This window comes from Prinia subflava, chromosome 8, assembly GCF_021018805.1.
Source record: "Prinia subflava isolate CZ2003 ecotype Zambia chromosome 8, Cam_Psub_1.2, whole genome shotgun sequence".
NCBI lineage: Eukaryota > Metazoa > Chordata > Aves > Passeriformes > Cisticolidae > Prinia > Prinia subflava.
In genome coordinates, this window is record NC_086254.1 from 30946301 (window position 1) to 31428048 (window position 481748).

The following is a 481748-nucleotide window of genomic DNA, read 5'->3' on the forward strand; positions in this document are numbered from 1 at the left end:
AGCAGGGCTGGCGGTGTGACCTCCACACCCTGCAGGACAGCGCTGGTGACAAGGTGACAGGGCAGAAAAGCAGGGCACCTGCTCTGGTTGCTGCTGCTTCTATGTGGCCTGAGCTTCCAGGCAGCATTGCTGGACTGCTCAGTGACAGCCCGAGCCCCTTCCTGCTGGGGAAGCTGGTGGTGGTCTGAGGGTGGGAAATGCAAGGCTGCCCCCTGACACTCTGGAGAAACCCTCCTCCTCCTCCTCCTCCTCCTCCTCCCCCATCACTGCTCCCCCAGGGGCTGTGGCAGGTGGGAAGCTGCCCCTTGGTCTCAACCTGCTGACCTGCAGAAGGATTTGGAGGCATGACAAACACCTTTTAAGAAATCCTTAGTGAACTATGACTTTGTGATCCCTCATCCCCACGGGAAAGGACTTGCAGTAGCTCCCCAGAGAATGGTGTCCATTCTCAGCACCACCACCTCCTCCCACAGACCCCTCCAGCAGGATGCCCCAGACATTTCCCACCCAAGGGCTCACAGCTCCAGGTCATCCACACATCTGAGGGTCTCCTTTCCCTCGGGGTCCCCAGGCTCCCCTCCACCCACACTGGATGTTCCCAACAGCCTGGGCCAGGGGTGGGTTTTTTTCAGTCTGTAGAATCTTCACCTCCAGGGTTTCAAAATCATTCTTGAATGGCCAGGGCTGACCATGAAAGGTGTTGGAAATAAACCAGCAGGAGCTTTAGACTGGGGTGGTGAGCAGAGCACAAGTGGGAGCAAGCTTAGCTCTGTGCCTGGAGATGCCCAAGGCCAAATTACACCCAGAAGTGGCTCAGGGAAATGCAGGTTTGAAGCTGGAGCTGATTGAGGGAGCTGGAGTGACAGCCCTTCCACGGAGCACTGGGACACACCACGCTGAGCTGCTCTCATTCCCTACAGGCAAAGGGAGAAGGAATGGTCCAGCTGAAATCCCAGGCTGAAGATAATGGTGGTGGCAACAGAGAGGGCAGAGACACTCCACAGAAAACCTCCAACACACCGTAGGAAAAAAAAAGGTTTTATTATCACCATTATCAATGTTTTCATTAGCTTAACACTGAATTGTAAATCACTCAATCATTACATATTGTCTGAATAAAACCTACAGACAGGAAAAAAGTATAGCAGAATCCTCTCCTGACTACAGACGAGTGGCCAGTGTCCCACCTTCCACCCAAGGCAGCCCAGGCACCTCGCATGCCACCTGGGCAAGCAGGCTGCCCAGCTCCATTGCCTGTGCTCCCTCTGGCTCCATGGACATCACATCTCACCAAATGATGGTAAAAACCTCCAGAAAGTTTTGGAGAGGGTGACAGAGGCCAAAAAGAGCAGATCTCAGCTGCCCTCACTCCTAGGGAAAAGCAAGAGGAGTGTCGTAGAGCGCCTGCAAAGTTACTGGGGTTTGTGGAGCAATGGATGAAGTAAAAAGGTTTGCCCTGTGAAAGCAGATTTCCCTACAGTGGCTAGGCCCTGGCAGTGGGGAACAAGGCAGAGCTCCAGCACGGTTCAGAGGGGGGTGGCAGCAGGGATGGGCTGGGGACATCCCCGAGCAGAGGCCAGCTCTGCCGCGCCGCCCCGGGCTCCCGGCGGCAGCGGGGATGGAGGGGCAGTGCAAAGAGATGCCGTGGGCAGCCTCAGTCCCCTCGGGCTGGAATAAGGCCTCGTATCCAGAGGGAAGAGGGGACCCATGCAGGGAGCAGAGGGCGCTGGGGAAAGCAAAGGGAAGGCGGAGGAAAGCTCTCTGGGAGCTCCCCTTCTCCCTGGCCAGCACAGAGGCACCTCCCTGTCTTCTCCTGGCTGTCAGCAATGGCACACCCCGCCTGCCTGGGCTGCTGAGCCCCTGCAGAAGACCCCTGGCTCCTTGCAGGGATGGGAAAGGAGGCAGTTTGAATGGAGGACTGCTACACAACGTTGGCAGGGCATCCCTGGTGGGTGGCAGGCCACGGCAGTGCTGCGTGAGGGGGTCCCAGGGGAGGCACTGCAGCCCCAGGATGCCCTTTCACCGTGCAGGGAGCAGCTTGCAGGGAGCAGGAGAAAGACAATCCCAGTGTGGTGAGGCTAGGGGAACATGCCTTAAGGTTCACCCTCCAAACCTCACTTTCCCTGGCTCCAAAGCCAAGACCAGCTCCAGGTCAAGAAGATGGAATTACCAAAGTAGAGATCAGACTGCAGCACTGGATCAGGAGCAACAGCCCCAAAGAAAAAAACTGCTGAAGGATTTGAAGCTCCAGGCTGGCATTTAGTGGGACCTGGAGTCCCAGTGGGCAGATATCCTAACATTTGGTGCCCAAGCCACTACAAAAACCAGCTCCTGCAAAGGTTGTGGGATGGCTTCAGCAAGGTGTGCCTCAATCATTCCCTTGGGTGGTTCTGCTCCCACCACGGCTCAGTGAGTGGAGGTCACGGCTGCCTGGGCACAGTGTGTGCCCTCATGGCCTCTGTGCCAGACACAGCCCCTCCCTGCCCCTGCACAGGGGGCTCAGCCCATGTAACATGCCCAGAGTAGGTGCCAAGGCTGTCCGTGGACCTGGCCAAGCTGGGATTAGCAATACTGCTTTGGCTGCCATTTTAGCTACTGGAAAGTCACAAAGGGAAAGTTCTTGGGTCATCGCCTCTGTTTGCTGGTGCTCTGGAAAGGGCTGGTGCAGGGTCCTTCTGTTTCAGCCACTAAAGTGCAAAGAACCAAATGCTACGAAGAAACTCTCCCCGGTTCCTCTCCTCCACCAGGATAAGAGCAGCTACCACGGGGAAGGGAGGGCAGAGGGTGCCTGTACTGCGGGAAGAGCTCGAGGTTCCCCAGGGAACCTGGGGTGGTGCTGCTGTGGTGGGTGAGCAGCTGGGGATGGACGTGAGGCTGCTCAGTCACTGGGACGTGGCCACTGAGCAGGGGAGTCTGGCAGTGAGAGCTGAAGCCACATTCTGAGAACACCTAATCACTTGCAAACTCCCTGTGGAATTATCGTGTTCACAGACACACACCTTGGCTGGCATGCACTGGGGTAAACACAAAAAGCCTTTCACTGATCATCCTCTTTTCTAAATGCTTGGTTCAAATCCAGCAGCTGCAATTTCATTTTAGATGCTCCCTCCAGGTCACAATACGCCCTGGACTCCTCTACTGATGGCACTTTGCATTTATTCGTCTCTCTCTTCAAAGCATTTCACAAAATCCAGGAATTCTTCCAGCATTCCTTGGGGCCCCCAGCACCACTGGGACCTGCTGCCTGCACAGCCAGCAGCCTGGCAATCTTGAGAACAACAAGGACACACTATGGGAAATGCTGGGAGGAATCCACAGGCAATGGACTGGGACGCTCTTTTGAAGCTCTTTTATTCTATGCACTGCATCAAGGATGGAGCTGACTTAAAATCCAGTATCCTGACCCTGCCACTTTGGAAAAATCAGAGAGCCCAGAACTGGCAAATTTCTGCAGAAAGGCACAGAACAGCCTGTGCCTGTTTTACACCTTGGTCCCCTGTGATCCCCTGCTAAAGGTGCAACCTCTCTGCCTTGGGTGGAATTTTCTAACAAAATGGACAAACACCACCTATGAAATGGACTAAATAACCCACAGAGCCTTTAAAGAAGAGCAGCCCAATCTGCTGCTCTGAAAAAAACCCCTCCCCTTAGCCTGCCCCAGGTATCTCGAGGAAAATAGGCAGCTGTCAGGCAGAACTGAAGTGGCCCCAGAGTGCAAAGGCTTTTTTGCTTTATCAGGGCTACAATGGCAGTGGGAACCATTCTCGTCAAGTTACAAATACTAGATAGCCTAAGAAAAACAGGAGATTGAAACAGTCATGAAGTTTATACTGAAACTATTTTTACCTCTGTTGTATGAAGTCACCTACAGCTGTTTCTTTCTTCACCTAAGAGAGATCTCATGTCGATGGGCACAGACACTCACAGAGAAGTCTATAGGATGAATATATCTCACAAGGCAACAGCCCAGTCTTTGTTTTTTACAATCAAAGTTAATATGGATCTTTTTCAAAAGTGGTGTTGCTGAGATTGAAGACAATTATAAACTGTATCAACAATATGTACTACAGCCTGCAAGTCACGATCTGTGCACATCCAATGGAATATATTATTGCTTGGTAGCCTATTAGACTTTGTTTATAAAAAGATTTTTTATACAGAGTACAGGATTATGACAAAACTAGCTAAGTAGTTCTCATCTTGAAAATACAACATCGATTCTTTCAACAAAGTAGCTGAGAGTTAATGAACAATAACAAATATTTACTAATAATTTAATGGCCAGTTTGAACAGAATTTCTTATAGGACTCTTTTCTGGTGTTTATTTACATATGCCTCTTTTCTTTTGGAAAAAGGTTGATAAAATATAACAAGGAACATAGAAATCAAAAGAATGAGTAAACTTCATACCAAGAACATCAAACATTTTTGAAAACACTGAATTATGTTACCTGTTAAAAAACATACATATCATTTTGTCTTTAAAGAAAAATATTTTTCCTGTTTTAAAATATTACCAACAGCATGTAATAAACTAACTTAAAGTGAGTTTCATAAAAAAGTTGTCTTGCTGCCTAAACATTACTAAACATGCTTAGGTTGAGATTCTGTTAACTGCCTCAACATGTTAAGAACAGCTCCTTTACAGGAACTTGTGATATTCATACTCCAGAAGACCTGCAAATTTAGAACAGTACAATGATAAAGGATCTGGTAGCTAGGAACAATAAATATATTTTTTCATTCAAAGCAAATAATTCTGCAATGTCCTTTGAAACCATCCAAGGCCCTGAAATGCTGGCCCTTACCCTGCCCACAGTGCAAAGGGAGCTCCAGCTGCAGGATGAGGAGCCATGGACTGAATTGCAGAGTGAGGACCTTGGCCATCCCAGCTGGGTTGGGGCAAAGGGAAAGAAACACCAGGAGACTGGGGAAATACCACATTTTTTGCCTGAACAAACCAGGAACAACCATGGTCACAGCTGCTTTTTGCTCAGAGCACAAAGAGGACAAAGCCACACGCGAGGCTGTTCTCCCTGTGTGCAGGGGATTCCCACTAGGTAGAGATCACTCTGCTCTCAGCATCAGGATTTCTTTGTTTTCCATAATGCAGGTAACATTTAGGGATTGGGTCTCTGTGGTTTTTTTGGCCAGCAAAGCTTGCATTACCCTTACAATGCAGCACTTCATGCACGAGGAACAAAGAATCAACCCTGGGCTGGGCAGGTGTTTCTCTCTCCTCAGTCTCATCCCTCATAATCATTCACCAACCAAAAAATACTCTGCCACCTTTTTTTTTTTTTTTTTCTTTTATTTAAGTCTCCTGCTCTTCCTCTCTCCCTCCCTGACTGTAACCAACAGCAAGACTCAGGCTCTGGAAAAGACTCAGCCAGGACTTGCAAAGGGGACAAAAGTTCAGTTTTCAGCTCATCACTATGGCAAAACGCTGCTTTATACACAACCACACTGGTAATCCCAACTCTCACATCACATCACTTTAGACACAAACTGGCCAGCCAAATTTTTTGGGGAAAAGTGGGTTAGGCTTTATAAAAATTGGCTATTCCAGACTTGTCTTGGATGCTACACTGGGAGACTTAAATTGATGGGCAACTAGAAGAATTCTTTCTTGACTACAATACACCATGGCCAGTGCAGGAATCACATGGATGAATGGAGTAAGAATTTAAAGGGTAGGGCACTGTGCAACTCCCCTGGCCTCACTCTGTGCCCCATGGGCACTTGCAGGAGGGCTCCTGTGAGTCTGCTTTGTGAAGGAAGGTCACCTGCACTCGCCAGCTCAGGTGGCTGTGCTGTGGATGGCAGCCAGGGATTGCAGTGTTCTTTTACTGGGGAGAAACAGGGCTTGGAGTGAGTAAAACAGAAGTGAGAAGCACTGGACCACAACCAACCACAGAAAAAATGCAGAAGAAAATGGGACAGAGCAGACTGTCAAACTGCCTCCAAATTACAGAAATGGAGATGTTAACAAAACACAACTAGAACTAGTAACTTCTTTATTTTACCCTGACAGTGACCTTTCAGCATGTTTAAAACCAGACGGAAGACAGCCCTCAGTGTTAAGGAGTCCTGTGGTAACTAAATTGATCATCACTGAGCCTGCAGAGCTTTCAGAGGGGCAGGAAACAGAGACACATTGCATCTGCCAGGCACACAGGAACTGAGCTTTTCGACAGACAGTCGTTAAACAAAGTTTTCTGGGGAAATATTTTTGGCATGTATAGTCTCCTACTCCCCGTTAAAAACTGCAAAAATGCTGCATTCCTCTCAATGGACACAGGAAATTCAGGATTAACTTAGCTCTTACTGGTAGAGAATGTCCAAACTAAGTACCAATACAAAGCTTTCAGCATAACTTAAGACAGAAGCCCTGTTGCCAGGTCTGGAGTGTACCTGGAGCTCCCCACAGTCCTTTTAATGTCATAGTTATTTAAAGATCCAGTGCTACAAACCACTAAATCTACCTAATCTATTCTAGTTCATACACATATTGTACAAGATTGCCTAGTACTCACTACATACCAAGAGGAAAAGATGCCGACTTGAATTACAGTAAATGTGCTTCTTTTTTAAAAATAAAAATAAAAGAGAGAGAGCCACAACATAGTTTGACCAGCATGCAACAAACTTTCTTCAGCTAATATATAGAAATTGTCTAATACGATAGAAAAAATAATTCGTGAGAGGCCAGAGACATATTTAATCAAGGAAATTAAGATATTTATCTGAAATGTTGAGGCTTTTGCCACTGAAGACTCAAAAAACAAGTCATTCTATGTCCCTTATCCTCCTTCCTTTTCCTTTATATTATATAATTCTTTACAGATTATTGTAAGGCCTATATAATTTTTGCATCTATCTTGTAATTTATCTCAAAATAATTTAAAATACCATAGACAAGCTAGGACTAAAAGCAACTGCTTTTACCATCCACTCAACACTCATGCTTTTACTCTAAAAAAGCTGAGGTCCACATGCAGAAATAAATGTTCTGTATTTCTCTATGACAGGCCAAGAATGTGCTCATTCCTACATGGGACATGGGACCTTCACTTTTAAACCACAAAGTAACACATCTTCAAAAGCTTATTCTGGGACAGCAGTCATCAAATCCTCATTTAGGAACTAAGACTAAGCCTAGCCAAAACAGAGCTATCAACAGAAAATCTTTGGAGATTCTCTGTGATTGTGGATAATTTAATTGTCTGAAGGATCCAGCACACTTCCTCCAGCACGTGGCTCTGCTGGCAGCAGCTGCCACAGGTCAGCAAATGTGCTTTACTCATTTAATGAACAGAACACATGTGCTGTGCTCACTGTGCCATCACATTCCTCACTCACTACCTCTCTGTACTTTGGGGATCACATCTCCTCTTGCAGGACACTTGGCAATGTCTGTGTAGTACCAAGACTGCCTAAAGCTCCCCTCTCCCCACAAGGAAGGTCATGGGCTCTCCAGCACCTTCTGCTCAGATGGCAAACTGAGGTTTCTTTCTTCTGCACCCCCAGAACCCCCCAATTCCTCTCCCACGGCAGAATAAAACAGTCCTGATTCAGGTCTGGGAAGGAAGGGCAGCATCTCCAGCAGATATGTACCAGTACCAAGGAGATGGAGGAAAAAAGCAGGAGCTAGAAGGCATCATGACTGAAGGATGCACAGCAACAAGTAAGGGAGTCAGCAAATTGCAGAATGTCTCATCTGACAATACAAAACACCTCAAGCTGCAAGTGTGATGTTCAGCTCCCACTTCTAGTGTTTTGGGGTTTTTTTCTGAGCAAAACTGTGGTTAATTAGCCTGCTAAACTCGAACTCTGTTTAAACTGTCTGCTCTAAGTAGGCGCTACTTGTTCTCCCACCAAGTATGCTTCATCAGCAGAGTTAGACACGTAATGCAGTAAAGACACTTGCTGGTAATTTGGCACAGTTTGAAAACACAGCAATGACAGTGTTACAGCTAACATGACTCAGTGACAGGGAACTGATTCTAAAGAGAGAGTTGCAGGTTTCTTTCTTCTTCTTTCTCTCAGAAAGAAAGACATTATAAAAAGACCTAATGCTTCCTCTTAAACTTTCTGTTCCTGCTCTTTTCAAGCCAGATAATGACCTCTAAATTTTTCACGTACTTTCTTGTGAAAGAATTCATATTAAAAATTTCTAAGATGCACAGCTAAGAGAAATTCATTCCTTACTCCCCCCAAATTCTTTCAAATGCTGCAACTTTCCAGGGTTAATATTGATCTGAAACAAGGGTCCAAGAATGACAGCGAGAGAAGTGAAACAAGAGGTGTATGTCTAATTTGACAACTAGGACTCATGCCCCATGGCACCTCCTCCTCGGACAGAGAGGGCACAGTGCCCTCCCCCTCGTCTTCTGTCTAAGGTCACTGGTTTATCCTCCTCTTCCAGCTCCACAAGAACTGATTGAACATGCATTGCGCTTGAGGTCAGAGTTCCAGCAAACAAAACCTTGACAGCATGTTTAAAAAACAAAAGCAGTTCCCCCTTCCTTACTCACTAAGACCTGTCACAGCAGGGTCCCACTGTGCTCTCCAGGGAAAGCTGTGAGGACTGGCGCAGGAGCGGGCCTGTAGTGGGATCTACCATCGAGGAAGTTGGGAAGAGCTTGTACCAGCCGATTGCTAAAGTTGACAAATCCAGTTCTTCCAGGAGAACCCTGGCGACTCCCATGAAGTGCTTGCGCTCCATGCGTCCATAGTTTCCCCACACTATCACCTTAGGGACAAGAAGGGGGAGCACAGTTAATCCTCCAACTTTTACATTTCCTTGGGAAGCACAAGGCTGACCCATCCTTCTACTCATCCCAACTTTCTGGAGCTTTATTACAGCCTGAGAAGACCAGAAATATTTACTCTAGCAACAGGTGATGTGTAGCTCTGGCCGATGATATTACTTTTTTATTTTAAGCACATGTTTACAAATCCTGATGTTATTTTTTTCCTCCCATGGAAAAGAGGTGAATGTGCATGTGGATAATAAGAAACCATTCTGCTGGGCAGGGGCAGCACCTGCACAAAGTATCCCCAGGGCTGCAGTCCAACACCTGCAGGTAAAAACTGGTCCTGGCATACAAGAGAACTTGGACAAACCAAAAGGTGGCCTGGGGGGAAAGGGCAGGAGGAGCTGCTGAGCTGGAAAAATAAACCAACAAAAAAACGGTGGGCAACAACTTGGGCCAAAAGCCACCAGTTTGAGGAGAAGAGAATGTTTTAACTTCTGCACACGGAGCTTGTGCCACAGGGCAGATGGAGATGAGGCATGGCCACTCACCTGGAGGATCAGCAGGAGTCAGGGACACGACACGAGGGGCACACATGAGTGACATGCAGGGCAGGCAGCACAGACAGCTGAGAACAGCTCACAGACACAGAGGAAGGGCTAATGGAAGAGCTGGCAGAGGAGCAGGGAAAGCTGAATCACACTTACGACACGATGGAGACCAGTGGGTGGAAGAACAGATGCAGTGAGGGTCATGGGCTTAGGCATGCTGGAGGTCTGCACGTGGCCCTGTGTGGCTCAAGACAAAGGTGACGACTGACTGCAGAGTGAGTCCGTGTTCTGAAGAGGAGAGGATGAGCAGGATGGGTTATGATGACAATCAGTAATCTCTGGCTAATCCTGACAGCTTCTTTCCCCAGGCTCCTAACCACCACAACACTACAATTTTCTGTAAAATGTGTTGGAGAGACAATGAATGCCAATCAAAAACTAAAAATTCACACTTTAAACCAGCAGGAGATGGAGCAAGCCACTGCACAAATTGGGTTTGGTGACGTGGCCATCAGCAAAAAGCCAAGCTCTTCAGTCTATTTGTGGAATAAGTGCCTTTCCTGGAAGCAAGGCAGCAGGTAAAGAAACCCACGCAAGGCAAGAGCAGACCAAACCAGGTCCCACTCCATTTCAGTCATAAATATGCAGTCTTGTTGCATCAGGGGAAAATGCTTCTCATCAAGGTAAATGAGTTAGAAGCCACTAAAGAAAAGGGTCCAGTGGGTTAGCTGGCAATTCATACGCCAGCGGAGGTAAAGAATAGAAGCTCATGGATTAATTACATTAGTATTGCAAATAGACTTTAGCCAGGCTTTATTGGATGGAAATTATTTTTATATGATTTAACAATGCAAATCACTCCTTGCTCTGGAAGCACAGGTAGAGAGTTGAAAATATGAGTATGGCAGAAAACATATGGCAGTTAACAGAAAAGAGGTAGAGAAGGGTAGGGTATGTGACTGGGTGATGGCAAAGCAGAGTGCCCTGAATGTGTATAAACATGGAAGGCAACCATGCTGCAAGATCATAAGTACCACCCATCTCTTAACTGGGTGGGGAAAAAAGAATTTAAAAAATTTAAACATCAGTCCTTTCCTGGTAGGCATTCATGGTACCTGGCAGGGTACAAAATAATCATCAGCTTGAGTACAAAGAAAAAGGGATTCCTTTCCCTTTGTTAAGTTCAGACCAAGTGCATTTTTTTTGATGAAAACATTGGCTTTTTCTCATCTATGTTAATTAACCAGCATGACAGGACTTAGTACCTTCCATGAGAGGTGGAAGAGAGAGAGGGGCAGACCTGAGACTTGCTCATCTTACCTGTAATACTTTGCCCTGGGGACTCTCAGCAAACAGCAACACCTGATTGTACAAAGGGTCTAATGACTTGCGAGCCACTTTGGTCTTCTTTTTCGCAATGCACACGCCGTTCTCGAGCAGGTAAGCTTTGATGTAAGCAGCTGGAAAAAGAAACATGGTCAAATATGAAGAAAATCTTCATGCTCACTCTAGAAAAGTGCCATGTCTCAGGTGTTTCTAAAGAAGGCAGTTACAGCAGGGAAAAGATCTGCCGAAGCAGCCTTGTTTTCAGTACCACGCACAGGCTGCTTAGTCCTTCCAAGAGAAAATTCAAATTTTCCCTATTCACAAGCATTGTGGGAGGCTGGGGGTGAGGGAAGTACTAAAGGAGATCAAAGCATCCTACCTGGCAGTGTTTTGGAGCCAGGTTTTGGTGTCAGTCCTCGAGCCTGAATGATATCCACTTCAAGCTGCCCATTCCGCTCTTGCAAGCCAATTTCCACATCCCCTAAACCAAAATGTCAAAATATATAGAAGACTTTCAAAATAATACATCCTTGGGTTACAAAACTGTTTAAAAAACAATGTTCATGTCCCTCCTGCACAAGCTGTAACAAACTGTCTGTGCCTGATTTCCTCCTGTATTACTCTGGAGCAGCTCCACAGTGATTTCAGGCCACATTTTCAAAAACAAACTTGACTGGGAGCCCTCTAAAATGGCTTTGGTGGCTCAGTCTCCTGCTCTTCGTGGCAGCAAGCTTCTCACCTCTCCCAAATGGAAGAACTTAGGACTGCAGGCTGTTTTGGAAAATGCAAGTAGAGTGGACTGTAACAAAATTCTTACAGATCGTGGTGGGCTTCAGAGAGAAAGAAAAACCCCACAGAATGCATTTTTAGGATTTTAGCTGCATTTTACTTAGTCTATGCCTTTCTGAGCTGAGGGAGAAAAACACAAAGCTGCTGTTCTCCTCCTAATGCCACATTTGCTGCAGTCAGCAAAACCTTTCAGCCAAGCTCACTCGATTTAACAGAGAAATGGAGCAGGACAGTGTTAGATCAGCAGACATTATTAGGTGGCCTGTAGGAGCTGTTCAGGACTCAGTTAAAGCCACCCAACTCCCTTGTTCCTTACCCATCGAGGTGGTGGCCAAGGTCTGACGGCCAACAAACTGTGCAGGGCCCATACTTCCCAGGAAGTCACTAAACTGCCCAGCAGATGCCAGATGGACTCCACTGAAATTCAAGCTGCAAAAGAAAATTATTTCGGCATGTGATTAATCTGCATTTTAAAGCAACTCAGTAACTAAAGAACCAGATTTAATATATCTTTGAAATGAATTACATCTATGGAAGCCTTTTTTGAGCAAAACTCAATGATTTCCACACAATTTAGTTACATGGAATCCATTTAAAATCTCTTTCCTCATCCAAAAAGCCCTGTAAAGGCTGCAGACACCAGCTGGTCAATATTTGTTAAGCTATAACTAATTTTCTCTAAGGAAAATCTCTGCTATCTCGGGCTCATATCTAGCCTGTCACCTCTTCAGGTAACAGATTCCTAGAACTGCTTATAAGATCTCTCTTGGTAGCCATCCCTTCCCAGTCCTCATTTCTGGGCAGGAAATAATCCATTTAGAGCAGCAGTTAAAAGCGAGATGAGCAGGCCAAGCATCAATCCCCTTGGGACTCAGTTCCTTATTTATTTATCACACACACAGAGCAATACATCTCCTTTTTGATCAGAAGGTCCCATTTCCTACTGCTCAACACCAGAAAACTCCACCCTGTCCACTCTGTGGTTTTCATATCTGCTTCCACAACTGGAGTCACAAAGAGGATCTGAATATGGGCAGCGAGGCTAATAGGACAACATCCTCAAACACCAGCACAGCCTCTCAGCCACAGTCACCACAGCAAAACAAAAGCTGTCGGGAGGACAGAGCCTCCAAATCTCACCACCAAGCACTGAGGCTGGCCCATGGCAAGCTACACGTGCTGGTCACTGCACTAGGACGTGTGTAGGAACACAAAAGCATCCAACTCTGTGGCACAGTGATACAAATCGAGATTTCCCCAGTCGTACCCTGATTTACGCAGCTGTTTCGGAGGTTGTAGAGGAACTTGCTGCAAATGGTAAGGAGGAGGAGGCTTGAGGCCAGCATTTGACACCTACATTTGTCCCACAGGCATCTGCCAAGCCATGACACAGCTGCTGAGACACACGTCAGGAGCTCTGTGCCGGGATACCCACGCTGCCGTGCCGGGCGCTGCTCTCTGCCTGCTGCGTGCCAAAGCCAGGCACAATTACAAACCTCCTCCACTTCTCCACACGTCCTTGGAGGGGGGCAATTACCCACGGAATGATCCAGCCCCCTGTTCCCCGAAGGCTTTTCTCACAAAGGCTGCTGTGAGGAGGCTGCACGTTGGGTACAAGTGACAGCAGAGAGGAGCCCTGCTTGCAGGGCGGGCTGGGGACCGCAGGCTCTCACACAGCTGAGTCAGCCACAAAGGCTTGGTGATGCCCCCCTGCAAGCCAGTCACATTTAAAAGATGTTAAAAATAAAAGAAATTCTTTTGCAACCCCATTCAACCAGCAGTGTGTTAATTTCAGGTTGGGATTTCAGCTCTCATTAGCTATTTGCAGACCTGCTCTCAGCCCCACGGGAATATTTATTTATTCTGACAGGAAGGAGGATGCCAGCACACATACCTCAGCATCTCACCACACATGGGGACTGAAGAGGATGTGTCACTAACATGGGTTCATGGCGTGGCTTAGCTCCCTGTGGCAGGGGCACTGCATTAAATGGCCCAACTTTTCCACAGAATACTGCACCTCCCCTCTGCATTGACCTGGCTCTTAGAGAAACCTGGTTATTGCTGCTACTCAGGGAGAGCTGCTGAGCCATCAGCATGGAAAAACCTGCCCTTGAGCTCTTTATGAATGTCACCTTTGTGACAAGGCTTGAGGGAGTCTCGGCATCCTGGCTCGGGAGGGGCTCTGCTTAGGTGTATTTTCCTCAGTTCAGTGTTTTTTTCACCCTGCATCCACTGTTTGCACCAACACTCCAGGTAATATTTTGAGAAACAGGGGCATTTATTTGGCATTTGTTGCAGAGAAGGCTCAGCATTTTTCTCAGTTTCCTGTGTCACCTACTCCTTAGCAGCACAAGGTGCATCCCCAATGTCCAGGGCCACATTCTGCTCCCCGTGGGCAATTCCTGCCCCACCACCCGCCTGGCATCTGTCAGCCCCATCCTCTCTGGAACCACGGCAGAGGTGCTGGATTTGTGGCCTGGCTCCCTGGGATAAACTGTGCACAGAGAGAGAGAGAGAGCCCCAGGCTGGAAAATCTGCAGGGCCATGGGATGGGGGAAGCAGAGGGAGCCCAGAGCCAGGCAGGCTTTATCAGGCTCATGATTTGCCCATACAAGGAGAGAAGAAGTGAGTCCTGGTGCACATGAGGACCAGTGAGACTCTGTGACCCTGCTGGCTCAGGCATTGTGGGCTGCACACAGAGAGTCAAAAAAGGATGAAAACTACTGCCTAGAGAACTCAAAATAGTGCAGGAAAAAGGAGACCTGACAGACAAAGACATAAGATTCAGCAGGAGATGAATGGACCATCAGCCAGAAGGTAAATGTTTTCTTTATTCTCTTCAACTCAAGGAAGACAAATGGGCCAAACTCGGGTCTTGCTCCTGCCCTGGGGAGTGTGTGACCTGAACGAGCATGTAAATAACAATCTGGCAAGACAACTCACAGCCCTTCAGGGAAATGTTCACTGCTGTGCTCGGAACAGATGCTTGGGTTAATTAGCAAGATACTGAGGACCAGGATAGAGGAGGGGAAGCCCAGGATTGAGTGAAGCTGAGGGCTATGAGAGTTCACAGCACACCCAGAACCAGATCTCGATGGAATTTCTCTCCAGGGGGAAGTCCAGCCATGTTACTGCAGAGGAGACACAGAGGTGGGAGAAGACCACCCACAAAATCTCTGCCTGCTGCAGGACAGAAAAGGAGAGAAACCCCTCTGGTCCCTGAATACTCAAAACAATTCCCTAAATCACTTCCTCCTACCTGCTGGGGAGAGAATCTCCTCAAAGGCTGATGCCAAGTATTCCTCTGCACTATACCTGTGTGGAGAAAAGGCACCTGTGCTCTCACACCCCTCCAGCAGGAGATATCCCTGCCCATGGCAGCAGGGCTGGGAACAGGTGATATTTAAGGTCCCTTCCAAGCTGCTCTGTGATGCTGTTTATGAATGCTGCTAGCAAAGGCTCTGCCCAGCAGCCTGCACCAATGATATAGAGGAAAAAATGCAGGAGAATGTGAAGGACAGTGTTAAAAAGCTGAACAAGAGCTGTTGGGCTAAAGGTGAAGCAATGGCAACTAGAAGTGTTTACAGCAAAGCAAAGGCTGCTGTTACCCTCTGTAAATTCAGAAGTCAGAGAGCTCTGGATGACCTTGAAATGATGAATGCTCTGCAGTGCAAACTACAGCAAGAGGGCAGGACACTGCTGCAGGGACACCCTGGCTGGGCCACCAGCACAGAGCCTTGCAAGGAGCACAGCAGAGCTGCTGCTTGAATGGAGCTGCTGATCCCAAGGGGAATGGCAAAGCTTACTCAGAAACACAGGCCAAGGTCAAGGCTCCATCAGTATGGAGAACAGGCCTAGTTAATGGGTTTACTAGCACTATAAGAAAGTCACTATTAGATTAGACAGTTAATGTTCCCCACTGTTGTTATATTTGACTGGGAAGAGAAGACATAGGGAATTAATTCTATAATAGATTATGCCATTAACTGGCAGAACTGGCTGCTGCCTTGCACAGACGCTGACCTTTTGCAGTGTTGCTTTATTAGATATTAGAAGCAGCAGCTCTAAATCTTGGCTTTGAGCAATTCCTGGACATATATTTGGGTATTGCCAATAACCCTGGAATGGAAACAATTTCTCTCTGGAAAAATCATAAGCTATCTCCAAGAAAGCCACTGCTTCTTCCCTTGAGGGGAGAGAGAAAGGGAAAATAAACCAGCAGAAATTTAGTATGAATGTGAATTCAAAACAGCAGGAACTATTTAGCAGAATAGACTAAATTTTGGATGCTCAAATCCAGCTTGGTGAGCTGTCTGTCAAATGCTCAGAGAGAGGCTGGAATGGTGAAGTGAGGGGGACATGTATGGTGAGACTGGTGGGGCAGGCTCTTCCCATTCACTCACTTGTTTTTCCACCTGTTAAAGCAGAGAGGAAAAGAGCTCCAGGGAGCACTGTGACTTCTCTCAGCTCTTTAAATGCAGCCCTGATGCTCCCAAAAGCCCTTCCCTGATGCTCTGGAGCATGCTGCAGGCTCAGCAGACTTTTCCTGCCTGCCTGCCTGCATATACTGAGCTGTTCTGACCTGCCCTTGATCCAGAAACCAGCTCTCCAGCTGAACCACCACACACTGGATGTGCTGGAGACAGGCTCCTGAAAGGATCTGCTGCAGGTGACAGTGGTGTCTCCACCTTGGGTGACAGCCAGCAGATGTTCCACACACCCAGGAGTGATCCTGGAAAGCCCTTCCCCTCCCATTGCCCAACACATCTCTCCCTTAAGGGGAACAATCACTACAACCTGGCTATCACCGATATGAGATGTCTTTTTTTTATTGCATCTAAAAAGAAATGCTAAAAATAGCCAGAGGAATAAAGAGGGAGCGTTTTGCAGCTGACTTGCAAATAGCAGCTGTCAGAGGCAGCAGGGCCCTGTGACAGGACCATCTCACGCTGCAAAGAGCTGCACACAGAGAAGATTAACAGGTGACACTTGTCAGCCTTTTGTCTAAAGGGCACAAATCCTCCACTGAGCGAGGGCAGCGCAGCCTTTGAACAGCAAAGCGAAATTAATTATCTCTCCTCTGGCCCTTTGCTTTCGCTAATCGTGATTTACAGGCTCTGCTCTGCCACAGCCAAATGGGAATGATTTTAACGGAGTTAAAGATTATGGGTTGGCTAGGGAATTGGTCATAAGTTGAATGCAACGCTGTTATTGACTGGAAGGCAGAGGGAGAGCACAGGGAGGTCAGCAGTGCTTCCAGCATGTCAAGGACAAGTGAAGGACGTTTTGCTGGAAGATGCTTAGACCATGGTCTTTAGCTGGAGGCAAGGAGGCAGGGCAGGGACGGCGGAAAGATGACACTGCATACTATTGATCCTGGGGTCTCTGAGGCCACCAATGCAGCAGAAACCTGCACGTTCACACTGCCTGCACAGGTACCAGCTCCCACCGAGGCTGAGCACAGGCTGCAAACGCCATTGCAGCCAAATGCACCGAACAGGCACTGCTGTGCCTGACCTGTCCCTGGCACAGGAGCCAGCAGGCACAGCCTGTGCCACCCCGGCACGCTGCAGGCAGGGCAGCAGGGACACCTCGTGTGTGACAGTGGGGACATAGCATGGGACAGTGGGGACACACCATGTGTGACAGCGGGGACACCGTGTGTGACAGCGGGGACACACCGTGTGTGACAGCGGGGACACCCTGTGGGACAGTGGGGACACACCATGTGTGACAGCAGGGACACCCTGTGGGACAGCGGAGACACACCCTGTGTGACAGCGGGGACACACCGTGTGACAGCAGGGACACCCTGTGGGACAGCGGAGACACACCCTGTGTGACAGCGGGGACACACCGTGTGACAGCAGCGACAGCCACGAGAGGGAGACAAGAGCCCGCAGCAGCGCCCGCACGCTGTCCCCACGCACAGCAGCTGCCAACCCCGGCTATATCACACAGATGACCGAGCCCATAAACCACTCGTGTCCTCTTGTGACACGTTTATGTGCAGAATAAAAGCGGCTGTGTGTACGGACTGGGGAATGAGAGGCTGGAGAGCAGCGCTGAGGAAAGGGACCTGCGGGTCCTGGTTGGTGGCAAGCTGAATATGAGCCAGCAGTGCCCTGGCAGCCACGAGGGCCAGTTGTGTCCTGGGTGCATCAGGCACAGCACTGGCAGCAAGAGAGGGGATTGTCCTGCCCTGCTCTGCACTGATGCAGCCTCACCTCGAGTCCTGGGGGCAGTTTTGGCACCACAATATAAAAAAGACATTGGGTTATTTAGAGGGAGTTCAAAGGAGGCCATGAGGATGGTGATGGGACTGGAGGGGAAACCTTAAGGGAAACACTGGAGGTAACTTGGTTTGTTCATCCTGGAGGAGACTGAGGGGAGACTGCATTGTGCTCTTCAGCATCCCCATGAGAGGAGGCAGAAAGGCAGGCACTGATCTCTTCCCTCTCACGACCACTGACAGAACTTGAGGAAATGGTATAAAGCTGAGCCAGGGCAGGTTTAGGCTGGATATTAGAAAAAGTGGTCAGGCACTGGAACAGGCACCTCAGGGCAGTGGTAGCAGCACCAAGCCTGTCTGAGTTCTAGAAGTGTTTGGACACCGCTCTCAGGAACAGGGTGGGATCCCTGGGGCCAGGAGTTGGACCTGAGGATCCTTGTGGGTCCCTTCTAACTCAGCATATTCTACATTCTACGGATCTCAGAAGCTGTGTGCTCAAACTGGGGCTGAAACTGCCCAGACCTCCTTCTTTTAAACACAACATTCCTAATCCTCATTATTTAGGAAATCTGTGCAGCCTCTGAAGACTGTGTTCTTGTGCTGCATGCTGTAGGTCAGGGTGTATGAAATCTGTCCTCTGTAGAGTAATTTAAGAGTGGCTTAAAGGCTCCTTGCCAGCTGCTTGCTTCTCTGCTCTTTGAGGGTAGCAGCATTTCCTGACCTACTCCTTGCAAAGATCCTTGTCCTTCCCCTCTGTGTACAAATCATGCAGTCTCTTCCCTCATGACAGAACAGCAGCTCCTTATATATAACTGGATGGAGAACCAGCTTTTCAGAGTTTGCTTGTAAACTGATCAGGATTTGAATGCCTAGATGGACAACACTGATTTCAATGCAAAATGCTATGAAGAAAATGCAGAGCAGCTGTGCTGATCCCTCTCACACAGCATATGTGGCTCTGCTCAGTCCCTTCTGCACTCCTGCCCGCTGGTGGCTACTGATTAGCATGCAGTGTGCAAAGGCAGACACATTTAGGGAAAATGTATCATTAATTTCTTTTCCTGTCCGTGCGGAGTTTGTCTGACCTCTTTTCTAAATCTATTTTTAAATTGCTTCTGGGACTCTGTATGCCAGGTATCCCATTATGCTGTTGCGAGCATTTGCAGAATCAGCTTGTCAAAACCTTGTAATACTCGCAGGAAATATGGCCAGAATGCATCTCCACAGGTCAAGATGGTCCACACCCAGGTCCCAAGGCCAGAGCAGCCTTATTTACTGCTTTTCTAACCTGTTCTTAAAATCTTTCCCTGAGAGTTTATTCCTGTGCATTTTTCCGTCCAAATCTTTTTCTAGTCCTTCCTCTTTACACATCAATCGCAAACATAATTTGTGAATTATGAGTTTGAAAAACAGACCACATATTCCCCTTTCTTTTCCTCTTGGTACCATACTTTTTTGTGAGTCTTACAATACTTTGAGACTGGTCTTGATTGTATTAACGTGTAATGGCCACACACTGCTGTGTCTGTGCAGAAGAAATACAGACAGAGGCATTCATCTCCTACCTTCACAGGCTGGGTGTAACACTTTTGTCCAGGAGCTCTCTCAGGAGAAGAGAATTTTGTGTGCTCCAATGGACCAAATCCCCATTCCTGTCTCTGTTTTACACCTTGACTCCCACAGAGCTCCACTGCCCTGGGTTCAGCGAGGTGGTGAGGCCAGACAGCTCCAACACAGCCACCCTCGGCACACCCAAACAACAGCAATTTCCAGAAGGTAACACTTTGTCTTGCTCTTTTCATGGATTCATTTACACCACCACACAAACACCTATCTGCCATCAGTTCCAGAGGTGATACATCCTTAAAGAGCTGCTCCACTGTATGTGCACGGGATGTGTCTGTGCCCAGGGTTCAGAAATTATTGTTCTGTTCTTGTAAATAAAAAAGCTTTTTTCTTTTGTCCTCTCATGGCACAAGCTTGCAATTAATAAGCAAGTTGCCTAAACACAGTCATGCATCTCAGTGGTTTGACTTGCACAGCTGAACTAACAGATAGACCACATGTCCACATCTAACACAGAGCTAAACTCTGCAGCTCTATCTTTAAAAAGCAGGGACAGCAACACATTCCTTCAGCCAGAAGAAATGGGAAGGGGGAAGTCTCCTCTGAGACTGATAACATATTTGACAGTTATTTTATTTGAGCATTAAAAAAACCCCATCAGAACTCCAATTTCAGGGAGCAGTAATGTTCTGTGTAACAATCACACTCATCCATATTGCATGTTAACGTCTTTTAAATCGCATCTCACAGGCAGCAGCCAAGCAGATATCTATCAGCTAAGGAGGAAGGCAGAGCTTGCCAATGTCCATTACCCCATTTTTCAAATATTTATGGTGTGCACAAGGAATATGCATCCAACTACACTGTCCAGGGACTGGGCACACAGCCCCTTAACCTGTCAAGGCGATGAGAATGCTGCAGGAGCCTTCACTTTGGCTGGGAAGGTTTTCCACGAGAATCTATCCCTGCAGGACCCAAACCCACCCTAACCCCACCAACTGCACACCTCTCCTCTGCCAGGCAAGATCTCCAACTCTGCCTCTCAACAAGCTCTGTTTCTCTCTGGGCCACTCCACTTTCTGTAGCATTTTTAGCACTGTGACGTGCAGTCTTCTGTGCTGTAACACATTGTACTCCGCTCGCGTATCCCGTTCCTTCTGCTGTATGAATTCTGCCACTGAAACAGTGCTATAAAAACTGTGCAGTGAATTCTGTACAAAGACCTCCCCCACTCCCTTCCCCACCTTGCCAGGCTAGCTCCGTTTTTAGCAATCACTAGTCATCTCAGATGCACTGAATAAAAGACAGCTACCTGTCTTCAGTGAGCAATTCTGTCTGTTCCCAAGAGGTTGCTGAAGGTGGTATTCACTCTGTTTCCTGCTGTAACTACAGCTCTCAAGGTCACATCCTTTCCGAGTTGTGCTGGTCAAGCTTTGCCAGCACAAAAGGATGTGCTGTTGCTGAAGGGGCTAAGGAATTTCTTGATATATTACAGAAATAATCTCCATGCCTTTCCTGGTTTCCATCTCAAAGGAGATCGATTTCTTACATCCTGAACTGATATTAACAACTCGTTTCATTAGATTTTTTTAAACGACTTGGATAAAAAGAGGCCTGAAGATAATCTGTCATAAAAGTGTCTAGAAGTCTCCTGGCTTTGGAAGTCAAAAAAGAAACATTCAGGGAATAGCTGCAACGTGAATCTCCTGAATGGGGCATTCAGGAATCAACTCTTTTGGTTTTTCTTGAATGTTGATGGATATTTTCTGGTGAAGGGAAGTGAATTTTCACGTAGCCATGTGGTCACAACACAAGCCAGTATTTTCTCCTGCTTCCTGTTAATAATTGTTCCACAGTGAAGCAGAGAAGGGCAGGCAGCTCCCCCAGCCTAAGTCCCAGTGTGGGCTCACACCAGCCCAGCAGGAGAACTGGTACCAGAGACAGAAGGAAGCCAAGAGGTGCAAGATGCCTGTGCTGGTGGCACTTGTGCCAGGCTGTGTTCCCCTCCTGCCCTGGGCACACCAGGGCAGAGCTCAGGCAGCACTGCCCTCGCCATGGAGAAGAGAGCTGAGATGGCTAACAACAAGATGCTTCCTTGCTGGACCTGCACACTCATCTCAGATAATACCAGAACAATCCTCCAAGTCTTTGTTAGTCACCCCCTGCTGTGCTTTTCTGAGGTAAAAATCACCTGATCTCTCCAGAACTTAATCATCTCAGCAGTAGCCAGCAAGAACAAAAACGGTATGAGTACCACTCACTAGGCACTATGGCAGCAAGCAGGCTTTTGTTCCAGGTCCATTTTTATCTTTCTGCTCCATTTTCAGGAAGAAAAGTGTTTGGCAGGAACAAGTCGCATGCAAGTCCAGAATCTACTGCTTTTTGAATGCTGTACATGGTCTCGTGCAGCTGCAGCAAAACCCAGCCAAAACAAGATGTAGATCATGCAAGAGCCAGGATGGAGCTGAGATTCTGCTAAATCTCCCAGGGTTGTTTGTGAGCTATTCCTATACTCAGAATTGTATCCTTGCAGCAATCCTAGTGTCCTGAGACCACCCCATAGGCACTTACTACAGTAGGCAACTGTTTTCTCAAGCAAATCTTTAAGTATAGACATAGAAGAAAATATTCAGTGCTGCAGAGATTTGTAACCAGTGCTAAGACTGTTCCGGATGAATTATGAATGGAAACATCTGTGTATATGAAAGCACAACCAACCTGACTGCAGCAGATCTGTTCTCCAATGACAGGGGAAGGACAGACAACAAGGTTAGAGAACACATCAATTCCATGCCCTGTTTGAGGGCAGACTGCAGCCATAAAGATCCCCCCAAAAAAGGGAACAAAAAGGTGGCAGTGCTGCTTGAGATCTACAGAGATGGAAAAAGAGGAAGACCCTGAGGTGAAAGATCACTCCAAAATAGCAGGTAAGTCCTAGAAAGTGTAAGAAAAACACAGTCCTAAGAGCCAGTCTGCTGTGAAGAACAACTCAGCAGACACAGCGAGGGCTTGACAGATGGTGTCCCATGTCCTCCCTGCAGCACACAACCCAGCCTGGCTCCAGCACCTGATCCATGAGGCTTGGTGCCTGCATGGGGTGGTGAGAGCAGGAGGGAATGAAACCTGCACACAGGAATGACTGAAAACAGTTCTGCTCAGAGTAAATACCTACTTCTCCTTCTACAAAGTCTCACAGTGAGTTATATTATATTAATTTCCTATACTAGTGCACAGCCACTGTGCAATAGAAAATCTAGGTAAGAAGGTTGGAGGACTTTTTGTCTGGCAAAGATTTACATGAAGGAGTATGTTGACAATGTCAGTATTTCCCAGCATGCTGTATGAAAAAAAATCTGGATTTTATGCACTCTGGTGCTCACATGAAAACAGGTTTGCTCAAAACCATGCACTTCAGGATATTCTTTGACTGTGATACCTTGCACCAGCACAGAGCAGCTGTGGCCCTGCAACAAACATGAAAAAGCAGTCAGTGAGCAACAGTTTCTAAAAGCAGTTTGTATGGCTTGAGGGCAGGTATTTAGGCCTGCAGCAGCAAAGGTTCACCAAATCTTTGATCACTTCAGCATGCCACCTTTGGAACTTGTCCTTCTAGTCCTTAAATTGATAAGGATTATAAAAACACATGGAAGTTGGGAGGTTTTGAATCCATCTTCTTCCAGGTGTGAACACACCAAAGGGATGCATGGGTGGAAAGAATTAGAACAGCACTGCCTTGCTGAAAACCATGGGTTTGACAGTCACTGGTGAAAACTCTGACCTGGGAGTGTCTGCACCAGTCACAAACCCAGCTTTTATTAGAAAGAAAATCAACTTGCTGCAGCTAACAGAGACATATGAATCTTCATTCTGCCTCCCTGGGAAGACAGCTACAGCGAATGAGAGAAGTCAAGAGAAATCTGATAGAGGAGAACACATTTCTGTTCCTCAAAGCTATTCCCCAAACAATTCCATTCTTTGCTGCAGGAAAAGAAAGCAGAGAAACTCCCCTCCCACCATGTTTCAAGAGAATTGAGCCCTCTTAGTTCTTTGTACTCTCAGCCCTATTTGCTTATCACTTGTGGCTCAGACAGATAGCTGCAATTCCCACTGGGTTCCCAGAAGACATTAATTATCCCACCTAGGAACAAAGCATCCAGGAACCACTTAATCACACTTTTCAGAGGAGAGAAGAAGCTACCCCCTTGCTGGCCGAGGTGCTGGCAAAGATGTTCTGGCAGGGTTCAAGGTTGGAATACCAAACATCAGGCTTGCTCTAATAAAGACACTTGGATTGCAAGACAGGCTTCTCCTTTTTCTGTCGAGCTGATGCTACGTGTCACCTGCCTTCAGGGTGAGACAGCACTTGTAGGGGTGCAGTATTTTGTTGGCAGAAATACTCCCTCTCCACGAAAGCCCAACAAAGCAGCTGGTGTGTGCAGCGAGAGGACACAGACATTCAGGGAATTACACCCCTTCCCAGGAGGGTAAGCTATGTAAATAGAAAAGGGAAAGAATTTTGCTCTGCATGGAAGCAGATTCTTGCTCCTCATTGCCCAGGGACTGAACCTAATCACTAATCCTCCGCATCTAGTAGCGGAGGCAGAACTCCAAGCCACAGGACTGTGCTGGTGTAGCAGGAATATTTCCCTGGAGACAGCAGCTCACAGAAGAGGTAAGGTACATCACAGCTTTTGAGTGACAAGATTGCTATCGCAGTCTGTGTCTCATTACTATTTTGAACCTTCAGCACAGATCTGTGATGCCTTTCCAGGATTAGCCTACTTCTAAAGCTAAAGAAAGTCTCTCTTAATTTACAGCCTGTTACTTATTTAACACCAGAATCACATTAATTGAGAGTGCCTTTGGACTATCTCAGCATTTTAGCTGTACAGTGTACTTGGAATATCACACAGGACTAGAGAGAGCATACAGAGTGACACCAAGTGTGGACCTTGGCTTAAACAGAACACCTTTTAGGGATAGAAACATTCTGGCCTCACACCTAGAAAGCACAAAATCAGATGGTATGTACTGCCTTCTTTAAATACTGTGGGTTTTTTGCTTCCAAAGATTCCCATGAACAGTCATCTCAGTAAAATTATTAAATTTCCATATATGGCTTCAAGTAACGGAAATATGAAAACCAGAATTTGAGACAAGTCAGGTCCCAAACTTCTGGCCTAAAGATCTCCTGCTTTGCATTCTGGTATAAAGTCTAAATGCAAGTGTGTTGTAACTTCTCTTGGGGTCAAAACTCTTTTCTGAAACACATTCTTTAAGGGCACTGTAACTCAGATGAAACAAAGTTTTTTATCGAAGTACACACAGGCTCCAAAATACATATTTTGATATCAAATTTTGTTATGCTTTATTACTTTCACCCTTTACAGCACCTTGAAAATTCCACCTGCCTCAAACCAAAGGGCTATTTTGAAACGGGGGGAATGGACAACTATTGTGCAACATTAAAAACTACTGGCTTGTAATTTACGAGCAGTAATGAGCCGCTGCTATTGACCCTGAATTACTCATGCAAAGGCAAAGCAGTTAAAAGTAATGGGTATCTGCTTCAGCTCAGAGTAATGAGGACACTAAAGATAGTATATAAACAGTTGAGTATGTGCCAGCTATGCAGACAGAGAGATCTGCTCTAATTGAATGGGCAGTACACCTGCAGCATAGGCCAGTCAGAAAAACACATTGTCCATCACGCTGGAGGAAAATTAATAGGCAGAGGGACAGTGCATCCCACGAGTGATTATCCAGCTCCCTTGTGGTGACTTACTTCCCCTCTGAGCCATAGCTGTTCATGCTGTCCTCGATGGACTCGTGGCTGGCCTGGCGGACGGTCCTGCTGGGCATTTCCACTGCCAGGCCGGTTTCTGTGCTCCTCTGGATGGCTCCTTTCAGTCTCCGACCATCACCATCTAGGAACACAAGGGGAGAAAAGGCAGTCAGCCTCAATTCCCAGAGCCTTCTGCACTGACACAGCCAAGGAGAAGCAGGGAAGGTGTTCTGGAAGACCAGCCTGGCATCTGTCACACAACATTTCCCTCACTCAGCCCTGCTTCATCAGCAGCTCCCAAGTCACCTCTGGAACACACTCACTGCTCCACCATGCCAGCCTGGCAGACACTCAGAGCATGCACACCCTCCCTACCTACTCCAACCATTTGTACCAATTAATTATCCATTGAGCAGGCAGCCACACCAGCTGGCTACACCCAGAGCTACCCAGTCAGGGAACACAGCAGCAGCAACTACAGGCACAGCTGATGGCTACAGCCTGATGCCTCCAAGCCTCTCCCAAACCCCGCGGTGCTGCCTCAGGTTGTGTGGAACAACACAAAGAGTGGCAGATCCTGGTGGGCATTGAGTGAGCAGAGGGGAGGAAAAGGCCAGGCAGCAGCAGAGGTGCTGTGAAAGCAGGAGCCCTCCCAGACCAACACAGGGGAATAGTTGGGCACAGCCAAAACGTTCCCTGGTGGTACTGGAAAGGCACCAGCAGTGGAAAACCCTGGAGAGGACTATTCCCCTCGGTAGGCGCCTCAGCCACAGCATAGAGGGAATTAAGTAGGTTCTGGTTCCTCCTGGGTGCAGTCTTCAGAGGCTCAGCCCTCTGAAATTAACAGCTGCTATTTTCATCCTCCATCTCAAGCAGTCTGTTTCTCAGAACAAACCATGTTATGTAATGAATACCATTACTATTAATTGCTGTTGCTGGTGTTAGGAAGCTCCAGATTTCATCCCACATAGAGCACTCATCCTGAAACACATCTGCTACAAGTTTTTCGAACAAAGCAAAATTATCTAAATCCTCTAAAGATGCCCAGTCATTACACTGGATTCAGGCAACAAACCTCTGACCCATGGTGCTCTCAGAAACCTTCCAGCTTTTTTGAGTACCACCTCCAGAGGAGAAATGACCCAGCTGCTGAGTCTGGAGAACTCAGGATTGCCAAATATTAAAGAAAGCAAATCTTTCAAAGAATCACAGGATGGGTACGGTTGGAAGGGACCACAGTGCTCCATCCCCCCTGCTGAAACAGGGTCATCCCAGAGCATTCTGCACAGGATTGCGTCAAGACAGTTCCTCAATACCTCCAGTGAGGGAGACCCCACAACTTTCTGGGCAACCTGTTCAGTGCAATTACACAGTGAAGAAGTTCTTCCTCATATTCAGGTGGAACTTCTCGTGAATCACTTTCTGTACTACTTTGGAAATATGAGGGTATCTGTAATAACCTGCCTAAAATACACTGTTATTGCAGCAGGCTGCTTGACCTAAAATACTTTTCTTTAGATCTTGGTGTGAAGAGGGACTTTGGAAAAAGAATTGGGTAAGATATCAGAAATGCTTCCTATGCCACTTCTCCAATTATATCTGTGTGGAAATGCAAAGACAAAAATTCTCCTATAAATACAGCTGTAAAGTACCTTTTCCTCTACTATCATGAGGTTTCCAACTGGGTAAACGTGCTGGCCTCAGGGCTCTGAACCAGCTGCTGTCCCCACATATGGTGCAGCCTGTGTACACATGTCCCTATGAGCTAAGGGGATCGAATTTGCACGTTCTGGGTTAACATTAACTACAGCTGGTACTGTTTGTGTGCCTAGAGCAATGCATGAAGCACATTGTATAAATCAGGAAGTTACACAAATGTAAAACATATTTCTCATGTGCTTTCAAAATCCAAACCTTCAGGCAACAATAACAATATGGGCATCAACAAAAGCGAAGCTCTGTGTCTATTCTCCCAACCAGTGCAGAGCAGCTCCCTTTGATGAACCCTCTTTAGCCTTGTGCAGCTCACTGGAGCCTCTGATGGGGTTTGCAGGTGCCTCTGAGGGCACATCCCACAGCCTTGCGGGCAGACTTGATGGTCCATTTGATTTGTCTTGCATTCACCTCCACAAACAATCTCTGAGTCACCCACACGCACCAGTGCCCAGCCCTGCTTCATGTGTGCACTCAGAGCACTCATCCCCCTGCCCTTTGTGGTCAGCCCTCACAAGAGCTCTGCTGGCAGCCAGAGTCAAAGCATCAAATGACATAAATGTAAGAAACAAATTAAAAATGTCCCATTGCTCAGCCATGCAACATCTGATTAAAAAAATCTCTTCTTTCCCCAATCTAATGAGATGTGCCTGGAGACACTCAAAATTAAAAGACCATTCATCCACAGCTGGCAACAAACGAGAGGCTTGGGACAGAGCAAGGGTTTGGAGCAACACAAGGTGCTTCCTCTATTCTATCAACCATCTCTGGATTGAAAGCCAGGGAAATAAAGCAGAAAGGCCCAAAGGCAAGGAAAGGCAGCACTGTGGAGCACCAGGGCACTGTACCAGAGATTCAGCTGGCACGGGGCAAGCAGCTGTACAGCATCACATGCACAGCTCTCCACTGCTGGGTGGGTCATTTTTTATCAGTCCTGATTGCTTTTGCATATTTTAAAAAAAAAAAAAAAAAAAAAAAAAAAAAAAAAAAAAAAAGGAAAAATGGCAAAAGTTTAATCTAGAACCTCTGTAAAACAAGACAATGGGAATAATGGACAAAAATCCTTTGTTTCTCTCACTTCTTCCAGACCAAGATGCACAGTAACTCCTGCCTCCTACAAATGATCTCTCATTATTCTGGAGAAAGGTTTCTCCAACCTTTCTCCCCCTACCATCTCTTTTTGCTAAAAGTTTCCTTTGAACTGAAGGGGAATCATTTGTTTTACCAAAAGGGCAAGCTCCCAAACCACAGCAGCCAGAGGCACGACTGAAACAGGGTAAGAGATCACCATAAGCACCAGAGATGCCATCAGAAAGGAGATACAGATTCCTGAACAGTCCACTCCCATCAGCTGGGAGAGGAGGACAGATCAGGGATATCACATCTGGAAAGGAAATAAATATGGATGACACTGCACTTCTCATCTGTGAGCCAAGCAACAATCACCCACCCTCAACCTTCTCTGGTCAGTGTGGAGCACAACATAGGGGCTGTGCCTCCTCCCCTTCCTGAAATCTTTGTGCTTCGACACCTTTGCCAATCAGAAGGTAAATGATATGCATCAATGTGGGTGTTGCCTGGCAAAATCATTTGTCTTAATTTGTCAGTGGCATCTAAAACAAGTAAGAGCAGTATCGACGTTTTCTGCAGCGTCACCAGATTTATTCCCTGCACCTCTTCCAATTAAGCAGCAAACAACAGAGGTTAAGCAGTCAGTCAAGCCTGCAGTGCAACACATCACTAAGAGAGGATTTTACTTTGAGATGACCTTGGGAAAAAGAAATGTTTTGGTCAAATATCCAGGATGAAGATACATAGCACCCTGCTGATGCCAACAACCAGAAGGGCCCAGCAGTCACTGCCAAGTTCTCAGTGTTGACAGGTGCTTCGATTTTGCTCTGTTCAGCCAAACAATTTATGCTTGGCTAAAGAATATCGTCTAAAGCACTATCCACTCTCAGTTTGAAGATAGCGAGAGACAAAGAATCTGCCATTTGCCTGCACGGTTTATTTTACTACCTGACATTTAGAGATGTGGCTTAAGTTTGCCTGGTTTCAGCTTTCACACATCAGGTTTTTTTAGTGCCCTTCTCCACCTCAAGAGCTGCTTTGTGTTCTCACTAGGAAGACTTTTCTGCAGTGCAGATGAGTTATCTCTCAATCTTATTTTAACAAGTTAAACAGACTGAGATCTCTATGTCTCTCATGCTCTGGCATTTTTTTTCTCCTGGCCTCGAATCTTTAGAACAATCTCCCCAGGTTTTAAACACCCTTTTGAGAACAGAACTGGAGTCCTCATTTTAGTGCAGAAATGCATACAGAAGTAAAAATCAGCTTGTACTGTTATCTTCACTACTTCTGCTGGCATCTCCCAAGACCACAGTGAGCTCCTGGTCACATCACACCTCGCCTGGAGGCTGTGCAGTTCCTTGTCTGTCCTGCTTGCAGAACTTTATATTAAAAAATATGTAAGAACATGAATTTTATTTGAAGAGGAAGCAAGCAACACTCCAGACAGCTTTATACAGCTCTCCCACCCTCAATACTATTTATTCTTTTTCTAATGTCCACATCGCCTGTGAATTAAGTGAGGTTTAAACTCATGCTTGCTCCAAATCAAATGAAAACACTGAGCACCATCAGGCCTTCAAGAGAGCCCTCCTGCCTTTGAGGCTTTTCTTTGACAATTTCTTTTTGATATGTGAAGCAAGTTTTTAATCCATGTCATGTTGTTCTAGGACAAAACCCTAACATATTTATCACATTTACCCAGATATCTGTGTCTTCTGAAACTTGAAGAAAAAAAACTTCACACAAGACCCATTTCCTCTACATTCTTCTTGATTGATATTAATTATACTCCATCAATTTGTTCATTATTAATTAGATCTCATTATCATGGGTCCCCTCATCTTTGAGTGACGTCAGATCAGCCAACCAAAAGTTCCTTCCAGACAGCTCAGTGACCAATGAAGAGGAGCAAGGTGACTGTGCAGGTGCCCTGTGAGGAGCAGAGCACCTTCTGGAGAGTTCCTTTAACTAAACTTCCAGCTGTCAACCACACCAAGAGGCAGCTCTTCCCAAGGATGGTGTCACTCCCATGCAAGAGCTGCCACCAAGAACTGGATTTGCTGAAATCATGGGGTTGGGAAAAACAAGAGAGCGCTGCTCCCTTCTCTCCCCCAAGGAAAGAGTAACCACTTCTCATGTCCTCTTCTACATCACTCCCACACACAACTCTTCCAGGCTCTTTCTCTCTGCTACTGACAGGGCTCTCCATGCTCAGAGGCCAGCAAGCCTTGAAAAATCTATGTGAGTCCTGCAATAGGTCATCACAAGGTCAGGATTATATAATTATTACTCCTACACAGAATTACTCTACAATAGATGTTTATTGATGGCATTTCTGAGAGACAGAGCATCCCCTCTCACGGTTATCCCTACACTGTCTCCTCTCTTGTCACTTCCTTGTCCTGCACCCAGGTAACAAGTACCATCTCTCTCTTTTCCACTTTGCTTTCAATTTTCTCCTCCATTGCAGTTTGCTACCATCACAAAAAGAAACCAGCCTGATGCATGTGCTACAGACCCTCCTGTACTTTAGAATTAATTGGTATTGATTTAGCCCTGAGATCAGGCATTGACTGAATTTCAACTCAATCAGCCTGGCTCATAAATTACCCAAACACAGAGCACAGTGACACCCAAAGCACACGGACACACAGCACCAACATGGGCCACCCAAGACACCAAGGGTCTGGCAAACAGCATGGGTAGCTGTTATCCTTTCCCAAACTTCAGCTTGAGATGCCAGGGGGAAAAATCAGGAAGGGAAATCAGTTGGATGCTTACTTTTATTTGTTCCTATTGCAAAGCTCTGGAAAATAGAACATTTTGTGTTTTCCAAGGAAGTTAGTCAAAGCTTGAACAAGGAGACTGCATTCCCACTGCTTTCCTTACCCAAGTGCAGCAGTATGGAACAATTCCCATCCAAACATGCTGCGGGCATCAACCTGGGCAGACTCTGCTCTGTGCATTCACACCTGGGTTCCCCAGCACATGAATTGCCTGCTTCGCTCCAAAATACAAACCTGCATTTATGAAGCATGAAGAACTGCCAACTCCAGCATGAGAACACAGAAAAACCCATCTGGCAGAGTCAAGGAAGCCTTCAGAGCACGTTGTAGATCATGTAGAAAGCAGAGACGGGACAGGACCCAACTGCCTGCAGAGATTTGCCCAGAGCTGTCTCCTTTCAGCTCCTGCTGAATCTGCCTGCTCTACCCTTGGCTCAAACACAGGCTTACAAGCCCCTTCATTTTCCACAGCCAGTAACTTCACTCTTCGGTTTTGACCCTAAGAGCTTTTCTTGTCTTTCCTCCCTAGGAAGATCTGCCCCTGAGAAAAGATTGGGGCTGAAAACGAAGGGAAAACATCAAGCACCCATTTGGATTGGATCACCTGCTGAGGTGAGGAAGGTCCTTCAGTCCAACAACTGCTCTTTTGGCATGTTTATAGGCAAAAAGCAGCAGTAGCAGTCTCAGCTCAGCACCCCATCAGACTGCTAAAGCACTGACCATTTCATCTCCTACGTATTTTCAGGTATCCTGAGGAAAGAGTCAACACTTTAACTTCTCCACTTGAAAATCTGTCACTGTATTGTTGTTCCTGAAATGTCAAAAAATATTTTTTTTTCTGTTTAGTCAGATGCTGACTCCCTGTGACACGTACTAAGACCTGTGTGCTATGAATCAGTTCCGAGATGAATAAAAATTCCATTGTTCAGCTTCAAAGGAGAAAAAGAGAACTCTTCCCACAGCCTTGCATGAATACTCAACACCTGGCACATGCTGAGCTGTGGGCTCTCAGGGTGGGCAGCACAGACCCCTTGACAGAGGTGTCTCTCTTCAGAGCAAGCCCTGATGCTCTTCTCTTAAGGGGCTGCTTCTGCTGAGGGAAAAAAAAATACTGGATTGTCACTTCAGAATGCAGTTTAACGAGATGAACTCAATCTCATCATGCCTGGCAAGCCCTGACATCCTGCCAAGCATTCCCTACATCAGCATCCTAATGGAGTGTGAATTATGAGCACCTAAAGAGAGGCAGTTTGTACTGTGCTCCAGAACATGCCAGGCTATCATCACAGCCTGAGTAATCCACCAGAATGACAGAAAATGGCTGGGGATGAGCAGGGGCACTAATCAGGCTGTATGCTTCATTCCCCTTGTCCTAGTTTCAGACACCAACAAAATCACACCCTTTCCTTCCAAATTAAGTACAGAGTCTTTATAGGATGGAAAAAAATATTTCAACGTGTTAATTCTTAATCTGTGCAGGTCAGGTACATTCACAGGGTTAGGAAAGTTCAATCAACTTTTCTTGTGAGAGCCAGAAAAATAATAAAATTAGCAACTATTTGCATTGCTGTTACAGCTACTGACTCCAGCTGAATGCAGAGCAGGGCCAGGACACCCTGCCTGCATGGGAAACCTCTGCAGATGCCAATGAGACACCTGAAAATGCCCAATGCAGCACAGTCCCAATACATCCAACTGCTGGTCTGCAAGGGTATTTTAGCACAGAAAAGCTTTCTGTCATCCTAGAGCTCAGAGTGGCCTGTCCTCACCCACACCAACAGGCAGTGCTGGCACCCATGGCCAGATGTGTGGATGCCAAATCAATCCCCCTTAACCCAGAGGTTTCTGTCCCCCCCTCACCATCAGAAGACCACCAAAAATCATCCACAAAGTTATTTTCATGAACAGCCTCTGAGGCTGCCTTCCCTAGTTCCCCCACAGCCCAGCCCAAACCCCAACTCCTCAGACACTTAAAGCAGCATTTTTTTCCTTCATGCTGGCCTGAGCTGCTGTTTGGTTTAAATCCAACTGTGCCTGTATTTAAGCAAGTCTCCACCCCAGTAGATGTTATCATCTCTTGTAACTTGGCTGGGGCATGGGTAGACCATCCATTTTTCTTCCTTTCTTCATGAGCTCCATTTTCATAGTTTAAACATGTTTTTTCTCCTCCTTTTGAGGTTAAAACCAAATAGTTCCCATGATGCTATTTTTAATTTTGACCTTTCTGATAATTCTATATGAAAAAATTTAATGGCCAAAATTTTCATTTAGAAGTGTCTAAAGAAAAGGTTCTGCAACAAACACATAGCCAGGAAAATCACTTGGTGATTTTTTTCCTTCCCTGTCAAAAGAGAGAAAGCCAACAGCCAAAAAGGTAAATACATATGTTCCACTGTCAATGACTTTCAAATAGTTTGTGACTACCACAAAAAATTCTTTAGCTTTTCACTATAAAAAAGTTGCAGTACCACAACACTAACAAAAACGTTTGGTTCTTTCAGAGTATTTCATGGGAACCACTTTGCAGCTAGACCCAGCTCTTCAGAATTCTTTCCATGTCTCTATTTTGTTTGCAGCAGGAGGATCCAAATAGCTTCATCTGATGCTTTTGCATTTTTATTTTTATAAGAAAATGGAACACACTGCCCCCTTCTCTTCCCCCAATCTGCCAGGCTTTGCAGTAGAGTCTGATTAAATGAAATGTCCATAGCTATCCAGAAAATTCACTGCTGTAATATTTCTGCAGCAACCTAGCAATGAAACCTGGACACTGCCCTGTCCGTGGCCCAGGTCTCCAGGGAAAGACAAACACAAAACTGCTGGTGCTGCACCAGTTGTCTGGGACATGTCTGGGACAGACACATCCCACACCCCAGGCCCTTCTTCATCTGCTGCTTTTGTGCTTGGGCAAGAGGTGATGACCTAAAAATGGAATCTTACTATGATATTTATAGTGCAATAAAGCACAGATACACACACACACATTCTCACTGCATGGCAATTAGGGGATTCAATCTTTCCACTTCTTGGATTTTGGGTTTTAAGCCTCATCAGGAGTTAAACTCCCCTCTGACATCAGCCCACCTGGGAAGCCCTTGGGGTCTGCAGTCCAAGTATGTACCAAGTCAAGGAAAATTTAGCTGGGCTCAGAGAACATGTCCATTTGGCACAGGCAATTAATTTAACTGATTTATTTGAACTACTACACTGTAATATTTATTCCCGAGAAAGCTGAGGGAAGTGTCATACACTGAATCAACAACCAGCAGTGCTCTACATGTTCTCAGTTCCAAACTCTTAGAACTTTGACAGCTACCAAGGTGTGGTTATCAGGAAAACATCAAAGTAGAAAGATGCGTGGCTGGTTACTGTGCCAGCACCATCCCAGGACTTTCTTCTTGTTAATTCACAAGGAGAATTAGAGGTCAAGCCAATCTGTGTCCCTGTGGCTAGACGTCCTCCAGCTAACCAACCTAAGTTGTGAAGGCCAGGTGAGGCTCTCTACTTAATTACAAGAGAGTTAAACCAGAGCACCCTGATGTCCTAATTCTGCAATCCATCTCACACTATTAATAACTGAGGATGTCGCTTAAGTCCAGGTTCTGAAATATGAATGAGCCTGAGCTGCAGAAAACCTCTTGATTTAGAAAAGGATCACAAAAATGAGGTGAATTCACAAAAATAAAGCTACTAGAAAGAGCCATTGTAGAGAAGGATGGCAAGAGATGAAAGAGCTGCCCTGCCTACGCTTCACTAAGCCAAGAAACTTTGCATGAGGCTGCTGTGCCCTACCCGAGCCTGCTGGACCTGCCTGCTCACCAGCTGCCCCTCCTGGCAGAGCCCAGAATCTAGCTCTTCACTTGATAATTTTTGGGAAGCAAGTAGGGGCAAAGTAACTTCAGCAGCCTGTTTCCAAGCTGTGCTTTCCTGCTGCAGAAGAGGACTCAGGTCATGAGCCTCCTGAAGCCACTAAAACCTCCCAGAGGTGCTGACACACCTTTCTGTCCCACTGGATGCTCAGCTCCAGTGGTCTGCTTTCATCCACAAGGTGAATTTTAAACTGAGATTAGGTATCAGGCCTTTTCTCCCTGGGGCACTATTTATGTCTCTCTCTCTACCCAGAGCCATCTTTTCAGGCATTTTTAGAGTCTGCACATCTTGGACTTCTCCCCCAGATTTGGCTGAAACTAGAAAGTATCTGCTACATAGTAATGATGGGAAGAGAGTCAAGACAGCAGCTTAAGCACTGAAGAAATATTTGCCTCCCTCAAAATCACAGCTACTACACTGCAGGTAAAGCTTAGTTTTGGTACAGACAAAATTCAGAGGAAGCAGCTGACAAGGCCATATTTATTAATGAGATTTCTTCCCTTTTTTCTGTCCTACTGACGCTCTTTCAAGGAGCAAGCAGCTTTGTCAAGACCACGTGTGTGTGAGCACAGAGAGCAACAGTCTTGGCACAATGAATGAGTCATGCAACCTTTTGTTCACTTGTTATAAATACAATTAAAAACACAGCCCCATTTCCTTAACAGTCAAAAAGCCACAGAACCCTGGAGTCATTCATGAACTAGAATCCTAGTGCAGAACTGCGTTTAGAACAGCATTTGATTTGTGTTTAGCTTGAGTTATAATTACTTCATCATATTTTCCTTAAGGAAATGAATGATCAAATTCATAAGGAGTTGACTTTAATTATACACACTGCTTAATAACTTGTGTCCATTTGGAAGCAATTATTTGATCCACTGTGGAAGCAGAGAAGGGGGAGCCAGTGGTCTGGTTTCCAGAGAAGTTAAACAATTTCAGGCACTGAGTTCCTAATTCTAGACAATCTCACCAGATGTTACAACTACCTGTGTCAGGCTTCACCAAAGGTGCTTTCATGGAATACCTGTAGCAAATGCTAGAGGAAGCAAACCAGCATGTTCTTCCCCTCTAATTGCTTTGACTCACATGGAGACATCCCGTGACAGGTCCCCAGCTATGGAGCATCTGCTGTGCCAGGCAAGTACCACAGCCCACCACAGCTGCCCTAAAGGGAACCCTTTTCTTCCCAAATGGTACCAAGAACTTTACAAAACCCTGTTTATGGCACACCTGTGGTGCTGAAGGGAGAGCTCAGAGAGTGACTGCATTTCCCAAACGCCTGCAAATGGATCTGCTGCACTCACACTGCTCCTCTCACACAGATCCCCTTCCAGGATCAAGGTTCTGGATCAGTGCTGGGTTCTGCTTGGGTGCAGTGAAAGGAGAGCACCCTGCCCTTCATGACTGTGGTAATTTCACTGTGGACATCTCATGACAGCTGGAAGGGAAGGCCAGGCTTCAATGCCCAGAAGCAGGACAGGAGCAATGGTTCCAGTTCCTTATGACGCTAAGATTCACGGTGACTAAGAAATCAAAGTGAGTTTGTATCACTGCCAACAGCCCTGCCAATCATACATCATAAATATCTTCAACTGGGGACAAGTCAGGCCGTTACACATGGAAAACACCATCCAATACCAAAAACAGAGGCGCTGGAATTTAACTAGCAGACACCTAAGGAAAAAACCATTCCAGCAAAATGTTCACAGCCCAAACCCTGAAGAGACACATGCAAGCTCTCATCCGAGTGACACACTCTCCCACAGACGAACATGGCAGACACATAACTGCCTCCTACATCTGCCTGCTGCATGCACAAAAGCAGCACTCACAAAAAACATCCCGGATTACTTGAAGTCCTTTGGGAAATTCAGTTCACCGTTTGTCTATGCAGAGAGTATTGAGCTTTCAATAGAGGAGAAAAAGCCCTTTGGCCAGAGCTGGAAAATAAACATAACATGTTCATCTCTGCTGAAAGATACTTCAGAATGTGGGAAACCAACCAAAATATCATGCCTGGCTGCAGATTACTGAGGATGGAAGCAAAAGGTCACCAGATTAATACAGGAGATTAATACACTTTAGGAACAATACCAAAATCTCATTTTCTCAATTATCAGCAACTAAATGCAGTAAGAATCAGTCCTTTGTGAAGAAGAGGCACACCAGTGTTCAATATTGTATTGACTGGATTTTGCATTAATCACAGTGAACAGCCACACACCAACACAGCACCCTGAGAAGCAGCATGGCTATCCCATGGCACACACCTGGCAGAAAGGTCACCAAAATCCCATGATCTGTGCCAAATATTTCTGAACGAATGCTGCAGAAGGAGCAAGGATGAACAAAATGCTTTAGAGTGCCCTGCTAATCTCTCTCCACTACGAGAGCAGAAAAGAGAACAGATGAAGAAGCAATTGTGATATAGCCAGCATCAGCCTTGCAGGCAACACTGACAGTTCAGTGAGATCAAACACGCATTAAAGGGCAGTGTGTGAGAGAAAAAATAGTTTTAATGTAACCACAAAAAAAAAAAAGTTTGATGGGAATCTCTTTATGAAATGTGCAGGCAATGACTGCCCAACAGTAATGGAAGAAGGTCAGGAGAGGACACGGTGCTTACGAAGCGCCTGCATCACTGTCACTCCCAGCCTTCTGATACCTGCAGGTAACTTTCATGTTTCTGTTCTCAGATTTAACAACTGGCTGACACAAGGAAACCTTGGGATTTCTCAAGATGTTACTGGCAAGGTCAGAGCAGTACAATCCCCCTCCATCACCGCCTGTGCTCCCAGCGCTGCCTTTCACTCCGCTGTTCAGAACTGTGCCAGCCTCCCACCCCACCAGGCTCCACCCTTCACACATCTCAACAGCGAAACAAACAGAAGGAGGCAGGACACACAATTCTGCAAGTGAACCTGAAGGTGAGACCCTCAGCCCCAACCCATTCACAGTCTCTGATCACAAGTCACAATTACAAATCGAGCTCAGGAATGAAATAACATCCTTTCCTCCTCCTCCTCCTCCTGCCTGCAGAGACAGGAGTTCAGGGCTCTGTTTCCTTGGCAACAAAAAAGAGCATCACAACAGCCTCCTCGCTAGCAAATGACATACGAAAACGTGTCATTTCTTTCTCTCCAGTGTCTTTTATCACCAGGGAATAAGCCTGAACTCAGAACTCTCCACTCAGCAAGAACAGAAATAGATATCCATTATTGCTATTTAAAATGCAGTATCTTTGGAGCCTTTAAGCTTGTCCAGAGGTAAGTAGCAAGTAAGGGATTTTCATTTATTAAGTTAAGCAAAGAAAAAAAAAAAAACCTAACCTTGCTAAAGTTCACCTTTAAAGACAAATTGTAGAACTTGAAGAGTTTGGGGAAAAAAATGCAGCTTATAAATTTATGAGTCGCATTTTAGATTCTGTTAATATTCACTTTTGAAAAGCATTAGAAATGAAGATTACAAATTTAATAATGCAACACACGGGAGGAATTATCCTCCTCCCCATATAAAAAGGCAATTTGCTCTTGCCTATAAATTGACTTTCTATTACTGTCATTAAACCAGCATAATGTGCTATAATTAGGGTCTGCCCTGCCACGGCTCTGTGGTAACCCACAGCCAAGAACTCATCATGCCAACTTCAGCAGACATCCTCACAAGGTGGCAGGGACAGTGGCACTGCTGGGCACTCCTCACTGAACGACTTTGGGGGGCTCATGGACATTTTTAAGAAGTCAAAAATATATTGGACTAAATCAATGAGGAAAAAATTCAAGAGTAGACGAAGTCCCAGAGCCACAAGTCAGTGGAAGCTGAAGATGAATCCTAAGAAACCTTGCCATCTCCCTGACTTTCTCCAGATACTTTGACAGACACAAAAATCTCTTGCTCCTTCCCTTTTTCCACAACAGAGAGGCAAGATCACAGTCCTCAGACTGCAGTAGTTTCCCATCCACTTCCTAAGCTGCTTCCAGGTTCTCCTCCTCTATAGTTTGTGTAAACTGGGCACGTGTGTGGTCTGTGCAAGCCCTGTCCCACCTGTGGAGTATCTGCTGCTCCCTTTTCACTCAGGATGCTCATGACTAACTCCACATGAGTCTGGACCATCGGGGATGATTTTGCAATGCCCACATGAGAATCTACCAAGCAGCAAAAGCATTTAAATCTATATTCAGTGGTACATTTAAACAGCTCAACTGAAAGAGCATTAAAATTGTGCTGGCAGGTATTTACTGTCCCATTTCCCACAGCTCTTTCTCCATCTTTAAGTTACTGATGGGTTGTGACATGTCAAAATAACAGAAATTTCAGTAATAGAAACCTCTTTGCCACTTCTCAGCACTAGTACCATTCTTCCCTTCCACCAGCCACATACCTAAACAGCTAGATGTTAATTCTGTCATCTGCCTGGTTTTTTTAACCAGTTTCACTCATACGTTTTGCAGCAGGCAGCTGGAAGACTTGCTCCCATCTCAGTTACTTCTGGAACAAATCTGACCAACTAGCAGGGAGGGAGTGAGTTGACAGCACCTGCTGATGGTTCCTGCCCTTCCTTTGCTCATGAACTGTCCTGAGTTTTAAAAGAAAAGCAGCTTGTTCAAGATTACCAAAATCTCAGTGGTCAGTGCACCCCCAGCAGGTGCTCTGTGCCTGAGGAGGCAGCTTGGCACGCCAGGCCAGCACTGTTCCTTCAAGCACCACTGGCCAGCTTTGACAAGATGTGTCCTTTGACAAGTCAGCTCTTAAGATTGCTGGATGATAGTCAGTTCATTTAAAAACTTCTCATTTATTCAAATATTCATTCAAAGGAGCTTAATGGTTTGGAATGAACATGAAGGGGACTTGTGGTAATCAAAGTGAACCCATTTGCAAGTCTGACACATGCACAGAAAGTACTTTGCAGTCTCCACCAAAGCCTGGTTTAGTTTCCCTGCTGAAGCAATTTTTAGGTCAGAACATGTGCAGATGTTTGGAGGTCTGTGCTTTGTCCTTGGCCTGTTTTGGAGAGAGATGTAATATTTTGCTTCTGCTCCAACTGCACATTTTCATCAGAGAAACCACAAGGCCACACGATTTGAAGTCACTACTGAATCCTATTCCTCTGGATCCATGAATGACCAGTACTTCCTTTCTATCACATTAGCAACACTCCTGATTGAATTGCCCTCCAGTTGTATCCATTCTCCTCAGAAATCTCCCTTTATGAAGCATGACTTGGCTCTTCTGAACATTACACAATATTTGTCTTTCCCATGTATTTTCTGCTACAGATACGTGACTTTTCCCCGTATTTTACTGTCATATGGAAAAGCTTCCCCTTTCAATAGTCACAGCTGCTTAATGAATTCAAAGTGTGACATTTTGTTTTCCACGGTGAGGTGTGTGAGAAGTGTAAACCATGGCTGAGAAATGAACTAGAAAACACAGAGGGCACTGAGCCCTTCCCACCAGGCAGACACAGAGCTCTCAACAGCACCCACTGCACCCTGCAAGACTCAGCTTTACTCAATTAATCGACAGACTTCACTAAACAAATCAAAATGTCAACTTCAAGAAGTTTATACAAGCTTCTATACACAACACAGTTTCACAAGCCCCAGAGAGATTCTCTCATTCTTGATACTCCATGTGCCAATCCCACCTGGACACTTGGATGCTTTGCTGTAACAACAGTTGCAGGATCCAAGGGGATTCAAAGCCTCGAAAGACTTTCCAGAGCACTGCACAATTTCCTCTGATGTCGCCCACATGGGAGGCTACAAATTGGCACCAGTGGTTGTCAACATTTTGTTTTGATCTTCTGGCAAACAAATCCACCCTCCGAAATGTTTGCAGGATGCCGAGATAAAAAGCAGCAATGAACAAAACCCAAAGAAGTTTGAAGGGTTTATTTTTACCAAGTAATCAATACTTTCTGGCAGTCTTCCTCCAGCTCTAATAATACCAGTGAGGACAGTGACCCTTGGCAGGTTTTGTACACTGCTCTACAAACATTATCTAATTAACCATCAGAATCCACTCCTAGAAGAAAGCAAGCATGACCTCAAGTTCTTCTACAACGAGAGAGAGAGAATGAGTGTTGGGAAGGGCTACTGATAACAAGGTTATCGTTTGGGAGTTCCACTCCTGCACATCCAATCTAAGCATGCTGCCCCTCAGGGGCCAGCTCCAGGGAAATGCTGTGTTTTTTACACAATCTGTGCTTGTGCAACAATCCTTGGTTTCACTTAGCTGTGAGAAAGCACTAGGACAGTATCCAAGCCAACTCATTAATAAATCAAATGACAGTAAAGCAGTTGGAGGGAGATGAATTACTAAAATCAAAGCAACTTAGTGCTCAGAGACAAAACTAAACCCTGTAAGCTTGGAACTACTGGACACTGAGCCTGATTTTCCTCAGAACAGCTTTACTGACATGCTGCAAACTGCCAGTCCAGTCCACCTGCACCACTGCTCAGAAGAGGATTCAGCATTTAGTGGGGTGGTGATATCCTGATGCTTATCATCAATATTAAAGATAGAAGAGGAATCTCAGGTTGTCAAGTCAACCACGAAAGCATCTCAGGGGATGCTCACCTAAAAAAGTCTAATAAATAGGTCTAAATCCAGAGTCAGCATATGTGTCAATATAAATTCAGGTCTGGATTCTTTGGAACAGAGTATTTTTCTATTACTTGGGGGCAGCCATTACAGAGTCACAATATTTAGTCAACCTTTTACTTCTACAGTCGTTAATCATGCACCATTTAACTACTGGTTTGTCATTTATTCTCTTAATCCTTTTCAAATCCTTCTGCTTATTTTCACATCTTTTTTCAATCCCATTCTATGTGTCTTGCTAATTACACTCCTTAACTGTCATAGGCTGTTTCAACAGACATGTTGAGCCAGACGTGGTTTGATCACTTGCTGTGTTATGTGCCCAACGAATCGTTTGCTATTGAGATATTTAAAATGTAAAGAGTGTTACTGGAAGATGATCAGTTGTACTTAATTATCTGGACAGCCGCCTATAACTCTAGGGAGGAAGGGCGAATGACCATTTAACGATGTACTCAAAACCAAGATTTCCAACCCTGTAAAAAAGAACAATGAAAAAGGAAAAAGAAAAGCTTAGGGTTTCCATCTTCTCAAAATATGGACTTTTGCTTCCTTGACAGACAGGACTGTCTTCAAAGGACTGTTATTAGCAATTTTACTGTGTCCTGAGCCAACCTCTCCTACCAGTCTCAGAAGACTCCATCTACAGAAGTCTGCACGTGACAGCCTGACAGTCACAGGCCACCAAAAGTAAGGTCACATCCAAATGAGAGGTGCCAAAACCTGATGACAGATGAATGAGACAGAGCAGACATCACCTGAAAACTTAAAAAAAAGGGAATTATTCACAGCCAAAAGGAAGAGAAGAGGTACTGTGACATATATGGGAAAGATGGAACTGAGGGAAGTAGGTGGCCAACCATGAAGAAACAAGTCTCAGAAATACCCACAGCTCTGGAAATGTCAGCCCAGCTTTACACATCCACACATTCACTTCCAGTGACAAGCCTGACTACACAACTTGACACAGAGCAAATGTCACCCTGAACACCTCCTCTTTTGAATCTCAGTCTTCATTTCACTTCTACGACCATGTCATGACCTGCCATGCTGGAGATGCAAACCTTAAAACCACATGTATGTAGTGAACAGAGGAGTTTACAAAGAGCCTGGAAGAGTACCCACCTAATTCAGCCCAGAGGAGAGCTAACAGAGGCTGGAGAGGGCCATTACATGCCATCTTTGTTAGCTACTAATTCAGTATCCTCAAAGATAGGAAGAACTGAACACTTCCTTCTCTTCCACACCCATCTCCTCAGACAGAGCCATCAGCCCACACCGAGGGAAGCTAATGCAAGGCTCAGAGGGGAGCAGAACTCCCTGCACTTGTACACCTTGGAGAGCTCTGTCTAGGCATGGTTTGCCACACCCACTGAACCCAAAATGTGCAGCTAGAACAGGTGAAGGAACAAATACCTCCAAGGCATCATCAGCACTATAAGGGAAGGTTGTGCAGCTTCCACGTGCCAAGGAAAATGCCATGGACACCATAATCCCCAAACACACTCACATCATGCAACCCCATTAGATCAGCAGCTCCTAATTAATTCAGAGTGTGGATCAGTCCTCAAACACCTTTTGCTATCACTAAGACCTACTGAAAGTGATGAAGAGCAATCATTATGCATAACACTCTGAAGAACTTGCTGTAAACACATTTGGCAGCACAGGGAGGTTCCTTTATGGCATAATCCATTTTTATGTACACCTAATATTTTCAGGTTTTCAACTGATTGTCAAGAGTGTTTGTAGAGGCTGTTAATGAATCTCACTGCTAAAAGCAGTTACAATTCTGTAGCTATTAATACAACGTGACATCAGTTATATCAGCTTCCGAGTGAATCACAGTTTGCAATCTTGTAGGTGTTCGATAGCTGTTGTCACATCGAAATAGAACATTGTTAAATATACTCCAAGTCTGTCCTAGTTCCGCAGCTCTTTTCCCCCTTCCTGCACTGCAGCCTTAGTGGACTGAGCACCTGCAGGTCTGAAGAATTAAGCAGAGGAATGTCAAGAGGAAAAAACAGCTTTGACTGTTAGACCACTCAGATCAGCAAGTTTAAAATGTTCACTTTTGACTGCAATTTCCTCTCAAATCTGATGACTACAAGAGGTTAAAAGAACAGGTCACCAAATCTTTTATGATGTCTAAACCCTTAAAGATGCACTTGTACCAAGATGTCAAGCTTTTTTTTTTCCTCCTTGTAAACTGAAATAAAAGGCTGATAATCTCTCCTGACATAGCAGTTTAGCATTAAAAGCAGGCAAAAACCAGTTTTCAAACCATTAACTGAGTATTAACTGAGTATCAGATGCCAAATGCTGCTTTAATCTGCATAATTGACATTCGCTGAACACTTCTATCTTGGTCAGTTTGTATATAAAAGCATATTCTTAACAAAACTGGCATGTGAAGTTTTTAATATTTTGCTCAGTGCAACATTTTCAGGATTCAACCCTCCTACCAACATTTTTCAGGCAGGCAGTACCCTGTATGGGTAATCTTTGGAAATCCAGCCTTAGAGCTCCAGAGCAAAGACGTGTTAGAAAATACAGAGCTTTCTAGATTTCAGGAAATTAAACAAAATTATGGCCTGAAATAAGACTTCCTGATTTTTACAGTCACTCTGTCCAACAAGCTTGCTGCCTTTCTGCAGCAGACAGCTGCAGTGAACAGGCTGTGAAAACAGTCGAATTCACCAAATAAAATGGACTGTGGATAATTTGCCTGGTATTATTCCTAGAGCAACAAGCCAGGTTTTGCCTCAGTCGACCATGCAGTATTTCATAGAGTGTTTTAGTAGGTAAGCCAGGCAGGACTGAGACAGAAATAGAAAAATATTGAAATAGGACCCACACGATGCCAGGTTTAGAGGCACTTGGCTTGGATTGTGTCTTGGGAAAAATTGAGTTCTGGACATAGCAATGTCTCCTGTGCAGGAGCAGTAAAAGCATTTCTGCAGAGACTGAGCAGCCAGGTCACAGGAACAGACCTACTCCTGTTACTAGGCAGATGCCAGGAATTCAGTGGAAACAGATGAAAAACAAGTTTATAGAACAATTAACTTGGGACTTTGGCATGACTCAAAGCAGAGCACTGGGCAAAATGGGAGAGCTGAGAATTACTGTTGTGAAACGGTTCTGAAGTGGGTCCAGATAAACAGATATGATTGAAAAATCAAATCTGCTCCTTCCTGTAGCCTCAACAGGTACTTTCTCAAACCTCACACTTACCCCCTCAGACCCTTTAGACCAGATGCAAAGATCACAAGCTCTGGGTTTTATCATATATGATCCCTTTACGCTGTAGCACCACTGTGTGAAAACAGTTTTGTTGTGTATCCACATACCTTGAATTGCACATCCACAGCCTGGGTAGGCAAATCCTGAGTTAAACATCTCTTTGCCCTTGCCATTTGCAGAATCTTTGCATACACAGTAACTAACCCCAGATCCTCCCTCTCCTGCTCTAATAAAATACCAAGCAGCAATGAGAAATGTGCACTGGTGGAAGGTCCACAGGCTGCCATACAGGAAACATCTCCACCTTTGTTATTTCTTGCCAAGGCTTTAGCTTATATTGAGAACAGCTTTCCCTATGTCAAGGGAGAAGAGCCAATAAACATGTGTGAAAAAAAATCATGATGCTAATTTTGGAATATGTTACCTGGCAAAAATACAGAAATATAGGAAGACAAGGGGAAAATAAACCTTAGGGAATACTGAAAACCCTGGCAGGACACAGAGGTAGCAGCAAAAACTGAAATATTTTTAGGCAGGCCCAAAACAGTGATCAAGACATGATGAAACTCCAGGTAGCCATGGAGGAAACTCCACCCAAAGGTGTGGGGCAGCTCTCCAAAACCAGCCCTACAGCCAGTGGTGCTGAAGATGGACATCAGCAACAGGCTTTCTCTGGGCTGAAAGGACCGGTCCCAAAACAGGACCAGAGTGTCTTTCCAAACTGTGAGAGCTGCCTGATAGGAGTGATATCAGGAATAGTGTGTCCAGCAGGAGCAGGGAGGTCATTCTTCCTTGTATTCAGCACTGGTGAGGCCGCACCTCGACTGCTTTGTCCAGCTCTGGACCCTCAGTTTAGGAAGGACACTGAGTGCTGTGAGCAGCTGTGTCCCCTCAGTTTAGGAAGGACATTGAGTGCTGTGTCCAGCCTGGCCCCTCAGTTCAGGAAGGACTTTCAGATGCTTGAGTGCATCTAGAGGAGGCAACGTGGCTGTGAGGGGCTTGGAGCACAAACCCTATGAGGAACGACTGAGAGAGCTGGGCGTGTTTATCCTGGAGAAAAGAAGACTCAGAGATGACTTTATCACTCTCTACAACTCCCTGAAAGGTGGCTGCATCAGGTGGGGTCAGTCTCTTTCTCCAGGCAGCACTGACAGAACGAGAGGACACAGCCTTAAGCTGCGCCAAGAGAAATATAGGCTGGATATTAGAAAAAGTCTTTTACAGAAAGGATAGTAAAGTATTGGCATGGTCTACTTGGGGAGGTGGTGGATTCACCATCTCTGGATGTGTTTAAGCAAAGACAAGATGTGGCACTTGGTGCCATGGTTTAGTTGAGGTTAGGGCTGGGTTGGACTTGATGATCCTGGAGGTCTCCTCCTAATGATTCTGTGAGTGTGGGTGCCTCTGATGCCAGCTAGGACACAGCTACTGCACCGACCATCTGATGGAGGGAAAGCTGCTTCCTCAGTGCAGCAGAAAGCAAACCCAGGTGCTTTTGAAGCCAACCACAATCATGAGAGTGTTGCTATGCTAAAAGAAGCAATCATTGCCATACTTAAGCCACCCAAAAGCCCAGTGAGAGCGTCTCTTCCACCCCCAGCCCCATAACTGAAGAGATCCGTATGATCCCGTACCCCAGCACTCCTCAAGGCCCCAGATGGAGGAGGAAAGTACATCGACAGCATGCGCTGACACCGCAGGAGGAGCAGGGGTGTCATGGGATGCTAACGTTGCCATGGCAATGTCCTCATAGCGCGTAACATTTTGACACTGTCTGTTTTGCGAGCAGCAGCACCGATGTGGCAGCCTGCAAAGCCAGGAGGAAACGGCTGTTCGGGTTTCGCCACGCTTGTTACTGCAGCCGGCAGCCAATTCAAACTGCCTGGGCATTGGAGTTTGACCAATCTGGCAGCCCCGCTTCCTGAAGTGCACGAGGAAGCTTTTAACAGAAGCTGTTCCATAAATCACCCCGGTTTAACACGCGCTGTCTGCCAGGCTGAGCGCTGGCCCGCGCGCCCGCTGTCGGCACTGCCCGCCCCGCTTTGCACACCAGCGCTTGCACTGTCCCCCATCAACCTCCCTGACCTGCACAATCCCAGCGAGGGTCAGCTCCTCTGCTCCAGCTGGCCTCACACAGCCAGAGCAGCAGCCTCAGCCCCATGCTTGCAGAGCTGTGGGGTGATTTTCTGAACTGCCAAAAGCAGACGCAGCCCCAAACCCCATTCACCTTCAACAAATACCAGAGACCAAAACTCACAGCCATTTTTGAAACAGCCCAACTTTGCACATTCAATATTTGAAACAAGCACCGACTCTTGTAGTCATGCTCATGGCTCATGGCAGAACGCTTGTTTTTATCTCAAGGTACATTAGATAATGTGATCTAAGCCTTTCCTCTTTACGTACATTAAAACAAAAATCTTGTATCTGGAGCAGATATACTGTGGGCTATGTGATCCACAAAGGCAGATGTGTGGGGATAAACCCACACAAAAACACACGGAGTTTTGGCACATACCAAATTCACCACTGAAACACAACAGTGGCTTGTGACAGCAATTCCTGCAATTCCTTCTGGTTTGGGGGGATCTGGGGAAGAGCAGAATACTGACAAGCTCCAAAAGCTAGTCTGGAGCTGTCTACCCTTACTGTGAATTTAATTCAAACTGCTATAAAGGTGGAAGGGCTCTGCAGAAGTGGTGCAGAGCAGTTGCTCTAATCCCACAGGCTACTGGTGAGATCTCATGGCAGGAGGTAGCAGGGCTTCAGCCAGAGGATAGCAGCACAACCTGAATTTAAGGGACAGGGAAAGTTATCAGGTCTGAGTTGTAATGATACTTTCAGGAATTAATCCACTACAACAACTGAAAATCCAACGGGCATTAAAAAGGAAAGCCTTCTCTTTTTTTCTTCTAAAGATCTGATTAAAACACAAATATGGATATAAAGCAGCCACCTTAAAATCTTGAGTGAAGGGATCCTAACTTTTCACTGGAGCTGTGATGACATGCATAAAATACAAGAAAGGAAAGGTAAATAGTAAAAATAAAATTAAAAAAAAAAAACCACACCCACCCACACAATCCTCCCAGGATGCTGAGAAGTGCTAAACAAGGAGCTGGATTTACAACAGGAAAAAAAAAATCTTAATCTTCTTAGACATCTTGGCTGCAACACAATTAACATGTTTTCCATCCACGTGGCAGGATACATTCCCTGCTGACTGTAAATATGCATACTGCTGGTGGGCAGCTGGCAAAAGTCCCACACCCCTGGGAAACTGTCACCCCCTGGGAAACTGTCACCCCCATCCATATTGCCCAGGGAGCAGAGCGAGGGGCAGCTGTCCCCACACTCCTGTCCCTTGGTGACACTGCTGCTTCCTTGCTAAGTTGGGTCATTCTGCAAGTCTGAGCCCACCAGCAGCTGAGCTGCTGCTCCTCAGAGGATGGTCAGCTCGAGAGAGGGACACAACCATGGAGAGAGACTACAACCTCTTTAATCAGATGTCACCAATGGGAAGCACAGTAAGAACCACTATTATCCTCATTCCAGCTGCTGACACCCTGGCACTCCCTGACCTGAGCATCATAGAATGAAGTGATGAGAAGGTGGATGCACTCTGGATGCACTGAAAGCAAAGGTTTTCAAGGATGTTGCATTTTATCCACAGATCCTCAGTTACAGAGCATCTCCTCCAGCTCCCAAAATCATCCACTAACATTGGATGCCCAGGAGATAAAGCATCTTATCACAGACATTTAACCCACCTCTCAATCCCACAAATATCCCACAAGCACGGGTCTTGCTAAACAACAGATATTGAATTCAGACCAATATCCATGGGATAAAATAGCTCAACCCTCCAAATCAACACAAGGAAAATCACTAAAGGCACATGTAAAAACCGGTTATTTCAGAGCACTGAAAAAATTAACATACAAATGCCAGAAAGGGAATGAGCAGCTAACAGCACTCATGCTGGGAATGATCTGGAAAATAGCATGGATCATACCCTAAGTGTTAGCCAGGAACAAGAGTGTGTATTTACAGGAATACTGCATACAAAGTGTGGGAAACAGATACTCCTCACTGCAAGGGGCCAGACAGCAACCAGGGCATTGTCCACACTGCTCCTCCTGCACAATCATAAGTCCAGCAAGAAAGCCAACTTGGAAAACTGCTTTATGCAAAAACAAAACCAAACAAACAATCAAAACCCCCAAAACACTCAACAAAACCAAAACCATCCATCAGGTTTCTTTGGTCCAAACAGCAAACGGAGGGAGAGGGATGCCAGGCAGCAATGGCTGTCATTACAGTAATTTCCTGGCTCAGAATTACCAGCACAAGAAGGAATAGTTTTGAGATGTGAAGAGTTGCTTTGAAGACAGCAGTGATCAATTGCTTCCCATGTTGTTGGGAGCAGTGTAACAGCAATCCATTATTTCCATTCAGATTTAAGATAAATTTTAGGGTAAATTGTTCTTCTGATTAGGACTCAGTTACTTGGGGAACAGATAAAAGTGATCCCTCTACCTCTATATTTGCAAGAGTAGGAACACAGACAATGGCTTAAGTTCCTCATAGTCATAAAACAGTTTTGAGAAAAATGTATCATTTACCTCTGTACACTGTGTACTCTCCAAATTGTTGAGCACTCAAACATTTTAGACTGGTTTCTGCAAGGCTGTATGAGTGCTTTATGTTTTGGACGAAGCTGATGTAACACCCTGATGGCATGAAGGTGGAACATTATCCATCTCAGTGATTTAACTGTGGCTGGATTTGACTAAAAGGTAGGGCTACAGACATTGCTGCAGGCTACACCCCGTGTGGTGAGCCTGTATCAGGGCTAGTCAGCCTTTACAAGTGTGCTGTTTTGCAAAAGCAAAGCCAAAGATACAACTTAAATGCAGATTTCAAAACAAGCATGGTGTGACAGCAGAGAGTGCCTAATTTGTGTGCCATCAGCAGATGACTTAGGCAATGGCACAACTGATGGATCATTGTGTTGCAGAACCCCAATCGTGACACGTGTTGCTGTACAGTATAACATCGTCCCAGAAAATAAAATCAAACCCCAAGGGAACATCATTTGGATAGATGGGATATTCAAAATGTGTTGAACACTTCTGCAGAGGAGCAGAAATCCTTATTCAAATATGCTAATGGTGCTTCTCAACAGATGTCTGTGGGAGAGAGGAGGAGACGGCAGGGCTGAGAGTCTCAAGTGAGTCAGGTCTCACTGCCCCATCAAAACCATCAATGACTTACAGACCATTTCCTAAATTAAGTTGTTCACATTTCTAATCTAACTGAAGGCATTCAAATATAAGCAAAGAGTGCTTCAGAAAACAATTGCACAGATAAATTATTCCTCAAAACAACTACTCCAATCAAACTTAATTCTTCCCTACACAAAGCAGATCCACACATTCTGTCAAACAGAAATGTTGAAGCGAAGTAGTTACAGCATTTCACAACTTGTCCTGATGCAAGAATCTGACAGGGCAAAGATAATTTTCTTTTGCCTGGAGAACAGAGTGCTTTTGAATTAATAAATGTTGCATTAGAATTAACTGCACATGAAATAGAAGCAGTAAGAAAACAGTGTCTCCTAGATAGAAAGCTTTCCAGGGACAGATTCTTCTACTTGGAAACCAGTTGACAGCAGAATAAGAGAAAGAGATACGCTTTTCCTGTGGCTGGCAGGGGTCACATATAACCCACCCTCAACAACTCTTGGACACATGACTGGATCTCAACATCATCCTCTGAACACCTCAGGCCACCTTCAATGGAAGGAGACACAAAGCTGTGCTCTCCATGGCTGCAAAAGCTGAGGGGACAGCACAGAGCCACCACTGTGGCCCATGACCTCATCCACATCCCTCTCCCCTGTAAATCCACACCAAGACCATCCCCAAGGAAACTTCTACGCAGCACTTTGTGGCACAGAGCTTGACATCCCTGGGCCAGCAGCTCCTGCCCTTCCTCCCGCCTTACATCAGCGTTTCTAACAATTCCAAACACGGCACAGGTGGATGCTCCAGGCTGGGACGTGCTGGAGGACTCTGCAGGACACCCCACAGGAGACAGGAGTGGGAAGCAGCTGGTGGCCCAGGAAGGCAGCCTGGCACGCTGAGTGCTGACCGATGCCACGTCACCCTTCCCCGTGCTCGCCCATCTGTGCCACCGTCCCCATCTGTCGGGTTCTGCCACCAACCACGAGCGCCCTGGGACTGACGCTGACATTTTGCTTTGCCTTTCCACAGGCACAGCACGAACCTGGCCCAGGCCCACGGCTCTCACGTGCAGCCACAACACCGAGAGCAACACAAACAAGGACAAGGCTTCGAATCCTTTGCTCCTAGTGCTGACTCATTCTCAGGGCTCCTGCTCTGCTCCAGTCTCCCACGGCCACTGAAGACAAAACCTGTTGTCTGTAAGTGTGGTCCTCTGATCAGCAGGGACTGAGAGCAGAAAGCTGCCTCAGTGCACAGGCCAGGTTAGGAACAGCAAGGATTGTTCAGCTCTACCTGACCAGGTGTACCTGCAGTGTAAGAATCGGGCGCTGGGTTTAGGATCTGGATTAACTCACAACCAGGTCTGGGATCACCAGCCTCTGCAGGTCCCATCCACAGCATCTTCTTCCAGCCTGCTGGGCCCTTTCATAGGCTTTTCTCTGATGGAAGACTGATTCTCATTTTTTATTTCAACTTAATCCATTTATGAAATAAACATGTTTACTTAGAGCTAGACTGTGCCCAGCAGGGAGAGAAGTGTTTCTTACAATCACTAGGGTACACTATGGCCAAAGATCCGCTCCTTACTGCGCAACAAGAGGGAAAAACCCTGGATTTTGCTGCCTCCTGCACCAACCAAGAGAGCTGGCACCCCTGGGGTAACGCATGGCCAGGTGAGCTCTAGGGGCTATCTCTGCAGGGTTACAGGGATAAAGTATCCTTTCATTTCTAAAAGATTGATTCAAAAATAGCTAACATTCCATACAGACAAACAATTTACTCTGTTCCCTATATATCTGCCACATGAGCATGGTTACCTATCTTACAAACAACTAACAAAACTGCTTAGAGGCTTACAGAGCTCCAAAAAATTAACTTTGGATGAAGTAAAACCAAAGTAAGCACGAAAAGCACTTAACGCACTTAAAGTATATTTAAAGAAGAAAATGTAAAAATGGACTAGTTAAGCCTTGAATCATAATTTTCTTTTAAACCATATGTACCCCAATACAGTGCTGCAACTGAGAAATATCCATGGCAACATGAAAACACACATAGGGGCTCTCTCTGTTTAATAGCTTTAATGTTTGAAATTATAGAGAAGGTCGATGCTTAAAATTATGAGCAAGTTCAATAGATAAAACCCAAACAAAAGAATATTCTAAACTAACCTAAAAGTCCCCAGCCCCTTCTTATACCTCAATAGGTGAAATGTTTTTTATAAATCCATTAAATTAGTATTTCACGTACTTTCTCATCAAAGCAATTGATCGTAACACAGCGCTTCTGCCAGTACTTTATAATATGTGAAAGCAGCAGCCTGGGATGAATTTTATCTCTAATTCAACTCTTTTCTGAATGAGCAGCTGACACGAGGAAGGCTTACTGTCAGTATCTAGGAGACATTTTGACTTTGGAAACCATTTTCTTTCTGCCAGACGCTTGGTCCAGCTGGCTGAGACACGATTTGATTCTCCTGTCTTGCAGCCAGGACAGGGCTCTGCCAAGCTGGACAGTCACCGTGCTGAGGTCCTGACCAGGGAGGGGACATTACAAGTCCCTCACAGCTGCTCAGCACCTTCCCCTGCTTCCTGACCAGAGCAGCCCTGCTCTTCACACCTGTGCATGTAAAGAACCTTGTGTAGATGCTCCAGCTGGACCTGGATTCCAGGGTAGCTGCATTTGCAGTGTGACCCACAGCTACTGTTCCACACATCCAAATCTGCATTCCTGTCAGGGCGTGCTTCAGATGCCTCCTGACACTGCGAGCAGGTGTCCTTCCCAAGAAAACCAGGATGTAGGATGAAAGGAGCTGGTGCACCACAGAGTCTCACCCGCTCAGGCCACAGCACAGCTGGAGCACACACCCAGACCTGAGAAGTGCTGCTGGGTGCTGAAGTTTAGGCACAGAAAGGAAACCCCATCCCTTCCAGTGACTCTTTGCATTCCCCTGCCTGTCTTGCTTTAGGTGTAGTTCTTGTCCTCTGTAGTACACTGGGTGCTCCTCTGGAAGCTCTCACCCCTCCAGAGCTGAGCACTGCTTCTGACTTCCCAACTCCCAGCAGGTTCACCCCTGCTACACCAACTGTCCCAGCTACCCAAACCACCTCCCCTCTCCTGCTCAAAGCTTGCTTGTTCTGCATGTGCACCTCTAAGTCAGTTGTTACTGTCTACAAAATCCTTATTTTCTGTTCTGCTTTAGCCAGGTTTCCAAGCTTCATGCTCCACACAAGGAGCAAGATGGTTCTCCACACCATTAACCTTAAGGATGACCTTCATCCTGAACTGGGGAGGGGTGTGCTGAGGCCACCATCAGTCAAAGGGGGATTTCATACACCCCATCCCCATTTCAAACACCTCAGTTTTAATCATGAGCTGTACCCAGGTGCACCACAAGCTGCCTACAAGGCAGGTGCCCACAGTCACCATGGATCCTGTTATTAACCCACACGCACTTGCCACTTGGCAGTTCAGCTCTCAGCATTTCGGTTCGTTCTGACACGTTCCCACAGGAATATCAGCATTCCAAACGGCTGATCCCAGCCAAGACCAAGCGTATGGCAGATCCTCAGAACAGCTAAGATTTGTGTTCACAAGATTTGTGTTAGAAACAGGCATTCTAGAAATGTGCCCACAAAGAGTGCATGACTGACTTCTACCTCTTCTTACTCCACTACTCCATAACTGCAATGTAGGATAGACATTTGCATAAGTTAAACCAACAATTATTCTGATAATAACTGCAGTTTAAAAATCCTTAAACTTCACTGACATTGCTGTGGACCTCAGTGGAGCAAAGACAGTGGCACTCAGCCAGCAGGAAGGGCAGCGACATTACCATGCTGAGATCAAAAGAGTTATTAACCCCGAGTCCTTGAACTACTGGGAGCATTTTGGCTATTTCAAAGCCCCACTGCAACTTCCTGGCAAAAAAAAAGCTCCGCATTTGCTCAGAGCATCTTCTTTGTAGACGCAGCTGAGGAATGAAAAGGGTATTAAATCACAGAAGTCCACATCCACCTCTTTGGAGAGACATATGGACATGACATATCTGAAACTCCATCACCCTCATGCTCTGGAAGCACTCAGATGTGATCCTGTCTCTTGCTCCAAGCCCTGTTGCTTTCCTGCCTCCACTGGCTGCCTGTTTCTGCACACCTAAAAATCATCTGCACCCAGTTCACTCCCAGAACTCTGTCCAGACACACTGCAGGTGTACCAGGCAAAGGAATTGTGGAAGATGAGGAGAGTCTTCTCACCTTATGCCCACAAAGTAGACAGCAAAGAAGAACAAAAGAGCCATGGCAGAAAAGGAAATATTGTGTAAGTGGAAGTATATTCTGTATTTTTCAAAAGCAGAGTAATTTTTCCAGACTAAAAGGGCGAAATACTGGAAGCAAGAGCTGTTGTTACCACTGCCCAAATGGGGCCACGGCTCTCAGCACATCTGTGAATTTCCTTTTAGGCTCCTTTGATATAACCCACCCATAGTAACTTAAATGAAACACCTGAAAAATTTTTCTTGTTTGTAGATTTAAGCAATCATTAGGCTGTTTTCCTCTTTCAGAGGAAAACGTCAAGTTTCCTTTAAGCTTGGCCATTTATCAGCTCTTCTCCTTTTCCCATAGGATGGCTATTCTCTTAAAGATGTGGTTCTCAGCTTCAGACAAAATGGATGATGTGTCTGTTTGAAATAGGATTGTTTACTTTGTCAATGCCCCTGGGATCAATTTCATTTTTTTTCTTCCACCTCCTACAGAGAACATCTTGCCAAGTGCAGTATTCATCTCCCTGAATGAGCTATCGAGATCTATTTTCTTGACAGAAATCATGCTGCAACCCAAACTGGTCAGAATCTCTCACAATTTCAGAAGCATGCATGGGTATGAATAATATAGAATCTTATCTGTCACAATTTCAGCATTCCTCTTATAATTTCTCTTTCATGTCATCTATTTGCTTGAGAAAATTATACACTGGTAGTTTTAAGACCAAAAGTAGAAAGCAGCACACGTTCTTCCTGGCTGGTTGCTCATACATGTCTGAATACACACTCACAGCACCAAATACAGGAGCAACACTGCAACATCCTCCTCGCACTGAATCCACCCTGAGCAGCTTCACTAACGAGACAACTCACACAGGCAAGATCTGCTCATAAGCTGCTGGAGAATGAGGTCTTAATTGTAGATTTATTTAATTCAGAGACAAGTAGTTGTGTTGTATTAAGAGCAACTTATTAACATTCATACATGAACATTCACTAAGCGTGAATAAATACAATTCAGCGCAAAAATGGGTTATTTTAAGTGCTGGAAGAAGAAGCATTCACCTAAACTATCACCTTGCTCAGAGCAGGAGAGGTTGGACACCAGGGAATGAAATGCTGTCCTGGGCATTGTGTTGGGTTCTCATACTTGAGCATGTCTCACTATCAATCATTCCTGAAGCAACAGCGCTGAGACTTCCCAAAGCTCCCGTTATTGTCTTGTATGCTCCTCGGCATTTGAACCAAATCTGAAGTGCAAACAAATCATCAGCAAGATTTTTAGACAAAAAATTTGAAAAACTACATCTGTTGGAGGAGACAATCCTCTGCCTGCCACCCCTGCATGATGCTGATGACAAGTCTAGGTTAATCACACAGATGATGAATTGATTCTTACGTCAACTCCTTTAAAAACAACATCGTTACAGGTGTAGCAGCTGGCGGGCTGATGTATTCCTGCTGGCATCTGCACATCTTGAGATGAGCCACTAGACAAAGGAGCATGCCGGCATTTTGAGGGATGCAACCATGACAGTCAGGGCTAAAATACGCCTTAGTTACCAACTTTCGTTATTTGCCACTCACAGGTTCAGCCCCTGGTACAGTGGGCGCTGGGAAAAGCATTCCTCAGTTCCCAGAGAGCCTCCGGGAAGGGACAGAGCTCTCCGACCGACCGCTCTCCATCACCCCGCGCACCCCTCCCTGCCCACGCAGCGGCTGCGCTGCCCTCTACGCCCACCACCCTTCCTCTCCCGTCAAACCCAATGCCCTTCCTACTTTTCCCTACCAGTGCCCCTCTTTTTTAAGCTTGGTCTCATTTTATGACTACCGAGGCCAGAAAGGTCTTTCGGATACCGGCAAAAAAAATCACTGCATCCATTCTGCAAGGCTTTTGTTTTGGGATTTACTTTGCCCTCATTTAAACCGAATCCCTTTATTCCCCTCTCCAAAAGCAGCATGGTGTACGGTGCTAACAACCCCTGGGAACAATTAGCCCTAGAGCTGGTGGTGTGTAAATCAGAGTGGACACACCGCCCGGCAGAATGGACGCCTCCTCCCCGAGCGCTGCCCTTCATTCACACAGCGGAGGATGGAGCGTGAGCCGCTCCATTTGCTGATAACCCATGTTTCCTATCGATCGGCAGCCGGAGCGTGTCTCACCGCTGGAACACACTCCCAGTCTTCACCTGCTCAGGCACACGCATCCCTTCGCCAGCAGCCCCCAGCACCCCCGGCACCCCCGCCGGGACGAGCCCCGGCCCCGAGCCCAGCGCTGCCCACACCGCCCACGGCGGACGGACACAGCCCGGGAACCGCCGCCCCCGAGAGCCCCGCGCCCGGCCCCCGTACCCGCGTCCTCCTCGTCGAAGCTGTTCATGCAGGGGAAGTAGATGGCCAGGGCCTCGAAGGAGGCGGACAGGCTGAGGCGGCTCTGCGACCGCTCCATGAAGAGCCCGGGTCCGGGGGCGCCGCCGGGGGTCTCGCCCGCGGCCGCGGGCGGCTTGGCGAGCTTGGCCGCCCCATTCTTCACTCGGAGCACGGCCCGCGGCGTCTTGGCGGCGGCGGGGCCGCGCTGAGGCGGCGGGGAGAGGAGAGGAGAGGCGAGGCAGGAGAGACAGGCGAGGCAGGAGCGCGGAGCGGAGCGCAGCCACCTGCTGCCGCCCGGCCCTGCGCACCGCCCGCCCCCGCCCCGGCCGCGCCGCCGCCAATCGCGGCCCGAGGGCGGGACGGGCCCGGCTCCCCCGCCCCGGGCGGGCCCGGCTCCGCCGTGCGCCCTCCCCGCCCTGCCCCAGCCCGGCCTCGCTCAGCCCCGGTGATGCTCTCGCCTTCCCCGCCCTGCCCGAGCCCGGCCTCGCTCAGCCCCGCTGGTGCTCCCTGCTCGAGCCCGGCCTCGCTCAGCCCCGCTGGTGCTCTCGCCTTCCCCGCCCTGCCCCGAGTCCGGCCTCGCTCAGCCCCGGTGATGCTCTCGCCTTCCCCGCCCTGCCCCAGCCCGGCCTCGCTCAGCCCCGCTGGTGCTCCGTGCCCCGAGCCCGGCCTCGCTCAGCCCCGGTTATGTTCTCACCTTTCCCGCCCTGCCCCGACCCCGGCCTCGCTTAGCCCCGTTGATGGTCTCCCCTTCCCCGGCCTCGCTGAGCCCCGCTGATGCTCTCGCCCTCCCCGCCCTGCCCGAGCCCGGCCTCGCTCAGCCCCGGTGATGCTCTCGCCCTCCCCGGGCCGGAGGAGATCCTGCGCATCCCGAGCACAGAGATAACGCAGGTGTAGGTTTGCTTGTGAATCGATCTGAGAAAGTGAAATAGGCAGGGGGAGAGATGCAGGAGGAAGAGCGGGGTCCTGGCTTTGATTTCGCTGAGTGGAACGGTAGAAAACGACCCTAAAGCTTTCAGGAGTAGAACCTTGAAGCTTTCCTCCGAAAGAGAGGGGATATAAGTGGCACCGGTGTGAATGGAGGAGCAGCCCGGCTCCCAGCCTTCTGTCGCTCTGTACCTCTCTTTAGACACACAAAAAATCCCTCCTCAAAATATAAAAGCCACTGTTTGGATGTATACAAGCTCCCAGGCAGAAAGCACATAAACCGGGAGGTTTTCCTTGGTGTGTTACATTGAATAGGAGGGCTGGTGCCTGTTGTGGCTCAGCATTAAGCGCATTCTGCAGCACACCATGGGATAGAAGTGCTGTGCTCTGTGAAATGAGCCAATTTTAGATCCTTCCCCATGTCTCATTTTTTATGGAGAACTAGTGGCTCAAGACTGCCAGCTGTCCACAGGTGCTGCCATGGCAGAGACATCACAGCATCTCCCATTCCTGCTTTGGGGAAGGAAACGCAGTATGGCCTTATTTATTCCATGCAAAAAACATCCTGGGATAGTATTAGACAGACTGTTTTCCACTAGTGACATGGTCTGCACAGAAAGGTTGTTGTTCCCCCAGGAGAAAAAGGAAGATGTTCCTTGTGCTTGGTCTGTCCCCCCATCCTGATAACTGTCATGCCACTGGAATGACAGGCCTGCTTGTGCTAATCCAAAAATGCATATTAAGAGTCCAATATCTCCCTTAGGAAAAGTGTGGCCAAAACCACTAAGTGTTGAGTGCTCCAGAACAACGGCCTGTAATGTCCATTCTCAAATAGATAATAAATCAATCCCTTAGAAGTCTTTTATCTACTGAAAATCCTACCAGAGCTGTGTTGTGTTTGTGGCTGCCAGTGCCAAGAGGCAGCGAGAGCAGGGCTGCTGGCAGGAAAGGAGTGCCAGGAGCAGCCTCTGCACAGGGCAGGGACAACCCTGTGACCAGGGACAGTCCCCTGCCACGGGAGGTAGAGCAGGAGGGGATGGCAGAGGCTCCTGTTGACACACCAGCTCCAAAGTCATCCATGCAAAGCCAAACATCAGTTCAGGAACAGGCTGAGACAATCTCACCTACAGCCCAGGCAAGAACTAGAAGCCCCCCAGGCATGGAGGTTAAATGGAGCTCCTGGCAGAGAGGGTCAATGTGAGGCCCAGATGAAGCTTTTTGGGGCAATTAAAGCCAACTAGTGCACTCTCAGCCCTGACATCCAGATTCTTCATTACTGGGGATGCATCCAGAATGGCAGAGGTCATATGAATATGAGATACCAAGATGAATTTGCAGGACTTCCTAAAAGAAAATATGTTATTTAACTCAAAAACTAATCAAAACTTGCTCTGGAGTTAGTGAGTTATGTGAATTACTTCATCAAAGCTAGGCAAGGCAGGCAGTAAAGCAGAAGGAACAGAATGAACTTATTACAGACAATGATATCTCCAGGTCTGAGTTTTGAAAAGCAGAGGAATCAGTGAGGAATGCATTACCATATGTTTAAGAAGAGATTTCAATAGCACCAATCAAGGCATTAACAGCAGCTACAGGCACAAATTTAGGTGCATTAAAACTGTTAAGACAGCGCCTGTCTACCAGTGCTGCCAGCACATTTGATCAGAGGAGCAAGAGGCATCTATGAATCAAAATTTGCTTCCAGGTTGCCAGGCAAAGAAGTTACCTAAAAGTGCTGACAACTGCTTTATTTTCATTTAAAGACTGCAATAAAAAATTTAAATGGGGAACAGAAGTTTTATCTCAGCTTTATGCTGTGGCCATCTAAATTTCTCATTTCACTACATCTTGAAAGAGAGGGCAGACACAGGCCTGTGGTTTGGAGAGTAAATCTCTGTCTCCAACACTCTGTTTTCTCACCAGCCTACTAGGACTGAAGACTCTTCTGCTTTTAGTGCTTTGAGACCTCCTTTTGAGGTGCTGGGGAGGACCATCATCATCCCCACCCACCTCTAGGCACCTTTTTCCATGCCCATCCATCTGCCAGCTTCCTCCAGAGACAGTCTGAACTCCTTGCACCTGCACAACTCAGCACCACTTGTTCACATTCTTTAAATGCTCCTTTTGTCCATTTTTTTTCCAGGCTGTCTTCCACCTCCCTCTTTATGGCATCTGTGGGACCAGTCATGCTGGAGTCCTTCCCTGCTCCTGTCTGCCACGGAGTGGCTTGGGCTGAGTGCTCTAAACATCATCCTTAGCTTTGGTGTCATCTGCCTCTCATTTGACTGCTACATTTTGCTCCTCAGGGTGGGGGCAAATATGTGTCCTGCAGGGCTCTTTGATTATTGGTTGGGCCAAAATACCCTTAACCAGAACCATCTGCCTTAAAGTGAGACAAAATGCACTGACAGCTGGAAATGGGATGGACAGTTAAAGGTGTAATGCCCTCCGGATGCCTGGAGGAAATTGTTTGTTTGGCTGCCTGCTTAAGGGAAATCGGGATTTGCAATGAAGCTGGAAATTGTTAATCTGTAAGAGTTCTTCATCGATCCACATGGACAGAAAGATCCTTGGGAGGGACTTGCAGAAGTGAGGATAAACAGGGAGGAAGGTTCCTGTGATGTTGTAAATAAGCTGAGAGTGCAATCAAGAACAAATAAAGTCAAAGATTTCCTACCTCCAGAACAACACGTCTGTGGCTGCCCTGGTGGAAGTGGTTAATTGATTGTTTCCCCAGTGAAGCAGGCTCTGACTGATTGAACCATGGAAAGCTCGGATAGATTTTTCCTGCTGGCTCTTTCTCTTCCCACTAGTCACGTAGTTTATATTTTTGTCTTTACTCTTAGGTGTCTGGGCCAGCCTAGGAAGTTCATTTTTATACTGGAGCAAGAGGATATGCTGCCCTCTCCCTCTTGTACTCCCTACGGTTCTGTGTATGCCTGTTTGGAAATAAAACCAAACTCTCTGATTTGTGTATGTTTGCTCTTTCTGCTCTCTCTGCCCACTGCTTGCTCAAAAAATAGTCCAGATGCTGGGAGCTCAAATGCAGCAGAGAAACAAGCCCTGCTAGAGAAAACACATCTCATGCATAAATCTGCTCAGAGTAAATACAGCATTCCTAAGGGTGAGGAGGGCTGGGCTTCTCCCTGTCTCATGCTCCTCCTTCCCTGCCCTGAGCGAAGCTGGTGCTGGAGCCAGGCAGCTCATGGCTGGCAGCACACAATGTTCTCCAGCACCCCAAAACAAATGCAGACTTGACCATCCCTGCTCTTCAGGGCTCTAATTCCACACAGAAGTTCCTTTTGGCCTTTCTGGGCAGGCTGGAGGGCAGGAGGGGAGATGTGCTGAGCATGGATCCACAGAATCAGGGACTAAACATAGAGAAAGGGCCTGTGGTCCCATGGCATCAATCCAGGGTGGTGCTCAGAGGTACTGGCTCCTGTGCCCAACACACCAAGTACCACAGCTTCACTGGGCCTGGTTGTTGTACACTTACATAAAAATGCACATTTTAACTTATTTATTCTTTCTTGCTATTTGTGTAGAGGGAATACTGCAGGCTGACGCCTGGAAGAACCAGGCACTGTATAAATACTGAGTGAAAGCCTTTCTCTTCCCCAAGTGCTCACTGTCCAAGTAGCCAAGACAAAGAACAGAAGGCAGTATAATTTTTTTAATACAAGTTCAGGGTACAAAGCATGTGAGTTTTGGTTGGCTTGCCCAACAGTATATAAGGAAAATCTCTGTTGGAGCTAGGAGCTGACTGTAGACTTCCTGCCATAATCTCAGAACTACCTTCTACTTTTCACTAACAGAAGAAATGATCTAACCTTAGCAAAATTAAATTATAGGCCAGACAGGTTTTTACAACATCCTGTGTTGGCTGGGATCCGGGCAAGGCAGGAGTGCTGTGGATTGTGCACAGCTGAACCACACAATGCCCTAAAGAGCAAACCTGTGTGGAGCCTTTCACAATGCTCTGCACTTACTTAAACCTGACACTCCATCTAAAAGCAGAGATCCTGTTGTTTTAGTCACATCTCTCTCACACCCTCTCCAGCTATCAAAAACAAGCCCACAAAGGTGCTAAATGACTAGTGAGACAGAGCCCAGAGGATGAGCAATGAGAGGCTGAGCTGTCAGCCTTGGGTCCCTTGCTAGCCCTGCTTCTTCTCACATTTGTCTAGCCAGGGTTTTCCTGAGTTAAGAGAACTCAAGGCTTCACAGCACGTGCTGCACTCTGTTTTTACTCTTGGCAGCTACTAAAACTGCATGGGTTTAGCCCATTCAGTGGCTTCCAACCCTGGCAGCAGAAGTTTGGATGGTCTGGGCACTCCCATGGGATATAACTCAGCAGACCATCTTCTGCTCCACTGTGTCCTTCTCAATGCTGGGGTTTGGGTCAGGCTTTTTTTGGTTCAGCCAGCCAGCATGAGTAAAAGGATATGAAATCAGGCTGATTCTCTTCTGATGACTGAAGTGCAGACCCAGACTGATGAAGTGCAGGGTAGTGGTGATTTGCAGACACCTTGTCTGTTGCAATATTCACTCACATGTGAAAGGGAAGAGGAAGCACCTGCATATAGAAAGTGCTGGTAAGAGCAAGCACTTGCTTATCCACTTCCCTGATTTATAATAAACAAACTATCTCCCCAAGGGCTGTGCTATTCCCCAGCTCTCCAGGCTGGGAAATGGTTAGGCACAGTGAGGAAAACTTGAGAGCTGAGAGAAAGAGAATGGAAGATCAAAAGCAAGAGGAAGGCAAAAAATGCAGAAGTGTGGGAGGCACAAGAGGAGAAGGAAAGGACTGGGGAGCTTAACCAGTCCAAAAAAATTTTGCAGCCAGAGGCAAGTTCAAGAGAGCTGAAGAAATGGACTTGGGCACATCCTGTGGCTAGGAGGAAAACAGACACTAAGTAGGAGCTCATGTACACAAGCAGCCCATCTAGCTCCTCCAGAAATAGAGAAGTCCATCTGGAAATTCCCTCAACAGTCATGAGCATCAGTGTTTTAAAGCACCTGGCTGACTGGCCACACGTGAGAGAGGGGTGCAGCTCAGGAAGGTTGGGTGCCTGTCCTGCATGGGTGTGAAAACACAGAGGCTGCTCTGGAAACCTGAACCACGGGGTTTTCATTCCATGAAACCTCTGACAGAGCAGACATTTTGTGGCAAATATCCCAAGGGTTTGGGAGAGGAGTTTGGCAGATTGTGGCAGAATGAAGGGATGGAATTCTGCAGACAAACCATTTCCTTCAGTCCTTTCATTCGTATCCACTCATGGTGTTGGCATTGTCACAACAGAGGCAATGCTGGGAATGACAGGTGGAATTTAGTGCATTTGAATCTTAATCAGCAATTATTGTAAAACACAATAATGCTTCAACTGGTGGGTAATTTAGCTCCAATTTCAAAAATATAGACTCATCCACTCTAAATGTCCAATCTCTTTCCTCCAAGCAAACTAGCACATAGAAATGTATGAATGATAACCAAGCAAAGTAATGATGGCTGGAGAATTAAGATGGCTCAGAACTACCCAGCCAAATTACATATTAATAGTATGGCAGCCATCCCAGGCCAGGCTTGGAGAGACTCAGGCTTGCTTCTCTCACTGACACTTGAAGGGCTGTGTCTTTATCTGATTCCCCTGTGCACTCACACAGGCACAGAGGAAAGAAGAGGAAATATTTAAATAGTGTTGTAGCAACAATATTCAGTGCCAAGACTGAGAAGTTCTGCTACCTGTGCAACTACAGCATTTCTTGGAAGGAATACAGAAAATAGAATCATAGAATCAGAACATCACAGACGTTTCATCTTTCTGGTATTCCGAGTTTGTGAATTTAGCTTTTTAGCTAAGAATGCATTCATGAGCTACCCCCACGCCTGGCATTCAGAAGCTCTCAGTGCTGAACACCTCCCAGCCACTCTGGGAAGCATTCCATAGCAGAAATCAGCCCATGCCCTGGACAGTCCCTCCAGGCTAAACCAGCTCAGACCCTCACTGGGAGAAACCCAGCAAAGGAGGGCACACGAGCTCTGTGCCCAGTGGGCTGCTGGGGCTCAGGCTATCTGGGAGCTGGTTTTGTTTGGGTTTTATGAAGTTACAGAATAGTTTGGGTTGGTAAGCACCCTGAAGGCCACCTTGTTCCACCCCCCTGCTCAGGGCTCCATCCAGCCTGGCCTTGGACACTTCCAGGGGTGGGGCAGCCACAGCTTCTTTGGGGAACCTGTGCCAGGGCCTCACCCCTCTCACAGGTCACACTTTCTTCCTAATATCTACTCTAATCCTGCCCTCTGGCTGTTTGAAGCCATTTCTCCCTGTCCTGTCAATCCATGTAAATCCTTGTCCAAAGCCCTCTCCAGTCTCTGTAGCTCCATTAGGAACTGGAAGGGGCTGAAGGGCTCCCCAGAGCCTTCTCTCCTCCAGGCTGAATAGCCCCAATTCTCCCAGCCTGTCTCCAGAGCAAAGGAGCTCCAAAGTCTCCAGCCCTTGGGGCATCTTTGGGACCTTCTCTGGTATACTCCAGCAGCTCCATGTCCTGTTGTGGTCCCCAGAGCTGGATGCAGCCCTGCAGGTGGGGTCTCACCAGAGCAGAGCAGAGCAGAGCAGAGCAGAGGGACAGAACCACCCTCAGCCTGCTGGTTTTGCTGCAGTCTCTGCCAGAAGCATCCCTTAGAGCTGAGACCTCTCAGCAGCCCAATGAATGGTAATTTAATCTAGGTTTAGTGTTAGGATTCTGGGTCCTTCAGTTGCCAGAACATATAATCATGTGGACAAAATGTTCCTCACTGCCACCTGCCTCATCTCAGCATTTCTGCTCCCCTGCAGGAGAGGCCCATCAGGGCCATGGATGCTGCTGAAGTCAGTGACTTTTGGACTACAGCCCCTTTGCACACAGTTCTCAGCCTGGGAGGCAGCTGGTTTGTGAAATATCTCATGTAAATGAGTCTGCTGTGTCTCTAATAAGAAGAGGATGGAAATAATCCTCTGTGAGGCTTCCTACAGATGGGCTTTAGTACCTGTAAAAGTTGCAGCAAATGGATTTGCCCACAGGTTGGATGGACATTGGCAGATTTATGGAATGAGATGGTGCAGCTGCAGCACAACTGGAACTTGTGGGGACAAATCCCTGCAAGTACTTGAGGGTACTCCAGATGTGTTTCCATCTTGTGCCTGCACCTGGGCTAGGGGTGGTCTCAGCCTAGAGGGTTTTTATGCCCCACAGTGCTGGGCAAGGCATTAGAAGCCAATGGAGAAGGGAGAAAATGCCTTTTCTTCATCTGAAATGCTAACAACAGTTTGGTGAAATGTATTTCCATGTTTCTGGCTCTGCCTAGAAGCTGCTTTAACCCTTTCTCTTGTTTAGCCTTGCCTTTTCCCTCCCTCCTTTCTCCAGGCTGTGATAACTCTGTCCCCAAATGAAAGGAAGATTCACTTGTCTGCAGTCAGCAGAGGGGCTAAATTTGTTATACATTATGCACATTCTTCACGATGCAGCATTTTTTTGCTGAACTTGAGAGGAATAATGTTACATAAGAAGCCCCTAACAGATTGTCTATAGAACACTATACAAGACAAATAGTTCAAAGCTGTGACTCAAACTGTGGAATTACAAACTGAAAGCAAGGCCAATACTGATCAACTAAGTGATAACACATGTTTGATCATAATACCCTAAAACATTGCATTAATACCCTAAAACATTGCATCTGCTTGAAAATAAACAGAGATCTCAATGACCTGTTGTAGTTATCACCAGCAAGCTCACATTTAGCTTCACAACTCTGTTCTGCCTTCTGACAGTCCCAAAATCAAAAAAAACCCAAGTGCTCTACCTTTCAAATTGCCTTATCTATATATGCTATCAACAGACTGCTCCTTCAAGTGTTGTAACTCCTCTCTTAAATCTCTAAGTATAGAAAACTATAGAAGGAAATGTAGGGGATTCTGTACTGGGCAGAATGTGTATCTTCTGGAAGTTTAAAATTAAAGCAGCACACGATGAAATTCACTACAAGCATGTCTTGGAAATATATTTTTACATTGATTGTTTTAGTACTCTCAGAGTTATTATATTTCTTATCCTCTGCCTATAAAGATACACTGGTAATACCAGTGAAAATCCAGATAATGTTTTCATGTTTTTACTGACACTATATTTCACCCCAAGTACTGCAATATATCACTCCATTTCTTATCTCACCCGTCTTGTTTTTATTCCCCTCTTCACATTTAATTTCAACTCTTTTTTACATTTGCAGTCTCCTCAAATCATTCCCTTTTTTTCAGTCTGTTTGAGGGCATGGTTGCCAGCATTCCTAATGCAATTCAGGCTGTGTTTCACACTTTTCACAAGGAAAAAATTTCAGGTTCATTCAGATTGCTTCCAATCTTCAAAATATTAGACCTACTCATTCAAAGACTTAGTAAAAGTACTGTTGAACAGTTTACCATATTTTGCTTTTGCTGCCAAAAAGACTCCCTCACTTTAGAGTTCGTCTATTGAAGTGTTTATCATCATTGCCTGAAAATCTGCCCCTTTTTTACTTCAATTCTTATCATTAATGGCTTGATGTCCCCCATTTTACGAAGATATTGTGCTGAGCTGCCTTGACTAGTGGAAAACATCTTCAGTTTGCCTCTGACAAAATGGAGTTGCAGCAGTGATTCAGGAGTGCTGAAAAACTGCTTCAATAAAACAGGACACTTGTCATATGAAAGCAAATATGTTCTGAATGCATCTTAGAGGTCAATAAATCTGCTGCTGGCTGGCTGTAGAGATAACTACCTTGTCTTACAAGGTCTGAGATTGCTTTTAGTTTATATCAGTAAAATTGTAGGGGATGTAGAAATATGGGCAGGAGGGATTCACTGCTCATAATGCATCAGCACAGATTGTTCCAGCTCCTGGTTGGATCCCTGATGGACTGGGGGCACAGCACAATCCCTTCCCTGGAGGTCCAGGTTTAGTTTTGAGGTTTTTTTAAAATTTTGTAAACACCTTGTTAGTCATTCTCTCCTGTCTCTCTAAAATTCACATCACTAAAGGAGATGGGGATTTTGTTTATCCAGCAGCACCTGCCCAAGGTCTGGGCTGATGACACACTCCTCAGTGTTTGCTTCAGCTCACTGGGGGGGTCCAGTGGCTTGAATCCACTTTCATTTTCCTTGAACAGAGGGCCCAATTTAACCTGCATGTGCCAGTTCTTGCAGAGATGTACCCTGGGTGTGTAACCCCTGTTTCCCAGGGCCATTGGGGCTGTGCTCTGTTCCCGTGCAGCATCCCAGCTCCACTGACTGCTCCACTTTTACCTTGAGCACAGATGTGCTCTTTCTCCAGCAGATGCATTGCTGCCCTGGGCAAATCACTTACTGGAGCAGATGCTGATTTTTGTTTTTCAAGGCTAAATGCACCCAATGTGGAGCCCTGGACAGGCAGGAGCAAGTGGGGGGCAGGAGCTCCCCCATACTTTCCCCACCTCCAGCTGATGGCTCTGCAGGCATCTGCCCAAATTCCCTGTGCCAGGGGCTCTACTTCCTAACAAGGCTGCTTTGCACCGTGCCAGCGAGTGTTAGAGGGGCCTACACACCCAAATATTTGAAGGAAATGTGAAATACTGACAGAGGAAGAGATGAGATGTTTGGGTAATTGAAAATCAGAGCCCTGAATTCCATACAAATTGGCCTGTAATGGATTTTGCAGCAGAAACCTGTGAGCTGTACCCCAGCTCTGAAGGCTTTGCTCCCATCACCTGGCTGCTGGGGGGGCTGCAGGGTGCTGCAGCACCAGCTCTGTTGTCCCCACCTTGCTGACACAGGACTCAGTGTGGGAACACTCCTGTCCCCACCATGTGCTGTGGGTGTTTCATGCATTAATTCAATGGAAGAACCCACCCAATTCTTCCTCAAGCAGCAAACAGAGGCAGGAGCTGTAACACTTCTAGGACATCTGCTCTTGTCATATCTTGAGTCCTCTTTGTCTCTCATCGGTGCACAGATTTATTCTGGAGGTTTATCCGTGATGAGAGGAGGAGAAGCTCTTCACCAATAGTAGGATTTCCCTGATTTTGCCTGGTTTTCCCAGGTTTTAGCCCTGGGTCACATCCCTGCTCCTCCCTGTCCCCTCTGTGAACACACAGGGAGCCAGAGGAGAGCAGTGCTGTACCAGCACCTGTGGGATGCCCAAGGGGCACTGCTCCTCTTGGCTGCCAATTAGAGAAAAATCTGGAAACTGGATCCATCTCCAAGAAAGTTTGATTTTTTAATTTGCTTTCTGCTCGATTTAGCCATTTTCTGAAACAATCTCAGCAGTGAAAACCCTTTTCAGAATAGGAACAGGAAGGTTTTCTTTCTTCTGAAAACGCTGAAACAAGATATTTTGATTCTGCCAGATTTTTTGTTTGTTTGTTTCATTTCAAAACAGAACTCCAGTGGAACGCAGTAAATTCTGTGAAGTACTTTGATTTGGATGGCTCTGTGTGTGCTGGCTTGAATATTTTTCCGGCTCTCTCCGTTTGGGAGAGGCGGGAGGGAAGGCAGAGCAGATGTCACACCATGACTGCAGAACGGGAGCTCTGGCTCAGGAAACAGCCTCGGGAAGAGTGGGAGCAGGGTGTGGGTGCAGCTGGGGCCCGGGAGGGACAGCACAGGAACAGGGAGAGCCATGGAAACCTGTCTGATTGCAGGGAGTCGGGATGGTCAGGAGATCTCTGCAGCCTGGGCAGCTCTTGGAACACGCGGTTTATTGCACAGGGTCGTGAGTACAAGAGCTCTGCCTAAAGCTGCCAGCCACAGCTAGAAGTGTGCCTGAGAGAGAGAGAGGGCCAGCAAAGAGGCCTAAGTCCTTGTTACATTACATTACATCTCTTTTTGTCTTGAATATGCTAATTTACAGTTATCCAACCAGCACAAGATACTAATCCTATAGAATTTACAAACAGCCTATAAGACTCACTACATTACCATATTGTGTTACATTTTAACCCTAAAAGCTGGTTTCTAGACCCCTTTTCTCTTCCCTGCCACATTGGCAGGGTCCCCTTGACCTTTAGACCCCTGGCATCCCTTTATTTGCCAAGGGTATTGTTCAATCCAGAGGGATTCTTCTTCAGCTGGTTGAACCCTTGTTTTCTGGTTGTTCAGTAACTAACGGCTTGGCATTCTACATCTCAAAGCTCACCTTCATTTCTACTTCACTTACAGGTTTCATATTGTCAAAATCTTTTGCCAAGCAATCCTATTTGTAAGACTTTCCTGTTTCATCCTTCCCAACATCTGATAATGGAGCCACAGAAACCATGGATGGCCCAGCTCTGGCACCAGCCTCTGCTGCTGCTTCCCAAGTGACCCTGAACAAATGCATGTGGCCCTGTGATTCGTGAGCAGGCAATAACAGAGTGACCCTTTGGACCACGGTGACTGTTAAAGATTGAGGCTTTTCAGAGCTGTGACACCTTTTAATTGAATCATAGAATCCCTCAAGTGGCAGGAGACCTGAGTGATTAATAAAATCATTGAGCCCACCTTTAACCCAGCACTGCCCAGACCACCACTAATCCATGTTTTCAAGACAAGCCACATCCACATGCCTTTCAAATCCCCTCAGAGCTGCTCACTCAATGTAACTTTTGTGTTGTCATTTTGAACATAGCCCTCATCTAGACCAGGCTCTTTGCTCTGTGCAAAGCCAGCAAGAGCAGTAATTGCCTGGACCTGTGAGTTTTTGTTAAGACAGGCAGTGTCAGAAGAATTTAAATGCAGATCCCAACATCCTGCCGACACAAAAAGAAATCCAGGCTTTGCAAAGTCAAAGAGAAGCAGTTTTGTCCTCCTGGGAGCTACAAAATAGGTTGGGATGCCAAAAATAACCTGTTACTAGTTATAGATGCTCCAGCTCTTTTACTGAGACATGAAAACTTGAGCTGGGTTTAATACAAGACACTTGTTTAGTGTCACTGTGACCTTCTGCAGATTTGCCACTCCAGCTTTAACCAAATTAAATTTAACCAAACTAATCCATCCTGTCACTTCATCGCTTTTTTCTTACAAGAAGCTCCCTCAGTGAGAGTCAATCCTTTTCCTAATGGCTTTGTTTCCTCTCTGAATTTATTTGTACGAAAACCTGGTTCCTGAGTAGTTGGTCCAAGTAGTCAGGAAATAGAGAGGAATTCAGGCTGCAGCTCTCAGGAGCACACGAATGAAAGGAGAGCTCTCACAGGTGATTTTGGGACTTGGGGTTGCTGCTCCTATCAGTTTAGGGTTGGAGACCCAGCTGGTTTTGGATGTTTACCAGTTTCACACCTGCATTTACAAAGCAGCAAGCTATGCCAGATGTCAGAGAGAAGGCATTTGGCCCTTCTAAGAGAGTTATGGCCCAAGGATTTTTCTAAGGGAATTAATCCGAAACACAAATCAAGCAGGCAAATTCCTGCTCTAGAGATCATCCTGTTGGACACAGGGAAAAAAGAGGAAATCATCTGAGCTGGGCCACAGAGGTGCCCTTAGTGCTGGGGCTTGGGGTGCTGGAGTGACACAGGCAGTGCCCACGCAGGGTCCTTCTCCTCTCCCCCTTTCTCATCCCAGCTGTTCCATATTTCAGGCTCTCCTTCCCAGTCTCAGGAGTGTCAGGCCCTGCTCTGTGTTCTAGAGAAACCATGAACTGGACAGGAGGCAGAATTTTATCTGGAGATGGAGATGGCTTAGAGGGAAGATCAGCAGCCTGGGATTCAGGGCTGGGAATGATCACATCTCCTGCTCCTTCTGCTGCAACGCCCAGGCAGAGGGGAGAGGAGAGGCAGCAAAGGGGGTCACTGGAACAGAGATAAACAAAGGATAATCTTCCAGGCAACAACTCATCATTTAAACCTAAAGCAGAGAAACAATTTCCCAGCTAGCACAGCATTAAACAGATGGGCTAAACCACTTCAGCAGCAAGCAGGTGTCTCAGGGCTCTGAAAACCCATCCATCCAAGGCCACAGGGCAATTTTCCTGGGTGACTCAGGTGTTTCCAAGACAAGAAGGCCAAATCTCTTCATGTAACCACTGCTTTTATTGATTTATTTATCTGCACAATGAGCCAGTGATGTCTCTGGAGGATGCCTGCAATGGTACAGCCCCTGCCTGAGGAACAGATGCTCCTGGAGAATCATTTCCATTTGCAAGACCTCACATCAAGAGAGCAAACATGAGCCATCCACGCTGCCTTCGCCCCAGCCTCCCCCTCTGTCCCAGCTCTGCCCTGCTCTTGCCATGGCCACAGATACTGTATTTTTTCAGTGCCAAAGCATGCAGAAACAGGTTTAGTCTCCATCTGATTTGCCTGGTTTGTTCAGGTAGAGCCCTGACTTTGCCCAGGTCGTGTGGGAGGTGGCACAGAACCAGGCAAGGAGAGTGGGAAGGCCCAGGGTTAGTGTTACACTCTGGCACTAGGCATGTTCATGAATGTTCTGAAGCCAGAGGAGGGATAGGGGAGCACTTGGGTAGGTAAAACCCTGGGTGAGGTTTGGAAGAGTGGGAGGGATGTGGGAAGTGCAAGGCAGACTCTGTTCTGGCACAGTGCTGCTGTGACATCCCAGCTCCTCTCCCCACTCCCAGGTGCAGCCTGAGCCGAGCCTGTCCCAGCCCATGGAGGTCAGGGCTTGGGAGAAGGGGGTGGCACTGGGCATTGCCCTGCCTGTGCCAGGGTGTCTTCATCTCAGGGTCTAACTGCTCTGGAGCCATGTGGCATCCAGGGAGCATCTCCCCTTTCCTCCTCCACCTGGGACCTCCACAGGCAGCAGGTCAGTGCTGGGGCAGCCTGCTTATCTGCTCCAAAATCCAGCCAAGGAGGGAAAGGAGGAGCAGGAGGAGGAGGAGGAGGAGGAGGAGGAGGAGGAGGAGGAGGAGAGCTCAGAGCTACCCAGAGGCAGCTGATGCTGCTGGTGCCATTGGCAAGTTGTGCCCTCCGATGCCTCGACACCTCGCTGTGCAGCTCTGACGTCAGACGCCTCTGACAACTTTGCTGTCAGTCAAAAGCCTTTCCACAAACAGACACTGACAGTTTGCAGTGCAACCACCAATCCTGGCTGGCTCCTTGCCTTTATTTTCTTATCTAAGCACACAGATTTAAATTTAAAATTGCTGGTCCACTGCTGGCCTCTTGAGGAAATGAACCTTCCCATGGTCCCTATAGCTGTGTCCTCTCCTCTGCCTGCTCCCCACCCACTGCCACAGCCCTCGGACCAGCCCTGACCCTGGGAGCTCCCCTGCAGCGAGTAAGAGCCTCAAGCCTTGCATTTACCAGCACCATGAAGCTCTCAGGAGTGGGGAGTGTGAGTGATGGTGACTGGAACAAAATCCTGCATCTCCTGGGGCTGGTCATGTTTAGCAGGTAGTTGAGACCCTGCAAAGGTTCATTTCCCCCCATCTCCCTTATCTTTATTTATCTCATTTATCTTTCTTTCCTTTTCTCCTTTTCCTCCTTGCAGGAGGAATCAGGGCTGGCCCTGCTTTGGAGAGGCTGGGTCCTCCAGCCTGAGGCTCTGAGGGAAGACAGAGATCACTGGGGTTTAGGTGCTTGGGCAGGGAGGCAGTCAGCCAGTACCTTTTTCTCCTTTATCCTGAGCTGTGCTGGATCACAGGAAGTGTAATATTTGCTCAAACATGATGGTAAATCCCCCTGTGCTACAGGAGGTCACCTTCCCTAATCTATGATGTCCAATTGCGTAACTGAGATACTGAACAAATAGCTTAAATTTAATCTGTGTTTGCTCCCACCTCAGGCGTGGCAAATCAATTCCTGGGCGAGCACAGTTTCAGCCAGGACTGGGAATGCACACTGGTCATGGTAACCTCAGAAAGAGCAGAAAAAATCAGCAAAACAAACCAAGTAATGTTTTTCTGCCTGTTGCAGCACCTCTGGCTGTTAAACATCCCTCCAAGGGTGGTATTTTGATGCCTTTAGCAGAGATCAAGGCTTGCTGTGTCCAGGTGAGGTCCTGGGATGAGGGCAGGAGACATTGCTCTGGATCTCAGCAGAAGGGTGCAGTTTTGAGGAGCTTCATGTCCGTGTTGTGATGAGCCAACTCCCATCTTCCCTGAAACCCTCCCACCCCATCCAGCACCCATGGGAGGGTGGCAGGTTAAAAAGAGCAGGAAAAAAGCAGAGAACAAGGGGCAGCAGGACTGCAGCAGGGCTTGGAAGATGTTCTGTTAACAACGTGGGTGATGGGAGGCAGAGAGGGATTTGGGTCTCTTGTTTCTCTCCACACTCATTTTTCTTTGGATCATTAATGACCTTTCATTCAACAGCGGAGATATTAATAGGATGCTTCAGTTCCAAATGTCCCCATCTCCCCTCTCTGCTCCCCCTCTCTGCTCCCCCTCTCTTCACACTTTCTGGCACTCTAACAGTTTCCTTCACATTAATTAAAACAAATAACAAGCTTATACATCTCATCAGGGTAATTCAGAAACTAAACACATCAGCCATCTATTGCCCCAGGCACTGCGGATGGAGCAAAACCAGCTCTTCCCCCCCTGCCATGGTTTCTTCTCCTCCCTCTTGGAGCAAGGATGTGCTTTAAATGTCCATCCTCAGCCAGACATCACGGTGAGCTGGAAATGTTGTGCCTCTAAGCACCCATTGGGTTCTGCCTGCTCTCCTGCCCTGCCCTGAGCTGCTCTGGCTGGTGTCAACCCCATGTCACAAGCTGTCACTCCCTTCTGCATGGCACAGATGTCTCCGGTGCTCTGACCCCTGGTGAGCACTGCCCCACGCCCTGCAGCACCTCGGGGCTGTGGCTGCCCCAGCTCTGCAGCCACCTCTTGCCTCTGGATCCATTTCCCAGGCTGAGGGATGGATGAACAGCCCTTAGCATGCTGCAGTTTGGATCTGGCCCTGAGATGCAGCCTCCTGCTGAGCCCCTCTGCATGCAGGGATACAGCCCAGCCCTCCCCCGGCAACCACAGCACACGTCCACTGCTGCTCACAGCTTATTTCAGGCACCAAAATTCAGAAGCAAACTCACATTTTCTACTCCTTTAGCAGGAAGTCTTTGAGTGGGATCCCATCAGACAGTGAGAAGGGGCAAACACAGAGATAGCTGGGGGTCACACCACTCCTGAGGATGGGAGATAACTGTGGACATGGATCCCAGGCAGCTGGGGTTTGCACAGGCGTGTGTGTGGCAGGAAGATGCCCCCATAGCTCCAAGCCTGGCACTGCCAGGAGGCAGCAATCATGGGTTTCCAAGGGAAAGACAGCAGAAATTGTGTGAAAAGGAGTGCATACTCCTTTTTCCAGGGCTGAAAAACAACAACAAATCTCTGTCCTGGAGACAGCCAGGGAGACGAGGCTGCTGCCCACCCCACAGAGCATCTTCTGTACATGAAAAGCCTTAGCTTCAAATCTCCTAATTTACCCTGAGTTTTTCTCTTTAATAGTATTCATAGTGGGAGCCATCTGGACTTGGTACTTTATTAGCTTAGAATAATTCAGCTGCTTTGTTAATCTCATCCCATTTTGTAGGGTTCACTCCAGTTTGCTCATGGTGCATCCCGGGACAGGGCAGTGCTGCTGCCCTCGCTCCCCATCACCCATGCTGCCAGCGTGGAGCAGCCCCCTCACAGCAGGTCCTGTCTCTCCAAACACAGCCTCACAGATTTCTTTAATGTCTCTGACTCTCTCAGCAGGCAGTTGGAGGCTTCTAAATCCACTGGGGAGTTTCCTACTGGTAACTGGGGACTGCAGAGAGTCCCTGCAGCTCCTCACAAAGCCTCCTCAGCCTCTGGAGGGGGCAGAACTTGGCAGTGCCCAAGTGCCCAGAGTTCCAGTTCCACATCCCACATCGGGGGCCCTCCCCAGCCCCCCAGGAGCCCAGCAAGCCAGGCTGCTCCTCAGCCACAGGAGCCACTTGCTGCCCCAAATACCAACCTCGTTACAAAGCCGTAATTGAGCTCCTATCAGCCTAAATGATCAAATTGCCCTCTATTGAGAGAAACCAATTTGCCAGCAAATTTTCTTCCGCTCTGCCTGTAGCACTGTACCACTAAGTGGTCATCAAACTGGGGCTGGGCTTCCTGAGCATGTACAGAGGGACAACTCTCCTCTCCTCTCCTCTCCTCTCCTCTCCTCTCCTCTCCTCTCCTCTCCTCTCCTCTCCTCTCCTCTCCTCTCCTCTCCTCTCCTCTCCTCTCCTCTCCTCTCCTCTCCTCTCCTCTCCTCTCCTCTCCTCTCCTCTCCTCTCCTCTCCTCTCCTCTCCTCTCCTCTCCTCTCCTCTCCTCTCCTCTCCTCTCCTCCTTCTCTCCATTCTGCTGGAGAAATAGCAGGAACCACGTGAATGAGATCATCTGCTCCAAAATTACTCACAGTGAATTAATCACCCAGAACGGCAGCAGCCGCAGTGGGAGTGAGCCGGGGTCACTGGGAAGGAGCTGGTGGCTCGGGAGGAGGAAGCAGCCCTGCATCAGGGATGGTGCTGCTTGGGCAAAGGTGCTGGAGAGAAGAGCCCTCACCTCCCTTTCCTGCCAGCTCCCTCCACAGAGCCCGTGCTTCACACCACCAGGTCAGGTTCAGGCTGATAGAAGAGTGCAGCCACCAGAAAACATCAAATTACTTCCCTCTGTCACCATAAATGAGAAGTGCTCATCCTGCTGAGAGAACAGGGCTGGTCCCCAGGACGAAGCCAGCCCTGAACCTGGTGAATGTTTCCCTGCCCCTCACCCTTCTGCTGCCTGGCAGAAAAGCAGGCACGGGCAGGGAGGTGGTGCTGCCCTGAGGGGATGCTGCAGGCCAGCCCTGCTGGCACAGGCACTGCAGCCAGCACCTGCACAGCTCCTGGACAGGAAGGATTGGATCAGCCTGCAATGGCAGGTGACCACGGTGACAAGGACACTTTCATGGCAATGTGTTACCACACTGCTCCTCAAATGATGTTTAATACCCACGTCCATGTACCCCTGATGCTTTCAGGGGTGCAGCTCCCTGGTACCCCCCTCAGGGGCACGATACTGTCCCGCTTTGCCTCACCCTATCCAAATAAAATGTGCAAAGCTGAAAAGGCCCTTGGAACCAGACACGAGCTGGAATTGCCCAGACTGAGCCAGTTTAGGACAGGGTGTGAATCCCTGCAGGAATAAAGCACCTGAGCTGGGCAGGAGAGAGCAAAGCAGCACACGGAGCTGGGAAGGGCGAGGCACTGGGGAGTGGTGGGTGAGCTGGCAGCAGAGTGACAGGGGTGACTGTCCCTGCTGCTGCTGTGTGGCTGGCAGCAGGGCCGCAGGGTGACAGGGGTGACTGTCCCTCTTGCTGCCATGCCAGCTGTGGCAGCACCCAGCCCTGGCAGCCTGCACGGGAGCCCTGCCTCTGGGGAAGGGCACAGATTGGTGCAGACACGGCAAAGGAGGGTTTCTGGTGCCTCTGACCTGCAAACCTCGGTGTGTGCTGAGTGTTTTGCTCCCTGTTTCAGGCAGCTCCTTCCTTCCCCCAGCTCCCAGCCTCCGTGGTTCATTTAATGACATGGGGTCTATACCCATGTTCACCTGGCATGGACCTGCATTCCCTGTAGATAAAATGATGTTCACACGCTCAGGTCTGGCAACAGGAGTGAGTTATTTCCCACAGAGGGCCTTAAGGCACTTTGCATTTTTCACCCCACTTGCAGAGGTGCAGAGACAGGAGCAGGTTTGTTCAATATCACCTGGCAAGAGGAGCACCTGCTGCTGGGTGATGGCACCAAGGATGAGCTGCAGGGAGCTGCTGCACAGGGACCTCAGGGCCAGCTCTGCCTGCAGCAAGCCAGAGACACTGTTTTTTTCTTTCCCAGGTATTTTTGCAGGCAGTGCTGGTTTGATAGCATGACCTCACCCATCACACAGCTGGAGAGGGAAGCCACCCTGCAGCTCGGGACAGCCAGCTCCATTCAGCTCTGAGCTGAGCTCACAGTCCCAGAGCTGGCTGCCAGCTGAATAAAGCCACTTTGAATCAGACATCAATGGGGAAAAGCTTTTCTCCCAGCTCCTGCCTTCTCTGCTACAGAAATGTTTCTCACTCAAAACCAAGCATTTGCCTTGCACAGGTACATCCAGCGCCCACCAGGACATGATGTCTGCGTGTTTGGATTAATTTGTCAGGTGGAAGATGGAAATTCATGGATACAGTCACAGGCTGAGCCCCCGGCAGCCCCTGAGCCCCCCAGCACCATAAAGCCACACCGTGTGTCCAGCCAGGGTTGTGGCCATCCAGGCACTGACAGAGCCCTGTACAGCACATTCACCCACCCAGCATCCCCCCAGAGGAGCTGGGCTGTGTTGCCTGGAGCTCTAGGATAATCAGGAGGTTGTTTCCCCAAGTGAATGATTCTGTGTGTGTCAGTGCTGGGATTGATTCAAAACACGGATGCTCAGACATGTGCTTCCCAGCAGGAGGGTGCATACAGAACAGGAGGGTTCCCAGTGAGGGGGGTGTGTATGTGCTCAGGGCTTCTTTGGGGTTTTATGAATACTAGGGAAATTAGATATTTTTTGGACCTCTTTTTGCTTTCTGGAAAATTGCACGCCTTAATGAAATGTTTGTGTGTGGGCTCTAAGTCGTCAGCAGCTCAGATAAAGTCCAAATCCATTTTGTTCATGTTTTGCCTGTTTCAGAGAATCCAAACTATTTCAGGGGGATTTATGCCCATCATAAAATCAAGCTCCTGTCCCAAAACAGCCATAAGAAGGTACAGCTGAAAATATAAAGGTTTAATAAAAACCTGTGGAGTAATTTGACTCTTAATCCCAAACACAATCTCTCCCCTCAAATAACTGCAGTCTTGCAAGATTAAATTCTCCTTACGTATTGTTTTTAAGTCTGATACCTTCTATTGAGCTTAGCTGGGTTTTAAGTTCTTAAATCGTGGCTCTGTAATTGCACATCTTATTCAGTTTGTCATGCAAAGAGTTCCCAAGGAAGATTTTACAAAGATTTCTCTGAATCTGGCAGTAGGGTGTGACATCTGTCTGCATTTTGAAGCTGCACAGTGCAGGGAATGCAAGAGGTCAATGCTTTAGAAAAGCAAGAGGAGGCTGGGGCTTGTGTTCTCATTTTACCTCTGAGCAGCAGGTCCCAGAAAAATCAGGACAATTGCAAACTCTTGTTGAACTGGGTACTTCATGAGTGATGGGGAGTGTGTTCCTGAGGCAGAAAGGGCTTGGGGAAAGGCAGGACTCATCACCCCCTTTGCCCCAAGCTTCCCTTTCTTCCAGTAATTAGCAAAATCCCAATTCACAATGGATAACTGAACAGAAGTTTTAAGCGTGGGCTACAAGAAGAAACAGGCAGTGATAAAAAGAGGCCTGAAACTCAGGAGACCTGGTGCAGCACCAGACCCTTCCAGATGACCTCCAGCAAGTCCTTTGATCCTTACACCCCCCTGGAAACACTGATGAGATGTCCCACTCCACTGCTCTCAGCCTGGACTGCAGCCCCTGGGGGTGATGGATGCTGCTCCACATCCAGCTGGAGCTGTGGAGCCAAGGACACACAGCTTGCAGCATGGGATGCCCACATCTCCTTTCTTTTTTTTTGTTTCCTCAGGCCAGGAAAGTGCAGTTCTCCCTTCCCAGGGCTTAGAAAATATCCCTCAGCTTTATTGCAGTTTGCCTGGACAAAAGCAGGACCCTGCAAAGGACTATGTTGGCTCTGTCCACGCAAAAGTCTCCAAAATAGCTGCTTCACCTGCTCCCCTGGGGCTTGCTGGAGAAAAGCTCTGGAAACGGTGCCACTGCAACAAGCAGGTCCTGTCTGCATCTTGCTCACTCAGCAAAACGTCACAACCTGGTTATATTTAAGTCCTCAGCTTGAAAATCATTGTTGTAACCTCCCCTGCGATCTGCCTGGGCAGTGTCATAATTAATGGTGCCCTTGCTCAGAGTACAAGTGGAACATGTGATGGCTCAGCGAGCTATAAATCACGACAGAGTTTCCATCTGGTCCAGCATCTATTTATACCTCACCAGCCCCAATTAACTTTGAAACTTGGGGCTGGTGATTAAGGAGAAAAATGGTTCTTGGAAAGTGTGATGGGATGTGTGGCGATGTGGATGGGAAGGAAGAGATGCTGGAGGCTGACACTTCTCCACAGAGGGAACTGCATAGCCCAGTGCTCCAAAAGGCCACTGGAATGCAGCTCCTGAGACCAGGCTGGCCTTTGAATCAGTTCAACAGCAGCTGTGAGATCCCATGGGACACAGAGAAGTTCAGAGATGACAGTAAGTCCTGGATCCTAACACACATTCCCTAGAGCCTGCCAGTTGTCTGCCTCCCCCAGGCACTGCAGCCATGGCTCTGGTCCTACATCTCAGCCCAAGCCATTGGCTCCACTGAGGCAAGGTGGCTGCAGATCTCTCCAGCAGCACAAGAAGATGAGCCACAGGAGGTGGGACCAAGCTCTGTGAGGTGACAGTGTCCTCCCTGGCCCATTTCACCACCAAAGAGAACAGGTCATTCCCAGTATTGAGACTGGGGAAGTGAAGCACAGCATGAGACAGCAGAGTCCTGAGAAAACTGCACATCATCATCATCCTGTGTGCACCCAGATTCCTTCAAACAGGGGCACAAAACTGAGCCAGGAGGACTTGGCCCGATTTGAAAGAGCTCCTCTGGCACTGCCTCCCTCAGAAAGCACAGAAGGTTTCATCCTGATTTGTAGCCTGGCAGAGTCACTTCCCTGATGCACACATCAGCTGGCAGCTATTGAGTTAGAGAGCACAGCCTGACCTGGTGCTTGACAGCCCTGAAATGCCTGGAGGAGTCTGAATTCAGCAGGTTTCATCCACTCTGAGGAAGGTCACAGAGGTGAGGCTGAAACTGTGGTTTCTGCAGGCACCACAGGCCTGTGACAGGGGTTTCCTACCATCAGCTGAAGGCTGTGACTCCCTGTTCTGTCCCAAAAGTGTTTTGCGATGCATTGCTCCAACCCATCTGCATCTTCCTCACTGGATTCTGGGACTGCTTTGGGCTGAAATGCTTTTGTGCCACTCCAGCAGAGTTCAGGTGTGGATGCACCTTGGGTCTGGCACAGGGTATAACACTCACAGTGCAGAGTCCCGTGGAACTCCTGTGGGCTCTGTGTGAGGGGCTGTGGCTGGCACACAGCAGTGAGGGATGGTACAAGGGCATCCCCTGGGCAGATCCCCAGCTCTGCAGGGCATTGCAGTGGCTGGGAAGGGTGCAGCAGGCACACACATCTCTCTCTCCATCCTTGCTGGATCAAAGCCCCAGCAGTGGGCACAGTGCAGAGATGCTGCCTTCCTAAAGAGAGTAAGAATCCATGCCTGGTTCCCTGGTACCCACCTCCCCCCTCTGTCACTCCCTCATGTTTTTCAGCTTTTGCTCCTGCAGCACGATGGCTCTTGGAGTCCTGGCCAGCTCCCAGCTCAGGTAATTACACGCTGTCTTCCAGTATTTGAACAGGATATTTGTTCTCCTTGGTTTCCTGTCCTACACGCCTGTGCAGGGCTGCAGGCAGCCTGTCACCCTGAGCCAGTGCATTTCCCTGGCAAAGGCACTCATCCCAGTGTGTCCAGCTCCAGCGCTGAGTGGGCATTTTGTGAACATGGGATTATGTAAATGCCCTCCCCAGGGAGTCCAGGTGGGCTCTAGGTCCTCCTGGGCTGGACACAGTGATCTGAACAGGTGTAGAGCTGTGGCACTTTCCATATTCCCACTTCAGGAGGACAACATTCAGCCTGGATGTGAAAACTCCCAAACCCCCATCTCCCTCTTTGGAAGGCTATTTGTGGCTCACTCCATGTCACCTCTTCTTGTTTGGTCTAAACTTTCCTTTCTGTTTACATCAATCATTTACAGATGCAGTCTCCAGCAGGCACAGCTAATACCTGGCAGGAGGGTCAGAGAAACTGAGTTAAAGTACATCTGCCCTACTTTAAAATCCCACCAGGTGATCGTGAACAGAGCAGTAGCATGGAGCACTTTGCCAGCACTCCAGGAGCTGTGCTGAGCCAGGGATCCACCACCTGCCTCTGGGCTTGTTCCCACCACACTCCCAGGTGCAGGTGGATCACCGTGTTGGAGCTTTCTCTGTGGCAATAGGAACAAGCTCTAGGGAAAAAAAAGAAGTCCTACTTTCTAGCAAATCAGATCTATTCCTGTGCTTTATTGGACTCCTTGTAACGGAATCTCGAAGAAAGTTGGCAACAATTTACTTTTTTTTTTTTTTAAGAGTTTCTAGAGCGGGGAAGTCTCGTTAACTGAAGACTGCAGGGAGAAAGGAAAGTTCCTAGAGGAAAAAGTGGAGCAGAGTTCTGTTTCCTGAGGGAGGAGGGAAAATGCTCTGGATGGTGGAGCTCAACCCTACTTTCTAAGAAACAACTTTGTTAGTGCTTGCTGTCTAATGCACAGCCTGCTAAACTCACCCAGCCTTTGGGCAGGAAGGAATTGGTTTTCCTGGCCGGGCTGGACTTGACATTCCACTCTTTTGATGAAGAATCCTGGGGCTCAATCCCTTCAGCTCTGTGCCCATGAATGAGTGCAGCAGGTTATCAGCCCCCTGCAGCTGCACTGGAGTCCCAGTCTGCAGAAGGGGCCATCCTAAGCTGCCAGCCCCTTCTGTCCAGCCTCTGCTGACTGTGTCACAGAGCTGGGCTGTGCTGGAGTCCTCACGGTGCTGTCGGGCTGCAGCTGATTGCTGTAAACCCCTGGTGAACAGGAGCTGCCCTGAAAGCCACATTTTCCTTCTTGGGAAGGAACTCACTAGTAAGCAGTTCAGAAGATTGGCTTTTTTTTTTTCTTTGCAAAGTTTCTGGATTCAAGCTGGGTGGCAGACAGGTGCCAAGCAGCCTGGGAACCAGGAAAGATGCCTGGCACAGGTTTGCTCCATGTGCAGCAGTGATAACACAGAGCAGCTTCTCTCTGCTGCCGGTCTCAGCTTCCCAAGTGAAGGGAGAGGATGATGGCTAGGCTGGGCCTGCTGTTTTCTCACTCAGTTCCCACGAGGCTTCCTCACTCTTGTGCTCACAGAGTCTACTGGCTCATAGCTTTCCTGTGCTCAGGACTGCTTGGAGATAATATAATCCCAAGGGTTGAGCTCTGGGACAGGCAGAGCAGATGGCTGTCTCCAACAGCAAGAAAATTAAGAGAGAAAAGGGAGAGGGCAGAGGACAGTAAAATCTGTGACACCCTAGTGGTCATCAGTAATAGTTTCCACTTAAAATGGCAAATTCTTCTAGTTTAGGGGGAGTTCTACCAGTAAAGAAGGCAAAGGACCTATAGAAAGGCCCTGTAGAAAGCAAACACCAATTCCAGGCTATCTTGTGCACCCTTGGCAGGGACCAGTGTGCATTCCACAGCCATGCTGTGCGTGGAAGGCACACTCAGCCCTGCAGCATCTCCTGGGGAAACCAGGGGTGTCTGAGCTGCAGAAGAGGAAGGAGGTTGCCAGAGGAATCAGCAGTTTGATGGACTCTGTGCTGGCTGGGGGGTTGAGGCTCCAAATCTACTCAAACAAACCAAGGTGCAAGGCGCTGCACGTTCCACTATCCCAACACAGCTCAGAGTCAACCTGTCACTGTGAGCTGTCTCCTCTCTCTCCCTTTTGGGAGGTTTCTTCAGACTTTTGTGAGGACATGGTGGTTGTGTGAACTGGGCAGACTGAGCAGCCCTTGGCGTCAGCCATGGGAGACACTGATGGCCAGGACACCATCCAGTGCCCCCACCTCACTTCAGAACCCACACCACCTGTGTGGGGTGGCATTTGCTACCAGCCTCCTTCTCCCAGAGCTAATTTGCAGCCTTGCTTTGCAGAGCAGCCACACTTGGAGGCTGTGCTTGGGGACGGCTGGTGGCAGATGGTGTGTGTGTGGTGGCGAAGCAGTGCCACGTCACAAGCTCTCTGAGACATTTGGCCGGGCTTCCTGACAGCCACGTCCCACCACCCAGGAGTTCAGCTTCCTGGCAAAGCCACTCCTCCACTTCTGAGGAGCGCTCTTGTCCTTGTCACTGGGCTGAGCTGACACCAAAAGCTCTCTCTTTACTCGCTTGCAGGTGAGAGGCTCCCTGTTTGCCTCCTGCCCCGGGCCAGAGATCTGCCACACAGCCAAACCGGGAGCAATGGTCCCTGCCAGCCTGAAACACCCCCACCTGTTGCATCACATCCTAAACTGCACTCTGTGTTCCCTCTGGTGAGGAATATCTTATTCCCATGCTTTTGGATAAAACCCAGCACAAACAAACCATAACTGATGGTAGATATGACAAATAATGGTGATCATGGGAATAGTGGCATCACTGCTGCTCCAGTGTTTCTTCTGATTTCTTCCTTTATTTAGATATATGTGAAGAGAAGAGCACAGAGGCTTGGCCATAGAAAGAGAAGTGGGCAGATAAAGAGGCATTGAAGAGATGTATTATGAAGGACTGTAACTCCAGTCCTCTGACAACTAGAAGAGTGTAACAGCCTGGGCAGTCTGAGCTCACCTGCTCAGGAGCCCACTCTTGCTTTGTCTTGCTGCCTGCTGGTCACAAGCTCTGCACTGTGGACTTGTCATTGCTGAGCTTTTGGGGTGCAGTTCCCAGGACATTGTCCTGATCCCTTACAGTTATTGCCTGGGTTAATGCCATTAACCACAGGGCCACACGTGCCACAGGAGGTCCCTAGGCACTGTGACAGGGTTGTCACATCATGCACAGATCGAGGCTTGGCTGCCATCCTGCCCATCACGGGGCTTCCCCAGGCCCAAAGTGCAAAATGACAGCTTTGTCAGATGAATGTGATGTGGAAATGCTGGAAGAGGTTTTGATTGTGGCTCCCATGGTCACAGACAGGCTTCAGAAGAGCAAGGCTACAGCCTGTCCTGCTCCCTCCCTGCCTGCCTCTGGATGGCATTAACCATCAGTTAACCACCAGCTAAAGCCCGTGCCTGGCAGTCCTGGGCACTGGCAGCTCTTTCACTGGCACTGCTGCACCCTGGGAAAAGGATTTATCTCTCTTGCCTGCAGCTTTGGCTGCAGAAATGAACTCTCTGGTCCCTCCTGAAGGAAAGGATCATCTGAGACCTGGGCCTGTTTGCAGCACAGGATCAGAACAGCCAGAGAAGCAGACGGCAGGATCTGATTGAGTCCAGGATGTGGTCGCCTGACAGGGACATACATTTGCCTCTATTCTTACTCAAAGGTCATTAAATTAAGATTTCATGAGACCCCACACTGCTATAAATGTTGCTGAGCTCATTTCCCACACTGGGCAGTGATTTATCTCACAGCCTTGATAAAATGACTAAGCTAAAAATGTCACCCAGTGTCACTGAGTTGTAAGTAAGGTAGAAGGAACAGGAGACTGACACAATGGATTTTCCTAGCAAGGGGAAGCATTAATAAATGGTTTCCTTCTGATGTTCTCATTAGTTCTCTCTCATTCATCCTCAGGACCTGCCAAGCACAAATGACACCACCATTCTGCACCAGAATGGAGAGCAGATGCCCCCATGCAACCTTTCTGCATCCAAAACCCCATTTCTATCTCACCCTGCTTAGTAGTTGATGAACCAAGGGGAAGCAAACAAGGTATCAGAGTACCTCAAGAACCTTTTACTGTCACTTCCAGCCTTGTCTCCTGAAATTTTTTACACTCTGGCAGGAATGGTTTGGAGGTAGCAAGCAGCAGCACCACAGTTCTCCAACATAATCCTTTCTCCCTCTTCATCCAGCAGTGCAGGGGGTCACTTACAAGAAAAAAATTATGTCTTGGATTGATTTCCCTTCATTTCTGTCTGTGAAGAGGTTGTAGACTCCTCTACTTTCTTTGAATCTAATCAAGAATATCTTTTTTTCCTTGAATCTTTACTCCCAGGAATGAATGCCAAAGAATTAGTCCTGTTGCTTAGTTGTGACTGATCATGAATCACTTTAAATTGCTTCTGTTCCTTTATTGGACATGCTGGCTGGATCCTGGTATGTGTTATTAAATTACTGCTCTGACAGAGAAGAAATAGCAACTGAGTGGCAGGTAGTGCCATAGGAAAGAGGCAGATTTGGGAGTGTTGCAGGACAATTATGTTTTCCCTGATAATCAGGAAAAAATCATGTGTAGGAGCTTACTTCAAGCAGGAAGCAGAGCAGGGAACTTTGAGAATTTGTCCCCAGGGTTTCTGAGCACCCCAAAATCCCAACCACATGTGAGGGGTGTGTTCAGAGCAGTGCCAGGGGATGTTGTGCATGTCAGGCAAAGTTCTTCTGCTTGGGCTGTATCAGATGGATTGAGCAACAGAGCAACATGGAGAAGGGAAATACGGGAGCCCTAACACAACACACTCCAGTGCTGCAGGAGGCTTCATTCAAGCAGAGATATGGCTAATCATCATAAAGATTGTTCAGAGAGAAGAATTAGCCAAGAACTGGAGGTGATGGGAAGTTAAACATAGGCTGATGGAGGCCCTGTGAGCATCAGGATGTAGGAAAGGTGAACGTTTCTAAACCACTTCTGTGTGGAAGGAGCACAAGCCATGCTCGAGACACTTTCTGGTTTTTTCCTCTGAGTGAGCTGTTCACATCTTTCTCCTGGGTCAAATGCAGAATCACAACACTTCTGAATATTATAGAAAAGGAATTAAATAGAGAAACAGTGGGCGCAGAACAGTGCATGTGTGTATGGAAACTTGCACCATTGCAGCTTGCTGAGCAAAGATGCTAAACCTCAAATGAGGAACAGGAAAAGAAAAGCAACTTGACATTGCACCTTCACGTGCACATGCAGATTGCACGGTTACAGCAGCTTGACAAGGTCAGAAATATTTGCCTTCTGCTCTTCCATATTGCTGTTCTGAGAAGCTTTTTAACACTGAAGTGTCAGCTTTTCCATCCTTCTTTACTTTCCTGTGGTAGCAGTGTTGCTGTCCCCCTGTTTAAGGTGGCAATAAATGAAGCAAGACCAACCTGGGGATGTGGAAACTCTTCCTCAGATCCATGTGTTCAGATCCCTTATTTCCTCACAGCATCAGAGGTATAATACAAGCCCTAAAGAAGGACATATATGTGCTGATTCCAGACAAATCAGTTAGTCTGTTAAATTATACCTTGTCTCCTGCATCACCAAGTTTGCCCTCCCTCTGTCTGCAGCTGATGGGTGCAGTTTGAGTGCAGCTCTGGGACATCTAGTGGCTGGTAGCATTTGCAGTTAAGGGCTTACAGCAATTTTGTGGTGCTTCCTCCAAGAAATCTGTCAGAAAACTGTTTTAAAGCAAAAAGACACACTCTGCCTCTATTCTTGGGGCTAAAATGACTTCATCCCGTGATATATTCATGTTTGCAAATTATTTAGGTCTGCATTTGTGATGACTTTGTTATTCCTTTGCATCTCTGTCTCACCCAGCCTGGGTAGACATCTTCAGCTATACTCATTTCATAATTTCTTTACCAGTTTTTTGTTTATTAAGGGCTTTCCATGTTCCAAGTAGCTGGCATTAACATAGGTAATTGGATAATGTTTTGGCAATCCAAGAGTGAATGTGTTAACACATTCCCATGTACTGCCATGGCCTTTGGCTGATCTGTGAGTATTTGATAAATTAATCAGGCCTGAAATAAAGACGACTTGCGAAAACCAGGCAGATCTTTAATATTAATACAGAAGTGTCAGTTGGGATTTTCAAGAAAACCTCAGTCTGCTATGGGGTCTCATCCTTATTCCTTCAGGATTCAGCTTAGGCTGGAAGCTAAAGGAGCCAAAGAAGCAGCAGGAGGCCTAGAGTGTTCTTATGAGCCTGGATCATAGCTGTGGTATCCTGACCAGAGCTCTAGTGACAGCTGATGGCTTTCTGGGGATTTAAGAAAAAATTCAGCTATGTCTTCTATTGGTTCTTCAATACAGTCTGTACCTTTCCATCCCTGATGATACCTATTAACCCTGGACAAAGCAGAGAGTGTATCTCAGCCCAGGGGATTGCCAGGCTACCAGGAGAAAGGATACAGTGCTGAAAAGAGCTTTGTAACTGTGCAATCTGTTCTGATTCATGTTTTTGTCTGCACTGCTCTGGAAAGGTGACTTGAGGCACTGCTGAAAGTGCAGCAAATGGCCCAAGGCAGACCTCCTGCTCTTTCCCTTGCTCTTTGTCAGCCATTTGGGCATCTCCTGCAGTGAATCCAGGCCTGCAACATCAAACTCATTTTGTTATAAACTCCTGGGTGTCACCTACTCCAGACTACATTCTGTCATGGGTTAGATATTGAGTCAGCTATACAATTATTAAGAGAAGGGTCAATTTTCCACAAATCTTTTCCAGGAATCCTGCTTAGGAATCTCAGGTGGCCCAGTATCAGCCTTCAGACTGTTTTCTTGCTCTGTTCCCAGAAAGGAGGAGAACAACTCATGATGTCAAGGTGTTCATTAAAGGGTGGGTGTCAAAAGGGAATCATTTGGGGCTCCTCCTGGAGTCAAGGGACAGTTTAAACTGCTTCTTAAAAAACACAAATGAATCTGAAAAATGCTGACTTGCTCAGGAATCCAAATTCTGGCCATCTCAACTGCCTCCCATTGCTCACATCAAGGTCAGCATGAAGGAACTTTTTGTTTACGCTGTTGTTGACTTCTGCCTGGGATAAAAATCTGTGCTTTGAAATCGTGATTTCCCAAAGCTTGTCACTGGGTAAGTCTCAAAGCCAAAGTGATCTTGGTTTTGGATTCTCATTTTTGTTTTGTCAGATCAGACTGTCTTACAGTTCACCAGGGAAATGACATTTTGTTTTGTAAATACTCACAGTCAGAACTTGAGGTTTCCCTTAAAGGCTTTAAGCTTTGTGAAAAAGTAGATCAAATCTAGTAACATATTGAATCTGGTTACTGGAATTTCAGGAGGAGCAGTGTGATGAAATGTCCTTACTTTGCCCTTGGGAGAAATGGTACCTTCATTATAACCAAACAGCTTTTTCATATGGAAATAGCAGGTGGCAGGAGTAGAAACAGACTTTCATTTTCAGAGAAACAGACGGAACAATTCCAGTAAAAGTGGAATAGCAGAGCTAGGTTGAAATGGTTGGCAGTTTTATTCTGCAAAAATATTCTACTTTTGCCATGAGGAGATGTGTCACTCCTTCCCCTCTCTGCTTTTCAGCCCCCTCAGTACAGCTCAAATACAAGTGCCTTCTGTAAGGACCAGAATTTAAACATAATTTAGGAAGAAATATATTTCAGTTTGTTTGGGAAAACTCTCCAAATCTATCCCAGAGCTGCACACAAACTTCCAGGGAGAAAAAGCAATTAAGAGCACTGAATGCACAAAATAATCCTTAGAGCCAGTGTCAGACAAAACTGAACTCACAGCTCTCAGGGCTGTGATTTATTAATCCTTTTATCAGGCCTATGCCATTCTCTGAGTTATTTTCCAGCTCTGACTGCTGGCAAGCATTTCCTTGGAAGCTGTGGACTGTTAAACTATTAACGGTCTAGTGGAAGGTGCTTATTAAGAAAAAGACACCTTGAACCACAAGCCAGAATAAAGAACAGATATCCAGCTGGAGTTGTGCTACTTCAGAAATCTCAGCCTGACTTGTCTGAGAAAAATCAAGTTTTTGAGAGTCAATTGCACAGGGAGGTGGATGAACAGTCATCTCCTCCTCTGCAATTGATTCATTGCACTCTGGAATTTAAGATTTGGGGCAGAAATGGAAGGAAGAAAATTGCTGTCCTATTTAGGAGCAGATAAAACTCCACCCTGTGCTGTAAATTCTTTCTTAAAAGTCAGGGTTTTCACAGGATGAAGGTTAAATATTTAATGCATTTATACTAATTATAAAGAAACATTTTGGAGCTCCAGGCAGCTTGTATAGTTTTTTAAACTTCAGATTTTTAGCCCTTTGGATAGTTCCTGTTTGAAAGGAGAAAAGCAAACACTAAAAATGCTGGCTGGACTTTGAAGTGTGGCCTGAAACAGATACATATTGCTGGGAGAGAAGCTGCCTTTCCCTGGAGACATGCAGAGAAAACGCCATGGCAGGCTCCCCTATGTATTATACCAAAGAAGGAGCTCCACCACTCCGTGTATTAAGGGGATTTTTCTCCCAATTTGCCTTAAGGGACTTGTCCAAGCTGATCTCACCAAACCCCAAAGGGACCCATCCCTCTGCCAACTGGAGGTTTCTTGTCTGGCTGCATTTCCCCATAAAGAATTCCAGCTGACCTGCACTTTAGCAGACCTAATTGTCATTACCACAGGGAGGGTTATTTCTTCCATAGCTGCTTTTCTAGCAGAAATCCCACTTCAAAGGCACCTGGAAGATAGCTGGTTGTGAGGAAGCTGGAGCTCTGTGGGACACAGGCAGCGAAGTCTTGGAAGAGACACTGGCTTGGAAGTTCTGCACAGCAGACTGGTATTAAATACCAGGAGAGAAAAAAATGAGAAATCAGGAAATGGAATAATACTGGTATTTCCTAAAGATCAGAGTTTCCTGTGAAAATGAACACATGCCATGCAATTTCAAAATATCAAGATATTTGCCTTTCTTTAGAGCTTGTCAGAAACAGCTAATAAATAAAGTTCAGGGTTTGGGAAGTCACCTCTTCAAACCTCTCTCACATGCTGCTTTGAAACTGAATTTCCTTAGGGTCACTAAGGAAAGAGTTGGCAGCTTTGAAGGATTTGCTATGTGTTCCTTGGCTTGAATTTTTCTTAGGCATTACCTGGCATCAGAAGCACACAACGAGTCTCCAGGTCCCAGCAGCTACAAAATTTACAGCAATATATTCCATTCCATTTCTGCTTGGTTTTTTGCACTGCCACTTTTTATGAGCAGAGCATAAATTACCTGAGTTTAATTCATGACCCAGAGTTCAGTGCATTTCCCCAGAAATAGCATTCTCTGTTTGGGGCACTACTGCCAAAATTGCATTCCTGGAGCTGAATTCCTATCCCATCCAAGACATTTGTTCCAACCATATTTCCCATCATACTATTTTATACTATTTAGGTCATTTATATTTTCATGCTCCCACAGTTACTTCTTGTAAGTTGCTTTGCAATTATGCTCTTAACTGCATTCTCTAAAGTCACCTTCAGACCTTTAAACACCTTCAAATTAAAACAGCCATTTGACTTTGGTCCAAATCACATTTAATAGAGAAGCTGCACTAAGCCACTTGCATTCCTTGGACAGAAGGAAGGACTGAAAGATGCCCAAACAAAGTATTATTTAGTCTAGCATTTAGTTGGCAGGGACCATGAGGAAAACCTGCTGCTCTTTGCTTTAAATGTTGCTTCAATTAAACTTATTAATAGTTCTATCCTATGCAAGATATTTATGCCCAAGCCCAATTTAGTTGTAATTTTAGTTCTAACTAACTTAATTCTAGTTTTAACTTCATCACAGTAGTCTGTAATGTCACAAGCAGCTTATGCATAGAGAAAAAACATGACAGACAAGAAATACAGAATTTTTTTCCCTTGAAGCTTTTTTATTTCCTATTGCAGAAATACTAATTTTAAAAATACTGTTTTGCTCTTTTGTGTTGCTTGTCACTTCCTTACAAGTCTCCTTCTTAGGGCCACCATGTTCAGTTCAAAGTACCCCACAACCAGCATTGACAAATGATGGAATTCTTAATATACTGATGAGACTTCTGGTGGACATCCCAGCTGTCAGCTCCAGCAGCTCCTGCAGGTTACTTGTGTCAGCTGCCATAAACCACCACAGCAGTTCCATTTGGGATCCATCACCTAATCCACCATTTAGTGATCTGTGAGATCCAGCTCTAGAACAATTGAAACATCCAGGCTGTACACTCTCATACCCAGAGCAGACGATTGGGAAAATGAGTACCAGAACAATCAAGAAATAAAATATACTTAACAGGTGGTGATTACATTCTGTGAGTGTCTTTCCTACAGCATGGAAGTGAAACACCCTCGTTTTTCATTCAGAGTCAGGCTGCAGGGAGACATCAACTGCAGCGATCATGCAGTGCCATCAACTGTTTGCTTCTGGTACCCACTGCAGCCGAGACCTACTGCTTTCAACACAAATGACAAAAAAAACACCCACAAAAATTGAGCGACTCATCAGGATGGCATTTCTGAGCAAAGGTTTATGCACTTATTTGAGTACAAATCTCGGGTTTTTCCTGTACAGAAGCCGCACACCTGAGGGCAGGTACGGGAGCAGAGGCTGAAGCAGTTGGAGCTCTTGTGCCATCTGCTGGGAACAGCTTCTTTGGACACTGCTGCTCGCACGGCGAGCAGAGCCAGCCCTCCCTGTCTGGCAACTGACAGCTTTGTCAGAGAGCTTGTTCCACTTCTTTTACCTGCTATTGATGTTAAGTACTTAATGAGAGAGAAGTGTTTTGGAGTGAAATCCTCTCTCTATAGCGAAGCAGCTGCAAAAGACAGAACAAGCCGTCCCCGCAGAGCTGCCTTTGAAAGGCGAAGCCTGTGGTGTATCCAGGGGAGGGCTCGGGTCTCACAGTCCTTGTGCAGAACCGCTCCTCCGGCGAAGGGACTCACCTCGGCCACGAGCTGTCTCCTCTTTCAGAGCAAATCCCGTGGTTTTGTCTCCTGGATTTACTCTCTGTGAGGCTGCAGCTCAGTGTGAGCACTCAGTGCAGCCGCTCTGTGCTCCCCAGGGCAGTGACAGGGTTAACGCTGACGAGCTGCTAAAGCCAAATTCCATTTATACCTCACACTTGTCTACCTGAAATGAGACTCTTTGGGAAAACACACAGCAGGATGTGTTCTGCTGGAGAGCCAGGCAGGCTGGTCTCTCTCTTGTGCTTGCTTACTCACGGATCCAGCCTGTCCCTGAAGTAAAGGCTGTTCCTGCACAGAGTTTTGTATCTCCTGTGTCAAATCCTCTGATGTGCACTTCCTCCTCTGAAAGGTGACACACAGAACCACTCGGTGCTGGTGCAAGCTTTTTCAGAGCTGAGGTTTGGTGTTGATTCCAGCCTCCACCACCCCTGGAGGGACTGCAGGGTGCCCTGCTTATCTCTTGCACCCGAGCGGACACAGGACCGGGCAGGCCCCAGGGTAGGAAGAGCTCAGGGAGGAATGACCTGGATCATCAACACAGTTATGTCTCGGTGGCCTCTGGCCCTGCAGGGATCCAGCTGCAGGAGCTCTGTGAAAGCAGAGGGTGATACTTCACCTTTGCGACTACACAGAGTGGAATTGTCCTGCCTGGGTATTGTGGTGGAGATCTCATGGTCCAATATCGTTTGAGAAGGATTGTGAGCACTTCAGTGGTGATGATGAGAATTTGATGTGGAGAAATCGGAGGAGCTGTATGAAGAGAGCTCAGGGCGCCTCACTGGAAGTAAGAGGCACTGAGCTGTGACAACAAAGGCAGCAAGGAGAGAAGGGTGAGGGAGGCACAGTGGGAGTCTAAATGAACAGGTGTCGACAGCACACCTCTGCAAACTGAGTGTGATACACGGATATGCAGGCAAGGAGGGTAAGGAGTGTCAAAACCAAGTAATTCTGCCATGAATCAGCACCCCCAAGGCCTCAGCAAGAACACTGGGAATGGCCCAAACAGAAACTGAGAAGATAAGGATTATGGCGAAGATCAGGGGAAAAAACAAGTTTTGCCTAGAAAAGAAAAAAGAGAGTGATGACAGCAACTGATGGAGCTGAATGGGTGTTTGCAGCTTAAGATAACTTGTGGGTGCCAAGTAATTTTCCTTCTGACTTTCCAAAGTAATTAACCTTTGGACTGAGACTAAGCAGGAAATTAATGAAGTCCTTCCATCACCAAAAAGGAATCTGACAACGACTTTGATGGGCCCAGGACTGTATCTGAAAGTAGAAAAGAGAATTGGACTCCGGGATGCTGTAATTGGACTGAGCCCCAATAATAACACTTTGACAAGTGTTGCTGCCATAAATAATAGATCTGGGTGCACTGCAATTGAGTTGTGTGTCCTGTCACTTCTTATCCAAAAGGATTATATGGATTACAAAACTAAACTTCTTTTGCTTGGATTCCTTTCTGGAGACCAAGCTAGACTTTTCCTCATGCCCCAAAAATGTTCTCTTTTGCCATTTCCCTAGAAAATGTAGCCTATTGGTTGCATAAAACTTATCTAGTCAGTAAGGATCTTGATTTTTTAGTGAAAACATGCGATTGAAGTTGTAGGGGAGAGCTGCTACTAAAACAGCATTTAAAAGCGATTTTGCAATTCAAAGCATTTGAGAAATTTTGTTTCTGTAAGGGTGCACAGAATAACCCCACTGCCTGTTTTCCACGGATATGTCCCTTATATGTCCCTTTGGAATGGTCTGCTCAGGGGGTGGAGGAGTCACTGTCCCTGGAGGTGTTTAAGGGTGCAGCATTTAGTGTTGGCATGGAGGTGTTCAGTCACAGGTCGGACTCGATGACTTTAGAGGTCTTTTCCAACCTAACCAATTCTGTAATTCTGTGACTCCTGCTGTGAGGTCTAGCCAAAGAACACCAGTGCGAAACGGCAAGAAAATCAGAAACTCTTTCTTTTGTTGCCGGAGAAACTGCTGCACTTGCAGGCCGCAGCATCCCCTCCCCTGGACTCCCACCCCAGCGCTTCCTGCGGCACCAGGGCGCTCCGCGGAGACAAAGAGCGCTCAGCGCGGCGGGTGCCGAGGTGTGAGCGAGCCACGGGCCGTGTGTGGGGGCTGTCCCCGCTCGGGGTGTGCGCACAGGGCGGGCGGGCAGCGCCACACGCGGGCAGCGGGGCCGGGCCGGGCCGGGCCGGGCCGGGCCGGGCGGGATGAGCCCGGTTGCCATGGCGACCGTCCCGGCGGGGCGGCGCGCGGGGCGGTGGCGCCCCCTGGCGCCGGAAGGGGCGTGTCGCGCGGCGGAAGCGGGGCCGAGCGCCGCAGGGTGTGTGCGCGTGTCCGTGCGAGCGGCCGCCGCTCCCGTCGCCTCCGCCCGTGGGATCCGCGCGCGCCGCCAGGTGAGGGCCCGCGGCCGCCATCGCGGCGGGCATCGGCGCGGGGGACCCGCATCGCCACCCGCGGGGCGGCCCGCCCGGCCTGCCCCCGCCCGCCCGGCCCGCTCCGCTCCGCCCCGCGCGGGGAGCCGCAGGCCGCGGCGGGCGCGCCGTGGGGGGGTCCCCGCGGGAGGGTCCCCGGTTCTGCCGCCCCGGTGCTGCGTCCCCCGGCCCGGGTAACGGTGCGACCCTCGCTCGGGGGGCGCCGGCGGGCCCGGGCGGGCGGCGCCGCCCCTCGCCGAGCGCCCGGCGCTGCCCCGCCCCGGTGAGTCACTCGGTGCCCGGGGCGCGGCCGCGCTCACCTGGGCCCGCCCGGCGGGAAGGGCCGGGCCCGGGGCCCGCAGCCAGCCCCGCCACGCCGGGACCGGCACTGCCCACAGCCCCCCGCACCGCCGCGGGTGCGCCCCCCGCGGGAGCGCCGTGCCCAGCCCCGGAGAGCGCAGCTGCCGAGGCCGTGCCGGTGGCCGTGAGCCGGCCCACGTAGGGCCGGAGGTGGTCGTGGCCGTGTACGAGCGCTTCAGAAGGGGGCAAAATGCTTTTATTATTATTTTCCGATTTTGATCGTTCGTGTCCATTTGGGAATAGAGATGCGTTTAGGGAGGACTCCACAGGGAAAGAAGGTTGGTTCAAGCCAGTTCCAGCCTACAGAAAGGCTGGGCAGTAGCCCCGATCTACCGGCCGTGGGTTTTGTTTGAGGTATGTATGACCAGGTATTAATTGGGATGCTGAAATGACAGAGGCACACAATCACTGTATTGGCAAAAATGCATCTCACACAAAGATCACACTATAAATTGGTTGCTTTCAGATAGATTCCTTATTAATAATTAAAATATCTTTTCCAGTGATGGGAAACCAAAAAACCACATCATGCAGCACCATAAAAACCAAATTCCCATGGAAAAATATCAGAGACTTTTGTAATGTTTTGTATCTTCAGTGGCTGTAGGAATATTTGTATTTTCACCTGTTCACTATTGCAGGACACCACATATAATTATATATATTATATATAAATGAGCTTACTTCTATTTTAAAGCAATAATGAGATGTAATCTGGTCCAGAAAAGAAAACAAGAACACGAGTGCCTTTTTCTCCCTTCATATTAAAGGACTGCAAAAATATCCCCTGTATCATATTTTGTTTATTAAATTGGTACCAATAAAGTGATAGACTCGTTGCACAGATGGGCCTGGTGCGGTTTTCTCAACCTCATTATGTCAGTACCGCATGTTCTGATCTCTGCTATTTTGATGTTGAGTCTTTTTATTTTTTCCTGAGCAGGCCTGTGCCAGTATGCAGCTTTTTGTGATGCATGTGAATAAACTCGGATGAGGAGGAGCTCAGTAAATAATTATTTGGTTAATGAGGTAAAAGCTCCTGCTCTGATCCGTGTGGTATCCTAATACCAGGCATTACAGTAGTGTGGCTGTTGTATGGCCACACTTCTTGCCCCTCCCTGTAAAATAAATACTGTCAGTTTATTATTAACAAAAGTGTTTTACCTGTGATATGAGTAGATTAGTTTGGCGTGAACTTTATGCCTGGGGGAAGATTTTTTGGGTTAACTCACTCTTTCCACGTGGATTCTAGCAGAACACAATTCTGCTGGTTGGAACAAAAAGGTGTTGCCATGTGGGGATGATGTGCTGTGGAAATGGCAGCGTGTCCCCACCTTCAGCTGTCCTGAGCAAAGGGCCATGAGCAGGGAGCACAGCTCTGCTTTTCAGCCTGGCATTAGGAAGAACAAGGTGCTGTCACTGAATTGGAGGTGTCCGTACAATATCAGTGTTCCCACGTGCTGTTGGTAGTGGTCATAGGCATTTTGTAATTCTCTATGGAGACTGAAAACCATTGAATGTCATTGTATTCAATTTTACGAAGCAACAAGTAATGATGGCAGCAGATGGCCAGAGCAGGGTGAGGCATGGCTTTATAGAATGTTAATTTTATCTCAACATTTGCATAGAGATTTGAGCCGAAGGCCAGGGAAGATGCAGAGGAGGCTGAAGTTATGCACTGCACAAGGTCAGCAAGAATATCACAACTGTGAGGTCATTTTCCTTTTTCCCTCATTGTGTTTGCAGGATATTTTACTGAACTAGCTATACCCAAACTAATGACAGGAAGATTTTACTGTTCAGGTCTTACCAGAGCCATTCATTTTCTAATCAGTTACTTGACAATCCATGGTAGCCTTTGAGGGAACCAACTAGAGAAACACAACTAATAAAATCAAATGCCTAATACTGCAGTAAAGCAAGCAAGGTTCCTTGCACACGATTGAGAGAGTTACACTCCATTTCCTGTAAAAAATAGGTGTTGGAAGCAATGTCTAGTTGACAGGGAATGCCATCCCCGTCATGCAGATACTTGTGTCAGCATGTGTGTACCTGAACGGTGGAGAATGATTTTGTATTTCTTTTAGAAATAATGTCTCCAAAGCTCTTACTCTCTGTAGTTATCGAACTCTAATTTGAAATACCACTCACCTCACTCAAATGTTTAATATCGGAGTGAATTTACCTATCCAGAAATTAAGTAAGGTATGTTCACCTATTGTTGGAATATTGAACTGCAAATTCTGTACGAGTCTGCAGCTTTACCTGTTAGAATTTGAGTGGACTTACAGAGCTTGTGACTGGGAAGTATGATTGCCTCCCATCTCACCAAATCTGGTTCTGTATTCCTTTCTCAGAGTGAAATGTGCAAGTCTGTTAACCTGCAGCCCTGCTCAACTCATTAGGGACCAGTATGTCAAACCAATAATTACACTCCTTTCTCAGTTCTTTTCTACAAAGTAGAAATGTTTGTCTGATAGATTGTCATGCTTGCTGTAGAGAGAAAAACAGTGCACAAAAATCGATGACTTAATTAGCATCAGAGGAACAGGTCATCAAGAGCAGCACACTTCAAACCAGCATAAGCTTATTAGTATTGTCCTATCAGTTCGATATGTTATATAAGCCAGATTATTTTCAGTGCCAGTTTTCATTTGATTTCTACAGACTTCAAGCACAGTTAGTTCTGATCCGTTTTGGCTTTGTCCTAAAGAGCCCATAGGAATGGGAAATGGTAAAGGCTACAGAGCAGATGAGTAAGTGCTGAAGAGTAAGCTGTAGTTCTCAAAATCCTGCAGTCTTCTGAAGAACAGTAGCTGCATGTTTTACCCCTCAGCTGTTAATGGGATGTAAACCTCCAGTTCTGTATGTCCATCCACTCTTGAAAGAGCCATGGGTGTACTGACTCCAGGTGCTGTTCCCAGGCTGGAACACCATCCCCTTCACACTGCAGTTTCCACTGAAAGATGCAGGCAGCTACAAACTAATGAGTTCTGCAGGTTCTGACCTTTACCTTGGATGCTTTGATATGTTTCAGTCTTGTCCACACAGGTGTAAAGCTCTTCTGAAGTGGGAATAAGCACTTGTAACTTACAGTGCTTGCATACATGCTCTTCTGCATTTGTAAGAGATTTGAAAGAGCTGCAGGCTGTATGGGAGATAAAGGGGAAAAATAGTGAAAAAATGGCATTTTCAGTGTGGGACTTCAGGTGATAGAAATTTCTAGCAGCTGGTGCTGTTGGCTGTGGCTGCTGGGCAGTGGTTGGCATTCCTTACTGTAATAGTGTCTGGCCACTTCTTTTTGGAGGGCTACTAAGTTGTGTTGGACAGATTCTTAAGAAGACAGTGTCTTAAGAATTTGAACTGTGTTAATGCATCTAATATCAGAATCTTGTGCTTAGAACAGACAACTTTCAGGACTCCTCCATGGCTGTGATCTGCACGTCTCTGCTCCTTTTTCCATCTTCCCTCTTTTCCCTTTGCCACCATGGCATGGCTTTATCAGTGCTAGAATAGATCATTCCTGGCAGCCTCCTGTTCATCACCTCTTGTGTGTTTTGCTCCTAGCTGCAGGTAACCTTTGGTAGATGGCTTCTGTGTGTGGCCTAGGTGTATTTATAGCTCTAGGCTTTGCTTGTTTCAGATTGTGGCACACTGGTCCATTGTTAGAGTGTGGCTTTCATCTCCTCTCTGGGAGGGACCAGTTATAACTGATAGTTGCTTCTTTGCCTTTTCAAACATCACTCCTTTCCTTGTATCTTTTTTCCTTCTGGCAAACACTTCCCTCTTTTGGAGCTCAAGCCAGCATAGCTCTGCAAAGCTCTCTCCAAGCTTCTAACAAGGTAAGCAATGGAGAACCAAATGAGGATTTTAAGTGTTCCTTTATGCAGCACCCTTGGGAGGAAATAATGGTAGGCTTACTGTCATTGGCAGATATTTTGGTGTGGGCAATAATTTTCTTGCTTCATTTAAGTTCTGTTAAATCCATGTTAACAATACTTATGTTTCATAGCAAACCTAACAGTACAGATATTAAGACAAACTAACTAAACTTAAGCCCCTGTACACTAAATTCTTGTGTCAAAACTAAGCCAGGGAAGCTCTCAGGAGCACCATCTTTAGTGATGAGTTTGAGTTGCATATATGCATAAATGACTTTAATGTGCATAAATTAGTTACATTGCTGAGGAAAGTTGCTTGATTCTAGAAGAAGCAACATTCTAATCTTTGTGCTGGTATTTTCCTTGTATAATTGACATGTTAAACTGGTTTCTGGATCTCTTTTAACAGTTAGGTCTTTGTGCCCCCATGTTTTCCTTCATGTGCAGTTCCCTTTATGGTTTCCTTCATGTGTCCTTATATGAACCCATTGACTGCTGTGAACTGTCTTGCATCTAAATATAAATATGTCAGTGAGCTTGATAAAACAAACTGCACCCTTTCAAAACTAAATTCTGTATTGTTTGTAAACGGAATTCTGCACAGATGACTTGTCTACAGATTAGAGCACTATTGGCAAAGTGCAGATCAAAGATAAAACTAACTGACCTTTCAATGGCAAAATGTGAACTCAATTGGAGCTACTTGTCTGTGCACTTCAATTAGCAGGCTGCTTCCACATAACAAGCACATTCCATGAGAAGAAGAGGAGAAGATAAGATGTTTGCAGTAGCAATACTTGCAGAAGCTGTGCAGACAATGAAGAAACTAAAAGTGCTCTGAAACTGTTCAGTTTCAATGTCCTGTTGTTCAGAGTTGGCTCTTGTAATGTAAAAAGCATTCTTCAGGTGTACTTTGCTCATGTTCAGATTTTAGTGAGTGGGTAGAGAAATACCACTCACAAATTACTTCCTGCCTTAAGCACATGGTCTGCAATTAGTGCTGAGTTAAGGGAATGGTTTACAAGGTTTGATAGACTCAACAGGGAAGAATGGGATGGGTTGTCTCAAGGGGAAATGATCCGATGATTTCCTTGGACTTGTTCTGCAGTGGTGTTATGACAACCTTCAAAGCAGGGAGAAACAGTGCACATCACAAATCCCACTTAACCTTTTCCATCATCAGGAACTATCTGTTTGATAAGCTTGTGGAAACCAGTGATAATATCCCCAGGCTAAAAGCTTACTGGGGAAGAGAGAACCAAATGAATCATGTCTTACCACAAGTTGTCACACTGCTGCCCACAGTCACCCTGTCTCGTTGAGAGCTTTGATCTGAAGTCCGTGTGGCACCTTCCAGTTGGTCCCTGAATCCACTGGTTTAAGTACAGCACTTGAAATGGAGCTTAACCACAGCCCAACTTGACTTACCAGTCTGCAGAAGATCCCTTTCCATAAGGCTGGTTTTAGTTTTCCATGTCCTTACTCTGAGTGTCTTTCAAAGATGGGTGCATTAGGATCTACAAAGGATCAAAGACAAGCAGGAGAGAGTGTGACTTGCAGATACAGAGCAGGTACATTTGATTGCTGGGTTTACTTCAGGGACTCCTGTGTGAAATAACTATGTTTGACTTGATATCCTGAGTGATTTTTTTTTTTTTTTTTTGCTAAAATGGAATATCTTCAGCTGGAGGGACAGAACGTGCTCATCTCAAAATAATTTTGTAGTTAGGACTCGTCCTCAGCAGTGTGAGCAGTGTATGAAGCTGCTCATAGACACAATGGGAATTTGGGTCTGCATCTCATTGTCCTGGTTGAGGATTTAGTACAGGGGGCTGGTTTTCCTCTATAATAATATGGTAGGTGATCCTTGGAGAAAATACAAGCTGAGCAGTATGTGCAAAATGTTCTCCATCAGAAGCCTGTCAGACTGGAATCTTCAAAGGTGAGAGCCGGGGAAAAGGCTGCAGCAATCACTTTCAGCATGTTGGTTCTTTCTAATAGGACTGTAGGTGCTTCTATAAGAAGTCTGTGAAATACAAATGCAAACTTGTTCTTGTTTAGTCATTATTGTTTTTTAGAAGTTGTTTTTAGGCTGTTCAGTCTCAGCCTGACAATTTACCTAGACAGTGAGAGCCCTGATTAGGAGTAGGAGAGGGTAATTATTACTCAGTACTGATGAGAGTAACAGTTCTGGATGTGTCCAAAAGTGAGCCTGCATACCTGGAGAAATCTTACAGAATAGTTTGGGTTGTCTGTAAGTTTGTAAAGTATTGAGGTCCATTTTAATGTAGGCAAAGAGACTTATTTACTTTCTCCTGTGAGCCTGGCCCTGGGTGGTTTATTCATTCTCCTTGGCATAAACTCTTCAGTGACCCTGTGGCCATGTGATGTATTTTCCCAGCTTTGGTTGCTAAACTGCATTATCAAAAATGATAAACAAGTTGTTTCCACATAAGTAATTTGTTTTGTAGCACTGATTATTGTGTGGGCCACATCCCATTCAGATTTTATGAATGTCAGTGTTATTTAAAAGGTCTTGAAAACCTGAGACTGCAGCCACCCTAGCTGTGTAGAGTTGTCCATTATGTGTATGTTGATGCATATGTAAAAAAACCCACATTATTTTCTGGCAGAACATTATAAATGTACTTTCCGTAGTTGCCAACAACTACAGCTTTCCTGGGTATGGTTTATGTAAACCCACAGAAACACCTCCTCTAACTTACCAAAAATCTTCAGTGTCAGAAGGAGCTGTCCAGTGCTTCAGTGCTCCTAAGCAGTTGCTCTTGTACTGCAGGGGAGTGAAACAAAGAACTAGAACAAACAAACCTGGAAAAGCCCCAGCAACCTGGTGGTTTCTTGGTTAACATCTCCCCAGTTCAGCTGTGGCTGGTAAAGGAAAGAGGAGGGATTCACAGGGCTGTGCTGTGCTTAATGCCAATATGACTTTTGCTGCATTTTGAAGAACAATGCTTTCATATCTTCAGGACTGTCGATAATCATTTACACATGGAAATGCTACATATATGGCAAAAGGTCAAATACATTTTTTAAAAGAAACCCTTTGTATTACTTTATTACAGTTGATAGATTTCCCTCTTCTTACTGACTCTAAGATCTGTTTCACCCTTCAGCATGAACTTCCCCAGTGCAGACCATCAAGACATTTTTCTCTCTTTTTATTCCTCGCTAATTGCAGGACAGCCATGGATAAAAGTGAGTTGGTACAGAAAGCCAAACTGGCTGAGCAGGCCGAGCGTTACGATGACATGGCTGCAGCTATGAAGGCTGTCACTGAGCAGGGACATGAACTGTCCAATGAAGAAAGGAATCTCCTCTCCGTGGCCTACAAGAACGTGGTCGGTGCCCGCCGCTCGTCCTGGCGTGTGATTTCCAGCATCGAACAGAAAACAGAGAGAAACGAGAAGAAACAGCAGATGGGAAAAGAATATCGTGAGAAAATCGAGGCTGAATTGCAGGATATCTGCAATGATGTTCTGGTAATAATCCAACAGCAAAAATAACAGTAGTTAGTACTGCAGTATTTTTCAGAGAGGCTTAAGGAATTTTAGTAGTGCTGTAGACACTGCAGCACCTTAGCAGGGGAATAATTTTGCATAGCTACTTACTTGGGTCCAATTCTAGCTCCTAAGTCATTTAACTTGCTTCTTAGGGAATTTGTTATAAAAGAGTACAGTTTTTTATAGCAGCAAAAAGCAAACAAGGCCATGTTGAAGACCCCTGGTTGCTGGCTGGAGGGGGTTCACCATGAAAACAAATTTAGATCTGGGGCACTGACATGAGTCTTGCTAAAACGCCTGTTGTTTATATTCTTTAATTAATGAATGCTGATGTCCTGAGTCTAGTTTAGTACTTTTTTTTTAGAGAGAAGGTGTGTAGTTCTTCTTTCAGACTGATTTTGCTCTTTCTTTCACTCGGAAAAGAGGCATTCCTTTTATTGTTGCTCCATTTCCTTAAGATCAGTCAGGAGCAGATGCTGTCAGTGCAGTCCATCTTTGCATCTCTGAGTGCACATGTGCTGCCTGTGCCACTGTCAAACTTTGCAGCTGAAGTTGGAGATAGAATCAGTTTCTTGTGGACAATTTCACGGCTCTGCATGGAATTCAAATTTGTGGCAGCAAAAGTGACCAGATACACTGATTTCCAGCTGCTGCTTTTCGTTAGTTTGGTCATGGATGTGGGTTTGCATCAGCAGGCTTAAGCCCTGCTAGCCTTCAGATCCTGCAGGAGGGAATCGTGGATGGAATCAATAGAGCAAGTTTGCAGCTCTCCATAGATTAGGCTACAGGTAGTTTATCTTTTTTTTCCCAGAGTTTAGACAGCAGTAGGCAAAGTGATTAACGTGAGTCTGCCTAAGTCGTGACAGCAGTCATTGTTACTGTTTGAACAGGTCATGCTCGCCATTGTAACAAAGCCTCTGTTGCAGACATTATTTTTCTGACTCAGAAAACATAACTTTTTAAAAATCTTTTTCAGGAACTCCTGGATAAATACCTTATTGTCAATGCCACGCAGCCAGAAAGCAAGGTCTTCTATTTGAAAATGAAAGGTGATTACTACAGATACCTCTCAGAGGTGGCATCTGGAGACAATAAGCAAAGTAAGTAGGAGTGAAATCTCTCTGTGGACCAAACAGAATCAAGTATAAAAACCACTTGTATTCTTTTCCCCAACATCAAGTATTTATTTCTTTTCACTACTGCTCTGTAGTTATGAAGATAGGTGCAGTGCAAGTCACTTTTGGAGAAAGACTTCACTGAAATTAATAGAAATGATTGACAGATTTTCATCATTGCAGTCAAACTCTGCTTGCAGCCCCTGAGCACAGCAGCTAGTTTTCAAGCATATGGGGCAGTGTAAAATCATTTTCCTGGAGAATGTAGGTTTCTTTCTCATGGAAAATGCTTAGTTTGTTTGATCTTATGTTTAAACTATGAATTCAGCTCAAGTCTTCCCTGTTTGCAAACTCTCTGGATACAAATATAGGCTATTGGGTTCCTGGGTTCTAAAGTAATAACTTCTGAAATGGGAAAGCAGTGCTGAACTGTCTGAATTCCTGTGAGTGTCTGATATAGTCCCTGTCTTGCAAACTGAACGTGATGTCAATATGGAGTTTATTGTTACTCATTAGCCAGGAAGGGACTGTTGGCTTTGCCCTGAAACCCTAACCTGAAATACAAAGTTCATGACCTAACTGCAGCAGTTTAGTTACCTCTTCTTCCCCATATGGTTTTGTCTGGATTTAGTATTGATAACTATGACTTCTTCAGCTGGGCTAGAAATGAATGTTTAAAACCAGAACACTTAAGTACAGTTTGTGTCCATTCAGATCGGTTGGAATTCATTGAATAAATTTTATTTTAAGTTTCTATTAAAAAATCTATTTCAGCGTTAATTGTTCAGCAAGTGGAAGGCTTTTGCATGTAAAAACATTGAAAGAAATGTCTGTGCATAGGTAATTGTATGAATTTCTGGTAGCATGGTAGTCTATGCTGAGAATATAATTGCTTTCCCCATGAAGAGGAGAGATGTACTGTGTATTTATGTGCTTGTAATTGCTTCTTGCAGCAACGGTAGCAAACTCCCAGCAAGCTTATCAGGAGGCATTTGAAATTAGCAAGAAAGAGATGCAGCCAACACACCCCATTCGACTTGGTTTGGCTCTAAATTTCTCTGTCTTCTACTATGAGATCCTAAATTCTCCTGAAAAAGCCTGTAATCTGGCAAAGACGGTAAGCAGACTCTTCATATCACCAATTTTTGTGGAGGCTGAGGAGGTAATTACATGGTTACAGTAACACTTTGCAGATGATTATGCTTTTTCATATCAAATTCTTTTAAAATGCTGTCATAAAACATTTGAGATTGTAGTATATTTTCAGGTAAGTTGGTTTGCTGGACTAGCTTAGCTTTGGGTAAGGCTAATTTGCTGCTGCAGCTGTTCCAGTGACAGGGAAGACAAATTGCCTCTGTTTAATGTCCACCTAATTCTTGTAGAATGTGTTTGTGTCAAAATTGAAAACACTTGAATTAATTTAGCACTTCTAAAGTGAAATATTTATTTAAATTGGAGCACTTAGCCAGTACATGAAGTGTTGTTTGTGTGCCCATCTTTGTAGTCCTAAATGTCCTTGTTATCCATATGCATGTGTCCCTCTCTCCAGAGACCAAAAAGAGCTTTTGTGATGGGTTGTGGCAAACAAATAGCCAGTCATTTTTTCCTTAGTCTTCTCCCTAAAATAGGATTAGTCTTGTAAATGGAGCTTTTTGTGTCTGTGGAAATTGTCTAGTAGTAACTTGAATAACATGGCATTAGGTGAATCTCTGTGTTCTTAATATGCACTTCAGTAAGACTTTGTAACAAGAAGTGATGTTGTGCTGTAAAATGCTGCTGCTGTTCTTGCTTTTTTTTAGTTAAAATGCTTACATCTGTTTCAAACCTGAATGAAGAAATGGCACTTATGGCTCTCAGACTCACAGTATTGATTTTCACGTGTAACAGATGGATGGGAAGAATGGCTTTGTTAATCTCTAGTGGAACATACCTGATTTCCTCTGCTGTTTTGAAAAGAAATTGAAAACCTTCCTGCCCACCGTCGAAAAATCTTGTGTTCCATTTTCTTGTCTACTTACTCATGTACTATATATATATATACACACATATATATATATATATACACTCATTCAAGTAATGGTACCTTTGTCTTTCACTGCTTGTTTAGACCAGTGAGACCTTCCTTTTAATGAGTGTCTTTTTTTTAGTGTTGTCTTAAACCTGAGTTCCAGCTATGTGAACCATTTTTCTGCATGACACATAGAATGCTCTTGACTTTCCAGTACTTGGTATTGGCATTTAGTAAAGTTTTCCTGGGCTTTTATCTGGACACCACTGAAGACTTCTGTTTTCCCCTGCCTGTCTGGGATCTGGTGCTCACTTTGTTTTACATTTCTTCTTGTGGTGGAAAAGAAAAATACCAGAAGCCCTTTTTACAGAATTTGGATAGTAATGTGGCAGATTTGTAAGCTGTGTATAAGCAGAAGTGTGAAAGCAGAGTGTGAAAGGGCCGTGTTTCTGTTTTTAGGCGTTTGATGAAGCGATAGCAGAGCTGGACACGCTGAATGAAGAGTCTTACAAAGACAGCACCCTGATCATGCAGCTGCTTAGGGACAACCTCACTGTGAGTACCATGGGGCAAACCACTGCACTCTAGGCTGCTGCACTCTGAAGTGGGACTCAGCATCTGAAAGCTGATGCGGTTCTGTGCCATTAAAAGCTTTTTCTGAGGCGTTAACTGCATGTGTTAACTGCGATGCTTTTTGTAACCAGACCAGTTAGACTTGTTCAAACTAGGAATCATTTGTTAACTGCTGTAACAAACTCAGATTCCTATTGTAACACAGAGTGGGGTTTGTTCTCAACAGTTTTATGTGGAACTTCTCAGCTTGTGCTAGCTTCTTGCTTATCTTTTATTCATGTTCTAGTTTACTATTCTTCAGCTTTACTATTAAGTTCAGTTCTGCATTGCTCTTAGCTGAGAGAATTGCACAGCTACTACTAATCACGCTGTCTTCCCTTTCCTGACAATTGTAATTAACCGTGCTTCCAGCATAAACACGTGTTTGTATTTCCTTACAGCTATGGACGTCGGAAAACCAGGGAGATGAAGGGGATGCTGGGGAGGGAGAGAACTAATGGCTGTCACGCTTCACTATATGTTCAATGTCACCCTGTATCCTACACATAATCCCTTTGTGCGACAAGCAAAAAGAATAGTACATTGACTTTCACAACCTCAACGTAGCAAAAACTGTCTGTGGGGTAAAACCGGTTGGTTGGTGTTTTGTGTACCTAGAGCGGAGGTCGGTTATTCCAATGGCATTCCGAACTTTCCTATTCTGAACATTTACAGTTCCGATTACCGTGTTTATATTTTTAACTGAACACTGTGATAATAATAATAATAAAGGGTTTTGTGATTGCAATTGACTTTACAAAACTCTTATTGGTAGAAAAGTAGACATCAATTATGTAACTCTGGCGAGCTTAATTTGGCACCAAAATAGTCGAAGTACAATTCTGTTGTAAAGTTGTACAGAAAGTTATAGAGATTCTATTGTTACACTGGGGCATGGAAGGAGAACAATCCAATGTATGGCATTCCAGTTAGGGACACTGCTATGAGGTAGTTGAACAGGCACACTCTGTAGACATTTGTAACCGAGTCTGAGGCACCGCTTTCAGTCAAAAGCTCACTTTGTCAATCCTGTCTTTCGGGGGATGGGGTTTGTTTTGGGGAGGAGGGAAACGGGGGAGTTAGCAGCTTGATTTCCAAACTCTTTACACTGGCAGATAACTGGGATTTGACTTCTCAAAGTGCTTTCATGCTCATATCACATGCATGACTAAGCCCCTTCCCACAGCAATAACTTTTACCTAGTTACAACTTAGATATTCTTTAGCAGTAAAAACTCTTGGTTCGCTGCCATGGACTTGCAATAGGAGAAGATTCAATTTTTTGAATGGCCTTATTAGTTTGGATGATACCATGAAGTAATCTGCCACTTTTGCATTACTTTACTCTTAGGTGAATCCAAATTTCCATGGTATCCCCATTCTCAATTTATCCTGGAAACTTAAGTAATCCACTAAGCCATCTTTAAGTTCACTTTATAGAAATTTTTCTCCCACTGGACTCTGTTCATCCTTGACCCTTTCACCTGTTTGAACTCCATTAAAGCAGTTTTGGACTCCCACATACACATCATCCTTTCTTTGGTTCCTGGTGATGTCAGGATGGTGGATGAGGCCTGCACCTCACCAAGGACAGGTTTCTTCCTTGGGTGTTTGAGAGCTGCCAGTGCTGTTGCATTCTTCAGCTCTTGTCTGCCATTCTTTGGCAGTACCAGGAAACTGGCTCAAGTACTGGCTCAAATATTCAGGATTTCCCATCTCGTACTGGAATGCAGACCTACACATCTGTCATGCTTGTAATATTTGAGCTCCAAACATCCTCACCTTGTCATGTTTCAAACATGTCCCATTAAACAAAACCTAGTGAGAGTTGCGTGAATAATGCAGTGGAAAAGATTAGGAATAGTCACCTATCAGTCCCGTGGTATCATCCCCTGCCTTCACATTCCACTTAGGTATAGGATCCATCTGTTTGTCCATCTGTCTGCTGAAGAGAATTTCATGCACTGATTTTAAAACTCCCCTCTACTAGCTGAACAAATTGTGCAGTTAATACTTGGCGCTTGATAAATGCAGTAGTGAATGTGGAACCGAGCCTGTCTGTATATCTGGTAGCTCTTTTCGCTTTGTTTTTACTGACCAGTATTCTGCCTAAAGTTTGCTTCTGTGACGGTTCTATTGCCTAGCACACACGTGGTTGTGAGAATAGTATAGCAAAAAGAAAAACCTGGTTATTGATGTAATAGATTTGTGTATGTCTTTTAAACAGTTCTAGTTTCACCTTACACAAAATAATCAGGAAAGTGTAAAAGACTTCAAAAGTGAACAATAAAAAAAAATTTTATCATTTGGTTGTCTGTTGTCTTTGCTGTAGTTGTGCCAAAACCTGTGGTAGTAAAATCACCACTTTTACTCAGTTTTCAGTTCGTGGATTGTGTGAGTTGATTCACGGTTTACAAATAACTGAGTTACTCATTCCTTTGCTGAGAGACTTTCCCACACACCCTCCCAGATTGGTAGGAGAAAACACTGTTTCTCTTCTTTTTTGTTGAGGGCATACTTGTAATATATTGTCATTGTAGGGCTTAAATGCAACCCTAAATAACCATTTAACTTGCCATGAGTCATTGCATATTATAGGGTTGAACACAACGTAAATGAGAAAAGTCTGTTGGTTAGAACCTTGGGAATCTCTTAAATACCCACTGTGAGCACAGGGCTGGCCTCACCTCTGCACACCCAGCTCTGCTTGTCTCACACTGCTGTGCTAAAGGAACACTGAAAGTGCAGAACAGTGGAGGTGCACTGGGCATCAGAGCATTTGAAGGGAGGGATGGCAGTAACCAGGCAGCCCAAAAGCTTCAAGGAAGCTTAGTCCTGCTCCCAGGGCAGGGCAACACACGAGTGTGCACGAGTGTGCCAAGTGGAAAATGCCACTTGGCTGCTCTTGAGTGACCAATGAAGGCATTAGGAAAAAACCTTGACCTCTGCTCTGCCCTGTGCCGTGACTGTACATGGTGGTCCCTCCATGTCTGTAATTATTGCTACTTTGTCACTTTCTTCAGCCTTTATGGACATACCTGCATGTATGCACATACCATACATCTTAAATTATTTTATAGTGTGCAGTCTGACTCATGCTGATGACATTGTCAGCTCTGAGACAAAAAATCCCCGTGTCTGCTAGCTGCTCCTGTTCAGAGACCACCTCCTGTCGCAGTCCTTTCACATAACATCTCTCATCCTTGCTGTGTCTTTCGGGGAAATCGTGAGCTGAGGAGGCTGGTCTGCAGCAGTGGTGAATCGAAGGGGGTCTCAATTTTTTATTTAATTCTGTCTTTCTGGGAAGGGGCACTCCAGCTGGCCCAGCTGCAGCAGGAGTCCAGGTGCACTCTACATGTTTGACTCATTTAACTTGCTGCTGCAGCTTCTCATTCTTGGCACTGATGCTCATGTGACCTTTGGGTGAGGCATCTTAATGTGGGAAACCACCAGAAGGCTTTTGTGAGGATGAGGGTTCTCCTGATTGCCCTGCAGCTGACCCTTCCGAGGGTGCAGGGTGGGGTGGGGCCGGATGCTGGGGGATGCTCTGGGATTGCCCTGCCTGCGGCTCGAGGTTCCTGTGTGCTGTCACCCAGCGTTTCAGCAGCACAAACACCTCCAGGACAGCTAGGGTGCGATCAGTGGATGAAAGCGAGCCCCCAGCAGTCCTGGGCCATACAGACAAGAGGTGATGATGGCAGAGGCCGCATTCCCTGGGTCTCTGTAGGGTCCTGCGGGAGATTGCTGTGGAGTTTGGCAGTGCGTGAGCAGGCGGTGATGAGGGATTTGTAACCGGGCTGCGTACGGCTCCTGCCTGTACTCCTTAACTTCAGGGAATTACGTACCAGAAGATGCATGTGATTTCCTAAAAGCGCGTGGGTGGGACACGCTGTCAGTGTTCCAGGGCGACACGGAGCGCGATTCCCCTGCCCTTCGTTTGGGAAGGCACGGGCTGCGCAGGAGCTGCGGTTCGCGGAGACGCGGAGATGAGGAGATGCGGAGATGAGGAGATGCGTCTGCTGAACCCCGGAGCCGCTCAGCTGCGCGGGGGCCGCCGCTGCCCGGCCGGACCCGCCCTGCCCTGTCCGCGGGGTGTCCGCTCCGCCCGGGGCGGGGCAGGGCCGCACCTGGCCGGGGTGGGGCGGGGGCGGGGGTCCCACCTGGCCGGGGTGGGGCGGGGGTCCCGCCCGCCCCCGGGGCTCCCGCGGAAGAGGCGGGCGCTGCCGGCAGGGGCAGTGCTGGAGCAGCGCTGCCGCGGCGAGCGCTCGGTGTGAGTGCGGGGCCGGCTCCCAGACCCCGGCTCCGGCTGCCGGGGCTGTTTCTGCGGGGCGGGGGTGGCCGGGGGTCCCCCAGGGTCCCCGGGCAGGGTGAGCAGCGCCCCTCTGCAGCCCCGTCCCGTGTCCGCCGGTGTGCGCTGTCCTTGGCTCCCCGGCGGGGCTGTGCCGCCCCTGCCCGGCCGCTGCCCCTCGCCGCTCCGGCCGCCTCCTCCCCGTTCCAGCTCCCTTCCCTCCCTGCCCCGCTGGCTGTGAAGGGGCTCTGGGGCTGCTCTGTTCCCCTGTGCTTGTTTTGGGGCTCTGTGGGCGGTGCGAGGAGCGGGGCTGTGTCACGGAGCCGGTGCGCGGCTCTGCCGTGGGCTGCCCGCCGTGGGGACCTGCCTGTGGCCGGGGGACTGCTCGATGCACTTATCCTATATATGCGTGTTTATTTGGGGTATCTATAGGTATCTAAACAAGTGCCTCAGGACTTTTGAGCTTTCAGGTAAGAGCCCCAAGGATGGATTTATAAGTTTTTGGGGCAGCACCTGCATTTCTGTGTTCCTAGACAGTACCCCGGGGGTATCAGGCAAGAACTGTTGTCCTCACAGAACTTTATACTCAACTGAAACCAGGCAGAGACTGAGTATCAATTTGCCTGCCCTGGGAACAGTAGTCAACAAGCTGAGAAACTGGGAAAGGGTGGCTAAAACCCCGTGTCTGCCTTTTTAGGGTTGGAGTTGATTGCAGGGAGCGGTGTGGGCTGCAGTTCTGCTCCCTGGGCATCAGTACAAACCCCACTCCTCGGGTCTGTTCTGGCTGGAGGGAGCCATTAAGGAGTTAAAATGGAAGCCTCTGGTGGAGAAGGGCTGTTTACCTTCTGAGGAATTAAACTCCATTTTCTTTCTCTTGGGGTTTGAGTGTTTTAAGGAGCAAATGTCTGTGGTGTGTCCCTCTGCATCCTTCCAGGGTGTGCAAGGGCTGTGAGGTGCAGATCCCAGCTCAACTTTTGCACCAAAATTGTTATGTCCTGGAAAGTTTTGGGATTACAGCTTCCTTGGGTCATTCCTGTTCCTAGTGCTGCTGAGTGGGAAGGGCATTGCTTTGACTTGTGCTGCTGCAGTGGGGCCAGCCCCAGTGTGGGTCTGTGGTCACTGCAGGCCATCTGAAACCTGCACCCTGCAGCCTCGGGTCTGTCTCCTCCTGCAGCTGAGCTCTGTGGGTGACCATGAATGCCAGTGGCCCTGGCTATCCCTTAGCCTCTCTCTATGTGGGAGACCTGCACCCAGATGTGACCGAGGCCATGCTCTACGAGAAGTTCTCCCCTGCTGGGCCCATCATGTCCATCCGAGTGTGCCGGGACATGGCCACGCGCCGCTCGCTGGGTTATGCCTACATAAACTTCCAGCAGCCTGTGGATGGTACGTTCCCCACGGCACAGCTCTGAGGAGCTGCCTCACAGCGGGGCCCTGGGTGTGCAGGTGAGGTAAGGGAGGGCAGGGGAAGAGGAGGGAGCAGTTGTTGGAAATGACTGCATCGCTGCTGGGGCTTGGTTCTAACTAATCCCAGTCTGCTTTCTCTTGGTGACCCATCCTGCTTCCATCTCTTCTTAGGGTCTGGGAAAGGATGCAACTGCTGGGCTCTGATGAGGGGATGAAGGTGACTTGCAAAAGTTGCCTCCCTCCTTCTCCATCAGAGAAGGACACCAAAACCCCTTCTGCCCTTCCCCTGGGGTACCCAGCTGCCCACTGGCTCACAGTGTAAAGTGAGGCCTGGCAGGCATTGCCATGACACAGTACTGTAATTGGAAGGTGTTCCATGCTGTAGTGATGGGAAGGTGTTGATTTCGTTGCCCTAGAGACCAAAATCCTTGCTGGGTAAATTAGCTGGGCGTCTGCCAGACTGGAGCTTGTAGTGAAATGGTTGATTCTTGGGAGTCAGATATGCTTTGGAGATGGAAAAAATAACTAATCAAAGAGTGGTGTGGCTGGAGGGGTGGGGAGGAAGAGCTGCCTATCCCATTTAGGTTAACAAGCCCCTGTCCCTGATTCCTGCACCCATCTCAGCTGCTGCAGGATGTGAGGGAGATCTGTCTCTGTTACTCCTCTCTCCTCCCCTCCTTTGCCAGCTGAGCGAGCCCTGGACACCATGAACTTCGAGGTGATCAAAGGCCGACCCATCCGCATCATGTGGTCCCAACGGGACCCCGGGCTCAGGAAATCAGGGGTTGGAAACATCTTCATCAAGAACCTGGATGACTCCATTGATAACAAAGCCCTGTATGACACATTCTCTACCTTTGGAAACATCCTGTCATGCAAGGTAGGTGTGCCCTGCAGGAGAGGGCTTGCTGCAGAGCTGCCCTCACTCTTGGAAGCATGCTCCAGCCAGCTGGAATTCACTTTCTCATTTCACTTTGCACATCTCCTTTAAATTCCCAGCTGCTCTGAAGCCAAAAGGCCTTTCTGTGTTTCCCTTCAGAATGAGGGCTTTTCCTCAGTCCCTGCATGGAGATGTTGTGTCATCCTGTCCCAGCTCAGTATACCAGTGGCATGTGGGTCTTGGGGTGGTATAAGTTCCTGGATATCCCATAAAGCAACGTGGATCTGGTCCTGGGATTGCCCACCTCCCTGGCCTGCTGCCAGCACCCCAATGAGCTCAGCTGCAGTGGGAGCAGGATGTCAGGAAGAGAAAATGCCCCTGGGAAATGCCCAGGATGGGTTTTCCTGTGACATACTTGTGTACAAAGATGGATAAAAACCAGTGTCTCTTTCCTTTGCCCCTCGTGCTGTGTTTGTAGGTGGTTTGTGATGAAAATGGATCCCGTGGCTATGGCTTTGTCCACTTTGAGACACATGAGGCAGCAACTCGGGCCATTGAGACCATGAATGGGATGTTGCTCAATGACAGGAAGGTGTAAGTGCCAGAGAGAGGAGTCTGGGCTCTGCACTTCACTTTGCTCCTCCCTTTCCTTGGTCCACTGTTGGCAGTGAGAGCATGCCCCACTCAGGCATCCCCTTCCTGTTGCTCTGTGTTCTTCCCTTTTCCATCCCTGCTGGGCACAGCAGCTCTGCTGGGACAGTGAGTCACTTGTGGTGGGTGCTGGTGGAAGTGTGACAGTGGTTTGGAGCTGTTCCCAGGTGGTGGGGAAGGAGTCCAGCCCCAGGCTGGCTTTTATTGCTGAGGTGTGTAATGAGTGCCCACAAAGTGGGGATGGTCCTTGATCTTGGCTGTTGCCATCAGATAATCTGGGCAGGAAGAGGTTTTGTTGTTGTTCCTCTCTCTGCTTGCATTGCATCACCTCACTCTCTACAGCCCACAAAGTTGAGGGCTGCCCAGAGTTTTGGAGAACACTTTGGAGGAAGAGAGCTGGCACTTGGTGATATCCTTTAGGGTCTTCTGTGGTGGTGGCATCCTTTGAAGTCTTTTGGTGTCTCCTGGGGTGACACATCCCTACTTTTGGCAGTGCCAAGGGGGAATTTGTGTATATGTACACCAGAGTGGGGTATGCTGAAGCTGCTGTATGTGAAACTCTGGTGAGTCTGTGAGTGAGCAAAGCATGGCCTGAGGTGATGGGATCTCTCTTGGCTTGTACTGAGACAGGTGTGCCTGAGTCCATCTTCCCTCTGCAGGGGACATGCAGGGTTTGAGGCCATTCCTTCCTTCCCACAGGTTTGTTGGACACTTCAAATCCCGCAAAGAGCGTGAGGCAGAGGTTGGGGCTCGGGCAATAGAATTCACCAATGTCTACATCAAAAACTTTGGGGATGACATGGATGATGACAGACTGAGGGAAATATTCTCCAAGTTTGGTGAGTGCAGTTGTTGTAATATCCTTATGTCTGATAAACTGGAGTTGGAGCAACTGAAAAGGAAACTGGGGGGGTGCTTGGCTGAAATCCCCTTTTCTTGGTGAGATGTGACTTGTTTGAACATCCCCCCACATAAAAGGCCTGCAGTCACTTCATTTGTCAGGATGTTACATGTGCTTTCCTGCTGTGACAGAGGACTTGTACTTGTTGCTGTCTTGAAAAAAGTATGTTTTTTCTCTTTTGAATGGTTGTTCTTTGTTTAAGTTGTCTTGTTACCAGCATGCTGTCTGGTTACAGGAACTCTGGGAATAAGAATTCTTGAGTCTGAATTTACACAAAACAGGCTTTTTACAGGAAGATGCCTCTTGTGATGGGTTTAATGTTGTGACAACCCATGGGCAATACTGTCCATGCTTGTTCAGTGTCATCCCAGGGAATTTGTGGTTATCCTTCCTATGAACCCAATCTATGTGTTCATGTGTAAAGGAGGTGTGATTTTCTAGCCAAAGGAACTCCTTGCACTGGGTGGAGAGGCTGAAGAGCCCCAGGCAATGAGAACAGCAGCCCAGGTTGGAGGGATCACCCTCACCAACCCTCACAGCCTCCTGTCCCTGCCTCGTGGGGAGGAGGAGGAGGAGTTCCCTGTGCAACCATTGTCTGTCCTCCTGCTGGGCTCTCCCATGCTGCCATGGCTGTCCAGCCGCCTCCCTGGGCTGGTCTCTCAGGGTGGCTCCCCAGCACAGTACTGCACACTGGCAGCACCCCCTCGGTGGCACCCCTGGCCTGGACTTTCCTCCCCTACTGCAGGAAAGACATTGAGTGTCAAGGTCATGATGGACAACAGCGGCCGCTCCAAGGGCTTTGGATTTGTCAACTTTGAGAAGCACGAAGAAGCCCAGAAGGCAAGAGGCTCCTCCCTGCCCAGCTCTCCCCTGAAACTGTCACCTGGTGATGTTCCCACCTCTCCTCGGGGGGAATCTCACCAGCTTTGTGCCTGTCTGGGAGCTGGCACTGGGTACCAGGCATTGGGTACCTGGATGGGCAGGACCTGGCAAGGGGAGCAGGTCTCTGCTTGTGGTGGGAGTGCCCTGGGGTGGTGGGTGAAGAGCAGGGCAGTGGCCTGGGCTCCCTGCCGGGCTGAGAGCCCTTCCCTCGCTGGCAGGCGGTGGCTGACATGAACGGGAAGGAGCTCAACGGGCGGGTGCTGTACGTGGGCCGTGCCCAGAAGCGGCTGGAGCGCCAGAGCGAGCTCAAGAGGAAATTCGAGCAGATGAAGCAGGAGCGGGTGAACAGGTACCAGGTAAGGGGAGAGCAGGGGGCTCCTTCCTGCAGGTCTGCACCAGGGACATTCTCAGCTTGGGGACAGCACAGAGCTCTCCAGAGCAGATCAGCACATGGGGTATCTCCTGCAATTAGGGGTCCAGTCACTGCCTGGGAATGTCCTGGGAAGCAATATCAGGAAAGAGGAGAGAGATTTATACCCAGGGTGATGTTGGGAAGTGAACAAATGGGTCTGCTAATTTCCAGAAATATTAGTCTGGAAATGAGACAGCTTTATGAGGTTCAGCAGGTTCACAGTGATGGTGTGGTGCCCTCTTAACTTGGGGTGTTTGTACTTTGAGTGGAGTTTATGCACAGTCCTGGCCCCCCTCCATGTCACTGCTCCTGCAGGGATGTCTCTGTGGGATGTCCCACCCTCCAGCTGAGCTGCTGGTGAAATGTGCATCCAGTGTGACAAACTGCTGTAAACTATGGGATCCCAAGCTGCTTTTTTTGTACCTGTGTGCAGGGAGTCAACCTGTATGTGAAGAACTTGGATGATGGGATAGACGACGAGAGGCTGAGGAAAGAGTTCTCTCCTTATGGCACCATCACCAGTGCCAAGGTGAGGGACTGGGGCTGCCACTGGAGCTCCTGGGGTCAGTGAACCAGTGCACTCAGCCCTTGGACATGGCTAGGGATTGTCATCCTGTTGAATTATACTTCCCTGCTGATGGCTTGTATCTCAAGCCAGGTGTAAGGGATGTGCTGCTTCACCTCACAGTGTCCCTGAGGAGCAAATATTTTGTAGCTTTGTTGAGTTACCCCAGCCCTGGTGAGGTGCCAGGTATGGGACCTTAAAGCTGCAACATTCTGAATATTTCCCAGCTGCTCTGTGGCACTGATACAAATGAAAATGACCCACAGGCCATCTCTCTGTGAGGTGACAGGCTGGTGTTTGGCTTTGGGGCACCATGGAAGTGTCACTCTTATCACTGGGACTGGTGTCAGGAGTCTCTGGAAGGCAACATGTAAGGGGTGGTCTGCTTTAAGGTCAGCTACCTGTAACCTGCCAGGGACACATGCTACCTGGCCCTTATCAGGGGCACAGTGTCCCACTGATCCCCATCCCTTGCTGGCTCCTGCAGTGTTTAGCTCCAGAGCATTTCTGGCCCATGGGCCCTGTGAGGCTGAGGCACAGATTCCCCTGAGATGATCTCAGGCTGGTCCAGGCTCTGCCATTTTCATTTCCCAAACCTGCTGCATGAGCAAATCCTGCCCTTCCCCAGAGAAACCTGTCTGTGAGAGAGGTGCAGTCCCACCCATCCCACCCTGTGTGTGGGGCTGAAATGGGGTACCTGTGTCTGGATCCCTCACACACAGCCCCTGCGCCGCGTTTTGTGCATGCTGCAGTGATCTGTGGACTTAGCTGTCTTCTTCTAATACTGTTTTAGGTGATGACAGAGGGTGGCCGCAGCAAAGGCTTTGGGTTTGTATGTTTTTCCTCCCCAGAGGAGGCTACCAAGGCCGTGACAGAAATGAACGGGCGCATTGTCAGCACCAAGCCTCTCTACGTCGCGCTCGCTCAGAGGAAGGAGGAGCGGAAAGCAATCCTCACCAACCAGTACATGCAGAGATTGGCCACCATGAGGGCCCTGCCCGGCCCTCTCCTGGGCTCTTTCCAGACCCCCCCAGGGTACTTCCTACCCCCTATGCCCCAGGTGAGTCCTGCTCCCCAGTGGCAGCCTTGCACTGGGACCCCAGTCCGCCCAGGAGCAGGGTGGCAGTCGGGCTGGGAAGCAGAGCCTGGGTTGGGACAGATCTGAGCACACCCTGTGGAACCGGTGGGATGTGCCTGGGCTTCCATGTGGGCAGCAGGGGAGGATGCAGGTGCTCCAGGAAATGGGCTGGGGATTTCATGCTGCTCCGCAGAGGAGGGAAGCAAGGAGGAGTTTGCTGGGAGGGTGTGAGCATGGAGAGCAAAGGAGAAGGGTTACAGCGAAATTAAATGGAGCTGCTGGAGGACATGCTGACAGCAGGGCTGGAGCTTGGCACCCTGCAGAGCATGGTTTTGGCTTGTCTGTCTGTGTGCAGCAGCCACCAAGAGGCTCCGGGTTAGTTCTGGCTCAGCTCTGCTCCCCAGTCAGGGTGGATAATGCATTCTTCTTCCCCAGCCACAAACCAGAGCTGCCTTCTACGGCCCCAGCCCCGTTGTCCCAGTCCGCCCTGCCACTCGCTGGAGTGCGCAGCCCTCCCGCCCTCCCTGTGAGTCTGCCTGCCTCTCCCCGGGGGCTCTTGGCATGAGCTGGCCTCTGTCACGGACTGAGGGTCTTTAAAAGCAGCACCAAGTGTGTGACCACGGGGGTTTATCTTGGAAAAGTGTGCAGGGGTTTGGTGCAGGGTCATGGTGATGGGCACCAGGAGGTGAGGGATTGGCAGTGACACCAGAGGTGAGGTGCTCCTGAACTGTCCTCAGCCACAGTCACTCCCCCACGTCTCCTTCCGTCCCTTTTCTACCAAGCAGCTTCATTGTTTGTGTTCTCTGTCTACAGCAGTGTATCCTGAGGCCACCCCCATCCTGAGGGCTGCCGTGCCCCCCCGGCGCCTGCTGTCCAACATCAGCACCACCAGGCAGGCCTCCACACAGGTGCCCCGCGTGCCCCCCCAGGCCCAGAGAGTGGGGGAGTGGGGGAAGGAGCCCCACGACATCCAGCTGGGACATCGCCGAGGTGGCAAGGGCGCCTACTGTGAGCTCAGGCCTCCGCTGAGGATGGGTGGGTTTGTGGATTGCTCGTGGAGGAGTCTGATGGTGGGGGGGATGGAGCTGGAGTGGTGTCTGTAGGAACTCAATATGTAACTTTTGGGGAAGGTTGGGGTCTGTCCAGGTAATGGGACAGGTCTCTGAAGTGAAGATTGGTCTTGTTGGTGGCTATGCCTTCAATATGATCCCTAAAGCAGATGGGGATGCAGCCACAGCACCTGGGCTTAGTGCTTGGACAAAGGCAGAGGGTGGGAAAGGATCTCTGGGGCTCAGGAAGGGGATCTTACAGGCTCTGGCTGAGCTGCTGCCAGCACCAAGCCTCATGTTAGAGGGCTTTGGAGCTGAGAACCAGACCTTGCTGGCATCCCCAGTGCCTGGCTGTGCTGAGGCTGGCCTTGGGTCTTGGGGTGTCCCCTCCACACACAACCACCTGGTAGTGACTGCCTACAGCCTTCCCATCTTCATGGCATTTTGCCCAAAGTTGTCTTTGGCATTGAGTGTCTGATTGCTGAAGTGAGCAGTGAGACCAGTAGGGCTGTCTGTGGTTTGTCCCCTCTCCTTTTGTCATTGTCCTCTCATTTCTCTGCCTTCACCTCCCTTCAGGAGGAGCTGGGAGAGAAGGGTCTTGCTGCCCACCCTCCTCAGTGCTGTTCCCATTCTCTGGCTGCTGATGCAGATGGGTTTGTGGAGCAGAGATGCCGAGGTGTGGGTGCCTTTGCCAGCTCTCCTGCCCTCTGCACAGCATCAGACCACCCCACCCCAAGGGTGGCAGTGCCCTGCCTGTCCTGGGGAAGCTGCCTTGGACCTGGGGGCAGCTTTGAGCCCATGCAGGACTTTTCAGGCCCTCCAGACAAGCACACTGTCCTTGTGGCTTCATCCTCCTTGGCACAGGCATGCATTTAAGGACTCCTCACAAACGTTCTTGTCCCCATTGCAGCCAACATTGGGACGCAGACGGTCAGCACCCGGGTGCCCTCCTCGTCTGCCCTGCCACGGGGTGCCCAGCAGTACAAGTACTCCTCATCTGCCAGGAACATGCAGCCCATGGGGCACATGCCACCCATGGTGGCCCCACAGGTACGTGCTCTGCAGCCACCACAATGTGACATTCCTGGTCCTGCTCTGGGATAATGAGGCTGCTGACCCCAGGGATGCCCGTGACTCTGTGAGGGGAGCTGTGGGGACCTTTCCCAGGGGCTTTTGGGGGCTGTGGCTCCAGTAGCCACACAGCTCTAGTGCTTGACTCCAGCTCTTCTGGAAGCTGGTATTTGAATACAAACAGACAGTGCTTAGTGTCTTGGAAGGCTGAAACGCCCCATTGTGGTTGTTATTGAGCACCTTTCCTGCAAGCCAGGTAACTCACATCCCTTCCAGTCTTTGGTTGTTGTTCTTCCCTGTTTTTCCTCCAGGTGGGAGAACCTGCTGTGCGTATCCAGGGGCAGGAGCCACTGACAGCATCCTTGCTTGCAGCAGCCCCTCCACAGGAGCAGAAGCAAATGATTGGTGGGTGCCAGGCTGCTCTGCTGGAGCAGGTCCAGCTGCAGGGCCCTGGGGGCATGTGGGCTTGCATGCACCAGGGCAGACTTAACTGCTGGGAGAAGCTGTAAGGCTTTGTGGGATTGCTCTGATATTATGCTGCTTTAAAACAATAATAAATTCAGTCTGTGCTGAAACTGGATGGGAGCAATAAAACCACTCCCTGTCTGTGTGAGCTGCCTGGCAGTGAGACAGTGTCTGGGGAAGCTTTGCAGAGGGGCAGAGCTTCACCCACCCTGCCTGTGCTGCCAGGCCATGCCAGGGCATTTGCAATTCGCCTGAGCTCTGAACCATCCTGTATTGCTGCTCCTGGGCACTGATGAACACCTTGGTGGCCATGGGGGTGAAGGTGAAGGTCACCTGTGCCACACAACCCTTGGGTTTCAGGTGTTCCGTGGAGCAGCAGGCAGTGCCCTGGTATGGGACAGCATTGCTTGGCCTGGCCAAAGCACAGCAGGTCACAGACCAGCTTTTTCCTCCCCAGGAGCAAACTGCTCCTGCAGAAACTGGCACTTCCAGCTCTTCACAGGTGGGCAGGTGTGCACAGCTCCACTGCCCTGTGCCCACTGTAGATGCCCGCTGCTGACTGCACCCAGCAGCTTCCTGTTGCTGTGGCATGCTGAGGTAGCTTTGCTTGTGTGCAGTGGTTTTTCCACCACCATCACCACCCCTGCATCCCATTTCAGCTGACAGGGCAGGAGGGCTTGCAGTGGGATTGAAAATGCAGGAGAGTTTGCATAGTGCTCATGTCCTCGCTGGTGTTTGGCGCAGGTGAACGCCTGTATCCCCTGATCCACGTGATGCATCCCTCCCTGGCTGGCAAGATCACTGGGATGCTGCTGGAGATCGACAACTCCGAGCTGCTGCTGCTCCTGGAGTCCCCTGACTCCCTGCGCTCCAAGGTAAAACAAATCCCTTTCCCAAGGGCTGATCACCTGCTGCTGCTAGGAAAGGTGAGCACAGCCCAGGACACTGATCACTGCAGGGACAGCAAGTAGCTGCTGCTTTTATTTTCAAGTGAAAAAGGAGCCCCAGGTTGATGTCACCACACCCAGAGCCTGAATGCCTGCCTGCCTTCAGCAAAAGGAGGAGCTGGAAGCAGCTCCCTGAGAGCCCAGGCCAGGCTTGAGGGTGGTTTGGAGGTGGCTGGGAAGCCACAGGGGAAAAGCAGGGTGGCATCTCTGCATGGAAGCAGCCAGGAGGATGCTTTTTCCTCAGATTAGAAACCAGACAAACTGCTGCCTCTCTGCAGTGTTTCTTCAGTTTCCTTCTTAATTCTGGTGAATATTTAGCTTTTGTTCCCATCAAAGTAGTTGGAGTGAATTGACTGCATCTTTTTGTTGCTCCTTGGAGACAGGAGCCACTTCTGCCTTTCCACTGCTGCTTTTTGAGGAGCCTGGGCTCCGCTGGGTGGTGTCAGGTAGCTTCACCTGTGAAATCTGACTTGATAATAAAGGAGAGATGCCCCAGAATTTCCCTTGGTAAGAGACAGAAATGGTCTTTGGGCTGATCAGTCTCCTGCAGAAGCAGCAGGCTTGGATTTTGTAGCTATTCAAGTCCTTGACCTTTTGAAAGCGGGTCTGTGAGGAGGCCACAGTGGGACCTGAAATGCTGAGTTCCTGGTGCAGTGCAGTTTTACTCTGGAGCACCTCACCCTCTCCCCATGCTGTGCTGCAGATCGAGGAGGCGGTCACGGTTCTCCAGGCACACCACAGCGCCGAGCCAACCCTCAAGGGCAGCGCCGGGCCCTTCCTGCCGTGACTCCAGGTGGGTGCTGGCAGCCTGCTGTGCTCAAAGGTTTCTGACTCTGAAACTGGGCATTGGGTTTCTCATCCAGGCCAAGCAAGGTTTAATGAGCAATGTTGGTGTCCTTGACTGTAATATTCCATTTCTTAAACTGCATCCTCTGTTTTCTGGACTTAGTTTTACTGCAGAGAGCTGTGTGGGTTCTTTTTATGTTGATGGGGGCAATGACTCTGCTACCAGAAAGGAATATAGGAAAGGTCCTTGCTTTCCTGTAAGTCTGGTGCAGACCAGCACAGTCTTTCCTGGGAAGTCCCAGTGGGGTTTTTTGCAGAACCTTGACAGTAGATACCCTATAAAATATCCTTTGTGTGCTTGATCAGGAGAGCTGTCCCCGCTGCTGAGGCTGGGATAGACACACTAACAGAGCAATTCAGGCTGTGTGTACCCCTTTGAAGATATGTCAGATATTTTCTTGATTTATATATCAAAGTAACTGTGTTAATCCACGTTCAGGTGAATTTCATCCTTTCTGGGTGAAGCTTTTCCTTTAGCAGTTGAAAATTTTGTATGTGGGTTCTCTGTTTCTTGCAGGCTGTGGGACTGAGAGCAAGCCCTGAGAATGTTGATATTGAAAAACAGGAGCAGGAACCCCACCATGCTGTTGGAATCACAGCCATACAGTGACCCTGGCTTGTCTTCAAATGCCCCATCCTATTGTGTGTGTGTATTGTAACCCCTGTGGAATTGCTTCCTCCTGCACCTGTAAGAATCCTCACATTAAATCTCTTCTCACCACTGAAAGCACCTTGTGAAATGTAGTGTGGAATCCAGCCTGGGTCAGCTGCGCAGGAAATGATGAGTGCTGATGAATCATTATTTAGTGAATTTATTGAGTTCTGTAGTTTTATTTGTTTGTGTAGCTGACACTAATAAAGAACTGATACCTCCACCATACCTCCACCCCCACAAATGGGTTAGTCCCCTTGGCAGAAAGACAGCCAACACTTTGCTTCTTGCAGGAGGAGGGATGGACTCAGGCTGCAGAAATTAGTGATCCAAGTTTGTGGTGCTGGTGGGGTGTCAGTCTGGAGAGCTGACAGAAGGGACATACAGGATTACATTAACAAATTGCCAACCAACAGGCTCCTCTAATCCCTTCTGATTCCCTAGGAGGATAGATTTAAGCAAAACAGGGTGGATTGCTGCTGTTCTCCTCTTGTAATGAACCTTGTATACCTGCAGCAGTGGCCTTAGAGTCTCCTGCTGGTCACCATAGGGTCTGTCTATGTGTCTGTGGTGCACAAGATCAGCTTTTTGAGGTATTGTGGAGTGGCTGTAAATCAAAAGCTGTGTTTTCAATGTGCACCTCTGACCAGCAGTTCCAAGGAGTCACTGAAGGGCCTGCAAGCATTCATGACTGCGTCATGTCCCACGGGGACACACCCTGCTTGCAGGGGGAGCTGGGACCTGTTATTGCTGCGTGTTGCTGTCATCAACCTGGCCTTAATCCTCTGCTCTTCCTAGTTAGGGAAGGAATTTCAGTCCCTGGAGACTCCTTGGTACTTGAGGCTGGTGATGCACTGACCTCACTTGACTGCTTCCTCCAGCTGGCAGGAGCACACCTCCACCAGCACCACCCACCTTCTTTCCGTGCGGCTTGTGCTGCTTTTGCTGTCTCAATCTTCCTTCTGTGCTGTATCATACTCTCTCTTCAGCTCCCTGCTGAGTCACCCCTCCTACCTTTTGTTTTCATCCCAGCATTTTAATAGAGCCACTTACACATTTGCTTCTGCATGGTGTCTGCTCTGCTCCACTGGGATTTTTCACTGGGGCTTTTCATCATCCCTTTTTTTCACCTTCATTTCACCAGTTCTTCCCCTGACCTTCTTATTTATTTTCCTCTTAGTAGATGCCTTAGCCTGAACTGTTCACTGTTTAGATATCAGTGAGATGCTTATAAAGGACATTAATTCACTTAATATACAGGACCCTAGTTTGTTGTTTCTCTCAAAGTGTCACAGCTGGAAGCTTTCCTGCTTGGTCTCCAGAGAAAAAACATGTATTTGTATGAGTGTAATGCATGGAGCTGTACAGGTAAACTTCATTCTGCTGTTGTTTAGCTTGGCTGCAGCCTTTTTTCAGGTGTAACAGGGCAGTTCAGGTGTGCCTGTGACACCACCTCCAGTGCCAGAGGGCTGTGCTGGGTGAGTCCTCTTTAAAATCAGAGGGAATGCAAAGTGGGGCCCAGGAATGTGGGGATATCAGAATAGCCTCTGAAAGGATGTGAACAAGGACAAGGTTTTAAAATGACGATCAGAAAAGGTGAAGCTGGCACTTGGTTCCCTGACAATACTAGAAATTATTCAGAGTAGCTCCCTGGCTGCAGTCCCTGGTGAAGCCTGAGGCTCTGGGGAGTTGAGGCAGCAATGCCAATGAGTCTGGAACAGCTCTGTTTGTGCATGGGGCAGATGATGGTGGTGCCCTGTGGCCAGCACCACCTCTGCCCACCTGGGCAGTGTTCTGCACAGACAGCAGCACCTCAGCTTCACCACAAGTGACCCTGAGCTTGCAGCAGGGTCTTGTTGCTGGCCATGACCTTTGTCCACCTGGTGCTACTGCTGGGGAAATCTTTGGTATCAGGCACAAACAAAACTGCTGTTTTGAGGGGAAGATGGTGACTGCTGCTGCTGAGGGTGCTGTATTGAGCTGCTGTTGAGAAGTGCAGGTATCTGCCACTCAGGTAACAGCAGGGCTGCCAAAAGGATAGCTCTTAATCAAGTGAAGCCAGTCGTGCTCCTGGATTCTGTGACCTTTCTCTGCTATCTATGCACTGCTGTGTGCTTCCCCACCCTGAAATCCATCACACCTGCTAAGAGCCTGGGCACGGGCTGGCTGTGGGATCAATGGAGCTGCCACGCTTAGAAGCAGGAATGCAGTGAATGGAGCAATTTGTGCCCCTCAGGGAGGACTTGTTCCTAGCCCTGGCCCATTACAGCTGATGGAGCACAGCCCTGGGACCTACAAAAAGCTGTTTAATGTCAGGCTGAGGTGTAAGAAGTCTTTGTCTTCAATGGCATTAGAGTGATTGCTCTCTAGATTCAATTCAGTGGGGTACCTGTCTGAAACACTGCTGGGAGAGGCAAGGCAGGAAACAAGGATTTTTGAACCCTGACCCAGGGCTAGCTTCTGTTCCCTGGTCTGTATTCTGAGTTGGATCAGGTCTAGCATTGCCCAGCATCTTACTAGCTGAGGCAGAGTGCAAGGCTGAGCAATGGCTGGAAACCCTGATGAAGTGCTGTGCTCTCCTTGGCATGAGTTTCCCACTCCCAGTGTCCCAGGAGCTGCAGGGTTTCTGGTTCTCCAAACTCCAATTTTAATGGTAGCTATGAGCTGAGGTCACTGTCTGAAAGAGAAAGGCACTGTGCAGTGCTTCAGACAAACAGGGGTGACAGTATGAAGTGGTTAAACAAGTCTTTCCCTTTCCCTATTCCATCCATCACAAAAGACACAGTCCTAGAGTGAAAATAAACATGGTTTTAATGAGAACAGGTTTAAACAGTTCACAGAGTAACTCCAAGTATCTCTTTATCTACCATTTAAACTCAGTGCCATCAATACCAGATCAGGAGAAATTTAAACATGCATTGAAGAAGTAAGCCAGATGTCAGCTGGGGTGTTACTGCATATTTTCCTCCCTGTAACACCCCATAGCAACTGCTCCAAAAGGCACAGAGGAGCTAAAGTGGTTTTAAAAAAATAAAAACAAACCCACAAAAAAAATTGCAAAATTCCCAAGCACTCAGAATCTGAAAGAATAGTGCACAGTGTAACAAGGCAGGCTTAACTTGCTGCTGTTTTCTTAAATGTGCAGAATAATTAAAAGAAAGATGCTACTGTAAACATCTGCCCAGCCACACTAAGCAGCAGAACCCAGCTGAGGGCCAGCAGGCATCAAGGGGGAGAGGGAACAAGCTTGGCCCTGTGCAAGTAACTGTGCCCCTGTCACAAGAAGGGTATGTGGTGCTCTGGCAACTTGCAGCCACCTTCTTTCAGTAATAGCAGCACAAATGCAGCAAAACTGTCACCTGAAAAAGGCCTAAAGCCCCTCTGTTTGTAGCTCTTCAGATAGGAACAGCCAATTCCTGTGCATCTTAGCCAATATGTAAAAAGTCCCTGAGGCCAATAGTTAGAGGCAAGGTGACTTAAACCAGGAAAATGAAACAAAAATGCCTCTTGGGGAGGGGCATTAAAACTATGCATGATCACAGAGCCAGCTTAACAGAGTTTGATACAGATTATGTCTCAACAATCATTGTGCTGGTACAGAACCTCTTAGATCTCAGCAGCACTGGAAGATAGATTTCAACACCAGTCCTGCACTGACTGGTCCCTGTATCAACAGCAGAAGGGAGAAAGCTTTCCTCTGCAGTGGAGAAGAAAGCTTTCCTTGTTGCTTGGTTACCCTAGGCTCTGTTCAGCTCTTGCAGTAATCTCAGTGCAGCTGTGTTCTTTGGTTCAGTTTTCAACAAGCTCTTGATGTCGGCAATACTTGATTTGTAATCCTAGAAAGAGAGTATTTTTTAAGGGTTAGTACATTAAACAGGCAGTCTAAGGCAGAACTACTACCCAGCAACAGAGGTAAAGACAGCACAATTAACCCTGACTCCCTCTCTGTAACTGCTCAAGCACTGGCACTGATGCAGCTGTTCTAAAACATGCTCAAACTAGGGCTGAGAGGATAATTTCATCACTCAGCCAAGTTCTGAGTCCAACACCAATGCAGTATCTACCCCAGCACTGACTCCAGAATTTCTCACGAGACAAAAAGATAAAGCCCAACACAACACTGGTCTGTGTGGTGACCATGGTCTGTGGGAATGGCCTGAGGTTGTGTCAGGGGAGGTTTGGGTTGGGTATTAGGGAAAGATTCTTCACCCAGAGGGTGGGTGGGCAGTGGAACAGGCTCCCCAGGGATGTGGTCACAGCACCAAGCCTGACAGAGTCCAAGGAGTGTTTGGACCACACTCGGGCCCAGGATGTTGCTGCTGGGGGTGGTGCTGTGCAGGTGAGGAGTTGGATTCAAGGTTCCCTGTGGGCCCTTCCCAACTCAGCATATTCTGTGAAAAGCAGTTGCCTTCAGCATCTTTAGAAACAGGACCTGATGCTGACAAACTCAGGGATTCAAATGGCAAAGTGATGTCTGACTCTTAGTCCTTAAAGGTCTGGTGGTAGATGTCTAGCACAGAAACAAGCCCTAAAGGGTATCTCTGGCTCTGATCATGCACCAGCAGCCATTCAGTCCTAGCCTAAAGCCCTTCAGAAACTCCTGACTTACCTTCAGTTCTTTAAGTGCTTGAGCACGCCTGTAGAGTGCCTTGACATTCTTAGGGTCTAACTTGAGAGCTTCAGTGCAGTCCTGTGCTGCTTCCTTGTATTGCTTCAGGGCCAGGTAACAGAGAGCTCTGCAACACACACACACCTGGCTCAGAGACCCTGGGCTGAGAGCAGCAGCCCCTGCCACAACACACAGAGCAGCTGTCAGTGCAGCACAAGGCTGGACTCCAAAACCATCCTCCTGTGTTATGCCATCTCACTTCTTGAGCTCAAGTTTGTTTCATTTACAGGGAGGAAAAAAGGGAAATGGTTTTCCCAAGAAACAAAAAGGAAGATGTTTAGAGCAACTTGCTCTAAAGCTAAAGAAGCTGCCCTTGCACTTGGAGGATGCAGGTTCCTGCCTCTGCTAGTGCAGCATATGCTCTGCTTGCTGCAGTTGCCTTAGAAGTACTTTGAGTGTTTAAGAACAGCAGTCTGCAGTTTGTGGTTTGTAGCAGAGCAGAGACCACTCAACAAACCCTACTCCTGTCAGACAAAGCAGTCAAGGGAGAAATCCCTTGGCAGCCCAGAGGGGAGTGTCTCCAAGGGGTTCTGTAGTACCTGATCAAACAATGTTATACTACAGGGGAGGCTGCACTTGGGGTGAACCTGAGAGGGTGGTTTTGTTTTATTCATTAGTTTGGGAGCAAACATTAAACAGTCCTGCCAGGAAGTACCATGGTGGCTTTTCTACAGGGCCAAGAAGTAGCTGGGCAAAGAGCTGAATGGTACCTGTTGGTGTAAGTTGCACATTCCTTGTTGAGCTTTAAACTCTCAGTGTACTTTTCAACTGCTTTTTTATGGTTTCCTTTCTTTACAAATTCATTTCCTTCTTCCTTAAGCATTCTAGCTCTCTCCATGCCAGCAGCAGTCTGGTCTAGAAATGGTGTGAAAGGATACAGAACTCTATAAAACCAGCAAGAATATCGCACCCTCACAGAAAACAAATATCCCCATACCAGAGGCAAGACACAGAGACATCAAAGGAACCAGAATCAACCAAAAAGGCTGCAGCAGAACCAGACCTGCGTTCCTCCAGGCCTCAGCCCTGGCTGCAGACACACCAAGCAGGTGGGGCAGCTGTCTAGTTCACCACCCTTGGGAGCTCCAGGGCTCTCTGCCCAGCCCAAGGACACGTTCTCACCTAGTTCTCCCTGTGGTGCAGTTGCAGGAGGAGTGCTTGCCCCAGGGGCCTGGGCAGAAGGAATGCTCCACCTCATCTGGGCAGAAATAGGCACTGTGGGGATTGGAGGGAGCTTCTGACGCCAGTTCACACCATCCTTCTCCAGCAGGGCTTTGGTCATCCTGGAAGAGACAGCTCCCAGTCACCCTGGCTGTTGGCTGGATGGGCCATGCAGCTCCAGGGTCACTTTTAACCTGGCTTGTGTATTAAGAACAGCATCTCTCTGTCTCCTATCTTCTTTACGTTCATCTCAGCTAGGTTCATTCTACAGACATTTGTGAAAAGATTATCTTCACACCACCAGGGCTAAAAATGCAACAGGAATGGGCTGGGGCAGTGACTGCTCAGGTGAGCAAGAGACATGCAATTCACTCCTTGGTCTGGCAAGGCATGCAGTGAAGCAGAGGGCACCAGAAAGAGAACAGAACTACAGCATCCTGTAAACTCAGGGAGGCTTAAAGGACAGGGTACTGAACTTCAGTTCATTATTGCCTTTAAACGAGATACTGAGAAAAGCAAAAGCAATCCCACAAAAGTCATTCCCAGACCTCGACCATCACCCTGAAATGCAGGCACTAGCAGGCACAGGGAGCATGGCCAGGCCTTGCTTCACTGCTGTGCTTGGGACCCAGCTTGCTCCAGCCAGGGCAGCAGGGCTGAGCACGGTTCGAGCAGCAGCACCCAGCTCGTACCCCCGAGCCTTTGGGTGCTGCCTGCCGCGCGTTCCTCACCTGTTGACTCCATCGTGTGCCGCCTGCACGGAGCAGTCCACCTGCAGCGCCGTCTTGTAGTCCACATAGGCCAGCGCGTACCTCTCCAGCGCCTCGTACGCCGCTGCCCGCCGCAGCAGGGGCTTGATGCCGAACGGGACCAGCTCGAGGGCGCTGCGGAGGGCACGGAGCGCTGTGAGCCAGCGCGCCCCGCGGCCGCCGCTCCTCCGCCCGCCCCGCCCCGCCGGGGGACGCGGCTGAGCGCTGTCCCCGGCCCCGCCGGTGTCCCCGGCCCCGCCGCCGCTCACCTGGTGCAGTCGGCCACGCAGAAGCTGCAGGCGCCGTCCTTGAGGTAGCAGGCGGCGCGGTTGGCCAGCAGCACGCTGCGCTCCTCGGCGCTGGCATCCCCTGCGCGGGGCACACGCGGAGTTCAGCCGCGATCCACAGCGGTGCCCCCGCCCGCCCGCCCCGAGTCGTGCCCTACCTGCGGCTTCCAGCTGCTCCAGCGCCCGCGAGTAGAGCTCGGCGGCCGGGCCGTACTGCCCGCGGCGGAACTCGTCGTTGCCGGCCCGGCGCAGCGCACCGGGGGACGCGGCCATCGCGCCGCCGCCGCCGCGCCCGGGAAGCCGCGCCCCTGCCTGCGGCCCGGGGCGGGCGCTCCCCGCCGGCATCCGGCGGCGGGCGGAAGCGGCGGCGGAGCGGTGCCATGGAGCAGTGAGCGGGGACCCGGCTCGCCGACAGAGCGCCATGGAGACGGTGCAGCTGCGGAACCCGCGGCGGTAAGCGCGGGGTGCGCCCCTGCCGGCACCGCGGGGGCTCCGGCCCGTGGCGCCCGCCTTGTCGGGGGAGCGGGGCCGGGAGCGGGGCCGCGGGCGCGCCGAGCTCCGGCCCGCTCGGTTCTCCGGGGCGCTGCCGCTGCCCGGAGCCGCGGGGCCGTGGGCAGCGATCGGGTGGCAGCGGGCAGCGCCTGCAGGTCCGTGCTGGGACAGCACCGCACTCAGGTTGGGAAAACAGCTTAAACTGGGGCACGGGGGAGCAGGCACTGCCCGCGCTGCCGCGGGAGCTCGCACCGGGTACCGCGGCTGTACCGGAGGTGCTGCGGTGACAAAGCCCCGGTCGCTTGTTCCCCCGTCGCGTCTCTCCTTGGGGCAGTTTTGTGCGGGTCTGCGCCCCCGGTACCGTGTCCAGCGCGGTGCCCAGCCCGGGCACTGCCGCCTTCCCGGGCACAGCGGGCACACCGAGCCCGCACCCGCGGGGCTTTCGGGGCGAGCCCCGCTCGGAGCCCTGAGTCCCCTATCTCGGGCTGCCAGGGCTGCGGGGCAGAGCTGGAGGCCGGCGGCAGCTTGAATGAAGTGTCAGTGTCAGAATCCTATCAGGGGTTCGCAGCTGGCCCAGGGAACGCTTCGGCAGCGAACAAAGGAAGCTGCAGGCGCCGGTCCCCAGTGGCATTGGCCCGTTTGGTTAAACAGGGATGTATGTTCTCTTTAAAAAAAAAAAGTGCTTGGTTATATTCTCTAATTGCTTATCGCGGGGCAGGTGATTAAGATTAGATCTGAATAACAACAGAGGTGAGATTGGGTTTGTGTTGCTGTTGGATGTGTGTGGTATAAACACCCAGGAGAGCGGCAGTGTGTCAGCAGTGAGTGCACTCCATGGAACAGGACAAGGCACAATAATTGGGCTCCTGGTCTGCAGCAGAAATTGGGCTGTTTGCTGCAAGTGCAGTAGTTGTCTGGTTATTTTGTTTGGGTGTATGAAAAGCCTTTCCCCCCCCCCCCCCCCCCCCGCTTTGTGCCAGCAGAATTTAGACCTCAGCTTTAACAAGAAGGGTCTGCCTCTTGCATCGCCACTTTTTGGGCTCCTTGGAAATGGTGGCTTATGTGTTTTCTGGTGCATGAATTACTTGGCTTTCCCCTTTTCCCACACCCTCTTCCCTCTCCATTTTCACAGGGACGAGTAAATTGTTTAATGCTTATCTGAGCAGGGAAGCTAGCAGCTACTTTCAGTATTTCACCACTTCCTGAGTCTGCTTCTATATAATGTTTCCTCTGCTTCAGGAAGCCATTGTATGTGCTCCATGCATGAGCTGCTCCTCCCGTGTGGCTTTTGTACAGAACCATAACAGCCAGGGATCAATTAATGGTTTTTCACTTTGTTTCTGAAGAAATTGGGGGAAAAGATTATATATCTAGTATAAAAATGAGTATTCCTGTGACTGGAGCCCTGATCCTTAGCAGCAGCTGTAAGATCTTTCAGGAGTGATTTGCAGTTGCATGCAGCCACACGTGTTTTACTTTGAACACCAGTCAGTGCTAAGAACTCTGAGACTCTTAAGTTTCTGTGTTTCAAAAACTTGTATGAGCTGGTTTAGGGAGCTTGGAGGGGGTTTTGTTGGCTGGTTTTTGGTTTTGTTTATTGTTGTTTCAGATTTTTTTTTAGTTCATGGGAAAATGAAAGAGCACTTGTTTGTGGGCTGTTGGATACTTTACCACTGACAATAAAATCCTGTTTTCAGACCTTTTTGTTATGTAGTCCATAGCTGTTTCAGGAGGTTTGGTGAACAGCTCTCCAGTGTAGACTCAAACAAATATGATTGATCTTCTTGTTGTTTTGTGTATGGAATCTCCCTAAAAGCTGTACTGGGAGGAAGGAGGGCCACGTGAAGAATCACGGCACATGGCAGGTTTTTATTCCTAGAAATTATTTCAACTGACTCTTATTAGCCATACATTTAAGAGGGATGGCATTAAGATCCTGAGAGTCAGATACAGTTTCCTTTTTCCTGATAGAGTTTTCCTAGTATATGCCCAGGCCCATGAAGTTAAGATCTGAAGTTCTGATTTTAAAAATGTACAGGTGAGAGCAACATTTCCTCTGTCCCCCAGCAAATCTATTCCACACATACTCTGAGCATCAGGGGAGATGATGTTCCCTTTTTTATGGCCTTGGTAGGTATCCTTCCCTTTCAGATATTGAAATTTAGGAGATATGTTCAATGGCTTCCGGACTCTGCCGTGCTGAGGTGTGACCACCAGCATACAGATCCTGAAACTGATTTCTGCCAAGAGGAGCTGTAGATTTGTATGCATGCTCACATTCTGTTCTTTGTAATTCCCAGTGCTTTTTCACTATTGGGTGCTGATAATATTCAGTCTCCTCATGAGGTGAAATAAACTTACTTCATGATCAATTTACTTCATGCCAAACCTTTTGTATGTTTAAGAGGTACCATTTATTCTTCTGTTTCAGCAGAGCCCAAACTGCCATAAAGTTAAATGTAATAATTTCTTTCTCCTTACCCATACAGGCAGCTGAAGAAATTAGATGAAGACAGTTTAACCAAACAACCTGAAGAAGTATTTGATGTCCTGGAGAAGCTTGGAGAAGGGTATGTGTTGTGTTCCAGTGTACATTTTTCTAGGAACACATCTGCATAACAGAGGTGTGTTCAGTGGACTCTGATGTTTCACTTTTGTCATGGTCCTGTTTCTGAAAGGTAGCTACCAACATAGAGACAGTGTTTGGTTAATAACAGAGTAAAGAATTTGTTTCCCAAGAATGCAGTATCTTCATCCGAATAGCACATTATGGGTCAGCAGTAGGGAGTTAAAAAGTTCTTGAAAAATGCCAGCCTGGAGCTGGTAGAGCTCTGTGGGAACTTGAGAGATGTTGTAGCTCATCCCTGGTACCTCTTGATGTGCCTGGTGGAAGTGAACTTCAGTGACACCGTGCCCTTGGTGAGGCAGAGCAGCATGGAACACTCCAGGAGTGACATGTCCACTGCCTTCAGCAGTTTGTTTGAAAAGGCTGAGTTGTAAATCCACCTGGCTGCTGTAAGTAAAGAAGTTGGAAATAAGGGTGATGATATCTGACAGGAAGAAGCAAACCTCTCTGACCAGAGCTGTCGTTCTTCCTGATGCTCAGCTTGTACTCCGTGCTAGAAAAAGACAATTTTAGTTGTTGAATTTGTGCAAAAGGCCATTCTAAAGCTATGGTCACTGTAATGATGGTGTGCTCTTTCCTCACTGTCTCAGTGTGCTGACTTACTTGTATTACAGTGTTTAGTAGTTAGTGAGTTGATTTACATTAAAATACAAAATATTTTTAATAAAAGGATAATTAATGTTTTACCTGATGGCTACACTTGCAAAAAACACAACCATAACATTTGCATTTTTATAGTCAGTGTTTGTTCAATGTTTTGTTTTGTAGTTCTTATGGCAGTGTGTTCAAAGCCATCCATAAAGAAACAGGTCAAGTTGTCGCAATTAAACAAGTTCCCGTGGAATCTGACCTGCAAGAGATCATAAAGGAAATATCCATAATGCAGCAGTGTGACAGGTAAGGGTGTGCTGTAAATCACTTATTGGGATGCAAGGAAAAGTATCACCTGTGACCTGGCATTTAATCAAATAAAAGCCATGATGTTGCCTTAAATGTTTTTTAAAAGGCTGGACTTGTACAATCGAGTTACCTCGTCTCACCTGAGTCACCTTAGCTGACCATTTGTGTAGTGCAAAGGTAAGAGAGCAGGAAATGTAGCTTGCAGCAGGAGAGAGCACTGAGCTGAGGGCAGTAACCCTGCACTCGCTGCCAGCCTGTGCCAAGCAGGCGCTGCCGCTCTGCCCGGGCACCGTCGCCTCTTGGACAGGGGGAACCTGACTGTGTGTGTGTGCTGAGCAGCAGCTCCCCTGCCCACAGGGCTGCGGGCTTCCCAGCAAGGCACAGAAAACTGTTAGAGGGAGGTTTTTTGTTTCTTTTTTAAAGGGCACGTGGATGGGAGCCACTAATGCATGACTGCTCTTGCATGTGCACAGCCTCGGCGCTGTCGCCTGCTCGGGTGGCAGGACAGCCCGTCCTGGCCCTGCTCTGCTGTGCAGGCTCTGCTGCAGTACAGGCTATCTGCTGGCCTGAGCATCCTCACAATAACCTGCTGCCAGCTCTGTGGGCTGATGGTTGGCCCCCTTTGTGCATGATTTTATAGGAAAAGATGTGGCAGTGACTTGGCCAGTGAAAAGCTTGTGGGTAGGGAAGACCCTCTCAAAGTCTGAGGCTGAAGGTTTAAAATACACTCATTTCTCTGGTATTATGAATCTGGAAACATTAGGAAACACTACTTTGAAGGACCTCCTGTGTGGAAAGCCATTTAAAATAAATTACATGAGCAGTATAAAACTGTGGTCCCAGTCACTTACTCTATTACATTCCACTCTCACTGTAGTTAAATAAAGATGACTTAGGAGCAGGCAGCAGAGTGTACCTTGAAAAGAAATTGTTCCTGAAAAATCTTACTGCATAACTTGAAATGCATTACTACTTTCTCTTAAATTAAATATTAGTATTGTAAGGCCTGAAGTGAGACCTTACAGTTGTGAACAGCAGAGGGAGTGAATCACTGGAGCATCACATTTTCTGTGCAAGCATTAAGGGTCACTGTGCAGTGTCACTGACTTGCTAGTTTTAAAGTTTTTTTCATTAGAAAATGTTCAGCAGAGAATAGATTAAACACACTTTTGTTCCTTAGCTCCATTTCCATCAAATCAGGGACAATCTTTCTGTTAGTTTCTGCTTTCCTTTTCCAGAGGACATGTGGTTTTTCTGAACTCTGTACTTTACTAGGTTGTTTGTTTTTTGGGCAGCCAGATAGCTGACTGAGACAGAGTCTTGGGTTGTACTGGGATCCTAAAATATAGCCTGGACTAAATTGAAGAGACAAGTAGGTTCATGTGGTAGTGAAGGAACATTTGTCTCAATGAGCATGACAGCTATTTTACAGCAAATTATGGGCTTTATTTAATGTTTCCCTTTGTTTGCAAATGTTCTGTAGCAGCCAGGGACTGCTGTGGGCTGTTTCCCATTCCCTTGTCCTGCCCCAGCACTGACCCTGCTGTAACCTGGTTCAGACTGAAGGCTAATGCTCCCTGTTTCCGTGGGATTTGTTGGACACTTTAGCTCCTTGGAGTGACTTTCTGGCAGGTCATATGAGCCCTGCTGTGGAAACAGGCTTGGCAGGACTGGAGAGCCCTGTGCAGAATTTGGGGTGTTCTGGAATACTTCTGGTCTGGGTTTCAGTGGCACTTCAGCACCGAGTTTCTAAAACATATTTAGGATCTCTGCAGTGTATTGTGATTATTCAGTGATGCTGGTTACTGGTGCTTGACCCTTTGTTTTATCCTTCTTTTTTCCTAGCCCTCATGTGGTGAAATACTACGGCAGCTATTTTAAGAACACAGACCTGTGGATAGTCATGGAGTACTGTGGTGCTGGATCTGTGTCTGACATTATTCGATTACGAAACAAAACTGTACGTCCTTTCTCCTTTGGGTGTGTGCATGGGAGTCTGGGTGTCCAGCAGCTCAAGGAAGCTGAGTAGTTGGGGCATAATTCTCAGTGTTCAGTGCCTGACACAACCATGGGCCATAACTTGAGATGCAGGTCCTTTGTTCCTCTGAAAATGAGAAAACTGATTACATTGAGTTTTGGCTATCTGGATAATTTAATTGGTGGAGCAGGTTTTGGTGTGTTGGCTTTCCTGAAAACCCAGATTGATTCCAAGACCCTACTTTGCCTTACTTTGGTTTTGCAGGATAAGAATTACTAGTTGAGAAAGGGTTATGACATTTGAAATGTGGTAGTGTGTATATGTGTGCTGGTTGTGATCTAATCCTGCTACATAATGCTGTAAGGCACTAACTAATTCCCCATTGCTATGGCAACCTTTAATGAAGGCAATTAAATGGCAATTAGTGAATCTCAGTAAAATACAGACCAAAGCACAGTGGTGCTGTGTCTCAGCCACTCTATGTTGGCAGTAACTCTTCCCTTCTTCAGCTCACAGAGGAGGAAATTGCTACAATAGTGCAATCCACACTGAAAGGACTCGAGTACCTGCATTTTATGAGGAAAATACACAGGGACATCAAAGCTGGAAATATATTGCTAAATACAGAGGGACTTGCTAAACTTGCTGATTTTGGAGTGGCAGGACAGCTTACAGTAAGTAAACCCAGGGTGGCTGTGTACATTTTAATTTATCCTTTTAACCTGGGTGGGAGTGATGGGATTGTGGAGATGGACAAATTGTTCATAGCTGCTTTTTAGCACTTTGCATCAACGTGAGATGCTAAACCAGCAGCAGATCAGAGCAGATCTTCCTCTGTGGAAGCTGTTACAACTAAGTAATGGTTTGCAATAGCATTTGCTGCTTTCTTTATGATACTTTTAAGTTCTGTGAGCACATTTTAATTGTTCATTGCAGAATTCCATTTTCTAGTCCTGCTGTGTCGAATAATCTGCATGCGTGCAAGATAATTAGGGTGATAATTCATTAATGACTGTTTGTGGTGCTACAGTTGCCATTGTTTGGATCTTTCTCCTTCTCTCCTCAGGACACCATGGCAAAGAGGAACACAGTCATAGGGACCCCATTTTGGATGGCTCCAGAAGTGATTCAGGAAATTGGGTATAATTGTGTGGCAGACATCTGGTCCCTGGGAATCACTGCAATAGAAATGGCTGAAGGAAAGCCACCCTATGCAGATATTCATCCCATGAGGGTAAGGACTGTGGCCTTAAATGCATTGCTGTATGGAAGAGGTTTGATGTCATAGCTGGCTGAATCCCTTATCAGCATGTAACCTTGCTTTTAATGTATAGAACAAGTTGTTTTCTGTTAGTTCTTTGTACTGTTGATTAAATTAAAAACAGGTCTTCGTCAGGAAGTAGCTGCATGGGAATAAAAAAAATCACAATTCTCTTCTATTAAGACATAGCTGTCGCTCTGTGTTGGATGTAAAAGATGATTTCAGCTGGATTATCCAAAGTGGATTTTTTTTTTTAATGCAAGCACAAATTTTAAAGACTGAAAAATGTCGGTTTCACACCTTTGGGGCACATAATGGCTCAGTCAGCTGTGAGCACCTAGTGAGAAAAGTTTGTTTTCCTGCTACTTGATCCCTGTGAAGAGATCTGTGTGTAACATTGGCAAAACTCCTCAGAGGCAACACCTTGAAAAGTCCACTGTTCTTCAGTACCAGCATGTGTTTGGGTTTATTTACATTAAATTCTTGGTTTTAAGCTTTGTTGTGGAAATCTGAAATATTCTTCTGCTTTCAGGCAATTTTCATGATTCCCACCAATCCCCCTCCAACATTCCGGAAACCAGAGCTGTGGTCAGACAATTTCACAGACTTTGTGAGGCAGTGTCTCGTGAAGAGCCCGGAGCAGAGAGCCACTGCCACACAGCTGCTGCAGGTCTGCCTTTCCTTAGGGGTCCATAAGCTCTGGGGGAGGCTTGCCCAGGGTAGGCTGTGCTCTGTGGCTCTGGAGATGTTGGTTTCATTTCTTGCTGCTCCTGCTCACTACAGATTTTACTTTTTAATAACTCATTTTAAAAATCTCACGCTCAACTTCAACTTTTCAGTTCTTCTCTAAGAACCAGTCTGACTTCAACTTCCTTTGTCTTCTCTGGGTTGTTTTTGTTGTTTTGGCTTTCAGGGTTTGTTGTTGGTTTACTGGTTTTGTTTGGTTTGGATTTGTTGTTTTACTTTTGAATTCCCACCAGCACTGCCAAGAAACTGTCTCTTAAAACACAAAACAGAGCAGACTAAATGTAAGTGGTTGCTCAGAGTGTCCCAGGCATGGTAATGGTCTGTGTAATTGGTTCTTGACAGCTAAGCTAAGGAAAGCACTAAGCAGAGCAGTGGGAGGTGGATGAGCCAAGGTCTCACATCAGTTGTGCCCTTGGAGCTTGATCTTCTTTGGAGGGTGGAAGATCTCCCTCCTGTGCCAAACTGCATCTTTATTTTAGTGATATTTCAAGTTAAACCTTTAATTTGATTTGAAGTAGGCCATAGTAACAGTGTTTTACTGTTCCATCCTGCTTCGGATGCAGTGCTTATTTGTTTTTAAAATATTTCTCAGCACCCATTTGTTAAAAGTGCCAAAGGAGTATCAATCCTGCGGGACCTGATCAATGAAGCCATGGACATCAAGCTGAAACGCCAAGAGGCACAACAGCGGGAACTCGACCAAGAGGATGAAGAAAATTCAGTGAGTTCCTAATAGCAGCAGTGTGCAAAGTCCAAACTCTTGCTCCTTTCATAAGGCTTAACTGCTTTGGGGTTTTTTTGGCAATATTTTGTGGAATTGCCAGTGGGTTTGACTTAGTTCTGGGGTTTTCTGCTTTATGACTGTGTAACCCAATGCTTGGTCTCTGCTCACGCTGTATTTGAGTAGGACAGGCAGCATGTGTGGGGTACTGTTCACCTTACAGGGTAGCTTGAGAGCTGGGATTGAATAGGTCTACAAGGTGCTGTATGCAGAAGATTTGATTCATTTTCCCAATTGGGTTATATTATTCATGCACTAGTGAGGATTTTTTCATTGTAGGTTCAGATCTTAGACTGCTCTCCTCGTATAGAATAATAATATCATCTCTGATGCACTGTGATATAAGTCTGTTGTGTTGTTTTACTATTGTGCTTTAGAACATCCCTTATAGAAACTTTCTTCTACACAAGAACAACCGACAGAAGCCTGAGGTGAGGGCATGGGAAGTGCTCAGGGCTTGCTGTGAATTTCAGTTTGGCTCTCTGTCTCAGTGGTTACAGCATGTGAATTTGGGAAGCATGTTGAAAACTGGTTTCTGAGCCTCTGCCTGCTTCAGCCTGAATAAATGAAATGGGCAACACAAGGCAGTGTATGCCAGCCCTGCCCAGGGGTGACACTTGAGCAGCATGGTCCATGGTGTCTGTGCTGAACACTTTGTGCATCTGGTTTTGCAGTCTAGGACTGGATGTTTATTCAGTGTGGAAGTAACTTTACTGGTCATGTTGCCACAATGTCAATTCTATGAGTACTGTCCCTCCCCTGAGTTCTGTCCTTGCCATCCCTTCCTCATTTCTGACTGATCTGGGGTCACAATGCTGAGAGGTGGTGTCTGTGTGCTGGAGTTGAGTCCTCTCTGTTGGTGTGTGTGTTTTCCTGAAGCTTCTCTGCTCTGTGTCTGCTAGCAGAAAAGCTTCCCAAACACTTCCCAAGGGCTGTGAAAACTTCTGATGTAGTCCTTTGTTAAACGATGTGTAGCTAACAAATTTATTACTTCCTCTCACCTACTCAACTCCACACAAAATTAATTCTCCTCTGTTAACATCTCGTGTAGTTTTCTCCTCTCTTGCTATTGGTTTTGAGGTTGGAAAGTAGATTTTATAGACACCCTTGACACAACAGGTAAAATGCTGGGGACACCAGAAGGTGGAGAGGTGACTTCTCTCTTTCCATGACATTGAGATGGAGTATTAGAGCTTGATGTGCAATACCTGTGTGTTTTCCTTCTAACACTAACACAGGTCAGTAAGGCCACGGTCACATAAAGAATGGGAACTCCATCCTGAGAGCAACACATGAGCATCTCATCTAAGGTGAGGTGCCTAGAAACTACTGTAAATCCAGAAAAGGATTTCTGTTCATGCAGCTGGGAAGCTGGGCCACATTTCCAAGAAACCAAATGGATTGTGGAAATCTTGACCCTGTTCTTCATTCAATCTTAGTCACACTTAGTGAAGCACACGCCACCTGATGAAACTGCCACCTTTGGCTACCATGACTCTGCCAGGAAGTTGTTCTGCCGGAATTGATTTGAAGAGATTGTGTTTTCCTACAGAATCAGTCTCCAAAGCCTTGGCAGGAGTAATTCCGACTTTTGTTATTAGTCCCTTTAAACAAGTGGAAAGATAAAAAGTAATTTTCATTGGAAAAGGTTACCAAACTTTGATAATTTATTTGATTCGTTTTAAAAGATCTGCAAATGTAGTTCGTTTTTCTTCAGTGCTTCTGATGTTTATAATGAGTAAAGCTACCTAAATGTTAGAAAAAAAAACAGGATAAGGGGCATTTCTTTCCATGTGCCACCTACTCTCCAGACTTAGGCCAGCCTAGGGCTTAGGCAGCTCTCGGAACTGCCTGCATGAATAGAAACACTCATGAGTGACTGAGTGTTCTAATCCACTCTTAGACACTCGGACACTTCACCAGCTCAGAAATAAGATACAACTTGCACTGATGATTTATCTGTTCTCTGAGTTATCATGCTGGCAGAAATTATTCATTAGTTTTCATTACCTGTTTGGAGATTACAGGGAGAGAACAAAGTGCATAAACCAAACGTTGCCTCTGTGTGTGTCTGTAAAAACCTCTGAATTCATGTGACTTGCCAGTGTCCTTAAATACAGACAATCTACATGGGGCTTCACCACCATCAGTAAAATCTGCTTTTGTGACATGTTTGAACAGGAGGAGGATGAGACAGACTCGGGCACCATGGTGAGGGCGAGTGGAGATGAAACTGGCACAATCAGAGCTGTGAACACCATGAGTGATGGAGCCAACACCATGATAGAGCACGATGGCACCCTGGAGTCCCAGCTGGGCACAATGGTCATCAACACCGAGGAGGAAGAGGAGGAGGGCACCATGAAAAGTAAGAAAACACCTCTGACTTCCAGAATATGAAATCTTCGTGTGGGCTGTGATATGTATTCCAAACCTGCTGTGATATTTTTGGTAGATGATTGTGTCTTTTGGTTGTAGGCAGCCAAAACTCCTTGGTCAGTGCCCTCTGGCAGTAGAGAAACCTTTCTAGGTCCAAGTTTCAAGCCATGCTTTGTAGTCTTGCACTGGGTATAGCTGAAGTGGACAATTTCCACAAGCTTTTGTGTTAATCAAATAAGATCTCATTCTAGCTAGTAGTTTTGGGGTTTTTTGTGAGCTGTATTTTGCTGGGTTTTTTATTTTTCACAGAATATCAAAGGCGACTCTAACAAGTGGTTAATCACAAAATGTGTGTTGCTTTAGTGGTGATCTGGCTGTACCCTGGCCTCTGAAAGCAGTCAGTCTGTTTTAGGAGTGATGCATTCAATGAAGGGACAGATTGATAAAATGACAAATACACTGCAGGCTTCATCCCAGCAGGACATGCAGTGGGAGGGGTTGGATCTCTCCAGACTGGTGTGCTTCTCTGGTGTAGTCACTGAGGACAACCCAACGAGCTGTGCTGCTGTTTCACACATTCAAGCTGAAATCCATGCTGTCCTAAACCAGGAAAGCTTACTGAAGCCACAAGCCTTGTCAGAGGATGTGAGATTTAAAATTATGTGACTGATAGTCTATGGAAGGCCTTACAGCTTGAGCTGGGAAAGGGTTGAAAATGTTTCTTTGGTTGAAGAAATGGCAGGGAGAGCTTTCCTGGAAAAGTATGACTACAAGAAAAGGAATCTTTTCTGAATTACGGATTCTCATGGAAAGCCATTCCTGCTGGTTTGTTAACCTCACAGTCCTGAGGCAGAGGTAGCCAGGGGTGACTCAGCTGGCCAGCCTGGCTGTTTGTTTGCTCAAAGACTGGGGAAGGTGCTGACTGAGGGCTTAGCAGTACTCAAGTATGACCATCACGTGCAAGGCTTGTTCTTTTGGCTCTGGCACTGCTTCCAAAGACTTTCTTGGCCATCTAATATTGAACCTTTGGCTGTTCTTCACAGGATTTTGGAAAAATCCTTTCCTCAAGAAATTTGTTGCTGAAAGCTTCTTCCCTGTCAGGGTCCATTGATGTCTGTGAAACAATGATGGGTTTGGGAGGGAGATTTCAGCAGAATCCTTCTAAAGATTTTTTCAAGCTTTGATAAACATGATTCAGCACATTAAAACCCAGCATTGCCAGTCCATGTAGCAGCTTGGGGCAGCAAAGACAACGGTGTGGTGGAACAAGGTTGGTCAAGCGAGGAGATGGATGGATGCTTAAAGCAGCCCAAATGTCATCCAAAGGAGGGGACATTTCAACAGTATTAAAAAAACCTGGTGAAGCTGCAGTTTCTTTACCAACAGCCAGCACTGATAGTTTCTCATCATCAGTGTGTATTGTTCCATTTCATGGCTCACAATATCAGAGGTTTTGCTGTCTGGTGCTCCTGCACTGGGTAAGTAAAGCACCTCTTGAGTTTATCTTTGGTGTTCGACATGTGCTTATCTTCTCACTATCTTCCTAAGGCTGCAGTGCTTTTAACTCAAACCCTGCTGGTGCTGTCTGTGGTGTTCAGAGGCTCCAGGAGATGCCTTTGATAGTGTCTCTTTAGCAAGGACACGCTCTGCCTCTGAGCAGAATGGGTTATGAGGATGCAGCGCTGCCTTTACCACAGGGCAGCTCTACCCTCAAGAGGGAGCTCCTCAACAAGCTCAGACACCTCGAGAGCTCCGTGACTGGAAAGTGGAGTTTTTATTTTAAACCCTCCTCAGGCTCCAGGCTCTGTAAGAGCTCCCTGTTCCTCAGCTGCTGCTGTGCAGGGTGTCACAGGCAGGTGTGTGGCAGAGGTGCTGCAGGTGGCATTTTGAGGTTCTGGAGGTGGGCACAGGGACCCCTTCCATGCCCGTGGGCTGCCCACAGTGGTGCCCAGGGAACCCAGTCTGCTGCAGGTTGTGCTGCCTTCTGCCTGCTTGTAGCTTCATTCCAGCAAATCTGGTTTGTGAATGTTAATGATGTTACTGAAAATGGTAATTTTACCTTAACACCCTTCTCCTCCTTTGGTGGTGTAACTCTGAAATGCTGGCTGCTGCACGGAGCAGTTCTCAGTTGTTTTGGGGATGCAAGGCAGCTTGCCCTTCATTGGAATTCCCTGCAGCTCCATTTTTCAGCTTGCCATTTACATTTTCATAACATTCAGTTAAATGCATTTAGCCCTAAAGCTCATCAGCCTCCTGCAGAATCCTCTGGAGAAAGTGCTTTTTTGTAATCCTAAATATAAATATAATAATGCTGTTTGAGAACAACTGAGTTTTAAGGAACTTCATTGAATCATATTTTTAAGGACATCTATATATTTTTTGGCAGTTTGTGTCATGACTCACCATAGAACCTATTTTTAAGTCAATAAAAAACTTCTGGTTTGTTTTTTTTTACATGGCATTATAGCTTCCCTAGGTGTCCTGGACTTCTTAAATGCAGGCTTCTGAAGTTGTGTTCTAGCCCTTCTTTCTAATTAAAAAAAATAAATCTGTCTTAACTAGTTTGTTGTTTGGTTGTATTTCTGTTTAATGTAAAAAGTGTTTAAAGTGTTGTATTTCAGTGTTTTATAGATAGGATTGTCTTAGAAATCTCTAGCAAACCACTTCCAATAGACTTGAAAGTGCAAACAACTTCCAGTAGACTTGAAAGCAATTCTTGCATAAATCAATTTGTGACTTCTTAGGCTCTGAGGAATCTTAAATTCCAGTATTGTACATTGTAGGGGAAGTTTTGTTTCGCAGTCAATTGAGCCGTAATTGTGTTTGCTTAAATTCTTTCATTTGCTTGGCTTTATTCTGGGCACTCAATATAAATAGTCAGGCAGCATTAAAAATGTCACAGTGACATTCTGTTACACATTCTGAAAGCACTCAAGTGATTGCCTGAGACTGCAGATACTAAATTGTGCTGCGACACATTTTACGTCGAAATCGATTGCTGAAAGATTACTTATGGATTGCAGTTAAACTATTCCAGGAAAACTTTAAATGTAGCTGGAGAGCTACAGATGAGCAATGATTTGTAATAACAGACGTTTCCATTGTGCTTGAGAGCTGGAATAACTTTGGAGCTGTTAATATGTCTGCAAATGTCCTTTTTAATTTTTTCTATGAGAGGATATATAGTGCTAGTAAACTGTGAAGCATTTTTTACTCTTTATGCTTTCACTCTTCCTTTTTCTGCTTTACAAGTTGCTGTATTTGTTTAGATAGTGGAACCTTGGCATGAATTTGTCTCTTTGATTTAAAGAATGGAACATAATTTTATAATAATGTTGCCTTCCTTGAACAGTGCAATACAATCACATCCAAGTGAAATTGGATCTAGTTTGTCTAGTACTGTAGTCTGCCTTATTTTCTCTGTTACAGTAAATCTTGCTTGTTTAAGCATCAAATAATGGGTGAATTATCCTGGAGAATGCAGAACTGGCAGCAGTAGAGTGAGCTGGGCTGTCTGGAGTTTGGGCTGAGATGAGTGAGGAATCTGGAGAGAGGGGAAGGTTGGTGGCTGTGGGGTTTTTGTTCTGTGGCACAAATTCAGTACAGTGTCTGGTGCAGAGGTAGACCAGAAGCTTCAATAACACTGGTATTTATCTCTACCTCAATAATGTAATGTGCTGATAAAAATTCTTTAGAGTTTGTAAATGTTCAAAGTAAAAAAAAAATCCAGGCTTCATTCTTACACAGTTTGAGGTGGCTTGGGTTTTGTTGTGCTTGTACCATGCCCACACTGCTAAGCATGGTTGTGTCATTTTAAAAAAGTATTTCCCCTTTTGAGGGGGAACTGGGCTTCATTAGCAAATTAAATGAGCTAAGATGCAAACTTGGCAATTTCCTATTTGAAAAATGATTCAGAGTAAGCTTGTCATCTTGGTGGCTGTGTGAGACATCCAGTGGGTGACACTTAAACCTAAGCCAGAGAAATGTTTCTGCCAAGAGTCAGGAAACATTTTTTCCCCATGAATTAACCTGAGATTTTTCACGTAAAGCAATGGCTGTAAAACCTGCAGTGTGAGCAGCAGAGTGAGAATGGGTGGCAGAAGGATTATGTGATTGCATTAATATTGTAATTGACTCCAGCATTGCTGCTGTGTAGCTGAGGTAGCCATAGGTGATAATATCATTAGTTGTCCAGAGAAGTGTAGTGGCACGTTATCCAAATTGCTCATGCAGCTACTGTGGAGAATAACTCCACGTCTTGTCAGGATTTACATCATGTGTGCGTCAAAGATATTGGCCAAAGGGACTTCTGCCTCTGGTTTCCTCCATGGACAGTAAAAGCTCTTTGCAGCAGCTTCCCACTACTTACTGTTATTAATGTCCAGTGGTGCAGTTCTGTGTTTAAAGCAAATTGGTCCATTTAGTCATAATTGAACCATAAAACAGTCTCTGCATTATGCATTTAAATAACATGCTGCTTATACAAACTCCTACATTGATTAAATTGTTCTCAAACTGTAAGAATCATCCTGCTGCCACTCTTGGGGTGTGGAGAATACAAATGTGCACAGAGAAATGCTTTCTGACTTTTAATAGCAGCCTTGCTGGCAAGCTTGACATAAGCAGTGGCCAACAAAATTTGCTTAAGAGTATTAAGCTGTGTGAACATGCAGACAGCATTTCCGAGGGATGGGAGGTGTTGTGTCATTTTGTGGTGGGGTTTTTGTTGTGTGCTTTGTTTTTCTTTTTGAACACTGGCCCTAGTAATTGAAATTCTGGCTCTGTGCAGACTGGAGAATGAAGAGTAAATCCAGGATCTAAAGGGGATGGTTGTCTGCCTTGGGTTGTCCTGCACATTTGACAAAGCTTTGACATTGCTAAGGCAAAGTTAATTATCTGTCTTTTCAGAGATACTGAAACTGAGGAAAGGATGTATGTGTTTAACAGCTATTTTTGCTGGTTTTGACAGTTTATTATTGAGCACTCCTGTATTTAGTAGGGTGGGGGATAGAAAGTAGGGGAGGTTTTGTGGTTTTTTCTGGACAGAAGCATTTTTCTTGGAGAAGATGGGAGGTGTGATTAACAGGGTCCTGAGCACTGTACAGGAGGCAGTGTGCTTCAGGAGACTCAACCAAGAGACAGAATATTAGTAAATCACTTAGTAAGAACATCTCTGTCCCATGCACATCTGTGCATTTGCACATACAGGCAAACTGGAGCATACCTCTCTCTTCTAAGAATAAACTCACTCCCTACTGGATCAAAATAAATCCTGGAGAAAGCCTTACTCCTAAGCAGGAATAAGAAGAAGTGTAAACTCTTAAATTCCTTCATTTCAGAAGTTCAAAACCAAATTTGTTTCTACCAGCAGATTTTCAAGCTTCAGGGAAAAAAAATATTCACTGCAATGCTGTTTTCTGTTCTCTCTAGATAAGCAAATGAGTTTCTGGCTTATGAATAGAAGGGGAGTTAGGAAGTGCTTGCCTGGTTCTGTTCCATCTGGGGAGCCTGAGCTGTCACCCACAGGTGCTGGATGTGAAGACTCCATCGCTGCATCCCTGCTGATGAGGTTGTTTCTCAGTGAGATTTGTGAGGAGCTGAGGCAGAGGATGCAGAATAGGAAATGTTCACTTCTTTCTCCATGCACCTTCACATCTCACTGCCTGTCTCACGCTCTGGCTGCTGGACTAAATTAGCAATTCAAGCTAATGAGGTGAAAGACATGAGGTGGCCACTGAAAATCTGGGATGTAGGAAGAAAGCTGCTCTATATTTATAATCATGTCTGAGATTTAAAACAGAGGAAATATAAAAGGAGGTAACCTGGCCTTAAGTACCTTCAATTACTGGGAGGATTTCCTCCCCTATTTTTGGAAGGGTTCTCACTATAGATGTTACAGCTTTGGGTGAGTGTTGGTGCTCCTCTCCTTAGATGTCTTTCACACCTTATTCATTAAGAGATTTAGGTTGATTTTAATGTTCATTTAGGAGTTTCTTATTAATAGCAGAATGTGTTGGGAGTGTTTTGGTTTGATTTAATTTGAGATAGGCCATAATTATGGGGAGACTTGTCCTTATAAAGAGATAAAAAGTCTTACGTGTTCTGCTTTTAATACAAGGAAATTTCAGCTCCTCTTTCCATGAGATGAACTTATTAATGATGGAGCAATTTTTGCTCTGGTTGAGTAATTTGACATCTCCCTGCTCTGCTGCTTAAAATGACTCAGTCCTCTTCAGACTGTACAAATTATGCTGTCCAGCTGCTAAAGTTCATCTGTGATCTCTAAAAAATAGCCCAAAGCAAGGAAAACAGCAGTTCCATTTGAAATTTAATATTAATGAAGCGTTGCTTACACATGACCAACAGGCACTTTTTTTGTGCATCCTAAGTATGTATTTTCAATCTTAAAGTTACATAATTGAATATAAAGCAGCAGCTTACTGAGGCTAGTGAGGAATAAGGCTTAGTAGAGATTGCAGCCTCTGAATTTTTGACAAATGCATACATGTACCAAGGATCACTTTTTAGTTCAAAATCACTAATGTAGTAATTGATCACTTCATTGTTGCTGATTTATGTCAGCTTCATTGTAAATTAATTTGTAGCGATATCTCCTGACTGTTCCCAGCCATAACTCCAGCTCCAATTTTTATGGGATAGGGAGGAAATCATTGTGACTTCAAGAACAGGTATTTAAGTATTAACTGTATAAACTGCCTTGAGTAAAGTGCACACAAAACGTGTTCCTGAGGTTATCTTACTCTGCCTCTCACGACAAGCTTTGTAACTCCAGAATATCCACCCCAGGTAGACCTTAGCAATCCCTTTCAAGAGGAAAGAATAATAAAACAAGGATTCTTCTGATGTCAAGTGTGAGTAGAGAAGAATAATTTTAGCGAAAAGCAGAAATTTTAGTTTCATTGCTCAGCAAGCTTGTTCAGATAGAAGATCTGTGTAAATCTCCTCCCTTTCTTTTTGAAAGCATCCTTTGAAGCTTGTGAGCCTCTGAAAATTTTCAATGGTGAGAGCTTATCTGGCAAAATCAACGAAATGAGTCTTTTGATTTGTGGGGCTAGATGATAGCAAATGATCTGGTTTCGTGGATATTCTTAACCTCTGGGAATGAAAAGTAAAATCTCTTGCTGGTTTGATTGACTGGGCTGTTTCTTCTTTATCATTCTGCTTTCTCTGCAGCATCATATGGAAATGCAAATGACTGGGAGGCTCTCCACACCTTCTTTGTCATCCTTTGCTTCATGTGGGGTGGTTTGCCTGCTGCAGTCAGCCTCTAAGACTGACCTATCCCATTCCCCCACCTATTCAGACAGGTGACATTTTTTGGAAAGGAGTGGATTGTTGTTCAGTTTTTTCCTTACAAGTCGCCTTTGCTGTAGCCTGGCAGAGGAGAGGATGCAGTGCTGGCTTCTTGCAGAGCCCTGCCTGGACCTGTCATTGTCTTTTGGGCTGTTTGTGTTTGGGGAGGGACTGGCCCAGCCTGCACACTGCCACGTGCAGTTGAACATTGCTTTCCAGTGCTGAAGGATAACACAGAAATCAAAGTTTACAGGGCTGTTTGTTGTGCACAACTTACAGCATTCTCCACCTTTGGACCCACGAGTTTCACACCTTTTTCTGTTCTCAGACACAACAGTACTGATGTTCTTGTACTTTTTAAATGTGACTTTAAAACCAGGCAAGACCTGTGAGTTTTCCTGGGGGGGCTTCTGCTCTTCCCAGGACGCAGGCTGAGCTCTGAGCAGCCCTCCCTGCTCTGAACCTGCAGTTCTGCAGTCAGTTGGACCAGCCCCAGCAGAGCTGTGGTGTTCCATTTGTGTAATTAATATAGCTCCTAAAAGATGACTGCATATCTAAATGATAGACCTTTAATGGCTCCAGGGAGCTCTCATGGCTCATCCTTCTAAGCAACTCTTTAGATTCCAAAATAGATGCAACAGTGAAGCCTTTCTTGTCACCACAGGGTGACCTTCTCATAAAAGGCTCTTCTCTACCACAGTTGTGATCTCACTTTCTGTCAAATGTTCATATTTTAGCCTAACCCTATAAAATTAGGAAGTTAAATGCTTTTTGGCACGGACACATTTGGTGCGGTGTCATCTTTCAGCAGCATCTGCCTCTGCAAATAGCAGTGATCGATTTTTGACTTTGGCTGCCTGTTACCAAAATTTTAAAGATATAGTGGTGTGATTCTTGTGTTGAATTAATAGCAGGTCATCTTTGGAAAGATGACACTGCTGTTAAGTGCTAAGATTGACGAAAAGAAGTTCGGTTGTGCTGGATGATAATTGATTTGGTGTAATGTCTTTCTGTCTCCAAGAGCGTTTCTGTCGGTCTTGCTGCATCCACACCCCTACAGAGATCATAGCAGCAACTGAAATTTCAGATATCTTAGATCTGCATCACAGCTATTTCTCCTTGTATAATACCATCTCTCTTTTTTTTTTCCGTTTTTTTGTCAGTTAGCAATCTCCGCTTTATATCAGTTAAAAAACAAAGCAGCATTAAGAGGCAGTATTATGTGTTGATGTGTGGAAACGTACGTACTAAAATTGGTGACTAAATGTACTTAAATTGGTGACTTAATGTATTTAAATTGGTGACTAAATGTTGCTTGTGTTTGCAGGGCCTAAGGTGACTGCAGGGTGAGAGGTGTCTGATGGTGGGTGTGAAGAGCGTGTGCCACAAAAGCGTTGGGTGGGCAGGTAGCTCTGGTGCTCCTCACTCTGATGTCCCTGGAATGGGACAAATGCAATGTCAGATCTGGTTGCTCGAGGCCTTGCAAAGTCACTCCAGTCTCATTCTGTTGCACAACCATCCCTGCTGTGAATCTTCCTTTTGTTCAGCTGAGTTACCCTTTGCAGCAGCTCATTTCCCCTCATCCTCTCCCTGGGAGAGTGAGGAGGTCACACAGAAAGTTCACTGCCCTGCACTTCAGGAGAGCAGGTTTGGGCCTCTTCAGGAATAAGCTTGGTAGAATACCATGGGATAAAGTTGTGGAGGGAAAAGGGGCCCAAAACCTGGTTTATATCCAATGCTAACTTCCTCCAAGCTCAGGAGTGATGCATCCTGACAATGGGGAAGCCAGGCAAAAATGCCATGAGGTCTGCAGGGATGAGCAATGATCTCCTGGACAAACTCAGCCACAACAAGGAAGCCTCCAGAGGGTGGAAGCAAGGACAGGTATCCTGGGAGAAATACAGAGTTTGTCTGAGCAGCCAGAGATCAGGTTAGGAAAGCTAAATCCTGATAGAATTAAATATGGCCAGGGACATCAAGGACAGCAAGAAAACCTTCTACAGATACATAATTTTTCCTGTTCTTCCTTTTATCACCCGCAACACTGATCTGTGTGGTGCATTTGACATGCTGGGGGGAAGGGGTTCCATCCAGTGGGACCTGGGCATGCTGGAGAGGTGGGACTGCAAATCTCTTCTGCCAATTCAAATACTGCAGTTCTTGGTAAAACACAAGAGGGGAGGAAATGGGCGTGATTATTTTAACTGACACTCTGCATTAAGCTCTGTTTTGAGCAAACAGTTTTTTAGAAAGTAGATAGAGAAGAACTGAATCAGCCAGTGTCACTGGAGTGAAACATTTGCTTTCACAGTCTCCTCTGCCGCAAACAGTAATCTTCAAAATAGAATACAAACATGATTTAGATTTTCTCTTTTCTTCCCCCTAGGAAGTCTGAATTACTGAGACCCAGGCTGGCTGTCAGTGAGGTGTGTATAGATTAGCCTGGCTAGTTATGAATTCCTGTCTTTCTGCAAAATTAGTTGGTGTTAAACATTGCCATGATTGGCCATAATAACTTACCTCCTGCTTCAAGCAGCCTGAGCTGCAGCAGAGTACAAGGGGTGTGTTTACTTCATTCTAAATAAATGTTTTATCACTCAGCAGTAATTGGATTGTGATTGTATTTCAGTAATTATTCCCAACAGCAAATCTGTTCTCCACTTCACAGACGTGTTCCCTGCCTGACCTTCACGCTGCTGGTCTGAACGTGTCTTTCTTGATCTAATTATCTATGATGAGTTTTTAAGTTTTGTTTTTTAAAAAAGGGGAACTGCTGCCAGGGGTGTAATAATTTGTCTTTGCTCCAGTTGTCATGATGCAAAAGTATCAGCACTTCAGTTCATGCTTGAGCTTTTAGCTGGCCCTGGAGAGGCAGAAGGATGCAGGGCTTTTTCAAAATGCATCATGACATTTAGGGCTGTGCAGAACAACACTTCTCTCAGTATCACAATCCAAATATCCTGCCAAGATTTCTCATACTTTGTAGAAATTTGTTCCATATTTAACGTGCCTGTAGACAAATAATTTCCTTGAGTATCTTGTAGCTGACCAAGGACTTTATCCACTTCTCTAAGGTTCAGAAAGAGTCTGCCAGGGGAGTTCTGGATCACTGGGTGGCAATTTTATATGCAAGAATAATATTCTGTGATTAAATCTTAATGAGTTTCCAGAGCAGCTAATATTTTTTCAAGAGGAAAGCGCTGCTGAAAGTCCTTAGAGAGGGCTGTTTTGTGACAGCCTGCCTTCTGTACAGATTCTTGTGGGAGAGTCTCTGCATTACAGAGACCCTGCCAGCCCATCACAGGACATCCCCTGTGTGCTTGTTTGAAGCTCTAAACTCTTGGTTGGTTGTCTGCCTGACAGGTTATATTTATTTCAAACCTATGGCATTCAGCACAGAACTTATTTCCGCAGTCCAGACTTAGGCTGTTCCAATGCCATTTTCTGTTCACTCCACTCCTGATCCTGTTTTCTGAAAATTACGGTTTCTGCATCACCTCAAACATATGTCTCAAGTATGAGTAACTTATTCTGCAGAGCCTTGTGTTACAGAACAAAACCCTTTGGTGGGTTCCAGTGCTTGTTTCTGTGCTGCTGGCAGGTTTTGGTGATTTCATCCTGCAGAGCAGTGCAGTGGCACTGAGCTGTGAGCAGCCCTCAGCTGTGTCTGCAACTCTCATGGTCCCCTTGCAGCCCTGCTGAAGCACATTTGCTTTTACAGCCTGCCTCTGAGTTTGGACTGGGACTCTTCTCGAGGAATTATCTGTGCTGAAACTCAGGGCAGCCCAGTTTAAGTGTGCAGAGCCTGGGCAGCAGCTGGTGCTGGACTGGTTGCACTGCTGAAGAAATCTCCCCTTGGAGATGTTGGTAGCCTTGTAACCTTGACTTGCTGTGAAGTTAAATTTCATGTTTTCTTCCTGTTTTGGCTTTTTGTTTTTTTGCTGTGTTGGGCATTAGCATTTCCATCCTCTCACATTTCATCACTTCCTTCCTTACTGAGCTGTCATCACCCTACAAATGAAATCACCCTCTCATTTCTCATTACCCCAAGTCTCTTAATTACAGACTGGAATTAAGTGGTTGATCTGTATATCTGGCTTGTTTGAGTCTAAGCCTTTCTTTTCTAAGAAAGTTGGCTCAGAAGAACTAATATATAAAAAGAAAACTAGGGCAGTAAACTTGGACACCTACTGACCATTTAAAAGAAGGGGGAAAAAAAAGTAGGTTTGCAAGCTAAATAAACCTTTCTACCCAAACAATATAGAAAACTTGACCACTTCTACCCAAGGCAAATTTTGTAATATTTATAAGGTGCTTGTGGTCTTTGAAAGCCTCATGTTTGTCCTGTTCTGTTCACAGAATGTAAAGGTGAGTTTCTGTCTGTAAAACAGCACTGCTTATTTTTGAAGCTTGCTTGTTTTGCAGTGCATGGAGCCTGGCTGGGATGAAAAAGCCCAGCCTGTCTGGCCAGCATTGCTCACTCCTGGCATTCAGTGCCTGAGGTTGGTTACCTGGAGGGTGCTGTCAGGGATGGATTGCAGGTCTAGAGGTCAAGGCTGTAATCACTTCTGTGGTGGGTTTTCAGCTTTCCTTTTCTCACTGTGCAGTTTTGTGATGGAAAAGCTGCTGAAAAATAATATTTTAGCAAGTACTTTAGCAGTACTGTGTGATTTAGTGTGTGCTAAAAAAAATAAAATCACTTTTGGGCATGATCTAGGGCTGTATAACCAAAACTGTGTTTTTCAAAACAACTATGCTTTTTTCTTATTTTTCATATTTCCAGGGAGGGATGAAACGATGCAGCCAGCCAGACCATCATTCCTTGAATACTTTGAACAGAAGGAGAAGGAGAATCAAATCAATAGCTTTGGGAAGAATGTTTCTGGCCAGACAAAAAATTCATCTGATTGGAAAGTACCACAGGATGGAGACTACGAATTTGTAAGTCTATACTTTGAAATTCAATCAATGTGACAATCTTTAAGAATTTTAGTCAGCTGCCATGAGATTACTTCTTGTTTTTTCAGACTAATGGAAACTTGAAGAGGTTCTAGTTGCTCATTAATGCATTTGGATGGGGCATTTTAAAAAACTCGTTTTCTTTATGTATTTCTCAGTAATCATAGCCAGTCATTATCTGTAAATGTTCCTTGTTTAAAAGCAAACAAAGGAACAAAAAAGCCTGAGGCCATGAAGGTATAAGCTGTCTTCCTTTAGTTCCCTATTATGCATTTAAAATTAAAAAAAAAATCCAGATGGCAATTGGAAAATGCAAATCCTCAGTGTGCAGTGTTTGACAAAGAACAGTGTTAGAACTATTGAATTTCCTTGTTTTTCTCAAGCTTTGGCACTGGATTTTGTTTTATTATACAAACATCAAGCTTGTCTTCATTTCTCTTTTCAAATCCTTTTTTTCATTCTTCCTTCCTGAGGCTGAGATGCTCAGAATTTCCAGGAACTTTTCAGAAGTTCAAAGAAAGAGCTATTATTCACAAATTTGATTTAATTTTGTGTGTGTGTGTGAGGATGTAAAATTTCGTGTTTGATTTCAAAAAGCCAGAAGATGCTGGATGTTGTTCCCTCCTCATTTTTCTGCAGTGATTTTTCACTGCAAGCCCTTTTTGTTCTGTGTGCCCTTTCAGTGCCTGCTCATGCTGCCTGTGGTTCAGGTTGTCACTCTGGCAGAAGCTGGTGATATTCACAAAGTGTGCAAAGCAAAATCCCTTTGCTGATCACAACTCGAGGAGATGCCTCCCTTCAAGGCTGGAATAACAGCTGGAGCTTTTCATCCTCTTTCTGTAGATTGAATAGATTTACTGCTGTTATTTTGTTGTCTTTGCCCCTGCTCTTCTTATTTTCTTATTCAGCCTGCAAAGAGTAGCTGAGGGGACCTCCTGCATTCCCTCCCTGATAGCCCTTTGCACTACATTTTCTTTGGTCTCAAGGCATAAAGTCACTGCATAAATGTGTTTTGTGCAAAAATAACCCTCAAGCTGCCTGTGTCTCACAGGGCCTGGGCCCAACACACGATTCCAGTCGAGTCAGATACTTCATTTATCTCCTTCACCTCGTGCTGTACCTTAATTGAATGATAAACAATTGTTTTTCAATGAGTGGCATTTCCCAGGAGAGATGGGCTGCTTTGGAGTCTTTTGTAGCCTGCAGAGGATGGCCCAGGGGGAAATTTTGCTGTAATTATTTTTACTTTCTAATTTGGTTGATAACAAGTTTAGCAGTGATTTCCTGTGAGTGGGACGCACTCCCCTGGGAGCTGTGGGTGCAGGGTACACCCAGCACGGGCAACTCCACCAAAGGTCACTGCTTTTACAACAAACAGGACCCACAAATATTTTTAGAGCACGAAAAGCAACTCTTGTGGCATGTGTGACCCTGTTCACTAAATTCCATTAGTCCTGCAGTATTACCATGTGCATGGATTCCCACTGTGCTGGAAGCAATAAAAGCAAGCAAGAAATCAGCCTTTGGGTCACCTTTGGGAAGTAATTTGTAGAAATTTCACTTCCCAGCTGTGTGTGTTTCTCTAGTTCAGTTGTGTATGAATGTACCAGCCTGCCTTGCATGTAAATTTTGGAACAGAGCTTTTTTTTTTTTCCTGTAAGATGAGAAAATTGCTTGAAAGTAGCCTTAATAAATAACGTGGGTGTTTGTATAGCATTTATCTGAGGGTTAGTAGCAAGCTTACCTTGTATAATGTAGTCAAAGACTTAAAATCATGTATTTTTCCCATTTGGCTGAAAATTGATTGATTTGATGACTATCTATGGGTAAAAGTCATGTTTATTAATGATTTATTAATTGACAGCATCAGTGTAATAAGCACTGTGGAATAAGAAAAGAAAGGCATTTATCAGTTGTATCCAGTACATCTGTCCTAGACCTGCCTGCAGCTGTAAATAACCTCTGCATTGCCAAAGTAAGCAGGTTTGAGCAACCTTTTTCTACAGTTTGCAGCCTTCTAAGTAGAAATGAGATCAGTGAGATGCCAGGTAAATATTAGTTCCTCTGGGCCTTAAGAAATGATTGAAATATTATTGCTTTCTGCTGCTGCAGACTAGATAAATATGCCTGCTCTTCTTTTCTGTGTTCCTCTCCCTCCTGTGTGACTAGCACCTGGAGTCTCCTGTCTTCCAAAAAAAAAATTAAATTACAAAAGATCTTTGCTCTTTTTTTCCCAGTGGCAAAACCATTTGACCTTTTCTTGACTAACATTGTTCTTCTGAAGCAGGCAAATAAGACACTATTTATATCACAATGGCAATGTCACATTAGATGAGGGTTAGATTGAGTCAACCCCATCCACTGCAGAGCTGGAAACCCAGAGATCCTGTTCTGAGAGGTGATGAGCTTCATTCCTCCCAAATGTGATGCTCTGGCTGTGGTCAGAGATGGAATTAATCCAGAGTATTTCCAGAAAAGCGTTTCCAGCCTTGGATTTCTGAGGTAGAAGTTGTTATTAAATGATTAGTCAGTGCCTGATGCTGTTAATGTTTATCCCCTCTCACGTTTGAACAAGGATCTTTTAAGCCCTGATTGACTGTGAACAATATTTTCAACAACATTATCATTTATTTAACATGGGGAGAAAAATACTAATTATGGGCAAAAATTCTTGCTTTTAGGAAGAATATAACAAACTCTAGCAGGAGATTGCTGCAGGGGTAGGCTGATAATGGGCAGGCTGCATTGTATGGATAATTCCTAATTGCCATAATCAGATCTCAAATTTTGTGTAGTTGCATTTAATTTTGCCAGTGAGCATTAGTCACATGCTGTTGCACAAACTTAATAATGCCAGAAGATTTGTTTAGACAATGTCCTACATTTTTTCACTTTAATCTTTCAGTAGTGCTGTAACATATAGGAAATTTAGTTGTGTAGTGTTTCTTGCCATTAGACAGCACAAATCCTTTACTTATTCCTGTTTTTAAAGCCTTTTGACTGCTCTGAGCAGGTCAGTATTCCAATATCACTTGTGGCTAAAGTAGTCACTTGTTTTTATTCTGGCCCTGCTTGAAAGGCCCTCAGTGTTGCCAAACCTATTGTAGCTCATATTTGTGGATCAGCCAGTCACGAATGTTTGGTATTACATCAATAATCCTTTTATTGAAAGCCCGTTTTGTTAGCAAATTAGCAGGTGCCAGCCACTCCTGGCTTATAGGAGCTGTGACAACATTGAAACCTTTTCAGTTTCATTTCATGAGTGTGAAATAAATGTGGCAAAAATCTGTGGCACTTGGGCTCTAGCAAATCTCAAATTTTGCCATCACGATGTGACTGTGGGTTTTTTTAAATACCTGTAGTGTTGAGCTTAGGTTTTGCTGTAATTCTAAGTCATAGTTTTTTTTCATTTAGCAGTGAATTTTTGCTATCCTGGGGGCTTGTTTTGGATGTGAAATCATATAGGACATGAACTTCTAACAGAGATTAGGGCAGGAGCACTGCAGGACACCAGGTCTTCATGGAATTGGAGCTGTTTGCTCCAAGGCTTTCTTAGATTCCAGCACCTGCCAACCATTCCTGGCCTGTGTAAGGCTGCGTAGGAGAGCTGAGCTGGTTCAGACACCTTCCCTCTGTCCTAAATTATGCACAGCCCTAACGTGGGGCTGTCCTGCTCTCTCCTTGGCTTCACAAAGAGGATCTGCGCTCACAGGTTCTCTCACTGAAGCAGAAACACTTTGGAGCAGAGCTTCTGTCCTTAGGAAAATAAAACCAACATCCACCCTTGAGAATGTCAGGCTTTGCAGGAGTGGAAGGAGTGGGCATGGGCAGTTTGTCAGATCTCTGTGGAAGGGGACAGAAGTGGCCTTTGGTCACAGTGCCACCACCCTGCAGTCTGCTGGGAGGGAACCTGTGTTTCAGCTCTCTGTGTCCATGCTGTGAGTGCCTTTCTCTGTCTCAGCTCATCTTTTTAGCTCCCTCTGAGCAGGGTCTCACTGGCTGCTGATGGGAATTTCTTTGGACAGGAAAGATTGCTGTGATTCCCCTGGATTCCAAAACAGACTTCATCACTTCTCAGTGTGCACTGTCATCTGTTTCTCTGCTGCTGGGGAGGGCTGGCCTGCAAGCAATAGAGCTGTGCCTTAGGAAATTTTTCCAGGGCAAAATAAAGAAGGGTGAACAGGAGGTGTTAATTGCCTCTAATTGGGAGGAAGAGCTCATCAGCTGCCACTTCTCTCAGGGCTGCACAGGCAGAGCCCCCAGGTACAAGTGAAGTTGTGGTCTCCACAATCCTGTCAGGGGTGGGCACAGGAGCTTCCCTGAGCTGCAGGAGCTGTGGGATCACACCCAGCTCTTGCCCCTCCTGTAGATCTCTTCCCACTTGTTTGACCTGTTGCTTCCAAAGTGCTCAGGCCACAATGTGCTGCCTATATGTGACTTCTCTGTGGAATATGCTCCTTCAAATAGACCAGTGTTGAAATCAGACATCTTCGTTTCAAAAGTGTCTGTGCACCACTTTCTGTGGCCTTTTTTGGTTCTATTTGCTTCCTGAGCCCAGGGCTTCTTGGAGCTGGGAGCTGTAGGGGCTGGGAGCTGTAGGAGATGGATGCTCCTCACCAAGCCAGTGGGACAAAGGAGTGGACAGCAGAAACCTGTTTCACACTTGGAATTGTAATTTGTTCAGATAAGAAACAAAGCTATAGTCTGGCAAGTAGTTGAAGCAAAACGTCAAGGGAACTATTAAAATTTAATTAAGACCAGTTTCTAAAAGTATATTTGCATCTTTTGGAGATCTTAAATTGCAAGAGTTGGTATCACAACTGCAGTCTCCTTCAAATAGCTGAATAACTGGATGTCCATTTCTAATTATTTGATAAGACATTATGATATTTTCTCTGTGTGTCTGTAAGCAGCTTCTAGCCAGGCCATTGAACAGCTACTGCTTACATTTTTCTTTTTTACAAGTATAGTGTAGATAAAAGCAAACCTTCCTGTTTCCTGAGTGAAGCTGTAATTATTTTTCTTGAAGTAGTAAGGAAAAATAAAATTTTCTGTTTACTGAAGACAGTGTTTCATTGTGCTGATCTCGCCTGGGATATTCTGTTATTATTTGCATCCTCATTTCTGTGCTATTACTTAGTAGTTTAAAACATTACATTGGAAAGAGATTTTTTAAATAAATAAATAAGTAAACCCACTTCTTTACCAGCAAAAAAGGAAAGTGTGTTGGTCCAATGGTGTCTTCAGCTTGTTTAGCCTGAACCAGAGGCTGTTTGTTTGCAGTGAAAATGTGAATCTGTTTCCTTCCAGTTAGACAATTTAGGTATTGGTGTGATAGAGATTGAAGTTGCTGAAAAGTGTATAGAAAGCTGAATTCTTTCAGAGCAAGGCTGTCAGAGCACTAGGATCATTTTTATATGTCTTTTATTCTGTATGTTATGGGCCTGGCAGTGGCCAGATGAGTCTGCTGTGTGTGTCAGGTGTGCTCCAGGCAGGGAGGATCCCCTCTGCAGCACCAGGTGCTGCTCCTGGAGAGGAGCAGAGCTGCAGTCTCAGGTGCAGGGAATGCAGCTCCTGCTGCTCCCCTGCACCCTGGGGAACGACTGCAGCCAGCGTGGTCACGGCTCAGCACAGCCCATTCCCTCTCCCAGCTCTGCTGAGGAATGGCTGCGAGCTGCAACCATCTGTTTCCCTCACTGGAGGTGATTTATGGGGAGGAACTGCTGGAGGGCAGCTGATTTATTGCTTATCAATAACAGTAAACACATGCTGCTTTACAATGACCAGAGTCTCTAATTTATTGCATTCTGTCTCTGAAGGTGTCATTTGTCTTGTGAACAGCTCGTTGTCTGCCAGTACCTGGAACATTCAACGTCTTTGGTTTCTCTGAACATCCATTTGGATAGCATTTGTTAGCAATCTAATATTGATGCTTTATAGCTTTACTACCTTTTGTCCTTTTAAAAGTTCAATCGATTAAAAACTTGAGAGTATTTTCTGTGCAGTTGCCAGCTTTGAAAATGATGGCAGACTGAATAATTGGCTCTTATTTTGTTGGAAATGGTCTCTGGGTCTCTGCTAGCAGTAGGAAGAAGCCATGCTAAGGATACAGGGTTAAGGCAGATGCTAGGAATACCTGCATTGTATGGGAAAGCTGCTGGTGTGTGACTCTTTATAATTTATCATTTTATAGTGTTTCTTGACTTTGCTGAGATCCTCTTAGGTTTATGTTCTTTTTACTCCTGCCTTTTAAGCAGCTTGGTAAAGGTGTCAGATGCAGGCCTCTGCACTGATCCAACTGTTCCTCCTTTCTCCCAGCCAAATAACCCATGTAGTAATTTGAGTTGGTTACTGAGACTCTAGAAAGTGCCTGACTGCTTGGACAGGAGGAAAAAAAGCTGTATTAGAGTGCACACATTTGTAGGTCATTTAAATGGCATCACTGAAAATCAAATAATCTTGAGACTACTATTGAATTATTATGAAACTTGGATTACATTCTTTATTTTCTAAGAGAACAAGTTCCTCTGGCCCTTGTTTGATGAATGAAGATTTATTGTTCAAAAAAATTCATCTGAATAGGTATAGTTTTATGTAGAAGAATAAAAAAGTTTGGTTGAAGTAGAGTGTTTTTCAATAACGTTTTTCGAAGACTAAACCAAACACTTTGAGTGAATCTTCAGGGATTTCTCTGTCCAAATGTTTCTTCCCTTCATCTGTCATGAACTCTCTTTTCTCCCAGTGGTGACTGGAATAAAAATTACTTCTCAGGCACTGATTTCTTCCAATAGTCTTACTTTGAACATAAAGTGAACTTATTTGCAGGGGCATTCATCAGTTTGAGAGATAAAGCCAGATCTGGGATGGCTGATTGATATCTCTGTCTGGGCCCTGTGGAAGTAGGGCAGATTCCTAGTTGGAAACCAACAAAACTTGAGATACTTATCTCTGCTGTCCTGAATCTAAAATAAAGATTTCTTTCTGCTACTTTTTTTTTTTTCCTTTTATTTTTTTCTTTTTCTTTTTTTTATGGGAGGGAGGGAAATAAACTCGAATAAAAAGACTCTTTTTCTGACAACAGGAGGCAGTCCAGGATAGACAACTGTTAACTTTCAAACCTGAATTGTACCCCCATGGTATCTCCTGCTTATTGAGGAGGATCTTGAAGTGTATTACCTAGATGTAGTTCCACTGTGAAGTATGATTTATAAAAAGAGACAGGTTTTCCTGATGTTTTATTCATTGCTTTTAAATGTCACCTGTCTTGATTCATAACATTGACATTCCTTGAACGGATTTCCTTTTTTTTTCCCTCTTCAACCATCTGCCAAGAATTTTTAAAGCTCTGTTAATTGTTTACTTCTCTTTTAAGCATTACTGTTCCAGCATATTTAGTATGTTCTTCCCAGCAAATACTTTTAACTTGTGACATCTTTATTAAGGACAAATGGTTCATTCTGTCACCTTGTAGTCAAACAATCTTATTAAAAATAAGCCTGGGAGCAGCTTGCTTCTCTGTTTTATTGTGTAAGTAGTCTTGAATCTTCTGTAACATTTGCATGAGGAAGACACTCTGAACCTCACTGCAAACCTCATCGGATTTGTGGCTGTGTCAAACCACCAGTGTGATTCACAGCAAGTTCTCTGTACGTAGGTTTAATAAACCTTTCCAAATTCCCTTTATAACAACAACAACAAAAAGAAGAATAGACCACATTTGGTTTTAAAATTAGTTAGCAATATTTAAAATTGTAAAAGGTGCTTCAGAGACTTGATTCCTGTGTCTGCTGGGGAGGAGAATAGATTCCTGCTCTCCTCTGTTTGGTAACAGGGTCATTGCTCACCACCTGCTTTCACTTTGGTGCAAACTGACATTGATTGCAAAGCACTTACTGCCACAACTTGCTGTCAAATTTTCATTTTTTGCTGTATTTTTGTATATAGCAGGCCTTCTGTGACATGAGGCTTTTAGATGAAACCTGCAGTGAGTGGGAAGTAAAATGAGTTGCTGTAGTTTGTTGCTTAGGTCATATCCCTTAATGGAGACTGAAATAATGTAACCTGAAATCGACTTCATAGCAGACTACTCAGACTTGTAAATTCAACATCCTGGACTATCTTGGAGGCCCCATACCTACTTTAGATTTAATCTGCCAAGACATTGACTGAAAGTTTTGCAGATGAACTAAGTAACTAAAAGAACTTTATCCTGGGTCTGTGATTATTGGATTTGTTCCACCGCTGCTGCATGGTTAAGGTCAGGCTGCAACAGGCATTTCTGCTTTAGGAAAAAGGGGACAGGAATTGGTGGTTGAAGGTATGATGCTGGAAAAATACTCTCTGACCACACTGAATTCTTTAGGAAACATGTTTGAGCCTTGTTATGCCTTGAGATCTGTTTTCAGGGCTGGATGTGTTCTTGGCACAGCATCTCCCTTAAAGGAAGAACACTGCTGCTGAAACAAGATCTGTTTGAAATGCTTCTGAAATCTTCTTCCAGCTCATCTGTCAGTGCAAATGTTTGTAAAGGGTAATGTAGCTTAAAAAGACAAGCTTGTCCAGGTTTTTCTCCTCTGTAGCAGAAAGGGCTCCTTTTGGAGGCTCTTTGCATGGAGAGTCTGTTATAGCTGCTCTGGATTGCCTCTTGGGGGATGGAGTCTGCACCATCTGGAAGAGCCGGGGGATGAAGCCTCCATCAGGCCTCTGAACACTTTCCAGTGGGCAGGGTCTCATCTGGACAAGTGCCTGAAATGATGAGCTGTGAGAGGAGCAAAGTTACCTCAGCTCTGACTGCTGGACCTGCTGCATTTGACCTTGTGCAGCCTCTTCTTGTGTTACTTTAAAACCTGCAGAAACAGCGAGGCGTTGCTTGGGCGTGTATCCTTTGGGTGTCTTAGATCAGATATTGGGGTGAAATCCTTCCCTGGGAGTGCCCAAAGCCAGGCTGGACAGGGCTTGGAGCAGCCTGGGGCAGTGGAAGATGTCCCTGCACATAGCAGAGGGTGGGACTGGATGATCTTTAAGATCCCTTCCAACCCAAACCATTTTATGATTCATAATCAAAGCTTTGACCCTCAGGAAGAGGGAGAAAGAGCACCTTAATACTGATACAGTCTGAAGGGAATATTATTCAGAAAGGAAGTGTTTAATTCCTTCTTGTTTTGTTCCTGCCATCATGCAGGATCATTATAAATGGATACCCAAGTAATGGTGAACAACTGGGGAACCCTTTCATTGTGAATTGTGCAGGTTAATTTGAGATGGATTTTGTGGAGATGGTTCACTTGGGGAACTGACAAAAAATATTTGACTCCTAAATATTAAACAGATGCCCTTGGTTTTAAAGACAACTGCATGGACATGCAGCTATTCATTTCTCCAGAATGCCCTGGAAATGTCTGTAATTCAGTCTTTTCTCCGAAAGTCTGTAATTCTCTCTCCTGTCTTCTTTGCCTTCAAGTTGCAGCTGTTTCCTCCTTTCCCTGAGTGAAACAGGGGAGGCAGAGCAGCCTTGGACCAAGGTTTTGTAATAAGCCCCACTTTTGGGTACAATGTGGTATTTTCCTGAAAACAAACCCCTTTCAGCAGTTCTTCTGGAACTACAATGGGAGAATAAGGCTCAAAAATGTTTGTTGAACAAAGCTTAATACTCCTGAGATAAACAGACCCAAATTATTTAAAGCTATAATGGCTACTTGCCATGGATGATGTAGTCTTAAGCCTTTGAAACAGAAACTGTGTTTTAAGCCTTGCAGATTTGAGTGTGTGAAGTCTTCAGATGTGTTAATGATTCCTCTTACTCCACATCATTAACAAACGCTGTATTCAAGTACTGATTTCGTGTTAATTCATTGCTTACCACCTCAGTTACATTAGTGTTTCATACTGAGAAATACTGTATGAATGAATCACTCTGAGTTCAGGTATTCACACTTCTTCAGTTATTCTGCTTTCTTCAGGATAAGTGATCCTGAATGAAGAAATTAATTGTTAATTCTTCAGCAAGCAGAGCCCTTAGGAGCAAGGGAAAGAGAGGTGAGGGGTACCTGGAACTGGAGGAAAACTCTGTTATGGACATCTGTACCCCTCCTAGAAGAACTTAGTTAAACCTTTCAGATTTGTAAAAAAATTTTGTATGATTTAAAGGAATCAGCATTTTCTGACAGATTGCTCTTCTTAAAAAAAAAGAGAGAAAAATCCCATGTGGTCAGCTCTGGACTTTATAGTTGAGTTGTGCAGCTAGCCAGATCCTCATGGCCTAATGGCATGATTTATTTTAGCATATTCAGAGGTATTTTTGTACTCTTACTTAAGAAAATTAAATCGTAATCACTTAGGGAAGGATACAAACCCTGCTGTTTTTATTTAATCAAACCTCTGGCAAGCAAGTGCTTTTTAAAAGCAAACGGTTCTCCTTTTTTGCACTTTTGGTTTGTTTTTTTTTGCTTGCTTGTCCAGACAGGCTGACCTTTTAGCTTGCTTTGTAATTCAGTTACTGAAAAAAGAATAGCAGTGAGATAACTTGTCTTTGTGGTTATAGGATTAGTCAGCCACTTTCTAAGTTCCTAAAGGATTTCAAGGTTTGGACTTGAAGTTCAGTGCTGCAGAATAACATTGACTCAATTTGTCATTCCCTTTGTTTAGATTGAGTGTGTACAGGACTTGGGATGATTTTGGAAGTGAATGGGGCTATTCATACTCATAATTGACACTAAGGCTAAATAAAGAAATTTAATCTTGGCACTTAGAAGATTAAAATGAATTGCTCTTTTTTTAAAAAGCTTTATTTTTTAATGATCACTCAGCACTCATATCAGTGAGTAGACCTTTGGATGGGTTTTCTTCCTTAGTACTTCAGGACAATGCTGAGGGTAGTAACAGCTTGCAGAGTTTCTATGGTTGTGCTGGCTGTGACACCAGAACTTCCCTTAGCCTTGGAAGGATAGAGCAGGGATTAGGTTATTTATATTAATTTATTTATATTAGATTACTGCACTGAAGTGCAGTTCTTGGCTAAGAGCAGCCCAGTGCTGCTGGTCCAGGCTGTGGTGTCCCCACAGTTCTGTCTGGGTATAAGGGGGAATGGCATGTTTGCTGTAATCCTCTGAAACTGGGAATTTCCTGATACCTGGCCAGCAGCAGAGCTGCTCTCTGGTTCCTAAAGGCTTTTGAGGAACAGGGGAGAACTTCCAGCTGTGGGGAGGGTGGGAATGCAGAGCCCCTGAGCTGTGTGCAGAGCGTGTGTCCCCCAGAGCAGCCTCAGGAATGGGCTCTCAAGGTGTGACTGGGACAGGTCCTTGCTGAACCAGCAGGATCAAACACTGTGGGTGCAAACGTAGCCTGAAATGAGGTGTAGGGGAGCAGCAAGGCTGGAGAAGAGCAGTGGCCTCAGCAGTGAGACTCCAGCAGTGAGGTGAGGAGCTGTGAGCCTGCCTGGGAGAAGCCTTGCTGAGGGTGCCAGGCTGGAGAGAGAGGTCTTGGCAGTTGTCACCTCTGCAGGGGCAGTTTCCAGTTCAGACATGATATTCCCAGTGTGTCTGGCACGGAGAAGGATGGCACACATGGCCCTGCAGAAGTTCTGTAGGGATAGTACAGGTACCGTGGTCTGGTGTTGTGAACCTTTATTTTAATCAAGTAAGCTACAGGGAAAATTACCTGGAATCCTTACTGGCATCATAACAATAAGAGGCTTTGCTTTCCATAGCTCCACATCTGTGCAAGTGAGGTAGAGCCATCCCAAACTCTTCACTTGAGAGGCCCTGGGTCTCCTCTGGTAGAACTCCCTGTTAAAATGCACTTTTCCAGTTCAGCTGGGGATCAAAAGCTCAGTGTGTGGTAGTGTCCATCTTTTCTTCCACAAAAGTGATGCTGTGATTGCACTTAAATATTTAACAGGTCATCCAGTGATCTCATTGGAAGTGTTGTTTCTTTGTGGAAAGCCATCTGCTGTTCAGGTGAGGTGGCCTGAGAGCAGCCTCCAGATGTGCACTGATCACAGCTCCTCTTCTCTTTCTCTGGGCAGTTGTAGCTGCAGTGCTCTTTTGTCTGGTGCTCGATGCTGCAGCCCATGATGTGTTTTGCCAGTACATTGCCTAAATAATTAAGGTGTGTTAAAAGCAGAAGCTTGTGCTGCTGAGACTTATTTTTCAAATCTTTTGAAAGATTAATATCTGTATTTTTAATCTTGCATGAAATCCCACCATGAGTGCATTTCACTGTTTCATAACAGTGAGAAACTTCACTGACATGCTGATGCTAAAAGAGAGGAAAATCAAGATAATTAGTGCCTGTGCAGGCACAAGGGCTTGTTCTGATTTACTGCAGCCCCTCTGTAGCATGGCTGCTTGACAGATCTGTGAAGTTGTAGGGACCTGATGGATGAGGAAAAATGGTCAGAAAGTGCCAGTGGGTCCTTGTGTCCTTTGCATTTGACAGCTTAAAGTGAATAAATAGTTAATGCCTGCTCATACATTACATCAAGGCTTCCTTGTGCTGGAAACGTAAACGAGAACAAGGCACTTAATTTTTAGAGCAGTGATTGAAAGTATGCCAAGTGGTATTGAGGCAGCATTTCAGGAAAAATGCTATGAGAAAAAATGGTATGCTATTCCAACACCAATTTATATCACCATCTTCAAGATCTAAAGTCTGGAGCACTGCTTAGTGTGAGAAATTACCTTCTACATTTAATTTTGGCCAGAGAAATTGAGGACTCTTTTTTTTTTCTGGTTTTAAAAAAAGTGCGTAGTACTTTTGAGTAATCTGTGTCCTCAGAGTATATTTGATTTGAGCATTTAATGGATACCTTGTTTAACCAGTCTTTCAAGTTACAGAAAGCTAATTCCAGGATAATCTCAGCTCTTACACTTGTCAGAGCTCACGTTCATGAATCCCTGAGTTCTGACCCTCCTCCCTGGCTCGTGGTCTCTGCAGCACCACTGCACTCCTGAGCTCTGCCCCAAGGTGGTTGCTGCAAACAGCTCCTCCCAAAAAATAAAAATCTGTTTGAGGAGGTGATAGAAGAAAAGTTCAGGAGTTGAGGTGGATACACACCAAACTGACCTGCAGGGTGCTGGAGAAGGAAGTGTGAGCGTGCCCTTGGTTTTATCAGCAGGGAAGCATCTTCATAGCCAAGGTCAAGTAAAGGAAGACTTTTAATTATTCTCTCTTGTGAACAGCCTCCCTTTCTAAAGGACACCTGAACATTTAATTGAACTTGTAGGAATTGTTTTATACTTGTCTCTGATATGTATCCACTTCTGCTGTCGAGTGTGATCATCAACAGCCTCTCCTGAGGGGCTTCCACACAGTTTTAGTCCCAGTTGATTGTTCTGGTTTTGTTTTTCCAAAGTAGACTGTTGCTACTGTATTACTGTACAATACTTTTCATTATGTCTAACAGCAAATTCCCATTTGGCACTTAATGTTTAGCATAGCTTGGGTAACTTGGTTTGGGTAAAACCCCTTCTCAAGCCACATTTAGAGTTTGCCTGTCTAAATACACACACAAAAAGTGATGGGCTCTGCTCCCTGCTGATGGGATTGATGAGTTCTGTGGGGGGCTTTGATCACTGGGTATGCAGTCAAGAACTGTTAGATTGCAGCATAAAACTAGGCTTAAAAATAAGCTATAACAATAAAAGCTGTGCTAAATAGACAATTAATTTGTTTTTCCTTAGCTCCCATCTAGCTCGTATCTTTTCTACTAAGAATTTATTTCCCTGTGTAGCGTGGGAAGCTGAAATTTTATTACTTCTGTATTTTAGTCTTCAAACTCCCACTGCCCCTTATGAAGTGATAATTGCCAAAGCCAGTTTTTCTAAAGGCTATATAAAACTTAAAAGTTTGACATCAAGTTCTGTTGAGTAGTAAATGCCACCTGGAATATCTGGGTGAAAGGCAGGCAGAGCGATTGCTGCAGCTGGGTGTTTCCTTTCTAAAAAGCCACAGGCTCTTGGTAACAGTGGGAGGAAATTCAGAAAATACCCTGAGCATGTGGAGGACAAGTGTTCAAACTCCAAGGAATTATGGTAGAGGGATATATCTAGAGGGCTAAGGAAGAAGAGAACAACTTAACAACTTCCTAATTTTATTTATAGGATTGGTTGTAGTACCAGGACTTGAAAATATTCTCCTTCTGAAAAATTGTTCAAATGCTTTCACCAGGAGGAAGGTAACTTCATCTCACCAGTGTCATACATATTCCAGTTTTGTTCCAGAAGCCAGGGTCCATCTGCACATTTGAAAAGTGATGGTAGAAAAACTACATCCCCACCCAGGGGACGGAGGGTTCCTTTTGGCACAAGCCTCAGGACTTCAAAGACATTTAAAAGTATTTAAAAGCAAAGCCCAGATAGCCTGAAACCTTGCAGACACGCAGAGAAAAGGTTTTGTGCTAAATTCAAGGATCAAATTCAGTGTCAGTGAGTAAAAAGAAAGTTTCATGAGGAACAAGGAGCACTTGCCCCAGGATAATATTTCTTGATTCCTGTGCAGTCAGTGAGCTCGAGCTTGGCCAAAACTCTTTGTTGGGGGAGAAATGTGTGAAAGCTGCTGGGAAACAGCTCGCTGCTGTTTGATGTAATTCATGCAGCAAGGAGATTTGGCTGGCAGTGGTTTTGCTAGAGGAGCAAATAAGAATGATGGCTGAAGTGACTCGGGAGTGACTGGATGACCATATTTATGTCAGTAGAGCAGGCAGTGTGACCTTGTGCTGCTGCTGAGGGACAGAGGATGTGCCAAGTCCCAGACTGGTCCAGCTGCAGACCTTGCTGTAGGCAAACCAGCATGGGTGCTCCTCAGAGTGAGAGCTGGGGTACTAAGAGGACTCTGATAAATTACTTGCATCAAGTTCTAATTCAAAAGGTTTTCACCATTTGGGCTTTTCTTTTGGTTTTCCTGGGACAGGGCAGAGGCTGAGTTAATTCTCTAGGCTTTTTTTGTTTTATGTGAAACAGAAATCTGGCATGGGCTGTTTAAAAATACCGTGGCAGGGTTTGGGGCTGTGTCCTGCTTAGGACAGAACAGCAGAGGTATAAAGTTCAGACCATGGTGCCCTTGAATACCAAACTTGTGGCTGTATCTGTAGAGAGCTTACATTTATTCTCCTTTTTCTGCTTTGGTTCATTTACATTCAGTAGAATATCATGTTGCTGTGACACTTTACCTGACTGTAAGAAATGCAAGTGGGGTGTTTTTTCCCCCTGTTTTTAAAATGCTGATTTGAAGGAACAGCAACTCAGAAGCAGTTTGCTGAGCTGAACATTATTCAGTGGGGTAGTTGTCTGCAAATCTGTCAGAAATGCTGACAAAGGAATGTCATGAATAGCTTACAAATCTTCTCCTTGAGGAAGAAATTGTATTTCAAATGATCTGTTCCTGATTTGTCCATCACTACTGTGTAGGCATGGAAAGGCTGTAGTTTATGTCCTTCCAAAGGATGTAATTATGTATGTCCTTCTGAATTAAACTGTAGAAATCATCAGCATATTAGAACAAGATGTTGCTGTCAGTGATGTCTGAAGAAAACAAACAGCATCCAACAGCTGTGGGTGTGAGGCTTTCAGATGAACACTTCCACCTCTGACCTTTGTCTTCAGCTGGGGATTTTTACAGAGTTAAGATCGTTCTCAAAACCTCAAGTAAAAAAATGCAGCTGTTAATCAAATGGTTAAAAATTAGCTTTCTCAACATAGAGGCTTGCTGGAAGAATTTCACTGTGCTGCCTCCTCACCGTTTTGATAGATTTGTTTGGCCAACCTTAGAACAAGTATTTTTTTATCCGGCTTTACATTTGAAATGAGATTCCTTCCTTTAAAAGTTTGTCTTAGGTATTTGATCAGCATGGACAAAAATAGATGGCTTTTACAGAGACAGTTAGACTTCTTAGAGCAGAGGAATTGCTGAGAAGTGAGGACAGGAATGGGACTGAGCCCGTGGCTAAAACCAGCTCTAATTGCAGCTGCTCAGCGCTGAGACTTCACCCCGAGCAGCCGTCTGTCATGAGATGCTGTCCTTGTCCTTCTTGTCTTATTTTGCTCCTGGCGTTTCTCTAAGAGAATAATGTCAGTGTCCCAGGAGTGCAGAGACAGATATACTGGAGACTAAAACTTCATTTCTGGGAGAAAGCCTGTCTGTGGCATTGCCTTACAGTGAAATGCCAGCCAGCAAAGTGAAATGGAGGCCATCACATTTTGAACAGTTTGTTGGTTTTTTTCCTTCTAAAGATGTGTGTGAGTGGAAGGACAGGCTGAGGAGCTGCCCAGGCCAGCTCCCCAGGCTCTTGGAGGTGCAGCAGGAGCAGAGGGCTGGGTGTCCCCTGCTCTGTGTGCCTCTCCTGGCTCTCATTACCCATTGGGGACCTGTCAGTCTCCCATCAGCTCATCTGGGCTGAGCTGTCACCTCCTGGACCTTTCACCAGCGTTGCCCTTTGGCTTCTCCACCTCCTGCAGGAGTGTCATGGCATTCACAGACAACATGCCATTATTCCAGATGAAAACTCTGCGAGTGGTTCATCCTCGCTGACACAGCACTGCCCACAGGATGTCCCTGGGCTCCCAGGATGTTCCCGTGCTCCCAGGATGTCCCTGTGCCCCCAGGATGTCCCTGTGCTCCCAGGATGTTCCTGTGCCCACAGAATGTTCCTGGGCTCCCAGGATGTTCCCGGGCTCCCAGGATGTTCCCGTGCTCCCAGGATGTTCCCGTGCTCCCAGGATGTTCCTGTGCTCCCAGGATGTTCCCGGGCTCCCAGGATGTTCCCGGGCTCCCAGGATGTTCCCGGGCTCCCAGGATGTTCCCGGGCTCCCAGGATGTTCCCGGGCTCCCAGGATGTTCCCGGGCTCCCAGGATGTTCCCGGGCTCCCAGGATGTTCCCGGGCTCCCAGGATGTTCCCGGGCTCCCAGGATGTCCCTGTGCTCCCAGGCTGTCCCTGTGCTCCCAGGCTGTCCCTGTGCTCCCAGGCTGTCCCTGTGCTCCCAGGCTGTCCCTGTGCTCCCAGGATGTTCCTGTGCTCCCAGGATGTTCCTGTGCTCCCAGGATGTTCCTGTGCTCCCAGGATGTTCCTGTGCCCATAGGCTGTTCCAGTGCTCCCAGGATGTTCCCGGGCTCCCAGGATGTTCCCGGGCTCCCAGGATGTTCCCGGGCTCCCAGGATGTTCCTGTGCCCATAGGCTGTTCCAGTGCTCCCAGGATGTCCCTGTGCTCCCAGGATGTCCCTGGGCTCCCAGGATGTCCCTGGGCTCCCAGGATGTCCCTGGGCTCCCAGGATGTTCCTGTGCCCACAGAATGTTCCTGTGCTCCCAGGATGTTCCTGTGCTCCCAGGATGTTCCTGTGCCCACAGGATGTTCCTGTGCCCACAGGATGTCCCTGTGCCCACAGGTTGTTCCTGTGCTCCCAGGATGTTCCTGTGCTCCCAGGATGTTCCCGGGCTCCCAGGATGTTCCCGGGCTCCCAGGATCCTGGGCCACGTGCACTTTCCTCCCTTCCTTCCCCCCATCCCTACTGTGTTTAACCCGTGCCAGGCTCCGTCAGCAGCCGCTTTCCCTGTGTCACACAGGTAACCCACTGTCCCAGTTGGTTCATATTAATACCAGTCTGTGGGCTTTGCCCACTCCAGACTTAGCTGTGCCTCCAGCATCTTCCACACTGCTCAGCCATCTGTCCTGACAAGCACAGTCCCGGGAGTTGTCAGAGCTGTAGTGTCCCTTGGCAAGCAGCTTTACCCTTTGCAGGAAGGCTCTGTGTGTCCCTGTCCATGAAGGATGTCCCCTGATGTCCCCTGGTGCTCCGTCCTGTTCAAGGACAGCAGTGGGGCAGTGTTTTCTTACTGCCCATTGCTGTACATCTGCTCTGCCAGCTCAGGCACTTTGTTTCTGGCTCTGAGCAGCATCCAAGCACTTGAGGAGGATGGTAGGGAAGGCTCAAAGGGCGTCCCTGGAAGTTTGCAGCCCTAGGGCAATTTCTCACATCCAATAGTTGGCTTAAGCCTTGAGCAAGGAGTTTTAGATTTGTTCCAATACTCTCTGGAAGCAGTGTAGCACTGGGAGAGCTGTAGCTGCTTAGTGTATGTATTCAGTACTTGTATTAATATTTTCTTCTGGTTTGCATTTTTATTTGACTTTTCAATTCCCTAGACTGTGAGGAAGTGGAATGTTGAATAATTACCTGCTCCTTAATAAATTAGTGTGAAAAGACAACTGGTGCCATGCATCAACTTAAACTGCTGCCTGTTAAAGTTGCATTAATGTGTATAAATAATACATATCTTTGTGGAGGAAGTACTTTGTCTTTCTAATGAACAGTTGCCTGATTGGAAAGGCTGAAAGAGTGTATACCCTGGGCAGAAAGGTTGTTTTATATGTGCCTGGATTATTAAAATGGATTTGTGATCTTGAAACAGGAACTAGGAAAGATCTTGTTTAGCAGAATATGCTAAAGAACTTCAAAAGACATTGTGAGAAATTTGGTAGCAGGTGACTTTGTGATTTAGGGACTGGTATCTCTTCTACTTCAGGAAAAGGCCTCAGGAGTTCATATCTTAGTTTTAAGGAGTGATGCAAACTGCCATTAAACATTCATTTGTTGTCTTATAGTAGGCAGCAAACATTTCACTCCATGTTTTGGTTCAGAAACGGCTTGAAGAGTAACCATGACAGCTGACTAATTAACAGCTAAACTAGGACAGCCCCACTTGCATGAAAATAAAGATAAGTCCCTTAATTATGACATTTGTTGAAAGCAAAAAAAAAAAAAAAAAATTGACAGTTCTTTGTGCACAAGAAAACTCCCAAATTATTTTGCATATTCTTAGCATCCACAGCAGGTGCTTGCTGATAGCAGGTGCTGCAGAGTCATTTCTGTCCTGCTGGAGATCCTGTGATCACTTGGTCTTGGATGGGGAAAGGACTGGTGCTAAAATAAACATTTGAAGCACTTCCAGTGTCCATATTTTTAACGTTATACTAAAATCCTGTCTGTTCCACCAGTTATAGTATTACAACATTACATAAAGGCTGTAGCTGTGGACAATCTAGGCTGTCCCAGGGCACACTTGGCCTCTGTAATCACAGAGCAAAACTTTCCTGTGCCAGTTCTCAGCAAATTGGCATGGACAAGACAACCAGTTAAACAAAGGTCAGGCAGAGAGAGAATTCAGGGAGAGGGAGCTTGTCCAGATGAGCTGGACATCTTCACATGTACAGGAAAATACAAATTGTACTTGCATATTTTATCAGTACAAGGCTGACCCAGAGTGGCCTGGTGTGTGTTTGTGCTCTGGGATTTCTGGTGTAGCAGAGTCTGAATTCCTCACCATGACTGAGATTCAGCCTGATTGTACATAGTTGTCTTTTTTTTTCAGATGCAGCTTTTGTCAGCGATATGATTTTCTTCCTGTTCCTCATGTCTCCTTTTGTCATTTAGCATAAGGAGGTTTAGTTGCAAGGAAAGGGGAGGAGAAGAGAACTTTGCTCTCCTTCCATCTCAGCGCAGCATTTCTGTCCTAAGCCTGCAAAATGAAGCGTTAAAAAAGCAGCTCCACGAGGGAAGCATTTCACTGGGTGGTTGTGTGCTCACACTGCCAGTAACCAGAGCGTGTAATGTACCTGTGAAATGAGCAGGAGCAGTGTCCTGGGGCTCACACGCCTCTCCCTGAGAGCAGCAGCCTGGAGCAGAGCTCTTCGTGGAAGATGTGCTGTGGCCGTCAGCGGGACCCCTGCGGGTGTGTGGGTGGCGGCTGCACTGATGCCAGTGTCTGTTCCTCTTTTGTCCCCCTGCCAGCTGAAGACCTGGAGCGTGGATGAGCTGCAGAAGAGGCTCTCTGCCCTGGACCCCATGATGGAGCAGGAGATTGAGGAGATTCGCCAGAAGTACCAGTCCAAGCGGCAGCCCATCCTCGACGCCATCGAAGCCAAGAAGCGGCGGCAGCAGAACTTCTGAGCCACGGGTAGAACCTTCTTCCATCCTCAAACAATCAGCCCCTTGCTTTTATGACTACTGAACAGATTGATTTCTATTGAAATATGCTAGCAAAATAGAGGGCAATACTTCTGCTCGTTTATTTTTCCATAGCACCTTTGTGAACTCAGGAATGCCGTTACGTGGAGAATCCTGATTGTATGTTTTAATGTTAGACATGTATTTAAAACATTGTTCCAAGAGAGTTCTGTTACTGTTTTTGGGAGGATTGTTTTTAAACCAGAGGAACCAGATAGAAATAGGTTAATGAAAGCTGGCTCACTCTCTTTTCAACTGAATTTTCAGGATCCATTTTGGTTTAAGTTAATACAGATTGTTGTCTGTAACAGCTGATTTTTTTGTGGTTTTTTTTTTGTTTTCATTTTCCTTTGTGAATGCACAGACTCAATTTCAAGCTGTTAACTGTTTCTACTGTTAAGGTACTGATAAGTTTTAGGTCGCTGAAGAGAGCAGGTGAGAACATGTATAAACTGTTTCAGCCTTCCTAAAGAAACTTAAATCTCAGTTTTTTAAAAGCCTGTAAGAAGCCCCATGCCTTACACTGTGTGCTTTAAGCAAGTGTGATTTCTTCAAAACCTCAGTTTTGTCCTCGTTTTGTGTACTTCCTGGATTTATATGAGTAGATAAAGCATGTTGTGCCTCCATAAGAAATTACATTCTGTAATTTAAAATTCACACCCACTTAAAACCAAAAGCCAGTCAGTGATCTGATACCCCTTTGTCTGTCTGTTTGGAAATGTCCTTCAGGGAGACCCTGCTGAGAATGGAGTGCTGGGAAAAGGAAACAGTGTTTGAATGGGTTGAAGTTGTGTGAACCTCTCTCAGGAATTAGGTACTTCAGCTGTGTCTAAAGAGGACTTGAAAATCTCCACAGCTTGTGAAATATTTTATAGGCTTCATTTCAAATTTACATCTTTGGATGCTTGAATAAAAACTTGATTTCACAATCCTTCACATTTCTGCAAGGTTTAGCACATCAGGAGAGTCAAACTCAAAGTAAAGACTGTTGAATTAACAAAGATGTGCATTTATGGTGGTGGAGCAAAGGTGGAGTTCATCTGGATGAGAAGACAATTACCAATGTCCTGCTGGAAGAGGTTCAGTCTCTTCCAGTTCCTCTGGATGCTCTAGTGTTGTATTTTTTAGTTTCCCTGCCATCCCTGCCCAGCACAGCTCAATCAACCACGATGCCCCAAGCACGAACAATCACTGTGAGCACGGTGCAATCAGCTCCCATCAGAGTGGAGAGTAAAACAGAGCCTGTTTGCAGGGCAAAGACTGAGCAATGCCTCTGCCCCGTGGGCTCTGACACCACAGCTGGGTAGTTTTACGTGTTCCTAGCACGAGGAATGTTTGGGCAGAGCAAGTGTTCCTACCAATGTTCTTTTATTTTGCTCTGATAGAGGAAACAGTTTCCACGTCGTGCTTCTGAACTGGGCCTTGGTACATCACCTGGATGATTAAACAGCAGTGCCTCCTGAATCAAATGCTGCTACAGAGGTGATGTGTTCCACGTTTCTTTAGGGTCTTGTGTCCCTGCTGGAGCAGGCTCTTGGCTGCTGCTCATGGCTGTGAAAGGAACCAAGCCATCCTCACCCTCTGCAGGGCTCGTTGCATGGGTCTGGCTCGGTTTGGTGAGGCAGTGGGGTCACAGCTGTCCCCAAGGAAAAGGGAGGCAGTAAGCAGTGTAGGCAGGGTGCTGCAGGAGGAGCACATCCTGGGATAGCCACAAATCTGACAGCCTCAGGAACTGGGGAACATCAGGGCTCACACTGTGCTCATCTGGGATCTGTGCAATAGGCTTTGCCCTAGCCTTGTCTTTATGATGAGCAATTTTCATGAGCATCCTTTGCATCAAAGAAACTCCTCCAACTTAGCAGGGAGTTCTGTGGTCAGTGTTGGATCTTGTGTAAGTCATCTGGAGGGATCTGGCCCGGCACCTCTGGTGTGACAGACACAGAGATCTGGGACATGGTAGACTGTGCACTGCCTGTGTGGCGTGGGTCAAGGCTGTTTTGCTGGAAGGGTTTTTTCTTCTGCACTGTATAGATAACTCTGTAGAGATCAGAGGGCATTATAAACCCCAGCTTTTAGGTGAAACACCACAGGGTGGTGTCTATTTACAGAATATGCAACCTGTGACTGCTGTAACTGAATGTAAGCACTCCTGAAATACTCTGCTTTGCTGACGTGATTGTCTTAAAATGTAGCAAACAAACCAAAATAACTAGAACTGGTCCAATGGCTTAACTGTCTTTGAACCTTTTTTAAATGCTTGCTGTGGGTGAGACTTAATGATGTTTCTTGCACTTGGAACTGTAGTGCAGAGGAATTGTTTTCTTCACAGGTTTTCAATTTGTTGGAGAAAATATTTCCGGTTTTGGTCTCTTTGTAGAATGTCTGGGAGCACAGTGCCTGTTCATTTATCAAAGTCCTCCAAGCTATGACCAAGGCTGGTACCATAAGGGAAGGATGTTTTGGCAAAGTTTTAAGCAAAACACTTGCTTAATTGTGAAGCTGCATTCATGTGCTCCTTGTGTCCATCTGCAGTGTGGAAAGGGTTCTGGACAAACCATTCTCTTTGCTTCTAAAGCACAGAGATACCCAGATGCTGTCAGTCATGTGAGACTTACAAATGTGACATTTGTAGCTTTAACTTTTTTTGTAACAAACAAATTAGCAACACTGGCATAAACTGCTGACTTGAAATGCTATTTTGTAAGATCTGGCTGTTTGTATATAATAGTGTTGGGTCTTTAGTTTGTATATGTATGAAACAGTGACTTTTATTGCATTCCTCTCAGTTTGATACAGAAGATTTTGTTTGATCTTTCTCAAATATCTTGCCTTATTTGTTCAAAGGGGCAAATAAACTGTCCCTCCCTGAAAGCATCAGTGTCGTGACTCATATTTATTCATTACAGTACTTTGGGTTGTTATTGTTTACCAGGACAAGTTTTAACAGGCTGCACCTCTAGTCAGCCAGTGTTATGCAGTTTTCTGGAGGAATACAAGCTTTCAGGAGCACAGGCAGTGAACATGTCAGACACACATTTTAAAACATCACTAATTCTGCAGCTCGAGGTGAGATTGCTTGAGCAGAGGGGCAACTCCCTGTGCTGGCAGCTTTGTGGGGGTTCAGGAGGTGATGCTCAGGTAGTTCCAAAAGGGAGAAGCACAGGCAGCCCTGCCTGCAGCTGCAGTCGTGCAGGAGGGATGTTTGCCCCACGGGCAGCTTTGGCAGATGGGGATGCTGAGCTCTGCTGTAGGTCCTTGCTGTCTCTGCAGCAGCTTCCCTGAGCCTGCAGGCAGATTTGGGGCTAGGTACATATCTATTTATCCACCTTCCTACACAACAGGTGAGGCTAGAGGCTCACTCCTAATTCTGGCTCACTTGCTGCACTTTGAGCTTTCTAGCTCAGAAAAAGATGAAGCTGACAGTAAGTGGGTGCTGCCTTCCAATGTGAACTGTTGGCTTCGATGTGGTTTCCCTGAGCAGTTACTAAATCTGTCCTGGAGGGATGACTAACTGGAGCAGAGACAGAATTCATTCAGGAGTCAGCTTTGGTTAGCAATTCCGGAAGAAACAAAATAGATCTGAGCTTTTAAATGTTGGGAAGGAGCTTGGAAATCAAAGGGAGGGAGGCTGCCGGCTTTTCTAGTATCTGGGGAAGCCTGGAGCTCTCACATATCCTCAGCAACATCACCAGGATAATGTGGAGCCCCAGAACAAGGGGAGGGAGGGTTGTGCAGCCATCCCAGGGGAGTGTTTGTGTGCACTCCCTCCGTGCTGCACCTGCTGCACCAACTTCTGCACATGACTAACAAACCCAGCAACAGATCCCCACAAGCTGGGACTGATATTGAACCTTGGTTTTCTCCCCCATAAGGGAAAAAGTCAGCTCTCCATTAAGCCCACAGCACTAGCAGTTTTTAATAATTATTAGCATTAAGGTACAGGAACTGCAGTGTCCTTTTTGCCCGGCTACTCATTTCCTACACCCTGATTTTGTACCATTTCCTGCTGTCCACAGGCCAAGAGAGTCTGAGCTTGGATAAATGCTTTGAGTGTTGGCTGACAGCCCTGCCTCGAGAGTTGACAATTTTTCATTTCACTAATCATTTTGGCAAAATTTTGAAGAGTCAAACCAGGAAATACCCATCAGCTCTTTTCAGACCGAAAGTTAATTGCTCTTTAATTTAATAGCCCAGGAGGAAAGCCAAAAACTTTAAAACAATTCAATTCCATCTACAAAGGACTGTTCTGCTCCCCTCTAGGGTGTTGCTGTCCAAATCAATACAGTGCTGGACATAGAGGGATCCCAGAGTCCCTGAGTCCCATCCTGAGTGTCACAGCAGCCTCTTGCAGACCTGTCTGTGCACAGGCAGCTGAGCTGTGGGGTGCATTTTCCTCAGCCCAAGGGGCTCACAAGCTCTGGACCATCATTCCTTCACGACAGAGAGCATGATCTTGAAAGAAATGTGGGGCAGTTTTTCCCACTCTGCTGCTCTCACCAGACTCAAGGTCTGGATGTGAACGTGCATTGCTGGTGCTGTGCCTCCCTGCATGCCTGGCCTGTGCTTTTTATTCCCTGAAGTGGTGTGACCTGTCTAGGCACATTTGGTTAATTTAATTCCTTGCCTTCAAGGCTGCTCATTTGGCTTTCTCAGATGCTTAGAATAGAAGTCTTGATTTCGTATTTTTCCTACAACTAAGTTAGCAGCTTGGGTTCAGGTACAGGCTGAAGTGAACCCTTAAGGATTTGCAGACCTCAGGGCTGTCCCACTAGAAGGCAAAAGGGGCTTAGCATTATTTTGTAAAAAAAAAAAAAAAAGAAAAGTGGAATTACTGCACTGTTTCCTTTACTGATCTCCTTACATAGTTCAGTAAATAGAAGTAACACTGATTCAAATGTCAAGCAGTGTGCTCAAGCAATGGGATCTCATTTTTGCTGAGGTCAGCAGGGTTGTAGGAATCTGGGAGCAGGAGAGATCCCAGAAACACCACCAGTGAGGAGTCTTTCCTTCCTACAGATGAAGCCCTTTAAAATCTGGTTTTCTAATTACCAGCCAAGTGCACAGACCATGCTCAGGGTAGTCATGGATCTGAAAGTTGGCAAAGGAAAAGAAGTTTTAAACAAAGGTAATGAAGTTTACTTTGTCTCTTTGAGCAGAGTTGTCTAATTCTCAGCTGCATTAAATAGCTTAATAAGGTCACTCCTTAATCACCATTCCCTGGAGGCAAGAGAGTCATGCTTTAGTCAATCATTTGGTGAATGTGGAAAGCAGCTTTGTAGGAATAACCTGATAAAGTGTGTAATTGATTTACCCACTGTATCAAATGAAAATGCAGCCACTCAGGAAAACTGATTAGGGATTAGCAAAAGAACACGAGTTTCCTACTTGCCTTAGGAATAGTAAGTCAGGCCCGTCCTTGCAGCCCAGGGCTGCACAGCCGTGTCTCACTGGGAGCGTGGGCTGAGCTCACCCACTCTGCTGCTGGGCACCTTCCTGCACCCAGCTCTTCCCTGCTCTGCACAGCTCCAGCTCTGCCAGAGCTGCCTGCACAGCAGTGGGAGGATTTTCCTAGTGCAGTTACTCAGAGCCATACAAATCCTAATGTCTTCACAGAGAGCAGGAGGCTAAAAAAAGAAAACATCTTTCGTGGCTTTCCCAACCCTGAGCTTGGAGCTCTCGTGCACCAGCCCCCTCTGATGTGCCTTTGCAATGTGGCAGAGGGGCTCACAGGAGATCCTGCCTTGCTTGTAGCACCCAAGGTAGGGGAGCTTTTGCCTTGGAATGATTAGCAGCATGTGGATTTTTTTTTTTAATGAGGAAGCTCTCAAAGGAATAAAGATTAAATTCTGCTTTTATCCCTGACTCTATCACGCCCAGCAGAGTAACACACCTGACGCAGGGGGAGCAGCACTGCCCTGCCCAGCCAGAAAAACAGCCTAGACACCCCCTCAGTCCAGAGCATCACAGAGGCCACAAGCAGCATCAGGATTTCCTCCCTCCCAGCTGTGGTGCCTGGCTCCTGAGAGGCTTTTCCAGAGCCCACCAGCTCCAACCCATTTGCTCAACACCCCACAAATGCCTCGTTCACTGAGCCTCAGGAAGGTGGGTTATTCCAGCTGCTCCAGCCAGGATGGCAGCAGTGGTGCAGGCACAAGGACTGGCTGTCAGCACATCCAGAGCAGGGCTGAGGTGGGAGCTCTGCTGGGCTCCAACGTGGGGCTGGAGCTGGCTGGGACCTGCAGCACTGTGGGAGCAGCTTGGCTGCTCCTGCTCACCTTGACCCACCCTGGCTCACCCCATGAGCACATCCAGCTGCCAGAAAACAGAAACCAGCATCCACAGCAGATCATTGAGGTCTTTAATAAAATATACAGTATGCATCCCATGCATAGATAGAAAATTAATTTACATGCTCCTAATTATTTGCATAATGCTTCTTGATTAATAGATGTAATTTACTCTTCACATTTGAATACATTTTGCTACTGGAATATTTATGTTGAGAAGGGGAAACTCCTTCCTGTATTCAAGTAAAAGTGCAGCAGGAGCTGGTTGGAGCAGAGGGTGCTGCTCTCCAGTCCCAGCTCCCAGCAGGAATAAGCACAGAGCAGACCACGAACCATTGGTACTGGAAGACTTGATGATGCCAGAAGCGTGAGCACCCTCCCATCCCACACCACCGTTCCTTGGGGAGCCCCCCTGAGTCCCACTGGCTTTGGGAAGGCTGGACCTGCACCAGTGTTGGTCTGGCTTTCCTTACCCACGGCCAGCAGATCACTGCAGGCAGAGCCAGCACTGCAGCCCAGCCAGGACAACCAGCAGCAAACAGTGATGCAGGTACCTGGGTCATTCTGCAGCCTCCAACACGTGTTTGAGGTGGGATTGTGGCATGCACATTTCTCCTGCTCAGAACAGGCATTGCTGGGTGCACTCCTCTGCGTGCAATGGAGCTGCACAATTTCCAGAGAATGGGGGGTGGGAGGGCAAGGAAAAGCTCTGTAGGGAATTAATGCTGTGCTGGGAGCAGCCCCAAAGGTGCTCAGGTGGACTGGGGTCCAGGCAGGGAGGGGGTTTGGTGTTCCAGGCTGTGAGGTGCTGACCCTGCCTGGCTGTGAGGTGCTGAGGCTGCGGTGACAAAAGCGGTGCCAGGTCCCCTCTGTGCCAGCTCTCCCTGCAGAGGAGGGTGAGTGCAGCGGCACCCGGGGAGCTCAGCTCCCTGTGGGGACACCCGGGGCAGTGTGACCCCCTCCTCACAGCCCTCCTGCCCCTGCCTGGCCCTGAGACAGAGAGGGAAGAGGCAGGATTAAGCCAGGCTAGGGACTGTGGTGATGGAGACCAGGGCTTGGGGGACAGCCCTACTGGGATTGGCTCCTCAATTCCCCCAGCTTGACCCCTTTGACTGCTGCTGCCTCAGAGTTCAGTGTCCCTTCTGCCTGGTCATCCCCAGCTGGTGTCCCTCCCCAGGTGTGGGCAGTGCTCCCAGCTGTGCCACACTCCCAGCACAGCCCCAGATCCCAGGAGAGCAGATAAATCCTAGCTCCAATGGAAAGAAGGGCAGGTTCAGTCGATCCCACTGCAGGGGCTGGGGACCATGGGGCTCACCCTGAACTGGACACTACCTCTCCTCCCATACAGACTCATTCCCAGACCCCTTTCCTTTATAGCTAGGGGGCAGTTCAGCCTTTTGAGACTGTTTCCAGCTGGGGGTAGGACATGGCTGGGGCTGGACTTGTCGACATGGCACAGGATCTGTAAGGGCTGCCAGCCTGGTTGAGAGCTGCCTCATCCTTGAGCTATTTAACCTCACCCTGGACAACACAAAACCTCAGGATGGAGGAGAATCCCTTTCCATACATCTGGGGCAGTGCCTGATCGGGGGGTCACTTGTATTTCTGATTTTCTGCCTCCCTGTCTGGCAGGGCTATATCCAGCACCACAACCTCCCTTTGCAGCCACGGGTGAACAAGGTGAAGGCTGAGACACGTCCAGGCAAGCACAGGGTCTGGAAGCAGCCAGCACCCACCGGGCATCCCCTCCAACCCCTGCTGTCCTCGGCAGGGCAGGGGCGGTGCCACACTCACCGTGAGCAGGCAGGTCCCTCGTGCCCCAGGGCCGCAGTGCCAGGCTCAGGGGCTGGGGTGGGCGCCGGGGGTCAGACCACGGCGGTCGGGGCTGCCCCTGCCCAGGGAGGTCTCGCTCAGAGCCTCTGAGTCCCGGCCACGGCTGGAGATGCTCCCGCCCTCCTCGGGGTCCTTCTTGCCGCTGTTCCTCACCGCCGCCTCCAGCGCCTTCTGCTTGCGGTAGAAGTGGGAGAACTTGTTGAAGATGATGGTGATGGGCAGTGCCACCACCAGGATGCCCCCCAGGATGCAGCCCGAGGCCGCCAGCTTCCCTGCCACGGTGACGGGCACCACGTCGCCGTAGCCCACGGTGGTCATGCTGACTGTGCCCCACCACCAGCAGGCCGGGATGGTGTCGAAGCCGACGTCTTCCTCCTTCTCAGCAGTGTAGGCCACTCCCGAGAAGACAGAGACCCCCACGGCCAGGTAGAGCAGCAGGATGCCCACCTCCCGGTAGCTGTGCTGGAAGGCAAAGCAGAGCATTGGTCAGTGGGAGCCATGGAGATCCCTCAGTGCAAACACAGCCCTGCACAGGCTCCCTGCACGCCTCCACCAGGGATCTCAGTGCCTCCCTCCACCTCTGCTGTGGGGTGTCCTGCTCCAGGGGTGGGCTGGGATGGGGTGGGAGTGCATGGGTGACTCACATCTGGAGCAAGTGGTGCAGCCAGGAATCGTTCCTGGCACCCACAGCTGCCTCTCTGCACTCCACCAGCCTGGGAGTGCTGGGAGGGAATTAAGAGCTGTTCTCCCCAGCCAGGGATCCCCAGCAGAGGCTGCTCCCCTGCCTCCAGCACTCACTCTGGCCTGATCTCAGCTAGCAATATTTAGCACATTTTCCTTTTATCTTGGCAGGTCCCCAGAAACCACCTAATAGGCAACCACTAAAAGAAGCAATTTGTACCTTCCTGAGTGGCTGGCACTGCTCGCAGGGAGGACGTGGCCTCTGCTGCAGGCTCAGCTCAGCTCTTATCCAGGTCTCAGCCTAGGCTCCCTGGGGACCCCTGAGCCCCAGGGTCTCTCCTGTACCCCACCACCACTGAGCCTCAATGTTCATGAGAACCCTTTGTTACACACGTGTAGAAACATCACATCAGAGCTGACATGAAGCCAAACATCCCTGGGATGTCCAGAGACCCATCCAGTGTCAGCATGAGCTGGTCTTAGCACTCCTCTGACAGGGTAATACAAGCCCCAGCTTGATGAGATACAGCCCAAGGGGTCTGGGAACCTTGGTGGGAACACAGCCATGGGACACCAACTCTGATGGCTGTGGTGTGATCCTTGAAGAAGACAAAGTTTCTCTAGTTTCAACCTAAAAAACCTTTGTGCTGAAATCTTTCTTTGTATGTTCCTAATATTTGAACAAAGTATAAACCTGTGCCAGAAGCCCAGGGGAAAACACAGTGGGCAATTGGAGGACATGCCAGGAAGGCGCTGCCAGGGAACAGACTGCCACCACCATCCTCCCTCCCACAGCTTGTCCAGTCGCTTTTTGACTACCACAAGTGAATTTTTTGGATGTTTCTGCTCACTGACCTGCCAGCTTGCTCTTCATCTTCTGGGGAAAAGAAAGCAGAGCTTTGATTGTTGGGATTTTTTTCCCAGTCCCCTAACAAGCAGAGAATGCTTTATTGGAGACCACATAATGGCTAAAGGAAATAACAACATTTGAGCAAAGCAAATAGCAGCAAATGTGGGAAAAGGCTTCTGTGGTCAGGGTGAGACTTAAAGGAGGTGGATTCATGGCAGGGAATGAGGAGACTTTGCTTAGACAGCTGGCAAAATCTGCTCAGGTAATGCTAGTAATACCAAATAACCTCCTCTTCCTCCCCTTCCTCCTCCTCCTCCTCCTCCCTTTCCTTTCCCTCACACTGCCTTATAGCAGTGCCAAGGGAGCTCCTCGAGGAGGACAAACAGCTCAGAGCCAAGGCTGTATCACTTGGCCAAGAAAGACCTGCTCCTGGCTGGAAGTTAACAGCAGGTCTGTACATCCCAGCTGGGGACCAGCAGCACCAGATAACCTCATACATTTTTAAAGAGTATCGTTTCTGGCCCTGGGATGTGTTGGAGGGGAAGGCTAAAGAGAAGTCAGGCAGCTCCATAGCTCCTGCTGCTTCAATTTACAAGCAAGGTCAGGGTTTACAGCACAGGGAAGGCTCCAGAAATCTCCCAGCTGATCCTCGGACACTGGCTGACACCTATTTGCAGCTCTTTATCTGCAAAACTTCTGTTTTGCTCATTGATTGAGGGGGCAGGCAGCTGCAGCTGGGGTTTGGCTGGGCTGCAGTTTTAGCCATGGTTTGGGTGGGATGCAGGCTTAGCCAGGGTCCAGGTGGAATGCACCTTTAGCTGAGGATCGGGTGGGATGCAGGCTTGGATGGGGTTTGGCTGAGATGCAGTTTTAACCACGGCTTGGGTGGGTTGCAGCAAGTAGCCAACATTGAGGGAGGCAGTGCTAGGTAATAAAAGACTCCAGCAAAAGCCCTCCCAAGCAGAGGCCTCTCCAGGTTCCTGCCAAATGCACATCTTTCCTCCAGTACAGCAGAAGACAATCGGAATGGAGGAGCCCACTCTGAGCCCTGCCAGAAATACCGGGCAAAGGTGGCCTGTGGTAGTGACAGCAGGGTGACATGTGATGTGCAGTTCCAACCTCTTTACATACTTGGGCCCCTGAGGGGACAGACAGCAACTCCTGAAGATGCCTGTGTGTGCTGTAATTACCCAGGGACCAACATCTATCGACTGCCAGTGGGAGGGGGGATCTGCACTAGCAGTAATGGCAGGGAGGAAGAGCAGAGATGTGCAGGAAGCCTCTCCTCAAATTAAACACGCTGTGGATCAGGCCCCCAGCAATCTGAGGACTGTTCAGGGGTTACGAAGCACAAATGGCAGAATTCCCTCTGCTAGCACTTTCATGGCAGGGGAACAATCACTCAGCTTGCCAGAGCCATCGCTCCCACTTCCTGGCTGTTAACAGCCTTCACTGCTCTGCTCCTGCTTTCTGCTCTCGCAATAGGAAGTAAATTATGATTAACAAGACGTTGTAATTTATGTGCCCACTAAATCACAATGCCAGGCTGCTGCATCAGAGCTGTGTCTTTGCTCATCCCCATTTGGAGCTGGCTACGGAGTCCCCAGGAAGGGGCACTTTCCAGCACGTCACTGGTGAATCAGCTGCTCGTCAGACACCAGAGCAGGGACACTGCTGGCTCACCAGATCTCCTTGGCTGCTTATTAATATACACATGAGTCCATCAGTGCCTGTTCTGCTGAAAGGTGTCCTTATTCCAGCAGGACTTAGGGAGCCCTTCCCACGTGTGCAAGTTTACTTAAATTTCACCAGCAGTGTTACCTGGATCTGTCACCTGTCAGTGCTCCTTCAAGGTGAGTGTTCAGAAGTAAGTGTGATGCAGGTATGAGTTCAAGCATCTTCATTTCAAACAACTCTCCCTGGATTCTCAGGTTTTGAGGATGTCAGGAATATTTTGATGCTCTGTGGGCTCTGCAAGATTAGTTCTGGGCAGGGCTGATCCTGCTTCACAACAGAAGCTGGCAGAAGACCTTTTCTGCTGCCCATCCTCACACCCATTCACACTCAGTGGTTGCTTTTCTCCATGACTCAGCCACGGGAATGGGTCCAGCCCCAGCAGCCGAGATCTGCCAATGCCAGTACACCCCATGCCAGCCCTGTCACTGCTGCAGCAGTGAAAACAGGGTGTCCCCACCTGCTCATCCCTGTCATGGCCCTTCAGGGGGAGCAGCATCAGGAGCTGCAGCTCCCCCCCTTGCCAGGCACTGAGTGGGAGGAGAGTGGCCCTTTGGTTGAGTTTCAGGCTCTGGTACAGATTGCTTCCTTGGCATTGCTGTGATACACCAGTCGTTTGAAGGGAAGGAAGCACAGGGATATTTGTGCAATTGCCCCAAGGAGAGGCAATGCTTTCCCTGGTGATCATCCCCCTGTGCCCAGCATGAGCCCCATGTGTGGTGGAGCACTGGGAGCATGTGTCACTCTGAGTCTTAGCAAGGCTCAAGGATCAGCTTTAGGATTCCTAGTGATGCAATCACCAAGAACCAGGGACAATTAAAGGCTGAGTTTAATGGCCTCTGCACCAGGCTGGATTTTCTGTGTAAGCACAGGAGGTGAGTTTCCTCCTCCCCAGATTCAGGAACACAGCCCTCAGCAGAAGGGGGATGGAGGGGAGAGATGGTGGGGGTGAGCAGGACCACACTGGGTGTGGAAGCTGGTCCTGCTTCACCACTGAGCTGCAGTGATGCAGGTCTGGCTGCAGCACCAGGATAGTGAGGATTGCATGACAGATTTCAAGTTGCCCTTGGTCTGTCTGAGGACGCCACAGGTACTGTGCATGAGGGTCTCGAGAAACACAGCCTTGGGCATTTTATGGGGGATGTGGACCCTCTCACCAAACCTGCAGGGATGCCACTTCTAGGCTCACCTGAACCCTGGTCCTCCACATGCTCAGCATTTCATCCTCCAGAGCTTTCTCCTGAGGACCACATTGTCCTGGGACCGGCTTTCTCCAGCCCTGCATGCCAAGTTTTCCATCACACTGAGGGGCAGCTGCTGAGGGCACAGACCTTACCGGGGGCTGGTTGTCCCAGGCCATGTAACTCACCCTTTGCTTTTCTATGGCTGCTTTGTGCCAGTCCCAACCTCACTTTATCCTGAAGCATTCAAGTATCAACTCAGCTGGACCAGGATTTCTCTGTTTCCCTAAATGGGCAGACACCAGGGACTGGACACTGGCCTCTGGTCAGCTGGCAGCATGCCCTCCTGTCCCCTTTTCCCACAACGGGGACAGGAGCAGCCCTGAGCCACATACACTGATGCTGGCAGACCCAGCAGCTGCTGGCTGGCCTGCTACCTGCCCAGCAGGTCACTCTCAGCCCTGCTAGGCACTGAGTGACTTCTGGTGGAACATGCCCATCCACCCATGCATGGCTGAGTCTATTCCAGTGCTGTGCAATGAGGCTTTCATGCCACAGTGGGATGGCTGAGACCCTGGAAGCACCAGCACGAAGCACAGTGGGATGGATTTGCACTGTGTGTGCACAGAGCACTCCTGCAGTCAGTGCTCCTCACGCTTGTCTGCTTTAGCAGACAACCAAGAGCCCAACCCACCACCCCAAGCCAGCTCCCCAGGCACCACCCAGAGCTGGGAGCTCACTGCAAAGAGAGTCTTCTACATCCCCCAGCCATGCCAGAGGTCTCCTCCTTGCCCTAAAGGAGAAGATAAGGAGATAGAGGGACAGTTTACCTTCAAGGTGGCCCCCAGTGACCTCAGTCCAGTGGAGTGCCGAGCCAGCTTCAGCACCCGGAATATCCTCATGAGCCGGAACACCTGCACCACCTTGCCCAGGTTGCCCAGCTCCGAGTCACTGCCCATGGTCACGTCCACCAGGAGGGTGAAGTAGAAGGGCAACACTGAGACAATGTCAATCAGGTTCAGCGGGTGCTTGAAGAACTTCCTGGGGTTGGGTGAGAGCAGGAGGCGGGAGGAAACTTCGAAGGTGAACCAGGAGATGCAGAAGTACTCCAGCTTGTGCAGGATGGGTTCATCGAGCACGTTGCCATTCTCATCCACCTCCTGGTACTCGGGCATGCTGTGGATGCACATGGTAGCTATGGACACCAGCACCACGCTGATGGACACGAAGCTGAAGAGTTTGCTGGGGATGGAGTAGCCGGGGTTCTCCATGGTGAGCCAGAGGCGCTTGCGCAGGTTGCCGCAGCGCAGGGTGCTGTAGCGCAGCAGGTCGTGGTTGATGTCAGAGATCTCATCAGGGGACGTGTCCACGCTGCTCACCTCGCTCTCCTCATCCCAGTTGTGGTGCCGGCTCTCCAGCTTGCGCTCGTGGTAGCGGTAACTGCAGCAGGAGTCCAGGAAGAACTCGTTGATGCCCCAGTACTCGATCTCCTGGCAGAAGGAGAAGACGCACAGCTCCTCCATGACGTGCAGCTTCCCCGTCTGGTAGAAGTGGAGGACGTAGAGGAAGAAGCCGGGGTTGCGGTCGAAGTAGAACTCCCTGGCGCTCACGTCGTAGTCATCACAGAGCTGCAGGATGGACTCCTCCGAGTCGCAGGACAGCAGCCGGCCCAGGCGCGTGTCGGGGAACTTGGAGAGGGCGCTGGAGCTGAGCCGCCGCCTCAGACCGCCCACGTTGATGTTGATAACGTCCTCCTCAAAAGCGGGACCCCAGTAATTTAAGGTCTTGTTGACCATGATCAGCAGAGCGGGAGCGGGCTCCACCTGTGGATGAGACAGCGGGGCTGGAGGGACGCAGGGCTCCCCCAGATCTGGGTGCTCCTGGGTGGGGGCGGCCAGAAGCACCCTGGGGAGTGAGGAGGGATGTTTGCATTTTGAGAAGTGGGGGCCAAGGAGAGAGAAGGGGAGAGAAACAGCTTTAGACCGTTGTTCTCCTGCAGTATGGAAGCTAAAAAAAGAAAAGCCAATGATTTTTCCATGTGAAACTTTCCCTTGTTTTTTTACCTCCTAAAGTTTCTCCCTTTGCAGGTTGTCAATGGCCTAAGGAAGGCAGTTTAATGCACCTCCAGCTCCTCACCCTTGGGGCTCTCCTTCTTCAAACAGGTAATTAGTCACTGAAGAGAAGATTTATTCCCCAAAGGGTCTCCCAGAGGAAAAATTAAACTTGTCAAATCAGCACTGCTGCGATTCTGCCAAAGTGCTTTGTAGCCCCACTACCTACACTGCTAATTAGACCTGGTCCAAAAGTCCTTAGATGGTGCAATCTTTCCAGCAGCACAGGCAGTTTTGCCAAAATCAAAGTATTATCACAGAAGGTGTCGATTTTAGGCAGAATTTGAGAGGAAGAAGTGTCAAAACAATTCATCTGCGTGTTTTGTTTCCTCTTGTGTGTTCTGCCATGTAAAATATTAAGATTATTTTGATTATGTTGAAACATAACAAAAACATGATTCAGAATCATTGATGACTGAATAAAATCTGTAAGTCAATGGGGAAATAAAAACACAGTTTTGATTTCTATTGTGTTTTAGGAATTTATAACTTTCAGGGAGCCAGCCTTTGTCATGCAGCAGAAATTCTATTTTCTAATGAGAAACAGTTAAAGCATCAAAGAAAGAGAAGCATTCCCACACCTTCAGGTGCATTTACCTGTCTTGACCAGAAATTTAGAACAAAAAGGCAAATAAAAAGCACTGTGATCTTTATGCACTGCCTTGAAATTAGATTTTTCCACCTACCTTATTCATCAAAACAACCAGGGGACACATGGAGCAGCCCTGTACTCACGGGATCCCCCTGGCACAGAGTGGTGGGGGTTGAGGGACACTGCTTTGCCCTCTTGGTTGAGGAATTACATTTTTTTCCTGTCTTGTCACCCACAGAATTTTCCAAGCTTTTAGGAGGTGCAGGGAGAGAGGGCACAAACAGGCATCAGGAACCAAGGGAAAAAAGGCTGCAGCCCCTGCAGTGATGCTGAGGTGCCAGCAGAGCCCACACAGAACAGCCTGGTCCCACAGCAAGGCCAGGTCAGTGACACGAGGTGGGTCCCTCCACCCAGGGGAGTCCCGTGGACCCCACTGCAACCCCTTCTTGCTCACCACCCATCCCACAGGGTTTATGGGGCAAACACCAGGGCTCTACCTGCCTTCCAGTCTGAGGAACTCGGTGTAAAAGGTTTGTCACCCTGGGAGGGACCTGGGGGACACGGTCACATCTAAATCTGTCAGTCAGAGCAGAGCTGCAGAGGGGCAGGTAATGGAGCTGTGGTTGAGCCCCGGAGGTGTTTTTAACACTGAGCAGGGCTGTGGGTGCAGGAAATGCCAGATTTGGGTGAAACAGCCTGGCAAAGGCATCTGCGAACTCCACTGCATCTCCCGGCCAGGGCTCCTTAAAGACACAGCTTTGCACCACAACCATTACACCAGTCTGGAGGAGGCAACCGGCTCGTGATAAGCCTCAGCACTTAATGGACTCATTGTCTTGCCTTTCAAAGGGGAGGAAAGAAGGAGAAGGATCCATTTTTAATGCTTAAGCCAGAGGCAAGGGAGAGGAAGGGGTGTAAACACTTCTTTCAGGGATAAATTGGAATTTCAGTGTCAGATTAGCTTTTCCAGAGAAGACATCACACAGCCCATCTGTGGGGTAGGGATGACTAATCCAGGTTCCTTCCAGAAGGATGCTCATGCATTCGGGCTGTAAGCACACACACAGATGGGGGGCCCTGGAGGTGCATCTGTGGGATCCAGCTAATCCCAAAACCAATCTCAGACTCTCTCTACACCCTCCCTATAGAGCAGCCTCTCTGAAAGGTCAGGCCAAATGCCACCAAAATCAAAGGCAAGGTGGTCTGGGGGCTGAGGTGGGGCACAGGATGGCAGGACAAGCCTGAAGCATTGCTCCAGCTCAGCCAGACCATCCCTGGCACACGGCTGTGGCTCTGGGTGAGATGTGCCAAACCCTGACAGCCAGAAGGGAAATGGCTCCTACCTCTCTCCCAGCTCAAAATTAAAAGGTGGGTGTCAGGACCCCGCAGGCTTTGTACGCCAGGGAAATCCCTCCAGCCCTCCTGCACTGGAAGCAGAGCGAGAAGGGTCACGAACTGCCAGAGATGTTCCTTTCTGATCTTCCCCTATGAATAGACCAAATTATTTCTGCCCACATACAGCTTTCATCTAGGAATCTAAAGCAGCAATTAATAGTTTTATAACTCTCCTGCCTATTTCTTTCATGAGCAGCTAGGCTCAGCTTGAGAACAAAACTGGGCTTTGAACTGGGACCCAGTGTGATCTCCCCTGCTGGGCCATCAAAGCGTGCACCTCACTCACATTTGCAGGAGTATCAGCTGGGAAACAGAAGCTTACTTTGGGAAGCTTGGGTGATTTTTATTTAAAAGCATGACGGACAGAGAATACAAATGTGTCTGTCTGGGATAAAGTGAATTTGCAAAATTTTCCTTTAGTTGACCCAAAATTTCCATGAATGATTGGAAAAAGGGAAGAGATAAAGCCAGTCTCTTTCTGATAAATGTTGAAATACATTGTAAGCTATTTTGAGACAACCGTCAGAATTACACAAGCCCAGTGTGAGCTGGGTGTTGGGCGTTCAAATTAATATCTATCTTCTGGAGAAAAAATCCCTGATATATGCATTTATGACAGTAAAAATAAAATATAAAACAGATCAACCATGTGTATAAGAAATGCTAGAAGAGTTTCCCTTGACAACATTTTTTTTTCTCAAAGGCTTTCTAATGGAAGTTATGTATATTTATTCTACCTGGCAGAGAGAACTCAAGGGAGTGGGAAGGAAGGTGCTAATAGACATTCAAGTGAGGATGCAGCAAGTGCAGGGAGCACACAGGGTCTTTTCCAACCAGGTACAATGGATTTAGATTAACAGTCCAAATAAAAAAACCCTGTACTTACAGCTCATCGAGGCTTCCCAGCAGGGAGTCGTGTGGCTTGTCTCAAAGGAGCCATTAGAAATGCGTAGAGGAGGAGGAACCTCTTATCCTTTGCCTGTCGCCTAGTCCTAAATGCCCTGTCACCCGGGGCTTGTGACCATGCACGTCCCAGGTGTGCAGGGGTGGTGGCTGCAAACCACTGAGGAGATCCTGTGCAGGATATCCACGGCACTGGGGTGGGACTGGGGGTCCCCTGCTGAGCACCTGAGGGGGCCAGTGGGGCTGGGTGGCATCCCAGCTTCTGCAGGGTGGTGTCCCCATATGCTGGGACAGGACTGGGGGGATATCTGCTTTCTGGTCATCCAAAATCATCCCCTGCAGAGCCCCATTGCTGAGCGTCTCTGTGCTCATCGGCTTGAAGATGCTCAGGACCAAGCCTTGGGCGGTGCAGGGGTTTGCCAGGCAGGCAGTGGGGAGAATGGAAGGGGGATTCCCACTACATTCCCACTACTGGCTGCTCCCTGCAGGCAGAGCACAAGCTGTAGGCTGAGAGGCCACCAAAATGCCCCGGGCAGGAGATGGAGATGACTGGGGATCCCTGCTCGCCTCGGGTGCAGAAGAGGGTGATTACCAACAACCCAGCGCTGTGCCAGCCTCCACTCCCGGGTCTCACGCTGCGCGTACACAGCTCTCCAGAGGGACCTCCGTGCTCCGTTCGCAGCGGAGGGGGAATGCAGCCCCCGGGGGAGGCAGGCTCCGGGGCGAGGGACTCCCCTGCACCCGCCCGCAAAGGGACGGGGAGGAGTGTCCCTGCGCCCGGGCACCCAGCAGCATCCCGGGGTGTGGATGCTGGCACGGCTGCTACCCGCTTACCCCGGGATGTCGGTGCCTCGCTTCCCCGCTCATCCCTGCATGCCGCTGCTCCGGTTGCCCTCTCACCCCGGGATGCCGATGCCCCGGGTCCCCGGCGCACCCCAGGGTGCTGATCCCTGCAATGCCCGGGGCTTCTGGTACCCCGGGTATCCGGGTTGCAGGTGCCCTGGTCCCTGTGTTACCGATCTTAAGGTCCTCGCCGCGCCCCGGGATGCCAGCGCCGCGGGTCCCCGGGATGTCGGTGCCTGCAGCGCCCCGGGATGCCGATGCCGCGGGTCCCCACCCAGCCCCGGGATGCCGGACCCGCTGCGCCCCGGGATGCCGCCGCCCTGGTCCCCGCCCGCCCCGAGTGCCGGTGCCGCGGTCCCCGCGCTGCCTGTGCCCGCAGCACCCCGGCGGCTGAGCCCGGCCCCGCGCCGCCGCTCACCTGCCTCGGCGCCGCCCCCGCCGCAGCGAGCGCGCCCGGCGCGGAGCCGCGAGCCCTGCGGGGCCGGCGGCGGCAGCAGCTCCGCGGGGCCGGGGGTCCCGCCCGCCGCCCTTCCCGGTGCCGCCCTCCGCCCGCCCGCCGGCGCCGCGGCGCGGGAACAGTCGGGGACAGCCCCGCTTCCCGCTTCCCGCCTCCCAGTGCCCGGTTCCAGACCGCCGGTGCCCGTTCCTGGCTGCCTCTGCCTCCCGGCAGCCCCTCCCGAGCTCGGTACAGGGGACAGGGCTGAGGATGCCCGGGGAGAGCCCACCGGACCAGACCAGTGACCTGATTTCGGCGGAAGCGGCTGACAGACAGGTCGGCACAGCTCCGTGCGAGGCTGGCGGTGTCCCCTGCGAAGGCACCACCACAACCGAGCCGGGAACCTGGACCGGGCGAGGGCACCCCCGGCTTTCCTGAGGTCTTACCTGCTGCAAGTCCCTTGGAAGGCGGGAGAGCTCAGGGGATGGCTGTGGCAGCCGCGGTGGGGGTTCCCTTCTCACCCGGCCCTGGGCTACCCCAGGTCTTTGCGGAGCTGCCCGGGTGGCAAGCGCTGCCCTTGGGGCTGAGCCCCCGGAGCCGGGAGTGCCGGGCCGGGCCGTGCCGTGCGCGTTCAGGCCCGGCAGGGCCCCGGCTGCGGTGCCGCCCTGCGCCGGGCACACGATGCACCCCTGCCCTCGCAGTCCATCTCCGTGAGATCCATCTCCATCTTGCTCCTTGGAGCTGGCAGCGTGGAGGGCACCGGGGCAGCCCCGCGGGGAAGCGCTCCCCTGGCTTGCCGAGCTCCTCGGCGTCTCTTTAAAGGCTCATTGGGGGTGGTGAGGGCGGCGAGCCGCGGGCATGGCACACGCTGGGTTTCAGGTCAGCGAGCTGCCGCCGCCCGGGGCCATGCCCAGACAGCGCGGGCAGCGCTGCGAGCGCACCAAGTCCCCCGGAGTCAACTGCTGGAGCAGAGCGATGGGAAGGAGAGGATGGGAAAGGGACCTTCCCGGGGACACAGCCGGGGCTGCATGTCCCCGCAGCGATGGCTCATTGCTCCGGCAGCCAGCACAGAGCAGCTGTGTCAGACAGGCGGCAAGGGGCGAGAATTCACAGCACCCTCTGCATCCCTGCTATCGGCTTGCTGATTGCAGTCCGAGGGGCTGGAGCCTGAGGGCTCTCACCCTTCTGCTGGCTTGCACGAGGCGGACTGAGAGTTCCTTTTGGTGGCGAGCATCCTTCCCCCTGCCCACACGCCCGCCTCCCGCGTGTGCTGCCAGCCCTGTCCCTGTGCCAGGCAGCGCTGGCCGCTGCAGGGCCATCAGCGTGTCTCCATGTGTGTGATGTGTCAGACTGTGTGTGCTTGTGCTTGTTTACATGGCAAGGAGGCAGCGGAGGGAGGGGGAAGGGATGACTTTGAGGGAGGCCTCAAAAAAGAGAAGGAAAAAAAAAAAAAGGAAAAAAAAAGGAGGGAAATTCCTCTGTTCTGTGATATGAAGCAAAAAGCATTTATTTTTATGGCAATTAGAGATGGCTGAGCATCCCTGGAAGCTGCAAGATAAACATGCCCATCTTTGTCTGCTCCAGGCAGCTTCGAGCCTGGCTGATGGTGGGTGCTGAGCCCCAGCGGGGTGCGGCCCACGGGGTAGGAGGAGGGCTGGCTCCCACGTGGGGTTTTCTCTGCCTGTCACTGACATATGGTGATCAGGGTGAATTTTCTTTTCCCTTCTGAAAATAGTTCTCATCCAGCCATTTTTTCAGGGAAGGAGCTGTGCCTGGCACTGCAAGGGCACCCAATCCATCTGGCACTTTGTGTCAGCACCAAAGCCCTGTTTATGCTCTGCTACAGAGTCGACCTCAGCCGTGTGCCCCCCAAAATCAGCTCTCCCAGTACAAGGAGGTTTGCTGAGTGTCCCTGGGCCTTGTGGAGGAGCTGAATCGTGAGTGGGAAGGGAGTTGCCAGGGCTCTGCCCTTGTTGCCTCTAGACTGGAGGGATCACCCTGGGAAGGGGCTGGGAACACACAAAGAAGAGATACCTCCCTGTTTCCTGCTCCAGCTCAAGGCTCTGGCTGGAAGCAGCTGCAGAGAAGGGAAGTTCACTTCCCAGGCTGCAGAGGACCCATGCAGGTTTGTGCTGGCATCACAGCATCCTTCAGAGGGGACTTGGCTGCTGCATCAGTGGCACCTGAGGTGAATTTTCCCTTTTCTGCACAAATTCAGAGGCAAAAGACCTGACTCTGCCATGAACCAACTAGAGCTTGTTGACCTGCCTTCCCACTGACCCTGTTACACTGTAGCAGGAAAGGGAGACTCCCATTTTAAGGCTTTTTTCCAGCAAACTGAGGTGTAAGGGCTGTTCCTTGGCACAGCTGTGTTTGCGGTGGCCCTGGTAAGGCGCAGTTCCCCAGGGCACGGGCCAGCCCCGTGCCCCCACTGCCACTCCTGAGCTAACTGGCAGTGATGTGGAGATGGGAACAAGCAGAAAATCAGGTCAGCTGGAAATGCTTTGCCATCTCTTCCTTTCATGTCTCCCCACAGCTTCCTCTCTTGAGGAAGGCAAATCTCTGCCCACTGAACACCGGGGTGGATTATGTCGATAACCACACGGCAAATCCTCCACACGGGCACAGGGGGCAAAACCTCTTGCCGTGGTCTCTTCTGCAGTCTGGAAGCAAATAGCAGAGGCAGGGTGAGTCTGAAGCCAGCAGCCATTTCAGTGCTGCAGTGAGTCATCCCAAAAGGCGCTCAGCTTGTGGCAGCTCCCTTCCTTTCTTCTTTTTGCCTTTTTTATTTCTTTTTTTTAATAGCTGATGTAGCAATAAATTTAAAAAAAAATAGCAGCAAATACATATGAATATAGCGTGTCTCCAGAGCTCCTCTAATTAAAAGAAAAATCTTCAGGCACTTTTGAGCCCCTTGGGTATCTGTTGTGAAAGGCTGGAGCCGCTGGGTACCTGCCACGTGGGAGGGTGGGATAGAGCAGCGCACCTGCGAGTGCAGGGGGATCTGCCGAGCTGGCAGGGGCTGATTAATGCTGGGGACTTGAGCACAAAGCACTTCACAAATAGTCCTTTCCAGAGGGAAAGAGCTAAATTAGGCCACATGCAAAAGCCTGGTCTTGTGTTTCTCAGTGGCAAAGACTTAGTATTAAATACGTGTGGGCTTTCCTTAATCCTGTTATTTCCCGGTGCTTTCTGTGCCCCCTGGTGTGTTTGTTCCCCGAGCTGTGGGAGGGGGTTGCTCCAGCCAGAGGGGTTTGGGCTTTTCCTTCCCGTGCCATTGGCTGTTCCCATTCTTGTGCCATCAGCTGTCCCAGTTTCCATGCCTCTCCCTGCAGCCAGTTCATGGGGTGGCGGGAGAGAAAGTGAGCTGTGACAGTGGCATCCTCTGAGCAGGAGGAGAAAAGTGAGGACACAAACTCCACAGGATTCCATCCCTACAATCTCCCATCTTCCTCCCAGAGCCACAGGGTGTCTGCAGATGCTGCTGACAGGGGCATATCAGCCTGCTCCATGCTGGAAATTAATTAACCAGCTTCATTCAGTCTCCTGGATACACCTGTATACCCAGCCCCCTGCAGAAGGGTGATTTGTTGGAATCCATCTGCAGCAGGCCTGGGACAGGCTCTCAGTATGGCCTGCAACAGCCCATCCCTCTGACAGCCTGGAACTCTTCTGGACTTGAGTTTTACTGAGTTCACAGCATGCCTGAGCCAGGAAAGATTAATGAACATTCACTGAACTTTCTGGAGACCTTGAATTGCGTTTGGACTCCAAAACTCTAACAGGAAACATGAGAGAATCTTGAGAGTTGTACCAAAGCAGTGGCTATTTTTTATATATAGATGGAAAGCCTCCAGTAAGGGAGCAGGGAGATGCTGCAGTGTAAGGTCAGGCATTTCAGAGCACTGATTTACTGTCTGGCAAGTTCCCACATGCCTTGAGCATATGGATTGCCTCCACCTCACAGCAACCTGCAGCCTCCATGCGCTGCATCCCCTCCATCCACTCTGTCTCTGCTCCAGGTTGTCTCACCGTCCTCCAACACCCAGGACACATTACCAGAACTGAATTCATCAAAAACAAAGGCTATTCCCAGGCTCATCATTAACCTGTTGGAGCATCTTGGGCCAGGGCTTCCCACAGGCCAAGCCCTTTCCAGACCATTCCCAGCAGGGCTAGGAGCTGCCATAGGTAGAGGTGCTGGCAGAAGGGAGGAGGTGAGGTTAATGGCAGGACTTGCTCTGTTCCCTGACACTCATCTTTGGTGTCAGGTCAGTCACACTTCAGTTACCAGTACAGAGAAAGCCACAAAACCCAGTCAGTAGATCCATACTTGCACAGGCAGCATGGGCTCACTTCTTGGATTCCCTGCCAGAAGAGAGACAGGTGAAGATGGGAGCACAACTTTAACTGCAATTAAATCTTACAATACTGCAGGTCAAATGATGCAAGTAACCAAGAGTGCAGCCGGGCTTTGACTCTCTGCAGGCTCATGCAGTGAGGACACTTGCCCTGCATTTTGCTTTTGATAGCTTTTTGATAGCTGTGCACAGCCAAGGCCATGGCCATGGAGGGAGCCAGGGGTGGCCTCTGATTCCTGCCAGCAAGGCCAGGCTGGGTGGAGCAGGGACGTCCATCACCTGCCCCTGTGCTGCACTGCACATGGAAATGCCTTATAAATTAGTATTTAGAAATGATAAAATGAGGCAAATTAGAAATCAGTCTTTTCATGCAGTAAGGGGGTCAAGTTAAAGGGTGATTTCCCAGAGATTTATCTGATCCTGTAGATGATTTCATTCCACAGCAAAGCCAGCTGAGGGCCTGGCACAGATGGAAGCAGGGGCAGCAAACCTGCCCTGAGGCTCTGCCTCTCCACCAGAGCTGGAAACAGAGTGGCCACTGGGTTTGGGGCTCTTCAGTCTATGCCCAGCTCTGTGGACACAGGTGAGAATTTCAAAACTATAAATTGCTGGTGAATTATTACTATGGTAGTTTTGCAGGTGGAATTGCCCTGGTTTGAGGCTCTGGGTGAGCGCCCTGCTCCAGCTCTGCCTCCAGCTGCCTGTGTGCTGACAGGGATGAACATGCAAGAAAAACTACAGCTGGTGGTGCTTTGGGTGCAGGGAAGGGTCTGCTCTCCTGCATCTGCAAGGATGCTGCCTTTTGAAGGTTCAGGCAGTGCTGGGGGTGGTGAGAGAGCTCTGCTGCCAGAATGTCTTCAGGTCTTGAGGCTCTGAAGGATGCCAGGGACTTGCTGGCTTCCTCCATCCCATCTCTGCCTCTCCCTCCTTTACACATCATTCCAGCCTGGGCAGGACACCTCAGCCCAAGGAGGAGGATGTGGGGCTGGAGGTGCTGGAGTGCTGGGGAGTGGGGTGATGTGACACCCCCGGGCTGCAGGGTGGCTTTGGGGGACCAGACTGGCGTGGGACCCCCTGATCCCCCCAGGTGCCCTTGGCAGCAGATGAGCTGTGCCCTGGTTCTGTGGTTCAGGGCTGGTGATTCACTGGCAGCCTTGGGAAAGCTGCAGAGCCACGGCAGGAGGGAGCAGGGGTGTCTGACAGCTCCTGAGTCTCCTGATAGATATTCCTCTGCTGCTGCATGGAGAATCACTGCTGTCTGCATGTCAGAGCCCAGGTTTGCTATGATGGCTATGGATTTTTCCCTGCTGTACAGCCATCCTGGCTGCTTGTCACTAGAGTTTTGTAGTTTTGAGGGATTTTTTAGCAGGAATCTTTGAGCAAGCAGCAGAGGAGAAGCCAAGGATGCAGGATGCAGGTGGATGAGAGCTTGCTGGCTGAGTCTGGATGGCTGGGGGAGACACAGGCACTTGCTCCTGCAATGTGCACAGAGGATCCCACATTTCATTACCTCCTTCCACCAGCTGCAATACTGAGGGCACCTCTCATTCTTTCATTGATCCCGATGGAGTTCAGGTCTTGCCTTTTTAGGCAGATTCAGGTAACAAGGCAGGACACATCCACCTTATTTCCAAACTCTTGGAGCGGTGGAAGTAGAATTTGTGTCTCAAGGAGATGCCTTTTGGTTTGCTGGGATGCAGCGTGGCATCCAGGCATTTCCATTTGCCTGAGCCCTGGAAAGAGCCTCCTGATGACATTTCAGGGAAACATTTTTCTATTTTTAGAGGCCATCGTGCGCAGAGCCAGGATTCCCAAGCTCTTGCAGAAGCAGCCGTGCATCTCGGGATGCTCGGAGCAGCAGCCCCGGGGTCATTAACCCGATCGAGTCACAGGAGCTCCTGAAGCAGAAAGGTATTTGGGCAGCAGTCTGCTGCCTCTTTCGGTCTCTGCTGGGTCAGGCTCTAATCATGCTGGGCCCAGGGTGCTCCCATTTCTCTGATCTGTGCCTTGAAGGTCCAAAGCCTCCGGTTTGCCCGGCTGTGCAGGAGCGCGGCAGGGCGGCCTGCGACCCTCCGCTGCTTTTGCCCGTCTCTCCCTGATTAATGTGAAATCCAGCCTCATGAATCATTCATGAAGCTTTATTTAGTATAATGATTTCTGACATCCACTGCCTGGGAACAGCATTTCGGGACAGACCGTGTGCGACCAGCGGACTCCAGAAATAGGGAGCTGACGTTCATCCCATCCCAGCAGAAGGGAGGGAGAGGGGCGAGGCAGCCCCGCCTCCCTCCCGGGGAATCACAGGTTCCTTCCTCATTAGCCAAATGTGTAAAAGCTAAATATTGACATCGCGTTGCGGCTCCCTGTGTCTTGCCATCGCATTGCATGTTATTAACCTACATAATGTCAGGGAAAGGAGCATCTGTGTGTGCCTTGGCACAGGCTGGGCTGAAGAGACAGGAATTCCCGCATGCAGCGCTGCTGGTGGGACCTGGAGGAGCTGTGATGTGGCTTCCCCTGTGCGGCTGGAGCTGGGGAGAGAGAGAGAAGCCGGTTGGGCTGCCCTGCAGCATAAATAGCCCACCCTCCTCTTTCAGAGCACTTTGCTGGAGGGAGGCACTGGTTTGGGCTGGGAGGGGCTCTCTGCAGGTGAGCAGCCCTATTTGGGAGGGGTGTGCCAGTACCTGTGCTCCTGTGCTGGTGGATTTGGGAGTGATGGTGAGTTCATGACCCTGCGTGGGCCCCAAGGTGGGATCTGTGCTGCAGGCTGAGGCACGAGCAGGGGCTGGTGCAGGGCTGGCACCTATGGGAGCTGCTTTCCTCCCTGCAGACTGCTTCATGGGAGCCTCTGAGTGTTTCACCAGCCTTTGCCAGAGCTGTTATTTGTGGAACATCCCAGCTGCTTGGCTGAACACAGACATCAGCCGCTCTGAGGGACTGTGGAGGGAGTGCCCTGCTGAGAGATGGGGCTACAGAGAGGGCAGGGATGATGGAGCCCAGCTGCCCTGCCTGCCATGGGACAAAAGGAGACCCAGCTGCCCTGCCTGTGCCACTGCCAGCCTCCTGCTGAGCTCTCACATGTGTCTTCATGCAGTGTGGCTTTCTGCAGAGAAAAGAGATCTCTCCTTTCCTCTCCTTCTGCATGGGGAGAAGGATTGCTGGCATGTAGGGATCTCCCTCAGCTACAGTGTGCTGTCAGTGCCTCTTCTTTTTTGCCTTCCTTTTGGCTCACCAGCTCAGGGAAGTCCTGCCAACATCTGAAAGGCTTCCTGGGTGTGTGTGCAGACTGCAAAGAGCAGTCTGCTGAGGATTCCTGGTGGGATGGAGGGGGGATGGAGCCAAGCAGCTCAGCACAGCTCTGCTGCCTCTTGGCTGGGGCAGGCAGAGCTGTTCCCTGCCAGACTGGAAGCCTTCATCACAAGCAGCTTGTGAGCTTTGGCAGCACTTTAGGCAGGAGAGAAATCACGATGGGCTGCTCTGGCATCCCTCAGCCGTGGTTCCATCCCCTGCCAGCCCCCACCACTCTGGGGCTCCCCAGCATGCAGGGTCTGGGGGCAGTGCACAGCTGGGCAGAAGGGACAGCTTCCATCCCTGCTCTCAGATGTGTCCTGGTGGCAGACTCTGCCTCCCTCCACTACGTAATTCCAGGATTCCCCTCTGCCCTCCCAGCACGGTGGGAGCTGTGGCTGTCCTGTGTTGCTGCTCGCTGGAGAGACTGGGAGGGCACTGGGAAAGGTTACTGGTGTATCCTGGTCACGTAAGACAAAGCACCCCTGTGTCTTCAGAAAGAAAATGCTGGAGAGCATCAGCTGGTGTGAGACAGCTCTGGCCCAGACCACTCCCTCCCTGCCACTGGAGAGGGTCTAGGTCCAGGTGAGGAGCTGAGTTTGTATAAACCATCCCACAGACAAAAGCACAGAGTGAATTCGTACACTGTTGACCTCTAACTATGAGGATGGTTTGTTTTTCTGCAGAGGTGTGTATCTATTTCTTTTATGGTGGGGAGCAGAATGCTCTTGACTCCTTTTCCCTCCTGGAAGATTGCTGCTCCTCAGCAGGAATGATGAGGGCTGTGCATAGCTCCTGACCACGGGCAGAGCTGCTGCTGAGTGGATCTGCTCTGCCCAGGGTATTTTCTCCTCTGGAACTGAGGAGAAAATGTGATTGCTGAGATCCTGCTGGGACTACAGATTCCCACTCTTAGGCCAGGCTAGCTAAATAACCCTCCCCTTTCAAAGGCTGTCAAAGCTGTAGTAATTCTTATTAGGCTGGTTTGAATCATCTCTTGAGAAGGTCTCACATCACCTTTGAGCACCAAACTGTTCTGTATTCAGACCCCAACCACCCAGTCTTCCGAGCCAGACCATGACACATGCAGGGGGAGGCTCCAAGGAAATATTAGAGGTGTTCTGCAGTGCTGTGGCTGAGACCTGGCTTCTCCATCCTCTCTCCTGTGCTCATTTCAGGGTGGAACAAAGGGCATTGCAGGGAGCAAGGATGCTCCGTGGTGCTGAGGGATCCCTGGGGAGACACTCTGGATTCCATCCCCTGGGATTCTGGGGAGTGTTGGATGTTTCTTTTGGGAATGGTCCAGAAGTGACTGGCCTGGAAAGCTTTGCTCTGAGGGAGGATGGAGTGAGCCAGAGCTGTGGCCTGCCCTGCAGTGGTGGTGCTGTGATGTGCCATGATGGATGTTTCTAACTCAAAGCTGGGCCCCTGAGTGCAGCCTTTGCCCACATTCCCAGCACCAGACCTGGTGGGCCTGTCCCAGGAGAAGTAGAGCGCCCTGAGCCCCCAGGCAGAGAAAATGAACACCTTCAACTCCAGGCTGCTCTGCCCTTGGGGAACAGGTGATGTGGGAAGAATCTCTGACACAGCACTCACTGCTTTTCCCATTATCCTGCTGGCACCTACCTAGAGCAAGAAGGGAAATACCCTTCCTCCCCAGAGACCTGAATCAAAGGATTTCAGCCAATGCACACTGCCAGGAGCTTAGCGCAGTCACTCTTCCTGACCTGTGTGTTTTGGTGCACTGCCCAGCTCCCCTCAGGTGGAGGGGGTAGAGGTGAGCCTAATGCAATCCTGGAAGCTCCCCAGGCTCCCCAGCACAGCTGGGGAGAGCTGGAAATGCTGTGCACAGGAGGCAGGGACCTGTGCCTGGGCAGAGAAAGGCAGAGGATTTGTTGACACAGCTGCAGGTGGAGGCACAGTTGGTGCATTGCCTCAGGGATTTGTGACTTGCAGGGCTCCAAAACAGAAAGCAGCAGGACTGAGACAGACTAGATGTCCCCAGAGCATCCTCTGGCCCAAAGCCACCTCCTCCTGCCTTCCTGGGCCAGCAGCTGGGTGATAGTGGTGACATGAGCAAAGCTGTCTCAGAGCAGGAAGAGGGACCTCTCACAGGGAGATCTGGAGGCCCCAGGCAGCAGGTTTGGGGAGGATGAACGCTTCCTGCCATTTCCTTGTCTCTGCAGAGGAGCTGCTGCCCTGGGCACAGCGTCCATGGGGTTATGCAGGGCCAGCTGAGAGGCACCCCACGCCTGAAGCTCTGTGCTTAATCAAACCAATTAGCAATTTAATCTTGTTAACAAACCAAGATAATTGCAGCATTATCAAATTAGCCAGCTGTATGGAAATGCCTGCCTAATAGCTGATAATAGCTGGTGCTGATGGAGGAGGAGGAGGGTTGTGATCTGTGACTAATGACCGCGGGAGGTGTAATCAGGCTGCTCTGCCCTGGCTGCCAGCCCCGTGCCGGGATGTGGGGATGGCTGGGGAGCGCTGGAGCTCAGCCTCTCTCAGCCCACGGCTTGTGTGGCACAGCTCTCCCTGCTCAGGTCTGGGCTGGTGTCAGGGAGAGTTTCCCCCTGCAGGGACACTACACTGGGCAGAGGCAATGTCTGATTTTACACTGGGTTTGGCTGATGAGCTCGCAGTTCTTGTTTTGCCTGTCCCTGCTGGATAACCTGGCGTGTTCAGCCTCCCCAGTGCTGCATGAGCTCTCCAGTTCTCTCTGCCCTCCCGCGGCCAGGCAAAGCAAAGAGTTGGGTTTTTTCACCACAAGATTTCTTCCTTCTCAGTCACAGTAATTTCTGAGTCTTTGCCTCCTTCTAGTTCCTCCACAGAGAAGAGCTCACCTACATAGACGTGACCATAGAAGCACTCACTCCAGCAGATGCTCTCCCCAGTGTCAGCCAGGAAGCTTCCAGCATCTCCCATGGACCATGCAAGGTGTCAGTCCCACAGCCAGAGCCTTCATCCTGCTGTGTTTGTGGATGGTTTAAGATCTGGCCAGCTGGTGCTGCTCTCCAGGTTGCTTTGCTCGTGCCTGGCCGTGGGGTTCATTAGCTCAGCTGTAAAACAGCAGCAGCTCCTCCCTGTTCCCTTGGTGTGTGCAGGTGGACCCAGCTCCTCCCCCAGTCTGGGCTGGGACTGCTTGTTGAGAACGGGACGTTCTCAGCAAGCCTGGCATTGTCAATGGGCTGGGAAGGGCTGGCAGGCCCTCCCTGGGCATTAGGCTGGATCCCCTGCAGTGCCTGGTGGCAGTGCCTGGTGGCAGTGCCTGGTGGCAGTGCCTGGTGGCAGTGCCTGGTGGCAGTGCCTGGTGGCAGTGCCTGGTGGCAGTGCCTGGTGGCAGTGCCTGGTGGCAGTGCCTGGTGGCAGTGCCGGGTTATGCCACTGCACAGAGGCCAGCAGCTCCCTCAGGCTGCACACACTCTCTTCTGCTGATGTTTCTTGGCATTTCCTGAATTTTTGTCCCCAGCGCTCAGCTGTACCAAAATTACAAGAACCCCTTGGAGCTATGGTTTTATTGCCCTGGCCTGAGGCTTTCCCAGGCAAGATTCTTCAGCTGAATTTTCCCCACCAGCTCAGGTTCGGTGAGGGGTTCCCCACCATTGGGGTTTGGGTCTGTGTAACCCCCTCCTCTGCTCTCTAGATGTGCCCCAAGCAGGGTATTCATAGGGAGGCTCTGCCTTCTGCATCCCCCTGGGCAGGCAGGGTCCAGCCCCTTCCATAGCCCTGTCCAGCTGGGAGGAGCCTGGAGGAAACACAGCTCTCCAGGGCCCCTTGAAGCCTTCCAGCCTTCCTAAAGAAACCTGTCATGTTTTGTTCCAGTCCCTTCCCATCGCTCTGTCCTCCTGGAGGCTGTGTGCCTCTGGATGGATTCCTCTCCCAAGCCAGTCCCCAACCACACTGCAGGTGTGCAGCCAGACTGTTTCCATCCTCTTCCCCCGGCAGAAATTCTGGGGTGAAAGCAGCAGTGGGACTGTGTGCCAGGATGGAGAGGGGAGGGAGGAGGTGGAGAAAGGAGCCACACATCACAAACACCGGTGGGAAAAGCCTCTTTTATTTGCTGAAGGAGCGGTGGGGGGGCAGAGGGAGAAGGGGAGTGGGACGCACAGAGCACTGTGCAGCAGCTGGCACAGAGTGATCCTGGAGCTGAGGTGGGATGGGAATGCTGAGATGGCCCTCAGTCTGTCCTGGGAACTGGAGCTCACACTGGGAAAGGGAGAGAAAGGGAGAGGTTGGGTCTGGTGTTCCCCCCAGCCCACGGGTTTGTCCAGCAGTCCCCCCCAAGCGTGGCCGGGGGCTCTGGCAGCTGGACACAGCTCTGTGCCCAGAGCCACCTCGTCATACCCCGGGAGCGGGGGGGGGGTGTTCCTGAGCTCCTACCGTAGGATGTGGGGGTGTCAGGAGGTCTGGAGAGGCACCTCGTCCCACAGGAGGACGGGCAGCACTTCTTGCCGCGGGGGCAGTCCAGGTCGGAGCCGCACGTGTTCGGGGGGTTGGGCCGCCCGCAGGTGAAGCGGACGGGGGGACAGGACCAGGCGCTGCCTGCAAGGGGAGGGACAGCTTTGCTCCAGGGCAGCTGAGGGGCACTGGGGAGATGCTGACGAGCAAACATCCCCTTCCCCTCCCTTGCCCTCCTTTCCCCTCCCTTGCCCTCCTTTCCCCTCCCTTGCCCTCCCTTGCCCTCCCTTGCCCTCCCTTGCCCTCCCTTGCCCTCCCTTGCCCTCCCTTGCCCTCCCTTGTGCTCCCTTGCCCTCCCTTCCCCTCCCTTCCCCTCCCTTCCCCAGGTTTCATGTAAACCTGGCTCTTTCTCAGCACCTGAGCTTTTCCTCCCCGTGCCTTACCCTAGGACAGCCCCTACCTGTTGGCAGCTCTGCCCAGAGGATGAGCATCCCCACCAGGAGGAGCGCGGCCACCGCCTTCATGCTGCCATGTCCCTGAGAGGTGCCAGCGTGAGAGCAGGGGGACACCAACATTTAAACCCTTGGGGAGGATGGGATGGGGAGCAGGGCATCTGCCAATTTTGTACGGTTTTCCTCTCCAGAAGCCTTTTGCACAAGATACACAGGGGATTGTTCAATTGCCCAGAGAACAGTTATTGCATTGCACAACTGACCCTGCAGCCACACCTGGGGCTGAGGGACAAGCCAAGGGGACATGAGCCAGGGCATTGTCCCCCTGACAGGCTGGAGGCAGTGGAGCTGCTTTCTCCTGGGCAGGTATCTTCTCCAGGTATCCTTTTTCAGGAGAAACCTGGGTGGTTACCAGGCTCCCTTCTGAGGATGTATTAAATGTCTTTCCCTTGTAGTTTGCTTGTACCAACCTTACAGCATGATCCAAATCAGCATGAGGCTGCCTGTGCCTTTCCAGGGCTAGCCCCAAACACAACCTCTCTCCTCCTGGAGGCTGTGTGCCTCTGGATGGATTCCTCTCCCAAGCCAGTCCCTAACCACACTGCAGGTGTGCAGCCAGACTGTTTCCATCCTCTTCCCCCAGCAGAAATTCTGGGGTGAAAGCAGCAGTGGGACTGTGTGCCAGGATGGAGAGGGGAGGGAAGAGGTGGGGAAAGGAGCCACACATCACAAACACCGGTGGGAAAAGCCTCTTTTATTTGCTGAAGGAGCGGTGGGGGGCAGAGAGAGAAGGGGAGCAGCAGCTGGCACGGAGTGATCCTGGAGCTGAGGTGGGATGGGAATGCTGAGATGGCCCTCAGTCTGTCCTGGGAACTGGAGCTCACACTGGGAAAGGGAGAGAAAGAGAGAGGTTGGTTCTGGTGTTCACCCCAGCCCACGGGTTTGTCCAGCAGTCCCCCCCGAGCGTGGCCGGGGGCTCTGGCAGCCGGACACAGCTCCGTGCCCAGAGCCACCTCGTCATACCCCGGGAGCAGGAGGGGGTGTTCCTGAGCTCCTACCGTAAGTGACGGGGATGGCAGGAGGTCTGGAGAGGCATTTCTTCCCGCAGAAGGAGCGGCAGCACTTCTTGCCGCGGGGGCAGTGCCGGTCCACCAGGCACTGGTTCCGCGGGTTGTGCAGAGCGCAGGTGAAGCGGACGGGGGGACAGGACCAGGCGCTGCCTGCAAGGGGAGGGACAGCTTTGCTCCAGGGCAGCTGAGAGACACTGGGGAGATGCTGACGAGCAAACACCCCTCTCCTCTCCCCTCCCCTCGCGCAGGATCGACGCAAACCTGGCTCTTTCTCAGCACCTGAGCTTTTCCTCCCCGTGCCTTACCCTAGGACAGCCCCTACCTGTTGGCAGCTCTGCCCAGAGGATGAGCATCCCCACCAGGAGGAGTGCGGCCACCGCCTTCATGCTGCCGTGTCCCTGAGAGGTGCCAGCGTGAGAGCAGGGGGACACCAACATTTAAACCCTTGGGGAGGATGGGGTGGGGAGCAGGGCTGGCACGTGTCAATGTTTGTGTCTTTTTCCTCTGCCTGTTGCATTGTGTTTTCCAGAAAGTCTTTTGCGCAAGATTCAAATGTGATTGTGGAATTGCTCGAAAAGCAGCGATTGCATTGCACAACTGACCCCTGCAGCCACACCTGGGGCTGAGGGACAAGCCAAGGGGACATGAGCCAGGGCATTGTCCCCCCGACAGGCTGGAGGCAGAGGAGCTGCTTTCTCCTGGGCAGGTATCTTCTCCAGGTATCCTTTTGCAGCAGGAACCCTCATGGTGACCACATTCCCTTCTGGGGGTCTGTTAAATGGGTTTCCCTCTGTACTTTGCTTGCACATGGTCATGCCAACCAAACCTTACAACATGATCCAAATCAGCATGAGGCTGCCTGTGCCTTCCCAGGGGTGATCCTTCAGATTTTTTCCCAGCCCCAAATCCTCCTTACTCCTGCCCCATTGGGAGTATAAATTGGTGTAGGGAGAAGAGCTTTGGCTTAGTCCAGGGTGAGTCTTTCCCAAGCTCTGTGGGGGTCACCTGAACCAGAGTGTCTTCTCTGGGTGGCTTCTGCCATATAGGAAGCAAGCTGGTGCTGGGAGAAAGTGGCTGACCTCTCTGGGGTAGGATAATCCACTCCTTATGGACCTGTCACCAGCCGTGATGCAGCACAAGGACAACTTGGCTAACCCCTGACTCTTGATGTCTGTAGGGATTAAGGGCTGTATTCCTTGTTTGGATGGCAAAGGTCCCACCACCCCTTCCTCCCTCACAAGGAAATTGTAACCCTGCCCTGGCCTCCAGGTAAATCTGTTTTCTTTAGGTGCCCTTGGGCAATGGGAAGTTACGCCATTTCCCCCCCAGTTGGTCAATGTCCCTCTCAGCTTGTGCAAGGGGTTCCTGAAATATTTCTGTGGGACTTCTGGGGCTGGCAGGAGCCCAAGCTGTCCGAGAAATAGGCTCTGGGAATGTGTGGGGAGGGGAAGGCTCCCAAAGCCAACCTCCCCCAGTCCTGCAAAGGGCAGCCCCTGATCTCGCAACCAGGCAGGGACAAAGAGCAGCAAAAGCCCAGTATTGCCTCTATGTGCTCTGTGCAGCCCCTGAGACCCCCAGAACTGCACAGATCCAGTCCCTGGAGCCGCCACTTTCCACCCAGGGCATGGTGGGCATCTCCCTGCACCCTTTCCTGCTCAGCCTTCCATTCTCAAGCTGCAACGGGCCCTGTTAACTGGACTTAACTAACCCAGTATCTGTTAATCATTGTCCAATTTCCTTGTTGACTCTGTGGCTGCATTTAGCTCTTTGTGAAGTCATATATTAAATAACATGCAGAAAATATAGCCAACCCAAAAAGATTTTCTGGGCTGTGCACCAACAGCGTAGCACTTTTAATGAGAAATACAAGCAGTGGATTACTTTTTAAGCAATCCATTGCCATTCAGCTGCTGCTGGGGCTGAAGAGGACAATGCTGTGCTCCCAGCTGGTGCCAGAATCTGGCTGAGATAGTGCTTGGACCTATGCTGCCAAGGGAGGAGAAAAGATCAAAGACCAAGGCTTGGATTAAGCTGAAGAGAAGATGGTGGGGTAGGGGGGAAAGGAATCCACCTAAAGAACATTCTATAGTCCTTTATTCATAGCAGGCAGAAAAGTGTGAGCTCTTTTTGTTGCAAACTCCCATGGAATAACCAGGACCCAGCATTTCTGGGCACAGGATTCCCTGCAGTCCTCATGTTGCATTCTGTTCCCTGTGCAGCACCCATTGCCCCAGCACCCCTCAGAGCAGTCCCCATCCCACATGGCTCATGCTCTTCTCCATGAAAAGCACTTTGTGTCCCTCCTTCCGAAGCTGCAAGGCCCCAGTTGTGTGATGTTTGAGGGTATTGTGGCAGATGCTGCATTTTCCCAGCCAGAGCAAGGCTCTGCAGTTTGTATTCCCTGGGAAGGGAAAGGAGGGAGATCAGCACCCTCTGATCCCCCCGCCTTACCCAGGTACACAAAGCACCCCAAGAACCCTGTGAAGCAGCCCTAGTCCCCCACCAGGTGATGCAAAGCTTTCAGCCTGATGATGAGCTCCATCCATTCCATCCATTCCATCCCTCCCTCCCTCCATCCCTCCATCCCTCCATCCCTCCATCCCTCCATCCCTCCATCCATCCCTCCCTCCATCCCTCCATCCCTCCATCCATCCATCCCTCCATCCCTCCATCCCTCCATCCCTCCATTCATCCTTCCATCCATCATCCATCCATCCCTCCCTCCATCCCTCCATCCATCCATCCATCCATCCCTCCATCCATCCTTCCATCCATCATCCATCCATCCATCCATCCATCCATCCATCCATCCATCCATCCATCCATCCATCCATCCATCCATCCATCCATCCATCCATCCATCCATCCCTGTCTGGTTCATGGCTCCCCCCAGCTCTGGGCCGGCTCCAGCCGCTCGGGGTGCCCGGGAGAAGGAAGGGGGTGCCGGGAGAAGGAAGGGGGTGCCCGGGAGAAGGAAGGGGGTGCCGGGAGAAGGAAGGGGGTGCCGGCATAAGGAAGGGGGTGCCCGCAGCCCAGCCTGGCCCTCCCAGCGCTGGTATCTGGTGCCACCTAGTGAAGTGTCATTGATGAGGCGCTGCAGGATCACACAGCCCCTGCCCTGCTCCCAGATATAATCCCACGGGAAAGGCGCTGTGGGATCTGCCTCTACAAATACCAAATGTGCACAGAGCTCTCAGTGGGACCTGCTCTGTGCACGGGAATCCCCAACCCAGCACTCCCAGACATCTCCAGCCCGGGGAACCCAGAGCAAGAGGAAACCACAGCTCTGCACGTGCTGCCTGTGCCCAAAGCAAATGGAAAGAGAGCTGGGGTGTGAAAAATAAAGACTGTTTATTTACAGAAGAGCAGAAACAACAGTGAACTACACCATTTAAATTGTAAGAATCCTTATAACAACAACAAACTATAAAATATATTTACATAAGAATCTATGTCACAATTTTGTATGAAACATATTTACAAAAGACAGCAACACTCTCTAAAATGTATATACAGAAGACTACTGAAGAACACTCTACATCTATCCAGAAGGGTGACATCCCTGCCCAGCATCTCCATCAGTCCTGGAAGAAAAGCAGGAGATACGGTCACTCCAGTGAGGCGTTGAGGGCTGTTCCCTGTGCCCCCAGGCTGGCAGGGAGGGACTCTGCCACCAGCACTGAGCCTGGCTGGGGCTGAGGGCTGGGCCCCGGGCAGGGTGACACAAAATGTGGCCCAAAGCAAGCACAGGGTAAGCCAGGGGTGGTGTTTGTGCCACCAGAACACAGGGCCCACCCCAGGCACCGTGTCCCTGAGCGGGGCCACCCAGCCCAGCCCCAGCCTGGCAGCAGGGGACCCACTCTGCCTGTGGGCAGAGCATGGCCAGCACCTGCCTGTCCTGCTGCTGGGGTCCATCTTCATCCCAAGACCATGTTCTCCTCCTCACCTTTCTCATCCACTTTGAAGTCTTCAACATATTCTTCTATTTTCACCTCCATCTCTTGCTCCCTCTCGTCCTCCACATCCACCTCCATCTCTTCCTCCCTCTCATCCTCCACATCCACCTCCATCTCTTCTCCACCATAATCTTCTACATCTGCTTCGATGTTTTCCTCCATATCAATCTTAATGTCCACCTGCATCTCCTCCTCAGTGTCTGTGACAGCCTGCAGAGGGAGCAAAACCTCAGAGTGAGGTCCCTGTCCCACACCACTCCCACAGAGCTCCAGCCCACCACACTGGGGGTGTCCACCCCCATGGAATGGCACCACACCTTCATTGGGACCAAAGGGAGCCTCCTGCAGGGGTGGATGGCAAGGTCCAGCCATCAGGGACCATTCAGGACTGATGACAATGTCAGGGTCCTGGTGAGAAGCAGGGTGACGGGGATGCTCTCAGAGCAGGGTGCAGGGTGGGGTGACACAAGGGCCAGTGGTTGTTTTGTGCTCTTTGCTGGGAGATGAAAGCCTCAGCTGGAGCCCTTCCTGTGCAGTGCTAACACAGGAATTCAGTGATAAACTCGCTCTGCTGTGTGCGATGGGGACCACCCTGAATGGTTTACCTTGGAATGGACCCTGAAGATCATCTTATTCAAATCTGAGCTTCCTCCCCCCAGAACAGGTTGCTCAGAGTCCTATCAACCCTGGCCTTGGATGTTCCAAGGCATGGGGCATCCACAGCCTCTGTGCACAGCCTGGGCCTGTGCCTCACCACCCTTAGTGTAAAAAAACAGCTTCCTTTTAACCTAAATCAACCTCCTGCAGTTAAAAGCCATCCTCCCTTCTCCTCCCACCACAGACCCTGTTGAACACTCTGTCCCCATCTTTCCTGTGTGACCCTTCAAGCCCTGCATGGCTGCAGTGAGGCCCCTCCATGCAGTGAGCCCTCTCTTCTCCAGGCTGAGCATCCCCAATTCCTTCAGCCTTTCCTCAGAGCAGAGGGGCTCCAGCCCTTGCAGCACCCCCATGGCCTCCTCTGCACTCCTCCAACAGCTCCAGCTCCTTCCTGTGCTCAGGACCCCAGAGCTGGAGGCAGGGATGGGTCCTGGCAGGGGCTGCAGCTTCATGGGGAGCAGAGGGGAATTTTGTGTTATCCCCTGAAAGGAACTAAATGCCCCCTTGTGCAGAGTGATAAAATCAAGAGAATGGGCAGAGTCCTGCTGTCAGCAGAGCTTCTTTGTGAGGTCTGCAGGGATCCATCAGGAGCAGATCCCGGGTGTCCCTTTGCCTCAGCACCCAGCCCAGAGCAGCTGCACCTTGGCCAGGTGTGGGTCTGTGCCCTGCTCAGCTCTCAGCTCCCTGTGCTCCCACAAGCAGAGGCTCCAAAGCAAACCCTGCCCGTGGGGACACAGGGTCCGTGCCACACTGGCTCCCTCCTGCTGAGACCGGGCCTGCAGCACCCTGGGGTGCCACAAAACAAAGATTTTCCCAAAGGATTTCTGGATCCTGGGGACAGGAGCCACTGCAAAAGCCACTCCTGGCACAGAGGTACCTCTGTCATCCTGCAGCCCAGCTGAAAGGAGAGGGACATGTCATACAAATCTTCAGGGTGTTTATTGTCAGGATAGAAATTCCTTTATATAAAACAAGAGTTTAAAAATAGTGCTACCCTGCTCTTAGAATTAAATATACATATATATATATACACACACACATACATATTGATTGAAAGAATAATTACATTTTGCTATGTGATTATAAAACCAAACAAGATTAATACCAATTTCCAAGTATTCTGCCAAATCAGGGCAAGGGGATCCAAGAATTCCTGCCATCCACCTTCCCACGAGAGCCCACCTGGGCACCACACTGGAGCCAGCTGGGCATAGGCATCCCCTGTGCTGCCTGCACCACCCAGCTCTCCTTGCCCCACCACTTGGCAGCAGATGCTGAGACAACAGAAGCTCTCAGGGTGACACCACTGATGGTTTTTTTCTCCTGCAAATCAGCCTGCCAGGCTCCAGGGGGACCGTGCCATCTCAGTCACTCTGGGGGACACCAGGTGTCATGTCTGTCCAGCCTGCCAACACAGTTGCTCCCCCTCATCCCAGGAATGACAACTGAACCCCTTGGCTTTGCAGCAGGGGCTTTGTTCAAGTTCCTTTTTTGCATGTTTTTAGGATTTTGGGGTTTTTTAAATACAGTCCACACCCCCCTGGGGATTTTGCAATACAAGAACAAAGACCTTTACGATAACCTAGCAATAACAATGCCATGTAGCTACTGTAGAGCCATCCCTGTGCCCCGCCGGGCACTGCAGCCCTCTGCCAGGATCACTTCTTGTTGGCAATCTGCTTTTCCAAGTCTTCAAGTCTGGCTGTCATCTGAGCAAGTGAACGTGCTAAGGAAATAGTGTGAGCCAGACAGTCTGCTGGGCAAAGGGCTTTACCCCTTAAAAGAGCCTAAAATTTTCCCCGCTCCCATTTATCTATCCCTCCCTCCCCCCTGTGTGCTCTGTCCTCTGCACCCTGACAAGCCCAGGCATCACCCCAAAGGATATTTTTCTCAGTCAGGCTCTGCAGGATGGCCACGGTGTTGGTCTGGAACTGCACCAGCGCCTCGCACTCACACGGGCTGCGGATCTCCGTCTCCCCTTTGCCCTCCTCTGTGACAGGGAGGGTTTGGCTGCTGTCAGACCACGGCCCCACCATGCCCCCCCTCCCCTGCTCCCAGACAGGACCCTTGTCCCTGCAGCCACCCACCAGGGCTCAGGGCTCTCCCCACCATTTTGCCCTCTTTTTTCAGCCTCTGCTTTCTGTCAGGCTGTTGTGCCAATCCAGCAAGCTCTGCCGGGCATCCCACAGAGCTGTCACACATGTGGTCACACTGTGCCAAAGACAGTCAGTGCTGGCTTCACTTTGCCTTGAAGCTGGGTGGCAGGGGGCACGTTGACTCCACATCTGCAGCTCTGTGGGGGTCTCAAGGGCACTGGGGAGCCCCAGCTTGTCCCAGGGCAGGGAGACCCTCACAGTAACCCTGCATCCACCAGCAGCACAGGTCTGAACAAGGTACACAGGCCACCTTCAGAGCATCCCACAAGGCAGGGTGTCACTCCAAAATTCTGCCCATGCAATGCCACAGGAGTGCTTGCTCACATTAATATTTTTGTATTAACCCCTCCTGTTTTTTAATTAATTCCCCCAGCTTCACTTTTTCCTCTTCCAAATCCCTCCCAGAGACCCACACCTGTACCCACAACAGCCTGGAGACATCCTGAGACAGCCTAGGCTCACACCAGCCCAGCTCAGCCTCATACTGACACAGCATGACAGAGACACAAACCACCCCACTGGCTCTGTGGGGACAGAAGAGCCTTCCCTGGCTTGGGGTAAAGTCCCCTGGTATGGCCAGGAACACCCACCTGGGCAGATATTCAGGGAGAAGTTCTCCACAAGGTGGGTCATGGTGGAGAAGTCTGCTGAATAGGAGAAGTGCTGCTCCACTGGCTCAGAGGCGATCGCTCTCAGCTCTTCTTCCACAGCTTTTCCAACACCCACGGCAAACATGACAATCCCTGCATGGCAAGGATGGATCCTGAGCACTGCACTGGACACCCCTCAGCAGGCAGCTCCATGCCCAGAGCGAGCAAAACCAAGGATACAGGATTTTCTCTGGGCTTTCCAAATATGCAGCAGCAATTCTGGAAGGGCAGGCAGGAGCATGGCAGCACTGGGGTGGTGCAGGCTGCTGCATGAAGGATGCTGCTCAGAGCACCCAGTGGCCACAACAGAGCATGTCTGCCGTGGGATGCAGCTCCCCAAGGCTGGATGCTGCAGCTTTTCCCTGAGACAGCCACCCCAAGGAGGCATCCTGGGATGCCCAAAACACTGCAAATTGGTGTTCCCACCCCCCTGTACCTGATTCCTTTGCTCTCCTGGCCCATTCAGAGATGTCATCCTGGGAGCGTCCATCTGTGAAGACCAGCCCAATCCTGGGGATGTTCTGGGAGAGAGGCCTGGCACCTTCCAGCTCAGAGAAGCTGTGCTCCACCATGTGCTTGAGGGCAAGGCCTGTCATGGTGCCCTTCTCCATGTACTCCACATCCATCACGGCCTTCTTGATCTCGTCTGCGCTGTGGTACTTGTTGAGGGGGAACTCGGTGCGCACACGGCTGGAGTACTGCACCAGCCCCACCCGCGTGCCGTGGGGGGACACCTCCAGCAGGTCCACAATACGGTTCACAAACTGCTTCACCAGCTCAAAGTTCTGGGGCCGGACGCTCTTGGAACCATCGATCACCATCACAAGGTCGACATGCCCAGCTCCACACTCTGCGGGCACAGGGGAAGGTGGGAGAGGAGCAGCCTGGCCATGGCCACTGCCAGAGTGAAGGAGCCTTGGCTGGGGCTGAGTTTTGGGGCTTCAGGACATTGTGGGGACACCCTGGAACTGCAGCTGGGAAGGAGAGAAGACTATGCCCAAGGGACTCAGCCCAAAAAACTCCACTGACACCCCAACACCCCATGAAAATCTTTCCTAGGTTTCTCTTTTTCTGAACGTTTCCTTAAAGCTGTTGCTTCTTCTGGGCCTGAGATGTCTCTGAGGACACAATCATCCATCCCCACAGCAGCCAGGGTGCTCCCCCAAGCACAGCTCTTCCAGCCTAGCTTAGAGTCCCAAATGGGGACAGAGCTCCCCAGCCCAGTTTCAGGTGAGCTGCCTCCAGGAGCACAGAGCCCAGATAAGGAGCATGTCGAGGGCTGTGTTGCAGTACTCACTGCTGCATGTCTTGCCGTCAGCCTGGAGCTGCTGGCCCTCAGGGCACACGCAGTGGTAGGAGCCCTCCGTGCTCACACACTTGAACTCACAGCCGTGATCCACCCCGTTGCAGAGGTCGGTGGCTGGAAGACAAGCCGAGGGCGGGGGGTTATCCCCATTCAGGTGGTCTGGGAACAGCCCTTCCCTGGAGGCTGGGCAGGACATAAAGACACGTGCTGTACACACGGCCTGTGCCATGCAGCACGCTGGCACCTACCCCTGCAGGACTTGTTGTCAGGCTGCAGCGTGAAGCCGCTGCGGCAGCGGCAGTAGTGCCCGTTGGGGATGCTCACACACTCGTGCTGGCAGCTGTGGTTTCCAAAGCTGCAGTAATCAATCACTGGAGAGACAAGGAGAGCGATGGCAGAAAGGAAAAGACAAGAAGAGAGAGAATGGGAAGCAAATGAAGAAGAAGGGAAGTGAGTGGGACAGTCACTTACTAGTGCAGCTCCTCTTGTCGTGGCTGAGGTAGTAACCTGGCCGGCAGCGGCACGAGTACGAGCCCCGCACACTGACACAGTGGTGCTGGCAGCCGTGTCTCCCGTCTGCACACGCGTCGATGGCTGCAGGGGACAAGACACTTGTCACCCTCCTGGCCCAGCCTCCCTGGGGCAGCAGGGCAGGACTGCTCCAGGGCTTTGAAGCAGTTTCCAGCAGTGTGAAACAAGAAAGAAAAGTCCTGGTGTGGTGGTCAGACCAGCTAACACGGCTTTGGAGTAAAATCCAGGCAAAAACACTGTGCACTTTGGTGCTGGGATGTGAATCCTCTGGTACTGCCTGCCCGGACCCCCTCAGCTGACAGATAGCTGGTTGTGCCCACATACATCACGAGTGTCCCATCTCAGGGAGGTGGCTAGGATTTAGCAATGCTGAATGTCTGCAGTCATTACAGACCTGGGAGGTAGTGAGCCCAGGCTGCTGCTGGCCTCCCTGAATCCTCTGCTGTGTCCCAGCTTCCCTCCATGGGACCCATAACTACAAGCTCCCTATGAAAGTTCAGATAATAAAAAGGGTTTTTACGGGAGCAGGTCTTTCCATCCACGTTGAGTCTGTAGCCTGGGTTGCACTCGCAGTAGAAGGAGCCAGGGGTGCTGACGCAGCTGTGCTGGCAGCCGTGCTCCCTCTCCATGCACATGTCCACCCCTGCAAGACAGAACGGGCATCAGAGTGGCCCACAGGCACACCAGACACATGGGGACCCTGGCTCTCGCATATGCCCTGTCCCTGCAGCAAAAGCCAGTGTGACAACCCACACAGCCCCAGCCCTGCCAGTCCCAGTGCTCACCCACTGATTTCATGGACACTGTGCAATGCCCTGTCCTGGCACCTCACTGGGGAGGTTCCTTCCCCATCCTCCCTGCTTCTGGCATGGGCACCCACCCCAAACCCCCCTCTGAAGGTCACCCTCTGGCCTGGGTGAGGAGCAGACACTGGGGCCCCCCTTGCCGCTCCGCAGCAGCGGCTCTCACCCACCGCAAAGCTTGTCCTGGAACTGCTTGGCAAACTGCTGGATGAGCTCGAAGGACTCCACCAGGAAGACGTGCTCCTCCAGCGGGGGGGAGGCCATGGCCCGCAGAGAGTTCATGTCTGCCCGCTGGATGCCCACGGCGTAGATCTCGATGCCGGCGTTGCGGGCCTGCGTGGCCACCTCGGTGACGCGGTCCTGGGGCCGCCCGTCCGTCACGACGACGGCGATGCGGGGGACGCCCTTGTGCGGGGGGCGCGCGCCCTCCTGCGTGCTGAAGGCCACGTTCATGGCGTACTGGATTGCCAGCCCCGTCATGGTGCCCTGGGCCAGCGGCACGATGCTGTTGATGGCCCTCTCCATGTCTGCCCGTGTGAAGAAGGTCTTGAGGGAGAAGATGTTCTGCACCTGGCTGGAGTACTGGATCACCCCCACGCGCGTGGCGTTGGGGCCCACGTCCAGGTTGCTGATGATGTCCACCATGAAGCGCCGCATGGTCTCGAACTCGAAGGGGCGCACGCTGCGGGAGCTGTCGATCACAAACACAATGTCCAGGGGACCCGTCCTGCACTTCAGTGCTGAGGAGAAGGCAAAGAGAAGGCTCAGGCCCGTGGCTGTCTGCAGGGAGCAGGGAGATCTCTGCCCGCTGGCCCCACTGGCTGGGCGCTGCTCATGAGGGTGGAGAGAGCAGGTTTGGGCAGCCCCCACAGACCGGCACCTTTCCACGCCCAGTAAATTCACAGAAGATGGTGGCAGAGTGGAAGAAGGGCCAACAGGCTGGGGAGACATCCCCTCACTGTGGGTTGTTGTGGTTGTGGTTTTTAAAGGGCAGAAAATGGAACAGTAAAAGCGAAGCTAAGGGCACGCACTTGGCAGGGGTTAAGCCAAAGAACTTCTCTTGAGCATAAGGATGCTACTTCCTGTGCAAACTGGGAGAGTGTTCAGCGAGTGAAATGACAATGAACATATTTTGCTTGGCTTGTGTGCACCCAAGCTGGGGAGAATTGGGCCCTAATCATAATGAAACACTTTGAGTTCCTTTGGGATGATGCCAATCTGAATTGCTCTGAAGATCTCTGGGCCATACCTGCTCCTTTCCCTATTTGGTGCCTTCACTGTTTTTAAACTAAAATTGATTTAAATCCCTCTGTCCTGGGAGGAGAGAGGCTGGTACCTCTGGGTTTGCTTTGTCCCCTGCACCTGGAGAGTCAAGCAAGGAGGAGGCTTCCCCTCACAGCTGTGCCTCCTGCCAAGGTCACAGCCCGTGGCCTGGAGGGTGACAAGCCCTGGGCAGGGCTGTGTCACAGCTGAGGAGGTGCCCAGAGCAAGCAGCACCAGAGCCACCATGCTGGGGCCAGGAAGTTTGTGTCCCACTACTGGAGGGATCCTCCATCCTCCTTGGCATACTCCCAAAGAAGAGGAGTCGTGTCCCCCATGTCACACAGCAAACTGTCCTCCGGGGGCTCCACTGCCCTATGCTCTTACTTCTCTCCCCTCCATGCACTCCCCATCTGCCAGGGCTCACCTGCAGGTTTTGGTCTGGCTTCCAGTGTTGTGAGGAGAAGCAGGAGGAGAGAGGCAACAGGCAGGAGCTTCATCATGGCTCTGTGAGACCACACAGTTTCAGTGCTGGAAGGTTGTGCTGCAGGGAGAAGACAAGGTGCAATCAGTGCTGAGGGTGAGCTCAGCCAAAGGGCGACATTCTCCTGTGGTGGGTGTCCCCAGACAGTGCCAAAAACCCTAAACAGCAGCAGTTTTGACAGATCCATCCCCAAATTTCTCTGAACCCCCATGGAATCTTTCCTGTTCCAAGGACTGACAGCCTCAGCACAGCTCAATTTCATTACAGTAGCAGCACTCTGCCAAAGGGTCTGATTTTCTGCTCTGGGTGGAGCTGGCCATTGGACAAGCCCTATTTTCACTTGCAAACCAGGCAGATGGGATGTTCAGCCAAATGCTTTTTCCCTGACTGTGTGGCTGTTCTCTGCAGCCAGTGGAGAGTGGGAAAGCTGCACGCAGGGATGCAGAACACCAGCCCTCCTGATACTCCTGCACGGGAAGAGAAGCCCCCAGATGAAACGCCAGCACAGACAAAACCCACTCAGAAATCTCTCAAAGTCACTGGTAAAGATCATTTTTCCAAGAAGTTCCATTCTCTGTTCCATTTCTGTTTCCAAACTCCCTTGGGAGAGCAGAAGCCTCTGCAGGCAGAGGGTGTGAGGGGGCCTGTGCAGGTGGGCTCACACCTCTTCCCCCAGGCAGGTGCTGGGTGAAGCACTGCCAGCCTGCTGCTCTCCACATCCCCTCGGGGTCCCCACCACTCTGCCACCAGCACTCCCTGTCCGAAAGGTTTTTCCAAGGAATACTCCACACCTCAAGAGTTTTTTCATGTCTTTAAGGTGGGATCACTGGGGGAAAAGATATTTAAACTTGTTACCCAAAACCTCAGCTTGTCACTTCTTTCCTTCCCTGCCCACCTCTGTGTTGTCTTGCCTTGACTTTCCTGGCTCCTGCAGGGATATGGACTTATTTAGTTTATTTTTATTCCAGCTCTGGTTGGAAACCCAAGGTGCTAGGGATGGAAATGCCGCAGCTAATGTGACTCTCCCCAGATGTGCAGTGCTAGGTCTGGGCACAGATACTGGAAGGGTGCTTTTAAGAAAAAACACACAAAAATTTATTTTATCGGCAGTTATCAGCCGGTGTTTATTTAGCCCCAGGAGGTCTCAGTTGTAATTCATCACCAGGGTTGCTGTTTAATTGCTCAGTGGTTACGTGCAGCCCTGAACACCACGTCTTTGATAGCAGGGACACTGATAATAGGTTTAACAGCTGCATCTTAAAACTGTGTCGAGACTCAGTGTTCACACCTGGAAAACTATGCTAAAGAATTACGAGGGCAGAAAGGGGGTACAAGAGGATACTGGGATCCAGAACACCCGTCTCAAAGTGAGAGACGTGGCCTTTCCCTGGAGGCGAGCAGCCCACCAGCCTGGGATTTAGGGACTCGGTGGCAGTGCCAGGAGCTCCCGCAGGGCTGTGCCGGGGAGGGACCAGTGGGATCCTCTGGCTGAGGGGATGAGCAGGGGCAGCAACCTGGCAGGTCTTTTCCAGGCAAAGGTGAGCTTTGCTTTGTGGCCAGGATTGCTCAGACACCCAGCGTCCCTTCACCACCTGCAAGCAGAGGGGCAAACAGTGCTCCTTCGCCAGCTTTGTTTCCACATTTATTTAGCAGATTCTTTTTTCAGCGCTGATTCTTTCCTGGGAGAAAGCACTCACAAATCACGAAATATTTTTGGGACAGCTATGCCACCTAGAACATTTCTGCAGCTCTCTTCTCTCCACACCTCCCTGCTGTGGCAGGCTGCTATGGAGCCTGTGTCTCACAGCATCCAGAGAGCTTCAAAGACAGCCCAGAGGGAGGAATGAGCTGTCGGGCCAAGAACCAAGAAGGAGAAAACCAGTTCACGACTGATCTATTTTTAACAGCATCTCAGCTTTTGGATGAATCTTGGCTCTCCTCATGGCTGGAAGGGCTGATGCTGCCTGGAGAGGGCAGGGCATGGCAGCTTGGTCATATGCTGGTCCTGGCAACAGAGATCAGGCTGGGACAGTGTCCTGGTCCCTGAGTCAATGTAATTCCCAGTCTTGCCCCAGCAGCAAAGGGATGGGGAGGCAAAGATGCTGGGATGGATGTCCCGCAGTATCTCTCCCACTATCTCGACCTGGCAACTTCCCTCTACCCTCACTTCCCTGGGGCTGACTCACATCCCCATGGAGGGGCTCCTCACTCCTGAGGGGTCACACACCCCCTCCAAGCCACCCAGGAGTGGGAGGGAGATGGGTGGGAAGCGAGCGGCTGGCGGGCAGGTGCTGCACAGCAAGGCAAACACGGCGCCGGCTGCAGCGCCAGAGACCTTGAGATAACACTGAGCTATAAAGGAAAAAAGGTCCAGGCAAAGTGAGTGCTGCAGCCTGGGCTGGCTCAGCCAAACCCTGCAGATGAGCTGAGAGGGGCACTTGGACCATTCCTGGCATTTCTGAGCAACGCAATGGGAGAAACAGTGATTGCTTTTCACTGCTGAAGGATATGCTCAGTACGTGATGTAAGGAGGGTGACCAAGGGGAGAGCCACATGTAAGGACAGAAGGGTTGCCTCCTCTTGACTCTACACGTGATCTCAGCCAAGGAACACATGGAGATGGATCCCCAGAGACAAACAGGTAAGCCAGCACACCTTCCCTGGGCACTTCCACCTGCAATGCTGCTCCCCAGGGCAATTGCATCCCTCCCTGCTCCACCACTTGTCCGTCTGCTCTCCCTGCCAAATGCTGAGTCTCAGGAAAAACAGCCGCCTCAGGTTTCAGCGTGGCCTCCTTGGCAGCTCTCTCCTGGCTACAGGTTAAAGAAATACTCTGAATATTCCCCTTTTGGTTCATCCAGATGGTGGCAGGTTGGACCTGGGCACACCCTGCCTTGGGCAAGGCCAAAGGACAGGGCATGGCAGGGAGCGGGGTGAGGGATGCTGCGAGCTCCCCACCCTCCTTGCTGTTAGAAGAATGGGGGCTTTCTGTGCTGAACTGTGGAGGGTATGGAGAAAGGAGAGGTGGCAGTGAGTCCACAGCCCAGGAAAAGCCCTGACTGCAGTGTTAAAAGGAGGAAAGCAGGTTGTGGACCAAGGCTATGGAGCCAGGACAAGGGATCACCATGAGTTGCAAGGAGTAGGGAAGAGCTGGGAGCCTGTGAGCAAGCACCAGCCAAGCCAGAGGGCTGTCCCATGCAGCAGGGCTGTGCACAGAAGGAGGCACACATGACAAGTCCAGGCACATGTGGCAGGGTGCAAGACACTGATGCTACATGTGCTACCAGCTAACAGCATTTATTTTTGTGTTGGAAGCCTTGGCCAGTGGTAGAGAAGCCCTAGACATGATGTTGCTGAGATTAATCCTCCTCATCTGCCTCTCCATGCACCCTCCTTTGCTCTGCAGAGCTTTTCTTTGTGGAGACTCGACCAGGGAGTTTTGAGAAATTCAATTCAATCAGTGTTATTTGATGATAGTGTCAAAAACCCCAATCAAAATGTGGCCAGGAGTCCCAGCCCTGAGTCCTTTCACTTAGGACACCTGAGTTCTACCCAGAGAACAACAGAAAGACAGAAAGAGCACCCTCAAGCTGGATGATGGGGAGAAAAATTGTAATGTCCTCAGCAGGACAGCAAGTCATCATCTTTCTGGTCCATGCCTGAGAGAGAGGCTGCCCAAAAATGCATGTGGGACCAAGGGAGGAAGATGGATGTGTCTCTTGCCCCAGGGGACAATGAAGCAACCAGAGCCACCTGGAGAGATGCAGACAACTTACACCATCCTGGAGGCACCTCTCGATGCCAAAATTTGTTGTAGAAACATGGATGAATTGCTGGCACATTGTCCATGTTTGTAAGACCTGCAAGCAGTGTGAAAGGATCCAGCCCTGGAGCTGGATCCACCCTCTCTTGGAGACTTGCCCAAAGGTTGGTTTCTCCTAACATAATCCCCAATATCAAGGTGCTCTCTGCTTGCAGATGCCCAGCTCAGTGCTACCTCTGCTGCTCACAAGCACTGAATTCACCCTCTGGACAACTTTACAGGCAGCATTGACCTTACACTCAATCACAGCTCCAAAATCTCAGGGCTCATGCCCCACAGCAGCTGGGTGATGAAAGGCAAATCCCTCCAGAGAGGACAGCAATGCAGTTTTTAGAGCAAGGAAAACTCAGGGACCACAAGCAGATCAAGACCATGGAAATGGCACAAATTTCCAGCCCAAAAGGACTTTTCCCCCCAGTTTAAGGACTGATGTGTCCTCGGTTTTTCCCAAACACATGTGGGAGAACCAGAGCAGACTCTTTCCAGGACATCACTGAGCTCTCCATTTACAACTCTGTGGCAGTTTTACTGGGCCAAGTGCCACCTGGAAGGACATGTTGTTTGAAAAACAAGGCTGTATTTCTGCAACAGCACATCGAGGCTCCAAACACAACAGGAGCAAATCAGCAGGAGTGCTGTAACAGGAAAGCCTTGCTGGATGCAGAGAGAGCTTCTCTTTTTCTCTGCTTGCTCCCCACAAAAGCCTATTCCCCATTTTATGGGACCCACTCCTGTATATTCACAGGGAGGGCAGAAGGAAGGTTTTCTTGACCAGGTCCTTTTGCAGTAACAGATATCTTTGACTCACAGCTCATAGACCCCTACAAGCCCTGGCAGGTTCATACTGTGAAATGACATTTGAAGTCCCCTTGGGAAGGAAATGCTGGGTACAGCAGTGGGCAGAGCATCCCCTTCTAGATGTTCTGCACAACAGCACACGGTGCCTTTCTCTGCCATCAGTCTGTCTCTAAAAGACCTCCCAGTGCTCTGGCACTCACCTGGCAGGAAAGCCTCTTGCCCAGAAAACCCTGCACTGAAACAAGCTGTACCTGGGCTGCTTCGGCAGCAGCTGCCACGAATAAAAGCCACATTCACTTGCAAATTAAAATGTTAAAGATCTAGCCAAGAGGAAAACAGACGAGAGGAAAATACCTCTGCCAAATCTCCTTGTTCAGCTAATCATGTCAGAGATGGCTCCTGTTTCAGGACTGCTGGTGCCATCTCTCTGTTCCTCTCTGTCCCACTCAAGACCTCTGGGCTACACTTGTCACCTGAGCTGTACAACAGGTAAACTCAGCCCATCTCCTAACTGCCATTTTCAACAAAACTGGAATACTCTGATTTTTATGAAGAAGGATCAACAGAGGACAGATCCACCTTATTGATTCTCTCTAAAAAGCAAATGCTCTTCTACAAACAGGTCCTTGGAGGACAGCTGAGCTGGGCCAAGAGACTTCAAACTGTGGTGTCCTGGCCATCCAGAAGCTGACGCAGCAATCCATTGCCCAAGTTCTTGTTTTGGGAGGAAGGTGTTAGAGAGCATTTTTTCCCTCAGAAATATGCATGTTCAACCACAAAGGAAAAGAGTCATGGCTCAGGTCAGCTACTGGGCTGGTGCAGAGTTTGTCAGCTGAGCTCCTGATGCAGCAGAGCTGGTATGAGATTGATAGTTACAAGCAGGACATCTGTCTCCCAAGTCTGCTAGGACCACTATCCCCAGCTGACCTCCAGGAAGTTTACATGGCTCAGACAACCACAGAGACCGCCTGCCATTCCAGCCCAGCAATCGTGGATTCATTGCCTGACCTCCTTCTCTAAATCTTTATATCATATTTCTCACTCCAGAGATGTGACTCAATGTGTTGGCATAAGAAAACACGCCAGGAGAATATTCTTGTGCTTCTCCCCTTTATCCTACCCATCCTGCTATGTGTTTAATTGAAATAGCAGAAAGTGAGGAGCGTCTGGCAGCTGCAGAAAGGCACGTGGGGACTTTTTGTCCCTCCTCAGAACAGAAAAGCTTTGTGTGATACTCCTCACAGGGAGAACCTCAAAGGTAGCCCAGGAATGTCTCACACCTAACTTCACAGCTTCCTCGTCCCTCTGGCAGCAGGAGATCTGCTGTCTGAGGCTGGGATGGCGTCACCCCTCAGGAGATGCTTCACCAGCAGCACAGTGGGCTGTGGCCTCCCTTCTGCCCACACTGAAGAGCAGGTAACACTTTGGGGAAGACATCCAAGTCCAGCTGCAGGTGTACAAGCTGAGAATTCCCAAATCTCGGGTTGGTTTTCCTGAAAAATACTGGTTAAGAGTCTTTTCTCCTTGAAAGCCCGTGCCAGAAGCCAAAGAAAAGGTTGGAGTTCACCAGCTCAGGTTTCTCAAGGTAGTTTATTGTTTCTTCTCTCTTTCACTCTTCTTTCAGTGCCCTGCCAAGTCCTTGCTGGGGCAAGAGCATGCAGTGACTGCTCCCAGGTCAGGAGGGCTTGGACCTTTTGTACCTTTTCTCCGACCCAATCATCGTCCACATCGTATTTTTTATTTACAACTAATTACCAATACCTACTACCTATGTTAGACATGTCTCCTCTATCCTAAACCAATCCCTTGTGACCCACCACAGCAGAAGATGGAGGACAAGGACAAGAAGGAAGGACAGGGCCACACCCTGATTTCTCCATCTTGCCTTCCCTGATTCCATTCTAAAACCCCCAAATTCTACATTTGCACCCTGTGATAAATTAACTACTATTTGTATCAAACTCTTGGGGTCTCTAGTTCTTCGTGCAATGTTGGTAATTTTTCCCATGGGCTGAGATCAAAGACAGCATCACTTTGGGCTCTGTGCCAGGGTCCCAGACCCCCCTGCCAGGGTCTCAGACCATCCAGGGCAGCCAGAGGGATGCCCTGGACTCCGACAAATGTTTTTCCTTGTGTGGAGCTTGCCTGATTTTCCAGCCCAGACAGAGATTATTGTACAGGGCGTTATCTCTGCTGTCAACAGTTCTGCTCCCACTGGTTCCTGCCACAGACCATGAACTCCTCTGGGTCCCCAGGCTGCACCCAAAGACTCCTGAACTTACACACTGTCAAAGCACAACAGCCAGAGACAGAAAAGATGAAGTCTGGAGAGAAACCAAGGTTCTGCCACCTCTCTGCAAGGGACAAGAGTTAAGCCCTATGGATTTCCCTGAGAGGCACCAGAGGACTAGGCTAGGGATGGACTCGTGTGTACGGGCAGGGGTTTGCAAGGCAAGAAGATCAGGAGTTTGCAGATAGACAGGCAAAGACAGAATATTGGTGGGGAAGATGGATTCTGACTCCAGTAAAAAACAGCAGGAACTGGACAAGCTGTGTGAGAACCACAAAGATTCAGACACAGGATAAGACACAGCAGTCTGGAGCATCCCACATGGAAATGCTGCCATCTCTGTGAACCAATCTCTGAGCACACTCCTCTACCTTGTCCTGCTTTAACAGAGCTGCTTTAAAACCTTTTCTATTTAGCCAGGAGAGAACCAAAGCCTTCTAAGAGCTGAAAACATTACCTGGCACCTAAAGGTACATCTGTGCTGTGAGTAGCTACAGAGGGATGATGCTCACCAGCCCACAGCAGGTAATGGAAAGCACTGAGCCAGGGTCCCTGTGCCCAGCAGATCAGTGCAGCCCTTATGGCAGCTGCAAGAGCTCCTGATGGAGCCCAAGTGCTCAGCTGGCTACTGTTTGGGCCCTAAGTGGAGAAAATGCGATTATTGAGAGGTAATGACAAGTGTCAGCCTCTTGGCTTGGCTAGAGGAGACATCTGGCATGAAAGGGCCCAAGTGGTGCAGGGGGAGTAGCTGACTTTTATAAGTTTCTTTATAAGCACCACTCCATCTCTTTTTTTTTTGCTGTGTTTTTTCTAGGTCCCATTTATTCACTCATGGTAGGGCTGGTCTGTAAGTCCCGTGTGTGTGTAGATACAAACGCTACTTCTCTCCCCTCCATGTTTCAGCCCTATTCATCAGTCATTTGTAAATGGCATTTTATGAGTGCTGAGTTTTTAACAAGGCAGGCACGCTGCTCCAGAGCGAACAAAGGGGCCCCTATTGGAAACTTTAAAGATGTTTAAACAAAGACTTCTCTTGAAAACCTTTAACCCCTAATGCCAACCTCAAGGGAAATGCTATGTTATGAGCAATCAGAGCACAAACATCTTCTGTGACCACAGATTGCCTACAACGGGCTGCCTTGTTGGCCACAGCTCCTCTGTTTGCTACGGCTGCCAAGAAGAGCAGCTCCTGAGCCCATCTTGTACTGAGCACATATGGTTCCTTTAATTCTTCAACAACAAATGAAAGTTACAACTTCCACAAAAATCAACAACAGCCTTCTTCCATTGGATGCAGCAATACCCTGCCTGCTTTGATGAAAGTGTTGTTTTACTGCAAACACCAAGATCTGTCGCGTGGTTTCCAGAAGGGAATTTGCATTTCGGATGAGGCTGAATTTATCCATGTCCTGGTGACAAATATCAGGGCTGAGATCTGAGAGATTTCCCCACGCACAACTTTGTGCAGATACCAACACCAATCTAATGAATTCCTGCAGAGATTGCAAGAATCTGCTTGTGAAATGCAGTTGCTACTTGTTATTGAGAACCTGCACACTCACTGCCTGGGATTAATTGCTCCTGTCCTTGAAAAAATAGAAAGAAAAATCTTTACTATCAAGAGATGCTACACAGGGTCCCATAGGGAGGGGTCTCAAAGGGAGAGCTTCATAATAACTTTATAAATAATCTGGATTTAAGTGAAGCAAAAATCCAGTGTGTTTAAGCAAAAGAGGCAAAGCCCTGTGCCTCGTCTCAGAGCTGGGGCTGAGAACAGGCCCCTCCCGTGGACCCCTGCTCCCCTCAGTCCCACTGCACACTTGTGGTGGCTTCCATTGACTGGGACAATCCTGTTTCCCTGCCAGCCTCCTCAAGCACACCGGTTCCCACTCTGCAGCCTCCTCTGCCTCCTGGATGGACTCTGCAGCTCTCTGCACCACAGCAAAGGCAGAACCAGGGGCAAAACCCCAGCAGAGCACATACCACCACACCGTGTGTCTGCTCAGCTCCGCTTAGCTCACACGAGTGCATGTGCACACAAACACGATGAGTGCAGAATAATCTGATTTTCCAGACAGGTTTTCCCATGTAATTGCCTGGAACAGAAGTGCCCAAAGCTAATTTTATCCTGTGAAACTGTTGGAATGATAAGCCGAAGGTGGGTGATTGCTTGTGCAAACGAGTATGCACAGAGCCAATTTTCCAGTCGTGCAGAAATGGTGCATAACAAACTTAGGGTACACTTCTGAGCTTATCTCTCTGCAGGATCTCGATCTCCTGTTGCTCAGTACACCTTGCCCAGGTGTTCCAGACCCTTTCATTCTCTGCTAAGAGATCCTCGGTTGTATAAGCAGGGACCTGCCCGACAGCTAGGCAAAAGGTGAGCAAGGCAGGCAGCCCGAGCCATCCTGACAGCGAGGAAAAGTTCACATTGCTCACACAGCACCGAGGGACTGAGCGGGTCCCACGCCCGGCTGCGCCACCGAGCCCACCCCGGCACCGCCGCGGGGCCACGCCCGTGCGCCCGGGGGTCGGGAAGGCTCCAGCCCACAGACGGGAGGAAAAATCCTTTGGGGCAAAAGTTATGCTCTTCCCTTCCTCCCGGCTTTGCTTTCTGCTCCTGACGCCCGAGATCGCCGCTCCCCCTCCAGCCAGCCCCGCTCCAAGGAGAAGCCCCATCGGAGGCTGCGATCTCCGCGGCAGCGCTCGGCTGGCCGGGCTGGGACCGGGACCGGGATCGGGATCGGGATCCGGATCCGGATCCGGATCGAGATCGGACTCACCCGCACCCTCCTCACCCCCCTCCTGTGCTCTCCCTCCCGCAGGGGCGGCGGTGCCGGCGGAGCCCCTCACTCACCCGTGCCGGCCGCGGAGCCGCTCCCCGCCGCGCTGCTGGCTCAGGTACGCGGGGCCGCGCCGGCATTTAACGGGGCGGGGGAGCGAGGGGCGGGGGAGCCGGGCAGCGCGGGGGGGACCCGGCCCGGCCCCGGGGCAGCGCGGGGGGGACCCGGCCCGGCCCCGGGGCAGCGCGGGGGGGACCCGGCCCGGCCCCGGGGCAGCGGCGGGTCCGGCTGGCGGTGCCGGCGGGGGGGATTCGGGGGCTCCCACCTGCCCCAGCCCCGAAGGGTGCGCGGGCCGGGACCGCCGTGGGCTCACCGGCGTGGAGGGCCCTCTTTTAGTGCTTTATTTTCCTTTTTTTTCTTTATTTTTCTCTCTCCCTCTCTCTTTTTTTTTTTTTTTACCGCTTTTTTTTTCTTAATTTTAAATTTTTTCTTTATTTTCTTTATTTTATAGTTCTTTTTTATCTTTTTCTATTTTTCTTTATCTATTTTTTCTCCTTTTTTTTTTTTTTTTTTTTTTTTTTTTTTTTTTTTTTTTTTCCTTTTATGGTCTGCACCTCTGCTGGGGAAGTGCACTCTCAAAAGTTCATGGAAAAAGGAGAGTCTAAGCTTAATATCCATTTGACCTAGAGTGTCCTGGAAGTTTAGGAACATCAGCAGATAGTGGCTGCAGTGTGGGGAGGTGAGTTTGGAAACTGCAGGCCAGAGCTTGGAGGGCTGTCGATCCTCAGGTTAAGCTTCCATCAAGAGGGTCAACTGATGTGCATTGGAGATCATCAGCAGAGGCTTCTCAGAAACCCTGGAATAGACATTCCCAGTCCTCCACCTCTCCCAGCACTTAGCTCAATCTGGTGGTGGCAGGAACCACTTTTAGTGCTTTACAGGACTGTGTTGTGGCGCTTTAACAGCACTTCCCTTCCTCTCTGCACACGAGGAACAGAGACAGGAGACTCCAGTGACTCAGCCCCACTGTCTGCATTTTCTAGGAGACCTGCCAATACTGCTTGATCAAACTTAGGCATTTTGGGGGTGTTGGTGCTGCTGGGGTGCCCACCCCAGCTGGCCCCTGCTCCCTGCAGAGCTCACTGCCACAGGCTTTTCATGCTTCATGCTCTTGGCCACTGTTTGCCCTTGGTGTGGTCGATAAATCCCCCAGGCCTAGAAAAGGCTGAATTTCACTTGTGTGTGCAGTGAGGAAAATACAGGATTTATAAATACCCATGCATATACAAGGGCTGTGGGTTGGGTTGGTCTGGATTAAAGGAGGTATTGAAAAATGAGGGAAGCCAGAAACTGCAGGCTTCTCATTTCTGTGATTTCTAATGGCTTTTCCTTTTGCACAAACATTGCGTTGACTCCATACCCAAGAGCACTGCAGGCATTTTCTCCCCTGATCTGCACAAAATATAACCCAGACCTCTAAAATGGATATTTTTTATTAGGATGTTTGGTTTCCCCAAACTGAGGGAAGAACAATTGCCCTCTGTGGCAGCTTCAGGGCAGCTGTGTCCTGAGCGAGGCAAACCACAGCTCCTTTTTTGGGGGGAAATGCAGCAAATTAAATCTCTGCACTTCAATTCAGTGCTACCTGCACTTGGGGACACTGTTACTGCGAGTTACAGTTCTTGTATAAAGAGGTGATTTGAAGACCCAGTTTCTAAACAATAGCTGCCAGGGTTGTATTTTGGTCTCCAGAGTCGGGTACTTTCATTCCCAGGGGACAAAATGTATCAGATCCCTTCCTCAGCAGACTGAGCTGGTGAAGCTCATTGAACTGAAAAGGAGCAGGGCAGAGGGCAGTTTGCTTCTCCCAGTGCTTGTAAAGTGCTTTATCTTCTCCTGCAGTTGCCCAAGGGTGCACACACAGGAGGTGATGTGTGGACCAGGGTATGTCCCACACGGGGAGCAGCGTTCCCCAGCTGGAGGCAGGAAAAAGCACTGAGTGATGCCCCTAAACCCTTGCTGCTGGGAGGGAGAGGGATAATTTTCAGCTGTGGTGTTAAACATCAGTTCTCCTAAAATCAGCGATGGGACTGTGGGGTCCGACCCTGCCAAAGCCTCTCGGCGCCTGTCTGGGTTCCCTGTGTGCCCACATGAAACAGCCCTTTGCAAGGTGGGCCAGCTGTGTGTCTCCTGTGGAAAATACACAGAGCACTCCTCCTTTTCTGCTTTATTTCCCATGGGAGAGGGTACAGCAACCTGGCCAGGGCTTGCAAATCCCCTGGGGTACCTTGGGTCTCTCCCACCTCAAGCATCAGGGCAGAGCCACCCTAGAGATGCACCACAAATGCACTCACACCCTGTCCTGAGGCACATCCTGACCCAAAGCAAAGGAAAAAGCCTTGGTAAGTGGTGCCAGGCTGAGCAGGGAAAGGGAAAGCCTTGCAGAAATCAGTGTAGGAGAAAGGTGGTGGATCCCCCCTCCCTCCCCTTCTTCTACATAATGCCCAACTGTGTGGAGAGCAGCCGAGCCCCAGCCAAGACCTCAGCTCTGAAAAGGCAGCTTTTAGTGAGAGCTGTAAGAGCCCAGCCCGTGTGGTGCTGCTAACATGACACTGAACTAACACTGCTCTACAACCAAAGCATTTTAATAATTCAATATAATAAATGTCAGAAGGGAGTGAATAATTCTCTGTAACCCTGAGCAGGCTGTAGGTGCCAGAAGGAGCCAAGTGGGTATTACTGAGCTGCTTTAGCAATAGCCCTTTGACTCTCTGAAGATAAATTTAAACCAGATGATGGATGCTGGGTGGTCGCCTCTGTGGGCAGAATGGCAAGCACTGTTCAGAAGTGTGTCACTGACACAATTTACCCCCGAAATTTGGAAGGCAAGGGCTGCAGAGAATGGACAAAGAAAAGAAAGCCAAGTTTCTAGGTAGCTGTTCCTCCAGCTGGACTTCAAATCTGAAGAGCTACCTTCTGTTTACCTGCCTTTGGCATGCACATTCCCACGTCAAGCAGTAATTAGCATGTGTGTAATTGTTCCAGAAGGCTCTTTAATAAGCTCCAGGCAGTGACCCACTGCCTCTGGCATTATGCAGGGATGGCAGGGAGCAGGGATACCTGCACAAGCTGTGCCCTGCCCTGAGCCAGTGCTGCAGGAGGCTCCGCAGAGCAGGATTTGCTGCAGCCCACCCTGTCAGCACACGTCTTAATCCACAGGGCTTGGCAGTTTGCTCCTGAACACTCCCTGCCACTGCCTGGCCCCCATACCAGGCTGTTTCCTGCTTTGACAAGGAGTTAATGGCAGAGGAGCCCCACAGGGAGAGCCCAGGCTGTGTGGATGGGCACTGGTGACTCTGTTGGTGACACTAACAGCGATGCAGCTCGTGACTCTGCAGCTGAGACACAAGGACCTAAAGCTACACTCCTAATTTTACACAGCACACTGAACGATGAGACTCACCAGGAAAAAATTCACACACCCAGCCTGGCTCTTCCCTGCTGTGTGCCCGATGTCTCTGACAAACTGAGGGTGAAATGCTGCTGAGCAGAGCCAGCAAGGTTCAGTACATTTAACACTGTTGCATTAGTGTAAAAGAGTATCCAGGCTCAGACCAATTTCCTTGATATATTTCCACATTTATCCCAATCATAATAAGTTGTTCTGAAAAAAAAAAAGAAAGAAAAAAAACAAACACAAAACCCCAAAACCAACCCAGAGTTTTGCTGAGAGATTCCCAAATGGTGCTTTTATAAGAAGGGAAAAATAGCAAAGGCAGATCAAAGCTGAAATCACACCATTGCTTGGCAGCAGAGGAGCGAAACAGCTGCAGATTGCCATTATGGAAAAAGATTAAATAACTTTCTTATGGGATCTCTTTGGCTGTGCAAAGATATAAACTATTCATTGGCTAGAAAGTGGAGTGAAACTTTTCAGCAAGACTGAGTGACCCACCATGGAGCAGCCCTGGTGGGATACTGGCTGATAAAGCTCTGTTTCAGTGTGCTGGAGCAGGAGTCTCCCAGCACCACGATGGAGGGAGCAGGTACAGCCTTGGCAAAGGAGCTCCTCCTGCCTGGCCATTAGTGCTGTGGGGTGAGCCAGGGCTAAGCCCAGAGCCCTGTGCTGGCAGCAGCTCTGGGGCTGCCACAAGAGCAGAGCCTGGTGGCAGCCTGTGCTCTGCAGTCAGGAATGGCCATAAAATATTCATTTTTCCAGGCACAGGGTAGCAGTTAATGCTGTGGGTGACACTGACACTGGCCCTGGCTGTAAATCTGATTCTGGCAGGACTCTGTTGATTTATGTTTACTAGTGATCCAATAACACATCTAGGATAAAGAACTGGGAACAAGGAGGGCAGGAGATTACATTGCCCCTCTAGTAACCAAACAGAGCACATCTGTGCAGTGCAAAGTGTCAGGTCCCCATGGCACTGCTCAGAGAAGACACTGGGTAAATATTTGCTTGTGTGGGACATGTGTTTTTCTTCCTCATACAACAGGAGAGCATCAGCTCCATCCAAAGGTGGTAAAGCTGGAACTGAAGTGATATGTGTTTAAAGTGTTTAAAGTGAATTGCAATGTGGGTGCTAAAAGCTGTAAGAGCAGAGCCTTTTAAAAGTTTTGCACTGGGAAGAACAGAGCTGGCAGACAAACTCTTCTGGAGGGTGTTTGGGATGACTGCTTGCAGTTTCTCTCCCTGGGAGCTTGCTCTGGCCTCTGAGCCCAGAGGAGCTCACCACGAGGAGCCTGCCTTGGGGTGATGGCAGCACCAGACTCACCTCTCTTCACACATCTGATCATTTATGCTCTCAACTTTTCTCCATTTCTAGCCCATTTAAGGGGAAGAGAGATTGTTTAAAGGGAATGCTCCCCTGCACACCTCTTGCAAATTCCTCCTTGGGTGGCCGTGGCTGATGCCCCTACTGCCACCCCTTCTCTGCTGAGTCATCCCCCAGTGCTGCCCACAGCCCCCAGGTGCTCTCTCTCAGTCACTCTGTGAGGTTTCCCACTGGGGCTGGGGCTTCACAGCCTTCTCTGGCTGCTGCTTTTCTCTGTCTCTGATAGGAGAGTCACCAGCAGCCAGGCTCCTCAGGAGCAGCAATGCTCCCAGTGGCCACACTGACAGATGTACCAAGGAGAGACTCCTACACAGGCATCTCCTCTTCCTTCTCCTCTGGTTTCATCTTATCCAGTCAAATACCCCAAACTCAGGGAATGTTCCTGTGCCAGACTCTGGAGGTTTAGGGGCTTTCAGCATGGCAGGAGCTGGTGTTGTTCAGGGAGTGGTCTCCCCTCCTCTGAAGGCAAGCCAGCACCACAGGAGACCTCCACAGCTCACATCCCAGAGCTGTCCCCCATGTCACTCCCCAGTCCTTGCATACCTGCCCAGGTGGCAGAGCAGGGCAGACCCACCTCATCTCTCTCCAGCTGGTTAACACCCAACCTACCGAGTTAGCAGAGTTAACTGCCAGGTGCTTGGGAACACCTTCTAGTTAATAGAGCAGAAAAGATCAGCAGAACCACCTACCTCTTAGGTCTCAGAGAAAAATGCAGCTATTTTCACCCAACATCCCCTGCAGAAGCCAATGAGTGGCTCCATCTTGCATGGCAGCTCCCCAGCTGCACTCACAGCTCAGCAGCATCACTTCCCACCCAAAAGTCATACAGCAATAAGCAGGTGGAAAAACAAATTAATATTCAGTAAGAGCACAGCCACCATTGCATGGGGCTGGAAGTCTTAGAAATGCCCTGTGTGTGTTCGGTGGCAAAGTGATGAAGCAGTTATTCCATTATCCAAACTTTATGTTTTTCAATGCTAGCCCCATTCTTAGAGCAGCTGAGCTGCAGTGCTTTCTGATGGCAAAGAAAGCCTCCTTCCCTGTGGGAACTGACAGTGCTCACATTTTAGGCTTCAGGCTTTTACTAAGAAGACAAGCGAGCTACTCTCTCATTCTGGCCTGGGAAAATCCTAAGAAGGAACCCAAACGATCCTTGAGAGGTGAAAAACAGTTAGCAGGTGGTGTTTTTCTAACTTGTTTACTGACAAGGATGTTTACAAAGAGGTGTAGGCTCTGGATGACCAATCATATTCACTGTACCGAAGTGCTGTATAAAAAGAGGGCTTTGAAGAATAAAGATGGCTCTCACTTGCTGTAATGAGCTGGGAGTTGTTATCACCATGCCATCCTTAAAACAATAACGCTTCTCACCCCATGAAGCTGGAGGGATGGAGCTCCTTGCTCCCTGCAGGGTGGGCAGGAGCTGGCTCTGGTGCCACGGTGCCAGGGAAGTTCTGTCTCGTAGATCCACCCCGTACCCAGGCAGCCTGCTCCAGGACAGCGTGAGGAGGTACCTGCAGCTGCCCGCAGACCAGACAGTGCTCATCCTCCACGCCAAAGTCGCACAGAAATCCTACGGCAACGAAAAAAGGTGAGGATAGTCCCAGCTTCCCTGATAGCCACTTCTAAGCCCTACCTAAAGCTTGATTACAGCCTGGCTGGATTTCACTGATCTCAGCTGGTGAAGCAGATCATCTGACAAGTCCCCTCTGCATTCACTCATGACATCTTTGCATCCAAAGGCATCATTTAGTCTCCATGAACTGAATAACATAGGAAAGGTATTAGCTCCAACCTGCATCCATCCCAGTTAGACATTCCCAGTGGTTAGGTTCTTTCTATGAAGTGGTAAAGAAAGATAAAGTAAAAGACACGATTCCATTTAAATCTCACCCCTCAAGAAGGAAAAGCTAATGTTTTAACTGCCCTGTAACTCTTGTCTTGAAATCTGCACGGCCACAGCAGGAGCTGGGGCGTTTCCATCAATGCCAGTGGTCTCCAAAAAGCTGCTATATTTGAAAATCCTTCCCACACTGCAAAAACACCTTGAGGTTCTGGCTTGAATCTCCAAAATTGCCACTCCCTGGCAGTGACGTCAGACTGCGGCACTGCAAGGTAATTAATGCTCCATTAATCCTTGTGATATAAATACTCCTCCGTTATTACCGAGTATGGAATAGCTATGAGGCGACGAGCTCAGCTCCAAGGTGTAACCACCCAGAGCCCAGCGACCCCAGGAGACAGCTCTGGGATGGGCTGGCTGTGCCTACAAAGTTCTCACCACATCCAGCCTCCTGCCAGGGGCTGCTGCTCCACAGGTAAAAAAGTTATTTCAGGACTGAATCTCCCAGCCAGGAGGGAGCCCTCTCATCACAGCCTCTTTCCTCTGCTCCTGGCCTCATGCAAGGGATGAGCATGAAAATCAGATGCCAGGTCTGAAAAGGAAGAGAAAACCTGCACAGAGCTCCCAGGTTAAAGTCTGAAGGTGCTGCTGCTGTTTTCCTTTACAGTGGCAAGCAGAGGCCTGTGCTGTGGATGACTTGTTTAAATAAACCTGTACCCAGGACTTCGAGGCTCCAAAATATCCAACCCCCTCCACTGGTGTTTTCTCTGCTAGTGCTTTACCCAGTACCAATAGAGAATGAATTTACACCATTCACACAAGTGCAAAGACAGTGGAAACCCAAATAAAACACAGGAAAATGGGTTTCCAAACTCCTGGCTATAGATTTATTTGCACTGGGCTCCAAAACTGATTGTGAATGTAAACTCTGTTCCCAGGCTGCTGAAACTTCCACATGGCAGTCAGGCAGAGGCAGGGTGTGATCACTCCCTGTCTTTGGGGAAGCTGGAGGTGTGGGTGCCAGGGTCCCTGTCGTCCCATCCCAGGGCCATCCTGTCACTGCTGGGGTCACGGCCACCAGTGGCACCACCAGATGTGGCAGCTGTTGAGGCTGGAACCAGGCACTGCAGGCGGTGCAGGGCAGAGGGTCCCCAGCCCCTCGCTGAGCTCCATGTGCCTCCCAGGGTGCAGGGTTGCCCCCAGTGCTGGTGATCCCCAGAGAGGGTCTCTGCTCTCAGTGCAGCCACCCAGGCACTCCTGAGGACCTTTTCAGGGTGATGAAGGGCAGTGAGAAAATGCCCTCTTGTCTCTGCAGGTTTTTCTGCCCCCCACCTTGTGTTTACCTGAGCGGGCCGGGATGGAAGTTAAAGCAAGAGCAGATAAAAGGTGAGCACTGGGCAGCAGCCCTGGACCTCTCCTCCCTCCCTTCCCTCCCTCTCCTGCCCTCTGCCTCTGCAAAGGGGACAGTGAGTCTGTTTATGTTGATTTTGGCCCCCAAACTCCTTTCCTGCTCAAACCTAAACCCCTGGAATGCAGACCCAGGGAGGGCTGGAGCTGGGCCATGCTCCACTACCGGAGAAGCTGAGCCTGTGCAGGGGACTGGAAGGTGCTTCTCCTTCTGTTCCAGCCAGGGACCTGGGAGAGGCTGGATTTCGGGTGTGTGGGTACATGGGGCTGGACAGCATGGGCAGCAGCCTGATGGAGACCCAGAAGCTCAGCTTTGAGGAGCAGCCAGACGCGAAGGTAAAGCCCATGGCTCCCTGTGGGATCCCCTTTGTTCAGGGGCTGAGCTGCCACCAGCATCACCCCACACCCTGGGATGTCACACCCATTCCTTGGCATATCACAGTTCATTCTTCCTAGCTATAACTCCCCACTCCCACTCTTCCAGTCTGGTGTGGCATACACAACAATCCAGGCAGCCCAAGGATCCTCACCTTTCTCTGGAACCATCTTTTCAGGTCGACAGCCCTGTGACTGCCAAAATCTACAGTTCCCTCAGCCCTGGTTCCTTCTCCTGATGAGCAGCACTGCTGCTTGCCACAAAATGAAAGTTTGGTCCTTCATTTGCACATAAACAGCTAAAAAAACCCCAGCTGATCCCAAAGTTCAAAAGCTTCAGCAGAGCTCTGTCGTCTTTTGATTGGAGGGGAAAAAAAGGAGAAAAAGCATTATCTGGGGTCCCCAAAGAGCACGGGGTCTGAGGCAGGCCAGGAACCTCACAGAAAGAGCCTTTGTCCGGAGTGCTTGCCTTGCTGCTAAGGCACAGCGTATCGGCCAGGATGAGGGAAACCATAAACCCAGGGTGATTTCTCATGTTATGTGGGATAAATCACACATGAACATTCATTTCCAGTAGGAATACTCTGCCCCCAGTGTAAATAAAGCCTCTGCCGATCCCCAGCTCTTCATTCCACCTGTAATAACATCTCTGGTCGTTTCTCCCTTTAAATGAACTCGTTGAAAGGGCACTATTATGTCCTTGTGGGGTGGTGAGGAGGGTGAGGACAGCTGGTGGGGCTGGGCTGGAGCTGCTGAGCGCCCCTCTGTGCCCCGGCAGGGGTTCAGCTGTGCCAAGGCCCTGTACATCTCGGACACGGACAAGCGCAAGCATTTCCGCCTGGTCCTGAAGCTCTTCTTCAGCAACGGGCAGGAGATTGGCACCTTCCACAGCAAACTCATCAAGGTCATCTCCAAGCCCTCGCAGAAGAAGCAGTCGCTGAAGAACACGGACCGTGAGTACAGGAATGGCTCTGTGGGGAGGGAGGTAGCTGCCAGCCCAGGATGGGAGGCTCTCTGCTCTCAGCTTGGCTCTGGAGCAGTCCAAAACTCCCAAAAGAGGATGGTTCTGGCACAGGGATGTCCCATTTCCAAAAGGTTCACCCATCACGAGGTGTAATGCCAATGTTGTCCCCACACCATGGGCCCCACCTGCACTCACACAGAGAGGAAGGCAGAGGGGAGGGTGTTGGCTGCTGCCAGGCTGGGTACCCAAGAACCAGGGCTTGTCCTTGCTGGGCTTGACAGAGCCATCATTCAGTCCTGACAGGCTCTAACCCAGCCACCTCTGCCCACAGTCTGCATCTCCTCAGGCTCCAAAGTGTCCCTCTTCAACCGCCTGCGCTCCCAGACTGTCAGCACGCGGTACCTGTCTGTGGAGGGGGGAGCCTTCATCGCCAGTGCCAGGCAGTGGGCAGCCTTCACCCTCCACCTGGGTAAGGACCTCGGGCCACACTGATGCCACCACGCCCAGGGCCACCTGCCTCCAGCCCTGGCTCTTCCATCCTGAAAAGCCAGTTCTTGGGGGCAGGAGGCATGGGAATGAGCCTGGGGGTGCAGGAATCTGGTTCAGTCTCACCTCTGCCTGGCATTCCTGGTGTGTCTCTAGAGGTTTCCCACTGCCTTTGAGGGCACAGGGGCTGTGACCAGGGCAGCAAGAGCTGCACTGGTTTGGAGGTTCACAAATCCAAGCAAGTGACTTGCCAGGAAGAGGCCAGAGCTCAACAGTATTCCTGCCCACACTGCTTCCAGCAGTGTCCCTGCAAGGTACTGCATCCCCATCCTGCTCTCCTGTGCTGGGCTCCCAGGGAATGGTGGTGTCTCCAAGCAGTGAGCACGAGCAGAGCAGAGAAGGCAGTAAGCAAGCAGGGAGCACGGCCAGCCCTGTGCCTGGCACGGTTAAGCTGCTCCCGGGCAGTGACTCTGCCTCTCTCCTTCCCGGCCAGCCGACGAGCGCTGCTCCCGGAGCGAGTTCCCCCTGCGGGAAGGGTACATCCGCTACGGCTCCGCGGTGCGCCTGGTGTGCACGGCCACCGGCGTCACCCTGCCGCCCCTGGTAAGCCCTGTCCCCGCGGGCACACACCGAGCTGGCCGCCGCAGGGCTCCGAGCGGCCGTGCCACGCCGGGATGTGCCGCCCGCAGATCATCCGCAAGGTGATGAAGCAGTATGCCATGCTGGACGTGGATGAGCCCATCTCCCAGCTCCACAAGTGTGCCTTCCAGTTCCAAGGCAGTGACCGCATGTACCTGTGCCTCTCCACAGACAAAGTGATCCAGTTCCAGGTATGGCAGTGCGGGAGAGGTGAGGTCCTGCTTGCTGTCATCTCTCCAAACTCCTGTATTGCGTCAGGCTGGGGAGCGTGTCACTGGGAGGGGTCTTGCACCCAAACTAAGGCCAGAATCACGGCCAAGCTTTGGTGGGGACACTGAAACTGAGGTCTTTGGAGAGGAACCATGATCCCCATTTCCCCATGAGCAAAGCAGTCACCTGCTGGAACCAAGACACGGAGTGCAGAAGCCAGGCATGCCAGCCGCACTCCCCATCATCTCCACGGCAGCGTGTCTGGAGCTCCGACCCTCTCCGCAGGCATCTCCCTGCCCGAAGGAAGCCAACCGGGAGCTGCTGAACGACGGCTCGTGCTGGACCATCATCAGCACGGAGACGGTGGAATACACCTTCAGCGAGAGCCTGGCGTGCGCCCGCCCGCCCGTCAGCCCCGTGCCGCTCATCGCTGCCCTGCAGGTGCGCACAGCCGCGGGCTGTCCCCTCCCTGTCCCCTCCCTGCCACCCGCCCGAGCCCCTGGGCCCCTGTGGCGTCTCCCCACATGTGGGAATGAGATGCACAGGCAGAGCATCCCGTGGGAGAAGGAGCCTGGCTCACTCTGCCATGTAACCCTCCCACGCTCTCTGCCTGTCACAGCTCACGGGCGGCGGGGACGTGGCCATGCTGGAGGTGCAGGGGGAGTATTTCCATGCACACCTCAAGGTCTGGTTTGGAGATGTGGAGGCAGAGACGATGTACAGGTAACATGGGTGAGGGAGCTGGGCAGAAGGCAGGGAACAGCAGGTGTGGGCTGAGCTGGGCAGGTCTGGGAAGGGTGTGGCTGCAGACCTTGGGGACAAGGACACTTGCACTGCCCATCCTGCAGGAGCAAGCACGAGCACTGTAAGCAGAGGCAGGTATGCGTCTGGTGCCTGCTCTCTGCCCTGGCTGCAGTCTGGGGACAGCCATGGGTGGGGGACAACAGGGATTTCAGGGAACTGCAGACAACCAAGCAACCCTGGCAGAGAGGAATGAAAGACTGGGAGGAGAGAGGAAGCTGGCTGGAGGCTTCACACTGAGCTCCAGGATGGAGGAGAAGTGCAGTCACTCACTGCTGGCTGCTCCTGCATAGGATCTTCCTCAGTTAATGCACATTTTCCTCTCCTGCACTGTTGCCAGGAGCCCCAAGTCCCTTGTGTGTGTCGTCCCTGATGTCTCTGCCTTTGGCAGTGGCTGGAGGTGGCTGCGATATCCCATCACGGTCCCGCTCCTGCTGATCAGGGACGATGGCCTCATCTACTCCAGCTCGTTCACATTTACCTACACCCCGGAGCAGAGCTGCATCCCAGGGCAGCAGGTCCTCTCAGATGTCCCCCAGGATTCAGACAAATTACTCGACAGCATCCACCAGGAGTTTACCAGGACCAACTTCCACCTCTTCATGCAGACCTAGCAGGCTGGGTGGGCAGAGGCTTGGCCTCACTGCTGGCCTAGGGAAGGGGAACAGCCTGAGCCATGCTGAGGGTGCTCATCCAGGGCTTGGGGTGGCCCTGCCAAGGGGTTCTCCCCACTCATCAAACACCCTGCATACTCCTGTGATTCACTGATTTATCTCTCGCAGCAGCATCTTACACTGCTGAGATCTCACATGAGAGCATCAATAAACCAGGCTTGAAGGACTCTTTACTGATTCAATTGCCTTTTTACTGACTTGCATGATTTACCTGCATGCTGGCACAGAGCACCTCAGCTCCCTCAGTGTCCTCAGTCCATGTATTCAAAGGCCAGGAGGGACAGGGATAATGCCCAAATGCGACTTTAAGTGTTACTGATCCATACCAGGAATCCCTGCATTGCTGCTGTGCTTTTCAGCTCAGCAGGAGCTGCTTCCCACCAGCCAAATACCCAGCACCAGATGTTTTGGTTTTTTATTGGAGGCCCAAATGGGGTTATTTAAGAACGAAAAGGGAAAAAGAGAGAAAAAAACTTCAGTGTGAAACCCAGCTCCTCCCTAGCTGGTGTGGCTCTGCCAAGCTCTGTTGTTTTATACAATTAGACACACTCAGAAATGCAGTGCTGGCATCAGCAGGCAACTGCTGATTTAGATGCCATAAAAAGCAGCCAGGTTTCCTGGAGCTGGACATGAGCATTTTGCAGAGTGGGTCTTAAAGGCTTTATTTAGATCTCCGTGGCATCCAAAGGCCCATGGTGTACCTGGAAACCTTCTGGTTTGGCAGTCCTGAGCTGGGGATTGAAACACCCAGCAGCCAGACTACAGTGGTAGTCAACCCACCCTGACCTTGGGGCAGTGGGCAGGAGAGCAGGGAAAGCTCCCCCATGGCCTACAGCACCCCAGGATGCATCCCTGGAGCAGCACCCAGATTACCTCCGAGTTTTCTGTGATCTGGAGTGTTTCAGATGCAGCACTGTGGTCCATCCTCAGCCTTGTGTGCACCCCGTGACACACTGTGGCTCCAGGTGCTGAATCTGGGGCTGCAGAGGACTTGCAGCCTCACACCAGCCAGCAGGGAGATGCTCAGGCATGCCTGGAGTCTTGGCCTCCTCCCTCTGCAGCTCATACCTTCCCTGGCTCCCATGGGAACACAAGAGCTTGGGTCCCAGCATCCTAACCCAGGGCTTCCCAGGGAACAGCACCTCCCTAAACTCCACCAGGAGACAGGGTTCCTTCTTCCCCAAAACATGAACCTCACCAAGGGTAAACAGCTGTTGGCAGACACATCTCTGCATCTGGAGCTGCTGCGGAAAAACTGGGACAATATTACAGCACATGCCAACAGCCAAGGGCTGGTGGAGGAAAAGGCTGGAGGACAGAAGAAGTGTGATCACATGGAGATCCACAAGGGATTCAAAAGCAAGTTCCTTGAGCAGGTGGCAAAGTCCTAATCTGCTCATTAGGTGTTGGGAGCAGTGGTACAAGACCCCACTGCTCCCATTTCTGGAAAATGCTTGAGTATCTTAACAGGTGTGGGGGCAGTGGGGGCTTCCCTTGTGCTGCTGCTGCTGCTTGGGCCACCCCATCAGCCCACCCTTACCATGCCCTGCACTCACCTCCCCAGCAAATCCACCCCAGCCCTAATGCACCTGAGGATGAGATGCAAGAAAATGCTTTAATCAACCCAAACAGAGGATCTCCCATATTTCCCCCCAAAGCATTTCCTCTCCCATCCACTCAGTGAAGAGCTGGAGGGCTGTGAAAGGATGGGGTGAAGCCTTTTGGTTGCTGTCTGCATCAGGAATGTCCAGAGCCCACAGACTCCTCAACCTGCTCCCCTCCCTCAGAGACCAGGGCATAATTCACATTTTATGAATGGAAAGCACCCTGGGTTATATTTAGCACTAACCCAGACCCAAAGGGCAAGAGGAGCACTGTTTATTGACTTCAGGGCCTTGGAACAAGCCTGCCTTGTTATGTTTGCAGCACTTTGCTGCATGGAGAGGCCAAGAAAGCTCTGAGTGGCTCATTCTTGAAGCCTGATGGATTAAGCAAACAGCTGCAGTAATTCAAGCCACATGGGGAAAGGGGAGAGGTGGCAGCGGCGGCTGAGGGACCTCGAGGGGCTCCTGCATTCCCCCACCGGCCACAGGCTGCCTTTAATCTGCTTTTCACAGCAGGTCCCACACTGGGAACGAGGAGCTTTGAGCTCCTGGAGGCGACACTTGCCTGCCACGGGGAACATATGCTCCACGTCGCGGCGGAGCTGGGAGCGTGGCAGAGCTGTTTATTTGCATAATCGCTGATTAACACAAATGTCTCGGACAGGCGCCAGCCAGCCAGTTGCATGTTCTCGCTCAGGAGTCAGCAGCGCCTGTCTGTGCCGGATCCTACAGTAATCCAGGGTCCGGGAAGGAAACACGGCCAGCCCCGCCGAGCCCGCAGAGCCCGTCTGACTGCTCTGCCCTGTGCTCCCGAGCTCTGCCTGCAGCTTCTCCCTGTCCCCCAGGCAGCCAGAGACATGGGCGCGTATAAATCCGAGCGTGAAAAAACCTTTACATCGCTCCAAGAGCTGGGGATTTAGGAAAAGCATCGAATGCTTCAGGGATGCACGGGATAATTCAGGTGTAAGATGTGGTGTTGCAGGAGCATCTCCAGGTGATGGTGAGGCATGAAGGCAATGGGGATCCCCTGCTCCCCCTAGCCCCACCACATCAAGCAGCCGCTCCAGGTCCCAGAGGAGAGCATTACCTTTAAAAACATTAGGAAAAAAATGAAATCCTGGCTTTCCCGCCATGACAGAATATCCCAGAGGAACACTAAGCCTGTTTGGGGTCTGTCCCCCTCGGTGCCTGGGCTGTCAGCGCGCTGCCCGTCTGAAAGAAGCTGCTGCCATCTAGTGAGCCCAGCCCAGCCACCATACTGCCCGCTGTGCCCGGGGCTCAGCCCAGCCCGGGGGACACTGCGCACCCCTGGCCAGCCCCGGGGGACAGCTCTGCCCAAATCAAAGGGTTTGGCTGCTTTCTAAACAGCCACCGCACTGCGTTTCGCCCCACACCACACAGCAGGTTTCCCGATGGGCTGGCTGAGTGTTTTTCCGAAAGGGGAAGGCAGCTGTGGAGCACGTGGAGGGTGGGCAGGGTCCCCTCCCTGCTCACTCAGCCCACATCCGTGGTGACACCACTCCTGGCACTCAGGTGGCAGGTGGCTGGCTGGCTTGTAGGAGAATTGGTAACAACACCTGCAGGAAGACCAGAAAAACTCTGGTTAAAGCAGGGGGTTTGCAACCTTGGGTGCAGGGAGTGGGCAAAGGGGAGCTGGCCAGGGGGCTGTAAGGAGTGGGGCTGCTCTGTACCAGTGAGGTGTTTACCTCGGCAAGGACAGCCCCAGGGCAGGTCCCTCGGCTGAGCTGTGACTTGGTCACCTCCCTGACAGGAGTGTGGTCAGGGCAGTGGCATTTCTCCCAGGTCCCAGTCCATCCCCTGTGGAGAAGCACGGAGCTGCAGGCCAGCATCACAAGGGAATCTGCATCAGGATGAGAGACACCCACCGAGAGCAGCCTGTCTCCCCTGATCTGGGCCCTTTGCCTGGGGCTGCCCTGCCCCACAGCCCCAGGCAGAGCCTCCAGGCAGGCCAGGAGGCCCACAGCCCACACTGTTCAGTGTAAATGTCTATATTCATGGCCCTCACAAACAGGGGATGTGGGGATGCTGCTTTGCCCATCAGCCAGGGGAAAGGAGCAGGGGAAAACCTTTTCTTGAAAACTGCCCCCAAGATGTTGATGCCCAGGGCTGATGCAGTGCACAAAAGGGACTCAGCCAATCACACTGAAGCAAGGGGCCAGTTACAAGCCATAAAATCTCTCTCCCTTGCCAAGCTTGGTCCCAGCACTACCCACACACCCCAGTGGGGTCCCTGAGCACCCACCAAGGGCACTCCTGACCCCAGCATACAGGGCCATAGATTTGCACAGTGCCCAGAAACCCTGTACTGATTTTATCCCTTTTCTGACAGAGCTATAAATTACCCAGCTGGGCCTCAGGATGCAAAACTATGCTGGGGCCAAAATAAGCCAGGCTGGGTTGCTGAGGAATTACAATTACCTGCTCAAGAGGCTTCAAGCGCATCGGGAACTGCTCAGGCGTGTGGCCCTGCTGGCCAGGCTCTGAAATAAACCCAAACAGCATCAAGGACAGAGTGAGCCCAGGACACCCGTGGGTACCCATGTCACCAGCAGTGCCAGGAGTGGGTGTTGTCAGCCCCAGCCCGAGATGGGCAGTTCAGGGGCAGAGACTGCCACGCTTCTGTGCCCGCAGCCCTGGGCACTCAGCCCTGCCCAGTCAGCCAAAAAGCCTGTGGAAAATTAGGCTTCCTTTTTGTCAGTGGGTTGGTTTCTTTGTTTGGTTTGTTGTTTTGGGTTTTTTTCTAAACGCAAGCTGAAAACAAGCTCATTCCTGTCCAACTCTGGACTCCCTGCAACTCAGGGAAGGAGCAAGCCCAGGGGCCAGCAGTATCCCGCAGGGCTGCAGTGCTGGGTCACTGCCCCAGGGCTGGAGCTGGGGCTTGGTGGCCTGATTAGGGCTGTGGGGTCAGTGCTGGACATGGCTGCCTTTGCTCAGCCCCAGGCTGCAGCACTGCTGGGGGGTTTGGGCATCCAGTGAGCAGGGGCCAGGAGGAGAGCACTGGCCATCTCCTTTCATCCTGCTCTCAAAAGAAACACATGGATAGTTTTCTCAGATTCACTAGGGAAGGAAAGTAGCTTTTGAAACAGCTTAAATAAACAACGGGGCTTGAAAAACACGGCCCTGATTTCCATGCACTGCAGCAGTAATTAGGGTGCAGAGCAGGCAGGCAGTAACAGATCAGCTCTGAGAAGGAAAGGACTGGATGCAGCTCCCTCCCCGTGAGGCTGGGGGAGTTTTGCATCAGTGGAGAAGCTGAGCAGCACCCCTGGGTGCTCATGCAGTGCCCCAAGGCTGTGGGGCTTGGCAGGCCCCTGGCATGGCTTTGCCCAGAGCACTGTGAGGAGCAGGCAGGACCATGCAGTGCCATGCATGGCTCACACTGGCACCAGCTGCATGGTGGTGCTGGCTGCAAGAACCCCCATGCCCCATATCCTGCTAAATCAAACCTCCTGCCCCGGCTGGTTTGGGCTGGGACAGCTGAGGGGTGAAGCCTCAGCTGTCCCACTGGTGCCCCTCACCTCTGCAGAAGAGGAAGAAGGAAAAGCACCTCATAAACCCACTCCAGCAGATGTCTAAATGAACAGCAAGAGCAGGATGGGTGCCTAGAGGCAGGGTGAGATTTGTTCTTTGCTTTCTGCCTTGGGATGCTCACCAGGAGTGTGGCTCTGGGAGAGGAGTTCCCCACTGCAGCTGTGGCTCCCAGGGAAGCTGGGGATGCACCCAGGGTTTGTTCCCAAGCCCCTGGCCAGTGTCACCAGCCCTGCTGGGCTGCTTTTGTGGGTGTGTGCATGGTCACCATCCCCTCGCACCGACACGTGTGTGTGCCCACAGCCCCGGCCTGGGGGAGCGGGAGGGTTTGAAGGGCTCTTTGTTCCCCCGTGTAATTATACCTGAGCAGCGGAATAGAAACGTGCTGAAAACCCCTCGCTGGACCTTTCTGACAGGAGCTGGGGCGTTTGGCTGCACAGTGGCTCCATTGTTCCCTTCCATGAGCCTCGAGCAGCCAGACCACCTCCTGCACCCCCCGCTTCCCCAAAATAAGCAGCCTGTGATTAAAAACCAGGTCTTTTCCCTCCAACAGTGGGCAAAATGCCCCAAGCCTCCGCCCTAGCCAGGGCTGGCAGGGCAACGCTGTGGCAGCAAGGGCAGGGCCCGCAGGTCAGCTGGTGGCTTTGGCACTGGGGACACACCTGGCAGCCCGGACCTTCACAGAGGCATGGGGACAGCCATGGGGACAGCCACGGGGACAGCCATGGGGACAGCCATGGGGACAGCCATGGGGACTCGTATCCATCCCTACAAAACCCGCGGGTGGAAAGGAGCGGGGGGGAAGGCAGATGGAGAAAAACAAAGAGGGGGAAGAAGGGTGGAAAGGGGAAAAAAGAAAAGGAAAAAAGACAAGCTCTGCATCCAGCTGGATTCATCACCATTATTAAGATCACAGACCACAGTTCCTATGGCAGAAGCCGCTGCCACTGAGGAATTCCCACCCGCAGCGGGGCCAGTCGGGCAGCCTGTAACCAGCAGGCAGCCCACTAAAAGATGCCCTTGGCGGTGGGAGCCAGGGGAAGCCCCCTAAAAGATCCTCTTGGGGATGGGAGCCAGGGTCTGTGGGGCAGAGCCGGGGCAGCGGGCCCTGCCCGCTGTGCCCGCTGTGCCCAGGAGGGGGCAGCAAACACGCGGGAGGGAGCGGGGACAGGGCCGGGGATGGAGCCGGGGATGGGGTCAGGGATGGAGCCGGGGATGGAGCCGGGGATGGAGCCGGGGATGGAGCCGGGGATGGGCCGGGGATGGGGCCGGGGATGGGGCCGGAGATGGAGCTGGGGATGGGGTCGGGGATGGGACCGGGGGATGTCCCCCTGTTCGGCGAGGAAATTAAGAGTGTCCCACTCCTGGAAGTGTTCAAAACCGTGTTGCATGGGGCCCTGGGCCACCTGGTCTAGTGGAAGTTGTCCCTGTCCCTGGCAGGGGAGGTGGAGGATCAGACTTTGGGGCTCCTTTCAAAGCAAGTCAGACTGTGATTCTGTGAAACACAACCCTTCAAGAGCCGCTTCAGCACAGGGGACAGGCTTGGACCCCCAAGGGACCAGAACTTTGGGCATCACCACCTGCACCGTGACTGGCACCGAGCAAAATGGGACAGAGGACAGGAGGAGGAACTGAAAGGTTTTAGCCTCAAGCATCAGAACATCTCTACAGCAAAGGGTCAGCTGCACCCAGTGATGCCAGAAAAAGGAAGGTTTTCACCGGGCAGACCCCAGCCCCAAGGACAAGCTGCAGTTACCTCCCACACAGTCCCAGCTTACCCAGCTCACTGGGAGCCCAGTGATGCCCCCCTGCAGCCCCAGTGGGCAGAGGAGGGCTGCACCCAGGGCTCCCAGCCCCTGGGCTCACCCTGACCCCAGCTGCAGCCACAGGGAGCCCAACTGTGCCCCTGACCCAGCACCCAGGGGGCTGGGGGAGGGTGGTGGTTTCATGGGAAACCCCACATCTCCAGAGTGCAGGAATTGTGCCCTCCCAGACTCTGCAGGTTCGAGGTGTTGGGGACAGGACACAATCACCAGCACATCACTGCTGTGACCCGTTTTGGCACCTTTGGCATGCAGCACAGCACACACCCCAGTGCTTCAGCTAACACTGCAAAACAAGGGACCCAAACACCCACGAACATCACCTTAAAACCCCCTAGAAGCTATAAAGCAAAGGGGGTCAGCAAGGTTACGCTTAATTTTCCAGCTCCTCCATATCCCTTATTCAGAGAGCATTTGGGAATGACAGACCTTCCCTGGTGGCTTGATCACATCAGTACCTGGGAGGATTCCAGCTGAGTTTTTCAAGCCAGATAAAGCAGATCCTCTTGGTTTTAAAACCCAGAGCAGCACTAAGAAGAAAAACAAAAAGTGCCATCTGTGAGGTCAGAGATGAAGACCAGGAATTCTCAAGGTATCAGTGCCTCTCAGCACACATCAGGTACAGGCAGGCTAGCTGGAAGGGCAGGAAGGCAGACGGAGGGAATGGTGACAAATCCATCTCAGGAACTGGGGCTCTGCAAGGACAGGCAGGCAGCCAGGCTCGCGCTCTGGGGATTTGCAGACTACCCGTCCAGCTTGCTTTGCAAAAACAAGGCACTTTTACGCTGACGGCAGTTTTGGAAAGTACACAGGATTCTTGCAACCAAGAGACGAAGCCCAGGAGAGAAAGAAAGGAAAAAGAGGGGGTGAAAAAAAGTGACAAACAAGGCTGTTCCAAGCAGCACTTCCAAGAACCTGTCACAGCCACGAGAACATGGAGCTCGCAGGAGTACGTCACTGATGTGCTGACAAACAGCAGCTCCCACGGAGCACAGGAGGGCCTGGGAGCACAGGGCTCTGCTTTTCTTAGCTCTGGATCACATTCTCAGAGGGCCTGAGAGCACACCTGGCACAGAGCAGGCAACAAGGAGCTCAAGAGCACGTGTTTCTCCCTCAGCCCCAGGGAGCCTGTGTACTAGCCCCAGTTTGTTTGCTGTGTCTGTGCTAATCCAAACCACCTGGAGCAGGAATTCCCACCAGGGAGAAGGGAATTAGATTTTCTCCAGGATGATAATCCATTTAAAAACAGCACTTCTGAGGAGCCCCAGCACTGTTGCCAGCACACAGCCCTGCTCCCCCACCTGCCTGGGGAGAGAGATGGGTCCTGTCCATCGAGAGCACCAAGCTGACAGAGCACAGGGGCTTGGACAAGCAGCAGTTTCCTCCAGAGCTTGCCTAAAAGTGCAGCTGCTTTGTCCCAAACAGCATGAAGGCACCTGTGGACTTGCTCCCAGAGCAGCTGATCAGCTCTGCACCCCTTGGAAGGCCTACATTAGTTAAACAGGGCTGGCTTGAAACTTGGTTAAGCAAACTACCCAGCACACTGCTTTCATTTGAGGGGACAGGCCTCTTTCTACCTCCCTCTGCCCCTCCTGATTACAAGGGGACAGCACTCCCAAAGTGCCATCACAAAACTGAGCAGGAGGCAGGACACACCCCATGGCACTGTGCAGTCACTGCTTTACTTGTCTGGAGGAGCTGAGCAGCTCCAGGGACCCAGGGCTGCTGGTCCTGGGGGAATCATGCGTGGGTCAGCACTGGAGGCAGCTCAGGAGCTGCTGACAAAGGCCCTTTGAGCTGCAGGCCACCACACCAGGTCCCAGCGTGCCTCCCCCTTCAGTAAACCAAGCAGTTACACAAACATTAGCTCCCAGTTATCCAACTCCCAAAAGTAACTTCAGATCAGAAAGTCCAAGAAGCCAGTTTTAGAAAGTACCATTTATTTGAGAAAAATAAAATAAAATAAAAACCAGTAACAGTGGAAAATCCCCAAGAGCAATTACACAAGAGAATCTAAATATCCCAAGAAGCAGCCGCAGCTCCTGCCTGCCTGGCAGAGCTGTCCCCAGGCAGTGCAGTCCTCCCTCTCCTTTCCAGCCTCCAGTGAACTCTGTGCAGCTTTGAGAGCCTCCCAGAGCCCACAGTTTCCCTGAACACACTTGTTCTAGGACCAAGTGAGTCACCCAGAGGAGGAGGACTTCTCCTCTTCCCCTGATGTCTCAACAAATGTTCCTGCCTCACCCCAAGAAGAGGACACTAATTTTTTTTCCTATCATCTCTCTGGATTTGGCCTCAAGCCTACAGCAAAGCCTCAGGAAGGCTTAAGGAGCCTCCAAGATTCCCAACCAGCCTTTGCACTGCCTGGTTTAGTGCTGCCTGCTCAGGTGCTCAGTTTGGGGACCCACACTGAGATTTTTGTCTCAGACCACATCAGACTCAGAGATGCAGGAGGACCCAGCTTGCTCACGGTTCTGTAACACCTTCCTGACACACACCACCCTTTGCTCGGGGACACCGGGGGCTGGTCCCACTCTTAGTGGAGGCAGGAGCCAAGTACAGGGGATGTTCAGAGAGATCCACAACGGGGCAGCTCAGAGCTTGTCCCTATGGAAGCTCAGTGCCTGCCGGAGGGAGCTGCCACCCAGGCAGAGCTCAGAGCAGCCTTCCCTGAGAGGCAGGGGACAAAGTTATCACCTGCACACTGCAGGCTTCCAACTCTAGCTCGAGGAGGGGATCTCTGCTCTCACTCTGTGGATCAAACCCAGCACATCCCGGCCTCAGCTGCCTCCAGGAGCCGGGACACAGCCAGGGAGCCCCCAGGCTCAAGCCCCTGGTGCTCTACACAAGACACTGGACAAACAGCAGCACAAACAAGATCAAAAGCCTCTTACACACCACACCATAAGGCTGCTGAAGAATTAACTCCAGCCTTTTCATTCTCATCTGTATATATCTCAGTAAAATATATAATATATAGCTCTATAGGACTGATTGTAATATATTACAGCCTAGAATTACTCTTGTCTTTTCCCTACTTCAATCATATTTATGCATCCAACTTTGCATACAGAAGTTATTGCCTTGAATTTGTAATTGAAATTCACAGAATAAAGCTTAAATAGTTTTCACAGAGACTCATTATATTAGTGTTTTACATAAAAAGGATAAAAGTTACCAAATGAGAAAGCAGCCATTTCAGAAACTATAAATAATTCTATTTTTAAAAAATCCTAGAAAAGTTATGAGAAAACCATAAATATCTTTACCCTCTATAGGAGCTGCTATAGAACTAGAAGAAACCTGTAACACTCTTTAGCTAACTCTGCTTCAGTTCAGAATATGAATCATACAAAACAGCATCTCTAGAGAAATGCCCGGCCAAAGGAAACACAAAGGGATTGAAAAAATAAATCTGAGGAAATTAAAAAAGTAGATTATTTTTTTTATTATTTCAAAACAATTTCTACAAACTTTATATAAACATTAGGCTATTTTCTTTAAATTTTGTTATAAAAAAAAACCTACAAGCAATCTTTAAAAAAAGGTAAGAGACTGAAGGCAAGGAAAGGGTGTCGCCATAGCCAAACACAACTGGCTGTCCTGATTTCAAGGACTAATGACCCTTGCCCTGGGGCCAACAGGAAGAGAGAGAAATCTCCTGGGGAAGACATTCCCATAGGCCCTTTATGGCATTCAGGGATATTGAGCCCTTGTGGGCCTTTTGCTCCCTGATAAGGCAACATTATCTGTAGTGTAAGAGATTATTCATAAATAGTTCTCCACAAAAATGCTTCACATCAACAGCCTGCTGCAGGACATCTAAGTAGCAAGATTTATAAAAAAAGCCATCTTCTATAGAAGCAGCCAATCCCAGCACAGCACGCTGGATGCAAACACATGGTGTTTGCTTCCATACAGTCTGGTTTGTGTTTATATACCCTCTATAAAACCAAGCAGAAAAATTTGGCATCTTTATTCTTTTTACACTAACTTAGAAAAAAAAAAATACACTGAGGTTTTTTTTCAGACTCTTTGTATTTCATTGGGCCCTCGTTAGCTGAGTGGGATGGGAAGGGTCACGAAGGAAGTTTGTTTTTTCTCCAAGTCACTTTGAAATTCAATCCAAAACATAAGAAAGCATTTGTTCAGCACATCTCATCTGAGGGCACAGTGTTTCCGTACAGTCTGTTTGTCCCTTGATGGGCACAAGGTGCTGCTGAGCCTTAGGCATAGAACTCATTTGTGGGGGCTTTCTTGTAGATGGGTTTCTTCCCCAGGTCGTAACTGCCCTCGTCCTTTTTCTTCATGCGATAGACCAAGAGCAGGATCAGGAAGATGGCAAACAGGAGACCCACTGCTCCTCCTGCGATGAGAGCTGGGGAGGAAAGAGACTGGAATGAGTCTTGGACAACTCCAAACCTCCAGTGACATGGCAAAATCTGCTTCAAGAGCAGCAGCCCAGAGCTGCCTCCAGAGTCAGTGTCCGTGAGCCTGTCACTGCATGTGCTGGCACCCTCAGCAACAGCAGATGTCACTGGGAAAGGCCAGGATAGCTTCCAGTCCACCCACAGAATAATCACATGTTCCATATTAACCAGTTTGAGCTAATTTTCCAGTTTAGTCCAAAAAAGAAATGTTGACATGAAGATGGTCTCCCTGTATAGACACAAAAAAAAACCCCACCCAAAAAAGCCCCACCACAACCCACAGGAAAATGGTACAGGCTCCAATCTGAATGTTTTGTTAACTACCTGTGTGTGCACACCCTGGGGAGTCCGTACTTCTATTTATCAACATCCAATTACCAACACCACTTCCCTCAAAAAAAAAAAATCAGAAAACTCCAACAACCAAAACCCACAAACCTACAAAACACCACTAAGATTTCCTCTCTCCTCACACCAAGGGTGGCCACAAGACTTCACTGATGTTTATCCCTTGTAGTGACACCTATTCCTTGCACTAAATCAGCTTCTTTGCTAGATGGTTTTGCAATCCACTCTTCCAATCTCTTCTCTGACTGGGAGGATGGCTGCAGGTCAGCACAAAGGGTTTGGGTTTGTGCTTGGACCATCAGACCAAGTGCCTGAAGCAGCAACATGCTGGAGACAGACCTGTCCCACATGCTGAGGGGGAAGACAGTCACTTGGTTTTGCTCTAGACATTGGTACTCAGATTCCTACAGCTGACCACGTGTTGGAATCCTTTAGAGGGGTTGCCTGGCTCTTGGCAAAGCTCAGGAAAGGCACAACTTGGGCAGAGGTTGGAAGGAAGATGCCTATATTTGATATGAAAGTTATGATGTCACTGCTTTATGGCCAGAGACACCTCTTGTTGAGGCAGTATCTGGGTGCAGAGTAGCTGCCACATGAGTTAAGCCAACAGTCAGCTGGCAGGCTCAAAAACAAGCTGTTTATCCCAGCAAAGACAGCAGCAGGCTCTGCTGTTAAGAACTAGCAGGCAGAAATCACCCTGCTCCAGGCAGCCACAGAGGTAAAGCAACTCATTCCCCTGTCAGCAGGGAGCTGCTCCCCAGGGAAACAGGCAACAACAGAAACCATTTTGATTTCCAGTATTAATGATTTACCAGGACAAGGTGGAGTATTACCTGTAAGGACTTCTGTTCTCTCAAAGATGCTGCTGTTGGCTGTGCTTGCCATGGAGATCTTGTTGGACAGGTTCTCTTCGACAGGTACAGCTTTGTCTGGAATGATTTCATTGTCCACCATTGTGTTTTTCTTCTCACCTTCTATCTTTCTCCCAGTATCTCCAGGGATATAGTTGTCAGATATCTACAGAACACAGACAAACCACACCCATCAGCAAGCAGCTGACACCAGGAGGGTGTGCAGGAATTGAAAGTTTGCTCAGTGCATTACACTGAGTACACTGTGCCTGCCCAAGCAGGTGGATTCGTCTTGATGCCACGTCTTGCAGGGGGGGAGGGTGTTCAGAAAGTTTCACAGACAGACCAGAGGAGCTAAATGCTGCTTAAACACACACTGGGACAATACCTACCACAGGGGTATCCATGGTGGTCAGATACAAGCCATCTTCAGAGTCTGAATAGTCTGCAAAAGGGACAAAAAAAAGAGAAAGGGCTCTCAAGTTTTTACGTCATTACATGCTGTTTTTACAGAATTCAGACACTTTCTGCAATACCAGCAACTGCACACAAACTAGGACTCTTGTCCTCTACTACTCCCTCCTATCTACTAGTACTATTTATCATTTAATGACTTGGGTTGCACAAGACCACGAGATGTAATCTTGAAACCAACACCTCTGTCCTGGGAAGGATCTTCAGCTGGATCCATTGGCCCCTGCAGAGCAGGTCTGCCACAGCGTATAAGGTAATGCCAATGAAGGGCACTGCTCCCACCGCCCAGCCCTAAAGGATCCTTCACCAACCCTCCAGATCTGCCCAAACATGTCAGGCACCGATTTCAGCATTTGTTCTTTTACTTTTAGAGAACAAATGTTCACACAAAGGGACACAGAGCTACAGAAACTGGTTTGGGCAGGGAGCTTTGCATGTCACAGAGAGTTCACTTGAACACCAGTTGGTCCTTTACCTTGTTTGGCCTCAGCTGAGACATTAACTTTAAGCCTTTTAACACTGCCTCAACAATAGATTATTTTTTTTAAAGTTTCTCAGCAGTTCTTTGGAGTTCAACAGGAAAAAGATCCAGCCAGCACAAGGCCTTTTCATTTGCAGCAAGACAGGCTTGGCTGGACTCCATGTGTCCTCCCTGAGTAATTCAACATCACAGCACCACTACTTTCACTGTTCTCATCTCAGTGACTACGAGTCACAGTTTTCATCTCCACCTGACACTGTGGCTCCTCTGGAGCTCTGGCTGTGATTTAGCCCATCACTCAAGGGCTGGTGCTGAAAGAAATTTCACAGCAACAGCTGAGGGAGATCTGCTTCGTCACTCACCTCCTGACCCAGATGCCTCATCTAGATCTAACCCATCCGAGGTTAAGTGAGGCCTGAATTCACCAATGTCTTCATCATCTGGCAGGTCCCCAGAGGCAGGGTAGTCAAGCCATCCAGCATCCATGGTTTCAGTTTCTCTCACCTGTAAACGGGGGCAGAGACATGTTAAATATGAGACAACTCTCCAGAAGCATTTCACAGAAGGTTCAGAACCTGAGCACAGCACTTCCACCAGAAAAACATTAAATGTAGAACTTCCTCTCCACCAAAAGTGTTATCTTTACCAGCTGAATTTCCCTAGAATTTATCAGAACAGAAGTGAGAGCCAGTCTGGGAGGGGAATTTCCTGAGGGTTACAGATTGAAGAGATTCGCCTGAACACACAGGGTGAAAATACCACAACAGGATCTTGGTCAGGAGGTTGTGACAAAGCATTTGGAAAAGCAATACCTTCAGTTTGTGACAAGAGGGAGTTTGGAAGGACTTGTTAATCCCAGGAAAAAAGCCTGTCATGTGTAGGTCAATTTTTTGCATGGCACCAAAGCTTCACACCAAAGCCATTCCTCACTCTTTATACTGAGAACAAGCCTATTTTATCACCCAAGGGTTAAAAGCTGGTCTGTCAGTTCAGCTGAACTGCAGTGCAATACAGGCTGAGTTCAAGAGCACTCACCATCAATAATGACTTGCCTGAAGGAAGAGCTTCCCCTGCATCACCTTTTCAAAAAGCATGTAAACAAACAAACCCATAAAATATCTCCAGGATCCAAAGGCCCATGGAGTGCAGTTACAGCACAAAAGCTGGAGAGCGTCCCAGATATCAGCTGTTTCACCACAAGGGCAATTTGCACACCAGAGCTCATTTGCACTTGGACCTTCAAGGAGCCACAAGCCTAAATCTCCTGCCCTCACTGAAGTTATGCAACTTCCCAGAACTATTTCTCCTTGCCCCACGGCCCTGGGGCCAGGCCATCGAGGGGACCACAGGTATGAGCTTTGGGGTTGCTCAACACCATCCCACAGATTCCAGATGCTTCCACAGACCTGAAATCATCGCCATGGAGGGGGACTCAACCCCTTCCCCCAAGGCAAGAGGCACAATGCAGATGGACAGTCCCTTAGCTGGGGGCTAAGCTGACAACATTCTTTTGTGCTGTCCTCACAGGACAACTGGGAAATCTTGACAAAGGTTTTGACTACCCCAAGAGCATTCCACAGTCCTGCCCATCTGGGGGTTTTCTCAGTGTAGAAGTTCACCAGGCCACAGCCTCACTGGGGTGAGGAGGATCAGAGACTCCTGGGGACACCTAGAGCAGGATGGCAGCACCACGGAGCCCTGAGCAGCTGGGATCAGCCCTCCTGCTCACCTGGCCAGGTGTGGCCCATCCCACAGCCCAGAGGTGATGAATTACATCCGCTATTGATCTCCAACCAAGGCAAACAATCAGCCACAAGCCATGTGTCAGCTTCCTCTGCCCACAGCCCCAGCCCTGCTTCCAGCCCCATTCCCCTGCCCCCTGGCACACGGGTTTTGCCACAAACAAGCGCAAGATGTTTCTAATTTTGCACTGGATGTGCTTTTCCTTGCTCATTGAGGCATTTTTGGTTTCCCCAGCAACAACCCCGCTACAGGATAACCAGATGAACAGCCCAGAGGGCATGAAGTGCTGAGGCCAGTTCTCCTCCCAGACCCTCTCTCTGCTATGCCAAGCCTGGCACTAGATACTGGGAAGGGGGCTGGGAGGAAAGTCAGCCTGGAAGAAATCCTCTTCCAGCCTGGAACCAGGCATTCCTAACGTTACGGATCACTTGCTCCAAGGCAAATTCATTTCAAGATATGTGAAACCCAGCCAAAGCCAGCCCTGCAATAGAAACTGCTTGCCAGCATGCAGTAGCAGTTCCCAGGGCAGCTTCTGGCCATTTCATTGAGGGGCAAGAAGAACCCAGTTCCTGGGAAGCACGTTTGCTGCATATCCAAAAAGCCCTGCACCGGGCAGGCTGATGTTGGCAAGTGCTGTGCCGAGCCACACCCCAGTGCCAGCTCATCCTGTGCTTCACCATGAGTCACAGCCAGTAATGTCCAAGCAAGGGCAGCTCAAGAAACCCCAGGTTTAAGCCCTGAGGTGGCCAGACAGCCCACTGGCCTTATCAGATCAGCCCAGCCACAAGCTGAGTGGTGGCACACAGCCACTGTGATTAGTGCACGCTGTGGCACACACCAGGTCTGGCTATCAAAAACCCCTGTTTAAATCAGGACAGACAGTGTTTACCACCAGGGCACATAACAAGGAAATTACTGACTCACAAGCATAAATAAGATTATATGGGAGCGTTCCCTGAACTCATTCTTCATCATCCTCTTGAGCAAGGATGGGGAAGTTCCTGAAAGCCACAAAAACTTCTCAAACTATACAGGAAATTTTTCTTGTGGGCAGTGGCCTCACATTACAGGTTCATCCAACAGGAAAGTCAGAGGGCTGCTGGGCATCTCCACAATTACTCTCCAGGTTTCAAGGCAGGTACTTCTAGGAAGGAGGCCTGCCTGGGAGCTGGGCAGGGCTGGGAAGGGTTAACTCTGGAGTGCAGTGCTCACAGGGCAGGTCTGCAGCAGGCACATTCCTTGCATACACACCTGTGAGAGGGCACACAGGCACCTTCACAGGACTTAAAAGCAACAGCTTTGGGCTTCCCAAGTGCCACATGAAGAGCTCCCTGAAGTGTTGTTTAAAAAGAGTGCATCCCTTTCCAAGAGCACAAAGTCCTCCCTGCAGCTCTGCTGCTTGGTGAAGAGGCACCACGGAAGGTGCCTGTACTTCCTCTGGGCTTGCAGGCTGTGGCCAAGAGGGAAAAGCTCTGAGAAGGCCACAAGAGGATCGTCAGCCCTTGCCAAGTCATCCCTGGCCACATCCAGCTTAACCCCTTCTGCAACTGCTGGCTGGAGAAGGGCACCAGCACTGCCCTGAGCCTGCTCTCCCCACGCTGGAGCCAGGCCAGGGACCTGCTGGGAGAGCCTGCACAGCCCCACCTCACCCTGGCAGCTGAAGCAGAGTCCTGCTATTAATGTGCTCCTCTCTAGGAGGGGTCTGTACAGGAACCAACCTTTCCTGCAGGAGTCTAGTTCAAGGATTTCTTCCTCATGTTAAGCAGCTTTATCCCCAGTAAGCACAAAGGGAGATTAAACAGTATGCTGGGGAGTAGAAGCTTTTGCTTTTCCTGCTTGCCAGTCACAGAAAAAAAAAAAAATAAGGAAGAGTTTATTCCCTGCCAGACAACCAGCACATCAGGCACGTGAACTGTGAGTGCCATTCCTGGAAAAGCTGGGCACAGAGGCCTCATGTTTTGAGACAGGGTGCACTACTGTATGAAGCCAGACACTCTTTGCTCAGTGGAGGCACAGGAACAGCACCCCCGGACCCCAGCAGCCCTGGTGTGCTCCATCCCTAACCCATCCCACTCCATTTTGTGCTCCTGGGGCTTTCCCTCACAGCCCCAGAATACCACTCACCTCTTCTCAAAGCAAGATCAGCTGTTGAGGCAGCTGGCAAAGTTTCTGTGCAATGCGTGAATTTCCCCAGCCACTGGCAAGTTCTGGGAAATTACAAACCCAGGCTGCTCACCTGCCCCAGCCCACACGTCCTCACCACAGCCTTTGCAAACACTTTCAAAAAATCCCAAATGGTGTTTTGGGGCAGAGACAAAGTTTTCCAGACATGAAACTGGCTTTTACAGCTGTCCCCAGTCTCTGATCAAACATAGTTCACTAAAAGCTCCTTTGAAGGGTCACAGCCAGCAAGCTGCAAAGGGAGTCAGACCTACAGGGACTGGGGCATTCACAGTGTACAGAGCCCTTATCAAGTTTATAATTTTGGCATGGAGACCCAGTGCTTGCTCCTGGTCTCCCTCCCCAGCACTGTGTACATAAACCCAGGAGTAAACAGGAGCAAGGTGAAAGTCAACCTTTCCTACAGAAGAGCAGAGGGGCAGCCTGGGAGGGGGCAGAGAAGGGCAGAGGCACAGACTGTTAACTCTGTGTAGCCTGCAGGGACAGGGAGGTGTGAGCTGCTCCCAGGGCTTCTCAGGTGCTCTGCACCCAGGGTCAGTGGTACAGATCACCTCATTTCACTGCAGCAAGACACAAAATATCCTCCCCAGACCCTGCGCTGTCACAGACAGATGTCATCTCACACCACCACAATGCACAACTATCAGCATAACCAGGAGGGGCTCCTGAACACGAGCAGCTGCAAGGATGCAGAGCTCTGTAAACCACCGAGCCCAGCAGAGGGGATTTCCATCCAGTTCACTTCCACCCTTCTACTGCAGCAGCCCACAAACCAGGAAGGTTCTAAAGCTCACGCCAAGCATGGGGTTAGCAGTGAGCTCATCCTCTTGAAGCCACAACAGCCCCCCAAAAGCAGAGGAGCCACACAGCACTGGAAACAGGGCAGCTCAAATCAGTGTGAAACAGCCAAACAGAGCTGATCTCCACTGGAGGGAGGTGTGCAGTGACAACAGGCAAAGACTGCTCTATCTTCCCATCTGAATAAGCATTAAAAAACCTTATTACAAGTGACATGAGCTTCCAGCAGAGGCAGCTCCTTCCAGACAAGTGAGGGAAGGGTCTATATTCCTCCCCAAAATGCCCTTCCCTTCCCTCACTCCACGCTTCAGCCCTATCTAAAGAAGAAAAAAATAACACACAGAAGTAATTTTAGTCCTGAGAGCACAGCAAATATCAGTATTTCAATCAAAGTCACACTTAACTCCCTTAACACAGTAGCCACAGTAAAATAATAAAAAAATCCACTAGTGCCAGCTCCTTGTGACCATGCCTGGAGGTACCATTTTACCACCCTGGTCAGTCTGTCCCACATAACTTGCAGCACACACGGCCTGCACTGGCCTTTGTGCCAAGGGACAAAAGTTAAACAGCTCCCATCCAGGCATATGTTTGCATTTAGTTGCATGACAGGATCACCCGAGGCTTCCAGACATGGTTAAATACCACCTTTGCTCAACATTTTCCAAGCAGTCCCAGAGCAGGGCCACAGCCAGCCCTGGCCACGTCCTCTGACAGCCACTGTCCAGCACCCCCACACAGTGACCAAAAAGGTAAATCCACAACGCTGTGAGGACTGAGGGGGAAATCAGAGTGGACTGCAGAACAGGGCTTGCACCTCCAGCACCCACAGCAGCTACTGCACAGGCTGTGCCTCTCACCAAAGAAGGGGAAAAGGATTATTTTTAAATTGTTCTCAGGAGCAAAAAAAGGGGGGTTCTTAATAAGACAGCAGAAGCAACCTGCAGGCTGGGGAACTGTTCAGCTGGTTAGAGCATCGCTTGTTCAAGGAGAGCTCCGGGAAGCCTGCCCAGCCCCTGTCCAAGCAGGTTTGCCTCTCCCGCAGCCCGGTGTGCTCACACTCCGCAGCACACAGCAGAATGTGGCACATCCAGCCCCAGCCCAAGCCCAGGCTGCCCTCTCCCCCCTCGGCCCCGTTCCCTGGATGATTCTTCAGGGTGATTCTTTAAGCCGTGTCGCCACAAGCGGCTCTCCCCGGGCTCATGCGGCAGCACAGCCTAATCCCCGTGACAATTCCACCGTAATCCCGCAGAGCCACTCGCTGTCACGGGTGCCTCTCCTGCGGCAGGGATGAATCCTCCCAGGCCCTGCCTGCTCAAAATAGGCTTCCTGGCACTTAAAAAAGTCAAGCCTCAGCTACCTTTGAGCTGCTGTGCTCCTTGTCGCACACAGCCTGCTCCCTCCAGCCCACACCGCGCACTGGCCACGCTGCAGGAGGAGGACAGGGAGATTAAAAAGGAATGAACTCTTGTTTAATTGCTTTTGCCTGATTATCAGCCAAGAGCAAAGCCATAAAGTTCGAGTCCTTTGCCAGATAGGCACATGCTGGGATGTGTTTACTGCAATGGTGGCAAAATATCTGCTCTGAACACTCAATTCCCAGCTCCAAAGCAGGAATATGACCACCTCCCACTCCAGCTCAGGGAGATAAAGCTCAGCAGGCAGCTGCAGATGGCTCCGTGTCCATCACCTGCCCTGAAGCAAAGAAAGAAAGTTGAGAGGAAAACTACAGGAGGAAAAAGCAGGAGCTCTCATGTGACTCAAGAGGAAAACAACTGTGATAGAGACATCTCACGCCCCTGAAGGGTTCTCCCGGTCACAGGCCATGGTACACACCTAGTTCATAAAGAGATTATATTTTTTTATGGTATTTACAAACCTAATCATAAGTAGTTCATATGCTTCACTGTCCAGAGCTCAGCTGAGAAGCTGGAAAAATTCTGTTCAAGCTTAAAAAAGGAATTCACACTTTTTCCAGCTCACAACTCACTCTGAGTTGCCCTAGTCTATAATAAATGATTCTATTGCATCCTGGTCTGTGGATGAAAAAAAGGATATAAATGCCCCAGCAAAGCAGCTTTTCCATCAAGGATGATTTTTCATGCTGACACTTCAGACTTGGGATATTTCACATGTCATACTTCCCCCTCATGCCAGGAAGAGGCCTGCCCTCACTGCCCTTTCCTAGAATACAGCTACACCCCAATGCTTCCCCGAACACGCACACAAGCAGAATTTCCACTTGGCAAGAAATGTGTGACGTGCATTTTTGGGATCTTTATGCTCCCTCCTGCCAGAGCGTTAGCAAAATTAAGCCAAGCAGACACCCAACTTCAAAGAGTGCCCTTCCTATCTGGCTCACCATGCGGCTAATCTCAGCTTGTTTGTACAGTCGAGATTCCCAACGCTGCGCCCTACAAATGCTTCCCCTCCCACGATCCACTTTAATCTAATCAGAAGTAGTAGCCCAAAGATTTCGGCTTAGCCCAGGCAGTTGGGCTCTGCCAGCACAGTTATGCTATTTCAAGCCTTGCTCTGCTGGCAAAGGTGCCAGCAAAGAACAGCAGCAGAGGAAGTTATCGGCACAAAAGCACTCGAGACAGTGGAGTGCTGCTGCTACGCTATCGGCCGTATCCGTGTGAGCATTTATACAAACAAACATTTCAACAGCAGGGATTTTCCTGGCTAGCTGCAGCACCAGAGGCTGGGTTTTCAGGGCATGGGGATTGGTGGGGGTTTTTTTGGTTTGTTTCTTCACAAAGACATTGCCTACTTATGGCTTGGCTTGGGCCCAGAAAGCAGCAGACACAGCGCGTGCTGTTAGGGATAATGCAGCTGTACTTCAGGAAACCTGTCACTTCCAGAAGCATTTTCCTCCCTCTGAGGGCTCTGAACTCCCAGTCAGGCTCCTTCCCCTCTCTGAGCAGAGGGTGAGCGACCAGCAGCAGTTTTCCAGCCCTCCCTGACCACATCTGTGCACCCGCAGTGGCACGGCCAGAGCAGAGGGACCCAGCTATTGTTTTGGTCACTCCTTCCCCGGTGCTGCGGAGCTCATGCAGGGCTGGACGAGCAGGTCTGTGAGTAACCAACACGCAGGACCAGCTCCTCATACTCAGCCTCAGGAAATCTGGAATTAGCGCCAAGAACAGCCCGCGCATAAATAGTCTCCTGCGAGATCCTGGCTCCAGACTCTGCTCCACCGTACACTGTGGATTTGCAATAAATATTTACCTCGCTGGGGAACAGAATCTTCCAAGCAAAAGCTCCTGACATCAGTAAGGGCTGTATTTCCATTTGGAGGAGAGTAGGAGCTGCTCTGTTTTTAAAGCAGGACATGAGACCACTAAAGCAGCTCCTCCATAGGATCTGTCCCTCCACCTATGGGTCTCACTCCTCTCCAGGCCAGCAGAGCATCACGCCTGGTGCCTTCCTTCCAGCCATACTCCTCTCAGTCACTCTCCCTTCTGCACAGAGATTTCTGCCTACTGTGCTGTGCAGGCCACTTCAGTGCAGTCCAAGCACTTTCAGAGTCACTAATGCACGTTAGCACTGCTTCCCATTGCTCTAGTTTGACTGTAACAGCAGCAAAAGGGCAGCAGGCAGGGTTAGCCTCACAGCAAGGTAAGTGGGGCAAGGCCACATCTCTTTGTATTCCAGTTTTAGAGAAACCATGGTAAAAATACCTTTTTCCCTTCAGCAGCTAAGGCAGAGCAACATTAAGAGAGAAATCCTTCCCATGGAAGGCTTTGCTTTCCCTGACAAAACACGATTTGTTTAAGCTGTGGTTTTGGTTGACATAAGACCAGCTGCTTGGGTAACAGTGCTATGGGTCTCCCAGTCTCCTTCCTGCCCCAAGGAGTGTCTCCCTGAGATTTTAATTACCTGCTTTGATTTTTAAGTTATCTCAATAATTTGTCTAACAACAGCCTCTTGGCATTTCATGAGCAGAGTCTCAGCCTCAAAGGACTTAAGGATAAAACTGACAAGAGTGCATACTTACAGCAAAAATAAAGAGTTTTACAAGATGCACACTTTTCAAGTCAGCCAGCATTCAGAAACTGAGAGGGACACAGCTACATCTTGCATGCTTTCCCCTCCTATGCTGACATTTCCTCCAGATTCAGGATTAAGTATTTAACCCCCTCTTTTGAGACTTTATGCTCCTTTAGCTTGCTTTGAATGCTTTCAGTCATTTCAGATAATTCTGCTGCTTTCCTCTCTCCCAGGCAACTCTTGTTTCCAACAGTATCTGCCTGAAAATGAAGGAACCACGGACCTGCCAGAGCAAGTTACGGCTGCTCAAGAGAGGGCCATTTTCTGATCTGTCTTTGCCAACACCAACTCGGCTGCTGGCAGCAGTCACACGTCAGAGCCCGACAGCTCTTCTGCCCACCAAAGCCACAACCAGATTAAACAGGAGGCAGCAGCAAAGGCGCTCGGTGCCAAGGGCAGCACAGACTGGGTGCCAAGCAGCAGCACCAGTTTTGCCTGTCACCCCTTTTCTAGCCCCAGAAGAAGAGATCCACCTCTGTGCTGCCTCAGAAGTCTGAGTCACTGCTTTGGGTAAGGGGCCAGGGCCGTTACTCAGAGGGTGACAGCAGTGTCCCCGGAGCTGGGATGCCAAGCCAAGTGCCAGAAACCTGAGTCAGAGCATGACTGCTGCAAGTCAGGGCGACACACAGCAGAGCTGATCTTCTGACCAGCAGCATTTACTGGACAAACATTCAGGCACACGCTTAAAAACAAAAAAATGTCTGAACTAACCTAGCAGCACAGCCCTAACTGCTCATTAGCGTAGGATCTTTTATAGCCCCTCAGAGCAGAGGCTTATTACAAGTAAAACTCTTTTAACTAGGCTGCCCTGTCTATTCAGAGCCACCAAGCCCAGTCTCATCACAAGAGTCTCATTCTAGTGCAAATCATTTGAATCCTTAATCTCAAGCATTTGCATTCCAGCGAGTCTCAAACAAACAGCCACACATGCTCCTCAGCAGCAGCCCGGAGGTCAGGCGTGTGCAGGGTTTGTCCCCTCGGTTTTGTAGTGCCTCAACTGCAGCAACTTCTCGTTGGAGGCTGCAAAAGCAGCACAGCCCGGCTGTTGTTACAGGGCATAAAGGAACAGGATGTACTGAGCAGAGGGGGAAAATGCAGCTGCAAGACCTAAGAGCAGGCTCCAGAGGATAAACGGTACCTCAAGAGCTAGGAAGTGTTTAAGGATGGATGCTGCGTTTAGTCTGGCCGAAGTGATTGCTGGCTGGGGAGTTCTGCAGGATCACAGAGCCGTGATAACTTAATCAAGTAATCTTACAAGTCAACCCAAGTAATTTACATTGCAGACCGTGGAATCACAGCTGCCATGCCCCTTACAGGTACAGATACTATCACTAATCAAGAAAAGTCTTTAAACCTAAGTCCATCAATCCATTCATTTGAGGTAAAACAACTTACACACAAAATACAACACAGCCTAGTGGTATCTTATAGTCAAGGGGATTCAAGCAACCAGGATATTTCCAACAGCATTTATCAGCACCAGGAGTCAAAAGGGAAGGAAAAGCAGCTGTAGGAGCTGTGCTGAAGCCTGCACGCTGAGCAGCAAGCCAGTGTGCCCCCCTCCATCATCAACTGGAAAGTCAGGTTAGCAGCTTCCAGCTTGTGGTGGAAGTGGGACACAAGCATTTTGAAAAGGCAGTATGACACTACAGGAAAATCACGGCAAGGTCACCTTAGGCTCTAGTTGAGGCATTTTAGAGCAAATGGCCTCCCCATGCCATTGAAACAGCTCAAGGCAATAGTACAGCCATTAACAGAGGCTGGGAAGGGAAGGAAGAGGGGAAGACACATAGGAAAAACATTTTCCCTGGTGCTGGATTGGATGCAGGCCTTTGCAGAATCTCAGAGTGCCAAGACCTTGGGAGAGAGCAACAGGAGGGGCAGGAAAGAGAGCAATCAGGTTGGCTAACAGCCTTTACTTCCCAGGGTGAATGAGCCTCTGGTATCACAGCTCTGAAAAGTACCAAGTTCAGCCCCGGTTTGCCTCTTGCGTAAGATGTTCGGGAAAGCTCTGAACCACAGGAAAGCACTCTCCAGCATGGGAGCTGGCAGCACTTGGGACAGATGAGAGCTGGGCAGCAGTGCTGTTTCCCTGACTGTGCCCCAAGTGCTGCAGGGTGACTGCTCCTACCCTTGGGAACCTCCACATCCAAGGTGCTCAGCTGTGGAAGGACCGTGCAGCCCTGGACTCCTATCCCAGGAGTTGTGCATGCAGTTCAAGAAAGTACAAGGTGCTAAAGAAATTGTTTTTTCCAACACGCTACAGTCATTTCATCCCAACAGCTATAGATCTGATTTCCAGAAGTCATGAGCTCCTTCCCCTTCAGGGCTAAAAGGATGTCACTTCAGACACTGTCATTTTGCTGCTCTGTGTTTTAGGGAGACTGAAGCAAAGCAGAGATTTGCTCTAAATGTGAACCTGGCAAGTAAAGGTAAAATAAAGTTAAACGTGCAGATAGCAATGTCTTGATTTGATTGGGAGGGACAGATGAGAAACTGGGCAAAGAGCAGAAAGAACAGGCCTCGGGGATCAATGGCAGCAGGACAAGCCAAACCGGTTTTAACATTAATAATGCTGCACTACTTTCCAAACACAGCTATCATCAACAAGACACCAGCTTTGCCAATCAGGAGGCCTCTGAGCATGATTGCTTTAAACCGGCAAACAGAGCCCACAAACAGCATGAAGCCTCCCCCGCCTCTCCCTAAGCAATCCCCTGCCAGACGCTTCTGGGTTGGATTTGTGCTCCTCTGTACTGCTGAGGACACAGACACGATGTGGTGCTGCATGAAGACTTTTTCTGCATAGTTCAAGGCACAAAAGTAGGACAACCGTAACAAGCCTGCAGCCCACTAGCACTGCTAAAGCCCTGCTGAGCTCCAGCACTCAGCCCTTTTGCAGCCCGGACAAACTGAGCAGAGCCCAAGGCTGCAGCAGAGGGAAAACCCTCTGCCATAGGGGAATACCCCCTGCTTCCCTCCTGTGCTGCCTGGGGCACTTCTGGATGCTAAAAGCACACGGAAAGCTCAGTGATGCCACTCTGCACAAGCAAGGCAGACCTCACATCCTTTGTTAACTCCACTGACCCCACATCTTGGATGCATTGGTGACTTTCTGTCCATCCCCTCTCAAGCACCTTCTGCAGGAAGCCCATCCTTGCACAGCACAGAGGGGAGCATCCTGCCCACACAGCCTCTGCTTTCCAAGGCACTCAAGCGAAGAGGGCTGGGGACCACCTGGTGACACCAGGCATCAGCTCCAGCCCCGCTTGGCCCCAGAGGAAAAAGCAATGTTCTCACACAAAGCTGCGGGGCTGTTGTAACACAACCCACCCACCCACAGCCCAAGCGCCAACGTCACACTTGGGCACTTCAGTAATATTCCCCACCTTCTTACACATCCAGGATTGCTTCACACGGAGAAATCCCATGTACACCAGAAAGCTGCTCAAGGGGAAAAGAGCCAAGGCATTTTTGTTTGTACAGGCTTGAGGAAATATTCAAGCACCGAATCACTCTCAACATCCACATGCTCTTACATAAGCACAAGAAATACAATCCCCATCTTGTTAAGAAACAGCTACCTGTCTTCACCCTGCCCGCACAGAAAAACCGAGAGCCACATGCTGTGCAGCCCTGCACGTTTTGGCAGTGCTATTAAAAAAAATAATACGGGAGGAGTGCCAGCAGAACTCTCCCAAACGGTGTGTCATCCTTGTCTCCTCCCCGACAGCCTGTAACCCAAACAATTTGTTTGGATTAGGCTTTATAGTAGGCCAGTGTTACCTCTCAAGCACACACTCAATCTTAGGTAGCTTAAAAGTCACGGATAAATATTCCACGTAAGTTCTATATAAGGATTTACAGACCACATCTGTGCAAAATTTGTTGTCTTCGCAGAAACCTGATGCTTGCAGACCAGTCCAGTCCCCAGGGACACCAAGTTGCATTTCATACCAAACATGGTCAGTGCAACTTCCAGATGCTGTCTGCCCCAAAGGTTTGCCCTACTAGTTTGGGCCAGTTCCCAAACGACCGATTCACGTGCTTAATGGCAGGGATAAACACACCAGATTAGAGTAAAGTGGATTTGGGCTGCTTGGTTTTAGAGAGTAGCTGACAATTACTACAGATGCTCTCTGTGGGAGATTCCTGCTCGACAATCAGCAAACCCCCAGCCCTGTGGCCCTACTAGAAAGCAGCAGAGCCTTATCAGTTCTGATCTGCCCACCCAGCCTTCAGCCCAAAACAAACCAAAGCGGATGATTAAATCTACATTGGGAGCCCCTGATCTCCTGCAGTTACCTTAATCTCAGCAGCTCTTTCACACTAACAGAGGAATCTGCCCTGATGCACTATCAGCAAGATGGTCACACACAAAAACAAACAAACAGCGGGGAAGCCAGAATCCCCAGATCTGTGCTTCACCACGAAGACCCCACATGTGCTGGCTTGAAGCATCCAAAATGTTTCACCTCATTATATGTTTAAGAGATTTTTGAACCCTCCACAGTAATGCATAATATTTCACTACCATGTGGACGCGATGAAGGTTTGATGGACACAGAAAGACACCAGGTACCAGCACAACCAAACTCAGGTACGGCTGGAAAGCCTACCCAGGTGCTGTAATGCATCGCAGGCTTCCAACCCACCACACATGGACAAGAAAAGAAGAATTAAAGTATTTTCACGACGAGAAGTTGGATATTGAAACTGTAACGAGAGCAGCTCACTTGCACCAGGTAGCCGGGTGTCCTGCAGTGCTGCAAGCCCCGCACCCCGGGCACGGGGTACGTGAGGAGCGGCACAGCCGCGGGGACAGCGCGGCACCGGCACGGCCGGCGCGACGCTGCTCTGGCATCTGCCGGAGGAAGCAGCGCCCGAGCCAAGGGAACCGGAGGAAGAACGGGAACGGCCCTATCACCGTCTCCCTGTTTCGCCCACCCTCCCTTTCCCTGGAGAAGGGCAAATAGCGGGGGCAGACCCGCGGGGGGGCAGCGGTGGCACCGGCTCTCAGGCTGCTAGCGAGTGGGGCCCGAGACCCGCGGGTCACCCACGCCCCCCGGGCACCGGGAGCCCTTGGCTACCGGGGCAAACCCTCCCCTTTCCCCCGTGTCCCCCGGTGGCACTCACCGACTCGGCGGCGGCGGCTCGCAGGAGGAGGCCGAGCAGCAGCGCGGCGCGCAGCGGGACGCGGGGCAGCGGCATGGCCGGGCCGGGCTGGGCTGTGCCGGGACACACGGAGGGACACAGCGACGGGTCCGAGCGGAGCGGGCTCTGGCCGTGCCCCGGCGCCGCCACCGCCCTTATAGGGCCGGTGCAGCGCACGGGGCGGAGCAGCGCTGCCCCCGCCCCGCCGGGAATGCCCCGGCCCGGCCACGCACCAGCCGGGACCGGGGCTGCGGATTGCCCGGGACCGGGGCTGCGAACTGCCCCGCACCGACACCGGGGCTGCGAACTGCCCGGGACCGGGGCTGCGAACTGCCCCGCACCGACACCGAGGCTGCGAACTGCCCGGGACCGGGGCTGCAGACTGCCCGGGACCGACACTGGGGCTGGCGGAGGAGCGCGGCCGGAGCGGGGACACTGCAGGGACACTGCGGGGACACTGCGGGGCTGGCGGCCCAGACACGGAGGGGCCCGGCTCCGGAGCCCGCCGGGCACGGCTGGGAGCCCCGCACTGCCGGCGGCCGCAGTGACTGCGTTATGGGGAACGGGGAAAAGGAGAGAGGGGGGAGAAAGGGGAGGAGGGGGAAAGGGGGAAAGGCAGGGAGAAAGGGGGCAGAAGAAAAGGAAAGCGGGGAAAGGATTGGAAAGGAGAGAAGTGAAAAGGGGGGGGAACGGAAAAAAGGGAAGGGAAAGCGGGGGTAAGAAGGAGGAAAAGGGAAAGTGGGGGGAGCGGGCACGCAGCATCCGCTTTTGCCGCATTCCACAATGAGTGGCAATCTCCCATTTACAGAAAACCGAGGGCGAGCCCGTCCCTGGCAGCGTGTCGCCGCCGCGGTTATCCGGAGCGGTGTTGCATCACTCGGGGCTCGTCGGGGATGGAACACGAAACCGCTCATCAGTCTTCGATGTAAGCGGCAAGCACAAAAACCCACACTGATAAGACGGGGGGAAAACCCATCAGCACAGTTTAACTATTTCCGTTTCTCTTCTCATTTTAATAACTTTGCCTGACCATAGCAATTTGCTTGACAATATCTATTTCAGCACCTTAATCCGAGGGGCACCTGAAATACCATAACACTACAGCCCCGTGCTCACGCTGCAGCCACATCAATTTGCACTTGGGTTCTGCTTTGTAGAGAATAAAACATTTTCTTAACAGGGAAGCAGTGCATGGCAAAGCATATGTGCCATGATCCCACCTGCCAGGTGCAGATGCCAGCTCCACTCGATGTGGTTCTCAGCCTCCTCCAGCACTACAAAGTTATCCCAAAAGAACTTGTAGCCTTCCCCCCTCCTACCTCCAGCCAAAAAGATCCCTAAGGTGAAGCATCTTTTCCAACTGCCTGTTCCTTTGGGAATAAACAGCTGCAGAGGGTGTGAGCTGAGATCCAGATGTGTCCCCGATGTTTGCTAGGTCTGTGCCTACACACATGACCACTGGCAGGAGAGATCTCCTGGCAGCACCGTGCTGAGCTGGCTGTGGGGTCTGTTGGCATGATATGAAGTGACACAGAGCACTGCTCAGGGCTTAAAAAATAGTTAAGATTGAAGACAGCACACATATAGGTAATGGTAGGAACCAGCCTGGAACAGGCTGTGGGGGTGTTTGCTGACCTGCTCTGCTCAGGACAGCCATGTTTCTCTAACTCTGTAGTTCACCTCAGCATCCAAGGCCATGAGGGAGGGATTTGTGCTGTGGGCTGGGTTACTACCCTTCCTTATTACCCTCATGTCGTCACACAGAGGAACCGATAAAAGTCATTGCTGGTGCAGCCAGGGAGCCCAGTTCCCATAAATCTCCAGCTCTGGACACTCAGCAGAGGTGAGGAGCAGTAGAGGGTGAGGAACAGCACACAGATTGGGTCAAATGTGCAAAGAGTGGTCCATACCATGACATCTGCCAGACAGGAGACAGCCTCAGCAGCACAACCTGGCCAGAAGTACTCTGTGCCCCCAGACCCTCTAAATGCCTCTAGTATTTGTGTGCATGTGGCCATGACCTCTCTACACATCATTCCAGGAAAAGCAGCCACCACAAAGATGCTTTCAAAACCAGCTTTCTATATTGTGGCTACAAATACTGCTCACTCACATGTTAACTTCCTCCTCAGACAAGCACAATATGTTGAGCTCCTGGTTATCATACCCCTCAACACATGACCCTGCCACAAAAAAAATCCCCTCACACAGGACAGTGCTTTTCTTCCCAGGGAAGTTCTGCTGTGATAGGATGGAGAGGAGTCAGCCTGCCTGGCTTGAGGACCACACACAGTGTCCATCCATGTCACACCTGCATGCACAGTCCTTCAGGCAAACTGATCTTGGGCTTCTGGACACAGAAAATTAAACTAAACCCTAATGTACTTTTCAACCTTGAGAACAAATCGCTGTGACTTTACTGATGACATTTTTTAAGTGTATTGTGTAGATCCACCTCCCTTCCTCACACACACGGAAACATTCTGTGCCTGTATCTCAAGAGAATGAAAGGAAATGCAGTCATAAAAATCATAATACGGTTCTGTAAACTCATGGCCATAAAACAGCTGCCTTCATTTTGCCCTTCAAATGTTCCCTTTCAAAATGCTGACATTCTCCTCTCTGGAATAATGCAGAAAATCCGTGGGTATATGACACTCAGAGAGAACAACAGGACAAACGGGCCCAGAGAGCAAAAATGCACCACTGGAATGTCCTTTCCTGAAACTTCACCACAAGGGAGAGCAGCAGAAGCAAAATAAAATGCGTGTTGAGAAACACATTTGTTCTGGGCAATGAATTCTCACATTCAAGGTGTGTCAGTGGCATTTGCCATATAAAAATTCCAGTTGGCAGAGAATTAACACAGGCTGGCCACCATTGTTCCTCAATGCATAGTGCTCAACAGTGAAGGATTACCTAACCCTCATGTTGAAAATCAAAATAAACAGCTGTCAGTTATCAACACAATACAAACATGCTGGAAGTGGAATGGAGTGTCCCAATACAACACATTGGAGGGTGAGGGGAATAGCACTTTTACATGGCACATCAAGAAATGTCTACATGATCTTGAGAAGGCCACACACAAGGCCCTTTAGACAACTTGATCATAAATTCTGTTGCACTAAGCAGGAAGAGAGATTCTCCAGCCAAGCTCAGTACAGTTCCTACAGGCAAATTTTTAAAAAGAGCTTAGAGCAGGATTCTAAAGCAAAAAGAAACCTTAAGTAGAGTTTTTAAAAACCCTAACTTCCAAAATCCATTCAGTACACTGAACTCTTTGGAAAAAAACACCTGCACACCACGTGGGTGGAGGAAGAGGAGTGACTGAAAACTCTCATCCCATGGTTTGAGCCACGTAATACTGAATTATTCTGGAAATGTGTGCTCTTAGCCTTGCTGTCCCTTTAGCAAAGGTGACCTTAGCACAGTTCCTACCTTCCTGTCAAGAGGGAAATGAACACCAGCAAAGGGCATTCAGACAGCACCGCCCTTTGTACACCAGCTGGTAAAATACAGATCACCTAAATAAACAGCTTTCTGTTTTAGGCAACAATTCCTGGGGAGGAAAACAATACCCTCCTAGACAGCTATTTTTAATGTAAAGAATCTGTGGCTAAATATCTTTTTCTACACTCCTGATAAAGAAGTGACCACAATAGTTTCATGTGATCTGGGTACACCCTCAAGCCATAGGCTGGGCATATTGCCAATTCTTCCACCTGCTGCTCTTCACAACACGCAGGTGGCACACAGAGAACAGTCATTGGTTAAAAAGGACGTTCTAACCAGAAGTCAGGCTAGCAGCACACACTGTGGCACCCTAGAAATCATGATCTCTGTGTTTCAACATCCTTTTCCTCTTCAACTCGTTTCCTTCACAGCTGTCTCCAACTTTTTGTTTAAACTAAAGAGGAAGAAAAGAGGAATTAAGAAAGCTGTTTGATTCCCCAATACTGTTTGCTTTCCAGGTCCACTTTAAACCTTATTCCACAGAGCAGGGGTGTGGGGCAAGGCACCTCATACAGAGAACACCTCTTTTCCAGGAGAAGGACACAGTCCCTTATGCTGGAGCAGCCTGGAGAGCAGAGAGAGCCAAATCAGGAGCAGGAACAAACAAACATGACCATGAAAGATGCTGTCATAAAGTCAGACAGGAAACAAGTTCACAAACTGGGCTGCAGCTGAGTCGCAGCACAAATGTCTTTGTGGCACAGCACTTCCCCATGTCCACATGGGCACTCTGCCCGCCCAGGCCAGGAGGGAGCCTCAAACCACACTCAGGCTATCCTGCTGCCGTGGTTATTCGATGCTGTCAGTCACAGGGTAGCAACTAAGCAAGGAGGAGCCTCAAATTCCAAAGAAATTCAAGTCAGCCTCTCCCAAAACACTGGCTTGCATCTTGTGATACCATGGATTTCTGGATAAATCAGATGTTTGGCTGTGGAAAGACACCCAGCAGTGATACCAACAGTCCTACCTTACACTACCTTGGAGTTTTAGTCAGCTTTGTCTAAACTGACAAATTTTTTGCTGGCAAAGCAAAGTGAGTCCTACAAGGCACTACAAAAGAAAGAGGTGAGAATTAGTATCTAAGTGATGGCTTGTCTGTCTCTGTGAGCCAAACACGGCAGATTTCAGGAAGGGAAACCAATTTCTACCAAGAATGAAGAGAGGAAGCGTTGAGTGTCACAATTTATGCTCAGCAATGTGTTGGCAGCGGGCAGCCCTGACAAGGCTGGGATTTTCCCCTGTTCATTTCTGCAGTGGCTGAGGCTGGAGCTTCTGCAAAAATAAATCCTCCAAAGGCCTAAGTGAGAACTCAGCAACAGTGGCCCACGTCCAGCACACATGTGCCTCTGCCTTGCACAATCTTTCCTAGGAGATGGTTTGGGAACAGGGAACAAAATGTGTCAAACCTGGCTTAGCACAGAAATTCACAGAATGAGGAAAGGAAAACATACAACGAAGTTGCATAGGGAACTTCCCATAACAGGCATGGAAAAAACGTCATGAGAGCCTGTCAGAGATCATAATCTGAGTTCCCATAGCCAGCATATTCCACACCCACGACTGATGTGAGCCTACCACCTCTCATAGAACCTGGATTCCCCTTTTTATTCCTTCCCCTCCCTTTTCCAGGTGAAAACGGCTCTTGTGGCAACTCCCCCGTGCACCGAAACAGCCCGTGGGTGCCTCCTCTCCTTTTTTCAGCAAAGATCTTATCTCCAAAATGCTGTTGTCCCACACAGCCTTGGGGATTTTTGCTATTAAGTCAGTTCTTATACCTGAAGCCAAGCAAGGAGGACTGCTCCCAGCGAGCCCCAGCAGCTAGGAGCTGATCACAGAAGGGGTGCAGTGGAGCAGGAGGGTGTCTGGCACCTGGCCATTTCATGAGGCTAAATAGAAGAAATCAGCACATATCAGAAGAAATCAGAAAGCCCCTCCCCAAAAAACCAGCCCAGCCCTGTAACGGAAAGGTGCTGCCAGGGCATACCAGCACTCAGAACAACATCCTGCTACCCGATGGCCTAAAGCTAAAATGAGCACAGCTGGGCAGCAGCTGCCAAAGCCTCGGCGCCTATGGGAACGGGCCTGGAAATGAAAGGAAATACCCGGGGACAATAATTTCTTGTATGGTTGGTATTTGTGTCTTTAGCAAGGGCTGCTCAATCAAGTTATTGGACACGCTGACACCAATGCAGATGAGCAGGGACAGGGGCTGGGGAAGCTTTATCTCCAAAGTCCTATAGTCCCACAGACTTGGGAATTTCACCATTCACACAGCGACAATTCTCATAGCTGAAGCCAAACAAACACCGTGGCTCACTGAGGCCACCAAACTGAGCCCCGAGCCAAGAGCTGCTCACAGAAGGGGTACGGGGGAGCATGAGGGACTCTGCATGGTTTTAGCAACTTTTAGCCAAGTTACTGAAGGCACCGACCCGGGACAGGGGACAGGGCTGGGGACCCCCTTGGAGGGCAGATGTGAGAGAGCTGGTGCTGGACACCGGGCACAGAGGGCCGGCGGCTCGGGGGTCGTAGGTGAGAGTCGTGGGCAGGGCGCGGGATCGGCATCGAGGGCGGATCGGGATCGGGATCGGGATCGGGATCGGGATCGGGATCGGGATCGGGATCGGGATCGGGATCGGGATCGAGATCGAGGGCGGATCGGGATCGGGATCGGGATCGGGATCGGGATCGGGATCGGGATCGGGATCGGGATCGGGATCGGGATCGGGATCGAACGAGAGCGGGATCGGGATCGGGATCGGGATCGGGATCGGGATCGGGATCGGGATCGGGATCGGGATCGGGATCGGGATCGGGATCGAACGAGAGCGGGATCGGGATCGGGATCGGGATCGGGATCGGGATCGGGATCGGGATCGGGATCGGGATCGAGCGGGGTCGGGGCCGCGGGCGGGGCTCGGGGGCGGCCCCGGGTCCTCCCCGGCGCCAGGGGGCGCTGTGGCGCGGCGGCGGCGGCGCTCCCGGGGCGGGCGGCGGGCGGGCGATGGCGGCGCAGTTCCGCAGCTACGTGTGGGACCCCGCGCTGATCGTGGCGCAGATGGTGCTGCTGCAGGCGGGATACTACAGCTCGCTCGGGCTCTGGCTGGCCCTCCTCGGCACCCTGGGCAGCACCGGGCCCTCCCTCCAGCAGGTCTTCAGCGACGAGGTGAGGGAGCGCCCCGGGAAGCCGCCGTGGGCACAGGCCGCTGGAGCGGGGGGAATTGCTGGGGCTCTCCTGGGGAGACAGACCCCGCTCCCGTGTGGGCATTGCTGGTGTTAGGGACGGTCCCCGCCCAGGGAGCACCCCGGTGTGGGCGCAGAGCACCCCTATCCTGTGTAGCAGACCCAAATACATAGCTCTGCTGTCCTGTGTAGGTGTCCCAGTATGGAGGTAAAGCCCTCCCTCTGAATAGGTGGTACCCCGGGGTGGAGACAGCACTGCGGTGTATGGTGGGTGGTAGAGATAGAGACAGACCCCACAGAGATAGAAACAAACACCCTGTACAGGTGGTACCCCTGTGGAGAGAGAGCACCTCACTCTGTTGGTGATATCCCCTTACAGAGATAGGTACTCCCGGTATAAAAACTCCCCCGCCCCTAGAAATAAACCCAGTGTGGACGCATACCCTGCACCCCCAGTGTAGGTGGTTCAGCACAGAACCAGACCTTTCCCGTAGGTGCCCCCAGACAGACAGACAGACAGACCGACAGACAGACATGTCCAGCTCCTCCTGTAGATCCTGATCCATGCAGGGCTGTGCCACGGGAGAGTCAGGCTGCAATTTGTGCCGCGGGTTCCTACTAATAGTCCCATGTAGATTTTAGGCTTCTCAACCCCGCCGGGGAGGCTCTCCATGATGGCTTTCATCCTCAATGCACTCACCTGGTAAGTCTGCAGCTAGCTGGAGCACCTGCATCTTGTCCTTTTGTACCATTAAGCTGTAAAATAATTCAGTGTGATGTACTGCCTCTCTCCAAATGTCTCCCAAAATCCCTGTGCCTTCTTAACCAAGTCTGCTGAGGGCAGTTGGGAACTGCTGACTCTTGGCTTTCTAGAACCTGGAAAAGTCATTCCACTTCACTGCCTCAGTTTCCCAGCTGGGAATGAGATTTGCTTTTGTGGAAGATTTACTAAAAAAAATTAATAGATCTCAGCAAACACTGATCTAATAAGCACTAATGTATTTTGCCACTGCACAGAGATTACTAGAGGAGATAGTCTATAAATTCCTGCCTGTTCTCTGCACTAAAATCTCATTTTTCTGTCATCATGTAATTAAAAAGCTGTAAGCCTGTAAGTCTTGCTGCAGCGGCCAGGAGAGAGGACAGAAACAACCTATTTTTAAATATTCAAAGAAGTTTTAAATATTTGAAGTGTTATTTTGGAACCACTCTGTAATCAGCACTGACAGCTGCTGATAGCTCTTGCTGCAGCACCTTCTCCATAGGTCTGGTGGCGTTCATTAACCTCTTGCCCTTGCTTTGCAGCGCTCTGGGCTTGCTGTACTTCATCCGGCGGGGCAAGCAGTGCCTGGATTTCACCGTCACCGTCCACTTCTTCCACCTGCTGGGCTGCTGGATCTACAACTCGCGCTTCCCGGCGGCGCTGACGTGGTGGCTGGTGCACATCGTGTGCACGGCGCTGATGGCGGCCATCGGGGAGTACCTGTGCATGAGGATAGAGCTGCGGGAGATCCCCCTCAACTCCGCCCCCAAATCCAACGTGTAGACTGGCTCTGCCTTCTGTCATTGTTCCCAGCACAATGCATCCAATGCCTCAGAATCATCCCTCAAGAAGCACAGCAGGTCTGTTTAGACTTTATGATTTTATTGGGTTTTTTTTTTCTTTTGGACCTCGGTGACTGCATGAGTGTGAGCGTCTCCTCTGGCATCAGCTGACAGCGGGGGAGGAGCAGATGTTTATTTTGTTAACACAAAGTGTTAATAAGACTGTATGGAGAGTGTGCACCCTTAAACTCTTCACTTGTGGGACTGTTAAAAGCCAGGTGGCAAAACGTGATGTGTGAGGAGCGTTTGGAATTTAACGATGTGGAAGTGCCCTGAATGGGCAGCACAATGGTCAGCTCTTCTTGCTGGAGCTGGCACGGTGAGCAGTGGGGCTGGGAGCTGCTGCTTCCAATCTGTGACTTGTTTGGGCTTTGCTTGGGAAAAGAGTCAAAGAAGTGAATGGATGGGGAGAAAGAAAATAATTGTACTTACCTGAATCACCAGCTGAGACACTAAATAACCTGTAACGTTAGATGGGTTTGTTTGCCGTTTCCATGTTTGATACATTGAGGTGACAGACAGCAGTTTGCTGAAGAAATCTTTTGTAATAATAAAAATATAATGTTGCTGTGAGTGTTACGGCTCTCCTGGGAAGGTGAGCACCTCAAGAAACACCACGAGTGTCTGTATCATGGCAACAGAAGGACACAGCCAGGGAACACTTGGCTGCGAGGTGCCCACTGCCTGGGGCACATAAAATTTCCTACAATAAACATTTCATACCTCTGCTCTGAAAGGAAAGCATCATTGAGTTCTGTCTTGGGAAGTCAGCTGGCATAACCCCACTTCAGAGGGAGTGTCAGCAGTCCAGGATCTCCACATGTCCAGCCTGAGCCTGGAGCTGCCCTGGGGAGATCTGCAAAAGTGTCCTGGAGCCATGATGCTCTTCCCCCTTGAGTGGGTTTTCCTGTCAGGCTTCAGCAGTCAACAACAGATCTGGCCTGGCAGAGGTGATATTAAGTAAGAGACTGCTGTTACTTCTTGAATATTTAGAGGCCCTTCAAATAAACTTCACCAGGCAGGGACATCCCCTTATTGCTGAGGGCCCAGAGTTCGGTGGTTCCTTCAGATCCAACAGCCCAAGCTTGCAGCCCCACATCCTGCCTGGTTGGATGAGGGATGGCCGTGTTGTGCACTCCCAAATGAGGGCAAAGCCAGGTCTAGAGACAGATTTTTCTCCTGTGCAGCATCTTGCCGCAGTGACTTCCCTTTGTATGTTAATATTTGTAAGTTTTAATTTGCATTAATTGTTTGCTAATTCAGTTTGTTGAGAAGTGGTGGGGTGGTGTGAGACTGATAAACTGAAGCTGCTCTTTTGACTTTTGTTACAGGGGAGCTGAGCTGTATTTCAATCCCTGCTCTCACACTCAGACACTGTAAATTTGGGCAGGGTGACATCCTGCTGCTTTACATACTCAGCAGGTCTCCAGAGGAGGATTTCTGTCTAAACAAATGTAACCAGCACTTTTTATTGTGGGGTATTTCACCAGGAGCCCTTCCTGACCAGAGCCCCTGGAAGCAGAGTTTCAAACAGCAGCAGCCTTTCAGAGGGGAGAGTTTGCACAAGTGTTCCTCTGGGCAGGAGCCAGCCTGGAGGGCCACCCCGAGGTCACTTCCTAGGGCTGCCCGTGCAGCAGGACAATCCATCCCTTCTCAAAATCTGCTCATTCTTCACATACAAGGATACTTGCCTTTCTCCCAGTCTCCTCAGCCTGGATATAAACTGGTCTCCAGTAGGTGCCAGTATCTCCCTCAGAAAGGAGCAGGGAGTGTGTGTGTGTGGTTGGGATCAGGGCGTGGAGCAGAGGGCAGTGCTGCCTCGGGGTGACAAGCACTGGCGTGCTGTTAGTCATGTTTTAAGACTCCTTCAGGATCATTTTGTCCTCTGCTGCTTCTTGATGCTATTCTTGAGAGAGAACATCCCAGTCCTGCAGGGACAGGGAGAGTTTACAGGTTTACTTCACGGCTTAATACCACACCAAAGAATGGTGTGAACTCTTGTGTTGAGGGCTGTTCTTGAGGCAAGTGGGAGCTAAAGATTAATTACAGTGAATTTGAGAGCAAGGAGACAAAGCCAGCTTCCAGCTGCTCCCAGAGCTGCTGTGGGTCTATTTACAGAGCTGCCACCTTTGTTCCCCTGCAAGAACAAAGGTGAAGACTTCGGACTAAGGAACACTTAACCCATTTCTTTTTGAATACACAAGGTATGCTGTAACCACTTCAGCAGCATCCCTGGGGGCATGAAATCTGGGGAGCTTTGTATCTGGAGAAACTCACAGCAAGGCCATGAGAAGAATCCTTGACAAATGGGCTTTAACACTGAGGCTGCAGGACATCCCAGGAGCTGCACTGCATCAGCATGAAGTGTGCTGTAGGATCAGAAATCTTTCTGAAGGGCTGCTGACTGCCTAGGAGAAATGAATCTGTGTATTACTATTTTTTAAGGACTTCTACTGTAATTGTCCTAGTCATAGAGGAAGTTCTGCTAAAAATGAAATACTGATTGAGGAAACTCATCACTCCCATACTGTGAGACCTAGTTTTCTCTCACATGCTTTCAGTCAGATTTAGAAGCACCTTTGGCTTAAAAAAAAATCTGCTGCTCCATACCAGAACAGTGGCAGATGGTCTTTGTTTCTTAATGAATCTTTGGTTTGTTGTTTTTTTGTTTGGTTGGTTTTTTTGTGTGTGCAATAGTTGAGGGATTTGCTTCCAGGGAAGATATGTCCCTGCTCTTCTCAGAGACAGTGGCAGTGGCAGTCAGCCATTTGCATCCATGGTTTTGTAGAAAGATTTCATGCAGATCTGATAGTTTTACCTTCCCTTTCTCCAAAGCTATTTGAACATAGAAACTTTTAAGAGAGGAATTGCCAAATTCAAAGAGAAGGCAAGGGTTGGGGGATTTTAGGGGGCTGTGCTTACTTCTTTTCCTAAAGGCATTAATCAGCTGTTCTAAACAAAGAAGAGGTCCAGGATTTGGAGCCAAAATACTCCTGTCTTGGTTGGACACAACTCCTGCTTCAGCTTTTCCCAGCCACAAGAGGTAACAGGGGAGGGGGAACAGGATCAAACAGCAAACAGTGCTGTTGGTGTGGAGTAAGAAGAAAAAAATGAAGGATCTGAGTGGTTCACTCCAGGTTTTACCATGCTCTGATTGACCCTTTCTCCACTGCTCACCCCAAGGCTTTGTGTCCAGATGCCAAATACTGAATGCCTAAGTAACAGCTCGTGCACTGGAGTGCTGTCTGAACACCAGCTGCTCTGCCCTGGCTTATTTCTTGGAATTTGCCCCAATTTCTTCATTATCTCCTGCTGCTGCTGCAGGAGCAGAATGTTGAGGGATAGTGGAGGTAAGAGGAAGAACACGTGAATGCCAGAGGAAAGCAGCATGACCCAACACCACTGTTAGGAAAAAGATCCTTTGCTTGCCCACTGCCTGGAATGCATCTGGTGGGATCTGTGGAGTTAGCAGAGCCCTGGTTCCCCTGCTCACACTGTGAGCACACAACCCATGGCCCCTGCAGCCAGGCAGGGCACAGAGATCCATCAGCATCCTTAAAACACAGACTGCCTTAGGGCAACCAATAATATTGGTGTGTTTCTCCAACATACTCAGAAATCATTGCAGACACCTCCCTGTTCCAAATACTTCCATGCTTGTACTGAAGCTGCAAAACTGACGACACTCTGAGCCACAAAGGAGACAAGAGGAGACTGCTGTCGAGCAAGAGCCAGGACAAATAACTTTTGCCATGCTGTTGGCTCTACAACAAGCTTTAATACTCTGGAATTACACACTTCTACCCACAGCTGCTTACAGGTACTTTGGGGTAAGCTTTAAAGCAGAAGAGTTGCTATAAATCTCTTTTGTCCTCCTTCTTGAGCTTCCCTCTCCCCTTAAATATTTTTCACGTCTGTCCTTAGAAAAGGAGATTTACACATAACACAGAAGTTACTCAGGAATTCAGATGTGTGCAAGAGAAGTCATGCAACTGTGATTATTGTTCAGCAGGGGTTTTACCACGTCCTCAAAGAAAAAAGGCCAGTACAGGGCAGTAAGATCTCCCTTCAGCCTGTGACAGGACAGACACCATCCCCTGCACCTCATGGAACAGTGGCAAAAATACCCATCTTGTTCTGAGTGCCCAAATCAAAACCCTGGAGAGTTGATCTGGTGGAAAGAGTCAGCAAACTAAACACATTTCCTTCCAGTTGCCATAGAAGAGTGCAAAAGTGTCCAGCATTCATCCTTTTCCCAGAATTTATCATTTCTCCCCAAATCCTGTGCCCTGTATATACAAATTCCCGAATCTTCCAACAGCCAGATCCATGCCTGTGCCTTGAGGCAGAAGGGGACAGGAGTTATTCCAGGTTACAGAGAAATTTCAGCACCTTGGAGATGCTGCCAGGCTCTTCCATGTCTCACAGGTGCAGGATGGAGCCGGGAGTTTCTGAGCTCTGCACAGTGTATTCCTCAAAGGTTTGGAAAACAGATCTGTGAGATGCCACGCCACACACTGCCACCACTTCTGTTGGGATACTCACAGAGCTGCAGTTTATAAGTTCAGCCAAGTGACGATGAGGGGGATGCTGAGGATGGAAATGTTGGGAACGCGGGTCCAGGCAAAGCTTTGGGCCATACTGGGGCTGCAGAGGTCAAACAAGCTGCCTTGAAATTTGGTTTTTCGGGACTCCCTTCTCAGCATCTCCCAGACAGCTGCTGCTTCCTTCTGGCACTCCCAAAGCACTGTCAGGGCACAGGTGTGGAATTCATCCCAATACCTGCAGCCATGGAGACACCACAATGTCAGTCCCTTTGCACTCCCACAGTGCTGGATGCCAGGCAGAGCCTTGCTGCCCTGAACCTGCCCTGTAAGCAGCAACAGCCCTTGTGTTTTATGCAAGCTGCCCAGACTATTCATCCCCTCCATCATCTGCCAGAGCATCTTGGCTAAAACTCCAAATATCAAAACACTGAAATTATTTATTCCTTCCCCCCCCGCCCCGCTTTTCTCTGGAAGTCAATAAAATCTGTTATTTTCCATCAACAAATGTTTCCCTGAGTATCTCACACAGGCTGCAAACAAAGGCCCAGCACATCTCATTCACCACTTTCTCCAAGCAGAGTCAAGGGCAACTGGGAGCACAAAGCATGGAGAAGGACAAGAGCTCCCACAGGCTGTCACAGCTTTTACTGAGGTGTGGGCAGGGGCAGGAGTTGTTATGCACAGTGTTCTCATTAGAATCATCTCCATTTATCTCCTGGGTATTGCTTTCATGAGTAGAAGCTGTTCAGTGGAAGGAGGCTTTGGGGGAGTACCAGAGGGAAAAGAGAAACAGGCAAAGATAACCTGTGGTCCTGCAGGAATAAAGCAGGAGTTGTTCTGCTGTCCTGTCCCACATGGGCTGGGGCTGGGCACCACACCCAGCTCCCTGCGAGGTGGAAAACAGGAGCCTAGAGGACAGGAGCAATTGCTCTGACACCTTCCCTGTGTCTGCCAACACACCAGGCACGCATGTCACCCGTCAGGAAGGGGATGTAGCCCAGCTGGCTGAGAGGGGACACTGCACCTGAAAAGGACAGCACGGTGCTGAGTGCACTGTGCTGGAGGTGACACTTTGTGCAGACAGACAAACCTGAGCACTCTGCTTGCTTAAAGCACTCTGCTTGCTTAGAGCTTACGTCAGAACGCCAGCTGTGAGGGAGTTCATTAAACCGAGTCACTGTGGCAGAATAAATGTCCCCAGATAATGAGAAAAGCTGGTGCCAACCCTGGCAACCTCCGGTGCTCGCTCACGATCTGCAGCAGCAGCAGGCAGCTCTGACAGGTAAGAGTTAAACCTGCCCCATGTCTTCAGGCAAGACAAGCTCAGGGAAGGTGAAGGGGAATGGCAGCTCTGGCCTGGATCTGCTTTCTGGCAATTCCCAGCAATTCACCCTCCACAGCCCCCATCTGCCCAGGCAGGCAGGCTGCTGGTGAGCGCCTTGCCAGCTCTGGGGCAGCGCTGCACACCGAGCTGACACCAGCAGCCCCCACAGCAGCTCCTGGATCCCTGTCCACCCCTCACCCACCCTCCTGGAGAGGGGACCACGGCACAAGAAATGCAAGCAGCAGTGGATGAGGCTGAGTGTCAAAGGCAAAGAATTCAGAAATGTTTCCTGATAGGAAGGTTCCTGCCAGGGAAGATCCCAGGACCTGTTAGGTGCCTGTCTGTGCCTCTGAGCTGTAAGAAAAACAGCTCACACATTTCACGTGAGCTTCAGCAAGGGAATTACTCCTCCAGCAGCCAACAGCAGCATGGGTTGGGCTGACTACTTGGGTGTTTTTTAACATCAAGAAGCCTCCTTTAAAAAAACACCAAACAACCCAAAAAGTATCAATTCTGTCTAAACCAGAGCAGTTCTCATTTCAACGCACCCATAGGCAGGCCCCAGAGAGGCTGTTCATCCTGATCCGGGCTGTCTCATGGAGAAGGGGGAATACAGAGCAGGACACAGCCTGCAGGATGGTTTCCAGCAGCTCAGAAAGCATGACCCCAAGGCACTCAGCCCTCCACCTTGCTCTGCCAGGTTTTCACCACCCCCAGGCACTTGGATTTTCCCTTTATTGCTGTCTGCATTTGGTTGTAACTCCTGTTCACTCCCCACAGCTCGCTCTGGAGACACAAATCTGCCTCCATTTATTTCTGCAAACATTTTACATCCACCTTGCTGCTTCTGCTCATCTGCTTTTTAAGCAGACCTTTCCCCAAACCTGCCCAACACCACCCCTCATTACCCAGCTCCTCTTCAGTTCTGTTAAAGTTATCATCCTCAACATCATCATCTCAGGGCATCACTACAAACTCGGGCAAACCAGGGCTGGGACAAATCCAAGCCTGAAGGATGAAGGGTCTAGACAAGGAGGGAGAAAGCTTGTTTAGGGCAGCACGTGGTGCCTGGTGCAGGCTGCTCCAGCAGCGCTGGGCACTGGAGCAGAGCACTGCCTGGAACCTGGGCTCTAGGGGTGAATTTCCTGGGGTGCAGAGCAGGTCGGGTCCCTCCAGCCCTGCTCCTCCTGCCTACAGGCATGCGGGGTCTGATGGGACCGGTGCTGGGGGCTGGAGCTGCTGCCAAGGACCAGGGATACAAACCCCGGTGGGAGACAGGTACGAGATGGATGGATGGACGGACAGAGAAAGGGAGTTCACTGGGTCTATCTGAAACTGGAGTGAGGAGTGAAGCGCATGTGTGTCTGCACGGCGGGACTCAGGAGGGCAGGAGCCTTCAGACGGGCAATGCCAGAAGCCAGGCCGGCCATCCACCGCACTCACCTGCAGACTCTGCGCAGCCCCTGCAGCTCGATGCCCTCCTCCTCCTCGTACGTGGCCATGCTGTCCCCCAGCTTCAGGACGCAGTCCGAGAGGCCCCGGTAAGCGTCGGCGCAGGCGGGTCCCGCTGCCAGCAGCCCGGCCAGGTGCCCTGCCAGCACCGGGGGCCGAAGTGAGCGCCGGCACCTCGGGACAGAGCGCACCTCCGCCCCGGGGTGTCCCAGCTCGGCCAGCGGTCCCTTCCATGCAGGGACAGCCTCGAGCCCTCGCCGCCCCCCGGCTGTGCCCGGCGTTGTCGGGGTTTGCCCAGATCCCGGCGGACGCGGGGCGACCCGAGCCCGATGAGCCCGGGCTGCCATCCCGACACCGGCACCCCCGGCCCGGGGCGGGGGACAGTGACCGCCGGGGGAACGGCCCGCGGTCCCGGGGGAGCCGCGAGGACCCTGCCCGGACGAAGGGAAAGAGGGAGGGAAGAAGGGGACACCCACCTCATCGCTTCGCCCCCTCCCCCCGGACACCCCAGACACCGCCCGGTCCCCCCGCCCCGACCCGCGCCCGGGCATCCTCTCACCCAGGGCGAGGAGCAGCACGGCCGGGCCCCGCCGCTGCCCCATCCCTCCGCCGGGCTCGGGCTCCAGCCCCGCTGCCGTGCCGGTGCCGCTGCCAGTGCCGGTGCCCGCACTACCGGGGCCGCCAGCGCTCCCCTCCCTCCCGCCTCTGCGGGGAGGGCACCCGTCCCCAGTCGCCGCTAATGAGCGGCTCCGGCCGCGGCTAATTAAGGAGGGGGCTGGGCCGAGGCTAAAGAGCGTCCAGGAGCACCCCCGGCCCCTCACCCCGCAGCCCCGGGATCCCGCAGCCCTGCAGCTCTCCGCGACTCTGCCGGCACCCACCGCTGCTCACACTCTGCATCTACCTGCAGGCACCAGCGCCCAGGGCGCCCGGTACCAGCATCCTCACCCCAAAGGCGCCCACCTCCTGCCCACCACAGCCTCTGCTGCCCGCTCCAGGCGTTACACGAGTCGGGGACATGGGATAGTGCCCGCTGCCAGCAGCGGGATTCCGGGCAGGGCAAGAATCCCTTCGCTTGGCTTGAGTCTCTTGAACAGCACAGGAGAACACAATGAAGGGTGGGAAGCAAAGCCCAGAGCGTTTGAATGGTCAAAGCCTTAAACATCAGCACCTTCAGCTCCAAAACCTTCTGCCCAGACCCCAAATCCAGCAATTCCCAAGGCTGCATGGCCTTTGTGGCATCAGTTGGGATTTTCCATGTGTGACCTGACCCCAGCTCTTGCTCCAGGATTCCCTTTGGCTCCAGCAGGAAGGGGAACAGAAAATTTCCTGCCTGCTTTGGTGGCATTACTGTGGAAGCTGGTAGTGTCAGACCCCTCTCTTTGCTGGTGGCAGCTTTGCTCTTGGGGACACTGTTTTGCACCAGCCCATGAACACGACCAGTACCAGGACCTCCATAAGTGGGACCCCTCTGTTCACAGGTACCCTCATCCCTGGGGCAGCTGCACCACAGCCAGACACCTCCAACCCCAGAAACGGGGAGCAGTTGGAAACCACAACTCTGCAAACACTGAATGTATCCGAAGAGCTAGGGTGTGAAAACCAAAGACTATATCTTTACAAAAGATCAACAAAAAACAACGAACTGCAACATTTATTTACAGAGTGCCCGGTGCTGCATCCTCAGCAGTCCTGGAAGAAAAGCAAGCAGCACGGTCATTTCAGTCAGGCTTCTGATGCACCTTCCATTTGCCACCAGCCTGGGACATGCAGGGGAGAGCCTGGCCAGAGGTGTCACCACATGCCCACAGCTACCTGGAGGGACAAGCCAGCACCAAGGGCTCTTCCCAAGAACCTGGACAATGTTCCAGGACACAGGGCTGCTGCATGGCACTAAGAGCAAAGCCTGTGCAGAATAGCTCAGCTGCCTGTAAAGATGTGGGATATGATCAAGAAGAAATTCTTCTGGGATAGGCACCCTCTACCAGCCCTGCCTGCTCCTTCTTTGGCCAAAGTTGGTGTCCTGCTGCCTGCACACGACCTCCCAGCTCTACCTGTTCTCCTGCCAGCAGCTGGCCAGCAGGGATGGCGTGGGGCCTGAGATACCCCCGGGGCTTGGAAGGAGCCTCCCCCAGCACCACACAGGGACTGTGAGCACTGGGACAGGGGTCCTTCCCTCGGGACAGGACACGGCCAAGGAACCGGCTGGCTCCAGGCATGGAGTGGCGCTGCAAACCCCATCCAGGCTCCCCCCACCTCGCCTCGCCTGCGGAGATTCTCTTTTCTCGGCAGCCACATTCCTTTGAGGGTGTTTATGGCTTTTCTGTCTCCCCGCTGTCCCAGGCTAAAATCGCCCCTTTTAAGGGAGCCACAGGACCACGGGTTGCTGGAGCTTTGCCGGCTGCAGGCTGCTCCTTTGCAATGTATCGCCTCATTTACTGGAAAAGCAGCCTTGCCTTGCCTTGTTTTTTTCTCTTGACTCCACAATTTTCTGATGGAGTCAAGCTGCAGCTCACTCTCAGCCCCATCCCCACGCCTCCCAGAGAAAAAGATGCTTTTTCACCAGCAAGTGATTCACCTGTGCCTGGAAATGGTTTGCCTTTCCCTCAGCTGCTGATTCCTCCCCAGTTCCATCCTCACCCCGCAGCTCCCTGACTCACCTCCCAAACCTCTAATAAACGGGAAAAACCTGAGTAGGAATGGCAGGAGGAACAAGTCACCTCACATTTTCTCACAGTGACAGGGGCACTTTGATGCTGCTCTCCCTGGGGTCTTTTGGCAGGAGCTGGACTCCGTGTCGTGGAGAGAAGAGGTAACATTCCAACCTGGGCTTGTGACCTGGACATTTGCAGTGAGGGTGAGGGCTGTTGACACAAGACACTGCTGTGAGCCTGCACTGGAAGCACAAGGGAGGCAGGGATGCTGCAGCAGCCGAGACAGACCCTGCAGGTTTCTGGCAAGACTTACTCTTAGGGCTCCGTACCAGAAGTTGATATTCTCCACTGACTCCAGCATTACTTTTGTCCCCTCTCACCTTTTGGCCCAGGGCAGGCACACTTTGCTACGAGTAAAAAAAAAAAAAAAAAAAAAAAAAAAAAAAAAAATCATTATGTAGAGCTGGCTTGCCTGCAATGGTTTAATTGGAATAAAATGTGTGCCCCGCTGAGCGGCACGGCTTGTGCTGAAGAGCCAGGATGAGTCAGGCTCGGTGCCGATGATATCAGTGCTTTTCCAACGCCCTCCCAGCAAGGCAGGATGAAGGGGCCACAACAGCGAGGGGCCTGGGAACGTGTCACTCTGCACGGGCAGCACCCACATGTGCTGGGTCCACAGCGGGGATTCAGCATGCAGTGAGCTCTGGGGACCTCGGGGTGCTCTGGAAACTCGTGTGTGCACAAACAGCCTCCACGCCTCGCAGCCGTGGCTGGTGCCAAAAGACACAGACGTGTCACATAGCAGAGACCTGAGCTAATTCCCCGGCCCTGCCTCCTCGGCCCTCCGCTGGCCGGGCAGGGGGCAGTAGGGACGGTGCCGACAAGCTGATGCTGCCCGGACTCACTGGGAGCTGTGAAGAAGCCAGCGCCGGCAGGTACCCAGCAGAGATTTGGTCACGCAACTGCCCAGAGACCATAAGCCCCCACTCGTGCTACAGCAGCCTGATCCCCCCAAAACTGCAGCACTGGCATCCCACGCTATGTGCAAACATCAGGCAGGAAGGACTGGGAGTGCTTATGGATAGGGATAAACATTTCAAGTGGACAAAATTCAAAGCCACCCTGAAAGCTGAAGCCAGCCCCAGGGTGCAGGCTCCGGGTACCCAGCACAAAGCCGGTTTTCGGCAGCAGGAGGTCCCAGGAGACATAGGGGGGACAGCAAAGCAACAGTAGCCAAAATAAAGCCGGGACACAAACAATACCCAGTTATCTTTTGTTATGCAGACAGTGAGAGGAACACCCTGAGATGGGACAGGCGGGACACACCACAGACACTGGAAACTCCCTTCCAGCCACAGAAAAGGGCACAGTGGATGTCCCCCATTCGGCTTGGCAGTGACCAGGCTCCGGGCAGAGCTGGCGCTGGGCACGGCGAGGCACTGACTCACCCTGCTGAGACACAGGAAGGAGGCGGCGGCCAAGTGCTTGGCTCTGCCAAGGAGCAGCCCTGATGTGCAGGGCTGAACGTGGGAGAAAGCACTCCAGAGTGGGGTCTGCCGGGGATAGGGGTCTCACAAGGCCAGCAGTGAGATGGAGAGGGCCCATCAATACATCATACTGTCCTCTCTTCCGCGGGAATGCGTGAGCTGGGCATTTTGAGAAGATAAGCAAAGAAAAAGCATGCATGAATGGTAAATGTTCTCGCTGCCCAGGCAGAGCCCCTGCCTCCCCCCGCCTCCCCCTGCCCACCTCCTGCCACGCGGGGCACAGCTCCTGCCGGGGCAGGGCACCTGCAGCCCACCGCTGCGGGCACTGATCTCTGCCTGGGGCGGCTGTGGTGGGGCGGGACCCTCTGCAGGGACCCTGCACGGGGACACTCCGTGGGTCCTGGCAAGGAACAGAACCGAGTACCGCGCACGGGGATCCTGCTCTCCGTGGGGGCCGGGGACCTTCACGGGGACCTTCTGATTCTCCGTGTGGACCGGAGAGCCCATCCCGGCCGCAGGACTGCCGGCGGGCCCGGCAGCGGCGGTGCGGGACCCCGGCGGGGCGGCGGGCGGGAGGCGCGGCCGCGGTGCGGCGGCAATGGGCGCGCCGGGCCCGCCCCGAGCCGCGCCAGCGCCGCCCCGCAGCGCGCCTGGGGAGAGCGGCGGCGGCGGGGGGGCCGCACTGATCCCCGTCCCCCCGCCCGGCCCGGCACGCTGGCAGCAGCCGCATGTCGGGGCCCGGGGCGCAGAGCCGCAGCCGGCGGCCGCCCGGTAAGTGCCGGCCGCGGGGTGGGCTGGGCGGGATGGGAGCGGGGCACGGCACCGGGCGGGCGGGCAGGGCTCGGGTGCTACATCCCCTCCATCCTCCCCGCAGCGCCCACCTGATGCCCCTGGCAAAGCGGCTGTGCCCCCCCTGCGGCCCCCGGAGCCCCTCGCTGCACCAGGCTGCTGCCGCCGCGCTGCCTCAGGGCAGCGGCTGCCCGGGAGCTCCGCGCCTGGGACGGGAATGCTCGGGGAGCGGGGGGGGACTGAGGAACACCTGCTCGGGAAGTGGCAGAGCTCGGGAACCTGTTGGGTCACGGGCTTGTTCTGGAGCGGTATCGGCAGCCCTCAGTGGCTCCCGGGAGGAGCGGATCCCCCCGTACCCGCAGGGCTGAGGATGCTGAGCAGAGCAAACTCAGTGGCGAGCGGCGGGGCGAGCGGCAGCCGGGGGAGCGGGGCTTGTAGAGGAGCAGCCTGCCAAGCACCGTGCCCGGGTCGTGCCTGCCGTGCCCCGGGCACCGCGCTGCCCCGTTCTCATGCTTCTCCTCGCATGAAAGGAAGCAGGGCCCCGCAAATAGCAGGGTCTTATGACACAGCCTCTGCCGGGGAAGAGCTCCGGGCGGCAGGGAAGGATATTTTTAGTGCTGAGACGCAGGGGATTTGGAGATCGCTCGGAGGAGTGCAGGCGATGTAACCACGGCACACACAGGGGTTACGAGGTGCCATGTCCTCCCTCTCCATCCCCCCCCATCCCTGCTTTTCCCAGCAAGCAGCCCTGCCAAAACCACTGCCTCCCTCGCACTCGCCTGGTGCATTTCCTCTCATCAGGACTAGAGTTATTTTTTGCTGTGCTGCAACACGAGGTCAGACGTGCCGATGGAGAAGTGTGCAGGGCATTAACACTCAGGCAGCCGGCGTCTGAGCATCCCATCTCTGTATGGCCTGACCCTGCGTGATTCTCTGGGGCATTCCCAGCTCTCCTCACCAGCCACTTCTCCCAACGCTAAAGGAGCTGAAAGCCCTTGGGAGTTATCCTTGTCTGCAGGGGTTGTGCTGGGACAGGGTGACAGGGCAAGGTTTGCCAGCTCTGCACAGCCTCCCAGAAGATGCTGTGGCAGCTGAGGAGCTGCATTGCCCCCCATCCATCTCCTCACAGACCTGAGGGGAGGTGGGGGGAGGGTGCATTCTGGCAAGTTGGGAGCAGTGGGGCATACTGGGCTTCTCTGAAGGAGCAGAACCAGGGGTTTGGGCTCCAGGAAGGCTCAGGGAATAGGGCAAAAGCCAGCTTACTCCAGCCCTTTCATTCATCAGAGAACTGACCCATGCTTGGAGCGACCTCCCACTTAAACTCTGCTCACCTCCCCAGCACCTGCTGCTCATTTCCACAGCCCATATTATTTTTCAGGACTTTCTTTAAATCCCTCGAAATCTCTGCAAGATATTACAGAGCTGTGGCCTCAAGAAAAGGCCATTCCCATTCTCTCTTGGCCTTGTGCCTTCACTAACAATCCTTCTCCCAACCCAAACACACCCCTCCTATTTACCGGCACAGAGGGGGGTGTGCCGGGATCCTGTTGGCCACGAGGGAAGAAAAGCTCATTCCCTCCCAGTGGAAAGGCAGCAGGGTCCGAGTACACCCTGAGCTGGCATGCCCAGCACCCTCAGCCCTGCCTGGCCCCTGCCCCATCCAAACTGCATCCCAGGGGTTACTCCTCTCCCAAGCCTGCTTTGGTGAAGGTGTGGACGGGAGAGCTGGCAGAGCTTTGCCTCTGAGCCAACCCTCCCACGCCTTTCCCCACCACGGCGTGGCCACCGCACAGCGCGAGGGGCGGTGGCTGCTCCGTGTGGCCTGGCAGGACAGAGGGACCCACTGCCCACCCTGTGGCCATCTGCCTAGCAGCAGGTGAGAAGGAAATCCCTGCCTGCCCTTCCTGCGGGGGATCCTGCCCACCCAAACTCTGCTGCAGCGTTTGGCCCCAGTTCCCCTCCGAGCTGCGCCGTGAGAGCCGGAAGGATCTGAAGGCAGCGGGGCGCTCGGAGCCGCCGCAGCCGCGCTGGGCGGTTCAGCCAGCGGGGCAGAGCCTGGCTCGGAATGCTGATCAGCCCCTTGGCTGAGCGGGCTGGAGCAATAACCATGACAATAGTAATAAAAGCCAGGCCACCAGCAGGTACCGACAGATCCCCCACGGTGCACAGGGGCCGCATTGTGTGTGCGAACGTGTCCCGCGGTGGGAACATGCCAGCCGGATGAGACAATCCCCGCGGCTGACAGCCACCGAGTGTGACCGGCCGTCACATGGGCAAGGGCCGCGGCAGGGAGCGCCGCGCTCCTTTCTTTCCCCGGCCGGGGTTGCCGAGGGGCAGCCACACCATCAGGGCTGCTGGCTCCCCCCGGGCCCGGAAGAGCCCTGCGAGGGGGGCAGGCTCCATCCCCGGCTCTCACCGCGGTCACGGGTCAGGCAGGGCCAAGCACAGCCCCAGCTGCTGTCTCCCGCTGCCGGCGTTCCTTACATAATGGGATCTCAGTGCTCGTGCCCAACTCCCCGACCAGAGCTCGAAAACAAGTTCATAAACAGGTCCTGCTAATTTCTCCCTCAAGAGAAACCCTGGCGCCCACAGGAATGCTGCCACCAGCAGCCGTCATCACTCTCCTCAAGGACTCTAACTCCGAGTATCGGTCACGTGTCGGGGAGAGCATTAACAGCCCGGATCAGCCACATTCATGGCACTTAGGACAGCACTCAAGAGCATTTTGGTTTATTTCGTATTTGCACTGCAGAAGAATTTGGACACTGGTTCTTACTTCCACACCAAGGTCCCTCTGGCGAGGCTCACCGTGAATCGCTGGTCTGTCACCCTGAGTCGCTGGTCTGTCACCCTGAATCCCGGGGCCAGCACAGCCTCTGCCCTCAGCCCAGCCCCCCTACAGCTGGAGCCCTCCTCGGTGAACTGCGGCAGCTTGCCACGGATTCAGCACAGCTGGGCTGGGAGCACAGCTCTGCCTGGGACAGCCAGCTGCTAAAGAGAGACAGCTCCGTAACTGGTGCCTCGGTCACCCCCTCCTTGTCCCTGGCTCGTTCTGTTCTGCAGACAGCACAGGGAGGCTGGAGGTTTCTGCTGTACCCCTGTGGCACAGGGCTGCTCCACCTGGTGATCTGGTTTTCCCAGGAGGAAAGGTCCCCTGGCACCATCATCCTGGGCCCTGCACTGAGCCTCAGCACCAGAGCAGGCACCAGTGCTTTGGTCAGACATACCAAGGCAAGGACCTCTTTAGGCAGCCTGGACTGCTGCCCCAGGCATTGCAGGAAGACGCTGAGCAGCCAGAGGAGGACCAGAGCCTCTTCCAGAGTGTGTGAGTCGCCCTGAGTCACGGTGCATCCCCACGTGGTGCTGCCAGCACAGCCCAGCCCGCCGGGGCAGGCACTTGCAGATGATGGGGTTTCACTGAAGGATGCCCTAGAAACGGGATGCAGAGAAGTCCTGGAACAGCTCTCAGGAAGATGTGGCATTGAGCTCCATGACGTCTCACCAGGCTCACCACCTTTCTCCTGCATTCCTGTGCTGCTCCATGCTGCTGGCAGCCAGCTCCCCTGCTGTCCTTGCCCTGCCCCTGCTCCTGGCAGACAGGGTGGGGATGCTGCTCCCTCTGTTCCCTCCTCCCCAGCCTGGAGGAGCAGAGGGTTTGGGCTGTGCTCAGGCAGAGCACAGGATGTTTGTTTGGTTTCCTTGGTTATTACACTGCCTGCTCCAACAATCACATTTTCCTTCTGCCGGTTGGGCCAAGTGCAGCAGAAAGGAAACGTGGAATGGCTGAGGTCAAACACCAGCCTGGGAACAGCTGGGGCCACCAGCCACAGCCCCTCTGTGCCACTTGGGTCCTTGCTATTTTGGGTACCCAGCCCAAAAGGAAGTTACCAAGACCAGGGATGCAGCAACAAGCTCCTTCAACAACAGCCCAAGGGCTCCCATCACTCCCTCCCGTGAGCTGGGGACACAGGCACCGCGGTGAACTGTGTGAGGAATTACAGGAATGAAAATGTTTGTGCAGGCAGAAGCCAAGCTGGCTGTGAGCGGGGGTGTGAGCAGAGCCTGCCAGCGGGGGTGCGGCTGCATTTATAGTCGCGGTGGTGGCGGGGCTGTGCGCAGGCAGGGGTCTGCACGGGCAGGGGTGGCAGGGTTGCTGGTTCCTTTAATTCCTGATACATCCTTCGGCCCAGAAAGCCTGGAGCACTAAGGCCAGCTCTTGACCCCGGGAGTTCCCCTGCTCGTTAGCATTCTCAGACAGCCCTCTGTTTGGTAGCAGGGAAACTGAAACTTGAACGTGTGCAAACCGCAGCGGATCTCACACCAGCTCCCTTTCCCCCTTGATAGATAATTCCCTTCAGCAGTCGTGAGCACAGCGTTTGAGCTCCCCATTCCTGGCTGGCCTGCACCTCAGGGGAGGGATCTGAGGCTCCAGCACAGCAAGTGCTGGTGACGCTGCTGTTGTGGTGTGTAACATCTCTCCATGATGACTAAATCCATGTGTGCTGGTAAAGCAGAGCAGAAGGGAACCACCAACCATCCAGCACAACCATGCAGTGTGAGCTGGGACAGGCAGAAGGGCTCAGACAGCCCTGCCTGGTCCAACTCCCCTCACCTTTTCTCCCCAGCTGACATGGAGCAGGCCCAGCGGAGCCTGGATGCAGAGCAGATGCAGCAGCAGCAGCTGAAACTACGGGACCGGCAGAAGTTCTTTGAGGAGGTTTTCCAGCATGATGTGGATTTCTTCTTCCCGATGTCTCACCTGCAGATAGAGCACCGGAGACGTACGTGCTGTGGGCACCAGCACAGGGCTGGGGGGGTTTCAGGGGACAATGACACAGGGGCTGGAGATTGGTGGGACATCCTTAGTCTGAACAGGACATGCATGTCCTGAACCAGGATGGGACCACAGTGGGTGTGTGTGGGTGTGCTGTGGATTACTCACACCCCTTAACTGAGGGCACATGGGTACCCAGGCTGGTGTCCTGCAGAGCCTGGCTTTGGCCAGGCTGCATTTTGGAGCAGGGACAAGGACTGCAGTGACACAACAGGGGCTTCCAGAGGGATGTTTTAAGGAAACATGATTTTCCTGGGACCTCTTACCAGCAAGTAGAATTCAGCTCCTTGTGGCAATGCTGGTCTCCCACCTCAGGATCCTGCCTGCACAGAGCTGATGGTGCCCTTTTCCTGGCATATCACTCACCTTTTTGCTGGCCTCTGTCTCTGCAGCCCCCTTAGGCAGCATTTCCTCCATGGAGGTGAACGTGGACATGCTGGAGCAGATGGACGTGCTGGACCTGTCAGACCAGGACACTGTGGATGTGTTTCTGGGCTGTGGAGCAGAGGAGAGCAGCGTTGCTGGGTCTCTGCCAGGTATGTGCAGTCCCAGGGCCTTTGTGGGCCAGGCTGGAAGCCCTTCCTGCCCCCAGTGCCCACACTGACTCCTTCCTCAGCCCCAGCCACCCTGTGGGCAGATCCATACCCACCCAGAGGCAGACATTGGTGCTGGGTCTGTGAAGTTGGAGGGCCCTCATACTGGGCTGTTCCACATCAGTATCCACATCCACAGCCCAGATATACAGACCCCTGTAAATACCTTGTGCTGCAGAAGACTGAAGAGCCCAGGCACCTTCCAGAGCCTGTGACTCAATTTCCCTTGTCCCGAAGCTTCTCTGGAGCAGCCAGTGCCTTGTCACAACTCCCAAGGTCCTCAGCAGGCTGCAGAGCTCATTGTGCTGAGCAGGAAGGCTGCAGAACCTCTCCACCTCCCAGCCAGACCGCAGGGAGCTGGGCTGGGGTCTGCAGGGAAATCCGGGGTGCCAGCACATTCCTCCCCACTCACACACTGTAGTGAGGTCAAGGTTAAAGTCTCCTTACCTGCTGCAGCCAACAGCCTCACACAGCATGGCTCTGAGCTGTGTTTCAGGAAAGATGGAACAGGCTCCACTGCCAAGAACAGGGAAGGAATGTGCAGCAGCTACCCTGAGCCAAGCCAGGGTGTGAGGAGGGGAATGGCTGCAGCAGCCATGTGAGGAGCAGGAATGCATTGCCCACTGAGGAGTGAGTCTTGGAGGGGCCATCCATGAAGCTTAGGCAGCAATAAACCTCCAAAAGCCTTTTTCATTCTCATACTGCTCTCTTCTCCAGGGGCAGATGCCAGCCAGTGCCCAGAGGAGATCACCCTGCAAGTGCCCAACGCAGCTGAGAGCAAATCTCGCATTTCCTCCACGTCCTCCGCCTCCACGGATTTGAACAGCCTGGACACCAGCGAGGAGGGGGCCGAGACCCCCGTGGTGCAGTCGGATGAGGAGGAGCTGCAGGAGGACAGTCCCAAAGAGCAGGTGGTGAGAAGCTAGCAGCCAGCTTTGCCCTGCTCCCAGCCTCCTCTGCACGGACTTGCCAGCCCAGAAGAAGGAAAGCTGCTGGTGCTCAGTAAACCCCATCCTGGACTGCTGCCCTGCCAGAGGGGAGAGATGGTTTTCCCCTCCTCTCCCTCCATGTGTTCTCCTGGCAGGCAAAGGAGAAGGAAAGGGGTATTGTAAGCTCCCAAAATTAACTCTTCAGGCTTTGCTGCTAACAATCCCTGCTTCATCCCCCCACCCCCCAACATGCTCAGCATCCCACAGCTCCACCATTCCCAGAAAACCATCCCTTAGGATCCCAGTTCCCCCTGTCCTACTGACAAACGTTCTGTTCTGACAAGCACTTAACGATGGCACAGAGAGAAATAACACTGATCTAACCAAGCAGTGGGTGTGTGTGTCATTGGGAGAAAATAGCACAGGGCATGAGGACGGAGAGCAGTGCAAAGCCAGTGTGCTCACTGTGCCGTGCAGGAGCAAACGAAGCCTCCTGCTGCACAGCACAGGGATGGTTCCTGTGGCCAGGGCAGGACCAGACAGCACAGACCTTGGCAGAGAAGGGCTGTGGGCACAGCAGGTTGCAATGGTGAGTACTTGAGCTCTGCAGAGAGAGCCAGCACAGACACAGCTGACCTGAGCAGGGCTGGGGTGCTCGTGACCTGGAACCCCCAGCCATGGGCACAGTGGGGATCTGCCACGCAAATGGGCTGAGCAGAGAACACCAGCAGCTGCTGCACAGGAGCGAAGGAAGAACCACCAGCACGGGGCACTTCACAGGCCAAGCCCAGGGGAGCTGGGCACAAAGCTGGCCACAGGCCCCTGGCCACCATCAGCGCCTGCAGGCCAGGAAAGCGCTGTCCCTGCCCCTGCATCAGCACAGCCGTGGTCACCACGGGGAAAGGAGCCTGGGGGATAAGCAACAGAAGCCAGGGAATGCTCCTTATCCTGGCTGCTTCCCAGGGGGTGTTGAGACATTACTGCGCTGTTCCTGTGTCAACCAACACTTTGTGGGACCAGCTGGAGTGCCCCATATCCGAGTGCAGCACAAATGTGTGCATTTGCTGCCTTAGGCTCGGAAATTGATCGAGAAAAGGGCCAGGCTTCATGACTTCTCAGGCTGTAGTGCAGGGACTTCCCTACCTAGGTATAGGGTAATTAACAGCTCTGGATGGAGGTTTTTACCTTTAATTTGGCTGATCACTTCCAAAATGCATCTAAACCCCTATTACCTACCAGTATTCTGTTGCAAGGAGTTGCCCAGTGTAACAAACCCAACAATAATATGTAAATATGACTTTTATTTTTTTCTGGGCATGCTGACTTTCTGGCTTTATGTGATGCCACTAATTAGCAAAAGGGGGGGAAAAGATAGAAAGTAAGTCCTTATTCTTTACAAATACTGAATCACATTGTCAGTTCTAAGTTAACATTGCAGGAAGACCTCAGATCTGAGCAAGTAAGTGGCTAATCAACAACGTATAGCAGCTGGTAAGTGACAGCCTCACGTTGTTATAATTTTTATGCTTATTTCCTACTGGAGGAAATCATCACCACACTCAAATCATCCCCGGGAGAATAGAAGACGGTGTGAGCTCCGTCGGACTGGCACCGCTGGCGCTGCCTTGCCGTGGCTGCCATTCCCTCCCCGGGGGCGGCCCCGGGCTGGGGATGCTGGAAGCGGGGCGCTCCCGGGTGGCTCTGCACCGGAGACAGACGCTGCCCTCCGGAAAGGAGACGAGGAGCGGGGGAGAGCCGGGGCAGAGCTCTTCCCTCATGGAAAAGCTGAGACGTGGAAGCCACCTGGGGTCAGGCACAGTCCCCACAGCGTCCTCGGGCACAGCCGAGCCCTGCAGGGAGCCCCCCAAGCTGGGAGCGCACCAGGGCTTCCCCTGCAGCACCAGTTTCAAAGTGGTGGAAGGGAACTCTCGGGAGCCCCTTAACCCCCCTCAAACCACCAGAACCGGCCGCGATCATCCCTGTGGGTCCTTCCCGACCCTGCTGGGGGCAGGCGGAGGCACAGCCAGGCTGGCGCTTCCCCCGCGGAGGCTCCGGGCTCGCTCCGGTGCGGGCCGGGCCGGCCCCGCGGTCCGGGCGCACCGAGCGTCTCCATGGCACCCCCGGAAGCGGCGCCATTGGCGGCACGGGCGGAAGCGGAAGCGGCGATGGGCGGGTAGGGGCGGGGCGGGCGGCGGGATGGCGGCGGCCGTGTTGCTGCTGCTGCTGCTGGTGGCGGCAAGGCCCGGCCCCGGGCGGGCGGACGCGGGGCGGGAGCGGCGGGACGCGCTGCGGGAGGAGCTGCTGCTGAGCCCGCTGCCCACCGGCGATGTGGCCGCCACCTTCCAGTTCCGCACGCGCTGGGACGCGGACCTGCAGCGGGGCTCAGGTAGGGCGGACCCGGCCGGGGCGGACCGCGCTGCTATTGGCTGTCCCAGGGGCGGACCGCGCTGCTATTGGCTGTTCCGGGGGCGGACCGCGCTGGTATTGGCTGGGGCGCGGTGTAGGGGCGGGGCTGTCGCGGAGGTACCATGCGACGTGATGGTTTGCCTCTAGCGATGACGTCAGCGGTGCGAGTGACGTAAGGGGTGTGAGGTGGGCAGGGACAGGGCAGAGCGAGGCTGTGGTGACGGAGGGTTGCGGTGACGTCACACGAGGGCCGTGACGCAAGCGGGCTGTGTTGGTGGTGCAGGCAGAGGCGGTGTGTGGGTGACGTCCTGCTCGGGCAGGCCACGGTGTGATGTCAGGGGAAGGGTCGGGGGAGGGCAGGGTCTAACGCTGCGCACAGTCTCTCACTACAGGCTCTTCCCGAAGGCGCTGGGCCGGCTGGTGGCGGCGCTGGGCGTGCGGGAGCTGCACCTCGCGCTCACCCAGGGCTTCTGGCGCACCCGCTACTGGGGGCAGCCGCCCCTCCAGGCACCCGCTGGCGCTGAACTCTGGGTCTGGTTCCAGCCCACGGTCACCGAGTAGGTACCCCAGCCGTGGATCTGTCCCTCTGGGTCTCCTCTGTGGCCTCTGCTCCCAGGAGCTGTTGCTCGTCTCTCATGAGGCAGCCATGGTGTGTGAGCACACCTCCTGGTTTGAAAAATGTCTGCTGGAAAGAAGAGCCCAGGAGTAGCTCTAAAAATCCACAGAGCATACCCCATCTGTTCATGGGACAAGATGTGGTGCTGAGGGCAAATCCTTGTTCATAAAGGCCCGAAGAATTCCCCTGTGGGCTCTGTGATGACAAATCCCTTGCTGTGCTAGTACAGTGGGGCTATATCTTGACCTCTCATCCGTGACTCACTTCCTTTGACTCCAATCCAATACCTGTCACCATCTCCTTAGCACACCACCCCTGTTCAAGCTGCAGCAGCTCTGTGGGGACTCACAGAGTTCTCTCCTCTCTGCGAGTGTCCTGCTCTTTGTCTGCTGGTCAGGTCAGCCTTTGGAGCTGCACCAAGGCATGGCTTTGGGTCTCACAGCTCCTTCTCCACTCACACACATCACCTCCCGCATGCTCCCTGCTCCCCTGGCCTCCCTCCTCACATACTACCTGTGCCCACCGCCATGTGCCTTGGCTGTGTGATGCCTGTGTGTCCCTGGTGTGTGTCCTTGCTGTCCCTCAATAGTGTCAGATGTGTCAGAATAAAATACCAGGAGAGCTGGGGAGTGCAAGCCCAGCAGTCTCTCTGCACACTCTGTGTTCAGTAACCCAGTGTGGTCATCCTGCTGTATTTATTGAATGTAACTGACTTAACACTTGTTGTTTCAAGGATTTGAGCTGCTGAGTAATCTCTGTTCTCACACAGTGTTGACAAAGCCTGGAAAGAACTGAGTAACATCCTTTCAGGAATATTCTGTGCTTCTCTCAACTTCATTGATTCGACCAACACGGTGATTCCAACAGCATCCTTCAAACCCCTGGGTTTAGCCAATGGTGAGCCTGGCTCTGCCCTCTCACTCTTGCCTCTCACTTTAGTTCTGCCCTGTGTCACTGCCAGCATTCCAGGTGCAGATGCTCTAACGACTCTGGGTCTGGGTGTGTACAACAGCATCTGTTAACCTCTTCCTGGAAGGATTTCCTCTCCCTACAAACAAGGCTTGGATTTAAACAGAGTAAACCCACAAGCAGTACAGGCCCTTATCTGTCTCTATGAAAAGTGTTTTACAAAACAGTGAGGACTACAGGATTTAAGACACTCACGAGAAAAAATCTGCTAGGATATATCCTTACCCATTCTTTCCAGTCACTCTGAACAGAGTGGGATCTACGTCTGGTGGAGCTCATGACATTTCAGGCATAGTGAGAGGGTGGGGTACACTGTGGGTGGAACAGATCTGCTGCTGTCCCTCATGCCTCAGCAGCACCAGCCTGCTGAGCTCCCTCTCCCCGCCCAGGGACGGATCACCATCTCCTGCGTTACGCTGTCCTGCCCCGGGAAGTTGTCTGCACAGAGAACCTCACCCCTTGGAAGAAGCTGCTGCCGTGTGGCTCAAAGGTAAAACAAGCCCCTGATGCCTAATTGGGCCACTCCTGATGGGCCTGGGCTCCCAGCAGCCATCTGGGAGCATGCACTGAGAAGTTCCCTCAGGGCCTTTCTCTCGGTGGGAGCAGAGGACAGGGGCTGAGTTTCTCCTTTGCTCCCTGCAGGCCGGGCTCGCTGTGCTGCTGAAGGCCGAGCGCTTGTTCCACAGCAGCTACCACTCCCAGGCAGTGCACATCCGCCCCGTCTGCAGGGTGAGTGCTGGGCTCAGCTCCCTCCCTGAACACCCAAGAGAAAATCCAAAGCCACCTTGTTACATTGCAAGGTATCACAGTGGTTTGCCCAGCTGCCCTGTGATGGGTTCACTGTGTGTAACACAGCTGTCATCCTGCTTCTCTGGTAACCCCAGTGGAAATCTTGCAATCCTGGTGGCGTTCCAGCTCCATCCTGGTGTCCTCCTCCCTCCAGAAAGTGATCAGAGCTGCTTGTCTCTTTCTTGTCCAGGATGCCTCCTGTCTGGCTGTGTCCTGGGAGCTCAGACAGACCCTCACTGTGGTCTTTGACTTCTTTTCCAGTGGCCAGGGAAAGAAAGGTAAGCTTGGTGGCTGTGCTGGGGTGCTCCCAGCCTGCAGCACTTGACCTGCCACCTCACCTTGCTTCCCACAGACTGGTCCCTCTTTAAGATGTTCTCTCGCACGCTGACTGACACGTGTCCTCTGGCATCGCAGAGCAAAGTCTACGTTGACATTTCCCCTAAGAACAAGGTAAGCTCATGGGCCACAAAGCATGCCCTGCTCCCTCAGTTCAGCTGCTTCATGTGGTTCTGAAACATCCTCACCTCCATCCCCTGCACGGCTTGGCCCCTCAGGGTCGAAGAAAGGGAAGGGATTTTCTTGCTCTGAGCAGGGCTGAGGGGATGAGCCTGGTGCTGTTAGCAAGAGCACAGAGCTGGCTGTTGGGTGGGAAAGCTCAGGGCTACCTGGAGGGACTTTGCCCAGTGCTGCCAGTTTCTTCAAGGGGCACTTTTTCCTTTCATGGTCCATTTGCTTTCCTCAGGAAAAGGAGCTATTGGAAGTGTCCCCCCCTCCAACATCAGTACATGAAGCTATTGTCCAGGGGGACAGGAAAACCTATGCTGTGTATGACCTGCTGAGCCCCTCACTCTTCAACACATCTCGCAGCCTCAATGTGCAGCTGAAGTGGAAGCGGCCCCAAGACAGCTGTGAGTGAGCAGAGCTTCCCTTCATCTGCACCACTGGCCAGGGCTCTGGGGCTGAAAATCACCCCACTCCTGTCCTTCCTCTTGCACAGCGGAGATGCCCATTCCCACCCTCCATGCTCAGCGTTACGTGGGCGGGTACGGGCTGCAGACAGGGGAGATCTGCACCCTCATCTACAACACCCACCCCTACCGAGCCTTCCCCGTGATCCTGCTGGAGACTGTGCCCTGGTACCTGCGGCTCTATGTGCACACCTTGACTATCATCACCAAGGGGAAGGAAAACAAGCCAAGTGAGTAAACCCTCCACATGCCCCCCGATTTCCTTGGCTTGAGCAGCTCATTCCAAAGATGGTGTAGTCCCTCCCTCAGGCCCCAGTGATCACTGGGGAACTGGACTGTGAAACAAAATGTTATTGAATGTTTTCCTAGCCCCAAGTTCAGTGCTCACAGCAGATGAGACCGTTAGGTCTGTTTTATTTATAAGAGACACATGGATGGTGTTTCATGCTCCAACAAGGGTTTAAATCAACATGAATTAATTTTTGTAGCACAGGAAGCTCAGTTTAAAACTGATGATTGGGTTTTATTTTGCGTTTACACCTTTCCTTATGAATACCTGACTTTCATGGGTCAGTAGCTTTAAAGACCAGCTAAATTTAACTTTAACACATGCTTTTTGCAATGGGTACATCTTCACTTGCCCAGAAAAGACAAGAACAGTCTCTCAGGACAGTGGAAGCAGGATCACCCACCTCATGGGACATGTCCAGGCCATGTGAGATTGGACAAGGTCCCCCTGGTGCCATTGCTGAAATCTCTTTGGGGTTAGGTTACATCCACTACCAGCCAGCCCAGGACCGGAGACGGCCTCACCTCTTGGAAATGCTGATCCAGCTGCCAGCCAACTCCGTCACCAAGATCACAATCCAGTTTGAGAGGGCCTTATTGAAGTGGACAGAGTACCCACCTGACCCCAATCATGGCTTTTATGTCGGGTAATGACATTCCTCAGCTCCTCATCTCCTTCTGGGCTTTGCATAGGACTTACTGCCCAGGTCTCTGGAGATGTCTTTGCTGTCAGGACTGACACTGGTGTATTATTTGTGCCCTTAGTTCATCTGTGCTCAGTGCCCTGGTGCCCAGTGTCACTGCAATGAAGGACATGGATGTGGAGCAGAGCCCTCTCTTCACCTCGCTGTGAGTGCTTGTGCTGGGGAGTGGGGCTGTGCCACAGCCTGTGGGCTGTGGCTACTCTCATCTTCTGTGGTGAGCATGAAGCACTGGTCGTGTGCAGGCTGACCCTGCCTTTCCTTCTTCCACTCTCCAGGTTTCCCTCCTCTGATGGCTCCAGCTATTTTGTGCGTCTGTACACGGAGCCACTGCTGGTGAACCTGCCAACACCAGACTTCAGCATGCCCTACAATGTCATCTGCCTCACCTGCACCGTGGTGGCCGTGTGCTACGGCTCCTTCTACAACCTGCTGACCAGAACGTTCCACGTGGAGGAGCCGAGCCGGGGCGGGCTGGCCAAGCGGCTGGCCAACGTCATCCGGAAATTCAGGGGGGTACCCCCGCTCTGAGAGGAGCCAGGGCAGCCAGCACTGCCTGCAGGGCTCGGTGGGGACACTGAGATAGCAGAGCACTGCTGCCTCTTGTCTCGCTGCCAGCAGCTTGTTCTGTTTGCTGCCTGGATCTCTCTTGGGATCCAATAAGCTGAGAGACTACTTCCATTGCTGAGATGGGAAATGGCTCTAGGCCCATTGACTACTGAACTGCACTGCTATGGGACTGGGAAAGTAAAAGACTTCTGGTTGAGAGAGGTGTAACTTACATGCTGGGAATGGTGCTGGAAATAAACTTGAGTGTTTTGTATGTTTGTGCTGCCTCTGATTGGTTTTGCTTTCTCAGCTCACACGCAGAGTTGACCCTCTAAGCTGCCAAGTCTGTAGCACACTGCCTGCATCAGCCAGGATTTGATGCAGGCAGGACCAGGCAAGGGGGTTTGATCTGCAGCAAAGAGAGGGACTCACCTGCTCTAACATCTCACCTTTCACAATTGCCATGTTTCACATACATGTGTCCTGTCACGCTTGGCCACATTGGAGCCAGTTCATAAATTATTTGTTGAGCACAGCTTATGTCTGCCCCCTCACCAACAGCAAGGGTTTATTTTCTTTAACAGGAAAAAGCTTCTCTTGGTCACAACTTCTATTTGCAGGATTTTGAAACCCTCCACCTGCTCACCCCTCTGCCACAGCACAAGATTCTCCTCTGGACCCACAGTGTCCCTGGAGCTTAGGGGAGCCTTGGCTCAGCAGACCCCAAATGCTGAGCTGCAGCCAGTCCTGGGCTGGGCAGGAACACTGGCACCACTGTGCTCCTCAGTGCAGTTATTTTCTCAAGATACAAATTCCCACCCTTTTGTGGTTCACACAGAGCAGGAGGTCAGTGGTGGTGCTGCTTGGCCTCTGACAGTGCTGCTTTCAGGGGTACGCCCTTTCCATCTCAGATGTGGCTATAGTGATTGGAACAGACTCTGCTTACAACCAGCTAAACAAAGGACAGGGAAATCTTTGGAAGAAATATTCCTCAGAACCAAAGCAGAGCACAGCCAGAAGTCCTTTAAAAGCTTCTGCTTGAACAGAAAGGCCATAAAAACCCTATGGCTTCCTGTCCTGCACAGAACAATCTGTTCCCACTGGCCTGGGATTACCTTTCCCTTCCAGTGCCAGAGATGCTCTTTACTCTGCAGCTCCTTACAGATCCACTCCACTGGATGGCTCCATGCAGCCTGCAGAGCCTGCTGAAATACGAGTTTTGGATGATCCCTCTCTGCTCCTGCCTCCTGAAAAAGGTGCCGTGGGGCTGGGAGTTCATGCTGCTTCCAGCTCTGCCAGACAGGCAAGTGCAAGATGGAATTTCTTTACGGAAAGCTGGAACTGCAACTGAGACCCAAGCGAGCACACAGCTGCCACAGCAGGGCAGGAGTCTTAGGCTTGAGGGTCCACACTGCAGTTTGCATAATGATTTGGAGACCTCAGGTTGTGTCAGGTTGGATCCAGTATCAGTCCTGCAGACTGCAACCAGCAGCATCTGCTGGAGCAGCTCAGAGCAGCCCAGCTCCCCAGGTGAAGCCCGCTTGCTGCTGGTGTTATGTGTGATCCTGAAAGTCCCCTGAGTGGTCATGGAGTGCCATGGGAATCATCAGCTGGCATCTGGTAGTTATTTTTATAATCAACCATGAGAGCTGGCATCAGCCAAAGGCTTTAGGGCCATTCCTGTGCAGTGCCATAAACCAAGAATTTTAAACATCCCATAAAGAGGTCAGCCCAGAATAACGGCAGAGCAGAGGGAAACTATTCCAGGCTGGATATACACTTGCCAACCATTGGGAGAGTAGGTCTTATCATACTATCAAATGCAGCCAAGTGGAAAACTCTGTGGGAAATGTGGGTGGCCCTGCAATTGTGGCTGGGTGGGTTTTAAATGGTTGTGAAAACGCCAGATCTTGGTCTTTGAGGTTTTTTGTTTTTCCTGGACTATTTTTCTTCTTTCCTTGGGCCCCTTGGGTTACTCAGTACAGGAGGGACATGGAGCTCCTAGAGGCGAGCCTGGGGAGGGCTGTGAAGATGACATCTCTCTTAGGAGGAAAAGCTGAGGGAGCTGGGGCTGTTCAGGCTAGAGGAGAGAAGGGACCTTATCAGTGCCTGTGAGCAGCTGCAAGGGAGGGTGTTCTGAGGATGGAGCCAGGCTCTCCCCGGTGGTGCTGAACAGTGGGATGAGGTAACAGGAATGCTGGAAGTTCCACCTGAACATGAAGAACTCTACTGCATGGGTGACTGTGACAGGCTGCCACTGAGGTCGTTCCCTGGAGATGTTCCCATGCCCTTTGGACACAATCCAGGGCACTGTGCTCCAGGAGATGGAGCAGAGCAGGGGGCGGCTGGAGGGCCTGCAGGGCTCCCTGCCCAGCCCCGCTGGCCTTCGTGGCCCTGCGAGGCAGCACAGCACAAGCTGCAATGGAGCGTGCAAACACAACTGAATAATAACCACCGATTATTCTGAGTTGGAAGGGACCCATCAGTGGATGGATCCTCGAGTCCAGCTCCTGCACAGGACACTCCAGGAATCCCACCCTGTGTCTGAGAGCGGTGTCCCAACGCCTCTACAACTCAGACAGGCTTGGTGCTGTGACCACTGCCCTGGGGAGCCTGTTCCAGTGCCGACCACCCTCAGAGTGAAAATCCTTTTTTAAAATCCAGCCTAACCCTCCCCTGACACAAGTTCAGGCCATTCCCTCAGGTCCTGTCACTGGTCATGAGAGTGAAGAGATCGGAGCTGTCCCTCGTGCGGAACTCAGCAGCGCTGAGGTCTCCCCGTCAGTCTCCTCTTCTCCAGGCTGAACAGACCAAGAGTGGCTCGCCACAAGGACGCACAAACACAAAAACCTTTAAGAACGCACAAACACAAAACCCTTTTTACAACAGCAGAGCCCAGCCGAGGCCGGCTCCCAGCGCCGCTCGCGCCGCGCGCAGGCGCAGCGCCGTCCGCGCATGCGCAGCCCCCGCCGCGCTCCGCTGCCGCCGCGCGGGGCTGCCCGGACCCGCCTGAGGAGCGGCCGCTCCCGCTCCGCTCCGCCGGCGGAGCTGCAGCGCACCGGGGCCGCCAGCGCTCCCGGGGACAGCCGGCCCGCCGCGTGGGGCCTCTGGGGCGTTCCCCGGCTCCCGGGCGGCCTCTCCCTCCTTCCTCAGGGCGGCCCCGGGATGGCGGCGTGAGGCGGCGGCACCGCGCGGTGAGTACGGGCCGGGGAGCGGCGGCGGGCGGCCGGGGCCCAGCCGGTGGAGCGGGGGAACCCTGCGAGCTTCGGGGGTGGGAAAGGGGGATCGTAGCCCTGCGTGCGCCGGGATGGAAAAGGCGTCAACCGACCGTGAGCCCCGTGCCAGCATGGAAATAACAGCGCTGCGTGTGCCCTCCCCTCCCTTCCTTCTGCTTTCGGCCGCGAACCTCGCGTAGCTCTCGTCAGCGCCTTCTGAAAGGAAACCCAGGCCGGTTTATCCCCAGGGCAGCACAATGCTCTGTCTGCGTAGCTTTTGTCCAGGCAGCTGGACTGGGATGGGCCTTGTGGGTCCCTTCCAACGCGGGATATTTTTGATAGTCTATGAATTCAGCGGTGTTGTGCCCGGCCAGGCACAACTCTACCTGAGTCCCCATACATGGTTTGAGCCAGCTACAAAGTGAGTTTACAAGCTGTTGTGTCATACAAACATTACTCATGATATCCAAAACATGGAAGAGCAAAGGAAGAAGAAAAACAGTCTCTTAAATGCAGTCCACAACATGCTGAATTCTCCCATACTTCCCTGGTACTGAAACATTTCAATGGACCTTGCAGGTACTGTCATAGTGCAGTAACCTTTGTCTTTCCAAGCTATAGGTCATAACTCCTCTTAGCTGTCTAAACAGCATTTTTGCCTTTCCTAATCTGAGACGCAGAAAACTCACCCTTATCAGGCTGTATTCGGACCACTGAAGGCACAAAAGGTAGAGAAGAGGTCCAAATTAAAACTACTTTTTTCGGGGAACTTGGAATGGGCCTGGAAGTTGTTATCTGTGGCAGAAGGTGGGAATGAGGACCTCTGACAATTAATGAATTAGTACAAATGAAACTAGTAATACTTCAGATGACAAATGTGACTGCTGACATCTCTTCCCACCACAGAGCTGGCTGACTTAAGCTTCTATGCCTCTGATTCCTGATGATTTCCAGGTCCACTCCAAGCTCTCTGAAAAAAACAGTTTTAGTTTGGATCTCTGCTCTGTCTTCTGCTCATGGGTGGAGGAGGATTCACCCTGGTGTTGTGAGGGCATTGCAGTCCAGATGGAGTGAGCGCTGCATCTGGACAAAAGCTGATCCATCCCCCATCCAGAATGAAGCTCAGAGGGCAGCTTTGAAAGTGGTGGCTCAACAGAGAGCCTCCACTTTAGACCAAGTGAGTTGCTTTGGCTTGTGTCTAGTTTGAGAAATCAGAACACTAACCCCAAGGCTTGGTTAATAAAGCATTTGTTGCTCCTTTTGGAAAAGGTTGTAATTACATTGCACCATTTCTGAGTCTATGTCAAGTGTCCAAGGCACGATCCAAGACTAGGGTAAGGCCTTTGCCAAAAATTATAGACTCTGTCTTTCCAGCTGAGTCATACCAGCAGATAAAGCTTTTTAAAAAATTAAAATAATAATGGCAAGGCTAAAAAAAAAACCCTAGAGAAGTTAATCCCTGCTGCAAAAAGGTCTTAAAGTTTGAGCAGTTATGGTTCTTGGGTTTACGACAGAGGGTTGGCATCTGGGAAGCTGCTCTGCTGTTGCTTTTCTTAGCTGAACTCTCCAAACTTGTCACTTGATAGTTCTTCATCTCTCTTTTTGTCCCAGTGCTTTGGATGTTGTGTATTTTTCAGCAGCTGTTTTGGGTGCTGTGTGATACTTGAGTTTGTTTTGAGCACATGCTGGCAGTGTGAAGCACTGCCCACACATTTCAGTTAGTAGTTGCGACAGGGTTTTTGATTAAAACAATTTTAAGCAGACAAGTGAACACTGTCGGTAAGAAACACATCCCTGAAACTTACCCTTCAGTTTATGTGCACTGGATAACTTGAGAGACTTTTGTCTGACCAGTGTGGCTTTTCATCACAGAGACTTCAGCTTTTGGGAAGGGGAGGGGATGATACCAGCATGCCCCAATAAAAAGGTTACTCAGTGTTTTATTGCAGGCCTTTCAGCTCCCAGCCTGGGAGACTCTTTCTGTAGCGTCTGCTGGAGGAGTTCTGTGTTCAGCACTGGCTGCAAGGCTGCCCTAGTAAGGTCTGAACAAGCTTACCCTTGAAGTGTTTAGGGAAAGTTGGGTGATTATTCTCCCTTTCCAGGGTAAATGGACTGTTAAAGAATTAAAACGTTCTCGAGAAAGGTACATTGGTATTGACATACTGATGTGTCAAACCTATGGTGTAGGAACAACTCTCAGTGTGTTAATTGCTGAGTTAGTTTGTAGAATATGAAGGAACAGCTTGCTAGCTGCTCAGATGGGTTTATTCCAAAACGTGACTGATCTAGTCAGTTTTGGAATAAAAAAACTGACTAGATAATAATAAAATATTAAAAAATTTTGGAATAAAAAAACTGACACAGAGCGAAGCACTGTGCTGCTCACTCTAGACCTGTCATAATTGAAATTTTGTTTCTGCTTGGGAAAGGTCTGCTGCTGCCTTTGCACTGGAATTCCAAAATCTTCCACACAAACATACATCATTAGGACCTGAATGTTTTTGGGAGGCAAGATGACAGCAGGGAGGGCTTGGAATGCAATGGAAGCCAGCTAATAAGCATGTGGAAAAGTATTGGTGCTTGTTTACTAAGGAGGTGTGCAGGGAACCTCCCCTGGCTGCTCCTCTGCCTGCAGGAACTGGCAGGAGGAGGCTCTGGCAGCCCGTGGAGATCACACTGGGCCACAGTGGGAGCATCACCAGCTCTGCTGCTGAGGGTCTGACGTGAGTTCAAGTGGCTCCAAGAGCTGTGGAGGGGCGAAAGGAGGAGGTGGAAAGGAGCTGACAGGTAAACATAAGTGGCCACCAAATCAGATGACATGAGGGGCAGGTTTGAGGATAGCGGGACACTGGGCTGGCTGAGGCCAGAGGTGAGTCAGGCAGGGGAGAACAAGAGCAACTGGTTGAGGGGAAGCAGGATGCAGTTGTGAAACCAGTCCTGTTGGGTGACAGGTTATTATTTGCTCTGGAACGTGGTAATTTTTGACTTGGATTGTGAGGATGGGACAAGGACAAGATGAGAAGCTTTAATTTACAAGTTTCACCATGCTTGAGAAACCAGGTGAAACTGGATATTGTTGTGGCTTCCAGAAGGATCTGCCTGTCCTAGTCATGAAGGAAAATGTCCCCTGCTCAGTAAAGAGCTGATAAGCAGGAGGTGCTGTTTCTCTTTGATCAATAGAGTGTAAAGGAAACTTAGTCTCAATGCCAGCTGTACAGTCTCTAGTGAAGAGCACTTATTTTACTAGAGGAAAGTCCCTTGAGGAGATAGATCCTCCAATAGTAAGTACTTTGTCTAGGATCAGCTGTAGGATACCGCAAAGGGTCCTCAGCCTTTAACTAGTTGGTAGTGAAGGGGCAGGTGAGAATACAAGCAAACTGACTACAGATACAAAGAGCAACTGTTTGAATGGCTGCAATTTGGCTGAAATCCAAGAGGTTTGCAGGTTGAAGGGCACTGGCATTGGAACTTCATAGTAAAAATAACTACTGTTAAATGATTCTTTGTTCTGCAGTGGTTGCATTGATTGCTGCAAGCAACTCGTTCTTGCAGGAAATACTAATATTTAAAAATGAGTAACTTGTTCTGAGATGGCTCTGTGTTTGTGGGAAGTACTCAAGCAAAGCTTAGATGTTTAGAATCAACTCAGTGTTTAGAGTGTTTATTGTTAAGAGCATTGTAGGAGCGAGGAGGCCAGACCATGAAGTACAAAGTATAGCTACAACATAAATTATAATTATTTCTAACTGTAGTCAGTTGTAAAGTTTGGGGCAAAAGACTCAATAGTGATAACATGACCCTATTAAAGCTGAGAGATTTGTGACATTAGTTCTGAAAAATTCTAGTTCTTTATTTCAGCCTTGTGCTACTTAACAGACACATTCTTTCCCCATTTCTTTACTCTAAAGACAGAAAACCCAAAGCAAAGTAGGCATTTTGAAGTTTCAAGAACAGGTGACACAAAAGATTGCCACAGAAATCAAGCTGATGCAACTTAAAGCAGGATCTAGCAAAAACATGACATGATGTTTAGGCAGTGGTTTTTAATGCTCAATGTTTGGAGCACTTGTGAGAAAAAAAAGCAGGAAACTTCAAGAAGGGAACATTTCAGGAGAACTGAGGCAGCTGCAGATCATTGATTTAGTACAGCTTTGCTGCATTCAGTGCAATCTGAACTGAAAAGTTGGGTGATGGGGTTTAATTACCTTCCTGTTCAAACATTTGTTGTTAGATCTTTTTCTCTCCATTCTTCCCCTTGGAAAAAAAGTTCTCTAGTATTTCTGTGGCATTGTTTACTCTAGAAACATCTGAGCAATTCACAAAGGGAAGCAGACAGCATGTTTTGTTATGAAATGAGTAATAGCTAATTCTAGTTTATAGATGGGGGAAAAGGCTTGGGACTACACTTGCCCTTAAAGATGCAAATGAGTGACCTGCCTAAAACAAGACTAACATTGGGAGCTTTGTTCCTGTGACTTTGCTTTATCTGTATTGCAGCATAAAGTAACTCTTTGGCTACTGAGCTGCAGCTTATTAACTGAACACCAGCTGCCCTCTCTGCTGGAGAAACTGCCTTGCAGGAGCTCCAGCACAATGTACTTTCTCCACATAATATTTGTGCTGGTGGAGATGCTGGCCTGCATTTTCCCACTAACATTAAAATAGATGGTGCTGCGCAGGTTGGCAGCATTTCCTCTGCTCACAGCAGAGCCCATTGGTACCTGTGAGACAAGTCTGACCTCAGTGTTCTTTTGGAAGAGAACCTCGTGTGGTTTTCTCTTGGCTTTTCTCTGCAATCCCTCATTCTCCCTCCCTTTGCCAGGAAATCCCTTCTCCTGCCAACAGGAGCCAGTGGAATGTGCTGTTTGTTTACATTCTCACTCCTTCATCCTACTAACCTTCCCACCCCCCAGCTGTAATCCTGACAGGCTCAGCTGAGCCCTTCATCCTTCTGGGGGAGCACTGCTCCATTGAGTAATTGCAGATACAAGGCTTGCTGCAAGGAGCTGTCCCCACCAGCCTCCTAGTGGGAGTGAGGCATTTATTGTTTTTAAAGCCATTTGAAATTCTTGAAGGTGTTTGTAGTGCTTCAAAGGCAAAAACAAAAGCACACACTTAGTGTCATCGAGGTGGTTGCTAAAGGTAGGAGCAGGCTTTCTGGACTTGTAGTATGCTGTCATCCCTGCCTAGGAAAGCCCTTAAAGCTCCGTTTCCAGAGGGTTTTACAATAATCCAAGTGAGGAAATCCTGTGTTTACAGCACTTATGGAAATTGCCGTTTTGAGCCTGTCACCCCATTTGATCTATTCACATACTGTGTCTTATCTGACTTTAGCTGTTGGCAAGGATTATAAATCCTTAAGCAAGGGACTGTCCTCCCCTTTGTTTTACAGCCTGGACACTGCCAGGGCTTTCCTGGGTAGCTTGATGTGTAGGTGGGCTGGTGCTATCCTGCTGGAAGACTTTATTATTTGTCTGCAGAACAATTCTTTACACTAATGATCACTCTTCAGTTGTGTTTCTTTATATAGACAAGCCTCTGGGCTGTCTTGGATCAGTGTGTGTAGGGAAGGCCATGGCAGCTCGTTTCCCATTTCCACCTCTCCCTTTCTGTTCCTGCACTGTGCTAAAAGGGTCTCACTTGTTAGTCTGGAGAAAGGCCTGAGGAACAGAGCACACAGGGCACATTTCTACACCAGCAGTAGCTGATCGGTTCAGAAAGCAGGAAGCTTTCCACCAGCTCCAAGACACACCAGAATTTAGTACAGGGAGTTCAACCATCAGCATATGAAGCTAGGAAGGAAATGAAGCTTTAGAAGAATGTCAGTTGATTCTTTCCCTGCATTTCTCTGACTGTGACATTTTCCCATCCCTACAGAGCAGCCTGCCCTCCAGAGGAGTTGCTGGGACCTGTTTTGGAGCACATCTGACTGCTACTGCCTACGAGGCTCCAGCCAGCCACAATGTACTGCCTTCAGTGGTTGCTGCCTGTCCTTCTCATACCCAAGCCCCTCAACCCAGCATTGTGGTTCAGCCACTCAATGTTCATGGGATTCTACCTGCTCAGTTTTCTCCTGGAGCGGAAACCTTGCACAATTTGTGCCTTGGTCTTCCTGGCAGCTCTGTTTCTCATCTGCTACAGCTGCTGGGGGAACTGCTTCTTGTATCACTGCACAGGCTCCCAGTTGCCGGAGTCAGCTCATGATCCCAACATAGTGGGCACCTAGAAAATCATCATCTTCCAGTCTGCTGAGGGCTCTTGTTTTGCTTTTAAAAAGGGGGTGGGGCTGGGGAGGAGGGGGGTTGTTGGGTATGGGACTGGAGTAAGGACAACCTGTTTTCTGTAACTGCGTGGACTGGAGTGGGAAATTCTTCCCACTCTGCCTGTGAAATCCGACTCGTTTACTGTGTGAACTCTGGCAGCACCACCTGCTTTTTTAGAAGCAGAAGTCTTTTTTTTTTTTTCTTTCCCGTATCACCGGGAACAGACACCAGCCCTCTCAACTGAGAACTGCTGGAAGCCTGAGCCGCTGGCCCCTGCCCAGCTGGGAGCGCTGCAGTTGTGTCACTTGTCTGCATTAGGCCATGGTGGTCTAACTCAGGGCTCTTGGCCCACTGGTTCTCCTTGAAGAGCTACAGGATTCTCTCAGCCTCTCTTTGTGGGGAGCCAGCCTTTCCACCTTGCTGACCAAGGGTGAGTGCAACAGCTCCCAAATGGACTTGGCCAAAAGCTGCTGGAGCCACAGGCAGTTGAGTCATCTCCTCCTGCTCAGCCTGCCAAAGAGATGTGTGCACTGCTGAAGTGCTTTCTGAACTCTATGCTCCAAGATCCCAGCCTGAAAGCCTCAGTTATGCTGCTGCTTTTATAAAGCCTGACAGGCAGTAGAGACTCTCTCTTCCCTTCCTCCTCCATGTCCCAGGTTTACCAAGGTATTGACAGTAGGCAGAAAGAACCAGCATGCTGCAAGACACAGGGTTTTGGAAGCCACTGTGAACTTTATCCTACAAAAGTCATGTTAGCCCAAAAGGCTGGGTATGGGCAAGGCAGGAGAGGGTCCATGAGGTGAAGACACGGCTTGAAGCAGTAAATGCTTCAGCCATTTTCAGAGATAATGGTTTTGGGCCAGAGGTGACAGAAGGTGCTGGTGCTACTGACTAGAGAAGGGCAGAGGCCAGAAAAATGCCTGGTGTGTCCAGCTTCCCTGGCAGAAGGATGTCAAGAATCCAAGGTGGTGGTGGTGGGTCAGGCCTACAGTCTGGGGCAGAGGTTGGTTTGTGAGAAGCCTTAGAGGCTGACACAAAACACCTTTAGTCTTTGAAGGTTTCCCTCTCCTTTGCCATATGTCTGTCTTTCCTTCAGTCTTCTGGTGGAGAGCAGCAGAAGTGGCTGTTTCTGTCCTGAGGCAGTTCAAGCTATGAGGTTGTGAAACTTCCAGAGTATTGTTTGTTCATTGCACAGCTGTTCAAAATGTTTAATAAAGCTTTATAAACTTTAGTCTGTGGCCTCCTGCCCAGCATGATGCATTGGCTGCTCATTGTGGATGCCTTAGCCCAGCAATCACGTGTCTCTGCATTGTTCTGTTCCCAGCACAGCAACCCCAAACAGTCTCTGGCAAGAGGCAGAGCCTGTTTGCCCTGTAGCTCCCAGTACTGACTCTTCTTGATTGTTTAAGCTGACCGTGGGCTGACTGGGAGCCAGACTGGCAATTCCTAAACAGCCTCATCTCACAACCAGAAGCACCTCCTGTGTATCTCTGCACTTATGTGACAGATTCCTCTTTTTCTTGCTGCTTATGAAATGAAACCCCCGAGCTGTGTCCTGGAAGCCGCTAATCCCCAGTGCCGACAGTAAAAGTGTCTGCTTAGTGCCCACGTGGTGTAAGCCCATCCCATGACACCACCTCACCCCAGCCTGTCCCTGTGCTCAGGGCAGCCCAGCTGCCACCAGCCATCCAGGGGGACACACGGTGCTGTGAGCCCTTCCCTAGCCGTGGGCATGCCCACGGAGAATGGGGAGAGACAGACTGGGATCCAGCAGTGCCCAGGAACACCTTAGTGTTAAAGGAGCTGTGTTGCTGGAGCTGGAACAGGCTTGGTTTTATTCCTTGCTCTGAACACCAGGTCCAAGTTGGAAAGAGTTCAGGGCATAGTATTGTTTACATGATTAAAGAAAAGCATGTGCCACATCAAAAATAGATGTGACAGCTCTGTCACCTGTCAGGCTGAGGGAAATCCCAGTAGCTGTCACATCAACTCAGGCATAAATAACGAATGGAAAGGAGAGGGGGAGAGCACTTATTGCAAGCCATGGCACAGCTGTGCTCTGAGCAACTTTTAAGTTTCAATGTATTTAAGCTAATCGACTCTGTTCTGTCAAGAGAACACTTCTGTTGCTCACTAGCCAAGTTGCACTTTACACCAATTGAAATAAATGCTAGCCATGAAGCCAGACAACCCTTTGGATAAGAGCAAGCCTTGGCTTTGTACGTGGGGTCCAAGACAAGGCACAGCTATGGGCTCTTGCCTTGAATGAAACCCATCTCAAAAAAAGCACTTCAAAACAGGGAGGCTGCAGGAGAGTTTTCAGTGGGGTAAGAAGCCTCCCCACTCTCTGATAGGCACACAGCCTTCCCCGGAATGCTCTATTACTCTCTTTAGGGCCCTGAGATACCATCTTCACTGTAAAGATAGATTGTAAAGCAACTTTGTCATGGTCAGACAGAAAGCCTCAGGCAGAAGGAGGAACCCAGCAAAGTCTCACATCCCATGCTAATGCCTGGTTCATCCTTCTCCATAAAGAAACTGTGAAAAACGAGCCTGTGACTGCAGAACAGGTCAAACCCGATGGCTTCTGAAAAGCAGCATCACAGCTTCCCTGCCTGTGCACCACAGATAGGGCTGAGCCTGGACAGACGCAGCCGGAGTGCTCAGCCAGGCGTTTGCCAGCTACATGGAAAAATGTTCACACGAGGTGTTTTGCCCTACTCTGCCAGAAGAGCAGTGGGGTGGCCCTGTCCCTGTGGCCACCACGGGGTCTCTGTGTGGGGGCTGCACAGATGGGCAGCTGCTCCAGTGAGGTTTAGAACACAACCACTGTGTTGTGCCAGGCTCCACGGAGCCTGGACACTGCCTGCAAGTGTCATTTGACACTTTGGCACTGAGTGAGTCTCATCACCTTGCTGAATACAGAGTGTCCATCTGCCTGATGCTCCCTGGATACAGGGAGCTGGAGCCTTAAGCTGTTCTTTGTCTTTCCGTATGAGGGAGGGATCATTTTCTTTTCTAGGTCACATAACAGATCAGTGACACAGCAGGGTCAATAAAGGAAAAAAAAACAAAACAAAACAAAAGCCAGCCCAGGTTCCAATCCTTACAACCAGAGATGCAGCCTGGCTCAGGCAGTCCTTGGACTCCTCAGTACAGCCTTAGGGTCCAGGGGCTTTTCATACTCCTCCTCAACCCTTCTCAGGGACAGGGAGCATCCCCAGGATAAGCAGCTAGAATACCAAGGCTTGCCTTTGTTTCTTTTGGAGCTTTAGATCTGGCTGATATCCATGATAGTGCATCATCTTAGGACCCGATTCTTGGCAGCTGAGCTCCCCAGCACTGCTTGGGGTGCAGGTAGGAATCAGCCTGCTCTCCCAGCATCTGCCTCTCATCCAGGGATTTTGCTGGATGATTAGTGCCTCCTGCCTGGATTCTCTTCCTGCTCACCCTGAGACAAACCCACAGCATGGCCTTTCAAACAGCAGCAGCCAGAATAAAAAGGTTGATCCCATGGAGGAGCCATTTGGGCTGGAAGCACCCACCAGTGGGCTTAGGGAGGCCACCAAGTCCAGAGGCACAGTCCCACTGACAATAGCACCAGCCTTGTCCCCTCATGCTGTCACCCAGGCTGGTCCAGCCAATCTCCTGAGCCAGGCAAACCACAACCATCACTCAGGGTCACAGGTAGCCCTGCCCTGCAGCTTTTCTCTGGCACCAGCTGGTTTCCCAGCCGTGGGAGGTAAGCTACAGTCAGGTAAGGACTTTAGCCCTCCCCTGCAGATCCTGAAGATTAACCCTTGGCAAGAGGGTTTTGCTACTCTTCCAGCAAAGGCAAATCCTCTGGTAGCAGGGCAAGGGAGGACAGATGGCTCAGGTGCCACCCAGACCTGCTGCTGGAGGGGATGAGGTCCAAGTGACAACAGGCTGTGTCCTCTGAGTGAACACATGCTGGCAGCCTCCTGTCCACCCCTTGTTACCAGTGAGTAACAGGCGCTGAGGGAACTCTGGTGGCACTGCCAGCAAAACCTGAGAGCCTGACTCAGGGGGACAGTCCTGCTGTGAGCCAACCCTTTAACATACAGCACCCTGCTCCTGCCTCAGGAGACCTTACGCAGCATTTAGGCTGTGGGAGAGACCCCAGACCCTCAGCACAACTCAGGATTTGCAGTTCAGGGCTGACCCTGTGTACTCAAACCCGTTTATCCTGTGGGAGCCAGGACTCCACGTTCTTGGTGAGCTTTGGGTAAGTGAAGGGGATGCTCAAGTCAAACAACTCATCCTTGCCATTTTAGAGCCCACTGCCAACACAAACTGCACAGCACAGGACCCCTGCCTCCTCACTAGAGCTGCTTGGGGCACCCACAGCCCCACCCTAATACACTCTTAAGATCCCTCAGCTGCCACTGAGGCTGAGGACAAGACAGGGAGAGGAGGAAGCAAACATTGCCATAGGCAGGGCTTGGAAGTACTGAATCCAGTCCCCTCATTCCCTGTACACAAACCACCTCAGTTCCCCTGCACTTCCCCAGAGGGCAGGCTGGACAGCAGCACCCTGGCCTCCCCCAACACCCACCTCCTCCTCCATTTCACCCCCCAAGGCCATCCCATTCTCAAACAGCCATGCCAAAAGGTGCAGATCCAAGGGCTGGCAGAGCCACGGCCTCAGCTTCCCTCCTGGGCTGACCTGGCTAGCCCACCCCCAGCCCATGCACTGCACGGAGACCAAGGGACCTGCACACAAGAGATAATCCCTCAATTGCTTAATTGCTTTTAAGACAAACAAAACATGAAGCATTAAACTTTTAAGATGCCAAGACTGAGTCACTTGCCAGTCTGAAGAAGAGGAGCAGCCAGACTGGGGACTTGGGGCACCACCCAGACTGTGGTGATGATGATAGTGGTGAAGAAGCAGCAGCAGCATCCACTCTGAATTTAGAAAAGCCCCTATGCCCAGCAGTGTGCTATATGTCAATTAATTAATCACCCAGTGAGGGATCCCAATCAGCACCCACTAATTACCTTAACACAGCAGGCTTGTTTCTTCGACTTGCTGATAAAGCAGATTCTGCTGAAGGGAGGCTGTCCCTGTCCTGTCACCCCTAGCCCAGCCTGGGTGGCTTCACTCAGGGACACTGTGCCCTGTGCCCTGGATTCTGGCAGCACAAGCACCACCCGTGCCCTGCCCTGTGCTTGCTTTGGGCCACACAGTGGCAGAGTCCTGCTCTGACATCGTGTCCCAGGCTGGGGGCCCATGGAACACCCTCAGGGCCTAACTGCAATGACTCTGCCACTTGCTTTTCCTCCAGACTGCTGGAGATGCCAGACACAGCCCTGATCTGTGCTGAACCACGAGCCTGTCTGGGGAATGGCTCCAGTGGAACAGAACCCACACCAGATCCCAGAAGCATCTTCCAAAAAAAGTGTCTGAAGCACCAGGAGCTTCACATGGGTACTGCACTGTTGCAGCCGGGAAGCCTGGTAGGCTCCCGTGGCGGTCAGTTGCTTAAGGGCAGAAATGCCTAGTCATGGTGACTAGGCCAAAATAACCCTTCTCCCGCGCTTGGACCCTCGCTTATCTCCCTGTAAGACAATAGGTCACTTTGTACCCCGAACCATACCATTGGACACCTTTTCAAAACCTCTGTACCCTATAAAAACCCCACTTTCCCCCAGCTCAGCAGAAGCCGCTGTCCCTGGAACCCTTCACCGAAGAAGCTAATAAAGATTCATCTGTGGAACTCCATACGGCGCTTCTCCTCTCTCTCCCTGCGTCTGCCAAGGCACCTTAGCAAGCTTATGAGCTGAGAATCACTGCTAAAGAGCTGATCACTGCTAAGAGCTGAATATCACTATAACTAAGCTTGCTAAGTGTTGCCTGGGCCCGGGAGCTTTGCCGGAGTTGCTTGGACAGGGGGGTACGTAAGTGCACCCCTAACCAGGACCAACAAAGGCAGCCGAGACACCGACTGAAGCTACCGGGGAAAAACAAAACCTGGCGAACCAACGTGGGTGGAAAACCCCTGGAGAGCAGCCTTCACCGCGAAGAGTTACTGCCTTGGTTCACTCAGAGTCCTTCTGAAGGCAACTTCTCCGTTATAGAAGAATTTCTCTGCAGAAGGCGTCTGACGACCCTCCCAGTCCAGCTCTGAGGAGTCAGACGTTGGCAGACCACCCTACCAGCAGCTTTTCGACCCACATTCGGCTGAGGAGTAAGTTGATTACAGCCTTTTTGCGCGCAAAAAATTCTTTACTCGGGTCTTTTTCTTTTTGTTTTTCTTTTTTTTTCTCTTTTTTCTGCTGGGAGGGGAACGGGACCACATTACTATGGGATCAAAAAATAGTAAATTTAAACGATCCCAGAACGAGAGAGACTTATATTTAGAAATCTTAGAAATTCTATCTCTTAACAACCCTTCTTTCTCTAAAAGTAAAATCTTAAAAACTAACTTGAAAAAGTTTATCAAATGGATCATTTCCCAGTTTCCTGATACTAATACACAATCTATCACTTTAGATTCTTTTTGGGACTCGGTGGGGATAAAAATATACACTTCCCAACTTAATGGAGATTTCTCTGTTACACGATTTCTGCCCATTTTTCATAATACTACCAAAATAGTAGAACAAGGAAATGTTAAGTCTCCCAGTCCCCCCGGAGAGAGCTGTCCATCCTTATCTCTCCCGCCAGACTGTGTCCTTTCAGATGCTAATCTCCCCCCCCTCTCTCCAGATGCCGGCCACAGGGGGGTAGGGCGCGGATGCGCCGCTCCTGCCCCGCTCCCGCCCTGCGCCCCCGGGACCACCGCGGCCCCCGGCACCCCCACGCCCTCTCCCCAAAGCCCCCACCCCCACCCCTCGGCCCCCCCTCCTCCACCTTCAGCCGCCCCCCCGGGGACGGAGAACACGGACTCCGTGCTGTCCCCACCCCCCCTCTCCGCGCCGCCCCCACCTTACCCCTCCCTCGCGCTGATCCCAAACCCTTCCTGTGTGCCTGCAAAGCCTGCAGGACCTGCTTATCTCATGTGTGGCCATCACCCTTTCCCCGCAGTATCTTCGAATGCAACTGTGCCTGCTCCTATAGACTCTGCACCCCCACACCTCACCCCCCCCACTCCCTCTGTAGCGAACGCGGCCCCATGCAATCCCACCCACCCGTCGCTACCCTATCCCCAAACCCTGCAGCCACTAAACCCTCATGGTACTTCTGAGACACCCCATGGTAGCATAACGCTTTTACAGGCCTCGCAACCCTGTCCCAGCTGCGCCTCCCGTAGCCAGGTCTTGCAGCCCTGTCTACAGCACCCCACACCCCTGCAAAATGCCACTCCAAAACGCCAGAAAAAGCACTCCTCATCGGAGGATAGTAGTGATACTGAGCTCAGTTCTGATGAAGATGACATTGATCCATGGGCTTTAATTAAAATGGAAGCCACTCACGCAGGTGACTGGGAGTTGGCTCAGAAAATTTCTGCCTTCCCTGTAACTTATATAAAGGGAAAAAGAGGTGGTGCCTCCACTAAAATTATGTGGGAACCTAATACAAACAAAGAGCTCATAGAACTTCGAAAAGTAGCCAAAGAACATGGCAGAAGTTCACATATTTTTAAAAATTTCCTAGAAGCTATCTTCTCGGCACATGTTTTAATACCCCATGATGTTAAGAATATTGCTCACTGCCTCCTATCCCCGGCAGAATATATGCTATGGGAAAGGCATTGGAAAAAACAATTAAAAACATTATCAGACACATACGCTAAAGATCCTACTGGGCAAAGTTTTTCAGTTGAACTGCTGGCTGGAGAAGGCAATTTGCAGAAACCCTCAGATCAAGCTAAAACTTTGTCTGAGGCAGCAATACGAGATTTGGCTATTGCAGCTAAGACTTCCTTACTTCTTACCCCAGATGACTCTATCCCTACCCTACACTTCTCTAATATTAAACAAGGAGTAGATGAAAGCTTTATAAAATTTGTGGACAGAATTAAAGATGCTCTGGATAAACAGATAGAGAGCATAGAGGCAAGAAAAGAACTGTTATGCAAACTTGCCATGAGCAATGCTAATGAACAATGTAAAACTATTCTGAGAGCCTTACCCTTGGATACAGAACCTACCATAGAACAAATGGTGGAAAGCTGTACACGTCACCTCTCCACTGAAAACACAGTAGCCCAAGCAGTTGCTAAGGGTATTGCAGAAGGAGTTTCTGGTGCATTTGCAGTAGTGACTTCCCAAGACCAGACCCGCTGCTTTCACTGTGGAGACTTTGGACATTTTATAAAGGACTGTCCACATAGGTCACCTATGCAAATTCCCCGTAACACTTACCACAGACCCCAAAATCAGCAGCGCTTCCAGCGGCGTTCGGGAAACTGCCAGCGGAGCGTGGTCAGGCTCCACGCCAAGACAACAAATCAAAAGCCATCCAGACCCAACCATGCATCATTCCAGGAGATGCCACGTCACAAGAAGGGGATCCAACATACAGAGCAATACAGACGGGAACCCGGCGCCAGCTGGTAACTGCTTTATCCATTGACTTAAAAAAGAGGGATGTTTATCGTGTCCCTACTGGCAAGTATGGGCCAAAAGGAGGTCCTTTTGACATTTTAATTATAGGTGATACCGTTAATGGGCCGGATGAAATTTTTGTTTTTCCAGCAGTACAAACAGTGCACCCAGGTCAAGAAATCTTGGTCCAGCTGTGCTGCACAGACTTACCATTTTTTCTTTTAAAGGGAACTCCAATTGCACAAGCCTTTCTACTCCCAAAATATCACAAGGAACAGCTTCCTCTCAACCCTATAGCAATGTGGGCACAAGTTTTGGGATCCGATAGGCCTACCATTGAGTGTGGCCTATCCTGCAAAGGTGAGAAGATCCACCGACTGGGACTCCTGGACTCAGGCGCAGACCTGAGCCTCATCGCACGCTCAGAATGGCCTGCAAACTGGGAACTAGAACCGGTACCAGGTATGATTTCAGGGATCGGTGGAGCCACAATGTCCATGCGAAGCAAGCACAACGTGCTCATCGAAGGGCCTGAAGGCAAGTTGGCAACTATCCGCCCATTTGTGGTAAGGGCCCCCATCACCCTTTGGGGAAGGGATGTTCTATCCCAATGGGGAGCTTCCTTACAAATTCCCAGTCGGGATTTCTAACTGGGGCCACTGAGGAGCGCACACTACCAGATACCCCTCAGCTTACCTGGAAATGCCAAACCCCGATCTGGATTGAACAGTGGCCCCTCCCTAAAGTAAAACTGTGCGCACTACAAGCACTTGTAGAAGAACAGCTTGCCAAAGGTCACATCGTCGAGACCACCAGCCCTTGGAACACCCCAGTCTTTGTACTGCAAAAGCCTGGAACGGACAGGTGGAGGCTCCTCCAGGATCTGCGTAAAATCAATGAGGTAATTGAGGATATGGGCCCCCTTCAGCCTGGACTGCCTTCACCATCGATGTTGCCTCGAGACTGGACACTTGCCATCATAGATATTAAAGACTGTTTCTTCAGCATCCCGCTGCACCCCCAGGACGCTCCAAGGTTTGCTTTTTCTGTCCCCTCTCTTAACAGAGAGGCTCCACTCAAAAGATATCATTGGCTTTTTCTTCCCCAAGGTCTCAAGGTCTCACCTACTATATGCCAATGGTATGTTGCTCGTGTTTTGTCTCCCGTTCGGAGCCTATTTCCAGATGCAATCATCTACCACTATATGGATGACATCCTGATCTGTGCATCAGACAAAGCCTACCTAGACAAAGCGGTTACAAAGACTATTGAAACCATAGAAAAAGCAGGATTCGAGATCCGTGAAGACAAAATACAGTACACCAACCCATGGACTTATCTTGGATTCCAGATCCGGGAAAGGACCATCGTACCCCAGCAGCTCGTCATCCGAGATGACCCAAAAACTCTGAGAGACTTACATAGTCTGTGTGGATCCATCAATTGGGTACGTCCTCTGCTAGGAATTACAACAGAGGACCTCGCTCCCCTGTTCAACCTTCTCCGTGGCAACGGAGACCTGGACTCTCCACGCACTCTTACAACAGAAGCCCGAGATGCCATCACCAAAGTCCAAGAAGCCCTATCTTCACACCAAGCCCATCGCTTCGAGCCTAGCCTGCCTTTCCAGTTTGTCATCATGGGAAAAGCACCCCGGTTCCATGGACTGATTTTCCAATGGGATACTCAGCTTCGAGATCCTTTATTGATAATTGAGTGGATCTTTACAAACAACCAACCTACAAAGACAATTACCACCTTCCAAGAAATCATGGCACATCTAATAAAAAAGGCCAGAACTCGCCTCCGTTCCCTTGCAGGGTGTGAGTTCACATGCATATACATGCCATTAACCGGCGGAGACCTGGAACATTTGCTTCAGACCAATGAAAATCTCCAGTACGCCCTAGATAGCTATACAGGCCAAATTTCCATCCATATCCCAAAACATAAACTTTTTAATATAACCTTTAATCTGACCCCAAAATTAGTACAGAGTAGAACACCTCTCAAAGCTCTAACAGTCTTTACAGATGGCTCGGGGTCATCCCACAAGTCTGTAATGACATGGAAAGACCCTAAGACCCAAAAATGGGAATCTGATGTCCAAATTGTGGAGGGATCTCCACAGATTGCAGAGTTAGCAGCTGTTGTCAGAGCCTTTGAGAAATTCAAAGACGAACCTTTTAATCTCATTACAGACTCTTCATATGTCGCAGGTATAGCTATGAGGGCAGAACAAGCCCTTCTCAAAGACGTTTCCAATCCAAAGTTACACCAATTGATTTCTGCATTAATACGTTTAATCTCCCACAGAAAACAACCTTACTATGTAATGCATGTGAGGTCACACACTGACCTCCCAGGTATCATTGCAGAAGGGAACAGGAGAGCAGATGCTTTGGCCATGGCGCTAGAGACTGCTAACATCCCTGACATCTTTGCCCAGGCAAAATTGTCACATGCATTTTATCACCAAAATGCAGCTGCCCTTATTAGAATGTTCAAGCTCTCAAAAGATCAAGCAAAAGCTATTGTTGCCACGTGCCCGAACTGCCAAAGCTACCAGATACCATCTGTGGGGACAGGAGTCAATCCCCGAGGACTTAACAGCTGCCAGCTGTGGCAGACAGATGTCACTCACTTCCCACCTTTTGGAAGGTCAAAGTATGTGCATGTATCGGTTGACACGTTTTCTGGAGCAGTGTTTGCATCATCTCATCCAGGAGAAACTACACAGCATGCCATAAAGCACTTCCTCCTTGCCTTTGCTACCCTGGGAGTACCAAAACAGATCAAAACAGATAATGGACCTGCCTATGCCTCTCGTAAGTTAAAGGAATTCTTCAGTAACTGGGGAATAGAACACAAGACAGGCATACCTGCAAATCCCACAGGACAATCCATCATAGAGAGAACACATCAAACCCTCAAAAGAGTCCTCAATCAGCAGCGAAGTGAAACAAAAATCATATCTCCAGTTGAAAGACTCTGCAAGGCTCTCTATGTCATCAACTTCCTAAATGGTACAACATCAGAGCCCGACCCTCCAGTACTTCGCCACTTCGCAAATACCACCCAAGCAAAGCTTGCTGAGAAACCACCTGTGCTAGTGAAGGACCCAGAGACTCATCAAATTTCTGGGCCTTTCCAGTTAATTACTTGGGGGAGAGGATATGCGTGTGTTTCACTACCATCTGGTCCAAGATGGTACCCAGGAAAACACATAAAACCATACCTAGGCACTACAAACACTACTCAGTCAGACACTGACAAGAGTTCTTCTGAGTTGAATACAAGACCGCCTCAAAACCAGACAAGTTCTGCCTGGAGACGAAGGCGTCGCCGAATATCCACGTACCAAAGAAAAAACCGACCCATCCCACGACAGCAGAAGAAACAGAAAAGATGAACAACATTCTGCTGCATCAGTCAAGCTATAAGCCAGACATAGCTTGAACACAAACTTGTCCTCTGAATTACATGTCATTATCTTTTTTTAGAAAATTTTTTACCCTAAAAACCCCTATTATTCCCTTTCCCAACTCTTACCAAAAACCCCTAACCTCACACCCACTTACCCATCCCTTACATATATATAAAAAAAAAAAAAAAAAAAAAAAAAAAAAAAAAAAAAAAGGGGGGGGAGGGGGGAAGGAACAGAGAAATGGAATGAAGGAAAAAACCCAAACCCTTTCCTCCCATCATGAAAGATAACAACTTTTTGTTTATATTCCCTATCAGAAGCCTTATCCCTGTCCAGAGATGAAAACTGGTGTTCTCCTCACTTCTGTTTGGATGCTCTTCACCGTACCGTACGCCTGCGGCTGGATTAGCCCCCAGCCTAGTCATAATGTTTGGGTAACCTTAGCAAAAACATTGAAACAGGATAACATGTGCTTATCCATGGGCAGCGTTGATAACCCACTTTCCACATGTCTAGTAGGGATTCCTTTTGTAGCAGAGGACTGGCCCGTCTATAACTCTGAGCTCCTCCGCACCACAGGTAAGAGACCCAATGCAGTAGATACTTGGGATGATTGGACAAAAATGTTACCTAATGCCCTAGAGGAACCCCAAGAATTGGACTTGCTGGGGTCCACAAAAGCAGCATACTGTGTTAAATTTTACTATAGACGCCCAAGGAATAATGGGCCAGAAACTAACCAGTTAAAAAACACATACAGAAAAGACATATCACCCATTAACAAAGCCTATAACTATCCGGATTGGTGCAATTACACCACTCGCGTGATATCTGTATCCTCTATCCATCCCAAAGTACTACCCAAAGGGATGTTTCTCATCTGTGGTGACCGAGTATGGGCTGGGATCCCCTCACGCCTGCAGGGAGGTCCCTGTAGCCTTGGGAGACTTTCTACCCTCACACCAAATATTACCTTGTTACATAACTGGAAAAAAGAAAGTGAAGCAAATCGCCACAAAAGATCCTATACAGAATTTGACGAAACCTGTGATCCCAAATTATACAATTGGAATAAACCAAAAAGAATTGCTGTCTCCCTATTCTTACCGTGGGTAGCTGCAGCTAAGGCCCTTGGTGAAATAAATCACTTAGGCTGCTGGCTTAGTAAGCAAGCCAACGCTACATCTGCTGCCCTGAGTGATCTTTTAAAGGATGAGGAAACCACAAGACATGCATCTCTCCAGAACCGCGCCGCGATTGACTTCTTGCTGCTCGCCCACGGACACGGATGCCAAGACTTCGAAGGGATGTGTTGCTTCAATCTCTCATCACGCTCAGAATCCATCCACGCAAACATCCAAAAACTGAGAGAACTTGTGAAGGACTTAAAAATAGAAAAGAACCCAGACTGGGTCAATGACCTTTTTGGTCAATGGGGATTAACAGGATGGGTTGCATCTCTTGTTAAGGGAATTCTGTGGATTTTCATTGTAGTTGTCATTGTATTAGTTATGTTCTCATGCCTTATCTATTGCTTTAAAAGAACTATAGGGAACGCTTTTTTATTAAATACAGAAAGTGGAATTGTTGCAGCCGGGAAGCCTGGTAGGCTCCCGTGGCGGTCAGTTGCTTAAGGGCAGAAATGCCTAGTCATGGTGACTAGGCCAAAATAACCCTTCTCCCGCGCTTGGACCCTCGCTTATCTCCCTGTAAGACAATAGGTCACTTTGTACCCCGAACCATACCATTGGACACCTTTTCAAAACCTCTGTACCCTATAAAAACCCCACTTTCCCCCAGCTCAGCAGAAGCCGCTGTCCCTGGAACCCTTCACCGAAGAAGCTAATAAAGATTCATCTGTGGAACTCCATACGGCGCTTCTCCTCTCTCTCCCTGCGTCTGCCAAGGCACCTTAGCAAGCTTATGAGCTGAGAATCACTGCTAAAGAGCTGATCACTGCTAAGAGCTGAATATCACTATAACTAAGCTTGCTAAGTGTTGCCTGGGCCCGGGAGCTTTGCCGGAGTTGCTTGGACAGGGGGGTACGTAAGTGCACCCCTAACCAGGACCAACAAAGGCAGCCGAGACACCGACTGAAGCTACCGGGGAAAAACAAAACTGCACATGCTCCAGGTACCATCAGCTCCTCTAACAGGGATGCTAAGGAGCTAACAAGTCCTGTCATACACAAGCCACACTTTTGTTTTGTGAGGTCTGTTTGTATTTAATTATCAAATAGCAAAGTATTTACATCAACATTAGAGTTTCAAAGCATCTCCAACCCCCCACCACCCACAAAGCTGGACCTTTTCAGGTTTTTTCTGAAGTTTTATTACTATCAAAAAAGAAAAAAAAAAGCTAAATATTTTACTTAGACACTGAAAAAGGCAAGTGAGGGGAGCTGAGGAGAGAGACACAGATCCACACGTTCTCTGCATAGTCAGTTGGAGATCTTACAAAAGACTGTGTAAAAAAATTGTAACAGCAGAGGAGAATGACTTGTAGAGTTTTATGGACCCCAGGAAGCCAAAGAGCATCCTTAGGCAGGGGCTCCCCTCTGAGTTTATTGGCTGAAAAAGTAAATTGGCAGACAGAATGATGATGGAGGGGAAGCTCTGCATTCCCAGGGCCTCCAGGTCACGCTGGCTGTGGTGGTGAGTCTGGCTGGGTCCCACCAAAGCGCTGCACAGAAACACGGATGGACACACAGACATGTGGACACACAGCCCCAATGGACGAGGGCTTCTCTGGGATTGCCTGACTGCCTTCTGCCCTGAAGTGTCCCCAGCACATCTCCTTCGCCAGATCATGCTGAAAGCCTTGGGGAATTAAGCCATCCCTGGGTGCTCCTTGCACCTGCTGCCTTCTGGAAGGACCCAGAGGCTGCACTCGCCAGGTAAATCCCTTTCTGTCCTGCTGCACCCAAGACCCTGCACGTGCCACAGACAGCCAAAGTCCAAACCTTAACACGTGTGCCTGCCTTCTCTCTCCCCAGCTTCCAGACCGAATCTGGCTTCCACATGCTACATTTGTAAAAGGTTTCTCCCAGGGATAGGGATTTGTGTAATTCAGGCAGAGCTATGGCACAAGCCACCCCTTGGAACAGCTACCAAGGTACAGGGCATTTGTGGCAGCTGCTCATCCTTAAAGGCTGCAAACATGGGAAGACTCAGAACACTGAGGATTGGGGAGTCCCTGCCCAAACGCAGAAATGCCAACACAGCAAACCTGCTAGGAAGGGCGGGGGGGTAGAAAAGGCTCCAACTCCTAAAATGATTAAAAAAAAATCCATTTAAACCAGCTGCTGCTCTTCAAGCCAGCATGATCTCTCCATACTGCTGAAGAGCCTGTTCAAACTGATTTCAAATGTTTTACTCATTAAAAAAGCAGCCACCAACCAACCAACCATGTACTTGGTTCATAAATAAGTGGCTGGGTCAAACCTCACCAGGGCACTGTGGGAGTGAGTGAGTGAGTGAGTGAGTGAGTGAGTGAGTGAGTGAGTGAGAGGCAGTGGCTTGCCTGGATCCTGCTCTGGTGGAGATCTGGGCCAGGGGTTTTGGCCACCTCCTGCCCATGCTTGGCTCCCATCCAGCTTTTGTAGGACACTGGCACCACGGCAGGGGCTGGTGAGGGGTGAGTTTGTCCTGCTGCCTGCAAGGAGGCTGTGCCAGAGGCAAACACCATCCCAAAGGTGATGGAGAGGCACAGAAAGCCCATTGCCTGAGGACTGAGAGGAGGGCACAGCCACTGGCTCTCCTCTCCGGGTCCTTCCCTCCAGCAGCCTTGCCCCACGGCATCCCCCAAGCCCCCAACCGACCGAGCTCCAAGAGAGCATTCAAAGACCCCCAGGTCCTTCTGAGCAAGGGTCTCTGGGACCCAGGAGGGGAAGGAGTGAAGCTTTGTGAACCACCATGGTGAAAAGTTTCCAGCTGGGTACAGCCACAGGAAAGGGAAAACTGACACACATGCAATGAAGTCAAGGTCTGGGATGTGCAGGGATCACTCAAGGGTTATGTACAAGCAGGTGCTGGGTGGGAGAGGGCAAGGAATGAGCATTGCCTTGCCGATGCCAGGGATCAGCCCCACGGGATGTGTGTGGGACAAGGCTGGGCAGGAATAGCCACTCACAGCTGAGACACGGCTGAGGCCTTTGGGAGAGAGCAGAGGGAAGATGAGGATGCAAACATGGCACAGCACTTCCAGATAGGGGTATGTGGCTGGGGTTGCTGCATGGGGACTGCTGCCTGGAAGCTGAGACACAGTGGGTAGAGGGAAGGCAGCTAAAAACATACCAGGTGGACAAAACCATCTGTCAAAGTCGAGTACTTCCTCCAAAACATTCCCACACCTGGAACAGCTACATGGGCCATGCACCCAAGCACCACAGTGGCACTGGATTTGGTGGCAGGGCCAGCCCAGGGGACTCAGCTGGTGGGAAAGCTGCTGGCAGAGCTGGGGAGGGTGGCTGGGGGGTACTTCCCAAGGATCTGGCTGGAAGACCTGGAGCATTTGGTGGGAGAAAGGGCAGCAGGGTGAGGGCTCTGCTGGCATCCCCAGTCCTGCTCCCCAGAGAGGTGAGAGGTGTCCCTTGAGGGAACAGACATAGCTGGAAGATTTGATCTTGTGTCCAGGTGCTCCAATGGGACAGTGTTGGTCATCAGAGCCTGGAGCTGTCACATTTCAGAGCCCCAGAACCCATCAGCCGTTAAGGTCATGGTGAGGTCAGAGCGACCACCAGAGTTCTGCTGTCATCCCACGCTGCCACAGGCACCCTGGCACATCACCCCATTCAAGCCAGCCTGGAATTGTGACATCCCTGTGGCAAAACATCTCTGCCAGCACCCTCGGGAGAGCCAGAGCCAAGAGGGAGATGGGGAGGGTGAAGGGGCAGGGAAGTTTGTGCTGATTTAGAAAGGGGTTGCAGGAGACTGGGACCGTGTGTCTGAGGTGGGGTGATGCTGTGCCCCATTTCCTCCTGGCTCAGCCCAGAGCTGTGGGGGGAAAAGTCTCCCAAAACCCAAGTCTCTTGGCAGGACATGCTCTGCTTGCCCTCCTGAGCTGGCTCTGTCGGTGCCCACAGGCTCCTCTCGCCAGCAGAACAGCTCCGCTTCGTTAAACACGGGCCAGAAGTCTTAATGAGCGATGGGGGAACCCAGCACTCCCCTGGCTGCATCTGGAGATAATGCCCTGTCCTGCTCCAGGGCTGCTCCACAAACACAGCCCCTCGGGGGGGAGGCCAACCCTCAGCGCCCCACAGTGAGGACAGCAGTGTCCCTGGTGCCAGGAGGAGCCCCGTGTCTATAGGTTCTCTCCAGGCTGGTACTGGGGCTCTGTCGAGGTGAAGTAGTCCTCCAGGAAAGCCTGCAGGTACTCGAAGGTGGGTCTCTCCTCCGGGTCCTTCCTCCAGCACTGGCACATGAGGTCGTGCAGGGACTCGGGGCACTCGGGCGGGCAGGGCATGCGGTATCCTCGCTCCACCTGGTCCAGCACCTCCCGGTTCACCATCCCTGCGTGTGGCCAGAGGAGACAAGGCATTGATCAGAGCCGGGCCAGTCCTGCACCGTGCCTGTCCCGGAGGGGACACCACGGCTGTTGTGCCAGGACACTCCTTTGGGGCAGTCCCAGGGAGAAAGGGATCCCTGGCCTAGCAGCACTTGGCCCTGTCACCCTACTCAGGGACTAGAGCAGGACAGGGTAGCTGGGATGCTGCATCCTGGCCAGTATCTGCTCACTCCAGTGGGGCAGGACCCAGCCTGGGAAGAGGCAGATCAGGGGCAAGCACTGGGTGTGGACAGCTGGTGTTGGACACCACAATGGGGACAGGGCCTCTGCCAGCAAGTGCCAGCCCTCACCTGGGTATGGCACTCTGCCCTTGGTGGTCAGCTCGGTCAAGAGGATGCCAAAGGACCAGACATCTGACTTGATGGTAAACCTGCCGTACAGAGCTGCTTCGGGGGCCGTCCACTTGATGGGGAACTTTGCACCTGGATGGAGAGGCAGGGTGAGGGGGTGCCTCCAGGACCCCCGTGCAGCCAGAGCCAGAGCTGGCTCCAGGCACAACACAGAGTGGGGACCAGTGGCCACTGCTCCGGTGCCAGCAGCCCTGGGCACGCACCTTGCCGAGCCGTGTACTCGTTGTCCTCGATGAGTCGTGCCAAGCCAAAATCAGCCACTTTGCACACCAGGTTCTCCCCCACCAGGATGTTGGCTGCCCGTAGGTCCCGGTGGACGTAGTTCATCCGCTCCACATAGGCCATGCCAGAGGCGATCTGTGAGGACCAGCACGTGGGGCTGACAGGGTGACACGAGGGTCCCCAGGGAGAGCCTGGCACCACTGAGGGGAACAGGCCTGCAGCGGGACCCAGCTGAGGTGTGGGAAACACCAGTTGCTCAAGAAAGGCCATGCAGACTGGGGTTTGCTAGCTGGGGAGAGCTGGCAGCAACAGGAATGGGCAAAATGATGGTCTCAGAGTGCAACCCCGCTCTGGGCTGAGACCCAGCAGTGGCACCCACCCAAGCAAGGCTTCAGAGCACCCCAGTGCCTGACCAGTGACAGCCACCACAGCCCAGTGAGGGTCTCAGGCTGCCAGTGCTTCCAAAAGGAATGAAGGAGGGCCAGGGATGTGCAAACCTACCTGAGCAGCCATATCCACAAGCTGGGGCAGCCGCAGGTACTTGCCCATCTCACCCTTCAGGAAGTCTAAGAGGCTCCCTGTGAGGAAGACCATGGTCAGAGCAATCTGAAGGAGCAGAGCCCCCTCAGCTGCCCCCTCGGTGTCTCTCCTGTTCTCACCCTTGCTCATGTACTCGGTGACGATGTAAATGGGCTCCTCTGACACCACAGCGTAGAGCTGAACCAGCTTCTCGTGTCGGAGCTTCTTCATGACCTGGGCTTCCTGCAGGAAGGCCTCTGGGGACATGGTGCCAGGCTTCAGTGTCTTGATGGCCACCCGGGTGGTGCCATTCCAGGTCCCTGTGGCACAGGACACACTGCTCAGGACACACGTACCAGACAGGAGGCTGTGTCCCTCCCTGCCCCTCACCCCACCACAGGCTTCAGGCATCTGCAGATGGCTGGGGACAGGATGCAGGTGGTGACACAGAGGGGACAGCAGGGTGGGAATGGTCCTTACCCATCCACACCTCTCCAAAGCAGCCCTGTCCCAGCTTGACCTCCAGCCGCAGCGATTCCCGAGGGATCTCCCAGGCATCCTTGGCAAGGCCTTGGGTCTGGGGCTTGGACGTGGGGCAGATGTTGGTGAGACGGTGGCACAAGCCATCAGCATGTTCTGGCACAGGAAGGGACAACAGCAGGGTGATACATGGGTACTTAGGCATGTGATGTCTTTACCCCACATCTTTCCTGTAAACACCTTGGGGACCCATACCCAAACCCTCACCCTGGGCCCTAAAACCCAGCTTGTCACCACAGTCCCACACAGATGGTTTGGTGTCCCCCAGTGCAGCGGTGCCTTCCCAGCAACACCCGCCCTGCAGCGAGGGCAGGGACAGCACCCAGGGTGCCACCCCGACCCCAAGAGGACCCACATGGCTACCCACTGGAGTAGTAGGCCACCAGCTGCTGCAGGCTGTTGAACTGGGTGCGGGAGGTGATGTAGAAGCCGCCACTGTCCAGCTTGCGGATCTTGTAGTGCTTCACGTTGAGCCCCTTGGCATTGTCAAAGTCGGACACAGAGAGGCAATAGGCACCTGTGGGCAGGACAGAGGGGCTGCAGATGTGCCACGGATGGGGGCTCCTTATGGGGTCCCACTGCGGGTGGGCATGGGGGAGGCAGGACTGGGCACAGAGGTGCTGCCTTCACCCAAAAGCAGAAGGTGGGGAGCAGCTCCTGGCTGCACCAGCTGGCACCAGGTGCCAGGGAGGAATGGCACATATCCCCCAGCCGCAGCCATGCCACACCATCACAACCTCCAGCTGCCCTCTGCTTGCACAGCAGCTCTGCCAGCAGCCATCCTAAGGGATCTGCTAACAAGGGGACAGGAGCGGGCACAGCCAGGCTGGGGGGAGCTGCTGACCAACAACTCCCCAATGTCTCAGAGAGGAACTAAGGGGCTGGCGGGCCCAATTCCCTCCTGCACAAATCCCACCACAGGCATTGCTTCAGGAGCTTGGCTCTGCTCTGCCCACATGAGAACAACGTGGTGTTGCTGGGGACACAGACTGCAGATTTATGCTATGGGGAAGATTTATGCTGCTGCTTGAAGAAGCTGCTTCCATCAGAATAAAACAAATAGTGGTAAGTTCAAGGCATGAAACCAGAAAAGAACATCAAGGGGATTTTCCCAAAAGTGCATTTGGAGCCAAACTAAACCAGGTAAGAAACATCATCCTCAGGCAGTCAAACCTCAAAGATCACAACTCGCACTTTCAGAAGTGTCAGACTTGAAAGGACTAGAGTTCATCATTCCCTCGGCCAGGAAGCACACATTCAAGATTTTGTCACTATACAGGGACCAGGGAAAACCAAAAAAAAGTCTGGTTGGGGGTGTACAAAAACCCAACCTAATAAACCAACACAAAAAAAATCAGGAAAAGAGACCATCCTGCCTGGTGGTCTTGCCAGAGTTGGTGAGACTCCTGGCTTCCACCCTGCCATGAGCTGAACCAGCTCTGTGAAGGGCACTCACTGAGTAGGCAGCAGTGGGAGAGAAGTGGCCACATCCCTCCAGCCCACAGGCCCAGTGGTGTAACAGTGCCTTTGGCACAGACGTGTCACTGGTGATGCGATGGCCACATCAGCACTGGCTCCGTGGAGACCAGCACCAGCAGGAGAGACTGAGGGGGACTCAGGGCACCCCCACACCCCCTAGAGAGGGTCTCCTCCAGGTCAGCAACCCCCCCAGCCCTGCTCACCTTTCGTGGTCTCGCTCTCCCGGACCAGGAAGGTCCCTCGGGGGTTTTCGGGGTTGAGCAGCAGCCGCTCAGACTCCCGCCGAGTGATCTTCCCAAAATACCACCTGCAGGAGAAAGGCAGCTCAGCACCTGGCACTGCCCCCTCCACTGCCTGCCCAAGCAGGGGGCTCAGCCCTGGCCCACCCCCTGCAGGTTTGGGAGACCAGGGGCTGTGTCTGGGCTCAGGCACCTCGGTGTGTGCCACATCCCCACACAGCCTGGGCTGGGCATCGCCTCCCTGACATTGGGGTTGGAACTTTCCTGCCACACTTTCAACTAGACCACGGTGCTCAAAGCCCCATCCAAACTGGCCTTGAACACTCCCAGGGACGGGGCAGCCACAGCTTCTCTGGGCAACCTGTGCCAGTGGCTCACCATCCACTGGGTAAAGAATTTTATCTAATCTAAATCTCTCATCTTTTAGTTTAAAAACATTCCTCCTTTTTCTTTCACAAGCCTCTCTGCCCTTGTAAAATGTCTCTCTCTTTTTTAGAATCCCCTTTAAGTTCTAGAAGGCTGCAATCAGATCTCCCCTGGAGCCTTCTCTTCTCCAGGCTCTCCATAAAAACCAGACCAAAAGCATCCATAGCCCTGCTATGCCACCATTCACCCCTCCACCATGCAAGCATGCAGCACTGCAGTTATGGCCTCAAAGAAAGGCTGGTTTGCACATAAAAAGGGGAAAACTAACAAAAAAAAACAACCCAGAGTGCTTAGAGACTTCTCCCAGGATGGGGCAGGGGTGGAGGGGGAGCACTCAGGGTGTGTTTGCTAGCCCTTTTTTATAAACTGTCTAAAAGATGGCAATTACTCTTCGGCCTGGATGGAGTCTGAGGGCGCGACATAGTTACTGGGGATGTAGCCCGTCTGTCCTGTAGTGAGGGAATGAGCCAGCCACCAGTCACCTTCCCTGCAAGAGAACCAAAACACACTCAGTGTGGAGCCAGGAGCCCCCGGCCAGCCCTTCACCCGCCCACAGGCACCGGGGGAGGATGAGCCACCACAGAGCCCCGGTGGGAAAAGCTGCAGCCCCACAGCCTCCAGCCCCACAGCCAGACCCCAGCCAGGAGTGCTCCTGCTGCCAGCCCCTGCCCGTGGCTCTGTTTGGGTGAGCTCTCCTTACTGGGGCCACTCATCCACATAGGGAATGCTTTAAACCTGAATCAGGCAGGCAGCCAGCAAGACGAAATACTTTTGGAGCCACCTGAATGGGAGGGGTATGTGGCTGGAGGCTGGGAGGCTCTGGGGGTCCTGGCAGCAGGGAGCAGCAAAGGGAGGGACAGGAAATGTGGAGAAGCGACAGAATGATGGCAGCAATTGAAAAAGGAACCAGGAAAACCCAAGGGAGTTAGTTTAAACACAGGCTGCAGAAAAGCAGCAGGACAGGGCTGAGGTTTGGGCAAGGGCTGAGCCCTGCCCATCTGTGGTGTCCAGCGTGGATGCAGCAGGATCTGTCCAGCCTGGGTGTCACATTCACAGCCCCTGCAAGGGACCGTGAGCCTGCACAGCCACGAGTGAGGCTCCTTGTCCCTGAAAACCTGTGGCTGAGCCACCATCCATTCCTCCTGCCCTGGGCACAGCAGCCCCAGGCATGTCCCCAGGAGCTGGAGGGTGCTCTGCCCTCCTTCCTGCCGGCTCCTGCTCCTGCTCCTGCTCTGGACGGGGCTGGAAAGGACAACAAATAGAGAAGAACAAGAGGACGGCAGGAGGTGGCTTCCCCTTCCTGCGGACAGCAGGGCTTTTCCTCCCACCACCTGCATCTTCTTGCCCATCAAAGACAGTCACTGAATTCATCCTGACCACAAGGGAGACGAGGCTACGGGAAAAGTGCAGATTCGTGGGAACAGCACCGTCAGGATACAAGAACTTGGCAGGACAACCTCGGCAAGCACGCTACAGAAAACCACCAAAAACCGCAGCCACCACTACAAGGATCACCACACCACATCCAGACCCAGCCCTGACCCTACAGGGAAAACCTCCATCCTTCCTCCACACTCACCAGCTGCTTGTGACCTGTGCTTTTCCCAGCTAAACCAGGCATACTTCAAAGCCCTGGGGTAACCCAGATATGGCCCCCAGCTCCCCGCAATGGTGTCAGTGTGGTGGGGATGGTGGGGACCTTCCAGGCATCTCTTCCTACTCATAGAGCTGGGCTCTGCCTCTGGAACAGCCTCACAGCAGCCCTGGAGGACATTTTAGCTTCTTCCAGCCCCAGCACATCTCATGGCAGGCAGCTTGTGCCCTCAGCCAGGCCTGTTGCCCCAGTCACCTTTACTGAGGTGGCTCTGAAGGGGACAGGAGGCTGGTTGGGCTCCTTTCCCACAGGACCAGAGGAAACATCTGCTTGAAAAATGCCCAGCTTTTGACTTGTGGCTTTATTCCAGCTTGAGCTGCAAGGCTGCAAGCTGGGAATTCAGCAAAACAAACTATTCCAAAAATGTCTCAGTGGGGAAAAAAAAATAATAATCATCATCATCAAAACAAAGCATTTCCACAATTCTCTGCACAATCTTACCCCAAGATTCCCACCATATCCCAGCTGGCTGGGAGGAGACTTCTTCCCACTGGAAATGGTGCCACAGGAGCCCTTCTGCACTGGGTGGATTGGCAGGATGACCCAGAGCAGGGAGGTGAGCCATGTGGAGGCCTCTCATCTCACCCTGAGCAACCCCAGCCCCATCAGAGCAGCCAAAACCTGCTGCCACCCTGCAAAGCCACCCTGGCCATGGGCTCCTGCTGTGCCCAGCACCCGCCAGCCCCTCTGGACTGAACCCAAGTCCCCTCCCTGCAGCCCCAGGGCACTGACTGTCCTGCCAGGGAGCCCAGAGGAAGGGAATATCACACATCTGTCTGTTGCTGTCCCCAAAGTGCAGCAGCCTGAGCTGTTCCCAGACTGTGTGAGCATCTCTGGGAGGTCATTGAGAAGAGTGATTCACCCCTGAGCACTGCACAAGCTGCCCAACTTCCTCCACCACCTCTCTCCCTGCGGATATCTCACCCACACATGCACTGGGAAGGTTTGCAGCTACATCCTGCACCCTCCACCAAAGGGCTGCATTGCTAAAGAAGCCCTTTTGCTCCACAGGATGCTGCAGAGCCCATCACAGACTGACCCTTCCCCCCAACTGAGCTTTTGACAGATAGCAGTAGAAGAAAAAAAAAAGTGTGGAAACCCCAGAACTGATGGAAGTGTAAAGAAAAATCCCTCATATATGGGCTTGATCTGGACCCCCATGGGCAGAGCTCACTCTGCAACAGCTGGAAAGCAGAACTCAAGCATGGAGCTCATACACTGCTGAGACTGAAAGTAAGAAGCATCAAAACTCCCAAATTCAGGCTTTTCCTGCAACATTGAAATGTTGCACATCCCAGCCTTCATAGATGAAACAAATCTTCATTAATAAACAGCATCAGAACAATTCAGAACAAGGATCAGATTGAAAACATGTTTGTGTCACACTGCCCAAGCTTTGAAAGAGAAATCTCACTCCTGGGATGTTCCCTTGTTTTTCCACCCTTTGACTTTGCTATTTTTGGTGCCCATGTTGGAAGGCAGCAGCGGAGGGGGAGCAGGAGCTGCAGACCCTCAGAACCCTGTGGCAGCTCCATAGCTGGAGACACTGGGGACATTGGCTCTGCCAGCCAAGCTCTGGACTATGGGTGCCTCCTGTCAGGACAGATCACACATGGGGTTAATACAGGATGATTTTTAGGAGCATCTTCCAGCTGGCCATGCTGCCCTGCACGTGATGGATGTGCTGTGGTGACCAGGATGGGGAGCAAACCAGGGGGTCAGACCCCTAAGGAAATCCTTGAATCACCAGAGCCACTCATGAAATATAAAAGTAAAATTTAAAAATGCAAAAGAAAAATGTGACGAGCAGGGGGGAGTGGAGAGCCAACTGGAAAGAAAGTGCAGAGGGGAGCCACACATGGACAAGGAGAGGGGATGGGTTCAGAGCTCCCAGGTGCAGACACAGATCTGGATGGAACATTTCCCCAGCGTGGGAAGGGTCTCCCTGGTCTGTTCTGGTCACTCAGAGACAAATGCAGTTGACACTCAGTTGACAAATGCAACCAACCTCAAAACCATCTGGAAACCATCTCCTCCCAGCCCTGCTCCATCCAACCTGCCCTCAAGTGGGCAGCAGACAGGCAATGATCATTTAGGTCATTTATAATAACAGTAAAAATGTGCAATACACACCTGACATCCACTTTTCTCCTAAACGACAGCATGGAGGGAAAGAAAGAAGAGTCAAGAGAGAAGCTGAGACCAGAGACAGAGCACAAGCACAGGGAAAAGCACCTATGAAGCTGAGGGAAGTGTCCAGGCTAACAAGAGGGAGCTGAGCATGGATGGGGACGGGACTGGTGGGGACATGGCTCTGTGTTGGAGGACACAGAACGGCCAGCAAAGAGAGGATGTGGCTTTATGACAAGGCTGTGAGGCCACAGTGACCAGCAGCAGGGCCAGGAGGATGAGGAAGCAGAGAAATGACCGCTGTCAGTGTCAGTGTCCTTGGACAAGTCACTGTGTCTGTGTGCATTTCAGCACATCTCTCTGAGCACCCATCCCTGGGACAGCTGGTCCTGCCGGGATGGCCTGGGCTTCCACAGGAGGGACAGAGGTGACAGCTCAGCACGTGGGCTTGGCTGCAGGGACAGGGACACTCACGTGTTGTTGACGATTTGCAGGCGCTCTCCTTTCTTGAAGGACAAGTCCGTTTCCGTCCGGGACTCGTAGTCGTAGAGGGCTACGAAGGTGGTGACTCCCCCTGCGACAGAGAGCACTCAGGAGGGGCACAGCACTGGGTGCCCTCCCCAGCACACTCCCATCCTCCCACCGTGGCTGATACCACAGACCTGCTTCTCCCCCAAACCCAGAGCCCCTCAAAAGCCTGAGACTTTAAGGAGCTGGGCACAAACCCACCCTGACCAGCTGAGACCCTCCCCACCCTGGCGAGCCCCAGCCCACACGGACCAGCCAGCGCCCCGGCGCGCTGCGGAGAGGTGACCGTGTCAGAGGAGTTGAAGCCTCCAAAGAGCTTGGGCTCAGCAGCCATGGTCCCGAAGGAGCGGCTGGGCGTGCGGTGGGCGTCGGGAGCAGCCGCCTTGCTGGGGGTCTGCGAGGCTGGGTAGCCCCCATGGTGGGTGTTCTCCGTGGGCTCCAGGCTGCGCCGGCGCTGGCTGGGATCTTTGGGCTTGCTCTTGCTGCTCCCCATGGTCCCGGGCTGCAGAACACACAGAGGGCTTCTATTATTATTATTATTATTGTTGTTGTTATTGTTATTATTGTTATTTTGTAATTATTATAGAAATTGTTATTGTTAATGAGAAGTTGTTTCCCAGGGCTGGAGTGACAGACGCCTGCCCACCAGGAAACCAAACAACCTTTGGGGTGTGTTCAAGCAGCAGCTGCTGGGCAGTCTGGCCATGCTGCCCTTGCCCTGGGGTACCATTGCCCCTCATTAACATCGAGACACCTCCTGTGTGGCCACAGCAGCCAGAGGAACAGCCAGGACGTGCTTTGGGAGCAGAGGGAAGCACGCTGAGCTGTGGCAGTGCAGAGCAAGGATGCTGAGCATGGAACCCGGACCTGTGCTGAGTCTGTGGCAGCTCTGGGGCCAAGCATCTGCCATGGGACACAGCTCAGTTCCCGTATGTTTCCTCCTACACATGAGTTTCTACCAGGATGGGGATTTAAGTACTGAAGATGGACCTTGGAAGTCCAAAACATGCAGCCAACAGGATGAAAGTTTAAATCAGGAGCAGTTTCAGGCAGTTTGCAGCTAAGGACCAAGGGATCTCGCCTTTATATATAGTCAAATAGTTTATATATAGCCTTCCTTTCCACTCAAGACCACGCTCTATAAATACCTTCAAGGTAATGACATAAATGAAGGCAGGGAATTATTTGCAGTCTCCAAAGATGGCAAGATACCCAGCGGTGTCCTGAAGCTATGGAAGGAAATATTTAGGCTAGATCATGCATGGCAGGAGGGAAAGGGGAGGTGGAGACAAGCAGGGAGGAGAGTGTCTCTGATAAGAAAACAAGCAGGGAGGCAGCTGCAGCCCACAGGGTGCAGACCTGGACACAGCAATCCGTGAGGCTTTGGGAGGGCTCAGCCCCATCCAGCAGAGGGTTCTTCTAGCCCAGCTTTGGAGAGAAGCTCAGGCCGAGCCCCCCAGAGCCATGGGCAGCCCCAGGAGCCTGCATAGCCCCAGTGTCACTGGGGCAAAGCCCTTGGCTCTTGCTGTGGGAAAGCTTAGAGGTGCCAGGCACAAGCTGCTCCCTGTCCCCCTCAGCTCCCCTCCCACAGCAAGGGCTTTGACTGATGATCAGGGCTTATTTCCCAAAAGACACAATTTCCATCTAGTGTTTTCCAGCTCCCACACTGCACAGAGGACCAGCAGTGTCCTTGTGTGACCCAAGCCGGCAGGCTCAGATCCTGCCACGGGTTGGGAAATGTAATAAACTATTTTTTTGTTCTGGGTAAGGCTCCAGCAGCCACTCCAGTGGGCAGCAGAGCTGTCCTTCCTCCTGTGGATGCAGGTGATGAGGAGGGACCATCTGCCACAGGGCTCAGTCCACCCATATCTGTGGCAGGCTTTGGGGGTCTCAGAGCAAATAAGGGTAATATAAAGGCTTTGGATTTGCAAATGTTCACTTCTGGTAATCCAGAGGCAGATCCTGCAGCCAAGAGGAAGAAGTCTGTCCCGTAAATAAATGCATTTTAAAAGCTTGTTGCAGAAGAAGCAGAACTGCAGGGCAGAGCAAGACCTGAGGAGTGTGACAAGGAGCCCCCACCTCCCTGTCCCCAGCCAGCCCCTTGCTCACCTCTGCCCAGAGCTCTGGCACCCGCTGGGGCTCCCGGGATGCCAGTGGCAGTGCAGGGAGAAAAGTGGGAGCATGGCAGGGCCGTGACCGTGAGGCTTGTGACTCCCCACGGGACCATGAGCAAGAGTAGAGCTGCTCAGAGTTTCCCCTGGAAGCAGCACTTCCCCAGGCAGGAAAACACCCCAGCCAGGGTGGCGGATTTAGCAGCACTTTGGGGACACAAGTGTCCCCCAAGGATATTTTCTGAGCCCAGGTCAGAAAATGATTTATTAGTGTGCTGAGGAAATCAAGGTATAAAATAATCAACATGCCCAGAGATTAGCCAGGAGCAGAGCAGAGAGGGGACAGGGGATCCCCCAGGCACTTCCCTAAAACAGGGGCAACCTCACCTTCACACCTGTGACCTGTGGGCACAGGATGTGCAACCTCCAGGCATGTTCTGGCCAGGAACACCATGAACTGTGAGTTCATCCCTCCTCACGCAGCACTTTGGGCAGGGAGAGCTCCCCCCCGCACTGGGGTGCTGACCCTCCCAGGGCTTTACTGGATGAGCTGCTCACTGGGACATGCTGCTCTGACAGGACCCAGTCCAGCTGTCAGGACTTTGGCTACAAGAGCCAGAGATGGAGGAGGAGGAAGCACGAGCCCACAGCTCTCTGGGGAAGGGGCTGCAGAGCCCCACTCCAGGCTCTCCTGTTGCTTGGTATCTAAATACCTGCACCCTCTGACTTCCATCTGGCCAGTGCAAAATGCAGGCTGGCAACCCCAAACTGTGCCCAGAGGCACTGGCAGCCTCACACCATCCCCACTCGAGTCCCAGGTAACTCAGCCAACACGACCATGTGGCTTTAGCCCTGTGGCTCTTCATCTGTCCCCAGGGAGGAGAGGGGCCTGAGAAAACCCTTGCAGCTCCCACACCCCCGTGTCAGCCGGAAAGGAAAGGGTGCAGATTCTCCTGGAAGAACGCAGGGTTGTGCAAGAGCCTGGCAAAGGAGTGATTAATGACAGCAGGAATGTGCAGTGCACTCAGGTCCTTGGAGGCATCAGGGAGAGACCCCTCCTGCCTCTGGCACAGTCGCCAATGAAACCCCCCTGGAGTCAAAGGGCAGAAGGAAGGAAGTGTGGGGGCACCCAGCACAGCCCACCAGCATCACTGGGAGCTGTGGGACAGCATCGCAGCAGCCAGACTGCAAAGAACACCCATTGCCAGGAGCTATGCTGTGTAGATGTCTAATAAATTTATGTCTAATAAATACAGCATTTCCACACGCAGCGGGCTGCAGGGCTGCTCAGCACCAGCAACACCCAGCCAGGGCAGCCTGGCTGATGCCCAGTGCGATATTGCCCTGCTGCCAGTGCTGGATGGGGGCTCAGCATCGCTCCCGGTTTCCAGCAGGACTGCCCCTCTCCCCCTCGCAAGGCTTGTGCAGAGGGCTGGAGCACGGCCAGGGCTCCCTGCGCTGGGCTCCGAGCCATGCGAGGCACACAGGCAGCTTTCCTGCGGCGGGGATTTGCACCCCGGGCACGTCGCAGCCTGCAGGAACTCCCTGCCCTCCGCTCCGGGGCAGCGCCAGCCGCGCATCCCCGACACCACCGCCGTGAGATGCGGGGCCTCGGAACCCCACGGAGGGCCGTGGCACCTGCACCCAGCCCCCGGCCCACCCGGGGGTGCTCCGGCTGCGCCAGAGCACCCAGAGCCGCGGCTGTGAGCCCCCCGAAGGGAGAGCAGCCCGGCCATCCCCGCTCCCGGCCACGGGCGATTCTCACCGCCGCTTTCGGCTCCAGCCCCGCCGCGGGGCGGGAGGTGCTGCCCGCGCACTCGGCTCAGCTCCCGCCGCAGCCCCCGCGCCCCGGCACCCTCTCCTCTCCCCCCACGGCACGGTGCGGTGCCCAGGGCTGCCTTCATCCTCCTCCTCCTCGCCATCCCTCCGGCGCGGGGCCGGCAGCGCTCAGCCGCCCGCTCTGATCTCTCATGTGTGAAGAGGGGATGATTCTCTGCTCCACTTCATCGGCCCCACCGGGGATGGCAGAGGAGGCGGCTGGAGCCGCCCCAGGCGATGCCCCACAGTGGAAGGGGAGCACAGGCACCCCCAGCCCAGCAAGGGATTCTTCCGGGGAAAAGCAAAGGCAGTTCCTCCACACAGAGCAGCATTTCCAGCCGTGTTGCTCCATCTCCGGACAGCCACGACCTGCGGTAGGCACGGTCGGCCACCGACCAGAGACCTTGTCCCTAGATGGAGTCATCTCCTCCATCCCCAACAGCAGAGACAAACACTATGGCAAAACCGTGCATAAGGTATGGGAGCAACCTGTGCTGCTCAAGCCCTACCTCATCCAGAAAAGCGTATTTTAGCTAAATTTTTCAAAAACGACGGGTTTATGTCACAAGTATTCGTGATGGGGGGACCCTTCTCAGCAGCTCGGGGCAGAGCTTCAGGTGGAACCAGAGCAGGACACGGCCCCACAGAGCCAGGGCAGACCGCCACCTGGCTCTGCCACCCTTTCCCAGCCCCAGCTCCTGCAGGAGCTGCTCCCTCTTCTCCTACAGAAAGGAAATTCTCTCTCCAACAGCCCTGGGCAGAGGTTTAAGCTGCCCCCGAGGGACTCCTGCTCCTGCACAGAGGGGATTCAGACCCTACTCCAAGGGCCCAGCAGTTTCCCAGCAGGCTCCTGGCCCAGCTGGAGCCCAAGTTTCACATCTCATCCAAGGGCAACATCCCGGGTTTCACACCTCAAATAAGGGGAATATCCCAGTGTCTGCAGGCAGGGGCCGTGCCCCACCGCAGGTTTGTTTTCATGGCCTCCCCTTCCCCCCACTAATAATTTTTTGTCACTATTTTTAGTGCATTTGATTAGGATAATGAGTGGGAGCTGACAGCTCTTTAAGACGTTGAATGGTTTGTAATTTGTACTTGACAAATACTGGCTGGTAATGATTGCACAGCGGGATGGAGGGGGGAAGCTGCAGCCCCAACTCCAGGCTGCAGCACATACAAATAAAGCTGTGCCGTGAACACACGTGGTGCCCATGTCCCTGCCACCCGGGCACGCTGTGACACGGGCTCATGATGTGAGGACACAACAGCGATTAGACCAAAAAGAGCCAAAAAAGCCACGAGGAAAATCCAAATATGTCTCAGCCTGGGGTCAGCCATGTGCTGGAGCAGCAGAGTGCCAGGTCCATGGACAAGGAAGGGCACCCCTGGATGGATGGACACACAGCAGCCAGCAGCCTCACGCTGACAGATCTGTTTGGTGGCTGAAGGTGGCCACTGGCACACCCTGGCACATCTGGCACTGTTGTGCTGCTCTCTTGGCAGTGGGGCTGACACCAGCATGTCACTGGCACGGCCACAGCCAGGCTCAGACAACCGCCAGCGCTGCCATCCCCACCCACCTCTGTGTGCCCCTGGCTCTGCATTTGGGGTCTTCCCGTTCTCCTTTCCTCCCTAGACAGGCGGGAGGGGGCCAGGGCTGAGCTCAACCACGCAACTTGCCCGGGGCAGAGGCAGCAGCAAGGAGAGGCCAACCCCGTCCTCCCCTCTCCAAAAGCAATTAAAAATGAAGCACACTCGGCTGCACACCTCAGCTCGGATCAGATCACGGCACGCGAGGCAGCGGCATCCCCCTCCTCCACTGCCGGCGCTGGAAATGCCACCTGACTGCCCAGCATCCCCACGCCTCCAACACCCACGCTCCGGGCTGTCTCCCCGACAGAAATTAATTGGCAAGTTGGGTGGCAGAAAAAGGCTCCGTCCTCTGCCCTACCTCCCCGTGGAGAGATGCTCTGGTACAGGCAGCAGCGAGGGGAAGCGGCGGCTCCCGGCTGCGGCTGCTCTCCGCGGCGCTGGAACGCTCAAGGATGCAGCGGCCGCGGCACGGGCAGGCTGACAGCGGGCTGGCGGTGAGGGGGAGCGATCTTATCGTCTTTGCAAAGACACTCACAAAAGACGCTGATTGGGAGCAGACAAAACACAGCAGAGGCAGAAACCTTGGGAAATGCCGCGACAGGCTGGGGCCCAACACCAGACACCGAGCTTTGGGGAGGGAAACATCTCTGGCAGAACAGGCACCGTCCTTGGAGAGGCTCCAGAGCCGGGGGGTGCTGAGCAGCACTGCCTGCAGGCAGGATGGGGGTGCTGGGGGAGAGGGGCGAGGGCCCGGGAGCACCAGCACCCACCCACTGATGGAGGGAGACGAGCTCAGCCGTGTCCTCAGCTCGCCGAGCCCCGGTGAGATTAATCACGGCAACTGTCTCACACCAGACTGAAAAATGAAGCGTGCGGGACGCCGGGCGAGACAAAGCAGCCTGGCGGCACCCAGCCCATGGCAGGCGGCAGCGGGGACAGCGAGAGGCACAGAGCAGCGGTCCCAAGCACACCCAGCCCCTCCGACCCCTTGGCACACAACCAACCCCCTCCCAGCCGGGGCAGATCTGTGCAGGATCAGTGGAAGCTGCCTGCAAGGGGTGCCATTAAACCAGAGGTCCAGCAAAGGGCACTTTGCCATCGCCCGTGTCCCCCTGCTCGGGTGGCAGCAGTGCTGTCCCTGCCAGCGTGGCCCCAGAGAGCAGGGCCAGTGCTGCCACAACCACATCGAGGTGGTCTTTTAATCATCTTAAGGTGGCACTCTGTCCCCTTCCCCGCTTCGCTCTCTGCTCCCTCCACATTTCAGTAGGACACACAGCCCCGGATATGTTCACAGAACAGTTTCCCCCTCCGTCTCAGGGGATGCTCCTGGTTTTGCCCTTTCCCACGGCAAGATCACAGCCGGGGGCCAGCGAGCAGCAGAGCAGCCCCCGGTGGTGTGGGGACAGCCTGTCTGCCCCGGCTCAGCCCACCCAAATACAGCCAGCCACTGTGTCCAGCCAGTGACAGCAATCTGTCCCCTGTCACCCGTCCTGTGCCATCAGGCTTTGCTCAGTACAAGCCAGGGAACACGGGCTCGTCTCTGCCAGGCTGGGACCTCACTGCAACGAGTCCCAGGAGCTGTGAAAAGGGGGAGCTGCTGCCCAGCCCCACACGTGGGCTGTGATGCTGCAGACCCTCTCCCTGCCTGGCTGAGGCAGTGAGGGCATGTCTGGCTTGTGCCTGCAGCCCTTCTCCTCCACAAGGACACTCATTTCTCACCTGCACTGATTCCTGAAACAGGAGGAACAATGCAGGGATGCTCACTTCTCTCAGCTCCAATGTGGGGATGGGAGAAGCCACAGGCAGGTGTCCCCAGAGCCTGCCTGGGATCTCTGCTTCACCAGGAACAGCATGTTGAAGGCATCTGAGCCAAGGCAGTCCAGCCATCCCCTGGCTCCCCCCAGCTGATGGAGAGCTCCTCCAGATGAAAGAATGGCTGGAGTAGGGAGGGCAGTGCAGCTGCTGTGAGGGGGCCCAGCTACACACTCCCCACAGATACAAGTCCCAACCCCTCCTTTCTGAGCCTGTCAACTCCCGTTAAAATTAAGACCATCTTAATTAAAGCTCCACAGCCCAAGACAGCAGAGGCCAGTGTGTCACAAAAGGGGAAAGGATAATTAGATCAACCATCCAAGTTCACTCCCCCTAAGCATGGGGGAGAGTCACAGTCAGGAGCGATGCAAAACGTCTCCTAAAAGACATGTCAAAACAGGGAGTTTAAAAGACCAAAACAATCTCTGAGAAGCACACAAGCACAGTCTGGATGTTCGTGTGGCCAAGAAACTGGGAAACTCCAAGCATGCACACTGGGAGCATGTAGGGAGCTTGAGCTCTCCCAGCCATCACAGGGTCAGCCCCTCCACAGGCAGATTTTGGCTTGCTGAGGTGATGGGCAGTGGCTCTGCCAACATCAGTGGCCACAAGAGTTGCAGGCTGTGCCCTCCCTACCCCCACAGCACCCCAAACCCAGGCAAGGGCAGGGGCATCCTGACACTGGGCACCCCCAAGCACCATAAGGCTGGCAGGAGAAAGCCACAAGCCTTATCTCCCTGAAACAATGCACGCAGCTGAGCGGAGGAAGCAGAATGTGCTGCAAGCTGCGCTTGCTGGTGCTGAGCTGAGCACTCAGTTTTAAGCCTTTTCCCCACTAAGGGATGTGAGAAGGGAAGGTGGCCCTTGCACACCTTGTCACATCCCTGTCACTGCACTGCAGCGGGCCTGGGGCCCGACAGGACCACGTTTTTGGATCCATCAGTGTGTGGCTGCATCCCTTTGCACTGTAAGGGGGTCCAACAATTAGAGAAGGGAAAACAAAGCTTTCTCACCCTGAGAGGGTCCAGCACAGGACCAGGGGCTGCAGTGGTGGTGGGATCCCCAGCAGGAGATGCTCAAAGCTGGCTGGGTGCTGTGCAGCCTGACTGTGCTTGTGATACCTCCCAGCACCTCCCAGCCTGACTCAAGCCTGCACTTCCAGCATTCCTATCAGGACACCAGCCAAAGCCAGGAATTGCCCAACCAGCTCCAGCAAATGCTTTCCAAGGCACACAAAGCCTTTGGCCTGTATTAACCTGAGCTGGCTTCTCCCAGGCAGGTGATGAGGGCACCGCTCTCCTCCTGCCAAGCCCAGGAGAAGGAAACTGAAAGGAAATGCTTCCAAGGGCAGGAGTGCCCGTGGGGCTGGGAAAAGACAATGCTGGGCAGGGAAACTCTGATGTTGAGCTGGAATGGCACTAGGAGCTGGAGCTCTCGGGCCACCAGGACTGCCTGGAGCCATGGGGCAATGCTTCCCCAAAACAGCCCTGTGGCTCAGCACTCCTCAAAATGTGCCCTTTTAACACTGCCCCCGGGCATGCTGGCACCTCTGAGCTCCCACTGCCTGTCACTTACTTCTCCAGCTTCCCCTGGCCCATCATAGCCCTGCTGTTCCCATCCTCCTCCAGGCAAAGAACCAGGACAAGGGACTGGCCCCACTGGAGAGGGAGATGGAGACCTGGTGACACGAGCTGGCCCTTGGAGGAGGAGGGCTGATTTCTGTTCCCCATTTCTGCTGTGCCTCTCCCAGCACAGGCAGCCTCAGGCTCCAGGAAATGTGGTTTCCTTCTGCTTTCTGGAAGTGAACACCAAGCCCGGGTGCTCTCCGGGCATGGCTGTGGCAGCACCCAGCCCACTGCTGCCCTGCCCGGCTTCTGGGGAAGGGGCAGGTGGCAGCAGGAGGCTGCTGTGACTCACAGGTGCCTCAGATCCGGACAAAGCAGCGGTGCCACCTGCGTCTGCCATGGCTCCAGGGCTGACACACCCATCCTGACCCAGGCAAGACAGCAGTGCAGGCAGGCGGCAAACCTCCAGGGCAGGGGGAGGAAGGGGGCAAGGAACGCAGGAGGCAGAAAAGCTCCAGATCTGAGCATGTTACAACCACCCCTGGCCATGCTGGCGTCACTGCTAAAACATTTCAGAGAAACCAGCCCATCCAGTCCAGCCAGGCAAGGAGCTCCCAGAGCCCCACTGGCCCTCCAGGACCAGAGCCACAGCCCCACCAGCCCTGCTGAGGGGCCCTGTAGGACCCCCGTGGCAGGAAACCTCCCTACAGCCCTCTTGACATGGAACAGGAACCGGAACACTCATGGGAAAAAAGGGAAAACGCAGGGAGGGTATGTGGGTATGTACACCCTTGACTCAAACCCACGGAGCTGGGAATTGCCCCTCTCCCAGCTGGAGCCACTGGGACTTGGCAGGACACATGCTGGGGTTCATTGCAAAGGGAGGGGATGAAGGACAAGCCAAGCAGAGGCCAAAGCTCTTGTGTCACAGATTTCAAACACTTCCCCCTTTGCAGACCCCTGAACATTTTCAAATAAATAAGCAGGATCCCACAGAGTAATTTACGCTGATTGTTTTCCTGGGTTATTTTGGGACTTTGGGGGCACATGCCCAACACAAGCCTCATGCTCTGGGGAACCATGGGGCCACCAGCCCTAATGTACACATGCTACGTGTGGCTGCAGGTCAGGGCTGGATGATCAGGGTCAGCCTCCAGCAGTGCACACTCCACTCCTTCTTTCACCTCCACGGGCATGGATGGGAGCGGGAGCAGGTCCTGGGCCAGTGATCACAGCTTGGGATTGTGGCTGTGGCCTTGGAACACCGAGGACATCACTGGCAGCACAGCCCTGAGAAATGCTGGTCCCCACAGCCACTCCCATCTGCGCCACCAAAACAAAGCATCGCTCAGGATGCGTCAGGGGAAGCAACCAGGGAGGGTCTTGAGGGGCAAACGGAGATCAGCCAGCCCCAAAAAGCTTTTCCAAGCCCAAAAAGCTGTGTTGGATTGCCAGCTGCTCCTGGGGTGAGTGGGATGCTGATGCCAGGGAGGATCCAGCTGGGAGGTGCAGCCCCCTACGGTGCTCACTATCAACAGCCTGAGCAGATGAAAAACAAAGAAAAATGCTGAGCTGGTGTCTTCTATCCCTGTCACTCCTGGAGCAGAGAGCTGGGCTCTGTACACCTCTGGCACTGCTCACTGCAGTCGTGGAGGGACACAGAGATGGACTGTGGGCGAGGTGGATGTGACCAGTGATACGTGGACCTTGCACCCTCCCACGGCACCTCTCCAGCCCTCGCTTGTGCTGCTCATCCTACAGAGACAGGATGAAGGAATGCAGGGACAAAGGGATGAAGGGCGTCTCCTCTGCTTCCCATCACCTGTGGCTCACAGTGCCTTCAGTGCAGCCCTCCTGGACCACAGCATGGGAGCATGAGAGCTGTGCCATTCCCAAATCACCCAGAGGGCTCAGGTGAGTGTGTACACACACGTGCACACCCCACACACACACCTGCAGCTGTGCAGGCAGCCAGCTGGGCAGGCAGCTGCCCTCCTTCCCCAGCCCCAGCCACACACACTGGACCCAGCAGCCTGAGCCTTCCCACCCCACACACTTCTGAGCTCAACTGTTCATGGCACTGGAGCATGGAACTCATCCTGGTCACAGTGAGTGTGCAGCTACATCTGCACCCTTCCTGATCCCGTGTCACCCTCCCTGCCTGATGCAGCTGGGGGCTCACTGGAAGCGCCCCCCACACTGTTCCAAGGATTCCCAATCCCTGTCCCAGCACAGCAGGGCCCTACCAGCACTTGCTTGATGGGCAGGGGAAGGAAAGGGCCCATCTGAGCAGGGAGTGACTCCAACAGCCTTTTTGTGTAGGTTTTTTTTTTTTTTGCATCAGTCAGCAAGCACGTGTTCCACCCAGGAACATGGGAAGCCCAGGGAGAGCACTGCCTGACCCCACTGCTGCTGGCACTGGCTGCAGCTGCAGATGAGGATGAGGATGAGGAAGGTGGCTGTGCTTCATGGAGATCAGATTCTATCTGCCCTGCCTAAGGGGAGGCTTTACCCATGGTGTGTGCATGGGGTAGGGCAGTGCAGCTGGGGCTGGAAGAGGGGGAAACTGAGGCACACTCTGTGTAAAGCCTCAGCAACTCCAGTGACAGCTTCTCAGGTGCTCCTGGGGGAAACTGAGGAATGCAGTGGGAAAGCAAGGTGGAGAAGTGAAACCCAGACACAGTGCTACACCTCCAACCCCAAACTACTGCTAAAGGGTGCCCTAAGCTGAGATATTTCTAGGATCAATTTAGCACTGACCTGATCCTCTTGTGCTGCCCCCAAACTGGTGCGTGGCATGGGAGGGGGACACATTGCTCAGGACAGGCTGGACTTGTTAACCTCTCCCCTTGCAATGCAACAATGGGCTTTTACCCTCATTGCCCAGGTTTTTGGTGGCCAAGGTTGCCAAGCACAGTCAGGAAGGATGGGAGCAGCTGCACTGGGTGGAGGCTATTTGTGCAGCATGCAGTTTTCAGGTTTCCATCCATCCATCCATCCATCCATCCATCCATCCATCCATCCATCCATCCATCCATCCATCCATCCATCCATCCATCCATCCGTCCATCCGTCTGTCCATCCATCCGTCCATCCATCCATACTCAGCACAAGGGGCTCAGGGCCCTCACGGTCACAGGAGTGAGACCACAACAGGTCAAGCATGGGCTGGGAAACTCAGGGCCAGCCTCTGAGTCTTGCAGCACAGGGGAAGAACCACAGCACAGCCCAAGTCACACATGCCCCTGCATCATGTCCCCCTTGCCTGCAGACCCCAAAGCCATCCCAGTGCCCTCTGGCACGGGGCCCAGGGCTGTGAGGTGAGGGCAGGGTCACTATGCACGGGCCCCATTTCTTATTTTTTTGCCTTAAAGGCCCAGGCAGTTCTGTTCTCTGCATTTCTCCAGACAAGCCCACCACTCCCACATGCCAGCCTATGGATATTTGAGATGCTGCATCTCCACTGAGACTCGGTGGGGTCAAGGGGCTCGGGCAGATTTTTTTTAAGGGCTGAGTTAAAACCAATGAGCAGCCCTGCCCTGCCCAGGGGGGATGCCCCTGCCAGCCCAGCCAGCCCCCAGCCCTCAAAAACCCCTCCCTGCTCCCCAGGAGAGCAGCCAGCAGATCCATAGCCTGAAGGGAAGTCAGTGCAACTCGCAGATTTGCAGGTCCTGGTTCCTGGCCCAGGTTCAAACCACATTTGTTCCTGAAATCTGTTTCAGGGTTTTCTCTGCAAAGCGCGCGTGCAGAGCCATGTGCACGGTCCCCAACACAGCCAGTGCCAAGGTCACTGTGCCAACCTGGGACCGAGCTGGGGGCCTGGGTGCTCGTCCTAAGCACACTCTTGGCAAGTCTGAAACTGGATGATATGGGGAACTGGAACTAGATGAGCTTTAAGGTCCCTTACAACCCAAACCATCTCAGATTCTGTGATCTACTGGACTATCTCCCAGTTTGCTGCCCAGTGAAGCGATGAGGAACCAAAGGCTTTAAAACAACCCCGTGACACATGGCATGTTTTTTGCTGATGGGTGGAAACTTCAGCAAGACACGAGCCCTGGGGAGCTGGACTGCACCACCCACAGCTACAGGCGGCCGGGAAAAGGAGCTGGGACTGGAAACAGTGACAACCCATGCTCCTGTCCCAGGAACAGCCATGCATGGATGGGTATTTCCATCCAGAGGTCCGAGATGCTCTCCAGGCAGGGGATTCCAGGGCTCCCCTCTGCACGGAGGTGCAGGGATGTGCTGCTGTCTGACAAGGCCGTTTCCGATGGATGCGGGCTGGACACATCTCCAGGCGAGACGCGGAGCACTGCGGAAGTGAGCTCAGATGGGAAATTGTTCCAAGAGATAAAGAAACAAGTTGGAAACTGAGCTGCAAAATAGACAGCACAGGAAACAATAGCACTTCAGATAGGCTTTCCAATTTCCCACAGCCATGCCAGGAGTCCAGTGCTTTGTCCCAGGGATGCTCGTGGGTTCCCCCCTGCTTAGACACGCTGGGAGGAGGTGCAGGCTGCTTGCTCACTCCTACCTCTTCTCTTTCAAGATCTCACAGGCATTTTCTGGTTGTTTAAATGAGAGGTAGGGGACCAAGTCCTTCAGGTCTCATTAGATACGAGTTTAGCTCTGTGATGACTTCAAAGGCCAGGCAGGATCCCACAGCAGTAACAGGGAGAGGCAGGTGGGATTTCGGAGGTGCGGGAACCCCATGGTCCATCCCCTGCTTGCCTCAGTGAGTCCAGTGAAATGATGCTACTTTGCAGCAGCTGCCCATGCTGCTGAAGGCCATCCCTGCCTCAGGATCACTGATGTCCCATCCATGCCACCAGGGCAGAAAAGGACCCTCTTGTCTTTGCAGCAGAGCTCCGGATTGGTTGGTGACAGCAGCGCTCTCCTCTCTCATGTCTCATCCCCCTGCTCCCCAGCCAGGGGCTGGGACAGCCCTTTCTGCCTCCCCGCGGAACCTCCATGATTTTCCATCACTCTGGCACAAAGTCATTAAAGGGCAGAGCTATCATTAGGGCATCTCCATCACACAGGGAGCACTGCAAGGCCACTAACGATCGAGACAGGGAACATTGGACTTCCCTTCCCTGCTGCTGCGCAGCCCATAAATAACCCTGTCTTGGGCTGTTTTGGCAAAGCCAGGAGGTGTTTAGAGGAGTCCCTGCCCTGCTGCTCCCGGGTCAAAGCTTGGAAGTGAGAATTGACCCTCGATCTCCTAAGCAAAGGTGTTCCTTCCTGATATATAAGCATTAACAGAGAGACAGCTCCCCCGGGGAGCCAGAACAGGAGCCTCAGCTCACACACCGAGTGCCACGGTTTTGCTCTGGCTGCATCTGGAGCCAGCCGAAGCTGATGGCTTAGCACAGGCAAGCCAGGATCAAAATCTACAGCAAAGGTGTCAGGAGCCTCCCAAGAATGAAAATGACAGAAAGGATATTGCTCTAAAGTGCAAGATTGCTGATGTCTTCCTCCACATCCCCTTCCTCACGCCACCCTGGGCAGCCCCGTGACTGTCTGACCAACACCTGCTGCACGGGGGGCCCAGGCACATGCTGAGCCACTGCAAACTGAGGGGGGCTCCAAGCCTGGAGGGACAAAAGGGTTCCCATCACTAATGGCTGGATCCTGGGAAGGTTTGTCACAACTCGGTTCTTGCACTGGTCATGCTGGCAGTGGCTCTCCTCGACTGAGAGGAGAGCAACAAAGACCCCCAGCACCTCCTCCTCTGGAAGCAGCAGGCGAAAGAAAGAAATATCAAGTCTTTTGTTGCCACCTTTATGCAGTTTCATAGAGCGCTGCTGGATATGTGCTGTCCTGTCCCTGCTGCACAGGCAGGAGCTCACCTTCAGGGAACCCTGAGCTCTGCACCCTCTACTGTCCCCAGCTCCTAATGCCACAGTGCAGTGGAAGCTGTCTTGAGGGACCCCCTAGCTGCACGTCACATCACGTCCCTTCCACTGCATCACCTCTGGGGAGCCAAGAGGATGGGCCATGGCACACACAGAGCACAACCTGCTCCCTGCCACCTGCAACCTTCACTGCTGCTCAGCATCTCTGCGACCAGGACCAGGACCACAGCCACTGTCTGGCACCAAGTCCAGGCTGAGCCCTGGCACACCCCTGCAGCCACCAGGGTGAGGAAGGGCCAGGGAAGAGTGCACTGTGCAGGGCCAGCAAAACACAGGGAGATGGAGCAGATCCCCACTCAGTCCAGCAAGTCTCACACGAGGCTGCACAGCTCCCTGGCATGATGCCCAACACCAGTGAGGACCGTGCCAGGATCGGTGCCACAAGATGCCAGCCCCCTGCCACACCTACCACACGCACACAGCCCTGTGCAGCGGCCTCAAGCCTGCAGGTTGCCTCCTGTGTCCATCCCAAGTGGCCCCAGGATGCAGCACAGCCTGTCTGGGCAGCGACCAGGGTAAAACCTCCCCCGGACCCCAGTGTGGCTCAGGGCAAAAACCACAATGCTCTTCCATGGCACTGGGGGCTGTGACAGCGGGGACATGCCACTGCCACCGCTTGCAGCCACACATGGGGGTTGGATCACCCGGGCTGCAATGGGGAAATTCCCGGCTGGATGAAGTCTTAAATTGGAGAAGCCGGGGCTCTGCAGCCCCCCAGCAGCTGAGCCGGGCACGGCGAGGGGCACGGGGAGGGGCATGGAAAGGGGCACGACTTGCCAGGTCCACCAGGGCCGGACACTGGCCCCAGAATCACCGGTGAACAAACACGACAAGGGAAGCGGATCACGAGACATCAAAGCAGGGGGGCGATGAATATTTCATGTCCTGGCCTACATACAGCCCGGCTGTCCCCGCCCTGCGCTCCCGGGGGTCCCCCACAGCCCCTGAGCACAACAAAGGGGAGTTGCAGGCAGGCGGGGCCGCCCTGCCGGACCCCCCGCGTCCCCGGCTCTGTCCCGCCAGGCAGTGACACCCCCAGCCGGACCCCCGGCTGACCCGCCAGACCATGTGCATCCCGCTGGACCCACAGCCGCCCCACCGACACCCGGCGCCACACCGCCAGCATCCTTGCGGGCACCCGCAGCCAGCTCTCCGGGCAGCGGGTACCCCACGCTGCGGGACCCACAGCTGCCCCACGGCAGCCTGGGCACCCTCGGCGGGACCCATCGCCTCCTTGCCGAGCTGCCGGCATCCCCGATCGGACCCACAACCAGCTGGCGCCGCCGCGGGCACTGCCCCGCCGACCCGCCGGACTCCTCTGCGGGCATCCCACTGCGGGCATCCCCCCGCCGGTCTCCACTGCGGACATCCCCCGCCGGACCCCGCGGCCGGAGCCCGGACATGCCCCGCCGGACCGCACTGCCGGACCGTGGGACCGCCCGCCTGCCCCACAGCGGGGCAGCCCCGCCGCCGCCGCCACTCACCTCCCGCCTGTCCGCGCCGCGGGGCCGGCCCCGCCGCTCGCCTCCAGCGCTCGGCCCCGGCTTTGTCTCCGCGCCGGGGGCGCGGCCGCCGCCCCCCGCCGCCGCCGCCGCCGCGCTCGGTGCCCGCACCGCCCCGCACCGGGCCGGGCTCAGCGCCGCGCCGCCGGCAGCAGCATCGCGCAGCGCCGCGGCCCCGGCGCGCTGGTGCCTCGCCCGCCCCCGCTCACCCCTTCTGCGGGGCGGGGGGGGCACCGCGGGGAGGGGAAAAAAAAATTAAAAAAAATAAAAGAGAGAGTAATATGGCAGCAAACCGGAAACGGAGGATGGGGGAAAAGGCAGCAGCAGCCCCTCCCCTCCCTCCGTGGCTTTTTTTTTTTTTTTTTTTTTTTTTCCAGGGAGAAGGCTCCGGGCAGCCGGGCTCCGCGGGGCGCGCACGGGCCAGGGGCCGCCCCCGCCGCCGGCGCTGCCGGCGCGTCCCGGCCCGCGGCGGGGGAAGCGCCTGCTTGCGCCGGGGACACGCGTGGGAGCGTCGCCCCGCGGGTGAGGGGGGCTAGGGGTGCTCCCACCCGAGCCCAGCGCTGCTCGCCCCGGCGGGCTGGCTTGGCGTGTTACCTGCAAGCCGGAGCCGGTAACACAAAAGTGATTTTCAGGAGGCTGAAACCCGGCTGGGTTGCGGTTCGCTTTATTCAACAGCTCCAACACACGGCGAACTGCAGGGGAAATGCTGTTTTGTCAGGTTCTGTTCCTCCCCATCCCCAGGAGGGACACCTCGCCTTCCCAGAGGGCTGCAACCCACGTTCCCCCTTCTCTGAAGTCAGAAGGAGGCAAAACTTCAGCTGGAAAAGCAGGCGAAGATAAACCACGTCCTGGGCCTCCCTGGGAACCCGGGCGATTTTGTGGGGCCCTTTGGAGGCAGCACAGGCACACAGCGGTGTGTGTGCTCTGCTGGGGCATCTATCCCGTTTAGGGGTTAACACTCCCCACCCCGGTCGCCCCTGAAGCCGGTGCCGGTCTCCAAAACAAGGCAGAGTGGAGCTGCGGGTGTTCCTGGGGATCCCAGACCCCTCTGGCAGCATCGCCCCCTCCGGGCTGTGTGTCCCTGAGTTCCACTCGGGCAGGGGGGCACACGGGAGCAGTTCCACCCATCCCTCCCCTTGCTCCTCAGCACCTCCCCTTCCAGCAGCAGCAGGAGGTGGGAAATGCGCAGCTCTGCCCTGGCACCGGGCAGTGCCGGGCTGCACACGCGGGCTCAGGGCTCAGCCGGGTGCCCCGATGCCTGCGCCCAGCCCGTCGGGGCTGCCCGACCAGCTCAGCGGCGCTGGCAGCCCTCCCACCTCCCCCACTGGCGATCCACTGAGGTGTTCCCTGTCACGTTATCCTCCAGGAAGAAAGAAGGTGAAGCAGTCCACTCCTTAAACTCCCATTTAGGTCTTTGATCCGGCACGCTCGGCTCCTGGCCAGCTCCAGTGACCCTTGTATTTCCACAGCCAGCACCAGCTCTGCCATCCTTGCCCAGCCCTCCGACCAACCCTGCAGCCACCCCGCGGGGGTTTCCTGAAAACCCTCCTTACTCTGAGCAAGATCCGACACTTCAGAAACAATTTGGGAAGTTAGCGAGTTTTAAAGAACTACGTGGTGGAGTTTTTCTTTCTGTTTCCCACTCCCCCCACCCCCCCCCCCCCGCTTTTGAGTTATTAAAGAAATATTTCCCATGACACTGGCGAAGGCCAGCGAATCCATGAGTCACCAGGAACACGGAGTCATGCACGCGCCGATCCATCACCCGTGGCCAGCACATTGTGAGGGGCCCTTCCCTGGGAGGAGCTGACGCCGATAAGGTCCCTGCAGCCGGGCAGGAGCCGCTTTCCTTCTCGGTTCCCTGCCGGGGCTGGGCGAGGCCGGCCGGGCTCCCCGGACACCCGTGGCGTGGGTGGTCTGGGGGCCAGCCCCGCCTGCTCCGTGCCGGAGCATCCAACCGCGGCCGGGCTTGTTCCGAGGCTTGGGGGGTGTCGGTTCTTAGCCCACCCCGGCTGCTGTTCGGGTTTGGGGATGTGGAGAGGAGGGTTCTCCGTCAGATGTGGGATGAAGGAATTAACGCGGTGCTGCGGGGCAGTCCCGGGGATTGCTCTGCTCACCCATGAGGATGTAGCGTGGGGGAAGGAGCAATGCTGGGGAGCCCCACACCTTCTCCCTGCTGTGCTGCACAGGGACACAGGGACACAGGGACACAGGGACACAGGGACACTCCCCCGTCCCTCCCTATCCCAGGAGTTCCCACTCCGCAGCCTGGAGCGCTGCCCGAGGGGAGCACACCCCGGGGCAGTGGGGACCTGGCTCCAGCCCCGGGTGAGCTGGTGAGGATGACTCAGCCTCAGCTGGATCCAGACCCAAATCTAAGATGCAATTATGACTTATAAATATTTGTATTTTGTTTTTCTCTTTTGCAATCCACTTCTTTTATCCAGGCTGGCCTCCCAATCGGAGTTCCCATCTCTGGCGGTGCCGGCCCATGGCTGGAAGGCAAACACCCACAGCACTGTGCCTTTCAACATGCCAGACCAAGTCCACAACACAACCTCTCCTTCTTCTAAGATGATGCCAATGTGCAAATCTAAAATTACAAACAGACACTCTTTAAACCCAGACTCTTATCTTTTGTGCTCAGATGTTGGAATGTGGCCTCACAGGGCTGACATTGGACATGCTGGTGATACTACGATTTAAGACCATTTAAGCAACCCAACACACCTCAGGACACTCCTGGCTCAGACATGATGTCCAGAGCTGATGTCCAGAGCCTGACAGCCCCTGGCCACCCACTTCCCTTCACCTCCTGCCTCACTCCAAATGTTTATCTTTAAGCAGTCTAATGCAAATTGCTACTTTTTTCACCCAACCAGGGATTTCAGTCTCTGGTCCGAAACTTATTTTCTTGATATGATTCTTCACTTTTAAATAGCACTGATAAAACCCACCCCAGAGAGAGGAAGAGGGTTACAGAAACTGAAAACCAAGTACTTTCAATTTGAACAAAAGTAGCACTGAGTATTTCCAGTGGCTCGGTTATTACAGGACGTCTTGAAATGACGCTTTAGAAAAAAATGAAGACATGCTCAGGTGTTTCTGTGTTTTCTTGCTGACCTTTACAGGAGTTTCATCAGTAACAAGAAGAATGAGAGTTACTGTAGGCAGATGCTGTCATGCTCATGAGTAAGTAAGTATGTAAGTACGTGACTCCTTCCCCTCCAGGTGTGCAGATCAAACTGCTCCACAGGGCTCTTGAAATCCTCCTGTGAGGTAAGAGGGTGCTTGTTTGGTCCAGTATTTGATCCGAGCCCTGACCTCCCCAAAGTAACTGTGGATTTACCACAAAACATCTATTCATCTCCAGCCAGCTTTATTTTTAAGCATCTCCTTGGCACGCGTGAATCAGTTTTGTCTATTGGATTCTGTTCCTGAGGCTGCACTTTGTTCACTGCAAATTCCAAAAACAGTTGCAGGAATTATTACTATTAATAATATAATGGTTGTGTTTGAGATGCTGGACACAGAGAGAGAGGCAGCCACGGCTCTTGCCCTGAGATTTTACGATCATTGAGCTTTACAGCCCTGCAAATAGTGAGTGTGAGATGGGAAATGATCAGCACCATCAGCCCGTTAGGGAAGCTGTAGTTTCAAGCTCAGCAGCTGATTTACTAAGGGGGATTGACCAGAATAACCCTGCAGCACGAGCCATTTGGCAATATTTCATGCTAGAAATGCCCATTCTGGCCATTCTCTCCCACACTGAGCATCAGGGCTGCAGGAGCCAAGCAGCAATCGCCAGCATCCTGTAGGTTATAGGATAAAAAGGGGCAGCTGAGAAGAAATTACCAGGGAGGGCTCAGGACCTGTTGTGTCCCTCTGTGTGGTGACAATCTGCTGTGCAAAAGGGGCCCTTAGCCCCAGCCAGGAAGTGTCATTGCAAAATTCCCTGGGGGAAAGGGCTGCGGGGAAACCACTGACTCGGTGACATGCAAATATTTAATAAGGAGGCACTGAGTTCAACAGCTGTGGGCTGAAATTATCTGCAGGGTCAATAAAGGCACAACATTTCCTGTCAGGTTTCTGACTGATAAAATATGCTTTGATACAATCTGAACTAAGTATCTTGGAATAGCTCATCTGGGCAAAAATCTGACAGGTTTTGCTTCTTGCCTCAGCTCAGTATGAAAGCTGCAGACAAGATGTTGGCATCTCCCAGCACGGAAATTCTGCTTTTTGGCCAGTCTTAGTATCCATAGAAAAGAGCGATTCAGAGAAACTCAGGGACCCAGATGAGATTTATAGCCCTGCTTCTGGCTTGATTTTGGTAGCAGAGCAGTAGAGGGTGGCTGGCTGGTGCAGAGCTCTGGTAGCCACATCCAGGAGACCCTGCCCCAGGGCTGGGACGTTCCCTCCCTGCCAGCACCCAGCTGCTTGCTGGCCTGCCTGCAGCCTGAGCAAGCAGAGCCAAGCAGACACAAGGGTGTTTCCCCTTAATCACCCAGCCTTGGTCCTTCAAGTGAGGGATGGGCAAAGGAGGCCAAAGTCTGAATCTGAAAAGCTTAAACCATGTGATGTTTGCATCTGAGCTCAGTTTAAAAGAAGTGAAATGAATGGGGAGGAAGGGACGAGAACTGCTTGCAGCTTTTCTCAAAATCTGCTCCTCCTGCCCAGGCCTGACACTGGGGGATATCTGCTGCAGCTGCCAGAGGAGCCACCACAGCATCCCAAGCAGCTGCTCCGTGGAAAGCACAGCCACGAGGACCCTCTCCTGCACACCCTGCAGCAGCTGCAGCCCGGCCCTCCGGCTACAGCAGGGGCTCACCCAGCCATGGGCCCTCGGGGAGCAAGAGGGATGGGACCCCACGAGCTCCACACCAGCAGCACAGCCCCAGCATGGATCCTGCCTGTGCAGCCAGAGCTGAGGCACAAATAACAGCAGGAAACGTCTGGAGCTGATTCCTGGAGCTGCAGGAGCGGCTTTGCCTGTGAGAGCTCGACAGTGTCTGTTGTACTTTGGACTTTGGCTCATGGCAAGGTGAATTTATAAGCTTGGGATGGCTTTTGCAGAAGCAGCAGCCAAAGGGAAGGCAGCAGGAACAAGCCTTGGAGCCAGGGACACCTGGGTTGTAGCCTGGACAAGATATGAGACGTCTCATCTTGCTGATGCCTTCCATGGCCCCAGTCCATGCACGGGGACTGGCTGAACTTGACCCAGGGTGGCAGCTCAGAGGCTGGGACAGCCTCTGGCAGGACACATGGAGATGTCCTGAGTGCAGGTTTCACACAAAAGGAATTCTGTGCAAATAGGACTTCCAGTGGAGCATGGTGCTAAAGATCCTGCTCCTTGCCCTCATTTGGGAGCTGAGCTCCTCTCATGCAACAAGAGACATTGACCAGGCAACAGATGTTTTCAAAAAGCTGAGCAGATGTGACCCAAAGCAGGCTTACCTTGTAGCCACCAGCCAGAAAGGCTGGGCTGAAACCATGGAGGAGCCCACCAGCCTCTGTGCTCCAATCCCTGCTCTGCATTGCTGAGTCCTCACATGGACTGTGGTTTCCCAGGGATGGCAAGCAGAGTGCAAGGGGCATCAAAGCCACAGCGGGGCCTCCAGGCAGTAAATGAAACCAGGGAAGCTGCGAGGAGGGAAGTGGGCACTGCAAGAGGTTTGGGATTGCACAAGACAAATCTTGTGTGTGCTGGTGAGGACAGATCTGAGTGTGTGGTGTGGAGCACACACAGCCCTCACTTGTCATGACCTCAGAAGTGTGGTGTGTGATGGCTCTGGCTCCTCGTGGCTTTGAGGGATGATGTGTTTGGCACAACTGTCTGGGTGTACCTGGGGCTCCCAAAGCAGGGAAAATCCCTTCCCCAGATGTCACATCTGCTGGCTGAAAAAATCATCGCCAAAAATTACAAAGGGCTGAATCCTTTCTCCATCCTGGATGTTCCTGTACCTGTTCCTTCTTTGTATCAGTCCTTGATAACAGCAGGTAATGCCCACTGTCACTGGCAGGTAAAATGTGTCTGCAAGGACAGAACTGCAGTGGACAGGAGTCTACAGGCTGGAAGAAACACGAGGGTCATGGGAGAGATTTATGGTGACAGAAAAGCCACAAACTGGGAAGAAGCATCATGAAATGGGAAAATCAGCTGAATTTCAAGGGAGAGGCAGGAAGCCGATTTCACTGCCCTGCAGTTGTCAGCCCCATGCAAGAGACATTGCAAGAGACATTTGGAGCAGCTACTGCACTGTGGCCTGGGTACCAAAAGCCAGAAAACACCCCCACAAACCACTGCTCAAAAGCCACAAACTGCCAGAGAAGAGCTGGACCTTGGACCTGCAGTGACTGTCAACTGGAGGAGGGATGCAAACACTGATTGCAGCCCACATCTTTGGCCAGGGAGAAAGGGAATGCTTCCCAAACAAATCATCCCTCATGGCTGCATGAGGAAGAGGAGGGTCAGATCTCTTCCCAGTGCCAAGGCCAGCAATCAAGCTAATCATCAAACACACAGCAATGCTCTGTACTCCAGCACTCTCCATTCATCATCCCATTTTCTCACTGCAGTCACTGATGCCTCATGAGATTAATAAACAAACAACTAAATCAATACTGTCATCTCAATCCCTGCAGGCCACAGGCTGTGAACAACACAACTTCTGCCTGAAAGAAGTATCAGTGTGGAAGAGATGCTCCCAGGACAGAAGTCCAGCACCCCAGCTCCCAGCTGTCCCCAAATTACCACGCACACACAGGGGAATGGTTGAGCAGTGCCCTGGCAAACAGACACTGAGCAGGTCCTCCCTTCCTACAGCTTCCTTATCGTCCCTCAAGCATTGCCAGATAGCCTGACCCTCCCTAAACCCAGGCACTGAAGGAGTATTTTCACTCTTCATGACAGGCTGGGAAATAATCTGAGTTTATTGACTCGACAAGGGGGCTGCTCTGCAAACATCAGTGCCTGATGGGGCTCAGGGCCTGGGGCTCTTCACTCCTGTCCACAGGGAACCTCAGCAGAATCTCTCTGAAGCACAGAGAGGTGTGTGTATGAGAATGAAAGTAAATTAGGTCTGAACAAGATTAACAGGGATTTAATTGAACTATGTGAACTGGAACTCCAGTCACGAGCTACTTATTAGCCCGTCTCAAGGGATTGTGCTGCTGGCACTGGGGGAGCACAAGGATGCATTGTGAGCGTGGGACAGCTCAGGGGACAGCCACGGCCACAGCGCCCGAGACGAGCGTGGCCAGAGGGGCAGAGCTGCTTGAATGTGACCAAAAACAGGGGAGAGAACTCCCAACTCCCAGCCATGTTTCTTGAGAGGTGTGGCATGTCCTGCTGAGGGACAGAACTCTGTGATGTGCACTAGCAGAGGAAATCCAGTCCCCCACCAGCTCCTGGCTTTGGGTTGCAGAGCAAGGTGTGGCTGCAGTGGTGCTGCCTCATGGCAGGGACCTGGAGACAGACCTTTGAAAACCTCCCTTTCAATAAAATTGACTTAATGAGGTCTTCAGCTCCCTGTGGGATGTTAATTACAAAACCGCCTGGAGAAAAGCGCTTGGGAATTAAAGGAGTCGCCACACTAGTCCTCCTCTCTGTTTTGGTTTTCTGGTGAGAGAACCAGCAGACACTTGCCAGAGCTTGGCTACCAAGAACCCACAAACACTTGCCAGAGCTTGGCTACCACATTGGTCTCACTGCAGCCAAGAGGAGCCATCAGACACCCCCACACTCCAGCCAGGCAAACCCAGGCTCCTGAAAATCCCTTTTACCAGCCTCCTGAATCCCCATCTAATCCCCTGCTTGCATTTTTAACAAATGATGCCTTTATTAGGGCTACCTTCATGGGGGCTCCTAGAGCCAAAAACCTCTCATGGGGGGCAAATTGATTCAGTCACTGGATGGTTTTCTGCTTCCTTCCAGGAAGGTGAAGCAGTGTTGGGAGATAGTTTGCTACTTCCAAGTCAAACAGAGATACAGATGCACACATGCCTGACAGTATTAACTAACCAATTTCTCACAGATTAAAGGATCTGAAAGGATTTTCCTTAATGGATCATTTTAATGAATAGGTTATTTATGTCCCTGTGTTCCTATAGTCTGGGAGTTCTGGCAGCTTTCACAGTGAATGTGAGGAAACAGGCAGCACAACTTTAAACACAGATTTCTTTTTAAACAAAGATTCTGATGGCATTTATTACACATTTCAAGATAAACTAAAATACATGGGTTATTGGTAATCTCTACATACTCTAAGTTCAGCAAACAAGAGCATTCAAATAGGTATAAAGCTGTCAGGAACAGACTGGGGAATTTATCTTCATCCCTCTTCCCCCCAACAAAACCAAACCCCAATATCCATGATTTCTACTGAGCAATGAGTGAGCCAGCCTGCAAACAGCTGGATGTGGACATTGATGTAGTAGCTGCTATTTCAGGTAACAGCCACACAGTGCCCACTGCTAACTGGATCTGAGCTACAGAAGTGATTCTGTATTTTGGATAACATGTGTCCTGTGATTCCATTAAAGCATTAACCCCCTGCTTTAGGTAACCTGCAGAAAGCTGGAATTTACATAAAACCATTCTCATGTATTAAAATGGAAAGAGTGATCTGCAGGACCTACCCAGGGCTTTTCTTTGCCCTGCAGATCAGAGACATAGCACAGGTCCATCATGGAAACTCATGGCACAACACTGTTCTTTGTGATTTGTGTGGGAACTTTTTGTAATATTTCTTTGTACTGAGAACTTAAAGCAACTTTAGAGTGCTATGCTTTGTTCTGTCCTCCTGGTACTGCCTTCATGTAAGTCAGAAAAAGAAATTTAAAAAGCAAAATTTAAAGCAGAACTCCAAGGTGGATTTTAGGAAGTGCAACTTGGTGCCAGCATTCTGGCTAAGACCATCAGAGAGCCTGGAGCAGGGGAGTCACACTGCTACTGGGATCCATCTGTCACCCCCACCAAAAGCAGGAGTGAGCAGAGGACGTGGCTGTTCCCAGCCCTGATGGTTTCTGTAAATGTGTTGTTCACCTGCTGCTAAAGAACACACACCTGGGCTCACCAGGCATTTGTGACTCGAGGATGGGAGTCTGTGTATGCAAAGAGGATCACAGACTTGCAGCCCTGCCAGGGAGAACCCTTCCTTCAAAGCCACTCTGAACCCTGGGTGCGCCTCAGAGAGCAGGTTCTCCTCCCATTGACTCACTCCTGATCAAACAAACCAAGATGTGAGCTGGCATCAGGAAGCTCGAGCTGCTCTACAGAGACTCCGTGGCTATGTCACCACCTATCTCCTTCCTGTCTAGCCATATTTAAATCCAGCCCTGGGTTGTCCCTGGGCCTGGAGAGCCAGGGCCTGAGGGAATACAGTGTCTGTGTCTCCTGCCATGCAGTCATGGTACACAGCCAGCCTGCCACCCCTTGGATCTTAAAATACCACATCTCCTCAGGCTGAGAACGTATTCACCCTCAGGAGGAATTCAGCCAGAGATGGAGCGGGCTGGCAGGGAAGGCTGGGAGGGAATTTGCAAGTGCAATGATGCCCAGCTGTGTTGAAAGAGGGCCCACGGTCAGGGGGTTTATCCATGGCAGTGCTGGCTGACACCACCAGGGCACAATCCCCACACTCCCACCTCAGCAGGTCTCCTCCAGCACGCAGTGCCTGCTCTCCCCAAGCTCCCAAGAACGACTCCACCAGCACAGGTGTTAAATTCTGCACCTTCCAGAGTCAAAGTGTTTCCTGATTCTTGTAGTCATCACAATCCCCACCACAGGCTCAGTTCCCTGAAATGTAGCTGCTTTCAAAGGTGGGAACAGAAAGGAAGAGTGCATGGGTGGGGAACAAGAGGCAGCGACGCTGGGGAAATGAAAGCTTTCATCTCCAGCAGTCTGGAATCTGGTGAGTTATTACCTAAAGAATTAAAGAATATGACAAAGGCATTATGATTAAGCCATAGAGTGCAGCTATGTATTTCAGACTAGATGACAACAGAGATTAATACAAAGCTGTGTAGTGTGGTATTCTTGATCCATTTGATCCCTCTGCCTTCAAATAACACAACACAAACTGGTATCCAAAGTAGCAAACCCATGCTCCACTTTCCACAGTGACTTTACTACAAATCCCAGCCAGCATGGAGGAGCCAGGCCAACATCCCTCTCTACCCACCAGAACTGGAAGGAGTCACTTTAGTGGTGACTGGCACATTAGTCAAGTCAAATGAAGTCCTGGATATGTGAAGTTCTCTTTGCTTGTAAGAAATCTATGGCAGAACCCCAACCCTTCCACTCTTCTGAGTTCCTTCTCTCTTTCCCCTGAAAAGTAAAAGATGGCAATGCCAGAAAACCATGAACAGAGTTAGTTGCCTTTGATGTTGTCTCTGAGGAAACATGATTATAGGTGGTTATTTGGTCTTTGGAGGCTCATCAGTCACACCTCTATCGTTTCTTTTTGGTTTCCTTCTTGGGTTTCTTGCTTATCTGTGGAGCATTTGCCTTTGGCTTCTTCACCGTCTCTGTATTCTTAGGCTCAAAACTGTCTGAGTCCTACAAGAATCAATTAAGAAAAGTCAGTAACTTTTTTTTACCATTTGCTAACAGGTTGCTTTGGGGATTTGAGTATAAGGCAGAGGAAACAAGTGCTGGGTATCTCTGTTGGAACACATTGATGTCAAACTGAGGCCACATTTAATGAGACTCAAGCAGCATCATCTCCACTCCTTCTGCATGTGCTTTTTGATGAGTGTGAGGTTCTGCACAGAAACAGCTTGTTACCAGAGATTCCATTAAAAGCTTAAGTATCTAAAACAGGCTTTGGAGGAGAAAAACTTTGAAGGCAAGAAGAAAATCAACACTAAATGAAAACTATTTGAATTAGGAAAAGATAACATATAATCCCCAGGGTGCATGGCAACAGTCAGCAGGCATTTCTGCCAAACATTAATCACTATCATGTGCAAGACAAAAAAATACTCCCCAAAGCAGCAGTAAGAATTTAAAGTTCAGAGCCTCTAAAATCCACGGAGGGAATTGCAGGCAAAGCTTTCTCCACCTGGACTAACAAAATACTGAGATGTGATGCCTGTTTCCTTCAGAGAAGATGAGAGATAATATTGCAACCATGGGAAATAAAATCTAGTTGTCTTGTGAAAGCACAAGGGAACAGCGCCAGTCTCCTCTGAGAAAGCACACACATGCAGATTGCCTCCTTTCATTAAATGCATTTGAGTATAAATATTGCTTTAGCATCTTGGGTTCTCTCAGCCTGAGTGTGCCAACTGGAAAAGGACACACAAAAAATGGCTGAGTGAGACGTGCGAGCTCCAGGCTTCCAAGCCAGAACTCCAGATAATGGAGGGGGAGGCAGCATCTGACAGTGTCCTTTTAATCAAAGAGCTTGGTTCAAACGTCTCTCAAGTAACTGGGCTCTTAGATCTCACCTCTGGGTGGCTTTCCAAGGAAGGAGACTTGGCTGGCTTTCCAGAGGCTGTGATCAGTGCACAGGGAGCTGGCAGGCTCCAGGGACATGGTTATTACTCACAATGCTGCTGCCATAACGTGAACACTGCTGCCTTCTAATGTCCAAACCAGGGTAGGCTTCAAAGCGTGAGGCTCCAGGACAGCAAAGTTCCCAGTACCCTACCTCAAGGGCTGCAGGGGTAGCCTCTGGTGCTTATGGTCTTGTAAACAAGTCATATGGACAGCACATCAAGAGGACAGTTTATATATGGAGAAAAGAAAAACTAGAGTATGCAAACATCAAGGCATACTACAAATGTAAGCTGTAAAAGGTCCTTGAGCCATATCATTTTAATTGGGGGCTGGTCTCCAGTGTCCCATTCCAGACCAAAGCTCTCACTATTTTAAACTTTCAAGAATGGGCTTACTTGGTATTTCTCAAAAGTTTACAGGGGAAATGCTGGACTCTGACACATGGGTGCTGGTGGCTGCACAGTAACAGTGCAAAGGTTGAACTCAATGATCTTGGAGGTCTTTTCCAACCTGAATGATTCTAAGCCTTGCAATGCCATTGCATGGTATCCTGTTCATGTCCCTGCTGGGAGCTGCAGCTCCTGTGGCAGGACAAGCAGGAGGGAGCATGACCCATGGCACAACTGCATCACATCACACCAGCAGTTAAAGGTGGAAAAATTGGGTCATGAACTTTATCCTTCACTCTGTACTTCATCCTGAGGCATTCCCTTCCCCCAACAGGTTGAAAATTTCCATGCTTCCTCTGCACAAAGGGAGGGAGCAAACATGGAAATAAAGAGTCTGAAAACAAAACTCCCCATGCTGAGTTGTTACTGAAAATATACCATATACCTTCAGACAACATCTGTATCAAAGCACTAAACTTGCAGCCTGGTCACCTTGCAGCACTGAAATATCTGTCCTCAGCACCAAAGATATTTTTCTCTTTAAGGAAAAAAAACAGGCAGATGCAGGACATCCCTCAGTCTAGAGGAACACCTCACCTCAGCCTTTCCCTTTCACCTTCTCCTGTGCCAAGTGCATCAAAAGACCTTGGGCACTGGATGGGATGTCAGTCCTGAAAACTGCTTTCCTCACCTTTAGGATACACCAGAAATTTCACCTGCATCTTGCTTCCAAAAATCACACACAAACTCAAGCCCAGGGTCATTTCCTGAAAGGCAGGTCCTGCAAAGGGGATGCCCTGCCTGGCAATTAATGAAGCAAATCAGCAGCAGGATGACAATATGGGCTGGGACAAAGCCTTCTCTTGCAGCCAGGAACTGCACATGCATTTAACACCTTGTCAGTGCTCCAGGTTGCTTTTTTCACTGATATTAAGGGAGATCCTGGCTCAGGTATTTATTCCTGACTTTCCTATCTGGTGGTAAATCACAGGACAGAAACTGGAGGTGGGAAAGCCAGAGTGAAGGAAGGAGAATGAACAGTGAAACTGTCATCAATCCCAGGGGCAGCTGTGTCTCCATTAGCTGCTTAACATTCCCTCCCATGCTGTTTTCTCTGACTCTGCCCATTTATATCAATATTAAAGAGCACTCCTTACTGTCTTGTGGGCCTTGGACACGGGCAGGATTATGGCAAGCACGCAGATCAGCTGGAAAATGGCTCCGAAGAAGAGTCCATAGCGCAGCACATTCTCCATGAACGTGGGCTCAGGGATTTCAGGGGGGGAGAAATCCAACTCTGCAGCCATTGTCAGTGCAGCCTTCTCCTCTACTGCTCTCAAGAAGACTGGTTACTGCAAGGGGAAAATATAGAGCAATTTTTGGCATCATCCTTCCTGGCATTCGCTTTCTGTTATCCAAAAGTGACAGTCTCCCTCATGGAGTTTTGGAGATACTCTTGATCTACTGGAGCAATAACAAAAAGGAAAATGAAAGCTGTGTTTAATTTGGGTGTCTGTCTTTTGTCACCTGCCTACAAAAATAGCCCTCAACTCCTGGTATTAGGCCGTTAGTGGGTGAGGAGCAGACAAACCATGTTCATGAAACTATAAGGGAAAAGCTTAATAAGCAAGAATACATTTCTTCCTGAAGTTGATCACACATGCAAGGTGATTACAATCTATTTTTACTTATACTGTCTATGTGGTCACAGTCTTGTTGTTTTAGATGCTGTACAAACTCAGCTACTTAAACCACACAGAACTGGAGCTGTTCAAGGCAGAGGAACGAGTTATGTGTACAAATTTAAGTGTGGCTTTAGTGGCTGGTTACAATAAGCCCCATATAACTTAAAACAGTCACACAGGTAGTTTGTGGCAGAGTTAAATATTGATCTCCTGGGTCCCAAGCTTCTCAGCCATGAGACCATCCTTCCTTCCTCCCTTTATCTTTTGCTAATGGAGTTGTCAATTTGCTCTATGAATGAGTAATGGCTTTTTACAACAGGGAGAACTTTCCTGCCAGAACTGCTAGAGTATGCCTCAGGAAGTCCCCAAGGGGAAATCCAATTAGTCTGAGATGCCATCACACTCAGCTGTGATTACTGCCCCACTCAGTTTTCCTGACCTGGATGATCCCAGTGTGCATTCCCTGGAACAGCCCTGCTCCCTGATAGTTACAATTCTCTGTACCACTAAAGCTTGGCTCTGAGTTTGCATGCTGAGTTTGGCTCCTAGAAATTATCTCCAAAGCAGGCTCTGCATTTCCCAGGCTGGGAGGAGATTGTTACAATCTGCAGATGTGACCCAGTCCAGAAGGATGGTAAATGTGGTCTGTAATTCCAGCAAAGCTATAGCTGTAAGCTTGAGAATCAACTCAATGCCATGGCACAAGAGGCAACTATCACTTGGTGACATACTAAAAGGAGAGGTAAAGAAATGATGAAAAATAATTATTTAGTTTTCATTCAGCTGAACTACAGAATGTTATTTTGAATTTTATGGCAGGAAAACATTTCCAACTGCACAGACTGCCAGCCACTGGAATAGAGAGACTGTGGAATGCCTGCTGCTGGTGATTCAGAAGAGCAGGTCAGATAAGCACTGGCCTGGGATGGGGTGTGAGTATATATAATTCTGCCTTTGAACCAGGAGATAAGAACAGATGAACTCTCAAGGTCCTGTCCAGGTCAGTACTTCAGTGAAAGAAAATGTTTCAAATCCTGATTCAAACTCAGTCAGCAAGGGCTGTGTGGGACCTGCACATGAAGTCAGGACACACTCAGACCCACCCAGGCTCAGCCAGTCCCAAAGGCTGCTCAGTGCTGTGAACAAAGCATGTGGCTCATCCCAGCTGCTTTTGCCTTTTACATCACCCCCTCTCCCAACCCACCAAGGCAGCAGCTCCTAAGCCAGAATCACCTCTGAGCTGCATTTATCTCATCTGGATATCTTTTGAAAACATTACTGTTGCCTGTCCCTGCCCTCAAACACAGCAGTATGGGATTTTCCTTCATTCCTCACCTGGAGGTTTCTCAGGACAAACTCCTACTGATAATCCTGGTTCACACACCTGAAACACAACACAGAGATAAACAAGAAAAGGAAAGAAATACAATGAAAACAAAAAATCTCTGTCCTCATCTTCTACAACTCTCCCCTCCTTTCCCCGTTTGTAGCTCACCTCTCTTGGGGGCATTAGTATTTCTCTAACAAACCCAGGTGAATTTGAATATCAGCACCAAGAGCTCTCCTGCAGGCTGGCAGCAGCTGCCACCACCATTTGAAGCAGTATCCCATGAAATACGCTCAGAGAGGACCTGGCATTGTGCTCCAACTAATTCCAGCAGTGTCCTTGCTTGCTCAGGCAACCCACACTCAGACCACTGGTTTTCCTGCCATCAGTGGAGCCAAACTCTGAGCAAAATTCCTCAGTTTTAAAAACTTCCAGTGGTTCACACAATGCCCAAAGCCTCTGCCTCACACCTAAGCCAACAGGTCCCTGGGTGATGGAGCCATCCTCCCTGTTCCCAAGAAGCCCAGTTTCACCACTTATTCCTTGGATAACATCTCTCCTTCTCCCCAGGCTGTCACCTGTCTTTCTCCTAAGGCCACATCACCATGGCCACACTTAAAGCAGTTCCTCTTAAATTGCATTTGAGATCAATATTCCTGTGTCAGACCCTGAGAGGAAGCTGCCCTTGACCCTCCAGGTTATTCACGAGCTGTGATACCCAAGGAATAAGGTGGAGGAGTGGGAAGATCCCTCCTCTCGCACAGAGCCAGCCAGGGGCTCCTCGGGGCCGCAGCTCCTGCTCTGCTCAGTGACAGCACCAAAGAGGATGTGTGTGTTCCCCATGGCCCAGGACCAGGCCCTGGGATAAATAATAACATATTTCCACGATCAGGGCCATGCACCAGCCAGGAGAGACTCAAACCTTTCTGTGTTTCCCAGCTGACACCTTCAATAATCGGCAGAGCACAAAGCCATGGGAACAGCTGCAGTAACAGATATTAGCTTCTCTTGGGATGGAAATAAAGTACAGTGAAAGATTCCGTCAAAGGGAGAGGCAAAAAAAAGCTCAAGTGGGATTTTTTAAATGGCTTAGCCGGTGTGGGGATGGAGCCAGGGCGATTTCTGCTGGCTGCTCCTGTCCGCAGCGCTGAGCCCGTGGCCACCAGCGCGGCTGCGGGACGAGGGGCCGGGAGAGGCCGGGGACACCGCCCGCCTCCGCCCCGCCCGGCCCCGGAGGAGCAGCGAGGCGCCCCTGGCTCTGCACTCGCTCCCGGGGCGATGCTGGAGCCATCGCTGCCCCTCGGCAGCGCCCCTCGTCCGCAGAACCCTGCAGGGCCCCACTCACCGCCCGCTCCGCTCCGCTCCGCTCCCCGGCCGCCGCCGCGCCGCCCCGGAACTGCTCCCGCCGCTGGAAGCGCTTCCTGCCGTGCCAGCGACCGCCCGGCAACCATCGCTAACAACCATCCCTAACAACCCTCGATAACAACCAACCATCCCTAACAACCAACCATCCCTAACAACCATCCCTAACAGCCATCCCTAACAACCATCCCTAACAACCATCCCTAACAGCCATCCCTAACAACCATCCCTAACAACCATCCCAGCAACCATTCCTAACAACCATCCCTAACAGCCATCCCAGCAACCATCCCTAACAACCATCCCTAACAACCATCCCTAACAGCCATCCCTAACAACCATCCCTAACAACCATCCCAGCAACCATCCCTAACAACCATCCCTAACAACCATCCCAGCAACCATTCCTAACAACCATCCCTAACAGCCATCCCTAACAGCCATCCCTAACAACCATCCCTAACAACCATCCCAGCAACCATTCCTAACAACCATCCCTAACAGCCATCCCAGCAACCATCCCTAACAACCATCCCTAACAACCATCCCAGCAACCATCCCTAACAACCATCCCAGCAACCATTCCTAACAACCATCCCTAACAGCCATCCCTAACAACCATCCCAGCAACCATTCCTAACAACCATCCCTAACAACCATCCCAGCAACCATTCCTAACAACCATTCCTAACAACCATCCCTAACAGCCATCCCTAACAACCATCCCAGCAACCATTCTTAACAACCACCCCTAACAACCATCCCTAACAACCATCCCTAACAGCCATCCCTAACAACCATCCCAGCAACCATCCCTAACAACCATCCCTAACAACCATCCCAGCAACCATCCCTAACAACCATCCCAGCAACCATCCCTAACAACCCCTCAGCCCTCCCCCATGGCCCCGCGTTGCCAAGGGTGCCCCAAGGGCGCTCCGGGGCACCGGGGCAGTGGGGCAGGGGGTGCTTGGGGGCTGCCCTGCCAGGTTCCCCCAAACCCCCCTGAGGCCAATCACCTTCATGTGCCATGGGACCCACCCCAGCTGTGGCAGCCTGCGGGTGCCGAGCCCCTGGTGGCTCACAGAACCCCTGGATCAATAAGGTTGGAAAAGATCCCTGAGGTCACCAAATCCAACCTATGACACAACACCACCTTGTCAACCAAACCAGAGCACTAATGCCATGTCATCCCCTTCATCCACCACATCCCTGGGCAGCCCATTCCAATGTCTAATCACCCTTTCTGTGAAGAAATTCCTCCTAATGTCCAACCTAAACCTCCCCTGGTGCAGCTTGAGGTTATGTCCTCTCATCCTGGCTGGGTACCCATGGCAGAAGTTCCCCCGACCTTCACTCTTCAGGCTTAATGTACTCACCCCCTAAATCCCCGTGAGTGTTTTAATCCCACCATCAGTTATGTGGCCTTTCAGTCCTGGTGGGTTTCTCTTTATCCACAAGGTTTTCATCTGCTCCCTTGACATACTCTGGCAGCAACAATCAAGATGTGCTTCTGGCTTTGCTCTTGACAGGGACTTTATTTTTAATGTCCTGTCCCGTTTCCAGCTCTGAACTGGAGATGCCTCAATAAAATGACCTCCAAAGAGGGAAATGGCTTGGGCTCTGTTTTGCTCATTTTTGGTTTTTAAAGAATTTGATTTGTTTTGCCCTTTTCCTAACCCTAAACTATCAGAAGTGCCAGGTTGGTTTTTCTGCAGAGCTTTATTACCACAGAGGCTAAATACTTTGGGGAAAACCTAATCAGTTATTTATCTACTGAGGAAGTAAGATATGGCATTTGTAATAAAAGGATTTCTATGCTGTTACCAAGCATTTGAATTAAGTGGATATTACTGATAACAATTTCAAAGATTTTTAGCAATTGGATAAGAAACATTTCATGTTTTTTAGTGCAGAAGATATTACAGACAACTGGAGAACACTGCTTAATGAGTGGCAGGAGACAGAGACACTTATACACAGAAACTCTTATGGCATAATAATCCTAAAAGAAAATTACTCTTAAATGGAGCTGCCCCTTCCCCTGGTGAGTGACTAAGGGATAATGCCAGAGCTCAGGAAAGCAGTAAATTCTGCCCTTTCACCTTCTTACCTCCCACACTCTGATGTTTGGGATGAAAAAAAAAACCCACTGAGGAGGAAGAAATAAAGAAATAATTGAAAATGTCAGGAGGGATCTTATCAGAATGGATTGACAGACAGACTAAATTCTTCCCAGTATTACCAGTACACTGAATGTGCTGGTGCTGCTGTCCACACACCTTCTCAAGGCTGCAGTCCTCACAGATGGAGTTTACAGGCAAAGGGGAAAGGACACTCATTACTGTATATTTTATTCTTTTTCTTCTCTCCCCAGCAGAAAGGGAACTACTCACTCCAAGTAGAATTAGGCAGGTGAAATGTGCAGTTTTTGGGCAGCTCCTGCCCCTTGTCTTCCCCTGTATTTCACCCCAAGGCTGCCAGACCCTCCAGGCCAGGGCAGGGGTGCCCCAGTCCAGGAGCCACAAGCAGGTGGTGCCATCAGCCCACTGTGGCTCCCCATCTTCCACCAGCATCTCACTGACCCACTCCTTGCACCTGACTGGGAAATGAAAAAAATGAAAGCTATTTACTAAAAAAAAAAGGGAAGATTTTCCCAAAGACTACTGGATGCAAGTTTGTTTCAAAGCTAAAATTGATTCAAAAGTGGACATGGCAATTTTGTCAGCTCTCTGTTCTAAGTAAGGACAATGACCAGGCAAGAAGTCTTTCTCCAAATCCAAATAATCCTAATCCTTGGGTTTTTAAAGTCCTTTCTACATTTCTTCTTTGTGGTTTTCTCCACCTGTCTTTGCAGTGAGGCCTCTTTATTACCACTCACTGTATGTGTGATCCTTGTGCTCCAAGCTCTTGTCATCCTCAGGTTGCACATTCGTGTTCAGCCAGTAAGAAACTTACTCACAACTGCTGTCATTTCTCATCCCTTACTGGAAACAGCCTTCTTCATTCCCTCTCCATAAACCACATTTTGCTTTCTCAATGCCAGTAACATCTCATTCTTATTCTGGTTTTTATCAGAGGCTTTTCAAAGGATTGAAGCTGCCTCTCCCTGTTCACTGATTCTGGCTGTAACCTGCTGTGTAACCTTCTAGCCAAGGCTCCTTTCCAAACTGAAATGAGAGTGGTAAGACCAAAGATGAGTTCCTTAATTACTGACATTCACTGCTGGCATCTCAGCTCTGTCTGCCAGGGTTGGAGGAGGAAGGAGAGGGTATTTAGAGAGCCAGAAATTCAGGAATCAGTAACTCTCAAGCTTACAGCTGAATGTAACATGCTGATGCCTGGCTGAAACTCTTGGCAGCTCACTTGGGCAATGCTGAAATGCTCCAGAGCTCTGCTAGGGAATAAACAGAGCCAGACAGGTACAGGCTCTATAAATGGATCCCACCTGCAGAGCCCATTGGGCCTCCTGACAGATGCACATCTCACAGGCTGCTGCCATTTGCTCTATTGCACAGGCTCAGGGATAGTTAATGTTTGAAGATTAAGTAGGCTTTTCAAGCAAGCTTTTAACACCATGAGACAGTCCTTTCCAACAGCACTGCTTGCACATTTTGAATTTCTGATTTATTTGGTCTGTTTTTAATCTGATCCCCTGCTTCAGACTCATTCTCGGAGTGCAAACAGTGCTCTCATCCACAGTGTCTCCTTCCTTGAGGTTATTTTGATAAATGTTTGTATTTGGCTTCCTACCAATTTGAATTCCTCCAGGGAAAATTCTCCTCAGGAAATCTATTGATGTTCAAAGGGTTGAGTCTGGAGGATCTGAAGATCCAAGTCTCAACACTTTATCCTTCCAAGAAGAAGAAACCAAGTTTTATATGATTTTCTAATGGCAAGTCTCACCACACCTGCTGGGTTGGAGTTTTGGGTTTTTTGCTTCTTTCTTAGAAGGATCTGGTAGCACAGGCTAAATCTTGTCTTTCTCATCTCATTTTAGCTTGCTTGCCTTCCACAGACATGGCTGGATTTCTACAAAGAACTTAGAAATTAAAGTTACTGTGAACACAGCAGTAATGAACACAATTAAATTATTACGAATTTATTATAACGTGCCCGAGTTCTGCCACTTGGGATAAGACACTTAAACCAAAATGGGTTCCATCCTACCTCAGTGGTGGCAAACCCAGGCAAAACCCCATAACTTTTAGTCAGTTCTTAGGCAGTTCTGTTTAATTCACCATTAGGGCATTTGCCACAAGTTAGTCTCCACCCCACCTCTCAGTAAAAGCAAACCAGAGGGAACAGCTCTGTCCCAGGGCTCTCTTGGAAGTGGTAGAGAGTGGAGAAGCCACCCTGTGTGACATCTTGGAGAACTGCAGCTTTTGACAGCCGAGAACACAGGATGGTTTTTGCCATCTGATGAGTTACTTCTGGCTGTCACAACTTTCAGCCCCACAAAGCTGAAGCCCAGTTCACACGCTGCTCAGCTTTCTGAAGCTGTTGCATCCTGCACCTGGAATAGACAGGGGTGATTTTTTAAAGCATGGCATGGAGACCAGGGGAGGTAAAGCTGAGAGGAAATCAATACCTGGGAAATTGCTTCAGGATCCTAACTCTGTGTCCTTTGTCAGCAAAGGATTGACACTGAAATAAGAGTAGCTGGCATGTGTCTCACCCAAGGGCTGTGGGGAGGGTGGGTCTGCCTGGATGTGACTCCAAATCCAGCAGTTCCAGATGCTGAAGGTGCCCGTGGCAGCTCAGACCTGGCCAGAGGTTCCATCAAGCTTGCACTGGTGTAGGCTTGGGTTTAGAGGGCAAACTGAGAGTTACCCACTGCTCATTGCTGACATGAAGATCTGAGTGTTACAAACCTCTGGTTTGGGAGCCAGTGGATGCTGACACAGCACTTACTGTGGTGGGGAGGAGAGGTGGGGAGAAACTGGGAAGGTTCTAGGGACAAACTAAGAGATACCCTAAAGAGAAAAAGATGTTCATTTTGCAAATGACATTTGTCACCTGTTGTGCCAAATTGTTATTGATACTAGCCCTAAAGTGAAATTCCTGTGGGGAATGTTGTCACACAGGCGGTGTGTTCAGACTTTGAATGCCACTGACAGTCCTGGGGGCAGCTCTGGAACTGCAGGAGCACAGAACTGCAGCCAGAGCCCCCCTGGCACGGGCGGGGGGCACCAGCTCTACATGTGTGACAGCCCTACTGAAAAAATAACCCTGAGAACAGAGCCTGCTGCTGCCAGCTCAAACACACACTGCAACACCAGCAGGGATGGATGAAAAACTGGCTCCAAACAACTCTGGATCCTGTACAGGCTGTAGCATCTTCATCCAGGCAGCAGTGGGGATCACAGCGATTTCTGCTGCAGAAGAAGCTGCATGAGCCAGAGGGAGAGCCTGCAGAGCCTGCAGAAGCTCCCCAAATGACCTTTCTGGGCCCTGGGAAGACAGGAAGGTTTTGATTGAAGCTGGGACAGGAAATCCCAGGGACAGAAACGCTGCTCTATTTATGCTACTGCAGAACTCCTAAGCTGGATGCACCCAACAGGGCCTTGAGGGTTTTTAGGAATTTCTGGTGCCTCCTGCAGTTAACCCAAAGCCATTGTTGTGGGTCTTGCTGGGTCCAGCTGTGCATGGCAGGAACCCAACCCAGGCAGCACAAGGAAAGCCCTGGGATGATGGAGCTTTATAGAGCCTTCTGTGAAAGCAGCTCACTTGAGGTATGAATGGGTATCACAGCCCTCCTAACCCAAACTGGGCATCAGGCAGCTATAAACAAGTCACTTATAGACTGATTCTCCTTGATCAGAGAAATATTGCCTGGTCTCATATGCAGCTCTGTGTAAGGCAAGGGGCCAGCTGGATGGAGAATCAGCTCAAGACCAGGCTATAAGATAATACCTTGAAATAGCACTGCCTCTCGACTGGTTTAACAGCATGATCTGGTTCTTCTGTTCAGCCAGTGCAGCTCCAAGACAGTGGAAGATAAATAACTCATGCTGAAAAATTAGTGCAACCAGCCTCACAGATGAGAGAACACGAACAGATTCAAAAAAGCTCACAAAAATCCCTTCCCAGTTTTCAGGGACCACATGCAGCTGTGTGCACAGGGACAAGGATTTTGGAGAATCTGCTCTCTGCTCCCCAGAGAGAGCAGATCCCCACCTGCAGTGTCTCCAGTGGGTGACACAGGTGATATACATCCATTGCCTGATTTGCAAGAAGCAATGAGGCAATGGATGGAACTGGATGCTCCTGTCCCCTGCACACACAGGCACCCACGTGCACCCAGCTGCACCCTCCTCCCTACAGCCCCTACTGCCACCAGCAGCTGGGATGTCACTGTGGTGCCAGGGGAAGGTATTTGGCAGCAGGCAGACAATGAGTCATCTCACCTGCTGAAACTTCTTCCCATCATCGAGTCGTGCAAGCCCTCAGACAGGATGGTCTGCATCCCCATCAATTCTGGGCATTGTAAAGTCAATACAGAAATCCTGGCAGGTGGAGCTCATGCTGACACCTCATTCTGAACTCCTCCAAACTGTCCTGGTCTTCTCGGCACAAAGGCTCTGTGTTTGTTTTAATGGGGCTTTAATAAACCTTGTTCCAGGAATGAACACAGCTGCCAGCACCCCGGGGAACACCCCAGCCTTTTTCCAGAGCACTTGAATGGAGAAGGGCTCTCTGGCTGCTCTGTGGGCTTGGTGTGAAGCTGTGATGTTTGGGAGGGACTGAAGCACGAACTGGCCCCCTAACGCAGGTGTGAATAACAAAGGAGAAGGAGGAAAAAGCTGATAATCAAAGAAAAATAAAATAGCAAAAAGATCAACCCTCCTGTTCAGGCAATGTGAGAAAGTACTAATGGTTAACTCACTCTCATTGTGGAGCAGAAGGAAAAAAAATGCAATTGCCGAGGAAAAGCGAAGTTTACCTTGCAAAGTGAATTTGTCGTTCACTCTGCCGGATCGCTGCTGCTATTTGCTCTTCACTCTTTGAGGGATAAAGAGAAAGCGTTCAAATGACCCTGGGCTGCGGGCATGGCCCCCTCCCCGCACACACACACACAAAGGATGCAAACAGCCTCTGAAATCCAGGAGCATAATTGATTCTGTGACGCGTGGAAGCCCACAGGACTCCTGAGGGAGCTCAGGTATAAAAGGCGGAGATGCCCCTCCCTGGCAGGCAGAGGACACCGGGGAGGTCCGGGACAGGTCCGGGACTGTCCTCCCCCGTCCCCCCTGCCCAGCACGGAGCGGGTCCCGCACCCGCCGGGGGCACAGAGCAGCTCCAGAGGAGAAGTTGGATTTGCAACAGGGGAAGGAGTACCTGGGCAGGAGCTGGTCTAGGAAGAGTTTGTTTTCTCCAGGAACGGTAAGTGGGAGCTTCTCTCTGTGCACTTAACAAGATAATGTCTATTTGGAAGCTGGGGACAATTAAATGCCACTGAAATGCAATCAAAGCTGGCATCAGGAATGAGCTCTGCCAGGCACCTTTGTACCATAGCAAGATTTGTACCAAGTTATAGAATAAAACAACTGAACTACATCACAAATGCAAACCAATGGAATGATACTATGGGTGAGCTTTATAAAACATGATTAGATGATTACTGGCTGCAGCACAGTTTTTCTCTTTTGCTATGTTGATGTGAGTTTCTCTCACCCTGGTAAATAAACGGTGTTTTACTCATCCAGCAATGAAACTGTGTTTGAGACAAACCAAAGTGTGAGGAGAAACACAACTGTGTGCTACAGGTAATGCAAAGCCAGCCACGAAGAGGCACAGGGAGGCACTTAAAAGGATTTCTGCTTTTCTAATGTCATATTTCAGGGTATAAAAGTTTCAGCTTTCTAAAACAGCAGGCAGGGCAAAAGCTTCATTTCATCTACACAGAGGTATTTTGAAGACTGCTCAGGCTGAGGTTTCAGAAATGGCAAGGGGTAGTTACTCAGCTCTCCAACATCACTGTCACAATGCTGCTGTTCCCACTGCACAGGATGGAACAAAGCTATTACGCTTCATCTGCTGGAATGGTGCTAAAAGCTCTTCATTTTAAGGGGGGTTTATTTATTAATCATTTTTTCACATGCTGCCAGAATGGAAAGTGAAGGTGTCCCTCACCTCAGGAGAATTCTGAAGGTGACAATGTTTTGCAGAGCTGTCAGGCTGCCTGCACACAGGGTGACACTTCAATTTCCCAGCTTCTCCTCTGAAATAGCAGACACATCTGGGAAGGGATGTAGGACTTTCATTTCTGTTTTATTCCTGAGGGAAAAGGGGAGTCAGACATACCCAAAAATCTGGAAGCAGGCTGTAGCTAAGGGAGAGAAGACAAAGCAGAATAGGGGAAGAAGGACAAAGCCAGAAACAAACAAACAAATAATTGCAAAGAAACTAATTGTAGAGAAATAAAATAAAAAAAATCTCAAATGTTCAAAAAGCAGTTCTAGAGAAAAACCCAACATTTAAAGAAGAGAAGCCAGAGACAGAAAGAAATTGGTAATCAGGGCTGTATCCTAAGAAGAGGAAAGGGAAGCAGACAGTGTTGGGGTAGGTTTTCATTTACATTGGCACTTCTCAGCTCACATAGAAGCTTCCCTAATACTGATTAAATCTCCTGGTTGTCACTTTCTATAGATGCTAGTGCCGCAATCTGCTGGTACCCACTGATAGATGCCTTAGGTAATTTCCTCTATCTCGAAAGATCTGTCTTGGGATTTGCTTGAAGATATTTAGGGAAGAGGCACAGAAGAAGCATATTTTTCCAAGTTCAAATAAAAAAGTAAAAAAAGAAAGGGAAGCAGGGGATTTGTTCTAAAAGCAGAAGTGCTGTATGTCTATCAAAGTCCTCTTTTCCCTTCCTTTAAGCATTCCTGGGCTCTTTGAGGGGCCGAAGTGATTCTGGAATAGAGCAGGGGGTAGGAGATGCCACTCATGAGCACAAGGAACTTTGCAGGAGCAAGGAGTTACTGTGCCATTCCCAGGGGAAATGCTGGGGAAGCTGCTGGTCCCATCTGGGAGCACAAGTAACTGGGAACAGAGACTGGGTGAGAATGACTTTGTGATAAGAAACCCCATTTCTTAGAGTGACACCTTTTCCTGTATCTGTCTGTGCACTTCTGACACTGCCATTAATTCTCTTAACTTCCCTGGTGTCAATGTCAGACACACTTGCAAGACCACAGGTCCTTTATCAGCCTCTCCTCTCTGTGTTGACCTGTTCTGTCCCAGCAGAAAAGAGAGCTCACTGATGATGTTTTCCATCAGAGAGCCTCCCCTGCACCAGTAAAACCCACTGCTTGAAAGTTCTCTTGAGAAGTCCAGGCAAACCCTTTCCATCTGGAAGCTGCTCCTTTTACAAGTATTGTTATCCGTTTGGAAGAGGAATTTTTTCCCTCCTCTTAGGGAGATCAAACACCTTTCTGCTCTTTTCTTGTGTAAAATAAGATAAGGAACAGGGAAACTTGGTATTTTAAAGGTTCCTATCCACATTCTTAAAGAATCTTCTTTGAGGAAAAGATCAGGCGCTTTGAATTGAAACTCAGGAAGAGCAGCATTCACTGAAATACCTTCCTGCTGCTGCTGGCTCCCAAGGACAAAAGCGCTCCCAGGGTGGGTGACCTGGGCCGGCTCTGGCCTGAGTCATTCCCAGCTCTTCACGAAGCTCTGCAGGGCTGAGCTGTGCTGGGGGCAGCTGCGGGGGCTGCTCCTGCACAGCAGCAACCCAGCCCTTCCGAAGGGACACGTTTCTGTCCAGTCCCATCTCCACCCCCTCCCCACTGAAGGAACAGTCTGTGTTTTGTTTGCCAACCCAAGCTCAGCACTTGCCTTTGATAAATGACTTTGCCGGGGTTACCTCTGTGCCGGTATTACCCCTCTGCTCAGCGATTTTATTTCCATTTTCCCATTTCTCCACGGTCCCTGGGCAGCCAGCAAGGCAGCCAGGCACGGACCTGTGCCCTGCAGCTCCAGCCATGTGAGCAGACACATCCCTGGGAGAGAGGGACAGGAGAGAGAGATGGTTCTGTGCTGGCAGTGAGGTTCCTTTCACATCCCTGGGAGAGAGAGATGGTTCTGTGCTGGCAGCAGGGTTCCTTTCACGTCCCTGGGAGAGAGAGATGGTTCTGTGCTGGCAGTGAGGTTCCTTTCACATCCCTGGGAGAGAGAGATGGTTCTGTGCTGGCAGCAGGGTTCCTTTCGCATCCCTGCCAACTGCCGCCCTCATCCAGGGGCTTTTATAGCCCGTGCAGGGCTCCTGGGTCTCACACCAGTCCAAGAGAGAGCTCTCCTCCACCCACAGCAGCAGGACAGCTCTGTGAGGGGTCCCACAGCATCAAACCCTGCTCAGCCCTGCCTCCTGAGCCAAGGCAGGCAGCAGCTCCCAGGGGATCACACAGCCCCCAGGAGCTGCGCCCATGGGGGATACACACCCAGACACCTCTGCCCTGGGAAGCACCACAACCACAGAGGCACATTCCCTGTCCCTCTGTGCTGAGAAATGAGGGACTGAGAACACAAAGGTGGCACTTGGCCTCCCCTCCTGGCCCAGAGCGCCTCACTGCCCTGACTCAGGCTGCTCTGCGTTTCAGGTGACTCTCAGGGGTGGAAGATGCTGGATAAGACCACCCTGCTCCTGTTCCTGAATTTAGTCACCTGCTCCATCTCCTCTCCTCTCTACCCAGCTCTCAGGTAAGTGCCACATGCTTTATGCACACTCTGTCTCATCTCTGACCTTGTGCAAAATAAGCAGGTGCCAAACTAAAGCTGCCAGTGCTTCTGAAAGCCAGATGGACTCTAAATGTGTTTCTAGGCCTATTTCTTTGCCCTGTCTTATTTTTTTTGGGTACACTGCTGGCCTAGGGGTGATTTCCAAAGAAGGCAGGCACCTGATGGAAAATTTCAGCCCAAACAGTTGGGTTTAGAATTGAATGCTGGATTCTATAAAGGGAAATCTGGCAATCTCCAGAGCAGGCAGCACCTCCAGCTCAAACACTGATAAAAATTTGTGGCTGCAGGGTAACTACACTAAAGTCAGAACTGCAGATATTCTAGTACATGAGATCTACAGGTATCTATTAATATCTCAAGTATTTCCTGTTGGGTTTTAGAAGTTGCAACTGCCTTGTAACTCTACCAATCAACAGAAGCCCAAAATTGAGCATTGACTCCTCTCATGTGGATTTGCAATGTCCCATAGAAAATGCTTTAACCTTGTGCCAAAGCCATGGCACAATGATACCAGAAACACTGGGAATCTGCTCAGGGATGCTGGGAGCTCAGCAAGGGGTGTGTGTTTGAGGCAGCTCTATAAACCATCCTTTCACTGCTGGAAGAGCTTCAGGGCAATTTCTGACTGGGGAGGGTGACAAACAGTACTGGTGTTACTGCTAAGATGGGATGACAAATGGAGAAGAAAAAAGCAGGAGAGTAGGGAATAATGGTTAAGAAGACTGAGCCCCAGCTGGGATCTGAGCACATCTCACAGTGTGCCTGGGGTTTCTCTTGCAGGTACAGTCCAGGGCCAGTTGCTGGCGAGGCCATGAGCTTCCAGCTGCAGCACAGCAGCTCACTGCAGAGCCATAGCCCCTTGGCAGAGGAGCAGGAGGAGGAGGCTTTGTTAACAGACCCCACTGAGAAAAGGTTTGTTGCTCACCTGCCATCCCTGCTGCTGCAGAGTGTGCTGGTTACAGTCTCCCCCCAGTCCAGGAGCAGACCAGCAGCTCAGTTAGTCCCAAACCATCTCCCATGTCCAGAGCCATGTCCTGCTGTCCCCCACCAGCAAGGACACACTGACAGGGGCAGGCTCACAGGCCCAGGGCTCCTGCAGCAAAGAGAATTTTCCACTGAGCTCTGGGAATCTATCTGCAGGGGTGCTAGAGCCTCTCCTTTCCACCTCTGCCTGGGGATAGAGGATGATTATTCCTATCTGAAGCACAGAGAACCCGTCCTTACAACAGTGGGACCAGCCGAGTGGTTTGTGCTTTCCTCACCTGTGGATTTTCTGGAGCCTGTGTCTAAGCACAGGATGGAAATCTGCTGGAGCTCCTGTCACCCTGTCCCAGACACAGCCCTCCCAGGAGGTGATGGTGCTGCTGCAGAGCACAGGAAAATCCCAGCCAGATCTGCCCTAGGTATTTTATTTTGCCTGCTGCCTCCATGTCAGGATTGAGCTCCCTCATGTCCTTTTACCCTCCAACACTACAAGGTGTTTGCTGTGGTTACCTGCCCTGATATCAGCAGTGTGCCTCCTGGAGGTGTGGTTATTTCTCACCTGGAGGGCTCACTGGCAGCTCAGAGAGCACCCTGTGCTTCCTTTCCCCCCAGGATGCAGCGCCACGCCGATGCCATCTTCACTGACAACTACCGGAAATTCCTGGGGCAGATTTCTGCCCGAAAATTCCTCCAGACCATCATTGGCAAGAGGCTCGGGTAAGCCCCAGCACCCTGCTGTCCTAGGGCTGCCTTTTGCTCATCCCCCTCAGCAGAGTCTTCCACACACCCCAAATAGCTGCCTTCCACTGCAACAGAAGCAATCTCTCCTGCTGTTCCACATCCCCAAGGGCATCCTGCATCCCTACAGTCTTGGATACCCCTAATCACAGTTATCATTAAGAAGCCTAATTAATCCTTTCCTCCAAGGCTGAAAGCATCAGATCAGCTGAGAGCTCTGCCGCAATAACAACAATATAATTTGCAGATAATATTTGCAGTGATCCTTCACTGGTAGGGAGCCATTACCCCTGGCCTGGTTTGAACACAGAAAGCAGCCTCTCCATTACCCTTGGCTAGTTAGATCACTGACTGCCACTAAACAAGACCGACTGGTCAGATGCAACCCAGCCCAAATCCATCTTCTAACAAAGGAGCAAATACAGCAACCAGTTCCTTGATGAAATCAAGCAGAGTGGCCCCAGGCTCAGTCCCAGCAGGATCCCTTTCTGTGCTGCTCAGCCTCAGCCAAACTTTGAGTGAGGGACAAAGAAGCATCTCAGAAACAAAGAGATTTCTCATCTTCACCTAACAGAATCAGCGAGAGCAGCCCGGGGGAAGGGGTGCAGGAATTCCTGAGCAGGCGCCAGTCCGACAGCATCCTGATGGACAGCCACTACCACCAGCAGATGGTACTGAGGGACTTCCTGGGAGCCATCCTGCAGAGCCAAAGGTGGGTGGGAATCGGTTCATTCTCTGCTCACTGCAGGGACACACCCAGCTCCTTATTGCTGGCTGGCTGCAAGGTGTGAAGCTGATTAAGCCTGTCCTGAGGCAGCCTGCACCACACAGCAGCACATCACTCTGCTGCCTTCTTAGCATCATAATCCAGTAAAGTAGTAGCAGAAAAGAGAATTTCTCTCTTGATCCCAGTTATGCCATCCCTGTCCTCTTCCTTGACAGGCCTCAGGACATCGACAGCCAGCTAGAAGGCTTTCCCAGCACCCTGGCTAAGCTCATGTAAATACTTCTCCCTGTTCCATCTCCCCACGCTCTGGTGAGTACCATTCCCTGCTCAATCCTGTGCATAACTCACTGCTGCTGCACTGCTCAAGGATTGAAGGCTCTCCTTCAGCAATGCCAGCGCCACTGCTGTCCATGAAAAAGGTGCTTGCTGCAATTTAAGGGGGAAATAACTCTCAATCAATACCGTCAAGTCCCTAAAACCTTTCTAGTTTGAACAGACAGACCACAAATGCTGTGAAGCTGCATGTGGATGTCTGGGAACAGGCTTGCAGCAAGCCAAAGCAGGCAAAGCTATCTGAGATAGAGTGCCTGAGTATCTAGAGCAGGCTAAAGGCAGACAAAATCCTCCTTCAGCAGCAGAACCTGTCTCTAGGTCCCTGGGGCATGTCTGGACAGCAGAGAAAGTTTTCCTGTTTTCTGTATCCCTCACCCTTGAAAACAGTCATCTGGAACTCGAATTATGCTCTAAACCTTGCCAGCCCTGGGGGAATGAGAGCCAGCAAACCATCCCTCCTTGGGAATACCTTCACTTGATCAGTTGTCCTGTGTGAAGGAACCTCATCTTACTGCCCTGTCCCACAGGAATTAAGCCTGTCCATTCCTGCCAGCACAATATAAAGGGGTGTGGAGAGATCAGTGTGCACACTGAACAAAAGAGGGGCTGGGGAAGAGAGGGGAGATCAGAACTCTACATAAATCACATCTATGGATTCAGCTGGGAGAGCATAATATTCCAGCATCTCTCTTGACTTGGTTAACTTTCCACAAATAAGGTCAGGAAAAGCCTCCAAAGGATGAAAAAATTTCTGTGTGCGTTTATGAAGTTTTCTGGTAATTCTCTTTTCCTCCTCTTTCTGTCCAGAATAATTCAGAGCTCATGGACCAAACTGTACAGTGAGCCCTTCATGGCCGTGAAGACACTCCCAGATGTGAACAGCTGGAACCTGATGCATACACTCCTCTGATCTGATCCAAGGAATGCAGTGCTGAAGCACTACTTAATTTACTCCAGTCTTTACAATTTAACTCCCCTCTTGAAATACTGCTCTGCACTAAATCAGAAAAAAACCCACCTCTGTGGTTTAACCTCAGGCTGCTTTACACAGAGACTAAAAGAAGTGATACACTTGTAATCCTGAGGACATTCTGTCTACTAATTAAGGCTTCAAATCAAAAAGCATAGCAAAATTTCTGCCAAGTCATCTTTCTGTTTGAGGGCCTGATTAATAAATATGAGGCCACCAAAAGGCAGCTTTAGGCAACTTAGTAAATTGATTACAGCATCCTCTAAATTGATGCTGATGGCACAACCACACAGAGCAAGGATCAGGGTGAGGTGAGACATGAATCCACACATGTCCCATTCATTGGAAACACTGCTCTGGGCTGCTCTGCTGACACAGAGCCCTGGCAGCAGAATGAACCCTAAAAAGCTCAGCTATGGTTACTGCTCAGCCCTGAGGAGTCCAAGCTGAAGTTGCAGCTCTGTCAGAGCTAAAGGAGATCCCTGTGCATCAGATTGGGCTGTCACTGTTTCAGCTCAGTGTCCTGCTGAGTGCCATCCCCTGGCTCTGAACTCTACTGTGAATGTTTTAAAAAGTGTAAGTTATCAGCCCAGAGCTCTCATACAGCTACTTCCTCCCTCTCACCCCAATCCCTCCATTGTTTGTGTAATAATTATGTCTTCAAAAATGTAAATAACACCAGGATCGGGTCTGCTTTCCCATCAGCAGCAGGAATTAGGAGTTGTTCTCAATAAACCTGTCCAACAGCAGGTCAAGGTGGCTCTTTTGTTGAGACCTTAGTTTGATTCTGGGCCCAGAATGGAAGATGCTGCTCACAGACAGTTGTCAGGTGCACCAAGGATGACTCAAAACTGGGCCAGCAAAGGCACCAGCTCCAGTACCAATAACAACACCAGCTGGAAACACAATGATATATAAATGTGTGTTGAGGCCGATGAAGTTTTCCCTCCTTGCACTCCAATAATTCCTTGTTAGTCTGCAGTGGTTACCATCTCATTTTTCCTCAGGTGCCATGTTTTAGGATAGGAGGCTCCAGTGTGCATGGAAATTATTTCATCCTTGCACCAAATCCCTACCTGTAACAGCCTCCCTGCTCAGGTTTTACAATTCCAGCACTAGGGAAGTATTAAAAACCACCCAGCAGGATGGGAAACAGCGAGGGGATGCTGAGGGAGATCAGTGAAGCTGTGACAACAGCAGGAGCACCAATGGATAACTGCTCCCCTTCCATGGGCAGGCAGCTGTCAGAGACATCCTCCTGCTTCACAGTGCAGAAATACTCAAGAGAAGAATCATCTGAATAGCCTGGTTCAAAATGGGTTTGTAAACTTGTTCTGTAACACACTCAAAGCCATTAGGACTTACTTGCTCCAAGGAAAAAACTTACAAAAAATGAAGAGGATTCCTAAAGTAGTTAGATATAGTAGCAAAAAGAATTTAAACTCTGTTAAGTGGCATAAAAGGCATATGGAAACACTGGATTGGATACTGCCAATAAAATCAAAGACCTATCAAAAACATTTCAGAAAGTGTTTGGGTGATTAAGTCTGTGTCATTAAATGAGGTGGTGAATGCAGCTGTTTGGAATAAAAGAGACTCCTTTGGAAGTTCAGTTTACTTAAAAATGAGGAAACAAATGCTCAAATGCTAAATATAAAATCAAATAAAGCAAATAAAAAATACCCAAGGAATAAAAGATCAAAATAATAAACCCAATCTTTCCTAATGCATACCCAAGGAAGTAGAAAAATCAATAGCAGCACACACAGCTTAGAGAGGATACATCACAGGGACACTCCATGATTTTCCTTTTGCATCTGTGCATTCCTTGGATAATATGCTGCAGCTCTACAGACACAGGGAAAGTTCTTCCCTAACACAAAGCATCAGCACAAAGAAGTAGTTACTAAACAAAGCTGCTCAGTGAGCAGTAACAAAATATGAGGCTAAAAAAATATATTTCAAGGTAAATTACTACAAATAGTAGCTCAGGTATTTCTTGTCTAAAACTCCTTAAGTCACACAGGGCTTGAATGCAGCCTGAGATGTGGTGGTTGAAGGAGTGCAGAGGAGGTCAGAGAAGTTCATCAAACCTCTGTGGGTCCATCCTGATGTTTACACTGAACCAGCAGGTAGGATCTGCTACAAAGAGCACGAGCAGTGAGCTAAGTGTGAGCAACAGCAGGGGGAAGAGACAAGGTGGATTTAATCAAGTGGGGTCATGTCACACACATGTGAAATGCTTTGGAGGATTCAGATCCACACCCTTTATCCACATGCTTGCTTGCTGATGTAATTTTCCTGGATTTCCAGAAGACATTTGATAAGATTCCTTTGCCAAAAGGCCTTTAAAGCAACTACCCCAGATGAACAGGAGCAGGCGAGGGAGCTGATCACCAGGAGGAGATTTAGGCCTTTGGTTGTTAATCTGTGAGTCCTTCAGTAACACCCAAATCTGCTGCTTCAGCACTGCTTGGTGGTCCTGAAAGGCGTAATTAGGTGGGAAATGATAGTTTGAGTAACTCAAACACGGCCACAAGGCAAGCAGGAGCCTGACCTTTGGTTTCACAGAAGACCAAAGACAACAACCTCCATCAAACTCTTATCTAGAGTGAGAAGGTCCCTGCCAGAGGCTGGAGAAAGTCCCCACAGGACCCCAAAGCTGCTGGGTCAGACACAGCCAGGCACACCAGCACCACAGGCTCCCCACAAGGGCCTGACCCAGCTGGGCACAGCCTGCAGTGGGAGAGACGAGCCTTAGTGGAGAAAGGAGCCACAGCCTCCCCCAAGGGACAGGCAGGAGGGAAGTGCCCCCAATAAACACGGCCCCCAGGGAAAGGACATGAAAGAACAGGAAGCTTCACACTCAATAATGACTCACACACAAAATTACCCACCAGAAAAAGCTCTCTTCATTCTCATGTGAACCCAGCTTCCAATCACCGCCTCTGAGACAGCCAAAACACAGCACTTAGGACCATTCTTTCCTCTTTATTCACAAATCTTTAGGATGAGGAAAGGGCATCTGGGGAAAAGCAGATTTGTATTTTCTTCTTCCTTTTCCTTGAAAGGAAATTCAACTGTCCTGGGAGAAGGGGGGGAGGATCCAGGGAAGAAAAGATTTTCCAGATTCATATGAAAAGCACTCCAGTAGCATGAACACAATGATGAAAATAAGGATTTTAAAAAAAGTTGAACTGGCACCCTTTTGACTTAATATATAAAAAAGAATTATCTTCTGCCTTGCTTCTTCTGGCCTTTCAGTTATTTATTTGCTTCTGTTTTGAAGGCATTTGCTTTGTTTTTCCACATTTGTCCCATTCTTCTGGTACTACTGTGTCCTGGAAAGAAAAATCAAAAAAATATTAACTCTTCCAGGCAACAAAGCACTTGCTGGTACAGTACAAGTGTCCCCAGACCCCTCATTCTCTCACAAAAGAAGCTCGTTGGACAAACTTCCCCCAAGCAGCTGATTTGAATGATAAAATCAGTACTGCTCTGGAATGGGGGATGGAATTCAAGGAGCATGGAAATGGTCAGAGAAAATGAAGATTCATTTCTGGTAAAAAAGGGATGAATGTACCTATTAAATTACAGAACTGAATAAAAAAAAATCCAGGCTAAAGGTAAAGCTTGCAAGTACCTTAACTTCTCCTTTTAACAGGGCTGATCCATCTGCTGGGAATTGGTCCATGTTAACACAAAGATCTTCATCTCCCCAAGAAGATCAAGCAGGGTTAGCACAGCAAACCCAACTTTTGGGGTCCTTTTGCCTTCCATGATGCCAGACACAGGCACACATAGCATGACAGTCCTGACACAGCTGGGGCATCAGGAAACTCAGCAATGAGGAAAAATGCTTGTGACTGCACATGGCAGCAAAATCTAACTTAGGGTTTGTGGATACCAAGTTATTTGCAAGCTCTTAGGGCCACGGACATGGTCTGAGAGCTGGAGCAGCTCTGCTCTGAGGGAGTTGGGGATGCTCAGCCTGGAGAAGGCCCCAGGGAGGCCTCCCTGTGGCCACACAGGACTTGAAGGGGGTTTATGAGGAGTGAGAGGGATGTTTTATACAGGCAGATGAGGCAGTAGTTTTAAACTCTAAGAGGGCAGGTTTAGGTTAGATGTTAGGAAGAAATTTTTAATTCAGAATGTGGTGAGGCACTGGCGCAGGTTGCACAGAGAAGCTGTTGATGCCCCATTTCTGGAATTTGTTAAAGACCAGGTTGGATGTGGCCCTAAGCAACCTGGTCTAGGTGTCCCAGCCTATGGCAATGGGATTGGAACTAGAGGACCTTAAGATCCCTTCCAACCCAAACCAGTCTGTGATTCCATGATCCTCTAGGATTACTTACAGCCCATAAGGAAGGAAGGAGTTAAGATACCAGGCTGAGAAACAGGAAACATGCAGGCTGTGGAGAACACACTCATGAGGCACTTGGAACAGGGCACTAAAAAGCTGCAAACCACTGGCCCAAAGTGATGTTAAAGAGAAGCATACAGGAGCCTGAACAGCAAACACAGCAGTCATCTAAAAGGACAAGTGACAGCCACCTCCAGTTCCTCTACAGTGACTTGCTGTAGCTTGTTCTGTGCTCAAGTACCTCAAAACACTCCACACAGAGAAAAGACAGCAAAAGGGTGTTTTTCTGAGGGACGTGATGCCAAATTTTCCATGCAACCATCCTGCACAACCCTGATCTGCACACAGGAGCTCTCACCACAGTGCACACCATTCGTGTGGCACAACCTCCCAGTGCCAGTTTTGATTTGCACCACAAAACCTGGGCTCCATTCAACTCCCCATGCTGAGAGCACTGGCTGTGGATGTGAGAGGAAGCAGATGCTCACGTGTACCTGTGCAGCACACATTGTACAGGATCCATCTCAGAAACTCTCCCTCTTCCCCACAACAAACCAGTGCTCTGAAAGAGCAATGAAGCCCCCATGCACACAACAGAAAACTGGGCAGTCCTGCCTCCTACACCACTGTGCACAGAGCAAACTGGGACCTTACCTCTTGGAATGAAAGGAAACAAAGGGCTTTCTCCTGGCAAATGGCAATGGAGGCCCAGCACACAACTGTATGGAATGGAGGGGGCTGGGAGCTGCTGCCTGAGCCATCATGACCAGCTCAGTGTAACAGGAGGGTGACCCAGGACTGGGTCATGTTCTTGGCTGACAGAGGTGGTGCTGAGCTGGCTGTGCTGCATGGAGCTCTCACCACCTCAAACGAGGATGTAATTCAGCAGGCAGAGTGCCTGGCAGCTGAACAGCCAGAATGCTGCAGGTGGGGATAGGGAGCACCAGCAGCAGGATGGGAACAGCCCCAGTATCAGCCACTTTCATGAAGGTCTCCTCCAGCCAACATTACTAATAATTTATTTACAGGAGCAATAATATTATTTCATCACCTGCGAGCTGCTTGATGCCCACAACAGCATATTTACATGTGCACATATCACCAGACAGACTTCAGACAATTAAGGAAATCACACAAATGCAATTTAGTCTCAGAGAACATGTACTGCTAATATGCCAACCCAGCTGCAGCCAGGGCACGCAAGGACTGATTTAAAGCCCAATAAGCAATGCTGGGGGAAGCAACTTCAGCTCACATATTTTTTGTCAAAGGAGTGAGTGATGAGGTGAAATGGAACAGGAAGCATGCCCAGGGAAAGGCAAAATCCAAAAAGGCCCTTACTTCCTGAAGAGCTGGTCACTAGCAAACCCCCTTTTACCGCAGCGTTCTATACTTTGCCAACCTACTGCTCTGCTCTGCAGCGATCCTGCCAAAAGGAGAGAGGGAGAAAGGTTCAGAGAAGACAGGAAAGAAGAAAGCAGCCCTGCTCCAGGAACCAGACCCAGTGACAGAAATGCAAAAAGCAAAACCAGGCCTTCTGGTAACTTCTGTAACAAGATGGTTTATACAGGCAGACCCTTTCCCTCTCCTTCCCACGCCTGCTGCTGGCCTCCGCAGCTCCCCTCAAAGTGCAATCTGGTTAATTGTCACTGCACTTCAGCATCTGAGACACGCAGGCAGTGCCTTCACAAGAAGATGTCTTTTTGAACTTTAAAGTCACGTACAAAGGGTTTAACTTTAGCCTCAGAGAGAAGTTTTACTTTCAAATTTGCCATTGTAGTTGCAGCTTTGTGTCATTTACAGTGACAAAGCACACGGACACCCCCTGCAGTGGTTTGAAGCAGGAACCAACCACCTGCATTTATGTGCTAACAGAAGCCCTGGTTGAGCCAAGACACTCAGAAATTTGCTTCATTGTATTATTTTCCCCCAAATCTGTATCCTAGGCAATCTCCACTCAATAACATTGCCTCAGTACTCTTTCAATGAAAAAGGAAACAATTAAATGACATAACAGCCCCAGGGGCAACAAAATTCCCCTAGAAAGTTATGCTAACACAATAAAATGGCACAGTGGAGAGGGCTGGATATCTGAGAGCAAGGCTGAGAAAGCTGGGAGGACAGTATGAAAACAGTTAATTACATTAATCATCCTCCTTGAGACAGCCATAAATGTTGAGATGTTTTAAAGAAAACAAATCAATGCAACCCTTCTGAAAATGATATTCTTATGGGTTTTTTTACAGCTGTTATCCTGGTTTTAACAGTGTAATCAAAAAGGTGAGACCCCAGGGATATCTATGCAGGTAGATAGCCAGTGGCTCAAAAAGGGGAAAGTAAGAAAAGCACAGGTGTGATGGCAAAGCAAGTCAACAGAATCATCTTCAAAGTCTAATGCTACATTAGTACAAAAGCTTAAGTCTCACATGGAAACTGTGTGTGGCAGAAGAGAAGGAGAGGGAATGGTGTGGCCTCTAACCAAGGCACTGCACTGGCAGCCTGGGTCAGCAAACTGCTGGCTGCCCACACCAGGGCAGTCAGGAGACACTGTGTGGCAGAAGAAACAAGTGTGCAGAATGAAGCCAATGCCAGTACAGAAAGGAATGCTGTATCCCTAATATCTAGCAGAATTTTCCCTGGGCTTGCTAGTGTTTGTTGCCTCTTGTCTATTGCTGCACAGCTGATAAGCAGCTGCTTCCCTTTTCTCTACAAACTCCCCTTAGCTAGAGAACACAGCAGTAATTTACTCCCACCTTACTTTCCTCCTCTTAAAACCTTAATCACAAGGAGTGCTCCCAAATGGTTGGGCCTCTCCTACATTTACAGTGGCTTTCCTAATCTAAGAGCTTCTTTTAGCACATGCCACATTGCCAATTCTCCCTGCAGGAGCTGCACCCTGGGGACAGCCCCTCCCTGCCCTGCTCAGCTCAAGAGGCAGGGAGTGGGGCTAAGCAGCCCAGCCCCACACACAAGGCCCAAGAGCCCAGAGCAGTGGCCACTGACACACAGCAGCACTCTGATTTTAAAGCTCCCCACTGGTGTTAAAGCTCTGTCCCCCCCTTACCGCTTCACAGCTTTCTGAGCCAGCATCCTGTTGCCTGCCAGGAATGTGATGCCACCCAAAATGGCCAAGTACTTCAGAGTCTGGAACATGTTGAGCTGAGTCCAGTAGACATACATGAGTCCCAACATCGCTGGAAAAAAAAAATAAAAGAGCTCATAGATGAAATTGCGTTTCAAAGACCAATCATTTGTCATCCTCAGAACAACTGTACTGCCAGGCCCAAGCATTTGGTTCCTATCTCACCCCTGAGGCTCTGAATGGCAGCTCTAAAGACCACACATTATCACCAGGGAATGAAGACATCTGGGTCCCCACTCTGGAAAGAAAATGTGACACTGACAGCTTGCAACCAACCCTCCTGTGGCAGAATTATGGACATATTATAGACATTAAGGGCTATTAAAAAGAGGAGGATACTCTGGATTTCAATAGGGGCTATTAACCTCACACATCTGTAAGGGCTTACAGCTTTATAAAGCTTCCAAGGAAACTGACTTGGACTGAGAAACCTAGTGACATTTGGAAATGAATAGATTCAATGCTTTCCTAACCTACTATGTTTTTGAAATTCTAGCAACACAGTAAATATCTGTGTAAGCAGGACACAATAAAATTGATGAAAAAAAATGGTTCAGCCAAAGAACCTCAAGTGCTTTTATGGGAAGAGCTTTAAAGAAAGGATGTAGCCTTTCACTGCTGAGAGTCCTGCAGGTCTCAATCCCCACAGAACCTCCCCACTCTCAGAGGATAAACATGCAATAAAGAAAGTGTGACCTCTGGAAATAAGAACTTCTATTAAGTACAGATAAATGGAATGAGAGAGGGGCCCAGATAATAACAGCTGTTGTAAGCTGATGGCCAAAATAGGTTTATCACCATATTAACAATCATGAAAAGCAGGAAGGCAGATGGAAACAAGAGAACAAATGTTATGCTGTTATGTCATTAGAGTTAATAGACCACAAGCCCATTAAACACAGGCTCTCATCTGTAACTCCCAGGTAAGGAGGTCAAACACAGCAGAAAGCCTCTGACACTTACCAGCATGTCCCAAGTGAAAAACAATGGTGCTGGGAGCAAAGGTGAAGTTGGAGATGTTGGCACCTATCTTGATCCACTAAAAAGGAAAAGAAACAAAATTGCAGGTAAACAGCCTTGTAAACACAAGCTTTTATTTTAAGTTTCAACATCTTTCAAGCTTGTTTAAGATCTTCAGTGAATCCAGCGTGTTCTCTACTACTGCAAGAGGAGACAGTAGTAATTTTGCTAAAGGCAGCATAGTTGAGCTCCTTTAGTGGAAGTTTCTCCTGCTACTTCTGACTGCTTTAATGCAGTTCCTCAAATATCTTGAGCTGATGAGAGAGGACTGCTCCAAATTTGAATAGTGAAAAAGAAATAGACATTGCTATTTCTACCCAGTTGAATTAACTTCCATTATAACAAAAAAAAAAGGAATGCTCTTATTTTGGACTTATATGAAGAACAGCTACAGATACAAGATGTTTGCTCATAGTAACACTTTTAGGTTTTGACTACAAAAGGTGAAGGCATGAAGGGTGGAAAAGAGGAGCAGCAACAATAAGGCAATTAACAATTAACAATTTTTTCATTAAAATGTCATCAACTTTTATATTGTGAACTCCATTGACCAGAGGACATGACTGCCTGAATGCCAGCTTTCACTGAAACTGCCTAATGGGAAATTATTGTTGGAATCAGTTTCATCTTCCAAATAAGGAATAATTTAACTTGTTTCAGTGAGATTTTTTTATTGCATTGAGTTCAAAGCACTGACCTGATGATACAGTGAGTAGCAGTGGATGTTTCAACTACAGACACTCATATACCCATAAATGGGAATTCAGTCTGATAGGATTAAGTAACATAGATTTTGTGATGGATTTATTACATGTGAGGCAGAATAACTGCCTTTTTCCTGTGGAAGTCTAGTGTTATTAGAACTTGATCTGCCCACTGTTATTCACCATCCCCAGCTGAAGCACACTGAAGAAACTCACCCATGTAGTTCAATTTGGCAGCAGTGTTATTCTGCTTTGACTACAACCTCAAAAAACCAAACCAGACCAATGCTCTGCACTGACATCTGCTAGCTGTGACTCCAGCACTGCTGTGCCAGTCATGATCAACCAAGAGTTTTAGCAAGAAGCTGAGCTGTCCACAACCTCCTAAAAGTGACTCTAGACTGGATGGGAAAAACTGTTCTTCTTGTGTGACCCAGTTCACTCACCAAGATGAGCAGCAAAAGCAGCGGGGAGAGAACCAGAGCTGTGAAAGTGTTTGAGACCACTGTGGGAGGCCTCTTCTCAGGCTCCCTGAAGAGGTGCTGCAAGCAAACAAAAAAACCAACTCATGAGAAGGAGTGTTCCAACAGAGCAGCTCCTCTGCTCCCCAGATGACCAGTTGCAGCCCTGGTGCTGTTCCCCAGGATGGAGTGGATGAGCGCCACTCTTTTTAGAGAAAGACTGACTCTCTAAAGCAGTGACTATTCAGGTCTCTGCACATTTGATTTCTTGCACACTCATCTTTTCCTTGCACTCACAGAAGCACTTGTTGGCTTTACATCAGCCCAGATGGCTGGCATGAAACAGAGACTTTCTGTGGTGCTTACCTGGCCAAATCTTCATGTTTGAGTCTTTTCACTGATACCACTTGCTCTCTCACAGCTTTTTTATTCATACACCAGAGAACTCCAACAAATTTCTTTCCATTAAGCAGCAACTCTGGTCTTCCTTTAATTATATTACTTACAAATAAATTATGATGAGAACACATAACACTAAGCCCTCATCTCCACATATAACCTTGACTGTACCTGGATTTCAGGTTTAGGAACAAAGAGGTTCTTGGACTGGACTGTGGATGGTGCATCCTCTTCTGGGAATGTGATCACAACATCAGCCTGAAATGAAATCATGCAGCTTCATGCATTTAGATATAAATGTATAAAACCTATTCCATTACTGTGCTCTATTTCCTTATTTGACAATCTGTGATTTACATAATTTGTAAAGGAAACTGAGAAAAAGACCAGATTTTTTAAGAAGCAAACTCTCCTACAAAGAGGCAGTAATGTCATTCACCCATCATTAAGAACTGGACTTATTTCCAGCAAAGAACAGAGAGGTTAAAGCTTTCTGTGAAATTGCAATCAAACTCAAACTTCTGAAGTTTCTGCACCACCACATAAGGAAATTAATGTTAATTTCTGTCTTGCTTTGATGTAAAGTTTACTTAAAACTTGCAAGGAACAGCAAACCTCAGAGCCCATAAATGACCAAAAGGATTCTGGTTCACTGAAAAGAACAAAATATTTGAGTTTTTTGCTTCCAAGCCTGTACCATGCCCTCCTGTTAGACTGTCAGTAATGACAAAACCACATCACCCCACTTCCAGCTACGTACCACATTCCAAAGGATTGGATTTTCCAGAGTGGCGTCTCCAATGATCAGGTAAAGAGTGTAGGTCCCAGAGGCAGAGTCAAATTCAGTCTTTCTTTCAGAGGTATCCAGTTCAAATTTGTACACATTCTTGCTGTCTGGTTCTGCAACAAACACCACCTCCTGGCCAGTCTTTTGGTTGTGAAGTCGAACAAAAGTCTGCAAGGAAGATTGTGACATTCAAGGACTTTGCAGCCAGCAATCTACATTAAAAAAATTCAGAAGTGTGCTTTTACAGGGCAGGCTGTAATCTGTGGAGTCTAATTCAATCTGTGGAGTTAAATACAACACAATACCAGAGCCAGGAGAGGCTTCATTTAACAGACAGACAAAACAAATGAAGAGAATCTCACATCTAGTGAGATCAGTGATCTTCACAGTACATGTCAGTAACATAAGGCTTCTCAAAACCTATCAAATCTTTCCAAGAGCACCTGTCACCTCAGATGCTTCATGATGGAACATTTTGGTAACACAGCAATGACAAAAATTGTCCTAACCTGGTGAGGGATGAGTTCAGCTCCACTGTTCACATCTATCAGCTGGAAGGATAAAGCAAAGTTCTGATGGCTGTCAGCAGTGAATGAGCCCTTGGCTTTGGCTGGGTAAGCTACCCTAGGAGGAAAAAAAACCACACAGAGCTGAGGTGATCTTCCAAGAGGAGACCTGGTGCTCAGAGAAACCAAGGCTCTAGTCTAGAAGTCAGGCTGCCCTTCCAGGATCACACACCCCACGCTGTTTTACCTGGTTGTTTTTGGTGCAATGCTCTGATCTTTATCCACGGTGGAAAGATCTACATTAGTAATCCCCACCTCTGTGGAAACTTTTACTTTCAGCTGCAACAAAACACAAGAGAAAATTCTTCAGAGCACTCTACATACACTAATTACAGTCAAATTTACTGCAGATGTTTTAGCTCTTCTGTCTCTCTTCCCCAAAGAGGGTCTTACAACTAAGCCCAAGTCAGAGCCTAACCTGCACAGAAGGATCTACAGCAATTTACCTTCTGGTAAGGCTCCTGCACCAGTCACTGACCCTGAGCCATCCCCTGCACAAGCAGCCAGCTCTGCAGACACCAACTTCTCAGGCATGCTGGAATCAGCTGTCCTTGTGAGAGCTGTTTTTAATGAAGCAGTCCAACTATCCAGATCCAACTAGTTTTCCTTTTGAACTAGCAGAACTAGCTATTAAGGATTACATCACATATGATACAACTTCACACTGCCTGTGCATATGTCCTTCTACTTTCTGAACAGCAATTTGAGACAAGAGGTCTCCAGACAGCAACAGTTCTACCTCTGTTGGCTCCTAAAGCCCAACAGGTTTCTGTTGATTTTATTACCAGCAGGCAAATGCCAAAGCATTCCTGCAGACCTGCACTTTGTCCAGCAAGCTTTCCTTCAGAGCCACAGCATTTATCCCTTAGTGCTGGGCAGCCAATAAGGCCCTGCCATTTATCACACTCCTCTGTGCTAAGTGCAGTATAAACCCCAAGCAGAGAAATGATTTCCTGCCCTTTCCCCAGCCCCAAACCACAGCCCATTCAGGCACTGAGCCCAGTGGGTTTGACTGATTTCAATTCTTCTCTCAAACATAAGCAGTCACTGCAGTCTGTAGTTTTTAATTAGCACATTTGTTCTCACAGCTTACAAATGCTCCCCTAGAGAATTGAAGTTTCATTGCCAAGATATTTTTCATCTTATACAACAATTTGTTATTACAGGTTTGCTCATGTGAACCAGCCCCACACTGAAAAATGATTCACAGAGAACCTGTAGGAAAAATATATAAAAACATTAACTAAACTATTCGGGACAGACTTCAAACAAAATCATCTTGGCAATTCCTTTACAACAAAAAGTGTAATTTAAGAGAGAGACTACCCCCAAAAATTTATCCATTAACATGCAGATGATTCGGGCTAACTTTAGCAAAGCCTTAATTTGTTCCAAGATGGGAGCAAAAAGAGACAGACTAATGAAATATTAATTTTAAAAATGTTGTGTGGAGGCAACTCAGAGCTGCTGGACACAGCCCCTCCAACTGCACAGTACACAAACATCTCTCAACTATTTTAATGCCAGGAAATGTAGTCTCTGCCTGAGTAATAACCCACTGGTTTAGCTCATTACTGTCAAAATGATGGTGCATTAAGGACAATTAATGCTAATAACAGTAAGGAAAAAGCAGCTCCCCAGCAGTCCTCCCCCGTAACAATGTGTCTTATTAGCAGCCGTTCCCACAAAGCTGCCTGTGCTAATTCATTCCTGCCGGTGCCTCCCTGTGCCAGCCCCAGCTTAAGCAGGACAATCCAGCCCCTTCTGACACCCCCGAGTGCCATTACTGCTCCACTGACAGAGCCAATTTGATACACAGAGTAAAGGTCAGCAGTTGTGTCTTCCTCCACTCGAAGCTAAATAGGTTGGAAGACTTGAAATGCTAATTGTTTCCTTAAATAGGCGATTGAGGGCAAAAACTAACCCTGGGAATGGAGCTCTTTGGAGAAGAGCATTTTCAGCTGTTGACACTGAGGTGACTACACGAACAGACAGAAGTCACATTCCTCTCACTGTAACAAACTTGAGGAAAGGAAAACTCCAAATGTTTATATAAAACTGCTCTTCAGAAAGATGTGGTCTAACAGCTTTTGCCACCAAAAACGGGCTGTGTATGCATGAAAAGAAAACTTCATCTGCTTTGGCCACTGCTTCTCAAATCTTCACCATATACATAGTTTGGAAATGCCAAAAGACCCCCTTGACTCTCTTTTAGGGCTCTAGAGCTTATACAGACAGACAACAACAAATGCTCAGCTTCCACAAATCAGGCAATCCTCAGACAACTGATAGCCAAGCCTTGAGATTTACGGGCTCAACTCTGGAATGCTCTGGAGAACTCACACTTGGTGATCATTTCTGCATATCGGCTTAGGGCTGCCATATAAACACCTCCACTGTTATCCTTTGTTCATATGCTGTCAGATCAGCATCTAAGTGATAAGACAGGTTTGAAATTTACACAAATGCCTTTTGATCATGTATTTAATCTGGTTACTGGCCATAATCCTGAGTCAAAATCCAATGTATTACAGAAAAGCATGTGATAAAAATTCCATACAACTGGCAACATCCTTCACAAGGATAAATAAAAAGCTGTTTCAGTGAATAGGCACAGAATGAAAATACATCAAAGAGCACACCCACCTCCACTTTGTTAGCAATAAATCGCTTATCTCCATCTACACTGATAGAGAAATCATAATATCCACTAGCAGGTTTCACATTCATGAAGTTCAGCTCAAAGAAATCTCTGTAAAGAAAAACCCCAAGGTGTTAAGAAGCCTCCAAATATACTACATTAAATAGGTAAACAAACACAACACAAAACTAACATTGTTAGGTGCAGCAGCAAAAGAATTCTTCAAAGCTGACCAAAGTCAAAAGAACATTGGAATTACCCACTCCCAGTCAAAAGATAAAACAACAGAAATTCACCATCACCACTAAATGTGATCAGTCACTCTACACTAGCAAAACACAACCACAGCATTTTGAGTTTTCTGTCACAGAAACATTTCTCTGGTGGGAAAACACTTATGGAAAAGCAAGTCCAACATTGCTTAAATAACACCTGTTTGCCTTTCTCTAAAAATAATCTTATTTTCTTACCCAGAGAGAGTAAATGGTAGCTGTTGAAGGACAGTGGCTTTGCTAGACACAGACTTGGCTTGGTCAAGCTTTACAGAAACTTGAGTCAGGAGCTGGGACATAACATTGGTCACTTGCAGCTGTGAGAGAAAAACCAGCATTTCTGTGAGACTCGTCCCAGAAGGAATGCAGGAACACAGAAAACTCGGTACCCCTCTGTGTCACACACCCAGAGCTCCCCTCTGCTCCCAGATTCCCTTTTTCTTTCTAACACAACAAGGAAGGTGAAGAGCTGACTTCCACACCACGCTTTCTTGAGGCAGTGCCTGGTCAGCTGAGGCTCCTAAGAACCCCTTCACAAAAACACCAAAATCCCAGATCTGCTGGAGCCTGAGTCACAGAGCCAAAAGTGAAAGACATCAGCTTACACTTCCAGCCAGCCCAGAGCTACAATACCACGGGCTGAGGCAAGATCTGGGGCTGAGGCCTTACCCTGAGCACGGGCTGGTGATGAGACACAGCCGCAGCCCCGTCAGGGACAACGATGACGGGCAAGTGGAAGCGGTTCTGGGACAGGGCACCTGCAGCACGGGCAACGCTGAAGGCCTCTGAGAGAGTCTCAAAGTTTTTCTTGCTGAAGATGGCATTCACCAGCTGGATAACTTGATCCTGAAAGAGGAAAAGCCAACCACATGTAAGCACCACCAGCTCACCACAACACTGCAAACTGGCTCAGTATTATGTTATTAATGAAAACATCGTTCATAAAAGACTGTTTAATTTTCCATTTGCCTTAAAAACAGTTCAAATTACGAGGCAACCCAAAATTATCTACCTTTGGAATTTTGTGTGCATTCTTATTCTTGGCTGGAAGGTTCCAACCACAATGGCTGGAACTGTCTCAAGAACTTGGAAAAGCACAATACGGATCCACCTCTGCAGATGATGTGTTTTGGAGTAAAAAGATGTCATCAGCTCAACTACCCAGACTGCATGTGGCTGCAAAAAGACAATTTGGCTGCAAGAGCTGCACAATTGTCTTCATACACTGGAGCAGGACCTGGCTTGATGTCCTGGCTACCTGCCAGGCCAGGAAGGCCACGGAGCAAAGCATCCCAATGGCTCTGGAAGGAGCCAGTCTAGACCCATGCAGGCTTATCCCCTCAGGCTCAGCAGTGTCCTCAGGCTAAGAGGATTAGCTTTAAAGCAGTACCACCAGGAGCACAGAGCCAGCTCTGGCTTTGGGATGTGCCAAAGCTAATTTGTTCTCTGCAAAGTAGGAGTGGGACAGCATCCCCCAGCTGGTTTTGCAGGCTGACTCAGTAGGGTTAGGGCATTTGCACCACTCTGCAGATTATTCATTACCCATTATTATTCAGCTTCTTCCATCACCCCCTGCTAGTCTGGAAAACAGAGGGATTTGCTACCTGTACTTTGATCCAAACCAAGGATTTGGGGCTAAATTCTAATGAGAATGGGAACAACCAAAGACACTCCCAAATAAAGCAATAGGGATACAACTCAGTGACCTACAAAGAACACTTCTAAATGAAAGCCACTGCATCTCAGATTTTCACTCTCCTGCTTGTACCAGTGAACAGCAAACAGCATCACAACTGGAGAAAGCATCCAGACAAATGCTACAAAACTTCTGCATAGTGTAAATCCTGCAGTGTTCTTCATGTCTGTGGAGGACATGGCGCTGCTCCAGAACCTCATCAGCAACTGACACTCATTGAAATTGTGGGGGAAAAAACCAGGGAGTTATTTTTTCAAATACTACACGTTATTTTTTAAAGACAGTTTTGTGGCATTCCAAGGGCACTCTAACCATTCACCAGAGATAAAGCCTTGAGCCCAAACAGCAGCACTTCTGACAGCACAATTCTGAAAAAAAACTAAACAATTTCCCTTAATTGGTTATTTTTTAAGCATCATTTGGACACTGGCAGATTGAATTGTATCTGGCAGAATGACCACCTCAAAAATGACATCAAAATCACTTTGCATTAGTCTGTTTGGCAGCAGAGTGGAAAAGAGCCAGGACTGAACTCAGATGTCTTACACTGGCTTCAGCCTTAACCCTGCCACTTTGGCTCATGCTGTACTCCAAAGTACATCTAACTCCATTAACTTGTGGAAAAAAAATACCAAGTGGATAGCTTGCAGTAATGATTTCTAGCTTAACCAAGATCAAAAGAAATTTCCAGCAGTCTTTCATCTTAGACAACAAGTTTTTTCAGCTGGATTCCTGCAGGCACATGGTAATGTTGTCTCCCTTTTGGGCACCCCAAACTGGGTTGCCTGCATTTCTTCACAGATAAATGACATTTGCAAAACACCTTGAAATGATGGAAAGTGTTACAAGTGACAAATACCAGAACAAACTCTGAAACAAGGAGTTTTTTTCAACACCTTGTCTCAATAAACAAAGAAAAACTAACCTTCACTTGCAATTTCCTTCTGTACACTTTAAAAAAACCCCAACAAATCGAGCCTTTGATCTTTAAGTTGGAATTTCCTCTTAGATTCTGTTTCCTAGCATTCCCTCCACAATGTCCCTTTTCACTGAGTGTGCTCAATACTTTTTCCAGTAGAAATTCTACCCAGTAACACCAGGCTCTGGCACCACAGGGGCTGAGCAGATCTTTTTTGGGAGCTGGAGTGTGCAAGGAAGGAAAGAGCAGGTACAGACCTCCTTTATTGCTGGCTCTGTCCCCACATGGTCTGACAGCTTATAGGCAGCAGCAACAAACAGGGCAGTAGTCTCAATTCCTTCTTCAAACTGCAGGTAAACTCCACCCAGGTCATCCAAGCGAGCAACAAGATCCTGACAGAAAGAGTTAGCAAAATTTAAATTGCATTCTAGTGGATCCACAGAAGTTAACTCTGCTGTTAGGCCTGTAATCAAGAATTATCTGTATGGGATCAATGATATATTTTGTAATAGCTATTTAGAAACAGGAAGAAAAAAATCCTCCAGCCTTTAGTGGATTTAATTATATGTAAATGTCAGGATTTTCTATGATTCAGTCCACTGTGAAACAGATAAAAGTCCAAGGAATTATCTGCTTGAAAGCCATGCCACATCATGCAGGCTGACAATTAGCCAGGCTGTTTTTTCATTTTTTTTTTTTTCCACATTAATACATCTCTTAGCTCTAAAGCAATCTAGCAAATTTCTGAATAATTAGAGAGCACAGTGTGTTCCTACCTCAATCTCCTCAACAATGCTACTTAGATCTGCCTGCTGGGACAGGTAAGACGCCGTCTCCAAAGCCTGGATAGTTCTTAAACAAGAACAAACAAAACCAAAAAGTGCAAGATTATTCCTTCCTTAAAACCCAAACATCATTTAAATCAAAGCAACTGCATTTTCTATTCTGAATGAAGTGTAAAACAGCTGCTCCTGCCTTTAGTTCACTCAAGAGAATGAATCTGATTCATTGATTTAGTGTGAACTCTGCATTCATTACAGAATGTCACTTCAGCTGCATCAGCGCTGCAAGAAACTCATAGACTCAAAGGCAGAGCAGAGAACAAACTGATCCCTGCAGAGCACAGATCTCAGACTTGCTACTGAGGCTTCCAAGAATCCACTTTTTTAGTCAACAAAGCAAGTTTTAAAGTTTCCCTTTCTCCCCCAGCCTTTATGGCACACTCTGTTCTCTTATGTCACAGTGAAACAAATTTTTTTGGTGATAAATGCCAAGATCCCTTCAGCTTACTGGCACATCTTTTCCTGCTCACAGTGCAGGCCACCCCAAACCACAAACAGGGCTGAGAAAGAGCAACTGCTGCAACCACAAATCACACAGAATCATGGTTGGGTATAAAGTATAAATTCTGTTGTCAATCCTTTTAAATGGAGGCTTTTTTTTGGGATACCATCCCTTTACTGACCATTATCCTTGAGCTAAACTGAATATGTAAGTTCATTTACAAAATCATACAAAAATAGCCCCCAAATATATATTTCCTTGTCCCGAGGAACAATAATGAACTGGAAAAATACACTAAATGAAAACATGTACTCTGCTGCATCTGTATTACAAATATTAAGCATTAAAATACTCTTTAATTCAAATCCCAGTTGCCTGGAGGATACACATGTGAATCCCTCCTGTCTGAGACTTACGCCAGCACGCTCTCCTCCTTGCTGAGACGAGCAGTGAGAGCACTCAGGGCTTCCTGGGATGCCAAAGGAAGGCCAAAGCCACTCAGGGCACCAACGGCGTGGAAGATCTGGGTGACTGAGGAATCCTCACTGACAGCTGCCAGCAGCAGCTCCCTGGTCTCATTTGAAATGGTGACCTGAGGAAGAGCACAGGGAACACAGTGATCCACACTTAAAAAAAATTTGCCTTCATATCACCACTGATTCCTTCCTGGAGCAACACCTGACTGGTGAACTACTATAAGCTTCTGGGGAAAATCCATTTATCATTCATTGCTGTTTAGTTTAATCAATTCAATCCTTAAGTTTTGCTGTCAACCATCAATTAGTCAGGATAATCCATTCAGATTTATCCTGCTAACCTGCTACTGCTTTTCATGTGGTATCACCTCATTGTGTAATAAAGAGGTCTTGGACATCCACTGTATCCAGCAGTGTTCCACCACCCAAACAGTCTCTCATCCACACAAAGAGTTTCTAATTGACACAGTCCTAAGAATGCTCACAAAATGTGCTGCTTTTTTTTCTTAGTCACCAGTGTTTAATTAGAAACCATCCCCTCAGAATTACCCTGGACCAAATACTTGTGTTATATATTTATACTTTGCCTTGCGTAAAGCACGCTCAAACATTTATTTACCTAAGGCACAACAGAGAACAATCCACCAAAAGAAAGTAAAAGTTATGCATAAAACAAACCCAAGAAAAATATCAAGGCAAGTATTTCCCTGGTAATATCTGCCTGCAGAACTCAAGGCTCCACACTCACCTCACAGCCTGACAGGACCTGGATGGACTGGGCAGCATAAAAGAGGGATTCAACACTGCTGGAGTCCACGTGAGACTTGATGAACTTGCATGCAGCCTGTGGAGAGACAGAATTTAACATTAACCACTGAGAGGAGATTTAAATGATACTCTAATTCCATGAACACTGTGCATTTTCATACTCCTCAGATCTTACTCTGCCAAGGGCTGCACAGAAACAAGGGTGGTCCCTCTGAAAAGACATAAGGAATTTTCACATAAGCTCTACTGCAACCATAATGCAAACCTAAATTGAGTATAATTATAGAGACTATCAAAATTAAAGTCTAACAGGTGTATTTAGTAGGGAAAATCTTCCAGGATAGAGAGCAGATGAATAGAAATTCTGTAGGTGACCTTTCTTTCCAGCTGTATATCACACCATCATTAATGGATACAAATACAGAAGTTCAAAGAGTGCAGAGAGAAAAGTGGGGCAAGCAGGTACAGCATAAAGGCAAGCAATGGGACTGCCTGTTAACTTGTATTAACTGACAGCTGGATAGATGGATCACTGGGATGCATTTTAACCAGATAATAACTAAGGATTTAACTGCTCGTACATAAAGCACATTTGAGTATGTGGAGCACAGGCCTTTACAAGCAGGACAGGAGTGCATTATCTAGAATATTCCTAGACTTTCTCTTGGCTGAAGAGGATCAGGTTAGAGATCACTTAACCAAACCTGACACCCTCAAATCCATGGGCCCCAAGGGGATGCAGCCACAAGTGCTCTGGGAGCTGGCAAATCTTATTGCTAAGCATTCTCCATCATCTTGGGAAGCTCATGGAAAATAAGAGGTGCCTGAGGACTGGAGGAAAGCCAGTGTCACTTCAATCTTCACAAAGGGCAAGGAAGAGGACAGCAGGAACCACAGGCCAGTCTGCCTCACCTCCAGCCTGGAATGGTGTTAGAACAGCTCATCCTGGCTCTCATCTCAAAACATGTGGAGGAAAAGCAGGTGATGAGGAGTAGCCAACACAGATTCAGCAAGGGGAAATCATGCTTTACCAATGGGACAGCCTTCCAGGAGATGGGCTTGAGGTCCTGGTGGACAACAAGCTGTCCGTGAGCCAGCACTGTCCTGGGGGCCAAGCAGACCAGTGGTTTCCTGGGGTGCACTGGGAAGAACACTGCCAGCAGGTCAGGGCCATGATCCTGCCCTCTGCTCAGCCCTGCTGAGGCATATCTGGAGCGCTGTGTTCAGTACTGGGCTCCCCAGTTCCAGACAGACAAGGACACACTGGGGGGCTGTGAAGATGATGAGGGACTGGGGCACCTCTCAGGAGCGAAGGCTGAGGGAGCTGGGGCTGTTCAGCCTCAAGGAGAGTTTATCAGTAGACACAAACATCTTAAGGGTGGATCATTCCACAACAGATGTTCAAGTGTTACACCTAGCTTTTATTTTTATTACCTCTACCTTTTAAATAGCCTCACCCTGTGAAGAGATGCACTGTGCAGAAAAAAGTCTCACCACAAACCTTGAGAAATAAGTAAAAAACAAACAAACATATAAATATTTGTTGTTTCCCTGCAGAAGCAAAGGCTGTGCTATCACTGCCAGAACTAGGAACTAATAAAACACAAAGGAAAGCAGCAATTCCCAGTGCAGCCCACAGATGACCAGTGACTGGCCACAGCAAGGGGTGCACTGGGATGAAGCCCATCTTGAGGAGCCTCACAGTTAACAGCTGATGTGCAGGACTCAAAGAGAAACCAAGACCAAAGGGTTTAGAACCACTGCACTGGATGAATCTGTGCAGAAAGAATAAATTTCTATTTACAGTTCACAAGCACAGGTAAACATCCACATGCACGTGAGCAGGTGTGCCTATGTGAGGAGGCTGTTACAAGCACAACCTGCAATATTTAAACTGGAAATGCTTAGAGACACAGCACAGTAAGAATTATGTTGATACCAACGGCCTTAAAATGACATAATTAATTATACATAAAGATAGCACCGCCTGAATTCAGTACTTGAAATGAAATAACGTGAACTCTGTTTAACAGTACAGTGCACCAAATGTGCCACAGGCAGGGAACTTACTCACAAGGCAGTTAAACAAATTGATACCCACAGTAACATCACAGCGGGCCGTGCAGGAGCGAGCCCTGAGGCCACCACTGACAGGCACTGAGTGTAAACGAGCCAGGGCCGGTTACTGCCCGGACAAAGGTGCAATTTATCCAAATAACACATGAGAGTCGCCAGTCACCAGTGATACACCTGTACTTCCAAAGGATAGAACGCACTTACATTTTACATTTGCCAGACGGCGCTGTCCAAGCAGAGCTCTCTCTATAAACTCATATTAATAATTGGTCTTTCACTGCTATGCAGCAGCCCCTCTGACAGCAAAGCGCCCCCGGGCAGCGACAGCCGGGCCCTCCCCCGCTCACCTTCTCGTCCGCCACCCGCACGCCGAGGCTGCTGAGCCCCACGATGGAGTAATAGGCGGTCCGCACGTCGGTGAAGGGCCGCTCCAGCACCGCCCGCAGCCGCGCCAGGTCGCGGGCAGAGAGACGATGGCTGGGGACAAGGGCCTGGGCACAGGCGAGGAGAAGCAGGAAGCTGAGCGCCGCCTCCAGACGCAGCCTTGGGCCTGCGGAGAGATAAACGCGTTACCCCGCGTCCTCCCAGCCCCGCGATACCGAACCCGACCCCGGCCCGTCGCCCTCGCCTCACCCGGCGCCGCCATGATGCCGCCCCCTCCCGCGCCACGGCGCCGCTTCCGCCCCACGCCCCGCCCCGCCCTGGCACGCGCCATCATGTCATGGGGGGAGTGAGAGGGACAGAGTATTATGCGAGAGCCCTCAGCTCCACTGCTACCCGCTACGACAACCGATAAACTGTGAAAGAGATTGAAGCCAGCGGGGCGGGCGAGGCAGGGAATGGGAGTCGGGTGGTGGCTGCGTCGCCAGGCCACTGGGAGAAGTGACTCCCCCGGGTAGCGGGAGTGGTACGGGCCTCCCGGCGGGCCTCGGGGGCGGCCCCTGGCGGGGATGTGGGCTGCGCTGATTGGCCAGGGCGCCTTAAAGGGGCAATGGCGGGAAAGCGCCCGGGGGCTGAGGCTGTGCCGGGTTCTGTCGCGTTCTGTCGCGCCGTGCCGGGCCGGGCCGAGCTGTGCCAGGCCATGCCTGCTGTGTCACACTGACTGTCACACAGAGCCCCTGGAGATCTGAACGGGGTTCGGGTCAGACGTGTCGGTGTTTCAGCCGTGGCGCGGTGGCCGATACGCTGTGCGCTGTGGTTGTGCCTGTGACATGTCGCGGCGGTGGCGCTGTGCCTTGGTTCGGTCCGTACTGCTGAGGCAGCCGCGGTCAGGGGGATTTCAGGGGGTTCCTCACCCAGAGGGTGACGGAGCACTGCACAGGCTAGGCAGGGAATGGACACAGCACCAGCCCGACACAGCTCCAGGAGTGTTTGGGCAATGTCAGGCACAGGGTGGGATTGTGGGGATGCAGAGCCAGAGCTGGACTCTGTGATCCTGAGGGGTCACTTCCAACTCACAGTATTCTAATCTAGGTTCTAATTCTGTGATTCCAATCTTTTGTTTTAAGGAAAGGAGGAATGGGCTGCCTGGCCGAGAGCCACCAGGAGTGAGGTCAGGGAACTGACCAGTCCCTGAGGAAAAGGTAATTTTGGAAGTGGGAGATCACAGCCTCTGACTCATTGACCGCCTGCTCCAAATGGACCCCAGACTCAAATGGAGGGAGTCCCACTCTGCCTGTGGGCTAATTAGCATGAAAGAAACAACTAGCAAGTGGGGGATTGAGTACTAATGAACGAAAAGCTATGTAATTTGCAACCAATGAATGCTAATAGCTTTGTTAAAATGTATAAATAATGTAAAGTCTGGATGAGCAGAGAGCCAGCCTTTTGTGGGTTATCACTCAGCTCCCTACTTTGTGCAAATTAGAAAAGAACCCAAAATACCTCCCCTTGGTGTGTGAATTGGTGCTGCACACTGATGAACAAGCCCATGCCTGGGGCAATCCCATACCACAGGCCATGTAGTGCTGAGTCTTGTTTTCCATCTGTTCATTTATTCTCTCTTGTTTTTCCTTAAGTACCAAATAAAAAGAGACAAAAAAGCAAATGTAGTGTTAAGCCCCATCTCTGCTGGGCAAAACCCAAACCTCTCATTTAACCAAGCTGGATTTCCTGTGAAAATAAATAGCAGTGATTATTGCAGGTGACTCTTGGCTGTCAGGGTCCTGGAGTTCCTTCAACAAAGCAATGTACAAGTCAAAGTGCAAAATGTTTTCTTCCCTTCGAGCTTCTGGGGATAGGCAGATGTGACTCTGTGTCCCTGTCCCCACAGGGGACATAGCAAGCCATGGGTGACAGACACCCATCCCGCTGCTCACTGTCCTCCTGGAGGGCCCCAAAATTTGGGGGAAAAGGCTGTGCTTCCTCCTGCAGAGGGCACTGGGAACTTGTGCTTTTTACTTTCTGGGAAAGATCCACTGGAGCTGGTGCAGCTCCCACTTGCACACCCACCCTGCCTCTGCTTGCCCTGGTGCTGGGGACACTTGGTGTGACATGGACAAGGCTCTTGGCCTCACTGGGAGAAAGCAAGGAGCCACAGAGCTGCTTAATGTGGAAAAGCCACTGCTGAGAAATCAGCCTGCCCTGCTCTACCCCTGCTTCTCCCTCTGTGCCAGAGTGATGATGAGATGTCAGCTCTGGAAGGGCTCCCTGGTAGTTTTTAAACCCCGGCCAAGACGTGCTGCCCACAGGTTGGTTTCCACAGTGCTGAACGATCAATCTCACCTAAATCCCTCAATTATTGAGCCTGAACATGTTTGAGACAACAGGAGATGCTCACAGCTTTGAGCACCTGCCATGCTGAGGATGCTCCCTTGCACTGGGTGACTCCTGTCCTGTTCTCTCTTGGGAGATGTAGCTCCTCTGAAGTGCAAAATCTTTTTGCTGTAGCTTTCCTAGGGGAGGGAAGAAAATGTCCTGCATAAGTGTGCCTGATTTTACTGTTTTGTCTGAGAAAACACTTTGGCTTTTCCGGGTTGGGTTTGTGTCACCTCACATTTTGCAGTAACCAAATTACACATTTTGGCCATCTGAAATAGCATTTCCCATTCCACTGCCCTTCCTGGTGAGAAACTGGGCTGAGGGGAGGATGATCTGCCTAGAACTGGAGCAAAGCCAAACCAAAATGAACTCAAAATCCTTTGTGAGATGGTGTTTCTCTTCTATTCAAGCTATCAGGTGAGTCTTTGACCTCGCCCTGTTCTAGTCCACATGAGGAAATGGCCACACAGCCCCCAGGGATGCTGGGACCCCTCTGGGAGGGTGCAGGGTGGCTGACCCCAACACAGCCCTGGGGGAAGGATCCTCAGGGGCCACGGGGAGCCTGGCTGGCTCCAGTGCCTTCTCCCAGGGCTGAAACACTCCACATGCACCAGCCCAGGCTCAAGAGGAAGCTGGAGACTCTCAGCCAAATTCTTCTGCTATGACAGATGGAAATGGGACATTTCCTTTTTTTTTTTGAGATGAGAGAAAAAAAGCTAAAGGCCATTTGTGCAATTAATAGCCTTAAATGTGGATTTTATTTGGATGTAATGGGATGGTTATTGCATATAAAAGGAGAGCCAGATGGTTGTTAAAACCACATTTACTAAGTTCTAATAACTGTGAATTTGACCTGCAGCCCATCAAAAGCTGCACTCCCTCATTATAAAATAGCTTGGGAGTGTCATCCCAGATCCTCTGGCTGGTCCTTGCTGGGACCTTTGGACACAGCAGCACTCACTGAGCAGGGCAGGATTTGCAGCCACAGCCACAGGGTCTCTTGCCTGTCTCTGCTTGAGCCTCAGTTGGTTGGTGATGGTGACAAGGACAGAGGGATGAGGAGGTGTGGAATACGTCTGCCAGCTTGGGGAGAAGGGCCAGGGCCCCTCCATGAGGTGCAGGGCAGTGCAAAGTCTCTGCACACCCAGGGCAGAGCTCTGCCCTGCTGTTCCACCTGGTGCTAGTGGGCTTGGAGGAGGGAGCAGTGGGAGTGAAGGATGGAGAGGGTGGAATGTGGAGGGTGGAAGATGGAGGATGGAAGGTGGAAGGTGAAGGATGGAAAGTTGAGGCTGGAGGGTGTAGAACAAGTGGAAGGTGGAGCACAAAGGAGGACTGGGGAGAAGTTGGGGTATGACTCCTCCCCCTTGTTTAAACTTGTGCAGGCAGGGAAGGAATGGGGTGAATCTGTGGAGGGAAGTGCAGGTCTCATCCCTCACTGCCTCCCAACACCTGCTGCACACAATGCACAGGATCCAGGCAGCTCCTTCCCTGCAGCAACCCTTGCACAGCACCAGCTTCTGCAGCACCTCTGGGCTGGATCTGGCCCCTGTGCATTGAAGGGGAGCCCAGGACAAGCAGGGAGTGAGCCCCCATACCTGTGGGCTGGGCTGTGGCATCCCTCCCCCCCAGCTCTGCCTGCCAGCAGAGCAGCTGGCCTTCCTTCTTTGGTAAAGACTCCAACAATTCCCTTTTTAGGCTTAATACCACCAGTCCTGGGAAGGAACAGGAGCCTGTTCCCCAGCCCAGCTCTGGGTGGAGGGGCTGTCTGCAGCAAAGCAGTCTCTGCTCTTAATGCCTGCAAAGGGCTTTCCAAGACAGTCCTTCCCCAACACTTCTTGTGCCTGGCAGCTCCTGCCCCACTGCAGAGAGCACTCAGAAAAAAAACGTTAAAAATAATTTAAAAGAAATCAAACCAAATAAATGCAGAGAGATTGAAGAAATACATCCTGCCTGCACAAGTCCCAGCCTCCAGTGCTACCTGTGCTGATGCTGCTGGCATGGCAGCCAAGGCTGTGGCACAGAAATCCCAAAATTTCTGAGCCCATGTAGGAACAGTCACCCAGAGGTTTCTTCCTCTCCTGGCTGGATGAGGCTCTCCCTGGCCCCCACCTCTCTGCAGGCAGGGAAGCAACAGACATTTCTGCATGTCCCATGCAGGGACAGCACTGAATTTCTCAAAAAGACTTTAGGGTTGGGATCCTGCTGAAGCAGATGGATAATCTGGGGCTGGAGCAACAGCAGGGGTGTAAATCAGCGTGGCTGTCAAGCAGCTGTGCCCGGTTTCACCAGCCTGACTTGGCCCTGCTGGGATGGAGCTGGCTGATGGGTTCTTCTGCTCCCTCCCACCCCACTGTCCCGGGGGGCACGCTGCTCCTGCCCTGCAGCCGCCTGGAACAAACCAGTTCCTGACTGTTTTAGCAACTTCAAGTATTAAGTTCAGTTTCCTTTGATTCCCTGTGTTTGGTTTGCTCTCCTACTTCATAAATATTCAACCACCAGATGCTTGAAACAGCGCCTGCGAATTCCCCTGCGCGCGGTGGGAGCGGCGCCCGCGGTCCCCGGCCCATCCTGCCGAGATCCATCCCCGTGGAGATGGAGCAGGGCAGGGCCAGGGCCAAAGCCGACAGCTCATAAAGAAGCGCGGTGCCGAAACGCGCTCCCCAGCCCGCGGGTACCCGCCGCGGGATGTGAAACGGCTGGAGGGGGCGCGGGCTGGGAACTCGATGGCTGTCTTGGTTTGGAAAGACAGGTATCTATCAGGGAAAGCTGGAGCATCCCCTTGGAATGGAGAGTGCAAACCCTCTCCTTCCAAATTATTATAGTTTTGAAATTAGGAGCTTTCAGGCTAAAATATGGAAGTAGGAATGACAGTTCTTTACTAGGAATATTAAAAATGCAAATGCAGTAGTACAAATAAGCAAACAAGCAAACAAGCAAAAGTCTTAGAAAACCCTGACAGAGTCAGAGATACAACCTGACACCCTGTTGTCAGGGTGTTGGAAGCAGTCCAGATAAATCCTCCTGGAGTAGCAGATGTTGTTCTGTGGGGTAGAGATGATCTTGTAGAAAAGGGTCCAGTGATGGTGAGATAGGTCCAGCCTTCCTCCAGGAATCCAGTGGCAAACAGGCTGCTTGGTGTTCCTACAGCTCAGTTTTATCTTGGTAGGAATGGTTGGCTCCTCCCCACTGGGTGGAGGATCTCACAGTGGGATGATGGAATATGTGATGTCACTGGGGAGCCTCAATGGCCCATTAACAGATGATGTCCCCCGGAGTGTGGACAGAGATAAGAAACACTGCCCCACCTGGTTTAACAGCTGGGCTGTTATCAGAAGACATCCACCCTCCTCCCCACTGGAGTTACAAGAGAGAAAGAAAAACATCTCCCCAACTGCTTTCAACAGATGAAATAGAATACACATTTTTTGGTTACATAACCCAAGACAATGCCCTAAACCGCAGGGACAGCTCTGCAGGGACATTCCCAGAGAGCAGTGGGGATGCAGTTGTGCCCTGGGAATCCAGGTTTTGTGGGCACTTGCTTCCCAAGCGCACTGCCTTCTCCCTCCCAGTCTGCTGTCCAAGAGTGAAATCCAAAGGGTTCCTCAGGGTCCAGGGGGTGATGGAGTTACAGGGAGACATTTTGCAGGGGAGACTGATGTTTTCCTGCTCCCTTTCCCTCATGGATAGGGGCAGCATTACCCACCTCACGTGCCCACTCAACTTGTCACCAGCTGGGGACACACCTGCACAACCAGCACCAAGTCTGCAAAGCTCGGGGGTGCTGGGCACCCTCACTGATGCCTTAGTCAGAGTTGAAGGGACCATAGGAAGAGAAAAACGGAAAAAAAAAAATAAAACCCCAACCCCCTGCATTACCAAGAGTTCCCTGTTCAGCAGGGCAGTGCACTGGTGACATCAGCACCAAGGCTGGGTGGCAGCTTCAGAGCAGCAGGCATCAGGAGGGTGCAGGGCTGGGGAGGGGGGAGCACAGCAGCCCCCCCAAGCTCCCCCAGTGCCTGGGCAATCCTACAAACCCCAGCTCCTGCTTAGTATTTCCCTTTCTTGCCAAAATCACTCCCGAGCATGTCAGCATGCTGTCATGTAAGGAATCTCATTTTGGAGAGGCTTTTTCTCTCTCATTTTGTCTTCGATACAAACCAGACACAGCCTCACTTTATTGGGTGTGAGGGCAGGGCTGCCCACATCCGGCCTTCCTCCACTCCCTCCCCAAAACCATGCTGGAGTGGAGTTGTAGGACTCACACTCTTTGTCTGGGATACTTCTTGCTGTGCGTGCAGGGACCTTCTGCACAGATGGGCTCGTCTGCAGGAGTCCCTTGTGCTGTGGCAGCCCTGCATGGAGGCCATGAGAGAAAGAGCCAAACTGCTCCATGAGGTGGCTTTGGGGCTGCTCAGGTGCTGCCTGCTGAGCCCTAGGATCAGGCAAACTTTGGATGTGTGGGATGCAGCATCTTCCCTCTTCTGCATTGTTATTTTGAGGACTGACAGCCAATTCCCAGAGGAGCAGTGCTCCCTGCAAAGCCCCAGGAGATACTTGTTCCCTCCTCTTCTAACCCCCATCACCCCAAAGCCCCTCAACGAGGCCACAGCCTCTGCACATTCCTTCCCTTCTTATTCCAGGTGACTGCACAGAGCCCCAGAGCCCCTTACCTGCCTGACCCCAGGGCTCAGCTCCAGGGCTCTGGGGATGGATAGTGATTGACAAGTCCAGGCCTGGGTTCCCCATGCCTCTCTCAACTCCCCTCATCAAAATAGGGATTTCTCTTCTCTGAATAACTCACTGTGACTCTGGGTGCCTGGGAAGGGAGGGAGCAGCTCCCCTTGACCCTGCATGCAGAGCAGTGGTGATCAGCAGGGTAATTAATTGGTTTGGGTGGCATTTATGCCTGCTTTACACACCTGATCTCATCCTTCCTTTCCAAGAGGTTTGGCCTGGGAAACAAGAATAATCTGCTTAGGTCAGTGAAGGATGAAAACCCTCTGTCCACCTGCAGAGGGAGATTTGGAGCCAGTGGCTCCAGCCAAATGTGCAGAATTTGCCTAAAAAGGGCTGTGAGAGCCAGGGAGTGGTGATGCCCCTGCAAGAGTGGCACAGTGCTGAGGAGCTCCAGCTCAAGCTGTCTGTTTGCACACAGGGAAATCTGCCCTGCTGCCATGAGGAAGCTGAGGGTCCCCAAGAGAGCCCAGTCCCGTGTCTGAGCCAAGGGTGCTGAAATCAAATGGGGACTTTGAAAAGCTGCTCCCTGAAGGTGCCTGAATCCCACCTGAGTCCTCTTCCAGTCCTGCTTCAGTGGCCAGTACCACTGGGACTGGGAGTTCTGTCCCCATCACTGTGTGGGACCAGAGAGGTGGTGTATGGCAAGTCCACAAAGGCCTCAACCATGGTTCAAGAAGTGCTTGGACAATGCTCCCAGGCACGTGGCGTGAGTTTTGGGGTTGTCTGTGCAGGGCCAGGAGCTGGGCTCTGTGATCCTTGTGGGTCTGTTCCAGCTCAGGATATTCCGTGATTCTGTGATGGTTGTTGTCTCCAATTTTACCTGCAGCAACCTGGGAGTAGCTGTTGCCTCTTCTAGGTTTACAGCTCATTCTTACATTACAGTCTGCATTGTGTGAGACAGATGTGTTGGAGAACATTTTTGGTGCAAAGACTGTTGCACCCAGCGAAGTATCCTGCCAGCAATGCCATGTCTGGACCTGATCCCTGCTGGATCTGGTCCTGAATGCCCCCTGGACTGACAGGGAGCCGAGGCAGCACGTCCTCTCTGCAAAAAATCAGCACCTCTGCTCCCTCCTGTGCTCCAGCACCAGCCCAGCCATCCCTGACCACACCTTTCCCCATGTGCAGCACTAGCCAAAGGTGTCCTGAGCAGGTTCTGCATCCCAGGGAGAGAACAGCCCCCTTTCCAAGGATTCCTGGCCCATATGGAGCACAGCTTTGCAAAGACACAAGAATTTGTTCAAGAGTTCACTGAAGTTTAAAGTGAGTTTTTCTCAGACGCACCCTCTGTGATGCTTTTCCATCCTAACTCACATCAAATCATCACTGGACATTTATTGTTTCTGGGCATGCTCCAGTTCCTCCAGGAGGCAGCATAAGAGGGCCCCTCACCTCCTTTTTCTCCTGCCATCCCCAGGCTCAGTCCCAGCCCCCCTAATTTTCCATCCCTCAAAACCTCCAAACTCAACACCCCCAAAGCCCCCAAAGAGGAGCTGGGCTGGATCATGTCCCAGAAGGGTGAGGGCTCTCTGTGCAGCTGGGCAACCAGTCCAGACTGTGGAGCTCAGCCTGGGTGGTGGCAACAGGAGGGTGAGCAGAGTGGAAGGGCTGGATGAGAGCAGGGCATTGCAGTGTGGGGAGACAGGGGAGGTGCAGGAGAACGCCAGGATCCCCCCCTGACCGCTGGTTGATGCTCCCTGCTGCAATTTGAAAGCTGTTGCAGCCTCAGGATAGGGTTTCCAGTACAAACACTTGGAGGTTTTCTCTCCAAGTTTATGTTCCAAGACTAATTTCTCAATATTCGTTTAGGGAGTCTGCCTTTCTGTGGGTGTAAATCTGTGTACCTCCACCACCTCACAGAGGCCCATGCTGATTAATATCAGCTGAGATGCTGACCCCAAATTTGCAGTTTGCACAAATGTTCCTGCCAATAAAACTGTTATTTAAAGTATTCAGAGAAAGTGAACCCAGGAGGCATGTGAACATGGTCCAAACAAATCTAATTAAAGCTTTCATCCAGAAAATTCTTCCTTACTATAGAACAAAAATCCACACATTAATACTTGTCCTCACTTCACTGGGGCTAAAAAACTCACTTTGGAAGCCTGGGATAAATGAAATTTGTGCTGGGCTGAGCACTCACAAACCCTGCTGGCTCCAGGACACCTCACAGCTCCTCTTTGGTCTCCTCCTGCATACCCATCCTTGCAGTGCTTTCTGGATGGTTCTTAGCTTTGTGGATAAACTTGTTTAATTCAGACACTCCAGCTGGGCTGCAGTGGAGCAGCCACAGGCTGCTGCATGTGCTGGGGAAGCAGCTAGGGAAACATCCTGGCAGGGGCTAATGGAAGCCAGGGAGGACAGGGGGTACCAGCATCAGAGGAACCACCAGCTTGCAGAAACGTTGTGGAGCTGATCCAGATGCTGCATCCTGGCTGTTCCAGTGGCTGGGGTGCTGGCTTTGGGCAGGTCATTCTCATTTTAATCTGCACGAAGTGTCCCAGTAAACCCCCCCAGGAGCAGCAGCTGACCCAGTCCTTGTGGCAGCGTTTTGGAGGCTCCGTGTTGTCCCTGTGCTCCCCAGTAAACTGATTATCCCTTGGGATACAGGCAGGGCTCTTTTCTAAGGGCATCACTCCCAAGAATTACTCCTGTCACATCACTGTACTGGTGCCTCTGATGGCTCCTAGTGGGAGCCAAGGAGCAGCTCTGCAGGAGACCTGTCTGACCCTCTGAAGTTCAAAGTCTACGGGCACATAATCCATTGCTGGTCCAGCCTCTTCCCATTTTTTCTTGTCCTGTCTTTCTCTCCCTTGTTTCAGCTGACATTAAGTGGAAATCACCCCATCACTCACCTTTTTCTTCCTCACTGCCTCTCCAAGAAGCTAAACAAACAAATCTGCCCCCCTGGATCACCTTCATTTCATCTGCCCTCCCAAAGCCCTGTGTTTTTCTGAGGGCTTCCAGCAAGATAGCCCTGCAGGCATTTTCCAAGACAGGAGAAACTTCAGACAGCAACAAAAATGTGTAGAATTTGGCCTATTTCTCTTCCCTTACCTTTTGGTGACCTTCAGGGACCTTTAGGCAGCATCTTCCTTGCTCCCTGTCATGCCCCACGACAGCTCCTGCCAGCCCAGCCCAGGCTGCCTGCTGGGGAACGAGCCACAGAAATGGAAAAAGAGAAAGAATGAGACAGGTGGGGAGAAGATGACTTGACTGCTAATGTAAGAATTATTTCCATGCACATTCCTCATGCAACCAAATGGCTGGAGGAAGATCTTTCAATACCAGCTTCAATACCAGCTCTGCTCCTCATCCCCACTGAGCAAGTCTGGCTGCTCAAGGGGACTCCTAAGTTTTAGATTTGCATTCATCACATTCTCCTGGATGGTTTTGGCCACAATACAGCTGGAGAAATCCAAGATAAGGTCTGAAACAGAAATCTTGACCTCAGTGGTACCTCTCTATCCCACCCCTTTCCTCCAAGGAATTGCCCAAGGGCACAGACATCCTTCTTCCCTGCCGGGAGCCAGGCCTGGGTATCAGAGGACAAAAATAACTTGTCTCCTGTCCCTGAGCTGGAGATCAGTGCTGCAGAGGGACTGCTCCTTCCACAGCACCAGGGTTGATAGACAAACCCAGTGCTGCAGCTCACTGCGAAAATCCCAGACTTGGAGCAGAGGATAAAAAAGGTGAAAGGATATCTTGTGTGTGGCATTGCAGAGGGAGGCTGGGGCAACAGGAACTGCCCAGACATGAAGGATGTTCTTCCTCTGTGTCCCTCACCAGGGAAGCAGCTGGTTCTGCATGTACACCAGGAGTATCATCAAGGGTCCAAGAGGAGCAACAAGCATCACTCAGGATGGTCCTCTGAGCCATGGCTGGGGATGAGATCTCCGAGGCCTGCAAAGCCCAGGGATGAATTCACCTGAGGCATGAATTCTTGCAGAGGAAATTTCATTGCATTCCTACCCTGGCCATGACTTTAACTTTGATCTGGAGAGCCAATTCATCCCCTGTGCCTGAGGGACAGGGCGCATACAAAAGGGCCACTCTGGGAGCTGTAGGGGACACCTGCATTACCTCACGTGTCACAGCTGCTCAGCACTGCCAAGCATCCTGCCAGGCTCCCCAGAGGAGCAGGAAGCACAGCAGGACACACACACACTGCCATCTCCTCCATGAGAGCGTTTTACAAGCATGGCAGATGAAATAAAAGAGCAGGAGAGCTGTAAAGAAGCTCATTTGAGTGTCTTCCTGGAGCCTTGTCAAGTCAGCTTCAGCTCCAGTCAACACCTCCCACATCAGGCAGAGCCCAGCCCAGCCAGGCTGCCCGCAGGGACCTGTCTGCTAATGGATTTCAGGTGCTCCAGCAAGGCCTGGAGGAAGAGCACAGGGAATGCTCCCCCTCCTTCCCATCCTTGTCCCTCATGACGTCCCTTTCAGCTGGCTCCTGGCTCTCAGACATACATTTCACTGCGTGATGCCAATTTCTACCCTACCCAGCATGAAGCTCTGAGGAATGGTTCTCACCACAGTGGAGAAGTATTCTTTCACCCTAAAATTAAAGTTAGGACAGGGCCAAACACGAACAGAAGAGCTTGAATAACGCTTGTCAAAATCAAGTGAGCTTTTTAATAGACTTCCAGAGATAATTTCCTGCCCAGGTCTCATCTCTTCTCTACTCCCCTTCTTTCCCTCCCCTTCCTCTGCTCTAGCTGAAGCCTTCCTGCAAGCCAACATCCCACCTGCTTCTAACCCAAACACCTCTGTGCCACATTTCCCAGCAGACATGATGAAGAATTCAATGGAAAAGGTAAAAGGTCAGCTTGGAGCTGTGCCAGGGCTGCAGAACACAGCTACAGCTGGGAATGGACTTCCAGAAAATGTTCATCCTTCCCAGCGACAATCCTCAGATGTCCTGGAGATGATGCACTGAGTGCAGCTGGTCAGGGAGGAGGAGCCCTCTCCTGAGAGCCCAGGGATGATGGAAGAAGCAATGGAAACCCCAACTGGCAATGAGGAAAAGCAAGAACCTGGTTTGCAACTTCAAAGGAGCAGGAAATTAGGAGGGCAATTAGGTAGGCACGCATCCGATCCGTGACAAACTGGGCCACCAACACATCAGACAGGCAACAAAACAAAGAGCCAGTGATGAACCCAGCAAGCCACCATACAGCCAGCAGCAGATGTGTTCAATTAGCCCAAGAGCCAACATCCAACCAAACACCAACCTAGCCAGCAAAAAACAGACAATAGACTACTTGTTCCATCAAACAGCTGAGTTAATAGCAAAAACGTGCAGGGAGTGAGCGAGCAGCCAAAAACCCACGCCAGCCACTCAATAAGTCAATTAACCAAAGACCCACATAATCAACCACTTAAGTAGAGCCGAGCAAATAACTCACAATGAGTTATTTATCCATTGAATTTCGCCTCTAGTTTTGCTTGGGCCATCTCTGTGAGCACATGTCAAGTCCCTTCAACTGATTTTCAATTAATCTAATTTTGGCTTGTTTGCTCTGTGTATGGCTGGCCAAAAGTTAACATGTGAACTGCACTCATTAGCTGTGATTGCCCAGGAAGATTACATGTTGCTCTCTAGTCTCAGATTAGGTAAGCACACTTTTGCCAGGGAATCTCAGTCCCTAAAATGCTCCAACAGGTCTGCTCTGAAGCCACCAGGACACAGCAGTCATATATATTCCAAGGAAAAAAGCACAGCAAATGTAAGTTAGAACTTATCCAGCCATCCAAGAGGTCCAACTAAATAGTCCTGAAGGAAGAAGGTTCATGATGCTGCTCAAACAGGACTGGGGAATTGGAGGGTTTGGGTTTAGTGCCCTAGGGTTGGGTCCCAGTTCTAGGGGTCTTTCCCATCCCTGAGGCCATAGCTCCCTGAGCAGGTGAGGATGGCCCAGCCCTTCAGCTACAACTCCTTGTCTGGGGTATCTCAGTGCCTTCTGCAGGACCTCCCAGCAGACCTCAGCTCCTGATTTATCATAGAATTGTTTAGTTTGGAAAACACCTCCAAGATCATCAATTCCAACTGTCAACCCAGCACTGCCGTGTTCACCACTAAACCACAGATAAATATTTTTCATCCATCCAGATATTTTTCAAACACTTCCAGAGACAGTGATTTCACCATTTTTAATTCCTGACTACCCTTTCAATGAAGAATTTTTTTCCTAATATCCAGTCCATTTGAAAATTGCTTCTGTGGTGGCAAGCCAAGACAGCAGGGCTGGAACATGCAGGGCTCTCATTGCATCTGGGTGCTCCAGGCATCACCAGAGCATTAAAACAACATCACCACCACTCTGAAAAACCCAGGCACCTGACTGGCACATCTCCGAGGAGACACTGTGTTCTTCATCCCACCAGACTTCAAGGAGAGGCCACACGGTGCTGTGAGTCCAGGGCTGCTGTTGTCCTCCTTCTGGAGCAGAAATGCTTCCCTCCTCCAGCCCACACCAGGCCCCTTCCCTTGCTGCCAAGACACCAAAAATCCTCCATGCAAGTGGCCAGACACAAGCCCAGCTGTGCCACAGCAGGATTTGGCCCATGCTGTGGGTCACACTGCCCTTCTTGGACCCTGGTACCACCAAGCCAAGGCCATTTCCACATTAGCTCTAGGAACAAGGTCCATTCCTGGCCTCCTTCACCTCAAGACGTCCATGAAGAGAAACAAGCTGAGCTGCCTGGGCTCTGACCGTGGCCCCACACAGCTAAGGGAGGTTTCTATCCCTCTCCTCCGGGGCTGCCGTGAGCGTTGTGCTTTTGGCTCTGCCTGGGGAGGAGGCCTGAGCTGCCAAACCACACTGTCAACTGCTTCCCTGCTGCCTGCAGATCCCAATCCCGCAGGCAATACATAACCAGCGGGAGCTGCACCATCCCTGGAGTGTGAAGTGCAGTATCAGAGGAGCACTGCTATCTCCTGCCTCTCCAAGAGGCTGTGCAGGGACTGTCAGAGATTAGGACTAATAGTACTTAGCTCACTTCAGCAGCCAGCTGAATCAAATGATCCTTACATGCCCTTATGTCCTAATGAATTGCATTTGATTCCTTGCCCAGCTCTGAGCATGGAGCAGCAGCACAGCTCTTCATACTCGAAGGGCTGTGGAGGAATCACCCCTCTCATTACCCTTGCAAATCCAGCCTGTGGTTTTAATCCCGACAGCATCTCCTACAGCTCCCACTGCAGGTTCAGGTTTGAGTTCATCTTTCAAAGAGAATTGACCCCTCAAAAGCCAAGCTCAGCTGCAAGCATTGAGCTCCAGCTTAGAGACCAAACAAAACCCACTGATTTCACATTATTTCCATGCAAAGCTATAAATCAGCTTGGGCTCAGTTTGACTCTGGGCCAAAGCCTGACTGAAAGGTTCACGAACCTTAAGGAATTTTTTGACAAGCTTGGTCTGAGATTCAAATTTGTAATGAAACCCCAATAGTCAAGCTTTGCTATTTCCATGCAATTTCTGGTTTTGCTGTGAACATTTCATGCAGCTCTGGGGACAAAGTTACACCAGCATAAACCCAGTTACTCTTTAAGAATCAATAGAGCTGACCTGGATTTCTGCCGGTGTAAGAGCAATCAACACAGCCCAGAAAAAGTTATTTTTATTCCTTGCCTTCTGTTTTGCTAAAATCCACCCAATAAAAGTTCCCAGCCTGAGTCCAGACTGTAGAAATGCAAATGCCAGTAGAGCATAAACCCCAGCATGTGTCTGGAGAAGTTTGTGTAAATCGACAGGGTCATTCCAGCTGTGAGGACAATGAAAACCCAACAAGAGCTCCAGGACCCCCTTCCCCATCCAAATCTGCTAATACCCTAAGGGTCTTAATGAGAAAAGATATTTTGTGGGCTGTTGTCTGAGGTGACTGTTTCTGTAGGGCAGAAAAATCCCTGTGCCACATCAGACTGAACTCAGGACAAGGATTTCTGCAGCCCTTAAAAGGGCTGGCTCCTGCTCCCCCAGCACAGTGCTGGGTTCCAGTGGGTCAGTCAGGCTAATTCCCACTAATTTTTCACAGAACCCCAACTCTAACAAGGCAAACAAAATTTGTGCTCTGGAAGGAAAATGCTGTGGGGCTCAGGGGATGCTGTCCTCCACCCTCTCTCTAATTTTATAGCATATCTGCAGTGGTGTGTCAACATCAAACTGCTCCAAATGGGGAAACTGGTGTGAGGTGCTGTGCCAAAGCCCATTTAGCTCCTTCTATCCCAGCACAGGAACCCATTTCCACAGGTTCAGCTGGATGGCTGCTGGGTAAGGGATTTCTGCCCCTCTGCTCTCTGGCCTCCTGCTTGCAGGACACAGAAATCCTGGGTGCAGAAGCAGAGCAGAACATGGCACTGAGCTCCATTGCCCTGTAGCAACATTCACCCTCTGCAAAGCTGCTCCTCTGGTCCTTGCTGCAGCAGAGCTTGGCCTGCCACCAGCTCCTGCTCCTTCCTATGCCAAGCACTTCCCGCAGTAAGACAGCAAACAGCAGGATTTCCCTCTATTTGCTTATTTTAAAAACGTTTCTTACTGCAAAGGTTTAAGACCTGGCAGGAAGCTGGAGCTTTATTCACCCAGGGGCTCTCAGCAGCCCCAGAGATGTAAAGCAAGGAAGTGCTCTTGCCTGCTCCCCATCTGCACCCCAGCCCCCTCCAAAGACTGGCAGACTCCCCTTTCACTGCTCATTTTAGTGCCAGAAAGCCATTATTCCCAGATATTGCCAGATCCCCCTGCCCTTGTTTTAATCCCCCACCCACTCCTAAAGTCTGAGGTACTGCAGTGCCTTGGGAAGTCCTGAGAGGCAGCTGTACTGCTGAGATGCTAGCGTGGCCTGCTGCATTCCCTGCCAGGCTCTTCAGAGGTGTTAAGAGGGAATTCCTCACTCCCTGGCAGCATCTTGCTGACCTTTCAGTGCAGACATGCTGAGATTTAAGTGTTTGTACAGGTCATAAAATCACCACTGATTTTGCTGCTCCCTGATCTGAATAAATAAGTGCAGCCATCTCAGAGGGGTTTCAGGTGTGGTCAGTGGGACTTCGGGGTCAGTTGTGCCACCCTGGCTCCTTCCATATGCCCAGGCCAGGCTTGGAGCAAGGTTTTGGAAGAAGAGGTCCCTGCAGTGACCTTCTGTGCTGGGTGTAGGGCTCATTCTCACGTTCACTGTGTCCCATGGCCATATCTCCTAATTTATGACCTTTATGTTCCTGGGGTGAAGGAGCCAACATTGCCAAGGCTCTGGTGCTGCCATCCATAGTAGCTGTGCACTGAAGGCACCACACAGGGAGTCAGACACGTCCTGAGAGCACAAAACTCAGTGTTCTGTGCAGCACCTGCCCAGCAAGTCCAGCACATGCCTTAACACATGGGCAGAGCTCACTCACGTCAGTGGTTATCACTCCAACACACATCCCCAGCCAGCACGGTACCTGTCTGCTCTCTGTTTTGGACCTTCCCTTTGGAAAGCAGCAGAAAATCTACTGCTTTGACAGATCACATTCCAAGCCTTGGATGCTAACCTCAGCTTTAAAGGAGCTTGGTTCCAATCCCTATAGACAGCACAGACAAAAATTAGAGTTTCCAGCACTCCCCCACCTTCTTCTCAGGGCTGTGACCTGGTGTTGGGAAGGTGGTTTCAGGGCTCTGCTGTTGGCAGGGAGTGAGGGCAGCCTCTCTTCCCAGAAGCATCTCTGAGCATCTGCTTCAATAGGGCTCCCCCAGCAGTGATTCTGGCAGGAAGCTGGACCAATAATCCCCAAATTCCAGGGAGGGACGGGGGTGTGTTGAACGCCTTGCAGCAGACACCAGGTTTTGGCTCCTGAGTGCTGTGCACGAGAGGAGAGAGCCCACAGGGGAATGTGGAGTTATCCAAATTGGATGCAAGCTCCATTTTATCTTATTGGAGTGGGTTCGGGGGTGATGTAATCACTCAGTGTGCTTGTACAATTGGGATCAGGACGAGATGCTGTTTATCATGAGCTGACAAGTCAAGGAAGGATGCGAGAAAATGATCTGGGACTTCCCATGCAGGACTGGCTGGAACTGTGAACTGGGGCAGACGTGACTGGAAGCCGTAAGGATTAATGGCCCCTCTGCTGCTGTATGAGGTGCAAATGAATGAAATGCTGTTCCCCTTACAAAGGAATGCCATTAATTCAAGGGGAGATTGTCCAGATTTTTGTCCAGTGCGATGAAAGCAGAATTTGGCCCTTGATCTTGTGCAAAAAAAAGTCTGTCTAGCAAGTTTTAAAGCGCTTCTTTCAATTTATCTTTTGATTTGATTGCATTTTCTTATGCAGAAACCCTTTTCCCAGCAAGTGCAGAAAGAATGGGGTAGAGAAAGACAGGCAGGCAGGCAAGGAGAGGTACTGGCAGACAGGAGCAAAGGGAGAATGACTGAGCAGACAGAAACTGTACCGGGGACGCAGGGAGCTGCTCCTTTGGGCAGTGGGAGGAGATGCTGGGGTGTGAGGGGTGGAAAGCCTGGTTGGTGGGAGGTCTGCAGCACTTTTGTCGCCCCTTTGGCTGGAATTCATAAGTAAATACAGAGCTGACTGAAACTGCTGCTGCTCACCAGCAGCCTCTCTTTGGCTTTCACTGGAATTTAGGATGGGAGGGGGCCTGGGGAGTTCGTGTTTACTCACATTCCTCTTCATATGCTGGTTTCGGGATGAAAAACGGGATGGCAGCAGGGTGGTGTGTGTGGCCAGGAGGGGTGACAAGCTCCCTTGGCTTCTGGTGGCTTCATGCCCCAGTAGCTGCTCTGGGAGGGGGAGGCAACAGGGGTTTGTGGTGCAGAGCATCAGGCAGGAGAGCTGGGAGGCATGGGGCTGGCACTGGAAGCTGGATGGGGATGGGAGCCCCGGCAGATGAGGCTGTGCCATCTCCCAGCAAGGCACCGGGTCCCTGGGGAGTCCTCATTGAAATCCTGTGGGTAGAATAATGCAGCAGTGCCTCTTGCACGCCTGGTTCCAAGCAGATCAGCATGCAGGAGGATGCCACACGACCACCTGCCAGCCCAGGCCCTCTCCTCTGGGCTGTGATTCCACCAAGCTCCCAGCCATGGGGTACTCTGGACCCTACCAAAATGCACTTCAAGAGCTATTTCTTCTCAAGCTCTCCATCCTGTAGCTTTGTGATCCATCAGAGCAGGAGGATTCAACTCATTCTGTGTTTGAATGCAGCAGTGCCTTTTCTTGAGGAGCAGCTGAGACAGAGCGGGTTTGTTTTGTGTCACCCAGAGCAGTGGGGGACTGAGCTCTGCTGAACTCCTCTGCCTGCCATGGAGCATCACGTTTGCCACCCACAAGTCCTGTTTGGAGCTTCTCTCTGCTGGCAGGATGCAGTGATACGATGAGCAACAAGCAGAAGGAGCAGATGTTTGCTAAAAAAAAAAAAAAGGAGGCAATAATCCAGAATTTTGCTGATATAAACACAATACCAGCACTGAATACGACTGAAGGAAGACAAAAACATCCCAAAGACATAAAACATCAGGCTACTTGGAGAACCTCCAGGCTACATGCGCTGAACTCTGTCAGCCTCCGAGAAAGGAGTGCTTAACCCCTTTTCAATCTCTTTGGCAGTCCAGCCCTTGAAGATTTACAGTGGACTCTGTTTGAATGAGGGATCTTCCCTGACACATCGTGCTCCTTTAATTCTGGGTGAGAAAACAAACAGCCGCCCTGCAGACACCCGTCTGACCGTGCCGTTCCCCTCCCCGAGGGACACTCAGCCCCTTCCTCGCCATCATTCCCCAGCTCCTCTGCAGCCCCAGCAGCACCTCGGGGCTCCGTGGCTCTGGGGGTGCTCTGTCTGCCCAACACCCCGTGCTGCCCCTGGTGCTGGCAGCACAGCATCCCCGGGATGCTCCCGTGGGAGGTGGGTGCACCGGGGTGGGGCAGGCAGCAGGACCGAGCGGTGCCGCAAATTCCTCTCTGCTGGCGCTGCTCATTCCCAAGCCCTAATTACAGCGTTGCTGCAGGGACCAGCCTGGCACGGCTGGATCCCGGGGTCAGGCCAGGCTCCGAGGGCCAGCCGTGCTCCAGAGACAGCGCTGATGAATTTTGACAGGACTTAAGGACACCTGCTACTTTCGGAGATTTTTCTCTTTTGCAAGCAAGCTTTCGAATGAGTGTGTGTGTGTGTTGACAGGGGCAGATATCACTGGAGGGTGTTGAGGAGGGAGCAGGAGGGAAATCTCTGAAGAAGGTGTCAGGAAGGATTTTTCTCTGCTGCTCACCCTACAGTGACTGATGGGCAGTGAGGAACCAGCCTCCCTTGGACCCAGATCATGTGGGCTCACTTTGGTTGTGGGGCCTGACCATGGCATTTGTAATGTCCCCTTAAAGCCAATTAGTAGCATTAATATATGGAGACCACACACATGCCCAACACTTGTATTTGTGCTGGATGGCTTCCATCTTGGAAACTTTCTTGGCCTTCTGTCCATCCCCAGGATGTTTCCAGGACTCCACCTTTCCCTTCCCAACCCTGTGGCCACAAGGGAACCGAGAAGATTCATGGCCAAAGCATCAAGAGGGAAACTGAGCTAGCAACCTCTCCCATCCATTGGAAGTTCTCAGGCTGAGCAAAGCGTGTGCTCCGGGCATGGGAGGGGGCTGTGCTAACCCATGAAATAAAGAACATGTTCTGCTCTGGGAGTGCAGTGCAGAGAGGGACAAACTTCATTGCCAGCGCCAGGTCTCAAGGTCTGCAGCCCAGTAGATCTGGTGGTCTTGTGGGATTTGCTCCAAACAAACATCAGAAAGTAAAACCAGCTCTGTATGTTTGTCTTCCCAGCTTCATTAGACTCATGGAATGGCTTGGATTGGAAGACACATTTAAAGACCATCTAGTCCAACCTCCCTGGCATGGACAGAGACCTCTTCAACAAGATCAGGTTGCTTAGAACCCCACTCAACCTGATCTTGAATGTTCCCAGGGATCAGGCATCCACCACCCCTCTGGAAAACCTGTATCAATGCCTCACCACCCTCACTGGAAAAAATTTCTTTCTTGAAAAACACTCCTTGTTCTCCCCTCACCTTCTGTCCTGGTTTCCCTTTTCTCCCCATCTAAACGAGGAGAGCAGCAGGCAGGGAAGGCAGGTCTGAGCTTCACCTACCTGTGCAGGAGCTGGGAATGGGAGATCATCAGCTTGCTTATGCATGGGTGGCCCTTGAGGGAAGTGATTGGGAGCCTGGTGAGGGCCAAAAAGTGTTTTTCAGCCTGGAAGCCCCAATCCCATCCCATCCCACATAGTTTTACAGTGCAGCTCTCTCTGTAAAGTGTCTGGTGGAGTGATGTGGAGCCATGTTGGCCAGATCTCCCTGTGAGTTTCCAGACACATTAGAGATGTATGCACACATATATTTATATCTGTAGCTGCTGTTTTGCAGCTGGTGGGAAATGAAGGCTGTTCTCAGCCTTGTTCCCTTTCTGCACATTACCCACACTCCCCCTTGCTGACATCCACTGGACCCAGTCTTCTCCCAGAGGAGAAGCCAGGAATTTATGAGGCAATGAAGGTGCTTGACGTTGCCTCAAACTGCTCCTTCTCCTCTCTAGGAGTTTTTTGCTGGGTTGGAGAGTTGGGTTTGTGTGAGGAAGGCTGAAAGGAGCATGGCTGCATATCTCCCCTGGAGCCTCTCCGTCTGACTGCTTTCATGTGCAAAAGGCAAAACAGAAACACAACCGACCTCTGAACTCTGGATGGGCCCTTTCACCACCTCAAAGCTGTTGCATTATCTCTCTTTTACCTCCTTCCTCTCTTTCCTCCCGAGCCTGGACACTAAAGCCAAGTCTGGTTCTCAGCACATCTGCTCTTTCAAAGAGTTGGGAGGTCCCAAGACCACTCTGTCCCAGAGTCAGGATTCTGCATCTGGCTTGGCCTTGCCTATGAGTCACTTGGGGAGCTTGGGAAAGTCACGTAACTCTTCCCTGCTGGTGCAGTGGCTGCTGGAGCAGTGCAAGACCCAGCCCAGTGGGCTCCAGTTGGCTCCTCCTCTGCAAAGCTTCACCTCTGAGCACACACCAAGCACCTTGCGATCTTCTGGTGGAAAGAGCCTTGCAAATGCCCCATGGTCTGATGTCCCACAATGGGAATACAGGTGTCCTGTGCCAGCGTTTCTCTGCCAGCCCATCTGGAGAAGTGGAAGGTGCAGAGATGCTCCATGTAGTCTTCCATCAGCTGTAAAGGCTTCAACAGGCACTTTCATGTAATGCCATCCTGTGGGATTTACCGTCTGCTCCCCTCCACCCTGTGCCCATTGCAACTCACTATTTTAGAGAGATTTCATCTATTTTATCTCATTTGCCTCTCCAGAACAAAGCCTCCCTGGAGAAATGCCGCCAGTCACGGCTTTACGCTGGGTGAACTGAGCAGAGCCTGGCCCCAAGCGTGTTAATTGTTGGCAGACTCATTATTGCCCTTTCCCAGTCTTTGTTTTCCCCTGGAGGGGCTGGGAGCCCCGGACCTCCGGCGCCGGGTCCCAAGCAGAAGCGTGCTGCAGGAATGGGAGCTGGCAGCTCCCGGCCAGGGGTGGCTGCAGGAGATTTTGTTCCACTGCCTCTGCTGGAGCTCTGTTTTTCCATCCCCATCCAATGAAATAAACACTTTCACGTGTCACAGAGCCCTGCGGACACGGCTCGGGAGTTTTGCTTTTCCTTGTGGAGCGCCTGCCCCCACTGGTCTGCCCGCCAGCCCCACTTGCTCTGTTGCCATTTCCAATCCCCTCAGCTGAGAGGAACCTCAGTGCTCCCTCCCAGGGGCTCTGGTGACATTTTTCACCAAGGACAGGATTTCTATGGAGGTACAAAACCTGGTGGTTTTGGAATGTGGTGCAGGACTGTCCCCACCTTGGGGAGTGGAGATGAGCTGGATGCTCGGCGGGACTGTTGGCCAGGGATAAGGAGACAGAGTGCAGCAGGAGAGGAGCATATTTGGGCAGAGACACCCCCAAGACTCCCCACTCCTCTCACTGTGGGATCCTAACTGTCCATCACGGCTCTTTGGCTGAGCTTGAGCCTCCGTGCCCCTGAGATTCGTCAAGAACATTCCCCAAGACCCCCTCCTCCCTTTTCCTGTGAGCCCAGGGGCTGTACAGAGAAGGATGGGGGGGGCAAGGGGGAGGGAGCATATTTAGGCCCCGTTGTTTCTGCTCACAGACGTGGCAGTCCCCGGCCCCTGCAGCTCCAGCTCTGGCAAGCACAGCCCAGCCTGTTTTTATGTTTCCTGCCTCGGCTCCCAGGCAGCCCAGAACAGCCCAGCACCGAGGCACCGCGCTGGCCACGACCCTGCTGAGCTGGCTGAGGTGGGGGATCTGGTCCCTGGGGAACTGCCAGCCCCTCTGAGCTCCTCTGGGTGCAGGGAGTGCAGAGAGAGGGCAAGCCAGCCCTGGGAACAGGAAAACCTGATGACACCTGACACTCCTGGTGTCCCCTCTCCTGGCTTGGGTCAGGACACGTGAACCAGCCAGAGTGATGCCATGTCCTGCATTAACCCCTTCCATGGGGACAGCTCAGGAGGAGGCTGGGGCTTGCAGAGCCAGTCAGCCCTGATCCCATGGGAAAGGTTCTGGCCCTCCTGCCTCCCCCAGGTGTGCCTGAAGGGGGTGGGCATTCCTGGGCAAGGCTGTAGAGCTCAGCAGTGATGAAGGAGCTGTGACCAAGGCTGCATGAGGAATCACATCCACAGGAGCATTCCATGGATCCCTGGTGGAATTAGATATCTTCTGAGGCAGGCCAATGGTTTGGCTCTCCTGGGACATCCAAATTAGTGTCACCATCTCCAGTAGGTCACAAACCAGGTGACTCTCTCTGCCCTCTATTGCTGTCACCAGAGAGGTGAAGGTCTGATCCACACCTTGGAGAACGGGTCAAGTTATACTCAAAGTTGGATTTCTTGTGGCCTGCCTCTTTCTGGGTCCCTTGCTGCATCCTGGGAAAACCAGCTGCACTTGTGTTTTGGAGAGATTGCTGCAGAATCAGGAACTCCCAAGAAATGGGACCTGTGTGGCACCTGGAGCAGGGAGAAGGCAGCACCACAGCAAGAAATATTCAAGGCTGGGAAACTTTTCAGCTGGTGGCAAAGGGAATCAGTAATCTAATGTCCCCAGCCAGAGGCAGGCTGGTCCTTTTTTGAGCACTCAGCCTTGAGCCCGGTTTCTTGGAAGGCCACAATTTCCACAGCTTCCCCACCAGGCAGCCTGGGACCAGGCTGTGGCCCAGGTGGAAACCTGCCGGCTCCTCTCCTTCCCTCTGCACTCCTGGATCTGGCAAGTGCCGCTGGCAGGATAGGAAGAACAGCCCTTCCATGGCAGAGACACTCATGTCCCCACTGTGCAGCCTGGCTGCTTTTGCTCCCCCAAACAGGCGAGTCCAGAGCTTCCCCTCTGCTTCCACTGTGTCTCAGGTCTGCTTCTTTGATGCCGTGAATGAAAGGCAGGACATAACAAACAACAGCAACAATAAAAAACCCACGCACAAACACGTAACAAATCAAAATGACCCCGTCTGTGAATGAAGGGGAAAAAAAAGGCGGTTCCATCCCTGGAAGTCTCAAGAGCTTCCAAAAATAGGCTGCGGTCCCAGCCAAGGCGAGCACAGCCAGGGTTTGCTCGGTCAGTGCCAGCACTGGGAAGGAGCTGCGGTTTCCCAGTCACTCCTGCCCTGCTCCAGTGCCCGTGGGCAGCTGCACCCCATCTCCCCCTGGCAGGGGGAGCAGCCAAGGGCCCTGTGGGGCAGGAAAGGGCACCATGGCTCAGCGGGTGTGAAATCCCTCTAAAACTTGGTGTAACAATTTATTTTGCTGATCACAGCTGAACAACCCATGGGCCACCAAACACCTCCCCCCTACACATGCACAGAAGGTGGGCATGACTGGTGCCGTGGCTGGAACAGTAGAGGAGTCCCAAACTTCAGCACCCAGCATCCTTCCAGCTCTCATGATGGCTGTTACACCAGCCTAGAGGATTTTCCCCATTTTCCCAGGTGCTTGGTACATGTAATTGGAAATTTTCCACCTCCAAACGCCCTGCCAGCAGCAGCCACTCTCCCCACTGTGCTTTTCCCTGGGATTTGGGCTTCTCCCAAACCTTGCTGCAGGAACTCTCCTCATGCTGGCCACTGCCTCCCACATCTGGGAACCATGAGTGGAGCAACGGGGCCGGAGATGGAAATTTGGGCTTGGCCCCATTGGCTCACCTGCCTCAGCCCTGCACCCAGCCCGGGGACTGCACCAAACCCCCAGCAGACCTTGGCACCCTTCCCCTTGTCAAAGGCAACTCCGGGCAGCATCTGCCAGGCAGGAGAAGGAGAGATGGGGCAGGAGCTGCTGCTGAGCCGGCACAGCCGCATTCGGCTCCGGCCGGGGCCGCATTCCTGCCTTCACCCGGCGTGCGCAGTTCAGCGTGAGCACGAGTGCACACGTCCTCCAAGAGCCCCAGCCGGTGGCCAAGAGACTCCAGATGCTGGAGGAGCTGTGCACAGCTGCTGGCCAGCAGCAGCAGAGGGGAAAATATAAATAAAGGCTTGAAATCCTCTCCCTCTCCCTCTCCCTCTCCCTGACCCCAGCACAGCAGCAGGACATCCCCATGTCCCTGCACCCCCCAGGTCCGTCCTGCTGGCCCCCAAAGCCGGGTTGTGCCTGCGAGGTCGCCTCGGGCTCTCCGCCTGCCTGGCTCGGCGGGGGGACCAGGCAGAGTTCGTGGCGCGTCTGGAAAGAGAAAATCTCCCTGCAGAATCTAACGGGAGCACAGCGAGCTGGCCTGTGCGGGGTCTGTCTGAGAAATGAGAGCATGGAGAAGGAATGTCAGGTATTTCCTTCTGCTCCCCAGTGCTAGAGCAGCCCCAGGTATCTGTCAAAGGCAAAAGAAGGGACCAATGCTGTTTCCCTGCATCCCTGTGCTGCTGCGAACCTCCAGATCACAAGAAAAGCTACGGGGCTGGAAGGGAGACCGTGTCTTGCAGGCGAGATACAGATCTGATTCTGTTTGCTCAGAGGAGAAAGGAAACAGAGAAAAACCCGAAAAGAATCGCAGGAGGTTTTAGTGGAAGCCTTTCTGCACTGTGGGAGCTGGGGAAGAACTGCTTCAGAGAGGGCCTTGCACTGTTTAAAATGAAAGCATTTCCTGGGTCATCAGCCCAGCGAGGCGGTGGCAGCGGGATGGGGAGGGCTCTGCAGGGGCACCGAGAGCACAGAGCCCCCCAGACCCCCCTGCACCGCGCCCCGCTGGCAGCGCCGAGCGCCCGCCGTGCGACGGGAGCGCCGAACGGGGGATGCAGGACCGGAGAGACACCAGCCCCCAAAGTTGAACTCAGGTCACGGTCTCACCGGCCCTGGGTTTTTTCCCTTCCTTCGCGTGGCTTTCGTTGAAACTCGAACCCGGCTCATCTGCTGGGCCAGCGGGCTGGGAGCGCCGGATCTTGGCACCCTCCTCTCCTCGGCTGCGCGCAACTCCCGCGCAGGGCGGAACAGCACAGCGAAGCTTTCCCTTCCCTTCGTCTGCATAAGCCCCGCCGCCACCCCCAGAGAGGCTGGGCACGGTGTGCAGGGCTGGGGCAGGATGGAGAGGGGCGGGCACAGCGTGGGCAGTGGGGCTCAGCCCGGAGCGGGGAGCTCTGCACATGCAGGCACAGCCAGCGCAGAGCCCGGCTGAGGCAGCCCGGGCACCGGCACCGCGCTTGTGCCTGTGAAGGGTTCTGGGGTTCTGGCTGTAGGACACAAGCAGGGTGCAAGTGGTCCCAGCCCCATCCTTATCCCTGTGTAGGGTTCTGGCTGAGACACGAGCAGGGTGCCACCAACCCCAGCCCCATCCTTGTGCCTGTGAAGGGTTCTGGGGTTCTGGCTGTAGGACACGAGCAGGGTGCAAGTGGTCCCAGCCCCATCCTTGTGCCTGTGTAGGGTTCTGGCTGTAGGGCATGAGCAGGGTGCCACCAACCCCAGTTCCATCCTTGTCCCTGTGCAGGGTTCTGGCTGAGACACGAGCAGGGTGCCAGCAGCCCCAGCCCCATCCTTGTGCTTGTGTAGGGTTCTGGCTGTAGGACACGAGCAGGGTGCCAGCAGCCCCAGCCCCCCAGCTCTCCTGGCCCTGTTTCCTAGCATGAGGTGTGTGGACACAGCACTTCCCCGCAGCTGCACGGCAGATGAGAGCTCTCGCTGCTCTGGCAGGGCTCCGCTCTGCCTGCAGGCTCTGCCCCTTACACGTGGTCTCAACTCAGCAGCAAAAATCCTGGGCAGCTCTGTCCTTCCCTTTATTCAGCTCAGAGGATGGGACATCATCACCTCTATGCTTATATGCAAGAATGGGGGCAGGTCCCAGCTCCACCAGCGCCCAGAAGATTGTGAAAGGGAAAGCAATGGGAATAGAACAAAACAAGGTTACCCCACACTTAAAATCTATTCTTTTGCTTTTACTTTGTTCTTCTTCCTTATGCTTGTTTCTGAGCATCAGTAGGGAGATTGGTTGTGCCAGCTATTCCATATGTGAGGTTTGGCTTAAATCGATAGAAATCCAGCTGTTTTCCATGAAGAATATTAAGTTTTTAAAAAATAACAGCTGAAATGGAGCAATCCACAAATCCATTGTAGTGGCTCTGCAGGCCAGAGCACCCTCACCTCTTCCTAGTGAGGTCTCATTGGATGGGTTCTGCTCTGCCACCTCTTCCTGGGTCACTTGGAAAGGGGAACCCCTGGAGAAGCGGCCCTGTTGGGATCATTGAGGGTGTGACACTGCAGGTGCCCTTTGCACAGCCCCACAGGGACAGTGACAGAGCTCTTTGCCATACTGCTCTGCCCAGGACATGGCTCCCACCTTCAGCCCTCTCTAACCTTGTGCTTTATGCCTCAACAATTCCCATGTTTCACCCTTTCCCAGATGTATTCTTTCCTGGGTGTTGATCCTGCCCACTGCAGGATGCACCATGTCCTCTGTGCTTTTATCAGGCTGCTCACCACAGGCAGATGCTGGTGGGGCTGGTCCAGCCTTGAACTTGGGGTTCTGCTGCCTCCCCTCCCTGGCCCCTGAGGCTTGGCTGGTATCCAGTATTGCTGTCTCCACCCTGGCTCCTCAAAGGCCATTTTCCGATGCTTGTCTGTTCTAATTTGGGTCTTTGGCAGGACAAGTCTCTCTCCTCTCTGGATGCAGGTCCAGCCTGTGCTCGTGGCCATGGCTTGGACCCATCTGTGTGTGGACAGGCAGCCTGGAAGTGGTCCTGGCTGGGGATGCTCTTGGTCCTTGCCAGGGAGAGCATCAAACCCTGCGGCAAGCACACCTTTTGCTCTCTCTCTTGTTTTATGTGGCTGAAGGAATGCAGTTTTGTCCTTCTGAGAGCTCTGCCCCACTCCTGAGCCATGCTGGACTGGGTGTCCCAGTGTATGAGATAAAATTAACTATTAATGTAAAAAGTAATTAAGCAATATAACTAATTCAATAACAATTATTAATTATCAATTACATGATCTCATTAAAGAGGAGAATGTAGAGGGTAACAAGGCAGAATCAGTGATTCCGGCTGGGAGCCCCCTCTCTACCCACCAGGTCCTGCCATCTCCCTCAAGAAATAAGCAGCTCACCTTTACTTCTACAGACCCCAGCTCTCACCCAGCCTTGGGCTCTTGGAGAAGTCATGTGTTGCTGGGGAGAAGGGATGATGCCTTAAAAAAAACCCCAAACCAAAAAAACCCAACAGAAATCAGGTACCTGCCAGGAAAAAAAATCAAACATATTTTCCGTTGTGTCTTGGCTGTGGAAGGGGGATGTGACAGCCATGGAAAATGGACAGATTCTGCAAGCAATAAAAAATGGCTTTGCTTTCTCCCCCTCTTCTCCCCCTGTCTCTTTTCATGTGCTGCATTTCCTACAATCTGATTTTCTTCTCTCCAGCAAATACAGGTTTCAGGTTCCCAAGCATGGGGCTGCGGTTTGAGAGGAGCAATGGAAACTCCCTGCGGTGGGAAGGGGCCAAAGGCACAGGGGGTGCAGGAGGGGAGGGAAAGAGGGGCTGCTCTCACTGGGATGTGAAGGCTCACAGGGGCACAGAGCTAAGCCCCTGCACTCTGCTCTGCACTGGACACGTTTCTCATTCAGTGCCTCCTGTCTGAGGCTGAAGGTGATGATGCACGGGGAGCTGGGGTGTGCTCCCATGCTGGAAGAGGGGACCCAGGAGGGTCCCATCACCCCAAGGCCACCCCAGGCCGCAAGGATGACCCACAGGAGGGTCAGAGCTGGGTTTGCTGGTGACCCCTGCCTGATGTCACCTCCATCCCTGCCTGTGCCTGTCCCATGGGGCACTCCCCTGCCTGGCTGCTGGCCAGCATGCTCGCCTTTCCCACACTGCTGGGGGAGAAGTGAAAGTGCTTCTCCTCATACCCTGAGATCTTTGTTTACAGGGACTTCAAATATTTATCCAAAGTGCAGGGCTCTGGCAGGGACGTCAGGTCCCCCTGCACGGGGCTCTGCAGCTCATCCTTCTTCACCTTTGGGCCATCTCCTTCTTTTTATTTATTTCCTTGAGGATCTTCCCTGCAGTAAATCACTGCTGGCAACATCGGTCTGGGGGTGATGGCATTCAGCTGCCCACTGGCATTTTGGCTGTGACCTGCAGGAGCACCTCTCCTTCTCAGGGATGGATTCATCCTACAAACATGGAAAACAACAGGGCTTTCTAGAGGCTGTTTCCCTGGATCAGAGAGCTTTCAGACAATGGGGACAATTGAGAGGTATCCTCTTTCTTCCCCACCACCCATGCAGGCATCTCCAGTGGGCAGGCATTCCCAGGGTGGCTCAGCTGGATGAAGGCTGAGCTCTGCCTGCCCATCACTGTCCATGCTCTCATCAGATAAAACATCCTCTAAGAAAAGTGACTTTCTGGATTAGATTCTGGCATGAATAAACACTCATGCTAGAATCTGCCAGTCTTTCAGGAACTGCAAGTATTTTCCCAGTGTCAAATGTTCATGCAGATACTGTATAAATAATGACCTCGATTATGTCAGTTATTACAATGAGCAGAGCTCTGGGCTTTGGTTCATAACAGTATCTGCAAATCAGTGCCTTGACTTTTTGCTCTTCTTGGGAGATTGCTCATGCACCAGCACTCTGAGGCCAAACGTCTGTGTTTTTGGACAGGGCTGTGGCAGCCTGCCAGCACCTTCCCTGCACTGGGGCCAAGTGCTGCGTCCCCATGACATGGCAGAGCTGTTCTGGGAGAAATGTGGGGTGTGTGACGTCCTGGGGAGCCTGGCCATGCACCAGGGATCTGGGACCTCTGTCCATGGCACCTCCTGCAGCAATCCCAAATGGAAAGCCCAGACTGATCTGCAGCAGAGCATGGGGGAACATCCCGAAGGGAGGGGGGTGTGAGAGGGACCCACTGCAGTGGGCCCAGGGCTGTTTCCCAAGCAGAGCAGGGGAAATGAGCCAGTTTTACCTCTGAGAACACAATGCTGTCCCTGGAGCTGGGGATCCTGGGGGCTCCTCCTGCCCCTCCCATGCCTTGCTGCCTCTTGGGGGATGGACCTGAGGTGGGAGGGTGGAGGTACCTGGGGAAGTTGGAGACACTCCTGGGTGGGATCAATTAATGAACCTGATTGCCCTTGGAGAACATCTGGGATCAGCCTCTGCTCCTTACCCCAAGCTTGGCACTTGCAGAAATCTCCTTTTTTCTCTCACCCTGTCCCAGGGGCTGCTCCCAGACACACCAGTGAACCATTTGCCAAAAGCATAGAAAAGCACCAGACCAGCAACTTTGCTGCTTCTCCAGTGGGAGAAATGATATCCACAGGCTGTGGGTGAGGAGAGCTCCAGTGGGAAATGGCCAGGCAAAGGCAAACTGAAGCTAATCTGAGTCTGGTTTTCCTCCAGATTGCTCTGTTTATTCACAATCTTTCTTTGATAAAATTGTAGAAAATCAGAGGCAACATCCCCTGCCTTCCAAATGTAAAGGGAGGGATGGAAAAAGAGCCAGAAAGAAAAGGCAGCTCCAGCACAGAGAGCGATGCAGTGGGGCCATCTGAGAGGCACAAACAGAGTAACTGCACTCACTCTTTCATTTGCTGCTCCTTCCATGCAGGAATTTCCCACTAACAGCCCGTGTCTGAATCTGCAAATATAATAATAATAATAATAATAATAATAATAATAATAATAATAATAATAATAATAATAATAATTATTATTATTATTATTATTATTATTATTATTATTATTATTATTATTATTAAAATAAAGACCTTTAGTTTTCCAGGCTTGAGGCAGCTGCATAGCATCTCCCAAGATGATGGCTGCAAAGATGAAACCAAAATCAGGCACCAGTTTCACATCAGCCTGGAGCAGTGTTCTGGAACCTTGTCCTTGCCTGGTCTCCCACTCTTCCTGGCTCCTCCTGCCCTCAGGTTGTCAGAAGCTGGCTGTGCCTTACCTGTCTGGGGTGCTTACAGGGTACATGTGGGAAATGAGGTTGAGAGTAGGATTGCTTTGATTTTAGCCAGAGACTGCAGAGTAGGTGAGAGTCTCCAAAAGAAAAGGGAAAAAACCCAAAGGAAAAAAAAAAGGAAAGAAAAAAGCATTCTTACAAATTTCCAGCAGTTTTTATTGTAGGTGTAACTGGTAATGGATGTAGCCTGACACTTCTAGCTACAAGGCTCTGATTTCATTTGCCTTTAACTTTGTCAGACTCAAAACACTTGGCCTGAACTTCTCCAGGCTGGCTGCACATCAGCCAAAACAGCACCTCCATTTGCAAGGACAGGGTTCAGGCAACAGAAAAGCATTTTCTGCATGAGGGCTCCAGCAACCCTCTGCTCTGGCAAGGAGGTGCACTTCATCCAAAGGTGCATTAGCTGGAGATGAGATGGAAAGCTACCCAGGTTATAACCTCTGGAAAACTGAGATCTGCTTGGCACAAAGGGCAAAAACCCTGAGAGTTTGAGTTTGAATTTGTGTCTTTTATAGGCTGATGTGGAAGGAAATGGTGCAGCCTTGCTCTGAGGCATGAAGGGTGGTAATGTTGAGCTCCTGTTAATGTTGAGCCCTGTACAGAAAGCAGAGCTTCCACTGCACTGTGCCAACACAATTCCTAAAATCCAGACCGAAATTTACCCTTCCAGTCCAAAGTGGAGATCCACTTTCTTTCTCCTTGTCCTCCTGCTTTGGGAAAGGACTGAGGGGGGATTTCAGGAGGGTGGGGAGCATTCAGGTGGTGGGTCAGATGTCTGATTTCTCCTTGGTCCAGGACTCTTCCAGCCATGCTATGGAGAGAGGAGCACACAACACTCTCTGCACGTTCACTGGGGGTCCTCAGGACCGGCATATCAGTGCAGGAACAAAATATCCTGTCCTGTGTCCTGACTCCAGCAACTGAGCCAGCTCCACCCTTCCCTTACAAGTGGAGAAAGGATTTCTCCAATACTTTCTTGCAGATAGATCAACAGCAAGGAAGGAAGTTTCCATTCCTTATGTGCTGGTCCAACTCTGCACTGCAAAGCAGCCTGATGCTGTTGGGCAGCCAAAACCCTCCTTGCTTCTGCCTGGGATCTGACAGCGCCAGGCAAAACCTTCCTGGCTGCAGGGCCAGCTCTGGGCAGTTGTTGTGGCCTGGACCAGCTGAGGAGCTTTGGGGGAGCCAGGAATTGCACCATTAAAAACCTAGGGAAGGAACAACTGGTGAACGCTCAGACCGGATCTTGGCCGTGGCACCTGAATTAGCCCCTAGCCCTGGCTGGTAGCACTGAGGTCTCCCTAGCAACAAAACTTCAATATTTAACACCAAATGCATGTGCCCAAATGACCTTCCAGCTCCTTTCCATAGTGTTGCTGCTGAGCTGGCTCCAGGAGCACGGCAGCTGCCAACTGAGCCACCGCCAGCTCAAGATTTCCTCTGCTTCTCCCCAATGAGCACACACCGAGTTTGCCATGATCTGGTGCTCAGCACTGGTGAGCTCATGGGCAGGGTGGAGCCTTCAGGAGATACAATGTCTGACCAGGGGAGTTAAAGAAAGCCAAAATCCAGAGGGTCCATGGATAGAGACAATCATGTTGTAGCCACCAGATGAAGGAGGAGATGTGCTTGGAGATACAATCTGCAAAGAGGTGGAAAATAAAGCTGGCAGGAAAACCCTGTTCCCATAATTTCCCGACTGTGGGGAGGGACAGGGGACAAACAGGTCACAAACTGACCAACTGAGCTGCTGGGCCACAGAAGCAGCGAGGGGGTCTGGGTGTGGTCCATGGACAGAGGAGGGCAGTGAGTCTGACTGGCAATGAGGAGCTCATGGAAGCTGAGGGAGACAAAGACATGGCCTGGAGGCTGCACAGGCAGGATAATGGGCAGTGTCTGTGCTTGCAAGGGCAGAGACTCAAGAAAGTCAGCAAAACAGAGCTGTGGAGGCTGGAGGAGCTCAGCACTTCTCACTTCAGTAAGTGGCTGTTTATTCTGGTTGTTATGAAAAGCAGGTCTAATACTGCTGTCTGCAAACCAAGGCTCTCCTTCCTTCCCTCCATCCATCCACTCACCCATCCCTGGAGTACCTAAGCACCTCCAAAGCAAATTGTGTTTATTTTCTATAGATTCATCCAAGAAACTCCAGCACTGCACCTGCCTTCACCCTGAAACCTTCCTCTGTGCCTCCAAGCATCAGTGTGGAGTCACGGTGTGTGCACGGGGAGGGAACAACCCTGCCCCAAGCAGGAGGTGGGGGATGCTTTATGAAAAGCAGTTACAGCCATTCTTGGAAGACTTTGGCTCCAAGCCCCTCTGCCACATTCCTAGGAGAGATCATATCAAAAAACCCTATTTTTGCTAAAATTGTAGTGGTAACAGGCTCCAGATGTCTGTTGTTATGTAATCGGGTTTGTTTCAGTGGATCCGACTTCCAGATGTGCAGCGTGGGCTCAGGGTGTCTGCTTGGTCCTCTGTGGACCAGGGGGAGCAGCCAGCTCTCCCTGCTGTGCCAGAGGGGGCAGCTGCCTCCACGGCAGATGGGATTGCTCCTGGTTCATGAGCACTGCTCTTCCTTGTCCTTTCTGCTACACCTTTAGTCATCCTGGACACTCATCTCGGGTTCCACATCTCATTTTGGGATGAAAGCAAGAAAGGTCACTGAGTACTGGTTTGCTCAGCTCTGCATGGGAAGGAGGGAACTCACTGGCAAGGCTGGGATGAGGAACAGTCCCTGGCACCACTGTGGTCCTCCCATGGGGCTCATTGGGACTATCACCAGGAATCACCATCATGAGAAGTATTGCTTGGGGATTCTGATTAAGCAGTGACTGAAGACTGGAAGCTAAAGAGAATTAAGGGACTGACCACGTCTTGATTTCCCAGGGCCCATTTTGTGCTTTCTGTGCTATGAGAAAAACTTGGGCAGGAATGCACCAGATAGAGGTTTCCTCAGGCAGAAACGTTTTGGACTTGAAGAGGAAAAGCTCTGATGAGAGTGACTGTCACCTTCCCATTGAGCCTGTGGGAACAGCTCAGTAAACACCAATGGGACCAGCCCACACATCCTTCTGGACCAGTTTCTATGCTGTCATTGATGTTTTCCAGCTGAGTTCTTGCCTTGGTTCTTGTTGCTCGATGAGGTTTTCTTTCCTGCTGGAAGCTGAAGGTTTTTGAAGGATTTCGAGGCCTGTTGGTTTCCTCTTCCCTCAGTGCAGGTCTTGGTGCCACAGGATCAGAGTCTCCCTTCCCCAGCACTGCAATTAGCTGGAAACATTGGCTGCTCACCTGTTTGATAGGAAGAGCTCCAAGGAGGGATGCAGCAGATGTCTGGATCCTGGCTGCCAGGTGGACAGTGGGATGAGTGGTGCATGCTAAGCCAAGGAGGATTTTAATTCAAAGCATGTGGCTCTGTGCCGTTGCTATTAACATCTGCTAATGAAATGCTAAGACTTATTAAGTGTCCAGATCGAGGAGGGAGATTTGAAGGGATGTACTTGGACTGAAAGGAAGAGGCTTAGGTGCTTCCTGGGGAGCAGAGAGAAAGGAACGCCCAGGGTTGGCTCCCCTGAGGAGAAAATGGAACTGCCACCTGACGACAGAAGGAAGGAGCTGGAGAGTCAATACCAACCCTGTAACACCCCATGGGACATGAGCTGAGCCACAGCTCCAAGGAGAAGGGGAGGTCAGGGGGGCAGTGACAGATCTGCACCTGTGGAGGGGCACTGACCCTGCCCCAACACCACTGACCAGCCAGGCTGGGACCTCTGAGGCAGCTCAGGAACAAGTGTGGTGAGAGAAGCTTCCTTTTGCTGTGTCTCAGTTCGAACCTCCCTAGTGCCAAAAAAATAGACAAAGACCAGTGGGACAAAATCAGTGCTCAGCTGGAGCCTGGGAAGTCCAAGGGGAAAAGAACTGGTGTGGGTTCTCGAGTTCACATCTACCCTTGTGCTTGTTTTTATCTGCAGCAAGGCTTTTGCAGAGCTGGTTTTGCTTTGCATTGCAGGCACGTGCTTGTCTCAGTGATTTGGTTTTCTCTCTCCTCTTTGCAAAGCAGCACAAGGCGGGCTCTGGGGCTCTGCTGTGCACATGAAGGAGGCCTTGGCCACAGAGTCAATTGGAAAGCCATCTGCTCCCAAGAATGAGGATGTTTCCGTGGTTTTATGAAAGAAAGGGACTCTTCTTCTCTCTTTTTCCTTTTTCTTTTCCTTTTCTTGCTATGAGGAAGCCATACGTGTGCACAAACAGCCTTGCCAGAAATGTGGTGTTTATCAGAGGAGTATTCCCCCATTGCCGTGGGACAGAGCCTGATGGAGGGGTGAGAGGGGAGGGGAGAGTGGATACAAAGGCATCCCCAGCCCAGGAGACAGCCTATGCAAGGTGTGGAAACAAAGCTGGGCAGGGGAAATGAATGAACACTTCATCCCGGGCCCTTCCCCCCAGCACGTCCATGTAAAATGTGGAGATTAGGTGGAAAATCCATATAGAAGGGAAGTGTATGCCTTTAGCAGAGCAGGGCTCCCCACAGGCCAGCTAATTGTTCTGAATGGATGTCCTGGCTCGCAGACAGTCTTCTCTTAGTTTGTTTTCCTGCTTTGACCAGTGTTTCTGCAGTTAACCCTTCTTCCGTGGGAGGACAGTGGGTGGGAGAGGGGGAATTGTCCCTGCCCTGTTTAACCAGGGCAGCAACACCTGACCCCTCCAAGACCTTCCAAATGTCACAGGGGGGGAAAACATTTCGAGATGAGGTGTGAGAGGTGAACACACAGGTCTGACAGCAAACAGCCAAGGAAGGAGGGAAGCACTCTTGCTTGTTTTCAGCTCCTGGACTGGCAGGGATGGGACATGGAGGAGACAGAATTAACTTCCAGATTTAACCATTAGTTCTTTTCCACAGTGCAAAGGATTCCTCCAATACCTTCAAATGACAACACCTTTGGGGAAATGAAGCCTCAGGTGGCATTTCAGAGTGGGTGAATAAATGTGGAAGGATGAATATGGAATAGGTATCAGGGCACTTTGCCAATGGGAGATCACATCTGCTGGGCACACTGGTGCAAGGCAGGGAGAGGGTACTGCCCTCTGAGGCCCTGACTTGAGCCATTCCAGCCCCAGGTGTGCCCTTCATGTGTTGTCCCTTGCATGGTAAAGAGGCAGTTCATGAGGAAAAGAGAAGGGAGGGTTGTCAGGCATGGGCTTAAACAAAGATGGGGGAAGCTGATGTCCTGGAGGATGTTCTTGGTCACACCAAGCACCCAGCTCACCCAAGTGACATTCCTCTGGGGTCATCATTGTGTAGGGCTTGGGTTGCTCAAAGCAGCTTGGGAAGGGAGAAGGAAACATCCACATGATGGGAGAGTGGAGAGCCAAGGAAGGGGCACTCAGTGCCCTGCTGGGGCAGGGAGGGTCAGCATCCTATCTTGCAGGGCAGGGTAGGACAGCCAGACTCAGCCCAGGTGTGAATAGATCTATCAGATCTCCCATGAGGGACCATGGAGAGTTCCTCCAGGCAGCCTTGATGAGGGCTGGGGATCAGGGTATGGGCAGGCAGGAGGGCACAGGGTAGGATTCACAGCCCAGCCCTTGCTCAGCTTCACTCCCTCCCTGCAGCCTTGGGGCAGGATTGCTGCTGCTGTGCTGAGCTCCCAGCGAGGGTATCCCATGGCTGGAGAGATCCTGATGGTGGCTGACAACTGCAGGCAGGCAGCAATGGCTCTGAGCTAGATTCCCCAACCCAGAACCTCATCCTGTCCCCAGGTCTTCTCCTGGACATCAGACAGGTTATGGCCACACACATCCCCACTCTGGCCAGCCCCAACTGGGTGCTAGAGGGATGAAGGAGAAGGCAATCCCTTATCTCCTGCTTTACCATAACCATCTTCAATGCTTCTGTGGCAGACACATCCTATACCCCCTGCTATCCACTCACATCCACGACCTGGGGGTCCCAAGAGCTGCAGTAGCTCAGGAGAGGAGGGCAGAGCACGGCCGAGGCAGCGTGTTGAAAATACGACCACTAATTACACAATGGATTCCTTATGTTCCCTGGAAATGCAATATGCAGGAGGACTCCCAGCCAATTCATGTTTTAGGGCAAATCAAGGCGATATATTACTCGACTCAGCTCCTAAATTTGGTCATACTTTAGCTGGTGTTTTCAGACGTTTGTGAGTTAGGTTGGCTGATGCCACAGAGAGAAGTGATGGGGCAATTATCCTAATGAGGAACAAATGCATTACTTCTGCAAGTTATTTGGTGCTTGGAACAAGCCCTCCCCATTGCGTGACTACTTTGTACGGAGTTAACCCCTGCTGAGACCTCTGGGAGGTCATTTTTCTGGAAGATGAGAAGGAAATTCAGTGCCCATCAGATTTCTGGGGTTAAACACTGTGCAACACGTGAAGCTTTCACAGCATCTGACAAAATCCTCAGTGGCTTCCCTGGCACTAAGCAGCTTTTGCCCTTCACAGGGGCCATGGACAGGCTGTGTGTCCTGCAGAGGTGCAAAGGACCAGCCTAGGAAAGTCCAGCTGCCCTTGGGCCCAGAACAGCACTGCAGAGATCAGCCTGGGCAGTGTGTCTAGGACAAGGCAGCATCTTCACCATGTGGATGAGCCAGGCTCTTCTTGCCCCTAAATCACAGCCTGCAGGTGCTGGGGATGCCATGTGTGTGCCTCCCTGCTTTTAGGACCCTGGAGAGGAGCAGGATGAGCTTGGCCAAAGACCTGACCCTTCCCAGCTGGCCACTGGCTCTGTAGACTTGTCCCAGCATCGCATCCCCAGCACCCAGGGGCTTCTGCAAAAGCCAGCAGAAACTCCTGGCCCTCTTGGTCCACCCACTGTGTCTCGTTTCCCTCCTTTTTATCAACTCTCCAGGTGATTTAGAGGCAGAAAGGACCATCATGCCTCTGACCACCTGCAGACATCTGTACATGCCCAGACCATCCCAGGACTCACAGCCCCTCGCAGCAGCTCTTCCCTCAGCCTTGTTGGAAAGCCCCTAGGCCAGTGGTGTTCAGGCTCTTGTGTGGCCTCAGTCACTGAGGGGACAGAGCCTCATCCATTCCCCAGACCCAATTTCAGGCCTTTTAAACGGACTTCCAGCCCTGACATCCCAGCATTGTTGTGGGGATTCAGCAGCTCAGTGGTGGCTGACTGCTGTCCCCATGGCTGGGAGCTGTGTGGCGAGGGGGGCTCCAGCAGCTCACTGCACCTTTCTGGCCAGCAGCCCTGTCCAAAGCCAGACCCCCAATTCCTGCACATCCACCCCCTCTCTGCAGGAGCCTGTGGCTCACACCAGGCTTCCATCACCTGCCCCAGCCCCATGGGGAATGCTGGGTGGGTGACAAGGGACACGGTGGGATTGCTGGGACAGACACAGCCTGGCAAACCCCCTTTATGCAGGACTCCCTGGGCCCATCCACAGCGGGTGCAGCGGCACAGGCTGGAGGAGCTGCTTGTCTCCAAATCCCTTTTTGCTTTTGTATTTTTCTTTCTTCTTTTCCTGCCTTCTCCAGAAGGGCCCAGATGCCTTTACTTTGGCCGGGCTCCCTTGGCCAGCAGCCCGTGGAGGCACCAGGAACGCCGTGTGTGAGTGCGTGAGCCTGTGTGTGCAATATTAATACACAGAAATGGAAGACGACCAGCACATAAACATTCTTTACTGTTTGGGTCACAGCCCAGGGAGCTGTAAGGGCTTTTGTGCTGTTTTGAACACACAGACTGAATAGAGAGGGAGCAAGTAGAGCAGAGAGGATGAGAAGCTGGGAGAGACAGGGTGGGAGGATGAGCAGGAAGGAGGGGTGAGGAGGATCCCCTGCACACGATGGGGTCTGACAGGAGTAGGCAGGGAAGGTGTTGGTGCAAGGCTGGGAGCTCCCAAGGACACCCACATCTGCTCCACACAGAGGGCTAGGCTGGAGGTGGGAGAGAGACCAGCTTGGGGCTGCTCATCACACATATTTTTCTGCATTAAAGTAAAAGGTAAAATAATAATAATAATGATAGAAGTTGGCTGAAGGCTGAAATAGCCAGGATTCCTGTGCAGATCTCGTTAGAGTGGCTCAAGTGTCAGTTTGGGAATAAGGAGGAGGGGGCTATGCTGGAAGTATTTCTGCAGCAGACGAGGGGAAGGACGGTCTCTCCGGAGCTAACAGGACCCAGCTGGCTCCCAACTGCAGCCGAGAGTGTTAAATCAGAAACGATTCCGTCAACAGCCGCTTTGGCCAAATATGAAACATTTCCAGGGAATCAATGGCCGGTGCTGGTGACGCAGAAGCCAATAGTCCTGACTTCTTTTCCAGAGCCTCCAGAAATACACCCGTCATTTTGGACTTAAAGGGACAAGCCACACTTCTCCTGCTCATCTCGGCGGTGCTCGGTGAGAAATCCACATCCCAGCGGTGAGAACGGCGGCTGGGCTGGTTTAATCCACTGGTTAATGCTTGCACAGGGCCCCAGGGGGTTGGACCTGCCAAGCTGCTCCACATGACAAATATGAACTGGACGTGTCCTCTCCAAATGTTTTCCGTGGAGATGAGCTCAGACCTTGAGCTCTGTGCAGCTGAGCTCTGACTGCTGCTGCCCTCGTCCTCCACTGGTGTCTGAGCCTTTGACCCTCACCTGTGCAGAGCAGGATGGAAACCAAATGTTCAGGCTTGGCCCATGGGGCTCCAGGGGAGTGGGGAGTCACCTCTGCACAGACAGGGCTGACTGGTGTCCACCTTGGTGTCCACCTTTGCACTTGGTGACACATTTAATGTCTCAGTCTGCACACAGACAAGGCCAGCAGCAGGGCTGCAGCCAGCCTGTCTCAAGAACAATTAGATCTTTTAGGAATAAAACAGGGCAAATGGTGTAACTTTGTCTTTAAGTCCTCAGCCCCTCAGGTCTTCTCCCACTTTCCAAGGCACTGGGCTATCCCAATGGCTTGTCCCAGCCTTCCTTCCAGCCTGGGTCACATTAGTCCCATCCCAGCAGAAAAACAGCACCCATGGCACCTCACAAGGCACAGCTAAGCAAGACAGATAAATCATAAGAGTATAAAATAATGAACCCTGGGGATAACACGTTGAGGAATACATTGAGTGCAGGTAGCCTGGTGTGCAAGTTGCAGGAAAGTTTCCTTAACAGATAGAAGGGGTAAAAATGGAAAAAAAAAGAGAATCAAGTAACAGTAATTTGCTTGACAGTGCAGTAGTAAGGTCTGTGGAGCTGTATGTGCTGCTGCTTGGTCTGTACTGCAGTTTGGAGCAAGGCAAAATGTGCCCAGGTCTGAGCTTTGCAGTGCCCATGCATCCAAGTCCTTTGGCATCCTCCCTGTCTCAGAGAGTTCCTTTCCCTTTCCTGTCACTGATGGATCATCAGAGATCTTCCTCCCAAATGGCACTTGGTTGAGGACATGCCCACACCTGCAGCTTGGCACTTTCAAAAAGCTCTAAAAACCAATCTCCCACAGTGGTTAATCAGGATTTTCTTCCACACAGTCAAAAGCTGCTGCTCAGGGCTCCCAGAGCAAAGCTGTCCAGCTGCTGGGACTCTGGTGACGTGGTCTGGCTCTTCCCAGGGTGTGCTCAAGCACACGTGGCTCTTCCTGCTCTGCACAGCTCCCAGCTCGAGCAGGTGAAGAGCACTCTGCATCCACAGCACTGGCAGCTGAACGTGTGTTCCCGGTTTGCCTGGACTTTAAAGGCTGGGTTGGTGGTCTCCTCTGGTGATCATAGCTTTTATCAGAGGCCAGGGAGCTGGAAATAGGAGCCAAGGATCCTGTTTCTCTTGTTCTGCTGTAAGCAGCCTGCATGCCCACCGGCTGCTCCGGCCACAAAAATAATCCTGGGAGTTCTCCTGTTGAACCAACTTGGGGAAAGAGTGAAGTAGATGGAGAGGTTAACCTGGGGTGGGGGGCAGCCAGAAGCTGGGTAGAATTAGAGGCAAGGGAGGAGGCATTTGGAGCTCTCTGGAGAAAGGGGCTCTGCTGGGGCATGCCAAGTGTGTCCCATTGCTTTAGGGGTGAGAATGGAGCTACTTGTGTCCGGAGGGCATGGGGGTGGCATTTGCCCTCAACATGGCAAGGGATCAGCAGGGCTCCCAGGCTCCTGGGGTGGCTCCTGGGCAAGAGCTCTGGTTTCAGTGTGGCCAGTCGAGGGCAGAGCATGGCAGGGAGACCTGAGCTGCTGGGTGGAGAAGGAGACTGTGGTCATGCCAGAAGGAAAACAGAGGATGAGCCATGAATCCACGAGCTGTGTCCTGTTCCTCATCCCTTGCACCCCACTGTGCCTGCACCTATCACTCATGCTGATGCTCCCCCTCCACTGTGTTTCCAGAGGTACTTCCAGCATGGAAAGTTCTATTTAAAGGGTATTTTTCCTTTCTCTTTCTTCCCTTCCCTGCCCCCCATTTGAATGGAAAGCCAAGGGGCTGTAAAATGCAGAGTTTCCCACCTAGCTGAACCAGAGGAAATGATGCTGACAAAAAGTTTAATTTACCCCATTGCAGCAGTAACAAGCACCAGTTTTTGGAGATGGAGAAAAGCTGGAGTGGATGAGGTGGGCCTTGGCTTGGGAGAAGAGGGGCTTGGCTCTCCCACTGCTTCCTAAGGCCCAGCTGGGAAGATCCAGCAGGGGGTCAGAGCAAAACTGTCCCCAAAACTCTTCTTCTCCTGGCAGCTCCCATGGCCCAGAGCACTGTGAAACACCTCGTGCCTCCAGGCACAGAGCAGGACACCTCCTGTTTGAGCTGAGCATGAATGAGCTGAGCAGAGCACCTCCCATGGGTCCAGGTCACCTCTCTCCAGATGGTTTCTCTTCCTGGGATGTGCCTGTGGAAGGATTGTCCATGCCAGGCACTGCACCCCCAGAGCTGGGGCTCCTCCATCCCCGTGGGCTGGCCAAGGAAGCAGCCCCACAGCCCCAGTCAAACCCAGTTTGACCGGCCCTGGTGCTGGGCAGGGAGGTTAATCAGCTCCTGGGAAACCTCTGGAAAGCTGGCAGGGGGCAGGGCTGTCTAAGGGGCCGGGGAGGAGGGGAAAAGAGGAGCACACGTCCGAGGTCACTGCTCGGGGACAGCACCGGGAGGTCACCAGGGTCCCCCGGGCCAGCCTGTCTGGGATGCAGCACACCCTGTGCCACACATTGGGGCGATTTCCCTGGGGGATTAGCCTTGATTAATGCTAATTCCTCTGCTGTGCTGCATTTTTCCTGCCTTGCCGGTGTGCTTGGATCTGACACATGCCGTGGGAGACGCTGTAATGGGCAGTTTTCCTGGTGGAGCTGATGATTGTCTCTCACTGTTCCTTGCTGGTGGAACAGTCATTTCAGGGAATATTTGGCTCTCAAAGGCACAGAGCCACTGACAGAACATGAGAGGGACAGTGAGACCCTGTATCCATCTCCTGCTGCTCCAAGCAGGCAGGGATCTGAGCATGAGGAAGGCAAGAAACACCTCTGTGTCCCTGCAGGCACCAGGAACGTGATGTGCATAGATGCAAAAGAGGTCAGGGGCAAATCTCTGCTCCCAACAGAAGGACAGCTGGGCTGTTGAGATATTTGGGGGATTCTGGCTCTCCTGAAAGCCTTTTTCAGACTCCAGACTGCCAGCACTGGGGCTGCAGTGAAAATGAGCTCTAGGACCATCCCATGTTGCAGGAGGGGTGAGCTAAGGAATGCCTGAGTCAAGGGGCCAAATCCAGCTCCAGCTGAAGGTTTGGCAATGCTGGCACTGCCAAGGAACACAAATCCTGGCCAGTGGGTAGATAAGAGGCAGCCCCTCCTCCCTGAGCAGTCACTGCTCCACAGCATGCACAGGCAACAGGTCTGACCAAACACTGCAGGTCAGGACCTCCTGGAGTCACTTGTTCCCAATTAACAAGTCAGCTGCACACCAAGATCTGCCAGGTTTTGCAAGAAAGCATCCAGGGACAGACACAGGCTGGCTCTGTGAGCACTGTGCACCTCCACCGTGGAACCCTGCCTCTGACCACAGCCACAGAGCTCTTTATGTGTCAAGCTCCCCAGGATGCTCCAGAGAATAGCTGAAGATCCTGGACTTGTTTGCACCCTTCAAACCAAGCACACCAGGATCTTCCTCTTGCATGTTAGGAGATTGACATTTCCCTCTGCTCTGCTTCCATTCTCTGGCCTGGGGGGATTTTGGAATAGCACTGTCTGCCCTTGGGTCCTCAGCTGTTGAATGCACTGTTGGATACTCGTGGGATATTATCCCCTGTACATGTGAGCCTCAGCCTCTGAGACTCAAGGATTCTTCAAGGCAGCCTCAGTTTTGGGAAAATTCTGGCAATTGCTGCTTGGGTCACTCTCATGCTGCGCTCTTCCCATGCTGAACTCAGCAATGGTCCAGTCACACAGGCAGATCCCTCTTTTATTCAGAACAAATCAAACAAATAATTATTTTCAGGTGTTCTTGTAAATGGTACAACCTTGTTTGCAGTCCTCTTGGATATACGGAATTCTGCCTTGTCTGTGCACCATCCTCTCTGGATGATGCCTTAGATGAACCTCTAACAGCAGTGGCAGTCAAAACAAAACCCCTCTTGGGGCAGTGTCCTTCCTGAAGGGTGCAAACTGCCTTGGGGTTATCATTTTCTACACCAGACTCCAGTGATGAGGACTTTAAAATTCAGACTCTCCATGGTGAAATCTGGACATGCTGCAGTTCTGTCCCAGCAATGCCTCCAAATGCTGTGCTCCTCCAAACTGTGAAATACTTAGGATCTAATTGTGAGTTTGCCTCCCCTCCCAAGATTCAGAAGCCACTCTGGTCAGCTCAGTCAGCTTTGCATGCTGCAACACTGGGAGAAAACGGAGATAAAAACATCCTGTAGGGCAGGAGCAGGATGGTGATTAATCCTTGGAAAAGGCTAACTGACATGATCATCAATAACTACAGTAACTTGTTATGGCTGCCTCATTCCAGGAGGATTACATGCCTGAACACTCCTTAAAACATCTAATGAATGTCATTTTGTTTTTACTCTCAGTGCTCACGCAAGTGAAGCACTTGGCAGCGCTGGCCAGAACCATGGGGAGAGCCAGCATGGCTACTCCAGCTTCCCACACGCTGATGCTCCTGCACCTCCCTGCTGACCTGCAGTGTCCTTGCTGGGTGCTCCTGCTGTCCTGCTGCAGCTCTGTCCCACCAGGATCCTTGCCCTGGCTGAGTGCTGGCTCTCCCTGCCTTCAGCTGCCTCGGGTGAGGTCTGGCTGCAGGACACCTTCCCCATGGCACAGGCACTGTGGCTCTCACCTTGCTCTTCTTCTGAAAGCAGAGATTTAATCAAGCAGAACACGGGTCAGGTTTTCCTGCCTCGCCCCCATTTTGGGGACTTCTGTGGTAATATTCACAAGAATATTGGGGATTTCTATGGCAAAGGCACAAGGGCTGACACAAGTGGTATTTCACAGAATCACAGGATCACAGAAGGGTTTGGGCTGGGAGAGGCCTTAAAGACCATCTATTCCAACCCCCCTGCCATGGACAGGGACACTTTCCCCTAGAACAAGCTGCTCAAACCCCACAAGGCCTGAACTTGAACACTTACAGGGATGGGGTTTGCCTGCTCCACCCCCAGATTTCTCCTCCTTGTCTCTACTGAGAAAACAAACCAAACCAGCCACAAATCTGCCATTGAAGGCCAAGAGCCACGAGCCCTGCAGGCATCAGCAGGCCAAGGCAAGGTGTGGAGTGTCCAGAGAGGGTTTTCCAGCCCCAAGTTTGTCTTGGTATGCACCACCCCAGCCATGAAAGTTACTTGCGTCTGTGAGATCCATTTCCTCTTAATTTTGCCAAGGAATGTTCTTTACAAAGGAAGCATAGTGAAAGCAAAGCTGTGAAAGGTGTGTTTTGCACTGCAGGACCATATCATTTTGCCTCTCCTGAACAGACAAGCGATGATGAACTGCATCCCAGAAGGCTGGGGCTGGGAATCACTGCGGAGATGCTCACCTCCCTGCCACACTTCAGGAGGGGCAGAGGGAGTTTTGGCACAGGATGTGTATAGCTGCAGATCCTGAGGGTTAATTCTCTGCCTTGCCCATGCTGTACAGGGGCATTATCAGCGAAATACAGGGGCCACTGTTTTTCTCCAAAACCCCACCACGAATCCATCATGGCTCCAAGGAAGGCTTTTGTATTTTCTGCTGGCAAGGCTGTCTGGGTTCATTCCAGACTCGCCCCTCACCCCCATACCAGGGGCAGCCAGGACTCCTGCCTCACCCTGCTGTGGATTCATTTTTTCAAGGTGCTGACAGTTTCTTGCCTGCTGATGCTGTGGGAGACTTTCTGGATCCTGAACAAAGGCTTTTGAGAAGGTCTGGGGATGCTCTCTGGAGTCACACTGTCTGACCCCACCGAGGCTCTGCAGCCATGCAAAGAGACCTTGGCACTGACGGGGACATCAAAGCAGACCCAGACACCGGGACCCCAGCGGCTCCTCCCCACATCCTGCCAGCACCAGCAGCCTCACCAGCTAGTTACTGGAATTCCTTAAATAGGATTTTGCCTGCAGGGATGCAGCCAGAGCCCAGCCCCCTGCACAGCTCACACCTGACCTTCCCTGATTTCCTCAGCCCCGGACGACTTGGCTTTTCCTATTAGCAGAGGACCTTTTTGCTGCTTCTTGTACTCTCAGCCTCATATTTCAAATTCCTTCGCAGCTGTGTCTGGTTTTCATTTGAACATATTACATTTAGATAGATCTATATATATATAATACAATGAGAAAGGATTTTCAAGGTAATAAATGGAACATGCAAGCCTAATTATTCAGGATGACCCAATGCAATTCGGTAAGTCCAGCGAGTTGTTTATATTGGCAAGATGAGAACAAAATATCATTGGATATGGTCATTACTCTTATAAGATTTCAATATATATACATTGTCAGGAGTCCCTGAGTTATGAAGTCCTCCTCACTGGAGGAATAAACATGCTGGGTAGTAATCCTGGAAGCAATCAAAATGCCTTCAGCTCAGTGCCTGCAGAGTCCCTCTCTCTGTATCCTGAGCCTGTGGGCCTTGCTCACAGCCCAGACTCACCCACAGATGGTTTATCTCGCTCTGAGGCCATGGGCAGAGCTTGGAGAGTGAGCAGAGAGGCAGAAATAGGATTCTTGGCATTTCAGGTTAAATTACTGGAGCTGACTATGACTGGCCCCAGTGGTCAAATAGGAAAAAATAACACGAGGGAGCTGGCTTCATTTTCAGTGTGGCTGGAGGAGCTGACGGGTGCCTGCTCCTGCCTGCTGGCCTGGGAATGGCCTCAGGTGCTCTGGGAGGGGGGAGGCAGGACTGGCTGCTCTGTGGCTTGTCCAGAACATCCCACCTGGGGATGCTGCCCCTGCTCCCCACCCAGCTGAGCATGCCTGGGAAGCAGCTCCTCTGTTTGTGGATGCAGGAGTGGGCTCCTCTGGAAAAGGGCTGGCCTCTACTCCTACCTCTTGTGCACACCTTCCTGCCACCTGAGAAAACTTTTGGAGCTTCTTTATTGCCATCCTTCTCCCATGATCCAGGGAAGCAGAGCACTGTGGGGATGCAGGTCAGGGCAGCACTGAGACAGAAGATGCCAGAAATGCCACATTGGCCCTTCAGCTTCCATGGGAGGCCTCCAGCTGCACAGGAACATCTCTGTGATGGTGATGCACAAGCTCCTCCAAGAAACAGGGAGAATGGCACCCTCCCAGCTCCTGTGTGCAGCCCTGGGTTTGCCTCTCCAGGAACCCCAGGGACTGTCTCAGGGTGCAGGGGCACCAGGGCTGAAAATACTCATCGAGTCCCAGCCATGGTTACTGTCTGTCCAGCTTACCCCTCACAGCCCAACCCCTGCTTGTTCCCAACAGGGCTCCCAGGAAACTCCTGGCAAGGTTCTCCAATGGGTAAAGGACTCACCTCTCCGCAGGTCCTGTTTCTGGGGGGTATAAATCAGCCCAAAAGACAGCACTTCTCATTCAGGGAGAAGTTAACTTTCCACTGAATGCACTGAGCTGACAAGCAGGGAAGCCTTGGCTGTTTCCCCCAGAGCCCAGGCGTCATGGTCTACATGGCTGGAAGTCTCAGCAGGGCTCCATTCACTTTGATTTTACACCAGGGTTAACTAGACCCCGGTAATTATCCCCTTTTAACAAGGCAGTGTTTACACCTATGAGAAAGGGTCAGCCCCTGACTTGCTCACTTCGGCTGGAAGGAGAGTATTGCTCATGGCAGCTGGAGAGGTGATGTGGCCGTAGGGGGGAAGGAAAAGATGGGAAGAAAGAAAGAAGTGGAAATAGGAAAGGTGATCTTAAAGCTCATCTGAAAAATATCCCCCATGATCCTTGACTCCACAGCTTGTTCCTTCCCCATCCCTCCTTCCCCCACCACGATGTGATGCAGCCTCGGAGTGCACACAGAGATAGTTGGAAGCTGGGATATGTTGATGGATTTCTTAGCTCCTGGGCTATTAAATGTCTGGACCAGCTAATTTTAAAGCAAACAAGCAAAGGCCAGATGATAGATTGTTTGGGAGGCCCTTCAGGAGGAGGATGGAGTTTTACGACCACCAAGGGCACTGTTGCCGCCATTAAATCTGCGGACATAGGGGAAAAATAAGATCTGATTTATTTGGTGATGGTGGAAAATATTATCCAAGCTATAATTTATTGATCATTGCATCCTCCCAGTTTTCAAGGCCTGTTTCTCGTGCATATGGAACATATACATATTTTTCTGCACATATAAGGCTGAACACATAGCGGCTGCTGCACCCGAGGAATTTCTGCATGCTCTGCTGGCTGTGGGGCAGGAGCCAGCAGAGCAGGACTGTGGAGCAGCTCTCTACAGTTTGGGACAGGTCACCTTGGGGCTGGGGCTGCTCTTCAATCAGGCAAGGAGCTGTGGGCAATCACTTGGCCTTGCAGGTCTCTTCCTTCCTGCTGGGCACTGATCACCAGGGCACAGCCAGAGGATCCTTCCTCCCCCATCCTGCCCCACTGACCCTGTGCCTGCCCTGCTGCTGGTCCCCACAGCGTTGTGGAGACATTGAATTGCTCCTGTTTGCAAAAACCTGCAAGATCACCAAGTGTGTCACAGACATGAGACACAGACACCATTAACCCAGCACTGCCAGGGCCACCACTGAACCGTGTCCCCAAGTGCCACATCTACACATCTTTTAAATCCCTCCAGAGATGGTGACTCCACCACTGCCCTGGGGCAGCCTGTGCCAAGGTCTGACAACACTTTACATGAAGAATTTTTTCCTAATCTCCAATCTAAACCTTCCCTGGCACAAACTGAGGTAACTTTCTCTTGTCCTGTTGCTTCTTGCTTAGGAGAGACCTGCCCCTACCTCACATCCACAAGGAGCAATGCTGTCCCTGGGTAAGGATAAACCGACCCAAACACCCCTGCACACCCACGGTGAGGGGAAAGCAGACCTTGAGGAGGTTTGGTCTTTGCAATGGGGAGCAGGGACACACAGCAAAATATTGTCAGCAGTGTTTCCCAGTGCTCCCAGCCAGGCTCAGGGGCCCGTGGAGCCCAGCTGCCTCTGTCACCTGGCTCAGGGAGCAGCATTGCTTTCCACAGCCAGCACGGGTGGTGGGAGCAAAATTCAAGATGGCAAATGAAGAGAGGGCAGCTTTGGGCCCCCGGGAGCCTTTCTGGAGCTGGAGGCTCTCTAAGCCAGTCCATCTGGAGAAGAGAGAGCCAGGCTCTGCAGGGATAGCCGGAAATAACAGCAATTTATGCAGTTATGTTTCCAGATTTTTTTCCTCTAACCATCAAATAATACCATAAGGAAAAAATAAAAAAATAAAAAAAAAACAAGGAGAAAGGAAATAGAAAAAGCAATATAGGGACCAGAGCTTTTAATCCTTCTGCGTTCCCAGAGAAATCCAGGGCCTCTTTCCACTCTTTAACTCACTCCTGCTCTCCATTAAAGCCTCCTCCAGTAGACCCAGGGAGAGGAGCCCAACTGTTCTACACACGTTCTGGGACACCTTTTCCCTGTGCAAACAATCAGATACAAAACCTGATCCCTGCAGCTTGGGGGTGACCATGGGAGCCCCTCTGTGGCAGGTGACACTTGCAGAGCCTCACACTCCTCCGGCCTGGCAGCCCAGGGAAAGCAGGAGCTGGTGCTGGGGGTCTGTGTAAGCCAAGCTCTGCTCCTGGAGCAGCACAGAGAGGGTGGCCTTGCACCCAGCCAGGACATGCTGACTCCCAGTCAGACACAGCATTTCCCTTGGTGTGTCCATCTGTTACCACCACGGCCCTGCTGAGCGGCTGCAGCTCTGCACTGCTGGGGAATGACAGGAAAACAATTTGTACAGAGGGAGGAAAACCCTCCCTGCCCCTGCTCCACAGCCCAGTGCTCACCTCTGAGTGCCTGTGAATGCTACAGGCACTCCAAGAGCTCAGGGTGTGCCTTGGCTCAGAGCAGAGCCCTGCTCCCTCTGTGCTCTGCTGTCACCCATGGCCCAGGCCAGCCCAGGTGCCAGGTGTGATGGCAAGGACAGGCCTGCACCTCCAGCATCCTGCCTGGAAGAGCAAAGAGCAGCTGGGAGGGCAGGGAGGCAGAGAGCCCTGTGAGCACAGAGCCCCTGCAGTGCCACACTTTTGTTTTCCTTGATTTGGGGAGCAAAGGCCAGGGCAAAGGTGGGTTGCCAAGACCACCCACAGCCCTTGGTGGTGACAGGGAGTGATGAGCCCAGAGGGAGCTGCCATCCCCTCCAGAGCACAACCACGGCCAGGCAGGGCATGCAGAGGGAGTGAGCACAAGCTGCAGCATGGATGGATTCCTCTGGTGGTGCTTGGCTGCTCCCAGCACCCTGAGGATGGGTGAGGGCCTGGATTGCCTGCACAGCAGGGTTAAATCCAGTAAAACATAAACAGCACAGTCTGCTTTTCCTCTAGCATAGCATCTGGAAATGAGGTGAAGAAAATATTTTTTTGGGTGGATTGAGTGTTCCCATTGCACCTATCAGGTTGGGAATTGGGGAGAAGATGGATAACTGGATCCTCCCACCTGTCAGGCAGAAAATAAACAGTGCTCAGAGAGCTGCTGGGGCTCTTGCCTGTGACACAGATGGACCAGAGTACAGGTCCTTGTGCCCAAATCTCCTTTTTGGAGACCAGTGAGAGTATTCAAGTGAATGGACTATCCCAATGAATGCCTATTCCTAAGGCTCCTCTCTTACTGGCATAAGAGGATGTGGTACCCAACCAGACTGTCCCAATCAGTGAGGAGAGGGGGCTCTGGGAATGATGATTTCCTGCCTCAGCCCTGAATTAAACAGCAAATATTTTTCCCTTTTCTTGGAACAAACTGGGAAGAGAGTTGTGCTGCTTCCAGGAGAGAGCAGAGCCTTTCAGCGTGCTCATGCATCAGTTGGACTCGATGCCCAAAGCACAGTGCAGGATTTCTGGCATCACCCAGGCTTGCTGGACGAGCTTCCCCAGGGACAGACAGAGCTCGGGGTGAGCCAGCCCCTGTCAGCACAGACCCCCCTCGAGGGGTGCACACAGAGGACATGCAGCCCTCACACTGTGCAAACAGAAGAGGATCTCTCTTGGCACTGGAGCTGTTTTCCCTTCCCAGAGTGAAATGCCCAAGTACTTGCTATATTTAGACACTGGGGTTTTTCCGGAGATAAAAGAAGCTTGTGTGAAGCTCCATATCCACCTCTGGAGATGGCTCCTGGCCTCCTCTGGGCTGGCTCCAAAGCCCATCGTTGCATCTGTGCCATATCCACATGTCCTTCCTGCCCCACCAGGCCTCCCACAGGCATTGGGGTGCCTGAAAGGCCCAGGGCAAGCTCTGTGGGCTCTGACCAGCCCCTTTTCACATGGGGAAAGGCTTAGGAAAGCTGGGGAGGGCCAATGGGAAGGAGCAGCAGTGCTTGCCTCCAGCTGCCACCCAGCCCTGGCAGAGAAGGCTGCTGCTGCAGGACTGCAGAGGGCACTGGAGGTGGCACAGCCATCCCGTGAAAATAAGCTTCTCCAGCCTTTAACGTTCCTACCTTGAGAGAAAAAGAAAACTTTTGAACAAGTTAAAGGCTTGCCACCCCTCCTTGGGGTGCCCGGGCTGGGGTCCCATCGCCGTCACCCACACGCAGCTGCAGGGCAGCCTCCCCCCAGCGCTCCCCTTTGCCAGCTGGATGGATTCCCAGCAAGGAGCAGCAGCAGGAATCTTGGCTTCTGGTGGGGAAAGGCAGCCAGCGGCAGGAGGGGAGCGATGCATTTCCAGTGCTCGAGAGCACCGTCCTCGCAAGCATGCCCGTAATTGCAGCCACATGCAGCCCTCGCCTCCGAGCCCCGCATCCCTTCTCTGCTCCTGGGGCTGCTGTACAGCCCCCCCCCGACCCAGACATCCCTTTCATCTCCTGCTTTAGGCCGGCAGAGAGCTGCACCCGTTCTGCATCACGGACCTGTAAACCCAGCAGGGCCAGCGGGGAACTTCCAGCACACCCTTAAGGCACAGAGGAAAATGATGGACCCTGGGTTACAGCGGTCCTCAGGCCCTTCTTTCTTTCCTCCCTCTCTCCTCCAACATGAATATTTATCCCCTAGCCTGGGCCGTCTTCTCCCCGGCCATTGGTATTCCTGCAGGAATTCCTCCTTCTCCCGCAGCCGGGGCCGGGCTGAGGGGAGCAGCGCTTTTCATCTTTCATTTTCCGCGATGCCCCATCCTCGGCCGGAGCAAACATTGTTCTCTCACAAAGGCGGGCATTGTGGCCGGGCCGGGGAGGCGAGCGGGAGGAGGCGCGGGGGAGATGAAGTGAGAGCTGCAGGGAGGGAGGGCACGGGAGAGCCCCCTGAGAAGAGGGCGAACGGGATGTGAATATAAATTCTGTAAATATTTTCTTTAAGGTGCTGCATGTAATCCCAGGAAATAGATCCAGTTTCACGGCAGAGTGGGGGGAGCGGGACTGACTTCGCCACGGGTTTCTCTGCATTGATTGAAACCGTGATGGAGAGGTGGGGGCAGCACCCCGGGCAGCTCGGGAGAGCACCAGAACCTCCCTCTGCACTGTCCTGCCTTCCCTCCACGCCCTGCCAGCAGCCAGCAGTGCCCTGGTCCCTGTGCTGTCCCCACTTGCACTCTTCAGGCTCTTCTCCCTCGGGGGAACACCTTGCCAGGATGGTAAAGCAGAGGAAAATGAGCCTTTAGTCCTGCAGCAAAGGGTTTGGACTCCATCACCCTGAGCAGGGACACGGTTCTGAGCTGAGGTGGGGACATGTGGCACCCAGGGGAGGTGTAGGGACAGCTCAGCCTGGCCATGACCCAGTAAGTCAAGAGCAAAGCTTGAGATTTGTGTAAAGGGGACAACCCTGGTGACAGTGTGCCATGGGCAGCAGCAGCAGCAACCATGGGACAGCTCCACCATCCCCCTTCCTGCCCAGGAGCTGCTGTGGCCATTCCTCACCCACCTGGGCCAGCTGCCCTTTGCCAGGGAGGGCACAGGAGGTGGGATGCCTTGGGCTGGCACTGAGGGGACAGAGGGGACACTGCTGCCTGCCCCCCTCGATGGGGCAGGGGCTGTCCCAGCCCTCCCACAGAGCTGCTTCGGGAGGATGAGCCTGAACCCCGTTCCACTTGGGCGAGCCACTGAGTCTCCTTCAGAAAAGGATTACCAGAACATCCAATTATGCTCTCCTTTCTGCCTGTCTCGCCTCCTTTTGATGGTCTTTGTCATTGTATGGAACAACTGTGTCCAGAAGTCAGGCTTTCCATGGACACTTGCTTTAATGATGATTCTTCACATGCCCAGGTCCCTCCCAGAGCCCCATTTACCCTCCTGCAGGCACAGCTGCTCTCCCCACCCCACAACCTGCTTATAGGGCTCTGAGCAAAGCACCCACTGCCAGGACCATCTCTGCACCCCATCACTCATGTGGGTGCTCATCCACAGCAGCCTCTGGGGCAGAGGACCTCCCAATGCTTCTGGTTGTCCCACATCATCCCCCCATGAAGAGCAGAGGCTGGGAGGCAACCATGCTCCCACCTGCTGCCTGAGCCATGTGCAAGCACAGAAATCCCTGATTCTAAGGCATTTCTAGGAGTTCAACTGTTCCTCTCTATAATTATTATTATTCCCTTGCTCACAGGGGATCCCTGCCACCACCAGCTGGTCCCCCACAGCCCCAGGGGAATGCATACTGTGGTCACAGTCCCCTTTCCCCAGGGGCACCATGAAATGTGACATTGGTGGTGGGGCAGTGGGGAGGTCAGGAGTATAACTGCATTGCAGAGGAGATTAGAGCGGTTCAGGGAGGTCCCAGGGGGCTGACCTGGAGGTGTGCCTCACCCTTTCACTGCCAGGAGCATCTCTGCACACTTACTTCATTCCTCCTTTCCCAGTTCCTGCCGTGGGCTCATATCTGAGAGGCGAGTGGGGCTCCCCAGGCCTTTGATCTGCTCCAGCACAGCTGTTCCCAGACCTTTATGTAAGGGACAAGAAATGTGACTGAAATAACAGACAGAGTGAACAGAAGCAAGCGTGAAAGGCTATAAATAAATATGACACAATAGCTGTGGTCACTGCTAAATAAGTTCTAAATTGAATTGATGGTATAAATAGAGTCGAAAGCAAAGATGCCACCAGCAGGTGACACGGATCTGAGCTGGGGAGCAACCAGGGTGATGCAAGTGCAAGCACATGGAGGCCCCACAAGTTCTCATTCCCTGCTCCATCCTTGCTGTCTGTCAGCCATGGGAGTGGTTGTTTTGCCCTCTCCTACTTTGCAAGGGATGTTGAGCAACAGCCAGTACTCAGCAGAGAGTCCTCCTGAGGGTCAGAGTGCCCCTGAGAGGGGAGAGAGGCACAGTGGGATGGGGAAAAGCCAGTGGGGCCCTGAGGCTCCTCCTTCCTTACCTCCCCTTGGCCACGCTGGACCTGGATGATCCAGGCAGGGTGGGATGTGCCAGCCCAGCCCTCGAGGTACACGAAGAAAGTTGAGTCCCTTTGAGGGATGTAGAAGCTTGGGCCCCTCTTGCCACCCTCCCAGAGCCCCCTTGGACAGCTGACAGCCTCACATGTGGCCTCCAGGCAACCATTAAATGGAGTTTACATTTCACTTTCAACGTTTAAAATCTTTTCCCCCTTTCCTTTCCCTTCTTTCCCTGGCAGATGTGTTGTCCTCTCTAGCAGGTCCTGGCCCTTCACAGGGCTGCAATACTTGGTAACAAGAGCTGTGCCTGCGTTGACTCCCTTGCTGTCTGATGCAGAAGCCTTGTGAGCTCCTTAAAACAGTCATTTTGCACCTATCCCTCAAATTCCAGAGGCACAAATGCTCTGGACACCTCAATTCCAAACCCATATAAGAGTGCAAGGGCTGCTTCTGGTATAAGCTCTGCAGTTCCCACGTAACCAGGGCACCATCCACGGGCTTGGCCACAAAAAATGACCAAGGAGCAGAGCCAGGGCCCTGCCCTCCCTTGGCTGACCTTGCTCTTCTGGGCACAGCAATTCAGCGATATCCCAGAGATGCTCAGCAAATGCTGAACACTGAGATCAGCCATGGGAGGTTCTGGTGGGGACAGTGATGTGCTGCTGTCCAAGCCGTGCCACAAAGGGGCTCACACTGCCAACCTCCATCAGTGCCAGCACAGGATGCTGCCAGCTCCACAATGCTCAGCAGCCTGTGGGAGGACATCCCACCCGTGGTTGGTGGGGCAGAGACCTCTTCTGATTTCATCCGTGGATAATTCGCCCAGCTCAGATTCACAGCAATCCTGGCAGGCTGGAAAACTCTGCCACTCTTTTCTCCCTCTTTTCCACCTTCCTTGCTGTTGGTCCAAACCAATCTCTCTCCCAATTAATATTTGGGCAAACGCTCCCCCTGGTAGAGAGCTCTGGGCTGGGCTCAGCTCCACGCAGGGGCGCAGCGGGAGGACAGGGGGGAACGTGTGGGAAGGGGCGAGGGGCTGCAGATCAGGGCTGATGTAGCCTGGCATTTTGGCAGAATTTTCTAGGACAGTTTGTACAGTGTCTTCCCCATACAATGGTTGTGTCTAGCCGCCGCGCTGCAGCTCTCATTTCCATGAGCAAGGAATTCAACCGAAAAGTAAACAGGAAAAAACGTTACATCTCACAGTTTATAAATATATACGGAATTATTTAGGCAGTCAGGCCAATTTGCACAGATGCCACATATATGCTGTGACAGATCTCTGTGTTGTTTTGGAGCCACCCCTTGTGAATGGGAAACAGGGCTGGTTTCTCGCCATGTCTGCATGAAATATCGGTATCCTCCTGCAAGCTGGCTGCCAGCAGCGAGTGCTCCGGCTCTTGGGAACAGCTCTGTGAGCCGATGTGAGCTATTTGCACGTAGTGCTCACACATTTGACTCCCTACGTTTCCAACTTGGGCTGCACAAGGCCTTGGGAAGAGGCAGGGGAGATTTTCCTGGGGATTGCGTTGGGGATTTCAGCCTGGGATCCGATGGGACAAGCCGTGCTTTGATGGGATGGGGGCAGGATTGCCCTGGCACACACATCTCCATGAGGGTGAGTCAGCATTCTGGAGTCCCAGTCCCCTGTGTCTGACAGGCTGGAGCCACAGGTTCCCAGGGCCTGGGGGCAGAGAAGGGCAGGGCAGAATTACCTCCAGCTTCACACTGCCCAGGGGAACAAGGGACCTTAGCCCTCATCCCATCAGCCTCCTCCACAGGGAGCATCCCACCCTGCCCAGAACCTGGAGCCACAGTTCAGCTCAAAATGATGGGACTGGGCTTTTTCACTTCCTCCCCCTCTCCCACCCAGCCTGAGCCCAGAGGTTTATTCAACCTGACAGCCGAGTGACTTGATCGTTCGAAGCGATGTCTTAATTACAGGACATCCTCCATGGCGTTTTCTGGCCACTGCCCGTAAAAGAAACTTCTCTTTGCCGTCCTCCCTCTGCCCCCCCAGCACCACTGAGCCATGCCGAGCCATGAGAGCTGCTCAGACAGTGGAGATATTGTTTGGGCCATTGCCTGAATGGCCCAGCCTCCTCAGCTGTAAAATTACCTAGAGGATAACTAAACAAACCCCAGACAAACACTTCTTTAAAGGCACTGCTTACTTTGCAGCAGCCATTTCCCCCTGCCTGCCACATGTGCTCATGCTGGGTTTTCTTTTCCTCCCTCTCTCAAGGGTGACACAGCTGCAATGCCCTTGCAGGGCACTGGATGGGGAAGGAGGGACAATGGGACACGGGGGGTCCTGGGGGATGCCATGGGCTCTTCTGGACCAGGCTCTGCTCAACCCAAACCCAGGAGATGGAGACCTTGCAATGCTGAGGCATCCTGAGCAAACAGGGAGGCAGAGAACAGCTGCCTGGGCTGGTCTGTGTTGGAGCAGGGAGGAGGATGGTGTTTCTAGGGGTTCAGCTCTGACCCATTGCCTGCAGGGTCTGGGTTTTTTCCCAAAATGGCATTGCTGGCTCACAGGAATTCTTGTCCAAAGCCCACTGAAGCCAATGGAAAAGCTGTCCCAGACTCCAGTGCCATGCATGACCCAAAGGCATTGATGAGCTCCTGGGGACAAACCCAAGAGTTAAGAGATGATAAAACCCCTCTGAACTGCACTGGTTAAACAGGGAGGTCAGGACAGGTCCCCTCTGGGAGGTTTTGCTGTTTCCCAACTATCCCTTATGAATAGGAGAAAAGTTCTGGCCAAATCCTCCTTCAGAGTCAATCTAAGCATTTCCTGAGTCGGTGTTGATTTCACAGATTAAAGCTGGTCAAAAACAACCTGGTTGCAATCCAGACAGCATTAATTTTTGGAAAAAGACCTTGAGGAATTTCATTTGACTTTGTTCCGAGGGTAGGGGCTGCACCCTTCCCACCCGGAACCTCATTTGCTTTTGGAATACATGCGATAAACACATGAACACTGAGCCCCAGCTACAAGCAGAAATGCTGCCTTCTGCTGCAAAGGCATTATTTTATACATATTTTTTTTAAATATGGGTTACTAGTTAAGCTGAGGTTATGCCTTTAATTCCAGGTCTGCCAGTGAGCCACTAACCCAAAGTATTACAACTGCACCCAAGTTTCCATGTTCATGAGAGCTGCAGTAAAAGCCTGGGTTTTGGCATGGGGAAGCAAGACAGGAATTTAGGACCAAAAATCCCATTGATCCCATAAAAAAAGGATGTTAAATAAATCCCTCTATATTCCTGCAGCCTGTCAGAGGGAGACTTTCCTTTCTGTTGTAGCTGACCCATTCAGAGAGAGCGTGCCCTCGCAAAGACAGGAGTGGAAACCTAAAACACAACACCACAGCGTGTGCTCTGGAAATATGCACAGCCCAACCGAGGCAGATCCCAAATTTTGGCAGGTTCCTAATATCAGGAAATTCCTTGAGAGCTCGGGAAAATCTCCAATACTGAACCCAAGCTATTTCACTTGCAGAAGATATCAAGTTCTCCTCCTCCTCCTCTTTTTTTTTTATTTTTCTCTTTTGTTGGTGATGGGTCAGTGGGACCTTGGCGAGTGCACGTTGCTGTACAGTGAGACAGAGGATCAGCAAACACCACCCAAGGCCAAGCACAGATGCAGGGCCTGCAGGAACAGCTGCCTGCAAAGGGAAGAGGGTGAAGCCAAGTGTCAGCCATGAGCTCCAAGCAGGTCTGGAAGGAGCCCAAGCTGATATCAGTTACGTTTTCTTCCCTGTGCATAAATAACCACCTGTTATTTATGGCCATTCTCATCTCACCCGCGTGCCTGCCGTGTTGCCTCAGAGGATGGGGCAGAGCTGGCTGCAGCAACAGGACATGAAGGGCCTCCCCTTGAACCCAAAAATAGCTGCCACTCATCCCCTTGCCTCAAGTGACGTGGATGATGGCAGTGTTTCAGCCCAGCTGTTCCCACATTTGGTACATCCAGAGTCACCCAGTGCTTGGGGACATGTGGGAGCCGTGCTGCCCATGGCTTGGAACAAGCAGGTCATGAGCACAGCCAAGAAAAAGCAGACCTGAGGTATGGGAAAACTTCCTGCTGTTCCAGGGCCCCATCTCCAGGCAAAATGTCCATGGCTAGGCAAAAATAGGCACAAAATAGAGAATCAGATGTGCAGGATGATTTATCCCAGGTGGGCTGCTCTCCATCATTCACCACAGAAACACTCATTTGCCACTGGGACAATCCTCATCCAAGCAGGCTGTTGGTGCATCCCAGGAAGTTCTGTGTGGTTTGTGCCTCTAAAATGCAGGAGACGGGGGAGGAGCACAAACCACAGAGCCCTGCAGCAGCCTCTGCACTTGGGCATCATCCCTGTGGGCCCAACATGTACAGAGAAACCTGTATCCACAGCTGTCCCTCATATCCCTCTCTCTTGCTGAACTCACCCCAGCAGACCTGGCCTCCTGTCCTTCCCTTGCCTGCATAAACCGGGTGCCCGTGGGTGACTTAAAAAAAAAATCACCTAGGAAGTTGTTTGTATTATTGTCCTTCAATATTCCCCACATTTCAAAGGAAAAGTATTTTCTTTCTGTTCCCGTGGTGCTTTTCTTCCACTGTGTGCAGCAGTGAGGACACTGAGCAGAGGTTTCATGACTCAGTTGCTGGGTGGCTGCCATCATCCTGTTCCCAGGAGAGGCAGCTGGTGAAAGGTGACTCAGCTGGACATACAGCCAAGGAAGAACAAGGATCTTCCTAAAATCCAAAGGCACAGCTCTGCAAAGGGCCAGCCTGAGCCATGGAGGAGCAATCAAACATATCAGCTGGTTTGGAAGGCACCTTAAAGATCATCTAAACAGTTCTGGGGCTTTTCTTTAAACCAAAAGCAGTGAAACTGTTTCTTGCCCCAGGGACAGTCCCTAGAGAAGGACATGGACACAGGAGCCCTGAAGCCATGCAATTCCCCAAAGCCAGGGCCCCTCAGGCCCTGCAGACAGCAGTCTGTAGGATAATGTGCTGCTGCTGGGGATGAGCTGGCACCAAGCCCCTCTCCCAGATCCCTGCGACTGGCATCTCAGACACCTCTTCTCATGGCTGATCCTCTGTGAGGACATTGCAGGGGCCCCCATGGTCTCAGCCAGGCTAAACAAGCCCATGACCTGCTGCCAGAGTCCCCTCCAGCAAAGCCAGGATGGACAGGAATCACCATGCAAAGGACCCCTCCTGCCAGAGCTCCCCAGCTGCACCAGTACCTCCCCTCAGGGCCTGTGGCTTCAGTGCTGCTCCTGCCAGCACTGCTCTGTGCTGACACAGCCTCAGGCCCACACTCTGAAGGCATTTTCCTCTCCTACCACTTTCCTTTGGCTTCAGGGATATCCTTTCAGGTAGGCAGGAGCTGACTAACTTTTTTCTTGCCCTAGGGATCCCTCCCAGATCTTGACCTGTCCACAGCACAACCTTTTCTCTCATATCCTGGATTCCCTGGGAAACAAAGCCCCTATTCCTCCCTAGCCCTGGGCACCAGCCTTTTATAGCATTCCCAGACTCCTGCTCAGCTGAGATCAGGGCTGCTCCTCCTTGGGGCTCACAGGGCCAGCTACCCCACCACCACAGGTCCCCAGTGCCCCGCCATCAGCATGCTGGCCTTTACTGGGAGGGTGTCATCTCCTCCTTTCCTCAGTCTTCATCCTCTCCATCCTGACCTGTGTGCTGCTGAATCCTGGGACTGCTCCTGCTCCATCTCCAAGCCTGTTGCCTGTTAATGTTCTCATCCTTGGAGTCCTGGCATAACTGGAAAAGTTTTAAGCACACTGGCTCCTGCCTGCCCCTCATCCTTGCTGAATCTCCCACTGCCAGTCTCACTGCACATTTCCCTGAAGGAAAGACACTAATGGGTATATAAATAAAGCAACCTGTGTATTCTTTTCCCTGCTCAGAGCTTGTATAACCTGCGGTTGACCCCTCCTAGTCCTCCCCAAACCACAACCCCAGTATGTGCTGCCGCCGCCGCTGCTGCTCTGGCATTTTTATGAATGGCCGTGAGCCTAGGGAAGAGATGTGAGCACGGATTTGGAACAGCTCCATCCCTTCCACCGCACACGCTAATCTTGACAAATGATCAGCGTGTGGCTTTCAAACCCAGAGATAAGGCTGTCTGACCACTTCAAGTCACTCCACTTTCCCACGAAGAAAGGGATTTTGTTCTCAGCCCCCGGCCGCAGCTTCCTCCAGAGCCTAGGCAAGCCCAGGTGCCCCCACCCCATAGTTTGGGGGACACACTGCAATCACACCCCTGGGGCTGGGGCCAGGGGCTAGCTCAGAACAAAACCTTGGCAACCTCCAAACAAGGCAAATGTTGAGACCTTGCCTGGGTTTCTGATGAAGCAGGGATGGCTCCTGCCTGCACCCCTGCATCCCCTTCCCGTTGAGACCAATGGCAGAAGTGGTCCATGCCCAGCACGGAGCAGGGATGTGGCAGAAGCATTTGCTGGGAGCCAGAAAGAGCTTCCAGTCCTGCAGCTGAATCACGAGCATGGTGGACTTCCTTGAGCTCAGTTTTAGCTGGGAAATGGAGCAACTGCAGAACTACCACTGTTCTCCTGGAACTGCCATCCCACTGCACTGCTGTGGTGTTTGGGACATGCATCCTGCCTGACAGTTTGGACAACACATTGTCCCCATCCCTCCCAGGGGCTGGGGAAGCAGTGTGGGATAGCTGTGGGATCTTCCCAGGGATTGTGACATGGGAGAATGAGCCCTGAGTGGGTCCTGATGGATGTGCACCTGGGAAATCCAGGCTGTCCAGAGGGTTCCCTCTCTCACACAGACACAGACCCGCTGCCAAGGGAAAAAGCCTCTGTGAGTGCCAATTCAAGGAATGCCTTTGATCCAGTGGGAATCACTAGGGAGAAACTCTGCCTCTAAATAGAGCTGCTCTCTTGCCTTGCCACTTTGGGAAATGAATTTGTACTTGGAAAAACTCAGGCTGGGAGAGCTCTTGGGAAGCCATCCAATCCATTTCCCTACCCCAAATTGGTCCTGACAGGTTTTTTTTAATCTAACCTTTTCTTTAAAACCTCCAGATGGCTCAATACAGTCTCCTCCAGGGCTATATTATTTTTACTAGCAGATACCATTTTATTATTAATATTCAACTTAAATTTCCCTTGCTGCAATCTGTTCCTATCCCGTGGCAACAGAGAGAGCAACTCCTCTCTTATTGCCCAGCATGGTGAGAGGTTTTCCACCAGTGGTACTTATTTCAAAGCCCAGCATTAGGGTGGGCAAGGCTGGTCTTGGCCAAGATCAAGCTGAGTTGCAGAGTTCCTGGGCTGTGCTATGACTTTTGCTGTCTCTGTGGGTCTGGTGATACAAGAGCACACACCCACGGCGCCCTGTGCAGGCACCAAACCTCGCACCCAGATGGGAATGGGAGGTCAGGGGCTGCTGGCTTGTTGACCCATGAAGGGAGGCAATTACTCAGCTGATGAGGCCATGCAAGTGTTAATTAAACAGCATGGGAAGCAGAAGAGGTCACTGTTTGGTGTCACTGGCTGGTGAAATTAGCCTCGTGGGGGTTCCCCCAGCCCTCCCCAGGAGCTGGAGCAGGGGAGTAGCTGCCTGCAGTGCCTCTGCTCTTGCTCTCATCTCTTCCTGCTCAGCTCCTGTTTCTGGGTGCCTCCTGTGTCCTGCATAATGTCATCTGCTGGATCTTTGGTAGGGAAAAACTTCTACCTGTTCATTTCTGGACTGGCTTGGGGCATAGCTGTGCAGGAGTGAAGAGCTGGAACCAAAATATTCAGCTCCTGCAGTCCAAGTGGAGAAAGAAACTCCTTAGGCACGTGGTGAGCCATTGTGGGATGTGCTTATGTGGAATCACTGATGGACACTGGTTAGGCACCCCCGTGGGTAGGGGTTTTCCAGCATCCAGATTTGAGCAGCAGCTCTGATCTGATCCCCTTTACTCTCCAGGTGAAGCCAGGGGAGAAAGCAGACCTTTCCTCTGGGAAGCACCAAGAGCTGGTGCTCCCTGACCAGAGAGCAGCTCTGCAGAGCCTTTTGGCAGCAGCTGAGTGTGGCAAAACCCACCCATCCTGCTGGAGAGCTCAGTGCTCAGCATGTGCTTCACAGCTCTGGGACGTGGGGCTTGGCATCTTCCCTATCAGCCCTGGGACATGCCCATGTTGGGAGGATGCCCTGGGAGGAAGGAGTCTCCTGATTTTTCTCCACATGAGACCTCTCCAAAGCCAGGTTGCCATGCCAGGCTCTTCAGAGGCATCCTCCTGTGCCTGGCCAGGGCTTGCAGTGTGGCAGGAACTGGCAGAAGCACAGATGAGCACCAAAGAGTTCAACCTGAGCTGCTCCCTGATAAGAGCAACTTCACAAATCACAGTTTCCTGCTCCTCTGTGTGTCATGGCTGAATTAGCTCACTGCTAATAAGGCACATGAGAGTTTTCTCCATGGTTTGGGGCACCCATAATGGCTCTCTCTAGTATGGATTCCTTGATGTCTTGCAAAAGAGTTGATGAAAAATCCATTTCCTCAGTTGGGACCTAAGTTTGGCGTTCTCTTGCCTACTCAGATGTCTCTTTTCATAAACAATTAGACAATAGAATAAGAAAATGAGATTCAGTCTCTCTGAGGATCCTGTCTCAGTCTGAAATCTGGCAGAAAGGGACCTGGTGCCACAAAGGTGGGTTTGGACAGCAGTGACAGACAGACAGACACACCCACCCAAGAGCAATGGCTCTTTCCCTTTCCCAGCCAAGCTGATGAGAATGAACGAGCACTTTTCACTCAGCCCCGTTGTACCCACTCAGCACAGCACAGGCTCAAAGGCTGGGGCCAAGGGCTCTCTCTGAAACCGTGCAACACCAGATGTTTTTTTCCGGAGGCCTCAGACACACACGTGCAGCATGCTGTTATTAGAACTGGCTCACACTCCCTGCGCACAGGGAAAAAAAATTAAGGCTCTGCTCAAGCTTCGTTCTCCACTTTGGCATCCAGCATTAAACCAGGCAGGCTCGGTCAGTGTTGTTTGTTTTTACAGAGTTGCTTATGGACCGTCCCTCCTGCAGCATCCCAGCGGAGCGGAACAATTCAATGCACCAGCTGGATGAGGATTGCTTCATGTGCTGCCAAACATACCACGTCCAAACCACGCTGCAGCACCTCTGGGGTGCAGCCTGACAGGCACACAGCAGCTCAGCAACACCCTGCAGCAGCTTGAGCAGAGAGGATGCACTGCTTCAGTGCTCGAGTTCTCTCCTCTTGGTTTTCTGCCTGGTCTGTCCAGCTTGCCTCTCCCAGCTCAGCCTTCTGATGGATTTTTCTTCTCCTGATAATGTTTCTGTACTCACCTCAGACTGAGCCAAAGGCTCATTTTAACTGAAAAAGGCTTTTTGTCTCAGTATCTTACCATCTCAGTCTCGGCCCAAGCTTTGATGTGCCAGTGTCAGCCCAAGCCTTGATGCCTCCTTCCCCCAGCAGCAGGTTTCACTCCTTCATTTGGAATTTCACCCAGCCACCTTTTCGTAGCCACCTCATGTTTTCCTCCAAGAGTTTCGGACAAGCATGGCACACCTTGTCATGGTGCTTCCCTGGCTTAAGGCTGGCTTCTGCCAGCCAAGACAGGAGTCTCCTCAAAAAAACTCTGGTGAGGTTTTGGTGGGATGCCCAAGGGTGTAACACTCTGCACACGTCACAAAATTTCCTGTTCCCTGGCATAGCTTCACCTCTGCAGGGCTTCAATATGACCTCCACTGGGTAGCACGGGGGATGTTACCCCCTCCCAAAATGCCCAGTACCCCAGGTGGGGCTCCTTCCCCCCCTACCTTACAGCCGTGGCTCACACAAAGGGCCTTGAAGCGCTGTGGTTAATGGTGTGGAGCCTGGGCAGGGCAGGGCAGGGCGCTCAGGGTGCACCTCTGGGTGGGGGCATCGGGGTGCAGGTTTGCAGGGATCTCTGCAGGGCAGGATGGCAAGGAGACACAAACATGCCTTCCAGAGCCATGAAAGAGGAAATGTGCTTGGCTATGGGAGATCCAGGGGTCTGCAGGGAAGGGTGAGGGATTTCCCCCTCTCTCCTGGAGCCTGGGGAGGGTTCCAAAATAGCACCACTTCCCTTTCCTCCTTCCTGCAGGTACTGGGCTCGCTGAGGGATGCTCGAGGCCCCAGGCTGGTGCCTCGTATGATTGACAGCTGCCAAACTCCAGCAGCACAGATATCCTCGGGGGCAGAGCTAGGGTCGCCTTCAGCCTTTTTCTCTCTTGTGCTCCGGGATGAAGAGGGGCAGAGCTGGGGACTGGGGGAGAACCAGAAGCCAGAGGGCTCCAGATCCCCGCTGCACCTGCTGCCCCGCGGGGCCAAAGGGATGGGGCATCGGGAGAAGGGGAGAGGAGAGGCCGGGGCCGGGAGAGGGTGCGAGCCCCTGCAGCCCCCGCCGGGGTCGGCAGCGCGCTCCTCCCGGGGCTCCCCCGGGGGCTGCAGCACCGCTGGCGGGGGCTGAACGGGAGAAGAATGGGCTGGGGGGCTTCGCTTTGTCTCCCTGCCCGCGGGGCCGGGGTCGGCGGCGGTGGGAGGGCGGGAGGAGGAGCGCGGCCCGCCCCCGCCGCCGCCGTACAAAAGGGGCCGGGTGGGCGGCGGAGCGGCGTGTGCCGCCGGGCAGGGACAGGGACAAGGACAGGGACAGGCAGGGCAGGGGCCGGGCAGGGCTCAGCTGGCGGCGCTCCGGTCCCCTCCGCAGCGCTGTCCCGGCGGCCGCCCCGTCCCATCCCGTCCCGCTCCGCCGCCGCCGGCCGGGACAATGCGGCGGGCGCGGGCGCTGCGCCGCCGCGGAGCGCTGCTCGCCTGCCTCTCCCTGGGGACGCTGCTGGCCCTCGCCGACGCCAAGGGTGCCTTCTACCCCCCCGCCGCCCCCCTGCCCTACGGCGGCAGGTACAGCCTCTACACGGCCGGCTCCAGCCCGCAGCTCGGCCCCGGCAAGCCCGTGGGCAAGCACAAGTAAGCGACCCCCGGCCGCGGCCGCGCAACTCCTCGGAAGGGCTCCGGGAGCCGCCGCCCCCGGGCACCGAGCCGGGTCTCCGTCGGGCATCCCTTACCGGGAACGGACCGCGGCCACCGGGCACCGGCCGCGCGTCGGGGCTCTGCGGCAGCATCCCCGGGGACGGGGATACCGCCGCGGATACCCAGAGCCTTGGGCATCTTCCGCAAGGCTCCCCGGTGGCACCCCTGGCTGGGCAGGAGTCCCGGGTACCTGCCGCGGGCATCCCTTGCTCCATGTCTCAGGTACTGAGCAATGGCTGGCGGCAGCGCAGCTCTGCCCGTGTGTCTCGGTGCCCCCCTCCATCTAGAGGAGGGTCCGGGAGTTGTATTTCCAAGAGGGAAAGGGCTGCGTGCGGTGGGGACACGTGTGCTGCGGGACCGGGCTGGCGGAGGTGGCGATGGGGGTGCCCGTGTGCGGTTTTTGGGGTAGGTAGGTGCATGTACCTGCCCTGACATGGGCACGGGGGGCAGGGGGTAATGATGTGCGGGAAGGGAGGATGGCAGCACAGACCTACGTGTGAAAACAGGTTGGTTTGGAGGGAATTTGATTGTAAAATACATACGTGCTGGAGTTTAAATAAGTTTTCAAGAAACCTGGAAAGCTCAGGCAGTGAGGAATGTGGGTTTTACACATACTGTAGACTTTTTCCTTTTAGTTGCATAAGAGCTGTTACATTGGGGGCGGAGAGGGGGGTGTTGCTTCCCTCTCCGCCTGTTTGCTAGAGCAGTTTCTGCCGGACTCCTTTGAAAGAGGGAGGATGTGGGGTCATGAACAAGCTGAAATGAATAAAGTAACACTCGGGACAAACAATACTGGCAGTGCCAGTGAGAGCTTTCAAAAACCTATAACGTTTTCCAGCTGCTCACTCTAAAAACATCAGGCTGGAACTATAAAACTGCTTGCCACAGGTGTGTGAGAAGGGAAGGGGTTCTGGGAAGGAGAGTGAGCCAGAGTCACACTAACCTGAGCACTCACAGAGAGGCAGTGTTTATTAGTAGTGGCTGGTAGATCTGCCTGCGTTGGCTGCTAGCTAACCTAGAGGCACTTGGTGGTGTGTTTGTAAGCAGGTCCTGGATTTATGGATAGATGGTGATCCTAAGTTTCCACACACACACACAGGAGCTCCCTTGCCTCCAGCTAAGAGAAGTGGCTGGCCTTCCCTCTCCTGTGGTCCTGTGCATGGATGAATGACTGGAGCAGGAACAAGGAGCAGCACAGGGCCTGCTCATGCTCTGAGCCTGGCAGCCCCTTGCCAGGACAGAGCTGCTCAGGTCTGGCTGGAAATGCCAGTCACAAATGGGAGCTGTGTGCCCATCCCAGGGGATCAGAGGGAGTCCTTGGGGAGGGGCTGGGATGGATGTGCAGCTCCTGGGAGGAGCAAATGGGATGTGCTGGGGTGTGGGATCAGGGGATCCCTGCTGGAAGAGAGCAGAGAGAGGCTTGGAGGGAGGATGACCCTGCTCACACCTTGCTGCTTCATGGAGAGAGCTGCTGCCCCGGGTGGGCTGTTGGAGATCGTGTAGCCTGCTCAGGACCTCTGAATGGGGGCACGGGGAGGCAGCTGGGGTTGCAGCAGCTCAGCTCCCTGCTCACAGGCTGGGATGCAGTCAGAGTTCCCTGGCATGGCCGTCAGATGGCCTGTGGAGAACAGCCTCAGGGCTGAGCACAGGAACGAGCTGCAGGGCCTCAGCCCAGCTCTCATGGGCTTGCCGTGTTGAGACACCTCTGGCAGGTGGAGGCAGAGGAAAGGGACTGTGACTGTCAGGATGAAGTGGAAGGGTTTGGTAAGAAGGGCTCTGGTGCTTCCTCTTAGAGTGTGTGTGTGTGTGTGTGTGTGTGTGCATGCACAGGGTGAGTGTGCACAGCCCTCCCCCAGCCCCCACCATGTCACTCCCAGGGGCCAGAGCAGCAGGACTTTGGCTCACCCTGAGTGGGGAAAGATCGATGGAGGGACAAGCACTGATGGCAAACAGGTGAAGACAAATACATTCCCTACCCATCCATACCAAGCCCCCAGCTGGCACAGGGGAAGCCACGTCCTCCCGCCTCACTGAGCACCTCTCTGCACCTGCAGCTTGCGCTGGCCCATCTGCTCCATCCCGCTGACCTCCTGCCTCAGCTCTGCTCTGCACCGTGGGCCTGTGCTCTCCTCTCCTCCCGCTCTGCCGTCTGCCACATCCCCCTGTCCTTAATCCCTGCCTCACCACACATCCCTGCTGTCTCTGCCCCTGTGGACCAAGTCCATCTGCTCCTGCCGGCAGCCCTGCCTTCAGCTGAAACAGCCTTGGCTTCCATCTGTCCTACCAGCAGTCCTGCATCCTTCCCAAACACTGCCTTCCTCCCAGCCAGCTAATCCTCAGCGCCTGCCTTTGCTGCTTGGCTCAGGAAAGCTGACTGGTACCTGTGGCACCCAGCTGCAGGCAGGTGGCAGGAGGGAAGAGGCTCTCTACTAATCCTAGAGATCCGAAGGGGTTTCCAGCCTCCATCACAGATCTGCTCTGTGTCCCTGCCTCCGTGATGGAGGGACCCACGATGCTACAGCCCTACAGAACAGCATCTCCTCTCTGTGCCTAGTCAGTGGCAGCACCCACAGCAAGGGCTGACGGCTTTTGGGTTGGCCCCTGCACTGGTAGCACTCCAGGAGCTGCAGCAGGACAGATCACCCCTGCCAGGCACTGCTGGAGCTATTTCTGGATGTTATTCTTACAACTGCTGCTGCTGGGATTCTGATTGTCCTCACAGCCTGTCTCACCACACAGTCCATGCTGTGCCAAGCACAGTCCAGCACTGGGGACTCCACCAGCACTGGTGACAACGTGGCTGTGACTGTGACAGGAACCACGCTCCTGCAGCATGGTTGTGATGATCCTCCCCAGCAGCTGCCCAAGCTGGGGGGCTCCTTCCAGCTCCTGCCCCCCAGCCCTGGCAGTGTCTGGCAGTGCAGGCACTGCTGTCTGCTGGGCAGGGGGTGACAGTGTCTCCTGTGTTTCCCCCAGGAGCTTCTGTGCCTACGTGGTGCAGCGCAACGTGACATGCACGCTGCAGGATGGGGCTGAGAGCTACGTCAAAGCCGAGTACCACAAGTGCAGCTGGGGACCCAAGTGCCCAGGGAAAGTGCTGTGAGTATGGGGGGCACTGGGGCATGGCTCCCTTCCCCTCCCAGAGACCTTTCTCGACTGAGACCCTGTGCCACCCTTCTGACCATAAGCCCCACTTTCCAGAGGGCAGTGAGGGGGGCTGAAGGACTTTTCCTGGACATGGCAGAGAGTGGCAGGGCAGTAGTGTTGGCAGGAGGCAAGGAGGGATCTGTCAGGAGGGAGAGGGAGCTCTATCCCTCCTCAGAAACTGGCAGGGGAGGTTTAGATTGGATATCAGGAAAAGGTTTTCACCCAGATGAGCACTGGAAAAGGCTCCCTGGGGAAGCTGACCACAGCACTAAGCCTGACAGAGTTGAAGAAGCATTTGGACAGTGCTCTCAGGCCCATGCTGGGATTTTTGGGGGTGTTCTGTGCAGTTGCTGGGCACAATGATCCTTATGGGTCCCTTCACACTCAGGGTATTCTATGATTCAGAAATAAATCTGGAAATCATGGGAAGGGGGAGGTGCTGTGCATGTGTGTAGGACAGCAGTTTGTCCCAGACCTGCAATGTGGCAGAATGATGGCAGCTCAGGGAGAACCTGTCTGAGAGGATGAGGAAATAGAGCCTGTGGCTGGGATGGCTCAGTGCTTCCAGGAAAACATTTGCAAAGTCTTTGCCACCTCGTCAGTGCTGGAGGGAAACACTTTACTGTGCCACAGCTGGAGCCGCTGTGGTGCAGGGCAGACACTGGGGCTTTGTGCTTCACCACCCTCCAGGGATGCTGCTCCATGCAGAAAAGCTGTTCTGCATCCTCCCCAGGCTTGAGGAGTGGAGCAGAGCTGAGCACAGAGGAAAACTGGGATGAGAGAAGTTTTTGTCAGAGCCTGGTACTCATCCTGTGGCAGCTGGCTGGGACTCTCCGTGTGTTGGTGGTGCCGTGGGCTCTACTGGCATCCTCTGCTGGCAGAGACGGGCAGCCAGATCCACTCACTCACTTGTCCTTTCCATCACAAGAGTTTTAGCAGCACTGGGGACTTCAGGACATCCTGCAGCTGCTGGTACCCATGGAGGAGATCTCCAAAACCTCTCCCATCTCCACAATGTCCTGTTTATCTCCTCTGTTTGTCTCCTTCAAACAAAACCAGGGTGAAACCAGGGTGTTTGCTGAGGGCAGATGGACCCACAGCCAAATTTGCTGCAGAGCCTCAGATGATGCATCCATGGACAAAAGGAAGACATGGGTTTTCCATGTGCTGGGGCCATCAGCTAATGTTTGTTCAGCTGGCTGCAAACACTTCCCCTTGCTGCTGTTTGGAACAGAGATAGAAAGATTTGGAGGTGCTTGAAGATCTGGAGGTGCTCAAACCTTTGAGCTCCTCTGCAGAGGCTGGGATGTCACAGAGAAGGTGCTGGGATGACACAGAGAAGCTGCTCTGCCTTTTGGATGCCTCCTCCTCCTTTCTTCACCCCCTGACAGTGGTTGGAGCAGCAATCTCCTGTGGTACATCCAGGCAGGTTTCTACACACTACAACAGAAGGAAAGATCATTGAAGCTCAGCAGAGTCTGTGAAGAGGAGTTACAAGAAGAGCTTGTTTTGAAACTGTCCCTTTGGGAAATTGATGTTGAGAGATTTTGAAGAGATTCAAGGAGCAGAGGATTTGGGTTTGGTTTATTCCCCTGCCCTGTGGTGTGTATGGAGGTGGCTGGATCTCCCTGGGAATCGTGTGGAAGCAGCACTGCCAGGGGCTGCAGCCTGGGCTGGAGACGCTGGATTCAGACAAGGACATGGCTGGCAGGGAATCAGCCCCGTGTGCTGCCCTGACCGATGGATAAGTGCCTGCTGCAGCCCCTCTGCAGCATGGATGGCTCTGCTGGTCCTCCAAGACCTTCTGCTGAACACACTGGAGAGGAACCAGAGGCTGATTGTGTGTGTTGTTACAAAACAGCAAACTGCAGGATGTTCAGGCCCTGGTACATTCAGATTGGAAATTTCCAAAAGGCAGGCTCAAAGCACTGGTATTTAGAGGTGGTGAGAAAAGTGCTGTGTTCAGCCCTGTACAGCTCAGCTCAGCTGGTGGGGGAACACAGGAGACAGCAGGGTCCTGTCCCATCACTGCTGCCTCACAGGGAGGTGCCATGGAGAAGCAGGGAACAGCTGAATTCTCCCCCTTGGCTGGTGGGACCCCATCCAGAGTGAGAGCAGAGGGGGAAGGTGTGGGGTGGGCTTGCACTTGATGTACTGGGTATGGGAGGATCAATGCTGTAGTACCCAAATCCACACTGGAGACACTTCCAGGGTATCCCAGCTGGGGCAGGAGGCAGTGTAAGGAGCATCTCTCTGTGCACATCACAGCATCACCCTGGAGACCCTCACCAGGCCAGCCCAAGCCCCTTTAGGCTTCCCAGCAAACTGATGCTCTCCACACAGAGAGAAAACACCTTTCCAAAGGTATTTCAGCCCTCAGGAGGGTTTCCAGACAGGATTACAGTTGAGAAGAGGATTTTTTTTGATCCCACTAGGAAATTCTGTAGGTCAATTCAAAGTGCCAACCACTTTTACAAGCAGGCCACTTCCCTCTTGGAAGTGATGTGAGCTTGCAGGGCTTTTGAAATCAGTTCCATCATTTCATCTTGTGCTCTGCTGGCTAGAACAGTGTGGCATCTGTAGCAGTGGTCACCTATCAGACCAGGAACTGCAGCAATACACTTAGAGCTGCAATTCTAAATCAACACAGTGTCCCAGGTTAAAAAATACTCGACCAAAACCCCACTGTAATGCTACACTGAGCTATGCTGCAGCAAGAGCTCTTGGAGAAGAAGGGCCATGTTCTGCAGGTGCAGCACAAGGGTTTCAGCCAGGCTTTCCCATGTGCCCAGATCTCCCACATCCAACAGGACCATGACCCTGCTCTATTGCCTGATGTTGAGGTTGCTTCTCTAACCTGTCTTCTCTCTCCCTCCCCTCTCCTGGACAGGTACCGCACCTTCTTCAGGCCCAAATACAAGATTGGATACAAAACAGTGACCGAGCTGTCGTGGAGGTGCTGCCCAGGCTTCATGGGAGAAGGGTGCCATGACAGCCCCACAGACCAGCCTGGCCTTCTGCCCCAGCATCCCAGCCCTAAAATGCCTCCCGGGCAAAAGATGTTTCCCATGCCCAGACTTCCTCCCTATCCCAAAAGCCACCCTGACTTGTTTCCAGGACCAAAGAAGAATCAATATGGTAAGAGCTTGTTCCTGCTTCATGTCCCCAGGTCGCCACACCATTGTCATGCACTCAAACCTCCAAGTTCTCTCTGTTGCAGCACAGAGTATGAACCTGGCAAAAATTCAGTGGGTGATATGTTTTCTGTCAGAGACCTGACATTTGATTGCTTTGAGGACCACTTGCTTTTTAAATCTTGTTTCTTTCAAAACATGCAGCTTTAAAATTGCCTTTCCTCATTGATTAAGAGCATTTTTCCATTAATTATGGGGATGATAGGATGCGTCTCTAGATTAAGCTCTCCCAGGCTGTTATCATCATCTGCTGTTGAACTTGGGAACAGAAGACTGGATCCCAAGAGGAAAGAGGGTTTCTTGATAGCTTAAGGAGAGATGTGGGCTGAGATTTTGCTGAAATAACAGAGGTCAGAACACAAGGTTATTATGGGAAAGGACTAAAGGGAACTTAGAGGAGCACCAGCCCTCACTGTGCCCTCTCTATTTCTTTCCCTGTGCAGGCAGGAAGCTGCCGGGCCTCTTTGGGGACCGCCTGGATCGTCTGGAGGAGGAGGTGAGGCGCCTTTCCCAGTCCTACGACAGCCTGCACACCATGGTGAGTGGGCTGGGGGACCGCCTGCGCCTGGCCATCCAGGAGGACACCACCAAGATGATCGGCTCCCTGATGAACAGCCCGGGCACGCCAGACTCCTCCGTGGGCTTCGGCATCATTCCTGACGGCCTAGTGGATGTGGCAGACAAAGCTGACGTGGCCACCTACCCTCCCGTGGGGGAGATCCTGACCAAAGTGACAGAGGTGAGCGATGTGCTGAAAACCAAGGCGGATCTGCTGCACGAGGTTCAGGGCATGGTCCTGGACCACGACGGGCACATCAAGCACCTGCTGGAATCCGCCCGGCCCTCGCCCCTCACCTCCATCGACCTGCTGGAGGAGTATGTGGACACGAGGCTGAGCAACCTGCGTGGAGAGCTGCTCGATGGCTTCGAGAAGAAGCTGGGCAAGATCCAGACCACGTGTGATTTCCGCCTCCAAGAGGTGCGGCAGCAGTGTGAGGAGGAGAAAGCTGCCAACCTGCGGCTGCAGCAGACGCTGGATGGGAAGGAGCTGGAGATCAAGAAAGAGATCTCTCAGCTGGAGACCCAGATCCAAGGGCTGACGGTGGTGGAAAGCTGCTGCAGCAACCTGGACTACCTCACCGATCGCATGAACATCCTTGAGAAAGGCCTTCACAGCATCTCTGAGTCCCAGAAGAACCTGCACTCACGCCTGGATGGAGAAATCTCCACTGTCACCCTAGGGAACCTCTTTGAAGGGCGCTTTGAGGACCTGGAAGCCAGACTCAATGCAACAGAGAGAGAAACGGGGAGCTGCTGCTCTGGTATAGAGGACAGCATGAAAGGCACGGTGGTGGCAGAGGTGGATGGCATGAGGACTGCCTTTGAAGACAAAATGCAGACCCTGGAGGACAGGTTCATGACCATTGTGGGGGAGCTGAACAATGTCAGTTCTCCCATGGGCATGGACGGAGCAGTGGTGCCTGTGCTGGAAGGGGAGCTTGCCAGCATGAGGAAAAGGACAGATGAGACACTGGAGGCATTGCAGAATCGCCTCATCACGCTGGAGACCACCTGCTCTCTGGGCTGTACCTCTGCCTCCAAAGATGTGGAGACCTTTCGGACGGAGATTGAGGATTGCCAGAACAAGAACCAGGACCTGCTGCTGCGGATGGACAGCAATTACGACCTCCTGCGCAAGCTGAACGCCACCATCCTGGAGATCCAGAGGAGAATTGAGGAGGAAGCATCGGGGGCTTTGCAAGGGGAGATCACCTTGCTAAAGATCAACCTGAACACCGTGAGCAAGTCTCTGACAGGGCTCAAGGACTCCGTGTCCCAGTACTCAGACACCGTGACGCACGTCAACTCCTCCCTAGATGAGCACGAGCGGAAGATTGAGGATGAGGTCCACTCCATCCAGGAGAAAGTCAACGACCACGGCTCACAGCTTTTCTTCAGCAACCGCCGTGTCCTGAACCTCAAGGGAGACCTGGAGCGACTCAAAGCCAGGATTGTCAGCGACCTGAGCTCCTGCAAGAGCGTGGCCCACGGCCTGCAGCAGGAGGTCTCTCTCTTCGACCAGCGGGTGGCGCGGGTGGAGAGCGCCTGTGGCAGGCTGGGGGCCATCCCCGGCAGCCTGGACAACATCAGGGAGGAACTGGAGAAACACACGGGCAGTCTGTGGGACTACATGGACCACATGAACGGGACACTGGCTGCCCACTCTCAGGAAATAACAGGACTGAAGGACAACTTGCTTGACTGCCAAGCCAAGGTCTCTGAGCTGGCAGAACAGGTCGGGCACTTGGAGGAGAAGGCAGAGAGGAGGCAGCATTAGCCACACTGCCATGCCATGTGTCTTCCATCTCCCTCTGTGAAGGACAGGATTAAATTATATCACACAGACTCGCTCCAATGTGACAAGAGCTCTTGGGATAACTTTTTTTATGAAAAGCTGCTACTTTTTTTTTTTTTTTTCCCTGATCTTGTTGGCCCCACTTCTCTTTAATTCCACTGTGCTGGTACTCCCCTCCTGAGGCTCAGCAACTGTCCTGAGCCTGGTGCAGCAGGTCCTGACCTGGTGTTGCTTTGGCTCCTGGGCTCTTGACCCCAGAAGGACAACTCAAGAGTAAGCTGGAGGCAGGAACATTTTTTAAAATTTTATTTTTGTGGATTTATGATTTCTTGAAGAATAAAACCCTGTAGTTATCAGCTGAGGAATAGTTTCTCCGACCTAAAGACCACCTGCATCTTAATCCAGAGACTGAGCAGAGCCAGGGCTCCTTGCAGGGAACAAAACGCACCACAGGAACTGTAGATTTCAAAGAACACACGTAGTCACACGTCCCTGTGGGAACTGGCTTCCCTTCTCCAAGATGGCAGCCCTCCTGGTGTATGGTAAATCCATTTTTAATGCTCCCTCCTCCATGCACATGCCCTGTGGAGCACACAAGGGTGTGCATTAGGAAAACACATATGCATATGTATATTTATATTTATGGTATATGTATGTATATTTTTGAACAATCCTGTGTCATGGTGCTCATCTGATTCCAGTTTCCTAATGCTGCCCCCATGTCCTTTGCCATATTCCAAAGACCCACACTGAGTAGCTAAAAGCTGTGGCAGCAGTGTTTGGAGAGAGCCCCATGATCCCTGGGGCTGCTGTGCTTTGCAATCCCACTTTGCTGGGCTCTCTGGTTACACCTGGGCTCTCTGGTTATGGAAAACACATCTCTTCCCTGAGGAGAAGTGTGTCCATAGGTCTCTGCAGAGACCAAGCCGGGCACAGAGCAGTCCTGTCCTCCAGCCCTGGCTCTCTCCTGTTTTATTGCTTAAACTGTGAACTCCATCATCTCATCCCAGGCAGGAGAGTTCCAGCTGCTCCAGGGTGTGAGTGCAGCAGGGTTGCATGGATAAGTTACAGCAAAGTCCCATTGTGAAATGTGGGACTTGCAACATGACTCACACGGCTTCCAGTCCAGGAACCTTCCTCATGCTCTTCTGATCCCACTGGGATGCCTGTAGCCCTGGGACCAACACCAATGTGGAACAATCTGTGACAACACCGCTGGAGACCAGCTCAGAATGAAACTCCCACATCATTTACTCAGCTTGATTCTGGTTTCCCATGAATAGGCAGCCTGGAAAACGTCCACATTCCTGAGCAGCTCCAGCCTTGCCCTACAGAGCTGTTGCACACAGAATCCACCTCTCCCATGGGCACCCTCTGCTGATCAGCCAATGGGGACTTCATTACTAGCATGAGGAGGAAATTAAAGAGCCTCCATTCAAGCAACTCTGGCACTTTATAGCAGAGGAGCGTATTTTTCTCTCAGCCTTGTAACTCATGAGCCCTTCTATCTGAGCCCTTTGGCTCACACAGTGCCTGCCACCCTCACCAGGCTGTCCCTGCAGCGGCTCCCAGCAGAGATGCATCTGGGCAGCTTTTTTCCTCCAGAAAATCTGAGTGAGCTCCCTTAAACATGCTTCCAGGCTAGGGAGGACCATAGGGATCACTGAGTCCAGTAGCCACACCATGTTGCCCTGAGGCAGTAAAAGCTCATTCCCCTGACAGAGGAGCACAGACGGGACACGTGGCCCCACCACCACTTGCCCAGCCCTGCCAGGTGCTCACAGCCCCAGAATCCACTCCCACTGCTCTGGGCTTTGCTGATTTGGAGCTACCCTCCAGCTGCTGAGACACTTCTCTAGCTGAGGAACAACCTCCTGCTGCCATTGGGCATCCTGCAAAACCTGCTCTTATTTTTCTCCTGCCTAAGGAAGGAGTCTCAAGCCAACCCTGAGTACTTTGTGATGGGCCAGGGGAGCCCTCACCCTGCATGGGGAGCATCCTGCCTAAGCCCCCTTTCCATCCTCTCACACCAGGGAGAAAACCAAAGAGAAAACCAAGCCAAGGGCCAGGCTCCCTGTTCCCCAGCCATGGCTGGGTTAGAGTAACTGAACAGGAACAGCTTCCCAGAGAAGAGGGAGCCAGGACTGGCCATAACTAAAGCAGGACAAGGAAGAAGTCTGACCTTCCGGAAAATGGTGCTATGTTTGGACTATTCCTGACTAGTCACTTGAAGTTATGGACAGTTTGTTACTTCAGTTCTCAGCTATTCATGTTAAAAAGTGAAAGGAACTTTGTACAAAACTGGGCATTTTAAAAAAATTGCTTGCAGAGTAAGGAAATGGTGCCCATGGGGTTGTCCTTGCATGGGCAGCTTTCTGAGGCAGTTGATAACTGATCCTGTTAAAAGACTGTGTTCTATTGTTTTGAAAACCATGTCTATTTGTTCAGATTTTAAAAGCTGAAAAACCATTTGTACTGGAAAGGAAAAAAATAAAGTATTTCTTGCTGAGGTTTCCATGATCAAAATGACTTGTGTGACTTCCAGAAGTGGCAGACAAGGAGATAACTTACACTCACACACAGGGGTCAGGGGAGGAGAAGGTAGATGCCAGACTGGAGGAAGCAGCCCAGCAGTGCTTCTGCCTTTGTTTTACTTTATAACCTCCCATGAAGACAGAGTTGGGGTGATACACAGAAAGACCCTAAAACTCAAAGACAAAGTGAGTTATAAAGTAGGTGTGTAGTTTATTCGGCTGGGCGCATGCGGGACAGTTCCACAAAGGCATGTGCACCTACTTGCTCTCAGCATTCCTTTTTATCCTCTAAAATGTTACGTACACATTGGATTTTGCAATACATTTGTGCATATTCATTTCCTCGCTCCACTCTGCCCACTTGTATACTAATTAGCTTATCAGTCTTTTGTGCCTGGCCTGCGTACGTGTCTCTGGTGGTCTTCTTGGGGGCTGCGGGGGATGAAGTAAGTGGTCTTCATCAAAGGTGACCTTCCCACCCATCTCCTTGTTCATGCTCACTGATCCTTTGGTCCCAGTCCAAACCACAAGGCTGACCTAATCTAGTTCCAGGAGTCTGAGGAGCCTTGTTATCCTGGTAGCTTTGTAAGTTTAGCATTGTTGTCCTGGTTTGGTGACCATCATTCTTCCCCCTCATCACACATCCTTGCATTCTTTCACACTGCTTTCACTGCTACACCCTGTTTTCCCATGTACATCCTGTCTTCCCTTTTCAGGCAGTTAATACAGTAAAATGCAACAAATATTAAGCAATACACATCACCTAAACATCTATTTCTAATCAATACCCCTCTAATTCCTAACCCAGTGTCTGAGGGGATGCTCAGCCTGGAGAAGAGTGGGCCATGAGGAGGCCTCACTGCAGCCATGCAAGACTTGAAGGGTCCCATAAGAAAGATGGGGACAGAGTGTTCAACAGGTTCTGTGGTGGGAGGAGAAGGAAAGATGGCTTTTAACTGCAGAAGATCAAATTAGGCTGTATGTAAGGAAACTGCTATTTTACACTAAGGGTGATGAGGCACAGGCCCAGGCTGTGCACAGAGGCTGTGATTGCCCCATCCCTGGGAACATCTGAGGCCAGGCTGGATGAAGCTGAGCAGCCTGGGCTGGTGGGAGGTTGCTCAGGTTGGAACAAGATGAACTTTAGGGTCCTTTCCAAGAAAAATCATGAAAGGATTCCATCATTCATCATTCCATCTCTCCTGGTTTAGGGCAAATTTGGGAGAAAGCCTCCAAATGGGGTCCCTGCAGAGTAGCAAATTCAAGTGGCCCCTCCCCCAACTGATTCAGGAAAAGACCTCCTTGGAGAAGAGTGGAAAAAACTATTTCTTTAACAAGCAAAGTATCCACAAGCATAAAAAATTAATAATATGAAACAAAAAAACCACTCACTGTTTGAAGAGATGGCAAATTGAGAAAGTCCTTGTCATGGAGTGCAGCTTGGCTTGTGCAGTCTCTTATCCATCCCTCTGGTGGAAAATGCTGGAAAATGCTGAGCCCCAGGCCCAGTGGGCCAAAGGTGTGAGCTCCCAGTGCTCTTCTGGGTTTTCAGTCCAGAGAAGGTTCGAACAGTTCCAAGCAAAAGGAAAAAAACTAGTGCTGGGAACTTCTCTACCTCACCTAGCTAACACCAACTAAAAGCAAAGGAGATCTCTGTCCCACTGTCCATCTGTGCTGTCACATAAACAAAACAGTTCAGAGGAAAAGAATGTGGAGGTGTGGAGCCAGTTGCACAAAATTTTCTATGCGCTTCTCTTCCTGCTTCGTTCTGAGAACTAGTTTTAATCCTACAGAACACAATACCCAACATAAACAGAGCAGACGATTGTTGGATACAATCAGCGAAAAGTCACCCTAGGATATTTTGTGCCACGTTATGTCACACTTCACTGCCCGAAGCGGGCGAAAAAGTCTATGAGTCACATGGATGGGGCTATAAAACGATTGCAGCCGCCACGCCCTGCTCAAAGTGCACCTGCGTGGGTAGGTGTCCCTGCGAGTGAGCGGGAAGGTGCCTGCCAATGAGAGGGAAGGGCGTGCCTGTCCGTGAGCGGGAAAAATTTGCCGCCAGTCGGCCATTTCTTGACACCGCTGTCAGTCTTGGTGTCTCCCTGCTGCCTGGACTTTGCCATCCACCCCTGCAGAATGCTCCCTTTGGTCCCAATGAAGGTATGGTGCCATTCCATGGGGGTGGACACCCCCAGTGTGGTGGGCTGGAGCTCTGTGGGGGTGGTGTGGGACAGGGACCTCACTCTGAGGTTTTGCTCCCTCTGCAGGCTGTCACAGACACTGAGGAGGAGATGCAGGTGGACATTAAGATTGATATGGAGGAAAACATCGAAGCAGATGTAGAAGATTATGGTGGAGAAGAGATGGAGGTGGATCTGGAGGACGAGAGGGAGGAAGAGATGGACGTGGATGTGGAGGAGGAGATGGAGGAAGAGATGGAAGTGGAAATGGAAGAATATGTTGAAGACTTCAAACCGGATGAGAAAGGTGAGGAGGAGAACATGGTCTTGGGATGAAGATGGACCCCAGCAGCAGGACAGGCAGGTGCTGGCCATGCTCTGCCCAGAGTGGGTCCCCTGCTGCCAGGCTGGGGCTGGGCTGGGTGGCCCCGCTCAGGGACACGGTGCCTGGGGTGGGCCCTGTGTTCTGGTGGCACAAACACCACCCCTGGCTTACCCTGTGCTTGCTTTGGGCCACATTTTATGTCACCCTGCCCGGGGCCCAGCCCTCAGCCCCAGCCAGGCTCAGTGCTGGTGGCAGAGTCCCTCCCTGCCAGCCTGGGGGCACAGGGAACAGCCCTCAGTGCCTCACTGGAGTGACCGTATCTCCTGCTTTTCTTCCAGGACTGATGGAGATGCTGGGCAGGGATGTCACCCTTCTGGATATATGTTTTGGAGTTTGTTACATTTTCATCTGTATATATGTTCTAGAGTTTGTTATTTTCTTCTGTATGTTTTCTAAATTATTATGTAGGTTTTTGTAATGTAAATACATTTTATAAATTGTTATTGTTATTGAAAATGCGTTATGTAGTTTGTTTTTGTTGCTGCTCTTCTGTAAATGAGTAATCTTTATTTTTCACATCCCAGCTTTATTTTCATTTGCTTTGGGTGCAAGGAGCACTTGCAGGGTTGTGGGGCTGGAGGT

At 50.5% G+C, this 481748-nt stretch overlaps 21 protein-coding genes across 26 annotated transcripts; 10 read left to right on the forward strand and 11 right to left on the reverse strand.

Annotated features, from left to right (window-relative positions):
• Positions 1 to 1010: 1010 nt before the first annotated feature.
• Positions 1011 to 56501, reverse strand: RIMS4 (regulating synaptic membrane exocytosis 4). The gene is made up of 6 exons (XM_063404609.1): positions 56170 to 56501; positions 25013 to 25154; positions 11743 to 11855; positions 11017 to 11118; positions 10632 to 10771; positions 1011 to 8756 (listed from the first exon to the last, which is right to left on the reverse strand). The coding sequence occupies exons 1-6, from the start codon at positions 56264 to 56266 to the stop codon at positions 8538 to 8540; spliced, it is 813 nt and encodes a 270-aa protein (XP_063260679.1). The 5' UTR covers positions 56267 to 56501; the 3' UTR covers positions 1011 to 8537.
• Positions 56502 to 92846: 36345 nt separating this feature from the next.
• On the forward strand, positions 92847 to 106822 carry YWHAB (tyrosine 3-monooxygenase/tryptophan 5-monooxygenase activation protein beta). Its single transcript, XM_063404610.1, has 6 exons — positions 92847 to 93003; positions 100462 to 100762; positions 101760 to 101883; positions 102852 to 103015; positions 104366 to 104461; positions 104920 to 106822. The coding sequence occupies exons 2-6, from the start codon at positions 100469 to 100471 to the stop codon at positions 104974 to 104976; spliced, it is 735 nt and encodes a 244-aa protein (XP_063260680.1). The 5' UTR covers positions 92847 to 93003; positions 100462 to 100468; the 3' UTR covers positions 104977 to 106822.
• A 3176-nt stretch (positions 106823 to 109998) lies between these two features.
• PABPC1L (poly(A) binding protein cytoplasmic 1 like) lies at positions 109999 to 120710 on the forward strand. The gene is made up of 15 exons (XM_063404927.1): positions 109999 to 110191; positions 110899 to 111092; positions 111571 to 111686; positions 112443 to 112582; positions 113390 to 113484; positions 113745 to 113882; positions 114372 to 114467; positions 115297 to 115563; positions 116017 to 116107; positions 116395 to 116616; positions 117541 to 117680; positions 118013 to 118106; positions 118911 to 119041; positions 119817 to 119906; positions 120477 to 120710. The coding sequence occupies exons 1-14, from the start codon at positions 109999 to 110001 to the stop codon at positions 119898 to 119900; spliced, it is 2001 nt and encodes a 666-aa protein (XP_063260997.1). The 3' UTR covers positions 119901 to 119906; positions 120477 to 120710.
• Positions 120711 to 123399: 2689 nt separating this feature from the next.
• On the reverse strand, positions 123400 to 127900 carry TOMM34 (translocase of outer mitochondrial membrane 34). Its single transcript, XM_063404613.1, has 7 exons — positions 127636 to 127900; positions 127460 to 127559; positions 127173 to 127325; positions 126403 to 126563; positions 125991 to 126135; positions 125221 to 125347; positions 123400 to 124447 (listed from the first exon to the last, which is right to left on the reverse strand). The coding sequence occupies exons 1-7, from the start codon at positions 127898 to 127900 to the stop codon at positions 124349 to 124351; spliced, it is 1050 nt and encodes a 349-aa protein (XP_063260683.1). The 3' UTR covers positions 123400 to 124348.
• Positions 127807 to 173778, forward strand: STK4 (serine/threonine kinase 4). The gene is made up of 11 exons (XM_063404611.1): positions 127807 to 127930; positions 130459 to 130539; positions 131364 to 131492; positions 133341 to 133455; positions 133983 to 134147; positions 134540 to 134707; positions 135267 to 135404; positions 136074 to 136202; positions 138444 to 138630; positions 150739 to 150896; positions 170692 to 173778. The coding sequence occupies exons 1-11, from the start codon at positions 127899 to 127901 to the stop codon at positions 170848 to 170850; spliced, it is 1461 nt and encodes a 486-aa protein (XP_063260681.1). The 5' UTR covers positions 127807 to 127898; the 3' UTR covers positions 170851 to 173778.
• A 3898-nt stretch (positions 173779 to 177676) lies between these two features.
• KCNS1 (potassium voltage-gated channel modifier subfamily S member 1) lies at positions 177677 to 185847 on the reverse strand. Its single transcript, XM_063402246.1, has 2 exons — positions 184304 to 185847; positions 177677 to 179489 (listed from the first exon to the last, which is right to left on the reverse strand). The coding sequence occupies exons 1-2, from the start codon at positions 185267 to 185269 to the stop codon at positions 179034 to 179036; spliced, it is 1422 nt and encodes a 473-aa protein (XP_063258316.1). The 5' UTR covers positions 185270 to 185847; the 3' UTR covers positions 177677 to 179033.
• Positions 185848 to 201454: 15607 nt separating this feature from the next.
• LOC134553042 (antileukoproteinase-like) lies at positions 201455 to 202531 on the reverse strand. The gene is made up of 3 exons (XM_063402265.1): positions 202267 to 202531; positions 201789 to 201950; positions 201455 to 201614 (listed from the first exon to the last, which is right to left on the reverse strand). Exons 1-3 carry the CDS (start codon positions 202379 to 202381, stop codon positions 201610 to 201612), a joined length of 282 nt encoding a protein of 93 aa, XP_063258335.1. The 5' UTR covers positions 202382 to 202531; the 3' UTR covers positions 201455 to 201609.
• A 466-nt stretch (positions 202532 to 202997) lies between these two features.
• Positions 202998 to 203808, reverse strand: LOC134553023 (waprin-Enh1-like). Its single transcript, XM_063402247.1, has 3 exons — positions 203651 to 203808; positions 203317 to 203478; positions 202998 to 203143 (listed from the first exon to the last, which is right to left on the reverse strand). Exons 1-3 carry the CDS (start codon positions 203763 to 203765, stop codon positions 203139 to 203141), a joined length of 282 nt encoding a protein of 93 aa, XP_063258317.1. The 5' UTR covers positions 203766 to 203808; the 3' UTR covers positions 202998 to 203138.
• Positions 203809 to 208879: 5071 nt separating this feature from the next.
• Positions 208880 to 225359, reverse strand: MATN4 (matrilin 4). The gene is made up of 11 exons (XM_063404614.1): positions 224900 to 225359; positions 215075 to 215191; positions 213558 to 214127; positions 213105 to 213227; positions 212525 to 212647; positions 212302 to 212424; positions 212045 to 212167; positions 211184 to 211597; positions 210688 to 210840; positions 209827 to 209931; positions 208880 to 209658 (listed from the first exon to the last, which is right to left on the reverse strand). Exons 2-11 carry the CDS (start codon positions 215148 to 215150, stop codon positions 209600 to 209602), a joined length of 1869 nt encoding a protein of 622 aa, XP_063260684.1. The 5' UTR covers positions 215151 to 215191; positions 224900 to 225359; the 3' UTR covers positions 208880 to 209599.
• On the forward strand, positions 224029 to 237223 carry RBPJL (recombination signal binding protein for immunoglobulin kappa J region like). Of its 2 annotated transcripts, none has more exons than XM_063404616.1 (11): positions 224029 to 224943; positions 231132 to 231257; positions 232825 to 232895; positions 233137 to 233252; positions 234070 to 234244; positions 234587 to 234724; positions 235235 to 235344; positions 235431 to 235571; positions 235876 to 236031; positions 236210 to 236313; positions 236783 to 237223. In XM_063404616.1, the coding sequence occupies exons 1-11, from the start codon at positions 224627 to 224629 to the stop codon at positions 237003 to 237005; spliced, it is 1677 nt and encodes a 558-aa protein (XP_063260686.1). In that variant the 5' UTR covers positions 224029 to 224626; the 3' UTR covers positions 237006 to 237223. The 2 variants fall into 2 exon arrangements, with proteins under 2 accessions (XP_063260686.1, XP_063260685.1); XM_063404615.1 differs by having other exon boundaries at positions 224032 to 224943; positions 236732 to 237223.
• An 8736-nt stretch (positions 237224 to 245959) lies between these two features.
• On the reverse strand, positions 245960 to 264693 carry SDC4 (syndecan 4). Its single transcript, XM_063404617.1, has 5 exons — positions 264534 to 264693; positions 250985 to 251126; positions 250060 to 250112; positions 249650 to 249833; positions 245960 to 248416 (listed from the first exon to the last, which is right to left on the reverse strand). Exons 1-5 carry the CDS (start codon positions 264606 to 264608, stop codon positions 248265 to 248267), a joined length of 606 nt encoding a protein of 201 aa, XP_063260687.1. The 5' UTR covers positions 264609 to 264693; the 3' UTR covers positions 245960 to 248264.
• Positions 264694 to 271028: 6335 nt separating this feature from the next.
• SYS1 (SYS1 golgi trafficking protein) lies at positions 271029 to 273596 on the forward strand. The gene is made up of 3 exons (XM_063404623.1): positions 271029 to 271233; positions 271886 to 271953; positions 272556 to 273596. The coding sequence occupies exons 1-3, from the start codon at positions 271072 to 271074 to the stop codon at positions 272794 to 272796; spliced, it is 471 nt and encodes a 156-aa protein (XP_063260693.1). The 5' UTR covers positions 271029 to 271071; the 3' UTR covers positions 272797 to 273596.
• On the reverse strand, positions 272901 to 280996 carry LOC134554183 (neuritin-like). Its single transcript, XM_063404624.1, has 3 exons — positions 280738 to 280996; positions 280170 to 280317; positions 272901 to 277637 (listed from the first exon to the last, which is right to left on the reverse strand). The coding sequence occupies exons 1-3, from the start codon at positions 280778 to 280780 to the stop codon at positions 277412 to 277414; spliced, it is 417 nt and encodes a 138-aa protein (XP_063260694.1). The 5' UTR covers positions 280781 to 280996; the 3' UTR covers positions 272901 to 277411.
• Positions 280997 to 284379: 3383 nt separating this feature from the next.
• Positions 284380 to 291848, forward strand: DBNDD2 (dysbindin domain containing 2). Of its 2 annotated transcripts, none has more exons than XM_063404622.1 (4): positions 284380 to 284520; positions 289731 to 289886; positions 290332 to 290475; positions 291250 to 291848. In XM_063404622.1, the coding sequence occupies exons 1-4, from the start codon at positions 284514 to 284516 to the stop codon at positions 291456 to 291458; spliced, it is 516 nt and encodes a 171-aa protein (XP_063260692.1). In that variant the 5' UTR covers positions 284380 to 284513; the 3' UTR covers positions 291459 to 291848. The 2 variants fall into 2 exon arrangements, with proteins under 2 accessions (XP_063260692.1, XP_063260691.1); XM_063404621.1 differs by lacking the exon at positions 284380 to 284520 and adding an exon at positions 284929 to 285087.
• Positions 291849 to 292765: 917 nt separating this feature from the next.
• Positions 292766 to 299026, forward strand: PIGT (phosphatidylinositol glycan anchor biosynthesis class T). Of its 2 annotated transcripts, none has more exons than XM_063404619.1 (12): positions 292766 to 293847; positions 294247 to 294424; positions 295253 to 295380; positions 295842 to 295942; positions 296095 to 296181; positions 296432 to 296519; positions 296594 to 296691; positions 296984 to 297149; positions 297271 to 297439; positions 297878 to 298144; positions 298263 to 298346; positions 298477 to 299026. In XM_063404619.1, exons 1-12 carry the CDS (start codon positions 293133 to 293135, stop codon positions 298727 to 298729), a joined length of 2334 nt encoding a protein of 777 aa, XP_063260689.1. In that variant the 5' UTR covers positions 292766 to 293132; the 3' UTR covers positions 298730 to 299026. The 2 variants fall into 2 exon arrangements, with proteins under 2 accessions (XP_063260689.1, XP_063260688.1); XM_063404618.1 differs by having other exon boundaries at positions 292770 to 293847; positions 297239 to 297439; positions 297979 to 298144.
• Positions 299027 to 301691: 2665 nt separating this feature from the next.
• On the forward strand, positions 301692 to 309456 carry BLCAP (BLCAP apoptosis inducing factor). Of its 2 annotated transcripts, none has more exons than XM_063404626.1 (2): positions 301692 to 301941; positions 307845 to 309456. In XM_063404626.1, exon 2 carries the CDS (start codon positions 307925 to 307927, stop codon positions 308186 to 308188), a length of 264 nt encoding a protein of 87 aa, XP_063260696.1. In that variant the 5' UTR covers positions 301692 to 301941; positions 307845 to 307924; the 3' UTR covers positions 308189 to 309456. The 2 variants fall into 2 exon arrangements, with proteins under 2 accessions (XP_063260696.1, XP_063260695.1); XM_063404625.1 differs by having other exon boundaries at positions 301694 to 301941; positions 307840 to 309456.
• A 12908-nt stretch (positions 309457 to 322364) lies between these two features.
• SRC (SRC proto-oncogene, non-receptor tyrosine kinase) lies at positions 322365 to 350349 on the reverse strand. The gene is made up of 12 exons (XM_063404627.1): positions 350120 to 350349; positions 334071 to 334320; positions 333765 to 333864; positions 329895 to 329993; positions 329045 to 329148; positions 327730 to 327879; positions 327303 to 327458; positions 326963 to 327142; positions 326805 to 326881; positions 326285 to 326438; positions 326022 to 326153; positions 322365 to 325676 (listed from the first exon to the last, which is right to left on the reverse strand). The coding sequence occupies exons 2-12, from the start codon at positions 334309 to 334311 to the stop codon at positions 325468 to 325470; spliced, it is 1602 nt and encodes a 533-aa protein (XP_063260697.1). The 5' UTR covers positions 334312 to 334320; positions 350120 to 350349; the 3' UTR covers positions 322365 to 325467.
• Positions 350350 to 358314: 7965 nt separating this feature from the next.
• Positions 358315 to 366469, reverse strand: MANBAL (mannosidase beta like). The gene is made up of 4 exons (XM_063404629.1): positions 366390 to 366469; positions 365053 to 365101; positions 363190 to 363384; positions 358315 to 360698 (listed from the first exon to the last, which is right to left on the reverse strand). Exons 3-4 carry the CDS (start codon positions 363337 to 363339, stop codon positions 360591 to 360593), a joined length of 258 nt encoding a protein of 85 aa, XP_063260699.1. The 5' UTR covers positions 363340 to 363384; positions 365053 to 365101; positions 366390 to 366469; the 3' UTR covers positions 358315 to 360590.
• A 10555-nt stretch (positions 366470 to 377024) lies between these two features.
• Positions 377025 to 379874, forward strand: GHRH (growth hormone releasing hormone). The gene is made up of 5 exons (XM_063402267.1): positions 377025 to 377110; positions 377930 to 378061; positions 378746 to 378850; positions 379446 to 379583; positions 379814 to 379874. The coding sequence occupies exons 1-5, from the start codon at positions 377031 to 377033 to the stop codon at positions 379872 to 379874; spliced, it is 516 nt and encodes a 171-aa protein (XP_063258337.1). The 5' UTR covers positions 377025 to 377030.
• A 3998-nt stretch (positions 379875 to 383872) lies between these two features.
• Positions 383873 to 403229, reverse strand: RPN2 (ribophorin II). Of its 2 annotated transcripts, XM_063404630.1 has the most exons (18): positions 403109 to 403229; positions 402823 to 403025; positions 400380 to 400475; positions 399572 to 399747; positions 398648 to 398723; positions 398129 to 398263; positions 395926 to 396102; positions 395455 to 395573; positions 394990 to 395095; positions 392531 to 392622; positions 392287 to 392401; positions 391751 to 391945; positions 391162 to 391248; positions 390577 to 390672; positions 389370 to 389445; positions 388329 to 388458; positions 386606 to 386690; positions 383873 to 384242 (listed from the first exon to the last, which is right to left on the reverse strand). In XM_063404630.1, exons 1-17 carry the CDS (start codon positions 403191 to 403193, stop codon positions 386639 to 386641), a joined length of 2016 nt encoding a protein of 671 aa, XP_063260700.1. In that variant the 5' UTR covers positions 403194 to 403229; the 3' UTR covers positions 383873 to 384242; positions 386606 to 386638. The 2 variants fall into 2 exon arrangements, with proteins under 2 accessions (XP_063260700.1, XP_063260701.1); XM_063404631.1 differs by lacking the exon at positions 386606 to 386690.
• A 63729-nt stretch (positions 403230 to 466958) lies between these two features.
• On the forward strand, positions 466959 to 476042 carry EMILIN3 (elastin microfibril interfacer 3). The gene is made up of 4 exons (XM_063402248.1): positions 466959 to 467298; positions 470338 to 470460; positions 473399 to 473646; positions 474146 to 476042. The coding sequence occupies exons 1-4, from the start codon at positions 467102 to 467104 to the stop codon at positions 476038 to 476040; spliced, it is 2463 nt and encodes an 820-aa protein (XP_063258318.1). The 5' UTR covers positions 466959 to 467101; the 3' UTR covers positions 476041 to 476042.
• The last annotated feature ends 5706 nt before the right edge of the window (positions 476043 to 481748 follow it).

What these genes read in the sequence shown, in the direction of transcription:
- LOC134554183 (XM_063404624.1), bottom strand. Translation starts at nt 280,780, where the DNA reads ATGGGGCAGCGGCGGGGCCCGGCCGTGCTGCTCCTCGCCCTGG. An exon ending in CGTGCTGCTCCTCGCCCTGG is followed by an intron (nt 280,318 to 280,737) that starts GTGAGAGGATGC and finishes CGGTGCTGGCAG; the next exon opens with GGCACCTGGCCGGGCTGCTG. An exon ending in GGGCTGCGCAGAGTCTGCAG is followed by an intron (nt 277,638 to 280,169) that starts GTGAGTGCGGTG and finishes CCATGGCTGCAG; the next exon opens with GTATTGGGATGAATTCCACA.
- STK4 (XM_063404611.1), top strand. Translation starts at nt 127,899, where the DNA reads ATGGAGACGGTGCAGCTGCGGAACCCGCGGCG. An exon ending in CTGGAGAAGCTTGGAGAAGG is followed by an intron (nt 130,540 to 131,363) that starts GTATGTGTTGTG and finishes TTTGTTTTGTAG; the next exon opens with TTCTTATGGCAGTGTGTTCA. An exon ending in GAGTGGCAGGACAGCTTACA is followed by an intron (nt 134,148 to 134,539) that starts GTAAGTAAACCC and finishes TTCTCTCCTCAG; the next exon opens with GACACCATGGCAAAGAGGAA.
- SDC4 (XM_063404617.1), bottom strand. Translation starts at nt 264,608, where the DNA reads ATGCCGCTGCCCCGCGTCCCGCTGCGCGCCGCGCTGCTGCTCGGCCTC. An exon ending in GAGCCGCCGCCGCCGAGTCG is followed by an intron (nt 251,127 to 264,533) that starts GTGAGTGCCACC and finishes CCCCGTTTACAG; the next exon opens with GTGAGAGAAACTGAAACCAT. An exon ending in CCACCATGGATACCCCTGTG is followed by an intron (nt 249,834 to 250,059) that starts GTAGGTATTGTC and finishes TGTGTTCTGTAG; the next exon opens with ATATCTGACAACTATATCCC.
- YWHAB (XM_063404610.1), top strand. Translation starts at nt 100,469, where the DNA reads ATGGATAAAAGTGAGTTGGTACAGAAAGCCAAACTGGCTGAGCAGGCC. An exon ending in ATATCTGCAATGATGTTCTG is followed by an intron (nt 100,763 to 101,759) that starts GTAATAATCCAA and finishes AATCTTTTTCAG; the next exon opens with GAACTCCTGGATAAATACCT. An exon ending in ATCTGGAGACAATAAGCAAA is followed by an intron (nt 101,884 to 102,851) that starts GTAAGTAGGAGT and finishes TGCTTCTTGCAG; the next exon opens with CAACGGTAGCAAACTCCCAG.
- EMILIN3 (XM_063402248.1), top strand. Translation starts at nt 467,102, where the DNA reads ATGCGGCGGGCGCGGGCGCTGCGCCGCCGCGGAGCGCTGCTCGCCTGC. An exon ending in AAGTGCCCAGGGAAAGTGCT is followed by an intron (nt 470,461 to 473,398) that starts GTGAGTATGGGG and finishes TCTCCTGGACAG; the next exon opens with GTACCGCACCTTCTTCAGGC. An exon ending in ACCAAAGAAGAATCAATATG is followed by an intron (nt 473,647 to 474,145) that starts GTAAGAGCTTGT and finishes TTCCCTGTGCAG; the next exon opens with GCAGGAAGCTGCCGGGCCTC.
- TOMM34 (XM_063404613.1), bottom strand. Translation starts at nt 127,900, where the DNA reads ATGGCGCTCTGTCGGCGAGCCGGGTCCCCGCTCACTGCTCCATGGCAC. An exon ending in GGAGCAGCTGGAAGCCGCAG is followed by an intron (nt 127,560 to 127,635) that starts GTAGGGCACGAC and finishes TGCCCCGCGCAG; the next exon opens with GGGATGCCAGCGCCGAGGAG. An exon ending in TGTGCAACTTACACCAACAG is followed by an intron (nt 125,348 to 125,990) that starts GTACCATTCAGC and finishes TGTGTGTTGCAG; the next exon opens with AGCTCTCTGTTACCTGGCCC.
- RPN2 (XM_063404630.1), bottom strand. Translation starts at nt 403,193, where the DNA reads ATGATGGCGCGTGCCAGGGCGGGGCGGGGCGTGGGGCGGAAGCGGCGC. An exon ending in CAGAGCCAGCAATAAAGGAG is followed by an intron (nt 396,103 to 398,128) that starts GTCTGTACCTGC and finishes TTCCTCTTTCAG; the next exon opens with GATCAAGTTATCCAGCTGGT. An exon ending in ATCACCAGCCCGTGCTCAGG is followed by an intron (nt 395,574 to 395,925) that starts GTAAGGCCTCAG and finishes TTTCTCTCACAG; the next exon opens with CTGCAAGTGACCAATGTTAT.
- LOC134553023 (XM_063402247.1), bottom strand. Translation starts at nt 203,765, where the DNA reads ATGTTGGTGTCCCCCTGCTCTCACGCTGGCACCTCTCAGGGACACGGC. An exon ending in CTGGGCAGAGCTGCCAACAG is followed by an intron (nt 203,479 to 203,650) that starts GTAGGGGCTGTC and finishes CTCCCCTTGCAG; the next exon opens with GCAGCGCCTGGTCCTGTCCC.
- LOC134553042 (XM_063402265.1), bottom strand. Translation starts at nt 202,381, where the DNA reads ATGTTGGTGTCCCCCTGCTCTCACGCTGGCACCTCTCAGGGACATGGC. An exon ending in CTGGGCAGAGCTGCCAACAG is followed by an intron (nt 201,951 to 202,266) that starts GTAGGGGCTGTC and finishes CTCCCCTTGCAG; the next exon opens with GCAGCGCCTGGTCCTGTCCC.
- SYS1 (XM_063404623.1), top strand. Translation starts at nt 271,072, where the DNA reads ATGGCGGCGCAGTTCCGCAGCTACGTGTGGGACCCCGCGCTGATCGTG. An exon ending in AGCAGGTCTTCAGCGACGAG is followed by an intron (nt 271,234 to 271,885) that starts GTGAGGGAGCGC and finishes AGTCCCATGTAG; the next exon opens with ATTTTAGGCTTCTCAACCCC. An exon ending in ATCCTCAATGCACTCACCTG is followed by an intron (nt 271,954 to 272,555) that starts GTAAGTCTGCAG and finishes CTTGCTTTGCAG; the next exon opens with CGCTCTGGGCTTGCTGTACT.
- SRC (XM_063404627.1), bottom strand. Translation starts at nt 334,311, where the DNA reads ATGGGGAGCAGCAAGAGCAAGCCCAAAGATCCCAGCCAGCGCCGGCGC. An exon ending in CTGCAAATCGTCAACAACAC is followed by an intron (nt 329,994 to 333,764) that starts GTGAGTGTCCCT and finishes GTTCTCTTGCAG; the next exon opens with GGAAGGTGACTGGTGGCTGG. An exon ending in GACTCCATCCAGGCCGAAGA is followed by an intron (nt 329,149 to 329,894) that starts GTAATTGCCATC and finishes TTTCTCCTGCAG; the next exon opens with GTGGTATTTTGGGAAGATCA.
- MATN4 (XM_063404614.1), bottom strand. Translation starts at nt 215,150, where the DNA reads ATGATGAAGCTCCTGCCTGTTGCCTCTCTCCTCCTGCTTCTCCTCACA. An exon ending in AGCCAGACCAAAACCTGCAG is followed by an intron (nt 214,128 to 215,074) that starts GTGAGCCCTGGC and finishes CCTTCTCCTCAG; the next exon opens with CACTGAAGTGCAGGACGGGT. An exon ending in GTTCCAGGACAAGCTTTGCG is followed by an intron (nt 213,228 to 213,557) that starts GTGGGTGAGAGC and finishes TCTGTCTTGCAG; the next exon opens with GGGTGGACATGTGCATGGAG.
- MANBAL (XM_063404629.1), bottom strand. Translation starts at nt 363,339, where the DNA reads ATGGCTGCAGAGTTGGATTTCTCCCCCCCTGAAATCCCTGAGCCCACG. An exon ending in TGTCCAAGGCCCACAAGACA is followed by an intron (nt 360,699 to 363,189) that starts GTAAGGAGTGCT and finishes TGATTCTTGTAG; the next exon opens with GACTCAGACAGTTTTGAGCC.
- RIMS4 (XM_063404609.1), bottom strand. Translation starts at nt 56,266, where the DNA reads ATGGAGCGGTCGCAGAGCCGCCTCAGCCTGTCCGCCTCCTTCGAGGCC. An exon ending in TGGCTCCAAAACACTGCCAG is followed by an intron (nt 10,772 to 11,016) that starts GTAGGATGCTTT and finishes TTCTTTTTCCAG; the next exon opens with CTGCTTACATCAAAGCTTAC. An exon ending in CCCAGGGCAAAGTATTACAG is followed by an intron (nt 8,757 to 10,631) that starts GTAAGATGAGCA and finishes CTTGTCCCTAAG; the next exon opens with GTGATAGTGTGGGGAAACTA.
- PABPC1L (XM_063404927.1), top strand. Translation starts at nt 109,999, where the DNA reads ATGAATGCCAGTGGCCCTGGCTATCCCTTAGCCTCTCTCTATGTGGGA. An exon ending in GGAAATATTCTCCAAGTTTG is followed by an intron (nt 112,583 to 113,389) that starts GTGAGTGCAGTT and finishes CCCCTACTGCAG; the next exon opens with GAAAGACATTGAGTGTCAAG. An exon ending in GCACCATCACCAGTGCCAAG is followed by an intron (nt 114,468 to 115,296) that starts GTGAGGGACTGG and finishes ATACTGTTTTAG; the next exon opens with GTGATGACAGAGGGTGGCCG.
- RBPJL (XM_063404615.1), top strand. Translation starts at nt 224,627, where the DNA reads ATGCTCTTCCCTTCCTCCCGGCTTTGCTTTCTGCTCCTGACGCCCGAG. An exon ending in TCCTACGGCAACGAAAAAAG is followed by an intron (nt 231,258 to 232,824) that starts GTGAGGATAGTC and finishes TTGTCTCTGCAG; the next exon opens with GTTTTTCTGCCCCCCACCTT. An exon ending in GAGGCAGAGACGATGTACAG is followed by an intron (nt 236,314 to 236,731) that starts GTAACATGGGTG and finishes CACTGTTGCCAG; the next exon opens with GAGCCCCAAGTCCCTTGTGT.
- PIGT (XM_063404619.1), top strand. Translation starts at nt 293,133, where the DNA reads ATGCTGGAAGCGGGGCGCTCCCGGGTGGCTCTGCACCGGAGACAGACG. An exon ending in TGCTGCCGTGTGGCTCAAAG is followed by an intron (nt 295,943 to 296,094) that starts GTAAAACAAGCC and finishes TGCTCCCTGCAG; the next exon opens with GCCGGGCTCGCTGTGCTGCT. An exon ending in GGGGAAGGAAAACAAGCCAA is followed by an intron (nt 297,440 to 297,877) that starts GTGAGTAAACCC and finishes ACAGTCTCTCAG; the next exon opens with GACAGTGGAAGCAGGATCAC.
- DBNDD2 (XM_063404621.1), top strand. Translation starts at nt 285,045, where the DNA reads ATGTCGGGGCCCGGGGCGCAGAGCCGCAGCCGGCGGCCGCCCG. An exon ending in GCAGATAGAGCACCGGAGAC is followed by an intron (nt 289,887 to 290,331) that starts GTACGTGCTGTG and finishes CTGTCTCTGCAG; the next exon opens with CCCCCTTAGGCAGCATTTCC. An exon ending in CGTTGCTGGGTCTCTGCCAG is followed by an intron (nt 290,476 to 291,249) that starts GTATGTGCAGTC and finishes TCTCTTCTCCAG; the next exon opens with GGGCAGATGCCAGCCAGTGC.
- KCNS1 (XM_063402246.1), bottom strand. Translation starts at nt 185,269, where the DNA reads ATGGTCAACAAGACCTTAAATTACTGGGGTCCCGCTTTTGAGGAGGAC. An exon ending in CACTGGGGGCCACCTTGAAG is followed by an intron (nt 179,490 to 184,303) that starts GTAAACTGTCCC and finishes TTTGCCTTCCAG; the next exon opens with CACAGCTACCGGGAGGTGGG.
- BLCAP (XM_063404626.1), top strand. Translation starts at nt 307,925, where the DNA reads ATGTACTGCCTTCAGTGGTTGCTGCCTGTCCTTCTCATACCCAAGCCC.
- GHRH (XM_063402267.1), top strand. Translation starts at nt 377,031, where the DNA reads ATGCTGGATAAGACCACCCTGCTCCTGTTCCTGAATTTAGTCACCTGC. An exon ending in CCTCTCTACCCAGCTCTCAG is followed by an intron (nt 377,111 to 377,929) that starts GTAAGTGCCACA and finishes TTTCTCTTGCAG; the next exon opens with GTACAGTCCAGGGCCAGTTG. An exon ending in GCCATCCTGCAGAGCCAAAG is followed by an intron (nt 379,584 to 379,813) that starts GTGGGTGGGAAT and finishes CTTCCTTGACAG; the next exon opens with GCCTCAGGACATCGACAGCC.